General features: G+C 36.6%; 8 protein-coding genes and 1 pseudogene across 16 annotated transcripts; 3 read left to right on the top strand and 6 right to left on the bottom strand.

Moving 5' to 3' along the window:
• The first annotated feature begins 22551 nt into the window (after positions 1-22551).
• Positions 22552-30728, top strand: GLRX (glutaredoxin). Its single transcript, XM_081301873.1, has 3 exons — positions 22552-22876; positions 28140-28259; positions 29705-30728. Exons 1-2 carry the CDS (start codon positions 22670-22672, stop codon positions 28251-28253), a joined length of 321 nt encoding a protein of 106 aa, XP_081157999.1. The 5' UTR covers positions 22552-22669; the 3' UTR covers positions 28254-28259; positions 29705-30728.
• Positions 30729-45448: 14720 nt separating this feature from the next.
• On the bottom strand, positions 45449-102072 carry RHOBTB3 (Rho related BTB domain containing 3). Of its 2 annotated transcripts, none has more exons than XM_081291419.1 (12): positions 101387-102072; positions 100980-101205; positions 96487-96673; positions 85887-86038; positions 83103-83214; positions 79803-80168; positions 73369-73481; positions 69992-70112; positions 63404-63577; positions 60878-61044; positions 52972-53068; positions 45449-47683 (listed from the first exon to the last, which is right to left on the bottom strand). In XM_081291419.1, coding segments are annotated over exons 1-12 (1833 nt in total). In that variant the 5' UTR covers positions 101389-102072; the 3' UTR covers positions 45449-47567. The 2 variants fall into 2 exon arrangements, with proteins under 2 accessions (XP_081147545.1, XP_081147544.1); XM_081291418.1 differs by having other exon boundaries at positions 85887-86041; positions 101387-102065.
• Positions 102073-139387: 37315 nt separating this feature from the next.
• On the top strand, positions 139388-167212 carry SPATA9 (spermatogenesis associated 9; the record flags this gene model as incomplete). The annotated part of the gene is made up of 5 exons (XM_081300737.1): positions 139388-139448; positions 139622-139710; positions 149546-149767; positions 161174-161269; positions 166834-167212. 5 exons carry the CDS (start codon positions 139388-139390, stop codon positions 167116-167118), a joined length of 753 nt encoding a protein of 250 aa, XP_081156863.1. The 3' UTR covers positions 167119-167212.
• Positions 167213-167357: 145 nt separating this feature from the next.
• RFESD (Rieske Fe-S domain containing) lies at positions 167358-181578 on the bottom strand. The gene is made up of 4 exons (XM_081280493.1): positions 181422-181578; positions 171402-171577; positions 171260-171294; positions 167358-169586 (listed from the first exon to the last, which is right to left on the bottom strand). The coding sequence occupies exons 2-4, from the start codon at positions 171574-171576 to the stop codon at positions 169323-169325; spliced, it is 474 nt and encodes a 157-aa protein (XP_081136619.1). The 5' UTR covers position 171577; positions 181422-181578; the 3' UTR covers positions 167358-169322.
• A 3495-nt stretch (positions 181579-185073) lies between these two features.
• On the bottom strand, positions 185074-185942 carry LOC308655775 (heterogeneous nuclear ribonucleoproteins C1/C2-like; annotated as a pseudogene). The gene has a single exon. The product of its transcript is annotated as a heterogeneous nuclear ribonucleoproteins C1/C2-like (transcript).
• A 35232-nt stretch (positions 185943-221174) lies between these two features.
• On the bottom strand, positions 221175-226087 carry GPR150 (G protein-coupled receptor 150). Of its 3 annotated transcripts, none has more exons than XM_081293829.1 (2): positions 221985-226086; positions 221176-221838 (listed from the first exon to the last, which is right to left on the bottom strand). In XM_081293829.1, exons 1-2 carry the CDS (start codon positions 223024-223026, stop codon positions 221534-221536), a joined length of 1347 nt encoding a protein of 448 aa, XP_081149955.1. In that variant the 5' UTR covers positions 223027-226086; the 3' UTR covers positions 221176-221533. The 3 variants fall into 3 exon arrangements, with proteins under 3 accessions (XP_081149954.1, XP_081149955.1, XP_081149956.1); XM_081293830.1 differs by having other exon boundaries at positions 221177-221838; positions 222010-226083; XM_081293828.1 differs by having other exon boundaries at positions 221175-226087.
• Positions 226088-238909: 12822 nt separating this feature from the next.
• Positions 238910-293002, bottom strand: ARSK (arylsulfatase family member K). Of its 3 annotated transcripts, none has more exons than XM_081280441.1 (8): positions 292688-293001; positions 286276-286405; positions 284196-284355; positions 265290-265572; positions 262087-262258; positions 259776-260000; positions 242308-242532; positions 238910-240045 (listed from the first exon to the last, which is right to left on the bottom strand). In XM_081280441.1, the coding sequence occupies exons 1-8, from the start codon at positions 292817-292819 to the stop codon at positions 239756-239758; spliced, it is 1617 nt and encodes a 538-aa protein (XP_081136567.1). In that variant the 5' UTR covers positions 292820-293001; the 3' UTR covers positions 238910-239755. The 3 variants fall into 3 exon arrangements, with proteins under 3 accessions (XP_081136567.1, XP_081136568.1, XP_081136569.1); XM_081280442.1 differs by having other exon boundaries at positions 292573-292710; XM_081280443.1 differs by lacking the exon at positions 242308-242532 and having other exon boundaries at positions 292688-293002.
• Positions 293003-293087: 85 nt separating this feature from the next.
• SKIC3 (SKI3 subunit of superkiller complex) lies at positions 293088-399130 on the top strand. 3 transcript variants are annotated; one of them, XR_014020338.1, is made up of 43 exons: positions 293088-293162; positions 298823-298889; positions 301954-302100; positions 303747-303836; positions 307084-307227; positions 308469-308560; positions 308984-309059; positions 309620-309760; positions 313288-313386; positions 313502-313610; positions 319697-319837; positions 320708-320809; positions 321652-321791; positions 324021-324107; positions 324209-324312; positions 324928-325054; positions 325700-325879; positions 326204-326328; positions 327221-327474; positions 328617-328719; positions 331131-331307; positions 331395-331539; positions 331708-331786; positions 331873-331934; positions 332050-332106; positions 334048-334116; positions 335311-335385; positions 336037-336178; positions 338112-338205; positions 349913-349990; positions 355748-355872; positions 356669-356792; positions 359528-359749; positions 361580-361652; positions 364334-364387; positions 364499-364610; positions 368662-368790; positions 373749-373870; positions 376315-376473; positions 380724-380876; positions 388851-388981; positions 390281-390404; positions 390654-390779. XR_014020338.1 is itself a non-coding variant. In XM_081278516.1 (43 exons), exons 4-43 carry the CDS (start codon positions 303747-303749, stop codon positions 393582-393584), a joined length of 4695 nt encoding a protein of 1564 aa, XP_081134642.1. In that variant the 5' UTR covers positions 293088-293162; positions 298823-298889; positions 301954-302100; the 3' UTR covers positions 393585-399129. The 3 variants fall into 3 exon arrangements, 2 of the variants coding, with proteins under 2 accessions (XP_081134642.1, XP_081134643.1); XM_081278516.1 differs by lacking the exon at positions 390281-390404 and adding an exon at positions 393510-399129 and having other exon boundaries at positions 390654-390777; XM_081278517.1 differs by lacking the exons at positions 301954-302100; positions 390281-390404 and adding an exon at positions 393510-399130 and having other exon boundaries at positions 293134-293162; positions 390654-390777.
• Positions 399131-409319: 10189 nt separating this feature from the next.
• On the bottom strand, positions 409320-481357 carry FAM81B (family with sequence similarity 81 member B; the record flags this gene model as incomplete). Its single annotated transcript, XM_081306174.1, has 11 exons — positions 409320-409453; positions 411993-412188; positions 413749-413884; positions 431266-431372; positions 433833-433962; positions 443005-443123; positions 448682-448925; positions 476060-476124; positions 477242-477339; positions 477751-477831; positions 481201-481357. 11 exons carry the CDS (start codon positions 481355-481357, stop codon positions 409320-409322), a joined length of 1467 nt encoding a protein of 488 aa, XP_081162300.1.
• Positions 481358-489771: the final 8414 nt, after the last annotated feature.

Consider the following 489771-nt stretch of genomic DNA (forward strand, 5'->3'; position numbering starts at 1 on the left):
ATCATTCATAGACAAGTATTAACAAATCTTATCACTGAGAACTCTGATAATTGTTGTTTATTATAATAACACTGACATGCCTTTGAAATCATTCATGTTTTTTTTAAGTTAGCAAGAATTATTTTCAGTATAATTTTCTTTAAAGCATATGTAAATGGAATTGTGTTTGTTGATAGGAGACCCCTGAATGCTATTTATCAAACTATTTACCCATTAACCTTTGATTGGAAAGAATTCATTCATCACATGCACTGTTCTTCATGGCCACTAGGTGGTACTCCAACCACAGTGTCTCTACCTGAACTTTGAGAACCTGATTACCACGCAGTCCTACGATAGGCTCCTAGTGAAAAGGCCAGTCTTGGATACATCTACTGTTGTCAGACCCAGGCTTTTCTTCCTGGCAATGTTGTCAACAGTCACTTAACCACCCACTCCAGGGTATGAACAGTGAAGCCATGATCACTGCAAACATCTTCCACAACCTTCCAACCACAACAGCCTAGCCAACATGTGTAGTGGGAAGATTCTGTGGGAAGGACCATGTTGGAGCCTTAGGTATGCGCTGGCCCAGCTGTGTCCTACTAAACTTCCAACCAGACTTCATTTGCACTGGGCTAGCAGCTCAGCATTGGCCAGCACAGGGGACTTAACCCAGGAAGCTAAGATCCAGAGTTTCCTGATCTGTGAACAAAGCTTCTCTCCTTATTTCCTGGATTTCCTTCAGTTACATTCTATTTCCCAAGTAAGTTCTGAACCATTTCCCACAAGAAATGTGCATGTTTACAGCTTCAAAGAAGGACAAATCTCTATATCTGAGTCAATTTGCAAACATAGGCCAAAGTATGTGATATCCTCACAAATGCTAAGTGGCATAGAAAAGGGGGCAATTTACAAGAACCAGGATATTAAAAAGACTTTGCAGAGAAACATTTAGAAACATTTCTAGACACTATAGTGTGTAGAACTGGAAAAGACCTTGGAGAACATCTGGTCTGGAGCTCTCAAACAGTTCCTCCAAGTCCTAGAAGTTCATGAAGGTACCTCAGGAGCTTTCTGGACTCCAGCCAAGGAGGATGCCCAGCCCACCACCCCCCACATCAACCAAACAGCTCCAGTTTGGTTGATTGCTTTATTGGAGTTCTGTGTAAACTTAATTGAACAAAGAATCCTACTTTGATTTCCCCAAAGGTGTAACCATTAATCTAGCCCAAACTACTCATTTTGCCGATGAGATAATAAAAGGAAGTTGGGGGCTTTCCCAAGATCATACACAGCTTGAACTGAATCTTAAAGGTAGGAACATTTTGAATATGCTGAAGAAGGAAGGAAGGACAAAGTATATACAGGAACCACAGCTCCATCTGGCCCACAGGGTAGAAAAGTGTTACCTGTCAAACCATGTAAACCTAAAGACAGTTTACTTTTGCCACCCGGTTTACTGAAAGATATTCTCTTACCAGAGACAGACACACAACACATAGTTAACACTCGCTAAGCCCCAACTCATAACCCATAGAACTGGAAAGTTAATACTCACTTCATTGACCAAATGAATTTTTTTTTCCCATCTTTCAACTGAAAGCTATTTACTACTGTTTCTCAGAAAGCCTCCACTACAAGCAAGAAAAAGACAGGACCCCTTCATGGAGAAATTAATCTAGATTCGGCAGTGGATACATGGGAAGACAGTAAATTGTATACAAATCCTATGTTGTAAAATGTTGACTCTCATCACCTTTTGTTTTCTCCTTATTTAAAAAAAATGTAGAATTAATTTCACACCAGCTTTGAGAGTTTGAGTCAAACACAAGTTGGGGAAACCAAAGGTTAGCAGAAGAAACTAACTCTTAAAAATAGTTGGGAAATAAGGAGAAGGACCCTGTTGCTTTTTTACTCTGCTATTGAAAAGAAAATAGAAGGTATTCCCTCAATGTCCTGCTCTGTTTGGGGGGGAAAAAAGCCCACCTCAAACCAATTTCAGCACAAAAAAAGAGTTTACAAGACCAAGGAATGCAAAAAGGCAGGAGGCGGGGATGTTAATGCCCAGCCACATAAGTCCACAATGGAGTCAGCAGGAACCCCTTGGCCCTCTCTCATTTCTGCTTTATTCTGTGTTGATTTGCTCCTCACTCAGGTTATCTTGGAGAGAGACAAAACTCCAATAGATATAAGCACACAAATTGAAAACCCTCCAGCAAGAGCACCTTTGGCTTGGGAGCTCCAGGTAGTAGGAATTACATCTCACTGGCTTGACCAGATGCAGGTGCCCCTCCTTGGACATATTGTTTTGATTTTGATTGGCCAGCCTGCACCACATGGCTCCCCCTGGCAGTGGGAATTGGGAACTTACCAGAGGTTATATCCTGGTAGAACTGAGTCTTAAAAGATGGAACCAAAGCCAAGGGAAGAGTTGGAGAGGAATAGTCCTCCAAAGGAGAAATGGGAGTCTGTTGCAAGAGGAAGGATATCGAACAGGAAAACCACAACTGTGGGCTCCCTTCACCTACTTCCCTTTGCTGGTGGCACGAGGCACACCTGATACCTTTAAGGGTAACTAAGTAATAGAAACCATTAGCCAAGCTAGACTGCCATTCAATCATGTGTTTGTTAAACAAACGCTTACTTAGAGTGAGCCACAGTCTTGGACTGAGCACCTGCCAGGAGACTTGGGCAAACGGCCTGCCAGCAACCACTGTCTCAGGAAGCACCACAGGCCAAGTTCCTGGCTGCATTTGCAGTCTTGGTCTACTGTCAACTACTTTTTCTTCCTTCCTGCAAGCCCCAGGGCACCAGCCTTTGTTTTTCTTTCTACCCTTTCATGGGAGTTTTCTCTTCTCCTAACTTTGCCTAGGCATAAGACACATCTTTCAAGCTACCTCTGATACTCTTGAAAACAAGGAACAAGATTTTCTTCATTATCAGGACTGGAGATACACTGGGCACTGAGAGAAATTCCAGGATTCAGATGCCTCACTGTTGTCTTATGATCATTTTTCCTGATTATGGAATAATGGAATCCTTTTCAGGTTCCCACCCTTGGGTTTCCTGATCTTTGTGGCCTTTCTTTCTTTCTTTCCTCCCTCCTCCCTCCTCCTCCTCCTCCTCCTCCTCCTCCTCCTCCTCCTCCTCCTCCTCCTTCTTTTTCTTCACCAGGGATGGAACTCAGGGGCACTCTGAGCCACATCCCCAGCCCTATTTTGTATTTTATTTAGAGACAGGGTCTCACTGAGTTGCTTAGTGCTTCACTTTTGCTGAGGTTGGCTTTGAACTCATGATCCTCCTGCCTCAGCCTCCTGAGCCACTGAGATTACCGGTGTGTGCCACTGTGCCCGGCTTTTGTCTCCTTTTCTGCAATGAACCTTAGGGAATCTCTCTCACTCCTGGATATTGGCAGTGCCAGCTGCCATTCTGGAGCACTTTCTCTGGACCAGACACTGTGGAAAATACTTTAGTATATTATCTCACATAATCCTCACCTCTCCTTTAAGGTGAATCCTGTTACCATAATTAAAGAGGGAACTGGGTGCCAGGTGTAGTGGCACATACCTGTAATTCCAGTGACTCAAGAGGCTGGAGTGGGAGGATGCCAAGTTTGAGGGCAACTTGGGAAACTCAATGAGACCAAGTGTCAAAGGGCTGGGGATGTGGTTCAGTGGTAGAGCACCCCAGGCTAAATCTCCAGACACACACACACACACAAACTGGGAGACAGAGAGTTATTTATCTGAATTCATACAGCCAGAGAGTGTCAGCCAAGGGACAGGTCCTGGGTCTGCCTGGTGTGAGAGCCAGGCTCTTAACTGCTACACACTGCCTTCTGGGGGCCTCCCCTGCAGGACGCCCTCTTTTAGCATTGGAGCCTGAAGGTACAGAATGACAAGAACAAACAAGAGTGTGCTGGGATACCCAGGAGCCCCCAAGACTCAGGAAGTCCAGGTGCTTGTGAAGACCACAAGGCTGAACAATTTCAACTTCAATCTTGGTCTAACAACACACACACACACACACACACACACACACACACACACATTCAGAAGAGATTACAACAGGAGATTTTTTTCATGTGTTACTTCAATCTGGTACCTAGCCAGAACCATCTGTTTTATAAAGTTGACTGTTTCTCAGCCTTATTTTATTCATATCCCTTCTGATAAATGAAAGTTTTTTATACTGTCATTCCAAATTCCATTATGGTTCCCAGTGATTTCTTCCCTTCCGATTTATTTTTTGCGCCTCTCTCTCTCTCTCTCTCTCTCTCTCTCTCTCTCTCTCTCTCTCTCTCTTTCACTAGTTTTTTATTTCACTCATTTATTTTTGTGTGGTACTGAGGATCGAACCCAGGGCCTCCATGTGCTAAGCAAGTGCTCTACCCCAGCCCTATATTTTGCATTTCTCTATCTCACTATCCAGTGGGTTCCTCTGAGCTTTACTTCTGACTGTTGCATTACAGAAGAAACCTTCTATTTTATTTCCCATATATAAAAATCATGTAATATTATATATGATTTTCAGAATACACCCCAGACATATTTAAAATATATAACACCTAAGATAGCACAGGCTTCCACCAATCAGAACCCCTGCTGGCCTCTGGCACATTGACAGAAGCTAGACAAGCACCAAACCAAAAAACACCCCATCCAGGAGTCCTGCCATTTGTCCCATGATTGAGGATAGCTGAGTAGGACTGACTGTTTCTCTAATTGTGCCATAAAATTCTACTAGGTAAAGAAGAAACAAAAATAAAAAGTGCATTATTCTCTTTTTCATTTCTTTTACACAAACCTTCCAACCAATTTCTTCATGGTAGAGCTATAATTCTCTCAAGATTAGTAACAAAAGTGAGGTGAGGCATATGATCCATTGCATTGTTGTCAAGTGGCTTCACCCTATTTCTCATCTCAAGCTTCAACTATTAGGAAACCCAGCAGCTGTCTACACATCAGCCACCCACTTAGTCCTCCCAAGGGAATTTCCATTTGCTTTTTAGGTCACAAGAGAGTAACACATTTGGTTTCATAATTCTAGAACACTGACCCAGTCCTGGGAGAAGAAGACAACACCCAAACTGGAACATTTCTGCTCTTGCCTGTTAGGTAGAATGGGGAAATGGCAGGAAATGAAAAGTGCCTGCCCTCCTCTGGGGAAGCAGCAAGAGCCTCAGTGTGATGTTAAACATTGCTCTGAACAGAACATTGCTCTGCTCAACCCCATAAAACAGCAGCAGGGCCCAAAAGAGATGGGGCCAGAGTCAAGAGGAAGGTCAATTCAACCTTGGACATCATGCAGTTGCTGAAAGGACTTACCATTCAATGTGTGTAAAGCACCCTCTGCTGATTTCCGGAACAACCAGGTGTTTGCAAGGACTGAACTTCTCCCCTGGAAGATTCAGAAAAAGAAAAAAACATTTTTTAAAAAAATTTTTACACACCAAAAAACATGGCATACAGTCAGCCCTCCGTATATCCCATATCCATGGATTCCACATTCATGAATTCAACCAACCACAGATTGTAATTATTCAGATCACATCTGTACAAAACATGTAAAAACTTTCTTTCCATTATCCCCTAAACAATAAATATAAGAGTAATTTGCCTAGCATTTACATTGTATTAAATAAATAACCTAGAGTTCCTTAAAGGGGAATGTTTATAGGTTATATACAAATGCTATACCATTTTATGTAAGCCCCCAGAGTTTCCCAACAGTAGCAATTCCCCAAGATGTGATCTCTCTTACTCCTCCGATTTCAAGCTCATGAGCCCCTTCCAGCTATCTCTACAAAATCACGGCTCTCCACCCCTCAGTGAGTTCTCCTAATACACACACACACACACACACACACACACACACACACACACAAACCCCTCACTATTCCATTACTGCTAGACTGGAAACCAAAAATTCCCACAATAGGAAACTGTTCTATTTATTATGGTGCATTCATAATGGAATACTAAGTAACATTGTGAAGGTGGGTGAGTTAGAGCTACATCTATTCAAGGTAAATTGTTAAGTAACAAAGGAAAGGCTAGAAAAGAAGGCAGAGGTGATACTATTTTAAGAAAAAATACAAGAACATATCCAGAAGGACACACAAGAAACTGGTAACAGTGATTGCATTGGAGAGAGGATTAAGACTAGATACAAATGAGAGGAAGGACACATATGTATATGTTTTTGAACAATGAGCCAGAGTTACTTTTAAAACGTTTCTAATAAGGAAGAAGGAGGAGGAGAAGCCACCCACCTAAGAGCATTGGAAAAAAGTTTCCACCCCACTACAGATGTCCTGGAGGAAGAAGAGGAGAATCTTGCATATACAACCCCAAAGACCTCTGGTTCCAGAGTCACTGAAACAATATCTGCTACTAGGAGCTAGCTCCTCTCCCACCTGCCCACTTTGCACCCTTTATTCCTAGGGGTCCATTTTTTTTTGTTCTCATTTTTTGACATAGATAGTACTTTGCAATTTTTAAAATTTAGTATGTTTTTCACATAGGTTACATAGATATATCATCTCATTCTATATAGTCATGCATGATACCTACATTTTTATGTTCATATAAGAGATCCTATGGACATGGCTCCACATTTTGATTTTAGACACTAGAAAACTCACCACATACATAGGACTTTTGTTATTACTGACAAGTGCATCCTCCTCTACCATTGGATGTGCCGAAATTTATTAACCAGAAGCCCACAAATGTCCTTCTCATCTATCTGAATGAAAGTCCTTTAATTGAAACTTATGTCCTGTGGAGGAGAAACAAAACTTGAGAGTTATCCCATGGGGAAAAAATGCTGGGAAAAAAAAAAAAAGAATGGAAGAGAGGCATCCTGAGTGAAGAAGGGCCAAGAGGCTGCTATTTCCTTTTGGTTGTTTCCTAAACCTACTGATGATATTGCTCAGATTTTTATTTTCAAGATTCTGCTTCTCTTATTTTACCTCAAGCTCCTTAGATAAATCATTCTGAATAATAGCTCCATCTATACATATGCCCAGTGACTGTTTCTAGGCAGGACAAGCTATTTTTTCTAATTAAAGATATTTTTGTCCCTAAGTGATTCATTTCCTTTGAGCTTCTCACCTTGTGTTTATAAGGATTTTTTGTTATTGTTGTTGTTGTTTGTTGTTTTGCAACCAGTTGTGCATAAAAGTAGCTGTTATTTCTGGGTAAGGGAGGTATTATACACCTAATGTTAACAATTTTAAGGTTTAATGCATTTGGTAACTTATCAGCCTAGGTGGTTTGCTTTCCTCTGAAAGTACTGCCTACCTGGTTAAATAAAACTTTTTTAGTTATGAGGTGATCTCAGCCAATTGTTTCCCAAGAAAAGCTTGAACCTGTTTTTTTTTTTTGTTTTTTCTTTTTGTTGTTGTTGTTGTTGTATTGTTTTGTATTTTTTAATATTTATTGCTTTGTTTTAGCATTTCTGACATTGATTCATATCCTTAGTCATACAGCCAGGCAGAAAGATTTCTACTTATGCGCTTGAATTTCTTATTGCTGAACATTGCTTATTTATTGTTGCTTAATCTTTATCACTGAACCAGTTTTTTCATCTTCATTTTGACTTTAACAACTTCCTATTCTGTACTTTCATCATCTTCTGGTTCTGTTGGCTCCTCCCTTAGCTGGAATCCAAAATCATCCATTTTAGTGACTTGTCCAGAGTCCAGAATCCCTTTTCCCCTTGGGTTTACATTGTGGTCACTTAGCCTGCCCATCTTCATCTCAAGGGGTCCCATGACAATCCCTGCTACTCAGCACTGCCCTCAAAATATGCTCCCCCTTTCATACAAGGCCTTCTGGGACTGGTCCTCTGTCCTCTCCTCCAGCCTGTGACCTTGCTCCATCAAGCATCCTGTTCCCCACCCCACTTCAATTAGTTGCTTTCTCCACAACTGCCACACCCCCCGCCACCACCACATGCACACACACTCTTCTGTCTACTAAAGGTCATTTTTCTCAGTCCTGGTATATTTAAACTATTGTTTTATTTATTCCATTCTCTGCCAAAGGTTTTTTTGTTTTTGTTACTTCTGTTCTCTCTATTGGAGTGGGGGAGACTACAATTTACAACTTGCAATGAACATAAATTCTAACTTCTTGAATAGCAATGTTGATGGTTGTGCCGAAGTCCACAGCTACAGCTTACTCTGCAGATCCAAGTTATGGTTAAGAAGGTTTCAAAAACAAAAAGAGTCCAAAAAAGCTCCCTTAATAAATATTTATTATTAAAAATTTGCATGAGAGATGACAACCTAATACCCATTTCATTTTATCATAATGCAAACAATCCTAAACCAATATTGCAGGCATGCCAACAGGGTATGTCATTATCATCACAGGTCAGAACACATGAAGTACAAGAGGAATACCCTCCTACATAGCTACAGCTCAACAGATTATCCTTCACCCATTTCCTGCACACCATCCTGAGGTAAACTAATTTTAAATGTTGGTTGAAGTAAACCAACCAGCTATGACAAATTGAATGAGAACCCATCAGAATAGGTTTTGAATTTCTTTCAGTTTTTTGTTTTTAATACAAATGCCTGACTGTGCTGAATCATCAAACTGAATGCATGAAAAACTGGCCAGCCCAGTATATTAATCATTAGCAAAAGGAACTTTAAGGAGTCTACTAAGTGTTTCCTTGTCATTAAGGTAGTACAATATTTATATTATAAACCTGATTTATAGCTTGATGTTTAGCGGGGTATGACCACCAACCAATACATTAATGCAGATTTTTTTGTGTGAGAACAGAAGGTACTTTCAATATTTGGTTTTGTTATATAGAAAAAGAATGAATAAATGAAATTTTTTTCTTTTCTTTTTTCCCCCAGGAGGTAAGATTCAATTTGATTCTTCTAGAGAATCAAAAAGTAGGTTGAAAGTAGGTTTTTGGTTTTCAGTCATAATCTGTATGGATTCTTCATAGTTGATTTGTCTGCTTCATTGATAGCTACTTTTCTGATAATTTCGTCTAATTCTTCATCTAATAGTTTTCCCCCTAAGTTTGTCCCAACATGATATAATTCTGTTGCCTTGATGTAACCATCTTCATCCTTGTCAAAGACTGGGATTGCCTCAAGGATCTCTTCTTCACTATCTGTATCTTTCATTTTTCTGACCATCATAGTCAAAACTTCTGGGTCGTCAATGGCGCCAATAACCTCACCATCCACTTCATTGATTATATCCTTCAATTCTATTTCTGTTGGTTTTTGATCCCCCCTGTGACCTCATGACAGTTCAAAATTCCTTTATTGTAATGGAGCCATTGACATCTTTACCAAACAGAGAGCTTCCTTTAATTCACAGTCTGTACCTTGGTCAGTTTATCAGCCATAGGGTTAGTGAAGGGAGGACAAGAAAGAGAAGCAGATATGGCTGCATCTAGGCAGGAGCTGTGGCAGGTGCGTCCACTGCTGCTGCTGCTGCTGATAGGGCATGGTGTTCACTGCCCAGTACCACCACTGCAGCCTGAACCACTGTCCAACTCTCTGCCAAAGTTCTTGAACCCATTTTGTTCCATCATCCCAGGCGTGGGATATCTATAAAAACTTAAACATACAATTATGTAATAAGAATATAATCATATTATGATTGTGATATATTATTTACTATAACATATAAGCTATAGAGTATGATTTCCAACCAAGTTTAATACACCTGTGCCAATTTTGTTGAAACATTTGCAGAATTGATAATTTGGGACTTAATGCATTAAAGACTAGTCTTCACTGTTTTCTCTATTTCCTTACTTTCCAATAACTACTTTTAAAAAATTAAACATAAAAGTGACACATACATATGGTAAATGTTCAGTGAAAAAAGGATGGAAAATAAAATGCCCCTACCTGTCACTAGCAGTGATTTGAATTATGGCCTTTGTCCCTGTGACAGGAGCACACCTGTGATGGGAACTCAGGTGCAAAGGTATCAGTTGAGACTGCCCAGTTGCTATTGAAAAACCAGCCTCTACCTCAAAGCTAAAGCCTGTCCAAGGAAGGGACATGACCTTTGTCCTTGGAAAGACCCACAGAGCACTCCTAGGCACATTCCCACCCTGCTAAGTTGTTTATCTACAAATAACAGGAGAGATCTGCTGTTCCAGGTGTCCCTGACTCAGTCAGGCTAGATGGGGACCCATAGCAATCCCTTAGCAGCCACCAATCAGCATGAGACAGGGAAATACCTGGGATGCCAGATGATCCTCCCAGTAGTTTATGGTGGTTGATAACATGTTGGGAAAGCATGTAGTTCTGTACGTACTCCCCTCATGGCTTAAACCAATCAGTTCAAATGAATCCCCCTCTTTTACTAACCAATCACTCCTACCCAACTTGTTCCCGCCAGTGAATGTGCTAATCATGTTTTAGAGTTGTTTTATGATTTTCCCGTGGCGTGTGATGATTTGCTGAGAGATGCTGTGATGTATATGAAGTCCCTGCCTTCTCCAAAGAGTGTATAAAACTGCTGCAAACCCTGGGCTCGAGGCCTCTCAGTGTCACCAGTTGCTGTGTGTGCGCGGAGGACCAAGCTAGCTCGCAATAAACACCTCTTTGCTGCTTACATCAATCTTGGTCTCTGGTGGTCTTTTGAGGGTCCCAAATTCTAGCATAACACTATGGTGATACCCTGCTCAAAAGGAGGTTCTGTGCCTGCCACAGAGCTATCAGTATTAATCTGAGTTCAGACACCAGCTGCCAGGGGTAGAGAATTATGAGCACAAGCTGATAATTATAATTGGGCTTCTAGTCTTTGACATTCTCACAGAAAATACTTTTGATGTTGAAACCTATATAATAAATGTGCCAAGCTAGCTCTGGGTCATTGCATTGCTATCAGGGTATAATGTCCCACACTGTCTCAGCTTTCTTTCTATGTGTATCTTTTTGTTTTTTCTAATCCCCCCAGTGCCCCTTGGTCAGTTTTCTGAATTAAGAGTCATGCAGGTTGCGGCACCTACCCCATCTGAGGCTAGTCATTATTCCCAAAGAAGACTGAGACAATTTGTTAACTAATTGAGTAACAGGATCACAAGTCTCTTTTCAGGTAGCAGGGGGAATACACACACACACACACACACACACACACACACACACACACGTGTTGATTTTATATATTATGGTTTTTTATGTAATGTAAATAATATATAAATAAATGTAGTATATATGCAATATAAACTTGTAAATTTTATACCTGGAAATGAAATCATCCATTATTCTGACCTTTGTTTTATGAATTCAATATTATATTCTGGCACAAGAGTCTGAGAACAATGGGAATTGTGATTACCCTGGTGAAAGTATTTGAATACTTTGGGGGAAGGAATAAAAGAACAACTTCCTCTTTAGTATGTACATTTTTATCATTATAGTTTTGTAATATAAAGAAAAAATAATTTTGTAAGATGTTTGTATATTTCTTGAATATCTTTTCACATTAGCATGTACAGATATAACTCATTATATATTTAATGGATTTGAAGTAGCCCAATTATGTAGATTTACCCTGATTTGTGTAATTAATTCTGTATTCATGGATCTTTGGATCATTCTTGAGTTTGGGGGTTATTACTATTACCATTAGTACAAACAATGCCACAGGGAGAATCCTTGTCCATATATCCATAGTGCCATGGTGACACTTCTTCTCTTCCTGCTCCCAGACTCTTTTCTTTTTGTACTATCTGAACATAGTGAACATAGCCACCATTTGGTGGTGGCTGCTTTCTGACTACTCATCTTTAAAAGAAGTGAGTTTTCTTAGACAAGCCCTAGCAGAAGGTCTGGTGGGGGAGAAGGCCATCATCAGGTTCCAAGCCTCCTGGGAAATTCCATGACTCAGGACATGGTTAAGAGACTCCTTCAGGAAGCAAGATTAGCAGGTGGAGAGCAATCAGGTATCTCAGGCTGTGGGTCTGCATGGTGCCCATTCACCCCATGGGCAACTCACACTCTTTCTAAATCATACTCTGCCATTTTTCTCGAAGCTCTACATCCACTATTAGAAGGCACAGGGAAGGGGCTAGGCATATAGCTCAGTTGGTAGAGTGCTTGCCTTGCATGCACAAGGCCCTGGGTTTGATCCCCAGCATCAAAAGACATAACAAATAAACAGAAGGCATAGGGCAGCTCAGTGGATCAACTCTGAAGAAGTGGCCACCTGGAGAGTGAGGCACAGTCTCCCCTTCTTGCAGGTACACTCCAATTTTAAGAATCATTCTCTTGAAACCCTTCTTACTTGGCTTGTGGTAGGGGAAACTCCAGCAGCTCTTCAAGGACAAGAAGAGTTAGAAGGCAGGGAGTGTGTGTGGATGATCATAGGGATAGTTCTGTCACCTTTTATCAAATCTAGAAAGGGAATTTTGCCAACTCACCAGTTGGCAACTTTATATACAGTGTGCAGTATTTACACTTCTTTGTCCTCCCTTTGGCCTCCCAATTCTACTGCAATAGGAAAGTCCCACCCCAAAAAAAAACTCTTATCTAACCACCTGCAGTGACTCTGCATTTGTATCTGCTCTCAGCCTTTGCTCTAAGTAGGCATCTTGAAACCCTCCAGTGGCTTTCTCAACCTTTCTGTAACATATGCATCTCATTGTGAGATAGATAGATAGATAGATAGATAGATAGATAGATAGATAGATAGATAGATAGACAGACAGACATTGAGTGAAGTGAGATGTGTGATGTGCGTGTCTGAATACTAACATTGGAATGGAATAAAAGAACTTGTGATTGCCTGGGTCATGACACCAAGTGAACCACAAGTATTTCTGTGAATTAAAACTGATGAAAAGATGTAGTTTGAAATTTATTGCTATTCAATAAATTCTGACATTGTGCAAAAACACAAATATGTCTGGTGTATGTTGACGGCATAGCTTGTTCATGACAGTATCCATATAAAAGTTAGAAGACAGCTAGACATGGTGGTACATTCCTATAATCCCAGCAACTTAGGAGGCTGAGGCAGGAATATCACAGGTTCAAGGTTATCCTCAGTAACTTAGCAAGATCCTGTCACAAAATAAAGGGTTGGAGGTGTAGCTGGTGTTAAAATGCCCCTGGGTTCAATGCCCAGTACCAAAAATAAAATAAAAGACTAGAAATAAGATGATAATGGGAATATCTAATTATAAATGGGAGTTCATCACAGGTCAAGTGTAGCTTTGCAGAACCAAAATCAGCTAGGTGAAGTGAAACTGAACTTCAAGGATAGAGCTAGTGCTCAGATATGCCACCAGCTGGTAGAAACATTACACTTTCCTAACACCAATGTGCTCAGGTGTGTTTTCAGAAAAGCTTAGCCATGGGAACATCTGTCCACTTCTGTTTGGAACCACTTTTTTTCTTTCTCACATGCAAGGCTATGATTCTATCTCATATGTCTTTGCCCATATGAGTCACTTGCTTCCAATCCTGGATCAACCATCCTGAAGAATAAAATGTCCTCTTACTTGAAAGATGTGTTTGTGTTAGGTGTGGGCATTCTGTTCCCCTGAGGAGAAGCTTCTGCCTCCCTGAGGGACACTTACTTGGCATTCCCTTCATAGATTTGATTTCCTGTCTGTTTCATAGAGGGCCTTGAGGGGAGGCAGAAAGCAGAAAAATGTCATGACCAGAGGTCAGTTCAGGATTTGGGGGTGCAAGTACATAGTCTTTCAGACCCCTTCCAGCCTTAAGTTGCCCTCCCTCTAAGACCCTGGAATTTTCTCTGTAGATCACCGAAGACAGCACCTACCTTGGACTCACTCCTGTGCTTGAATCCCATGTCTACAACCTCCCTGCTGGGAAGCCTTAGAGTTGCTTAAGTTTCCTCAGTCTTTTTTTTTAAATATTTTTTAGTTATACACGGACACGATATCTTTACTCTGTTTATTTATGCATAAATGTGGTGCTGAGGATCCAACCCAGTGCCTCACATGTGCAAGACAAGTGCTCTACTACTGAGCCACAATCCCAGCCCCTCAATCTTTTTTTCTTATCAGCAATGGCAGTACTAATAACTACTAGAGTGGGATAATTGTTAAGTAAATATCATTTTGGTAACTTTGCTCAAAACTTTTAGGTTAAAGTGCACTGCCTTGAATCGACAGCAGAAACCCCACCTCTTATTTCAGTATCTTCAGTTTCATTCAACTAGCAAGACTCCCACTGGTGTCTCACTGCTTCTAAGAAGTGTGTCCTAGGAAATGGTGGTGCTAGGAGATGGTGATGAACAGTGTTGGTACCTGCCCTGCACCCATTTTCCTACCTAGAGAGCTCCTGTTTGTTTAGGAATCTATACTTCCCCATCAGAGTTCTTCAACAGGAGAAACTGGGATCATCTCCGCTACAGGGATGGGCCTTCATTTTCTCCAAAAGGGAGTCATCCCATTCCATTCCTTCTGCTAGTCTTGAAAGATGTGTTTGCGTGGGGTTTGTGGGCAGTCAGGTCAGGAACGAGCCTGTGAAGCAATTTGAAACAATAACAAGGTGACTTTGGCTGTGGAGTAATTTCAGAATAGTCCCTTCTTGTTTCCCCTGGACATTGTTGTTTGTAGACATGAGGCATTCCATCATCAGGCCGGAAGTGGACACAACCACAGGAAAAGGAAAGGAGAACACAGCTGGAGCCACTGCACTAGGCCAATCCTGAAGCCAGCCCTATATTAGATGTTTGGTTTCTCCAATATAATTTTTTAAGATAGTTTAAATTGTGATTTCTGTCGCTCATAGCCAAAGACATCCAAAGAGATACGGGAGTGATTAACACTAAAAATCCCTTTGTTTCTGAAGTAGTTACCAGTGACAAGCAGCACCAGTGACAAGCAGCCCCCATCTCCTGATGGTGAGGATGTGCTGGACTAAAATCAGAGTTCCACGTGAGACTGATTACCTAGCGGCCATATTTTCCCTTGCTAGCCCAGAAAGCTCAGAAATAAGTCACACAGCAAGGTGCTTACGGAAGAGAAAATGAACCTAGAGTGGACACAGGAACCAGTTTCCACTCAAGAGGTGGAAGGAAAGTCTGCTGGGGAAAGGCATCTAAGGATGAATACCTGCCTGTGCTCCCTCTGCCTCCTACCTTTGAACACAGTGTGTGAAGGTCAGATGTGTAGACCCAGGATGGACACTGGAACTCCTGAGGTGGTGACCAGGAGAATCTCAGGGATGCCAACCCCCAGCCCCAGAATCACTGAGCTTCTGTGCCAGCTTCTTACCCACCCCACCCCCACTTCCCCAGAGATGAGAAAAATGAACTCCTCTAACCAAAACTAGTTTTGATGGGTATTCTATTACTCTCTACCAGAAATACCCTGATCAGGCTGGTTAGAGGCTGTAGCTACAAAAGCTGGGGCTATTAGGGTCAGTGTGTTCACATATTTTTCTGACATTTGAATCTCTTTGCTTTCTCCCAAAGTACCCTAGAACCTGTTAGAAGGAAATCAACTCTCTCTATCTAGCCCCAACAAATACATCTAAAAGAAGATACGAATTGAAGCCAAGCCCTCAGACAAGATCTCATGCCTGACTCTCTACTTAACTTCACAGTAAGCAGGTGAAGCATGTTTTCTCTTATTACCCTGAATTTGACGATCAGCAAGAGGACAGTGGGTAGCTACCCCTCCAGTCTACCCATGGTGTAATATGTCAGAAAGTACACATGGATAAACTTATCAGTGACGAGAATAGCCAGAGGAATGATCTTTGATCTTGAGATTCATGGAACTGAGAAACATCTCCTGACTAGGTGATTAGGATCAGATAAGTTTCATTTGGCTACAAACATCCACTTGTGGGAAGTTGCTCACCAGTCTGCAATCATCCATCTCCTATATAGGCTGCCTCCAAATCACTTCCTGGGCAAGATGGACTTTAGGATGAAAATCTCTGACATCTGATCAGCTACTTCATTGTAATTAACTTTTTTCTCCACCACTGCCTTTCCTCTCAACTAATTGGCTTCCTTCCCATAGTAAGTGGTCTGAGCCTATGCATGGTAACAGGATGATATCCCATGAGATAGAATACCTTGGCACCACGGGCTGGGGAAAGAGAAATAAAATGCTGCTTTTATCTTGGTTGTCTAATAAAGAAACTTCCACTTCAAAAGGACTCAATTTGGTTTACCTGACATACTTATGTCAGGGCTAATCCCTTTCATGAACCCAAGAGCAAGAATAAGACCCAAATGTGCTGAAAACCTGGAAATGCCACAGATACAGAGTCAAATGAACTCAAATGAGAACAAGAAAACTCAGTGTGACACGAGGACTCTCAGGTCACAGTATTGGAAGGTGAAGATCCAGGTCTAAACTGTACCCAGATTTAGAAATTGTGGCAATGAGAAAGATTTTTCCAAAAGTAAGGCAGAGCCTGTTGGAAAGCAGCCTACACTCCTGACCTTGGTTGAACTTTGTTCTCCAAGTCAGGGACCATTCCCTTATTCCTCTAGTCAGTTTGGAATCAAAAATATCTATCTTTAAAAAAGTTGCTGTGAGGATCAGAGATGGTGTCTATGGAGTTCTTAGCACTGAGCCTGGTACATGGAATGTACATATTTAACAGGAGCGTCAGTGTTAGTGAGTTCAGCTCCTAGCAGTCTGAAAAAGAGATGGAAGGTAAGGAAACAGTCTTTCCAGAGAGATTGTTAGAGTCAGTCATTGGTCCTCTGTGGTCAAATCTGGAGACAGCTGGAGGGAGCTTCAAACAGGATCAGATTCTGAAAACAGATAACAAACCAGAATCTTCATGTGTTTGAGATTGGAAATGGTTCCAGAATGAGCTTGGAGGGATGCTATAAGCTTTGCCTGCCCTAAAGCATTCTTGTCACTCCTTACAGCCTTCTGGGGATCCCACTGCATTTAGCAACTTATTGTTAATTGGGAGATGTGACATAGACATCTTAACTGAATATCTATCGGTGCTTAAAATATGCCAATTAGGGCTCAAGATTCAGCCTCACTCTACTTTTCATGGGCTCTTTCCCTAACCCATCCTAGGGGATTGGGCTCTTTTAGTGTCCATATGTATCACCCAGAATACTTAATAACACTTGTGTCCATTTTCCAGGACTATGACTGCATATGAATATGTTGTATCTGCCCAGAGCAGTGGAGTAATGCTTGTTGGATAGGTAGATGGATACACGTATGGGTGGATAAGGACCATCTACTAGGCTCCAATAATGCAAAGATGAAAGGTGTTTTTTTTTTTTTAATTTATTGTCTCAAGGAACTGATTCTAGACGACAGAAAATCAATTAACAATAACAAGACATCTGTGAATGTATCCGTGTGTCATATGAGCTCAGCTAGGGTCATCCAACTGAGTGGGGAAAAAGGTGTGCGCTCTGAGGAATTTTACAGAGGAGCTAATGCTCAATCTGGATCTGGATCCCCTTGGACCATCGGGAGTCAGCACACAGGAGTGGGAGGGAAGGGCACTCTGGGCACATGAACAGAAGGTCCCATGTGGTGAAGATGTGAATGGCAGGAGCACAGCAATGGCTCAGAGTCCCAGTAGCTCGGGGACAGAGAGGGTGGGGAAAGGCAGGAGTCTAGCAAGGGATGCAGGGGGTACCAATCTGCAGAGCTACATCCCTTAGGGAATCTGAATTTTGTCCTGGAGAAGCTTGGAAGGCTTTTAAGAAAGAATAGTTGCGAGTGGTGGCACATGCCTCTAATTCCAGCAACTCAAGAGGCCAAGGAAGAAGAATCACAAGTTCCAGGCCAGCTTGCTCAAGACCCTGTCTCAAAATAAAAAATTGAACTGGGAGTGTAATTTAGTGGTAGAGTTGCTAGGTTAAATCCCCAGTACCAAAAAGAGAGAGAAAGACAGACAGATGATAGACAGATAGAGATACAGAGAATATATAAAATTTGCATTTTTAAAGACTGCCCAGCAATATGATATGTGGAAGCTAACACACAATAAGCGGGGGGTGGGGGAGTAGAAATTCAGTAGATTAGACAAAGGGGAATGAAGAGAAGGGAGGGAGTATAGGAAAAGGAAAGACAGTGGAATGAATCTGACATAATTTTCCTATGTACATATATGAATACAGCACAGAGAATCTCACCATTGTGTATATCCACAAAAAATGGAGTCCTAATTAGAATAAGATATATTCCATGTTTGCATAACTATAGCAAAATGGATTCCACTGTCATATATAACTAAAAAGAACCAATTAAAAAAGGAAGAAACCCTTCTTGCTAAGAAAGATCTGTTTTCAAAAGGGAAATAGAAAATTGTAGAATGAGAAAATAAAATTTAGAATTGCACAGGAAAGATCATAAAAAAAACAGGTAGATCAGCTTGTAAAGGGCAATTTATTTAAAGATTTTTGCTCCAATTTCACACCATTTATTGATGATTATGTTATTCCAAAAATGATACATTGCATCCAATAAAACTTTTATATCCTTAAAAAAAAAAAAAGATTGCCCAACAATAGTATGGAGTGGGCTGTGGGGCCAGGGTGGAAGTAAGGAGATCAAATGAAAAACTATGAAGGCTGGACCCACAGGAGCAGTTAGGCATGCACACTGTGGAAGGACTTAGGAGGCAAACCTGTGAGTGCTTGGCTCTTCTGCATAAGGGAGGGCAGAGGAGAGTAAAGATGCCTCTAGTTTTCTACCCCAGCCAACAGGGTAGATGATGACATGGTACATGTAGGAGGATGAGCAAGTATGGAAAGAGGGGAGGGTGGCTTCAGTTTGGTCTCTGTGAGGTGGAGAGACCTAAGGAAACTCCAGGTGGGGCAATGCATTCCCAAAGCTCAGGAGAGAGGTCCAGACAAGAAAAATGAATGTGATACTCACTAGCAAAAAGGTGAGAGTTTAAACCGCCACATGTGATGATAAGATCTGTCAAGGAGGACACTTACGCTGTGTAAGAAGATCAAACTCAAGATACACCATAGGTGGAGGCAAAATTCTTGAGGAAGAGGCTGAGACAGAATACCCATATATACGAGAAGAATAAAAATATCCCTTTGCAACTGTGCATTGGGGACATTGGAAGGGACAGTGATCGGCAGAGTCAAATCTTGCAAAGTAAACAAAGAAAAAGCCTGGAAAATATTCATCTGTGCTCAATTTTTGCAGCCTTTATTAGCCTGTGAATACAGATGAGATCATGCTAATAGTAATAGCACATGTTTCCCATAGATCACTAACTCACTGCCAACCATCTGCATAGCAGAACTGCCTCTCCCTAAAAATCACCCTCATTTTCTAATAAGTATTTCTAGAAGGGGCTGGGATATCTCACTCTGGCCCACGGGAGAGCCCACAGGTGCTTCTACACCACACACACACACACACACACACTGTTGTCTACAGCTCTTGAGGTTGAGCCTATCTGCAGCACCCCCACTCCTCACCCCGCCACCAGCTGCAATTCCCACTGAAATTCTCCTGAGGTCTCAGCAGCTCTGCTGCTGCACCAAAGGATCCTATGCTTGAATTTCCAACTGAGCACAAGCCACGGGATTTTCTGAGAAATGGAGACTACAACCCCTTCTTTTCCGTCTCATCTGTTTGTCTCCTGGTCTCACATAGTGTCTCAGGAAAACACCTTTTCAGCCTGAACCTGTCCTAGGGCTTCAGACATCTGTCCCTGGGGCTAAGCTGTGGAGCAGACAATAGAGTCTCCCTTATCCAGCCTCTGCCCCAGTTACCGCAGCCTCTAGCTGGCTCAGACCAGTCCTTTGTGAGTTTGCTCCACCAGTTCCCCCAAAAGCTTAACACCCAGACTTCTGGGTTAAGCTCAATCAGGATACCTAGCTACAAGGTAATTTAGCAATGCAGAGGAGTTTCAGCAGAGATAAGGTCAGATTGCAATGAAATGAGTAAAGAAGAGGAGGTAAGTAAATGACAGATGCAAATTTAACAGCAAGTTTCCTGAAAGGGCAGAGACAGGAAAGCAAGAAATATAAGTGATGGTAGAGTGGTGTTTTTAACAAGGGAGAGAACTGAACAGTCTCATGCAGAGGAGAAAGAGGTGTCAGGAAGGGAGAGACCCACAACAGACACTGAAGAGGGAAAGGCTCCAAAAGTATAGCCAGGTACAAGGCTGATATAGAACCATGAGCCCCATGAACACAGAAGCCCCAAGGACTCTGAAAACCTTGCAGGCAGGCCTGGGTGAGGTGAAGAAAGAAGGGAGACACAGACTCCTCCACCCAACTTATTCTGAAGGGAAGAGAAGCTGTAGTTGGGAAGTCTCAGCCCTACCACACTTCTGTATTGACAGAGCTCTCTATGAGCTCCCTCTCTGGGGCACAGAATCTCATTTTCCATTTAAATTTTAGTAACAATTAGAGCAACAGAAGAGAACTGCTTCTGGGAATCAATTTTCTCCCCTTCTATCATAAAATGCTTGGAATTTGATTCTGTGACAATGGCGACGTCCAGCTGTGGTCCTGGTCTTGACTCTTTTAAGGTATTCTGGTTTCAACATAAAATGTTGTTGTTGTTTTTCTAATTAGTTATAAATGGCAGTAGAATGCATTTTGACACATCATACATAAATGGAGTTTAACTTTTCATTCTTCTGGTTGTACATGACGTACTCATATATGCACATTGGGTAATAACATCTGACTCATTTTACTATCATTCCTACACCCATAGCCAACCAAAGTACCTCTGTTCTTCTCCAACCACCCCTATTATTGTGAGTCAGCATTTGCATATCAGAGAGAACATTCAGCCTTTGGTTCTTTGGGATTGGTTTATTTCACTTAGCATGATATTCTCCAGTTCCATCTATTTACTGGTAAATGCCATAATTTCATTCTTTTTAAAGGCTGAATAATATTCCATTGTGTATTTATATCACATTTCTTTATCCATTCATCTGTTGAGGGGCATCTAGGTTGGTTCCACAGCTTAGCTACTGTGAATTGAGCTGCTATAAACATTTATGTGGCTGCATCACTGTAGTATGCTGAGCAGTCCTTTAGGTATAAACTGAGGAGTAGGATAACTGGGTCAAATGGTAGTTCCATTCCAAGTTTTCTGAGGAATCTCAATACTGCTTTCCATAGTGATTGCACCAATTTTCAGTTCCACCAACAATGTATGAGTTTACTTTTTTCCCCACATCTTTGCCAACATTTAATGATACTTGTATTCTTGGTAATTGCCATTCAGACTGGAGTGACATGGAATCTCATTGTAGTTTTGATTTGCATTTCTCTAATTGCTAGAGATGTTGATCAATTGTATTTCTTCTGTAAAATGTCTATTCAGTTCCTTAGCCCATTCATTGATTGGGTTATTTTTTTAAAATTTATTGTGTGTGTGTGTGTGTGTGTGTAGGGAAGTGTTAAGTTTTTTGAGTTCTTTATGTTTATTGGAGATTAATGCTCAACATAAAACTTTTTTGGGAAAAGGATGGTTCAATTTTAAAGGTGCTATTTTTTCTTTGATAGTTTACCCCACACTGGAGGGGGTCTGAAAGAAACCTAAGAGAAGATTTTGCTCTGCCCAAATGGAAATACTGGGAAGAGCATGGAGAATGGAAATACTGGGAAGAGCAAAAAATCTTCTAGTCCCGCAGGCCCTGCCTCCTGTCTTGCATAACAGGTGGATGTGACAGCTGAGTCATTACACCACACCTACTCACAAACAGCACAGAAGGTCACAGAAAAGGCCAAACAGAAAAGACCCTCGTTTGATCTAGAGTTTGAAGTCAGGGATTATGATGGAATTTGCCTTTACTGAACTGCTGTTCGAGGACGACCAACTCAAAAGCTGATGGGGGTGAATCTGATGTCTCAAAGGCCGTCCTGCTAGGTGAGACCTGTGACAAACTGGAGCCAAGATGCACAACAGCTACTCAGCTACAGCTGCTGCCACTGAAGAAAGCCAGCTCAATTTTGTCCAACCTGATTTTAGAGAAGCTGCAAGTCCAGATTCTTTAGCAAAATCTCTGGTTTTTATTTACTTATTTGTGTGTGTGTGTGGTGCGGGGGTAAAACCAGAGGCCTCATGCATGCTAGGCAGGCATTCTACAACCGAGCCACATCCCCACCCCTGCTGTCCAGATTTTTAAATGCCGAAAACAGATTCCATTAAAGCAGTCACAACAAACATCTGAAATATAAGCCAAGTGTAACACCCCACAAGCAGTTTCCACAGAGTGCAAAGTCACTGTTTCAATTCAGCTTCCTGTAAATGATGTTAAAGCTTTCAGTTCCTTGAATGACTTCATTTCCATTTTAGAAACCAATCATAGCTCCAAGAGGGGAAAAAAAAATTGCTCTAAGAGGTCACTGCCTCCTCAGCCCTCTGTGAGGCTGGGCTGTTCGCTTTCTGTTCCTCCAGAGTGTGACTTAATTCTGAACCCTGGTAAAGAACAGACACTCATGATGGGTCTTGGAGGAGAACAAAGACACCCTGGTCCTAGCTACTAATGCCTGAAAAGCAAGCATGCATTCATGGGCACACTAACCAGTGAATCATACCGGGCTGAAATGACTTTAGGACTGTCCCTTTAAAACTCAAGCTCATAATCAGGCAAACTCCTCCTCCAGGGAGGTTCCTTATTAAAAGGGAGCCAGCTGGCTGGGCCTCAGCTTAACACCCAGAGCAATACTTGCAACAGAGGATTCCTCCCGGGAGACTACAACCTGTCCACATGGCTCAGGAGTTTGTGGATGGCAAAATCCAGCCGGGGAAGGTCGTTGTGTTCATCAAGCCCACCTGCCCCTTCTGCAGAAAGACCCAAGAGATCCTCAGTCAACTGCCCTTCAAACAAGGGCTTCTGGAATTTGTCGATATCACAGCCACCAGTGACACAAATGAGATACAAGATTATTTGCAACAGCTCACAGGCGCGAGAACGGTGAGTGTGGGATTCAGTTTTAAAAGACTCCGGGGTTGCTCTCTCTTGTCAGGGCTATGAACTTACATACGCCTGTGCCTTTTCTAGGACACCGCCAGCCAGGGCTCTGTCCTTCAAGGCAACCAGAGGGCTTTGTGGGGTGTGGGGGAGGGAGCCTGAGGGAAGACGCTGGTCACTTGAATTGGCAGCTGGACAGCAGCCGAGGGTCCTCTCAGTAGAGGAGGGAGCCCAGCAGAGTGTGCTGTCAGGTCTGCGGAGCCCAACTGCTGGGTGGGAGTCCAACTGCTGGGTGGGAGTCGCAAGGACTTATGTGGAGGCTTTGTTTTTAGCACTGCCTTGAACTGACAGTTTTCTCTGATGGCTAGATGGGCTGGGGCTGGAGGTGGGGGGAAGAAGAGGGTGCAATTTGCACATTTCTGTTATCAGACGTGGAATCATGTGCACTCTTCCTTCTGTTTACACGTGGCTGAGTGGGATTTGCTGTCCTATGATCTTTTTTCTAGGCTTTAACTATAACCTAATTTGTTCATTCTTCCTTATCAAACTCCTCCTCCTAGGGAAAAAAAAATATCGAATGCACCATTATCCCCCTCGCTCTAAGTTAATTATGGGATATTTTTAGGCCTGCCAGAGTTCTGGCCCGACTCTCACAATGGCTTGCTTTGTGATCCTCGGCAAGTCACCACATCTCAGATCCTCAAGGACCCCAGCTGCAAGACTAGAGTGGCTGACCTCGTAGAGTGGGTGACCTCCAAACAAATATAACGTGGGACCCTCTGAAAACTGCTCGCCTCTGAAAGGCCTCACCTTCCTTAGCACTTGGCCAAACAATTTTTGATTCTGGGAGGGGTGAGATGCCCCACCAGCTCATCCAAATTCCCTTTCAGGAGGCACGTTCTGAAACAGTATTGGCAGAAAGCACATATCCTATTTCAGTTTAGTTTAACTGACAGAGTTTTCTCTGGGCTGTAGTATAAAGTATGGGAGGTGGTTTTCCCCCTTCTCTCCAATCAGAAATCAGTATTGTAGTATAGAAAAGGCTAAATAAGTTACCTTACTGTTCTCAGCTGAGGTTCTGGAGCAGACTTCATGATAGGAGAATCCCTGTGGCTTAGAAGCACAGAGTCAGGTCCTGAAAAGAAAGGGACACTGCAAACAACCATGTGTTCCCACAGGGTCTCCTGCCCTGGATCCCTCTCAGCCTGTGGTTCCTGAACTTTGCTGGCCAGTAGAATCACCTGGGGAACTTTTGAAAGGATCCTTATGCCCAAGTCACTCCAGACCAAATACATGCCAATGTGCGGAGGCAGCAAGAGCAGGCATCAATAGTTTGAAAGATCCTTAGGTGATTCTAATTTGCAACATAGTTTGGAAACTACCCTTTTAAGTGGCAGCATCTGTTCTTTAGCAGAAAAAGCTGACTTCTTCATGTTCTCATTTAACAACTTTTTTTCATCTCTTTGTAAAGCAACAATGTTTTTTGTAGTTGTCTTTAAGGTTTAACATTTAGAAAATAGTTTTCACAGGTTCTTGAGTCCAGAATGCCATCCTTAAGGGGAAGAATAAATCCTTCAAAGTTATTTGTTTCCTGATCCCCAATAATGAAGTGTTAATATTCAAAGAGATTGAACACTTGAGAGTAGTTGCTGTCTTAGTTATCCTGTAATGACCTGTGTTGCTGTATCTGTAGTAGAAGCTCAGCAGGACTTTACTGATTACAGAACCGGGCCTTCAATCGGGCTGCATGATTTGATTTTGTTATGGACACAGTCCCTAGATCAGAGCCTTCATTTGGGCCTTCTCTAATGCTTTTCTTTTCTTCATTAGGATTAAATTCTGGTCCATCTCATTTTTCTTCTCCCTGAAGAACTACTTTGGACACATCTTGCAAGGCTGGGTTATTGGCAACAAATTCCCTCAATTTTCATTTGTCTGAGAAAGCTTGTTTTCCTTCATATTTGAAGAATGCTTTTGCTGGATATAAGAAATTATTTTAAGCATCTATTAAGTATCAGGGCCTTTTCTTGACATTGGAAATATAGCCATGGGGGTGGGTTTTTGCCTTTTTGAACTTGCATTCAAGTGGGGAAGACAATAAATACAATAAAATCACTGGGAGGTAAGTGAATGGCTACAAAGAAAAATTAAGTAGAAGGAAGTAGGTAGCAGAGTTTTAAATAGAGCCATTAGAGCCTAAGAGGTAAACATTTGAGTATCTCCATAGACAGTAAAGAGAAAGGAATTTAGGGGTAGAATGTGGCAGGCAGGAGAATGCAAATACTAAGGTCCTATGCCTCTCAGGTTCATGGAATAGAAAGAAAGCCAGTATGGCTAGAGCACTATGAGGTAAGAGAGCCAGGGGAGATAATGGGAGATAGGCTAGGAAGGCCTTTAAGCCACATTATATGGACCATGGTTTGTATTGGATGGGATAAGATGCCACTAGTGGGTTTCAAACAGATGAGTCACTGGGAAACAGATGTGAGTAGCTACATTTGAGTTAACTCTCAAGTGTAGACAGTGCTACCTAACTAAGGTTGGGAAAGGCTACTCCAGCAGTACAGGGCCCCATATCACCAAAGTTGCTGTTTTAGTGACAGTTTCCTTTTTCTCTCTAGGACAGTAACAAGTTCCTCCAAGGAGGGGGAAGGGCGGGAGGGAGGGTAGAGGAGGTAGAAGAGGGTGTTTCCTCCTCTTTCAACTGAATCAACTGTGCCTCTGTGTTTCCTGTTTTACCACCCTGTGTCTCTTCCTGTTCACCAATGTGATTGAAGATGGTTTTACTGTTGCCTAGGCTGGAGAGTGGGGGGAGCGCCTAGGGGCCTTTCCGCTCTCAGGCAAACCAGCTACTTTGCCAGATAGTGTGAACAAAACTCCACCCAGGGGAACAGACAGCCTGCTCGAGTTTCAGGGCCTGTCTCAAGCAACTGGAGGCAGCTGTAGTGCTGTGGGTTTTAAAGTCCAGGTTACCCTGGGAGAAATAAATGGCTGCTCAATGTAAAACAATGGTTTGCAAATCACTGGAACAGCAGCAGCATCTGGGAACTTGTTAGAAATAAAAATTCTCTGGGCCCCAACACTGATCTCCTGAATCAGAAATTGGTGGGGGTGAGGGGAGTACAAATCTGCATTTTTAACAAGCCCTTGCACGATTGTGATGCAAGGTCAAGTGGGAGAACCCACTTCCTGGAGAGAACTCCTGGGACCTGGGGCCTTCCTGACTGCTGCCTAAACTCCAATCCTGAAGTCAAAGGTGGAGATGGGGCAATCTGTAGGAGTGGTGAGGATTGCTCAATCCTTCTCGAAAATACAGAAGTTCAAGACTTCCTGTATAAAGCTCAGATGGTTTTTATTTAGCCAATGCTTTCAACAGAAGAAATTCTGCAGCAGAGTGACCTCAGGATTACATTTGAATTCTGTTTACTGCTACAACTGACCACAGCCACATAATTCTAAGAAAGAAGCTAAACGGGGCCCCAGAAATGTTAGTTGGAAGCAGTGTTCAAGATTAAGGGGAAATCCTAGGTTTCCTACCTCATCTTTCCTGCTTTCAATTGAAAAAAAAAAAACAAAAAAAAAACAACAAAACAGGTTATGTTGCTGGTGCTTCCACTGTAAGGCCTCCCATGCATCCCATCGCCTGGTGGATCTTCTAAGACTAAGCAGGGAGGTTACCAGGCAAGCCAAGGCCAAAATGAGTCCTCTGGGTTTTCCCTCATTCTTGGACCACTGTAAATAGTGGTAATTTTTTAATTTGTGGTACTGGGTATTGAACCCAGGGCCTCTTGCATGCTAGGCAAATGATCTACCATTGAGATATACATATATATATATATATATATATATATATATATATATATATATATATATATAATTTATATATTATTATTATTATTATTATTATTATTATTATTTTGAGACTGAGTCTCACCAAGTTGCTCAGACTGGCCTTGAACTTGAGTTCTTCCAGCCTCCGCCTCCCAACTCTCTGGGATTACAGGCAGGTGCCACCATGCCCATCTATACAGAATTTATTTTTAGTTTTTAGCCATTATTTTAAAAGCCCACTTCCACTTAGATCCACTTTTCAATAAGAATACTATAAAAACTTATCCACAGTAATTCCACCCTTTTTCTTGTTGCTCTTGCTTTTTAAGTAATTTACTCTAATTATGCTTTCTGGGGAAGATGAAATGCTTTGAAAATATTCTCACTGCCTTCCGCCTAACCCCTCTCCCATCCTTCCATCTAGTACATTCTTGTGGGGGGGGGGGCTTCCAATCACTTAGGCAACCTATATGGTGCTTATGTCTTCGTTGGCAGTTAGCCTTGGTGTGACACTCTGGGACTGGAAGCTGCTTAGGTGCAATGAGGGAACTTCCTTCTCCCTCAGGATTCTAAAACCTTCCTGGAATTCTGGAATGTGCTTATATCTATTGGCAGAGAGGGAGTGGGAGTGACTAGAGAGAAACCTATTCAGCAGGTATAATGTCTGGCTTACCTTGGGCCACCCACCTATACCAGATGTGAAGCCAAACCAGATGAATGTCCTTGGTCCCAGAACTGCAGCATTTAAATATCTTATGATGGACCAGGGATTAAAGAGATTCAGACACCATTACACTGTCCCCTAGTTGAGGACAGAGCTCACCTGTTTTAATAACACAAAGAGATGACTATGTGTAAACCCAAACCCATAAACCCAAAAATGAGAGAGACCAAATGTAAGTACTTTCCAGCTCTGTTTAGAAATGGAAGGCCTCCTGGTTGCCCTGGCCCAGCTTAAGGTCTCAGGTGTGGTCCCAGATACAAAGAAATAGATTGCAGTCAGGGTGGTCCAGCTACAACCAGTTAAAATTCTTTCCCTGAAACATGTTTCTGTAGAGCAAAAATTTTAAATCCGTTTAACAAGCTGAACAATCACATAAACAGCATACTCTGTTTGAAAAATATTCTGACTTAAAAACATTCTTTAATGAATGATTTTGCCCTCATAAGAGTTCCTAAAAGAAGGGGGCTGAGGATGTGGCTCAAGCGGTAGCGTGCTTGCCTGGCATCCGTGCGGCCCGGGTTCAATCCTCAGCACGTCTGCTGAAAAACTAAAATAAAATAAATATTAAAAAAGGAAAAAGTGCTTTAAAAAAAAAGAGTTCATAAAAGAATATTGAGGAATAGGTTTTAAGAATTTGAAAGGATAAAATATCACTTGTTCTCATTAATAACTTTCCTGGATGGCTTTTTTTGTTTTGTTTTTGTTTTGTAGGTACCTCGGGTCTTTATTGGTAAAGATTGTATAGGTGGATGCAGTGATCTAATAACTATGCAAGAGAACGGGGAACTGCTGACACGGCTGAAGCAGATCGGAGCTCTGAAGTAATTACAGGTGAATGGCAGACTAGACACTGGGACATTAGGAGACTGGAATTCTACTGCCATATTTCATGCTATAGGAAGGATTCACTCTAAGGAAGAATGACTTAGTGATTTGAGGAACTGCAACATCAATTATTTATGAATTTCACATTTTACAAAGGCATGAATTGTATCAATGGGAGAAATTATTTCACTCAAACTTCATTTAACAAATATTTATTGAGGGTTTACCATGTGCCAGTCACTGTACTAAACACAGACATACATAAGAAAGATAACATGAAAACTGTATTCTAGAGAGGGAGGCAGATCACAAAAAAGTAAGTGAATAATTCCTGAAACAAATAGAATGATGTGATAGAACATGCCTGGAGGAGGGGAGAGACAGCCCTGATGAAGCAGAGCTTGCTAGGTGGAGGGATTAGCACACGAGATAGGATCTGAGCCAACCTGTAAGCATATTCAAGGAACTGAAAGAAACAAAGAGCAGGCTGAGGAAAGGGCAGTGAGGAGGAAGAGTAAGACCTGTGGGCACGAACTGAGTACACAGGCCATGGTAAGCAGTTTGGATTTCTTCTAAGTGCAGTGTGAATGGAGATAATTTTTGCTTATCTGGGTTCACATGGCAAACTGACCCAGTCTTATTGGCTTCTCCAACACCAAAGTAAATTTTATAAAATCAGTCACCTAAAGGAGATCTTTGGCTTGATGGAAAACTGGGGGATGAAGAGCAGCTTGGAAAGAAACCAGGCTGCTCTTGGGGTCTAATAAGCAACTGCCAGCACTGCCCCAACATTTCAGGGCTGCCAAACTTCTACATAGTCCAGTTCCACTGACTCATAAACAGGAATGACTTCAATTTTTTTTTCTTGTCATGAAATTAATGGTTCTTTAACCAAATGTTCTTTGAAGGCATCTATTGCTCACCAATTAATAACTTTATCCCTTGGTCAATGAGTATGTATGATTTGTGATGGTTACATAGAATAGTAACAGAAGTGGGGGAGGAGTAAGCCTGAAAAAATTCAGCTGAATCCCCTGAAATAAAATAATCAACATGATACGTCTTCCAATCACACCATATGACATTGTCACAGCAGATGAGTGCTAATTTTCTGGTTTTATGTGAGGTTATAAAGCACTAAAAACCCAATTAGTGGTTGCAAATGTTTGCTATTCTGGAGCACGTTCACCAGTTAGGCTTAGATGAAGAATGGAAGTAACATTTCCCCAATTCCCTCTATCTTGGAGTAGGATTAGAATCTTCATATTCAGAAGTCTCTTTGATTCATCCTTTCCTCAGCATTCTATGCTGTCCCTATTTTGCTGCCAATTCCATCCCAAGGCTATCCACAGTAGTGTGTTTAAACAGCAAGAGGAAGTGGTTTGGCTATGGGAAGGGTAATGAGGGAAAATGAACTTCCAAGAAGAACTAATTCATTGTTTATTTCCTAGTGGAGCAGACGGCCACACCAATGTCCTTCTACAGAGCTGGATGACAGCGCAGAAGATGACAGTATTTCCTAGTGGCTGGGATTTTTTAGCACAAATGGCTTTTTCTTCATTTGCCTCCATATTAAAAAGTGGACCAACTTGTCCCTAACCACAGGGCCAAGAAGGTTGATGGATCTTCCCGGTTTTCTTCTAGATTGGTCCTTTGGGTTCCAGAAAACCATGACAAGTTCTGGTTTAGTATTCACTTATCCAAAAGATATATATTTTTTCTCCTTAGCTTGTGTTTCTTATTAACCATTCTGTGTGTGCCAGCATGCCTCTACCTCCAAGCCAGTGTTTCTCAACCATATTTATCCAGATGCTCCAAGGATGAATCTACAGTTGGTTTCCTGCTGTTTCCCATCAGCTGAAATTATTTTGCTGAATATGACTATGCAATTTGTATCATGAAACCCCTGGATATTTTGAGTGTGTTTTTTCAAACCTACCCCACCCCATCTAACCTTGAGGGTCACTGCTTGGAGCCATTGTTCTCACCTTGCCATCTCACACATGTCATTGGAAACATTCCACAATTCTGAAAGGGCATGAGCACCCAATTTGAGAACCCGTGAGAAAAATTTGAGCACAGGGTTGGTCTTCACCAGGGTCATGTGGATAGAGGCAGCAGGGCAAGAGGCAAACATGTGGCAACACTTAGATAAGATGGTTCCAGATCACCCTGAACAACTGTGTATCATTGGATTTAGATTCCAACAAAATTAAAATATAAAATGCAAAACATTAGCATAGAAAACTTATATCCCAAATTTGTCCCAAGAAATCCCAAGAGTATGTCTGAAAGGAGCTAAATTTTGAGAAACACTGTCCTAAATAACACACACACGCACACACACACAAGTTGGAAATTTAAGGCTCCCTTACTGTGAAGTTTGTCTCCAGAATTGCAAGATTGTTAATTTCCTTCTGTGGTAACTAGTGGTAATGGTTAATTTCTTTTCTAATAAAGATGTACATACAGTTATCTCATGGTTTTTATGCAGTTCTCTATGTTCTCAAGACTTTAAGGAATAGAATTAATATGAAATATATTCAAAGTTTTATTCATGTTTGTCCCTGCCATTATAAAGACATGTACTGCTATCACATATTAAGTACAAGTGGTTGGTATGATTTTTAAATTTCATATTGAAATGACAATTTAGATATGTCAACACTAGCTCTGTGAATTATTTTTGGGGTTCAATAACCATCTTTTTCATTTCACATGTTGTTTTTCCACTTCCTACCTAATATCCTGTATTTTTTAATTTTCCAACATGGGCTCTAGACACTCAATTCAGCCAAGATTGCTATGGATGACTATGCAAGTCACATTGCACAACACTACAAATGCCACCCTGGAGGTTAGGTATCATCCCTGATTCTGTACTAATCTATACTTTCATTCACACTCCTGTGTCCTTGCTCCTTGTGTGAAGAAATGCCCTTTCTACTTTGTTCTATGTTCACACTCCTCCTCTTCCCTCAAGGCTTGATTTACAAACTGTCTCCCTATACTCACCTCTCCGTGACTTAACAAAAATATATCATTGCTTCCTCTTCTTCAGCCCAGAAGTACTGGCACTTGGGTTCTTTATAACTCTTACCAGGTTGTGTTGTAGTCAGTCATCTCTATTGGTCTCTTGACAGATTCAGAAATGCACAAAGGCAAGAAGTTGACTTCCATCGCTATAAACTCATTTTCTAGGAAAGAAGCTCTATTTTATCAAGGCAATACATGTACATGGTTTAAAATGCAAAACGGTACTAAAAGACTTTCCTGGTGTAATCCTTGCAAACCCCATTCCTTATCAGTTTTGTGGGTATTTAAGCCTATTTAAAATTATAAAATGAACTGGGAGTGATAGCACTTGCCTGTAATCCCAGCTACTCAGGAAATTGAGCAGAAGGATCACAAATTTGAGGCCAGCCTGGGCAATTCAGTGAGACCCTGTCTCAAAAAAATAAAAAAGGTTGAGAATTGTAGCTACTGGTAGAGTGCCCCTGGGTTCAATCCCCAATGCCACAAAAATACAAAATAAATAAATAAATAAAATGTAGTAGACATATACAAGAGTGAATAGACTGTATGGTTCTATTTAGCACCTATAGAAAGAGTGTTTCTAAGATACTGAGAGGCCCACATCCCCCTCCCAAAGCATACCTTCTCTCCCCACACAGAGATAATCACTGGTTCATTTTGTTGTAATTTTTCTAATATTTATATTTTTACTTCCTATAACATCCCTCGCAATACATTTTACATCTGAACAGCAACACCACCCTGCAATGTAAAGAAAGGGCACTATTATGACAGCCATGATGAACGATGCCAAGAAAAGATACGCCAAAGACTGAGTCATAGGCCAGCATCTGTCTCCCTGGAAGTTGATCAGAGCTGCCTTTGAGGAAGCCAGAGAGGCCCTGAGCAAGTCCTTGGAAACACAGAACACCCCAGGGTCTGGAGGCTATGGTGTGAACCAGATAGTGGTGTCCCCCAAAAATATGGTCAATGGCAGTGGACAGCTCTATGTTTTCTGTTCCTAAGCTCAGCAATGGCCCACTTCCAATTTTCAGAAGTTGATTAAAGAATGCCTGCACCCCCTTCAACTAGCCAGGTGTGTGATAAATGCAAGGCAAGCAGAGAATGAATATGGAAAAAAAATAGCATGTTGGTTTTTCCTCTCTTTTAGTCTTTTCCCTGTTTCTACATTTGAAAGCCTTCCTCAAATGTCTGGAGATATGGTTATCTATAAATATTTGAGAATGAGGCACTAAGCCCAGTGTGGAAGCACAACACTTATAATTCCCAGCTAGTCAGTGAACTGGGGCAAGAGAATTGCCTGAACCCAGAAGTTCAAAGCCAGACTGTAAACCCCATATTGTTATTAAAAAAAAAAAAAGCGGGTGGAGGGGAGCACTAAGAAACTGGTTGGAAGATTCGTGTGCCTGAATTTGGCTTGTCAACCAATGGACTTCACCATGGTTAGAGTCTTTGTTCAAATGTCACCATCTTAGCAAGAGCTCCCAGATCACCCCATCTGAAATAAACACCCTGCCTTCCTCTCTCCCTAGCATTCCTACCCCCTCTTATTTGTTTTCACATTTATCACCTAAATGCCATAGTTTACTTACTTGTTTATTGTCCTTCATTAGACTGTAAGTCCCTTGGAGTCAAGGAACAAATCCTGTTTTAATCAACGCTATATCCATGGCATGGGGAAGACGGTGGCAGAGAGTAGGCACTTGATAAATACCTGTTAGATGTCTGAATGGATGAATTAATGAGTGGATGATCAGGCATGGATCTGGTCATATCATTGGGAGGTTCCCCCATCTGTTCATTCCTGAATCTCTTTCTTTTAAGCTACTCAGTTTCTGCAGTGTCAGAGCTGGACTTCCTTAGCAGGGTACTGTCTGACAAGCAGGGGAAAGGTATTTGGCAACTTCCTAGGCAGAGTACAGGCTCTCTAATCACCTTCTGTTTTCTGCTGAGTAATTCTGTGAAATAAATACACAAGGATAGAAAAGACTGTCTTCCAAAGGGCAACGAAAGGTTGGCACAAAGGCTGGGCAGAGACAAAGCAACAAGAATGGCCAAGAAAAAATATATAGCCAAAGCTCTCTTCTTGCTATATACTTTGGAAAGCAAGTGATTTGATCTCCTATGAATGTCTCACTCTAATAGCTACTTTCTCTCCACTGCGTCCAGTCTGGCTCCTTGTGTTGGATTCTTGACGGCCATTCCTCCCAGTTCAAGGCTGTCGGAAGATGGCCCTTCTGGGAAACAACAGCAAGGATGATAAATGTGTCTGTATGGCCCAGACCACAATGTTTAAATTCCAGTGAGTATCACTAGGGCATTATCTTGACATTGGCTTGTAAGAGAAACCCATGCTCCCTAATTTACTACTCCATAAAAATCATTCTCCAGTCTTGGGAAATATTTTCTAGAACTAGGCTCTTAAGATATTTTACTTAAAAGTCCTTTATTACATAAATATCATTGTTTTTTTAAAATTAAGTACACTGAATGTTTAAAGGATCGGAATTCAATCTTGCTCATCAGTGGAAGAGAATTTTGGCCTCATCCCTTGAAGTACAACTGATACTTAAATGTGGGTCTATATTTATGTGCAGGTTTATATTTCCTGTCCCCAGGCAACTTTTCTGGTGAGCTGTACAGAGCTGAAGGAGGGGAATGGAGAATAGAGGGGACAAGGGAACCAAGGAAGGTGCCAAGTTTGGGGCATTTGATTTTATCCCTAGCGGACCTTCCCACCCACACAGGATCCTCCCTCCAGGTCGGTAGCCTCTGGACAGATGCAGCTGAGCCTTCTGGAAGAGAGCAGATCATAGCCTTCTTATTTCTCTTCCCTGTGCCTTGTGAAACCTGGAACACTTCATAACTTAAAATTGCAAGTCATTTATAAGGGGGGGATTTCGAACTGCCTCTCATTGTTGTTCCTCCAGATCATCCTAGAGAACTGGGTATGATGATCTTTAATGCAATCCATCCTAGGTTCTAACCAGAGGTGTCAAATGGGGATCAAAAATCCACTCTGGGAATGGGGACCAGCAACACCTGGGAAGGCAGAAGCAAAGAACTCAGCTGGATCCTGTGGCACATTTAGAATTAACCAGTGTGAGGCCAGAGTGGGTATCCTTTTCCAGAGAATCTCTGTTAACCTTGCCAGGCAGGTGCTGTATGATTGGAGAGCACCAGAGAGAAGGAGATGATAACAATGGGCCACAGGCTGCCTCCAGAACAGGAAGACGGTGGGATTCCCAAATGGATCAGGAATAGCAAGCATGGGCACAGGTCTTCCTCTCCATCCAGGAGAGTTGTAGCAGGCAGCCCCAGGGAAGGGATAGGGAACTTTATGCCACTTGGAAGCTGTGTCCCCTGCCTCTTGGTTAAGATGTGGCCCAATAGCTGATAGACTGTATATCTAACCAGAAAAATCCCCCTCTTCCTCCTCCAAAGAAAGGAAGGAGCAGAGGATGCAAAGCCTTCCCTTAAACACTCCCTGCCCTGCCCCCAGTTGGCAGAAGAGAAATCCCACTTTATAAGAATTTGAGGAGTGAAGGATAAGTGCTTCCCACTAATGAGCATGATCTTTGAGAATATGAGGATTCTTTTTGCTTCTGGTTATTCTGTGACTATAGAAGATTAAGTCCCTGAAAGCTGCAGAACCCAAGGGTAGAGGCAGTGGGCAGAGTTCTTGGGGATCTGGAAGAGGTCCAAGAATATACAAATACATCCCTACTTTTCATAATTATATATTAAAGGTGCCATTCTATATTACACTGCATGGGTTTTTTTCCCCAATATTTTAATACAAGTAAGTAATAAATTCACCGAAGTAGTGTTTCCTGGATTATTTTCTGTATGGCAACAGCAGCAAGGAATAAAATATAAACTCATTTATAGGATCATTACCATGTACATATAATAAACTATTGAAAATATTTACTTTTTTAAAAAAAAGCATCCCAGCCTTCATGGTAACTTCTAACCATTGCTGTTTTCTCAGTTGATAGCTAATTTATAGCCAATACACCTGGAAAGCTGTGCCCCATCTACCTTTTTTCCAATTTTTTTGGCATATTACAGTTGTACGTAATGGATTTGTTGTTACATATTAAACACACACTATATATATATTTGGCTAATAGCACTCCTTAGTACTTCCTGCCTCCCTCCCATCCTCCCACTCCCTGGTCCCTTTCCTCTGCTTTACTGATCTCCTTTTGATTTTCATGTCATCCTAGCTTTTTTTTTTTCTTTTTCCTAGTTTCCATATATGAGAGAAAATGACTTGATGTTCTGAGTTTGGGTTAATATAATGTTAAGAAATTTTGCTTAACATAATGTTCTCAAGTTCCATCCATTTCCCTACAAATGACATTATTTTATTTTTCTTTATGGCTAAATAAAACTCCAGAGTGGATATATACAATATTTTCTTTATCCATTCATCCATTGATGGACAGACACCCATGCTGGTTCCATAGTTCGGCTATTGTGAATTGTGCTCCTATAAACATGGGTATGCATGTATGATGACTCTAATTTTTCAGGATAAATGCCCAGGAGTGGTTCAGCTGGGTCATATGGTAGTTCCAAGCCTAGTCTTTCATGAAACCTCCACACTAATTTGCATAGTATTTGTACTAATTTACACCAACAGTGTAAAAGTGTGCTCCACTCCATCTTAACCCTGGAGACTCCATCTGTGTACCAAAGAAATGACTTAACATTGGGATTCACAGATCTATTTCTGCAGATCAGAACCTAGCAAACAACTGTAGTGCCAAGTCATTTCAAATAATGATTAACTCTAACCAAAATCAATGTTAATGAGTCTTAAGCAGTGTTTCCAAAACATTTTAAAGAGGCTATTTAATTTCTCTGTTGGTTGAAATACAATGAATGTTCACACTATGCTTAGGCATCAGGTACTCACCAGCTGCCAAGCAATTCTAAGTTTTGTATATGTTTCCATGTGATCTCATAGAAACTCTAGACGGGACAATTGTTACTATCATCTCCATCATACAAATGGGATAACTGAGGCATAGAGAGACTAAAATTGCAAGTTCTATTAGCAGAGTCAAGATTTGAGCCCAGAAGGCTTCTGGGATCATGCACTCAAAACCACACTGCCTTTCGTTCAGGCTTTTACTGCAAGGGGTCGATGCTTCCTGGGCCGATAAGGCAATTAACAGGCTTCCCTAGGCCTCTGAGCACTGAACCACAATCTCAAAAAATGATTAGATACTTTTCCAGAGTGAACTATCTCTTAGCTCAGTGTTCGGTGTTTCTCAGAGTAGGTTTCTTACAACACTGCTTCCATAGCACGTTAATACATGTTAGATGAAAACAGAGGTTCCATGTTTAAATGAGGTTGGGAAATGCTGGACTATACAATGTACTGGCCTGCAGGTTTTGCACTCATTTTTATGCCATGTCTTCTTTGTTGTTGTTGTTGTTGTACCAGGTATTGAACCCAGGGAGGCTTAACTACTGAGCCACTCCCTGGCCCTTTTTTATATTTATATTTTATTTAGAGATAGGGTCTTGCTGAGCTGCTTAAGGCCTTGCTAAGTTGCTAAGGCTAGCTTTGAACTCATGATCCTCCATCCTCAGCCTCCTGAGACACTGGGATTATAGGCATGAGCCACCGCTCTGGCAATGGTCCATGTCTTTAACCCAATAAACTTTATTGGATTAAAGTTTACCTCACCAAAACCCATAAACCAATAATCTTTCACTCCCACCACCCCCCACCCCCATTTGCTGATACTGGAAGAGAACAACAAAGGATAGAGGGTGGGAAAACTGCAAGAGCCTCCTGCTTAGAGAGAAGTGGGGATGGGTCACACGGGAGAGCTCACCTTTGGCCTTAATCCCAGTCTTATCCATTAGTCCATTTTGTTCTGTTCTAAGAGAATACCACAGTCTGGGCAATTTATTAAAAAGCAAGTCTATTTCTAAAGAGCTCTGGAGGCTGGGAATTCTAAAGTCAAGGGCCCTACATCTGGTGAGAGGCCTTTGTACTGTGCATTTCCATAGTAAAATGTGGAAGGGCGAGAGAATGCTAAAGAGCAAGAGATCAAACTTCAGATGTTAGTCCTTCTAGAATTGGCATTGATCCATCACAAGGGTGGAGCCTCATGACCTAAACACCTCGCCTCCCCAGGCCCTGCCTCCCAACACTGTTGTTTCATAGTGTTTGCACACACTTTGGGGGACACTTCAAACCACAGCATTCAGCCCCTGACCCCCCAAATTCTTGTACTTCTCACACACAAAATAGTTTTTCTATTCCAATGAAGCCAGATAGGCAAGGGTCCCATCCAGAGAATGGAGAAATTGAAATGTTAATGCCTTCAGAACCCTTCCACCACTCTTATCAAGAACTTGCCCCAGCTTCAACCTGTTGCTAAATTAAACAGTTCCTCCCTACAGGGAGTTATAAAGATGTTAATGTCTCCAGGGCTGCTCCATCCTGCCCTTCCCCCTTCAGCCTACCTAGTTCCCACCTTTTGGCCAGGCCATCTCACTGAGCATCTCCTGGGCCTAGTCACATATGCAGGAAGGAGAGAGATAAAGGGAAGAGAGCAGGAGAACAAAGGAAGCCTAGGACATACATAAAAAAGCAAAACACCCTTGCTTGTTGGGATACCAGGATACCAGCTATGGCCCCCTTCTCGCTCCCAAGAGAAATCTGTTACCCCTTTTTAAAATAAACCCTGCTTTATATGCTTGCCTTGGTGTGCTTCTCTAATGTTCAAACTTCAACATGCAAGGGAGCAGAACTCGTCACTGACAATCGGCAATATCACCAATAGCCCAAAGTTTTAATATAACAGAAAATTAGAAGCTACTTTTGCTACAAATACTGACTCTTCATTCGGACTTTCAGATACCCAACAGGAAAAAGCTTGATATTTCTGCCTTCATTTTGTATCTGTCTTCAAATTCCTGCTCTGCCGGTAGGCATGTTAATCATTTAAGGAATGTTCATGTAAAAACTGGTAATACAAGGTTTATTAGCCCTAAGTTTACATAACTTATCTCATCCCTTTTTAAGACTGAGGATACCAAGATAAAAATAACTAAGCTACTTTCAAGATTTACAAGAATGTTCAACTGCCGCTTTTACAACATCCTGTTCCAGACCTCTGGAGTGGTGCCTACAAGTCTCCAGTCACTGCCCTATACCTTCTTCCAGGAACAGCAGAGCCTTGCAGATGGATCACCCCATGAGACTGCTCCCCTAAGCAGAAGCAGTCATCTCATGGGAACTGAACTGCCCCAGGATCATAGGTCTTCTGGATAAACATCCTGAGCAGCAAAGGGAGATTGACCCTCCAGTGATAGGACCTCTCCAGAGCCACCTGGAAGCACCAAGATGAAATGCGTTAGTCAGCTCTGCGTTAATAGATGACCAAAATACCTGACAAGAACTACTAAGAGGTGGAAAAGTTTATTTTGGCCCCTGGTTTCAGAGGTGTAGTCCATAGTCAACTGACTCCATTACTCTGGCCCAAGGTGAGGCAAAACATCATGGTGGAAGGGTATGGTAGAGAAGTGCTGCTCAGTTCATGGCAGCTAGGAAGCAGAGAGAGAAAAGGGGCCACAGGAAAGATGAACCAATCCTTCCAGTCACATCCCTAGTGACCCAATTCCTCCACCTGCACACCACTTGTCATTCAAACTCAGTCCATTCAAACCAAGATAGAGTGATTAAATTACAGTCATCGCAATCCAACCACTTCACCTCCAAAGAATCCTGCATTAACACAGACGCTTTTGAGAGACACTTCATATTCAAACCATAACAACATGTAGTGCTGAAATAATGATACTCCCATTTGCTCAGGCCTCATTAGTCTTTGGACTTTATACAAATACCTCTGCCTATGAGATCCAGATCCCAAAGTCTCCTTAAGCCCCTTCCTGGTATGTCTCCTGTGGCTCTTCTGCTCTCCCACAGTTGCTCCTCACTGAAGACCCTTCCTGAGAAGTTTTTTGAGGGTGGAGCCTCATCTTGCTATTCATATTGGTATCTCCTATTTCCCTATCCTGGGCCTAAACCCTCTGGTCAAGTTGGGTGGGTGCTAAGCAGAAACAGGGCACTGGGCCATAAAGTCAATGCTGTGAATGTGGAGACAAGTAACTGTGCTAGGTTCTGCAGTAGTCACGTTTTGTTACACACAACAGACATTTGTTAAGTAACTATGATGTTATATATATATAAACATAAAGGATATAAAGGACATATAAAAGATATAAAAATGATGACATAAGCAACAAGTAGGTCAAAACAGGTTCCCTGTAACAGCGTAGGAACTCCCAATGCCTACTCAGACTAATCCCCCACAAAACTAGCCTTTCTTAGAAACTGGGAGAGTAAGAAAAGAGAAATTCTTCTTCTTTTTTTTTTTTTAATAGATTTTGATGGGCCTTTATTTTATTTATTTATTTATAGGTGGTGGAAGGGTGTGGTAGAGAAGTGCTGAACCCAGTGCCTCATGCATGCTAGGCAAGCACTCTACCACTGAGCCACAACCGCAGCCCAGAAATCTTATTCCTGTTGATAATGGTTATGAGCAGCTTAGGAAAACATCCAGGCAATAATTGAAAGCATCTATTTGTTACCAGAATTAAGGTCTGGGCTACCTTCCACTCAAAAGCCAATATCTAGGAGATAAGAATTGGGAGGAAAGAAGCAGGTATGTTTGAGGATTGGCAAGCCTGAGAAAATGGATGGGCTATATCCTTAAAGTTCCATCTTAAGGATGTCAGGCACAAAAAAGGGCTTTTTTTTTTTTTTTTTTTTTTTTTTTTTTAAACTGGAGATTGAATCCAGGGTCCTCTAAGCACTCTTATTCTGGAGCTAGAGCTGGGCAGGAAGGCTACATGCTGAGCAGGCTCTTTGTCATCCAGGGTGTATGTCTCCTGTTTTTCTTTTACTCAGCAAAGGCAATGGACCTCAGCCTCCTGGGGTTAGTTTTTACTTTCAGTTAGGAAGCAGAATACTTTTCTCCAAGTTAAACTCCACAGCAATATACATGTGTTGCGTTAAGTTGATGTACAGAACATATTTAGGTGGGCTACTCTTTAGAAATTAGAATGCTGAGAAAGGGAGGGGATGTAAACCTTTCAAAAGGCTTAGGAAGGGGCAGAGGGCAGAGGGAGGGGAGGCCACAGGCCACTCCAAAGAAGCAGTCCTGTTACATCCTGACTCATCTAAATGGTCATCTCCACATCTGAATTCCTGCTAAGGAAACTATTCTAACTTTTGCTTTCCATCTAGTCAAGGAAAGCATTTTAACCTCACCAGGGCATTCTGCCACTGCTATTGGCCTTCCTCCTGGGTAGCAGGGGTCCTAGCAGGTAGCTACTAAGGTGTGTTATTCTAGACCAAAATGTCAGTTGCTTCTGAGGCAATTCATTTCCCAGAGGAAAGCACTGTCAATTTAGAAAACCAACTCTACTTCTCTTCCAACCAAGTCCTAGGAAAAATGGTACATTTCCACATACCATTGCAGGCTCATGTGGCTTCCCTCCTCTCTCACATCTGCCCCTTGATAAAAGGCCCTGTCCATGAAGTCTCTGAGGTCAAGAGCCATTGCCATGTTCCCTAGAAGAACAGTAGATAGACACCCTGCATGACTAGCTTTCAGCCCTGCTTCTCCTTTTCCTCCCTATAAAATCTCCTCCAGAGGGCGCTTTGAGGAGGTAATCCATCTATCTTCTCAGGATTGCTTGCCCTATAAATTTGATCCTTTCCTACCAATTCTCATCTCCCAAATATTGGCTTTATGTGGCAGGCAACCTGGACCTTAATTTTGATAACAAGTAGATGCTATCAATTATTGCCTGGACATTTTCCCAAGATTTATTTACATATTCATGTAAACTGCTGTTACTTCAGTGGCCCAAGCAACAAAGTAGAGAAGATTAAATGAGATTTCTAGAAAAATAAAAATTATCTACATAAATTTTATGAGAACTGAAACTGAACTGAAACTGTATTTTTCTATAGCCTTAAATTTACTAAGACTACTAAGACTGCATGTGTGAGGGGCAGTTACTTACCAATTCCTTGGCCCCTGTGATAAAAATCTGGTTTAACCAAATTTAGACACATAAGGCTCTTTGCCTTAAAAACATCATTTATAATTGTGCTCTAATATTTCTTCCAACTCTTAGAGGGATAGCTTTTTAAAACTCCAAAACTAATAAAAAGATAACTCAGGGAAATAAGTATTTTCTGAAATACTAGCAAATTCTATCCTTATAAACAAAAATATTAAGGAACTTGAAATTCCTTTTAAAATCCTTTAAAAATGCATGTAGGACTATTTCTAAGACCATTCAGAAAGCCACATTAATCACAACTTTACATCTCATCTGGGCAAAACGGTTAAGAATCCAGGGCTGGAGATGTGGCTCAAGTACTAGCGCACTTGCCTAGCATGTGTGGGGCACTGGGTTTGATCCTCAGCACCACATAAAAAAAAAATAAAGATATTAAAAAAAAAAAAAAAAAAGAATTCAGCCTAGAGATACACTGAGCACAAGAAGGGACTTTTTTTTTTTTTGGCCGTGCTGGGGCTCAAACCCAGGGCCTTGGCCACGAAAGGCACAAACTCTACCAACTGAGCTATATCCACAGCCCCCACAAGAGATTTTTAAGATCAACAAAACAGCACAAGGGGAGGTTTGCAGAAAGTTTAGTATGTGTCCCTCAGAATGTCTGAGCCCATCCCCCAACTCATATCAAAAGGAGAAATTATCCTGGGAGTCTTTGCTTGACTGTTCCACCAGCCTTGATTTCAGGGTAAAGCCTAGTCTTTAGGTCAATTCCTTATGAAACAGAGTGAGAAAAAATGGGGGTAATGTGATACAGCTAGAAAAACTATTTAAGAGACAGAGGAGGGACTTGGGATGAGAGGTTAAATGTCAAGCCCTGTGGCTGAGACAAAGTGGTGGGTAAGAAATGCCTGAAGAAGTTGGCTGCTATTAGCCCTTTAGCTCCAAGAACTGGAATTTTCATGGGTTCTCAAAGTTTGGTCTTAGGATCACCAGTACCAGCATGGGATCTTGTTATAAATGCAAAATCTCAGGCCCAACCCCAGGCCCACAAAATCACAACTCTGAAACTGAGACCTAGCATCTGTGTTTTAATAACCTCTTCAGTGATCCTGATGACTGTTACAGCTTGGAAACAACTGATTTAACAAAACATTGTTTGACATATTGAGACCTCACACAGCAATTCATTAAACCAGTTAGTATTAGGCTGATTGGGCTGCTGTAGTAGAAAATTTCACATTTGGTGGCTTAAAACAACATAATTCTATTTTCTTACAGTTCTGGAGGCCACAAGTAAAAAATTAGTCTGACCTGGCTCAAGTCCAGGTGTTACCCAGGCTGGCTCTGGAGGATCCCAGGGGACTGTCCATTCCCTTGCTTTTCCCAGCTTCTAGAGGCTGTCCTTATCTCTTGGCTCATGACCCCTTCCTCTTTCCTCAAAAGGCAGCACCTTCCAAACTCTCACCATACATTGCTTCCTCCCCCAACTCTTTTTATTCCACTGCTTCTCTCTTATAAGGGCCCTTGTGATGACAATGACACACTCAGAATAATCTCCCCATCTCAAGATCTATAACTTAATCACATCAGCAAAATCCCTTTTGCCATGAAAAGTAATATACTCACAGGTTCTGGGGAATAGGATGTGGACATCTTAAGGAGGCCATGATTCTGTCTACTGTGGGAGGAACATGAGACCATGTGCTTTGAATTGCTTATATCCACATAAATAAAGCCTGTAAGGAAACTAATCAATGTGATTACCTATGAGGTATGTAGGACACGGGGGAAGGGAAACATGGATGAGAAAGGACTTTGTTCCCAAAGTTTACTTTTTATATTTTGAGCTTTGAGCCAAGCAAAAACATTACCGATTACACAATGTTAACACACATTCATGAAAATAAAGAGATCAATTTAAGTAATTTCTGGTCATTAGGCTACTCTGTTTGAACATAACATGTCAGAGACTAAACTTGGGAATTTTGGAGTCCTTGAGGTTACAAGTGTTAAAAGCAAAAGCATTCCAGTGGTGATGCAGGTAGCCAGGGAGGAAGAAGAAATAGGATCTCCCTTAGATCTAAAGGAAAGAAAATAGACACTAAGTCACAGGTGAGGGACTAAGCTGAACTTTCATGGAAAATGTAATGTTTTGGGTTTTGTTAATTTGTTTGGGAGTTCTCCTGTGGGTCCTATGGGATCCAAGTCCCCAATAAAAGAGGGGCTGAGGTCCCCATTCTTTTCCCTTAATTTTTTATAAATAAGTAACATACTGTGTTCACTAAACTGCATGCCATTTTCTTTGCATGCCTTTTCTTAAGTAGGAGTAAATAAGAGAGCTCTTTGTTTTTTAATATGTATAAGAATGTCATCAGACAATCTCACACTAATGATGATCATTAGCTAGCTGAAGAATTTTAAACTGGAACAGCAGAGCAGGACAACTGAGAATTTGAGAACATAGCCTGCCTCATGACAGGGAAATCCTTCATGCGGTTAAGGGAGCATTTGTATACTCTGTGTATACACACTTGATAAATGTGCAACACTGAGGGCACCTGCCCCTTCACAACACCCCATAACCACTCTTCAATTGCTTTATCCCAGTTTACTACTGGATGTCTACTGGAGACTCCCAGACAGAAGTATCCCAAGGATCCTTTGTTCATGTTCTACTCCCACTTAATGGCTTACTGCTTATCACTTTTCTGTTCTATATATTCAACTCACCAGACAACTGGCCACCCTCAACACCCAGAGCCCCATATGCACCTGACTCTGATACCCCTAACACAGGGCAAACAAAGCTTAGTATGAGCACATTTTCCATTTTCAAGTTTGTGATTACTTCTCCTGTATAAATGATCTGGCCTTTTCAGTGCCCTTTACTACAGTTATGCTGGCCTCTGCTTAACAGAGGGTTAGGAAGATAAGTCAAGACATGGTCCCTGCCACAAGTAATGGTCAAGTAGAGACAACTAACACTGCAAAGGCTCTAAGTGCCACAATAAAGGTATGATGAAGAGCTAAGGAAGGACACATGTAGAAGCAATTCATTCTTCCTGAAGAGTCAGAGACAGCAAAATAAAAAGGATGTTTCAGTTGGGTTTTACTGGATATGCATGATTTTGCAAATTCTGCAAATTGATTTTCCCACAGAACTCAATCCTATGTCAAATAATTATCAAAGTATTTTCAAGAATAAAGACAGTTACCTTCCTAAAAGAAATTTTTATTCTTTAAACAGTTGCTAAAAATAATACAAATTCTTTTATCATATCATGCATGAGTCATCTTTTTATATCAACAACATGTAAAATATTTTGTAATGGAAATTATCTATGAAATAATTATGCTTGATAAATGTAAGGTAATATTCCCTAAATCATTTCAGCAATTCAACACTCAAGGTAAAATAAATAACTACAGGACACTCTGTTAAACTTGTTTTAAAAAAAAGGTTTATTTGTTACAAAATGTTAAATACTAAAGCTAAAAACATATAAATTCAGGTCAGGCTATATTAAAATACACACATACCCTTCTTTGCAAAATTGTTAAAGATTGAATTAAACAGATGCTTTAAATAAAATAAAGTACTCTTTGAGGTTATTTTTGTCTAATTAACTATATCAGTGTAGTGTAGAGTTTGTAAAATTATAGTTGAAAAGTTTTGCTCTCTTGGAATCAAATTTATTCAATCTTTAGTCTTCTGCTACTACCCAATGTGAAGCTATCATGCTGGCTTGAACAGGGTGAGTCTGTTATGATACTGAAAATTCTCTATCACAAATCTAGTATCTTATATCATGAACATGGAATAGTCAAAGTATATAAAGGATTAAATAGGATGAAAACCTGGCTCTGAAACAAAAGGCCTTAGTTCTACTATATAGTATCTTCTCTAAATAAAATGGTAGGTAAATATACTGAAGCAGAGATCAACACAAAGCATACATCCATCTAGAAATAACTTTTAGTTGGGGGGAAAAAATCTCAAAAACAACACTCACTTCTCCAAGATAACTGATAAGTAAAATTTCTTATTATTTTAAATTGAGTAAATTCAAAAGTCTTGAGTCTACGCGTTCAATGCATTTAAAAACTAATTTGATTCTACTCTGACTAGCTCTGCAAAATTGTGACATCTGACTGTCTGGGTCACACAGGAGGAAGAATTTTCATAATAAAAACATACTCAATACCAAGGAGTACCAGTTTTCAAATTCAACCCCCACTCAGGTCAAACAGCCTAAACGAAACAGCTATATTCTATTGAAATCTTAAAAAAAAGTGTTTTTGAGAAAAGACTTTGCTTTGTTTTGTACTTATATTTTTCAATTTCCTAAAGATTTTAGAATTTTAAATGCTATAATTAATATGGGGATGAGACTATGCTTATGAAGAACAAAAGGTTATCACTGCATTTTAAAAGTTCATAAATGTGAATGAATTTCTAGAAATCTGCTATAGGTCTACTCTTTTACAATGTTAATCCTAGCCTCATAGGATCTGCCAATCTTTGAGTAACCCAAGGGATTAAACAAAAAGCATAAAATTCCAGCAGTCTTCACTTACACAGTCCAATTAAAATCAGGTTTCTTGGAATATATCTAGAGGAAATTTTTAGTGCTTTCCTCTTTCAGTGATGGCATACATACAAGGGTTAACTGTAAGGAATCCTAATATTATAAGATTATTTAATCAGATCTTTAAGAAGTTGGGAAAAATATACGTATTCTAAAGTCACTGGAGGTTAACAGAAAGATATAGTCCAGTACTAAATTACAGATGACAATAATGTTCACAATAAATAGTAATCGGATTGCCCATCTCCAGGCTTATAGACTTCTGATGTCACCATTTCTATACACGTGTAATATGAGAGAGGTTCTAATCTGTCCTCCATCGAAGTACCCTTCTCTCTACACATGACAAATCTTTGATACATATCCTTTCTTCTAACTTACTGGGTAACCTTAAGGGACAAGATTCATGCTACTCTATATCAAATAGCTTTGCAGTCCTTGGAAAGAATTCAAACAGTTCAAGCCACTTACATCCACGTCCTACTCTTAGCAAAAACACTTACCAAAAAAAAAAAAAAAAAAAAAAAAATTTCTTGAGCCTTCATAGCAAATTCTCTAGAAAGCACCTTTTCCTGTGAGCATCTCGTAGAATGTATATTAAAATCAGGCAAGTAGGTCACTCTCACCAACATCCTGATGTTACAGAATCATCAAAGTAACTCTTCTTCTGCGATACAGCCTAAATGTGAGTGTTTTAAGACAAAACAACGCTCATTTGCCAGTGGAAGTGGCAACAGAGGCCCTGGGTGGTAAGGACTTCCCCAAAGGTGGGAATCCATATATGTTCTCTTCCCTTGATAGCAGAGCCTCTTTTCTTTCAGAGAGAATGATATTTGAATCAGAAAACTTCATATTTTTTTTTTTCTGTCAGGAAAGATCCATAATTTAGGGGACACTGTGCCAGGTGGAAACACAGGGCCCTTCTTCAATCATTATTAAGAATTTTGTGACTGCAACAGCACAACACTGAAAAAATGCCCTGCCCTTCTAAGTGGGAAACCCTTGTGACTGAAGGTCACACATAGACAAAGCTGACCCTGGTTCAGTTTCCTGCCTAATCAAAATCCCAGGGAGGACCCTAGGCGATTCAGGTGGATTGTCCAGATGAAAGAATTTTTTTTCATGATGTTGATTCAAACACTGTCACTGCTTTGGAACCAAGTGGCCCATCACTTTCCAAATATCTCAACTTGGACTGTTTCGCCTTTCCCTATATTTCTCATGGAGAAATAACTACACTGGGTCTTTGAAAACCCTGTATTTTAATAATTAATCAGACATGATGAAATTTCTATATTAATCCTAAATGATTTTTTAAAATTTAAACATTTCTTATCGGGGAGGGGTCTTAATATCACTAAAGCAACAGGACATCTTATAGGGGAAACACAGCTGTACAACAGCTTTATGTTTTAGGGTGAAGCCTGTTTTAGTCGGTAGTATAGTTTGCTCCCTTTTAAGATCACAATAGTTTTTTTTCATGGAGAACTAATAAACACATTAAACTGTATGATAGATAATCTTTGTTTTAACACCCACATTGGTTTCAGTCATACGAGTTTCACTGCAACCCATTCTCCATAATAATAAAAAAGTGTACTTATATAAAAGCTCCAGGTTACATTACTAAGCAACGGCATTTCCGGGAGTGAATATACTTCCTGTATTCTGCAAGCTGCTTCAAGTACATATTTGATGGCCATCTGTGCTTTTCAACAAAACTGCGTTCTTCCACTAAAATTGTAAGAAAGAGAATGTGAATGAATACATTTTATTCTTGATCAAAGTATTAACCACTGACTTCCTATGTAACAGATAAGATCTGAGCTTTCCCTCAAGCCTTCCAAATCATTTAACACCATCCCAGTTAAATCAGTCATCAGAATTTAAGTTATTATGTGATTTTACAATTATATACATCTCATCCACTGCTTCATCAAGTAGTATTTGACTATTTTACTTCTTTCTTTTTTCAATAAAACTTTTGTTTTTCCTGGAGATAACTGGTTCCTTTTTTCCACCTAATTCTCTTTGTAGCTAACTTGGCCATCCAAACTCTGTGAAGTGCTCCTAGTTGTTTCCCACCAGGACGCAGTCATCCAGCAGTTTCTCCACTCCAGCTGTGGCTGGCGCCCAGGGCCCTTCTCATGGAGCCCTTGCCCTCTTACTTTCCAGGCCTATCCATGCCTTTGTGCTGGATCTCACCATTTCTCAACTCTTGGGCCTTTACTTTGTTTATCCCCTTTGTTTTGGTGAAGTACAACCCGTTATTAGTGTTCTGAAAATGGGGCCTTTGAGAAGTTTTTCTGAGGTCTTGCTTGTAATGAAATGTCTTTAGTCTAGGCTCACACATGATAGATTATGTGGTTTGGTATAGAATTCTGGGTTGAAAACTCCCCTTATGAGGTTGAAGATGTTTTCCACTGCTTTCTACCTTCTAGAACTCCACCGCCACGCAGACTCACATCCTTTGAGGGTGGATCTGTGTTTTTTCAATCTTGGAAACTTAATTTTCTTTTTACACTCTGTTCTTGCACGTACTAATGATGTACTTTGTATGTTCATTTAGCTGAGCCCTTAGTAAACTCTTTTCACTAGTTGATTCAAGTCTTTCAGTACGAAAATAACTTCTTGATTTATTTCTTTGGTAATTTCCTCCCCAATGGATTTTTTTCCCCCCTGTATGAACTTCTAATAGACACTGAACTTCTAGAAAAAGACTCCAATTAAAAATTGGAGTCTCAATCTAGAAAAAGACTCCAATTAAAAAAACTAAAACTTTCTCTCCTATCTGTCCCTGAATTTTTTGTCCTACTTTCCAAGAGATTTCTTTACTTTTGCTTTTTAATTATTTTATTTAGTTGATTTTTCATTTTTATATATTTTATATTTATATTTTTTCTATCATATTTTTAATTTTTAAGACCAACATTTTTATTGTTTTTTAAAATTGTGGTAAATACACATACCATAAAATGTGCCATTCTAATTTTAAATATACAGTTCAATAGTGTTAAGTACATTCACACTGTTACACAAGAAAGAAAGAATCTCCAGATTCTTTTCAACTTGCAAAACTAAAACTCTACCCATTAAACAAATCCCTATATCCCCCTTTACCCAGGCCCTGGAAACCATCATTTTATACTTTCTAACTCTATGAATATTATTTCTTTTCCTTCCTTCCTTCTTCCCCCTTCACCACCACCACCTCTTTTGTACCAGAGATTGAACCCACGGGAGGTTTACTCCTGAGCTACATCCCTAGTCTTTTTTAATTTTGTTTTGAAATAGGTTCTTGCTAAGTTGTTGAGGCTGGCCTCAAACTTGCAATGTTCTCCTCAGCCTCCCTAGTCACTGGGATTATAGAAGTATGCTTTGCACCCAGCTGAATATTTATTATAGTTCTAGTTCTACTTTATGAATGCATATCTCTTATTCTTTGAAATTGCAACACCTAAAATCTGTGGGTACCCCTAAAATCTGCAGTTACCCCTAAAATCTGTGGGTACTCCTGTATCTATGTTCCTTTAAGCACATTCTCTTTTATTTTTGTTTATTTAGTTTCATTTTTGGTATACATTTTTTATATCAGTGATTGCTCCAAATATCTTTATATTTCCTTTCTTTTTTTTTCAATAACGTTTTTTTTTCCCATCTTTATTTTCATTCATTCATTTAGTTTTATGTGGTGCTGAGAATCCAACCCAGTTCCTCACACATGCTAGGCAAATAACTTTTGATCCTCAGTGACATTTTCATATTCATCAGTGAGATACTAGAGAGCTGTCTAGAAACCTCTGGGGCATGGGTAAGACTTGGTGACTGGAAGAATACACACCACATGACAGAGTGAATTTCTCCCAAATGATTGCATTTGTGCATTTTCCCACTGCACAGGGCATGGAGGGCAGGGTGGCAAATACCTAAGTGCCAGAATTCTAGAACCTGGATATCGGAAGGAGGGTGGAACCTCATTAAACAATCTATACACTTTCACATAACCCCCTGCTTCAGCCTAGCTCCTCATTCTTTATCCCATCAATACCCAGAGTTCATGATTCTATAACATGTTTTGTTTTAATGCCTCCATAAGTAAACTTCCTATTTCCTGTGAAGAAAAGAAGCAGCTGCCCAAGTAGGAGGTGAGGGTGTGGCAAAAGATTCAACTCATCCCACTGCCTTGGCCCCACGCCTTGTCCTGGTTTCTCAAACACCTGCTACCTCAAACATGTAAGGCTAGCTTCTGGGATTCTGCTGGGTGAATCAGCTTGTTTCCCCTTCTGTATGCACTGAGGCTTCTTTCTGCTAAACCAGTTTCCACTTCTCCATCTGTTCCATAACCTCAACTACTGGAATCTGGATTAACAAGGTCAGGGGTTTAGGCTGCAGGACCCGAATAAGCAGAAACAAGCTGGACGCTCAGGGAAACTATAGTTCTCTAGGTTCCAGGAGACAAGATATGACAGGCTCAGTTAAGACAAAACACCAGAGAACAATTATCACCCGTGAATTCAGGCAGACAGAAAAAAAAACAAAAACAAAAACCCACAATATTAAACTAAATTAAACTGATTAAAAATGAATCTATAGCCACCAAGGGTCATATATTCCTATGAGTTGCTGTTCGTAATATTTAATGAGCTATTTAACCAGGGTTCTCAGGTATCCATGTCTTGATGAGATTTTTTTTCTAGTCTCACCTACTCATTTCTAATCGCCTCTAAATAAGAAAAATTCTTAGTTAAGAGAAAACAATTTGTAGAATTTCAACAATGGGATAATTCCTAAAACTGAAAATGGGCAATTCTATAAGGAAACTAGAGAAATTGTGATGAGAACCCTTTTGAACTTCAAGTGACCATGTGACACAAGCTGGGTATGAGGGAGAGAGGAGAGCTGCCTGCAACACTTGGAAGGACACGCTCCTCTCAGTGGCAGCCACTGCCCTGCTCAGGCTTTTGCCCATGGAAAGATGGGCGCAGAGTACTCACATCTTCCAATTTTCAAAGTAGCCAGAAACACGGAGTTTTAAAATGCCAACATAACATTAAAATGAAAATTTTTAAACGAGGTCCACATAAAGCCCTCGACAGACTACAATGAACCTATGGAGGGTCAGTGTGTAACTATTGATTTAGAGAATCAAATCCCAGCCCCCCGTCTCCCCCAACCAGAAGGGCTTTATGCCTCTGCTAAAGAGTACCACACACCATGGCAGGCTGCTGAACCCAAACAGGCACCTTGGAACAAGAGAGCTCAGGATACCCCCACAATTCCCACCCACAAAACAGAGGCAGCCATTGCAGAGCCTTCAGCCCCTTGCTCTGCCCACTCAGATTACACCCTGAAGCCCTGCTTTTCACTATTCCAGTTAGTGATTATATACTTTATAGGCAATTATATAAGTAATAAAATATAATAAAATTAACGACATGAAGGATTTATAGAGCACCTTTCTCCCAAGGCTGTAATAGTATGCCATGATAGCATATAGCTATATAAAACAGTAAGCAGAACATAATGTTATTCTTCTTTTATAATGAAGGTGACTTAAGGTGGCATAGTAACCACAGCTCAGGGAGTACTGACTGCTTAAAGAATGACTATGCAAGAATGTCCCTACCAACTGACAGGAAGTAGAAGCCTGCTTTACCTTTATGAATGAACTTTATTTTTCTTACACAATGTAGACACAAAATAATACTTATTGATTTGCTTTGATTTTATTGTTACTCTACTGTCTTCATAGTTGAGCTCCATGTAAAGGGGGGCACTCCCAATAAGCACGTAATGTTTTTTGATTGGCTGCACATCTCTGTCAAAAACTGACTGGGTGGGCTGGGGATATAGCTCAGTTGGTAGAGTACTTGCCTTGCATGCACAAGGCCCTGGGTTCAATCCCCAGTACCACAAAAAACAAAAAAACAAAAACAACAACAAAAAACTGGGTGCTCCTTGTTTTCCATAAATGCTTGAGTACTCGCATGAGTACCTGAAAGAAACCCAGAGATTTTCGTGTCTTTTACTAATTAAACTTTTAAGCAGAACTCCAAGGTGTAAAACAGAAGTGGAATCAACTAGAAGGAGGAAGAGAAGAGTCCAAGAACCATAGATTTTCCCTTTCCCTTATTCTTCCCCTTTCCCTTATTCTTTCCCAGTTCTTTTCCTCATTCACTCCCTGCTTTCTGCAACTTGCCCCCAGAAGACCTTCAGGCATCTCCATGGAGACCTCTTTGGCCAGAGCTTGAAAGTACTTGACCAGGTGTTCAGTCATTTCCTTGTCTTTTTAGTTCAATTTTTCTTCAACTCTATCTGTGATAATGTGAGCAAACCATTGTATCTAGCTGTCTAATAGTCTGTCAACTATTCTATTTTTTTTTTCTTTCCTCTTACACAGTACTAGGAATCTCACCCTTAACTGGTTTTACTCTTTGTAATTTAACTTAGAAATCACATTATGTATGCTTTCTGATCAGTAAGTTTCATAACACTTTCAATCAACAACAAAAAAGTTATTTCAAAGTAATATAGGAGGGTCCTGCATATATATATATACACATACATACATAATGAATACAAATATCTAATACAATAAAACTGTTTATTATAAATTTTAAGCAATAAATTCCTTTATAAGAAATAAATTTGAATGTATTGTTAAATTTTGCTTCTGACTTACGGAGATAGTTAAAACTAAGATCTCAGGTATCACAGCCAAATGCCACCTGAGGACACATTTCACCACCTTCTCTATTTCAGGGGAAAAAAAAGTTTTTAAAAATGAATGGGAGTTATGAAATAATCATTAAAAAACTTCTTGTGTAACACAGGTCAAGCTGCTTATATAACACAGGTGACTATGAAATAAGGAGCCCTTAATTACCACCCTGCACAATTTAAAAGGAATGTAGTACATTGACTCTTCTTATTGTGATAAAACTGCTACTTTTACAAAATATGTCTCAAATCTAAGAAAAAAGAACAAAGTTTTCTTTGCAAAGCATAAATTGGAGATCTACCTGAAAGATCCTGAAATTCAGGCTTTTGACTGAAGATGAGGTAGTTAGTCGCAATGAAATGAAGCAGCCAGGTTGAAAGGCAATCAGAGTGGTGGAACTGGAAGAAAAATGAAAAAGAAACAACAATGTACATCACGCCCTTTGATCAGGAAGACGACCAGATAGAGAGAGTGACTTGGGAGGAACCATGGAAGAGTCCATATTCACATGTAAGTGCCCATGCATGATGCAGCCTTGAGGCTGCTGTGACTGCAGAAAGGGAAGTGGACCATCATTAACAAATAACAGTGAAGTTAATAGCTAAACTGTGGAGCCAACCTAGATGCTCTTCAGTAGATGAATGGATAAAAAAAAATGTTGCATATATACACAATGGAATTTTACTCGGCAATAAAAGAATGAAATCATGGTACTTGCAGGTAAATGGCATTAGAGAAGATAAAGTGAAGTTAGTCAATCCCCAAAAAACAAATGCCAAATGTTTTCTCTGATATAAGGAGGCTGATTCATAGTGGGGTAGGGAGGAGGAGCATGGGAGAAACAGAGGAACTCTAGATAGAGCAGAGAGGTGGGAGGGAAAGGGAGAAGGCAGGGAGTTAGCAAGGATGGTGAAATGTGATAGACATTATTATCCAAAGTACATGTCTGAAGACACGAATTAGTGTCAACATACTTTATATACAACCAGAGACAATGAAAAAAATGTGCTGTATATGTGTAATAAGAATTGTAATGCATTCTGCTGTCATTTACTTATTTTTTTTTTCAAATCAATAAAAAAAGAAAAAAAAAATAACAGTGAAGTGACATCATTCAGTGAAGAAGCTGAATCAATAGTGAACAACAAGCTACTGCTGCCGTAGTGGCCAAATGTCTTTAAGCAGAGGTATGGCTGTACCTGTGGTTAACCAAGAGTATTAGAGGTTCTTGAGGTTTTTTCTTTTTTGATACTGGGGATTGAACCCAGGGCCTCACCCATGGTAGGTAGTAAACACTCTACCACTGAGTTACATCCCCAGCCCCTTTGCTTTTTTTCAATTTGAGACAATCTCACTAACTTGCCCAAGCTGGCCTTGAATCTGTGATCCTGCCTCAGCTTCCCAAGTACAGGCTGGGATTACAGACATGTAGCAACAGGTACAACTTAATTTAAACTTTTAACTAAGGTCATGGAGTTCACTAACTACATTTGTGTCTGTGGAGCAGAAGATTATGGTGAGCAACATCCAAACAAGTTCATTTGAAGAACAAACCAAAAACTACTTTTGAGGAGGAAACATCAGCCTAAGGGCATGGGTTTCCATGTGTAAATATTCTTATGAGAAAGTTATACCTGAATAGTTGCTTTGATGGGTGTACTGCTATACTGAGAAGGGTTTTCTACACAATTCCCATTTCAACAGCGCAAGTAGATGGAACAACGTGGCTACTGACATCATCATCTCAATGCAAACCAGTAATATTCACTGATCCATCCAATCACCAATTTGGATTATAGTAACTTGTTGATAGGCAACTTTATTATTATTATGATTTTGGGAAACTATGCATCAGACTTACCATTTTAACCATCTTTAAGTGAATTGTTCAGTGGTGTTAAGCACCTTTACATGGCTGTGCAACAAGTACCACTATCCATTTCCAGAACTGTTTATCACCCCAAACTGAAACCCTGTACCCACTAAATAATAATTTCTCTTAACCCCATATGCCCAGGCCCTGGTAACCACTATTCTACTTTCTAAATTCTAAATTTGACTATTCTAGGCACCTCACATAAGTAGAATCATAGAATATTTGTTCTTTAGAGTCTGGCTTATTTCACTTGCATAATGTCTTCCAAGGTTCATCCATGTTGTACTATATATCAAAATTTATTTTTATGGCTGAATAATATTCCACTGCATTTTATTTATATGTATATATGTGTGTATATATGTATATATATAATTATTATATAACACATATATAATACACACACACACACAAACACACACACAACATTTTTTTTATCCATTTATCCTCAGATGGACATTTAGGTTGTTTCCACCTGTAGGTTAATTATAGCTCTTCTAACAATACTCAAAAATGTTAAATAAGCAATAAGTGATGCTAAATTAAAGAGAGTTATAATATATCAAATCTTTTTTTTTTTTTTTTGGTACCAGGAATTGAATTCAGGGGCACTCAACCACTGAACGACATCCCCAACACTTTTTTGTATTTTATTTAGAGACAGGGTCTCACTGAGTTGCTTAGCACCTTGCTGTTGCTGAGGCTGGTTTTGAACTCGAAATCCTCCTGCCTCAGCCTCCCTAGCCACTGGGATTACAGGGCTAGGGAGGCTGTGCCTCCATAATATCATAAATCCTTAAGAAGGAAACTCACGGATGAGAACTTTTAAACCTTGCCAGATATGGTGGCACATACCTACAATTCCACCTATTTGGGAGGCTAAGGCAGGATGACTCCAGCTTCTAGGCCAGCCTAGGCAATTTAGACCCTGTCTCAGAATAAAAAAATTTAAAAAAGGGGGTGGGTGGCTGGCAGTGTAATATATATATACGCACACACACACTATATATATATAGTGTGTGTGTGTTTTGATATATAAATTCACAAGTACCTCTTATTTTCAGTACATATAATTAGAATTTTCAATTGGAAGGAAGTTTACAGCTCATCTAATCAATCCAATTCACATTTTAACAATTTTCTCCCCTTTCAGCAGATGAATGTGACTAATCTCAGGGAAATAGAATAAGAACCTATAAACTACTTTGACAGAAGCCACCATTACTGTTAGATGATTAACCCAGAGCAGATAACTTATCACCAGAAGGTCAGGACATTGCCTAAGGGCTGTGACTTTGAAAGAGAAAGGATATCACAGATATGAACAGCTAACTACAAAAACATGACTTAAAATGCAAAATTTTATTTTTTGACCAAGATATAAGATACCAGCACCATGACAGCTTGACAAGAGATGAAATACACATCATTGTAAAAATTAAGTTTTTGAAAAAAGTATTTGCTAACCTAAGATAATAGGTTCAAGTTGAAATAAGCAAAAGGAAAAAAGAGAAAAGCATTAAAAAAATCTATAAACCAAATGCAAGAGTTTAAGAGCTATATGAAGAATATGGAGAAGATTCCCAGGAACTCACAAAAAAAGGTCAGAAAGAAAGCTTGTAGACACAGGTGGCCAAATACTAACATACATTATAAGAAAAATAATTTAAATTTTAATGAGATTAAATACAACTTCATAGGAATCAAAGTGCAGACAGATGGGGCTTAAATGAGTGTTAGAGATAAAGAATCTTCACATCAGTCTGGAAAAAGTGATATGGCTGATGGAAATAAGCATCTCTTTGTGTTAAGAGATGGCATATATAATGCAATGTCTTGATGGACTTATAGGAACCTGAAGACAGAATCATGGCAAAGAATTAAGAAAGGTTCGAGAAGAGTGGAATCAGAAATGAGAGAATACCCAAACTGCTCATCTATAAAAGACATGAAAGATGCTTTCCTGATATGTGGTCCAAAACTGGCAGGGATGAGAACAAACTGACTGAAGTTTTGATTATTCAGAAAGCTACTAGGGAATCTAATTCTGCTAAAAGTAGCCAGAGAAATGGTGAGAGAAAAAATTTACCATATCAGAATGAGGTGGCTGGTAAAATGGAACATGAAACTAGGAACTTCAAGTGGAAACTTGTGTATTAATCAATTTTCTATACTATCACAAATACACACTTGTGATAATCAACTCATAAAGAGAAAAAGGTTATTTTGGCTCACAGTTTTAGGGGTTTCAGTTCATGATTGGTTGGCCCTATGGCTCTGGGGGCTGTGGCAGCACATCATGGCAGGAGTACCTAGCACAGTAAGACCACTTACCTCATGACCAGGAAGTGAAAGAGAGTAAGAGGAAGGGAATGGGAATCCCACAATCCCCTCTGAGGACATGCAGCCCCCAACGACCTGAAGACCTTCTACTAGGCCCCACCTCTTAAATTTTTCACTCTCTCCAATAGTACCAAGCTGGGGACCAATCTTTTAACACCTGGGCCTTTGAGGGACACTCAAGATCCAAAGTATAGCACTTGGGAAGAAATTTTTTCTGTTATCTAGTATTCATAATTGCCTATCGAGGGACTCCAGGAATAGGATAAAGGAAAAGTGGTAAATTTAAGCTTAATCTTAGTAAATAAAAAAGTTTTCAGAAACAAATAATGCAATTCAAAAAGACTTCTTAAATTTGTGGGGGGTAGGGACAGATAAGGATAATAACAGTGAGAAACCACAGGATTGGGGGTGGGGAACAGGTCAAAAAGAATATCTTGATGAAAAAAGTGTGTATGGGGTGAGAGGAAACACCTAAAGAAATCAATATGACCACACAGGAAACTCTCTTACACATAAACTATTTAAAGATAAAGGGAAAAAAGCTTGTGTCCATTTTTTTAAAAAAATAGACATGACAGAGTTGTTAGAACAATGTGAAAATAATTAATCAAAAATGAACTGAGAGCCAGGCATAGTGGCAAATGCCTGTAATCCCAGCAGCTCAGGAGGCTGAGGCACTCAGTGAGAACCCGTCTCTAAATAAAATACAAAATAGGGCTGGGGATGTGGTTCAGTGGTGGAGTGCCCAAGTTCAATCCCTGGTTACTCACCCCCCCACCACCAAAAAAAAAAAAAAAAAATGAGGTTGTGAGGGGAGCTATGTAATTATCTCAAACTTAATGTAAACAGATTGCAGAGACAGATGAGGGTTAACTTTTTAAATCTGTTTTTATCCCTAATATATGATCCTAAGATTGGATTATGAGACAAAAAAGTCCAAAATAGGAAGATAGTAAAAAGACCCCAATGCTTTAAATGAATTCCCTTCCAAGCCCAGAAATACACAGGACAATGAATAAGTACACCTCAGCTTGGAGGCAAGCTTTGAGTGATCAGAGAGTTCTGTCCTTTGTCCTATCAACTGGCTCTATTCTAAGCAGCTTGGATGAAGACAAAGTTGTCATGCTTTTTTTAAACCCTGGATGTCAAAGTTGATAATGATAGGTAATATGTTGTATGCCAGATAACATTTTAAGAAATCCTGACAGTCTGTAGTGATGGATCAAAGATATTCTTTGGAAGACTCCTCAGAAAACTTGGAATGGACCACCATTTGACCCAGCTATCCCACTCCTCAGTTTATAGTTAAAGAACTTAAAATCAGCAGACTACAGTGCCGCAGCCACATCAATGTTTACAGCAGCACAATTTACAATAGCTAAACTATGGAACTAATCTAGATGCCCTTCAACAAATGAATGGGTAAAGAAAGTATGGTACATATACACAATGGAATACTACTCAGCCATGAGAAGAATGAAATTATGGCATTTGCCAGTAAATGGATAGAACTGGAGAACATCATGCTAAGTGAAATAAGCGAATCCCAAAGAACCAAAGTCCAATTGTTTTCTCTGATATGTGGATGTTAGTTCACAATGGTGGGGGGCGGGGGACACTAGGAAAGAATAGAGGTACTTTGGATTAGGCAGAGGGGAGTGAAGGGAAGAGAGGGGTATGGGGTTAGGAAGGATAGTAGAATGAATAGGACATTATTACCCTATGTGCATATATCATTACACAACTGGTGTGATTCTACATCATGTACAACCAGAAGAATGAGAAGTTCTACTCCATTTATGCAAGATGTGTCAAAATGCATTCATTCTACTACCATGTATAACTAATTAGAACAAACAAACAAATAAATAAATAATAAAAGACATTCCTTTGAAAAAGACTAGACGGTTCATACCACTTCAGCAGATCCCAACCCCCACAAGTCCTAATTTGTCTTAGGCAGTGGATGGACTAGCAGAGTACCATTGGAATAACCTGTCCTTTGCTCTCAGGAATAAAAGAGAGTGGGAATAAGGAGATGGTAGACTTTTGACTGGAACCACATGGGGGACAAGGGGAGACAGATTTCAACATAGCAATTCAAGTTTATTTATAGACCTTGGCCTAGTCCATTGTCAGATTCAGATTCTGAGTTTTTGTTTTTGTTTTTTTTAATGACAGTAGAATGCATTACAATTCTTATTACACAATTTTTCATATCTCTGGTTGTATACAAAGTATATTCACACCAATTCATGTCTTCATACATGTACTTTGGATAATAATGATCACCACATTTTACCATCATTAATTATCCCATGCCCCCTCCCTTTCCCTCCCACCCTTCTGCCCTATCTAGAGTTCTTCTATTCCTCCCAAGCTCCCACTCTCTATCCTACTATGAATCAGTCTCCTTATATCAAAGAAAATATTTAGCATTTGGTTTTTTGAGATTGTCTAACTACACTTAGCATTATCTTCTCTATCTCCATCAGATTCTGAGATTTTATAACTACAGTTACCCACAGTTATTTTAATTGTGTAAAGTCCATCTGTTCCCTAGAATTAGGAGCGATACAGTTCTTAAAATAAAGAAGTCCTAATCGGGTACAATAGTAAATGCCTCTAATCCCAGCAATTTAGGAGACTGAGGCAGAAAGATTGCAAGTTCAAGGCCAGCCTGAGCAACTCAGTCAGACCCTGTCTCAAAAATTAAAAGCGGTGGGGATATAGCTCAGTGGTGAGGTGCCCCTGAGTTCAATCCCCAGCACTACAAAATAAATAAATAAATAATAAAAATAAAGAAGTCTTGAGCTTAAAAGAGACCCAGAAGAAGTATGGCATACCAAAGTAATTTTCAATCTCAAACTGTTTTTTTTTTTAAACTATATTCCTAATACAGTAAGCCATACCAACAAAAGGCATTTTATAAGAATTAATGAAGTACACCAATATTCCTACATGCAACTGAACTTCAAAATATCTTAATGATAAGAATGAATGAATGAATGAATAGAGAATTAAACCAGTTAGGCTAACCATGTACATATGGACCAATACTGTCAATTGTCCTTTCAGAAACTCTAAGATGTGATCCATTTTTTGGAAAATACAATGAAAATTCTACCTCCTACAATGCCAATGTGACACAGTATAGCACCATACTCAAATGACTCTGCTAAGGGCCATCATTGAGAAAGAATTGCATACCCATAAATTCCACCATCTTAGAAAGGGATTGAGCAAAACCTAAATTATTTGAAGTTACTTAGCTACAGAAACTGTTGTGGAGGCACTTTAGCTGAATTTAGCCAAATTTCCAAATTAAGACTAGTATTAATATCTCCCTTAAAAACAAAGCTTAAAAGAGCAGCCATATCAATGTATATATAGCAGCTCAATTCACAATAGCTAAACTATGGAACCAACCTAGGTGTCCCTCAATAGATGAATGGATAAATAAAATGTGATATATATATATATATATATATATATATATATATATATATATATATATTTATTTCCCCCCCCCCAATGGAGATGAAAGAAATTATGGCATTTTCCAGTAAATGGATGGAGTTGGAGAATATCATGCTAAGTGAAATACACGAACCCCAAAAAACCAAAGGCTGAATGTTTTTCTGATATACAGATGCTAATTCACAATAAGGGGGTCATCAGGGAAGAATTAGGTAGAGGGGAGTAAAGGGAAGGGAAGGGAGGATATATGGGGTTGGAAGGACAGTAGAATAAAACAGACATTATTACCTTATGTATATATATGACTGCATGACTGATGTGATTCTACAACATGTACGATCAGAAAAATGAGAAATGATATCCCATCTATGTATGATATATCAAAGTGCATAAACGCATTCTACTATTATGAATAATTAAAACAAACTTAAAAATTAAAAAAAGAGTAGTATAGTTTTTTATAATTAAAAAAAAAAATCAAAAGAACCAGACATACAGGACCAATTACCTTAGCCTTTTTGAGCAGATCGACTATATCGAGATTCATGGAGGCCAATTCCCTGCTTGGCATGCTCTGTAGCTGTGTGATGATGAACAGCTCACAGATGTGCTGCAGCCTGGAGACTTGGTACATCTCAGCACAGATCAGGAGACACATGGCCTGGAAAATGCCAGCTAACAGAGAATAAGAGGAAACAGGTGATAAAACCTCTGCTTTCACAATCTAAAACACACACACACACACACGCACACACACAGAGAGAAAAGAAAAAAAAAACATACTGGTGGTATCATCCAATGTGGACAAGAATGCCTAGGAAGAGCCTTGAGTATCAGCATTCTAAACCATTATGCATATTAAGAATTCCTCAGAGAGGAATCCAGAGTAGGCAACTCCTAACTGCCCTTAAGTATCAACCCAGAGGTCAATTGATCCATTAGGTCAATCTTTTTTATTTTTTAATTTATTCTAAATTGTTATATATGACAGCAGAATGCATTTCAATTCATAGTACACACATATTGCACAATTTTTCATATATCTGGTTGTACACAATGTAGAGTCACACCATTTGTGTCTTTATACATGTACTTAGAGTAATGATGTTCAACTCATTCCACAGTCTTTCCTACCCCCAGGCCCCCTCCTTTACCTCCCTCCCCTTTGCTCTATCTAAAGTTCCTCCCATGCTCCGCCCCCCAACCACATTATGAATCAGCATCCTTATATCAGAGAAAACATTCGGCCTTTGGTTTTTTGGGAGTGGCTAACTTCCCTTAGCATTATATTCTCCAACTAAATCCATTTTTCCTGCAAGTGCCACGATTTTATTCTCTTTTAATGCTGAGTAATATGTCATTGTGTGTGTGTGTGTGTGTGTGTGTGTGTGTGTGTGTATATATATATATATATATAATGTTAGGGCAGTTTCAATTACTCTAAAGAGTAATTGAAACACCAAATTTTACTATTATTTCAAATCTGGTCAACTTTTTAATTTAATATACAAAATTACCATTATTGAAATAATAAACAATCACATTTATTTCCAATAAGAACCAGTGTTTTGGGGCTGGAGATGTGGCTCAAGCGGTAGCGCGCTCGCCTGGCATGTGTGCAGCCCGGGTTCGATCCTCAGCACCACATACAAACAAAGATGTTGTGTCCACCAAAAACTAAAAAATAAATATTAAAAAAAAAAATTTTCTCTCTCTCTCTCTCCTCACACTCTCTCTTTAAAAAAAAAAAAAAAGAACCAGTGTTTTAACTTTTATTAGGCAAAAAGGATAAGCTGATTTTTAATAGCTGATCTGTTAATAAGCAAGTATCTCCAAAATACTCCATGGCTAGCTGCAAGATCAAACGTAATTTAAAAAAAGAAAAATTGTTTTTCTTTTCTGGAATTTCTAAAATATTCCAGTAGAGGGCTCATTACATTTAAAATGTTTCAATAATAAAAGCAGGAAATTTTCCTATTCTAAAAATTAAAGGAGGGAACCTTAAAGAGAAATGTGGTCTGAGACATGTTTTCTTTTTGTATTTGCTAGGATGCCTGCCCAGGTTTTGTAATAAAGGTCTCAGTCTCTTGGACTATATGGGGCTCTAGCTGTGTTTGTGGCGGGAGCCACCTGGTGGCCAAAGGATAAAGAGTAATCAAAGGGGCTCTAGGCCTTTGAAAGGATTTTGCTTTCTCCAAACTGCCTCCAGTGTGCAAGATGTGTCCCAACCTACAGTTGCCACAGATGGCTAGTTCCTGGTCAAAACAGTCCTTGGTCAATGAATTTGTAAATAAATTCTATAGTTCACTGGATATCCTAAACATCTTGGGAAAAGTTTTCAAGGGGAGTCAGTTTTATGACAGTCTGACTCTAGTAGAAGTTGGAAGGAGCTTTTTTTATTAGAGAGAGAGAGAATTTTTTTTCATATTTATTTTTTAGTTTTCGGTGGACACAACATCTTTATTTTTTATTTTATGTGGTGCTGAGGATCGGACCTAGTGCCCCGTGCATGCCAGGCAAGCGCGTTATAGCTTGAGTCACATCCCCAGCCCCGAAGGAGCTTTTTTAAAAAAAAATCCCACATCCTCTGGGCCAGACTCCATGGCATCTCAGAATATCAAAAGTCCTCAAAAATACCTCATTCAGAAGTCAGAATCATAAAAGCAGTCTCCCAACCCTCTTCTTTGTGTGGAAGAGATAGTGCTCCAATCTCTAGAATTAGAATGGCTATTGGATCCCCAAACCCCTCATTTCTGGATGCCTAGAGGGGTCACAACACAGTTAGAAGTGGCTGGGACCTGTGAATTTATGCCAGAGGTTAAAGCCCATAAAAGGCTTCCAATCATTGTTTTCCCACTTGAACTAATTGAAGATTCATTGTTGTCCCAACACCATCTCCAACTGTTCAGCGCATGCCATGATGCCAATTGTGGTAGACCTTAACCAAAACCAGATTTCACAGAACACAATTTATCAAAATGGGTAACACAGAAAGTATATTGTTGAGTTATTATTTAGCATGTATATTGCTCACCTGGGCAACAGGAGTCGGTATATAGGTATTCTAAAAATGACAAGAAAGTCTCTTTGGAAACACCATAAACTGGAATCAGGACACTCTTTGCTTCCATGTAATTACCATTAAACATGGCCGCCATCACTTCACAACGGGCCACCAGGATGGCCCTATGGGCTGGCACTGTTGTACCTGGAAGGTGCAAAAGAAAGACAAAGTCAAGTAGGATAAATTTGCTGAGTTACCACACTAGCAATTTCTTTCCAGAGTGACACTGCATATCATCAGCTAAACTGATATGCAAAAGCCAAATGGGTGGCAACCATTTATTACTCCAGTGATTTTAGTTTGAAGTTGAATGATAAAGAGAGCTCAAATACTGACTTTGAAAGCAACAATTTTCAAATCAGGTAACCATTTATTTAATTTATATTTCCTAAACACAGTAACATTGAAAAGGGTTCTTGCTTTGTTTTTATAATGAAATGTCTATCCTTTCTGACTGACTCAAAGTAACACTTCCCCTGGACAGAGGAGGAACATGATGTGGACACCTTCCTTCAAGAAAACTACCCTATGATCCTTTCTGGCCAAACTCACAGAATAGTCTTAGCCAGGCTTCCCCATATTAGAAATAGGAAACTGTAACAAGCACACCAGGAACAGTAGGAATACCTCACAGTAGGAATGACAAGAGAATGTGGCCCTGCCTCTCCCAAGCATGCTACCTCCCCAGGCAACAATTCTTTTCCACATGAACAATGCCTTCTTCTGGAGGAACCAGGACTTTAATTTAAAGGCCCCCTCAGCCCATACTCCCCACTGAAGATCCACTAAATTAAACTGACTCTCCTGGGAGAGCTTGCTAAGTTCTCCACCACCACACAAAGGCAGTTCCACATGGGGCATAGGTGGCCTGGGAATCATGAGATGATGGAGCAGTTCTCAGCACTCCTACAGCCTCAGGAGACCATAAGTCCACACTGCCAGCCTTCAGTCTGACCTAGACAAGTTCCACAAATCACTGCTGGGCACCCTCCATATGCCAATCTTTGTGTTTGGAACTGAAGATACAAAGGTGAGGAAGTCGAAGCTATCATGCTTTGGAGTAGGAGTTTTAATGGGGAATACCATGGCCAGAGGGCGTGACAAAGCAGCCCCCTCCAGAAAGTAACTCTATGTGCCAAACTACTCTGATCAAGAATTTATACACATCTCTAAAATCTCATACTTATCAGGGGTATATATTCTTCTCGAAAATATTTACAACTATTGGGTTATCTCCTTTACATCCACGCCAAACCTCTTCTGACTCAGAGAAGAAGAATTCCGCCTAAGCCCAGTGTCTCTCTCCAAAGGCAGTAATTCCTTGGGATCCATATGCAGACCCTGATGTTGCCAGCTGAGCCCAATGTTTGGCACTGCAGTCTATACCATATCTCCTCCACCAGGAGAAAGGAAGGAGCCCCCAAAGCTACACCCAATAAACACTACCTACCTCCTCCTTCTCTGTCACGACTTTCCCAGCCTCAATGTGACAGTGTCCCTCTACCAAGTGGATCAGTTCCATAATTAAAGGATGTTAGATATATATGTAGGCAGCAGTTAACAACAGACCAAACAGGTAATGCAATTCAAACAGGTAATGCAATCAGACTTGCAATTTAAAGGTTTAAAAATGTTCAAGATAAATAGGGCATCATTTAAAGAAAAAGAAGGAAAATTAGAAGCATAGTTAAACAAACTGAATGACCCATAATTTGAGTTAAGCAGAGTGATTTAAGATTGACTAAAAATACCAAGTGGATAGTAGATGGGGGTGGAATTTTAACAGAAATTTGTGTTGAGGCCAGATGCAGTGGCATACCACATAATCCCAGCTACTCCAAGGATCACAAATTCTAGACCAGCCTCAAAACCCTGTCTCAAAATAAAAAATAAAAATGTCTGGGGATGTAGCTCAGTGTTAGAACATCCCTGGGTCTAACCCTCAGCTCAGTAGGGGAAAAGAAGAAGAAAAGAAAAAAAAAAAAAAAGAAAGAAAGAAATTTCTGTTGATCATGTTACAACAGAATTACAAAACCAACAGCAAACACTTTCAAGACCATTTCAAGCTTGAAATTCAGTTTGGAAAGCCATCAGACTTCCAGTAAAGAAAACATCAACTTCTGTTTCTCAGCTCTTTAAACCACTGTTCTGGTACTATAAATTGTTGTGTTAACATAATACCCCAGGAGAGCTATGTTTTTTTTAAACACTGTATATAAAAATATTTGCTAAAAGAACATTATGCAGTGTTTATATACTAACCAGTAATAGGATACAGGTGAAGAATTACTTAAAGAACAACAACAACAACAACAACAACAACAAAAAACAATTTTCTAGCTAAAAGATAAACATGCTCTTGGAAAATGTCAAGGGCAAACTATCTTTTCTTTGTATTATTCACTTGATGTCACAGTTTTAAGAGACTTTTTCTTAAGAATGAAACAAAATATAAAAGCCCAGTTTTCCTACTAGCTTAGATGGATTATCAAAGGTCTCATTTCTATTGCATACAAAATAAAATACTACATTTGTTACACCATTTTTGTACTACTTTTCAGGTTTCAAAAGTGGAATTTTTAGAATTGTGTTTGATCTCATTCTGAAAAAAAAGGATATCTGTCTTGCAGAAGATAGAGTATGTACTACATAGCTAAACAGGGAAGGAATAATTTTGTAAAAGAACTTTTCATGTGACACAGATTCAAATGTCAAAGGAAACCCCTATTTTTCTATACACGTCTAAATAGTTACCAAGACTAACTTTAGAGTAGCTAGAGTAACTTCTTTTTTTAAATAAACCCAAACAATGAATTACAGGTGGTAGTGAAAACACATATTTGATGATCACCTATTACAGGGACAGTATCCCATGTCAGGTTTTTACATCCCACTTTGACTTCAGCCAATTGTTGGTAACAGTCTGAATCCTTCTAAAAGAAGGGTTTTCTGTGGAGCCTGGGTTCAACATGAATGGCACAGTGACCTGCCAGAGATGGCTGCCATGCACAGAAAAAGGGTGGCATCTATGAGTCAGGCCTGCACTGGTCCTGCACATCCACTCTCGATTCTTGTAACCACCACCTCACAAGGCAGAAATTAGAATCTCCTCCCACAGATGAGGAAACAAAGATGCTTCATCTTATGAATAAAAAATTTCTGTTAAAATTTAAAGGTGACATCAAATTTCACCCACATCTACTATCCACTTGGTACTTTTGATCAATCTTAAAAATCAATAATGGAAAGTAATTCACTCAAATCTGTATAATATATACATGTCCCAGCAAAGACCCTAGCTAGAACTTCCTGGCCTATGCTAATTCTACCTCATCAAGGTACATTGGTTTATTAGTTCTGGGCTGATACCCCAGACATTTCATCCTCACTTAGGTTTCCCTAAGTCTCCCATGAGGTTCAGTGATGTTCACGCTCAAAACTGGAGTAAAGAAGCCAAAGAGTTATTACTTGTGACTTCAAATTTACTATTATTGCATGAAAAGTAAACCTTACACTTATATAACTACTTAGTTTTAAAATGGTCTTTCCTGTTGTGTCACATAAATTTATATAAGGATACCAAAGTTATATCCAAATGTGAATTATTTCACAAATATGAATCTTTCAGAACACATACTTTGCATTACAAATATTTTAGGTCAAGTGTATAGAAGAAAAACTGCACATTTATCTAAGACTTCACTATAACTTTAAAAAATTCTATAATTAATATTTGAGATGGTTTATTATCAACCATTACTCTGAGGGTCTGTATCAATTCCAGTATAAGTCAACTTGAAATATTTTGAAATATAAGAATGCTTTCCTTCCCTATTTTTGGTATAAAATACTTTATCAATTAAAAAGTTAGAGATACATTCACACTTCAAACAGCTATTTCCATTAATACCAGAAACAAACCCCAAAAAAAGACATTGATTTTTTTTTTTTTTTTTAAGAGTGACATTGGGTGAGGGAGCCTGGTCCTCAACTTCAAGGTGTGAAACACGGGGATGTCTGAAAAGTCCACAGGAAGGGTAAACAAAATGACCAAGCCTAAGTAGAACAGAGGCATTGCCCCTGGAGGCCATATACCCTGCAAAGATTTGAAGAGCGTTTATGTTTTACATGTCAGTTCTCAACTTCAGAACCATCAATCTCATTATCAAGTGTCATTTATTAAAGGTTGGTTGATGTTGTGGGACATAGTGATGCAACAAAGCGTGTGTGATGTGATTACTCATTTGCAGAATAACCCAACAGTCCATCTATAAGAGGATTACTGAGGTGTTTGGAAATATAAACTTCCAACCAAGGAAATATAGGTTACAAAAAATAAATGAATGACTAAAGACAACCAAAGGACTAGAACTTGATCATTAATGAAGAATTAAATACTGAGTCCACTATATTTTACCTGATTTGTCTCAACTACTGTGTGAGTGGTAAGAGATTGGTCAGCCTGGTCATAGGACCAGTACCAGAGCATCCGAGAAAGTCCAAAATATTGGATATGATTAATAAACACACTATATTCTATTATAGGGTAAAAAACATTCATCAGATTCATTAAGGTCCAGATGAAACAGCATTGCAAACTATTCTTATATTTCACCACATAACCTTCAGTTTACCACTTCTTTTTTTCCCTTATGAAAAACATGCCCTAGACTGTCATATGGTCCCTGGAGTACTTTGTTCCCATCTCATCCTCAACTGCTCAATATGAATCCAATCAACCTTAAAATACATATGGCTAAACAGATCTCAGTGCCCCACAGGAAATCATTTGGAAAAGAGTACTTGGACATCTCCTGCCATCAGCCACCTTCTTTTAGAATATAGAAACTGTTATTCCATCTTTCTAAAATGGACTTTAAAAAAATTAATCTTGGAAAAACAAAAATACTTTTTATTTGCAAATCGTATTTCTTCTCAACAGTGGATACAGTCCTTCCTGTTGACGTGTAACGCTTCTTAGATGATTTGTTAAAAAAATCTCTATGCCTTTTGCATAGATAGAATGCATCAACCATTTTCCATGAATACTTTCATCAACAAAGATTTTTCTTCTAGAAGCTAGAGAGAATTCTATAAACCACAGGGAGCTTTATCCCCAAATGGCTTGCTCCACCTATAATGAATAATCAATGAACACTGGCTTCACTTTGGGTTTTATTTTGTCAAGTAATAAATCAAGGCATGATAATATTAGAGTCAGTTTTAGGTTTCTTAAAATGATGAAAGGGTTACAGAAAATCTGTGGCCTCTTGTTGGCTTTCCCCCCCACCCCATCACTTTTTATATGTCTCAAGGTTACTCTTATTGTCTCATTTTCAATGTCCTAGGCTCATACTGCCTACAGTGCTGACAGCAGCTTTGGAAGGTACTTTTGGAAAGCTTCCAATTAACTGTTTGTCTTGGAAGGTGACCAGAGTTAAAAGTAAAATGAATCTTTCTGGGCAAATAGTTTTTAAAGTAAATGACCATGTTAGCTGTCACATATTTCCATCATAAAATTAGAATTATGTCTTACTCTTCACAATAGCCCACATAAAGTTCTAGTTAATTCATCTGGAAACATCTCCTTCTACCCTTCTTGCATAACTAAATATATATGAGAATTCATTTTCAAAATTCTGCTTTTAACATGCTAATCTGACAAAATTATCCATGCAAGTAATTAATAATGGGCATTAAAACAGCTCATATTTATTACAATTAGGTGGCATTACTTTCCCACAGAGATAAGAAGCAGCTTTCAGTTGCTCTGGAAAACACTTGTGAGCACTGTGAGAAATCAACGCAGCAATATCTGTGGGTGTCTGATATAGGCCAGGCATGACCCTCAATTCAAAATTAGATCTTTTCACTCAAATAAATACACACACACACACACACACACACACACAGAGAGAGAGAGAGAGAGAGAGAGAGAGAGAGAGAGAGAAATGAACAAAATAAACAAAAGGTAATGTAATTTTAGGGGAGCTGACCTCACTTGAATCAAAAACCAGTATATTACCCAGGCCTTTAATCCCAGTGACCTGGGAGACTGAGGCAGTGGATGGCAAGTTTAAAGCCAGCCTGTGCAACTTAGTAAGACCCTATCTTGAAATAAAAGGGCTAGGGATCTGGGAGAGCACCCCTGTGTTCAATCCTCTGCACAAACACACACCCAAAAAACACTTGCCCCAAAACTAAGCAAACAAACCACTCAGGATCTTAAAGAAATTCACAAACAAAAATACATAATAATGTATTACAGATTATCTCATCCTTGCTGATTTCTATAAGTTAATGAAGCAGACAGTAAAGGGGAAAATACTATAGAAAACAGCTGGGTGTTGAGGCACACACCTATAATCCCAGCAATTCTGGAGGCTGAGGCAGAAGGATTGCAAGTTCTAAGCGCCCCTCCCCCCTTTCTCTCATGTGCGTGCAGACACACACACACACACACACACACACACACACTTATCAGAAGCTGAAACAAATTGAGGAAAGCAAATAAAAAAAATGAAAATGCATAATGAACTTTGCAAATTTGAGCCATACCTTGTATTTCAAAGACAACATCAGCAAGCATCGGTTTATTAAGGAAAAACTTGAGGGAAGTGTTATAAAACCACAGAGGTTTTCTGGCTTGGTAGGTTTTGCAATTCCTTAGACAATTAATCTATAAGAAAAAACACAAATACAAGAAGAGAGATTGTTCAATATGCTTTGGCAATATTTAAGTACTGGTTTGAGAATTTGGAAAACTGTCTGTGTCTGAAGAAATAATGATTACTTACTCCACGGCATTTCTTTTTTTTTTTTTTTTTAATATTTATTTTTTAGTTGTAGTTGGACAATACCTTATTTTATTTATTCATTTCTATGTGGTGCTGATGATTGAACCCAGGGCCCTGCATGTGCTAGGCGACTGCTTCACCACTAAGTCACAAACCCAGCCCCTCTCTGTGGCATTTCTGATCACAGTGTTGGAGGAAACTCACCCTCAAGTACTACTTCTGCTCCCTGTTTATAGTACCACACTCAACACACAACACAGGACAGGCCCTGGCTAAGTGAAAACACAACTCTATAGCCAAGAAGCTGTAGGAACCTGAACTGCTACAGGTCTTCATTGAGAAACAGCAGCAGCACAAAATAAGTTTACCCATTCTATCTGATTTGTTCATTAAGAAAGTAAGAAGACAAAAATTTAATTGGCAATTTAGGAAAATACATTTTCCCCTTATCATACCATGTTCTTTTATTGCCTATTAGCTCAATATTTTCTCCTAAAGAAATGAACATTAAATACACACACACCTTAGAGTGATTAATTGGCTCATGTCTATCTTAATTGCCAGTCTTATAATCCTAATATCTTTTCTATACACTGCACAGACTATTCATTCACCTGGGTCTCTGATCTGGAGCTCCAATTGCTCTTCCCTTGACAACACATCCCTTGTCCCATCACACCTGCCTGCTGCAGCTGGCAGCCTCAAGGGACAGTGCCTCCGTCCCACTCAGCCTTCAGACATCCCCTTGTTCCAAACCTAGAAGTTGAGGGCCAGCCTCACTTTCCTCAACCTCCATCCATTTTCTTTTCCTTTCTTACTTACTCTGGTTTATTTATAATGAATAAGCTAAACAAATCTGAACATTTTCAGGTACAATTGCCCAAAAGATGAAGAAATATAACTTATTTGAAATACTAGGATTCATTAAGACTACAAGCTTATATTGCATTATTATGTCCCTCATTTGGGATGATTTTTATTGAAACATCATATCTTACTCATTCCTGACAGATTCACCCATTTCCCAGGTTGAATCGCAGCCCTGGTCAGAATTTTAAACCTCTACTTGGCTGGCTAGGGAAATCAGAACACTCTATCCCCTAGAAATAATCACACATGTAACATTAAGAATAATAAGAATAAATGACACATATTCTCCACTCCAGATTAATCTACTGTGGTGAAAATTTAAAATCTTTAGTGAGTGGGGAAAATAACAGTATCCTTCCTCACAAAGAAAAAGGAAACACACTGCTGAATGGCATCCAAGAGGAAGCAGAGAGGTAAAACAGACCACATGAATGGGGGTCCTTTAACCACATTCTCACCTATTCACAATGTGCCATAATACACCGTGAAGGAGCCAGGGATAGAAGCTAGTGGATGCTTCACGAAAAGGAGACTATCAGCCAGGAAGTATCACAGATTTGGAAGTTAGTAGAAGCCTCCAGGAGCACAGTGCCTCCATTTAAAGAAAGCCCTGACTTGCTCTAAGTTGTAGAGATAATTTGTGGCAGGCTCACAATTTAAATCCACATTCCCCAAGTTCTAATTCAGTGTTACTTGTTCTCTGTTTTGTTTTGTTTGTTTCCATTTTTCAGTACTGAGGATGGAACCCTGGGCCTTCAACATGCTAGGCAAGCACTCTGAGCAGCATCCCCAACACAGTGTTACTTTCCTGTAATGTGGTCAGTCAGTGAGATGGACTTTTATCCCAGGAAAGCACAGAAGATGGGTGGAAGAACTTTTCCCTCTTGTGCAAGCAAGGGATTTTAGTTCAATAGCATGGAATTCCCTTCACAAGAGGAATTCAGTTTATTCTCAGTACCCAAAGGGATGTATGCAGAATGAGACCCATGAAAAGGTGCAGGTTCAGAACAAAAGCAACACTCTTCCCTTACCTGTATATAAAGGTATGAATTTGTACACTGTGAACATTATGTATCTATGTATTATGTATGAATGTATGTGTCATTTTTGCTTTGAATTTGAAAGAAAAAAGTGAGAGGGCAGAAGTTTAGCGAGAACACAGATGTATATGATGTACATTTTCATTGGTCAATACATAAGTTATGGTCCATAACATAAGTTAACTAGACCAATTGCTTTGAAAAACAGAATGTAGGTGTATTACATATTTTTACAAAATAATTATTTACTTGAATTAGTTGCAAGAGAGCTACCATCCTGCTAAACACCTGTAAAACTAGATAGCTTCAGTATCTGCTTCAATAAGTTACTGAAGTAAAAGAAAGATCTGGCCCCTTAATTCCATGCTACTTTGCTAAAAAAATCTTTCTTCTCAATTAAAGAACAGTCAAGAATCTTCATTATAATTATAGTTTATATTTTTAAACTATAAATTTAGGGTTGTAGAAGTGACAAAGTCAATTGTAAAAAATAAAGAAATAATATTCTTTTTTTTACATTAAATATAAATCTGTATTCTGCTAGGCATTATACACAATGTACCTTTTTATCTACTATAGTCAACTTATTTATCACAGAATCTGAAATAAGAGTACACTGGTTTAATTACATAATGTGGCTGTTTTAAAATTTAACCAATCTACTTTTAAAAGTTCTTATATAGTCTACAATTTAAGTTACTGGAGTTTTAATGTACACATGTTTATGGCCATATATAAATTCTATATTTTTATAACCCCAAACTTAGTTATAGTTTTGAACTTAAACTAGATGGAATCCTTAATTGCCCACCTGGTTATATAAATTTCTCAGAACCCTCAAAAAAGGCACACACAGGAACTGCCCTCCTCCTACAAACTACTTTGATTGTGAGCCATAAGAAAGCATCCTCTCCAAGAAGTTGAACTGCAGCTGGAAAAATCAAACAACCCTTCCTTCCTGACATGGATCATGTATTTCCAGAGCTCTAGTGAAGTATTCCAGAAGTTGGAACTCACAAATGAGTACTTTGAAGACATGACTCACACATATTTTAATTCTTACATAAATTTAAATCTAAGTAACAAATAGCATGTGTTTCTACTTAAGATATTACATGGAAGAAATATATTCAGGAGAAACACTCATTTATATATTACTTAATTCTTCTAATGACTCGATATTACATACATCATTTTATGTCAGAGAGAGTCAAACAAATTAACTTACCTTTCCCGGTGTTTTTAAAATGCATTTAACTTTCTCAATCACATTAGAAACATCCCCAGAATCTTTCAACTTCTTCCTGATATCTTCTTCCAATTCTTCCCACTGAAAAGCACCTGTAGCAAATTAATACATGTTATAATTTTCTGTTACAGCAGAAGGTAAGAAAAATTAATCTCACACTAGATATCATTATTCATTTTGTTTTGTTTTTTAGCATTTTCTTCTAGTTTTTCTTTACCAAACATAGTCTTACAATTATGGAATACATTTAATAGCTCTTATATTTTTAACAAATCAGTTTTGGGCTTCCCCTACATTTCTTGAAACCGTAAGTACTCTTGCCCAAACAGCTGCCACCTCTCTGTGCCTGGTGATAACAGCACTGGCCAGAATATGAGCTATGTGGTGCTGATTATTGAACACAGTGCCTCACAAGTGCTAGGCCAATACTCTACCACTGAGCCACAACCCCAGCCTGAAAGGAAGACTAATTTTTAAGTGCACATTAATTGAGCGGGCTGTTTTCACAATCAGAAATGCTAATGGTATCATCTTTGATACCTTTAGGTCCAAATAAAACCATAATCATTGCATTAGGAATTTTGTTTTGTAATAAAGACATTTAACATGAGATATAAAAGATCTAACCTCCTCCTTTTACATTTATCTACCTACCTACCTACCTATTTTATTTATTTATTTATTTATTTATTTATTTATTTATTTATTTATTTATTTATGTGGTACTAGGGATTAAATCTAGGGGTACTCTATCACTGAGCTACACCCAGCCTTTTTATTTTGAGACAGTCTCCCTTAGTTGCTATGGCTGGCCTTGTGAACTTGTGATCCTCCTGACTCAGCCTCCCTAGTCACTGGAATTATAGGCATGTGCCACCACACCCAGCCCAACCTCCTAAATTTTTTAAGTTTATAGTCCAGTATTGTTAACCAATAAGCATGAAGCCATATGGCAAGATCTCTAGGGTTTATTCATCTTGCATTATTCAGTGGGATTTTTCTTTTCTTTTCTTTTTTTTTTTTTTTGGTGCTGAGACCCGGGAGTGAACTCAGTGGGATTTTTTAAAGGATAGCTTTTCAAAGCACTTATCTAGCCTCTTAGCACATTATACTCAGGTATAACCTCAGGTATAACAGGCTGCTTTTATGCAATGCAGAAAAGAGCATGCCAAGAATAATTCTAAGCATAGGAGTATACAATGCAAACTAAAGATGAACACTCATTTTCACATATTTATCTACCCTGCAGCATTTCAGTAAGTGATATGAAATGCTAGGGTCCTTCTGTGACAGGAAGAGATCAAAGCTACATTTTTGAGGCTCTTACAAATATTTAAATTCTTAACCATCTGAGATCAGGTGACAGAAATTTGCAATCCTAAGACTGTGTCAAGTATTGTAAGAATGTTACAATTGTATGCCATTTAAGGATTACTCCCTGAAGACCAAGAAACCATGGGCCTCACTGTGTCACTAGTTCTTTTCCTCCAAGGAGCAGTCATGAGATACTGACACATTATGCAGTGTTCTTTATCATCCAATGGAAAATTAACACATACAAAACAGACATACCTGGACTGTTATCTATTTATTTAAAAATCTGAATGGGAAAATAAACTGAAGCCTTAAATTTAGGTATAAAATGTTAACCATACTACAAAATAGGACCCTCTTAAATAAAGGACCAGATGACCAAGGTGACACAATATAAACAAAATTTCAAATTCCTACAGGTTAAAATAAAAAGCATGCTATTAAAAAAATCAAAATATTCTTTGTAATCTGCTTAACAAAAAAAAAAAAAAAAAAAAAAACAAACCTGAACAACAAAATAAAGGGCAGGAGATAGGTTTCTTTTGACCTTTCAGCCCATGTTTTCTCAGGGCAAATATCCATAGCATGCCATGCCCTAGTGTTCTACCTCTGTGTGAGCAGAAGAACTGACATGAATACCAACAGTCCCGTTGGCCATGATATCCTAACAACAACAACAACAACAACAAAAAAAAATCAGACCTGGCTCCTTAATTGAAGACTCGAAGAAAAATGTATGTTATATTCAAAATTTTTGTTTTGATTTGATAAAAGACATTTTTTTTAAAGCAGTCACAAACAAGGACTAGAAAAAAGTAATAATGTTCAAACATTTTCTCCTGACAGTGGGATCTATGTGATTTTTTTGTTTCTCTTACAAATTTTCTACATTTTTCAAAATTTTCTCTATTTGAAAATATATTTTATTCCTTTTCTTTTTCTCCCCTAGGTGCTGGGGATTGAACATGGGGCCTTGCACATCTAAGCAAGCATCTACTACTAAACCACATCCCCAGTCTTGTTTTACTATTTTTTAAACATAGCTTTTGCCAAAGTCACAGGTTATTATCTGTAAAAAATTAAAGAAGGGGCTGGAGTTGTGGCTCAATGGTAGAGTGCTTGCCTGGCATGTGTGAGGCACTGGGTTCAATTCTCAACACCATATAGAAAAATAAATAAATATATTGTGTCTATCTACAACTAAAAATTTTTAAAAAAATTAAAGAATAAAAGTAAGTTACATAATGAAGAATAATTAACTGTAGAACCAGTTACTTTTCCTTCTCCTCAACTAGCACCAGGGTCTCCTATAGCCTCAGGTCACGGGCCTGTACCCCTATTCATAGCTAACACCACCTCCTGCCTCATTGAGATGTACAGGAAGTGATCACTGAAGAAATGGGCTAGTTCAGTGTCAGGTTAGGAAGCGGAGCTATGAAGTTAAGGTAGCTCAGGAAGCTCTCCATACTCCATTCACTCCACTGGCCTCTGCCCTCTAATCCCTGTTTCCTGGCTCATTTACTTTCTAATCAAGAGCTAAGCATCCACTTTCCCCCACTTCAGGCAGAGGACACAATAGGATGCTGAGCACCCCAACTCCAAAAAGTTCAGCACCAACCTTGCAGCTCACCCCATTTTGACTTTGTGCCCTAAGTTGGTATAGGGTTCGTTCTTCAGTTTCTGAACGAAATTTGAGGCCAAATTTTAACTGGTACCCATTCTTCCAAGAGCATCAAGCATTTGGGAGGCTGTTGGAAATGCAGAATCTTATGGCCTGTCCCAAAATTGGAATCTGCTCATTAACAAGAATGCCAGGTGACTTGAGTGCACTTGAAGATTTGGGAGCACTAGTCTAGATGATGAAGGGCCAAGAGTAACACTGTCACTGCCCAAATGTTGTTCACCAGAATGAAATAATGGGCCTCCTAACTGGATTCCTGTCTTACCTTCTCTATTCCAACCTCACACAATCACCAGAAATGAGTTTTCTAAAGTCCATTCTGATGATGCTTAAAACACTCTAGCATAGCTTCTAGGAAAGGCAGGAACTGTTTCCACAGGCCTTGCCTCATCTCCCATCAGCCTTCAACTTCCACATTATGCTCCAGCCTCAGGAAACTATCTATGGTCCCTGGAAAACAGCAGTTACTGAAGACTATGTTTTTACTAAAGCATATTTAATAGTTCATTATTCTTCACTTTCAAATAGCATCAGAAAGAATACAAAAAGAAATTGTTTTTATAGATAACTGAGTCTGGAGAATGGGTATGGGCTACAAAGAGAACTTTTTATTTTACCCCTCTTTCTTCATCTGCCTGTATAAATTTGGAATTTAAAAAAATCTCTCCCTAGGAGAAAGCCAGGCAGGTTAAACCACTGGAGGTACATGTAGCCGTTTAATGCTGCCATATTAAAGATGTAACTAACTTCAGAATGTTTGTGTGTCTTTGAAAGGATTGAATGGATATTGTGGGAAACTTGCTGAATAATTCATAGAATTTCAACAGTAATATCACTGAGAAGTAAAACACATCCTTCACATTTCCTTAAACTTGTCATTAAAAACTTTTTTTTTTCATTTAACATGCAAACATTTTGGCTTTCCAAAATTAGTCTCAAATTCTGAACTCAATGTGAAATTCTAGGTTTAAACATTAAAATCTGTAGTACTAAAAGAAGTCCTTAATTACTCTTGTCTTATTCATATGATGATTCCCAGCTACTAGAAAATACTCTGTAATGGAAGTGGATCATGCAGTGAACCCGCTATGCTGAAGGCAGAGTACTGGGTGTGTGCTGTACAGGGTTTTTACGTTTGCCTTTTCCAAGCCAGTGTTCACTGACCTTCCACCACATTCTAGTCCAATACATATATATTTTACACACATAAACCTGCATGCTGTAACTATACTTTTCAAAATCATAACATTTTAATTTACAAAATTATATAACTACAACACAAATGAAAATAGTGTCATCTTATTTTTAACATCAACCATTTAAATGAAGACTATCCAAATACATGATTTCAAGTAGAAAAAGAAAATTATTAAGAAGAAAAGAAAGTTTTCTGAGGAAAACTTATATTCAGATGCTTACTTGAAAGATCATTGTATATGCAGTCTTTTCTACCCATACATAGGACACTTGGACATGAGACCATTGATTCTTTTGCTAAAGTGATGCAAATTCTATTTAAAACTCCTATTCTTTAGAATATAGTTACCCTGAGTTTTTAAAATGACAAAAAGAAAAGTAACTGAAAATATGAAACTTAGAAAGTAAGGAAAAAAATTCTAAGGAAATCATCACCAAACTTAATCATGTCTCAACTAATTTTAGATTTATGACTCCCAGTTTCTAAATTGCAATGTCTTCAATTCTCTCCAAAATCTAAGAGTCAAACCCAAGAGTGAATAGCTAGGTTTTAAAACACCTGATTTCATATATCATTGGAAAATTTTATTTCTTTAAACTGGCAGTAAAGACTTAAATTTCATATTTGTAATTCAAAGAAAGAATCTTAACACACATGCTTAGGAGGAGACTATTGTTTTTACAAATAGATGTGAAACTAAAGCAAGTACGATAAGGGTAAAAACAGATGCTCAACACCACTAGTCATTAGAGAACTGCAAATCAAAACTACAATGAGATACCCTGATAATCCATTAAGACGGCTACCATGAGAAAAACAGAAAATCACAAGTGTTGAGGATGTGGAGAAACTGGAATCCCTATATACCATTGATAGGAATAAAAAATGGTGGGGCTGGGGTTTTGGCTCAGTGGTAGAGCACTCGCCTAGCACGTGCAAGGCCCTGGATTCGATCCTCAGCACCACATATAAATAAATGTGTCCAACTAAAAAAATAAACAAACTTTTTTTTTTTTTTTTTAAAGAGAGAGAGAAAGGGACTGGGGATGTGGCTCAAGCGGTAGCACACTCGCCTGGCATGCGTGCGGCCCGAGTTCCATCCTCAGCACCACATACAAACAAAGATGTTGTGTCTGCCGAAAACTAAAAAAATAAATATTAAAAAAATTTCTCTCTCTCTCTCTCTCTAAAAAAAAATAAATAAATAGAGAGAGGAGAGAGAGTTTTTTTAATATTTATTTTTCAGTTTTCAGTGGACACAACATCTTTATTTTATTTTTATGTGGTGCTGAGGATCGAACCCAGTGCCCTGCACATGCCAGGCGAGCACGTTACCACTTGAGCCACATCCCTAGCCCCTATAAATAAACATTTTTTAAAAATGGTATAGCTAATGTGTAAAATAATATGCAATTTCTTTAAAAATCAAAAATAAAATTACAAAAAAATTACATATGATCTAGAAATTCTACTTCTGGGTAGATACCCAAAAGATCTGAAAGCTCGGTCCTCAAAAGAAATACCTGTACAACCATATTTATTCACAACACCTGAAGCAATGCAGCAACCCAAATGCCCATCAATAGATGAATGGATAAACAAAATGTGGTATATGCACACAACAGAATACTATTCAGCCTTAAAAATGAATGAAATCTGACAGATGCGGCAACTTGGATGAACCCTGAAGACACTGTGCTAAGAAATAAGACTGAAATAAGCCTAGAGAGACAAGTACCATTGTACTTACATGAGGCACTTAGAATAGTCAAAAATCAGAGACAGAAATTAGAATGGTGGTTTCTGGGGGCTTGAAGAAGAGGAGAATGGGGAGCTATTGTTTAATGGGCACAGAATTTCAGTTTTACAAGACAAAATAGGTTGTAGAGCTGGATGGTGGTGATGGTTGCACAACATTATGAATGTATTTAATACAAACGAACTCCACACTTAAAAGTGGTTAAGAGTAAATTTTATGTTTCATGCATTTTGCCACAATTTAAAAAACTGGTGGGGGGAAACAAGTAAACAAATTTGTAAGGATGTCAGAAATCCTGGACCAATTCTTATAAATAAAGCAAATATTATATCATGTATAAATTTCACCTCAGATGTTATAAAGAATAAATGTAACACTAACCAATACTCTTGAGGACTATAGGCATACTTCATTCAAAGGCTTATGAGAGTTTAAGGAACCAGAACCTTTTGACAGAATACCTGAATAAATGAAGCGCAGAATGTCTGATAAACAAGAACAGAAGATGGCGTCTTTAACAATGACTCGCAATGGTGGGTTGCCAGAAGATTCCTGGCTAGCACCTGGAAAGGTGGTATCTCTGTTTATAGCAAAGAGATCCTGAGTAGTTCGGATGATACTGGAATCTTGAATTTCGGTGGGACTCTTCACATTGAAAAGCAGCATGAAAACATGGCTTACTGCACAGAGAACGATCTTGTGGGCCTCTATGACCTCCTTTAAATCTGGGTGGTAAAACACCACGTCCACACATTGGCAGCAGAACAGCAAGTTATTTAAGTCAGAGTTATAATGCGATGCTTCAGCCTTTAAAACAGGCATTTTTTCTGTTTCAAAAAAGAAAATAAGAATAATAAGCTACATTTTTAAGTCTACAGATCCAATAATTTCAGGTTTACTTTAAATGCAGTACAATATTTTAAAATAATAATCAGGTCAAACCGTAAGAAAGGGCCAATATTTGATCGTTTTTCACCATCATCATAAAAATATGAAATAAATTTTACAGGAGAATTGTACAACACAGACACACATACATTTACATTTTAACATGCAAATGAAAAATATATTGATGACAAAAGGAGCAATAAAGCAACACTTATCACTATGTGTATGTCCCAAAATAAAACATCCCCCCAAACACTGAATGTCAGTATTTTGGTAGTTATCATTCTTTACTTTTTTTTTTTTTTTGAACATTTATTTATTTTTTACTTGTAGTTGTACACAATACCTTTTTTTATATGTGATGCTGAGGATCGAACCCAGGGTCTCACACATGCTAGGTGAGTGTTCTACCACTCGAGCCACAACTCCAGCCCCTCATTCTTTACTTTTATGTGTTTAAAAAAAAAAAAAAAAAAAAAAAAACTAAAACAAAGTACTAAGTTCTGAAGAACCCAAGCACACATCTGAAGTCCTTTTCCACCCAGAACCAGGAGTGGGGGTCAAGGGAAACCTGTGAAAATTCTGCAACTTCTCAGTGTCAGGATTCAGAATCCTGGACTCTACTGTTTGAAACCACCTTGACCATCTTATTTTGAGCCTCGTCTTTTTTCCTCCTAGTAAAGCAACAGGCTTCCCAGAACAACTCTTTACTCAGCACACCTCAGCAAAAGTGCCAACTAAACACTCTAGTTTCCAAAAGAGGATATAACCTTCTACTTACTAGTTCAATTACCAACGAAGTGAGACTAGCCCTCTATGGGCTCAAAATATCCATGGTCCCCATGCCCTATCACAGACCCTACTATAAAATGTCTGCCATCTCCCTTTTATCCACAGCCAAGCTAAGGAAAGGAATCTTTGTGAAGTGTTGATGGAAGGATATGAGCTCTTCTGAACCTGTGGAATTCAAATTCTTTAGCAATGAAAATCCTTCAAAGCAAAGCCCAGTTCATAAAGTAGATGACAAGGCACTTTGGGGGGTGGGGCTTGCCCTACACTGTACCCCATTCCACCCTCTTTGCCACTGCCTGTGGCACCTTCACAGTACCTTAAATGCTGAGATATGTCTGCAAGCCACATGCTCCAGAGCCCAGGAATGGTTCTTAGAAAATATCACCTACAGAGTCATACCCTAACTGTAGGGATAGCCCATTGGTTATGATTAGAGCTATGCTCACAGCTCTCTTAACTAAAGGGTACAGGAAGCAGCCCTATGAAAGTGGAGACTGCATTTGCTGAAGGGATGCTTTTGAAGACCCTGTCTATTATACCACCTAGTACACCCAAATGAAGATGCACACAGGAGTTTCTTTTAGTGCTAAAGGATGTGGGATGTTTTGCTTTCTCGGAGAAACTGATATGTTTTCTGGATCAATAAGAACTAATAACTTGCTAGCTATATTATCTATTCGGCCTTTACACCCCTCCCCCATCTTCCAATTCAGAAAGTATTTAAGAACCCAGGGTTTGTCATATAACAGACCAGGTCTCCCCTTACACTGAGCAAACCAGAAAGTTCAAAGTCAAAAGTGTATATTTTATGGTCTATTTATATGAATTTTTTATAACTGAAAATGTCCTTCCATTCTACTTTCTATTTTTCTGGTTTTTTTAAGTTAAATTCATTCATTCAACAAATATTTATCAAATGCCTACTTTAAAAATTTTTTTAACTGAGCTGGGGTTGTAGCTCAGTGGTAGAGTGCTTGCCTTGAATGTGTGAGGCACTGGGTTCAACTCTCAGCACCACATATAAATAAAACAAGGTCCATCAAAAACTAAAATAAATAATTTGAAAAAAAATTTTTTTAACTGACACATAATAATTCCACATATGCATGGGGTACAGTGTGATCATCAAACACATGCATACAATGTGTGATGATCAAACCAAGTCAGAGTTATAATGCGATTTTCATCTCCTTATTTCTTTATATTTGGGAATCTTTAATTCCTCTCTTTAAGTTCTTCCTAAATATATAATTACATTGTAAACTATAATCACCATCTGTGCTATCAAGTGCCTGCTCTTTAAAACAATATCAAAAACAAATTGACCCAAGAGTACTTGTCTACTTCACAGAATTATGTAAAAGTTCTGATTATAATTAATGCAATTTTATTTATTTTTACCTCTATTTCCTCCAACTTTTTATTAAGAACATTTTCAAACATTTAAAAAGTTGAAAGAATGATATAGTGAACAAACATATATCCTCCACCTAGGTCTTGCAATTACTAACCTCATTATTTTTGCCTAATCTCTAGATAGATGAACACATAGACACACATGGCTGAACCATGTAAGAGTAAGTTGCAGTCACTAGGACAGTTTAGCTCTAACATACTTTTACATTCACCTTACAAAAATAAGAACATTCTTTTATTAATCACAATACCATTAACATAGACAAGAAAATTAACAATTTATAATATCATCTAATTTCCAGGCCACTATAAATTTTCTCCCAAATGTCCAAAGTACATCTTTTAGATTTTTTTAAATTGAGATAGTATTCACTCAAGATTCATGCACAGCACTGAAAGTTATTTCACATAAGTCTTTAATCTAGAATAGCTCCCCTCTAACACATGCTATTTTTAAGAATGTACAGGCTCAGATTCTAAAACGGTATTCTCAAACTGTGATTAAGTACCACATGCTTAAGTATCACCTGAGAAGTTTTTGGCCTTGTTCTAAGTTCACTGAATTAGAATGTTGGGTAGGCCTTTGGGATGCTCAAATTTGAGAACAACAGCTCTAAGACCTGTGAGGAATGATTTGTAATAAATGTCTACCAAAGTCTACGCACCTGGTTGTTCAAGCTGGGGTGGTCTAATTCCATGAAATGAGCTGTTCATTTTTCTTTTCTTCATTTTTTCACTTGTCTTCTGATTTAAGGCTTGAATCATGAAGTATTCCAACTAAAATATAAAAAAAGAAATCTAAATTAAAGGTCCAAAAATTATATCTGACATAATTATTTGTACCCCAAATCATATTTGCCAAATGTTCTTAATGTCAGTGCATTAGCAAACACTTGTAAACAATTTATTTTATCTGTAAAAATGTGTCTAGAAGAACAGATTGTGCCCTGATTAAACATAAGAAAACTTATTTATCCAAGAAGAAATTGTATCTTGAATGATCAAGAAGCCAGGCACTAACTATGGGGCTTTCAATAATTTTCTCAGAGGGCAAGTTTTCCAGCTAAAACTAGTGAGATTCAAGGCAAGAACAGATCTGGCTCTATGTCTACAGATGTTCAAATCAGCTAGGAAACTTCACTTTTTTTTCTTAAACAAATTTCTTTGAAACCTGTCCTTTATTTTACAAGTTGAAAAATCTCATCCACATGCACTTATATAATCCCGGGCCTGTGGGCTGGGGATGTGGCTCAAGCGGTAGCGAGCTCGCCTGGCATGCGTGCGGCCCGGGTTCGATCCTCAGCACCACATACCAACAAAAGATGTTGTGTCCGCCAAGAACTAAAAAAAAATAAATATTAAAAATTCTCTCTCTCTCTCTCTCTCTCTCTCTCTCTCTCTCTCTCCTCTCTCACTCTCTCTTTAAAAAAAAAAAAATAATAATAATCCCGGGCCTGTGATCTACCTTATAAGGCCTAGGGCAAAAGCTCAAATGGATGTCCACTCATATAGCAAAATATTTCAATGCTATAAAATCAAGAAAACAAACTGTTATATAAATATATATATTTGACAAATACATCATTATAAAGGCCTATCCAGCTAGATGCAGATAAATTCTCAGACTCCTCAATAGTTCATGAAGTATAGGAAACTAGCCCCTAACTCCTGAGCTCTAAGACAACCTCTCTCTTCTCACCCCAGCTCCATCCCATGTCTTGAGGAGTTTTATGCACACAAGTAGACATTGGGACTCCATCCATTCTCCCCTCCCCAACCCTCAGGAAGTCATCCCTCAGTTACTCTCCCACCACCAGGCCTAGAGGTACACAAATCAGTAATGCAGTCCACTTAAGAACAGATCCAAGAAAAAGAGGCTTCCACAGGACCAGGAAACAGGCTCTGGGTCAGCAGGCACAGAATTCAGGAGTCCTAGGTTTGTTTGGAAGCACAGTCATAACACTGAATAAAACTTCCTGTGCTGGTGGAAATGCTCTTTACTATCTTTATAATCCAATACAGCAGTTCTGTCTACATGTTGCTATAGAACACCTGAAACGAAACTAGAATGCCTGAGGAAATGAATTCCATTTTGTTTTATTTCACTTAATTTCAGTACAAGTAGACACACATGGAGCTATTATATAGATGGTGCAGGTATGGAAGGGAGATGGTACCAGCTCCAGGTGGCACATCCTGTTGGCTCCACCGATGTGTGGTTTCAGTGGGGGTGGGGGGTGGTGGTGCAACAGGACAAAAGGCAGATGCCCCTGTTGCCCAGGTTTGAAAGGAGTACTACACAGCTCTTTATCCCATCCCTGACTTAAACACAGGATTTTTTTTTTAAGTATTTATTTTTTAGTTCTTGGCCCACACAACATCTTTGTTGGTATGTGGTGCTGAGGATTGAACCCGGGCTGCACGCTTGCCAGGCGAGCGCGCTACCGCTTGAGCCACATCCCCAGCCCAAACACAGGATTTTTTAAAAATAATTTTTTAGTTGTAGATGGATACAATACCTTTATTTATTTTTATGTGGTGCTGAGGATTAAACCCAGTGCCTCACACGTGCAAGGCACATGCTCTATCACTGAGCCACAACCCCAGCCCCTTAAACACAGGATTTCAAATGCCCCTTTCATTCCATCATCTCCTTCATATTCTTATAAATGCCATTATTTCTTACATCCAAGATCTCAATTGCACAATACTATCCACAAATTTAAAAAGAAATCATTCTGTTCTTATTTAATACTCTTATCAAGTCTTGAGTTTAAAAGAAACCACTATATCTTTCTAGCAACCTTGGCCAATATTCAGTCCTTCTCTGACCCTCACTGCAACATTAGATATGAGGGAGAGAGAGAAGAAAAGAGGAGAAAGAAGAGAAACAGAAAAGAAATAGTGGGAGTCAGAGAGGAGAAGAGTGATCTTGAGTATTCTAGGCCCATGGGAAGGCAGGAGATCTGCAGCTTCCCACAGAACCAGCCTCCTCCTCCACCAATGAAACCAAATCCAGCCAAGGGAACCTCCAACAAATGAACAAAACCATCTTCCCCACCCCCACAGTTCCCTGGTATTTATTCCACAGACATACATAATTCTTTGACCAAATTAATACTTTTTTTTTTGGGGGGGGGTGCGGGGTGGGGGGTTACTGGGGATTGAATCCAGGGGCACTCAAACACTGAGCCATATCCCCAGCCCTATTTTGTATTTTATTTAGAGACAGGGTCTCACTGAGTTGCTTAGCACCTTATTTTTGCTGAGGCTGACTTTGAACTTGAGCTCCTCCTGCCTCAGCCTCCCAAGCCACTGGGATTATAGGCATGCACCACCGCGCCTGGCTAATCATGCTTTTAAAATTAAAACTATAATTGATGTTCCAGAAAATAGCTAAAAAGATAGCCTGACAAATAATTTCATATATAATGGGAATTTCCACTTACCACTCCTCCAAAATACTTCCCTATGTAGAAGTCATCAAGGCTATGTAGTTCAAGATAGGTAGCTCCCAGCTCTTTAGCAAGGTGGATCCCTTCTGTTGTACTGACACAGCTCCCTCTGTCTGAGGTGCACAGTGGGCAGGTGCAAGGCAATTCTTCTGGAAAAAAAAAATTAATTTGACAACTTTGAAAGTACACAGGGGGGAAAAAAGTACACAGACAATCTGATCATTACACGATATACCATAACCACTATCCACTAGACTCCAAATAAAATGTGTCAAGGATATTCATAAATAAGCATTAGCTACAAAGAGAATAAGTAGCATTTTAGAAAACAGAATTTTAAAAATAGGTGAATGGATATTACCAGAGCTAGTATAGTAATTAGACTAACCAGCAGTAATGGCAGACTTGTTGCTTGTTCAACCTTGACATTCAGAACATCAATATTTCTAGGACAATAGGAAAAAATCCAAAATTTACAAGGAGACTGCCCACAGAAACCATGAAAAGCAATGAGGTGGACTTTCTTTCTTTCTTTCTAATAAACTTGAAATATAAATATAGTCACCAAATTTGAATAAACCTTATACTTTTATTTGATATAATTTGTAAAGCTGCAACCTGTTACTGTCTTTGTGAATTCCACATAAAGTATATTTTTGGTGGGGAAGGGGATACTGGGGGTTGAACTCAGAGACACTTGACATGAGCCACATCCCCAGCCATATTTTGTATTTTATTTAGAGACAGGGTCTCACTGAGTTACTCAGTGCCTTGCTTTTGCTTGAGGCTGGCTTCGAACTTGAGAACCTCCTGCCTCAGTCTCCGGAGCTGCTGGAATTACAGGCGTGTGCCACTGCACCCAGCTTGAAGTATATTTTATTCAAATATTTCATTTCAATCACTTGGTTCTAAAGCAGTCAACTTTAGAGACCAAATTCAATCAATTTCTATCTTTTTCTTTTTTTTTTTCTTAGAGAGAGAGAGAGAGAGAGAGAGAGAGAGAGAATTTTTTAATATTTATTTATTTTTTTAAGTTTTCAGTGGACACAACATCTTTGTTGGTATGTGGTGCTGAGGATCGAACCTGGGCCACACGCATGCCAGGCGAGCGCGCTACGGCTTGAGCCACATCCCCAGCCCTATCTTTTTCTTTAAGATTTAAAAATTAAAAGCTGAAGAAATATTTCAAATGTTAAAAAAAAAAAAAAAAAAAAGAATTGTCCCAATATTCACAGTTGTAGCGAATACAGATTTATGGCTTGGAAAGTACAGAGCAATCTATTTATAAGAACATTCCCGGGGCTGGGGATGTGGCTCAAGCGGTAGCGCGCTCGCCTGGCATGCGTGCGGCCCGGGTTCGATCCTCAGCACCACATACCAACAAAGATGTTGTGTCCGCTAAGAACTAAAAAATAAATATTAAAAAAAAAATTCTCTCTCTCTCCCTCTCTCTCTCCTCTCTCACTCTCTCTTAAAAAAAAAAAAAAAAAAAAAAAAAAAAAAAAAAAAAAGAACATTCCCTACTAAGGCTAAAAATATATATATTCAACTCCATATTCATCAACTTGTATTGTTTTGTTTCAGGACTAAAATATGGGTCACTGTTCAAAAGTTAGTCAGGTCAAAAGAATGAAAAGTCATTTGTAGAAATGTCTGTTGTTGCAGATTGGCCTTTCTGGGAAAAAGGCTGTAAGATGGAGATGGGTGTGCAGGAGGTCAACTGGGAGGTGATCTGGGGAACAACTATTCTCAGGAGTGAGGGATGTGGATTTGGGGTAGAAGAAAAACTTGGAAGAACAATGCAGTAGCACCAGACACCAAGCTATCCTGCAGGGGCTCTGGAGCTCCTCTGGCCTGTCAGAGTGCTCCACATTTGAGAAAAGACAGCTGGGCCTTTGCATCCTATTCCCTAAATCAGTCAGTAGGTAAGTGTCATATCCCTGGAGCAGGCACAGCCTTGGGCAAGGGAGCTCCCACTGGTGAAGAGTAAAATTGCCATTACTTGTACTACCCTCTAAATAAGAATGATATCAAAAAAGGAAAAAAAAAAAAAACTAAGTTTAACTAAAGAATTAGTGATTCCAAAGACTAAGTAATTTAAAAATTAAGCTTGTTTTCTTCATTTATGTGATATATTCTAATCTGAAGGATATGCTTCACTTTTTCCAAGATCATTTTAGGTTTGGAGCAAAGTTATCAAGCAGAATTTAGTCTCTTCTGAAAAATAATGCATTGGTATTTCACATTCTTTATGAAGCCTTTCTAAACAGTGCCTTTGGTTTTCTGAAGACAGAGGCCTTGTTGTGCCTACAAAGGTCTCCTTATGTTGATGGAATGTGGTGGGTAGGCAGATCATTTCATTAAACTCCATTTCTGGACAAAAATCAAACCAAGCCAGTAGTGTTTCCAGGGAAAAAATGAAGTTAATTTAATATGAATTAAGTTTTAACAAATAATCTTGATTTAAGGGGAAAACACAGCTAATTTTAGGTTTGAGCTAACTGTGTGTAGCTATAAGCATCTTTCTGACACACTCTCTGAGAAAGCTTGTCCGATTATAGCTAATCCTATCTCCTATATGTCACTGAAGATATTTCTTTTTTGTTCACTCGCAAAAAGAAAAAAGAAAAATGCCTAGTCACTACACAACATATTATACTGTAACAAGTTGCCACTTAGTCATCTAAAATTCTAAAATATCATTCCCATTTTTTTTAATATTTATTTTTTTAGTTGTAGTTGGACATAATACCTCAATTTTATTTATTTATTTTTATGTGGTGCTGAGGATTGAACCCAGGGCCTCGCATGTGCTAGGTGAGTGCTCTACCACTGAACCACAACCCCAGCCCAAATATCATTCCCATTTTATTCATTTGTTTTTGCAGTGCTAGAGATTGAACCCAGGGCCATGAATATAGGCAAGAGCTCCATCACTGTTATATTCTCCAGTATAAAACCCAGAGAGTTTTATTTCTTAAAACCTTCATAAGTTTTTTTTCTCCAATTAACTATTTTGTGATTCACTTCTGAATTTCTCTGACATTTTTCCATATCAATCACCTGTGGGATTTTAAGTAAAAGTCTGATTTGGGTTGGTTAGAGAATGGAGAACCAACAAGATATTTCAGGATTAAATAACTTTACCTTAAGCATTTTATCAGAAACAATCAGAGGACCCAAAATAATTTTAAATTGTGGATTCTTGCAGTCATAGTGGCTCTGGGAATCAGTCCTATGCTTCTTGTTAACTTTGTAGGGTTTTTTATTGTTGCTGTTGCTGTTACATGTTATCTTTTAAGATGTTACCAAGATATTTTTCAAAGGCAAATACAATGTAACTCTAGCATTCAAATGAATGGTATCTCTTTCAAAGTAGTGTGGCTTTGGGAACCTATAGGGTGATTGTTACAATGTTGCCACTGCCTGAAAGTTTTAGAAATTCTTTTTCAAAAATTCTAGCTCAGCAATGTATCAGACTAGGTCAGGGTTTCAAAAATAATAGAGACAGTGTTCCCATGTTCAGAAGTTTGAGGCTATCAAGACAATCAGGTACACTCTGATTAAAAAAGTAAAAAAAGATTATCCCTTAAACATAGGTTTAATATTTAGTAAAAGCCAAAATGTATTCAGAGCCAAATATCATGAAGACATCCACATAGTCAAGCTTGTCAAATACATATGTAACAAAAGAAAGACTGGTTATATTTACAGAACAAGTTCTTTAAGAGTTTCCAAGAAAATTAACAGGAGAGTACCCAGCAGTTGCATATACTGAAAGGGATGGGTAAGGGGATGGCAATAAAGGTCCCTGAGCTGAAGAGCCATATTAGCTCTGCAGTTATTTTGTAATCACATCTTATACGGTAAATTAGCTCTATCTTGTTAGTGAAATTGATTTTTTTCACTTAGATTATTCATAAAGCCATCCATTCACTCACTGAACAAATGTTTATTGCATACCTACCACACATCAAGCGTTACTGATAAAAAGATAGGAAGATAAAAGCATAGTCAACTGAACCAAGATAGACATGACTGCAAACAAATACAACATTAATAAGTACTAAAATGAAGGCATACAAAGTTACCATGGGAACAGAACCGAGGAAATTAACTGCCTGGGGAGACTGTGGAAGGCTTCAGAGAAAGATAATGATTGAAAGGATGAGTATGAAATTGCAAAGCAGATATGAGAGGTCTGTGTGAAGGGGCACTCCAGTCACAGGGTACAGCATATGTAGAGGTCTGCATGTGGGAAAAGGAAAACGTATTCATTTCCAGGTTCAAGATGACAAGCTAAGCCCACATTGTGATCTCTCCTCCTGCCAAACTATGAAAATATTAAATAAAGTGGGTGGGGGTGGGGAAGCAAGGAGAAATGAAGAAAGGAGAAAAGAAAGAGGGAGGGAGGGACATATGGAGAGAATGTTTGAATATATAGCAACTAAAAAATTAGAGGGGAAATATCAGCTCAAAACACTAGGAGTGCCTGCAAGAATGAAGGCAGATGGCACAGAAATGAAGCAGAGTGCATTGTGGGGGTCCTAGATGCTGCAGCAAGCTGGAATGCTCACTGCTAACAATGGGGGAGGCAAGAACCAGAAGGCCCAAAGGCAACTCACTGGAAACTAACGAAGTACGCCAAGAGAAGCAAATAGGCCTAGTGATTCTTGACCTACTCACTTCTGTCCCAATCCCCAGACAGCTATTTTTTTCATTTTTTTTTTCATTTTTTTTTTAAAGAGAGAGTGAGAGGGAGAGAGAGAAAGAGAGAGAGAGAATTTTTTTTTTTCTTAATATTTATTTTTTAGTTCTCGGCAGACACAACATCTTTGTTGGTATGTGGTGCTGAGAATCGAACCCGGGCCGCATGCATTCGAGGCGAGCGCGCTGCCGCTTGAGCCACATCCCCAGCCCCCCAGACAGCTATTGAGGAGGAAAAAAGGAAGGCATCAATCCAACAGGGAAAGTACATTTCAAAAGTAAGAAAGTAAAGAATTAATTTTTGAGAAACATCCACATCATGAAACAAAATCTCAGCAGATGGAAAGACTTGGGGTGCATATTCAAAACTAGACAATATTCTAACCAAAACAGAACTACTAAGTCTAATTAATTATTCTAAGATTTTAAAATAAACTTTTGCAACCTTAAGACAGGAACAAGAAATTATGAAAGACCCAATTAGAGATCTTGGAAATGAAAGTTGTTGAAGTTAAGAATTTAATCAAGCAGAATAGCAAAACAGACCCAGCAGACTAATGCATGAGCTGGGAGGGGGTGGGGGAGGGCCAAGAAAAAATGCAACACAACAAAATAAAGGGATCAGAAAGATAACAGCAGCCAAGACACAGAAGCATCACCAACAGCCTGAGAAGGCTCCTGAAAGAAACAGAATAAAGATCGTGAGACCCAGTGATACCCAAAGAAATGAGAAAGTCAATACTTTCCCAGACCTGAAGAAACGCATTAAGTTCTTCAGGCAGTTTAGGGGGAATGGCACATAAGGCAAAGGGGATTGTTCCTAACGGTTCTAGAAGTAGTTGGAAGTTTGATCATGAACAATCTTGTATCTCAGGTAAGATTTTACAATAGAAAGTCATCAACGTGAGATACAAATACTGGACAGAAATAAGGGTTATCAATGGGAACCTGGGATTTAAAAATATAAGTATGAAAACTAACAATAAATATTGGCAAGGATGTGGGGATAAAGATGCATACACCATACATTGCTGGTGGGACTGCAAATTGGTGCAACTACTCTGGAAAGCAGTATGGAGATACCATTTAACCCATTTATCCCACTCCTTGGCATATACGAAAAAGACTTAAAATCAGCATACTATAGTGACACAGCCACATTAATGTTTATAGCAGCTCAATTCACAATAGCTAAGCTATGGAATCAATCTCGATGCCCTTCAACAGATGAATGGATAAAGAAAATGTGGTACACATACATAATGGAATATTACTCAGCTATGAGAAGAATGAATTATGGCATTTGCCAGTAAATGGATGCAACTGAAAACTATCATGCTGAGTGAAATAAACCAATCCCCAAAAACCAAAGGCTGAATGTTCTCTCGGTTATGCAGAGTCTGAATCATAGTAGCACAATGGGGGGCGGTGCCACAGAATTGGACAGGGTGGAGTAGGGGAAGCGGGGTTGATGGGAATGGGAAAGACAGAAGAATGAATACGACATAACTTTCTCATGTTCATATGTGAATATGAATACACAACCAGTGTTAACTCCACATCATGTACAACCACAAAAATGAAAAGTTATACTCCATGTATATATGATATGTAAAAATACATTCTACTGTGACATATAACTGAAAAGAACAAACAAAAAATATGAATATATATATTATTATATACATTGATATTATTGATATCATTATTATATATATAATATCAATCCCTGGATCTGACCAATGTGCAAGGATTAGAAGCAAAGACACTGAAGTCATGGGTACCCTAGAGCCTGAATTGTGGTTTCTAAATATCATTACCTACCAAGAGGATGCAGAGCTCCTTGAGAACACCTATTTCTAGGGCAGGGACAGCAAAAGTCTAAGGGAATAAGGAAGTGATTCAAAACTGGTGAGAGATAGCCTGAAAACCCCCTCTAGACAAACATAGGGTAAAGTAAAAATCAGAAGGAATAATCAGAACAACAGACTATAAAATGATGAATTGAAAGAACAAATTCATGAATCATAATGATTCCAAAAGAAAGGTATAGGAGCAGAGAGAATAGAAAGCTCTATTTACAAAAGAATACCAATAAATAAATGTAGAATGTACCATAGAAAATTATAATTTCTAAGCACATGTATGACAACTGAAAGAATAAGGCAAAAATGCTAATCCAGCCCAAATTCTTTAATAACGTCAATGTCATGAAAGACATCCCCCCTCAAAATAAACAAAAAGACAAACAAAAATACTATATATATACCCCAAATTATGGGGAACCATCTGAATTAAAAGAGACCAGAGAGATAAGACCAATAAATGCAATGCATAATTTATACTCTGGATTGGAAAACACACACACACACACACACACACACACACACACACACAAACTATAAAGCACATTACTGGAACAACTGAAAAAATGTAAATACAAATTATATTTTAAATAACAGCAAGCATAATAGATAACAGCATGTTAAACTTCTTGCATGGTGATTGCATTATGGCTAATAGGAGAAGGGCCTTGTTCTTGGATGATAAATGCTGAAGTAATTAGGAGTGAAGAAATCACATGTTTACAATTCAGTCTCAAATGGCTCAGAAAAAAATGTGTGCATGTGCATGTGTGTTTATAAATTCTGGGGTTCAGTGTCCTAGTCCTGTCAACCTTCTTAGGTTTGAAATTTTACAAAATACAAGTTAATGAAGAAGGAAGTTCCTAAACAATTCAAAGCACTGAATGTCATGATCTGACTTGTATTCTAGCATAATTATTCTGAAAGAATTATTTCAGAGGCAATCCAAGAATAGGAGGTCAGAGGCCAAATTATCATGAGACTGATAAAGCTTCAACAGAAAGCCTTCTTTTTGTGCTTCCTTTCCAAAGCCTTGGGAGGAACCTGAATAACATATTCTTTCACATGTTGGGTCATATGCTTTTGTCAAATTTGAAAAATAAGATATTTTAACTATGTTTGGCTAAGACCACTGTCTTTTTCTATTCTAATTCAACTTATCTTGTATGAGGCAGTTCTGAAGTAATCATAGGCATTTTGGGGATGCTACTAAGGGGAAATTTAGCTTTAGGTTCAGTGTGCTTTTACTTTTGGTTATCCCATTCCTTGGCATATACCCCCAAAGACTTAAAATCGGCATACTATAGTGACACAGCCACATTAATGTTTATAGCAGCTCAATTCACAATAGCTAAACTATGGAACCAACCTAGATGCCCTTCAACAGATGAATGAATAAAGAAAATGTGGTACATATACACAATGGAATATTACTCAGCCATGAGAAGAATGAAATTATGGCATTTGCCAGTAAATGGATGGAACTAGAAACTATCATGCTGAGTGAAATAAACTTCCTCAACACTGGGAATAAGCCCAGGGGTACTCTACCACTGAGTTACACCCCCAGCCCTTTTTCCTTTTTTATTTTCAGACAGGGTCTTTCTAAGTGCCCAGGGTGGCCTTGAACTTGTGATCCTGCTCTCTCCTAAGTAGCTGGGATTACAGGTGTGCATTATACTTTCCTATTCCATAACTGTCCTAGAATAGGTATGACTTTGAGGAATGCTTCTGACACCCACAGTGCTAACTTATTTGGCATCAGATACTAGAATGCTGAGCTGAAATATGTACACAATACAAACTGGTGCCTGGAGCCAGAAAGATGTACAGAATGAAGAAACATGCTGTTAGAAAAACTGATAATCATTCTCCTCTCTCCAAAGAAAATATCTCAAAGTGATTCATATGAAGAGGTGATCAAAGACTTCACAGCCCAAAAATATGTAAGAAAATTTACAGAAGTGTTGGGCTGTTAAATAGAAATATTTCTAAATGTGGTACTTGACAGACCCTTTGAGATTTGTGAGTTGTCATTCTTTCTTTTCTTATTCATTGTGGGGTTCCCTAGCCCAGTCACAAAATTATGTAAGTCTGAGGTCCTATAAAACCTGAACTATCCTTTTAGGAGATAAAGAAGTCCCTATGAAAGATAATTAAATAACAAGCATTTGAAATCCAGCAGAGATAAAAAAAGAAAACAATGGGTTTATGTGTTGGAGTTATTTAAAATGTAAAATTTAAAAAAAAAAAAGCTTCTTAATCAACTGGTGTAGGGGACGGGACAGGAGAGAAAGGGGGATCTAGGATGATTCTGGTTTTGGTTGAATTGAAAGATTTTGCATCATTCACCAAGACAAGGAACTCAGCAGTAAGAGGATGCTGTCTATGAAATATGGGTCAGGAGAAAGACTAGAGCAAGAGAAACAGACTAGACAATCACTGTACATAGAAAGGAAGCCAGGGCAACTGACTGGCTAGTTCATGTTCTTGGTTAAAGAGCAAGAGGTGAAGCCAAAGGATGGAAACCTGGGAAACAATTCTATGATGTGTTGCTGCTCGTGGAGAGGAGCCCAGAAGAATGCAAGGGGACCAGTAAAAAAAGACAGAGAATTAGAGGAAACAGAAAAGAAAGAGTAGCTTTATTAAGCAGAGGGATGTACAAATAATTTCAAAGACAGAATTGTTACTAACATATTAAATTTGGCAATAAAAACTGGCAACCCCAGTGAGAACTTGGTGTGACTATGGAAGTCAAAATGAGACTGTAGTAGTCTGAAGAATGAAAAGGAAGTGGACTCAGGAAGTGTGAATGGTTCTTTCAAGAACCATGGGGTAGGGAGGGGGGATAGGGAAGTAGGATGTGGGGTCAAGAGTGGGTCAAGCTTGCTTTATTTGTATTTACTAATGCTCAACATTTACCTACCTTATGACCCAGCAATCCTACTCCTAGGGAACAAACTAAGTCTCATCCAAAGGAGAATGGATACATAAATTATGGCATATCCATACAATAGAATAATGTAAAGCAAAAAAAAAAAAAAAGCAAACTATAGATAAGCACAACATACCCTATAATTTCATTTGTATAAAGTTCAAGAATAAGTAAAAACTAGTCTCTGTAGTTAGAAGTCAGAATAGCAGTTTCCTCTGAGGAAAGGTGTTATTATCTAGGAAAGAGGCCTGAGATAACCTTCTAAAGTACTACAGGTGTACTGCCCCCCCTGATCTGTGCAATGGTTGTGTAGACATACACACAGGTACAACTGCATTAAGCTACACTCTATGTACACTAATGAACTTTATATTATTCTTTGCTACACCTTAATTAAAAGGTTAAAAATTTTTAATAAATAAAAAGTAACAATTTAATAACAGCTTTACTGAGTAAATATTACTAAGAAGATATGTAAAATACCACCTAATCAAAGTGAATCTTGAGTTGGCCTTAAGAAAAATGACAATAATATATATAGCAGCAGTGACTATAACTGCCCCAACCAACCCAGTCCCTTAGCCACAGAGTAAACTGCCTTTCCTCAGGCAGCAGTGTCAGTGTTTTTAGCTCTGTCATTGTTATCCACCTTAAAATTCTGCTCCCACACTCACATCTTCAGGAGGGTAAGCCATTCTTTCCAATTGGGTAAATCATTAGACTGTCAAAAAAAAAAAAAAAAAAAAAAAAAAAAAAAAAAAAGCTTTCTAGGGCTCAATTTCAGGTTAGTACCTTTCATATGTCAAAAGAACACAACCACTGAATCCTTTATTACTGGGAAGAGCAAGTTAAAAGACAGATTTGTACCCATCAGAATCACAGCAGAAGCTTTCAATCCTCTCCTTTGATGTGTTCTTATCATCAGAAGATGAAGAGATAACAACTGGCATTTGAACCCATAGTCATTTGGGTAAAAATAAAAAAAAAAAAAAAAAAAAAAACTATACTAATCATTAATAAACTTAACTCTATTCAAACTTAATGTGGTACCTGCAAGCTAATTATAAAAAGAAAATTAAATACTTACCATTTTGTCTGGTACCAACAGCAGCAATGATTACTGGAACTGAATTTAATGCTCTTTTTATCACTGGAATATAATTGTCCTTTACTTCATGGAATGAAAACTTGTCATTAACGTTGTATTTGATCACAATGATGTCAGCACTCCCAATTAGGTTTCGAGAAGTGTACCAATCACTGTCAAAAATGTCCTAAACCAAAATGTAGACAGTAAACTTCAGTCTACTTATCTTCAAATCCATCATGAAATTAAATGTAACATATTAGTCTAAATTTATTTGCTATACTTTAATTTTTGGAATTTACATAAATTTATTTTTAAACACATAGCTATATAAAATTTAAAATGTTTAATTTTTTAAAAAAGTTTTCTTTGTTTAGCCTAGATAAGTATTATGGCTCAACATGATATCTAGATGATAACTAAGAGTTTGATGAAAGAAGCAACCCCCTTCAATATCTATGCTTTAAGAATAAGCACTTCTAAAAATAATACTGTTTCTAATCACCCAACATTCTGGAATGTCATATTTTTATTATAAATGAAAAAGCAACAACAGTGTGAGTATTGTATAAATTAAAAATTCAAAATAAGTCTCTCTAGTTCTGAAATTCTTACTTTTTGTATGCTAATAAATAATATTTAAGTTTAGAATTGAGACCATAAGTAATTTATTATGGACCCTACACCTTAAAATTTAGTGCTCTGATATGTTAAAAACAATTTTTCGAAGTTTTTATACAAACAGAAGTATGTGGAAAATATCTTTATGGATCTTAATTCTACTGCCAAATATATACCAATAACTTTCTTCTCATATTCTAATTAACCATTAATCATAATTCATCCTTACATTTGGCCTTTGGTATAGTTTTCTGGGATATAATACAGTCAGTCTAAGGAAATAAGACAGCTGGTTGACCAACTGTTTGGCTATGAAAGTTTGCAGTATGAGTTTGAAATATGAGTTCAAAACAGGGTTAACAGTATTTGAATCAATCAATTAAGATCTATGTGACAGAACTTTTATTCTGTGATAGAAAAATTTTGGAGTGTTGCACAGAGTTGCCCTTGTGCAGAGAGAGCTGACCAGTGGCCCCCCTTACCTATACCCTGCCAACTGACCCATCTCTCACGAGGGCACTCCAAGTAATGAGAACTGCAGAATATCTAGACATGAATACCCCATTGAAAGTGGAATAGAGTGAGCATTTTTGAAGGAAGTTTAAATGAATCAAAAGAGAAAGAAAGAAAAAAGCAAAGAAGAAAGACGATCAATACCAAAGACAAAGGAATGAACTTGGTAGAGAGTATAATGGGGTGAGTTGTGGGGAGTGATGTGGGACACAGCCCAAGAAAATGTGAGCACTTCCCAGCAGAACACTTCACTAATTTCCAAATCCCAAACCACAAACCCCATACAATTCCAACTATATCTGTTAAACAGTATTCAAGTTCAAAGTACACAAGTATACCAGAGTATGTAAGAATAACAAAAAAGGGTAAATTCATATAAATAGGATTCATAACTAAATATAAGTGGAACCAATATTAAGCATTCATCTAACTCAGAGAATCGGGGGGGGGGGGGGGGGGGCGGAAGCATCTGCTTTCAACATTCCAAATAGGTCAAAATTCCAGAGCTACTTGAGAGGTATACAGGAAAAGGAGACATTTAAGGAAAATGTCATGGGGAAAAAAAAATGGGTTTGGGCATCATTAACTCTGTAGTATTGTTTATAAAGACCACAATACTTTCATTTGTTAATAGAAATCAGAACTTCAGATCCTGCACAAGAAAACTGTGAATGTATTAGCTCATTGCTTTTTATAAAATTTTTTTGGTAAACAGGAAAAGATGTAGAATTGTGAAATGAAGTAATAACGTAACTGCACAAAAAAAGGGAGTGGATGAGAGAAATACTAAATAATGAGCTGTTATTTGAAACACATTTATTTAAAAAGTGCCAAGTACATATGGCCAAGGAGACAGAACAAGGCTAAGGATTTACAGAAAGTAACTAGGGAATAGAAGCACAACCATCTGATCCCAACTCCAAGGAGCAACAACACATTTCTTCTCAAGCTATGTCAAAGAGAAAACACTCCACTGGTTTCTAGAATTATGAAGGAAATAAAGACTCTTCCATCTCTTGTAAATCAATTCCAGGATTTCCTCTAGGGGATTATGCAAGACTTGGAACCACATTTAGAGAATGGAACTCATCTTTTTGAAAAAATAATATTTTTTTTTTAAAAAATCTGAATTTCTATAATGAAACAAAAAAATTATTCTACTTGATTGTGGTAGTAGATAATATATTTGTGTGATAACTAATATCATTGTTCCAATCTGGTGTATTGGTTTAAATCTTGAAGGACATGAGGAAACTTTACCTTTGCTTAGCATAAGTGATACATGACTATACTAGAGTTACAATAAACATTTTATTATTATAGCAGATACCACTTATGGAGCACAGTCTCTACACTTAGAACTTTACATTTACTATCTCATTTACTCCTTAGCATAGCTGTAGGAGGCAGAGATTATTATGATTAGTCTATAGTCAGGTAAAACTGAGAAAAGGTAAATGATTTACCAAAGACATAAAGGCACTAAGTGGCAATGTGGGGTTCTGAAGTCAGTTCCTCTTGATATCAAAACTTGTGTTCTATCTGCTCTGCTACATTTAACATTCTGATTCAGTACATATGTCAATAACACCTGATTAATACCTTTATCATCTCTGATGGGCTTTACTTAACACGTAGAGAAGAAGAGCACCTTAGAATGAGAAACTCTGCAAATGTAATCTACTATGTTTGAAGATCCACTATAACCTAGAAAATTACACCTAGTTACAAACTTGGTTCCACCAGAGTCTTAACTAAATGAAGTGATTAGCATAATAAACCATAATAATCAGTATATGACAAGAATCCAGACTACAGAGGCTTACTTTATCCATTTGGAAGATTTCATCCTACTACACACAATACATGGGATCACAAGCATTGTTTGCTAAATTAACAACATAAACAGGAAAGGGTTAACGACTCAAATTAAAAACAGAAAAAGTAATACTAACATCCTAATTCTGCTTATTTTGTTTTATGTACATTTATTTGTTCACTAAACATTTGTTCAACTGCACATTGATCCAATAAGTCTTAGAGGCTATAAGATCTTTCATAATAAAAGGGCCAAAAGTAAAAGACATGCTTCATTTGCTTGCAAAGACTCCATTCTTCTTTCGAACAGCAGCATCACTGTCATAGCTAGGGGCTTACTAGCATCCCACATATTGAAGAGCCTGTTGTAAATTTATTTCAGCACACTAACAAAACTTTCCTTTATCTGAATATTTATATGAGCAAGCAGTCTTTTCTTTTCATAATATGGAAATTTGCATAAGAATTTTTCTAAGTTCATTCTATACATTTCTTTAAAGGTATGCTAGTATAGTTTCATTAAAATTGCTGTTTAACTGTAAAATCTCACAGAGTAGTTTATATTCTGTGACACTAAAATTTATATGTGTGTGTGTGTGTATGTGTGTGTGTGTGTATATATATATATATATATATATATATATATATATATATATTCTTAGACACTGAAATTTCTTCTGCATAAAAGTTTTTTCTGTACTCTTTAGCTGAAATATATTTAACAATATTAGTAAAAAATCAGACATTCTTGAATAAAACTAAATGAAAACATTTAAATATAACGTTATAGTGTACTGAAAATATTTATGTGTGTCAAGAAGTAGATTCCTTTGTCCTTTATGATACATACAAGAATCAGGCTGAATTTTATCTATTTCACTACAACTTCATTTAATTATCACAATCATAAAGATTTTTTTAAACTTCAAACATCATTAGTTACATTATTTCTACTTATGAGTCATTAAAATCAAAGAACTGCATAGAAAAAGTATTTGTATTATTAAAATTTTTAAAAACTTTCAGAGGTTAGCAGTGCTATAAATGAGTCTTTAAAATTAATTCTCAGTCCCTGTCTTTCCCCACCTTTACATACTATTTTTGAACTGTCCAGTGAAAAGTATTTTTGCCTACACTGAGCTATAAGAGGGCTGTATTTATAGAACACTAGTATTACCCTATCCTCCACAGGGTAGGCATGAAAAAAACATTGCTCTTTGCTAGTGGAACTTGGTGACCCTGTCCTTTGGGGCTGGCACATTCAACTGTCAGTTGTCTACCAAGGAACATCCCACAGTCGTGAAGTGTACGACTGACTAAATGCTCCACGCTCCACTTGGGCTTTTTACCTTATAGCCAAGTTCTTTGACTGGGCTGCCCCGTGCCCCACTAAACAAAGACTACAGATGTCCCCCCAAATGTTTTAAAACTCTACCCATGTAAGGCAAACACTCCGCGTTCGTGGAACTGGGAAAAGTAGGGAGTAGAAAATTTTAAAAAAGCTCCTTCAGCCTCAGCACGGAGCAGCTGGTGTCCCTTACCCACACGGGACAGTCGTGAACCACGAGCTTGACGTTCCCAAACGCACTGGCCTGATACTCCGTGAACACTGGACGCGCGACCGTGCTGGTCGCGTTCAGCAACAAGCTGCTTTCGTCCCCCGAGACCAGAGGGCTTCTCCCCAGGTAAGTGCGGATGAGCCCCGACGGCCGATTGTCCTGGTGGAACGCGTCGCCTTCGTTCCCCAGCGCCACGATGTGAATGGACCTGCACCGACAGAGAGGGGGACGAGGGGAGAAAAGCAGCACGGTCAGCGCGCCTGTCCCTTTCATCTGAACAGGAAGTGGCGGGGGCAGCGCGCAGCGAGGGTGGGCGCGAGCCCCAAGCCCCAGGGCGCACCGCACGCGTTCCGGCTACAGACAATGGCAGGACTTGGACGCGTACGTACATGATCTCAAATTCAAGGGCAGGGCGGCGATTCGGAGAAAACCAGCTCCTCACGGCCTCTCGGGGCCAGTCGGTGGCGTGTTTACCCGCAAGCCGCTCATCCCCAGCCGCGACCCCCTCGCGCGCCTCCACCACTGCGCGGCCGACGCAGAGCGGGGCCGCGTGAGCCACTCAGCCAGCTAGCGAGCGAGCCGGGGGCCCCAGGGCTGGGGGCGTGTGAGCGCAGCCGAGTGCACGGTGCCAGTCAGGAAGTGCTGGGGAACATCGCCGGCGGCCGCCGCCGCAGTGAGTCGCCGAGCGCGGGGCAGGTCTGCAGCCGGGAGAGGATTCAGCTGACCGCAGCCCGTGCTCCGCCGCGCCTCCCTGGCGGGGCAGCTGTCGCCTCCTACTGCTGCTGCTGTTGCTGCTCCTCCTCCTCCTCCTGGCGTAGAGGGGGTAGGAAAAAAAAAAAAAACGGGCCTCCGCCCCCTCGGCCGGCTGGGCCCAGCACGTGCCGGCCGTGGGAGTCCGGTGGACGTGGGGGACGCGCTGCCGCTGAGGCCTTGGACCCGGGCGGTGGCGGCCGGATACAAAGGAGCGGCCCGCGCGGGGCGCCGTGTAATATAAATTAATAAATACAACGCCTGAGTCGGAAAGCTCCCGGCCGCCAATCCGCCAGCAGCAAGTTTGCTCAACTCGAAAGGCTGTAACCAGAGCCAGGAAAGGGGGTGGGGCGAGGAGGCCCCCTCTCACTCCGGACTGGGGAAAAAAAAAAAAGAGGTTAGCGAAACTAGGGACTCCAGCCAGTTTGCCGTTCCAGCAATCCCGCCCCCCCCACACGCTTTGGCCTTGGCGGAAAGTGTTTTACCACGTCTGCCGCTTTGTCATTTGTCAACATGCGCTACAGCTGTTTTCTAAAATCATACTTGTGGGAACAAAAATAAAGGCAACATTCAGGCTGCTGCTGCGAAAAAGGGTTCTTTGTTCACACACCAATTAATTTGCAAATGTTGCTTTGAGGGATTATTTACTATTTCAAGCTATATTTGACATACTTTTGCCAACATGCAGATTTTAAATACTGGGATTTTTAGTGTAATATTTTTTGAAGGAAGTTTGTTAATTTACTTGGAGATTTTTCAGTACACATTATGGCTACATATTTAATAATAGTTCACAAACCAACTGAAAAAATAAGCATCGCGTTAATGCAAGGATACTTTAGATTCTTTCGCGATGACACACTGTAGTAAAGATGGTGCCTGTCCAGTCCCTAAAGGGCTTCAAACTTCTTCGGTGCAAATGAACACAGGGACTACTGCTAATACCAAGGGGACAGGGGTTACTCAGCAGCTTCTCCATAAATACTAAAATTCGCACAAATACTCTTGTGCTAAAAGAGTTCGTTGATCCTTTTATTTATATTTATTTTTGCCCTACTTTAAAACTGGGCTGTTTCTTTTCTCACCAGAGCAATGTTTTGAGTGTATGACGAATAAAAAGAAAAGGTCGGGGAGGCCTTTGGAATGTCAACAGATTTTTATTATGGACCCTTATTTTAGTTGAAAATAGTTTAATAGTTTCTTCTTACCGCTAAGTGGTCAAAGAGATTTTTTAAAATTAATTTCCCTTTGCACCTAAGTATAATTTCTTTTACTCTCTAGAACCTTAATCATCTTAAAAAGTTCAAGCATATACTGTCACCTTTTCTCTCCAGTAAATAAAAAATGTTTTCATCAATCCCCTCCAGTTACCGACAAGGGAAACAAAAAGACACTAGAATGGCCAGAGGATGTGGCCTATGTCTGTAATCCCGGTGACTCAAGGCTGAGGCAGGAGGATCACAAATTCAAGGCCAGCAAGACCCTGTCTCAGAGCACCACCAAGTTCAATCCCCAGTACTGTTAAGGCTGTTTACCGGTGAGGAGTCCTTGCTTCCCCCATGCTGAAGTATAACACCAGAGAAGCATGCAGAGGCAAGTTTAGAGTGGAAAGTAAAAGCTTTATTAAAGGACCCCAGAAAAGACTTCTCCCCGGAGGAAGAAAGGGACCCAAGAGGTGGAATCCATGGAAGAGGGAGCTTTTCCCTTTGTTTTTTGTTTTTTTTTTAATATTTATTTTTTATTTTTCGGTGGACAAAACATCTTTATTTTATTTTTATGTGGTGCTGAGGATCAAACCCAGCGCTCCACGCATGCCAGGCGAGCACGCTACCCCTTGAGCCACATCCCCAGCCCCAGGTCTTCCCTTTTTTTATAGCTAAGGTTTACTTTCAGATTTCCTCCATTCCTGTCGCTTGCATTTTTGTCCTTTGTTCTGTTTTCTGCAGTGATGGAATGTAGGTGGGGAAGGTCCAAAGGGTGGGAGACAGGTGGGCCAGAAGGACTTCTGATTAGCATCTCTGGGTTTGCTGGGAGCTGCTTCATTAACATTTCCTTGGGAAGGGCTCTGGGCCTTGGGGACATTTTCAATTCCCCTTTTCCTGGACTCCATTCTCAATATAGCCTTCATTACTCAATATTAGATCCTATTTACCTAACTACACTATCTATCTTTAAATCTGTCTTCAGTACCACAAAGGAAAAAAAAAAAAACAGAATGTGTAAATGGATAAGGAAAACAAGTATATAAATTAAATAAATAAATATATTAAATTTATAAATTTCTCCTTCCTTCTTTTTTTTTTTTTTAAGACACATTCTCACTTTGTTGTCTAAGCTACTCTCAGACTCCTGGGCTTAAGCTATCCTCTCTCCATGATAGCTGGGTCTACAAGTGCTGGCCAATTCATTGGCCTGGCTCAATGAATTGTTAATGAGCCTTTAAAAGTGAAGGCAATACTATCATATCCTACAACATGGATAAATCTTGAAGACATTGTGCTAAGTGAAATAAGCAGTCATAAAAAGACAAATGCTGAATCATTCCACTTACATTTAGTATTTAAAGTAGTATTTAAAGTAGTCAAGCTCTCAGAAACAGAAAGTAGAACAGTGTTTACCAGGGCTGGGGGAGGGGCAAAAGGGAGTTGTTCAGTGGGTGGAGATTTCCTTTTTTTTTAAGTTTTTATTTATTTTTTATCATAATTTATTATATATAACAGAAGAATGATTTGCAATTCATATTACACATATAGAGCACAATTTATCATATCTCTGGTTGTATACGAAATATATTCCCACCATTTATGTCTTCATACATTTACTTAGGGTAATGATATCCATTTCATTCCACCACCTTTTTTTTTACCCCCAATACCCTTCCCTTCCCCTCCCACCTCTTTGCCCTATCTAGAGTTCATCTAATCCTCCCATGCTCCCCCTCCCAACCCCACCATGAATCACGGAGTTTCCCTTTTACAAAATGAAAATTTATAGAAATCAGTTACACAACAAAGTGCATATTGTTAATATTATCATACCACTAAAACCTAGTTAAAATGGTAAATTTTGTGGGTTTTTTGTTGTTTGTTTTTGTTTTCTTTACCACAATGAAAAACCTATAAGAACAAACAAAAAGACACAGATGTGTGATAACTAGTAAGTGGCCGGAGGGAGAAAGCATTAATTTTTCCTTCAGTTAGAGAGAGAGAGAGAGAGAGAGAGAGAGAGAGAGAGAGAGAGAGAGAGACACCAGGCCTCTTCTGGGTAGGTATAGAAGATACTAAGATAGATCTCAGTCTTTGCCCTTAAGAAGCTAAGTCTATTAATGGTCACTAGATCATGAATATTAAGATACTCAATCCTTTGGAAAATATGCTGTTTCCCTTAATAATTATGTTACAGGCTAATGCATTCAGTAATAGGGTATGTAGGAAGTACAAGAATAAATTTCAGTTACTGTAAAGAGATCTGTGCTGTTTGTGTCATCAGAGAGAAGTTCATAGGGGAAGTAAACATTGTCTTGGGTCTTAAAAGATGAGGAAGAGTTTCTAGATTTGGAAAAGAAAGAGGTTGGAAGAGAAGGAATATTAAAAAGAACTGGACAGCTGGGTAGAGGGCTCATGCCTATAATCCCAACTACTTGAGAGGCAAAGGCAGGAGGATCCCAAATTCAAAGTCAGTCTCAAAATGAAATAAAAAGGGCTGCCAATGTATCTCAGCAGTAAAGCACTTGCATAGCATGTGGGAGTCCCTGAGTTCAATACCCAGTACCACAAAAAGAAAAAAGAACTGGAGAGATATCTCATGCCAAATGCCAATCACATGCAAAGGTATTGGGTCTTGCATGATCACAGTTTATTCACAGAACAACAAGAAGTGAAATTAGTGCTTGCATGCACAGTTCTATTTTAAGGCAAGTAGAAAAAAGAGTAGCGGAGGCTTCCAGGGTGTTTTCAAAGTCAAACCCCTTGATGCTCAAGTTATAGTTTGGGAATCCCTGATCTAGATTCTCTCCCCTCCCGTATACATAACAAACCCTGGCTAGTTGCTCACCAAATCCATTTTCTCTTCCAAAATAGCTAACCTACATTTCCTAAACTTTTGGAATCATGGTAAGTTCTCACTAATTGGATGTGATCCTACTACACAATTAAGAGAAGGCATTTCTTCTCTACTTTCTTATGTCCTTCTATCTCCCAACCAAATGGAGCTAGGTCAGCCTTGAATCATATTGGAGGACACTGGCACTGCAGTGTGGAACCAGTCCCTGAATGGCTTGTTACAGCAGAGCCTCCTCACAGCATGCATTGCACTGTGACATTAGTAAGATTTAGATCTTTGTTGAGTTCTGTCAGACATTTTTAGGTCCATTTTTATAGGAGCTTGTGTTACTCGTCAGCTGATTGCATAGCACAGATGGTCCATTTCCTGAGTCTTAAAGATACTTTTCATAATTATCTTGAGATCACTTTTTAAGAGTTATTTTCCTTTTATTTTAAATTTTGTTTGATTTATATTTTTGTAGTTTCCCTTATTAGCAGCATTTTTTAAATTATTATTTTTATTGAAACAAATTGTAACAAATTAGATTATCATGTCTTCAACCTCAAGGCCACTGGGGAACACACAGAAAAGGATTCTAGACCAAACAAGTTTCTCCTATTTTAGATGCTAAAATACCTCCACTATTTCACATTCACTCTGTTAGACCTCTTTATCCCAGAATAGATGCAGTGAATAGTACATGTGAGGTAACTAGTGTGTTATTACTGGTCCCCAGATTTTGAACATGAACATATCAGCCTTTGAAAGCATAACTGGTTCCTTAATGACTAGAGGAAACAAGTGTTGGTGAGGGCAGCCTTAGAGAGGTAGACTTGGCACAATTTTTTTCTGTTTTTCAAGGAAACTAGGTTTTCACAGAGTAATCTTCAAGTCTTCCCTGAGAAGGGGGCAGAAAAAGGTAAATAAGCAGAGGTCTGAACTCTTATGCCCTATCACATTAAAGTTGACAAGAGCAGTTTTATTGTCATTGTTTCCTTTAAAGATTACAGTTTCATGTTCATTTTTATTCAAAGAAGGGGTTTCTTGGGTTTAAAACAAACAAAATTTTATGACTGAGCAAGTGACTTTGAAGTGGGGTACAGAAGATGCCCACTGAAATTCCAAAATAAATATTCAATTTCTATTCACAAATACTTATTTTTTTTTTCCAAAAAGAAAGTTTACTAATGTTTAATGTAGAATTGTCACTGACACCCTTCACTTGATTAGGACAAACTACACAGTAGCAAGGGGGAGGTGGGCGGGGAGCGGACAGGGAGGGTGCTGTTCTGTGTGATCTTTCAGCGTATTGTCATATGTTGCAGTTTCTGTGTCTAGCTAAGGGGATTATGGATTATAAGTAAGCTCTTCAACATAGACCAATAGAAATAGTATTAAAAAAGGAAGAACAACAGCTAACCTGGCTGACTCCTGTCACTTCAGGAGCCACATTAAGGTCAAAACCAAATAGCTAATCAGAGCTGAGAAACTGACCATAATAATTGATATTAATGAACACTGGTTTTTTTCCATATCTTTATGGGTGCATTATAATTTACTGCATTATAATGGTGGAAGTTGTTGTTACGTATTTGTGCATGCACACGATATGACAATATAATTCGGCCAATATCACTCCCCCATATTTCCCCATTTTCTCCCCTTTTCCCTCTCCCTGGTCTGTTTCCTCCACTCTACTGATCTCCCTTTGATTAAGAACACTGTTTAAAGTGTGAATTCACATCTAGTTTTGGGAACATTGACTTCGCCCCAAGTACATATTGTAGTTAATAGATAATGATCTTCTGAAACAAACACAATTGGCTACCCTTTAAAACCTAAACATCCACATATGAGGTGAAACTCAAGAATGCTCCCAGCATGCCTAAGTATTGTACTAGTCAAATCAATACTTTAAAGAAAAATCACCAATACTAAATGCTGAAAAGCTTCTGAGTTTTCTTAAAAATGAAAGTCAAAAAGCAACAAACCATTGGGAAAGTAGCTGTCTTCATGCCAAGTTAAAATGTCTGAGATAATACATGGAACACAAATGGAAAAAAACAACTGCATTCCTTTGTCAGCAAATACCTTGTGACTATGCATGTAAAGCTTTGCTAAAACCCAAAGATACAATGTTAGAACAAATGACACTGTGTGGGAAGCATATTGTAAGGTTGAACTGAAAGCACAGATGTCTTTAATATATTCTACTTTATGGTATTTGATGAATTCTGTTTTGATGTGGTATTTACTAGATTATGTTTCAATAATGAAATACAATTTCAAAATGATTTTTTTTCTGAGCTAAAAAAGAAATACCTCAGTAAAGAAGATGTACCTACTCTTCTGCATCTTACAATAATACTATAAATAATAACCAACTTTTAAAAAATAAAAGGTATGTTTTATGCAAAACTTTTGTGTGACCACTGATGGGTCAGTTGCTTTTGCTAAAAACGAAGGGAAGGGATGGTTGGAGTGAGATAAGATTCCAAATGAAGGTTAATCTGTGAGCAAGCACATGAAATTCATCACATCATCTCTCAGAGGCAGTCATATCTAGCAAAAAAGATAAGGTGAAAGCACAAAATACTATAGAATTTCTAGTTATCAACATGGTTAATTTTGTGAAAGCAAGAATTTTATAGCAGGTTTTAAACTTTTTTTTTTCTGTTGTGAAATATAACATACATATAGAAAAATATGCTCATAATTTAGTAAATAATTATAAAATAAACATTCCTAAAATTTTCCAGGCTAAAAAATATGGAGTGCTATCAATGTGTATGTGCATGTGTGAACACACACCACACACACACACACACACACACACACACACACACACACACCCCAGCAGTGCCCCTCCTCAGTCACAGCCCTTATTTCCTCAGAGTAAGACTCACTTTTATGGTGATTTGTTTATTTTTCCTTATAGCTTTACTACATATATGTACTTTCTTCAATATTTTGGCTTTGCTTCCTTTTGAACATTCTGTACATGGTTTCATGCTGTATATACTTTTGTGCCTCAATTGTTTTGTTCATCATTTATAAGATTCAACCTTGTGGTTGTAGCTATAGTCCATTCCTTTCATTCCATTTTGTTACTAAATAGCATCCAATAGAAATATATGTGACCATTATTTTATCAGTTCCATTGTAGCAAGATGTGGGTTGTTTTTAGTTTTTGCCAATTATGAACAAAGCTGCTAGCATCACTCTTACTTTAAAATGAAGTATATTTGTGACTTTGCCAAGTCTCAGGGCATGTGTATGTTCAACTTTGTTATGTAATAACCAACTGATTTCAAACATGACTTTACTCAATATTCTCCCAACATCAGGGCATGAGAATTCTCCTCATAATCCTTTATATACTTAAATATAATTAAATATAATGACAGACATTATATTAAGTGATTTATAAATATTGACTTATTTAATTCTCACAATAACCCCATGAGTAGATTCTATTACTATCCTAATTCACAGAAGAGAATATTGGTGCATAGTGAGAATAAGTAACCAATCCATAGCTACTCAGGCAGTGGGTAGAGGAGCTAGGATTCCAACTTAGGCTCTTGGCCTCAGGGTCTGTGCCCTTACCCACTGTGGTATATGGATGTATGAAAATACTTCCTTTATCATGCAATTTTTCTGACTAAGAACAGTGCATGTAACCTATAAAAACTCTTATACAACTTTCTACCTTCCCTAAACATTTTATAAATTCCAGTAGATTTTGAAGTCATGTGTTAAAAATGTTAACATACACAACACCTTCTGATTAGTTTGCTGGAACAAATGAGCAATATTAAGCAATTTGGAAGTACATTTATCAGATTTCAAGTAAAACCTTTGCATATTGGGTGATGGGACTAAAAAATAAGTATTATCATTTAGTAACCCACCTAATGAAGCCGTTCTTCCATTTAGCTACACAATTTTTGTAAGCTTTCAGAGTGTATTTAAATAAACTGAACATAAAATTAGACATCTTGCTTTGCTGTATCACAGAGTAAACCAAGATTTTAAAAATAATGATATGTATTCAATTATAATTCTTCAAAAAAAAAAGCTTTACTAATAATCCCATCACAGATAAAAATATTTTTGTATTATTATTAATGCATTTTTAATTAGTATCATTTACTTGATAATAGCTCATCTATTAAAAATGTCAATTTCAGTATGTTTTATTGTATTCACAATGTCTTAACTGTAATATATGCAAGTAACTATAAAACTCTTGGGACCATGCTTAAAATTCTTTCTGATGAAAGTTTGGAACTATAAAGCATGGTAGTGCATGTCTATAATCCTAGCAACTGGAGAAACAAAGGCAGAAGGATGGCAAGTTCAAAGCCAGCCTCAGTAATTTAGTAATACCCAAAGCAACTTAGCAAGACTCTGTCTCAAAAATAAAAAACGGCTGGGGATGCACCTTGGTTATAAAATGCCTTGGGCTTAATCCCAAATACAAAAAAAGAAAAAAAAATGGAACTTACCAAATTTGGCGTCTAAAATTCTGCTCTGGAAAGCATGCTTAGAACACCAAAGTGAAGCTGGGGCTGCCAGAAAGGAGAACAGGGCATGGGGGCTGGCTACTGAGGTGAGGGAGACTGCAAGACAGGAAGTTAAAAAGAGGGGGAAACAATACAAACTATGTAAGTGCTGATGTTTTTTTTTCTTCATTGGCTATGGATCTATCTTCCCTATCTTTTTTGATTTTAAATTAAATTTGTATTTTGACCAGAAGTGCAATAAATCACTGGTGGAATTTAAAAAAAAATACAATCTATAGACCAACTTGCCTAGAAATCATTTCAGTGAAAAAAAATGTATTAGTACTTGTTATGGTTTATATATGAGATATCCCTCAAAAGTTCATTTGTGAGATAATCTGAAAAAATTAAATTGGAGATAAAATGGTTGAATTATGAGAGCTTTAACCTAATCATTACATTAATCCACTTGAATGGATTAACTGGGTGATAATTATATGTAGGTAGGAGTTGGATGAAGGAGATAAATCACGGGGGCATGACCTTGGGGTTTATATTTTGTCACTGATGACAGATCTCTCTCTCTCTCTCTCTCTCTCTCTCTCTCTCTCTCTCTCTCTTGATTGCCAAGTCCTGAGGGCTCTCTCTGCCACATTCTTCCATCATGATGTTCTTCCTTATCTCAGGCCCATTGGAGTTGGCCAACTGTGGACTGACAGCTCTGAAATTGTGAGCCCCAAATAACTTTTTCCTCCTCTTAAAGTTGTTCTTGTCAGTCTTTGGGGCACAGGAGTGAAAAAGCTGATTGAAACAGTATGGTCACCATCGCTAGCAGTCAGAGAAATGCAAATCAAAACCACCCTAAGATATCATCTCACTCCAGTAAGATTGGCAGCCATTAAGAAGTCAAACAACAACAAGTGCTGGCGAGGATGTGGGGAAAAGGGTACACTTGTACATTGTTGGTGGGACTGCAAATTGGTGCAACCAATTTGGAAAGCAGTATGGAGATTTCTTGGAAAGCTGGGAATGGAACCACCATTTGATCCAGCTATTCCCCTTCTGGGTCTATTCCCTAAAGACCTAAAAAGAGCATGCTACAGGGACACTGCTACATCGATGTTCATAGCAGCACAATTCACAATAGCAAGACTGTGGAAGCAACCTAGATGCCCTTCAATAGATGAATGGATAAAAAAAATGTGGCATTTATACACAATGGAGTATTACTCTGCATTAAAAAATGACAAAATTATAGAATTTGGAGGGAAATGGATGGCATTAGAGCAGATTATGCTAAGTGAAGCTAGCCAATCCCTAAAAAACAAATGCCAAATGTCCTCTCTGATATAAGGAGAGTAACTAAGAACAGAGTAGGGAAGAAGAGCATGAGAAGATGACTAACATTAAACAGGGATGAGAGGTGGGAGGGACAGGGAGAGAGAAGGGAAATTGCTTGGAAATGGAAGGAGACCCTCAGGGTTATACAAAATTATATACAAGAGGAAGTGAGGGGAAAAGGAAAAATAATACAAGGGGGAGAAATGAATTACAGTAGAGGGGGTAGAGAGAGAGGAGGGGAGGGGAGGGGAGGGGAGGGGGGATAGTAGAGGATAGGAAAGGCAGCAGAATACAACAGACACTAGTATGGCAATATGTAAATCAGTGGAAGTGTAACCGATGTGACTCTGCAATCTGTATACGGGGTGAAAATGGGAGTTCATAACCCACTTGAATCAAAGGGTGAAATATGATATATCAAGAACTATGTAATGTTTTGAACAACCAATAAAAAAATTAAAAAAAAGAAACAGTATGGTTTTAGCTAATTTCATGAGAGATAAAGTTTGCAAATTTATACAAAAATCATAAAATTTAAGATTAGCTTCCCTGTACAATCCACAGAGAATAACCTAAGTAGAATCATTTACCAGGGTCAGTAATCATTCAGTTAGTCAGTAACAAGGTAAGTTGATCTGCTCATTCTGTTATTTGGGTGATTCTTCCCAGGGAAGTAGCCTACATTTTTTCCCCCTAATCTTCCAAATTTCAAGGTTGCAATATAAATTGTTGAAAAAGCCAAAAAGAGAATGCTGAATATTATGCATGTACAAATTGCAACTACCCTAAGCTCCTTCAGAAAAGATCTAACATGTTTGTTTCTTTGTTTGAACTTCTCTTAACCACCCACATCTATCACTGTGGCCAGTGGTGTTTTTCAAATAACCATTTTGTTTTCCAGTAAAAAAATATTACATAAAAATACCAGAACATATGTTCCTTTGAATCAGGACTACCAGCACTCTTCAAAGTGTTGAACTTCAAAGAAGTCTGGTTGTTTGGCCTTTAATATGCTTCTCTGTTATTGAGCCCTTGAAAAGCTTCAATACTATTTTGAATTCTAAAATATGACTCCCAGGGAAGTACATAAAATGTCATTATCAAGCACAATTGGGTACGTGTCATTTATTTATACATATTTTTGTAAAGTTTTCATTCATAGCTATGCAGAATTATAGAATGCTACATTTAAATGGTAAATGGTAAATTACTTTGTTGATAAACTTTTTTTTAGAGCTCTAATACACTAAAATAGATTTTTTCAGTATTGCTATAATCTGGCTCTTGTTTTATCTGTACTAGAAGCTGTTCTGTTTTCAAAGGAAAATTCCTCTTAAAGTTCTCCCCATATGTCACACTCCTTTAATTTGCTATGTTGGGGTGTCTGCATCTCTGCTGTCTATGGCCATCCGTTGAGCATTATTCCAATTGGAACATTTCACCAGCATGATTAGAAATGTTCTCTTTTCTCATTCAAAGGTCATTGCAGGAGCCTCTTCACCAGACCTCCTCTGCCCTCACGTGATAATTCCTTATTTTCTCAACTTGCTTTTAATGTTTCACTTTTGAGACTACAATTCTGTCTACACTTACAAACGCTTTTTTACATTGAACAGCAACTGACATTTTCTTAGAGATCTTTCTTTCCGAGGAAAGCCCAACTGATACCATTAAGTTGGCAGCTTGCATTTTTTTCGAATAGTACCTTGGACAGTCTAACAGACTACCGATAAGAGTCATTTAAAATGTTCAACATGGGGCTGGGGATGTGGCTCAAGTAGTAGAGCCCTCACCTGGTAAGCATGAAGCACTGGGTTCAATCCTCAGCACCACATAATAATAAAATAAAGATATTGTGTCCACCTAAAGCTTAAAAAACAAACAAAAAAACATTTAAAAAATAAAAATAAAAAAAGATAAAATGTTCAACTTACCTTGAGGAATTTATTTTAACTGTGTTTTTTTCTGCTTGTCACCTTCTCCAGTGATCTTCTTGTGCAATCTCTTTCTGACAATGGTTTTCATGTTCCTCTTCAGAGCTGCATTAAATTTTTAAATATTAAGCTAGAATTTCAGCTTTTGATTGATATACTTGCCTCTCTTACCTTAACATTAAAACATCAGGATTTAGGTAACCACCATCCTTATCATCTCTCTGGCTATACTACAAGTTTCTTTCCACAGTGTAAAAAGATCCCAACCCCCTTCCCAACCAGTAACTGGCACAGCTTCTATAGGACTAATATTGTTTCTACTAATGAAGGGGCTTGTTCATTGTTCTGCTTCAAGATGTTCTAGTGTTAAAATATCCTGTCAGCCGTTTTAGGTCTTGGATAAGAACAAAGACAATCTGATTCCATTTTAAGACATTCAGTCCTATCTCAGTGAAGTAAGTACAGACAGCCAAGCAAAGGTGCTTCTGGACTAATACCAGGGACAGGAAGAGCTTTTCAAACTTTTCCTCTGAAATATCTCCTGATACCTGAATAAACCCTGTAATATATTCTCATTTCTAAACTCCCACCAGGTTGCAGCATAAGTAGTGTGCTAAAAGTCCAGATTTCTTCAGCCTTCTCAAGTTTTGCCTTTAAGTCACAGTATATCTTCATTAATTTAATATAAAAACAAGAACTAAATTAGCAAGAGACAAAATTAAAGAAGTGCTATGTTATCATTATGAATTTTCTTTCATATATTTTGATTTCTACAATGGAAATTGGCAAATCATAAGGAGAATTAAAACCTGAGAATCCAGAAAACTTTTCTTCAGGTGAAATCTAGCAAAGTGGCATTTTGTTGAAATAGTGAGAAATTATCTTTTTGTAGGTGAACAGAAACAAAACAAAATCAGTAATTGTTATTGAAATGTTCATTATGTTGAGAAAATTCTGTTTTTATGGATCATTATGTCTATCTCTTCAGAATTGAGGAGAAAGTCTATGTCTATGAAGAAAAAAGAACAAGACACCCAGAAATGTGTAACTTTAGTCAAAGACAAGATTCAGTGAAGCAAAAAACACACACGCAGACACACAAACGGAGTGTACTTTGTTTTATTTTGTTTCTGTGGAAGCATTTTAGTACTTACTAACTGTAACCTTAAAATGGAACAGTCGATTACTGAACCACTACCCACTGCCTACCAATAGCCACAAACCGTATCCTATTAGGAACTCTCCATGCTAGACTACAGAATTGGAAGGCATTTCCGGCCAGCATATTTTGTTAACACACTATGATCTAATAAACTACTCAGTTCTCTTATATTAACTCTGATTACAACAATGTTTTTCTAACAATTCCCATCATAGTCTCAAAGATTGTTATTGCAGAAAGTTAAATTGATCTAAATAGGGTTGCTGTTCTAAAAAATCAAGCTAGAAATGTCATGGGGAGAGGCCAGCTGGACTGCTCAATCTGGCCTCAGGATGACATTGCCTAGGTTAAGTCACATTTTCCAAGACTTGTTCCTCAGTTTTGCAAGTTCAGAAACTTTTATTTTGCCAAGGTGCCCATGATTGATCACTCTCAGGGGAGTAGGCTTATGCGAAACCAATGCACAAGAGGCCAGTGTATAAATAGGAAAACCAATTTGCTAATGTTAAATGAGAAGGAAAACTATCAAAGAGACTAGAAATTATGGTATGTAGCCAGCACTTTATTTCCCCTGTAGAATATTTACATGGGAAGCCCGTTAATATCTTTTGGTTCAACAAATATTCACTAAGCAACTAAATGTTATTAAACATTTATCAAGCACAGGTAATTTTGATACCCAAAATGTTTTATGTATATAATCATTTTAATTAGAATTATGTCAATACTGACTTGTCATAGAAAGACATTATGACCAATTTTCAATTTTTCTCCTCTGATTGGCAGGTCCAACAATTTAGGAAAGATTTGTGAACTATTGGTATCATGGCTTCAGGCATAAAGATCATCCAATAGTCACAATCACAGAGCCACCCTCTGAATATGGTTCTTTCAAGGAATTATAACTCTCTGGACAGGAATGCAAATGACTGCATATAAGAGTTTTGTTTATTTGACTACTAGATTCTCACATCAAGAAGTGACTTAAATATTGAAAATTTTCAGAACCAACCTGTCACCTAGGCCATCAATATTGCCCATTACTCAGTATCAGGGTGTTTATAGGGTAAATTCTTCTTGGAAACTTTATAGCTGGTTTACCCTAACATGTCCCATTCTTTGATTTTTTTTTTTTTTTTTTTTTTTTTGGTACTGGGGATTGAACTCAGGAGCACTCAACCTCTGAGCCATATCCCCAGCCCTATTTTGTATTTTATTTAGAGTTGCTTAGCGCCATGCTTTGGCTAAAGCTGGCTTTGCACTCACCATCCTCCTGCCTCAGCCTCCCTAGCCACTGGGATTACAGGCTTGCATCACCAAGATATTCTTATTATAGACCCAGCCTATAACTTATCCTAATCACTGAGCTTTACTTATGCTTTGCCACCTGCCAATCCTCTCTAGTCCACATCCTGGAATTCAAACTGTCTTAGACCATTATTTTTCCATGATTCTAAAATAATTCTGTTTTTCTGAGATCCAAGGGAGATATTTACTGTATATGACCCTTCTTTCTCCTCTTACTCTCATTAAGCAACCTCCCAGTCACCTGCCCGGCCTCATCGCTGCACCCCACATATGGTTCATCAAATTCTGGTATCTGTCTTTCCCTTGACCCCAAAGGTGCTCTTGGTCCTCCATGGTCTCACCATCAGCATGAACTCACTTTAAATGCTTTAGCTTCTTCATCTTTGGTGACCATCACATCCACTCCACTTCATCCCTCCTCACCCATGGCCAGGCCTGATATTACCATTATCTGCAGCTTCTCCACCTTTAAAACAATGCATTCAAATATCTGACCTCTGTCCTGTTTTTCATCACTAAGCTGCTCCCTCTCATTCTCTCATAGGACCTCCTAATTCTTGATGTTCTCACTTTCTCCCTCTCTGCTAGTCCTCTTCTGTTTTCATCCCCTTCCCTATCCAACTGAAATTTCCTGGTACTTCTCTTATCTCTATGCTCACATCCTTTGCTTTATTGTTTTTCCATTCAAAACCCCAACTCTGGATAAACCCAAGTGTCTGATTTTCCTCTACTCAAATCTAAGTTGTAAAAATATCACTGTAGAAAATCACAACATTGTGCAGATTGACTGCACTTTAAATTCATGCTTTGAACTTCAACCCAGCATTCAGTATTGCTCTTGTTCTCCAGTTAATGCTCTTGTTCTCAAAAGTGGTACAAGTCTTTACCCTTTCTTCCACTTCTCATGTTGACATCTCTTCCTTCAGTTACAGGTTCCACTCACAGAGAAAATTGAAACATCAGCTGGGGAAATCCCCTCAGCTACCCACAACTAAGCCCACAAATGTATTCACAGTCCTTTGCTTCCTCTTCCAATCATAGAGCAATAATAATGCTGCTAACTTTCAATAAAGGTCTCCCCCAAAAGTACACATGTAAAAGCTTGGCCCTGCTGGGTGCTGTGGCACCCACCTGTAATCACAGCTCCTCAGAAGGCTGAGGCAAGAGATTTGCAAGTTTGAGGTTAGCCTAGGCAACTTAGGGAGACCCTGTATCAAAATATAACAAGGGTTGGGGACATAGTTAGCTCAGTGGTGAAGTTACCCTGAGTTCAATCCCCAGTAATGAAGTGAGTCAGTAGAGCTTGGCCCCGGGGGGGGGGGGGGCAGCATTGGGAGATGCTGTAGACCTGTAAAAGCTGAGACCTAAGGGGAGGTCCATAGGTCATTAGAAGCATGACCTCAAGGAGATTGTTGGACCCCAGTCTCTCAATTTGTCTCTGATTCCTGGTTTGTGATATGACTTCTTGCTTTGAAACATACTCCTGCCATTGCCATCTGCTGCTCTCATCCAAGGCCAAACCACTGGTGCCCACTGATCCTGGACTTTTAATCTCCAGAACTCTGAACTAAGTAAACCTTTCTTTGCTTTCTAAGTAGCCTGTCTCAGGTATTTCATTGTAGTAATATAGAGCTAGTTAATATAAATCCCTTATCTAATTTAAGGCCAATCATTCTCAGAGAGCTATGTGTGCCTCTTCTTCTGACTCTGAAAGAACTGTACTCTCTTTCCTCTTCTTCTGTGTCTTCAGCATTTATTGGTTTACTACTTTTTTGTTTTGTTTTCTTACTTGTGGTTAAACTCAGGAGTTTACTACTGAGCTACATGCCCAGTTATTTTAATGTTTTATTTCAAGACAGAGACTTGCTAAGTTGCTTAGGGCCTCTCTTGGTTGTTAAGGCTGGCCTTGAACTTGTAATCCTCCCGCCTCAGACTCCAAATATCTGGGATTACAGGTGCATGCCACTGTTCCCAACTTCTACTGCTCTTTGGTGTTAGCATTTAAACATATCCAAGTACTATTATTTGAATGCTTAAGTGTGTTCCTCCAAAGGTTCATGTGTTGAGGGCTTGGTCCCAGGGTGGCAGGATAGGGTGGTGGTGAGACTTTTAAGAGGTGAGGCCTACTAGAAGATCCTTGGGTCAATTGGGGGCATTTCCTGGGAAGGGATTTTGGAAACCTAGTCTCTCTTTTTGGCTTCCTGTTTTGAAAGGTGATCCTTTTTTCCTATACATACTCCTGCCATTATGACACCATTGCCATCCACCAGGAGATCTTCCCAAAACTGAGACAAAGCTGGTAACTTGCCCTTCAGAACTAAATACTAAATAAACCAGCCTACCTGTGTATTCTGTTATACTAACAAAAAACAAATACACCAAGGATCTAGCTATTATTATTTTTTCTTTGGCTAGAAACAAATTTTAAAACAAATTATATATATATAAATACATATACATATACACACATATATTTTAGTTCAGAGTTATTTAATTTTTCACTTGTAATGACTTGAATACTTGTTTAAAATGTATTTTCTACTGTTTTAAACAGATTTGCTCATCTGAAAGTTATGACTTTTAGAATTCAAAGATATAAGTTCTTATTCTCAGCATTGTTTTTTTTCCTTAAATTTATGAAGAAGTATATAAAAAGCATGACACGTAAATGTGTAGTTTAATGAATAATTAATATAATTATTATTCAGATCAATCCTATCACATATGTCCCTCCTAAATGGACCGTCTCACTCTTCCAGAAGTGACCACTACACTGAATATTATAATTTCCCAGCTTTTCTTTATGGGTTTAAATCTTCCTTTGCCCTTTGAGGCCCACTCTTCTCTCCACTCCACCCTGTCTAAATACTGGAAAGCTAGTCTGTATGCACTGTATCAACCGGCCTCTTTGGCTTCTGGCTTCCAGTGGGTTCTGTCAATAAGGAGATCAGAGGGAGCAGAAAGTGACAGGAACTTTTCCTCCCTGACTCCCCTGCAGAGTCTCCAAAGGTTAACTTTGCCACCAACTGTGTCAGTATAAAACTGTATTAGGGAAATAAATTTCATAAGCATTATTACCAGCTGACCTTTATTGGACTTTTAAAGAAAAATTTTAATTATTTTGCTATATACATAGTTATAAAACTGAAAAATTTGAGCATCAGAGATCTTTCCATTGTGACTAAACCACTAATTTGTTATCTCCTTAGACAAGAAGCTGCTGCAGTCATGTATCTTCACTTTTCCCAAGACAGTTTAGTACACAGACCTAGTAGAGACAACAGAGGATTTAGTCACATAAGTATATGTTAAAGTACACAAGCATAAAAACCATTGCATTCAGGGATTGAAATGAAAACTAGAGAAATTTAGAGAATAATGAAAGCTATTTAGAAGATTAAAACCACCAGTCACTGCCAAATTCTCATTATGCCCAACTTTAAGACTCTGTATGTTTCTCTATTTCTGTGGTGTGTGTGTGTGTGTGTGTGTGTTGTGTGGAAATCTATCTTTAGTCCATATATTTGTGTCTTTATATTCATGTCTTAGGTGTAGGATATAAGAAATAGGATTATAGTGGTATAAAAAGAAGAAATTTATTTCTATTGAAAACCATCTTCCAGTAGATTAAAAAAAAAAGCAAAATGTACTTTTGTTATTTAAAAACCTGGACAAGGGGCTGTGGATATAGTTCAGTTGGTAGAGTGCTTGCCTTGCATTCACAAGGTCCTGGGTTCAATCCCCAGCACACACACACACACACACACACACACACACACACACAAACCTGGACAATAAGTAAAACAGTTTAAATGATTTCATGTTTATAGTTATAAAGATTTTTTAAAATATTTTTTAGTTGTTATTGGACACAATACCTATGTTTCATTTATTTTTTTTATATGTGTTGCTGAGGATGGAACCCAGGACCCCATATGTGCTAGGCAAGCTCTCTACCACTGAGCCACAATCCCAGCCCCTATAGTTATAAAGTTTTTAATGAAACTTTTTAAAAAAATATTTTTAGTTGTTGATGGACCTTTATTTTATTTATTTGTATGTGCTACTAAGAATTGAACCCAGTGCCTCGCACATTCTAGGCAAGCACACTTCCACTGAGCCACAACTCCAGCCCCTTAATGAACCTTTTAAATTATAAGACATACATATTAATTACTTTATAAGTTTTATATAAACCAATTCAACCACCCATTGCTAACCACTTGATATGTATCCTACCAGATATGATTATATATACATATGCATATATATATTATTTTTAAACAAAAACCTGGGCACAGTGAAACATACATGTAATCCCAGAAACTTGGAGGCTGACGCAAGGGGATTGCAAGTTCAAGCCAGCCTCAGCAACTTAGTGAGACTCTGTCCCAAAATAAAAACAAAAAGGGCTGGGGATGTAGTTCAGTGAGAAAATGCCCCTGAGTTTAATCCCCAGTGCCCAAACAAAATAATAACAAATTAATAATAAGAGGGTTGGAGATGCAGTCCAGTGGTATAGCACCCCTGGGTTCAATCCCCAGTGCCAAAATCAAACAAACAAATTTTTAAAATGTGCTATTTACAAAATGAAACTATATTAAATAAATAATTTTTAACAATATAGCCTGAAGTCCATAAATACTTCCTCATTCTACATCTAACGGCATTGTGTAGACTACATGGTAGACCTTCAGAAAATATCCATTAAAAAGATGGAGGAGTCCTTTGTCATTGTCTCTCTGTGTTCTTTCCCACTTTCCCCCTTTGGCATGTTTTTATTTTTAATTATGAATTCCATATGATGTGAGGGGTTATATTTTATGTCAGAAATTCTGTTTCTCCCATTTATACTTAAATTTAACTGTTTTTTTTACCAAAAGAGCACAGAACATAATTCCTGAACATCTAGTGTGATTTAACTGAATAAAAAAGTTATTCTATTTAACACAAATGGTGCTTTATAATGAAGAAATAAGTGAATTAAATGCACTAAATAGGAATAATGTGTTAAATGTTCCTTGGTAGAGTTCTGCTCTATTTACATAAAGATATAGCAATGACTCATGGATAGACTATGTCTAAGAACAATAAATTTTTGAGTCAATTAACCTTGGTTCTTATCTCATTTCTGCCTCTGAGATTGGGTGAGGGCACTGGGGGAAAGTCACAAGATGCATCTGAGTGTTAGTAATCCAGGACACTCAGGCCTCTCTCCCAAAATTAGTGCCTAGAGTGCTCAGCAAGTGCTCTCTGTGGTTTTCCAGCCCTTAATGGGAATTTCCAAATAAGATGCTTATCCTGAAATATGGGGAGCTGAAGTTCTCTGCTAAAAATCTGAAGATAACTTTAAAATAAAATTGTTTTGGTTTTACTGTATTTTTTTTAATAGCCAAGTTTTATTGTGTCATGTTTTAGACTTCTTGGAGAGAAGGTATTTGTTTTTGTTTCTCTACCAACTCTGTTGACCAAAAGCAAGTACTATGTGTTCTTAAGATTTTCCTTGAGAGAATCTTGATATTCTGATATGGAATTATTAGTACAGCTTAAAATGGAACAAGCTCCTGAAAAATCCTTCAAGCACTGAAATAGACTCCATTAAATTTAGTTCAGTAAAAAACAGTATCATGAAGTGCTTTAATCTACTATTATTTTTCTAGAACAGAACTGAATTAGAAAGCTAATGCCAGCAATATGTAAAGCATATGGAGCCTTTCAAGTTTTTAATATAACTATTGTCCAAAGACTAAATATTCAGGCAACTTTTACAAAGCGGCATTTCTGTACCCCAAAATATTTATTCTCACACAGATCTGACTCACCCGGATCGTCTAACATTTTGTCTGAGTACAAAAGCTTTTATTATTTTCATGAAATTAATGGCAGACCTTTGGGGAGGGGGATTTTAGTTTACAAATAATTTTCTTGGCAACTATTCTAACATTATTTTCTCTCAAAACAGAGAATGCTTCTTCCTTGTTAAGTCCAAATTCAGGTATTACAGAATTTGATTTGAGTAGGGATGTAGCTTAATGCTAACATGTTGAATGCCAACAGAATGAAATGGTTCACGATGTTTTGAATCTAATGTTATTAAAATAATGGGATAAATATATTTTCATTAAAAAAAATTGAAATTGCTAGGCTGGGTGGCACATGCTGATAATTGCAGTGACTTGGAAGGGTGAGCGGGGAGGATCCCAAGTTCAAGGTTAGCCTCAGCAGCTTAGTGAGCCCCTGTCTCAAAATAAAAAAGTGAAAAAGTATAGAGGTGTGTAGCTCAGTGGCAGAGAGCCCCTGGGTTTAATCAGGTATCCAAAATTTAAAAAGGAGTTATTTTTGTTAAACTAATTACTAACTAATTTACTCTCCTATTACCCAATATATGCAAGTTTTTTTGAAGAAGCAGCCACTCTTCCAAGCTAGCAGGGTGTTAATTGCTGCAATAAGACAGTGCATCTGTACCCCACTGGCCACAGGCCTGATAAAGAGAGTAATCTGACTCAGAAGAATTATTGCAGTTGCCACAAGTTTCTGTTTTTTCTCAAGAAACTATGTGACCTAGGAATTAGTGTTCTAGAATTATAGATCCTCAGGGTTATGAAGAGTTTTAGAAATCACAGGTCTCATTTTACTGATAAAGAACTTTGAGAACAGTAAATGACTGGCTAAAGATCTCAGAAGAATTTGGCTCAATATACCCAATTGTGTAAAATATATACAAGCTCCTTGTTAATTAAATATTTTTAAAATCTTTATTATTGGGCTGGGTTGTGGCTCAGTGGTAGAACGCTCGCCTAGCATGCTTGAGGCACTGAGTTTGATCCTTAGCACCACATAAATGTAAAACAAAGATATTGTGTCCACTTAAAATTAAAAAATAAAGGTCACTAAGCACTCATTGGAGTGGGGTTAGGAGAAAGGGATTCAGTGCTGAAGATCAAACCCACATGTGAGACAAGGGTTCTGCTGCTGAGCCCTATCCCCAGCCTTGTTGGATGGATTTTAACAGAAGTCCTGCCTCTTACTTTTCAGTTAGCACCTTTGTATCAAGGATGCGAATCATTATAAAATCTATTATAAAAATTAATTTTTTCATAGATACTGTATACTGGACAACTGTGACTGGGCCAGAATCTGTTTTTCAAGACTGAGAGACAATTCTGAAATGGAAATCATTTGATCCTTTTAAGAGAATAGAGAGAGGATTCCAACATGGCGGCAGGCGCAGAGAGATCAAGTCCCTGACCTCTTCAGCTGTGCAGGCATAGGGAGTTGTAAACAACCTAAATCTGTTTGCTCAGGATCACTAGGCAATGCTGAGCTGACGTGGATCTGGGGCGAAGAGTCTGGGCCTCTCAGAACACACACTGAGCCCGGATCGGCTGAACTCCAGCTCCCGTTCGCCTGCTTCCCGCAGACAAACAGCTGTGACACAGCACTAATCTATCCTGCTGAAACAACTGGTCAGCCCTTCTGATCCTATGGAGGTAAATGCCTACCGAGCCTTCATAGGTAGTGGCCACAGGTTTGAAACGGGGCTTGGGAGAGACAGTAAGGACCCACCCGTTGCATTGGTCGCCCGGCAAAGGGAAACGAACTGTCGCCATTTGCAAGAGACACCACCATGGCAGAGAACTGACGTCATCAGACTGCGGCGGAGGAGATAACTTCATTGAAACCTGCAGCTACAGCATCAAATAAATTTATAGGAGTAAACAGTAACTCAGCAGTCAAACAGAACAAGAACTATCATGAGCAGCTTCAAAAAGCAAGGAAGAAAAGGAGTACAAACAATGCAGGACAGCCTAAATATTCAGGAGGACCTAGAGTCATCAGAAAAATGGTCATATAAAGAACTCAAGGAACACCTTAGACAGATGGAATGGAACCTTAAAGAGGACACGAGACAGCAAATACAAGCAGCGAAAGAACACATTGAGAATGAATTACATAAACAGATAAAAGAAGAAGTTAAGCATCTTTATCAGGAGATAGAGATTATAAAATATAATCAAACAGTAATTCTACAAATGAAGGAAACGATAAACCAAATTAAAAACTCAATTGAGAGTATCACTAACAGAGTGGAGCAAGTAGAAGCCAGAACGTCAGATAACGAAGACAAAATATATCATCTTGAAAACAGTCTAGCCAACTCAGAAAGGCTGGTAAAAAAATCACGAGAAAAACATCCAAGAGTTATGGGATAACATAAAAAAACAAACTTACGAGTCATCGGGATAGAAGAAGGTACAGAGATTCAAACCAAGGGAATGAGTAACCTGCTGAATGAAATAATTACAGAAAACTTTCCAGAAATAAAAAAGGAAACAGATATACAAATTGAAGATGCATACAGGACACGGAGCACACAAAATCACAGTAGACCAATGCCAAGACACATTGTTATGAAGATATCCAATATACAGAACAAAGAGAAAATATTAAAAGCTACAAGAGAAAGGAGACAGATTACATTCAGGGGTAAACCAATAAGGTTAACAATGGATTTTTCATCACAGACACTTAAAGCAAGAAGGTCATGGAACAATGTATTTCAAACACTGAAAGACAATGGATGCCAACCAAGAATTGTGTATCCAGCAAAATTAAGCTTCAGGTATGACAACGAAATAAAAATCTTTCATGATAAACAAAAGTTAAAAGAATTTGCAGCCAGAAAACCAGCATTGCAAAGCATTTTGAGCAAAACACTACACGAGGAAGAAATGAAAAACAATAACAAAAACCATCAGTGGGAAGTGCCTCAGTAAAGACAGAGGGCGAGGGGAAAGATAATCATGGGGAAACAAACTAAATTTTTTTTAAAAAAAGGATAAATAATCAAACATGGCTGGAAGTACAAACCATATATCAATAGTAACTCTGAATGTTAATGGTTTAACCTCTCCAATAAAGCGACATAGGCTGGTATCATGGATTAAAAAAAACAAATCCAACAATATGCTGCCTCCAGGAGACACATCTGATTGGAAAAGACATACACAGGCTGAAGGTGAAAGGATGGGAAAAAATATACCACGCACACAGTCCTCGTAAGCAAGCAGGGGTGGCCAAACTCATATTGAATAAAATCGACTTCAAGACTAAGTTAATCAAAAGGGATAAAGAAGGACATTATATACTGTTAAAAGGAACCATTCACCAACAAGACATAACAATTATCAATATTTATGCACCAAATAATGGTGCTGCGACATTCATAAAACAAATTCTCCTCAAGTTCAAGAATCAAATAGACCACAACACAATAATTATGGGTGACTTCAACACACCTCTCTCACCATTGGACAGATCCTCCAAACAAAAGTTGAATAAAGAAACTATAGAACTCAATATCACAATCAATAACCTAGACTTAACTGACATATATAGAATATATCAACCATCATCAAATGGATATACTTTTTTCTCAGCAGCACATGGATCCTTCTCAAAAATAGACCATATATTATGCCATAGGGCAACCCTCAGTAAATATAAAGGGGTGGAGATAATACCTTGCATTTTATCTGATCATAATGGAATGAAACTGGAAATCAATGATAAAAGAAGGAAGGAAAAATCCTACATCACATGGAAAATGAACAATATGTTACTGAATGATCAATGGGTTACAGAAGACATAAAAGAGGAAATCAAAAAATTCTTAGAGATAAATGAAAATACAGACACAACATATCGGAATCTATGGAACACAATGAAAGCAGTTTTAAGAGGAAAATTCATCGCCTGGTGGTCATTCCTCAAAAAAAAAAAAAAAAACCAACAAATAAATGAGCTCACACTTCATCTCAAAGCCCTAGAAAAGGAAGAGCAAAACAACAGCAAATGTAGCAGAAGGCAAGAAATAATTAAAATCAGAGCGGAAATCAATGAAACTGAAACAAAAGAAACTATTGAAAAAATTAACAAAACTAAAAGTTGGTTCTTCGAAAAAATAAATAAGATCGACAGACCTTTAGCCATGCTAACGAAGAGAAGAAGAGAGAGAACTCAAATTACTAACATACGGGATGAAAAGGCAATATCACAACAGATGCTACAGAAATACAGAAGACAATTAGAAATTATTTTGAAAACCTATATTCCAATAAAATAGAAGATAGTGAAGACATCGATAAATTTCTTAAGTCATATGATTTGCCCAGACTGAGTCAGGAGGATACACACAATTTGAACAGACCAATATCAATGGATGAAATTGAAGAAGCAATCAAAAGACTACCAACCAAGAAAAGCCCAGGACCGAATGGGTATACAGCGGAGTTTTACAAAACCTTTAAAAAAGAATTAATACCAATACTTTTCAAGTTATTTCAGGAAATCGAAAAAGAGGGAGCTCTTCCAAATTCATTCTATGAGGCCTACATCACCCTGATTCCGAAACCAGACAAAGACACCTCAAAGAAAGAAAACTACAGACCGATATCTCTAATGAACCTAGATGCAAAAATCCTCAATAAAATTCTGGCGAATCGAATACAAAAACACATCAAAAAAATTGTGCACCATGATCAAGTAGGATTCATCCCTGGGATGCAAGGATGGTTCAATATACGGAAATCAATAAATGTTATTCACCACATCAATAGACTTAAAGATAAGAACCATATGATCATCTCGATAGACGCAGAGAAAGCATTACACAAAGTACAACATCCCTTTATGTTCAAAACATTAGAAAAACTAGGGATAACAGGAACTTACCTTGACATTGTAAAAGCTATCTATGCTAAGCCTCAGGCTAGCATCATTCTGAATGGACAAAAGTTAAAGGCATTCCCTCTAAAATCTGGAACAAGACAGGGATGCCCCCTATCACCACTTCTATTCAATATAGTTCTCGAAACACTGGCCAGAGCAATTAGACAGACGAAAGAAATTAAAGGCATAAAAATTGGAAAAGAAGAACTTAAATTATCACTATTTGCAGATGACATGATTCTATACCTAGAAGACCCAAAAGGGTCTACAAAGAAACTACTAGAACTAATAAATGAATTCAGCAAAGTGGCAGGATATAAAATCAACACGCATAAATCAAAGGCATTTCTGTATATCAGCGACAAAACTTCTGAAACGGAAGTGAGGAAAATCACTCCATTCACAATATCCTCAAAAAAAATAAAATACTTGGGAATCAACCTAACAAAAGAGGTGAAAGATTTATACAATGAAAACTACTGAACCCTAAAGAGAGAAGTAGAAGAAGATCTTAGAAGATGGAAAAATATACCCTGTTCATGGAATAGGCAGAACTAACATTATCAAAATGGTGATATTACCAAAAGTTCTCTATAGGTTTAATGCAATGCCAATCAAAATCCCAACAGCATTTCTTATAGAAATAGATAAAGCAATCATGAAATTCATATGGAAAAATAAAAGACCCAGAATAGCAAAAGCAATTCTAAGCAGGAAGTGTGAATTAGGCGGTATAGCGATACCAGATTTCAAACTATATTACAGAACAATAGTGACAAAAACAGCATGGTACTGGTACCAAAACAGGCGGGTGGACCAATGGTATAGAATAGAGGACACAGAGACTAATCCACAAAGTCACAACTATCTTATATTTGATAAAGGGGCTAAAAGCATGCAATGGAGGAAGGATAGCATCTTCAACAAATGGTGTGGGAAAACTGGAAATCCATATGCAACAAAATGAAACTGAATCCCTTTCTCTCGCCATGCACAAAAGTTAACTCAAAATGGATCAAGGAGCTTGATATCAAATCAGAGACTCTGCGTCTGATAGAAGAAAAAGTTGCCTCCGATCTACATATTGTGGGCTCGGGCTCCAAATTCCTTAATAGGACACCCATAGCACAAGAGTTAATAACAAGAATCAACAAATGGGACTTACTTAAACTAAAAAGTTTTTTCTTAGCAAGAGAAACAATAAGAGAGGTAAATAGGGAGCCTACATCCTGGGAACAAATTTTTACTCCTCACACTTCAGATAGAGCCCTAATATCCAGAGTATACAAAGAACTCAAAAAATTAGACAATAAGATAACAAATAACCCAATCAACAAATGTGCCAAGGACCTGAACAGACACTTCTCAGAGGAGGATATACAATCAATCAACAAGTACATGAAAAAATGCCCTCTATCTCTAGCAGTCTGAGAAATGCAAATCAAAACCACCCTAAGATACCATCTCACTCCAGTAAGATTGGCAGCCATGATGAAGTCAAACAACAACAAGTGCTGGCGAGAATGTGGAGAAAAGGGTACACTTGTACATTGCTGGTGGGACTGCAAATTGGTGCGGCCAATTTGGAAAGCAGTTTGGAGATTCCTGGGAAAGCTGGGAATGGAACCACCATTTGACCCTGCTATTGCCCTTCTCGGACTATTCCCTGAAGACCTTAAAAGAGCATGCTACAGGGATACTGCCACATCGATGTTCATAGCAGCACAATTCACAATAGCTAGACTGTGGAACCAACCCAGGTGCCCTTCAATAGATGAATGGATAAAAATAATGTGTCATATATACACTATGGAGTACTATGTAGCAACAAAAAATGACAAAATCGTAGAATTTGCAGGGAAATGGATGGCACTAGAGCAGATTATGCTTAGTGAAGCTAGCCAATCCCTAAAAAACAAATACCAAATGTCTTCTTCGATATAATGAGAGCAACTATGAACAGAGCAGGGAGGAAGAGTAGGAAGAAAAGATTAACATTAAACAGAGACATGAGATGGGAGGGAAAGGGAGAGAAAAGGGAAATTGCATGGAAATGAAGGGAGACCCTCATTGCTATACAAAATTACATATAAGAGGTTGTGAGGGGAATGGGAAAATAAACAAGGAGAGAAATGAATTACAGTAGATGGGGTAGAGAGAGAAGATGGGAGGGGAGGGGGGATAGTAGGGGATAGGAAAGGTAGCAGAATACAACAATTACTAATAGGGCATTATGTAAAATTGTGGATGTGTAACCGACATGATTCTGCAATCTGCATTTGGGGGTTCATAACCCACTTGAATCTAATGTATGAAATATGATATGTCATGAGCTTTGTAATGTTGTGAACAACCAATAAAAAAAAAGAAAAAAATTAAAAAATAAATATTAAAAAAAATTCCATGCAGTTAAAAAAATCTTTATTATCTTTGGATAATAAGGAAGTATTGGTAAACTGCTAAAATTATTTTTTTAATTCCTGTGGTACAGATTCTTCATATCATGTAAGTAACTGGAGTAAAGAAAGAGAAAAACACTTAATAAATAAGTATGGTAGAGTACATGAATTCATACTACGATAACATAGCTTAGAACTATATAGACACATATATACAAATAAGTGCAAGTAGAATGTGTGGAATTTGAATTAAGCCAGGGGATTAGAAGATGTAGATGTTGGGGGAAACTGAGCAAAGGGTAAATGAAACCTAATATTTTTGCAACTACCTGTGAATCTGTAATTATTCTAAAATCAAAAGCTTTAAGAATATGAATGGTTACTATGAGACTACTTCATTGTTCTAATTAAGTGTTCATAAACTATGGGTGGCTAGAATGTAATGTAAAATAATTACAACATGTGATTCTAAAGTAGTTTTCCCCCCTGTGATCATTCCTTTATATTCCCTATGACTATTTCCAGTTTTCTTTTTGACATTCTCCATAGAAAACTGATTAACATGCAGGGATTAGATCTATGTTGAGAACCCCAAATTTTCTGTAGGACTCTGTTCAGACTCCAATTCTTTACTAGATTGAGATGTATAACATTAAGTGGCTATTGAAAAATATTCGATGAATGAATGAGTAAATAAATGACTTTCCAAATGTCTACAAGATATTTACACTTGGAAGTCTCACAGTCACCTAAATTCAAAATATAACAAAATAAAATGAATATTTCTTTCCACTGTTCTCACCCACCCAACCTGCTTACCCTGCCAATTTCTATATTTCTTACATTTCTGCAATTCTCCATCCAACCAAGCTTTAGAAATTTAAACTGCATTTGACTCTTCTTTCTCCTTTATGTACCATATCTCTAAGCAGTTACCACTTCTGTTCATTTTCCTCTAAAATACTCCTTATATTTGTTCCTACCATTTTGTACTCAAGAACTACCTCATTTTTTACTCCAAGTATCAATTTTTCTCCTTGTTCTTCCTCTTGATTCACCTTTACTCTATTGTGCATGCTAACGCTTGGCAAATTTTTCGAAAGTACTATTTTTGCCAGGTCACTACACTTAGATCTTTATGATCATAATCATTCATCCAGTGCTCATTACATACCAGGTATTGTTAGTATACCTTGTTTACTCCTTACAACAACCCTGTGAAGTAGGCATCGTTTATCACCATTTTATAGATGAAGAAACTGAGACTCCAAGGTATTGACAATGTGTTATTTATTTTGAGACAGTCTTGCTAAGTTGACCAGGCTGGTCTGGAACCTATGATTCTCCTGCCTCATTCTCCCAAGTAGCAAGGATTATTGGTCTGCACCATTGCACTCAGCTCCTCCCTTTATTCTTGAGCATAACATGATTATTTCACTCCAGCCCTTTGGTTTTGGTCTAGTTTCCCCTTCCTACCTTTCCTCCTTTCGGCCAAACTTAATACAATCCCTAGCCAATCTCAATGCACATATTTTCCATGAAGCTTTTCCTGATTTAGTCCTTCCCACAGTGATTTTTCCCAGTTTGAAGAAATTCCAATTAGTCTAGTCTATACCAAAAAATAAAAATAAAGAAAAAAGAAGTCACTTTTATTTAAGAAAGTTAAATGCATATATTAAAGATTGGCCCTTGAGTATTCATAATTTTAATACTCCATGTAATTAAATACAAAGTACACATAAAGCCTTTCTGCTGCCTACTGAAATACATGACTGCCTCAAGGAAAAATACTTGTATAATTGAGCTGTGAGCTGCTTTTTTTTTCCACTTGAAAGAGAAACTGACAGAAAAAATATGGTTATACAGAGTTTCATACTTGGCAGATATTTTCTGAAAAATAAAAGAAGTCTGTCATTTCAAGAAAAATGACTGACAGTGTTGATTGTCAATGATACATATGACCTTTAAAACAAAAATTGTAATTTGGGAACTTGGATCCAGCAGTAAGAGTGACATTATGTGGTTTTGCAGATATGCTGAACGTTCACTGATGCAGAGCCACTCAAGAAGTAGATGCTATTTTCCCTCCCCTTGAATGTGGTCTTAACTGTTACCAGTGACTAGAATATGGCTGAAGACACGAGCTGTTGTATTGAGCTTAGGTTATAAAATGACTCTCTCTTAAGTAGGCTTTCTTCTTTTTCTTTCTCTTTCTCTTCATTCAGTGTAAGACAGGCTGCCATGTCGTGAGGCAACCTGGGAGATGGAAGGCAGCTGAGGACACACTTAAACAGCCTAAGAAAAGGCCCAGTGTCAAGGAACTGAGGCTTGCTGACAACCATGTGAAGGAACTTGGAAGTGGATCTTCTGAAGGCTGCCACAAGGCACATGAGTGACTTGGGAGTGAACCATCTCAGTTGAGCCTTAAGATGACTAGAACCAAATTAACAGCTTGACTGCAAATTCTTGAAAGGCCTGGAGCAGGAACCAAGCTAATTCATTCCTGAATTGCTGACCTAAAGAATTGTGAGATAATAAAATGTCATTGCTTTAAGTTGTTGGGTTTGAGGTAATTTACTATTTGCCCATAGAATAACTCATACAGTGTGCTCCCCAGTCTTAAAGACTTTCTGATAAGAACAGTGGTGATATTAACAATGGTTTGCTTTTTGTTGTTTTAGGGAGATTATTGTATAATGTGTCAATGGAAGATCTGGTAAGTCAGAGAACCAATATTATCCGAATAATCAACGCATGATGTTACAAAATCATGCATTCAACCTCCAAGATAGGCCAACACATTTTAATGTAAAATAATTTTAAAACTTCATTGATATGGTTTCCACATTGCAACTAACATTTCAGAAACTACCGCTTGTTGAGCTGAAGTTGTGGCTCAGTGGTAGAGCACTTGCCTTGCATGTGTGAGGCCCTGGGTTTGATCTTCAGCACCACATAAAGATAAATAAATAAAGGTATTGTGTCCATCTACAACTAAAAAAAGAAGAAAGAAACTACCCCTTGTTAAATACTGATATAGAGTAAAAGAATATCCATACTTATCCGGAGAGACTATAAATTACTGTTCTCTTTGCAACTATCTGTATGAGACAAGATTTTCTTTAAATACTGTAAGCAAAACAATGCATAGCAACAGATACATTCAGAAGCAGATATGAAAAAAAAAAAAACCAAATGTCTTTCATGAAACTAAACATTAAAGAGATTTGTGAAACTGATAACAATTATCACTCAGCTTGCTATATTTTTTAATTTTGAAACATGCAGTTATTTTCATAGAAAATGCTATTATTTTTAAATAAATTATATACATATTGCTATATAACAAGTTACCCCAAAACTTAGCAGCTTAAGGCAATAAAACTTACCTAACAGTTTCTATAGATCAAGAATTTAGGTGCAGCTTGTGGGGAGCCATTCTGACACGTGATTGGGTGACTCCCGTTAAGGGCCTGAGGCACTCTGGCTGTGTCGGAGTTATCCCGACCCTTTCCTGATGAGAGAGCCCATCCGTGTGGGGGTGTGCGTGACCACTGACCCCGGAGATCCAATCACTGACCCAGACCTTGGAGTGCAGCCCCCCCTCAACCTTCATTGGATGGAATTCTCCCCTGAATCTCTTGTCCCCCAAATAAAAGGCTACTCCCCGGCATGTTCGCTCTCTCTCTCTCCTGCTAGCCCAGAGTAATCCTCGCTGCCCTGCTGGGCGGCTGGAGGCGGGAATCAGGGAGGCGACCCGTCTCGGACCTAGCAATATAAAATAAGGTACTGTCTGTGTGTTTTATTTTGATCTCTTCTAACTAACTTAATGCCTAGAACCTCATTAATGAAACCACTGCGCAGGCCGCGTGGTAGAGCAGCTTAGTTAGGTACATTTATTTTAACTCAGGGTCCCCAAAGCTATAATGGAGGTGTCAGCAGAGCTGCTATCATCTTGAGGTTCAACTAAGGGAGGATGGGTTCCTAAGTTCATTTATATGGCTACTAACAAGGAACCAGTTCTTCACTGTTATCAGGCAGAAACGGTGGTTCTTTGCCTCATTGGCTTCTCCAAAGAGTAATTCACAACATGGCAGCTGGCTTCCTCGGGAGGTGGAGGGGGGGACGCAAGACAGTCTTTTGAAATCTAATTTCAGTCTTTTGAAATCTAATCTCAAAAATGACATCCCATCATTTTATCTGGCTTTCTTCATGGTATAGATGGCAGGTATTATTTAGGCATTGATAAAGTATGTCTATTTTTATCATTATTCATATTATAAACTCTTTTCCCAAACAATAGTATTTATAATAGCATTATAAGAGAAATGCATACTGAAGTACAGTAGCCTCTGTCACATCTATGTATAAAGTTTGGCATCAAAATTTATAAATACTTTATATACTATATATCACATATTGAGAGTACTTCATTTAAAAAATGTTGCTGGGTGTAGTATCACGTACTTGTAATCCCAGCAAAGGGGACTGAAGTAGTAGATCCCAAGTTTGAGGCCAGCCTTGGCAATTTAGCAAGACCCTGTTTCAAAATTAAAAAAAAAATAAAAATAAAATTTAAAAGGGCTGGGTGTTTAGTTCAGTGGCAGTACTCCTGGATTTGATCCTAATTAAAACACACATACACACGTACACACAAATAAAATAAATTTAAAAATTAAAAAATGTTAATTCCTATTCATATAACACATAATTAGATCCTTATATTCAATAACTGATGATTTGAGCAAGCACAGTAACAAATGCCTATAATCCTCGTGACTTTGGAGGTGAGGAATGAGGAACCACAGTCTGAGGCCCATTTGGGCTACTTAGCAAGACCCGGTTTCAATAAATAAAAAGGGATGGTGATGTGGCTCAGAGATAGAATGCTCCTGGGTTTTGCTCCTCAGTACTACAAATTAATTTTTTGTGTGTTGATTTGCTTTTTATGTTTGCTGGATTGGTTTGCTATGTAGCATTCTTAGGTGCCATCTCCAGCTTGATAAAGGTATAGAATTGTTTCTAATGGTTTAAGAATTGTCCTGCTCTTCCTGTCAGAAAAGAGGAGGGCTGGAAGTTTTTCTTAACATCTTTTTAGCTGTCCTTGGCTCAAAATGATTCTCATAAATTCTGAACGCTGATTGTGCCCCTGGAACTCCAGTTCAAAATAATTTTTATGTCGGGCTGGGGTTGTGGCTCAGGAGTAGAGCACTTGCCTAGCAAGTGCGGGATCCTGGGTTCGATCTTCAGCACCACATAAAAATTAATTTAAAAAAAAAGGTATTGTGTCCAACTACAACTAAAAAATAAGTATAAAAAATAATTTTTACATCAAAGTGGCATATTTTGGGGTGGCATCTTCTGCTACCTTTCATGTGTAATAATTATTTGTATACAAAGTAACTTAGACATATTTAACAGGATCAATTGATATTCCCTGAGAATAAATATAGCCTCACAGCATATTGAGATTAATTCACACATGATAACTTACATTTCATCTGGACTAGTTCTAAAGAGGTATTAGATTAAAATAAAGGGCAATGTGCATCTCTAGCATTTTCATTTTTAGCACAGTTGAGTGAACCTAATAGTCTTTGCATCATTATGTGGAATTACATGGAACAATCAGGTTCCTTATGCATTATGTTTGAACATTGTTGGGCCCAGGAAGATTTGCTCCAGTGCATAGGTAATTAGGTTATACACTCTAGGATCATAAGTGAAAGGACTAAAACACAAAATTAACATTTGTAGTCATGCTCTGCAGAGATTACAGTATAAATAGATGAATTTAAGACTTCTAACAAAAGGCCACAGCACTGTGTGGATTATAACTATCTAAATGTATTTAATATGCATTCACTTGCTTTTCTTGAAATGCTTCAATTAGATATCGCCTGTTTTCAAGGTGGAGGGTTCTTTCAGAATATATTGAACTGCTCAAAACCCTTTATTGAACAGTGATGAATTTGATGAGTAAGATGTAAAAAAGATTTCAGCTTAAAACATAGATTTCAGTTGAAAACATTACAGCAGAATTTTGTAAAGCTAAAATGAGATCTATTTTTCAATCCAAGGAATGTTTTATATCATATATAATCTTTTCAAATGTTATAGAATGCAGATGTGAAATATTCACCTCAAAATACTAATGAAATAATTGTTTTTCTAAGTTCATAGAAATTAGCAAATAAGTAGTTTGATTTCACTATTCCATACTGAATATAAACTGCATCAGTACAGGGATTATGTCTGGATTTTTTGTTTTTGTTTCATTTTCATACTGGGGATTAAACCCAAGGGCACTTTACCACTGACCTCCATCCAAATCCCTTCATGGTTTTCTTTTTTGATACAGGGTTTTGCTAAGTTGCTGAGGACCTCACTGAATTGCTGAGGCTAACCTCAAACGTGTGATCCTTCTGCCTCAGGCTCTTGGGTGCTGGAATTATAGGTTTGTGTCACTGTGCCTACCTTCTGGATTTTGTCTGTTTTGTTCACTGTTGTTATCTCCAATGCTGAAAATGTGTTGTCATGATAGGTCCTCAATAAATACTGAATGTTTGAAACACATCATTCCTTGCAGTGTTAAAGGAGAAGTTATTCAGTGACTCTTGTCAAAATTCAGTAAGGCAGATTTCATTCAGGATCATAATGAAGGATATGAGGATCAGATGTCAAGGATGATAAGATATTGAGAGTGGGGAATTTTTTGCTCAACGGACTTGGTAATGTTCTTGCTAAAACTGGATTTCCAGTGAAATGCACTGATGAACCTGGGAGAAGGTTGGTGAGCATGACTGAAGTATGGTCAAGCAGGGAACCTTTGTCAACCATCATTACTAGGATAACCTCTAATGATAATTTTTCACCAAAGTTGTTATAACAATTGACTCATCAGCCTATTTAATTCAAATTTTTTCTTAAATATCAAATAGGCACATATATTTTTAACATAATACAAGATATAAAGAATGATGGTACATTAACATTGTATATGATTACGTTTGAGAAGTATATTACAATTTCCTTCAGAATCTTCAGAAGCCATTGTCTGAACTCATCGTCATCCCTTCCTCAGAGCTGGTGACCACTATCCTGAATGTTATGTTTATTTTTTTTCTCGTTCAAAATTATTATTACACTCTTTTTTTGTAAATTATTATTTACATTATATTTCTTAAATTTGTTTATGTGCATAGGTTGTAAAAAGCCCACATCTTATCAACATCATGAACAAAAGCTTTTCCGTAGTCTTCCATCATTTGATGAATGTTGATATTTGAATTATTTTCAGTTTATGCTATCTAGAAAAGCCCCAACTACCATTTTTGTACAAGTTATTACTGAGTATTTTTTCACCGGAATAGATTTCTAGGTTGATCATTTGTACTCTTAATACCAATTGTACCAGTATTATTTGGTATTTTCAGGTTGCTTTCAAAATATTCCTACATCAGAGTGTATTAAAAGAGATAAATGGTGAGACCTGGACCCTAGCATAGTTACTAGCATTTGATTGGCCTTTCATAAGTGTTATTTTCCTTTCTCAGGATATGGAGTTTTAAAATTATCTTGATAAGAAATGTGTCTTCTCCAACAGCTGCTGTTCACGCTCTCCACACACCTCAGGGAGGGACCTGAAGGCCAGGAAAGGGATGCCTTTTGGCCAAAGCAATCAGTTCAAATGGAATCAAATCTATACTGGCTCAAGGGGAGAATCATTGTCTACACTGGGTCAAGGGGAGTGAGTCTTCATCTACAGTGCTCAAGACATGTGAATTCCCATCTACACTGGCTCAAAGTGAGCAATTCTTTATCTACACTGAACAGGAGAGGGAGGCACAGCAGTCCAGGCCTTGGACAGGACAGCTTCTGGGCTCCTGCCCTTGCCCTGAGGCCTTCCTCTTTTTCTCCTTCTTCTTCTTCTTTTAAACTTTTTAAAAAATTCTTTGGAACATCAACCTTATTATACAATTTGTGAGAAACTAATTTATTAAGTACCATCTCTGCTATCCCAGAAGCATAAGAGAAAAGACAAAGAGCAGGCCAGGGGGTCTCTGATGTCTCTGGAAGGTGGGGGAAGAGGAGACTCCTGATGGACCCAGATGTGTTCCTGGCTGGAGTCCATGCAGAGAAGCTTGAACCAGTTTACACTCCTCACTCCTGCAGCTGTTTGAGTCTATACCTGACTGATGCCCCCCGCCATGATGTCAGGATCCTCAGAGCTCAGGTTCTCTGGCTGTCCATTAGTTTGTCTGTCTCAGCTCTGCATTTTCATTGGAGCCACTCTATTTATGAATGCCAGCCTGCAGAAAAAGCATGCAACAACACAGTTGTTGAATGAGGTGATAACTCTTCCAGTCACCCCCTTCCAGCCTTGCTGCTATAGAGATTGCCATGTAGAGGTACTTTGAGAAGACATGCTGTCATCTGCTGCAACCCACCTACTGAGGATTGTCCAGGGCCTGCTGGGAGGCTATACTGGGAGTGGAGGTCTTCACATGCAGGAAGAGGAGACAAATGGTAGGCATCTTGGTATTTCCACTGCCCTTCTGCAGGAATTGCTTGACCTCCTGAGGCAGCTGCTGCTCACAGGGCAAGGAAAGGGCAGGCTCACTGGCACACTCCTTTTTTGTGTGGTCATTAGAAGGAACTGCTGGCCCTGCGAGAGACCCCACTCCCACCCCAAGCACAGGCTTTTCTAAATATGCTAGTTTATATTCTTAATAAAAGTATATGAGGACAAATGTGTTTGTCTTGTTGTTTTGTTTTGGTTTTTGATTTCTGCTGTTTTCTTCCAGGGAGAGGTTCATTAAGAAAGAAAGACAAAAAGGACTTTGTTAGCACAACACACAGAGTCTGTTATGCTTTAGGGATGGTAAATATTAGCCTGAGAAATGTCTTTTCTTTTGCACTTGCTAATTCTATGGTATACCTAATTCTATGGGTGAAACCAACTGGGAGCTAATGATACTGGAGTGCGCAGGTGGATAAAAGGAACTGGGGGTAGGTAGGAGTGGAGGACAAGCAAGACGAGAGAGATAAGACACTACCGGTGTATCTCTGAGGTAGACTCTGATGGCCAAGGGTCCTGATGGGACAAAGAAAGTGTTTTATTATCTTAGAGACTCCCAATATGTGTGTTCCTCGTCATTGTCTTGAGATTTCCTTTCTGACACTGGATTACTTTCCAAATGTTAATAATGACATAGTTATCTCAAGCATTAGGGTCATGATGGAGGAAAGCAGAGTCTATTTGGTGAGGAGAGGTGAGTGTGGTATGGTGGAGTGTTTTCAAGCAGTTTGAGGACGGAAACAATGTGAAAGCCAGGAATCTGGCATGCTAGAAGAATTCCTTGATGAAGATTTTTTTCTAAAACAGTTCCCATGAAGAGACCTCCAGAGTCACAGCTTGATGCTTACTGAAGAAAATGATCAAATTACAGTTAAGAATAAAAGTTTCAAATTAAAATGAGGTTTTTAGTTCAACTTTTACCTCATCCACACTAAAATATAACTAGGTGATCAATCAAATCTACCTGATATCAAGTTCTTCTAGGTTTGGTCAGAGGAAAATAATGATCAGTGGAAGTGAAAGAGTCTTGAGTAAAAGATGAAGAAGAAAAAAAAGGTTGTGTTTATAAAGAAGACATCAAAGACTCCACAGCTTTGCTTGGCTTTGACCTAGTGGTCCTCACTTAAGTGAAGGAAAAACAATCTGTCTAGAAGCTTTTCTGAATTAACTGCTTGTGTTTCTTTTCCACTTGGCATCTTAAAGCTCATGCCAACTGTTTTCAAAAGGAGCTTTGTTCTCAGATGATCCATTAATTGAAGTATCACTGAAGAATTTGGGAAAAAATTCAACTTTAGTTATAGAACTTCTTAGTGTGTGTTTTTTTATTTGTTTGTTTGTTTGTTTGTTTTATTTTTTTATTGGTTGTTCACAACGTTACAAAGGGATGTGTTTGTTTGTTTTTTGATTCCTTCACTCCTCCCCTCATGCCTCCAAACACATTCTTCCTCTTCTCACTGCCAGGGTGACTTCAGAAGATTCTGTAACAAGTTCTCAGATGCCCATTGTGTAGTAACAATGGATTCCAACAAGGACCTGCGGATTCTGTCCTCCCCTGCTTTCCTGAGTGGAAGGCTATCCCCTGCCCAGGCCTGCAAGCTTGCTAGGCACTAAAAACCCCAGCAAGAACTCTTCATGCCAGTCAAACCCATTGGGTGGATATGTGGACATGTGTTGAAGAACTGTTCTGGAAAAAGTACACACAATCTTGTTTTAAAGGGAATATGGGTGTGGGAACAACAGAGAATAAGATCCCCTATGGTTCTCTTCTTTTCAGTCACTTAGGAGGTAAACCCAGTGTTCCAAGTTCTTTTGAATCATTTAGGGGATAATTTTAAAACTTTTTTTCCTAACCTCTTTTTTTCTTAGTGGAGGGGATCCAGAAAGTAATTATGGACCTTATAGATGAGTTTAAAGATGAACTTCCTACCATCCTAAGATTATCACAATCTAATCAGGTAATGTGATTTCATAATTTTCAAAATGAATTTTTAAAAATATATTGTATTTTTACTGTCATATGGATTATTTAATGCTTTGATTTTTATATAAGTGCTTGGAGCTTAAGAAGATATTAATTTTACCTAAAAAAAGAAAATTCAATCTTCCTAAATGGGAGGATGATCTGGAAAAAAAGAGGGGTTGTAGATCAGGAAATGAGATAAAGTAAGTTTAAAGACAATCCTTGGATTAGAAATCTGGAAATCTCATAGCCACAACTGCAATGCAGTTCACTTAAAATTATGTGCTTGGGATATAGCTCAGTTGGTAGAGGGCTTGCCTTTCATGAACAAGGCCAAAAAAATAAATAAATAAAGATTTGCTTAAGGTAAAGTGAAAAAAAAAAGCCAGATATACTTTTGCTAAAATCTGAGGCAATTAAATCAGTGCAAACACTCAATTGTAGCAATGGAAAGATAAATATAGTAAAAGTGCATGTGTTTTAATGTGGAAAAATACTGGTATCAATTTAAACAAAGTATATATGTGCTGTATTTTAAAAATCTCTGTTCCAAAAAAGATTTGAAATAGATAAAATATTGGAAATGGAGAGTAGAGCAACAAAGAATTTTGAAGAGACATATAATCAGGAAAAATTAACACCTTGTTAAGGGGACATATATAACCTAATTTACTCAATGGTACACAGTTGTTAATGGAAAAGTATGCTTCAGCCATTTTGACCACAGTTGAAATAGAATATGCCTTAAAGTTACAGTAACAATCCACTTATGATACAGTAACAATCCACTTATGATGCAGTAACAATCTACTTATTCAGAAATCAAAATCTTGGCAATGTCAAAGGTGAGGCACATAGCCCCAAACAGAAAATAAACAGTAAAGCACTCCAAGCAACACAATAATCACTCTGTACATCTCATTCCAAGGGTAAGAACTATCTGACCATTCATTGAGAAAACCAGCCAGTATATGTTTACTAAATACTCCCTACTGGTTGGTGCTGGGCAGAGGGAATACAGAGATAATACGCAAGACACCATCCCATCCATCAATCAGCTTAATTGAATAAAGACAAAATTGTAAACAAATAATTGCCTTAGAATATGCTAAGTGTTTCAGAGGTAAATTCAATTTAGAGAAGTGAACGATTCTGCCTAGGATGGTTAGAGAAAGCTTCATGGAAGGATACTTAAGTGGACTCTCAAAGGATGAATAGGAGGATTTTTTTGTTTTTGTTTTTGTTTTTGTTTTTTTTTTTTTTTTTAGGTAAAGAAAAGGGTAAGGTAAGTAGTTAAGGACAAAGAATAATAACCCAGAGAAAACAGTGTGAATTTGGCTGAAAAGTATGAAACAGCATAGCATACTCCCTAAATGCCAAGTAAATATGAATAAATAGCATGTATGATAGAAGGACTGAGGCAGGAAAATAGTAGAAAATTAGAAAATGTAACCAGGAGTCAGAATATGGTGGTCTTTGTATTCCTTGTTAAAAAAAAAAAGACCTTGCGGGCTGGGGATGTGGCTAAAGTGGTAGCGCGATCGCCTGGCATGCATGTGGCCCGGGTTCGATCCTCAGCACCACATACAAACAAAGATGTTGTGTCCGCCGAAAACTAAAAAATAAAAAAAATTAATAATAATTAATAATAATAATTAATAAAATTTTTCAAAAGACCTTGCTTCATCCTAATTATAACATAGATATTCACAGAAAGATTCTGAGCATGGAAATGACATTCAGTTTGCACTATGAAACTATTTCTTCAGTTACCACTATGTGTTTTGAATGGAGGCAGAGCTTCTAGTACAATTCTTTTACAAATGATAGTCAAAAACAAAGACAGGACATATACACTGGAGTTAAAAAGAATGGGTTGGGTACAAGATATTTAGGGTATCTGGAAACTGACAATGTAGTGTGAGAGGGATATGTAGTGATGGGGGAAACTCTGGATTGCTTGAGTGGGTAGAACAATAGTGGTCCTACTAACTAGGATAGGGGACTCTATGAGGAGGAGAGGGTTTGGAGATAATGAAATGAATTTAATTGGATAATTTAAGAGATTCTGTCACATCCCTTCTGAGCCATGGAGATTAGCTGTAAATTGGAGACATAGATTGGAAGCTCAAGTGAAGTCTGGACTAAAAATATACATTATTACATCATCATTATATAATGCATAAAATCAAGCATATAATGATACCTATAGCTAAACCAAGATGGTAAATGTCATTACTTTAAGGAGAGACTGTAGTAATATGAGGGCTTGGGATTGAGCCCCAAGAAATGCCAGTGTTTAAAGGGATCAGCAGAGAGTCAGAAGTAAAAAAGGGAATTCTTGCAGAGGGAAGAATGAAATTCTATGAAGGTCAAAGGAGGAAAAAAAGAGGGAGGGATTAGCAGCCATAAGAATCCCCAAAGAAGTCAATTATAGGTTACACTTTTGAAAGTTTTAAAAACTGAACCAATGCTTAGTGGGTAAAATTGAATTTACCCCCAAAATTTACTTCTACAAACCCATATTCACCAATAATGCTTGCAGTATACTTAAACTCTATTTTTAGCAAAAATAATTTTCTTTTTTTTATCTGAATAGAAGATTATGGCTGTGTATTTATGTAAATGATTCAAATTTCTAAGCTTGTATGTTTCTAAAAATAAACAAAGTGATAGACATTCTTGTTTACCATCAAATCACACATGAGTTTCAACTGTTAAGACCTACTGGACTTTCTTAATTATGGTAGAGTTCTGAGACTTATAGAACTGACTTTCAGAAGATGTTAGAGACTCCAGCAGTCTCTCTAGTGTTATCGTCAGTGATGTTGTATGGCACTATACAAATCCATTTCTTGTATGGTGTAGTCTTTACTGCAAAAAGTGTGGGTCCTTGATGCACCCTGCTGAGGTGGCAACCAGATAGTGGACTGTTGAGCAAATAGAATAAGGCTTAAAAGCTCCAGAGGGCAAACCAAATTCTGTAATTCTGTATCTTAGACTTGCAATCTAGTTGCTTCCTCTTCTGCATTCTTCTAGCATTAGTATAAAGTCTTTTGAAACACTGGAATCTTTTCTTGGCAATGCTCTTAATACTTGGTGGTATAAAGGGAAAAGATGGACAGGTGTTCGTGGTTGATCCTGGATATCAGATGATTAAAGCAGCACAATGGTGACAGTAATTATTGAGAAAGCCTCAAGGTGAATCCTAGAAGCCAGAGACAGGCCAAGAAATCCCTGTTATCCCTTCCAAATTGTGATTCTCCCATTGCCTAAATTAGAGAAATTTGGATTTTACTTAAATAAAGAAGTTGCAACTTTATAACTCCCTTCATCTTTTCCTCCCATCTGAATGGCCTCATTATCCTACTAGAGCCAAAAGCATGGTTTATGTAGAAATAGATTGATATTCTGATCCCTAAAGAAAGAATTCTGTGTTCCCATTTTCATCTTCTTGAAGCTATTTACTTTTAAGAACTTTAATCCACTTAGAGAGGAACATAATGATAGTTAGCATTATTTTATCATTTTTGAAATACTTACATTGTTCTTTTTCTTACTTTGAAGAATGTGTTGCTGAGATTGGCAAGAAATCTGAGTAGTTAAGGAGCATTATAGTACTTTTGAAGCTATTTTTTCTTCAAAAATAAATTATCCAGAGAATATTGCTAATTAGATTATTTTTAAAAGGTCAGATTGTAAATGCTTTTTTTTTTTAAATTTCTAGGATGATTCCTAGTTCCCAAATGCACTGAAAGAAATGGTTTTAAGAATGCTTAGAGGACTTTATTAATTGGGTTATATTTTAAATCTCTAAATTCTGTGGTTGGTATTTAAATCCTCCCCCACCCCAGGCTATTTATTCAGGAAAAGGCCTTATTGTTCACCTACAGTTAAAACAAAACAAAAAGTTTGATGGGAGTGGTGGTATAATTTTTATAGAAGATATACCCAGAATAATGGTTATCAAGTAGTACTTCATGGCTAAATATTTTAAATGAAATTTTCTTTCTGGGGCTGAGTAAGCTCATTTTAGAACCTTGGCTTGAGGTAGTGGTTTCTGAGGTCTAGTACCCTCCATACTCTGTGTCCCAACCAGCCCAATACCTTCAGTATCTACTTTCTTGGTAAGGTAATTTTTAAAGCTTTACAGAGGCAAATTGTAAATGATTTCCATATGAGGAATTTAAAATTGCCAACCTTTACATTTGAATGAAGAAATGTTTACTATAATTGGGGAACTAAAAAAAAATTAGTTAAAATTACATTTAACCATATACTACAAGATTGGGAATTACAAATAGAACATATGCCATAATGCTGTAACCCATGCCAAAAATTTTGAATGTTACATTTGTAAATGTACTTCTCTGAATTCTCTCTCTCTCTTTTTTTTTTTTAATGTGAGAAAAAAACTTCTGAGGATGCACCGTTAGTATCTGGAAATTACTTTTAATGGTGTTGAAGTTTTGAAATGTAATGAGAATAGGACTATAACTAGAATGTTCTATAATTCAATTGCATTTTTGTCTTTGGTGAATTGTTTCTTGTGAAGCAGTATCATTATTGTGAAAGTTGCAAAGTAGATTGTGCACGAAAAACTTTCTAGGTGGTTTCTAAATTTGGCATATTTCTTTGATATTCCTCATTATTAATTTGTTACATTTTCTGATGCTCTTCATTCATTCATTCATTCATTCTTATAAGTATTTGTGAAGTATCTATCTACTACATGCCAGGCACTAATCTTGGCCTTGCAGGGGGACAGAGAGCCCCTAAATAGCTATAAAACACTGCTGTGATACAAATTGCATTCTTGTCAAACAGAAATAAGAAGCAAGGGAAATAAACTGTATATTTAAATTTTTAAAAAAATTTTAATATTTATTTTTTAGTTATCAGCGGACACAACGTCTTTGTTTGTATGTGGTGCTGAGGATCGAACCCCGGCCGAGCGCATGCCAGGCGAGCGCGCTACCGCTTGAGCCACATCCCCAGCCCAATTTTGTTGTTGTTGATGGACCTTTTTATTTTATATGTGGTGCTGAGGATTGAGCCTGTTGCTTCACACATGCTAGTGCTCTACCACTGAGCCACAACCCCAGGCCCTTAAACTGTATACTATATATTGGTAAATGTAGGGAGAAGAAAAATATATCAGAGAAGGGATATAAAGTAGGGGAGTAGGTATCCAATGAACAATTGATTGTTGAGGTAGCATAACCAAGAAGGGTCTAGTGAGAAAGTGATTTTTAAGTTAAGATTTAAAGGCAGTGAGGGAGTAAATCCAGGACACTTGAGAAATCAAATGGCATAGCTAGTGCAAAGTCCCTGAGATACAAATTATCAAACTAAACAACAATCAGAGAGCTTCTCCAAAGAATAATGACATTTATTTTGGAATAGCAGAGTAGGCAATGGGAGTACCTGTGCCATAGAGAACCATGTAGGTATTCAAGGAGATCCAGGCAAGAGGAAGACTTTAAAGGCACTTAAAAGGAGAGATTTGTGCAAGCTACTTGAATATAGTGTTCTTCGGTAGTGGAGACCAGAGGCAGGAGTTGGTGTAAATTTGTTGTCAGAGCCATAACTGATGGGTGAGTGTCCTGTCAACAGCATCTTTCTGAATTATTGCAGTCTTAATGTTAAACTTAGTTACACAAATCTCTTCATATGTGTAAGGCATACAAAGCATGGGATATGTGTATATTGAGAAGAAATCTCTCTTGGGCCTTTGTCCTTGAGAAAGTTCTTATCTCAGACAGAAAATTATGAACCGTTCCCCCTTCATAACTTCCTGGCTCTAATTTTGTCTGGGTCTGAGAAGAAATATTTCCACTTGGTATCTTCATTTCACGAAGTCTACCTGACAAGTTCAACAAATAGTGAGGTAGGAAAGGAAGAGGAAAAGAGGATGAGGCCATAGAGGTAAAGAAGTAACAGACTTTGTGGGGTTTGAATGTACTTTGACTTTTACACTGAGTTCAAGAAGTAGCCATCAACACTGTTGAGCAGTATGATCTGATATGAGTTTTAATTGGATCTCTTTGGCTGATACATTGTTGAAAGAATGAAAACAGGCAAGGCTGTAAGCAGGGAAACTATTTAGGAGTCTAATTCACTAATTTGGAGAAGAGATGATGGTGGTATCTAAGTATAACAGACTGGGTGTAGTACTCTGAGTGGTAAGTGGTCGAATTCCAGGACTATTCAGAGAAAGAATTGAATAAGATTTGCTGACAGGCTGGTTTAATAGATGGAGGATAGTAAAACGCTGAGATAATAGAAATTGGAGTTCAGCATTAAAACTGCTGATGACAAAGAAATGGGCCTGGCTCTAGAAAAAAAGAAGAGAAAAAGGAAAAGCAGGGTTTATATTTAAATAGTGGAGGTCAAATGGATTGATCTGGAGCAAGATTCTAAAGCCAATCTTATGAACTGAGGCTAGGTTTATTTTGGTATGTTACCTCTAAGTACCTTTGTGCATGCATCTCTGAGGTGTGATGGAGAGTTTGAATTTCTTTTCTGGCCTTTGGTGATGTGCTCAGATGATGATGATGACAGAAAGAATCATCTAAACTTTCACACTTTGTAATCAACTTCAGGATGATTAGGGTGATAGAAAACAAAAAAGAGGGAAAAGAAATTTAATTTTTGGTCAACATTTAAACAATTTCCTGGGCTGGAGTTGTAGCCCAGTGGTAGAGGGCCTGCCTCACATGTGTGAGGCACTGGGTTGGATCCTCAGCACTACATAAAAATAAATAAATAAAATAAAGATATTTGTCCATCTACAACTAAAAAAATTTTTTTAAAAACCAATTTCCTAATAGAACTAATTGAGTAACTCACTCAACCTAAGAGTGAATTGAAATCATCATCATAAATTAGTGACTTTTTAAGAATAAATTTTTTAATGGGTCTATGAATAATTAATTGTATACATTAATGGAGTAATATGATATTTGGATATATATGTATTATGGAATGTTCAAAGCAGATTTAACATATCTACCTCCTCAAATATTTATCATTTGTTTGTGGTAAAACTTTCAAAATTCTTTCTATTAGCTTTTTGAAATACCCAATAACTTTTTGTTATCTATAGTCACCCAAATATACTCGAGCATGCCAAAACCTCCTGCTCCTATATATTAGTACTCATTTTCAACTTTCCCCATCCCTTCTCCCTCATTTACTCCTCAACCTCTAGTAACTATTCTACTCTCAACTTCTAAAAGATCAACCTTGTAATAATTGATGTATGATCGAGACCATGTGGTACTTGTCTTTTTGTGTCTTGCTTATTTCACAAAATATAATGATCTCCGGTTTCATTCCTATTGAATTGGTGACTGTTTTATATATAGAGAATCTCATTCTGCATCTAAAGGATATAAGTAGCTGTTCCTCTGTAGTGTCCTTTGTGTCTCCAGAGACAAGAAGAACTACCAAACATGCTTCATCAATGGAAGTCTTCTTGGTAAATTCAATTCCATATTTTGTGGCAAGGAAAATAAAGATGGTCAGGAAGATTTTATTTTCAAAAGTAACAGTTGTTTCTTTAAAAAAAAATCTAGGAACACATCAAAAAAAGGAAGGTATTTTTTAAAAACCTGAAGATAAGCAGTGTTCACACTAAACAAATGAGCATGTAAGGGAAGCAATGATGATAGTCATTAGAATCAGCTTGAGACTGTCAGAGACAGCTAGGAATTTATGGCACTAAATGGGGAAGATAACACAAAGTATGGCACTAACATAATGTTCATCTGCATTAAAATAATATTTATAACGAGTCAGTTAACCTGAATCCTACATGAGATGTTGGATTAACAGATTATCAATTACAAATAACTTAATTTTTATACAAAGATAAAAAAATTAAAGAGAAACTGTAAAAAAAGTGAAGATTGAAGGGTCATTCTAGAGTACTGTTTGGGGGAATGAATCAAGATTGACTAATACAAATAAATGTGTGAAATCAGTTAATCCAGACCAACACATACAGATCACAAGATTTTATAAATAAACTTATGAAAATACAGATGGAGAAACTGCAGAGTGTTTAACATTTTGCAACAGCAAAAATGAGTGGACCTAACTGGGCACAGCAGTGCATGCCTATAATCCCAGCAACATGGGAGACAGACTCAGGAGGATCACAAGTTCAAGTCAAAACTTAGCAATTTAGTGAGACCCTGAGCAACTCAGTGAAACCCTGTCTTAAAATAAAAAATAAAAAGAACTGGGGATGCAGCTCAATGGTAAAGTACCCCCGGGTTAAATCCTTGTATCAAAAAAAAAGGGGGTCCTCCAACACTGCATGATGCTTGGACAAGTAGACAAAGTTATTTAGTAAAAGTAGACCTGCATATATTCCATCACATATGGACTTCTTTGTGTGATAGTAAATTATAATGAGAAAAAAACACAAGTAAATTATAATCAGACCAAACTAATTCCAGCTGCTACACCTTGAGAAGAAGTTGGAAGAGGTCAGTGCAGCAAAGTACAAAGTCACAAGAGAAATGGAATCTGTATGTGCTAGAGCTTTGGATACTGCAGACAATTTGGGTTCTCTCCCAGGAGTGCTCACAACCACAATCAGGGTAGAAAATATTGTCAAATGATTGTACTTACATGTTACTTTTCTTGCTCTACCTGCCATATAACTGCTTTTTTGGCTTGCTTTCCTTTGAAATGGCTTGGGATTGTAGCAATTTCTGCAGTCCGCAATTTAGATGACACTCTCTGTTATTGGTTTTGACTAGGATGGCTGAGGCCACTGGTGGGCTAATAGACTTTTTTAGTAAAGTTAACTTATCAGTTCACAACAGAACACCAAATGCTACAGCAATACATCCTCATTGAGAAGCTAGAACAGCTTTTGTTTATCTCCATTGACAAATGCTGAGCAGTAGTAGAAGTACTGAACTTCAGTGACAAAATAACAAAAATACATTTATTTCAGGATAAAAGAAGGGGCATTGAAAATGGTGTTTGTTATGGGCAAAAAAATCTATTTAAAATATTTTGTATTTCTATATTTAGGCGGAACAAATATTTAGAGGTCCAGAGTTACTTGTTTTTAACCAGTACTTATTAACGAGTACTTTCCCTCCAGTTATATCCTAAAATGCCAAAATAACCCACAAAATTACTTACATGAATAATGGAAACTATATTTGTTTGTTGCCTGGAATGTAGTCTAACCACATTGTAAGTAATTGCCCCATGGTTCACTTACTGGTAGAGCAGAGAAAGAACTATATTATGTAATGCTACAGTTTTTTTCTATCAGAATACTGATAGAATTTTCACAGTATTGAGAGGTAAAATTTTATTAAACTTGCTGATTAGCATGCAGAAATTTATTTTATTTTTCTTTAAATTATACATGTACATATATATATTGTATGTATGCTGCATTTTATAATTTAAAAAATTTAAGTGGACTGGGAAAATATTTATAACCATTTTGAATAAGTATTATTGTTTGAATAATTCAAATATTGATGTTTGGATAAGGATTCTTGTTTACTTTTGAAATTAATGCAAAAAAAAAAGATATAAACCCAGAGAAAAATGAAAAATATCGATCTTTTAGCTAGTTACTTCATTTCTGGATATTTTTCCTAAGGAAAAAATATATACATATTGAAGTGTGGGGGTATATGTATTGTATGTGAGTATATAATTATTGGATACTAAATACATATACAATATTATGTGTAATGTAGCTATATATTTAGTCTCTGCCAGAAGTGGATTTTAATAATGCATTAGAAAATCACACATCAGTTACTTTTTAAAGGCTTATTTTTCAGAAAAGAGAACCTGTGCAGAAAAAATCCAGAATGGCTATCACTTTAGCCAAGATCAATCGGAGAGCATTAATTCAAGGATTAAACAACATATCCAGATCTTCCCAGTCAGTGGCCAAACTTCTGCATCCTAAGCTTACATGTAGAATTTTGGAGTTAAGGGACATATCTTGTCGTCTGCTGAGAGAAGTTAATGCACCAAGTCAACCAGTATATAACATTCAGGTAAGCACCTACTGCTTTGGCAAAAGATGTGGATTTGAATCAATCTGTGAAATATGGTATATTAAGAACTATGTAATGTTTTGAACAACCAACAATAAAATAATTAAAAAAAAAAGATGTGGACCTTTGTTAAAGAAACTTCTAAGATCTACAGGCTGTATTTCTGTATCCTCAGGTCATTAAAAAGAAAGATAGCTAAACTGCTTTAAATGTGGAATATTTTAAAAATGAGAATGTGGAGCATTTTGTTGTCTTCCATGTAAAACAGATGTACTTGGATAAGAGAAATAAATGGTTGCTTTTGTTCAATATAGTGTATTTTCTGGTTTAAATAAGTCTGAAAAGGAGGGGAAGCAATATGGACTTTAAAAAAAATACTTTTTTTTAGTTGCTGATAGGCCTTTATTTCATTTATTTACTTATATGGGGTGCTGAGAATCGAACTCAGTGCCCCACACATTCTAGGCAAGTGCTTTACTTTTACTTTACTGAGCCACAACCCCAGCCCAGCAATGTAGACTTTTTTCCCAGCTTATTATTTAACTCTATTAAATGGTCCATTTCAATCGACTTCAACCAAATATAAGGATGCAAATTACAATTTCTGTCAAACCTAAAAGAAATTCTACAATAAATCTTTAAAATGGCTGTTTTGTTCTTTCCCCCATGATTTTGTTGTATTTTCAATATAATCTTTACATATATAATATATTGAGTATATTTAACTATAATTTGGATAAGCCCATCAATATTTAAGTAGAGGGCTGGGGATGTGGCTCAAGCGGTAGTGCGCTCGCCTGGCATGCGTGCAGCCCGGGTTCGATCCTCAGCACCACATACCAACAAAGATGTTGTGTCTCCCGAGAACTAAAAAAAATAAATATAAAAAAAAATTCTCTCTGTCTCTCTCTCTCTCCTCTCTCACTCTCTCTTTAAAAAAAATATTTAAGTAGATTTTGAATTACCCTTTCTACATTGTTTTATTGGGGCTCTGTTTTGTTTTGTTAAGGAAAACAGCTCATAAAACTTTTAAGGAACTATTTCTTTTTTTCCTAAACTTTATAGTACAGAACTCTGGGTTTTTCAGTCTGGGCATTGATCAAAGCATCCTAAATTTTCACTACAAAGGATTAGAATCTTGCAAGTCTGGCCTCTAAACCCTAGGATGAATCATTTGGAACTCTTGTGTTGAAGGGAGAGAAAACAAGGTTCAATAGAGGTACTCAAATGATGCCTTTGGATCCTGTTTGTCTCTTTCTCTCCATTTCTTGGGTCTACTTGCTCTATGCTGACTGCATTCTTAGAGTGGCATTTTCCTCCATGATTTGCAGCTGTTCCTGGGGTTACGTCCTTCTAGATTTCTTCACAGCAGAAAAGAGAGTCATTAATCCAATGTTCCCAGTAAAGTCCTCAGGTTCATTCTTTGAGAATGACTTATATAGGAGAAATGACTTAGGTCTCAATGCTCATCTCTAAGCCATAAAATGGGATGCCCTAATTAGTCTATGACCAGATTACCAGCTTCATCCCTATATTTGGGATTGGCATCCCATTTCCAGATCATATGATCTGAGATTGATATGGAAAGAATAAATTCACAAATAAAAATCTGGGTTGTTTCAAAAAGATGATAAAATGAATGCTGAGTGGTCCAAATTAAACAAATAATAATAAAAACATTTTACTTTGTAGGAATCTCTCTTTAATCAAAGAATTTGACATTTCCAAAAATTATCAGATATGTGAGCTATGAACTGCCTGAGGGCAGCATTTATAAAAAAAATTCATTTATAATACCTGATATCTAATAAAGTAAAAAATTGTTTTGTTTTAACCATATGAGTCTCTAAGATCTACAAGCTGTATTTCTGTATTCTCAGGTCATCAAAAAGAAAGATAGCTAAACTGTATTATCTTAAATTCTCATTGAAATCACCTTCATATTGAATGTTTTGCTTTGCTATTTCTTTTCTTGCATTGTCAAACCTATAGATTTTCTAGAGGTTTGATATAAGAAATGTCTTTGGAAAAATATTTCTGTATTTAGTATATGAAATCATATTTTAAAACACTGTCCATTTCGCTATTCAGAGTCTTCCTTTTTGCTTCTCTGCTAATTCAGAACCATCAAGGATCTGAGATTTTCCATTACTTGCTAATCAATTATCTTGCTACACACACACACACACACACACACACACACACACACACACACCAGGCTTAGGTCAGGGACATAGATTGATATTCATGGTAAAAGGATCAGAGCAGTATTTTTTTGTTGATTCCCTATACTCAGTTCCCATAAGGCAGGTTATTTCAAAAGAAAGGAACCTTGAAATCAAGAGACTGAGCACTTTTTAAATTTTTTCTCAGTACTAGGAGTTGAACCCAGGGGTGCTCTATCTACTGAACTAAATCCTCAGCTCTTTTCATTTTTCATTTTGAGATAGGGTCTCACTATGTTGTCCATCCTGGCCTTAAATTGGCTATCCTCCTGCCTCAGCCTCCCAAGTCACTGGGTTACAGGCATGTGCCACCATGCTAGGGAACACTCTGAGCTTTTCATGACACATCTGCCCAGCCTTCTCTTTGTCTCTCTGTCTCTCTCTCTCCCCACCCCTGAGTGTGATTTTTTATCACCCTGGAATGTAAATGTCTAGGAGAGAAAAAGAGGACTTTGTCTTTAGTGCCAGGTGATGGGTTTGGAGAGAACTTTTCTAGGTCTCTGTACACTTTCTCTAGCTTCCAAGGTTGTTTGCTACTTGAACATGTCCTTTGCTTGGAAGATCAATCTGTACAGGAATGAAACAAATCCATGAGAATATTCTCTCAAAACTCATGAATATTCAGTGGCAGGAAAAAATTATATCTACTGCAGCTGAACTTATGTGCTTCCTTTTATCCGGTGATAAGAACTGAAAAACAACACAATGGGTTTGCCTTTTTGCCTTGATTGACAATCAGTTTCTGAGGTAAATTTAAATCTAACTTATTCCTGGAGGCTGAGATGAAAGAGACAGGTTTAGGGACCAACTGGCTTGTCCAAGGTCCATATACTGACTGTGACTATCTCTTGACATCAAAATCAATAACCTATGAGATCTCTTCTCCTTTGCTCTTGTTCTAATCGATCTAGCTTTAATCCCTAAAATTATTATCAATGAAGTATTTCAAAACACACAGAAAGTAATATATCGTAAGTCTAACCCAAATTTAAATTGCTGGTAATATTTGTCATATTGCCTTCAGATCTCCCCTTAATAAAAATGAATATAACTAACTATAGCTTACTCTCTTCTCTTTGCTTCTCACCAAAGACAATCATTACACTGAAGTTGATGTGAATATGTCCGTACTTCTATATTTTTACTACATATATATATATATATATATTTTCACATTAGATGCATATAGTTTTATTCTATGTATATTTTAAGTTTATATAAATTATACTGTGCCTATCCTTCTGAGACTGTTCTTACTTGACATTGATAAATATGTAGCTAGGGTTTATTTTTAGCTTCTCTCTCTGGTAAGAAAAAAAAAAAGATCCATAGTTCATCTGATACTGGGTTGATGGACAGTTTAGTTTCTAATTTTTTTTCTGTTGAAGACAGTGCTTCAGTGAATATGCTTGCAAATACATGCAAATAAATGTGTGAAACATTCTTCGGGTATATATCTGAAGAGGGATTGCTCCAGGTTTCATTAGCTATTACCAAACTGTATTCAGGGAGGGTGTCCTTTATTGGGAATCCTTCTGATTCCTAATTAGAGGATAATTTCTTCAGTTTTGGAAAATTCTTAGTCATTATTTCTTCAAGTATTGCTTCTTTAGTTTTTTCTTTAATCTCTTATAGAATGGCTATTAAAACATATTTTGGATCTTCTCATTTTATTCTTTATGTGTATTTGCCTTCCTTATGTTTTCCTCTCTCTCTTTTTTAGTTGTAGATGAACAAAATACCTTAATTTTATTTATTTATTTTATGTGATGCTGAGGATCAAACCTAGTACCTTACATATGCTAGGCAAGTGCTGTTCCACTGAGCCACAACCCCAGCCTTCTTTGTCTCTTTTTGATACATCCTTAGTAATTATGCCTAAAATGCTCTTTCATTTAGTGTATTTTTAAATTTTTTATTTGTTCTTTTTAGTAATCATGAAAATAGAATATATTTTGACACATCCTACATACATGGAGTATAATTTCCCATTTTTGTGGTTGTACATGTTGTGGAGTTACACTGGTCATGTATTCATATAAGAACATAGGAAAATTACATTGACTCACTCTACTGTTTTCCCTATTTAGTCAGTGTATTTTAATTTTAAAACATTACATTTATCATTTCTACAAGTTCTATTTGGTGTTGCACCTAAAATTTCTGCTTCTTTTATCTTTTTAATGGGTCCTTTACAAGTTTATTCATTTTTAAAAAAAAAAAGTCTTTAATCATTCTGAACATATTTATTTAGGAATGGTCTTTTACATGGTTTTTCTTTGAAATATTAGGGGGAATGCTAATTTTTCTAACTATGGTTATTTATATTATATCATATATTAGATAATTTACTTATGTTTCATAACTTTTAACTGAAGCATTTTCTCCAACAGAGGTTTTTTGTTTTGTCTTTAATAAAAATCCCTTCTGTATTTACTGGTGGAACCAACCATCCCTTTAGAGAAATTTTGCTTTGTTTCCAAGGGTATCAGCAATCTTGGGAGCAAGCTTTATTCTTTTTTCAGCTTAGATTTTCCTGCTGAAAGGGTAAATTCAGATCCCTTTGTAAGGTCAGTCTTAGGGTTTTAATCTCTCATAGGAGAATTCCAGTCCCAGGTGGAGAACTCTGTTTTGAGTCTCAATTTCACTGAAATTGAAGCTCCGCAAAGGCCCAATTTTCACTTCATCTCCAGTCTTTGTATTAGAACTCAGGCACCCAATCATTATCTCAGGGTCCAATAACTTCCCAGAGTTTCTGAAGTATAAACTCATACACTTGCTTCTCTGGCTTTTAGTTCCATCTTTGTTCCTGGCACAGGGAACTTCTCTTTCTTTTTTTGTAAAATCATTCTTATGCTAAATATTTTGAGTTTCATTTTATATGGAATTTCTCAGTGTTTTTGTGCAAGTGGTTCTCAGTCTGCCATGTTGAAGGAATCAGATGGCCTTTAGCTTTACTTAATATCTTCCTTCACAAGTTTTAATATAAGATGGTTAAATTTCTTTGGGGAAGTAAGAGAAATATAACTTAACTTTTTTTATTCATTCAACAATATTTGTTGAAAACATGACATGTAAAATCACTAGTTTTGGTTCTAGGGATTCAGAGACCTCTCTTGCTTGCTCTGTGGACTGTGGGGCTGGTAGGTAAAACAGAAAACAATGTCAGTGAGGTTTAGTAATAAGCATATGATTAAAGGGTGCCAAGTATACAAAGGAAGCATAAAGAAGAGGCCTATGAATCCAGAGTGGTCAGTGTAGGCTTTCTAGAAGATTTGGTATTCTGAAACTTGAAGGAAGAAGAATTTGCAAGTGAAGAAGTAAGTGAATCATTCCAAGAAGAAAATAGTATATATTAAGGTACTGAGGTAACTGAGAGTATGACTTATTTGGAAAACAAATAATTCTATATGGCTGGAGTAAGACAACAAAAGACAATCCCTGGTCAGAGGTTTCAGAGTCCTTGAGGGCTGGGAATGAGGAAGAAGCTTCACTTGAATGATATGTGGTAGTTTGGGTAGAGAAGCAGAATTTCCATTAAGAGGAAACTAAGTTGTAGCAAGAAAGAAAATAACATGTCAAATTTGAAAGGCTCCGTGAGGATAAAAATAGAAGTATGAATATGAATAGAGTGGCCCAGAGAGTCAAAGATACAACAGAGAAACATATGAGATATGAGAAGTGGCAGAAATCAACGGATTGCTCTGTGGATGAAGTGTCTCCATGTTACCAGACTATGCTGTGAGGTGAATGTCACAGTGTGAAGAAGCTACATGACATAGAGTTCAACTTATCCAGAGTTGGTTCCAGCATGAATTCCTTTAAGAATTCCTAGGCTGCCTGCATCAAGGTGGAGCTTGGTGTTATAGGAAATTAAAAAGAAGAAAGAGCTGGAATTGCTTTCTATGCAAAGGGTGGTATTTGTGAATGCATGGGGGATAACATTTTATGAAAACTGCTTGTAGGAAGGTACATGGCCTAATAACCCATCTGAAAGTATATTCTAAAGATCTTCTTCAAGTGATCTGTCTGGTCACTGGTCTGAGGGTGATGCATTCATACCTAGAACAACTTAAATGGTTCTACCAGTACTGTCTTATAGATCACTTTCCTTAAGAACATGGAAATAAAGAGGCATTTTTATTAGAATACTGACAATAACCAGAATAGTGTTTTAGCCTTTTGACATAGGGAAGTCTGAGATGATGCATATAGTAATGGTCTCCTCAAGATAATCAGAGAATGGATTCTGTCCCAAGACTCCCTCAACAATCTACCTGGGCCTTTCTGCTTGGATGTTCAGATCTAGACCATGTCCCCTATTTCTTAGCATATTGAAGTATGTGCCAAACATGAGCTCCCCCCAAATTTAATTGATACAAGTGACCTAAAGAGATTCCAATGACCTGTTATAACATGAGCACAGAGAATTGGGGTCAGGCTTCTCCTCTGACCATCCAGTTGAAAGAGGCTTTCCTTTGTGGATGCTGAGTCAGGTTGCTCCTCAAACCTCTTCAGGTTCTGCAGTAATAGAACAGCAGCTAGCCTGTGAGGCCTCAGAAATGGAAAAAACTTAGCAGAGAATGCCCTGGAGGTTTCCGACATCCCCAGCACCTATATTTACAGAATGGTGCATCTGCCCAGCTTTAAGAACTGCCTGGCTGAGTGAAGCCTGCAGCTGCTCTCCCTGCAGTGACCTAGATAATCAGCTTTAATGCTGACTTTAGCCAAGACACGTCAGCTCCCAGACATAGTTGTTGATTCTGGCAGACCAATGCAGGGCCACAGGACCAGGAGCTCTTCCTGTGACAGAGTTATCTCTATAAAGCCATCTGAGATGACTGTTTTTATTTTGTGTAGGCATTGTGGAGTGGTATAAGGTATGATATGGGCAAACGTGAAGCAAACCCTCAGCCTTCACAATGCCTGGCAGTTCATTTCATCCCAGTGAACTGGTGATCTCTTTTCAGGAAGGAGGTTAGAAGTTTATATATGAAAGAAAAATAAACCTCTTAAATGGTTCTACTAGTACTATCTCATAGATCACTTTCCTGAAGAACATGAAGATAAATAAGTACTTTCATTAGCATGCTGACAATAACTAAAGTAGTCTTTCTCATTACTGACATTCCAAGGTAGATTCCAGTTTGGGATATTTCTAAATCATACAAATATTAGGAACTTCTGTGCATCCTTAATGGGACTGCCATGAGTCTAACTTGGCTAGTATGATTCAGACCTGGGAAAAAAGATATTTCCTAGAAAGTAGGACCTCTCCAAGTGTACCAAGAAGTTGGGACATTTGACCTTTACAGGACCACCTGATTAAAAGCATGCTCAAAAACAAGGTTCTACAGCGTGTCAATACTGAGCTAAACAAAGTCAAACAGCTTTCTTCACTGTGAACTGCTAGGAGTCTTGCCTGTGTTCTTGGGTGTTCTGAGGTCACTAAACAAAGACATGATCATGAAGCTTTTTCAACTTAATAGGAAACATCCCTGCCCCCATACTTTATCTATTAACAGCAGTCAGTGTTCTTGCAATGTTTGTTGGTAAATAATCAAGCTAGAGTTTCTCTATACCTCTCCTTGTATCGCTCATCAAGGTGATTTTGAACACAATCTAAGTCAGGCTTGGTAATTCTCCAACCTTTAGATCATGTATATGTGGATCTTTATTTTCTTTATTTTTTCAACTTTCTTGTAATTTATGTCATTATTAGTAAAAAACCAAAAACGAACACAGATACTTCTTTTATGAAATGAGGCAGTCAAAATTATATGGAAGAAGTTTATAGGTTGAAAAAATTTTAATATATACATTTTTTAAACATATATGCCTATTGTATATGTTAATGTTCCCAAATAAGAAGAAGAAAAGAAGAGGAGGAGGAGGAGGAGGACCACAACAATGACATATATACATAACATTGATACTAAGATATTTTTAACTCACATATGCAAATAAAATGAAATTAATATAACACGGTTAAGAGAAAAAAATTTAAATAAGCCAAGACAATTTAAATAAAGATTCCCATTTACCAAATTTCTCCTGTTTATTTATCTCAGTTTTGACCATATACTATTCCTACTAAAAGCAAGCCAAAATGAAACAGGATGGTTTATAATATGAAAAATATGTACTGCAAGTCATAAAATTGAAAAATGGCTACTTGCCAGTAGGCACATCAATTTTGGAGGAAATACATTTTCTACAAGAATGATTTGTTGCAGAAATAGAAAGTATTTGTTAAAAGCAATAAAATAGTGGAAAAAATGACCCTTAGGCAATATACAGATAAATTGTTCAGAAGCATAACATATATTGTTTTCATAATTTATTTTGAAACTAATCAATTTTAATTACTTATAAAGTGAAAGACTGAATCTGAGAAAGATGTAGCAAAACAGAGAGAAAGAGTAATTTCTCATGCAGGCCCACTTTTACTTAATTGTATATGGCCTACTGTCAAATATGGACACCATTCATATGAATCTTCACACTGTGAAGAAGCCTTTTGTTAGGGGTGTGTCTGTTTTTCTTTCTCCTGAAAAATCTGCTCTCTACTTGTATGCTTGTCTCCTTGTACAGTCTTACTGTTAGATTCAGAGGCATTCTGTCATTTTGGTTCTTCCAGCAAGAAGGAAAAAGCAACTCCTACTTCATTTCCTGGAAACTTTGCTGAAGCTAGGAACTCTGGGAAATTTTCCAAGTTGACTTATACAGGGAGTCATACCTACCCCTATATCTAGGAGTTAGTATGGCCTGAAGATAAAGGAAGAAGAAAGGAAACAGGCTCTCTGCAACACTCTCCGCTAATAGGCAGATGGTATTCTTGGTTTCAGCATTCCATAAACCACATAAGAGGGAGGCAAGAAGACTGTGATAAACAATTTTATTCTTCATTTAGTAATGGTAGCAGTAAGCAAAAACTTACTATATAAACACTATAATAGGATGCAAAGTTCACTTATATTTTAATTGTTTCATTTGTAAAAAATACCATATGCTCTTTCAATTTAACTAAAAAAAAAAAACACAGAAAACAAAGAATTTAATCTCTGAACCTGTGTTACCCTTTCATAGATTTGTTGATAAAATGAGGCAGTGCAAGTAAAGCTGTAGGATAGAACCTGGTATATGAGTGTTCTGTAAATGTTAAGTCTACAAAGCTATATGACTAAATCATAAAAGCTATCAAAATTTTGTTACACTTCTGTCCAGATTTTTTCTATGCAAAGTTGTTTATTTTATCATAAAAATATTAGACATGATTCTTGAACTTTTAAATTGAAATATGGAGAATAAATGAAAATCACTATGCATATAGCTCAATGCATTTTCATAAACTGAACACAATCTACAGTTCAAGTCACCCATAACCACCTCCCACCAAAATCTCATACTGCCTTCCAGTCACTAATCTCACTCTTAATGGGAATACCCATTTTCTTGACACCGTACAGATTAATTTGGCTTATTTTTGTTTGGAATTGAATAATTTCTTAGGCTTATGATTTTGAACTTAACTCTTTCCCATCTCTTAAGGTACTAATAATATTAATCATGTCTACCAAGCCCCTTATTGCTACTCATACATAGGTATCCTGCTAAGCACTTTATAAGCATTTTCTTATTTAACAGCAAACCCATGAGATAAATATTAGCTATTACAACACAGTCCCTTTCCACTCTTCATAAGCAGTAAATTCCAAGGCAATACAACTGTGTTGGCAACATAGCTTAATGATCAGATGAAAGGTTCAGACCCTGGAATGGGATTCCTGGCTTAAATCTAACTTTACTACTTGCCAACTATATTACCTATTTCTCTGTTTTCTTTTTGTGGAATAATAATAATAATAACAACAACAACTTTGTAGGATTGTTTCAAGAATTAAAGAGAACATTTATGAAGCACATAGTTCATTTTTTTAAAGACCTATTTGCTTTCGTGTTTTTTATTAATTATTTTAATTGGGTATATTTGACAGCAGAATGCATTTTGATTCATTGTACACAATTGCAGCAAAACTTTTCATTTCTCTGGTTGTACACAAAAGTGTCACATCATAGGTGCAGTCTTACATGTACCTAGAGTAATAATGTCCATCTCATTCCACCATCTTTCCTGCCCCCATACCCTCTCCCTTCCCCTCCTTCCCCTTTGCCCAATCAGAGTTCCTCCATTTTTCCCATGCTCCGCACTTCCCCCATTTTGCATCAGCATCCACTAATCACAGAGAACATTCCGTCTTTGGCTTTTTGGGATTGGCTTACTTCACTTTCAATGCTATAAATAACTTTTTAACAAACATGGTACACACTGTTCTTTCGAGTTTGTGTGCATTTTCTACTGTGAATTTACATGATTTTATTAGCCACAGTCTGTACCTTTGGGGAGTTCATCGAAACCACTGAGTGGCTTGGCTGTTGCTTCGGAGGAACATGGCTAACTGCCACCTCACTGCTGAGCGGGAAGGGAATGTTTTCCTAATGTTTTCATTTCATATCCTGCTCAAGAACACAGACGTGGCCTGTTAGATAATATAGTTCCCATAAACTGAATATGTTATACTGATATGTTTAAAGTAGGGACATCTAGTACCAGAAACTAGAAAAAACTGAGAGGCAAATTCATTATTGGCTGGCATAACCTTCGAAATAGCAAGCTGGATATAACAGGGTTTCCTGAAGCTTAATGACCATCTAAAGTCAGTGCTGGCCTTTAGCAGTCTCATGATTAACATATCCAAGCAGATCATTAATCTCCGGGAAATGCTTAGTATTTTGATTGCTGTTTGCTTCACTGAGGTTGTGAATAATTTAGTAAGGACTGATTATATAAATTTGAACAAAGAAAAGACTGTTTTTTTCAAATATGCACAGCAGCACCTCCTAGTGAGCACAGTTTATAATCATAAAAGGTTTAAAGAATTTCAAAAAATGCAAGATTATAGATTTGTCATAGGTTTTGATTAGTAGAAAGTATTTTCTTGTTAAAAGTTAAAAAAACTATATATTTTCAAAATGTGGAAAGAAGTCCAGATAGTTGCAATGTAGATGACTTTTTTAAAAATAAAAATTTAAATTCTCATTCTGTAATAACATAGTAAAATAGAACACTGAAACATTGGAAATTTTTGTTTTAATAAGAATATCTTTTCTATTTTTGCAGGTCAGAAAGGGTTCTTTGTGTGATATCATTTCCTTTCCAGCAAAGACTGCTTTAACCAGCATAATATATGCTTCATATGCAGCACTAATTTATTTGGTAAGTTCTATTGGAATCTAGAAATAAATATAACTTATCTTAAGCAATGTTAAAGATAATACTACAATTGTGTGCTATATGATGTTATCTTTAATGATACTATTCACAAACTAAGGTACCATTCTCTTGTAACACAAAAATAATTTCATGTTTGATACTTTCTGAGGAGCCAAATGATCCAACAAAAATCAGTTTTCTTTAATAACTAAAATTATTTTCAGAAAGTTTATTACTGTTGGAAGGCTTTTGGTCAAGACATTTTAGTTTTTGCTTTCATTTAGCTACATTTGTTCCATTTATTATATCCTATGATAGCTGCAGTTCAGCATTCATCATTTTTGAGTCTATGAATTTGGAGAATACAAATATTAGCATATAATATTTTGATGACAAGTGCTGTACATGACAAAAATATTGAAGATTTTATCCATTATAAGGGCTTTATTTTCTGTTAATCAATAGCCATTTATATTTTACTTTAAAAATACTTCTAACATAGAAAGAGAAAAGTGCACAGCTTGATGAATTATCACAAAATCTATTAATCTATGCAGTAATCAGGTAAAGAAGCAAAACATTACCATCATTCTAGAGATCTCTTTCTTTTATACTTAAAATCATTACCCTTTTTAAATTTTTTTTTTAGTTGTAGATGAATACAATACCTTTATTTTATTTATTTTTATGTGGTGCTGAGGATGGAACCCAGTGCCTCACACATGCTAGGCAAGCACATTACCACTGAGCCACAACTCCAGCCCCTTCATTACCCTTTTCTATAAAGGCAACCACTACCATGATAGTTCAGCTTTTAAACTGTATGTAAATGAAATAATATAGCTTATAATCTTTTGTGTTTGTCTTCTTTTGCTCAGCATCATTGTGAGATTCATTTGTTGTCTGTAGCAATAGTTTGTTCATTGACATTGCCATGTAGTATTCCCTCTATCATCATTATTTTACCACTTCAACTGCTGATGAGCATTTGGAGTATTTCCACTTTGGACTATTATGAATAAGATTACTATAAATATTATTGTACATATCTTTTGGTGAAATTTTTAGGTCATTGAGTATGCATATGTTTATCTCTAGTAGGTATTACAAAACAGTTTTCCAAAATAGTTTGTAGCAATTTACACTAATCCTAGCACATTATAAAAATCGCAATTACTTTAGATTACCACATACACTTGGTATTGTCAATATTTTCCATTTCAGCCATTTCTGTGGGTATGTAGTATTATGTTCATTGTGATTTTAATTTTCATTTCAATGATTTGCATTCATTAAATGGATATTTAGATATCCTCCTTTTGCATTTCTGTTAAAGTCTCTTTTTCTGTTGAGAGATATCAAATTTTTTAAATTATTGATTTGTACTTTAAAAATATATTATAGGAGAAAGTCTTCTTGAGATTATATATGGGCAAATTTCTGTTTTTATCCTGTGACTTGCTTTTTCACTCTCTTACCACTCATTTTCTTCATTTTAATGTAGTTCAATTTATTAATGTTTTCCTTTCTGCTAAGACTTTGTATCCTAATTAGAGAATCTCAACTTATATCCAAGGCCACAAAAATATTCTCCTATTGTAGTCTAGAAAATATATTATTTTGCCTTCCACTTTTAGATTTATAATCCATGTGAAATTGGTTTGAGAAAAGGGCCAAATATTTTCCCCCATGAGTATCCAATTGATTTACCTCAATTTCTCAGAAAACAAAAGTCTTTTTTCTATTGTCCTAGAAGAACCCCCACCCCTTTTTTAAAAATCATAAATCAAGTGTCTTTTTATGTAGGTCTGTTTATAGTTGGCCTGTTTGTCTATTTTTGCACCAATTTAGCACTATATTACAGAGCCTTATACGATGTCTTGATAACCGAATAAGTCCTTCTCCTAATACAGGAACATATGTATCTATTTATTTTGATCTTTAATTTCTCATAATCAATTTATGTTTTGCTGGAATTCTTACATATTTTTATATCAAAACAAATGATATTAATCTTTCCCCCACAATCTATAAATTTATACCTGTCCCAATCAAAATCCAAGCAGTTAGTTGTGTGTGTATAAGTTGATTCTAAAATACTTACGGAAATGCAAAAGGCTAAGAATATCTAAACCTGCACACCCAGCTGCACCCTAGTGGTACATGACAGTAATCCCAGCTACTAGGGGGGCTAATGTAGGAAGATTGCAAATCCAAGGCCAACCTGGGCAACTTTTGTGAGACCCTTAAAAAAAAATGTTTAAAGGCTGGCAAGGATAGCTCAGTGGTAAAGCACTTACCTAGCAGGCATGAGGTTCAATTCCCAGCACCAAAAAAAAAAAAAAAAAAAAAAAAAAAAAAAAACCCAAGACATTCTTGAAAAACTACAACTTACTTTTAAACATGTTATTTCATGTTTTTAAAAAAATCTTGAATGTATCAAATATTTTGCAAATATTTTATGTTTTTGAGAAGTTCTCAATATCTTAAATATGAATCTTGTATAAAATTGGCATCAATTGAATTAAGATGTAAGTACTCTACAAATATAGTAGGATGGATGAGTATAGGAAAATAAAAACTAAACTAAAACCAAAATTAAACTTCAGTTTCTCAAAGCCTATTTGAAACCATCCCAGTTTGTAACACTATAAATTTTACAAGCAAATAATAAAAACCTCTTAGTGAACTGTTAATTGATCAGATAAGCATCCAAGGCCTGAAAGAGGCCAAGGTTGGAATTATGGTTTTAAAAATAAATAACACATGTATTGGAGATTAATACCACATGAGTGGAACCATGCCAAGTGCAAAGAATGCAGTCAACAGAAATGTGGAAAATAGCAACATTTAAGGTGAACTAAGAAGGAATTTATCTATGAAGGAGACAAAAAAAGCAACACTCAGAAAAGCAGGAAGAGAATCAGGAAAAAATGGTGACAAGGAAATAAAGAGACTCAGGAAGGTGTGAATGGTTATCAAATACAAGCAGAAAAGATCAAGTAAAAGAAAGATTTGAAAAGTATATCTAGTATTTAAGATGCTAAGCTTAATCATTTTGAGAACTAGTTCAGTGCATGCTGGGATAAGAAAGACAGAAATAAACAGGTTTTAGAGTGAATAGGAGATGATAAAATGGAAACCAAGAACATCAACTGGTTTGACTAAGAGGAGAAAGTTATATAGCAGTCAAGAGAGAGACAGGGCTGCAGGGAATTCCAATTTTAGGATGGAAGATTATTCATGAGTATTGTAGGGGAAGAGCCAGTCAAGAGTGACAGGTTGCACATAAAATCCCAGCAGCTCAGGAGGCTGAAGCAGGAGGATCATGAGTTCAAAACCGGCCTCAGCAACTTCAAGGCACTAAGCAACCCAGTGAGAACCCATCTCTAAATAAAATACAAAATAGGGCTGGAGAGGTGGCTGAGTGGTCGAGTGCCCCTGAGTGCAATCCCCGGTACTAGGAAAAAAAAGAGTGACAGGTTGAAGAGAAAAGGAACAACCGACAGAGAAATTGGTAGGGTACAGGTTAAAACAAAGAAAGGCATACTGACCTCAATCAAAACTCTTCGTTTTCTGAGACTCGAGTAAAGTTCCTTAAAATGGGCATAGATATAATTTTGTAGATGATGAAAGAGGGAATATCAAATAAGAGAACTTTACAATATTTTTTTTTCACAATACAGCATAGTAAATGATCATATTGGGTTATGTGGATGAGATTATGTGTTGTTAGAAGTGATAGATTTGAAAGTTTCTAGCTCTGGGTTTGGGCACATTCAAAATGCAAGTACCAAAAAATATAAAAATATGTTACTGACATTTAATCATCTTAATTAGAAGTCCGTAGTTAGTTAGGCAGTTCCTAATTTTGTATAGTGGGATCTACAATGCCATCAAGAAACCAGGTGCTCTGGTCTGAATGTGTCCTCTGCAAATCTGTATGTTAACTAACCCCCAAGGTTTGATATTAGTAGGTAGGATCTTTGTGAAATTATTAGGCATCATGAATGGGATTAGTGCCCTTATATTATAAAAAGTCCCTGAGAGTTGTCTTTTTCTCTTCTACCATATATACACAGTTAAAAGACACCATCTATGAACAAAGCAGGCCCTCACCAGACAGAATCTGCCTGCCATCACCTTGACCTTGGGCTTTCTAATCTCCAGAACTGATAAATAATCCTATTGTTTATAAGATACTCAGTTTATAATATTTTTGTGATAGCAATATGAACAGATTAAGACATCTGGGTCTTTCTACCTTTTTCTCTAAAAACTTTTTAGTCCTTAGGTTTGTTACCTCATGCTCAGGCATCATCTCAATATCAGTGTCTGAAGCTGGAAGGGGAAGATAGAGGCAAAAGACAAAGATCTCTTTAGGTAGGAGGAAAAACTTCCAAATACCCTTCCTGACCTCTTTCCCAGCAGACATATCATTTTATTTCATTGGCCACACGCTAACTGGAGAAGTGTGGAAAAGCTGTGCTCCTGTGTTCTATGAGAGGCAGGCAGGCAAGTGGGCAGGATCCAGCTGAAGTTCTTCAAAGCCTGAGTCTCTCAGCCCTTTTGCTACTACCTTTTTTTTTTTATTAGTTGCTCAAAACATTACAATGATCTTGACATATCATACATTTGATTCAAATGGGGTATGAATTCTTATTTTTCCACGTGTACAGATTGCTGTATCACATTGATTATACAGCCATACTAGTGTCTGTTGTATTCTGCTACCCTCCCCTCCCATCACCTCTCTCTATCCAATCTACTGTGACACATTTCTCTCTCTGCTACTGCTACTACCTCTTCAAGAAAACCTTTTGTGTTTATGCTCTGTTATTCCATCTTGAAGCATTTCTTTTGTAAAATAAACTAGTTTAAGTTCATGTTTCATAGAAATTTCTATTCTCTTTGCTTGTCTTAACTACTTGACATCATCATCATCATCATTTTCATTGTTAGAAAACTCAGAGGGGAAATTTAGTGAATATCCTTCTTAGAGACTCTAATTTTTAAAATTGTTTTGAGACGTTTCTCCTTGAAGCACTGAATGGCATTTTTTTTTAAGGTGGAAATTGGGTCATGTGTTTGCTTAGAAATCACTGATTTGCAAGCTTACTAGATTCTTACCAAAATGTTTATGTCCTTCCCATTGTACACACAGGTACAAGCAAAGTCTGGGAGGAAGAAATTAAAACAAAAAGCCTACTTTGAAATGTTTGGGAACAAATTCCATCTCTCAAAAAATGTTTCATTATATTTAGTCAGAAGAATAAAGAAGTGAAACAGCTAATGAATTGAGGGGAAAAAAAGATGTAAAGCACATTTTAACTGAAGCATACTAGGTTTTAAATACTCTTTAGAATTTGGTGTTATGTATTTAGAACAGGGAATCAATCTCCCAATACTTACCATATACCAAGTGCTTCCTGAAAGGAAGTTCTGTTTTATTAGAATATGTAGATTATTTATGTATGCTAAATATTTTATTGCCTTTTTTTTTTATCTGTGGTTGTTAGTAGTTTAAAAAGAGACTTCACTTTTCAAAATTTTTGAAAATTATATAGGCAGTCTGCATTAATGCTGTGCTGGAGAAGGTAACGCACATTTTCCAAGAAGAAGAATCCATAAGGCAAAACACAGAGAGTGAAAATTTTAGAAAAGCCTTTTCAGAGCCTGTGATTTTGGAGCCTGCATTTCCTGAAGGTGAAATCAAAGCAAAACCTTACAGGTCATTGTCGGAGAAGCCAGACAACATTTCAGATCTCCCCAAGCTTCCTGCTAATAAGCAGAGTAATAAGATCCAGGTTTTACATTCGGTGTTTGACCAATCAGCTGAAATAAATGAATGAAGAAATCTAAACACAAACATCACTGCAGAGACCTTGAATTATCTATGAAATGGCACATTTCATCTGACAAAACTAGGAAGCTAGTTTACATATACCAAATGCTCTGTCTGCTCTTAAAAAAAAAAAAAAAAAAAAAAAAAAAAAAAAAAAAAAGCTCCAGGGTGAGGATGGGGGATACTACTATGCAACTGTCATTCTCTAGTATTTATATGGTAGAGAAAATAAAATGAATCTTGATGTATAATAAACATATGATTATCAGTATTTTTAATGAACAAAAAAATTCTCCTTTTGGTGGGTTAGACTTTATACCAAAGTTTATAATATCAGCATATATATAATACTTTATTAAAGATTTGTTTTTGGTGTCTGAGAGGAAAAAAATTCCCTTTTCAGGGATAATAAAAAGATATTTATTTTCTATCTGAAAGCTTCACAGTTTGAGTCTACCTACCAATTTTTTAACAAACTTACTTGTAAAGTTATGAAAGACTTCCAATTTACAAATGCCATAAAATATTATTTACAAATCTGATAAGATTTCTGTATATGAAGACCCCCTACACACCTTTTTTTGTTTTTTCTTTTTTTAAGAGATTAGGTCTCACAATGTTGCCTAGGCTGGCCACAGACTCCTGCATCCAGGAATCCTTTTGTCTCAGCCTCCCAAGTAGCTGGGACTATGGGTGCCAGCCATACTGTACCAGGCAATGTTACCTTTTTTTTCTGACATAAATTTAGAACCAGAAACCATTATTGCCATTGACTCCTAAGAACAAATCCTTTTGAAACTGGCCCTGCAAACAAGGGTGATAGTGTTTGCTTGCAGGAGACATTTTGGTTTCTTCTGTGCTCTCTTCCCTTACCCCAATGGGGACTGAATCCATGGGCATTCTACCACTGAGCTATATCTTCAGTTCCCCCATCTTTTATATTTTGAGACAGGGTCTCACTAGATTGTCCAGGCTAGCCTCAGACTTGCCATCCTCCTGGCTCAGTCTTCTAAACAGCTGGGATTACAGGCATGTGCCACCATGCCTGGCTCTTCTGTACATTTTAAATTGTGAACTTGTGATAAGACCTTAGTGGTCATTCAAGGATTTGCACCTGATATAATAGGCTCGGATGAACCCACCTCAGAGATGGCACATTTTCTATACCTGGTGAGTAGCGGCTGTTATAAACAATATATTATATAAACAATATTTATAAAAGCCCCAAACTCTCTTGTTAATAACCTGAGAAGTCAATAACAAATGTATTACTTTGTGGTACCCAGATTCCAACAGGAAACATAATAATATATAGCAAAGGCTATATAATATATATACATACATACATATATACATATATTACTATATATAGTAAGAAGTCTTTTTTACATACCACGTTTACTATTTTTACAAATAACCAAGAGGCCAAGTAGGCCCCTTAGAATGTTAAGCATTATATTCGAACTCTTAATTTGATCTTAAATCATGAAGACTACCATGAGACTACCATTGAGACTACCATTGAGACTATTCTACTACTCATTGAGACATTCTTAACAGTACTGAATTCATAAGATACCCATTACATTCTACAGTGTATTGCTGAGTTTTGCATAATTGGCATCCAGAGTGTTATTTTTAATACTTATGCTCTGTTATTCCATCTTGAAGCATAATTGGCATGATTGGCATCCAGAGCATTATTCTTAATAGAATAGCACTGGACATAAATAATGTAGTTAAATCAGGGTGAACCACCTGTTGTGCACACATGCACAAAGTTTTCTAAAATAAAAAACAAAACAAAACAAACTTTTATTTAATCTGAGCACAGTGGTGAATGCCTGTAATCCTAGTGGCTAGGGAGGTTGAGGCAGGATCACAAGTTCAAAGCAAGCCTTAGCAACGTAGTGAGGCCCTAAACAACTAATGGTGACCTTGTCTCAAAAAATAAAAAAGGGATGGAAATATGACTCAGTGTCCCTAGGTTCAGTCCACAATACAAAAAAAAATTTTTTTTTGGATGTATTCTGTTGGTAATACTTAAATCATACAAAATACATGAACTTTTAAACTCTCATAGATATGTGATTTTTAAAGATAAGTAATAATTATACCTGTGTTGAAAAAAATCATCTTTGGTATGGAAGCAAAGTTATTGTAAAAATATTTCCACACATACACAACACTTTTCATTGTCATATATTTTTATCAGGAAGAACTCCGAATTACTTTGAAGTCTCCAGTGGCATAAAAATCAGAGTCACACTTAAAAGGTTCCTTAGAAAGAGTCACATAAATATTCCCATTATCCACTGTCACTCTATGAATCCTTTGCTTTATTCCTTTGGAGCACCACTTGGGTTTTGCCGATGGATCTTTAGGGTTTTTAGACTGGTATAATCCTTCTCCTGTTGCCAAAGTAATTTTGTATTTATGCCAGGGGCAAACTATACATGGTCGTCCATCAAAATCCTAGGGAAAGAAATAACTGATTTAATAGTCTGGACATTTCAAATGTTCATGATAACCTCGGACTTAGTATAGAATATATGCAGAAAAGCTAAGTTAAAGAACAGGTCAGCTTTTATTCCCCCTCTATTTACAAATTATTCAGCATAAAGCATAACCTAACTGGAGAACAGTCATTAAGTCCTTTTTGCAGTTGATTAGAAACCCAGTGTGTTAGAGCTCTATCAGAAGATGACTTGCTCAGGCAAATTATACCAAGACTGCAGCATTGTTATCTGTCAATGTCATCTTCCAGCACTTCTGAAGGAACTTTCAGTAGCTGCTGGAAGAACTGTAAGTTCCAGATATGAATTCAGGAGGAGTTATTAAAAGCAGGAGTGCAAATGTTAATTGAAAAGCAATTTGTGATTCCAACTTTGTAACTGTGTCTTAGTGAGGTTCTTCTCAAACTTGAAGGAGAATGGGAATCATCTGGGTCTTGTTTAAATGCAGTGCTGTTTAAGTTCAGAAAGCTTACAGCATTGGTGCAATATTCTCCATGCCAATATTCTCCAAGATTTCTGGGCTGTGGATCACACTTTGGATAGCAAGGTCTTAAAGCTCTCATTATGAACTGAACTGGGGGAAATTCTGACATTATGATAAGTACGTGCTTACATTTTTCCTCTACACAAAATTTAGAAATACTGATTTTTTTCCCCCACATAGAACCGTCAGCAGACACATTTTCATAATTTAAACATACATATGTCCTTTAACATGAGGACAGGTATAAACCAGGGTGGATATCAAGTTAAATTCTGTTTTGTTTGTATTTTTTTCCTCATGGTACTGAGGATTGAACCGAAGACCTCATGCATGGTAGGCAAGCTCTCTCTCTACCACTGGGCTACATCGCCAGCCACCAGGTGGACATCAAGTGTAGAGACAGTGAAATGCTAAGTTCAGGTTTATATTTTGTGTCAGTTATAGATAGAGAAGTAGAGAGACAGGGATAGAAGAAATAAGGTGATTAGTTTGGAATACAAGGAGGCAAAGGTAATTCCTCCATTATTCTTTAGCTAAGACTTCAAAGTGTAATTTCTTTAAAATTTTTAAGAAATATTATTTTATAAAATATATGTTCATTATAAAAACATACAAAGTATAAAGTAAAAAGAGTATATTCTTTTTAATATAAAAATGAAATATCATTAGAAATACTATTCTAGGACTTGTTTTATCACTCACAAATACACTGTTAACATTCCTCAATACCAGCACATATAGTTCTACCTCATTAATTTAATGGTCATACGGTATTCCACAGCATGACTGTACTACAATTTATTTAATCAGCTTTCTATTGTTAAAATGTTTAGGTTGACCTTGATGTTTTGTTATAATAAACAATGCTAAAATGAACCTTTCCTATAAAGAGACAAACAATGTGCAATTACATTCATAGGATAGATATCTCAGAGTATAATTGTTAGGTCAAAGACATGCATAGTTCATATTATCTGCAAAATGGTTTTCCTTACATTGTAGGGTTGTGAATACCAAAAATATGTGCAATTACATTAAAGGCCCTGAAATATAATTAAATCCAAATATACATTATTTTTGAATAAAGAATGAAATGTGAGAATGTAAATAGGAAACATCTGAGTTTGTTGAGAATAAATTCTACATACCTCTATTTCTCCCAAATGTAAAGGTCCTCCTGAATCTGAAAAGTAATTGAATATTACATGTAGTCATTTAAAATCCTGAAATTTGATAGTTTTATGACTTATAAACACAATTTGTATAAAAAAAATAAAAACAAAATCTTACGATAACAGCGAATATCCATAGCATGATATTCTCCTCTATGGTAGAAAATGACCACTTCTCTGTCATGGACAACAGCTGTCATTCTTTCAGATTTTTTAATGTCATCTTCTCTGCCAACACAGACAGAAGAATATTCCTTATCTTCAGGATCTTGTACAGACCCATCAGGATCCATGCTAGTTGGGGTGGAGGAGGAAAGAAAAAAAATTGCAAATGGTCTATTTGACTACAACTCACAGAGACATTATAATAAGAGTCTGGATTTCTTGACTAATGGGTGCATTTTCCTGTAACTATATGAAAGAAAACACTTAAAAAAATCTTGATTATAGTTAGTCATTACTTGAGTTAGAGACTCCTTATGTCTGCCAAACTTAGAGAGGGCTCCCCCATTCTAAGGCTAGATTTGTATTAGATTAATTTTAATGCTTAAGATGGAAATTTCAGAACTACTAAGGCATGGATTAAAGATTTACGACTTCTTCACTCCCTATTAATTTCAATTGTAAACAACATCTGGTTACAATCTGCATTGTTTCCAGCCTTCTGCTGAAGGTAGTCTGAAGAGTCTTGAGCCCTTTGACTATGAAGGCTCACTTATTTTTGTCTACAGCACATAGCCACCTCTTACAGGCACAACCAGATAACTACTCTAAAATGAGCAGATAGGTATGAATGGAATTCTTTCATTTTCTTACCTTATATAAAAATTGTCATTACTACTTTGGCCTTATTTTGGGCATTCAAAGAGATTCTCCTCAATTAACTTACAGAAGGGAATTTGCAGGTGTCATGTATTTTTTTTTTCTCAGCACAGATATTCAGTCTATTTATTTGAAAGTGATCCAAAAACCCTTTTATATACTTTGAGAATAATATATTCACAGATTATTAATTCCATGTTAGAAGGAAACATCAAGATACATCAGCGTCAGTGGTTAGGCACCTGAATAGATCTGGCATAGAGCAGCTCATTCCACAATGCGGGCAACAGAAAAGGGGTTGCCTATCACATTATGATATAAGACCCTGCAGAACCTGGACCGTTTTCTTGGAACAGACCTACTTCAATTCCTTTATTATGTGACAGAAATTAAAAGTTTATGACAGATGAAAGAAATTAAAGTTTCATATAGCATCTAATCACAACCTACTTTCATCTTTGGAACACTGACAAATTTTTCAGTCTATTTAGGAGGAATGTAAGTTTGGAAACACAAAGCAGGTAAAATTCTCAAGGAGTGGCTATCAATATTAATCTTTATCACAGTAGATTTTTAAAACAAAAAACTTGCAACAGAAGCTCAACTTCTCTTATATAGTTCTCCTTCCTTGTTAGAGATAGTCATTCATGATAAATAGTAGAATGTTAGATATTTATCAGTCATGACAAATATTTTCTGAACATCCACTATGTGATTGGCACTTCAGGAAATAAGACATAAAAGTTTCTGCCCTCCAAGATAAGTAGAAAGTGCCCCAAGATGGTCACTAATAGAACTTAGTAGTATCAGTGACCAAACTAGTTGGAATTGTTTTATTAAACAAAATTATCTAACTCATGAATTTTACTGTTTAAAAGTCTTACTAAACAGTAAAATTCATGAATTTTATTCTGAACCGTAATGACTTTCAAATAAACTTTATGAGTTCTTGCTATCACCTATTATACATGCCTGCATAAGCATAATTTTTTTGTGTATTTGTGTGTGTGCATCTGGGAGCTGAAGAAAGGTAGTTTATTCTTCCTTTCACTATAGTTTTCCAAGAATTTTATATTATCACACAACTAGCTACATTAATATTTTTGATAGATGGTGAGACTGATAATAAGTAAATGCATAAACAACTATACATCATAAAAGCCAAGAAGAAAATAAACTGAGTAATATAAGAAAGTAACAGGAAGGTGATTTTGCTAAGAATAGGCAAGAAATATAACCGAGATAATAAATGGTTGAAACCAAATGCAAATGAGTTGACATGCTAAGAGCTGGTAGAAGAAAATTCCAAACAGAAGGAATGGCAAATACAAAACCCTGAAGAAAAGAAAGGGCATGGTTAATCTGAGGAACAGAAAGGATTCTGGAACATAATGAGCAAGACTGGCATAAAAACACAAGCCAGGTTGTGCAGTGCTGTGTGGGGGCTTTATTCTAAGAGCAATGGGAAGCTACTAAAGGATGTAAAGCATGATCTATTTTTAGACATGATCTATCTTTTTAAAAAAATGCCCTGGATTCTATGGAGAATGAATTATAGCAGAACAAGAATAAAAGCATGGGGATATGGGGGTGGACAGAAATTCAGTAGATAAAGGAGAATGGAAGGAAGGAAGGGGGAATAAGAAAGAGAGTGGAATCAATATATTATAACTTTCCTATGTACATATATGAATACATCACAGTGAATCCCACCATCGTGTACACTCACAAGAATGGAATCCTAATTAGAATAGATATATTCCATACTTGTATAATTATATCAAAATGGATTCTACTGTCATGTGTAACTAAAAAGAAACAATAATTTTAAAAAAGAACTAAAGCATGGAAATCAGAAAGTTACCTTAGTGGACCATGGGAGAGATGGTGGCTTAGACTAGGGTGTTTCCTTTGTGGGGGAGAAAAAAGTAACAACAACAATGACATAATGAATTACACTAAATGCCAGACTCTATTTTAAGACTTCATTGATTTACTTCTTCAATCCCCCAACATATTACTTTTTTGGTGGTGCTGGGGATTGAACCCAGGGACTTGTGCATGCGAGGCCGGCACTGTACCAACCCCCAACATATTACTTAAAAGGTAGTATTTAATTTTACAGTGAGAAAACTGAGGCACAAAGAAGTTGGGCTGATGGAGTGAAGGCACTAAAGAAAAATAAATAGAGATGGTTTCCAAGTTTTAGGTTTATGCAGTGAGGTGAACTGCAGTGCCGGTGACTCTGACTGTGATGGGAAAGACTGAGAAAGAATGGTAATTTTACAGCAAAGGAAAATCAAGCACTTGCTGTTTTTTGTACATACTGAATTTGAGGTGCCTAAGAGACATCTGAGTGGAGATATCTAGGCAGCAGTCAAACATAGGAGACTAAAATTGAGGATGACTAAAGAAAGAGAATCTTAGTAGTTTTGTAGTTACAGAGTTCAATGCAATCACTTAGGGAGCACAGATAGGGGAGAAGAAGGTCTAAGAAAATTCTTAAAGCACTTTAACATTTGAACATTTAGAGGTTAAGTGGATAAGAAGCTAAATAGAGGCAGACCACTAAGTGTGTATAATTTATTGCTAATCAAATTAAATTCCTTCACTGCTTTCTCATCTTTTCTGTATTCTCTTCAAATTGCAAGTAGGTGATAACATGCAGGGGTCAGGGAAAGGCAGTTAAGGAGGTAAAAATCTGCTCTAATGCTGGCTACCTCTGTGTGTTAAACAATAAATGATACATGAAGAAAACATGGGTTTCCTAGGAAATTTACTCCCAAAACTTTGGTTTTCATTAAGAGCTGGGTCTACCCTTTTTTCTTTGTAAATTCACTTAATCCCTATACTACTACTCGCCTAGAAATTAAATACTGGTTAGTATTCAAGTAAGAGCTTACATTTAGAATAGAAACACTATAACTCCTTTTCCCAATATTTCTAAAGTTTATCTTCTATTTCACTCTATAATGTCCTTTTGGCCAAATATAGAAATTAAAAGGTCAGGGAAAAAAAATAACCAAGTTCAAGAAATCTCTCAATAGTATTCATAGGGACAGACTCAGGGTTCTGGTTTGATCCAATCCTTAAATCAAAATGATGATTCAGTTTCAGTTCCATTTTAACAATTTAATCAGTTTTTTAAAGATTGATATGATTTTTTACACCTTTTTATACCCTGTATAACATTTAGCAGCCATTTTTCAAAATTCAAAGTTAGAGACATATTCAGCCTTAAAAAATGGTATATGTGGGCTGGGGTTGTAGCTTAGCGGTGGAACACTTGCCTAGCATGTACAAGGCCCTGGGTTCGATCCTCAGCACCACATAAAAATAAATAAAATATAAAGATATTGTGTCCAACTACAACTAAAAACTAAATATTTTTTTAAAAAATGGTGTATGTGTACATTTCCAATCCCCAAATAACTCTTTGGTCATCTTACAAAACCTCACTAGATGTTCATGATAGATATAAACCTTCTCAAACAAAATGTAACTACAATTCTAAAAGTTGTGACAAGTCTAGGTTTTTATTTAATACTTTCATTTTTAGTTCCATTTTAACAATTTAATCATTTTTTAAAGATTGATATGATTTTTTTATACCTTTATTTTATTTTTATGTGGTGGGGGGGATGAACCCAGTGCCTCACACATGCTAGGTGAGTGCTCTACCTCTAAGCCACAGTCCCAGCTCCAATAATTTAATCATTTAATGGATTCATTTAACCAGAATGGGAAACTACAGAAAGGCCTAGACAACTTGAGAGGAATCCAACCCTGCCTACTACAAGATAAGAAATTACATATGGAAAAGGAAAGGAAGTAAATAAAATGATGTCCCTTGTTATCTGTAGAGACTCAGGTGCTGTTAAACACTAAGATATTTGCTATGAAATGCTCATAGTAAACATAATATACTTGGAGCTGGGGTTGTGGCTCAGTGCTAGAGCACTTGCCAAGCTTGTGTGAGGCACTGGGTTCAATTCTCAGCACCACATATAAATATATGAATACAATAAAGGTCCATCAACGTCTAAAAAACTTTTTAAAAAACATAATATACTTGTCTATAATTTAATGTATTTATCAAAATTATGGACCTCAAATCAACTTTAAATAAATACCGCAATTTTAAGAAGCTCGTCCTTTATAATCAATAGTCTCTTCAAATACAGTAATTTGTCATAACTCACAGAAGTTGGCACAATGTACTTTTTTCTTGATCAACAGGCCATTTAAATTTTATTTAAGTCCAAGGTTAACATTTGACCTATAAACACATATATCCAACTCTTTTAAAGGGGGCACTTGGACCTAGCTTAGAATGGTTCTGAACTATAGATCCAATCCTCTCCCAACAAGAAGTTTATGGAAGTGTCAAGGGGCTGCAGGCTTTTTGCAGAGGATTTTCATGATGGCTTCTCTGTTTATTTAAACCTATACAATGGATTAAAAATTTTACAATGTTAGAAGGAAATGAGCATAAGTCACTTTAAAAGCAAGTTTATAAAACAGAAATTATTACAAGTAAAGTCTCTATGTGAGTGTGTTAGGAGTAAGGTTTAGAAAAAGGGCATAGACCATTGTTTTGAGAGGGGTAGTTCTGAGCCCTGTGGAAGACAGATATCTGATGTCATCATTAACTGGGCTCCAAACTGAGGTGGAGAGAGGAGCAGGGGAGGGAGGGCATTTGGGGAGGGGAGGAGAAGAGAGGGAAGAGAGGTGACCGGAAGGGGGAGGAGGAAAGGGAGAAGAGGAGAGAAAGTGCAAGCATATCAGCATGGAGAGGAAGAGGCATGAGTTTAATTCAATGTATAAAGGAAAATATTACACAAATTAAGTTTAGGAAATTACAGGAGTATCACATATGTATTCTGGAGTTTGCCCTGTTAATCCCTGCTTTAAGTAACCTAGTTGGTCTGGAGGTATATAGCTCAGTGGTTGAGGATATGCTTAGCATGAATAAGACCCTGGGATCAATCCCAACATGGCAAAAATAAAACAAACCTATAATTAATCTAATTATTGAAAAAAGAATAGAAAAATAATACAAACATTATTCTAAAAATTTATCTCACAATAAAAAAATATTGTTCTTTAGAAAAGATAATGAGTACCACAAGCATGATTTTCTATATTACTTATGACCATCAGGAGGCTAGAATATTATCTTTCTAAACAGTCACCTGGTTTTACTTGATTTTGGCAGGTACCCAAAATGTACAAATTGCTAGGTGGTAGTATTTACCTTCAGAGTTGGGCATGCAGCCTTTATTATATTTTGTTACAGAACACACAGAGGGGCAGCTATCACAAGAAAAATGAAAAAAGAGACAAATGAAATGAATGAGGAAAAGAGGCTTAGGAAAAAAAAAGGCAAAGCAATATGAATTTGCAACACATACAACCAACAAAGGATTAAGATGCAGAATATAAACCGGGCACAGTGGCACATGCAATTCAGTGAGACCCTGTCTCTTAATACAAAAAAGGACTGGGGGCTGTGGCTTAGGGATTGAGTGTCCTTGAGTGTTCCCAGTACCAAAAAAAAAAAAAAAAAAAAAAAAAAAAAAAAAAAAAAAAGGATCTAGAATATATAAAAAACTCTTATAGACCAGTAAGAAAATGTCAAACAACCACAGAAAAATGGACAAAAGCATAAACATTTCACAGATAAGGAAATCTGAATGGCCACTAATCACCTGTAAAGATGCTCAAACTCAGGAGGAAAATGCAAAGGAAATGCAAAGCAAAGACACAAATGGGACATTATTTTCCATCCCCCAGAATGGTAAAAATTACACCAAGTATAAGCAAAAATATTGAGCAACCACTAGTGATGACAAAAATTAATGCTCAGTTTGATACTACCCAGTAAAGCTGAACATATACCTAACCCAATAACCCCACTATAAGTATATGCCAGAGAAATGTGCACAGGCACACCAGGCACAAGAACAACTGTAATAGTCAGAGACAAGGAACTCAAAACCCATCAGGAGTAGAAGGAGTAATTTTTATGTTTACTCAATAGAATGCTATAAAGCAGTAAAAATATATTGCTACATCAATTTAGATTTTTTCAAAAACAACTGCAAATGAAAAAAATTCTTAAATATTTCTAGGTAGACTTCCATTTTTATCAAGTGCAAAAGCAAGCAAAACCAAACAATATATTATTCATAAATAAATGCTTATTGGGCAAATTTGTAAAGAAAAGCAAGGGAGATGACAAACAAAATTTCTTAAATGTTTCAAAATATCTAGTCAGTTCTTATATTTGAAATTACTTTTGGGGACTGGGGCTATAGCTCAACGACAAAGCACTTGCCTGGCACATGTGAGGCACTAGGTTCAATCCTTAGCACCACATAAAATAAAATAAAATAAAATAAAGGCATGCTGTCCATCTACAACTACAAAAAGAAAAAAAAAATTAAAGAGAAAATGTTAAAAAAATTACTTTTCAATATTTAAATTGTATCCTACTTTATGTCTATGTTGCAAATGACCTAAAACCCAAGCAAAAAGAAGAAAAAGTTGTACTTTATACCCTCATAGAATGTGCTTACACATAGATCATGAATGAATTATTTAAATTTTGTATAGCTTGTGTCAAAACTTATCACTAGAGGAAGAGTAGATGAAGTGTCCCGCCCACCCTCCCCCCATGGTGGGGGAAAAACAAGTATAGAAATACTAGTATTTAATAATACCAAAATACAAGAGATGTAAACTAACACCAAAAGTTAATTAAGCTTGTCCAAATAAAGTCCTTCCCTAAATTTCAGTTTCTTCAGTCTTTGCAAGGTTTGCCTCCAACCAATAAAAACTGTGGTGAACTTTAAAGGGACTGATAAGAAATGAACAGAGAAGGCTGGGGCTAAATGATAAAGGTTTCAGAGAATTACCATTACAGCCTTGCATTATGCTTAGGAAAGTATTATCTCATCCTTCAAATAATAGTTTCCTTTATGTATCATAAGTGGTAGTCTTTATTTATGATATCTGATGACTATTTATAACTAATACCATATTATTCTTAATTGAATACTGTGAATATCATGGTCCATTCAAACAATAGTGAGTACATGTGTTCACTTTAATTACAGTTACTTTGATGAATTATTCATGTATTCCTACACATTGTCTCTATTTTAGTTTAAGATCTTTTTAAAACTTATTTTTTAGTTTTACATTGACAGACAAAATTGTATTTATTTACTGTGTACAATATGATGTTCTGAAGTATATATTTTCTGTGGAATGACTACATATAGTTAATAAATGCATTACCTCACATAATAATCACTTTGTGGTGCAAACACTTTACATCCATTCCTAGATTTTTTTCAATACAGTATTTTATTAACTATAGTCACCATGTTGTGCAATGAATAAAGAGACAGCAGATTCTTAAATGAATGCACTTACACATAGAATGTGCTTTCACATAGAGAAAATTAGTCAATTTAGACAGTTTGTGGGATAGGTGAAATTTTCCTTCTGAAAAATTTAACTCTTCTATTCCACAACTGTCTTCAAACAACATTTTTTGGTCTGTCCCTAAAATTAAGTTTCTAAAGGTGCTAACTCCATATAAAGTTACAAACTAGTTAAATGGATCCTCAGTCACTATTAGGTTTTATTACAAAATAGATAATACATTCAGATTAAATTTAAAGAAAAAAGGGCCTGGGGATATATATAGCTCATTTGGTAGAGTGCTTGCCTCACATGCACAAGGCCCTGGTTCAATCCCCACCACCAAAAAAAAAGATAAATTTAAAGAAAAATACTTTAACTCCATTAAGTTTCCATAAGACACTGGAGACAAAAGAGACATGAAATTAAAGGTACTTACTTGATATTCCTCTTGAGCAAGGACAAAGATGCTTTTACTAAGTCTGGGGACTTGGCCCATACATTATCAAAATGCTTATCACCAGGGTGACACCCTTGCTTTTAGGTTCAGGCAAGAGAAATGCCTTGGACAGTAGTTTTGTATCTCTTTGGATGACAGAATAACAATAGATTTAAAAAAAAAAAAAAAAACCCAGCTATCCTCCAGTGAGTGCCTACTGCTTGGCCTCTTTTCATATAGTAGGCTCACTGACTCTCACTAAATTGATGATTAACGACCGAAGATATGAGTAAGTACTAATTAGGTAGATCTACATTTCTTATAAAGCATGCAGTCTGCAAGTAAGCCATCCTTTTAGCAATGCAAAGATTTACATCAGTTATGTATATAATGGTTATCTTTATATTGGTGGTATATACATGTATCAGGAAAAAAAGATGGTTCTGATTTTTTTTTCTTTTTAATTTAGAAACGCTAATGTGTAAGAGCTGTAGCCACAAATGTTTAAAATGGAATACAAGCCTAATAAAGTCCTGTAGCTATTCCGTTTTGGAAACGGCCACCATCAGCTGGCATTAGAGCTCCATGATCACAGCTGAGCTCGACTTAAATCCAGGCTTTGCGTGATTTGGGGCGAATTGCTTCATTCTGCTGTGCTGCATAAGAAAGGGGCTGCCACATAGAGCATGGTGAGGGTTAAGTGCTTGAATTCACTTGAAATGATTAGAACAGGGCCTAACCTCAGGAAATGCTTAAACTAAGTTGGTTCCTACCTCTAAGTTCTTTACAGCTCTGCCAGTTTGTCTTGAGTGACTTCAAATTATATTTAACGTTTCAGTAAAGATGATCTGCAGTTATTAAGATCAAGCAGCAGGGCTGGGGCTGTGGCTCAGCAGTGGAGCGCTCGTCCAGCACGTGCGTGGCCCTAGGTTCGATCCTCAGCACAACATAAAAATAAAAGTATTGTGTCCAACTACTTCTAAAAAATAAATATTAAAAAAAGAAAGAAAGAAGTACGAGCAGCGCCTTGGATAGTCTGGTGGTTCAGATGCAATCCCATAGGCAGACTCCAGGAGACAAATATCTGGGAGGGACAGGGCTGCAGAAACCCTAATGCAGTTATTGTTTTAGAGCGCACAAATGCTCAGGAAAATGTTTGAAATCAGTAGGGCCGCAGATCAGGGATGAGGCCCAATTCCCAAGGTGAACAATGTCAGCGGGCCTCTGGTGCCTGGGCAAAAGCCTGCCCTGGAGGTTAACGGTTAACCAATGCTAAACCCCTGGCCAACGCGTTCAGAGCAATAAAGAGCAGATCGCAAGGCACAGCACAACCGCCAGCCGCCGCCGCCGGAAGTCGGACCGCCGCGGGCCGGAAGCAGCTGGCCCCGCGAGCCCCGCCCCGCGCCCGGCCGCCCAGCCGCGCATGGCGAGAAGAGAACTCACCGTTACGTCCTCGCTCCGCCTCGGCGAGACCCACCCGCAGTGTCCTCCGCGGGTTGCGACTGCGCGAGCCAGAGCTCTAGCCCTCGCGTGGCGCCTCCGCCGGGAGGGCGTAGTCGTCCACGTGACCTAAGAGTGCCCGCCCCGGGTATGACGACCCCGCCTGACATCCGCACGGCAAAACTCTGCCAGCACCTCAGAACTAACTGGCAGCCTTAATCATGTGTTTGACAAATGTGATCGGTTTACTTATTTGGTGCTTATGAACTCACTGTATTTATCCAAATTTTAAATGCACCCAGCAATGGCTGTCTTAGGAATTTACCTATACAATATTTATAGAAGTTCTTCACGATGCATATAATCCATGTATAAGGATGTTTATTGCAACGAGAGAATAAGTATAGCTAAGTGATAATCAACCCAAGGAAAGGGTTAAATAAAGCACACTAAGTCCTTAAAGTCCTTAAAGTAATTATTCTCGGATATATCGACTGTTAAAAGGCACAACACAGAATATTATGTGTAGAGTGCACGCCTTAGTGTAAAATTATTTATTGAGATTCAAATATGCTAGTGTGTACACAAACTTTTCTTTAAAAGGCAAAATAAATGTAATGGCTGTTTGCGGGAGAGATGGAGGGTGTAGTTTTCCTATTTTGAATTTTGCATTTTTTTCTCTTTATACTTACCTGAATTGAAATGAAAAGAAAATAAACAAATAATCCTCATATTTGTATTTAGGACTGGAAGCTAGATGACCCCTGTAGATTTTTATTTTAAGTTTCCTGGATTATCTTTGTGCAGTGGTTCTTGCCTATGCCTTATAGTTACCTGTGAGTTTTTAAAGCCATGATACCCAATCTGCCCCAGAGCACTGAAATAAAAATTTAGTGGGGAGGGAGATATAATATATATCTTTTAAGTTTACTAGCGATTCTAGTGTGAACCCAAGGTTGAATGCCATAGCCTGTATTTGGTATACTTAGTACAAGGATCTCTCTTAGGGATCTTTGACCCTAGGTGTCCCAATGGTCTTAGGGTAGCTGAAATCTTGTCCATTTACCCCAGGGTGCTTTATAATGCCATCTTAAAAATAAGCCTTTACATGTAAAAAGTTAAGAAGTTCAGAATAATGGTTTTGCCTCCAGTGCTGGTTTCTTCTGATTCTGTTATGTTCAATGTACTTTAAGGGTGATCAGTAATATTTTGTGGGATAATTTCCCTTTTGATCATTTGTTTCACTGATTGAAACACAAATGAACCATCTAGTTTTATAATTACCAAAGTGATAAGATATATTTATTATAATTTCCATTATCTGTTGGCTGTCCCAAATTATTTTATTTACACACGGAGAGTGTTATTAGTACCTAGCTTGTGTTATTGAAGGACTAAATAAGGTTTCCCATTTTTAATGAAAAGTTCTTTTTTGTTTTGGCATAATATGAGCATTAAAAAGTCCAGACCTTAGATCCATTGACCTAAAATCTGACTTTGAATAAACTCAGCTCTTTAGTATATATACTCACATATACACACAAGAAGAATGAGAGAGGAAGGGAAACTTTCTGTCAAAAACATTAATGTAGTTAGTTATGTGATAATATAATATTCTTGGAAATCTATAGTGAAGGGCAGAATAAACTACTATTTTTTCAGTTCCCAGGATGCACATGCAAAAATGCACAAAATCGGCATGTGCAGTAATGCACATTAGGTTTCAGCAAAAACCCATAAAGTTCATGTGAAAGTCATTAAAGTTCAGAATAAAATTCATGAATCTTACTGTTTAGTAAGACTTTTAAACAGTAAGATTCATGAGTTAGTTAATTTCGTGCAATAGAATAGTTCTAACCAGTTTGGTCACTGATACTACTAAGTTCTATCAGGCACAGTCTTGTCTTTCTACTTATCTCATTGAAACCAGTTTGTTTCTTCCTTCTTTCTTTTTTTAAAATCTATTTATTTGTTCTAATTAGGTGTAATAACAAAAGAATGCATTTTGATTCATTGTACACAAATGCAGCACAACTTTTCATTTCTCTGGTTGTACGCAATGTAGCGTCCCACCATACGTGCAGTTCATACATGTACCAAGGGTAATGATGTTCATCTCATCCCACCATCTTTCTTGCTCCCATACCTCCTCCTCTCCCTCCCCTTTGCCCAAAGTTTTTCCATTTTTCCCATGCCTTCCCCACCCCCCACCCCCATCTTTTTCTTTATTCTTACATTCTTTGCTTTCTGGTGTTTCTTACTTTGGCCTCCTAGTGCCACCTAGTGGTACATGGGGCATGAAGAAACTTTAGGTTGTCCTCTGAGATCTTGGCTTTTAGTATCTCCATGGATTAATAGGGACAGTTTCAAGTGTTCCTTCTCAACTTTGTGAGCCCAGCCCCTCTATACTGAGCATCAGGCTTTTATAGGTAGGGTTTTTAGGTACCATGCTCTTTTTTTTTTTTTTTTTTTTTTTTTTTTGGTAGTGCTGGGGATTGAATCCAGGGCCTTGTGCATGTGAGGCAAGCACTCTACCAGCTGAGCTATATCCCCAGCCCCCATGCTCTTTTCTACTTAGAGAAGTTAAAACATTGTCTTCACTAGTTTTGGGAAGGCACCTATGTGCTGCTATTTTCACTAAAGAAGTTTGAAGGGTATACACACCCATGTATATTTCCTACTCCTTTAAATCAGAAAACATTAATAATGTTGCTTTCATTAGGCCACTGTGATTCAAATCATAAGAGGGTGGCTTTAAATGTCGTCTATCTTCTATGATTCCTAAACCAATGTGTCTACAGTCTACATTTGTTGTGAATGCCTACTTGACATTTTCATGTGGATATTGTGGCAAAGATAGTGGTGTTCCCTAAATAGCCCATCTACTTCCAGCTCCATGTGCAGTTTGTTGAGGCCCTGAGTTCTGGTCAGTTGGGCTATGAGTGAAAATGTATTATGCATTCCTGGGATGACCACAGAAGAGCTGATATGATATCTGTCCATTTGCCTCCTTTCTTTTTTTCCTGATTTAATAAGGACTTGTTTTTGATTTAAAAAAAAAAAAAAAAAAGGTCTCAAACATCAGGCTGTTCACAAAAGTGACCCACAGTATCAACTTTAGAAAACAAAGACTACTACACTAACTAGTCTTCTAAAGATGCACTTAACATGCCAGCTCTCATTCACAAAAATACATTGTTGTATTTGTGTTGAACAGCTCTACACAGGACTATTATGTGGGGGATAAAACACATACCTCTAACTCAATGCTGCTCTCAGGTGCTACAACTAAATGAGATTGCCTTTGCAGTTAAGGAAGCAACTACTGAAATCATGTATCAATGGAAAGAACTGTACTCCCTGCGTAACAAGAGATTATTTTGGAGACAATTGATAAAAGCATATATTTTTTTTATTGTGAAGTCATGAAGAGGTATCAAAATTAAAAGCAAAAATTACAGGGTAAGACTTAACAAAACTGCTAGGAGCATCAAAGGAAGTGAAAATGGTACTAGACATAGGGCAAAATGAATTAATGAACACGGGAAGGACAAAAATAGAACAGTGAGCATGTGCTGAAGATACTAGTGAGAGGATCTGGTGAAATTTTGATCTTAGACAAGAACCTAGGTAAAGAAATAATGGGATAAGATTTCTAAACCCCACTATGTATTTGAGAGTCATGCAGTTCTTCCTCTGCCTCTATTTGATCATTCTTGATCAACTCCAGCTGGTCATCCCCCATCTTCATTATCGTCATCATCCAGTAGGTCCCCCTCCTCAGCAGAGTCATCTGTACCCTCCTCAGACTCCATCTTCACATTAGTCTCATTGTTCTTTAGGGAGCTGCTTGTTTGCTCTGCTCCTTTTCAATTTTTTTCCAGGCTTTCCAAAAGAGAATCTACTTTTTGTTTTATTTGGGTCAGCTCCTTCTTAATGGCCTGAAGGTCATCTCCTTTCAACTTTCCAGACTTCAAAGAAGATCCCTGCAGTCTGCCCTTCGAATTGAAGCCACTTTTGCCCCTTCAGGAGTTGTATCCTGATACACGCTGGTATTTAGAGGGCACCACAGCCCTAACAATAATAGTAGGAGGAGGAACTCATGCTGGATAACTATAAATCCTGTTATAATAATCCTGTTGAAAGTCATAGTCCAAGTTAAAAGAGGAGATTAATAGAGGAGACAGAGAAGGGTGTTCTGGTATTGACCCGTACATCTCCACTGCAGATCATTTCACACCTGCTTTTCCTCTGTTCACTTTTGGTTCTGCAGCCATTAATATCCAAAACCTGCCAGCAATCATTCTGCCATCCTCTCTTGCTACACAACCCCAAGCATTTCTCTCATTTATATACCGGATGATGGCAAAAGCCCTTATGGACAGAACAACCCACAATTTTGCCATACTTTGAGAAGATTGCCTCCACATCAGACTTCTTGACCACCAGAGTGTTGAGATTCCCAGTGAATACATGGGAGTTCATGGATGGAGGATCTGTCTCGTTGGTAATGTTGCTAGCCATCATGGTTGATAAAGTTCCTCACAAAGGCGAAAGAACATCAGCCAGGAAGGGTGTGCATCTGTTCTGAAGGCCCCTCTGGTTAATGCTGCTCTGGGCTTGGCATCCATGTTGCTACCAGTGGCCTCTTTTTCTATCACAAAAATTAACACCATCCTATGTGGGAGAATCTCTACCAGCCCGAGGCTTTGAGTGATTATGTGGAACAAAGACCACATGCTTTCCCCCCTGATACACTTCCCCAGTTTCCACCAAGATGTGAAAGACATATAACTTGCCGCAGTCTTGGCTGGGCACAGAATCACGAGCCACTCAAGCAGGAACAAAACTTTATTTTGAAAAAGCCGCCAAAACTCTGTAGGCGCCGGCAAGCCAAACCCGGTCCTCCCACGCAGGCCTCCACCGGAACCGCGCGTTCCCCGGAACCGGGGGTCCCCCGGACCTCCCCCGGAATTCCCTCCTACTATCCTTCCCCAACCAATGGGAACTCTCCATGAGTCCCGTAACATGAATCCGGTAGCAGGCCAAGGTGAACAGCGGGAGTCCAATTTCCATATGAATGTAAATCTTAACATAATCATCTCAGTGGCTAGCTGGTGTCACTTTACAACCAAAGGTGCCATACATCGTATATTTGCTTGTGGCTCCTAGCATCTGCCCCCTTCTGTCTAATTAAGCAACAAGCAATGTGGCTAGGGACCGTGCCTGGTAGGTTGTCCAATTTAACATATGGTTCTTACCCGTCATGGGAGAACTGACATTTAGGCGTCAGCTTCCTGTCTTAGGTTGAATCCACTGTAATCAGATCAACCCGTCACTGACTACCGGTCCAGCATTCAGCCATGCTTGTGGATAGGCCTATGCACCAGTGGGGGGGTGAGGTTCTTGCCTCACCTCTGTTGGCCCCCAAATTTAGCCTTGGTGCCAGTGGGGGGGTGAGGTTCTTTGCCTCACCTCTGTTGGCCCCCAAATTTTAGACCATCACTAGTAGAAGGGAGGAGGATACAGAAATGCCACGACACCAAGCCAATTGATGGCTCCTTTGGAAAAATTGCGTCACTGGTGACACCATCAGCAAAGATATGCCAGTATTACCACAATAAACATGGGGTGAGCTGGCAAGGAAATTGCATCACTGGTGACACCATCAGCAAAGATATGCCAGCAGTACCACAATTCGGTGCACCAGATGATATTTCACAATGTATGCAACTGATATATAGTCCAGGCAAGTTCTGCAAGCAGTTCAAATTGGAGGAGTGTATCAATATGTCCATTTCCTCCCAAAGTAAATCAAGTCCTTGATTGAGCATTACTTGTTGAGTTATATTCATTGATGCATCAGTTTATACAGTTTACTGTGATAGCTATCATAGAAGCTGTAGTTTGGTTTTATTTCAGTCTTCACCAGAATTGGGATGGAGATGGAAATTCTGGCAATGATGCTAAAGAGACATTATCCTGAACAGAATTATTAAATATAATGAAAAGGAAAGGTGAAAGTAAACAAACAGATCTGTTAAACTCCTTTAAAAACAATCCTTAACAGCTGTTTACCTAATTTAAATTAAACCAAATAAATCACGTGAATAAAGAAAAAATTCGGATCCATTTTTTCATGAGCGCTCCTCATTTAAGAAATATGGACATACACACATACAGACATACAACACAAAACAGAAGTGTGCACACAACATACAACACATAAGACAATAGTAAATAAAGGCCTTGTAACTATACCTAGGTGAAATCTCCATTGCAATGTTTAAAAACTCCACAGTCAAAAAAATAAAACACAGTCAAAAAATAAAACTGATCAGAAAAACATTAACCTAGTTTTGTATGAGCTCAAAATTAAAATAGAACTTTATGATGTGGGAAAAATGCAATAATAAAATAGATATTGAAAAAAAAACACCTTGGTTAATCACTGTCGCAGATGTAAGAATAGCCAAGCTGGAGCTCTGGATGTCAGCTGTTATGGATTTGAGTCAAATCATCTTCTTTTTCTGTAGAAATTGTTTTAGTTAATCTCTCTGGAATCCAAATCGGTTGCTGTTCATCCTGTGGGAAAACACAGACAGCGCCCCGATTCCAGACTATCACTGGATCCAGGCCTTTCCATTGTCCTGTTAGAATATCTTTCCAAAGTACCTTAGGCTTATGTACATTTTTTGGGTACAAATGTCTTTCCGCAGCACTAAGTCCCGATGAATACAAATTTAAAAAGTTTAGAGTAAAAAGGGTTATTTTAAGTTTATCTTTGGGGGATATATACCCCTTTCCAATTCCCTCCTTTTGTTTTAATAAGTACATTTTAATAGTTTGATGAGCTCTTTCAACTATGCCTTGTCCTTGTGGATTGTATGGAATTCCTGTTATGTGAGTAATGCCAAATGATGAGCAAAATTGTTTAAAAGAGGTGGAAGTATAACCAGGACCATTGTCTGTTTTTAACTGTTTTGGAACACCCACAGTGGCAAAATTTTGTAAGCAATGAGCTATAACATCTTTAGTTTTTTCTCCGGCATGAAGGGAGCCCATCAAAAATCCGGAAGAGGTATCAACTGTAACATGTAAATATTTTAATTTTCCAAATTCTGGCAAGTGTGTGACGTCCATCTGCCAAATATGGTTAGGTATCAGTCCTCTAGGATTGACTCCAAGATTAACTTGTGGTAAAAATGTCACACAATTTTGACATTGTTTTATTATATGTCTGGCTTGTTCTTTAGTTATTTTAAAACGTTTTTGTAAAGTATTAGCATTGACATGGAACCTTTTATGAAAATTTATAGCTTCTTCTATTGTGTAGAAAATATGTATGTCATGTGTAGATTTATCTGCTAGTTCATTGCCCATACTAAGGGCTCCAGGCAATCCTGTATGTGCCCTGATATGACCTATAAAGAATGGATCTTTTCGGTCCCAGATTAGACTTTGTATAGCGGAAAACAAAGAGAAAACAGTAGAAGAAGGTGAAATCCTACCAGCATCTTCAAGGGATACTATAGCATTAACTACATATTGACTATCAGAAAATAAATTAAATACAGAATCTTTAAACATCATAAAAGCTTATAATACTGCATTAAGCTCTACCTTTTGAGCTCATTGCTTGGGTACTAAAAATGTAAAAGTTTGATCAGGAGTAACTACTGCTGCTGTACCATTGTTTGACCCATCAGTGAATATATTTGGAGCATTTATGATAGGGGTTTTTCTTGTCATTTTTGGAAAAACTACAGGATGCTTAGACCAAAAAGACAACAAAGGATTAGATGGTAAGTGATTATCAAATGAAACACTAGTTTTACACATGATTATTGCCCAAGTATTTAACTCATTAGCTAACTCATCAATTTGATCCATAGTATATGGAGTAATAATTTTATTGGGAGAAATCCCAAATACTCCCTTAGCTGCTTTTATTCCTTTGAGTATCAATTGTCCTACAGCCTCAGGATATCTAGTAAGAATAGTGTTAGGAGAATAAGATAAATGTATCCACAATAATGGACCTTCCTGCCAAAATACTCCTGTAGGAATATTTTTTGTTGGTAGTATAATAAATAATAAAGGCAAACTTATATCAATTCTATCCAAATGCATATTTTCCATATATGTTTCAATGATTTTTAATGTCTTTCTTGCTTCAGGCGTTAACATGCGGGGTGAATTTGGATCTGATGGACCTTTTAGAATATCAAATAAAGGTCATAACTCTCCTGTTGGTATGCCTAGATAAGGCCTTATCCAATTTATGTCTCCCAATAACTTTTAAAAGTCATTAAGTGATCTGAGTTGATCTACTCGTATTTGAATTTTTGGTGGACGGACCATGGTTGAGGATAATAGAACTCCTAAATAATTAATTGGAAGATTTAATTGTACTTTATCTATTGCTATCTCTAGATTATAATTTTTCAATAAGTTTGTAAGTGTGGCATAACATTCTAGTAATGTGTTTTTATCTTTATGTGCCAATAACACATCATCCATATAGTGAAATATTTGTAGTTCAGGATTTTGATTCCTAAGTGGCTGGATTGCTTTATTAACATAAATTTGACACATAGTTGGGCTGTTAGCCATCCCTTGAGGGAGTACTTTCCATTCATATCTCTGATCAGGACCTTCATGATTTAGTGCAGGATAGTAAATGCAAAATGTGGACTATCCTCGGGATGAATTGGAATTGAAAAGAAACAATCTTTAATATCTATAGCTAAAACATGCCAGGCTTTTGGTAAAGCAGACAATTGAGGAATCCCTGATTGAGCAGGTCCCATAATAACCATCTCATTATTAATGGCTCTTAAATCTTGTAATAATCTCCATTTACCAGATTTCTTTTTAATGACAAAAATGGGAGTATTATGGGGGGATACGGAAGGTTGTATATGTCCTTCCGCTAATTGTTGTCTGACCAAGTCATGGGCTACTTGTATCTTTTCTTTAGTCAGGGGCCACTGAGGAACCCACACTGGTCTTTCTGATTTCCAAGTAATTTTGATTGTCTCAGTGGCCCTTTCTGAAAACCCAATTCATGTCTATTTATTTCTTGATCTATTTGAATAGGTGCTGTCATACCTTGTTCTTGTTCTCTTAATCTTTTTTCTTTCCTAAAGCCTTGTTTAGCCCTAGTAGTGGGCGCGTTAGGATTGATGTTATTTGTTAATGTCAATCCTAATTGATCTAGGACATCTCGTCCCCATAAATTTACAGGAAGATGATCTAATACATAGGGCTGTATAGTTCCTTCACATCCTTCAGGATCCCTCCAATCTAATACCATTGCGCTTTTATCGGGATTAGTCGCCACTCCTAGGCCTCGAAGCGTTTGAGTGGCTTGTTGTAATGGCCAATGTTTTGGCCATTCTTGACGAGATATGATGCTGAGGTCAGCACCTGTGTCCAGCAGCCCATTAAAATCATGTCCTTGAATATTTAATTTTAGCATTGGGCGAGAATCTAAATTTAAAGACAGCATAGCCCAATCTACACCTGTGGAGCCTAATCCCTTGGAACCTCTTTCTACATTACAACTGGAAAATTTATCATGCAGGCTGGGTATTATTAATAACTGTGTTATTCTATCTCCTGGTGAAATTACTGATATACCTCTTGGAGAACTAGCTATAATTTTTATTTCACCCTCATAATCGGGATCAATTACCCCAGGACTTATCATAAGTCCTTTTAGTGTAGAAGAACTGCGTCCCAATAATAAGCCTACTGTTCCCTGGGGAAGAGGTCCTTTTACTCCTGTGGGAATGATTTGAACTCCCATCTCTGGAGTTAGTACTGCTCTGGCAGAGGCGCAGATGTCCAGCCCTGCGCTCCCTCTAGTTTGTCTGATGAGGGATTTAATGGATAATGCGTCCTGGGCACTACCTTGATGGTGCTGTTGGGTTCCTCCATTGCCCCATATATTTGTGGTTTTGGGCCCCGGGGCATTGGGCCCTCTAGTCCGTTTTTTGGCAATGGAGCCTGATACCTTTCTCCACGATATCGTGGGTAAACACTTGGTCCTTGTCCGTTTTTTGATAATGGAATACCCTCTATGGTGGTTTGAGAACGGCATTCATTAGCCCAATGTTTCCCTCTATGGCATCGTGGGCAAATACCCAGTATTCTATTCCTTTGATACCCAGCTTTGTTAAACCCTCCTCTTATGGGGCAACTCCTTTTAAAATGTCCTGTTTGATTACAATTATAGCATGTTTTTGGCCTGGCATCTAAAGCCTGTTGTACTGCTGCTAAGACTTGCCCTTGTTCATTAATGTCTCTACATAATTTAATATATGTGTTTAAATCTTCATGTCTCCATGGTCTAATGACCTCTCTGCAGCAACGATTTGCTTGGTCGTAAGCCAGTTGTTTTATAAATGGCATTACCTGTTCTGTATTACCAAATATCCTAGAGGCTGACTGAAAAAGTCTATCTACAAATTCAGCGTAAGGTTCATTAGTTCCTTGTATTACCTTAGATAATTGACCTTGTAAGTCTCCATGCCCCTGTAAAGTTTTCCATGCCCTAACTGCATCTACAGCAATTTGTGCGTATACGCCAGGGTCATATTCAATTTGCTGTCTTTGACCCTCATAAGGTCCCTTTCCCAATAGCATATCTATATTTCTTTGAGGGTAACCAGCTTCTGCATTTCCCCTAGCTGTCTCCATGCAAAATTCCTCATTGGCAACCTTCCATAACAAATATTGTCCTCCGTTTAGCACAGATCGACACATGTTAGCCCAATCTGCTGGTGTCATGTCCAAGTTGGTAACAGATTCGACCATGCTTATTGTGAAGGGAGCTTGCGGCCCATAGGTTGTTACAGCCTCCTTTAATTGCTTTATTGTTTTGAAATCTAAAGTACGGTGAATTCGTTGCCCTCCTGCCTGCTCAAGTACAGGGCATGCTAATCTTTGGGGTTCTGTCTCAGAATTCCGTCCATCAACTACGGGAGTTGAGGGCCGCTCAGCGGTAGATGGAGCTGTTGGTTGAATTACGCCCTCTGGTGATAGAACGGAGTTGGTAGCAACCTCCTGTTGTAATTCTCCACCTGATGGCTGCTTTTCCTCTAAGCTTGCTTTCTTTAAATTTTCCTCTGTCTGACTAGCTTGAGAGACCTTCTCTTTTGCTTGACCTAGCGTTTTTTCTACCATAGTCTGGACCTCTAACAATTTACTTAACAGTTTTTCAGTTTGTTTTTTACTGGATTCTAATCTACTATAAAGGTAACGTAACCCAATAAGATAGGATAAAACAAAGCCGAAACAGAATGAAACAAAAACGGAGCAGAGAATGGTTGTATCGATTTTCTCTTTCTCAGGGCCGAATAACTTCAAACCTTGAGCCAACCATTTTTCCCAGTTCGCCTGAGAAAATTCTAGGGCTAGGGAGCTCGAAATAAAAACAAAATAAATCAAAACAAGAACACACTGTTTTTTGAGATGGTCACCCATCCTGTCGCCTTCCCTCAGGGGCGAGCAATTTTACTCACCTCTAAGCTTCAGGCGTTCCCCGCACGGGCCGCCAAATGCCGCAGTCTTGGCTGGGCTCAGAATCACGAGCCACTCAAGCAGGAACAAAACTTTATTTTGAAAAAGCCGCCAAAACTCTGTAGGCGCCGGCAAGCCAAACCCGGTCCTCCCACGCGGGCCTCCACCGGAACCGCGCGTTCCCCAGAACCGGGGGTCCCCCGGACCTCCCCCGGAATTCCCTCCTACTATCCTTCCCCAACCAATGGGAACTCTCCATGAGTCCCGTAACATGAATCCGGTAGCAGGCCAAGGTGAACAGCGGGAGTCCAATTTCCATATGAATGTAAATCTTAACATAATCATCTCAGTGGCTAGCTGGCGTCACTTTACAACCAAAGGTGCCATACATCGTATATTAGCTTGTGGCTCCTAGCAATAACTTAAGTGAAAAATAAAATTTTGTTGGTAAGGCATTGAAATTTTGAGGTTGTTATTATAACATAGCGTAGTTTAACCTGGTATCTCATGATAATATCCAATTTCACTGTATTCAAATTAAAATGTTAGTTTTCAATGCAAGGAAGTATTTATCAGCCAAGTTCCCAGATGCCCAGTCAAGGGCCAGCCTTGCAAGCCAAAGTTTTTAAGGATGTTGGTCTCAGATCAGCTTTGTGAACTCATTACTGCACAGGGGGAATAATGAAAAAGGAAATGCCAAGTCTCTGAATTAAACATATGCACACAAACTACCGCCTTCTCCTTTAGTGCTGTCCTTTTGAGAAAACAAACCACGTTGTGTACTCTCTTCAGGCATACAAAGGATAAAGAAGAACAAAGAAGAAGCTGAGCTAAGCACATGAGGTGGAGTGAGTAAAGGTTAGAGATTTTAAGAGGTGAAACATTTTTTGTTCCCTCCTGACTTTTACGTTCCAGGTGAAACTCTTGAGTCCTGGGCATTAAGCAAATCATACATACCTGTTAATTAAGGGTGGAAAAGGGCATGGAAGCACTGAACACCAGGTAGGCTGCATTGAGCTGGAAGCAAGCCTTGGCTATTTGTTTCAGGCCAGGCTTAGCAAATATACACTGACTTGGGTCCAGTAGCAGACCCAAAGAGTCTTTTGGTGATATGAATCATAGGATTCATCCTGCTTCTTGACCTTGAACGGTGTTCAGGAAATTCACATTGGTCACATTTGGTCTCACAGAGTAAGAGAGACCTAGAGTCACTGGAGAGCAGACACAGATAAGGTAAGGACTAAATTATAGAACAAGTATCTTTTGGTACTTTGGCCTTTTAACTTAAAGCAGTAGATAATGTTTGCTGCAATTAGAGATATTGATAGAAATAAAACTAAAACTTCATATCTCCCCCACATGGTCCCTTTCCAGGATCCTGAGGTCCTAAGAGACACTAGTAATGTGCTCACATGGTTATCCTTTATACACACACAGAATATATAGAGAATATATGTAAGCTGGATGCAGTGATGCATGCCTATAATCCCAGCAGTTTGGGGGGCTGAGGCAGGAGGATTGCAAGTTCAAAGCCAGCCTCAGCAACTTACTGAGGTCCCAAGCAACCCAGCATAACCCTATCTCTAAATTAAATATAAAAAAGGGCTGGGGATGTGGCTCAGTGGTTAAGTGCCCCTGGGTTCAATCCCTGGTACCAAAAAAAAAAAAAAAAAAACCTGAAAATATATTTTTATATATACTGTGTGAGTGCATGTATGTGTGTGTGTGTGTGTGTGTGTGTGTGTAAATAATTTAAGAACAAACTAAAAAATGTTGAAAAGTTGTACAGGGTCACTCTATATCACAACAACCATTTCAATGTGTATTTCCAATCTGATGTCCATCAGCCTCTAATGCTTTAGTGTATATTCCTGCAAACAAGGACGTTCTTCTCATAATCATAATTGTAGTCATGAAATCAGAAAGTTTCTGATGGCCTATTACCACCATTTAAAATTTTTTTTAGTTGTAGATGGATACGATACCTCTGTTTTATTTATTTAAGGTTTCTTTCTTTTGTTAAATGTTGTACAAACAGTCGAACTCAGTGCTTCACACATGCTAGGCAAGCGCTCTACCACTGAGCTATGACTGCAGCTCCAACATTATCACCCTTTAATTCCTCTATTTTGTCTTTTTTAGTTACACATGACAGAAGAATGTATTTTGACATATCATATATAATGGAGTATAACTTCCCATTCTTGTGGTTTACATGATGCAGAGTTTCACTGGTCATGTATTCATATATGAACATAGGAAAGTTATGTCCAATTCATTTTACTGTCTCATTCCCATCCCCACTGTTCAATCAAGTGAACACCCCCACCCCTAGCCTATTGTAAGTTAGCATACGCACATCAGAGGGAACATTCGGCCTTTGGTTTTCTGGGATTGGCTTATTTCACTTAGTGTGATAGCCTCCAGTTCCATCCATTTACTGGCAAGTGTCATAAGTTCATACTTCTTTGTGGCTGAGTAACATTCCATTATGTATATGTACCATATTTTCTTTATCCATTGATCTGTTGAAGGGCCCCTAGGTTGGTTCCATAGCTGAGCTATTGTGAATTGAGTTGCTATGAACATTGACCATCATTTAATTCTTAAATCCAGTTCTGAATTAAGGTTACATTTAGTTGTCAGGAATATTTAGCCTCTGTCAATCTGAGATAGTTATTTGGTCTTTCCTTAACATTTAAAAACTTGACATTTTTGAGATGACATGCCATCCATTTTGTGGAATGTTTCTCAATTTGAGTTTGTCCAATGTTTCCTCTTAGTTAGTTTCAGTTTATACAAAAAGTAGAGACTAAACTTTGAGTACTGGTGGGCTGTAGAGCTACCTTTCTGTTCCTTTCTCCCTGGCCAGAGCTTGCCTTACCCTACGACCTTGCCATCTACCCCACTAGGAACATCCCACTTTGAACTACTGTGCTCCATATCTCCCACTAAAGTTCCCCCACTTCAGGACTGAAGTGTTTATGGAAAAAAGAGAAGAAGGAGAGAAATTGTTATAGTAATATGTTTTGGGAAAATGTATACAAATAACAATTTAACTTCAATTTGAGACCATTGTCTCTTTTCCTTCTGTTGTAGGCACTTTTGGGGTTCTGGCTAAGGATATGTTGAGTTGGAAATGAGTTTAGTTTTAGTTTAGTGGTATATACTTATATGGTTTATAGCTTCCAAGAGTATTCCTGCTGCCTACTGAGATGACTTTCTGTGTATGCCTACACCAACGTGAGGGCCAGGCGTCTATCAAAATGTGAATATGGACTGAGGCATCTGGCATGAGAATGATCTCTGAGTAATGGAGGAGAAGCCTGATTTGAAATGGATAGAGCCAGAAGTTAGTTTGTGGAAATTTCTCTTATCAGATTTTTATTAAATTTATAAAAATTATAAGTACGAGGACCTTTCCTCATTGACAGTATACTTGAGGGTATATAACGTAAACTATAAATCCACCATGTGTCTTTCTTGATAGGAATTTCATGAAATAAATACACCAGAATTCCCATGTCTAAAGTACATAAACCTGTACCAGGACTATAAACAGTGAGTTTGTTAATTTTGAAAAAGTAATGGTATAAGAAATATTGTCATTATAAAAATCATAAAGTGCACTACCAAGGAATACAGAGTGTCTAACTGGAAATTGTCCATGACAGGTTTAGGTAAGCAGCACTCTCTAGGTTGCTCCAAATTCCATTCTGCACTCTGGGTCAGAGAGGGAATGATGGAGGGACAAATCTTATATTCATGTAACATATCCTCATTCTTTTTTAATTTTATTTTATTTTATTTTTTTATTGGTTGTTCACAACATTACAAAGCTCTTAAAATATCATATTTCATACATTAGATTGAAGTGGGTTATGAACCCCCAATTTTACCCCAAATGCAGATTGCAGAATCACATCGGTTACACATCCACAATTTAACATAATGCCCTATTAGTAATTGTTGTATTCTGCTACCTTTCCTATCCCCTACTATCCCCCCTCTCCTCCCCTCCCATCTTCTCTCTCTACCCCATCTACTGTAATTCATTTCTCTCCTTGTTTATTTTCCCATTCCCCTCACAACCTCTTATATGTAATTTTGTATAGCAATGAGGGTCTCCCTTCATTTCCATGCAATTTCCCTTTTCTCTCCCTTTCCCTCCCATCTCATGTCTCTGTTTAATGTTAATCTTTTCTTCCTGCTCTTCCTCCCTGCTCTGTTCATAGTTGCTCTCATTATATCAAAGAAGACATTTGGTATTTATTTTTTAGGGATTGGCTAGCTTCACTAAGCATAATCTGCTCTAGTGCCATCCATTTCCCTGCAAATTCTATGATTTTGTCATTTTTTATTGCTGCATAGTACTCCATTGTGTATAGATGACACATTATTTTTATCCATTCATCTATTGAAGGGCATCTGGGTTGGTTCCACAGTCTAGCTATTGTGAATTGTGCTGCTATGAACATCGATGTGACAGTATCCCTGTAGCATGCTTTTTTAAGGTCTTCAGGGAATAGTCCAAGAAGGGCAATAGCAGGGTCAAATGGTGGTTCCATTCCCAGCTTTCCCAGGAATCTCCAAACTGCTTTCCAAATTGGCCGCACCAATTTGCAGTCCCACCAGCAATGTACAAGTGTACCCTTTTCTCCACATCCTCGCCAGCACTTGTTGTTGTTTGACTTCATAGTGGCTGCCAATCTTACTGGAGTGAGATGGTATCTTAGGGTGGTTTTGATTTGCATTTCTCTGACTGCTAGAGATGGTGAGCATTTTTTCATGTACTTGTTGATTGATTGTATATCCTCCTCTGAGAAGTGTCTGTTCAGGTCCTTGGCCCATTTGTTGATTGGGTTATTTGTTATCTTATTGTCTAATTTTTTGAGTTCTTTGTATACTCTGGATATTAGGGCTCTATCTGAAGTATGAGGAGTAAAAAATTTGTTCCCAGGATGTAGGCTCCCTATTTACCTCTCTTATTGTTTCTCTTGCTGAGAAAAAACTTTTTAGTTTAAGAAAGTCCCATTTGTTGATTCTTGTTATTAACTCTTGTGCTATGGGTGTCCTATTGAGGAATTTGGAGCCCGACCCCACAATATGTAGATCGGAGCCAACTTTTTCTTCTATCAGATGCAGAGTCTCTGATTTGATATCAAGCTCCTTGATCCATTTTGAGTTAACTTTTGTGCATGGCGAGAGAAAGGGATTCAGTTTCATTTTGTTGCATATGGATTTCCAGTTTTCCCAACACCATTTTTTGAAGATGCTATCGTTCCTCCATTGCATGCTTTTAGCCCCTTTATCAAATATAAGATAGTTGTAACTTTGTGGATTAGTCCTCTATTCTATACCATTGGTCCACCCACCTGTTTTGGTACCAGTACCATGCTGTTTTTGTCACTATTGCTCTGTAATATAGTTTGAAATCTGGTATCGCTATACCACCTGATTCACACTTCCTGTTTAGAATTGCTTTTGCTATTCTGGGTCTTTTATTTTTCCATATGAATTTCATGATTGCTTTCTCTATTTCTACAAGAAATGCCATTGGGATTTTGATTGGCATTGCATTAAACCTATAGAGAACTTTTGGTAATATCGCCATTGTTTTTTATTGGATGTTCACAACATTACAAAGCTCTTGACAAATTATATTTCATACATTAGAATCAAGTGGGTTATGAACTCCCATTTTTACCCCAAATACAGATTGCAGAATCACATCGGTTACACATCACATTTTTACATACTGCCATATTAGTGACTGTTGTATTCTGCTACCTTTCCTATCCTCTACTATCCCCCCTCCCCTCCCCTCCCATCTTCTCTCTCTACCCCATCTACTGTAATTCATTTCCCTCCATGTTTGTTATCCCATTCCCCTCATAACCTTATATGTAATTTTGTATAACAATGAGGGTCTCCCTCCATTTCCATGTGATTTCCCTTTTTTCTCCCTTTCCCTCCCTCCTCATGTCTCTGTTTAATGTTAATCTTTTCTTCCTGCTCTTCCTCCCTGTTCTGTTCTTAGTTGCTCTCATTATATCAAAGAAGACATTTGGTATTTGTTTTTTAGGGATTGGCTAGCTTCACTGAGCATAATCTGCTCTACTGCCATCCATTTCCCTGCAAATTCCGTGATTTTGTCAATTTTTAGTGCTGCGTAATACTCCATGGTGTATAAATGCCACATTTTTTTTATCCATTCATCTATTGAAGGGCATCTGGGTTGATTCCACAGTCTAGCAATTGTGAATTGTGCTGCTATTAACATCGATGTGGCAGTATCCCTGTAGTGTGCTCTTTTAAGGTTTTCAGGAAATAGTCCGAGAAGGGCAATAGCTGGGTCAAATGGTGGTTCCATTCCCAGCTTTCCCAGGAATCTCCATACTGCTTTCCAAATTGGCCGCACCCATTTGCAGTCCCACCAGCAATGTACAAGAGTACCCTTTTCCCCACATCCTCGCCAGCACTCATTGTTGTTTGACTTCATCATGGCTGCCAATCTTTCTGGGGTGAGGTGGTATCTTAGGGTGGTTTTGATTTGCATTTCCTTGACTGCTAGAGATGGTGAGCATTTTTTCATGTACTTGTTGATTGATTGTATGTCCTCCTCTGTGAAGTGTTTGTTCATGTCCTTGGCCCATTTGTTGATTGGGTTGTTTGTTTTCTTATTGTCTAATTTTTTGAGTTCTTTGTATACTCTGGATATTAGGGCTCTATCTGAAGTGTGAGGAGTAAAAATTTGTTCCCAGGATGTAGGTTCCCTATTTACCTCTCTTATTGTTTCTCTTGCTGAGAAAAGCTTTTCAGTTTAAGAAAGTCCCATTTGTTGATTCTTGTTATTAACTCTTGTGCTATGGGTGTCCTATTAAGGAATTTTGAGCCCGTCCCCACAATCTGTAGATCAGAGCCAACTTTTTCTTCTATCAGACGGAGAGTCTCCGATTTGATATCTAGCTCCTTTATCCACTTTGAGTTGACTTTTGTGCATGGCGAGAGGAGGGGATTCAGTTTCATTTTGTTGCATATGGATTTCCAGTTTTCCCAACATCATTTGTTGAAGATGCTATCCTTTCTCCATTGCATGTTTTTAGCTCCTTTATCAAATATAAGATAGTTGTAGCTTTGTGGATTAGTCTCTCTGTCCTCTATTCTGTACCATTGGTCCACCCGCCTGTTCTGGTACCAGTACCATGCTGTTTTTGTTACTATTGCTCTGTAATATAGTTTGAAATCTGGTATCACTATAACACCTGATTCACACTTCCTGCTTAGAATTGTTTTTGCTATTCTAGGTCTTTTATTTTTCCATATGGATTTCATGATTGCTTTATCTATTTCTACAATAAATGCCATTGGGATTTTGATTGGCATTGCATTAAACCTATAGAGAACTTTTGGTAATATCGCCATTTTGATGATGTTAGTTCTGCCAATCCATGAACAGGGTATATTTTTACATCTTCTAAGATCTTCTTCTACTTCTCTCTTTAGAGTTCTGTAGTTTTCATTGTATAAATCTTTCACCTCTTTTGTTAGGTTGATTCCCAAGTATTTTATTTTTTTTGAGGATATCGTGAATGAAGTGTTTTTCCTCATTTCCGTTTCAGAAGTTTTGTTGCTGATATACAGAAATGCCTTTGATTTATGCATGTTGATTTTATATCCTGCCACTTTGCTGAATTCATTTATTAGTTCTAGTAGTTTCTTTGTAGACCCTTTTGGGTCTTCTAGGTATAGAATCATGTCATCTGCAAATAGTGATAATTTAAGTTCTTCTTTTCCAATTTTTATGCCTTTAATTTCTTTCGTCTGTCTAATTGCTCTGGCCAGTGTTTCGAGAACTATATTGAATAGAAGTGGTGATAGAGGGCATCCCTGTCTTGTTCCAGATTTTAGAGGGAATGCCTTTAACTTTTGTCCATTCAGAATGATGCTAGCCTGAGGCTTAGCATAGATAGCTTTTACAATGTCAAGGTAAGTTCCTGTTATCCCTAGTTTTTCTAATGTTTTGAACATAAAGGGATGTTGTACTTTGTCGAGTGCTTTCTCTGCGTCTATCGAGATGATCATATGGTTCTTATCTTTAAGTCTATTGATGTGGTGAATAACATTTATTGATTTCTGTATATTGAACCATCCTTGCATCCCAGGGATGAATCCTACTTGATCATGGTGCACAATTTTTTTGATGTGTTTTTGTATTCGATTCGCCAGAATTTTATTGAGGATTTTTGCATCTAGGTTCATTAGAGATATCGGTCTGTAGTTTTCTTTCTTTGAGGTGTCTTTGTCTGGTTTCAGAATCAGGGTGATGTTGGCCTCATAGAATGAATTCGGAAGAGCTCCCTCTTTTTTGATTTCCTGAAATAACTTGAAAAGTATTGGTATTAATTCTTCTTTAAAGGTTTTGTAAAACTCCGCTGTATACCCATCCGGTCCTGGGCTTTTCTTGGTTGGTAGTCTTTTGATGGCTTCTTCAATTTCATCCATTGATATTGGTCTGTTCAAATTGTGTGTATCCTCCTGACTCAGTCTGGGCAAATCATATGACTTAAGAAATTTATCGATGTCTTCACTATCTTCTATTTTATTGGAATATAGGTTTTCAAAATAATTTCTAATTGTCTTCTGTATTTCTGTAGCATCTGTTGTGATATTGCCTTTTTCATCCCGTATGTTAGTAATTTGAGTTCTCTCTCTTCTTCTCTTCGTTAGCATGGCTAAAGGTCTGTCGATCTTATTTATTTTTTCGAAGAACCAACTTTTAGTTTTGTTAATTTTTTCAATAGTTTCTTTTGTTTCAATTTCATTGATTTCCGCTCTGATTTTAATTATTTCTTGCCTTCTGCTACATTTGCTGTTGTTTTGCTCTTCCTTTTCTAGGGCTTTGAGATGAAGTGTGAGCTCATTTATTTGTTGGTTTTTTTCTTTTTTTGAGGAATGACCACCAGGCGATGAATTTTCCTCTTAAAACTGCTTTCATTGTGTCCCATAGATTCCGATATGTTGTGTCTGTATTTTCATTTCTCTCTAAGAATTTTTTGATTTCCTCTTTTATGTCTTCTGTAACCCATTGATCATTCAGTAACATATTGTTCATTTTCCATGTGATGTAGCATTTTTCCTTCCTTCTTTTATCATTGATTTCCAGTTTCATTCCATTATGATCAGATAAAATGCAAGGTATTATCTCCACCCCTTTATATTTACTGAGGGTTGCCCTATGGCATAATATATGGTCTATTTTTGAGAAGGATCCATGTGCTGCTCAGAAAAAAGTATATCCATTTGATGATGGTTGATATATTCTATATATGTCAGTTAAGTCTAGGTTATTGATTGTGATATTGAGTTCTATAGTTTCTTTATTCAACTTTTGTTTGGAGGATCTGTCCAATGGTGAGAGAGGTGTGTTGAAGTCACCCATAATTATTGTGTTGTGGTCTATTTGATTCTTGAACTTGAGGAGAATTTGTTTTATGAATGTCGCAGCACCATTATTTGGTGCGTAAATATTGATAATTGTTATGTCTTGTTGGTGAATGGTTCCTTTTAACAGTATATAATGTCCTTCTTTATCCCTTTTGATTAACTTAGTCTTGAAGTCGATATTATTCAATATGAGTTTGGCCACCCCTGCTTGCTTATGAGGACTGTGTGCGTGGTATATTTTTTCCCATCCTTTCACCTTCAGCCTGTGTATGTCTTTTCCAATCAGATGTGTCTCCTGGAGGCAGCATATTGTTGGATTTGTTTTTTTAATCCATGATACCAGCCTATGTCGCTTTATTGGAGAGGTTAAGCCATTAACATTCAGAGTTACTATTGATATATGGTTTGTACTTCCAGCCATGTTTGATTATTTATCCTTTTTCTAAAAAAATTTAGTTTGTTTCCCCATGATTATCTTTCCCCTCGCCCTCTGTCTTTACTGAGGCACTTCCCACTGATGGTTTTTGTTATTGTTTTTCATTTCTTCCTCGTGTAGTGTTTTGCTCAAAATGCTTTGCAATGCTGGTTTTCTGGCTGCAAATTCTTTTAACTTTTGTTTATCATGAAAGATTTGTATTTCGTTGTCATACCTGAAGCTTAATTTTGCTGGATACAGAATTCTTGGTTGGCATCCATTGTCTTTCAGTGTTTGAAATACATTGTTCCATGACCTTCTTGCTTTCAGTGTCTGTGACGAAAAATCCATTGTTAACCTTATTGGTTTACCCCTGAATGTAATCTGTCTCCTTTCTCTTGTAGCTTTTAATATTTTCTCTTTGTTCTGTATATTGGATATCTTCATAACAATGTGTCTTGGCGTTGGTCTACTGTGATTTTGTGTGCTCGGTGTCCTATATGCATCTTCAATTTGTATATCTGTTTCCTTTTTTATTTCTGGAAAGTTTTCTGTAATTATTTCATTCAGCAGATCACTCATTCCCTTGGTTTGAATCTCTGTACCTTCTTCTATCCCGATGACTCGTAAGTTTGTTTTTTTTATGTTATCCCATAACTCTTGGATGTTTTTCTCGTGATTTTTTTTACCAGCCTTTCTGAGTTGGCTAGACTGTTTTCAAGATGATATATTTTGTCTTCATTATCTGACGTTCTTGCTTCTACTTGCTCCACTCTGTTAGTGATACTCTCAAGTGAGTTTTTAATTTGGTTTATCGTTTCCATCATTTGTAGAATTACTGTTTGATTATATTTTATAATCTCTATCTCCTGATAAAGATGCTTAACTTCTTCTTTTATCTGTTTATGTAATTCATTCTCAATGTGTTCTTTCGCTGCTTGAATTTGCTGTCTTGTATCCTCTTTAAGGTTCCATTCCATCTGTCTAAGGTGTTCCTTGAGTTCTTTATATGACCATTTTTCTGATGACTCTAGGTCCTCCTGAATATTTAGGCTGTCCTGCATTGTTTGTACTCCTTTTCTTCCTTGCTTTTTGAAGCTGCTCATGTTACTTTTTGTTCTGTTTGACTGCTGAGTTACTGTTTACTCCTATAAATTAATTTGATGCTTGGGAGGAAAGGTATTAGAAGGGAAGGGAAGAAGTCACTAAAGAGAATGAGAGTAAGCAGGTAGAATTCAAGGAAGGGGGGATAAGATAATTGAAAAGAAATGAAAAGACAAAAGAAGAAAAAAAATAAGAAATAAAAAAAGAAAAAAAATTTAAAAAAAATAATAAAAAAATTAAAATTAAAATTAGAAGAAAAAAAATTTTTAAAAAATTGTAAAAAAATTTAAAAAAACCACAAGAAAGAAAAATGAAAATGAAAGAAAAACCCAAATCAAAAAAAAGAGAGAGAAAAGAAAAAAAGAAAAAAAAAACTAATTAATGCAGTCTTAGAGTTTGATTAACTTCTCTTCCAGTAGGTGGCGCTGTGCCCACCAGGCCAAGTTTCTCCTGTCAATACACGAGAACCAATCACTGTGCAGCAGCTCCTCCCAGACTGGGCGAGTCTCCAATCCTGAGTGCCTATGGCCTCCTCTTGTGTCTAGTCACTTCCCACTTTTCCTCTAGCCAGGCCCCTCTCACGGGTGAGGCTCACCACAATACTGGCTACATGCCAGGTCTGCTGCTCCCGGGAGCCCTGTTTTCATGAATGACTGGGCACACTCTTCCAGTTTGCCATTCCCTCAGACCCTAAGTTTGTAGAGCTTGGGGCTGAGAATCCTCAGTGAATTTTACTTGCCCTCTGGTAGCCACACCCCCGGTAGCTGGTGCAAGAGACCTCAGCTGTCAGCATTGGTGGGAGCGGTAGTTCCACGCCGTCGGTCCCGTGCCACCTCTGATTCCCTCGGTCTGGCTATGTGCTCACGGGAGAGCTGGGAGGGGCCCTTAAGGTTTCCCTGATGTGTGGAGAGGGAAGTCTAGGGAATTACACACCTGTATCCGCAGGTTTCAATGAAGTTATCTCCTCCGCCGCAGTCTGATGACGTCAGTTCTCTGCCATGGTGGTATCTCTTGCAAATGGCGACAGTTCGTTTCCCTTTGCCGGGCGACCAATGCAATGGGTGGGTCCTTACTGTCTCTCCCAAGCCCCGTTTCAAACCTGTGGCCACTACCTATGAAGGCTCGGTAGGCATTTACCTCCATAGGATCAGAAGGGCTGACCAGTTGTTTCAGCAGGATGGATTAGTGCTGAGTCACAGCTGTTTGTCTGCGGGAAGCAGGCGAACGGGAGCTTGAATTCAGCCGATCCGGGCTCAGTGTGTGTTCTGAGAGGCCCAGACTGTTCGCCCCAGATCCACGTCAGCTCAGCATTGCCTAGTGATCCTGAGCAAACAGATTTAGGTTGTTTACGACTCCCTATGCCTGCACAGCTGAAGAGGTCAGAGACTTGATCTCTCTGCGCCCGCCGCCATGTTGTATCCCCCAAGGTATCCTCATTCTCAAAGTTATTCCATACAATAGTGCTTGAGAAAGTGTACCTCAAGGCTAATGCTTAGCCAGTGTCACTGAAAATAGCCACTGAGGCACAAGATTAGAAATACGTGCTCCTGAGAGAACTCTAAGTCAGTAGAGACTCTGCTTAATCAGATACAAAAACTCAGAATTGAAATAGCAATGAGGAGATTTTAATCAACAAGAGAAAGACACCTGGAGACTGAGGCCTCTACTTTCTCAAATTTTGAAACTTACATGAAAGCATGATGATCCAGTTGCCTCTGTCTGAAATAAATACATAGGTGCTTCTCTTCCTACCCCTGAGATTGGTGAAACATGATGTCCAAATTTACCTCTCATGAAAAGATTTTTCCAAAATGAATTTGTACTTTCATAGGTCGTATATTGGGCTGTCTGCCCTGACTGATAGCCAGCCTGGGAAAGTTGACCCCCAGATTCTGTCCTCTTAGATCCTAAGCCTATGTACTGAACTCTGGGAATACATCTTTTCTTGGCAGTTGCTCCAGAATACAAACAGTTTGTTTCCTAACTTGGGTAGGTAGGTGAGAGGCCAATACTGTAATAATGTTCTGGTTCCTTCTAACACTTCGAATTCTTTGATGAATGAAATTCATCATGGGAGGTGAATGATTAGCACCTCAGAGATCCTAACAGAGTCTCCTATGGGAGAGACAGGCTACAATAGGACCCCCTGCAGCAGAGACTGCTTAGAATCAGAAATTTGGAAGGACTTCATTTTTTTTCATACAAGGGCAGAAAAATTGAGTTTTGAGCTTTGAACTTTTGATTTTTTGAACTTTGATTTTTGGATTTTTGATACCTTTGGACTTTCTCTTGCAATGGACTTAATCTCTGAACATCAGTTTCTAATAGACCTTGTTTTATAATCCAGATATGGAAAAGTTGGTTTTTGATTTTCATTATTTGTTTTGTTTTTGATTAAGTCCCCTCATCCTAACAGTGGATAGAGTTTAGGAGTAGTAGTTTAATTGAGGTCTCTCCACATGAAACCCCCCAGGGGTAAGGGATATACCTTCCTGCCTACCATTCTGCTGAGCCTGGTATTTCTGGCAGTGTGTGCCGCACTGAGTGTGTACTCTATTTTTTTAATGTCAAGGTCTCCACATCTCTTGTGGGCACGCCTCAGCCCAGTGATCGACTTCACTCCCTCTTGTTATGGAATTGCTTAAGTTCACACAACTATTCCTAGGGAAGATTCCCAGTGTTTCTCACATATGTTCCTGGAGTTTTTTCCTGTGGCCATTCAAGATGTGGCTTCTGATGCTTCTTCATCTGGTTTCCTCAGGTCTTGGTGAGCAACAGTGCTCCTGCCACATGCCCTTTAAGACACTGTTTCCAGATTGTAAATATTGGAATGTGTTTTGAGTGCATCAGTCCCCTCTGCTCTGCTACTGTTCTTTCTAGACTCAGCTGAGTTCCCAAAGGTTTAACTTGCTTCTTAAGTTGGTGCCTTCCTTTCTTTGTACATGCATTGTCAAAATGGAATGTCTGTGCAGACAGGATTTTCCTTAGCTGGATAATCCTAGGAGGAGGTGAACTGCCATTAGATCAACATCTAAGGCAGGCCTGAATTTGCTCTGCTATTGTCCACCTGGATTTACTTTAATTAATATGTCATCTGGTTAGCCCTAACTCAACACTTTTCTCTTGCCTGTTCCCTCAAGGTATAGGCCTCAACAATATGCATTATCTACAAAAGAGCTGTATCATTTTATAACTCATCTGTAATCTCTGAGCATTTAATCCTAATTATCCCTTCACTATCTGTCCAACTTTTCATAACCACTGTCATATCTGCCCTAGTCTTTAAAGGGATGATTCTAATGAATTTAGCCAGAAAGGTGGGGTTACAAACTCCATATGTGACTTCTGGGGGCCTGTATATATTTGTGTGTGTGTGTGTGTGTGTGTGGTGTGTGTGTGTGTGTGTGTTGGAGGTGGGGACAATTTTCAAAGAAAGGTTATTGGGAAGATGGCAGAAGCTCCCAAAAGGTGTCCACTTTGGGATTTGTTTTGCGTGTTGATTTGTGAAAAGCTCTGAGAAATACTGCTGCAAAGAGACCTGGTTGAGAGTAAAGGAATAAACTAGAAGATATCATAAGGAAATACTCAGAAAGATCTAGAATGTGGGATATTTTATAAGACAACTGGATTAGTTTCTTTAAAAACCCAATATTGGGGCTGTAGATACAGGTCAGTGGTAAAGTAATTTCCCAGTATGCTCAAAGTCCTAGCACTACAAAACAAATCACCACCATGACCAACAAAAACCCACAATATAATTTTAACAGGTCAGAAATACCTTTTTAGAATTAAAAAAAAACCCTAAAGAAACATCACAGTCAAATGAAATGTGTGAATTTTAATAAGATTTTTGTTCAAAAGAAAAAAGTCTATATGAGTTATGTTGAGAACAGAAGGGAAATTTTAATGTGGAGTTGGTATTAAAGGATATTAGAGAAAATTATTGTTGATTTTCTTAAGAGTAGTAATAATGCTTTTGTGTTTATGTAAGACTATCTTAAGCGATGAATGCCAAAGTATTTAGAGGTGAGATACAAAGAGGTCAAGATGTTTGCAAGTGATTTTTAAGTCATTTACCACCAACAACAGTAATTTATAAAAGCAAATATGACAAAATGTTAACAAGTGTTGAATTTTAGTGGTGAATATGTGGGCGTTCTTTTGTGTTATTCTTTCAGCTTTTCTGTATGTTTTTTAATAAAACGTTTTAAAAGGAGAGAAACCTATTTAACCTAGTGTTCTAAACGTTTGGCTATGAAACTTTTTTCCCCTTATAATAATATACCGAAGCATCTGCTGCTTCACAGAGTACATTCTGGAACATATTTGCCTAGGACAAGCTCTTAGTAGCTTCATTAAAAATATAATGGGCATAGTGGCACACACCTGCAATACCAGCAGCTCAGGAGGCTGAGGCAGGAAGATCACAAGTTCAAAGCCAGCCTCAGCAACTCAGTGAAACCCTGTCTCAAAATAAAATATATAAAAAGGCTGGGTTTGTGGCTCAGGGGTTAAGCACCCTGGGTTCAATTCCAGTACAAAACAACAACAACAAAACAAAACCCTATATACAATAATGATAAATGATCAGTGAAAAATAAAAATCTAAAAGATAAAATACACTTCACAAACCCATCTCACTAGCTGAGAGAGAGAGCAAGTATAATGCTCGTGATATAACTTCATTGGTCAGAGGGATGAAAGGTCAAAGCTTATATAGTGATTCTGAAGGTAATATCAATTACCCAAATTCTTACTTTAATACAGCATTCAGTTAGATGGTACTGCTCAAATTCACCACCCAAGAAACACTACCTCTTCTGCCTCCAAAAGAAAGATCTTGGTAAAATCGGGAGGATTCATATGTGTCTGTTTGACACCATATCTGTTTTCTAATCCCTGTCAGCTATGCAGTTGTCTCGGGGTTTCATAAATATTTTACTAAAACATTCAAGGACTGGAACAATTTATGTGACAGACATTGAATTGATTTGGGCTTACTCACTGTTGTAACTGGGTCATCCTCTTCTCTGTCTCTATTTCCTCTTCTCTTAGGATGAACTCTTACAAATGAGTCCTGGAAGATTGTTTCTCACCAGTCCCACTGTTCCTGTCCATTACATCTATGGTAAAAATTACTCACAGCCTCCAGGTTAGATGAAATAGTTAGAACCTAATATTTTATCTCTATTTTTATGGGAGATGATGAGCTTAAGACCCAAGGCACTAGGACCTGAGGTGGCCTCCCTATGTAAGGGATGAGGTAATAAAGGGAACTCCATCATTCCTTATATTTATTTGGATGCCTTTAGAGAAAACAATAGCTCAAACTGATGAAACAATAATAAAATTTACTATTTCAATGATAAGAAGATTTGGGGTTGGATGGCTCAACCTTTGGTTAATTCAGCAACTCATCTACATCATCAAGAACTTGGGATCCTTTCACCTTTCTATAGTTCTAGGCTCTAGGTGTTGGCCTTATCTTATGTTTAATTCCCTTTTATGTAGGAAGACCAGGGGGAAGAATGATATTTACATGGTGGTTGTTGTATTGGTCAATTTTCTGTTGCTAATAGTTTTAACAAAAAGAGGTTCACTTTGACTTACAGTTTTAGAGGTCCAAGACCAGTCCACACATGGTGATGGCCTTCTTGCTTGCAGTCTAGAGGAGGCACAGGGAATCACATGGCAGGAGACAAAGACCACATTGTACATTTGCCTCTTCTGGTCCCTCTCCCTTTTGTAAAGCCACTAAGATTCAATCATGACCCCAATTACCTTTTATAATCCTATAATGATATCATCCTACATGTTATAGTTGGATTAAATTTACAACTTCTTAAGGGCTGGGGATGTGGCTCAAGCAGTAGTGTGCTTGCCTGGCATGTGTGCGGCCAGGGTTCGATCCTCAGCACCACATATAAACAAAGATGTTGTGTCCACTGAAAACTAAAAAATAAGTATTAAAAACTTCTCTCTCTCTCTTTTAAAAAAAATTCTCCAACCTCTTAATACCTCACAATCGAAATTAAATTTCAATGCATGAAGTCTTAGGGGACACACTCAAACCATACCCAAGGCACAGCAATTGTCTTAGATTTATTGCTGAAACACGTTCATCCTGAATAAACCAGAATTCTGCTAGCAAGGCAGGAAGGTAATGCAGGGTAACTCAGAGCCTGCTGCGTTTCTCACAGCTGCTCCTGCATTGATGTTTGTGGGCATGAGGTTTCTCTAACATTTTCAACTTTTAAATGAAAAAATGGCGGTTTCCTGAAGTTAAATGACATGCTTTAGGGAAATATAAGACATATCCCAAAAACATGATGTCTGTAGCCACATCTTGAACATCAGGTCACTCCCCAGGACTAAGAAGTTCCATATTCTAGCCTTGCATCCATGTAAATTCACCCTAGCCTGCTCTGGAAACACAGAAAGCCCCCACAACCAGATTTAGGAATAAAACCTTGTCGTCATCTAATTTAGTACAACCTGAGAATATTATTTGAAGTGAAGATTCATGTGTTGTAACAAAATGACCCACAGAATGTAGTGGTTTAAGGAAGAAAGAAATGTATTTCTCTCATACATAATTTGACTGGTTTGGACTGTCTCTGCCCCCATGAATTCAGATTGCTTTCATTTGATGTTCTGACACTCCCTAGCATCTTGTCCTCATCTGCATGGTGGAACCCAAGTCCTTGCTACATGATATAATGGTCATGTCATTTGTTCTGTGAAGGAGTCTATACCTAGAAGGCATGAGAAATGAGTCTCTTGCTATAGTCAAAAACTAAGCAGGATAGGAAATGCAGTCTCTGGTTGAGAAGAAGGAAAAATGGATTTTGGTGAACTGGCTGGTAGTCTCCTCCTTTCCCAACAAACGAGTTCTTTATTTGAATTATTTGGAGACTGAGATGATGAAAAATCCTGACACAATCATATCTCCCCTCACCCCCAATGCAGCCATTTTGTTTTCCAGGCAGCCATTTTCTAATCCAACACTGTTCTTCCTGACTCCTATTTGTGCATGTCCTGGCTGGGGTTCTAACAAACATGTAAGCTTATAAAGTAAGACCTGTTTCTTAAGCTGAACTTTTTGCTATTTCTAGATTACAAAAACAAAACAAATAAAGTAACAAAAACAAAAACAAAACAAAAAAACCCCACAGCTCTAAAGAGCTGTAAGCTCTTTAGACCAGGAAATGTATTTTTAGCCCCAATTCCATAACTGTGAATGATTATGATACATGCCTTTGAGGTTGTTGTGAGGATTAAATTAGTTAATGCTTGTAGAGTACCAAGTACACCATGCCTTCTTCATAGAAATATTATGTAAATTAATAAATTAACAACTTTAGCTATTATGATTATGATGACATTAAATTGAGCATACAATGATTCATGAATGGAGAAGTTCCAAACTGGAAATGGTTCAGGGATCTGCTAATGGGGCACAAGGGGAAAGCTTTCATACGGTGAATGCTATCCTGGTAGAATGTTAAAGTATGTGGTTCAAGATACTATACCTAATGCCCAGTTGTCTCTTGTAATTGGCTGAGCTTAAGTTATGTTTTCTTTTCAATTCTGAGTTAGGTTTAAGTTTGTTTAAGTAGGAACCCAGGGTTTTAGAGCCATATCAGTCTAAAGGCCTCCCATTTCATTATTGTAACAATTTTGAATATGTTTTCCAGTGTTCCTCTTACAATATACCTTCTGGTAAAGCTGACAATAGTATCTTACTTACTTGCAATAATAAAATAATATTTAGCACTGCCCAAGTTTGGCAAGAAAAGTTTTACCACATGAAAAAATAACTCATAGTTGGAGCCTGACTCTATCCCCTTAATTTGACTTTCCTCTGTGGTTCTCTCATTTCAATGTTGGTATGAAATCTCATTAAATCATATGATAAACACTTAAACATTCCAATTCAATGTGTCATTGGAGACTACAATCCAGGTCTTCTGAATCCTGGATTTTCTGACCTACATTTTTAATGCATCTAATACCATTTTACTACTCTACCCATTATAAGATACATTATTAAGATGTATGTTGTAAAATGAACCACCCCCAAAACTCAAGGGTTTCAGGAGCGGTGATTTGAATCACTGTCTCTCTGACTGTCTAGCAACAGGAATGCTCCTGCACTGGGAACTCCTTGTGCAAAGACATGAGTTGAGACTGCCCAGTTGCTATGGTGACACCCTGTTTAAAGGCGGTTCTGTGCATGGCATGGCACTATCAGTCTTGACCCTGAATTCAGACACCAGCTGCCAGGGGTAAAGAATTATGAATGCAAGTTGATTATTATAATTGGGCTGCACATGACTCTGTCCTTTAACCTGCTTGCTTTGAAGAAACTTTCTCACCAAAAAACCCTTTGATGTTAAAACCTATATAATAAATGTGCTGAGTTAGCTCTATGTCATTACTCTCCATCAGAGAGTAATATCCCACCTGGTCTCTATGTGTGTCTGTTTATCTTTTCTAACCCCCATTGCCCCTCATGGGTTTTCTGAATTAACAGCTGTCCAGGTCCTGGTATAAGGAATTAAAATAACAATGTTTTTCTTTTAATTGTATGGATTATTATTATTTTAGTACTGGGGATTGAACCCAGGTCCTTAAGTATGCTAGGCAAGTGCTCTACCACTGAGTTATATCCCTATTCCTGATTTATTAATTTCTCATAGTTCTGTGGATTAGCTCAGCAGTTCTTCTACTGATCACTCCTCTGCTTACTCATATGGGTCATCTGAAAGCTATACTCAGCTGGGATAATTGGGTGGCTGGACCTCTGTTTCCATATCGTATTTTATTCTGGTTTTTTTCATAGCATGGAAATCTTGGGACAACTTTATTGAAAGAACAAGATGCCATGTATTAATGTTCATGAAGACGCTGCTTATAAACTGGCCACTGTGATATACACCTGTAGTCCCAGCTACTCAGGAGACTGAGGCAGAGGATTACAAGTTCAAGACCAGTCTTGAAAACTTAGGAAAACCCTGTCTCAAATAAAAAGGATAGGGTATATAACTCATTGGTAAAATGTTTGCCTAGCAAGCATAAGGCCCGGGTTTAGTCCACTTGACCAAGTCTAGACTCTACGTGGAAAAGGTTACATAAGGGTGATTATCAGGAGGTGTGATTCTTTGGGGGCCATTACTGTAATAATCTACACCATCACATTTTCTCATTATTACTCCCTGACTTATCCCAGGAAAAGGACATCAGAATAACAATAACTATTCATAGGTACCCACCCAAAAGCTAAATTTAAAGTGGAATATATATCTGGGATAAACAGTAGACATCTATGTATATCCTAATGTCATGTAGTGCTCTGCCTATGATGGATCATTAAATAATATCTAACTAATTCAATTACCAATGAAAGAGTTTGCAAATTCTGTCATCTGACATTAATAACTATAGGTTGATGTTTTTCAAAAAAGTACTTGCCATACAAATTATACATCTTCCCTAGAATATGTATATTTTCAAATTCAAGAATTACAACTTTGATTTTCTCTCATTTTCCCTACTGTATCTAATACAATATCCAATACAGTCCCTCAGTACATGTTAGCTAATGGATTACAAAAAAGTATATTTGCAATTGTTCTATTTCTTTGATAAAAAACATAAGTTATTATGCAATAGGCTAAAATGGTACTCTGTTTTTCTTGCCAAGCTTTTACTTCAGTTAGAGACCATTTGCTGTTACAAATATCAGAAAATTCATCTCAGCTGCTTTAGGCGATAGAAAATATATTGGCTTAATTACCAGGATATCCAATAACCTGACCTTGGTGGTGGTTGGCCTGACATTTCAATGAGGTCATTAAGCACCTGAGTTCATTTCATCTCCTCACTCTGCCATATCTATCATGCTGGCTTCTTTTTATGGCTTCCTCCCTTTGTGGACAGAGGTGCTTGCCAGTAGCTATTGGGACTACATGCTCATTCATTTACCTTTAGGGTGAGAGAGCGAGAGCGGGAGCGGGAGCGGGAGCGGGAGCGGGAGCGGGAGCGGGAGCGGGAGCGGGAGCGGGAGCGGGAGCGGGAGCGGGAGCGGGAGCGGGAGCGGGAGCGGGAGCGGGAGCGGGAGCGGGAGCGGGAGCGGGAGCGGGAGCGGGAGCGGGCATGCTAGCTGTCATAGCTCCCTCAGAAGAGTTAAGAGGTTCCTTCCTGAATACCCCTCACAAACCTCCCCTCATTCTCATTTACCTTTGTTGGATTGTATAACCATTCCTGAGCAAGATGTGATGGGGATGGGGATGGAATTACTTTGAAGAACTTAGACTAATCAAGTTCCAATCTTGGAATGGGAGAGGATTCAGTTTTCTGATTCTCTCAGAGCTCTTGACTGTTTCTGAGGGATAAACATCCTAATAGAAAACTGAGAACTGTTAGAAAAGGGGTATGGAGGCTACGAAGGCCATCAACAATGCTCACTACCCCTTCTACAAGACTCAACTGTGTATTATTAAGTACTACTATTGATGAATTAATCTTAATTAATTATGATGATACCCCAAAGTCTTTTGCATCCTTTCATGTGATATTATTCAATTGGATTTTTATCCCCCTGCCCAGTGTAACAGAAAATAACAATAGCTATTATGTATCGAGGCAATCTGAAGAGATAATCACGACTTCTCCACCCCCACTCAATGAAGTATTTTACATACATTAATCCTATGAAGAAGATTTATTGATGAGAAAACCAACACCCAGATATATTCAGTAGGAGTCAGTGGTATAGCTGAGTCATAGAGTGCTTGCTTAGCATATGCAAGGAAGGGCCTGGGTTGGATCCATAGCACCAAAGATGGGGGAATCAGAAAACTGTCCAAAGGCACACAACTACTAAGTATAAAAATGAAATTGAAGTTTGGGTCTTTAGATATTGTGTCCATCTACAACTTAAAAAAATTTTAAAAAGAGAATTAGTAGAAAACATATCATTTCAATAACATTCCATGTAGAATGTTTTTAGGATTAAAGCCATTTAATACTTGAAATATTTGATCAACTAGAGAGGTAGGATCCAAAAGATCAATTTTACCTTTTTGAACACCCTGGATATGGTGAAGTAACTCCAGGTTATTATTATTGCTTTGCCAAATACCCATCAGAAGATTTTTAATCTTTTCCCAATCTTATTGGTAAGCATTGTATTTGGCCGCAGTAACACAGACATATTTATAATCAACACGGCATTCAAGCCTTTCCTTAAACTTGAGAGCAGAAAGCTCATGTGCAATATTTATTACAGCAGCTTCTAGAGCATTCAACTTAGTTTCAATCCTTCCATCAATATTCATCTGATTATGGAACACTTTAAGTAATTTAAGCCAAATTATTAAGAAAATTTACATGTTGTAAGTTTTAAGACATAGCTGCAGAGGCGTAATCGTAGAAACAATGAATAAAAGTAAAGTAGTCACTGCAAAGATCATGAGACCAAGAGCTTGCTTAGGTCTGGTTAACTGGGCATGTATCTGTTGCAAAGCCTGAACACCAACTTCAACATACCACAGTTCTGAAATGTTAGCTGGCACTAAGACAACAGAGGGTTGATGAAGGACCAAAGTTACCTTCCTCTATTATAACTAGTGATATAGTTAGTTAAATTGCATTTTTTACAGGCTACAAGATATTTATTATCTTTTCTGTTAATTCTCACATTTCCAATAATTAGAGCATAAGGAGATTGAATGTAGGCCCACAGGCCATAGCAGGAACCTTCCTTACAGTTTCTGTCTACAAAATCAGCATAGATCTGTCAGTAATGCAAAAATTCTGGGGCAGCAATTAAGCACCAAACATCCTTCTGGATGCTGTCTCGCCAAAGGTTAAGGTATAACCAATAAAATCTCCAGGGGTCATGGCATCCTTGTGTAATTGTCTTTGTCAATTCTAGGAGACCAGTCTAAAATATATCCACTATTTCTAGACACTTTATGTTGTAATGGAAAGACATTTGCACAATCCATCCATTTAGGAAAGGTGCCAAATTCTATTGTAGAGTGATTAGAGCAATCATATATCGGTGGATATTCTACGTAAATAACTGGCTTTTAAGGGAAAATTCTATTTCAGTAATCTTTCTATTTTGACAAATGTCCAGATGGTATAGTCTTACATTCTAAGGACCAGCAAGATTGGCTGGTTTAGGTTCCCATATGCTGTCTTTTCCTCAAAAAATACCCTTAGACAGCCAGCATTCTTCTCATGGAATCAACATATAGCTAGTAACCATTATAGCCAGTATAATTAATCTAGTCACATGGATGCATTTTCCAGTCCACATTGTAAAGTACATTAAAAGTGGACTTGGGGAATTGGGTCCACAGAAGTCTCTTCATAGGTTTTTCTTACCTGGCAGCTCGGGAAGCTTGTATGGTTGTAAACTCTGTGGCTGGAGATTTACCTTCTTATGTCAGGTTTTTCAGCCATTTCCATGATGACAGATTTAGATACTATCCTTTGAAATCTGATTTAATTTGCTGAACCATGTTCAGCAGTAGTAAGACTTTTAGTATTACAATTTAAGTATAATTTTTTGAAATATCCCGTAAAATTTAGTGCGTGTATGTAGGGTCCTGTTTTTTCCCTTTTTATTTATTTAAATTGAATAAAAGGCTGGCATAAGACATAATATCATTAGTTTTAAGTTGTAGACAATAGTTTAGTATAGTACAAGTATTTTAATAATAAGGAGAGACTTATTATGTTTAGTTGGCTATGATGCTTGACAAGAGTCATTTATTAGCTATGTTAAGACCAACATTATTAAGTTGGAAAGGGACCATGTAAATAGAAACTTGAATTTTATCAAATATATGATTTGATTTTGATTTTAGCAGAATTACAAAATGAAAAATATAATAAGTTGTATATAAAAATTTGTATTTAGGGGCTGGGGATGTGGCTCAAGCGGTAGCGCGCTCGTCTGGCATGCGTGCGGCCCGGGTTCGATCCTCAGCACCACATACCAACAACGATGTTGTGTCCCCCGATAACTAAAAAAAAATAAATAAATATTGAAAAATTCTCTCTCTCTCTCTCTCTCTCTCTCTCCCTCTATCACTCTCTCTTTAAAAAAAAAAATTTGTATTTAAATTAGCTCTACTAAAACTCCTCAAATTTTCTAAATTTTTCCATGCTTCCTAGGAAATGGCTTAGAAAAAGATGTTTAAAATCTATCTTTTCTTTCACAGATGAGCTAGATTATTCTATTTTTAGTATCTGACTTATAGCTAGTCACTAGTTGTGGTTTAATAGTTATACTGCTAAGTATGTTAAACATTTTAAAATACATCTGATGTTTACTTATTTTACAACTCTGTGTTACTGTGTGGCTAATTCTTTTATATATATATATATATATATATATATATATATATATATATATATATATATAATCCCTTGCATTTAGTGTTCAAAGTTGTATTAGGGTTTCCACATTGCTCAAATCTGATGGTGATATTCACATATTAATCTATATGAATAGTGTCCCCTGGAGTCCTGCAGCCCAGGTCTGTATCAGAGGCTTCATTAAAATTTAAGAATGAGTAGAGGGATAGATTTCTCTATTTTGGGGGGTCAACTCGACTTGTTAACATACTTCAAGTATGTGGACCTGGTTTCACATCTAGACATTTTCTATTTGGGTGATACCTTGAGAAATTTGGCAAATATCTTGAAATTGTCAATTTCAAGGCCAATCCACTTATTTACCTTTGCTGTGTGATGGGAATAGTTTGTCTTATTGTAGTAAGAATCTAAGTCTAAATAGCAAGTAAAGTCCCTGACTGAGACACAACTAAAATGGGTTGTATTAAAGAATATGGATTCCTAGATCAACGCTGAACGATCATTCCAAGGGGAGGCTTCAACTTTATTAACCTACAAATGCTTCCTTCAAATTTCAGAGGAAGTTAAAATTAGTGGAATTTCCTTACTTAGAAGAGAAGCATTTCAGTATGAATTGGGCTAACTAAATCTTCCACAAAATCTTCCTAGACAATCAGTTCAACAGAACTTCAAATTAATATCTGAGGTTGCTATTCTATATTTCCAACCCAGCTGGAAAATTCTCAAAATTTCTAGCAGGCAATCATCTGGAAAAAAAAACACCTACTAGATTGTAAAAATCAAATTCTTAAACATTTTTACAATTATTTAAAGGTTTTAGTTTGCCTTCCCAAACATATATCTTCTTTTCCTATAGAGCCTTATTTTTTCACCCCACTCCCACCCTAAGGTAATTCATATCCTCAGTTCCATGTCCAGTCCAATCATGGTGTCCCTTCACCTTGCAATGATAGCTCTATACATGAATATATGATATATTTCTGCAAATGAACCATGTAGGAGAGTCTGCTGGAGACTTCTGAGAAATGTTTCTTCATTCTCATGAAGAGGAAAGAAAGAGAGAGAGAGAGAGGAGGGGTGGGGAGAGGGAAAGAGAAAGAGAAAGTTTTCTTCTGGACATTGTTAGGTTTCAATGTGATGACTGTAACTTCAGAATGCATTTTATGACCTCAAGGGGAATTAGCCTCCAGGTCTTCCACTCATGATGGCAGAATGTAAAGAAAAAAAAATGGTCTGAGTCAAGGTATTGGTCAGGATTCTCCAGAGGAAAAAAAACAACATCATATATATATATATATATATATATATATATATATATATATATATATATATATATTTATTTATTTATTATAGCAATTGGCTCATGTGATTATGAAGGCTGAGAAGTCCCACAATATGCTGTGTGAAAGCTGGAGACCCAGGGAAGCTTATAGTGTAATTCAGTGCAAGTGTATAGGATTGAGAACCAGGTGTGTGAGACAGGGGTAGGGGGGAATGCTAGGAAAATAAGTCCTAAGGTTTGAAGGCCTCAAAACAGGAACTCCACTCACGGGCAGGAAAAGATGGATTTCCCAGTTCCAGAAAAGATAGTGAATTTGCCCTTCCTCTGCCTTTTTGTTCTATTTGGTGGTCCCTCAGTAGACTGGATGATGTCTACCAACATTGGTAAAGAAGGACCTTTTTTGCTCAGTCTGTTGATTAAAATGTTGACCTCTTCTGGAAACACTGCACAGGCCCACCCCAAAATGTTTTATCTGGGATCTGTTAGTCAAGTTGACATATAAAATTAACCATCACAGTCTTTGATTATGAAGTTGTTACTCAATTAGTCAACTCTGGTGCAGCCTACCACTAGACTTCTTATTATATGATATGAAAATTTAAGCCACTTGAATCAGCTTTGTTAGGGTTCTGTCAACCACAGGCAGCAGAAAACCCAATTCAGCTAGATGAAATTTATTATCTCAGTTGAGATCATTCTAAGTAGCATAATACTACAAGTCATAGTTTGAATAGTCTCTGAATTTCTGCCTTGCTCTCTGCTTCTAGGAAGGACTGCTCTTCCAATTGGTCCATTGTGCCATCATTGAAATGACATTTCCAAAATTCAAGCATGATCATGTTACAACTCTGATTAAGTTCTTCAAAGGCTACTTCTTACTTTCTTGGTCTGGCCCACAGATCTTTCTTCATTGGGTCTAGGCCGATCTTGTTGGCATCGTATTCCATCAGTTCAAGCCCCACAGGAGCCCTAATGCTAAACATTTCACTATTGTCATTGCTTGCCCATGTTGTATTATGTCTCCTTTATGCTTTACAGAGATTCTTCCCATTGTGTAGGACATCCTTCCCTATCTGATAGATCACCCAGGTCAGCCTTCAAGACTCAGCCTTTCCTAATTGGCCTCCCATGTCTCCTAAGATTACTAGATGCTCCTCTTCAGGGCTCCTAACACCCCCTGAGCATGTGATCCTGCAGTATTATTGTCAGATTATATCTGAGTATACAGTCTTTGATGGAAAAAATGTGTCTTATTTTGTGTCAGGTAATACGCTGGCATTTCCAATTTCTAGTACATTATCTGTCACAAAATAAGTAGGTAATAAATGTTGACTAATGAGCAAAAATTCTATAGTCCCAACTTGGGTTCATGAAGATCACCATACAGTTTCTGAAGAAAACAATTGTCCCTTTTGAATGACATGTTTCTGATATTTATCAGACCATAATATGCTCAACAGGGTAGGAGAGGCAAAAAGAAGAAGGAAAATTTATTTAATTCTGTAACATTTGTTGTCAAAATTCTGGAGGAAGGTAAACCACACTAAGTAAATATTTTCTTTTGTTTAACATTTATCTGTTCTATCCATGCCGAACTCATGTGATAAATTAGACAACAAATGTGTATTGAATGCCTACTCTGTGTGGAATGTTGAAAGCATTTAAGATACAGCAGTGAACAAAACAGCTCTCATAGAGTATTGGATCTACAAATAAGCTTTAACCAGTCATTTCCCCTTTGTGCATCTTAGTCTTGTATTTGTTTATGAACAAGAAACACAACCATAGAAAGCTGCAGATTCTTGGGTGAAAGTCACTGGTAAGGATGTGGATATATTGTTCATAAGTGCTGCCACTTCTTTCTAGAATGAAGGACAGTTAAGAGGAAAAGGTCTTGGATCAAATCTGTTTGTTGACTTTGTTTTCAGCAATCCACATCAATAGGTTTTGAATTTATTTATTTACTTTTTTTTTATTTTGAGACAGGTTTTTCGAAGTTGTCCAGGCTAGTCTTGAACTTTCCATTCTCCTGGCTTAGCTTCTTAAGTAGTTGGCATTACATAAATGTGTGTCACTGACCTGGTATTGGATTTGTTTTTCTAAATGGGAGTTTTATATATACATGAAGTATTTAGAGGTCTCAACTTCCTTTCTTGCTGCATATTTCATTAAGGATACATTTGGGACAATGAACCCCATCCCTGTACACATCTTAGCACTTTTTTTCTCTGGTTAGCTGGGACTTTGCACTAAGAGTCTCCACCTGGGCACATCACAGCTTTAGAAGCTGATCTGGGTATACGGACTATTTCCTACAAAACCCAGGCATGTTTTTAAAAGGGACTAAGGGAAACTTTTGTTTCCTTCCTACAATCTTAGCTTCAGTGAAAGCAAGACTGGAAAGAAAAGCCACATTTATTTTTCTTCTGAGAAAAGACATTACCACGTTAAAAAAAAAAAAAAAGACCTAATTGCTCTGTGGGAAATGTTTTTATTTTACAAATACTCTGTGTCTTTGAAGTGGCAGCATGATTACATTTCTGACAGTATTACTGGTACAACTCCTTGTCTCCCCAGGGAGAGTAATATGGGGACTTCCCTTCTTTTGGAAGGAATGGCAAACTCCCTAGTACTCAAGGTACACTTGATTTAAGCAAGATTCGAAATAACGAAAACCAGATGATATCACAACAAATAATGAAAGTTTGGTAGTTTAGCTAAAATAAACTGTCTTATCCAGAACACAATGGGAGAATGAAAGAAAACTGCAAAAATAACTCTGAAATCCATTTTTTTTCACAACTTTCCAAAGGCTATCTCCTCTCCAAGTGAGGAAATGTGAGAGGAACTGAAGGGAAGAAAATAAGTGCAAAGTGTAGGAAAACGTAAACATTACAAAAAAAAAAAAACATAATAGGGGCGTGGAGGAAGGGGACAGCTTCAGGGTCTCACCCCACCTGGAGGCAAAGCTGCGGCAACAGGTGACCTGCCTCCGCCCAAATGTGCCCCTAGAAGGCGCTTTCGCAGGAGCAGGGCAGCGGTCTGGGGCGCGGCGGGGGTGGGCGCATGCAGCCCTGGTCCCGCTGTTCCCGCCGAGCGTGGTGGTAGTGCGGGTGGGGCCACCGGTGGCGGTGGAGCGCCTGGTGGTCCCCGGCCCACTCGTTGTCTTCCGAGACTCCCTCCCGCGCGCAGCACACAGCGCCCAGGCACCTCCGTAGCCGCCGCCAAAGCCAGCCATCGCCCGCCTGGAAGAAGAGGTAGACGAAAGGGTTGAGAGCACTACTGGCCACTCCCACGGCGCGCAAAACGGCCGCCTGGCCTCCCTCCCAGTCTCCCGCAGGCCTGGACGACCACGCGGCCGCCAATCGGGCGGCGAAGTAGGGCAGCTCACAGCCCACAAATAGCAGCGCCAGTACCAGGCTCATCTTCAGGCTCTGAACCTTGGCACGGGGCAGCGCACTGGGCTTGGGGCCTCCGGCCGGACTAGCCGACCAGGGAGCCGCAATGGCTTGGGCCTGGGGCCGGCGCTGCCACCAGACGCTGAGCAGGTGGCTGCAAGCGACGCCCATGACCGCCACTGGCGCCCCGAAGCCCGCGACAGCCTCGTAGAGCGCGTAGATCTGCAGATGCCAGCGCGGGAGGAGGGCGAAGATGCCGCGGCAGCGACGCTCCCCAGGCCAAGAGCGGGCGGCCGGGGACGCGGCGGAAGGCGGCGGCTGCGGAATGCCCCCGCGCACCACGAAAGTCGGGGGCAGTGCCAGGAGTAGCGCCAGCAGCCAGCCCAAGGCGGCGAGGGAGCGTGCGGGCAGCGGCGGGCCCTGGGGACGTCGCACAGCGCGCTGGCGCTCCAGAGCGATGAGTGCCACGAAATGGGCAGAGGCACCCCGGCCAGACGCCTGAAGCAGCTGCATGAAACGGCACGCCAGGTCGCCCGCAGCCGGACGCGGCCCTTCCAGCATCTCCCAGCCCAGCTGGGACAGTGCAGTACCCCCGCACGCGTACAGGTCCGCCACGGCCAGCTGCATCAGCAGAAAGTCCATCTTGCGACGCTTGGGACCTGCCCACGGCCCGCCGCCGCACAAGCGACATAACACCGTGGCGTTGCCGGCTACTGCCGCCACCAAGAAGACCCCCAGTAAGACCAGGCTGACCCGGGGGATGCGTGGTCCGGGTGGCGGCGACTGTGGCCCCGGGACGCTGGCTCCCTTCCCAGAAGTCAGGTTGAAACCCCAGTTCGGCAAGATGGGTACGGAGAGATTGGGCGCAGGTGGCAGAGTTGAGGGGCTGAAAGGATCTTCCATCCTTAGGCAGGAGGGAGGGGAGGCACCGAAGAAGGCAGGCAGAGCGCGGGAAACCAAAGTGGAGGCGAGGTGGCGCAGAAAGAGATGCTGGTCTACACGAGTTCCCAAAGTTAGTTGGAAAAGCACACGCATCGAGAGGGAGATGGATTTGGGTGGATTTGCACTTAGTTGTTTTTATAGGTTGTCCTCGTCATTTGTCACTCAAATGTGGGTTGTACACTCAAGGAACACACATGATTCCTATTCTCCACCTTCTCCTCATCTCGCCCCCCAATCCTAGCATATTCTTTTATAATCTCTGTGGCAGCCCTCCAAGCTACCCATGCGGGAGCTGCGGATAAGTGCTTTGGGAGCTTCACACTTTCAATATTTACTGGTAGAGCACAGCTGGTCGCTTTGCTTGGCCATTTGTAAAGGCTAATGTTAACCAGGGCCTAACACAGGAGATAGGAAGCTCTAGACCGAGATTGTACCAACTCCCCCACACGCCCACATGGTTTCGTGATTGCCTGTAAGAAGAAAGGAAAACCAAAAAGACCGATTTGAAATGCTGTGGGTCTGCGCTACAGTGAGGAACACAGGAGCGCCAGAAACCTAACAGCATTTTGAGCAGAAAGAAGATATGCCTTCCTTTGCCCAGCAATGGGAGTGTGTCAGTTGGAGAGAACTAAAGGCAGTGCTGTTGCCTGGCAATTAGGAGTGGCAGTGGTTTGCAGATAGTTTCAGATACTCCTCATTATTAGCAGCAGTGGATTACAGCTGCCCTCTCTGTGGTGTAAAATTCATTTCATTTGTCTGAAGAGGGCATTAATAGGTTTTATGCCAATGCATATGTGTTTTGCTTTTTCCTAGTATTTTCATCCACTGAGGATTGTGTCACCAGGGCTCTCCTCTTGATCCTGTTTTCCAGCAGATGGGAGGTTGCTAGGAGGGACTACGCCTCCAATAATCCTAGAGAAATGGTGACTAAGAAAATGATAAGGCGGCCAATTTTTAAAAAGGAAATCCAAATCACAGGAAATGGTTTAGATTAAATGCTGCCTCTTTTATTTTAGTCCTACTTCACAAACAAATTTTAGTTTTCCTGTTAGAAGCATCAATTTGTCTTTTGTGCATCCTTCACGTTAATCACGGCAAAAGTAGAAGTTCCTGTACTTACTGGTCTGTAGGCCAGGGAGGTGTGGGTTCACATTCCCAGGCTGATGAAAGGTTTGGAACTTGAAGATGCACAGAATAGAAAGGTTTGGTTTGGTACATGTGACAGTCCTTCCAGTTGTTGTATGAATCTCATTTTTTAAGGTCTTTTTTAGTCAGAGACCTTTGCCATTTTCATTGTCATATCAGTGCTGGGCCTGATACAACATAGATATCAGTGAATATATGTTCAGTTGATGAAATAATGAATATAATGTATTTCAGGTAATCTGGAGTGAAAGTTCCTGCCTTAACTATAAATCCACCACCTAAGGAAAAAAAAAAAAAAAATGCCTGTCCTACCCATTCCAATATCGTCTAGAGAAGACCAAGGAAGCTTTGTGGAGATGTATGGATGGAGTTGTCTTGGATGGGACATTTAAGAAAGAGGTAGAATGATAGCTCTGAAAAACTCCAAAGTCCAGTTTTGATTTTCACTTTCTTCAGGGTCTTGTCTGGGGCCCTTTTCTATGTAACATTATCCAGTTTATGATCCACTCTTAGCAGTACTCATCATTCAATCATTCTCCTATCCAATGTTAGTTCAGTATTCCTCAAGATAATTCTATAATTGGTCTCAGATTTGTTGAAATGCTCATGCATATTACAAAACAATACTATAGCAGTGAAATTACATTTCATAGAACTTAACATTTCATAAGACCTGTTAAAACATTGATTTAAAAACTAATTCTTATCAAAATAGCACATGTACATAGTTTTAAAGTCAAATAGAACTAGAAAGCTGATAACATAAATGACTCTCTGTCCTAACATTTCTGTTTTTATGTCTTCTCTTCTAGATACTCTTTGCTGTTTCTTTTGGTATTTACTTAATTCCATTATTTTAAGTAATAAATGTGTAATGCTTTTTATTGATGCAACAGTTTTAGATATTTTCTGTTAACTTCTTACTAGAAAAGGATGAAGATTTACTTTTCACATCTCTGTTCCCACTGTTTTCCCTTTCTCATAGTATCAAAATAGTAATGTTACAATTTGGGTATATACCTGTATTCAGTGTTTGCATTATTATAAAATGAAACTATTTTCACTGAGTGTTGTAGTATATTATAAAGATCATTATTTTCTGTTTTGGAAATTAATAATTGCCTTCTCTTACTTTTCATTGTAATCACAGGTAATGCCTTTTTTGGGGGGGCTAGTACTAGGGATTGAACACAGGGCTGCTCTACCATTGAGCTACATTCCCAGCCCTTTTTTTTTTTTTTTTTCATTTTAAGACAGAGTCTTAGTTAATTGCCTAGGCTGGCCTGCAGCTTGAGATCCTCCTGTCTCAGCTTCTGGAGTAGCTGATATAACAGGAATAGATAATAATTAATAATAATAATAATTATTATTATTTAGTTGTTGATGGACCTTTGTTTTTATTTTTTTATATTCGATGCTGAGAATTGAACCCAGTGCCTCACACATGTCAGACAAGCGCTGGCATATAGTCCCTCTGTACAATTTCTACAAGGTCTGTTTCATAACAAAATATGGCAATTCCATTTTTTCCTCCCTGGAAACCTCCTTTTCAGAGACTTTCATTTCCCTTTAGTTTGGGCTGATTTCTCTAGGTGTGACACATTACTATCAGGCAGGGACTTCTACTTATTGTCACTGAAATTGTCTCTCTTTTGGTTTGCAGTTCCTGTTTGTTTGTTTGATTTATTCTCATGGTAGAACACATCCGTTATTTCAAAAGGCTAAAATGTTTGTATAAGGTTTGAGGACTAAGCAGTGAGAGACCTCCTTGTGTCCATTACTTGAGTCATGAAGACAGTCGCCTGGACAGGTGGACTTCTAGGTCACTCATTCTGGCATCTTTCTTCATCTTCATCATCCTAGAGATTCCTTCCACTTACACTGGTTCTCCAATTTTCTGATTTCATGATTTTTTTTTCTTTCTTGATTTAATTTCCTTGCTTGGGAAGAAGGCATCCTTCAGTGACTTCTTGAGAAAGGGGAATTTTTTGAGACTGCATATCTGAAAATTTCTTTACTCTAACTTCATGTTTAACTAATGATTTAGCAAGGTTTAGAATTCTATTTAGGAAAACATTTTCCTGCTAAATTTTGGAGGCATTGCTTCCTGGCTTCTAAGTGTTTGTGTTGAAAAGCTATAAGTCATTCTCATTCATGATTTGTTTTGATGTGATCATTATTTTTTCCCTTCTAGAAAGAAGCTTATTTTTCTTCTCTGTTTCTAACAAATTTCACAAAGATGTGTTTTGTTGTGGGTTTATTTTTATCGACTGTGTTGGGAACAAAAAAGCATGGTGAATTATATTCAATTGTAATATTTCTTTAGTGGCCTTTAATCTAGAACAGTCCCTCAGGCTTTCTTTTTCCTTTCATGATATTGACATTTGAAAAGACCAAGACATACATATACAGGATGTTCTTAAAATTTTCTTTATTTCCACATAATTATAATTGGATTAGACTTTTTTTTGGGGGGCAGGAATATTACATAGTTAATACTGTGTATCATTTCAGGGGCACCTAATCTCAATTTGTCTCAATAGAAGCAACATTAAGGTCGATAAATATATTTTGAAAAGTCAGTATTTATTTTATTAATAGCACATATTAATTGTGGAAAAGTAGACAATTCATATTCACAACAACCAAAATATCACTTAACATCTTCCCAGGCAACAATTGTTAATAGTTACATGTCCTTCTGTTATGATTTGGATCTAAAATGTCCCCCAAAGGCCATGTACTGAAAGCTTGGCTGCCAACCTGTGATGCTATAGTGCAACCTTTGGGAGGTGGGGCCTAGTTTCAGGAAGTAGATCCCCAGGCTTGACCTTTGAAGGGTATATTTTCTCTCCAACCCTTCCTTCCTTCTCTCTCTCTCTCTCTCTCTCTCTCTCTCTCTCTCTCTCTCTCTCAGTTTCCTGGCTGCCTTGAGGGGAGCAGCTGTGCCTCACCACTGCACTCCCCACCACCTTGATCTGCCTCAACAAAGGCCAGAAGTGATGGAGCCAACTGACCATAAACTGAGACCTCTTAAACTGTGAACCAAAATAAATCTTTCCTCCTGGAAGTTGATTTCCTCACTTCCTAAGCCAGAGCAAGATAAAGCTAACACACCTTCAGACTATAATGACTTGATCTATATACTTACAAAAATTATAAGTCATACTATATATTCATTTTGTATCCCACTTTTATTCCATTTGAGATATTTGAATAGCTTTCCATATTAATAAATAAAAACATACCTTTTAATATTAAATGGATTAATTATTTAAATAGCTCCTTATTTCTGGACAAGGATTTAAAGTATTTTTATAAATAATTCTGTAAAGAACATATCGTCACATACATTCTTGCGCTTACATTAAATTATTCTCTTATGATAAAATACTGGAATTGGAATTGCAAGGGAAAAGCACATGGATTCTTGAAACCTTTTAATTCCTGGTGCTGAATTGCTCTTAATAAGGCACACAAGTAATGTGTCTTTTTCTCCATGGTCCCAACAATATCAGCATCATCATTTTATTGTCATTCTCACAGATGAAAAACATTTAGATATAATTAACATAAAATGAATCTTTGAAGTACACAATTCATTGCTTTTTAGCATTTTCACAAGTTTGTGTAGCTGTCACCACTAATTTGAAAATGTTTTCAGTATCTCTAAAGGAACCCTATACTCATTCGCTGCTTCTCCCAGCCCCTGGAAACTACCAATTTATCTACTTTTTCTCTATAGATTGCCTGTTTCTAGACAATTCATAAATATGTGATTGCATAGTAACATGGCCTTTTGTGTCTACCTTCTTTCGCTTAGGATAATGTTTTTAAGGTTCATCTATGTCATAGCTCGTAACGATATGGTATTCCTCTGAATGGATAAATAACGCTCCTTTGTGTGGCTATATCATGTTTTGTTTATCCATTGCTCAATTGATGGATATTTGGGGTTTTTCTACTTTTTGGCTATTGTGAATAATGCTATTGTGAACATTTGTGTACATGTGTTTCTATGAACATCTCTTTTCAGTTCTCTAGGTTATATACCTATGAAAGCAGTTGATGGGTTATATGATAATTCTATGTTTAACTTTCAGAGTAATTGCCAAGCTGTGTTTTACATAGATGGTACCACTTTACATTACCATCAGCAATGTATGAGTTTTCCAATTTCTGTCTTTGTGTAGATCTGGATTCCAACTTGGCAACATATTCCTTCTTTAAATTTCTAATAGTTCAGGTCTACTGGCAGCAAATTATCCTTTTCTTTTCTGTTTTGGTCTTGTAAATTTTTGTCTTACCTTCATTTTTGAAAACAATTTTGCTGGGTATGTAGTATTCAAGGACAATAGTTTTTCTTACAGTACTTTAAAGAAACTGCACCACTGTCTTCTGATTTACATAATCCTTGATGGGTTTTGCTCATCTTTGTAATGATGTAATTCTTTTACTTTTGTTCATTTTTTTTTTTTTTTTTGGAAGAGAGGTATCAGGGATTAAACTCAGGGGCACTCTATCACTGAGCCACATCCACAGCCCTTTTTTTGTATTTTATTTAGAGACAGGATCTCACTTAGTTGCTTAGTGGCTCGCCTGTGTTGAGGCTGGCTTTGAACTCTTGATTCTTCTGCCTCAACCTTCAGAGTCCCTGAGATTACAGTCATGCACTACTGCACCTGGCTAACTTTTGTTCATTTATATGGAATGTTTCTTTACTTCTGTGGTTGACTTCTAGATCTTCTCCCTTATTTGTGTTTTCCACCAGTTTGATTTGGATGTTCTTAGGTGTCCTTCTCTTGGTATATTTTGCTTGGGCTTCTCTAAACATTTAGGTTGGTAATTTGTTGCAGTGGCAGTGCTTTGTAATTTCCAAGAGTAAGTTTCCTGTCACTATCCGTTTTTGGAGGAACCTTTGGTTTATAATGGGAAGACTCTGGACATGACTGGGTTTCTTCTTCCTCCTTACTAGCCTAAAGCTTTTGCTGTAATCCAACCCTTCCCAGTGATTTGTTGGCCTTTTGAAAAGGTTCCAGATTTTATGCTTGAACTCCAGAGGCAGTCACTCTCTCTGTGTACATCTGTCCCCTGGAAAGGGTACCAATTAGATCTGCTGCCCTGCCCCATGTCTTTGTCTTGAGTATGGATTGAGGTCCAAGAATGAAAGCTGGTTTGTCCATATAACTCCCTTGGGTGTGGGGTTCCTAGAGTTTCTGCTATTATTTTCATATACATTTGGTAATAGAAATTTGTTAAAATATCAGTTTCTTATTCACTTTTTTTTTTTTGTTTGCAGGGGAGGCTAATTTTTTTCCCCTTGCTGTCAAAGGTGAGAGAGTTTTATGTATGCCATTGCTTCTGGAAGGGGCTTGCTACCTTTTGGAATTTGGATTATCTGTTCCCTTATAATCGCTGTCTTCTGATAGGTTCAAGAAAAGTTTTGTTTTGTAGATTATTTTTTAATTTTGGTGATTGATAACATGGGACCAGTATCCCTTTGTGGCTTTCTTTACCCTAAGTGGAAGTAGAATTTATACAACTGTATTTAAGGAGATCAGTCCTTCACCATAAATATAAAATTTATGCATATTTTGTTTTCTAACTTTTTATAATTAGTTTATTTTTATCTTTTATTCATAATGAGTTTAAGGCTAAGAATATTTTTTTTTAGTATAGCTTTGGTTGTGTCATATATTATTTCAAAATAGCATTTTAGGGCTGGGGTTGTGGCTCATCAGTAGAGTGCTTGCCCAGTATACGTGGTGCCCTGGGTTCAATCCTCAGCACCACATAAAAATAAACAAGTAAAATAAAGGTATTGTGTCCAACTATAACTAAAAAAATAAATACATATTAAAATAGCATTTTAAATTATAATTTCAACCCAAGAGTTATTTAAGATTATGGTTTTTTTAGTGTTAAAATTTGTGGAGGGATGTTTAAAATTGTATCTAATGAGAGTTTAATATACACAATTGTAAGCAACACACACACACACACACACACCTATTATGTATGACCCACATATAAAGATACAATAATTCTAGCACAGGTCTAGATCTCTTCTGTTGTCCACATTGAGTTTCTTTTACCTAGGTCGCGTTCTCTTTCTTGCTTCATGGCAAGAAAGGTTTGTTTGATTCAGTGATTTTACAGTATATTTTAATGATCAATAAGATTAGTCCCACCTTAGTATTCTTTCCATAATTTTATAATAGTAATTTCAGATATTAATTTTTCTATAAACCTCTAAGAGCGTTTATCCAAATAAATTTTAAAAATCCTTACTAGGAATAAAATCAGGATTGAATGAAACATACATTTTTTGCTAAAGTGATATTTTAAGATTAAATCCTTCCATCTAAGAACTATTATTTCACGTGTATATATATCTTGTTTATATACTTCAAAAGAATCTTATAACTTTAAAAAATGTAGGTTTGTACCTCTCTTTAAAATTTAAAGCATTTTATGTCATAATATGATAGAATATTTTCCCTAATGTTCATTTTTACCAAATTATTGTTTTTACAGCTATATACTAATTTTTTTTCTGTTTAGCTATTTAACAGATTTTATCAATTCTTGTAGTTTTAATCAAATCTCTTGGGTTTAATGGAATAGAAAACTACAAAGAGCAGAGAGAATACAGTATCTTTCCTCTTTTTTTCTTTTTAAAATTTAAATCAAAGACAAAAACACATAAGGTTCTCAGCTGAGTGGATGCTTCTGAATCTGAGCACCATGGTTAGAATAGCACAATCCCTGACCAGTGGTTCTCAAATTTTGCTACACATTAGAATCACTTGGGAAACTTTAACCAATCCTGATGGTTAGGTAGAAGCCAGGCAGTAATATTTTAATCATCATGGGATTCCAAATTATAGCAAAGTTGTGAATCATTGTTCTAGACCAGCAGTTAGCAGACTATGGCTCACAGGTCAGAATCCTGTATTTTTGGAAACAAAGTTTTTTTTTTAATTTTTTTAAAGAGAGAGTGAGAGGAGAGAGAGAGAGAGAGAGAGAGAGAGAGAGAGAGAGAGAGAGAGAGAGAGAATTTTTAATATTTATTTTTTAGTTCTCGGCGGACACAACATCTTTGTTGGTATGTGGTGCTGAGGATTGAACCCGGGCTGCACGCATGCCAGGCAAGCGCGCTACCGCTTGAGCCACATCCCCAGCCCCGGAAACAAAGTTTTTTAGAGCACAGTCATGCTGATTTATTTACTATTGTCTGTTATGCTTTCATGCTACAACTCTAGAACTGAGCAGTTGTGAAAAAGGCCATATGGCTCATAAAGCCTAAACATATTTAGTATCTGGCCTTTTTCGTAGAAAAAGATAAGGCACAGAGAGTCCCTTTTGTCAGCTCTTTTTGTGCAGGATTCTGCTAGAATTTCCTGCTTCTAGAAGGCTACTACCCTTTACTCCCTGCCCTGCCCTGGCCTGTTGGTATTCTGTATCAGTTTGAATTCTGAACAGCTATAACTCCCAGTATATTCATTTGATTTACTAAGCTTCCCGTAAGTATTAGGCACTTGAGATACTTTTGGGCTCAAATAAGACAAAAAGCCAGGTGTGTGTAGAACTTTTCTTCCTTTGAAGTGGGATGGTATGAGAGATAGTATAAATAAATAAACATGTAATATAAATATAAATAAATATGTAAAACTAAGCTGATGATAATGACTTCTGTGGAAAAAAATAGAGCAGGGAATACTGGTGATGAGAATCAGGGCTGCGTCTCATTTCCCCAATTAAAACAAACATATTGTGTACACAAGAGAGCTAGCTGGCCAGAGGCTGTCTCACCCAAAGCTGGGCTAGAGAATAGCAGCCCAGCTCTCCAGGGAAAAGGTTTCATAGCACAAAAAGTTACAAAGGGCGGTGTCTTGGGAACTTAAGCTAACAGGATTCTGGCAAGCATAATACAAAGGCAGATAGCAGGTTAATGATGTCAGGTCAGTAGCGGTGATATAGGAAAAGCAGCCCGAATGGGAAAGAAACATCAATCAGGCACCGATGGAAATGCCTATCAATCAGTGGGGTCTCCTGACTAATGCCTATCAATCAGCAGGACCCCCTAGCCAATCCTGGAGTTCAGCCAGCTCCCCTGACCAACTCCAACAGGACAAGGGACTCTAAAAACATCTTTTCCTGTCCCAAGCCCTTCCCTTCTTCTGTAAGCCCCATAAAAGTCCAGTCCGGTCAAGCTTCCACACGGTTTCTCCTCAGACCCTTTTCCTGTCCACTCTGTTGGTCTGATCGAGTTCTGCCTGGGAGTGATATCTCAAATAAAGCCTCGTTGGGTGGCCTTTTTAAATCTGCCTCCTTTGGTAGCTGCCTGCCTCGCCTGATCTTACAAATAATCTACATGGCTCAACATTTCAAGATAGAGACTAAATTGCATTCCAACATCAGAATTTATGAGAAGCTGCTAAGGTTTTAGGGAGGATTGTTATCTGGTCAAGGAGAGCCAGGCATGGGTGGGTTTAGAGCATGGGCAGTAATTCCAAACAAGATTAGCCCTCAGAGTATGGTCAGGCCAAATAGATACCTTAGTAAAACAGAAATGAACTTTTTATAACTTTTGATGAGAAGGTTCCCAATACTAGGATAGAATTAGGTTGGGTTCATCAGAACTACCAAGGCAAGTGTAGAAAGCAAGTTTTATTTAAAGGTTAGAACAGAGACATAGACTTCGCCAAAGAGAAGGAGCCCCAGAGCTGGGTGTCTGAGGAAGTGGGGGTGTCTTGCCCTTTTTATATATATTAGATTTCCTTTGTTCTCACACTTTCTCTTCCCCTTGTCCTGCCTGGATGATTAGTGACCAAAATATGGGCCAAATAAGGTGGAGTGATCAAGGGCAGGAACAAGCCACCCAGGGGTACATGCTGGAAGGGAGCAGCCCAGGGGGCATTCATTCATTAACTCCTTTTAGGGAGGAACAATTTCTTGGAGGCAGGTAACCTCAACAACCAGTGGAAGAAGGAGAAGGGTTTTGGAATTATTAGCATTTTATTTCCTCTTGAATCAGCCCCCATCTTTATGACCCAACATTTGTTACCTACACTGCCTGTCCTTGCCCCTGCCCCCAACCCAGTAACACATATAAGAAGATAACATTTGATCAGTGACCTGAAGGGGCTAGTAAGTGAACCACATGGAAATGTGAGGGAAGAACTGCATTCTAAGAAGCTAGAATTGACAAGTATAAAGGTCTTGAGATGTGGTGTGCCCAGGGAGGGTACTGTGGCCACAGCAGAGTGAACTAGGTGGGAATGTGGGAGGTGATGTGGTCCCATGGGCCACTGTAATGACTCTAGCTTTTATAGAAAAACTGAGTTAGGAAACCCTGGCAGGGGGTGGGGGGCTGAGTATCATATGATATAATATGATTCTTAACAGAATCCCTTTGGCTATTACGTTGACAATAGATTGGAGAAAACCAAGGTCAGACTCAGGGAGAAACTTCTAGGAGTCTATTGCAAAATTCCAATAATAGATAATGGTAGATTGGAATAGGTTGTAACAGTGGTAGTTGTAAATTGTGAAGCCCAAAATGTCTCAATCCAGCTTCTAGTTAGTGTTGATTCTTGGATTTTGATATTAAATTGTTTTGATTTTGTAGTTTTTCTTTATTTTCTGTTTTCATGGTTTGATACCATTTTAAATCAGATACTGTAATGAAAACTCAGTTGTGCCTAATTATTATCCTAGAGGGAAATTGAGGAACAAGAGATGGGTAAGCGAGAAATGAAAGACGGAGACCAGGCAGAGATAGCCACAAGAGTTTATTTGTCAGAGCTGACAAATAAAGGCCATCTCTCTATAAGAGAGAGAAGCAAAACAAGCTTGAGTTCTGGGACTTTTATGGGGGAGGCTTAAGAATCAGAGCTGGGCAGGTCCTAATGTGGGTGATTAAGGGTTGGGTTGGTATGAGGGAATGGTGTGCCTTTCTCAGAAAGGCCCATGGGTGGGAAAGCAAAACCTTTTCCTTAAAATTGTGGTTGTCACTTAAGATAAGACCTTAAAAATCCTATATTTAATATGCTTAAACATTGTGGATGCTCAGTAAATTCTTAATAATGAAATGCATCTTAAAGGGTCTGGGTAGAATGAGATGAATTACATGTGTCTTTCAGAACCATGTTTCAATTATACCCCCCCCCCCCAAAGTAGCATGTACCCTCACATATTAGCTATTTTGTGCTTTTTAGGTTTAATTAGGAGTCACTGGGAGGTACTGTGAGGATGGCCTTGGGCCTTAGCCTAAGCAACTCCATTTTAAAAACTCCGGTTTGAAACCTGCAGTCTCACCAGGCATGCTTAATGGAGCCCTCCAGTGTGGCCCTCAAACACAAACAAGTCACTTCCCGGCACCCTGATAAACTCAGAATGAAGCCTCTGACAGGCTGCCCTTGCCTGAGAAGAGGGAAAGGCAAAAAAGCTCAGGGTGGGGACCACCAGACCAGATGGTTTAGTCCCAGGATAAATGATGTCACTCAGAAATCCAGTGGTAGCTGATAAGGATTGAAAGGGGGGTTAAAAGCTCCAAAATTTAGTATAATAGAGCAAATGAGCAGGCATTCAGCCAGCCGATACTGATACACACAAGCCTGCAAGCCTGCTGAGGACCTGGACTGATATCCCATCACTTGTCATTGTTTGCCTGATTCTCTGCGTGGTCCTTACCGCTCTCAAACTCTACAGCCACATTTTGACCCTAGTGAGAGCTGCAACTTCTCCCTGTGACCCTCTCCTCAACAGCCATCATCTCCATCCTAGGAGAAGCCTGCCTCAGCTGCTGAACTGATCACTGCAGTCTGAATGATTGTGCATCTGCTGGACTTAAGCCTAAGGCTTGAGACTTTTGATCTGACATTTGAACTTAGCATGCTGAGGGAATGTCTGTCATTAGCCTGTCTATAAGTGTGTCTGCAGTGCTTAGAATTAACTAATCTAGGATTGTTTGCTGTGAATTAATTAATCTAGAACTGTTTTGCTGTGAATTGATTATGTCTATTGCAGTGCCTAGCATTAAGGATTGTTGTTTTCTTGATTAAGAAACTTTAGAGTGAAATTGTATTGAGTGAATAAAGTATTGAAAAGGGTAGAAGTGTGTGGACATTCTTTATTTCTCCCCCTTGACTGCATAAGTTGCACCTTTTGCCCATCACGACAGGTACACTCATATATTTCAATCTTAAACTAAATCTAATATTGAGAGCTTTCTTTTAAGGGTTTCACTTCAGTTAATGAATATAAATACTGTCACGAGGGGGCAAAACTCGAGGAGGAAAAATAAAGAATGTCCACGTGCTTCTGTCCCTGTTCAATGCTTTATTCACTCAACTCACTCAATACAATTTCACTCTATAATCAAGAAAATGACAATCCTTAATGTTAGGTACTACAATAGACATAATCAATTCACAGCAAACAGTTCTAGATTAATTAATTCGAAGCAAACAATTCTAGATTAATTCTAAGCATTGCAAACACACTTAATCATGACAGGCTAATGATAGACATTCCCTCTGCATGCTAAGTTCAAAAGTCAGATCAAAAGTTTTAAGTCTTAGGCTTTAAGTCCAGCAGATGCACACTCACTCAGATTGTGGTGACCAGGTCCGGAACCAAGGCAGGCTTTTCCTGGTGGAGTGGACGACTGGTTGAAGAAAGGGTTGTAGGGAGAAGTTGCGGCTCTCACCTGGGTCCAGACGAGACGGTAGAGTTTGAGAGCGGTGAGGATCATGCAGAGGAGCAGGAAAATGATGACAAATGATGGGATGTCAGTCCAGGTCCTCATCAGGCTCTCCAGCTCGAGTGCATCCTTGTTTTGATGGCTGAATTCCTGTTCATTAGCTCTATTATTTATACTAAATTTTGGGGCTTTTGATCCTCATTTCAATCCTTAACAGCTACCACCAGATTTCTTCATGACATCATTTACCCTGGGGTCAGAAACATCTGGTCTGATGGTCTCCACCCTAATTTTCTCGCCTTCTTCCTATCAGGTGAGGACAGCCTGCCAGAGGCTTCACTCTGTTTATTAGGGTGATGGGAAGTGACTTGTTTGAAGCCATACTGGAGGGCTCTGTTAGGCATGCCTGGTGAGACTGCAGGTTTCAAACTGGAGTTTTTAAAATGGAGTTGCTTAGGCTCAGGCCTAAGGCCATCCATATATATATATATATATATATATATATATATATATATATATATAACCTATATAATGTTCTGAAGTGGAATTTATTCCCACTTATTTCTCAGAACTTTATAAATAACTACAAAGATGAACTCATAAAGTCACTAAAGAATAAATAAAAGAAAGGAGATGGATTGGCTCATGAGGAAAACTTTAAAGACAGTTTGAAAAAGTGTAAAATTATTATTTGCAGATAAGCATTTTACATGGAAAATAAAAGATATTAATTGAAAAGCTGTTACAAACAATAAAGTGTTTCAACGCACAATACGTATATAGAGCAGTTTGTATATGTAAACAACTGATTAAAAGATATAATGGAAGATTCACTTAAAATAGCAGCAACAATAAATGATAAAACATAAGGAATAAATTCACTTCTGGCTACACATTAGGATCATTAGCTACAAGGTTTAACTAACAAAACAGTAACCAGGCTTCCTCCTATAGTTCTAATTCAAATGGTATGGGGTGGGGCCTGGGTGGTATTCCTTAAAGGTCCCAAGAGGATGTGGAGAAAAAGAAACATTTTTACACTGTTGGTAAGATTGTAAATTAGTACAACCACTATGGAAATCAGTATGGTTTTTCCTCAAAAGATAGGAATGGAACCACCTGTAAGGATAGCCTTAACTTAAGAAGAGCCTTAGTCTAAGTAACTCCATTTTAAAATAAGCCTGCAGTCTCACAAGGCAAGCCATGGAGCCCTCCAGTATGTCAATCAGGCATAGCCTGATAAAAGCAAGTCACTTTCCACAACCTAGGTAAGAGGGTGAAGTCACATGTCATTTCTCATAACCCTGATGAGAGTCAGAAGTGTAATGTCAGGGCAGAAATCATCAAACCACATGTCCTAAGTCTAAGAATAAAAGATGTCACTAAGAAACCTGGTAATGGCTGATAGGGACCCAAAGGGTGGGCAGAAAGCTCCCAAAATTTAATATAAATATTGGAGCAAATGAACAGACATTCAACCTGCCGAAACAGATGTACACAAGCCTGAGAGCCTGATGAGGACCTAGACTGCCTTCCCAACTCTTCTCATCTGCCTGATCCCCTGCATCATCCTCACTATTCTCAAACTCTACAGCAACCTCTTGACTCTAGTGAGAAAAGGACTTCTCCTTATGACTGTCTCCTCAGCCAGCCATCAACTCCACTCCAGGAGAAGCTTCTATGGATTCCTGACCCAGTCATTGCACTCTGAGTGAATGTGCATCCACTGGACTTAAGATCTAAAACTTAAAGACTTTGAATATAGCACTTAAGCTTAGCATGTAGAGGGAATGTCTGTAATAAGTCTGTCATGATTAAGTGTGTTTGCAGTGCTTAGAAGTTAACCCTGAATTGTTTGCTTTGAATGGATTATGTCTGTTGCAATGCCCAGTGTTAAGGATTGTCATTTTCTTGATTAAGAACCTATAGAGTGAAATTATATTAAGTGATTTGAGTGAATAAAACACTGAAAAGGGCAGAAATGCATGGACATTCTTCATCACTCCCCTCAACTGCAAATGTCACACTTTTGCCCATTGTGACACCACCAATGATATTACTCAGTATTTATCCTGAAGAATTAAAGTCATCATACTACAGTGATACATGTATTCCTAAACTATGGAACCAGAGTAGGTGTCCATCAGTGGATGAATGGATAAAGAAAATGTGGTATATATACACACAACTGAGTTTTATGCATCCAAAAAGAAAGCGTGAAATGTTACTTGCAGGAAAATGAATGGAACTTGAAAACATTATGTTAAGCAAAATAAGCCAAACACAGAAAGCTGAGATGGTATATTTTCTCTCATATGTGGAAGCTAGAGAGCAAAAGGGAAAAGAAAAGTGGTAAGGGGAATCTCATGAAAATTGAAGTGAGATCTGTAAAGGAGAGGAAAGGGACCAGGGGGAGGAAGGAGAGGAGGGAAAGGGGAAATACCAGGTAATGATATTGGCCAAATTACACTGTTATGTTGTGGGCATATATGATTATGTAACAACAAATCCCACCATTATATACAACTATAATGTACCAATAAAAATATGGGGAAAAAACAAGTAAAAAAAATCCTAATAGCAATATAATGCATAGTCACTCTTCCAATGTATAAAAGACACATTTAAAGGGAAATATAGGCATACTGCTATATGGACTAATATACCTGAAATAATAATTACCTTTAATATTAGATCATAATAAATCAGTTTTTTCTTAAAAACAAATAAAAATACCTCCAGAGAAACTTATCTATTTGAACAAAATTTAGAATACTGCTGAGGGTTATAAAAAGAGACATGAACAAAGGGAAAATAAGACAGTATTCTTTATAATGATATAATAAATAGTTCATTTCTGTCTAGGGCTATAAATTTAATTACTTCACAAAAGACTAACAAGATTTTTCATTTTTACAATTAGACAGAAATTCTAAATTTATATGGAAAAATCAAGTAAGCAAGAATATTTAGGACAGTTTTGAAAAAAGGAAAGGGTTGCAAAGGGACCAGATATTGGCTACCAGATTAATAAATAGAAAAGTTCTTGGCAAAATAAAATGTTCAGGAAGGACATAAGTGTAAGTGGGATTTTGGTATATGATAAAATGGCATTTGAAATCAGCAGGGATAAGATAATTTATTCATTCCAGGGTAACATGTAATGAATAACATTTTAACCAATGAAACAAGTGATAATTTACTTAATAAAAGGTCCATTGGGTAGTCGTTAAAAAATGGTGGGGGCAACAACTAAAGTTAGTATGTAATACGTTAGATATGTAATACAAATCAGATGGGTCAGAGATTTAAATATTTAAAACACTAAACTCTAAACATGACATAAAATTTCAAAGATACAAAAGCAGATTCATAAATTTTAAAATTAATATTATTTTAATTGACAGATTATAATTGCATATACTTACAGGGTATAAAGATTCATAAAATTGGTTACATGAAAGTACAAATTTCTACATGTTAAGAAAACATTAGAAGAATCCTAATATTCTCATTAAATCTAAATGATCCCATCAAATACAAATAACTCAGACACTGTCAAATACATATTATTTTATGATTTGCAAGTTAATAATAGTTATTAAAATATTTTATATTCTGTATTTAATCAGAGTAACAACTGTATAGTATAGTAGTTGCTGTCATCTTTTTGATATTTCCATTAAATCTTTAGTAGTCTGCAAGAATAGCCAGGCATGGTGTTACAGGCTTGTAATCCCAGTGGCAAGGGAAGTTGAGGCAGTAGTATCACAAATTCAAAACCAGCCTCAGCAACATAGCAATGCCGTAAGCAACTTAGTCATTTCTGAAAATACGTAATTCTATAATCACTGTCATTTTAAAATATAATACATTCTTTAAAAGTAAAAGTAATTACTAAATTGTTTCATTTAAAATACATATGAACATATTTATAAGTAGCTCTAGAACATTATTTTCTTATTTTTATTCAAATTGTGAAGCAGTGTGAGTTTTAAGCCACTGATCAATGGCATTTTCATACTTCTCTGGATTTTTCAGCCACTCCTGATGCCACCTAAGGTTTGCTATAACATTTGAATAATTTTGTCCTATACTTTGTTTCCACATGATAAACTGTTCTTTATTATATCTGTGGACAGAAGCAGAAACTTTGGGGTAGTTTATAATGGAACGAAGCTTCTGATCTAAAGAATAAGTAATTTCTGGAAATTTTGCAGCAATGTTATTTAATTCATCTGGGTCCAAGGAAAGATCTGAAAGAAAAAAAGTAAAACTGTCAAAATGGTTACCTATTAAAAGTTTTTCTAGAATGTTGTTATAATAGATAATATATTAGATTTTATTTTCAGATCCTTTCAGTTAATAAAATGAAGGGCAGTATATAATCATGTGCTGCATAACACTCCACATATATGTAGTGGTCCTATAAAATTATATTGCCTAGTGATATCTTAATCTTCTTTTTTGTATAAGTATGCTGTCTGAAGTTAGCACATTGATGAAATAGCAGAATGACACATTTCCTAGAACACATTCCCATCATTAAGCAATATATACCAAAAATTAAACACTCCTGTAACATACCCAAATTATCTTCTTTCCTGCTATCCCATTTTTCTTCTTATCTACTTTTAGATGCCAGAAACAGTAAGACCCTTATCATTAGTAAGTTGGTTTAAAATGAATTCTTCCTGTTTCTGATGCCTTTTCTCCTTTGACAAGAAGAGGAAAAAACCCTGTATTTATATTGTTTCATTTCAACAGCCCTAAACTTTGCAGCTATAAATTTTTTTATATAGACAAGTCATATTCCTGCAATTTCATTCAGTCTTAGTTTTATTTATATATTAGCATCTTATACTTGGATTTCTGAAAGTTAGATTCATAAATACTCCCATTTTATCTAAGAATTATGGAAATGAAAAATTTCTCTCAGTCACTACCAGTAAGAAAATAAAGATAAATGTTCAGATCCATAAATGCTTTTCATATATGATGTGGGAAGACAGGGGATATAAGATACCAATCTGATTTAAAAAAAAAGATCTTATGACAACTTCAAAATAGTAAATGAACACTGTATGTTCAAAGAAAAATCACTATGAGAGCTATTTAAATGCATTAGGCAGGAGACCCCTGAACACATATATGACTTCACATGATAACTCTTTAGGAAAGGGAGGTCTGTGAATAAACCCTAGAAAAGATAGGAAAGAATGGCTTCTCCACTGGTCCTTTAATAATCACATCTGAACTTTGCAGAACACAGTGTTAAAAAAACAAAATTACAACAAATTTGTTTAAAAATCTAATTGATGTTTACTTCATGATTCATGAGTTGGGCAGCATCCCATCTAAAGAATTAGAAAAGGTGCTTCAATGAACTGAACAGAGGGGTGAGCTTTGTAAGCTGAAAAAGCATGAAGGAAGGATAAACAAGGAGCAAAAACCATTGGTAGTTAAAAAGTTACTTTTCATATAGGTTTAAAACAGAAGGAACTTCTTTATTATTTGGATCAGGTAAAATGGGCCCTTTCTGATTGGTTTCTGTGAATTTCTCTTTAGGGATCTGGCCTGTTTTAAAGTTCAGTTTGATTATGTGGCACTTAGCATTAGTGACTCCAATCTGTTTTGGTTTGTGTTTTTGAATCTAATGCAGGAGTTCAGCCTAAATAATGGGTTCCCATAAATTTTATTTAACAATGACCAGTGAACAAGCAAGAGGCCATTATTTGTCATGATGAAAATTTAAGGACTTTTTGAAGCCAAGAATCCCCTGTTTTTAGAGTTAAGGAAGTTACTCAGGTTTGGCCAGTGAAGAATTATTTTGAGTTAATAATTTTGACATTTGTAAGTAGGAAGGAAACTCAGGCAGAAATAATATTAATAATGGCTAAAATGGGACAGAGTATAAGTAAAATCCTAAATCTAAAAATGTCGTTTAAAAATTAATTCATAGACTAGGGAAGCTAGCAGCCATTTTTATAATGTGGCAGGAAAATGGATTTTAGAATCAGACTGGGGTTGACCTTTCAGTTCTGCTGCTTCTCAGTTATGAGGTCTTATACAGGTGTCTGAACTTCTTTGACCCCCTAGACTCCTTCTCTGTAAAATGAAGAGAATGGTACTATATTGTAGGGTTGGGATGCACGTTACATAATGTATGTAGAATGTCTAGTCCATAAGAGATAAGTGTTGATCCTTCAGAACAGATAATGAAAAGGTGGTGACTGCTGACTGGGAAATGGAACAATGAGCATTAAAAGATCCCTGATTCGGAAAGCGATGGTTTCAATCATAAGACTCAGATTCAAAGACTTAGAGCACTTTCTCTAATATTCACATGCTGACTGGCAAGGAAGCTGCTCCTCCCTTGGGCAACCTCTGTAGCCTGTCTCATCAGGAGAAGCAGCAGATTTTCATTTATTTAATAATAATTATTGAAGCTCTTGAGCAGTGCTATGTAGGTCAGTTCATGCATAAAATTACACTTAAAAACACATCAATTAATTTACCAAAGAGTTGAGGCAATACTGAAACACCATCAGAATAGGCTATGTACTTCCATTGGTTAGTTCGAAGCATATAGGTGGAAGCATTCACATTGCATCCGTGGAATTCACTCAGAATCCATGGAGGACGTAGGTTTTTGACTTTACGTTTATTCTTAGATGGTTCTGATGATAATGGCAACAAAGAGTATCCACTAAGGTTTTGAGGCAGAGGAATTCCAGCAATATCTTTGCAACAAAAATAATAAAATATTAAAACACAATGCATCCTTTCATTAATTGAACATTCATAAATGACATAATTTACATTTTCCCCCATTAAAGATCACAGACTAGAGACTGTATATAGGTTTTGTAAATGGACTACCTAGATTCAGATGCTTGCTTACTGCTTTAGCCATGTAACCTTGTGTAAGTTCTCTGTACCCCAGTTTCTTTACTTGTAAAAGAAGGATAATAATAATACTTGTTGGACATCATTGACCTTAAGTACATGTATGAAGACACAAATGTTGTGACTCTACTTTGTGTACAACCAGAGATGTGAAAAATTGTGTTCTGTTATGTGTGATATGAATTGTAATGCATTGTCATAAATAACAAATTAAAATACCCCCCCCCAAAAAAAAAAAAACAATAATACTTGTATCTTATAAGTTCATTTCAGATTTAAATAAGATAATTTATGAAAAATTCTGAGAACAATACTTGGTCAATAAGAGCCCTACCAAAGTTATTTGATGATAAAGATTTTTTTTTTCACTCTTAAGGAACATCTTAAGGACTAGTATTTTGTAAAACCATTCCTTGTGGAATCCTGGATTATACTGATTTAGGGAAAAGTAAATTTTTACCTATCAAATATATAGCATGAGAAATATTCAATTTAAAAAGTTTTTTTTTTTAAAATTGGTTTTAACATATGCCTTTTCCCTGTAGAAAATTAGTTAATGATTGCTGCATACTCAAGATAATTTAAAAATGAGTCTACTTGCTCCACACCCCTTTCTGATTTCAGTGGCTCAGGTTTCTATGTAAATTTAAATATTCCCTATGAAAAATAGCATTATATCTCTACTGTTAGAAACTAAACAAAATTGAGTAAGAAAATTATTTTAATGAGAATAAGGAAGCAAAGTCCTCTGTTAAGTGCAGGGCAGGCTGAACGAATGTTAGCTGCAGGATTACCTGGACACTCAAACCCCCATCTGTCTGGTTCTTTATTGCCTGTTTGCCTCAAGTTAACCGCTCACCCCCCCCCCCCCACTCAAGGCTGAACATTTCACCCCCCTGCTCAAGCCTGAACACTTCCCCACTCCCCACTCCTCCTCTGAAGGCTGAACACTTAATCCCCCTTATGCCAACAAGGCAGCTTGCAAACCCATAGACCCTATTAGATTTAGGCAGCACAGCAGAAGGGCTATAAAAACCTTCTCCTGCCGGGCTCTCTCTCTTCCCTTTCTCACTGCTGCAATAAAGATCTCTTGGTCGCTTCGAGTGTCTTGGTCACTTTCCTTTCACTCTATAAATCTTCTTCAGATACTTGCTTTACAAATGACCATTTAAAAATTTGTATCTTTCATTTCCCTTGAAAGAGGCATAATTTTAGTGATCTTCCACCAATCAATCACAATTAGGAATTTTTTTGATTCCTAAAGAAAGAGGAGAGAAGTATTTCAGAGATAACTGGTTAAAAACTATCAGGAGAGAAGACTTTAAAGAGGATGTACATGAGAGAAAGGGACGGCCTAAGATGAAATTGAGCTCCAAGACAGTGGTCTGTTCACTGTAAGGAGAGGAAGTAAGTAGCAAGGAAGAAGGCTGTGTAAGGGTATCTGTGTGTCACCAACACTAGTGAGCTGCAGAAAAGAAGCCTTTGAGGATCATGGGAAGCAGGGGCCAACTGGCATATGCTCATGACTATGGGAAGTTTGTACATGTGGAATTTTTGAAAAGAATGTTGACCATACAGTGAAGATGGTAAGAAACCATGAACAGAACATTCAAGAATTATGAGATAAAATAAAAAGAACAAATTTAAGAATTATTGGGATAGAGGAAGGCATAGTGTTACAAACCAAAGGAATGAACAACTATTTAATGAACTAATATCAGAAAATTTTCCAAACTTGAAGAATGAATTGGAAAATCAAATACAAGAGGCTCACAGGACACCAAAAGTACAAATCACAACAGATCCACGCCAAGGCACATTATAATGCAAATGCCTAGCATACAGAATAGGGAGAGAATTTTAAAAGCCACAAGAGAAAGGAATCAGATTACATATAGGGGAAAACCAATTAAGATATCTGCAGATGGGCTGGGGATGTGGCTCAAGCGGTAGCGCGCTCGCCTGGCATGCGTGTGGCCCGGGTTCGATCCTCAGCACCACATACCAACAAGGATGTTGTGTCTGCCGAGAACTAAAAAATAAATATTAAAAATTCTCTCTCTCTCTCTCTCCTCTCTCACTCTCTCTTTAAAAAAAAAAAAAAAAAAAAAAAGATATCTGCAGATTTTTCAACCCAGACTCTGAAAGCTAGAAGATACTGGAACGACATATACCAAGCTCTGAAAGGAAATAGATGGCAACCAAGAATCTTATATCCAGCAAAGTTAAGTTTTAGATTTGATGACAAAATAAGAACCTTCCATGATAAAGAAAAGTTAAAAGAAATTACAACTAGAAAGCCTGCACTATAGAACATCCTCGGCAAAATATTCCAGGAGGAGGAAATTAAAAATAACAATGAAAATCAGCAAAGGGAGGTATTAAACTAAAAGGAAAACCAATCAAATGAGAAACCAAGTCAAGTTAAATACCAAAAATAAACAAAAATTACTGGGAATACAAATCATGTTTCAATAATAACCCTGAATATTAATGGCCTCAACTTACCAATCAAAACACAGGGACTAGCAGTTTGGATTACAAAAAGAAAAAAGACCCAACAATATGTTGACTGCAAGAGACTCATCTCATAGGAAAAGACATCCACAGGCTGACGATGAAGGTTGGGAAAAAAATACCACTCACATGGACTGCAGAAACAAGCAGGGGTTTCCTTTCTCATATCAAATAAAATAGACTTCAAGCCAAAGTTAATTAAAAGGGATTAACTGCTTAAGGGAACCATACATCAACAAGACGTAACAATTATAAATATATATGCCCCAAACAATAGAGCATGTACATTCATCAAGCAAACTCTTCTCAAGTTCAAGAGTCAAACAGACCACAACACAATAATTATGGGTGATCTGAACACACCTCTTTCACCACTGGATAGATCTCCCAAACAAAAGCTAAAAAAAGAAACTATAAAACTCAATAATACAATCAATAACTTAGACTTAACAGACATATACAAAATATTTTATCTATCAACAAGTTAATTTACTTTCTTCTCAACAGCACATGGATCCTTCTCTAAAATAGGAACATATATTATGTCACAAAGCAACTCCTTATCAAATACAAAAAAGTAGAGATACTACCCTGCGTTACATCAGATCAAAATGGAATAAAATTAGAAATCAATGATAAAATAAAAATCAGAAGCTACTCCAACACCTAGAGACTAAATAATATGTTATTGATTGAATAATGGGTTGTAAAAGACATCAAAAAGGAGATTAAAAAATTTTTAGAGGTAAATGAGAACACTGTTACAACATATTAAAATCTCTGGGACACTATGAAGGCAGTACTAAGAGGAAAGTTCATTGCATGGAGTTCATTCCTTAAAAGAAGAAAAAGTCGGGTTCCTGGAAGATGGCGGCGAAGGGAGTGCATCACCCCCGTGTGTCGCATCACTGTGCGGGAGAAAGACGAGGTGAAACAGCTGAAGGCTGTCTTGTTGGGAAATTCCAGCGAAATTGAGGTGCTCCAGAATCTAGTGGAGGGATTTCCATCGCTCGAGGTTCGGCTGCGGGGGCTCGGACGCGGGCAATTTCTCCGCACGGAGGGTCACATTGCCTGATCGGCAGATCGCCCCGCGGCTGGAGTCTGTGGCACGCGCTGGGAAGTGGCGAGGTGCTGGAGCGGGGGTGCAGCCATGCAGATTCTGGGGGCTCCTGCCAGCGGCGCAATGGCTGTGTTTAGTGCTGAGTTCTGGCTTTGAGACGGAGGAGAGAAGGGTCCAGTTCGGTTCTCGACACCGGTCGGACCACGGAGGAGGACAGCGGCCGCCATCTTGGAGAGCTGATGGAATCATCCCTGTTTTCTACTGATCTCAGCTCATTCAGCTACGGAACAGGTGATTTCAGGCTGGCATTTGCCTGCGTCTCGCAGACAGATCGCTCAGGCTCAGGGCTAGAGAACCTGTGGAGAATACTCCTTGGGGCTCGCTCCTAGCAAAGCGTGCACCGAGCTCTGAGCAGCCGGGTTCTGGTTCCCGCAGCTGCTTTGGCCCAGGGCTGGGGATCCCACGGAGACTGCGTATTGAAGCCAGCTCCTAGTGGAGCGTGCATCGAGCTCGAAGCAGCTGGGTTCTGACCCCCAGAACAGTTTTGGCCCAGGGCTGGGGAACACGCGGGGACTGCGTCGTTGAGCCTGCTCCCAGCAGAGCGTGCACCGAGCTCGGAGAGCTTGGAGCAGCCAGGCTCTGGCTCCCGGAGCTGCTTTGGCCTAGGGCTGGGGAACCCGTGGAGATCGCTCCTTGGAGCCTGCTCCTAGCGGAGCGTGCACCGGGCTCGGAGAGGCCGGGTTCTGGCTCCCGGAGCGGCTTTGGCCCAGGGATGGGGACCCCGCGGTAACTGCTTCTCGGTCCGGGTCCTGCTGGGTGCAGTGGGGGCCAGAGGGGCAGAGGGGAGCTGCCGCCTGCGCCCAGAACAGGCCAAGTGACCCACCGGCGTGGTATCATGACACCCCAACTGCAGCTGGGGCCGAAGAGAGTAGCTGCCTACGCCTGGAACAGGACCAGCGACCCGACAGCGCGGTAGCCAAGTCACCCCATTTGGAGTAGGGGCTGTGTAGAACCACCGTCTGAGCCTGCAAGGTAGGCAGACCTGCGACCCACTGGCAGGACAGGCCCGGTAGCCTGCCAGCGTAGTGGACACGTAGCACCGAGGCAGTCACGTCACACTGGTTGGAGTGGGGGTGGAGCAGAGCCGCCGCCGCCCGTGTCCGGAAAAGGCCCAGCGACCCGTTGGAGAGGCAGTCAGGTAGCCCCATTTGGAGTGGGGGCTGAGCAGAACTGCCGCCCGAGCCCGCAAGGTAGGCAGACCTGCAACCCACCGGCGGAACAGGCCTAGAGGCCTGCCAGCATGGTAGACACGTCACACCAATTGGAGTAGGGGCCGAGCAGAGCCGCCGCCCACATCCGGATCAGGACCAACGACCCGAGGGAGTGGTAGTTACGTCACCACAATTGGAGTGGGGGCAGAGTAGAGCCGCCACCCGCGCCCACAGGGTGGCCAGACCTGCGACCGACCAGCGTGGTAGACAGGTCACCCTAATTAGAGGAGGAGCACAGCCACTACCTGCCCTGCAAGGGAGATTTTCCAACTATACAAGAGCAATCTAAATAAATAGGGGAAAAATTTCAAAAACACAACAGTTTCACCAAGCAGAAAGAAACGCGAGCAGTATGAAAAGACAAGGAAAGAAAGGACCACAAGCAATGCAGGTCAACTCAACTTTAGAAGAGGTAATAGCTGCAACAGATGGAATGTCAGATAAAGAGTTCATGATATACACGCTTCAGATGATCTGGAGTCTCAAGGAAGACATGAGACAGCAAAATCAGACAATGAAAGATCACTTTGACAAGGAACTACATAAACAAATCCAGGAAGCAAAAGATCAATTACACAGGGAGATAGAGGTAATAAAAAACAAACAAACAGAAATCCTAGAAATGCAGGAAGCAATAAACCAACTTAAAAACGCAATTGAGAATACTATCAGCAGAGTAGATCACTTAGAAGATAGAACATCAGTCAATGAAGACAAAGTATTTCAACTTGAAAAGAACATAGACAGCTCAGCAAGACTGCTAAGAAACCATGAGCAGAACATCCAAGAAATATGGGACAACATAAAGAGACCAAACTTAAGAGTCATTGGGATACAGGAAGGCACAGAGCTCCAAACCAAAGGAATAAACAATCTATTCAATGAAATAATACGAGAAAACTTCCCAGACTTGAAGAATGAGACAGAATCCCAAATCCTAGAAGCCTACAGGATGCCTTATGTGCAAAATCATAAGAGATCCACACCTAGACACATTATAATGAAGATGCCCAACATACAGAATAAGGAGAGAATTTTAAAAGCTACAAGAGAAAGGAAGCAGATTACATTTAGGGGTAAACAAATCAGGATAACAGCTGATCTCTCAACACAGACTCTGAAAGCTAGAAGATCCTGGAATAACATATTTCAAACACTGAAAGAAAATGGGTTCCAACTAAGAATCGTGTATCTGGCGAAATTAAGCTTCAGGATGGAAGATGAAATTAAAACCTTCCACGATAAAAAAAAGTTAAAAGAATTTGCAGCTAGAAAACCATCTCTTCAAAAAATCCTTGGCAAAACATTACAGGAAGAGGAAATGGAAAATAACAATGAAAACCAACAGTGGGAGGTAGGACAGTAAAGGGGGGAAAGTAAACAAAGAGGAAAACAAATAAGGTTTAGTAACATTAATAAACAAATATGGCTGGAAGAACAACCCATATCTCAATAAGAACCCTAAATGTTAATGGCTTAAACTCACCAATTAAGAGACACAGGCTAGTTGAATGGATCACAAAACAAGACCCAACAATATGCTGCCTACAGGAGACGCATTTGATAGGAAAAGATATACATAGACTGAAGGTGAAAGGTTGGGAAAAATCATATCACTCATATGGACTTCGGAAACAAGCAGGAGTGTCCATACTCATATCTAATAAAATAGATTTCAAGCCAAAGTTAATCAAAAGGGATAAAGAGGGACACTACATACTGCTCAAGGGAACCATATACCAACAAGACATAACAATCATAAATACATATGCTCCAAACAATGGTGCAGCTATGTTCATCAAGCAAACTCTTCTCAAGTTCAAGAGTCTAATAGACCACCATACAATAATCATGGGAGACTTCAACACACCTCTCTCACCACTGGACAGATCTTCCAAACAAAAGTTAAATAAGGAAACTATAGAACTCAATAACACAATTAATAACCTAGACTTAATTGACATATATAGAATATACCACCCAACATCAAGCAGTTACACTTTTTTCTCAGCAGCACATGGATCCTTCTCAAAAATAGATCATATATTATGTCACAGGGCAACTCTTAGACAATATAAAGGAGTAGAGATAATACCATGCATCTTATCTGATCATAATGGAATGAAACTGAAAATGAACGATAAAAGAAGGAAGGAAAAATCATGCATCACTTGGAGAATGAACAATAGGTTACTGAATGATCAATGGGTTTTAGAAGACATCAAGGAGGAAATTAAAAACTTCTTAGAGTTAAATGAAAACACAGACACAACATATCGGAATCTATGGGACACATTGAAAGCAGTTCTAAGAGGAAAATTCATTGCTTGGAGTTCATTCCTTAAAAAAAGAAAAAACCAACAAATAAATGATCTCATACTTCATCTCAAAATCCTAGAAAAAGAAGAGCAAAACAACAGCAAAAGAAGTAGAAGGCAAGAACTAATTAAAATCAGAGCTGAAATTAATGAAATTGAAACAAAAGAAACAATTGAAAAAATTCACAAAAATAAAGGTTGCTTCTTTGAAAAAATAAACAAAATCGACAGACCCTTAGCCATGCTAACAAAGAGAAGAAGAGAGAGAACTCAAATTACTAGCATACGGGATGAAAAAGGCAATATCACAACAGACACTTCAGAAATACAGAAGATAATCAGAAATTATTTTGAATCCTTATACTCCAATAAAATAGAAGATAGTGAAGGCATAGATAAATTTCTTAAGTCATATGATCTGCCCAGATTGAGTCAGGAGGATATAGACAACCTAAACAGACCAATAACAATAGAGGAAATAGAAGAAACCATCAAAAGACTACCAACTAAGAAAAGCCTAGGACCGGATGGGTATACAGCAGAGTTTTACAAAACCTTTAAAGAGGAACTAATACCAATACTTTTCAAGCTATTTCAGGAAATAGAAAAAGAGGGAGAACTTCCAAATACATTCTACGAGACCAACATCACCCTGATACCTAAACCAGACAAAGATACTTCAAAGAAAGAAAACTACAGACCAATATCTCTAATGAACCTAGATGCAAAAATCCTCAATAAAATTCTGGCGAATCAGATTCAAAAACATATCAAAAAAATTATACACCATGATCAAGTAGGATTCATCCCTGGGATGCAAGGCTGGTTCAATATACGGAAATTAATAAATACTATTCACCACATCAATAGACTTAAAAATAAGAACCATATGATCATCTTGATAGATGCAGAAAAAGCATTCGACAAAGTACAGCATCCCTTTATGTTCAAAACTCTAGAAAAATTAGGGATAACAGGAACATACCTCAACATTGTAAAAGCAATCTACGCTAAGTCTCAGGCCAGCATCATTCTGAATGGAGAAAAATTGAAGGCATTCCCTCTAAAATCTGGAACAAGACAGGGATGCACTCTCTCACCACTTCTGGTCAACATAGTCCTCGAAACACTGGCCAGAGCAATTAGACAGACGAAAGAAATTAAAGGCATAAAAATAGGAAAAGAACTTAAATTATCACTATTTGCAGATGACATGATTTTAACCTAGCAGATCCAAAAGGGTCTACAAAGAAACTATTAGAGCTAATAAATGAATTCAGCAATGTGGCAGGATATAAAATCAACATGCATAAATCAAAGGCATTCCTGTATATCAGCGACAAATCCTCTAAAACGGAAATGAGGACAACTACTCCATTCACAATATCCCCCCCAAAAATAAAATACTTGGGAATCAACCTAACAAAAGAGGTGAAAGACTTATACAATGAAAACTACAGAACCCTAAAGAGAGAAGTAGAAGAAGACCTTAGAAGATGGAAAAATATACCCTGTTCATGGATAGGCAGAACTAACATCATCAAAATGGCGATATTACCAAAAGTTCTCTATAAGTTCAATGCAATGCCAATCAAAATCCCAACAGCATTTCTTGTAGAAATAGATAAAACAATCATGAAATTTATATGGAATAATAAAAGACCCAGAATAGCAAAAACAATGCTAAGCAGGAAGTGTGAATCAGGCGGTATAGCGATACCAGACTTCAAACTATACTACAGAGCAATAGTAACAAAAGCAGCATGGTACTGGTACCAAAACAGGCGGGTGGACCAATGGTACAGAATAGAGGACACAGTAACCAATCCACAAAACTACAACTATCTTATATTTGATAAAGGGGCTAAAAGCATGCAATGGAGGAAGGATAGCATCTTCAACAAATGGTGCTGGGAAAATTGGAAATCTATTTGCATCAAAATAAAACTGAATCCCTTTCTCTCGCCACGCACAAAAGTTAACTCAAAATGGATCAAGGAGCTTGATATTAAATCAGAGACACTGCGTCTGATAGAAGAAAAAGTTGGCTATGATCTACATACTGTGGGGTCAGGCTCCAAATTCCTCAATAGGACACCCATAGCGCAAGAGTTAACAACTAGAATCAACAATTGGGACTTACTCAAACTAAAAAGATTTTTCTCAGCAAAAGAAACAATAAGAGAGGTAAACAGGGAGCCTACATCCTGGGAACAAATCTTTACTCCACACACTTCAGATAGAGCCCTAATATCCAGAGTATACAAAGAACTCAAAAAATTAGACAATAAGATAACAAATAACCCAATCAACAAATGGGCCAAGGACCTGAACAGACACTTCTCAGAGGAGGACATACAATCAATCAGTAAGTACATGAAAAAATGCTCACCATCTCTAGCAGTCAGAGAAATGCAAATCAAAACCACCCTAAGATACCATCTCACTCCAGTAAGATTGGCAGCCATTATGAAGTCCAACAACAACAAGTGCTGGAGAGGATGCGGGGAAAAGGGTACACTTGTTCATTGTTGGTGGGACTGCAAATTGGTAAGGCCAATTTGCAAAGCAGTATGGAGATTTCTTGGAAAGCTGGGAATGGAACCACCATTTGACCCAGCTATTGCCCTTCTCGGTCTATTCCCTAAAGACCTAAAAGAGCATGCTACAGGGATACTGCTACATCGATGTTCATAGCAGCACAATTCACGATAGCAAGATTGTGGAACCAACCTAGATGCCCTTCAATAGATGAATGGATAAAAAAAATGTGGCATTTATACACAACGGAGTATTACTCTGCATTAAAAAATGACAAAATCATAGAATTTGGAGGGAAATGGATGGCATTAGAGCAGATTATGCTAAGTGAAGCTAGCCAATCCTTAAAAAATAAATGCCAAATGACTTCTTTGATATAAGGGGAGTAACCAAGGACAGGGTAGGGACGAAGAGCTTGAGAAGAAGATCAACATTAAGCAGGGATGAGAGGTGGGAGGGAAAGGGAGAGAGAAGGGAAACTGCATGGAAATGGAAGGTGATCCTCAGGGTTATACAAAATTACATATAAGAGGAAATGAGGGGTAAGAGAAGAATAATACAAGTGGAAGAAATGATTTACAGTAGAGGGGGTAGAGAGAGAAGAGGATAGGATAGACAGCAGAATCCATCAGACACTAGAATGGCAATATGTAAATCAATGGAAGTGTAACTGATGTGATACAGCAATCTGTATACGGGGTAAAAATGGGAGTTCATAACCCACTTGAATCAAACTGTGAAATATGATATATTAAGAACTATGTAATGTTTTGAATGACCAACAATAAAAAAAAATCAAGTTCATCATCTTAAAAAAAAAAGAAGAAAAAGTCAACAAATAAATGACCTAACATTACATTTCAAAGCCTTAGAAAAAGAAGAACAAATCTACACCAAAAGCAGGAGAAGACAGGAAGTAATTAAAATCAGAACTGAAATCAATGAAATTGAAACAATTGAAAAAAATGACAAAACAAAAAGTTGGTTCTTTGAAAAGATAAATAAAATTGATAAACCCTTAGCCATGCTAATGAAAAGAAGGAGAGAGAAAAATCAAATTACTAACAACCATGATGAAAAAGGAAATATCACAACAGACACTAAAGAAACAGAGAAGATAATTATTTTGAAAATTTGTACTCCAATAAGATGGTAAATATCAAAGGCATCGACAAATTTCTAGAGTCATATGATTTGCCCATACTGAATCAGGATGATATATACAAGTTAAACAGATCAATTTCAAGCAATGAAATAGAAGATGTCATCAGAAGCCTACCAAACAAGAAAAACCCAGTATCAGATGGATACACAGCTGAGTTCTACAAGACTTTCAAAGAACAACTAATACCAATACTTCCCAAATTATTTTATAAAACAGACAAAGAGAGAGGACTTCCAAACTCATCCTATGAGGCCAATATCACCCTGATTCCAAAACCAGCCAAAGACGCATCAAAGAAAGAAAACTTCAGACCAATATCTCCAATGAACACAGATGCAAAAATTCTCAACAAAATTCTGGCAAATTATATATAAAAACATATCAAAAAGATAGTGTACCATGATCAAGTGGAGTTCATCCCAGGGATGCAAGGTTTGTTCAACATATGGAAATCAATAACTCTAATTTATCATATCAATAGACTTAGGATCATATGATCATTTCAATAGATGAATAAAAAGCATTCTACAAAATACAGCACCCCTTCATGTTCAAAACACTAGAAAAACTAGGGATAACAAGAACATATCTCAACATTATAAAAGTAACCTGTGCTAAGCCCCAGGCCAACATCATTCTCAATGGAGAAAAATTGAAAGCATTCCCTCTAAAAACTGGAACAAGACAAGGATGCCCTCTTTCACCACTTCTATTCAACATGGTTCTTCAGATTCTAGCCAGAGCAACTAGATAGAAATTAAAGGAATAAGAATAAGAAAAGAAGAACTTAAAACTATCACTATTTGCCCATGATATGATTCTATACCTAGAGTATTCAAAAAATTCCACCAGAAAACTGAGAACTAATAAATGAATTCAGCAAAGCAGTAGGATATAAAATCAATATGCATAAATCCAAGGTATTTCTGTACATCAGTGACAAATCCTCTGAAAGAGAAACTAGGAAAACAACCCCATTTACAATAGCCTAAAACAAAACAAAACAAAACAAAAAAACCCCAACCAACCAACCAACCAAACAAACAAACAAAAACTTGGGTATCAACTTAATGAAAGAGGTGAAAGACCTCTACAATGAAAACTACAGAATGCTAAAGAAAGAAATTTAAAAAGACCTTAGAAGATGGAAAGATCTCCCTTGTTCTTGGATAGGCAGAATTAATATTGTCAAAATAACCATCTACCAAAAGGACTATACAGATTTAATGCAATTCCAATAAAAATCCCAATGACATTCCTCATAAAAATAGAAAAAGCAATCATGAAATTCATCCAGAAAAATAAGAGACCCAGAATAGCCAAAGCAATCCTTAGCAAGAAGAGTGAAGCAGGTGACATCACTATACAAGACCTTAAACTATACTATTGAGCAATAGTAACAAAAACGGCATGGTATTGGCACCAAAATAGACCTGTAGACCAATTCTACATAATAGAGGACACAGAGAAAAACCCACATAAATACAGTCATCTCATATTACACAAAGGCGACAAAAAATATATTAGAGAAAAGATAGCCTCTTCAACAAATGGTGCTGGGAAAACTGGAAATCCATATGCAGCAAAATGAAATTAAGCCCCTATCTCTCACCATGCACAAAACTTAACTCAAAGTGGATCAAGGACCTAGGAATTTAATGAGAGATCCTGTGCTCAATAGAAGAAAACGTAGGCCTAAATCTTCATTATGTTGGATTAGGCCCCAACTTCCTTAATAATACTATATCAAAACATGTATAGTACAAGAGATAAAATAAAAAATCAATAAATGAGATGGATTCAAAGTGAAACAATTAGTGAGATGAATAGAGATAGCTTACAGAATGGAAGCAAATTTTTAACCCCACACACATCAGATAGAGCACTAATATCTAAGATATATAAAGAAATAAAAAATATAAACACCAAAAAAACCCAAACAACTCAATCAATAAATGGGCCAGGGAACTGAACACACACTTCTCAGAAGATGATATACAATCAATCAACAAATATATGAAAAAATGTTCAACATCTCTAGCAAGTAGAGAAATGCATATCAAAACTAAGATTTCATCTCACTCCAGTCAAACTGTCAGCTGTTAAGAATATAAATAACAGGGGCTCGGGTTGTGGATCAGTGGTAGCGTTTTTGCCCAGCGTGTGAGGTACTGGGTTTGATTCTCAGCACCTCATATAAATAAATAAAATAAAGGTCTATCAACAACTAAAAGAAATATTTAAAAAAGAATACAAACAACGATAAGTGTTGGAGAGGATGTGGGAAAAAGGCATACTCATTCATTGCTGGTGGGACTGCAAATTGGTGCAACCAATCTGGATTCCTTGGAAAACTTGGAATGGAACCACCATTTGACCCAGGTATTCCACTCCTCAGTTTATACCCAAAGGACTTAAAAATAGCATACTACAGTGACTCAGCCCATCAATGTTTATAGCAGCACAATTCACAATAGGTAAACTGTGGAACCAACCTAGATGCCCTTCAGTAGATAAATGGATAAAGAAAATGTGGTATATACACAATAGAAAATAACTAAGCATTAAAAGAGAATAAAATCATGGTATTTGCAAGTACATGGATGGAGTTGGAGAATATTATGCTAAGTGAAGCAAGCCACCCCCTCAAATCAAATGCAGAATGTTTTCTCTGATATGTGGATGCTGATCCATAATGGGAATGGGTGGCGAGCATGGGAGGAATGGAGGAACTTTAGATAGGGCAAAGGGGAGGGAGAGAAAGGGAGGAGGAATGGGGGTAGGAAAGATGGTGGAATGAGATGGACATCATTACCTTAAGTACATGTATGAAGACACGAATGGTGTGACTCTGATTTGTGTAGAACCAGAGACATGAAAAATTGTGCTCTATATGTGTACTATGAATTGAAATGCATTCTGCTGTCATGTATAACAAATTAGAATAAATAATTTTTTAATTTGTTTTAATTAGTTACACATGACAGTACAATGATCTTGACATATCATACATTTGAATCAGATGGGGAATAAATAAATTTAATAAAAAAATTCAGGGGGCTTCAATTGTGGCTCAGTGGTAGAGTGCTTGCCTAGCACTTGTGAGACACTGAATTTGATCCTCAACACCACATAAAAATAAATAAATAAAGGCATTTTGTCCATTTACAACAAAAAAATTCATAGGAAGTTAAGTTTAAAAGGGAAAATCAAAACAATTTTAATTTCAAAATGAGACTGTCTTTATTTCTCACTGAGCTAAAGGATGCTAATAGTAGGCATTCAAGAAGAAAATATTTTGGTGAGTAATTTTTATAGAATAACTTCTGAAATATGAACTTTAATACTATGAAGAATTCCTACTCATGAAAATGGCATTTTTCTGCTAATATTAGTAAATATTACTATGAAACTATAAAGGACCTACAAGGATAAATAAACTAAGAATATGTTTTATGTGTTTTCTATTTTATCATAAAATATTCTATAGAAAAAGAACACTTAAAAATATCATATAAAAGCTATCTATAAATTCAGACTTTTAAATAGAAGCACTGAAATTTCAACAGACTCTTGAAAGGTAGGTGTATTAGAACAGAAATTCCAGTTGAGTTTTCCTAACCAGTTTCTTCCTTTTGAAGGTTTCTGAATCACCATCTCTTAGAAGAATCTTCTTAGGTACATAGAATGGAAGCAAAGAGGGAGGCTGGCTGGGAGCTTTAATTTGAGAAGTTCAATCCCATATTCTTCACATGTAAACATAATTGATAAAAATAATACAGGTACACTTAAACTAATAAAGAACTTAAATTTAGAATTCTAAGAATAGATTACTCATAACTATTTTAAGCTTCTAATGGATTAGAAGAATCACAAAATAAGATCTTTGTAGCTACCATATCAAAACACGTATTAAGCAGAGGTAAGTAGAACATCCTATCTCACAGGTATGCTTTTAGAATTAATCACTACTTTTTAAAGTAGTTTTAAATTCTTTCAACTCTGAAGAATTTTGCTTTAAAAGGTTGAATTAAACACCAGGTTAAATATAGGACCATCAGTATTATCTTTGCTTTGTTGACTATTATGGCTTTTAAACAAGGGAACAGACTCAGTGTATACCTGTAAATCCTGGTATAATTATTAATAATACCCTCTATTCTAAAAAGTATGCTGATCTGAACAGTAAATTAGATGGATACTCTACTGCAACAAAAAAATCTGTTTATACAACTTGAAAGCCTATATTTTATTTTTAATAAAATATCACTTTTACATCATTTCATTTTTAAAACAGAACCAACTATTTCCATTTTTAAAAACCTAATCCATTACTTCTAGACATTCACACTGCTTGATAATTATTAATATTTTAATAAATATGCATGGAGATAAAATAGGTACATATATGGGTACATATATACCGCCCACGTCCAGCGCAGGTGGTGGAATTTGGGTTTCTGCTGCATGGAGTGAGCTGGCTGTGACATAAAGCTAAGAAAAGAAGGCAGCAAAAAAACTACACTACACAGAAAGTAATTTCAGAAAGCGAGGATCAGAAAGCTCTTCCACTTTAGGGGTCGAGCTTCCACACTGGGAAGAGAGAGAGCAGGAGAGCCCACGTTTGGTTTATTTATGTGGGGGAAACATCAAAGGTTTTTCTGAAAAAACATCAAAGGTTTTTTAGAATTTTCTGCACCATTTAAGGTAGAAGGTGGGCTGTCCAGGCCCAATGGGTTACGCCAACTCTGGAGCTATGACAGGTAAGACTGAGGTCACATGCAGTGTGTAATCCATTAAGTGTGAGGAGCCACAAAATGACTTGCAATGCCAAACCAAAATATCTTTGGCTCAAGGCCAGTGAAGATGCTAAAATAGCTCAGGGGTGGCTTCCCACATATAGGTTGTTTCTTAAAATGGAAATTCCTAGGTCAAAAGGTATGCATATTTCCAAGAAATGTGAAACATAATGCCACATTTGTCTCCAAACACTTTGTGCCATTTTATATTCCCAGCAACAGCATATGAGAAAGCCTATTTCTAATATAAGATTTTGCAATTTTTCTTAACCTTTGTAAACTCCATATGTGAAAGAAAAATGATATGTTCTTGTTTTAATAGTTTTATGACTACTGAATCTGAATCTAAAAATATCTTGTATATTTCTTATTATGAACTGCCTGTTTATATATCTTTTGGTTAATTTAACAGAGAAGTTTTCTTTTTCTTGCACAAAAAGAAAAGAACTTTACAGATGTCAAACCGTTATCATTTTACTTTTAAAAAGGGAAAGACTGTACTAGAAGGAAGAAGATAAAATAAACTTTTATTTCTTTGATTTTTATTTATTATTATGTTTTTTTGTAGTTGTAGATGGACAGCATGCCTTTATTTTATTTATTTTTAGGTGGTGCTAAGGATCAAACCCAGTGCATCATACATGCTAGGCAAGCGCTCTGCCATTAAGCTACAGTGCCAGGCCCTATTTCTTTGATTTTTAAGATGGATGTTTCTTCTCTATTTTAACATTTCTCAAATTAGAGAAATGTGTTATCTTTTTGTCTTACCAAAATTTATGAATTGATGATACTTTTGCAACGGATGGATTCCAAAAATCCAAAGTTAGTTTTTAAATGTTAATGAATTAAAATTACTTTGTCAAATTAGAGTTTTACATAATTTTCTTTGAATTTGATGATGTCATTATTCTAGTATCTTCAAGGAAAACTGCTAATTATCTCACTCCAAATATTGTTATTCTAGACCTATGGCTATGCCTATACATGTTAAGCTATTAAAGCAAATAATACAAAACTATCTAAAGGGTTTGGGAGAGAGATGTTTATAGTATCGGATTAAAAGACTTTTCTAACATTGAAAAAAGGTAATGTTTCAAAGTGGAAAATGCTCATATTTAGGGATGTGAGAGAGAATCAAATGATGTACAAGTCATCTGTAAAGATCTGAACCTGAATATATATTTATTACTTTAGAGTCATATCCTGATTGTGAACCTTTTGGAAAAGACTAGAGTGAGTGATGACCACAGGAAATGGAGGAATATTATCCTCATTTTTTCAGAGTATGAATTTGACTCATAGTTAAATGAGTTGCTCAAGGTTAAAATAAGTTAGTGGAACCTCTAACTACTTGGTCTATTTATTCTCCAACATTAATACAGGTAAACATTGAACACACTACTTACCAAGCATAGTAGGGTAAATATCCACCAGAGAAACTACATTTGATACTTGTTGGTTGGCCTTAATTCCTGGTCCCATTATCAACAGTGGAACATGGGCACTAGCTTCATACATACTCATTTTATAAAACTGTCGATGTTCCATGGCCAACTCTCCATGGTCTGAAGTATATATGACAATAGTTTTCTGAAGAAGATCTAATTGGTGAAGAGTTAAAATAATTTCACCTACAATAAAATTAAGATTAAATTTAGTAATTAGCTTTTAGTTCATGTTGTATTCTATCACATTACATGTATAACCACTCTACCCTATTAAAGCTTCTATCAAAGGATACTTCTTAACATCTCAATATTATCCAAAGTTTCATGTGCTCGATCCTCAGTTGACAGACTACAGAAGAAAAGAAAAAATATATCCATAGGAAATCTCCCTCAAAACTATTTTATCTGGAGATCATGCAGGCCTGCTTTCTATGTTTCTGTCAGAGAATTGGGGGTGGAAGTCTTCCCCTTAGTGCCTCAAATAAGAAAAGTAAGTCTGGACATTGGCACTGTACATGTCTCAGATGACACAAAGATTGGTATTGCCACTGACCCACAGCCTCTATACAATAGAAAGGGATAAGAGCAATTAGAACTCCTCCCCCCTGTTATTTTTAATCCTAAACCTCTGAGCAACATCAGTTCATGCTCATGAAGTTGGGAGGTTATGGAAATGCGACCTTTGAAGAGGGCAGTACAGATGGTATATGAGAATGATTTAGCATATTCTTAGATAGGGAATAGCTAGATGGATAGTAAAACTGTGACCAGTCCCATCTCTTAATGTCCTCATTATAATTAAGAGAATCACAATAAGGTACAGTCCAGATAGAAAAGTCATCTCTGTTTTGGCAGTTCCTGAATCTGGGTCTATATAATTTAAAACCCCATAGATTTTGAGATTCAGTCAGAATTGAGACTTACTGTTCTGTAGAGTTATTCATGGAGACCCTCATCTGTCAACTGGGCAACCAAAATTGCTTCCTAGTTAGTCTTCTTGTATTCACTCTTCTTTCCCCTCTAGTATCCCTTGGCATCACTCTGGTGGCTATTTTTCTAAAACACCTAATCATCTAATCATGTTATATCCCCACTTCTTTTTCACAGCTTTCTACTGTCTATCCTTCCTGTGATGTACAAGGCCCCTGTCTACCCTCCAGCCTCAGCATCCTCAGCTACCTGCTGAAACTTTTATCTTTCAGCAACCCTAAATTGCTTAGAATCCCTCAAACATACCATATTAGTTTACACTATGTTGCCTCTGTCCATACTCTGCTTTTGTGTAGACTGCCCTTTCTCCCACTATTCACTTGGAAAGTTTCCATTCCTCCTATACAGAGGTGATAACCACACTTCACTAATGAAATTATGCTTCACTCCCAAATGAAGTAAAATAAATGACATGGTGATATGAAAATAACTTTTAATATAGAAATAGCTATTAAAAACAAACAGTGTTTCTTCACATAAGGACCAGAAACTGCCATAACTCTATAGTGAATAGCAGAACTCTCTTGACAGCCATCTTATGGAAACAGGTTTGGTTTTTAGCCAGCCTTGAATCTGAATGAGAGCAGGAAATTCAATGTAAATCCAGTCCAGAATACACACAGGGAAATTAATTTCAGCCTTAGTTAAGCCTTGTACTCAAGGGCCTAGGGAGAATGGATTTGTTTTGCCGGTGTTACACAAGTCCTTCTCATCTCTTAGAACCTAAGCTATCTTATAATTAATTATCTGTCATGTGCATACCTGAGTTCAGCTAAATGCCAATTTCTGTTTAAAGTAGGTAAAAAAATATGGTTTCTAGCAGATGATAGTTTTCTGTGACCTTTCATGTATGAACAAATCTGAGCATTTATGAATATGAGAGTTTATGACTAATTAGAACTTCTTATTCACTATGAACACGTTATCCCACTTTTTTTTTTTTAAGAGAGAGTGAGAGGAGAGAGAGAGAGAGAGAATTTTTTTTTTAATATTTATTTTTTAGTTCTCGGCGGACACAACATCTTTGTTGGTATGTGGTGCTGAGGATCGAACCCGGGCCACACGCATGCCAGGCGAGCGCGCTACCGCTTGAGCCACATCCCCAGCCCCATTTTCCCACTTTTATGTGTCAAGATTCCTATAGTTTTAAGTCTGAAGTATCTAAGTAACTGTTCTAAGAAATATCTGAATATGTTCATGTAAGTTCCAACCAGCATGGTCATAGTTTGTTGGAAAAATATACTTTTTCATGTAATTGCTTATTAATTTTTCCACTTACCAAGCATGGCATCTGTCTCAGCACACATAGCATAATAAAATGCCCTAATATTCTTAATTTCTTTGTCTGTAAACTTTCCTGTGCAGTTTTTTGTATAAGAAGAGTAATAATCTACAGGGTGCATTTCTGACAGAGGCAACCACTTGGGGATTTTGATGACATCATGAGATACCTAAAAAGGGGAGAAAAAACTTAGTTAAGCTAGCAAAGTTCTCTCTTTTAACAAGTGTGGTGAATTACACAATGCTAATTACTTAGAACAGTAGAAAAGAATAGTGACAAAGTGGAACGAATTGTTAATAAAGGTTGAGTATTCCTTATCTGAAATATTTGGGACCAAAAATGTTTGAGATCTCACATATCTTTCAGATTGTGAAGTACCTGCATGTACATAATGATATCTTAGAGATGGGATCCAACTCAAAAAACACAGAGTTCATTCCACCATGCGGCCAGCGCAATGGTTTCATTAATGAGGTTCTTGGCATAAAAGTTAGTTAGAAGAGATCGAAATAAAACACACAGACCAGTTACCTTATTTATATTGCCAGGTCTGAGACGGCTCCCCTCTCTGGTTCCCTCTAACTGCCCAGCAGGGCAGCAAGGATTACTCTGGGCTAGCAGGAGAGAGAGAGTTTGAACACGCCTGGGAGTAGCTTTTTATTGGGGAACAAGAGATTCAGGGGAGAATTCCATCCAATGAAGGTTGAGGGGGGACCGCACTCCAAGGTCAGGGTCAGTGATTGGGCCCCCGGGGTCAGTGGTCAGGCACACCCCCAAACAGATGGGCTCTCTCATCAGGAAAGGGCCGGGAAAGCTCCGACACAGCCAGAGCGCCTCAGACCCTTAACAGGAACCACCCAATCACGTGTCAGAATGGCTTCCCACAGTTCATTTATGTTTCATAATACCTTATAAACACAGCCTAAGGTAACTTTTTATATAAGATATTTAGTACACCTGAGGTTTGATTATGACCCATCACATGAGATTAGGTGTGGAATTTTCCATCTGTGGTGTTATGCTGGCATTCAAAAAAGTTTGAGAGTTTTTCAGAGTTTGGATTTTTGAATTAGCAAAGTTCAACCTATATTCCCAGTAACATAAAAAGGTACATATCAATATGTGGATATATAGTGAGATAGTTGTGAAAAATTATTTTTGAAGTATACAAGTTAATGAAGAATATTGGCTATATTAGGCAGTATTCTAACCCAGAAAAGTGTTGAACCACTTTAATATGTAGTTGTGTGACCAATTCAAAACTTCAGAATCAATAACTTAAGAATCTAGATTCTTTCTCCCCATAATTCACTGGTGAATTTTGAACTAAACTGTCCAAATCTAATGAGATAGCTAAGTGTTTGTTAAAAACAAATACAACTTTTTAATATAGATAACATGTGTTGGCAAAAGCAATTAAGATTAAATCTTTAATTCACACGCATCTTTTAGTTAAGTAACTTTTAAAAAGTACAAACATCTACTATTTAGTTGAATTTTAACTCATTTTCCTAATTCTGGACATATTTTTGAAAATGGAGCCGCTTAGAATTTTTTAAGAAGATATGAATATCTGAAACTACATTATTTCTTTTAAAACAAGGTGAAAGCTGGGTATGGTGGTGCAAGCCTATAATCCCAGCGACTTGGGAGGCTGGGGCAGAAGAGTCACAAGTATAAGGCCAGCCTCAGCAACTTAGTGAGTTCCGATTCAACTTGGGAAGAGCCTATTTCAAAATAAAAAATAAAAAGGGCTGGGGATAGAGCTCAGTGGTAAAGCACCACTGGGTTCAATCCCCAGTACCAAAAAGCAAAAAACAAAAACAACAGAAAAAAAAAAAAACCAACAGTAAATAGTGTTTCTGTTTAGAGCTTTTAAAGTAACTTACATTTAAGTCTATACATTTCAAAATACAGGTAGTTGTTGCTTCACATGGTTCTAAAATGCATAAATTTCAACTATCATGGTTTAGTTAACATGTCCCTGACAACAGGGTTCAAATTTCAGTTGCCAATGTATATTAACTGAATAACTACATAAATTACAAACTTCACACCAATATGCTGCTAACTCTTTAGTCTACAATTCACGATGTGATAACAGATGTACATCACATTCAGTGACTAATCATATATTTTCTTTCCAAGTATGTCAGGAGTTGGTTATTCAGAACATGCATTGTAAGCTAAGTGTCTACTTGGCCTGCCTCCTTGCTTCCCAGTGATAAATCCATGTAAGACACTTTACAAAAATGGATAATCAAAGAGGAATTGGTCAACAAATACGAATCTGCAGTAAAGAAATGAAAAGTGATAAGGCTAGCAGTGAAATTCAAAGTAAATGTAAATGAAGTTATAGAAGAAATGGCTGATCGGGGAATGTGGACACTGCTACCATTCCAAAGACTAGATATGTAACTAGAGGAAGGGAAGGCATACTTATTGACATAAATGAGGAATATCATTGTGAAAAGGATAAACATGTTCAAGAGAAAGTGACATTGATAAAAATGTCATTTAAAGGAACTTAAAGTATACCATGACATTCTAAGTACAGAAGATAAAATGTTGGAAGATGTTCCAAATTTAGATAACAATATGATAATTTGCCAAGTCATAAAGAGGACTCTTGCTCTATATTATGTAATACCATGAGAAGACAAGCACTATTCTAACTCTCTCAATAATTTTTTTAAAACAAAAAACCCCAAATTAAAAATACTTTATTAATGTTTCTATTATTTTCATTACATTGCACTGAGTAATTTTACTATTTACCTATTTCCAATTATAACCAAAAAAAAGAGCATTTTACATGTTGTGACAAATGTTTTTAAAATATAAAAAAAAAAATGCTCCTTTCTGGTATTGAAAGTTAAGATCATTGTACACAATGAGACCACACGGTCATTTTTCCTATCCTGAACTGTGCAAAGTAAGGATTACCCGCACTCCTAAGACAATGTCCTTTAGTTTCTCTTTTTATAGAAATATCATATACAAATATTTTCAACTTAGAAGTAGGTTTCTGAGTTTTAACACATTTTGTTTTTGTAAAACTGCTTCTATGGTTTTTATTAAACCAGTCAATTTTAAATATGTGATTTTCTTTCTTTAAGAGTGAAGTAGAAACAATGAGCTAATACTAATAAGTTACAGACATAATGTTATTTCTGCTTTTGAACACATAAGACACTTACTTTTTTAAGCCAAAAAAGAGAAGTATGAAATGTTGAAGATCCGAAGTTTTCTCCTGAAGATGGTGAAGGGTAAGGGTGTGGTAAATTTAATCCCAAGTACAGAACAAATGGTTTAGTGTAATTAATTGCTTCCTTTCTTAACCAATTTATTGCTCTGTCTGTATTCCTCCAGTCTGCTTCCATCACTCTTTCTTTAGCCTTGTTGGGAATAAGATTAACCATAGGCCTGCCTTCTTGCCTGAGTAAGAAAGCAACATCTCTTGTCCATGCTTCCACACGATTACTGAGGGAATAAAAAGACAGGTACGCTGAAAGGTATTTTAAAAAGTTTGAAAAACTACAAAGCATACATATAGGAAAACAACATGGAAAACAGTCTTTGAACTCAGCCGTGTAAATAACCACATTAAATCTCAATCAAAAAGTTATTGAGAAGTGGGTTATATAGCTCAGTGCTAGAGCACTTGCTAGCATGTGCAAGGCCCTGGGTTTGATCCTTGGCACCACACACACACAAACAAAAACAACAACAAACAAAAAACAGTTACCAAGCATAAAAAAACAGGAATTGAATATTTGCTTATGTGTTCTTTAAAACTATGACAATTACTTTGAACTTTTTCCTATAGCAAGATATTTTGTCAAACAAAACATTTTTCAGAGTCTTAGTATTTTTTTATGCATTGAATTTTCTAGCATTTTTCCTTTTTTTTTTTTAAATCAGAAGATAGCATTTCTAATCAAAGTTAGTATAATTTCTTTCTTTCTTTGTTTTCTACTAGGGATTGAACCCTGTGGTGCTTAACTACCGAGCCATATCCCCAGGCCTTTTTATTTTTTATTTTGAGACAGGGTCTCACTAAGTTGCTGAGGCTGGCTTTGAACTTGAGATCCTCCTGCCTCAGCCTCCCAAACCACTGGGTTTACAGACATGTGCCATGAAACCTAGCCAGCATAATTTCTTTTCATCACTAAATCTTTACATTAAAAAACTCCTATCTACCATGTATGCTTCATGTTTCTGAAGTTCACATTTTAAATTGTTCCCATTCTATCTTTCCTCATTGAAAGCACAATTTTAACCATGACCTGAGCTATCTAAGCTAATAGTGAAACAGAATCCTTATCCATTATAGAGATGTTTTCTTTATTAGCTGAATTACAAGTTAATGATTGAATCAATTTGATACCTGTAAGACTTTCAGTTTGTTTTATCTTACTACTTGATTCTTATCAGTGTCTAAATCTTGCAGTTGGCATAACTGTTTAGGAAGCAGTCCTGGGCATTTCTAAGAAGTATGTTTCTATCAGTTTGAGCTCTGGTTTAAAAAAAGAATTAAAAAAATTCAGATCCCAATCCACAAAGAATATTTTATATTAATACATATACTCCACTAAAAAGAAATTTCAGTTCATACAAAATGATTAATGGTACATCAATGATGAACAAAATGTACGATTTTCTTTTTTTTCTATCTGCTACTAAAGGCAGGTAAAAAAAGTTAAACAGCCATAATGAAAATGTATTGACAAAATAATGAAAACTTGATTTTTAGCAGAATCACATCTAACAGATTCTAGTTAATTCTAACAGATGGCAAGTCCTAAAATAGTAAGTTTTGCAAAACTCACCATGCTATCAAAACAAAGTGACATTACTTTCTCAGCCTTTTGCTGAAATATCACTCTATACAACTATTAATGTTGGGATTTTTTAGGGGCTTATTACACTAGCAGTACTCTGCTTGTAGTAGAACTCAAGGAGTTTGAGAGAACACGACACTGAGGTTCACACAGGATGTGTAGAAACCAAAGTGCTTTCTTTTCAACGTAGGTGTATAAGATAGAAAAACAAGGCTGAGAAATCATTACAAGAAGTAAGCTTGTACTACAGTTAAACTAGCCCCCACTTTGGATTAACCCACGAATAGACTGTTGTATTGAATGTGATGACTGACTTAATCAGTTGACCTGATGATGCAGTCAAGAGTGAAACTAGACCATGTCAAAGGAAGATAATGCACTAATTAAAAAGCAAAAAACAAAAAACAACTATGAATAAACAGAAGATCACTAGAGTAGAGGAAAAGGAACAGGGAGAGGAAGGAGGGAAAGAAAAGGGGAAGTACTGGGGATTGAATTAAAGCAAATAACACTCCATTCTTGCATAATTATGTCAAAATGAATCCTGATATTATATATAACTAAAATGAACTAATGAAAAATGGCTCTATTGAACCCAGCTGGCTGTATCTTTTGCCCCTGTAATGAATAAGTGTGATTTCATTTAACCTTTCTTGTAATAAATTTATGCCTTCTCGCTATGTTTTTTCACTTTCTGTGGTGCTGAGATTCTTTTAACCCAGGCTCCTTGAAGGGTAATAGGCTGAAATTAAGCTAATTTTGGCCTAGTTTTATCATTATGGATAGATCTAAAAGTTGGCTTTATTTCTGTCTTCTTACTAAATAATTGGTGATGAACTCCTCAATAATAAAAATGGAAAATAACACTACCTAACATATTACCAATTAATTGTTGTATGAATTTGTATATATGTAATTGTTGTGTGGTTCTTCTGTGCCAGTGTGCCAAATTCTGCTGTAATACTGGATACAGTCAAGCCACAGCTAGCACAGGATTAATTTATACAGTAGTAATCACATCTGAAAAATGTATCACACATTAAAATTGATTCTGAGAACATGACAGCTTTCTTTTAACATGAAGTAGTAGCCTAGACAAATCTTCAGGTTCCTAAGACTCTACTGAAGATAATTAATAATTAACTATCTCAGACTTAGTTCTGTGAAGATTTGTCTTTTTGTTATTGTTCAAACTGTAGTAGTAATGTGTCTCCATTAAGTCTCTTGCATGGAAAAACAATTCTGAAACATTTCTTTGCAAAATTCTGTATCAGCCTAATAAATTCTGCAGGGGAAAAAGTGTCCAGACTCATTCTTGTTGAATGGTCTTTCCTTAAAGTTGTGAGAAACACACATACCATTTAAAAAAGTATTCACAAGGCTGCCATCTATTTTCTTTATATTTACCACTCACAAATAGTCTTTTAATTGAATGAGTCACATCAACCCTGATAAATTCTAGATGGAACACCATTTTTCAATATGCAATATTTAAATGTTCATTATAGCAGGCTGCGAGTGTGACTCAGCAGTAGAGTGCTTGCCCAGCATGCATCAAGCCCTGGATTCAATCTCTAACACCATAATAAATACATGTTTTTCCATTAATTAATGTTTATTAATTCTAATCATTTTGTTTTTTGATGAAATTACAGTTAGTAGTGCTCCTTAACCTTATTTATTCATGGATTTCTTCATGAAATAGTAATAATAATTATATATCCATCACATAATTATTACCATTGATTGTTATAATAATTTTTTTAATATTTATTTTTTAGTTGTAGTTGGACACATATCTTTATTTTGTTTATTTATTTTTATGTGGTGCTGAGGATCGAACCCAGGGCCTTGCACATGCTATGCGAGCACTCTACTGCTGAGCCACAACACCAGCCCCATTTAATAATATTGTTTTTAATAACTGTATTTAAAATGAAAGTTTTATTTTTGTGTATTTAGGAGTGGGCAGGTTTTCATGGTCTTGGATTTCATGGTCTTCAAGTTGTGAAATCCCACTTAGTCATTTTCTAGTCGCTGGTCAATTCATCACTGTGGGAGCAATGATATTTACAACTTGAATACTAGGTAACAATGATTGTAGCCCTTGACAGATTATGCATTTTTGCTACAGTTTGAGCTTACTTATGTAAAGGCAGACTTCTCCATTTGATTCAAGAAATAGCTAATGAATAAGTGATATATACAATCCATTGCGGCAGGCAGGTGCTTGATGTGACTTGCTAAGTTATCAAAATGGTGTTACCACCTAATATCCACTCAGACATAAAATTTTTCTATTACTGTACTTTTAAAAATAAATAGCCAAATGTTATGTTGTGGAAAAGGCAACTGTGATAAAATAGGTTAGCTATGACTATGAAACTGTTTAGCTCACATTCACTCCTTTTATATCAAGAGGAGGGAAGATTTTTTTCTTATACTTTAAAGTGTAAAAAAAAAATCAACCTGAGGAACTATAATATTTTATATTTGTGTTTTTAAATCTTAGATAGAAAATATTACCTGGGAAAAATACCATCAAATCTGAAAGGACAAAAATGGGTGAATTATTCCCAGGTAAGAGAATTTACACAAGTAGTCACTGAGGAGTCATGTCAGTGTGTCCCTAGCTCTTGCTGAAGGGGTGATCTAGATGGCCCTGTTGTGTAGCCTGTCAATTGGTGAGGTATAGGTACCTAACCTAAGGAATAGATCACTTATGTCTTTAACCTGGACATCAATTATGATGGGTTTGACATGAAATTTGAGTTGAACCTATTATTCTTATTTGCAGGATCTTAATTTAGAAAGAAAAATATACTTCAGTAAAGGGTTCCAGAATGCAGCTATGAGGTAGAGTCACAAAGGAGATGAAATTTGAGCCCAAATGCTGGTCAGTTATGGGTAAAAGTGATATAGTAGTTAAAAGACCCAGAGTAAACTGATAATTCATTAAAATTAAAGTCAATCACCTATATATAAGCCAAAAAAATAAAGTAATAATAATAATAATAATAAAAAAGACCCAGAGTAGTGGAGTAAGTCATGAGTCATGTTTCTCACAGAACTAGTACAAAGTTTCCCTACTGTCTGCTACTGAGGTAGTTAAAGCCATACTGGGTTTCAGAATTATTCCCTAGTTCCATCACTTGACATTAGTGTTAATAACTGCCCTTGTTCTTAGTCTGATAATCCAAATCTCCTCTTAGTGTATGAAAATCCTTATATTATGATCACATCTTCTCTACTCTGCATAAACCCCAGTCCTATGTAGGTGGGCTCCCAATTGAAAGAACAGAATGAGGGGGACAGAGTTGTAGCCCAGTGGTACAGCAATTGCCTAGAAAGCATGAGATACTGGGTTTGATTCCCACCACTGCAGTAAGTAAATAAATAAAAGTAATGAAAACAATCACCATGTACAGAGTACTACAAGGAGTAAATATCTCATTCAATTTCAGTCTCAGAAGACTTAGAAAAAGGTCCAACTTTATGTCTATCATAGCTGAAAGTAGTTTAAAAAATTTCACTGCTAAGAAATATAATTAGTTTAGCTTTAGGAATGCTAATTTGCATATGCATTTTTATATTTTTAACATTCTTTTGAAATTATAAGAGAAATGTGAAAATTCTTATAGATTCCTTATATAGTAAATGCCTGTTTTTGAAATTCTATACTCTCTCCTTATAAGAGAAAAAGAGGTGCTAAAGGAAAACTAGATTTTTCACTGCTAACTGCAATATGATACAGTCAAGAAAAGAGCCAACTGGAAGGATGGAAGGATTACTTAGAAGAAAAAAGGGTAACTATAACTTTATTGCAATAATAGCAATAAGAGATTACAAGGGCTCAAAAACTCATTGAAAATAATTATGATACTTGATCAGAGAGCAAAACGGATGTTCAAGGATGACAATAGTATGGCAGAACCCGTCCATAGTTGTTACTCTTTTTAGAGAACAAAAACTATGGAGATTCTCAAATCTAGCTTATTCGATGAAACTTGCAGGTTACTCTGACAGCTTTCTCAGCCTGTTAATCAAGTCCTTCTTGCATAATCTTTAAAGACTTACTTCTAATTGCTGCCTTACAGGAATTTTGGTTCATCTAATGCCCTCCAAAAAGTTTGCGCTTTCCTACTTGGATAGCCTTGTTTAGAAATTTTTCCTTCCTGTTTTCATTTGGGCCTACTGATGTTCAACTTCTGTGAAGTTCATCAACTCCAAAATGCTACTAATTGTGGGTCACATATTAAAAAAAAATACTGTTGAGGAAAAAAAGTTGCAAATAAAACTATGCTTAATAAATTTTAAGTTGCAAAGGTAGGAGATAAACTTCATTTCTCACAGCTGAACTCAATGTATTAGATTTTAGTAATTAAATTAAAAAATTCGGGTTGGGGATGTGGCTCAAGTGGTAGCACGCTCGCCTAGCATGCGTGTGGCCCGGGTTCGATCCTCAGCACCACATACAAACAAAGATGTTGTGTCTGCCAATAACTAAAAAATAAATATTAAAATTCTTTCTCTCTCTCTCTCTCTTTAAAAAAAAATTCAAGAATTGTAATGAGATTGTAGGCTCAAAGGAATCATTTGTGGATTTTAAGAATCTGTATAAGAGTTACAGCAGAAAGCAATCTGAAGATAGTCCCAGGAGCTGCTTCAGTTAAGGATTTGCCAGTCAACAGAAGTGAGGGTTCTGGAAAACAAAATAAAACAAAAAGCACTGCAAGGTCTTCCACTGTTGCAAAAAAAAAAAAAAAAAAAAAAAAAGTATGCTGAGCTGTAAAAATATATGCTGTTCCAGAAACTAAATTTCAACAAAGATAATAAGGTGGGAAATTCTAAAACTAAGCTATCAACATGACCAAAGTAATGGATATCTTTCTTCATTATTAGGAAAGGAATAAAATAAACTCCTTATGGTGGAGAAAACTGATCTAAAAGTATACACAATCTTAGATTACAAAATAATAGTGGATAAGCATGAGATAGACACAGACTTATTTATTAGGCTGTAGAATTGAGAGGGGCTGAGGAGGGCTCTATGGTCTGTGTTCTGGGTTCATTAGTTCCCTCTTCATCTCTCTGGTTTTACTTGGAGAGCTTTCACTAATAGTCAGAGGCCTGAGAGGGAACAGGAAGAGCAGTGTGAGCAGTCCATGATTTATTTCCCTTTGTTGTTTGCCAAGGGGCTCAAGCTTAAGAGTCTGCCCAGAAAGCAAATGGCGGCTCCCGCGAAAATGAATTACAGTAGATGGGGTAGAGAGAGAAGATGGGAGGGGAGGGGAGGGGGGATAGTAGGGGATAGGAAAGGTAGCAGAATACAACAGTCACTAATATGGCAGTATGTAAAAATGTGGATGTGTAACCGATGTGATTCTGCAATCTGTATTTGGGGTAAAAATGGGAGTTCATAACCCACTTGATTCTAATGTTTGAAATATGATATGTCAAGAGTTTTGTAATGTTGTGAACAACCAATAAAAATAAATAAAAAACAAAAAACAAACAAACAAACAAACAAACAAAAAAAGAGTCTGCCCATAGCAATTCTCTTATTTTGGAAGGAGGACTTTATTTTTCATTTGTCTCAAAGGATTAAAAATTGTCTATCGTGATGTGGCTTAGAAAAACATCAAGCTACATGAGCAGAGAACATATATAATTATAATGATAAAACGAAATGACAGAGGACTTGATTTTAGGTTTTAAAATTTTAGCTAGAAAAAACAAGACAGCAGTTTGCTTAGTTTCTCTTTTGATAGCATTAGAATATGAGTTCTGAGAATTGGAGAATTTTGCATTTTGAGTACTATTATATTCATGTCATCTAAAAATAGTGTCTGGTACATAGCAGATAGCTCAAATAAATATTACCTGAATGAATATTGCAAATACCTGATTATACTTCTGTAATTTAAATAAGGATCACCTTTTAGTTTAAGCATTTTAAGGAAGACTACTTAATGTTAAGTTTATTTATTAAAAAATTTCTTAATTAAATTATATTGATAGAAGTCTAGTTTTAAATACATTTGATGTGAAATCAACTACTTCCTAACTATATACATTTCTAAATTAACATTTTCTTCTTTGGCTTTGTTAATTCTCAAAAATTGACACACTAGTGTCAAGGGGGTCTGATAAATTAGAATATGGAAGAATAAATGCAAGATTTAAAATGTTGATAATTACTTTAAATGTGACATTCCTAAAGTTGTGATGGTAAATATAAAATACCTGTTTTAGACAAAGGTTCTCAATCTTTGCAATTTTGACATTTTATAGGATTGGTAATTCTTTGTGAAGGAAAGGCTGTCCTGTGCACTGTAGACCCTGGTCTCTATCCACCAGATGTTAGTAATAGCCCCTAGTGGTGTCAAACAAAAATAGCTCCAGTCATTATCAAATATCCCTGGGAGGGCAAAACTGTGCTTGATTAAGAACTGCCATTTCAGATACTGGGAGTACATTGGTAAAATAATTTCACTTAGAGCAAAAATGATCAGAATACCCCATAAATGAAATACAAATGTTTTCTTTCAATTGATAAGAAGATACAGCAAAAAAAATTTTTTTCCCTTCTATATTGGGGATTAAACACAGGGGTGTCCTACCACTGAGATATATTCTCAGCCCTTTTTTAAACTTCGAGACAGGATCTTGCTAAGTTGCCCAGGTTGGTCTTGAACCTGCAGTCCTCCTGCTTCAGCCTCCCAAGGAACTAAACCTGGCTTGCTAATTTGAACTTAAACCTATTATAAGTACAATATATGTAATGTGAAATGGGTAGATACTTATCAGTAATTTACAAACTGGTACTTCATTGAAATTACAGAATTTCAGAATGAAAGAGCTTTCAAGGTTATATAGTATAAGCTCATGTGATGAAACTGAAATTCTAAGTAGAAAAATAATTTGCTTAGGGTCTTACAGTCAGTAGTTGGATTTTTATGAGTAGTATTTCCAGTACCTTTTTAACCACTGTCCAGAAGAAACAAATATAGGGTGGGTTTGACCTTCAAGACCACCACATAAAACAAAACAAAACAGAAGAAACAAGTGTATTGCTCACAGAGTTCCCAATATGCTGTAGTGTATTATACATAGCAAGGGACACACAACTGGGTTAATGTTACCAAACAAGTACAAGAGGAAAGCAATACTTGATGCCTAAAAAGGCAGATTAGAGTTCTGTAGTGATTAATGAAAAAAACCCTTGTAATTCTGGCTGAAAATATAAGCAGGTACAAAAATAGCTAATTTTAATGGCAAGAATGATAAAAACTTGAGTTTTGATTTGGAACATTCAATTGTATTGAATACCCCAATTTGTGAAATTTGATATTGAACTTTCTTCCTGAAACCTATTTTTAAACTTATACAGAAAAATCTGAAAGATAATATGTCATAATTCATATAACCTTTTAGGCATGTTATTAATAGAGACCTCGATCTATTTGTTAAACCAAATGGCTGTGTGAGTACATACAACACTTGTACAAATAGTACTGTAGTTTACTTTAATTTCCTAAGATGTGATGTAAGACTGAGTAAGTAAAAATATTCTGCAAGCTATCATTATGCTGAAAACCATCACTGACATCCCAAATATTAACATCTAAGTAGCTCTTTCCCTCTACTGATTTTAGAATTCTACAGGACAAAGAAAGAACTTCTGAAAATCAAGGATATTTAAAAACCATAAAAACAGGATATGCTCTTGGTTGAGAATATATACACACACAATGCCTATATATTACATCACATTAATAATGAGCAAGTGCTATGATCCTGGATTAAAACATCAATGTTTATCAAATAATATGTAAACTATGTAAGTAGATCAATATAACTTTATCATTCATTCATTTGACCTTTAATTGTGCACCTACAATGTTTTGGAACTATGCTGGCAGGTGTGAATGAAGCAGTGTATTGTTCTGCTGAGGAATAAAAGTTATAATTTAACAATTCCACACATAAGAATGAAAGTTACAAGGAGTAGAAGGCATTTCAATCTTATATTCTTTTTATTACTGGATGGATTGAGGAAACAAAGAAATGAAATAATTTCAAATAGGATAATGTGAATAGTTGTATCCCACTTTGGATTAACTTTACTTTCTAAAAAAAGGAAAGATTTTACAACTCAAAATGGATTAAAGACTTAACTATAAGACCTGAACCTGTGAAACTAGGAGAAGAAAACATGGGGGAAATACTTCAGGACATTAGCAAAGACTTTTTTGGATGAGACCCTGAAAGCACAGGGAACAAAAGCAAAATAGATACATCAAACTAAAAAGCTTCTGCACAATAAATGAAACAACAGAGTAAAGAGATAACCTACAGGATGGAATAAAATATTTGCAAACTATGTATAGGCAAGGGGTTAATATCCGAATATATAAGGAACTCAATAAAAAAACCAAATAATCTAATTAAAACATGGACAATAGATACAGATATAAATAGACATTTCTCAAAAGAAGATGTACAAATGGCCAACAAGTGTATAAAAAAAGGTTCAACAACACTAATCATCAGGGAAATATAAATCAAAACCACAATGAAATAGCACTTCACCCCAGTTAAAATGGTTATTATCAAAAAGCCACAAGATAACAAGTGCTGGTGAGAATGTGGAGAAAACTGTTGGTGAGAATGTAAATTAGTACAGTCACTATGGAAAACAGTACGGAGGTTTGTCCCCAAATTAAAAATGGAACTACCATACGATCCAGAAATTCCATATTGGGTATCTATTCAAAGGAAATGAAATCAGCATGTTGAAAAGACATCTGCAGTTCCCCGTTCACTGCAGCACTATTTGCAATAGTCAAGAAACGGAAACAACCCAGGTGTCTAACAACTGATGAGTAGGTAAAGAAAATGTGGTGTATATATATAATGGAATAATATTTGGCCATAAAAAGGATGAAATTCAGTCATTTGTGACAACATGGATGGAAATGGAGAACATTAAGTAAAATAAGCCAGACACAGAAGACAAATAACAAATGCATGGTATCATTCATATTGGAATCTAAAAAAGTTGATTTTTGTGGAAGTTGAGAGTAGAGTATGGTTACCAGAGGCTGGGGAGAGTAGGAGGAGGATGAAATGGTGAAAAGTGACCAAGGGTTACTTAGTTGGACAGAAGGATGAAGTTCTGGTGTTTAACTGCACAATAAATTGACTATAGATAACAATAATATATGTTTCAGAAACTAGAAGGAAGGATTTTGAATGTTTTCACCACAAGGAAAGGATAAATGTCTGAGGAGATTTATGCTTACCCTTATTTGAACATTATATAATGTGTATATATGCACAGAAACATCTCACGGTGCTCTATAAATATGCACAATTTTTATGTTTCAATTAAAATAAATACAATTTAAAAAGAAGAAAGATTTTGAAGATAAATTTTTGAGACTCCATGAAATATTTAGAAATGCAAAGCACTTCATTTCTCCCCCTTGTATTATTTTTCCCTTTCCCCTCACTTCCTCTTGTATGTAATTTTGTATAACCCTGAGGGTCTCCTTCCATTTCCATGCAATTTCCCTTCTCTCTCCCTTTCTCTCCCACTTCTCATCCCTGTTTAATGTTAATCTTCTTCTCATGCTCTTCTTCCCTACTCTGTTCTTAGTTACTCTCCTTATATCAAAGAAGACATTTGGCATTTGATTTTTAGGGATTGGCTAGCTTCACTTAGCATAATCTGCTCTAATGCCCTCCACTTCTATGATTCCAAATTCTATGATTTTGTCATTTTTTAATGCAGAGTAATACTCCATTGTGTATAAATGCCACTTTTTTTAATTGGTTGTTCACAACATTACAAAGCTCTTGACATATCATATTTCATACATTAGATTCAAGTGGGTTATGAACTCCCATTTTTACCCCAAATGTAGATTGCAGAATCACGTCGGTTACACATCCACAATTTTACATAATGCCCTATTAGTAACTGTTGTATTCTGCTACCTTTCCTATCCCCTACTATCCCCTCTCCCCTTCCCTCCCATCTTCTCTCTCTACCCCATCTACTGTAATTCATTTCTCTCCTTGTTTATTTTCCCATTCCCCTCACAACCTCTTATATGTAATTTTGTATAGCAATGAGGGTCTCCCTTCATTTCCATGCAATTTCCCTTTTCTCTCTCTTTCCCTCCCATCTCATGTCTCTGTTTAAAGTTAATCTTTTCTTCCTGCTCTTCCTCCCTGCTCTGTTCATAGTTGCTCTCATTATATCAAAGAAGACATTTGGTATTTGTTTTTTAGGGATTGGCTAGCTTCACTAAGCATAATCTGCTCTAGTGCCATCCATTTCCCTGCAAAGTCCATGATTTTGTCATTTTTTAGTGCTGCGTAATAGTCCATGGTGTATAAATGCCACATTTTTTTTATCCATTCATCTATTGAAGGGCATCTGGGTTGGTTCCACAGTCTAGCTATTGTGAATTGTGCTGCTATGAACATCAATGTGGCAGTATCCCTGAAGCATGCTCTTTTAAGGTCTTCAGGGAATAGTCCGAGAAGAGCAATAGCTGGGTCAAATGGTGGTTCCATTCCCAGCTTTCCCAGGAATTTCCATACTGCTTTCCATATTGGCCGCACCAATTTGCAGTCCCACCAGCAATGTACAAGAGTACCCTTTTCCCCACATCCTCGCCAGCACTTGTTGTTGTTTGACTTCATAATGGCTGCCAATCTTACTGGAGTGAGATGGTATCTTAGGGTGGTTTTGATTTGCATTTCTCTGACTGCTAGAGATGGTGAGCATTTTTTCATGTACTTGTTGATTGATTGTATGTCCTCCTCTGAGAAGTGTCTGTTCAGGTCTTTGGCCCATTAGTTGATTGGGTTATTTGTTTTCTTATTGTTAATTTTTTGAGTTCTTTGTATACTCTGGATATTAGGGCTCTATCTAAAGTGTGAGGAGTAAACATTTGTTCCCAGGATGTAGGCTCCCTGTTTACCTCTCTTATTGTTTCTCTTGCTGAGAAAAAACTTTTTAGTTTAAGTAAGTCCCATTTGTTGATTCTAGTTATTAACTCTTGTGCTATGGGTGTCCTATTAAGGAATTTGGAGCCCGACCCCACAATATGTAGATCGTAGCCAATTTTTTCTTCTATCAGACGCCGTGTCTCTGGTTTGATATCAAGCTCCTTGATCCATTTTGAGTTAACTTTTGTGCATGGCGAGAGAAAGGGATTCAGTTTCATTTTGTTGCATATGGATTTCCAGTTTTCCCAGCACCATTTGTTGAAGATGCTATCCTTCCTCCATTGCATGCTTTTAGCCCCTTTATCAAATATAAGATAGTTGTAGTTTTGTGGATTGGTTACTGTGTCCTCTATTCTGTATCATTGGTCCACCCGCCTGTTTTGGTACCAGTACCATGCTGTTTTTTTTACTATTGCTCTGTAGTATAGTTTGAGGTCTGGTATCATTATACCACCTGATTCACACTTCCTGCTTAGCATTGTTTTTGCTATTCTGGGTCTTTTGTTTTTCCATATGAATTTCATAATTGCTTTATCTATTTCTACAAGAAATGCCGTTGGGATTTTGATTGGCATTGCATTAAACCTATAGAGAACTTTTGGTAATATCGCCATTTTGATGATGTTAGTTCTGCCTATTCATGAACAGGGTATATTTTTCCATCTTCTAAGATCTTCTTCTATTTCTCTCTTTAGGGTTCTATAGTTTTCATTGTATAAGTCTTTCACCTCTTTTGTTAGGTTGATTCCCAAGTATTTTATTTTGTTTGAGGATATTGTGAATGGAGTGGTTGTCCTCATTTCCATTTCAGAGGATTTGTCCCTGATAAACAGAAATGCCTTTGATTTATGCGTGTTGATTTTATATCCTGCCACTTTGCTGAATTCATTTATTAACTCTAATAGTTTCTTTGTAGACCCTTTTGGGTCTTCTAGGTATAGAATCATGTCATCTGCAAACAGTGATAATTTAAGTTCTTCTTTTCCTATTTTTATGCCTTTAATTTCTTTCGTCTAATTGCTCTGGCCAGTGTTTCGAGAACTATGCTGAATAGAAGTGGTGAGAGAGGGCATCCCTGTCTTGTTCCAGATTTTAGAGGGTATGCCTTCAATTTTTCTCCATTCAGAATGATGCTAGCCTGAGACTTAGCGTAGATTGCTTTTACAATGTTGAGGTATGTTCCTGTTATCCCTAATTTTTCTAGAGTTTTGAACATAAAGGGATGCTGTACTTTGTCGAATGCTTTTTCCGCATCTATCGAGATGATCATATGGTTCTTTAAGTCTATTGATGTGGTGAATAACATTTATTGATTTCCGTATATTGAACCAGCCTTGCATCCCAGGGATGAATCCTACTTGATCATGGTGCACAATTTTTTTGATATGTTTTTGAATCCGATTCACCAGAATTTTATTGAGGATTTCTGCATCTAGGTTCATTAGAGATATTGGTCTGTAGTTTTCTTTCTTTGAAGTGTCTTTGTCTGGTTTAGGAATCAGGGTGATGTTGGCCTCTAGAATGAATTTGGAAGTTCTCCCTCTTTTTCTATTTCCTGAAATAGCTTGAAAAGTATTGGCATTAGTTCCTCTTTAAAGGTTTTGTAAAACTCTGCTGTATACCCATCCGGTCCTGGGCTTTTCTTAATTGGTAATCTTTTGATGGTTTCTTCTATTTCCTCAATTGATATTGGTCTGTTATGTTGTCTATATCCTCCTGACTCAACCTGGGCAGATCATATGACTTAAGAAATTTATCGATGCCTTCACTATCTTCTATTTTATTGGAGTATAAGGATTCAAAATAATTTCTGATTATCTTCTGTGTTTCTGAAGTGTCTGTTGTGATATTGCTTTTTTCATCCCGTATGCTAGTAATTTGAGTTCTCTCTCTTCTTCTCTTCATTAGCATGGCTAAGGGTCTGTCGATTTTATTTATTTTTTCAAAGAACCAACTTTTAGTTTTGTCAATTTTTTCAATTGTTTCTTTTGTTTCGATTTCATTAATTTCAGCACTGATTTTAATTATTTCTTGCCTTCTACTTCTTTTGCTGTTGTTTTGCTCTTCTTTTTCTAGGATTTTGAGATGAAGTATGTGATCATTTATTTGTTGGTTTTTTCTTTTTTTAAGGAATGAACTCCAAGCAATGAATTTTCCTCTTAGAACTGCTTTCAATGTGTCCCATAGATTCCGATATGTTGTGTCTGTGTTTTCATTTATCTCTAAGAATTTTTTAATTTCTTCCTTGATGTCTTCTATAACCCATTGATCATTCAGTAACCTATTGTTCATTCTCCAAGTGATGCATGATTTTTCCTACCTTCTTTTATCGTTGATTTTCAGTTTCATTCCGTTATGATCAGATAAGATGCATGGTATTATCTCTACTCCTTTATATTGTCTAAGAGTTGCCCTGTGACACAATATATGATCTATTTTTGAGAAGGATCCATGTACTGCTGAGAAAAAAGTGTAACTGCTTGATGTTGGGTGGTATATTCTATATATGTCAATTAAGTCTAGGTTATTAATTGTGTTATTGAGTTCTATAGTTTTCTTATTCAACTTTTGTTTGGAAGATCTGTCCAGTGGTGAGAGAGGTGTGTTGAAGTCTCCCGTGATTATTGTATGGTGGTCTATTAGACTCTTGAACTTGAGAAGAGTTTGCTTGATGAACATAGCTGCACCATTGTTTGGGGCATATATATTTATGATTGTTATGTCTTGTTGGTGTATGGTTCCCTTGAGCAGTATGTAGTGTCCCTCTTTATCCTTTTTGATTAACTTTGGCTTGAAATATATTTTATTTCATATGAGTATGGACACTCCTGCTTGTTTCCGAAGTCCATATGAGTGATATGATTTTTCCCAACCTTTCACCTTCAGTCTATGTATGTCTTTTCCTATAAATGTGTCTCCTGTAGGCAGCATATTGTTGGGTCTTGTTTTGTGATCCATTCTACTAGCTTGTGTCTGTTAATTGGTGAGTTTAAGCCATTAACATTTAGGGTTCTTATTGAGATATGGGTTGTTCTTCCAGCCATATTTGTTTATTTATGTTACTAAACATGGTTTGTTTTCCTCTTTGATTTTTCCCCCCCTTTACTGTCTTACCTCCCACTGTTGGTTTTCATTGTTATTTTCCATTTCCTCTTCCTGTAATGTTTTGCCAAGGATGTTTTGAAGAGATGGTTTTCTAGCTGCAAATTCTTTTAACTTTTGTTTATCGTGGAAGGTTTTAATTTCATCTTCTATCCTGAAGCTTAATTTCGCTGGATACACGATTCTTGGTTGGAACCCATCTTCTTTCAGTGTTTGAAATGTTATTCCAGGATCTTCTAGCTTTCAGAGTCTGTGTTGAAAGATCAGCTGTTATCCTGATTGGTTTACCCCTAAGTGTAATCTGCTTCCTTTCTCTTGTAGCTTTTAAAATTCTCTCCTTATTTTGTATGTTGGGCATCTTCATTATAGTGTGTCTAGGTGTGGATCTCTTATGATTTTGCACATTCGGCATCCTGTAGGCTTCTAGGATTTGGGATTCTGTCTCATTCTTCAAGTCTGGGAAGTTTTCTCGTATTATTTCATTGAACAGATTGCTCATTCCTTTGATTTGACCTCTATACCTTCCTGTATCCCAATGACTCTTAAGTTTGGTCTCTTTATGTTGTCCCATATTTCTTGGATGTTCTGCTCATGGTTTCTTAACAGTCTTGCTGAGCTGTCTATGTTCTTTTCAAGTTGAAATACTTTGTCTTCATTGTCTGATGTTCTATCTTCTAAGTGTTCTACTCTGCTGATAGTATTCTCAATTGAGTTTTTACCTTGGTTTATTGCTTCCTGCATTTCTAGGATTTCTGTTTGTTTGTTTTTTATAACCTCTATCTCCCTGTATAGTTGATCTTTTGCTTCTTGGATTTGTTTATGTAATTCATTGTTGAAGTGATCTTTCATTGTCTGATTTTCCTGTCTAATGTCTTCCTTGAGACTCCAGATCATCTGAAGCATGTATATCCTGAATTCTTTATCTGACATTCCATCTGCTGCAGCTATTACCTCTTCTAAAGTTGAGTTGACCTGCATTGCTTGTGGTCCTTTCTTTCCTTGTCTTTTCATACTGCTCATGTTTCTTACTGCTTGGTGAAACTGTTGTGTTTTTGAAATTTTCCCCCTATATATTTATATTGCTCTTGTATAGTTGAAAAGTCTCCCTTGCAGGGGCAGACGGCGGCTGTGCTCCTCCTCCAATTGGGGTGATCTGTCTACCACGCTGACGGGCCGCTGGGTGTGTTCTGCTGGTTGGTCGCAGGTCTGACTACCTTGCAGGCGTGGGCGGCGGCTCTGCTCTGCCCCTCCTCCAATGGTGTGACGTGTCTACCACGCCCGCGGACCGCTGGGTCTGTTCTGCTGGTCGGTCGCAGATCTGCCTACCTTGCAGGCGCGGGCGGCGGCTCTGCTCTACCCTTACTCCAATTGGGGTTACGTGTCTACTACGCCGGCGTGTCGCTGGGCTTGTTCCGGGTGCGGGAGGCGGCTCTACTCTGCCCCTACTCCAATTGGGGTGATGTGTCTACCATGCTGGCAGGCCGCTGGGTCTGTTCCTCCGGTCGGTCGCAGGTCTGCCTACCTTGCGTGCATGGGTGGCGGCTCTGCTCTGCCCCTACTCCAATTGGGGTGACGTGACTACCATGCCAGCGGGTCGCTGGGCCTGTTATGGGCATGGGTGGCGGCTCTGCTCGGCCCCTACTCCAGTTGGGGTGACGTGATACCACGCCGGCGGCTCGCTGGGCCTGTTCCAGACGCGGGCGGCGGCTCTGCTCTGCCCCTACTCCAGTTGGGGTGACGTGACTACCATGCCAGCGGGTCGCTGGGCCTGTTATGGGCGCGGGCGGCGGCTCTTCTCGGCCCCTACTCCAATTGGGGTGACGTGATACCACGCCGGCGGCTCGCTGGGCCTGTTCCGGGCGCAGGCGGCGGCTCTGCTCTGCCCCTACTCCAATTGGGGTGACATGACTACCACGCTGGCCGGTCGCTGGGCCTTTTCCGGGCGCGGGCGGCGTTTCTGCTCTGCCCCTCTGGCTTGATGACAAAGTGAGAGAGACTCGGGTGTATGTGACTCACTTTCTTTACCAGGAGACCAACTGTTTCTATACTCTAATTTTAAAAAGAACATGGTTTCATTTATTTATTGTACTGGGACTGAAATGAGGAGTGCTTTACCACTGAGCTATATCCCCAGTCCTTTTTATTTTTAACTCTGAAGCAGGGCTTTGCTAAATTGCTGAGGCTGGTCTGGAACTTGGAATCCTTCTGCTCAGGCTCCCAAGTCACTGGTGTCACAGACATATGCCACTGTGCCCAGCTATTTGACTTATGTATTTAGATTGGCTATGTTGCCCCAGCTTGTCTTGAATTCCTAGGCTCAACTGTTCCTCCCCTACCTAAGCTTCCTGAGCGCTAGGACAACAGGTATGCACCACCACTCCTGGCCTTTAGACCTCTACTTTTTTCTTTTTTTGGTACCAGGGACTGAATCCAGGCACACTTAACCACTTAGCCACATCCTCAGTCCTTTTCATTTTTTTATTTTGAGACAGGGTCTCACTAAGGTGTTTAGGGCCTTGCTAAGTTGCTAAGGCTGGCTTTGAACTTGTGATTCTCCTGTTTCAGCCTCCCGAACTTCTGGGATTATAGGCGTGTGCCACCACACTCAGTTTAGACCTTCTACTCTTAACCATTATGCTTGGAGCCTGATTCACGTTTTTTGGGGTGATAGACAGTGACCCAACATGCTAAGCTCTACCAATGAGCTATACCCCAACCAAGCTGGTTGCCTGATTTTTGAAAGGCTTACTAAAATGAAAGGAAAAAAAAGAGTTACAATAGACTCAAATTGGAGAGAACCAATAAAGTCCACTAGCAAGGTGGCCATGGTTTTTACAACATGAATAACAAAGGGGCCATTATATAACAAAAACATTATCAAAATAAATTATGGGCTAAACAATATAAAAACACTATTTAGAGACCTTCAGTATTTAGGAAAAACAAAATTACCAGCATATTAGCAATTTTAACATTTTAAGAAGATTAAAGAAAGCTAATGGTTTAGCCAAATTAACAATTGAGGGATTAAGAGATTTAGTTTCACCTTTGTGGAAAATAAAAAATATTAAAGTCAAAATGAGTCCACATGTATACTGTAGCACAGTGCAGCCTATCAGGATTATGTTTTACCTAATGGAGTGATGTCCTGAAGTATAGTCCAGTTTTCCAAATTTTTGTGTTTGGTAGCCATGCTCTTCCATGACATCCATCCATGTTGTATAATTTGGATCTAGACCCTTAAAATTGTTCCAAGATTCTGTTAAGTGAGTGAAGAGGCCACTCCACATTGCTGAGGTTAAAAAAAAAAAAAAGACACTGGGATTAAACTAAAGCTTAACAATTTGTTTTAACTATTAAGGTAATTATTCTGAGAGCATTGCTCTCTCGGTTAGACTGCACGTTGTGGAATAAGGCATAGCTTCATTAGATGCTAAATTTAGTAGACATTTCTGATTGTTCTCTCTTTTTAACAGTGGGAAAACTACAAAGAATCAATGTTTCCATTTTACAAATGAGTTGGCCAAGACTAAGAGGTTAAGCTGCATAAGGTAAATATAGTTAGAAATAATATAAAGCTTATGTGGTTTTAGTCTCATAAAAAAGCAATCTCTAGGTATTTTTTGTTAATTTTTAAATCATACATCACTCAGTTTAAGTATAGACTGAATTTCCCTAATATTCTTAAGGATTCTTCCTATTCCTTGTCTTTTTCTGGCTTTTAACAAAAAATTTAAGTATACTATGTCTTTCCTCTCATTTTCTATGACTGTTTATTCAATAAAGTTTTCTTTTCCTTTTCCAGTTTCTGTTTACTTATACAGTAGATTGGAATAACCATTATGGTCTCATCTAACAAAATGCTTTCTGAGAGGTAGCTTAGGGAAATACCTGGGTTTGAATTATAGTTATACCATTACTGAGTGGCCCTTGATAAGTTACTTAAATTTTCTGTACTTTAGTTTTCATCTTCAAAATGGGGTAATAACAGTCTCTACCTTATGGAAACAATATGAGGATTATATAAATTAATATATATAAGGCACTTAGAATATTGCCAGATATAGTAAAAATGCAATACATATTCATTTTTATGATTATTATTACTTTTCTTTGTTCAAACTCCTCTAAATTATTTCTTCCAGGAAAAACATCATATAAATGCTTTGAGACCTTTAGAGTTCATTGACCTCTTTCTCATTTCATTATTTCTACTGGTCCTCTGCATGCTGTGAGGGGCACAGTACATACAGTGTCTTTTTGAGAAAGAAACTTAGTGATTTACTTGATGGCCTACTGAGGGTCAGGATCCAGGTCATCACTTTGCCCTAGCCCAGTGCTCATTTCACTTAACACACAATATAAATTAGCAAAAAAAAATTTTTAATATACTTGGTTCTTCATCATTGAAATATCAATTTTAATATAGTTTAGGTTTACTTTAACTATTGATGATTATATAGCTCAGAGTACTTAAAATATAGGTAGAATTTGTACTGAAATCACAGAATATCATCTCATGAGGTTATCTCTGAAACTGTGAATTGCTGAATACTACTTGAGTCTCAAGGCAGACAATCATAGACCAGAAAGAGGACAAGGAAAGTGACTGTCACACAACAGATTTATAAAAATGACAGTTTCCCCCTTTTCCCTTATTATTCATGGCCTAAGATCACTATCATTTTGCCATTAAAACTATGCCTGCAAAATTATTATGATAGAAGTGAACAATTAGATATGAGGTAGAAGAGAATTAAGACAAGAGAAAGATAATATGGAATTACAGGGAAAATTTCAAATAAACTTGAATATGTGAAGTTCTAATTACTTGGTGGTAATTTTTTAAAGTCCACAGAAGTCCTCCCTTATCCACTTACTGGAAAATTTCCCTGGAAATAGTTATCTTCTAGGAAGTATGAATATTTCCTCTTTTGCTTTCATAGTCAAAAGATTCTTAGTCACTAATCATGAGGAAATGAAACAGTAACACATGAACTAAACAGTATTTTAGATAGCAAAAATTCCTATTCTCAGAAATAGAAATTCTAATAACTCCAATACCAATACATACCTTAGAACCGACTTTTCTTATTTAAACATTTTTATATGACTTTACTATTCTACTTTTGGGTATAATATTTTAAACTTTTGGATATAAATATTTTCAGTGTGTAATCACTTTCTTTCATTATATCAAACATGTTTATACCTGCACGTGATGGACAACAGATTGGAGAGTTTGTGTAGGCATTCAGAAATGAAGTGCCATGTGTTTTCATGAAGTTGATAAAAGGAAGTTTCACTACCTGACTTCCTGGATGAAATGTTAGCCTTCCATCCTGGAAAAAAAGAAATTTAATCAACATTGACTGTATTAAAAAAAGAAAATTATTTCCTTTAATTTCATATGAAATTCACAATAGCAGAAGACTTCAACATGACTGTATTAAACCTCAAAATATAAAACAAGTACATAGAATGCTACAGGAATCTATGGCATAAACATCTCAACTTTAGCATTACACTTTAATTCATATGAATATAATAAATAAACTAAAGGACTTCTGGGAAAGTTCTTTTGAGGGATGATGGGCTAATTGAAAGTATTTATTAATACTAATAATAGTAATAGTATTAATACTATTAATACTAATGTAAGTATTTATTGAGTATGTAACTATGTGTCAAGCACTGTGCAAGATTTGAGGATACCATAATGAATAGAATAGAATCCTGCTGCGGCTGGGGTTGTAACTCAGTGGTAGAGTGTTTGTGTAATATGTGTGAGGCACTGGGTTCAAGCACCACATATAAATAAATAAAGGTCGATCAACAACTAAAAAACATTAAAAAAATAGAGTCCTGCTCTCATGAAGAGTTAAAATAGAGTCCCGCCATTATGAGCTAGTTGGAGAGACAAAATATATCTAAACAAAACATGAATATTTACAAATTGAAGGGCTTTGAAAAAATCCTGAGATACAGTGATTTTGATTGCTCCTGAATACTGTTGAATCAAGATTGAACCATAGCTTGGTACTCAGTTCCTCAAGATTCTAGACTAGAGAAAACCTGAGAAGTTTAGATTTCAGTGCATCATCCTAATGAAAGAATCTAACAGCACCCAACTACTTGCAAGATTGTTTATAGTGTTCTTCCCAGTAATGTCCATCACACTAAAAGACATTTTCACCAGACTCTAGTATATGCTCCTGTCCCCAATCCCCACTCCTGAAACTCTCCACCCCAAACTAAAATCAATATAAGTGCAGTGCTGAGGAGATGAAGGGAAGAGGAAGTTGGGGTTTAGAGATGCCTATGTCCTTCAATACCCAGGCAGAGGTGTTTATTTTCTTTTCAAGAAATGGGTTTTTAAAGATATAGTTTTAGTATATTCAGGAAGCTCAGCAACCATCATTGCATTGCTTTTAGAATATGCTCATCATCTCCAAAAGAAACCCCATACTCTTTAGCCATTATCCTCGATTCTCTCAAATCTCAGGTAATCATCAATCTACTTTCCATCTCTCTCTATTTGTTTTCTCTGGACATTTCATATAACTAGCACTTATAAAATGTGGACCTTTCTTATTTCTTTTACTTAGCATAACATCTTCCAGATTTCAACCATATTTTAGTATGTATCAGTACTGCATTTCTTTTTTATTGTTGAATATATTACCAAATTTTATCTATTTAACAATTATGGACCTTAATTAAGGTTGTTTCCATTTTTCAGTATTAGTATAATATTGCCAAAAAAAAAATCCATGTACAAGTTTTTGTATAGACATTTGTTCTCATTTCTCTTGGGCATATGCCAGAGTAGAATTGTGAGATTATGACAGTCCTGTGTTTAACCATTCTAAGAACTACCAAACCGTTTTCCAAGATGACTGCACCATTTTATATTCTCACTAGCAGTGTCTGTGGGTTCTAATTCCTTCATATTCTTGCCAACTCTATTTATCTTTTTGATCACAGCCATGCTCATGGGTGTGAATTAATGTCTCACTGTGGTTTTGATCTGTAGTTCCCTATTGATTAATGATGTTGAGGATTAGCCATCTATATAACTTCTATGGAGAAATGCCTTTTTGGCCCTTTTCTTTCTTCTTCTTCTTCTTTTTTTTTTTTTTTTTTTTTGTGTGTGTGTGTGTGTGTGTGTGCGCGCGCGAGGGGATGAATCCAGATCCTCACACATGCTAGGCAAGCACTCTACCACTGAGCCACATCCCTGGCTGTTTGGCCCATTTTATAATTGCTTAATCCAAGATTATGAAGATTTATGCCTACGTTTGCTTGTAGGAGTTTTATAGTTTTAGCTTTTACATTTGAGTCATTGATTCATTTCAAGCTAATTTTTGTATATGATTGAAGGCAGGATCCAACTTTTTTCTTTCTTTTCACATAGATACTCAGTTTCCTCAGCACCATTTGTTTAAAAGCTCATTTTTTCCTACTAAGTGATCTTTTTTTTTTTTCTTATTAGCTACACATGACATTACAATGATCTTGGCAATTCATACATTTGAATCAATTGGGATACAATTTCTCATTTTTCTGATTGTACAGATTGCAGAATCACATTGGTCACACAGTCATCTATATACATACAGCAATCATAATGTCTATTCTATTCTGCTGCCCTTCTTATCCCCCCTACCCCTCCCCTCCCCTCCCTACTAAGTGATCTTAACTCCATTGTTAAAAATCACTTTACCATAAAAAGTTTTTTTCCCCTAAACTTTTTAATCTATTTCATTGATCTGCATATTTATGTACCTTTATGCCAAGAACACATTATATTGATTACTGTAGCCATGGAGAAATTGATAAGGATAACATTGAATTTGTAGAACAACTTGGTATTACTATATTAACAATATTAAATCTTCTACTCCATGAACATGAGATGCCTTATCATTTATTGAGGTGTTCTTTAACTTCTTACAACAATGTTTTTTAGTTTTCAGAGCATAAGAATTGTACTTCTTTGGCAGATTTATCCTATTTCATTCCTTTCATTGCCACTTTATTTATTTATTTTTCTTTTTTAATTAGTTACACATGACAGTACAACGATCTTGACAATTCATACATTTGAATCAAATGGGGTCATTGCCACTTTAAATGAAATTTCTTAATTTTTTTTTTAGTTGTACATGGACAGCATGACTTTACTTTCTTTCTTTATTTTTATGTGGTAGTGATGATTGAACCCAGTGCCTCACGCGTGTTAGGCGTATGCTCTGAGCCACTGAGCCACAAACCCAGCCCTGTTTTCTTAAGTTTTTGATCAATTACATGTATAGAAATTCAACTGATTATTGTATATTGATCTTGTATTCTACAATCTTACTAATTTATTAGGTTAATAGTTTTGTGTTTTTCCTGACTAGAACAGGTGAGAACACAATACTTGTCTTCTTTCTGATTTTAGGCAGAAAATATTCAGTCTCTTACTACTACATACAACGTTAGCTCTGACTTTTTTGTAGATGCTTTTTACCATGTTAAGAAAGTTCCCTTGGGCTGGGGATGTGGCTCAAGCGGTAGCGCACTCTCCTGGCATGCGTGCGGCCCGGGTTCGATCCTCAGCACCACATACAAACAAAGATGCTGTGTCCACTGAAAACTGAAAAAAAAAATATTAAAAAATTCTCTCTCTCTCTCTCTCTCTCAAAAAAAAAAATCTTAAAAAAAAAGAAAGTTCCCTATTATTTCTAGTTGGTCGAATGCTTTTAGCATGAAGGACTACTGAATTTTGTCAAATGCTTTTTCTGCATCTATTGAGATGATCACATGGGTTTTGCCCTTTACTCAGTTAACATGATATATTACATCAGTTGATTTTCATTAAATCAATCAAGCATTTGGGGATAAATTCATTTGCTTATGATGTTTAATACTTTTCATATTCAGATAAATTTGATTTGCTAATAGTTTTAAAGGATCTTTGTTTCCATATTCCTAAGAGATAGTGGTCCATAGTTTTCTTGTGATGTATTTGGGTGGCTTGCAAATCAAACACATACTGATTTGTTAAGAACAAATTCTTAATTCCCCACTTTCTCGTGTTTCACAAGAGTTTATGAAGAATTGGTGTTAATTCTTTTTCAAATATCCTTTAAATGTTTAGTAAAATTTACCAGTGAAGCCATCTGGGCCAGGATTTTTGGGCATGGGTGAGTTTTAAAATTACCAATTCAATCTTTTTGTCATGGGTCTCTCCAGGTTGTCTTATTTCTTGTTAGTAGTTTGTGTATTTGTAACAATCTGTCCATGTCATCTAAGCTTTCTGATTTGTTGACATATTTTGTTACACATTACTTAAGGGAATATAAGTAAATATAAGTACTCCCTTACAATTCTTTTATTTGTGTAAGTTAATGTCCCTTCTTTCTTCCTGATTTTGGTAATTCAGGCCTCTTTTTTTTTTTCCCTTCCTTGGCCATGCAAACAAAGATTTGTCAATTTTCTTGATCTTTTAAAAAATTAATTTTTGGTTTCATTGATTTTTCTCTTTTGTTTTTCCATTATCTATTTCCTTAATTTCTGCTATGATCCTTATTATTATTTTCTCCTTGCAGGAGCTTGACTTGTCTTTTTGGCTTATCTCTCCTGTATGGATACTTTACAATATTAGTGAGCTTCAGCAAGGGTCAATGGCATAGTGTCTCTGTCCTATAATAATGTGGACTAGAGGAGGGGAACCCTCAACATCTCCGCTGCAAGTACCTGGAATTGAACCCATTCACATTGGATTTGGAGGAGATGAAAAATGCTGATGGCTATCTCTTCTGGTGAGATACTGTAATCTGTGATAAGAGAGTTGAGAGGAAAGGGAGCCCTATCTTCTTGGTCACATTTGCCTAGAGGAAAACTTCTGTCAAGCCATGGTTCACTGCCATGGGCTCATGCTCTTCTTTCCAAGTTTTAGCAGATTTTGTTGAATAAATGTTTACTCATTTGGTACTTGCTCTTAGGATGATTTCCAGATACTTAAATGCTATTTAATCATTTTTAAAAGTAGTTTTATTTCTACTTTTTTTTTTTTTTTGAAAAAGTAAGTTTTACTAGTTCTGCTGGGTAGTGGTCCTTTTGTTGCCATGCTGAAAGTAAAAACCAAAGTACTGTTTTCTTACCCCAATTATTATTAGTTCAACTGCCCTATGATAAATCATATTGTCAAGAATATGACCCCATATCAAACTGATATAGTATAACCATAGACAGAATTATTATTTCAAATTGGCTTAAAGAATAGTGTTAAATACACCTAAAACAAAAATTGCAAAGAAACTCTAAGTTGCATTCAGGACTACCATTATTTGGAATAATATTACCATCTCATTTTCATATATATATATATTCATATATATATCTCTTCATAATTTAAGATATGAGTTGAAACTATCAGTATGTTATCAGATTTTTGTTGCTGTAACCAAATATCTGATAAGAACTTGGCTTAAAGTTTCAGATGTATCAGTTCATAGTGGACTGGATCCATTGCTTTGGCCCTAAGGTGAGGCAGAACATCATCAGGAAGGATATAGCAGAGGAAAGGGGCCCAGGCTCAGGGCAGGAATAGCTGGGAGAGAACTGGGAGCAACATATAGTCCCCAACAGCATGCCCTCAAGGGATCACTCCCTTCAAGTCCTTTTAGTTTCCACTAATTCATTGATATGGTTTACAGCCCTGAGGATCCAGTCATTTCCTAAAAACCCCACCTCTGAACATTTCTGAATTGGGGACCATGCCGACAACACAGGAATCATTGGGGGAAACTTCATATCCAAACCATAACAGGGTTTTTATTACTTCTAGACCTTCCTGGTGTATTGCTGTAGAAACTACATATATTTTAGAAAGAGGATAATAAATTGTGAGATCGCACTGATACTTTCAATTGAAATTTAAGTTTATAAGAGGCTGAGGCAGGAGGATCTCAGTCCAAAGCCAGCCTCAGCAACTTAGCGAGACCATGTTTCTAAATAAAATATAAAAAAAGAGCTGGGGATATGGCTCAGGATTAAGTGCCACCGGGTTCAATCCCTAGTACTCTTCCCTCACAAAATGATGGTGATGATGATATTATTATTATTATTATTATTTTACATAAACACACAATTTCTCTGGAACATAAAGGAATGGATCAAATTATATCAACACATTTAAATTAGCATTAACAGGATTATTAGATACCTGGGTGATAAAGTTGACTTTCTTCATTTCTCATCCAAACATTAATTCCTGCGAAGAGGAAAGCTAACATTCTTTTATGGATTTGCAGAATGTTATTTCCCCCGAACGGTATGGACGAAAAATTCATAAATAGTGGTGAAATAATTTAGTGGTTAGAGGTCAGCATTAAAAATAAAAATTGTAAAGATGCTATTAGAGTGCATTTCACTTACTAAAGTATTGTTTTAAATACATGCATATGTATGTGATGTAGGTGCGTACATATACGTGGACTCACAATAAAATGTACTTAACTGTGCAACGGGATAAAACATTCTCGAAAGCGTCTCAAACTGCTCCCCAAAGCCTTCAAGGCTGGAGCAGGTCGCAGATCTGGAGCGGCGCGTCACCCGGCCCTCACGGTACTTACGAAGGAATCGCTCACAATTAGCACCACATTAGGAGCTGGGGCTGCTCGCCGCCTCTGCCCGTCTGTCCTGGGGGCTGGCGCTGCCAGCGCAGAGACTGCGACCACAGACACCCACAGCAGCAGCATGGGCATAGCGGTTCCAAGAGCCGGCTGCTGGGCCCGCCTCTCCTGGAACTCCCTGCAGGTGTGAGAGGGTGGAGAAGTCCAACAACTCCCAGAACTTGCAATTTGGTTTCCACATACTACACAGTAAAGCAAAACTCCACCCGCTGAACTACTACTTCCATCAGGCTCAAAGCGGGCACATGCGCAAAGAAGGAACACCCCGCCTTTCCTTAACCCACGTTAAGTCCTTTTAATCAAATGCCGAGCATACTAACTCCAGCCCCTCCCAGTCACGTGAGCGATGCCTGGGAAAGGCGCATGCGCCTTCACTTCAGACCTGGCGTTTGTGTAGGAGTCGGATCTGTCCCAGGTGGGTTTGGTTCGTGGTTCGTTTATGCATAAATTGGAGCCTAAAGGCAGTTGAAATGGTACTTTGAGAAAGGATCGGGACCAGTGCTGTTCGATTTGCGCCGAACATGCGTGGCTTAGTGTTCCGCGAGAGCGTGAACCGGGCGTTGATGAGGTGGCGGCGCGTCTGTCACTTAAGTTGGGTGGGGCGGTTCCTTATGGGGCTTTGGCTGGACCTGTTCAGATGCGGTGCGGATTCTTTAGGGCACCTGAATTCCCTTTTCAAGGAAATTTCTAGCCTACCTCATCTGGTTACCTCTCTTTGCCTATGCAGTAGGATTTATTGTGAAAAGTGGGGCCTGGTAAGAAGTTTCAGGTTCTAGGCGGGGAAAAGCTTAGCTTGTTCCTTGCCTTCTGAGTGCAAAGGAGAAAAACAAGCAGAAGCTCAAAGGAACAAATGTTGGGCTGTGTGACGTGTTCAGTTGATTGACGTAGGTTCCAGATACTGTTTTGCTGCAGAGTAATCAGCTATTCTCTTTTAATTGTTTAAATCTTTTGGAGAATTCTGGAAGAAGCAGATTTCTGATTCAGAGCCAGATTCTTCATTTCATTATCATAGTTTCAGGTATATAATTGCACATCACACCGATTGTTTTCAATATTTTTCATGAAAAGGAGGAATTGTACAGCTTATTTTTTAAAAAAACCAACACAATTTTAAAATCCTGCAATTTTATTTTGCATAGAATAATTGTAACAGGAGTCAGACCTTAAATATTTAATAACTCACATAGCATTTTGTGCTGAGTATTATACTAAGCATTTACTTAATATCTACTGTGTGCCAGGTGCTTTTACAAGGAATGTTTTCTTACTTTGACCATTTTGCTGATAGGAAAGTAGATTCAGAGAGGTTAAATGAATGGATTTAAGATCACACTGGGAGTCAGCCTGAGCAGGACTGGAAATTGTGCCTTAACTCACTACTCTGTCACCATTAATTACAAATTTTCCTGACAACCTACTAAGATTGTTTTGTATTACGAAGCAGAATTGTTAAGCATCATGCTAACCAGATCTGGGAACATGCAGAAATTCAAACTTTAGATTTTTCCACAAGGAGCTTACACTCTTAGCAAACCTAACATACCTAAAATAATAGTACATTATGGAAGTTAATACAAGTAGACTCTCTCAAGAACAGAATATGTTTCCAAAATTGTTTTGGGCTAATTTGGAATGTAGAACATTATCATAGAAACAGTATCTGCTGAAATTTAAGATTTATAAAACTTTTGTTTAACTTCTTTTCATGGCATAGTAATGGTTCTGTGAGGTATATTTACTTTCTATGGCTTTGTATCTACAGGCCTTTATTCTGATGACAGGATTACAAGAACACATCTTATTCTTCCTCTTTTTTCTCTTGGCAGTGTGAGTGAAAGCAGATGCTGCAGTGGGTTCAAACAAGATAGATATTTCAGGGCTCTAGAGACATAGTGCTGGAAAAAAATCTTTTTTAAGATTTATGTCTTGATTTATAGTCTTTTGTTTTCTCACCAGTAAGACCCTTTACTGCTGAACTGACCATTCAGCTTGCCCTACAACATTCTTGTTGATTGGATTATCCAGTTTGTGCTTTGTCATCTCCAGTGATGGGAAGCATACTTCCTTTGAGCAGTCCATTCCACATTTGTGTAGGTCTAAGTATTAAAAGTTATTATTTTGAGGGGCTGGGGTTGTAGTTCAGTGATAGAGTGCTTGCCTAGCACATGTGAGGCACTGAATTCGATCCTCAGCACCACATTAAAAAAAATAAAGATATTATGTCCATCTACAACTAAAAATTTTTTTTAAGTTATTCTTTTGCACTGCAGTCAGTCTGCCTCTACTTTTAACCACTCATTCATTACTCTCCACTTTTACATGGGTAATCTCTCCCTTTGAACTGTCTTTACCTCCACTCCACTAATTTTCTTTTCTTAGTCTTATCACTAACTTACACTGTCAGAAAATGTACTTTGTAGGTGCACATGTGTGTATATTTATGTTGCAGTGAGGATAGGGGTTCTGTTTTAGTTTGCAAGGGCTGTCATAATAAAACATTAGATTGGTTGGTTTAAACAACAGAAATTAAGTTTCTCATAATTGTGGAGTTTAGAAGTCAAATATCAACGAGTTGGCAGGTTTAGTTACTTTTGAGGTTGCTTTTCTTAATTTGCAGATGGCCAGCTTTTTTTCTGTGTCTTTATATGGTCTTTTCTTCTATACGTTTGTATCACTGGTGTGTCCAGATTTCTTCAAAGGATGATAGTCTGGATTAGGGTTCACCTTTAGAGTTCACTTAGCCTTCATTACCTTTGTTATCTCTAAGTACTTTCACATTCTGAAGTACTGGTGTTAGGGCTTCAAGATATGAATTTTGGGTATATTTCAGCCCATAATACTCTCTGTTATATGTATATATCTTAAAATCATCAATTAAAGGTTACTAGGTTAGGGATTGCTTGCTTTAGTAAACTACTCTCCTTTTCAGAAAAGTCTTCAATTGAAGAGTCTTGGTCTAATTTTTGATTCTCTGTACTTCTTTTTAATGTCCAAATTCTCATTAGTACCGTGTGTACTGCCTATAGCAGTTATCCAAGGAACTTCTGGTATAGTTTTGGGAGACACATTTATACACACATAAATTTAATAATAACATAAAGTTATCAAATTAATTGCCAAATAAAAAATGAAAACCAAGACATTCCAAATGCTTTTGGAGAATGCTAACATTTTTAAAATGTCATCTGGTTTTCACTGGAAAAAAAGTCCCATGATCACAGAAGTTTCAGAATTGCTTGATTAAACTATTTTTGGGTATTTAGGACATCTCAGAAACTTTAAAAGTGCTAATATACATTGTGACTTTGAAAGAGTGAGATATATTATGTATGGTAGTCACAAAGTTCCTAGGCCTTTTATTGATACCTTTAAGCATGCTAATGTTTCTTAGAATACATTTTTGGAAATGCTCCTATAGGTAATGAATATACAAGTTCAAACTAGTGTGTGATTGGTCTGGGAAGGTTATGTGCTTAGCTCGTGAACTTGAATTCTGTGTAGCATGAACATATAAACAGTGGATAGGCTGAATGGGAGGAGCAAAGATGTACAGGTATAAAACTCTGGGGGGTGATTAAAAAAAGTAACGTGAGGTAATATTGAAACATTACCATGTGATTTGATGGTAGGGTTTTTTTTTATTGGTTGTTCAAAACATTACAAAGCTCTTGACATATTTCATACATTAAATTCAAGTGGGTTATGAACTCCCATTTTTACCCCAATTACAGATTGCAGAATCACATCGGTTACACATCCACATTTTTACATGATGCCATATTAGTGACTGCTGTATTCTGCTACCTTTCCTATCCTCTACTATCCCCCCTCCCCTCCCCTCCCCTCCCATCTTCTCTCTCTATCCCATCTACTACAATTCATTTCTCTCCTTGTTTTTTTCCCCATTCCCCTCACAACCTCTTATATGTAATTTTGTATAACAGTGAGGGTCTCCTTCCATTTCCATGCAATTTCCCTTTTCTCTCCCTTTCCCTCCCACCTCATGTCTCTGTTTAATGTTAGTCTTTTCCTCCTGCTCTTCCTCCCTGCTCTGTTCTTAGTTGCTCTCTTTATATCAAAGAAGACATTTGGCATTTGTTTTTTAGGGATTGGCTAGCTTCACTTAGCATAATCTGCTCTAATGCCATCCATTTCCCTGCAAATTCTGTGATTTTGTCATTTTTTAGTGCTGTGTAATACTCCGTGGTGTATAAATGCCACATTTTTTTTTATCCATTCATCTATTGAAGGGCATCTGGGTTGGTTCCACAGTCTAGCTATTGTGAATTGTGCTGCTATGAACATCGATGTGGCAGTATCCCTGTAGTACGCTCTTTGTAGCTAGATCATCAGCTATTTGTTGGGTATGTATTGTATTGCTCAATAGGTATTGAATATTAAGAGACTCCAAAGATTTATGAACTGCATTTATGGATTTATTGAATTGAAACACAGGCCATATATATGTAGGATAATTTAAAATATCTTTTAAATTCGAGGCTCAGCTAAGTGTGGTTCAGAGGAGGGAGTGATCCTGGTGGCAGCTTTGGCCTAGTATTTGTGTAGTAACTTAATTTGAAGAGGATACTCATGTTTGGGGATAGCTTCTTTTAAGATAAACAAGAAGATTACTTCTTGAACTAGGTATAGGAAAGTGGCAGAGGGTTTGGGAATTTTGAACATATAGAGAAAAATTTATAATAACTACTGGGTTACCATCATACTAGTCATTTTAGGAATGGCAGGAAAGTAGTGAAATTACTTGAGAGGATAACAGATCAGGTGAACAGAATTAATATACTTGCGTTTGGGCATTCCATCTTTGTGCATATCAGGTAAGTGATATCCTCACTTTACCAGCGAGGAAATGGTAAGGTTGAACAAGGTCAAAGGGGGTTGATTTCTTAAACACCTTCTCAACCGGGTTAAGTCATGGTAGGTAAACATGACAGAGTCGTAGGATTGACAGAATCTGTGGTACTTCATAAGAACTGAGTTGAAGTGACTGAGTAACACATTAAAATCAAGGGTGGGGTGGCTAGTCAGTTGTTGGATGGAGGCTAAAGGAATCAGTGAAATAAACCCAGGATTTTACTTTGATTTGTCTATTTTTAACTTTTATCTTAGTTTCCTAAACATGAAAAATAATAACATAAATAAAAAACATATGAAATAACAAATAAAAACATATGAAAAAAATGTTCAACATCTCTTGTGTGGAATACCATACTTTGTTTTCTTACCAGTAAGACCATTTACTGCTGAACTGACCATTCTATTAGATAAATTTTAATACATGTTTTGGTCTTGTAAACTTACTTTCTGGTCCTTGTTCATCTGTATCTGTGTCTCCTAATACTTTGCACTTCCTAATTCTGAAGTAGCATGTTTATTTTCCACTTCATTCAGCTTTTCAAACCACCTTCATTCTCTCCATGAAGTATTTTAGGTAGTTTTGTTTGACATAAGCTATTTCAGAATGTCATCAAAATATCTTTAGAATTTTAGTTGTGTATTTGTAGTAATATTTTGATGGCTATTTAAATATTTCTGATGACATATTCACATGAGGTAATGTTTTCCTTAGTTTTCAAACTAATATAGTTGCATGATGTGGATAGCTTTTTACATACTTATAACCCTTTATATAGCTTAGAATGAGGTTTACTTTAGCATGGTTAGGCTGAAAGTTTGTAGTAAATATGTGCCCTCAGTTTCCTTAGATTCAAAACAAAATAGCATAGAAATAGTTAATATTCTTTTTTGGCTTAAGTCTTTATTTTGACTTGGTGTTTATTGAGTTTCTGATTTTTTTTTTTCAGATCTTTCTGATCTCCTATAGACTTTTGTTTTCATTACCTGAGACTTGTAGGAATGCAGTTTATGCCAATTCAGACATTTGAAGATTAAGATTAATGTCTCACTGAGAAAGAAGATTAAAAATTGTACATGATTACTTCTCATGTTTTAAATTATTAATTGAATGTGAATATGATATTTTAAAAATTCATATTTGGGGTTATGGATGTTATCCCTTTTATATTACTATTTCTTATTTGTTTTTATTTAATTCAGATGAAAAACAGGTAAAGAACAATCTGCAATTAAAGAAGAAGAAAGAGGTGGTGATAATACATAAAAGGTAAGTGTCTAAAATGCTTATTGATAAGCATCTAGAGTCTATATTTACTTAATGATTGTTATTACTGGTTCTTTTCAGAAGAAAGGTTTAATGGCATAGATTTTGTAAATCATAATACAGCGAGGAAATGGTAAGGTTGAACAAGGTCAAAGTAATTTTTGTTACTAGATTTCAGAGTATTATGTCAACTCAGGAACTGACTTCCTTAACAAGACTCCAAAAACACAAGAAGTAAAATCAAAATCAATAAGTGGAATAGCATCAAATTAAAAAGCTTCTTCACAGCAAAGGAAACAAGAGCATGAAAAGAGAGCCAATAGAATGGGAGAAAATCTTTTCCACCTGCTCCTTAAAGTGGGCATATACAACACACAAACACACACACAAAACAAAAATAAAATCAAAAACAAATAATAATGGGCAAAGGAACAAAATAGGCAGTTTTCAAAAGAAGAATGAATGGTCAACAAATATATGAAAAAAATGTTCAACATCTCTAGTAATTAGAGAAATGCAAATTAAAACTACATTGAGATTTCATCTAACTCCAGTCAGAATGGCAGTTATCAAGAATACAAGTAACAATAAATGTTGGTAAAGTTGTGGGGGAAAAGATACACTCATACATTGTTGGTGGGACTGCAAATTGTTGTAACACTCTGGAAAGCAATATGGAGATTCCTCAAAAGTCTAGGAATGGAACCACCATATGACCTAGCTGTTCGTCTCCTATATATATTCGAAAGATAATCAGCATACTACAGTGAAACAGCCACATCAATGTTTATAGCAGTATAGTTCACAATAGTCAACCTATGGAGGAAACTGAGGTGCCCTTCAACAGATGAATGGATAAAGAAAATGTGGTATATATACATAATAGAATATTACTCAGCCATAAAGAAGAATGACTTTATGGCATTTGCTGGTAAATGAATGGAACTGGAGACTATCATCTAAGTGAAATAATCCAGCCCCTCAGCTGGGGACTTTAGGACATATCAATCAATTTATCTATGGCTGATAGTTTTGAGGATATTTATATCATTGCCTTTTTGGCATGACTATCACTAATTCTTAAATATAGTTGCTACTTTTTAATCTTGATTTATATTGGATAAAAATGTTATAAGTTGGTAGTAGAAAAATTCTTGGTCTGTACACAAAGGACTTAAAAACAGCATACTACAGGGACACAGCCACATCAATGTTTATAGCAGCACAGTTCACAATAGCTGAACTGTTAAACCAACCTAGATGTTCTTCAGTAGATGAATGGATAAAGAAAATGTGGTATATATACACAATGGAATATTACTCAGCAACAAAAGAGAATAAAATCATGGCATTCATAGGATGGAGTCGGAGAACATAATGCTAAGTGAAGTTAGCCAATCCCAAAAAACCAAATGCTGAATATTTTCTCTGATATAAGGAGGCTGATTCATAATGGGATTGGGAGGGGGAGCATGGGAGGAGTAGATGAACTCTAGATAGGGCAAAGGGGTGGGAGGGAAAGGGAGGAGGCGGTAAAAAAGATGGTGGAATGAGATGGATAGCATTACCTTAAGTACATGTATGAAGACACAAATGTGTGAATATACTTTGTGTACAACCAGAGATACGAAAAATTGTGCTCTATATGTGTAATATGAATTGTAATGCATTCTGCTGTCATATATAACAAATTAGAATTAAAAAAAAAAAGGAATGGGTTTGAATAGTACCCAGTGGATGGTTAGTCCTCAATAAAGGTTTGCTTGAAAACTTACTGAATGATCTGCTTCCTTTCTCCTCAAAAGGAGAGAAGTAGTTTTTAGGTGATTAAGGTTCCAATATTTTGTTTCTTTAGAAATTAATCTCCTGAAATTTAAATAAGCATGCATGCATGTGCACACACACACTCATACATATATGCACTAAATGAAGAGAGAGGGCCTCAGTGCTAACAATGAGAAATGTCTTTTCAAATGCAGAAGGAATGGGAATAGACTACTAGAGAATTGCACTGCAGCATAAGGAATTGTAATTAAATATGGAGATACATGAATATGGAAAGACTTGAATGGGTTACCAAGAGAAAGTGAAGTTTGAGTCTAGTGATCTTTAGAAACAATCTACTTGAAAAGTTTTTAATGATTTCCTATTTGTTACTGTATTTAAGTCCAGATTTGTCTGTGTGACTTTTAAAAGTTGTAATCTTAGACTCTACGTGTCTAATCTTGTTTTCTTCTATTTTTTTGTGAGTCATTTCTGTTCCATTCAGCCTGATTTTCTTATTGTTTCTTAAGCTTGCCACAGTCATTTCTGTCTCTTTGCTAATACAGTTTTTTCTGACTGGAGTAATTTTCTTTCTTTTTTTAAATTTAATTTTTTATTGGTGCATTATAGTTGTATATAATGATGGGATTTGTTATTACATATGTGTACATGCACATGTGGAGTGATTTTCTTTCTTTATTCCATTTTTCAAAATATTGTTTTAGTTATACATAGACACAATATCTTTATTTTGTTTATGTATTTTTATGTGGTGCCAAGGATCGAGCCCAAGGCAAGGCAAGCGCTCTGCCACTGAGCCACAACCCCAGCCCTCTTTCTTGCATTCTTAAGTCCTGTCTTCTTTTAGTAGCCATCAATTGCATCACAAACCTTTTTTTTCCCTCTGAATTCCTACTGCACTTCTACTTAATCATCTGTGGTTTAGTATTTGGTTTTCTAGTAATTCATATGTCTTAGGTCTTTCTCTTGATGTATATTGTATTCTTTAGAACAGGGACCTTTTTTTATATCATATGCAGTGAATAGCTTGGGGACTGCATGTAGTTTTAATGCCAGTTGGTTCTGCTGTTTATGTATATGCTCCCACTTAAATAGTAGGTTGTAGAAGAGATGGTGATCTTCATCCTGAAAAGGTGGTGGTCTTCTGTTTTTTTTTTTTGTTTGTTTGTTTGTTTGGTTTTATTTTGAGGCTGCTTTTGTTCTTGATTTTTTTACTTGAAAGTTTCTTTTCATTGATCTAGATTGGTTATCATCATTGATGTTCTCTCTCTCTCTTTTTTAGTCTGTGGGTTATTTTACCAAAGGAAACAGGTTTATGAAAATCTGTGAAATCAGCATTGAACTCTGTTACCTAATCATTGAGATTTGTAAACTACAAAAGAATCCTTCTCAAGTTTTCACCCATAAATTAATACCAAGATAATTTCAGGTGAGGCAGTAGTTTCCAAAATAAGAGCATATGAAATACTTTGCTTTAAATTATGTAATTATTATAATTAGGTGTAAGATTTCTTTTTTGCCTATTTGAAGAATCTGGTTCTGGCTATAAAGAAGTTGCTTTTATGGCATCTTAATTTTTATATTATTTTATGTATTATTTATATTATTTTCTTTAAGTCAAAAATATATTTTTTTTAACCTCTAACTCCACAAATTTCTTTGGATTTGGGCTTGTACATCACCCTCCTTGTATATAAAGTATTATTAGTGTAATTCATGTTTTTGATTCATTTTGTTGATTAGTAATATATTAGTAATTCATGTTTTTGATTCATTTTGTTGATTAAAACATCTAGAGTCTATCACTACTTAATATTTATTCAATTTTGTTTTGCCTTTCTGATGAAATTTGAAATAAATGAAGTTGGCAGAACATGCAAATGTTTCTTTTGTTTTCAATATTGAATTGTGATTGATTTGATTGCCTCCTGGTAAGCCAGAATAAGTTATAAAACTTAAAATAGGCTAATTTACTTAAAATCAAATTAATTTACTAGGCATGGTGGTTTATGCATGTAATCCCAGCTATTGGGAAGCTGAGATGGAAGGATTGTAACTTCTAGGCTGGCCTGGACTATTAGGCAACACTCTCAGCAACTGAGTGAGACACTGTCTTAAAAGTAACTCAGTGGTAAAGTACCCTTGGGTTCCATGCCCAGTACCATATTTCTTAACATTAAATGAAGAAATACTTTGTCTACCAATTGAAGTATCTTCTTATGGCTGAAGTTATTGTATAATCCTTTTTCATATTCATTATGCTACCATTCATGTATAAACATTGTGTTTATTTCTCTTTAGAGAAAATAATCTTATAGTAATCCTTATGTGAAGGCAGTTGATATTCTGATTTATATTTTTCAGAAACTAATATTAAAACAGAATGATTTCTTAAACTTCCTTAAACTTTCCCATCATATTTACTGAATATTACTCTGTGTAATTTACTAAATCTTATTCTGTATAAAACCAAATTTTACTCTGTTTGGGCTTATTCTTTTGGATCTTGCTTATAAAATTGGATTGAGAACCGTATGTATTTTGGGTGCTGACCTACAAGATCATCTTTATTTTAGCCAAAAAATATGGAAAGTGAGTATAATTTAAGTATAGCTCAATTTCAACATATTTATCAACCATCTATAATTTGTCAAAGACTAGGTTCTGGGAATGAGGCAGTAAAAAAAGCAAACAAAAAAAGCCCCAAACCAGACAAAAATCTGGCCTATATAGAACTTACATTCTGGAAGAGTTGGGGGTGCAGATAATAAGTAAGATAAAAAAAAAATAGAATATATAGTGTATTAGAAATATGTTTTGAAGAAAAAATAAGGGGAGAGCTAACGGGAATATAATGCGAATAGGGAGATAGAAGATTTAAAATTGTAAATTATATATCTTGGGAAGATTTCAGTGAGAAAGTGACATTTGAATAAAAATCTGAAGAGGTGAGAGAATAAGCTATATGGTAGTAGAGAGAAAACACAGGTGCCTTTTTCATATGGTTAAGTTTGTTGAGACTCTTACAGTTAGGTAGATTTCTTGTGGATTCAACTGGGTTTTTTGCCTTGACAGATGTCCAGCAAAGAAGTGAAGACTGCTCTAAAAAGTGCAAGAGATGCAATTAGAAACAAAGAATATAAAGAAGCTTTGAAACATTGCAAGGTATCTGATATTTGTTTCTTCCACAATAAAAGTATGTTACTCATTTATAAGTGTTGTATGGTGTGAATCATTTACTGTCTACATGCAACAAATGTGTTAAGACCATTTAGCAGGACAAGTGGAGTGGTTGAATTAATAACTCCTTAGTAGGAAAAATTAAGCCACACTTCATTTTGTCTTTTTCTTTATTGGTAAATTATTGAAGGCATATTGTTAAAACCTGAATGTGTCATAAATATCTTTTGATGGGTTATTTTATATCTTAAAGTTTTTATTCTTTAATGGTATATTGACGTTCTAATTATATTTTGTTTGTGGATGGGAGAATCAGGATTCTAAAGCTCTTTTGTATGCTGATGGGAATGTCCCTGCAAAAGGGAGAAATTGAATGTGAGGGAGAAATAGAAGGTGCTAGCGTAGTGAAGTCCTTGGGAAGGTTAGGATGGGATCTAGAGCTTGAGAGGAGGGCTCTTGAAGATAAGAGCATTCCCCTCTGCAGGCCTCTGTTTTCTTGATGAAGTATAAACTAATAGTGAGAAAGGATTTTTATAGAAGGTTTGAGACAAAAGAAGCCTTGAAGCAGCTTGACAAAACAAGCTACTAGTAAGAATTGTAAGGATTACAAGGCTCTAATAAGAGTCTATTTGAAGTTACATGTTATTAAAAGTGAACAGTGAACTTAAATGTGTTTTTCTTACTTCATATTGAGGTCCTCGGAATACCTCTAATACACTATATATTCTATTTTTAAATCTTACTTATTATCTGCACCCCAACTCTGCCAGAATGTAAGTTCTACATAGGCCAATTTTTGTCTGGCTTGGAGCTTTTTTTGTTTCTTTGTCTTTTTTGTTTCTTTGTTTTTTTTTGTTTCTTAGTCTTATTTATTTATTTTTTACTGTCCTCACCTTTGGAGATGGGATTGGATGGTGAGAAAGAAGAGGGGGAAACAGAGTCAGAGGAGCTGAGGGAGTTGTGAACGGGAGTGATGACACTGATGGGTTTTGGAGTCCAGGCTAGGTAAGGAGGGATGAGAAATTAAAAGTGGGGTAATAAGTAGTAGAAAAGGGGGTGGTGTAAAAAAATTAGAGTTATCAGAATTTTGTTACCATGAGTCCATTGTAGTAATTGAACTGGAAAGACAGGAGAAGGGCAGAATAGTAGCATGTTGGAAATCTTATTTTTAGATGGTGGGGAAAAGTGGGAAAGTTAAGTAACTGAGAGGCTACAGTTCAATGGGACATCAACATGAATGTTAGAATGAATATGGGAATTGAGGAGGAGAAGATGGATAGAAAATTTTTGCTTAAATATTTGAGAACAGAGAGGTTCCTACGAGTTTGTTGATGGTAATAGAAACAAGAAGAGTATTTTTTGCAGTATAGTTGGATGAGTTGAGCCTCAAAGATAGTGGTGTTTTTGAAGAAGGAGAAACAGATGAGGAATGTTGGTAGGGCAAGGAGAACTTCTTTCTCATTCTGGCACTGTGGTATTAAGTATATAAGAGATAGGAAGTTAGCTGCAGCATATGAGATTGATAAGGGAATAGCCAAGTTTCAGTCCAGGCAGAACTTACTACAGTTAAAAAAAAAGGTTGAAAATATGGAGGGAACTTGGCTGATCCAGATTGGGCATTCCAAAGGGCACACTGATGAATTTAGAAGAGTGGTAGAGAGGGAATTAGGCAAAATTAGGAGAAATATATATAATGTGCGGGTAAGAATATCTTTGTGAAGTTCACATTTCCAGTGGTGACTGTGAGGCCAGCAGGGATACGAGGCCATGACAGTACTAATCTTAATACAGAAGAAGGTGGGCAGTCTGTTTATACCGGGTTAGGGTGGTAGATTGAATGAAAGAAGGGGAGAAGGACTATTTCCTTAAGCAGTAGTCTTATTGAACTAATAAAGCACATATGAACCTATTTCTACTGTTACGTACAGCAGCATCATAACATTCTTCAGTATGTTTCATGCAAAATTCAGATATGAATTCTACCAACTAGTTCATTATTTATTCTGAAGGTACTCAACTAGAAAACACAAATGGAGACTAAAATCAGTGACAGATGTCTGATTACTTATTTAGTAACCTAGAATGTTGGTTGACAATAAGTGAATTTTTAAAAAAGAAATGTTGCTTCTTAGTGTATTTGCTGTGGCTTTGTCTGATCATCACCTTGTCTACCTGTGGGGCTTTATAATATGGTGTGATCATCCCTTTAGAGAAGGCTTTTCCAGTTTGTGCAGATGGAGTTAGGTATTTTTTCCTCTATGTTCTCTCAGAATCTTATACCAGCTTTTATCACGTTCTTGTAATTATCTGTTTAAAAATCTTTTCAGATTTTGAAAACCAGTAATTGCTGAGTGCTAGATGACTATGCCATTTATCATTTATTTGACAGTTATGTGTGAGCCTTTGGACCTGATGTTGGGGACATAAACATTAATAAGGGCCCAGAGTTTAGAACTGAACTTTGGTAGTTATCTCATTGTTATGGTTTTTTAGGAGGCAGCATTATTAGATAGAATGGGACTTGTGCAGCACATTGATGATAGATTGCTGGAAGTGTTAGGTGGATACGCATAAACCTAAGTTGGTTCAACTCATAGTAAAGTTCTTATTTTCTTTAGAATATATAAAACCTTAAGAAGCTAATTTCATTTTAGGAACTAGTTTTGTTTTTCTTTCCCTGCTTTCTACTTTAAGCTGTTTTATACTTACCCAGTATTCTCAAAGAGTAGGAGGGGGCATTTGATGGAGGCATCAGGATCACTTGGGCAGCTTTAAAAAGATATACTTCAGCTGGGCATGTTGGTGCATACTTGTAATCTTAGCATTTTGGGAGGCTGAAGGTGGGAGATGTGAGTTCAAAGCCAGCCTAAGCAACTTAGCGAGGCCCTAAGCAACTCAGTGAGAGCCTATCTTAAAGTAAATACAAAAGGGGCTGGAGATGTGGCTATGTGGTTAAGCGCCTCTGAGTTCAATCTCTGGTATCACCTCACCCTCCAAATTTTCTCTATCCGTCTGTCTATCTATGTATACCTCATATTCCAAACCCTTTACAATCACTAATGCAGTTCAGTTCCCTGAGGAAACTGAAACTAGAGAGATTAAATAGCATTCCAGGCCACTCTGTTAGTGATAGATGCAGATTTCCTGATTTTTAATAGACTGTTACTTTGTTGTTGTTTGTTCAATAGTTTCAAAAATAAAATGACTTTCTCTTAATTTTGTTTTTAATCAGACAGTCTTGAAACAAGAGAAAAATAACTATAATGCCTGGGTTTTTATTGGTGTTGCTGCAGCAGAGCTAGAACAACCTGATCAGGCCCAAGGTGCCTATAAGAAAGCTGCTGAACTAGAACCAAATCAATTACTAGCTTGGCAGGTATGTAAACATGTTTTTTTCCCCTATAACATGGGAAATAATTTGTTTTTGTATTTTTCAAAGTATAAATAACAATATTAAACATTTAAACGTCTATTTGCCCCATATAAGAAAAAAATTAAATTTACTGGTCTTTTAAGCCTATAATTAATTTTTTTTAAAAAGTGTTGCTAAAGAATAATATGTATCACTATCTAACATTCTACCTAATGGACTATTTCTGAAAGCAAGGACCCAAGTTGATCGACTATATAAATCTTTAACATAATTATAGGTACATTAAAAAGATATCTAGAATATTCTTTATGCTTACCAGGGGAAAAGAATTGTATATAAATGTTTTCTAAAAAATAAAATAATGTCAAATTCCCATTTCCCTCTCTTAAAGTCCAAGTTAAATTCTTTATTCGTGTCAATCTTAATGTTTTTTAGTTGGATTCTCTAACTTTTTCATATTTAATGAATTTGTTTCATGTGTCAATTACATCTTTGAAGCTAATTAATAGGAAGTAGTAGGCTCTGGTAAGTATGAACTTCTTTCAGGTTCAGATGAATAAGAACTTGGGTGAGGGTACCTTGTATACCCTTAGAGAAATGGCTGCATTTAAAGCAAAAATGAAAAATTTCACAAACTTCTTGAATATTTTTTCAATTTGTATCATAAAAGTAGTGTCATTCAAAACACATCTAAAATTAAATCTTCTCACCTGTACATATATACATAAATACACAAAAGGGTAACTACGTAGTTAATGAATACATTAATTAGCTTGATTGTGGTGCTTATTTTACAATGTGTACATATATCAAAAACATCAGACTGTATATCTTAAATTATTTTTCTTTATAAATGATATCTCAATAAAGCTGTTTCCAAAAATACTGAATCATTTTTAAAAAGTAGTGCCATGTTTTTTACCACATTGAAATTTTTTTTTATTGTGAAACACTTCAAATACATTTTGAAAAGTGAAGAGAATGGAATAACGAACCTCTTTATGCCCATCATTCAGATTCAACAAAAATCCACCCACATCAGTATTTTTTCACCTGTCCCTTCATCTGCTTTCTCCCACTCCCAGTTATTTGGAGGCAAATTCCACACATCATTTCATGTGTAAAATATGGTAATATTTTATTGTAAATAATATTTAAAGGTTATCACGTTATTTAGCAAAATAAATGAATGTAGGAATATCAGATGGTTAGATAAAAATAATTGCTACTATTTCTTTTTTTAGGGGTTAGCAAGCTTGTATGAGAAGTGTAATCACGTAAATGCTAAGGATGACTTACCGGGTGTTTACCAAAAACTCCTGGATCTTTATGAAAGGTAATGTATATATAGGGAATGACTATTTTTTTATAAGCTTGAATTAGAGTAAACTGATTAAAAATTATATAGAAGTATGCCAAGCATTTACTGGGATTTGGGAAGCATTTTTCTTTCAAATGTTTATCATAGTATCTCTTGATTATGATTAAAATAGGACCAAAACATTCCTAGTAAGAAGATTGACTAATTTGAGAATTTTGGTATTACTTTTAGTCAATATAATGAAAAATGACATTTCTTAAATTTTTTATTTTTTAATTTTTTTAACAAAAGGCTCTTTTTACAAAATTTTATTGTGGTATTTTTCAATAAAATAGTACCTGATAATATTATTGAGATATTTTAATTTTTAGTGCTTTAAGTTCTTGATTATTTTCATTATCAGATTAAAAAGTCATTTTTTGTTGTTTTTGATCTAAGTGTTGACAAACAGAAGTGGTGTGATGTCTGTAAGAAACTTGTGGATCTCTATTACCAAGAAAAGAAACACCTAGAGGTTGGTTAATGGTTTTCTAATGTCTTAGACATCTTTTAATAAAAACTATTGTTAGAAGAAAGCTATCATTTTGCCTAAGTGAAAATTAAAAATTAATATGTGGTATGATATCATAAGACTTTAAGAGGTAAATTACAATGCTTTGGCAATTGTAAACAATTCAAATTTAAGGTATCATAACTTCTAGATCTTTTTGAAACAGGATGAGTTATAAATTAAATAACTAAAAGTGTCATCTGTGGAACTTGGTGACCACTGTGGTGTCTGTATAGCTGATGATTTAAGCTATTGGTGTTGGGAACTGTGGTCATCAGTTTTGTATCTGCTCTGGTATCTCACATCATATTTCTGATGGAAGTACTCTGTGGATTTGCCCAATCAGCATATATTTTATAGGTTTCATAATAGATGGAATTCTTTGCTTACGCTGTTTTTATATATTAGTGGATATAAGAAGTATTTTTTCTTTATTTCCAGATTTTACATTTTCTATTGTCACTTATATATATATTTTTATTATATTTTAAGATAACAGTCATTTTAAATCTCCTTTTTAATAGGTGGCTCGAACATGGCATAGATTGATAAAGACACGGCAAGAAGAAGGTGCAGACAACCAGGAGCTTCATCAGCTGTGGAGGAAATTGACTCAGTTGCTGGCTGAGAGTATGGAAGATCAGAATAATGAAACCCAGCAATTGGTATTAACTTATTTATTCTTGTTTGTATCATGAAAATTAATCCTTTAATTTAATTTAGAAAATGGAAACCTAATGAATATATAGGATAATACTGTCTGTCAGACAAGATATTTTGGAAGTGTAATTTTACATTCATAGGGGCTCTTCCTGATAAAGTTAGAATTATTGGCCTGCAGTCTCATGAAGTCTGGAGGGAGTGGAATTGGTACTCAATACCATTAGAATTTCCTTCCCTTGTATTAATAAGAATTCACAATAAATCAGTAACTTTATGCCCTCGAGGAAAAACTGTAAAAATTGTTTTTTTTTAATTTTTAAAAATTATACTTTGAAGGTGTGAACTTATGAACTGAGTACTGAATTACTTTGAGAATTAACAACTTAACTAGTTAGAGAATATATACTTGAATAATACTCCTTTTTAGGGAGCAGATTTTCAAGTAATTAAAAAAAAAAGAATTTTTTTTTTTCTGTAAAAACATTGATTATTGCACCATACTTGGAAAATATCTCTGTAATACTTTTTTTTGTTTGTGAGTCTAAAAGTCAGCCTAATTTCTTATTATAATAAATAGCTACTCAATTTATTCATGTATTTGAATGGAATTTTTAAACCTTAATAGTTACAGACTCTGTATGGAATAGAAAATTCATTTCCTTGTGTTTGCTTGTTTGTTCACTCATTAATTTTGTTTCTTTATTCAGAAAATATTTATTGAGTATGTGTGTTAGGTAGTGTCCTAAGATCTAAGGATAAAATGTAAGAATAAGATCTTTCTCTATTTTTGTGTGGTTTGTTAGCTCTCCATTACTAGGACAAAATATAATAGAAAATCAAGTTAGAAGGAGAAAAGTCTTATTTATTTATTTATTTATTTATTTTTGGGTTACTCTTTTAGATATTTCTGTTCATGGTCAGCTGGCTGCATTGCTTTGGGCCTATGGCAAGCCAGAACATCATGGTGGGGAGCACATGGTGGAGCAAAACTGCCTACTCCATGGTGGCCAGGAAGAAAAGAGGGAAAAGAAGGGACCATGGTCCTGATATACCCTTTGAGGGCATCCCCATTGACCTAACCTCTTTGTACTAGGTCCTGTTTCCTAAATTTTCCTCCATCTTCCAAAAGTGCCATAAGTTGGCAAATAATATTTTAATACATGGCCTTTGGGATCATTTAAGATCCAAACCCTACGTGATAATGGTGGTTAATCTGTGCATAGGTGCAGTTGTAGAAGAAATTGAGTAGTGACAAAAGAAAGAAGTAGCTTACCAGCTTCTCTTAAATCACACCTTTATAATATGGCTTTAATATTTTTCCTAGAATAATATAAGGTACCGGAATATCCAAGCACATATCAAAACAAAATGTCTTTTTGATTTGTATGTACTGTACTCTTCCATAAAAGATAATTAATTGTTATGCTATGTTGACCAGACTGTCTCTGAACTCCTGGGATCAAGTGATCTCACTTCCTTAGCCCTTCCAAGTAGCTGAGATTATTGGCATTTACGACTGTGCCCAGCTGTTGCCTGCCTGCCAGTCTGTCTGTTTGGTTGTTTGTTTCTTTTTGTGTGTGTGCTAGGGAAGAAACCTAGTGCTTTGTGCATGTTAGGAGCAGCCTCTACATCTCTAGCTTCAATTATACTTGTACTTTTTATACATTAACACATATAACTTGTGTTCAGTGTGATCTTTTCATATATATTCATAGCATGCAGTGATCATATCCAATCACTGTTCTTCCAACTTCTCCTCCTTCCCTGTTCCTTTCCTAATCTCTAATAATTTTAAGAATTAATTTCTGAGGTGGGAGGGAAAGGGAGAGAGAAGGGGAATTGCATGGAAGAGGGAAGGAGACCCCCTTCGTTATATAGAATTCAGGTATGACGATGTGAGGGAAAAAAAAAAGAAGTAGGTCACATTAGATTGGGTAGAGAGAAGTGATGGGAGGGGAGGGGAGGGGAAGGGGGGAATAGAAGGACAGCAGAATAAAATAGACATTATTATTGCTGTGGGTATATACGTGACTGCATGACCAATGTAATTCTGCAACCTGTACACTCAGAAAAATGAGAAATTATATTCCATCTGATTCAAATGTATGATATGTCAAGATCATTGTATTGTCATGTGTAACTAGGGAAGAAACTTAGTGCTTTGTACATGTTAGGAGCAGCCTCTACATCTCCAGCTTCAATTTATACTTGTACTTTTTATATATTAACACATATATCTTGTGTTCAGTGTGATCTTTTCATATATGTGCATAGCATGCAGTGATCATATCCAATCCAATCATATCCAATTAAAACAAATAAAAATAAATAAATAAAAAAGAATTTCTGGCTGTTAAAAATAGATTCAAAGGTTAGGAGAGGGGTTATTTTCCCCTTGAGTTAAGAGTGTTCACAAAAAAGTCATCATTTTCTATTTAGAATAATTTCATTATTTTTTTTGAAAAACCATTAGCTTTAACTTCTAGTTAATCTTCATTTTTGTTAAGATCATTAACTTTTTCAGAGCATTGAAATTTTACTTATTCATGAAGACTTTGTATCATATTTACCAAAGAAAATTTGAGGTGGTAAACTTCATTAGTAAATTAAGTCATAAAATATTTATTAAAAAATGTAGAACTTATATTAACCAATATAAATGATTATAAAGTGTTTTAAAGTGCTTGCCTTGGGTTTTAGTATTGCTGTTCTTGAGCAAGACTTATTTAAAAGACCTCTTGGAATTTTCTTCAAAGTCAGATAATACTTTATAAGAAATTATTTCATTACAGTTCAGTCTTATCTCTTTTGCCAGAAGCAAAGTGCTATATACAGTTTTTAAAAATTTTTTAAAGTTTTCTAGTTGTAGATGGACAAAATACCTTCATTTTATTTATTTATTCTTATATGGTGCTGAGGATCAAACCCAGTGCCTCACATGTGCCAGGTAAGTGCTCTTATCACTGAGCCACAACCCCAGCCCCACAATTTCTTTTTTTTTTTTTTTTTTTTTTTTTTTTGTGATGCTGGGGATTAAATTCAGGGTCTTGTGCATTCAAGGCAAGAACTCTGTCAACTGAGGTATATCCCCTGCCCACCTCCCCACAATTGTTTTTTAAAGGTTGAAGATTTGCTACTATTGGAGATGTTCCAAAGAATATGTTAATGATTTCAGAAGAGATGGTTTCAAAATGATGTGAACAATAACAGCTATACTAGCATATAAGACTGCTCCGGTTGATTTCTTTGTAGGAGACAGCAAAGAAGGGAAGAATGTTTAATTTAATTTAATTAAAAATGTTATTAACTTATAGTTATCATTTATTAGTTTAGTGTAGTCTGCTGGCCAGTTAGAGTTAAAATATATTCTAAAATTTGTGTGTACTTTTGTTTTTCCCCTCTTATTGTCTGGCTGACAATAAGACATTTGCAGCTACTTGAAGTTTGTATACAGAAGTCTTATACATTCAACTGTTTATCACATTTGTCATTTAAGTTTATACATGAATACCTTTTTTGTTTGTTTCAGCTTTTAACTGCATTCGACAATGCCCTGGGCTTATCAGATAAGATTCCTAGTGAAGATCATCAAGTACTATATAGGCATTTCATTCAGTGTTTATTGAAAGTAAGTAGATTCTTAAAAAATCTTTAAAGTGAGTTTTATTTCTAGTCAGGAAAGTGTTCACAAATGCATTTTACTACGATTGGAGTTTAGTTTATTTTGCTTTTGTATTTTCAAGTTTCCTCATGAGACTGCTAGGTTGAAGAAGGCTTGTGAAGGAATGATAAACATCTATCCCACCATACAGTATCCGTTAGAAGTGCTCTGTTTGCATTTAATTGAATCAGGTAATTTCTTCCTTATTATCTTGTGTGTCCTAGAGCTATGTGATTGTGTGGGAGTGATGTTTGTATCAATCAACAAATATTTTAGTGCTTACAATGTGTAAGATACAGTTTCTGTATTTCTGGACATAAAAGGATGGAAATAATAGTAGTAGACTTGCAAGAGTATTTTTTAGTACCTTGAGAAAACAGTATCATCGTGAGTTAATTGATGAAGTATAAGGTCTTAAACTAACATGGTGTACAGAATAGGTTGTATAGAAGATAAACTAGAGCAAGTAGATTGATAATAGCAATGAATGAACTCAGCACAAAATGGAATCATAGAAAGGAACCCATGAATGAAAAAAAAAGAAAGAAAGTGATTCTTAGAGGTAAAAGAAGGGAAAAATCAATTTTAACTTTCAATTTTCCTGAAAAGTTGACTCACTATGGAATGATGGTTTGTATGAAAGGTAAGCTAGTGAGAGATGTGAGATCAATAACAAAGCTAGACACATAGGTTGGAAAATGGAAACATCTTTTGTGTAAGTAAAAGTGAATTGGAGTAGATGACATCAGAGAAACCTAAGGGAAAAAGGCTGATCCTGGGCAATGCCAGCTGATTTGAAGAGAAAGGAAAAGGACAGAGAAAGGGAGAAGAGAACAGAGGGGAAGGTGGGAGACCAAGATGGGAAGCAAAATAGAAGGAAAGAGCAGTTGAAAAAGGAGATTACTAAGGTCTATCATGACAGACTAAGCAACTAATTTTATAATTGAGACCTAATTATTAAGACTGTCTTTAAATCAAAGTAATTGAAGTGGAACTTAGATTATAATGATGGAGAAAAATAGGAACAAGTGGTTAGTTAGCAGGTATAAGAAGAAAAATAACTCAGAAATTTAACTTGCTGCATTTAAGGCCAGGAGGAAGAATTGTGAGAAGGGGATAATAAATTTTTTGAGGGGTAGGAGAATAATTGTTGTAGTGTCACCTGCAGGAGCATTTCAAGAGGAAAGGGCTTCTGGACATTATAAATGCTGTATTGAGGCCAAAGAAGATGAGGTGTGCTAAGAGATTATCAGCATAAGGGTCATGTGTGTGGATTTTTGTGTGTATTTTTCCTCTGTTAGGAAACGTAATTCCAAAATCACCCAGTTTTTTCATATTTAAACATAAGATCCAATGTGTTCTAAAGATAAGTGGAATGATTTTCCTTATTGTATGACCTTTGGAACCCATCCCTCCATTCCTTTTTCTCCTGGTATAGTTGCTAAGGAGAAATTAATGACTGGTGATCACTCTTTTTCTCTCCAATCTCATTAAGCTATTAATGGTTTATACTGTTCCCATATTCTTGGACTGCTTACATGCCAAATGGTACCAGTGAGTATTTTGAAATTTCTGTTTTGAAAACTGATGGAATGCTTTCTTAATAATCATGAATGTGCCTTTAACGTGTATTTGTTAGGTAAACATGGCCCTTATAGTCCAGAAAGCCTGAAAAATAATAGAAGAAATAAAATTAACAAATACCCTAAAGTTTTACTTATGAATGTAGTAGCTGACAAAGTGCTCCATGAGGGGGGGGGGAGGCAGGCAGGGCGGGGGAGAGAAAGGGATTATTCTAATTTATTAGAAATTGTATTGGTTTAAGTGAAAAAAAAATCATTGTTAAAGAGGATTTGGGAATGGGTATTTTGCAGAATTGAAAGAAAGTAGATCTATATCATGGCAGAGAAGAGTCACTAGGTAAATATTTACACATATGGCAGAATCAAGGGAGAATTCTTTCCCTACTGAATTGTTAGTTGCAAGAATTTTTGGAATGGTACAGTTCAAGTTTATTCTAAGATAAAGCATTATTCTGGGGATGAAAGTTTGTTAATTCAGGGCTGTAGGAAGGCATGGTTTTCTTTTTATTGTTACTCTAAGTCAAACTTTATGTATTCTGAAAATTAAGAACTTTTGAAAATCTCTTAACTCTCCAAATTTCTGGCCCTTCCTCCCCCAGAGTATTTCAATATCTATAGAATTTTTTGCATCACTGCAGTTAATCATTGGGTTCTCTTCCACTGGAAACAAATATATTTCATTATCCTTTGTCTTGCTTGAGTCAGTTTGTAAAGCTTCATAAAACAAGTGGTGAATAGCTTTCACAGTTGTCATCTATTGAAATGTTCTTTCATGCTAAATGACCTTTTTGATTAATTTTACTTTCTTGCTGAAATGAGAAAGCATAAGAAACTTTGGTTCTTCAAATTCAAATATAAGCAGAAAAGAGCTTCTTTAAGATTTTGTGCTCTAGAAATATTAGAAAATGCAGATGAAATGTACATACGTACTTTAAAAATTTTTCCTCTCTCAAGCTAGGTTTATTTAAAAGAAAAATTCTGTAATAGTGATCAATTTCTTTGTTATGTCAGAAATGAATTAGTTTTTTAAGAAATTCTACCCCTTTTTTTTTTTTTTTTAAGTAAAATTCAGGAAACAGAATTCTGTAGGTATTACCATACCATCCAGCCTTCAGAACATCCTTTATACCCTTGGTGTTTAGTATTCATCAACTTCAAGTCTGGCTTGCCTTTTGGAGAAATAAAAATAATATTGTTAAACTATTTTTTGAAATGTTTTTATTAGTGCATTGTAATTATATATAAAATTGGAGTACATTTTGACGTAATTTTACATGCATGGAATATAATTTGCTCCACTTCAGTCCCTAGTACTTCCTTTTTCTCTCCCTCCTTCCTCTATTCCCCTTCCTCAATTCTACTGATCTTTCATTTGTTTATAATTTTTAAAAAATCAATGTTTTATGGAACCAATGTTTATGGTTTTATAAAACCAATGTTTATGGTTTTATAAAACCTTCAAATCCTCTAAATGTTAAAAAGATTACGAATGTTAAATAAATTTTTGCTATTTAAAAACAATGATGTCTATTTTCTCTCTTTTCTTTCTCCCCAAACATATTTATTTAGCTAGAATTCTCAACAAGAATTAGTATGGAGAAGAGGAGGATCGAGGATTGAAGCTGTTAGCTGAATATTCCTTATCTCTTCAAACAGACTCATTATTGTTATTACTGTTGCCAGTTTTTGAGATCATTATGGATAATTTCTGTCAATGCCACTTGGTCATATATAGAGAATATGTTACCAGAGTTAAGCATGAATATAGTTTCCTGAAATCTCATTTTGTTTCTATAATTGTGCTTCTAGGCATTAGCAAAGGAATATCTTAAGAAGGTGTAGGAAACCGTCACGTCATGTGACCAGTGTTTTTCCTCTCCTGATAGATTGAGGCACTGATGGTCATCCCCCCCCCAAATGATCTGGCTGCTCTTAAGTTGCTGAAGACGGTAGCCCCCGCTCTTGAGGGTAGAAATAATGCAACCACATGTGTCTTCAGGCGTAGGTGTGCCTTCCTACAGCCCCATGGGTCCAGCTACATCTCATCTGTTCCTTTGTGATATTACCCTTTGCCCTGTTTAGGATAAAATGTTCCATGGAAATGCCCTTTGTGTGTCCCCTTCTCTTACCTGCCCTTGGGTGTGGCCTTCCTAGATGTCAGTCAATCTGCTGACAGCAGACATCATGAAGCTAGACTCAGTCCCTTGAAATCTGACCCCTTGCCTCATTTGAATGGCTTTTCCTCAATAAAAGGGGCCAGCATGTGCTGTGGACCCTTAAGGTCAGAGGAGCTGTCATAGCATCCCTGAAGAAAAAGGTATTTCTGTTTCTTGTGTGGTTATTTCGTGCAGCCCAGTTCCCCTGGAGTGACTCCTGAGTGTTTTTGTTGTGAGCCATGTGCGGCAAGAAGATTTACCCTGTTCTAAAAGTGGCACCTGTTCATTTCACCTTTTGGAAACTACCTACCCACATGTGCAGTTTTGGGTATCTTAGATGATCACAGGAAAGATGCATGATTGACTTTTCCTCTTTTCATCTCTTGTGTTTTCTGTAATATTGTTTATGTTGCAAAGGTAGTCTATCATAAATTATGTTTCTATGGAGTAAGAGTTTTGACTCAGAATTTGAATCAAAGGTAAAATTTTTATAGCTGTTTGTTTTTCTTTTTTAGAATGGTTTCTCTAATAATTCTCAGTACCTATTAAATCTTTTTGAACATCAATTCATGATGATATTTTTAAAGGATCATCGTATTTAATGGTACAGTACCTACAACATGTAAGAAACTATGCTAGTCTCTACTCTCTAGAAGTTCCCATTTAGTTACAGATGTGCAACAGAGGCAGGGCATATCTGTTTTAAAACTAGTAGTAAAGGTGTTATATGATATTAAAATATTCTAGACTCATGGCTCTTATTAAAGTATGCTCTCTGGGTCAGTAGCACTTAAGAAAATGTTAGAAATGCAAATTCTCATGTCTTTCACCAGACCAACTGAATAAGAAGCAATAAGAGTGGAGCTCAGCATATTGTATTTTTAACAAGTCTTTCATGTAATTCTGATGCTTGATATAAACAGTATCTAGTTTAGGCAAAATCACTGGATAGAAAGGAAAAAGCCACTGCCTTATATAGAAGGTATGGAGCTAGGCATATCTGTCCCTGAAGTTCATGTTTATGGAAGCAATAAGAGGAACATACTGACAGGAGGAAATTCATGTCTGGAAGCATAATAATAAGTGTTTTTTTTTTTTTTTAACTGGCTTTGTGATCAAACTACTCATTCTTCCATTTGTCTTCTTTCCTTTCCTTTCCTTTCTTTTCTTTTCTTTTCTTTTCTTTTCTATTGGACCCAAGGTGCTTAACCACTGAGCTACATTACCAGCCCCTTTTTTATATTTTATTACAGACAGGGTCTTGCTGAGTTGCTAAGAACCTCGCTAAGTTGCTGAGACTAGCTTTGAACTTGAAATCCTCTTGCCTCAGCCTCCTGGGCCACTGGGATTATAGACTGTACACCACTGTGCCCGGCTCTAATTTGTTTTCTTATTTTTCCAAACAGTACTAAAATGTCAATTCTTCAGCCATTATGAATTCTATTTTTGGTGCTAATTTGGACATAAAAATCATTATGTTACCTATTCCAGATTATACATGGGTGTGCATCTGGTTTTGAAAAATTTGAAATATATAAACTAAATGGTATTATGCAAATAATTTACCTTTAACATCTGTGACTGAAACAGTGGTTCCATATATGATTTAAGGGCATATGTTTTATGTAGATATTAAAGCATCGTATATTTTTTCAGATAAATTGTTTCTATTTGTTCCCATATTTATTGCTTTTATAGTCTGTCTTAATTATTTTAAGAACTTCCATATGTGATAGAACAATTTGTTGAAGTGTTGAGTGCTATTTACCATTAATTCTAAAGACAAATCACTTTGTGTGTGTGTGTGTGTGTGTGTGTGTGTGTGTGTGTGTGAGTGCGCGCGCGCGCGCACGCGTGCTGTTCTGGAAATGGCAGTCAATATTTTCTAAACTGTTTTACCAAAATAAATTTTAAAATAAATGTAGGCATCGGATGATTATTACATAAGCTTAATTATTACATAGAAAAAAGATAGTTTTAGAAAAATGTGGAGATGTTCTGCTGAGTTTGTATACTTAGGAATATTATGTCTTTGTTCCAAGTTTTTGTTCAATGTTCAGAGGAGTAGCCCACTGTCTTTTGATTTTAGGATGCTGGAAAATTCCATTGGATCTGGCTGTCATGTTTTTGTCAGTTCATTATTGCCCACAGGGGGGAAACTGATGAAGATATCCTCCTTTGACAGGGGTTCCTTCATTTAACAACTAAAATTGTTACTGCTGAATAGGAAAGAGAGACTTGGCAAACTATATGCTCTGTAATTTAACATACTAGCAAGTAGCAATAGGTGTTTTGTCTGAAACCCTTTAGTATGACTTCAGATTCAGTGTCTGTGGATAAAGTGGTTTCTACTATTTAAGAAGAAAGTATAGTTTTTTTAATGAAAATATTTTTGTATTTCCCAGTTTAAGTTTTGAATTCCTAGAATCATGATATGGTAAAGGACGTGTTAGGTAACTTTTGAGATTTAAGTATATAGGATTTGGTACTTAGATACTTGGTATATGTACACTAATAACTTTTCTCTTTTAACTCCAGGAAATCTTACTGATGAGGGACAGCAGTATTGTTGTAAGCTAGTGGAAATGAATTCAAAAAGTGGTCCAGGCCTCATTGGATTAGGCATTAGAGCATTACAAGACAAAAAATATGAAGATGCTGTTAGGAATCTAACAGAAGGTAAATTTATAATGTGTGTCATGTGACATGAGTTGTAATTGTTAGTCAGTAGGCATTAATCTTGTAGCCTTGCTTTAAAGAAATATCTAAGATGGATGGGGAAAAAAAGGTACTGATATATCCTAGAGTCTTCTTAGGTTTGAATTCCAACTCTTCCACTCAGTAAATTCAAGACCTTGGAAAAGTTAGTTAAACTTTTAGTGTCTCAGTGTTTGCATTATAAAATGGGCATTGTTTTAAGAAAGCTTTAGCTTAGATTTATCATGTATGATGATTCTGGATGAGCTTATATTCAAGCTGAGGTCTGACTGACAAATAAACAAGATGAGTGGATGAAGGGAATAGGAGGAACATTTTAGGTCAAGAGATGTATCTGTGACATAGCCTGAGGTAAGAGGGAAAACTCATTCTTGAAACTGCTAATAGTTCAGCAAGGTTTGAGAATGAAGTATGGGTGCAGAAAAGGGAAGAAAGTAAGGTTGGAGAGGGAATTTCAAACCTTGTTAAAGAGTTTGCACATTATCCTGAGGGCATTAGGGAAGCAGAGAAAGGCTTTAATGAGGTAAATTTTATTTTCTGATTTTTTTTTTTAGAAATATTGTGACCAATGTACATACATAGGAGTGGATGTCCAATATTTTCAGTGACCTGGGATAAAGATGGAGATGTGAACTGAAGTGGTGGTAGTAGAGATGGAGGAATATGTGGAGAAAAATGATTGGGGGCATTGAAAGTGTGGCTTTGTGATTGATTAGATGAGAAGAGAAAGAAGAGGGGAGGAGTCTGATTTAGATAGTAGATAGTGGTGCCATTCATTTGAGTAGTCATGGAAACATGGGTTTTATTATTTATTGTTTTTAATCCTTTTAGGGCTAAAGGAAACCCCTCTCTGTACAGCTGGATGGTATCATCTCTCCGAAGTTCAAATCAAAATGCATAGACCCAAGGAAGCTGTTCTTTCATGCAATCAAGGTATTCTTGACATCTTTTGGGTTTTCACATAAGGGTAGCCAATGCTGTTTGTGTTTTTCATCTTAAAGGAGAAAGATAGTGGTTTTAAAAAAATCTGGATGCTTTTTAAGTTGCTAATTTCAGTTTCCCTAAGGAGATTAAATAAATGCCAAATCTGCATGCATACCTACTAGTTTTATTTATTTTTAAACTGGCAATGAATACTTATTAAGGTTTCTCATATTTGGAATTTGACTTAGTCAGTTTAGGGATTTGAGTGGAGGTGCTCTGTCTTTATAATATGGAAATTTCTAGTATTATATGTGTTCAGGACCTTCATGAATTCTTAATTTCCCTGGTATAAATAAGAAGTCTTGGGCATCTTGGAGACTTTCTGAATTTTGAGGTGAGGTATGGAGCTAGGAAATCATAAAAGGTGATTCTCTGTTCCTGACTAGGCTAGAAGCCTTGCTTCTGTAGTTGAAAAACAAATCACCCAGCTCCACTCTAATTCATTTTTCTCTGTCCAGTATTCTTAATTTGTTGTGTGTTATAGATGCTTTGGCTAAGTGCTAACCTTTATTATGTAATAAATATAGATAGCCATTGTTGTGTCTCAGGATCTTTGGCTTTATCATATGTTTTGTGAAGATAGAGGTTTTTAGTTTATATGTGTTCTGTTTTAAAGTCAGATCTTTCTATAAAGAGTTCAAGTAAGAACTTATATTTACCTTTGAATCATTCCTCATGTATATTGCTTTAGAAAGTTAGATTTATTTTATCTGTAATTTGTTTTACAAAAGCAAAAAAAAAAAAGTGAACTGATGTAGTTATCTTCATCCAGATGTCCTTAATTTTGTCAGCTCTGAAGAACATAGAAAATCATGGTGTGTCTGGAGACAGTCTTTATCAGAAGAACCTTTGTCTTCGTTTGAAAGCAGAAGCTTTGATTAAACTCTCAGATTACGAATCTTCAGAGGAGGCAATTTGTTCTCTCAATCAGGTAATCTTATCAATTTTTCCCTTAAACTTTAATTAGTCCCAAGCAACCGGCTATCTCTCCTTACTAAATATTTACTAACACACATTTTGAGTTAGAGCTATGACTTCACCATATCTATACTTTGACAAATCATTCACATACTTGGAAACTCCTGAAGTTATTTGCTTCTTGGTTAAATTCTTACCAGTGCTTTGACTGTGAGGCACTTTCTTTAGTTTTAACTGGTATTCTCTCTTCTTTTTGTTCTCTAAGGTCATCACTACTTGATTATTATTAATTTGTGATTCTAAATTGTTTTCTTCATAATGGTTTTATAGGTCATTACAAGATTAATTGAGGACTTTAATATTAAATTTCATAATAAGGAATGTTGTTAGTTTCATTCAAAAAAAGGTTAATTTTTTAAGAAGGAAACTGATTTTTTAATGTTTTTGGTTTAAACAATTTGAAATTCCCTAGCAAAAAAGACAACAGGTAAATTATGAATTATCACAACATTGCACCTTATAGAGTTTGTCAGATAACAGCTATTTTTTTTGTCTAAAATTAAAATTATATCACTTACTATATAGAAGGGTTTTAATTTTTCTATTTTTAAAATTTTTTTTCTAGTTGCCTATGGACCTTTATTTCATTTATTTATGTATGATGCTGAGAATCGAACCCAGTGCCTCACACATGCTAGACATGTGCTGTACCACTGAGCTATAGGCCCAAAGTGGTTTTAATTTTTTAAAAAAATTATTGCTTGTATATTTCAAGGAGCTTTTGCATTTCATTAGAACTATAAAATTTCTTTAAAATTATAGCAGTTATCAGTATCCTTTAAGAACTAATACCTTAGTTGGGTTATCATGAGGCATGCCTATAATCCCAGTGATTTGGGAGGCTGAGGCAGGTTGATTGCAAGTTGGAGGCCAGCATTGGTCATTTAGGAAGACCCTATCTCAAAATGAGAAATGAAAAGGCAGAGGGTATAGATCGATGGTAGAGTGCCCGTGGGTTTATTCCCTAGTAATGCAAAAAAAAAAAAAAAAAAAAGGAACTAGTATCTTATTTTCTACTTGCCTTAATCTGTTTTGTGTGAATGTGTTATAGATCTTTCCAAAATTTTTTCACAAAAAAAAAAAAAAAACAAATGAAAAGGGCACTAGTAACTGTGGTAGATTGAAATACATCAAATATATTTAAATTCGTTTGTTCATGTTGATAAAAAAAAAATCAACAGAACAACTTCAAGAAATATTATCTTGGGAGGAAGCTAAAGACCACACTGGAAAGAAAACATTTATCTTGCTTTTCCTATCTGAACTTTTCTTTAGGATAAGCAGTTAATGAGAGGAGGAGAAATTCTTCTTAAAGTATTATGTAATAAAGGAAGAAGGAATGATGGAAAAGAAAGTCACCATTTTGCAATCCCTAATGAATGAATGGATCTAGGCATTAAGGATCAATGGCTGTTAACATCACAGAAAGACAGCTAGCCAGATAGCCAAATGCAAGCACACACGAAGTATTCTTGCAGGATATCATCCCAGAATCAGATCAAGTTTCTTCTAGATCTAACTACTAAAATACAGGGACAAAAAGCATATTAAACAACATAAGAATGCATTCAGCAAACTTCAGATCTGTGAGAACTGTGACAAATAGTCCATATTTTCAGCAGTTAAATTGTAAGGGAGAAAGAAAAAAGATGGAGGGTAGCCCCATAGATAAAAGAGACTTAAGAGACCTATCAGTAAATTGAAATATATGTATGCTTATTTGATTAAAACAGGAAAATTGCTCAAATATTTTATAAGGCAACTGGGAAATTTGATAATATTAAGGATACATGTTTAGTTTTGTTTAGGCATAATAATGTGGTTGTGTCACTTAAAAACGAGTATATCTTTTAGATAAGTTATATCTTGTCCAGTTAGTGAAGTGTCACAGATGAAAAGTTACCTGAGATTTGTTGTAGAATCATCTGAGTAGGTAAAGTGCGTGGATGTGTAGATGAAAAAAGGTGGCTTTTGTAGCTGGGTGAAGTGGGTTTATTAACTAGTCTTTGTTATGTATTTGAAAATTTCCCTCATAAAGTTATTACAAATAATTAAAGTGTTAATAGTGATAGAAAGTAGGGCTTCTATGTCTTTATTCTACTATGGTCTTTCTTTAATTAAAACAAATATTGCTGCAGTTATGTTGAGGAGATTTTAGCAGTTATTTACAATTATTTTCTAGGTTTCTGATGCAAATAATATCCCAGGACTTTTGGTTCTCAAAAGCTTGGCTTATCTGAACAAAGGCTTATTAGATGAAGCTACAAAGGTTAGTTTTTTTGTTTTGTTTTTAAATTTAAACTAAACAGTTTTTAGAAGTTAAAAGTCATTTTTATGTGGATATGAAATTGACAGGTATCTGCTTTATAGATTATGGAAGACCTTCTCTCTTCTTACCCTGACCTAGCTGAAGTTCATGCCCTTGAGGCTTTGATTCATTTTACCAAAAAGGACTATCTACAAGCAGAAAAATGGTAAGAATATATATTTGCTCATAGATCCAGTCTATTTCTCAAAAGATTCAGTCTATTGTATTTCTCAAAAATTCAAATTGGGGGCTGGGGTTGTGGCTCAGCAGTAGAGTGCTTGCCTAGCATGTGTGAGACAGAGTTCAATCCTCGGCACCACATAAAAATAAAATAAAGGTTATTGTGTCCACCTACAATTAAAAAACAAATATTAAAAAAAAATCCAAGTGGGCTTAACGGTCAAAGTTTGTATAATTTGGACCTTTGAAGGTTTAAATCATAGTATTTTTAAAGAAATATAGTTCAGTTATAGCATATAAATTCTTCAGTAGATTTGGATAGTTGATCATAATGTTCAGTAAGTAAATATAGTGTTTGGTATATGTTCTGAACACTTAGCATGTGATAGTGGTAGAAGGACACTGCTCCTCCTTTTCAAGCACAAATAATTTTTTCTCATTATCTAAATTCTAAAGTACTAACATTTCTGATTTGGTGTCTTTGAATCACTCAATCTTTGATTTTTCTACCCAAGAAAAAGTCTCCTTTATTGTATATATTTATCTACAAAGTTTTAAAATTTTATTTTAATACTTCTTTTCATTCTCCTTCGGTGCTTAGTTTTCAGAGAGCACTTGAGAGAGATGCTGAAGTTGCTGAATATCATTACCAGCTTGGGTTAACATATTGGTTCATAGGTGAAGAAACAAGAAGAGATAAAACAAAGGCTCTTACCCACTTTCTGAAGGTAAAACAGGTGTTACTATTCGATTCTTAGTTGAAGTGGATTTTTTTTCTAAAATCATTAATAGGAATCACGTAAGTTAGGTATTTAAAACTATTCTTAACTACTTTTTGTATATCATTTCTCACAATAAGGTTTTGTGAGAATGTTTTATGGGTTTTTAAGGAGAAAACTAAAAGGTATAAATGTTATTTTCAGAAATATGTGTCATAGAAAATGAGACAGAATTATCTTTGAGAAACAATACTGTTTTGGGATAATTTCCACTGTAATTTTATTGGCACTTAAGTCCAGATTTTTAACTTCTTGTTTTTTTTCTTTTTAAGCATTTAACATCTATAAGTCTTACATTCTTAACTTGACCTGTAAGAGCTGATTAATTTAACAATGGTTCTAATTTCACATTTCTTTTGTCAAAGAAATAATAGTTTACACTTCTGTTTAATTTCTGTAATCAGTGAGGGCCACCTTTCATGTCTCTTTTAAATCTTACATTAAAAGATGTTTTGGCATAATTTTAAATAATTAATAAAATTGTGTATTAATCATTTTTTTCTTTTAACCTATATACTCTATATTTTCTTTGTGTTTTAAAGATAGTCATGCAAAATAACTTTTAACATTTTGTTGTCTATATTTATTTAAAAGGCTGCAAGACTGGATCCATACATGGGCAAAGTTTTCTGCTATTTAGGTCATTATTACAAAGATGTAGTGGGAGATAAAAACAGAGCACGAGGATGTTACAGGAAAGCTTTTGAATTAGATGACACTGATGCTGAATCTGGAGCTGCAGCAGTTGACTTAAGTGTGGAGCTTGAAGATATGGTACGTCTAATAACCACTTTTGCTTTTTTTTTTTTCCTGAGTATATGAATAGAAATAAGATTATACATATTTGAAAGTTATCATTAGTTTTTATTATTCTTTGTAGAAATAATAGATTTGTTCCTCCATTTATAAATTGGCTAAATATTCTTGTCATTGGCAGATATTAAGTCCCTCACAACTTATTATTGAAACTAGTTTGATATATACCAATGTAAGTTTAAAAAAAATAAATGGGAAATGAAAATATATTTGTGTACTTTACATAGGTATTCTTTATCCTTACGATATTCAGCATGGCTAATAGTAACATTTTCTTATTAGGAAGCTGCCTTAGCTATCCTAACAACAGTAACTCAGAGGGCAAGTGCTGGAACGGCAAAATGGGCCTGGCTTCGGCGAGGACTATACTATTTGAAAGCTGGTCAACATTCACAAGCAGTGGCTGAGTAAGGCACCTTACTGTGTTAATGTTTAGATAGCATAATAGTTCCATGAAATAAATTTCATTTGTACCCAAATGACCTTACCAGGTTGTATTTTGAGAGAAGAAAAAGAAAAATTGATTTATGGTTGATTGATGCTTATTGTCCATATGGCAGTAGAATTGAAAAAATTATGATTATGTCCAGTTGTTGAGGTAGCCAGACTAGTGAAGTTAGGTTTTAATAGTGACATTTATAAGTAGAGTCTCAATGGAAATATCAGTAGTGATAAAAAACTAAGGTAAAGATCTTTGTTGTTTTGTTCTTCCACTGATAGTCATTGTTGGCAAAGGAGTCATTTGGCAGCTTGAAGGGCATTTTGAACAGCTCATATATGTTTAATTTAGTCATTTGGTTTGAACTGTACTTCAGGGTAAATCAAATATAATTGAATCAAAATATAGTTTCTGATTTATATTAATATCTAGAACATAGCATTTTGAAACTTTCCATAAAAATGTAATTTGATCAGAAATATATAGCATGCCTCTTGTTCCTATATTTTGGTTGTGATATTTCTATTTAGTAGAAGGACAAGGCAAACTGAGATGTCTACCCATCCTGTTATAATAGAAAACTGGAAGTCTTCTAGTTCATCAAGAAAAAGAAATTCTGAACTGCATATTTCAAAAAGACTACTTTGTTCTTATTCATTCTAAATTGTAATAAAGTTTCTTAGTATTAAGAAATTCAAGTTGTAAAAGGAACAGGTATACCTGCTTTCAGTATCACTTTTATAAATAGAAGGAGCAATGGATATATGTAATTCATTTGAATTATTTATCTCACATTTTCTTTTCATATGTGAAAATGGTTGTATTATTTTTAGTTCTCTTACTGTTTCTTAAAATTCTAGTTTACAGGCAGCATTAAGGGCAGACCCAAAGGACTTCAATTGTTGGGAGTCATTAGGAGAGGCATACTTAAGCAGAGGTGGCTATACAACAGCCTTGAAGTCCTTCACAAAAGCCAGTGAGATCAACCCAGAATCCACATACAGTGTGTTTAAGGTTGCAGCAATACAACAAATCCTAGGCAAGTACAAGGAGGCCATAGCTCAATACCAGCTGATTATTAAAAAGAAAGAAGATTACGTACCTGCTTTGAAAGGTAATTTATTTTTAAAAGATCCTTTAAGTTTTATGATACTATAGTATAGAATTCTGAGTAAATTTCCTATGTGAATGTATTAAATAACTTCAAAAGAACTTCTGTAGTCAATAGCACACATCTGATATGAATTTCTTATAGTAAAATTTATGTGGATTTGAATACAAAAAGATCAAAATATCTTTCAAAATAGTAAATAATAATATGATAGAGATGAAACTTTTAGATAGCATAATAGCTTTTAGATCTAAAAATGGATCTTTAAAACAGATTTCCATATTCTTACATATTGATAATTAATTTCTTGCATCCTGAGGATTTCTTAATACCTTTTAATTATTTTGTAAGTTATAGAAGCTCATTTAAAATTTTTTTAAACCTAAAGAGACATTGCATTATTTTATTATTATCTAAGTTGATTTTAGTTCCTCCATAGACATCTATTCCTTCTTAAAGAAATTTTTTTGGTCATATAAGGAAAAACACTACCATCTCTATATATAAATTTTTTGTGATTATATCTTACCATTAAAAAAAAGTCTGGAGCTCATTATATATACTTACCTCCATTTTCTTTCCTTTATAAATAAACAATTGACGTTTAAATCCCTAGTAGTGTTAGTTTTGAGCAACATACAAATTAGGGCTGAAAATCTACCTAAAAATTAAAAATAAATTTATAAAACTTCTCAAGAGAAAGAGAGCTCACAGTTTTGAAATGTGTACTAGACATGTTAGGAAATCACTATTTCATTTAATTCTTAATTTTGCTGTATGAATTTTAATATTGAAAGAACATACAACAGTTAAACAGTCATATGATAGGGAATAAGATTTAGATAATATCTCCATTTTTGAAGCTGAGGTTTTTGAGAGGAAAGTAATTATTCAAAGTCAACAAATTAATAAGTTTTATAGGTAATTTTTATAATTTTTTAGTGCATGTTTACTCCAGTAGAACCCTGACATTTGAATTCCTCATTATATGTATGCAAGATCATGCTTGAAGATAATTTTATAAAATACAATTAAGTTTTGTTTGGAAACTGACTTTAAAAGAACAACAGTACATTTGTTTGAAGTTCATTTTAAGTGTTTGTATTATGTATTTTAATGACAACTATAGACTTACCTGATTTTAGGTTTGGGCGAATGCTATCTCATGATGGCAAAAGCTGCTCTAGTTGATTATCTTGATGGGAAAGCCGTAGACTACATAGAAAAATCCCTGGAATATTTTACTTGGTTAGTATTTTTATTTATTGTATTTATTTTCTAAATATTAAAATAAAGCCAAATTTGTAAAATAATTTGTCTTCTATTAGATATAGCAATTATTCAGAATATAAAACATAAAGAAGACTAGACAGTTAACCTATAGCATGTATATTGTATTAATTTTGCACTTGGAGAAACAATTTCTTATGGTTTTCATAGTGGCTAGCATGCTGGATACTCAGGAAATAATAGAAAGGAGCAAAGAGCACCACACCACGAGTTAGTATTCTTTCATGAGATGTGGAAATGGGGTATCTCTAATTGGAACTGATTGGGAAATGGGACTTCAGGTGCACAATGCGCTAAAGCACATTGTGGAGCCTGGAGCCCATTATATGTGCTTTTCCATATTTCCTTCTCCTTTTTAAAGAAAACAGTGAGATTTAAATCCCTAATAGGCCTTTACTCAGTGGTAAGGGCCTCTTTTAGGCTTCTTGGTGGATCTGAAAGTAAAGAGAAAATAAACAATCTGATTATTCCTGAAAACAAACAAATAAAATAGTATTGTGTCTAATAATAAAGTATTTTATAGAAGTGTAAATTCAGTAGTTCACTATTTAAACTCACTAGAATTATGGTAGATGACTTTTAAAAAATCTACAAGTTATGCTGGATTTGGTGGTGTGCACCTGCAGTCCCAGGTACTAAGGAGGCTAATTCAGGAGAATAGTGAGTTCTATGCTAGATCAGTGTGGGCAACATAGGGAAACCCTATGTAAAAAAAAAAAAAAAATGTTCATAGACTGTTGAAATTTAAATTTTTTTTTGGGGGGGGTTATAGATGGACACAATACTTTTATTTTATTTTTATGTAGTGTTGAGGATCAAATCCAGTGCCTTACACATGCTAGGCAAGCGCTCTGCCACTGAGCCACAACCCCAGCCCTCCAATTAGAATTTTTTTCAATATATAAACTGAAACTTTTATACACTTAAAGCATCTTTCTTTTGCTTATCTTCCTTTTTTCAGACTTGCTTTTTCTTGTTTCCTGCTAATTTGATACCCAACCTTTTTTTCCTCTTACAAATTTCCATTGCTGTTTTTCAAGTCTCAACATAATATAGTTTTTCTCAAAGAAAAATTTAAAGTGAAGTGGACAGACTTTGTTTGAACTGGTATTAAAAGTAAATGTGAATCTTTGGGTGACAGTATTTTAGCTACAAATATTGCCTTACTGAACCTCCTTGAGAAGTTTTATTCTGGATAACATGTAGTACTCCCCTAATTATAAAGTGTTTACAACGTTTAAAATCATGGATCCAAATCTGTACTAAACAGGAGTTAATATTACCACAATTATTGTGTAAGAGTGGTAGGAGTTATTGTATTTTACAGATGTGTTGTTTTCATTAAACTTGACATAAGAATTCAGGCAGTTAAAATTGCCTGTTATAATTTTTCTTTTTGTTTTCTAGTTTTCTCTTTTAATGCTGTAAATTTTAGAAATTTGGCTAAGAAGATATATAAGTCACTTGAAATAGTGTCCTTCCTTTGATTCTCACCATGGGTTCTCAGTCATGACTGCAATAATTAATATTTCTCAGGAAGACATTGGAAAATGATTTTTGGCTGCACTTATTTAGTAGAAAAGACTGTGAAAAATGTTCCATCTGTTTGTCCATCTGTCTGTGATATAGCAGTTTGTGATAGCTGATTATGGAGACTTGGCTTAAATGAAATTGCAGTGTTTTAGTTATCCAATCTTGAGAAAAATGGAGAGAAGTATATAGCTCTAATTTTTCTCATTCTAAAATGAAGCACCCTCAATTTCTGTAATTAATATTTTTATTTACATTTTGAGCTTGTCTATTTATTCTGCTCTTTCTTGCTTCTGTTAATGTGGATCTTCACATTTTTGTTTTTAGATTTTTGTTATTTTTGTTCTCAGGATGAAAATCTTTTAGATCACCAAATATATTTGATACATTTACTTTTTTTATTCTTTGGGGGGATGGTCTAAAAGCAAACATATGAGATTATAAAAGGCAACTGTTAGGTAGTTACTTTATTGCTTTGGTCGTTGCTTAAATTTTAAAAATACATATTTTTAAAAATTTAATATTAAAAGTAAATTGTTCCTGAAAAAATTTTTTGATAATTTATTTGATTCTTGCTATTTCTAACAAAAATGAAGAAGAGTACTAAATAAGTATCTGCATAATTTTTAGCACTTAAAATAATAAATTGCTCCTTCCTTTCTCCTTTTCTCTCTTCTCACAGATGGGAGGAGGTTAGTCAAGTATTCACAGAGCTTAACTAAGGATTAATCAGGATTACATATATAGTTTTTCTGTTTTAGTTATAAGGAATAATGAGAGAGATAAACTCCAAACTTTTTGGAAATAATTTTTTAGAATCACACTGTTTCTTCTTTTAGGGCCCTGCAGCATCGAGCTGATGTATCCTGCCTTTGGAAGCTGGTTGGGGATGCTTGTACCAGTCTGTGTGCGGTTTCATCATCTAAAGTGAATGTTAATATTTTAGGGGTCCTTCTAGGCCAGAAAGAAGGAAAGCAAGCATTAAAGAAAACTGAGCTCCTCCATCTTGGAGGAAGGTATTTATCAAAGATTACCAGTTAATGATTTTCAAATGAAGTAGCATAGTATAACAAACCATAACATTCACTTTTATTCTTCCATAGGTGTTACGGTCGTGCATTAAAACTGATGTCTACATCTAATACATGGTGTGATCTTGGAATTAATTATTATCGCCAAGCACAACATCTAGCAGAAATGGGCAGCAGCATGAATGATCTTAAAGAGTTGCTAGAGAAATCTTTACATGTATGGTTTTAAGAAAATTTTTTTTATAAATTTAAAAAAACTAAGTGCTTCTTTTGAAAGATATTTTTGATAAATACTATCGTGTTTTCACTTAAAATCATATTTTATTTTGATGTAAATGCTTACATTTCAAGAAATAAAAATTAATCTCATTTAACTTCTTTTCAGTGTCTGAAAAAGGCAGTGAGACTCGACAGTAATAATCACTTATACTGGAATGCTCTTGGTGTAGTTGCATGTTATAGAGGTGAGAACTAAGTAATACTTCAATATTTTTTGAGGATTATTTTTTCAAATATAAAGTTCAGTTACTTCAGACTCTGTTTGTTTCAGGTGTTGGAAATTATGCCCTTGCTCAGCACTGTTTCATCAAATCAATCCAGTCAGAACAAATTGTAAGTGTTCTATGTGTCTATTTATGAAAAAGAATTTCAAGATTTAGTGTTAACTAATTTTCTGAAAGTTCCACATAGATAAAAGGCCTAATTTTTTTAATGTATATATTTTTAGAATGCTGTCGCGTGGACCAATTTGGGAGTGTTATACCTTGCAAATGAAAACATTGAGGTAAACATGTTGTCAGGTTTGTCACATTAAAAATAAGAAATAGCTGGGTACAGTGGTGCACATCTGTAATTCCAGCAACTTGAGAGGATGAGGCAAGAGGATTGCAAGTTGGAAGCCAGCCTTGGCAACATAGTGAGACCCTTTCTCAAAAAATAAAAAGGGCTAGGAATATAGTACAGTAGTAGAGCCCTTCTGGGTTCAATCTCAAGTACCACAATAAATAAATAAGCACAATTCTGATCATTTTCTTTGTATAATCACTTCATAATAGCTCAATTTCTTGTGGAGAAATAACTTTACACATTGTTATATATTTAGTCAGCTGATGATATTAAGTTTATCATGTAGGGTAATGAATTTGTAAGATTTATTTTTCCTTACATGTCTCACAAGAAACTTCTGGTTTTATACTTAATATAGTTTTTAAAGATTAAAGGAATTTTATCATGAATTAACTGAGTAATTTTCTCTTTTTTAAAAATATTCTTTTAGTTGTTGATAGACCTTTATTTTATTTATTGATATGCGGTGCTGAGAATCGAACCCAGTGCCTCACACATGCCAGGCAAGAGTGCTACCGCTGAGCCACAGCCCCAGCCCTGAGTAATTTTCTTTTTATCTGAACATGTATTAAGAGAAGTCCTTTGAGGCTGTAGCTTAATGGTGAAGCGCTTGCCAAGTATGTCTGAGGACCTGCTTTTGATCCCAGTACCAAAACAAAACAAAGAAATAAAAATCCTTTATACGCTGTGTATGGAGGTGGGATGGGTAAAGGTAAGGGAGATGAATAGTATTCCCTACTAGTTGATATTTACCTTTGCTTGTGTGATTTAGATTTTGACTTCAGTGATATTAATCCCTTTTAAATGACTGTAATTCATCATAGTTGAGCAATTATACATTATAGAATGGGAATTGAAGTACTAGAAACATGTTCCTGAATCTTGTTTGGAAAGTTTGCACAAATCTATGGAAAATACCACATCTATGCTGTTTTAACCAGTGTATCAAATCTCATTCTTTAAAATAAGCTATAATATTCTTAGGAATACATTAACTAATTCACTGCAAAGAAGACTGGCTTTAGAAGATTATAAATAGATTGAAAGAAAATACTAGTTTGGATCTTAAACATGTGAAGGGCTGTGACTATAGCTTATCATTAGAGCATGTGCTTAGCATGCATGAGGCTTGAGATTTAATCCCCAGCACCATAAAAAAATAAGTGAACATATTTTAAAAACTTTAGGTCAAACAACTTCTTAGTAAGCTACAAATGTTTTATTACAGAATGGCACAGTTATAGCTCCTGATCTTACTTTTTATGGAAAAAAAAAGTCTCTCTTTTGCTATACTTAGATTATCAAGAAAATAATATAAGTCAGTATGGAATAATAATTTGTTTTGTAGCAGAAAAAAAAATGCATGTCGAAAATGTTACAAAAAAATGTAAGTTAATGGTCCAAGTGAGGTATCTTCAAAGTTTCTTGAGTGCCTATTGCAGAATTATGTTGTTGACCACTCTTTCTCTAGTAGCAGGTTCATGTCTCAGATTTTACTCCTTGGGAGTTCTTATCCTCTTAGTTAAGCTCAAAGAGAAGGGAATAGATACAGCCTTATATAATCATTTCTTTCAAAGTGATAGCTAGCAAGTGGTTGTTTGATTAGTTAAAAGTTCTGTGGAGTGCATTGTCATTTTGCTGGGAACCAGAACTAATCTCTAGAGAAATTTGTTATACCCAGGGTTGTTCTGAGACTATGTAGTTTAGGAACTGCATTAAGCATTGCTAGCTGTGCTTAAACTGTGAAGTTTTAGGCTCATATCTATTTATTATGACAGGTTTGACTTTTCTCATTCCCTTATTTTATATTTTTTAAACATAATTTGATACAAAATTTGTAAAATTATTTAAGTGATATTTTCTCGTTTCTTTTCCCTAGCAAGCTCATGAAGCTTTCAAAATGGCTCAGTCTCTTGATCCATCTTATTTAATGTGCTGGATTGGACAAGTAAGATATACAACAGAATTATTAATAAAATTATTGATATAAAATAAACTATTCACATAAGAACTGTGGTAATAATGATAATAGATAACATTTGAGGATTTGCTCTCTACCATTCATTGTGCTTAGCTTTTTGTATACATTATTTTAGTTATTCCATCATCAATCCTTTGAGATATGACTTTTATATATATATATATATATATATATATATATATATATATATATATATATATATCAAATATAGGTGGAAATTAAAGCTCAGAGATCCTAAATATTGTACTTAAGTTCACAAGAGCTTGTAATGATTAAACTTTAACTTCATCAGTCTGCTATTGCTATGCCTAAAAAAAAAACCCAGAATTTTTCTGTTTAACTCACATTTACAAAGATAATGCACATTTATAAAGATCATTTAATGATTGTTTTCTTAAAAACTTTGAGTTAGTTTTGCACTTGCTTCTGAGTGTTCCCTTTTCTCAGATGTAAATTTTTGTATTGCCAGATAGGAATCAGGTAATTACTAGTCTGAGTAGGTTGCTGACTGGCTATTTTACCTTAACATATCACAACTCTGGATTTTAATTTTCTCACCTGAAAATAAAGGGAATTGACTGAGTGGTCTTCAGTGTCTTTCTGGTTGAGTGGTGTATTGTTTTGATTCAGGGAATAGAAACATCACCTGTTATCAGAAAATCATTAATCAAGGATTGGACATCTTTTATTGTTCTTTGGTTTGTTGAGTCTAATTTTAGTTAATTGGTGAAGCAAAAAAGGATATAAAGGGAAACATTTGTATCCATTAAGTGTGGTAGCCTAGGGGAGCAGTGGAATTAGTGTACCAACCTTTGTGTCAGATATTGAACCCAGAGAGCCTAAGAATTTGCATTTTTGCCTGCTCCCAGGTTATGCTGATGAGGCTGGTCCAAGGAACTCACTTTAGTGGTACTATAGGTCAGTAGATCTTAGATGCTTATCAGAATCACCTAAGCTTTTTTATTTCTTTATTTTGTAAGTAATTTTGTTCTTACAAAGTAATTTATTTCAGGAGGTAACTGATATAATTAAAATGGTAGCAGTATAAGTAAACTTCTTATTTAAGCAGAGCTGGTAAACTTTTGGTTCTAGATCCATTTGTCATTATTATTATTATTTTATTTTCAACACATTAAGACCATTTTTTCCCCCTTTTGTAAGGCTCTTATTGCAGAGACAGTTGGAAGTTATGATACCATGGATCTCTTCAGGCACACTACAGAACTCAATATGCATGTAAGAATGTGAACATTCTTCTTGATTATTCATTAATGAATAAAGTATTATACTTTCTGTTTGAAGTATTATCTTTGTTAAGGAAATGAGTAGAAAGTGATAGAAGATGTTACTAGCAGTTGTTTTCTGGTTTTTATTTTTTTTAAAGATAGATAAAGTATCTTTACAGAACCAGTTCTCATGTTTCTAACAGCTTTCAAAAGTTCATGAAGAAATGGCATTAGAATTTAAGAGTTATAGTAATAGTTATAGAATAGAAACTGAGACACTAGAAAAAGTAGACATAAGGATTAGACTTGGTTGACATTTCTGGATTATTTATGAAAATATTTTAGAATTTGTTAGTTTGGTTTGACCTGTGGAAGCAGTACTGAAAAGGGGAAAATCAATCCATCTGACAAGGCTCTGTTTTCTGCCCTTATTCCATTTGATTTTCTATTTAGGATTGGAGAAAGTAATTTAAATGTGTTCTTATATTTAATCACAATGATTCTATATTTAATCACAATGGTTCTTCATTTAAAGACACTTAAGAGTTGATTCAAAGAAGACTAAGATGTGATATTTATTGAAGTGCATTGATGTATTTCTTAATTTTTATTAGCATATTTTTTACCCTATGCCCACTTGTTAACTTTGGCTTTTTTATAGACTGAGGGAGCAATAGGTTATGCATACTGGGTCTGCACAACATTGCAAGATAAAAGCAACAGAGAAACAGAGCTATACCAATACAACATCCTCCAGATGAATGCTATTCCAGCAGCACAAGTTGTTTTGTGTAAATATGTGGGTAAGTCACCTGTTATTTAATGGCAAAATATTTAAAGAAATATTAAAATAGTTTTTTAAACTAATTCATTCCATATTAAATATTTGTGTTAAGACTTGAATTTGCCTTTTTGTTTTATGGCCAAGTGGTCTCCTTTTTAAACTATAGCACTTTTGAAGAGTGATGAGATCAGAGGTACTGTGAAAAACAGGATAGAAAACAACATCATAGATATTAGGGGCATTATAATCTTCTTTATGCGTTTAGACTGGGATACTTGTGTAGAAGAAAGTAAGTAGATTTCAAACATGAGCACTTTGGTATATTATCATGTTAGGCAGTGTGCCAGAATAAATGACAATAAATACTTAGAGCTGAGGAAGTGCTTCAGAAATTTAATTGATGTGTTTCCTTGCCAAGGATTTACAAAAAGAGATACATCTTTAGCTTTCAGCAAAATTCTCATACAAAAAACAATGAACAAATCGTTTTAACAAATATGTATAGCTTTTTTTTTTTTAATTTTAAAATTAATTAATTAATTAATTTGGTACCAGGAATTAAACCCAGGGCCACTTAACCACTGAGCCACATTCCCAGTCCTTTTTTGTATTTTATTTAAAGACAGGGTTTTGCTCAGTTGCCCAGGGTCTTGCCAAATTGCTGAGGAGAGTTTTGAACCTGTGATCCTCTTGCCTCAGCTTCCCAAGCCGCTGGGATTATAGGTGTGTGCCACTGTGCCCAGCGTGTTTTAAATTCTGTAGTAGAGTCCTATCATGTGCTTATTTAGCAAATTTAATTTGATGTACTTGGCCGAAAAAAAAAATAACATAAGCAGAAAAGAGAGGGTAATGAGAGAAAGAATACAGACCATTCGCTACTTTCCTTTGAGTATTGTGGCATGTGAAGGGAAAAATTGCATACTTGTTTTGACTCAGTTTTGTGACCCTTGTTTGAAGATGTCAGGGATTTTTAAAGAATAACTTTGACTATGTATTTTTCACCTTATGCTTTTTGACGTTAGAACCTAACTATCACATACGATATGATTTATGTTGTACTTTGTTAAACAATTGATGGGATTTAAAGTCTTGCATCCAAGTACTGCTTTTTTAAATTTATTTTTATTTTATGGGAGATGGAACCTAGGGCCTTATGCATGCTAGGCAAACACTTACCACTGAGCCACGTCTCCAGAGCCCCGATATCACTTTTAAGTTATATTAGATGTGTTTCTTCTTCTCTAATCTGCATGATATAGGGTAATACATGATATTTTTGACATTAAAATTTCAAAATACTAGCTGGGCATGGGGCACTTAGGAGGCTGAGGTCAGAGAATTGAAAGTTCAGGGACAGCCTGGGCAACTTACTAAGACCCTGTTCAAAATTAAAAGGGTTGGAGATGTATCTCAGTGGTAGCATGCCCTGGGTTAAATCCCCAGTGCCAAAAAAACCCAAAAAAAACAAAAACAAAAAAAAACCCAAAAACACTGGTTTGAAAGTTCCCAGATCATCTTCTGTTTTTAAAGTGCAATACTGCATTATTATTTTTTAAACATACAGAGATTGGAACAGAACCACCAAGAGAAATCATTGCTAAATTTAATCACAGGAAGGCTTAAATGATAACCCCAAACTGGATTTAAATATCATGACTAGCTTTAACATGAGTTAAAATTTAAAATTATACTTTAGGAATAAAACTATTTGAAATTCTAAAACAGAATAGAAACTGTATGTAACTATGAAATATTATTCAGTGATTTAAAAGAATTATAAAAAGATTACTGATATTTTCAAGATAAAATTAAACCATCACTCTTAATAATATCAGTGATCTCAGTAGGTAATCTGATGTTTAAGATACAGGAAAAAATGAAAATTAAACTAATATTTTTTGTTAACATAACCAGTATGTACATATAAAGTAAAGATATTTCTGAATTTCTAGAAAGAATTCAGAATTATGCTCCAGCTTTCACAATGTTGGGTTACTTAAATGAACATCTACAACTGAAAAAGGAAGCAGCAGATGCGTACCAAAGGTAAGATATATTTAATAATATAGTCATTGTTTTATCAGTTAGTCTTTCAAATTTAGTCCTATTCTCCTGAAGACTGTACTAAATGTTTTGACTCCTTGTATTTTATTATTGCATCTTAGAAAGTGAAAAGATATGGTCCCAAATTTTCAGTTGAATTTTGGTTTCTGTTGCAGGGAGGTGAGTGAGAAGAGTAAGAGAAGGAGTTGTACAAAACAGAATCTTCTCAGATGTTGTTTTAGAGAAACCTGTCCTCTAAAAACTTGTATAGCTTTATCAGATACATGTATATACTTGAATCACTTTAGTATCTACAATATATTTATTAGTTCAATAAATATTTATTGTTTTTTTTTTGGCACTGGGAATTTAACCCAGGGTGTGCTACCACTGAGGTACATCCTCAGCCCTTTTAATTTTGAACAGGGTCTCAAACCGTATCCTTAGCACTAGCAACTTAGTATTGAATTCTAATGAAGAGAGACCCTATTCTCCTGGAGCTCATTTTCTGGTGATAGGGGAGAGACTTGATAAGGTAATGAACATCTGATAATAATAATTGTGATAATAATAGTAAAAAAGAATTAAAGTACGGTAAAGGGCCAGAGAATGCAGGGCAGGAAGTGACATTTTAGATGGGTTTAAGAGGAGTTGGTATACTGAGAAAGAGTTGAAGCCTGACCTGAATGAGTTGAGGCCACAAACCAGCTGAGGTTATCTACAAGAGCATCCAGGCAGAAGGAATAGCAAGAGCAAGTGCTCTCAATGGAGGTGACTTGGCATATGGAAGAAACAAGAAAGCCAGTGTTTTGGAGTTGAATGACTGGCCTGGAGAGTGGTGGGAAGTTATGTCTTAAAGTTTTGTTCTCTGCAAATTGATGATTAGGTGAATAAGGAAGCAATTGTTGATCTCATGAATTATTAGATGAAAAGTTAAAAAGACCTGATTGCCTAGAATGTAAGTACATATTTAGAAGAAGCCTTGTCAGGTGGGATTCAGGTGTCCCAAATACTTCGCCCTATTCTTTCATGGATATCTGTGTATTTAAAGTAGTAATCACTCGATGGTACTGGAGGCGGTGTAATCAAGGACTTGTTTTCCAGGTATATATGGAGAGAGATTCATGAAAAACACAGTTTTCTTTTTTTTGCTTTATTTTTTTTTTATTGGTTGTTCACAACATTACAAAGCTCTTGACATATCATATTTCATACATTAGAATCAAGTGGGTTATGAACTCCCAATTTTACCCCAAATACAGATTGCAGAATCACATCGGTTACACATCCACATTTTTACATACTGCCATATTAGTGACTGTTGTATTCTGCTACCTTTCCTATCCTCTACTATCCCCCCTCCCCTCCCCTCCCATCTTCTCTCTCTATCCCATCTACTGTAATTCATGTCCCTCCATGTTTGTTATCCCATTCCCCTCATAACCTCTTATATGTAATTTTGTATAACAATGAGGGTCTCCCTCCATTTCCATGCAATTTCCCTTTTTTTCTCCCTTTCCCTCCCACCTCATGTCTCTGTTTAATGTTAATCTTTTCTTCCTGCTCTTCCTCCCTGTTCTGTTCTTAGTTGCTCTCATTATATCAAAGAAGACATTTGGTATTTGTTTTTTAGGGATTGGCTAGCTTCACTAAGCATAATCTGCTCTAGTGCCATCCATTTCCCTGCAAATTCCGTGATTTTGTCATTTTTTAGTGCTGCGTAATACTCCATGGTGTATAAATGCCACATTTTTTATATCCATTCATCTATTGAAGGGCATCTGGGTTGATTCCACAGTCTAGCAATTGTGAATTGTGCTGCTATGAACATCGATGTGGCAGTATCCCTGTAGTGTGCTCTTTTAAGGTCTTCAGGAAATAGTCCGAGAAGGGCAATAGCTGGGTCAAATGGTGGTTCCATTCCCAGCTTTCCCAGGAATCTCCATACTGCTTTCCATATTGGCCACACCCGTTTGCAGTCCCACCAGCAGTGTACAAGAGTACCCTTTTCCCCACATCCTCGCCAGCACTCATTGTTGTTTGACTTCATCATGGCTGCCAATCTTACTGGAGTGAGATGGTATCTTAGGGTGGTTTTGATTTGCATTTCTCTGACTGCTAGCGATGGTGAGCATTTTTTCATGTACTTGTTGATTGATTGTATGTCCTCCTCTGTGAAGTGTTTGTTCATGTCCTTGGCCCATTTGTTGATTGGGTTATTTGTTTTCTTATTGTCTAATTTTTTGAGTTCTATGTATACTCTGGATATTAGGGCTCTATCTGAAGTGTGAGGAGTAAAAATTTGTTCCCAGGATGTAGGCTCCCTATTTACCTCTCTTATTGTTTCTCTTGCTGAGAAAAAACTTTTCAGTTTAAGAAAGTCCCATTTGTTGATTCTTGTTATTAACTCTTGTGCTATGGGTGTCCTATTAAGGAATTTTGAGCCCGACCCCACAATATGTAGATTGGAGCCAACTTTTTCTTCTATCAGACGGAGAGTCTCTGATTTGATATCTAGCTCCTTGATCCACTTTGAGTTGACTTTTGTGCATGGCAAGAGGAGGGGATTCAGTTTCATTTTGTTGCATATGGATTTCCAGTTTTCCCAACACCATTTGTTGAAGATGCTATCCTTTCTCCATTGCATGTTTTTAGCTCCTTTATCAAATATAAAATAGTTGTAGCTTTGTGGATTAGTCTCTGTGTCCTCTATTCTGTACCATTGGTCCACCCGCCTGTTCTGGTACCAGTACCATGCTGTTTTTATTACTATTGCACTGTAATATAGTTTGAAATCTGGTATCGCTATACCACCTGATTCACACTTCCTGCTTAGTATTGTTTTTGCTATTCTGGGTCTTTTATTTTTCCATATGAATTTCACGATTGCTTTATCTATTTCTACAAGAAATGCCATTGGGATTTTGATTGGCATTGCATTAAACCTATAGAGAACTTTTGGTAATATCGCCATTTTGATGATGTTAGTTCTGCCTATCCATGAACAAGGTGTATTTTTCCATCTTCTAAGATCCTCTTCTATTTCTCTCTTTAGGGTTCTGCAGTTTTCATTGTATAGGTCTTTTACCTCTTTTGTTAGGTTGATTCCCAAGTATTTTATTTTTTTTGAGGATATTGTGAATGGAGTGTTTTTCCTCATTTCCGTTTCAGAAGTTTTGTCGCTGATATACAGAAATGCCTTTGATTTATGTGTGTCGATTTTATATCCTGCCACTTTGCTGAATTCATTCATTAGTTCTAGTAGCTTTTTTGTAGACCCTTTTGGGTCTTCTAGGTATAGAATCATGTCATCCGCAAATAGTGATAATTTAAGTTCTTCTTTTCCTATTTTTATGCCTTTAATTTCTTTCGTCTGTCTAATTGCTCTGGCCAGTGTTTCGAGAACTATATTGAATAGAAGTGGTGATAGGGGGCATCCCTGTCTTGTTCTAGATTTTAGAGGGAATGCCTTCAATTTTTCTCCATTCAGAATGATGCTAGCCTGAGGCTTAGCATAGATAGCTTTTACAATGTCGAGGTAAGTTCCTGTTATCCCTAGTTTTTCTAATGTTTTGAACATAAAGGGATGCTGTACTTCGTCAAATGCTTTTTCTGCGTCTATCGAGATGATCATATGGTTCTTATCTTTAAGTCTATTGATGTGGTGAATAACATTTATTGATTTCCGTATATTGAACCATCCTTGCATCCCAGGGATGAATTCTACTTGATCATGGTGCACAATTTTTTGATGTGCCTTTGTATCCGATTCGCCAGAATTTTATTGAGGATTTTTGCATCTAGGTGCATCAGAGATTTTGGTCTGCAGTTTTCTTTCTTTGAGGTGTCTTTGTCTGGTTTCGGAATCAGGGTGATGTTGGCCTCATAGAATGAATTTGGTAGAGCTCCCTCTTTTTCTATTTCCTGAAATAATTTGAAAAGTATTGGTATTAATTCTTCTTTAAAGGTTTTGTAAAACTCCGCTGTGTACCCATCTGGTCCTGGGCTTTTCTTGGTTGGTAGTCTTTTGATTGCTTCTTCTATTTCATCCATTGATATTGGTCGTTTAAATTGTGTGTATCCTCCTGACTCCGTCTGGGCAAATCATATGACCTAAGAAATTTATCAATGTCTTCACTATCTTCTATTTTATTGGAATATAGGTTTTCAAAGTAATCTAATTGTCTTCTGTATTTCTGTAGCATCTGTTGTGATATTGCCTTTTTCATCTCGTATGTTAGTAATTTGAGTTCTCTCTCTTCTTCTCTTCGTTAGCATGGCTAAGGGTCTGTCGATCTTGTTTATTTTTTCAAAGAACCAACTTATTGTTTTGTTAATTTTTTCAATAGTTTCTTTTGTTTCAATTTCATTGATTTCTGCTCTGATTTTAATTAATTCTTGCCTTCTACATTTGCTGTTGTTTTGCTCTTCCGTTTCTAGGGCTTTGAGATGCAGTGTGAGCTCATTTATTCGTTGGTTTTTCCTTTTTTTGAGGAATGACCTCCAGGCGATGAATTTCCCTCTTAAAACTGCTTTCATTGTGTCCCATAGATTCCAATATGGTGTGTCTGTATTTTCATTTATCTCTAAGAATTTTTTGATTTCCTCCTTTATGTCTTCTGTAACCCATTGATCATTCAGTAACGTATTGTTCATTGTCCATGTGATGTAGGATTTTTCCTTCCTTCTTTTATCATTGATTTCCAGTTTCATTCCATTATGATCTGATAAAGTGCATGGTATTACTGCACCCCTTTATAATTACTGAGGGTTGCCCTATGGCATAATATATGGTCTATTTTTGAGAAGGATCCATGTGCTGCTGAGAAAAACGTATATCCACTTGATGATGGTTGATATATTCTATATATGTCAGTTAAGTCTAGGTTATTGATTGTGATATTGAGATCAATAGTTTCTTTATTCAACTTTTGTTTGGAGGATCTGTCCAATGGTGAGAGAGGTGTGTTAAAGTCACCCATGATTATTGTGTTGTGGTCTATTTGATTCTTGAACTTGAGGAGAGTTTGTTTTATGAACGTCGGAGCGCCATTATTTGGTGCATAAATATTGATAATTGTTATGTCTTGTTGGTGAATGGTTCCTTTTAACAGTATATAATGTCCTTCCTTATCCCTTTTGATTAACTTAGTCTTGAAGTCGATTTTATTCGATATGAGAATGGCCACCCCTGCTTGCTTACGAGGACCGTGTGCGTGGTATATTTTTTCCCAACCTTTTACCTTGAGCCTGTGTATGTCTTTTCCAATCAGATGTGTCTACTGGAGGCAGCATATTGTTGGATGTTTTTTTAATCCATGTTACCAGCCTATGTCGCTTTATTGGAGAGTTTAAGCCATTAACGTTTAGAGTTACTATTGATATATGGTTTGTACTTCCTGCCATGTTTGATTATTTATCTCTTTTTTTTTTCTAATTTAGTTTGTTTCTCCATGATTAGCTTTCCCCCTGTCCTCTGTCTTTACTGAGGCACTTCCCGCTGATTTTGGTTATTGTTTTGGTTATTGTTTTTCATTTCTTCCTCGCGTCGAGTTTTGCTCAAGATGCTTTGCAATGCTGGTTTTCTGGCTACAAATTCTTTTAGCTTTTGTTTATCATGAAAGATTTTTATTTCGTTGTCGTATCTGAAGCTTAATTTTGCTGGATACTGAATTCTTGGTTGGCATCCATTGTCTTTCAGTGTTTGAAATACGTTGTTCCAGGATCTTCTTGTTTTCAGCGTCTGTGATGAAAAATCCGTTGTTAACCTTATTGATTTACCCCTAAATGTAATCTGCCTCTTTTCTCTTGTAGCTTTTAATATTTTCTCTTTGTTCTGTATATTGGATATCTTCATAACAATGTGTCTTGGCGTTGGTCTACTGCGATTTTGTGTGCTCGGTGTCCTGTATGTATCTACAATTTGTATATCTGTTTCCTTTTTTATTTCCGGAAAGTTTTCTGTAATTATTTCATTCAGCAGGTTACTCATTCCCTTGGTATGAATCTCTGTGCCTTCCTCTATCCCGATGACTCGTAAGTTTGGTTTTTTTAAGTTATCCCAAATCTCTTGGATGTTTTTCTCGTGTTTTTTTACAAGCCTATCTGAGTTGGCTAGACTCTTTTAAAGATGATATATTTTGTCTTCATTATCTGACGTTCTTGCTTCTACTTGCTCCACTCTGTTAGTGATACTCTCGATTGCGTTTTTAATTTGGTTTATCGTTTCCTTCATTTCTAGAATTATTGTTTGATTTTTTTTATAATCTCTATCTCCTGATAAAGATGCTTAACTTCTTCTTGTATCTGTTTATGTAATTCATTTTCAATGTGATCTTTAAGGTTCCTTTCCATCTGTCTAAGGTGTTCCTTGAGTTCTTTATATGGCCATTTTTCTGATGGCTCCAGGTCCTCCTGAATATTTAGGCTGTCCTTCATTGTTTGTACTCCTTTTCTTCCTTGCTTTTTTATGCTCATGATACTTCTTGTTCTGTTTGACTGCTTAGCTACTGTTTACTCTTATAAATTTATTTGATGCTTGGGAGGAGAGATATTAGAAGGGAAGGGAAGAAGTCGCTAAAGAGAGTGAGTGTAGGCAGGTAGAATTGAAGAAAGGGGGAAGAAGAAAATTGAAAAGAAATGAAAAGACAAAAGAAAAAAAAGTGAAAAGAAAGAAAAAACGAAAAAATAAAAATTTAAAACCAAAAAAAAATTATAATGATAATAAACAAATGGAAATTACAGTTTAAAAAATAATAGTAATAATAATAGAATAAAAAGAATTTTAAAAAAATTGAAACCATTAATAAGAAAGTTGAAGAACAACAAGAACATCAACAACAAAAAGTGAAAATAAAATTTAAAAAAATACCAATAATAATCATTAAAAAAAAAAAATAATAAATGCAGTCATAGAGCTCAATTAACTTCTCTTCCAGTAGGTGGAGCTATGCCCACGGGGCCAGGCTTCTCTTCTTGATGGGTGGGAACCAATCACTGTGCCTCAGCTCTTCTTCCCAGACTGTGCGGGTCTCCAATCCTGAGTGCCTAGGGCCTTCTCTTGTGCTTCCTCAAGCCAGGCCCCGCTCACCTGTGACGCTCACCACAATACTAGCTACACGCTGGGTCTGCTGCTCCTGGGAGCCCTGTTTCCATGGATGCCTGGGCACACCCTTTCTGTTTGCCTCCCTCAGACCCTAAGTTTGTAAGGCTTGGGGCTGAGGACCCCCAGCGAATTTGTTTGCTCTCAGGTAGTAACTCCCCTGGTAGCTGGTGCAAGGGACCTCTGTTGTCAGCAGAGGGATACCCTGGGTCTGACTATTGTGCTCAGTTGGCTTTTACCTCTGTGAGTTCAGGTGGGCCGACTAGTTATTTCAGCGGGATCATTAGTGCTGAGTCATGAGAAGCAGGCGAACCAGAACTAAAATGCAGCCCAATCCGGGCTCGGTGTGTTCTGAGAGGGGCAGATTGTTCGCCCTGGATCCCCTTCAGCTCAACAGTGCCTAGTGGTCCTGAGCGAACAGTATTTTGACAGTTTACTTCTCCCTATGCTCGCGCAGCTGAAGGGGTTAGAGACTTGATCTCTCCGCGTCCGCCGCCATGTTGGATCACTTAGATTTTAAATTGTCACTTATCTTATCAGCTGTTCCATTTTACTCGGCAGCTCACTCTATGGTGCTCCGCGGGAAGCGGCGGCGGCGGTGGTGGTGTTGGCCCAGCTGTGGCCTTCGGGACTCCCGGGGAGGGGGTGCGGGCTGGGGGAGGGGAGGCAGTGCCTCGGGGCCCACGCGGGCCGGGTACTGGACACGCGGGAGAGCGGGCGGGGTGGGGGAAAGAAATTGAGATCTAGATTTAGGGAGTGAGCGTGGGAGGAGAGACGGCTGGGGGAGAAGCAAAGCGCAAAGGCGGAGAGGAGAAGTAGAAGGGGCCGAGGGTGCCGGGCAGCTTGGGGGCTGCAGCCTTACTGCTCGCGCTGAAGTCGTGATGGACTCACTCCACCTTGGCTGGAGTCGTGGCGGATTCACTCCACCTAGGCCCCTTTCTTGACACGGTGCTGAGTCTTTGTCGACAGATCTCCTTTAATGATCTTCTTCTTTTAAGACGCGGCAACATACGCTGCGGGCGCGGCGGCACGGAGCACTGAGTGGCTTACTCACTTCCCGCCGCCATCTTTGACAGTTTTATTTTAGTATAATAAACAACTTATAAATATGAAAGAGTGCAACAGTGAACATGATTTTTGAACAGAAAACTAGAGAGCTATAGGGCATCTGCAATTTTTGTTTTGTTGTTAATGCAGATATGGTGAACTAACATTGCCTACACAGCAATTCCATAGTTGGAGTTGTCCTACTCTTTCTTAACTGATCTCCTCTACTGTTTTCTGCCTCAAAGAAGCATTTGAGGCTTGAAACTATAAATTTGATGTAAATTTAACCAAAAGTACCATTATTGATCTCTGTAATACTTTTAGGCTTATCTGGAAAATTTTTGTTTTTCATGTAACTAACATTAGGGAAATACAAACTTTTCTTGGATATTTCTCCCTGACATGTCTTCTTACTAATTTTTTAAATTAAAACTTAATTAAATTAATGTTAATTTAATTAAATTTTAATAAAAATTTTTAAATTGTTAATGGACCTTATTTTATTCATTTATTTATATGCAGTGCTGAGAATCAAACCCAGTGCCTCATATATGTGCTTTACCACTGAGCTGCATCCCCAGCCCTTAAAAAAAATTTAAAAGCATTATAATTATACATAGTATTTGGGTTCATTTTGACAAAATCATACTTGCAAGGAATTTGATTTCAATCCCTATTTCCCTTTCCCACTTTTCCTTCCCCCCTCCCTCTCTCTATTCTCCCAGTTTTACTCTACTAAACTTTCTTTCTTCTACATGTACCTAAAGGTGAAATTCCTTTAGGTACCTTTATGTATGACTATAAGATGATTTTGTTTAATTTATTCCATATTTCTTCCCCTTTTCTTTCTTTGTTTCTTGTTCTCCTTCTTTATTCCACTGATCTTCTCTATATCTATATGATATCCAATCCCACTGCTTTCTTTCCCTTATCTTGCTCTAGCTTCCACACATGAGAGAAAACATTCAACCCTTGATTTTCTAACTAACTTATTTCACTAACTCATTTCACTTAGCATGATGTTCTCCATCTCCATCTATTTACTGGTAAATGCCATTATTTCATTCTTATTTATGACTGAGTAAAACTCCATTGTAATACTACATTTTCTTAATCCAGTCATCTATTGATGGGCACCTGGGTTGATTCCATAATTTGACAGCTGTGAATTGTGCTGCTATAAACATTGAAGTGGCTGTGTCACCATAGTTTGCTGATTTTAAATCTTTTGAACAAATACTGAGAAGTGGAATAGCTGGGTCATATGGTGGTTCCATTCCTAGTTTTTTGAGGAATCCCATGCTGTTTCCCAGAGTGGTTTTACTAGTTTATAGTCCTACCAACAATGTAAGAATATACCTTTTCTCCTACATTCTTACCAGCATTTATTGTTATTTGTGTTCTTGATAATTGCCATTCTGGCTGGAGAGAGATGAAATTTTAGTGTAGTTTTTTTTTTTTTTTTAAATTTCTTGGCCATTTGTGTTTCTTCTTTTGAGAAGTTTCTGTGCAGTTGTTTTGCCCATTTATTGGTTAGGCTATTTTTTTTTTGTCATTTAGTTTTTGAGTTCTTTATATATTCTGATATATATTACATTTTATTAATCCTATCAGAGTAGTAGCTGGCAAAGATTTTCTCCCATTCTGCAGGTTCTCTCTTCACTCTCTTATTTCCTTTGCTGCATAGAAACTTCTTAATTTGATGCCATTCTACTTATTGATTCTTGGTTTTACTTTTTGAGCTTTAGGGGTCTTGTTGAGGAAGTAGGTGCCTACACCTATATGTTGGAGTGTTAGCTATATTTTCTTACAGAAGTTGCAAGGTTTCTGGTCTAGGTTTTAAGTCTTTAATCCATTTGATTTGACTTTTGTAGAGATTGAAAGATAGGGATCTTAATTTATTCTTCTACATATAGATGTCTACATGTAGATATCTAGGTCTTCCAGCACCATTTGTTAAAAATGCTGTCTTTTCTCCAACATATATTTTTTGGAACCTTTGTCAAGTATCAGATGACTGGAAAAAGTTGGGTTTGTCTCTGTGTCTTCTGTTCTAATGGGCTTTATTTTTCTTTTTTGATGCCAATACTATGCTGTTTTTGCTACTCTATCTCTGTAGTAAAATTGTAGATTAAGTATTGTGATGCCTCTTGTATCACTTTTTTTGTTCAGAATTGCTTTAGCCATTCTGACTCTCTTATTCTTCCAAATGTATTTTAGGATTTTTTGGTAGTCTGTGAAGAATGTCATTGTATTTTAATGGGGACTGCATTGAATGTGTAAATTGTTTTTGGTAGTATGGCCATTTTGACATTATTAATTCTGCCTATTAAGAACTTGGGAGGTCTTTCCATTTCTGAGGTCCTTTTCAATTTCTTTCTTAAGTGTTCTATAGTTTTCATAGTAGAGATCTTTCACCTTCTGATTAGATTAATTCTCAGGTTTTTTTTTGTTTGTTTGTTTTTTGGTTAAAGGTTATTGTAAAGGGGATGGTTTTCTTGATTTCTTTCTCAGCTGAACCACTGTTGGAGTACAGAAAAGCTGTTGATTTATGAGTGTTAATCTTGTGTCCTGCTACTTTAATAAATTTATTTGTCATCTCTTGAAGTCTTCTGGTAGAATTTCTTGTTCTTCTAGATGAAGGATGATGTCATCAGCAATGATAGTTTGACTTCTTTTTTAATTTAGACATATCCTTTCAATACAGAAAAGAGAAAACAAAAATCTTACTAATTTTTCAGCTCTTTTTAATTGTGAGGCATCTTCCTACTTGCCTGTAGAGGACTGTATGAAAAAAAAAAAAAAAAAAAACATGGGCTGTCAGCATTCTGAAGCATCGAGGGACTTCTAATGTCCTGCCATTCTCTTCCCTTAACTCAATGTGTTTTAGTTTTTTGAATGTATAGGCAAAAGTAATGAAAACACTCAACTTCCTGTCTTCCAAATTCAGACTACTAGTTTTTTTTTATATTTCTTTAGTTGTTGATGGAACTTTAATTTATTTATATACAGTGCTGAGAATCGAATCCAGTGCCTCACACATGCTAGAAAGTGCTCTACCACTGAGCCATAACCCCAAACCCAGACTACTAGTTTTAAGAGTATCTTCTATAAACTCAAATATGTAAAAAATGTAATCCTGTTACATACTCATTTCTCAGAGTTACATTAGAATTTTTGGAATATTTAGAACTTGAATGTGAATAATAATTTCACTAAGAATGATCTAAAAGGGAAAATATTGGGGATTGAAATGGAACAAGTTATGTTATATGCATTTATGATTGTCAAAACGAATGCTATTATTTAGTATAATTATGATACACTAATAAAAAGTGAAAGAATTAAGTGCTTATTTTATTAAAGTTAATTTCCTGACAATCTAAAACATAAATATATTTAAGTGTTTTTGTGGTATGAAATATGAATAAGTTGCTTTTGCTGGCATTAAACAAGTAGTAGAATTAAATGAAATAATAGCAATCTGTGATCATCCAAGACAGGAAGGGTAAAACAATGCTGTTCTACAGAGATAGTTAAAATACCTTGTCCTTTTTTAAGGGCAATGTTGTTGCTACAAACTGAAGAAGATCAAGATACTTATAATGTTACAGTAAGAAATTATGGCAGATTGTTGAGGTAAGCATATTTTTCTCATTAATTCTGTGAATCTGTTGGAATTTTCTGGTAAAGCTATGGAATTGGTAAGGTGATGATCAATGTCCAGAGCAGGGTCATGTTGGATACAGTGGTACATAGTACCAGGCTATCTTTACACTTTCTGTACCTATAATAATGCTAAATCCTAATGTGCCTTACACAGAGTAGAATTAAAACTAATGGTTTGTGGACTGGATAAGAGACATTTTTGAGGAGAAGTAGTTGTTGTCTCTAATAGTAGAAACCTATTTAACTGAAAAGTTAACTGAAAGAAGAACTGGATTTATTCTGATTTGTTAATGTATTCTTTTTTTTTTTTTTACATTGTTAATGTATTCTTAAACTAGTGAGAGACATTAGCAGTTGAGGAATTCCTCTGAAACAATAGAAAAGAATTTGGTGGGCTATGAAGAGGGAACTACAGAACTATCCTCAGGTTGCAAAGACTTTTAATGATTATTTTTTTAAAAAGATTAAAAACCTTCTAGATCTAGTAAATGAATTCAGCAAAGTAGCAGGATACAAAATCAACACCCATAAATAAATCAAATGCATTTTTTGTATATCAGTGACAAATCCTCAGAAAGGGAAACAAAAAAACTACCCCATTTACAATAGTCTCAAAAAAAAAAAAGTAAAATACTTGGGAATAAACTTAATGAAACAGGTGAAAGATCTATATAATGAAAATTATGGAACCCTAAAGAAAAAAATCAAAGAAGACCTTAGAAGGTAGAAAGATCTACCTTGCTTTTGGATAGACAGAATTAATATTATATCAAAATGACCATACTACCAAAAGCACTATACAGATTTAATGCAATTCTGATCAAAATCCCAATGACATTCCTCATAGAAAAAGCAGTCGTGAAATTCATCTGGAAAAATATGAGACCCAGAATAGCTAAAGCAATTCTTAGCAGGAAGAGTAAAGCAGGTGGCTTCACTATACTGGACCTTAAACTATACTACAGAGCAATAATAACAAAAACGGCATGCTATTGGTACCGCAACAGACTGGTAGACCAATGGTACAGAATAGAGGACACAGAGACTAACTCACAAAATTACAATTATCTTATATTGGACAAAGGCTTCAAAAACATACATTGGAGAAAAGATAGCCTCTTCAACAAATGGTATTGGGAAAACTGTAAATCTATATACAACAAAATGAAATTAAACCCTTATCTCTTACCATACACAAAACTCAACTCAAAATGGATCAAGGACCTAGGAATAAAACCAGAGACTCTGTATCTAATAAAAGAAAAAGTAGGCTCTAATCTGCATCATGTGGGTTAGGCCCCAATTTTCTTAATAAGATTCCGGTGGCACAAGAATTAAAACCAAGAATCAATAAATGGATGGACTCAAAAGTTTCTTCTCAGCAAAAGAAACAATCTGTGAGGTGAATAGAGAGCCTACATCTTGAGAGCAAATCTTTACCCCTCACACATCAGATAGAGCACTAATCACTAGGGTACATAAAGAACTTGGAAAGCTACGCACCAAAAACCCCCAAATAACCCAGTCAGTAAATGGGCCAAGGACCTGAAGAGATACTTCTCAGAAGATGATGTACAATCAATCAACAAATGATATTACAATCAATCAACATGAAAAAATGTTCATCAACACTAGCAATTAGAGAAATGCAAATCAAAACCACTCTAAGATTTCATCTCACTCCAGTCAGAGTAGAGTGGCAGCTGTTATGAAGACAAACAATAAATGTTGTCGAGGATGTGGGGAAAAAGGTACACTCATACACTGCTGGTGGGACTGCAAATTGGTACAGCCAATATGGAAAACAGTATGGAGATTCCTTGGAAAATTGTCAGTGGAACCACCATTTGACCCAGGTATCCCTTTCCTCGGTCTATACCCAAAGGACTTAAGAACAGCATACTACAGGGTCACAGGCACATCAATGTTTATAGCAGCACAATTCATAATAGATAAACTGTGGAATCAACCTAGATGCCCTTCAATAAATGAATGGATAAAAAAATGTGGCATACATACACAATGGAATATTACTCAGCAATAAAAGAGAATAAAATCATGGCATTTGCAGGTAAATGGATGGAGTTAGAAAAGATAATGTTAAGTGAAGTTAGCCAATCCCCAAAAACCAAATGCCGAATGTTTTCTCTAATATAAGGAGGCTGATTCATAGTGGGATAAGGAGAAGGGAGCATGGGAAGAATAGACAAACTCTAGATAGGGCAGAGGAGTTGGAGGGGAAGGGAGCGGGGCATGTGGTGATTAATGATGCTGGAGTGAGATGATCATTATTATCTGAAGTACAGGTATGAAGACACAAATTAGTGTGACTATACTGTGTATACAACCAGAAATATGAAAAATCGTTTTCTCTATAATAAGAATTGTAATGCATTCTGCTGTCATATATAAATAAAAAAAGAAAAGGAAAGGAAAAAAGACTCCTTTGGCAAAGATTTAAAATCAAGAGTCAATAAATGGGATGGATTCAAACTAAAAAGTTTCTTCTCAGCAAAAGAGACAATCTATGAAGTGAATAGAGAGCCTACATCTTGGGAGCAAATCTTTACCCTCACACATCAGATAGAGCACTAGTCTCCAGGGTATGTAAAGCACTCAAAATTCTAAGCACCCAAAACCCAAATAACCCAATCAGTAAATAGGCCAACAACCTGAACAGACACTTCTCAGAAGATGATGTACAATCGATCAACAAATACATGAAAAAATGTTCATCATTGCTAGCAATTAGAGAAATGCAAATCAAGTAAGATTTCATGTCACTCCAGTCAGAATGGCAGCTATTATGAAGACAAACAACAATAAGTGTTGGCGAGGATGTGGGGAAAAAGCTACTCTCATACACTGCTGGTGGGACTACAAAATGGTGCAGCCAATATGGAATGCAGTATGGAGATTTCTTGGAAAACTGGGAATGGAACCACCATTTGACCCAGCTATCCCTCTCTGGTCTATAACCAAAGGACTTAAAAACAGCATACTACAGGGACACAGCCACATCAATGTTTATAGCAGCACAATTCACAATAGCTAAACTGTGGAACCAACCTTCAGTTAGGTGAATGGATAAAAAAAAAAGTGACATATATATACAAATGAAATATTATTCAGCAGTAAACGAGAATAAAATCATGGCATTTGCAGGTAAATGGATGGAGTTAGAGAAGATAATGTTAAGGGAAGTTAGCCAATCTCAAAAAAACAAATGCCAAATGTTTTCTCTGATATAAGAAGGCTGATTCATAGTGGGAGGAGGAGCATGGGAGGAATAGATGAACTCTAGATAGGGCAGAGAGGTGGGAGGGGAAGGAAGGGGGCATGGGGTTATAAATGATAGTGGAATGTGATGGAAATTATTATCCAGAGTACATGTATGAAGACATAAATTGGTGTGAATATACTTTGTATACAACTACAGAGATGAAATATTGTTCTCTATATGTGTAATAAGAATTGTAATGCAGTTCGTTGTCATACAAATAAAAAAATTAATTAAAAAAAAAGAAAAGGGGCTGGGGATGTGGCTCAAGCGGTAGAGCACTCGCCTGGCATGCGTGCAGCCCGGGTTCGATCCTCAGCACCACATACCAACAAAGATGTTGTGTCCGCCAAAATCTAAAAATAAACATTAAAATTCTCTCTCTCTCTCTCTCTCTTTAAAAAAAAAAAAAAAAACAAGATTAAAATCCAGTTATAGAACAATGCCCAGAGAATAGAAATATTGTTAGAGGAAAGTTTATGCCTCAAGGAGGTATATTTCAAGTTTGTAACTGCTCCAAAATTGAGCAATCCAGTTTAAAGTAGCTAAATAATAGAGACATACATAAAGGAACTACATAATAGAGACTTGAGGCAGCCGCTTCCTTTCCTTTATTACTGTGTAACTGAATCATATCCACAAACAGGAAAATTTTAATCTTCTGATTGTTTGTCCTTTCAGTTCTTTTAACTGTTAACATTTAAGCAGTGGTAGAACTCTATCCAAGATTTTTTTCAAGCAGAGGATGGATATTGTAAAAAATTACATGGAGTAAAGTGTTTGTTCTTTTTAGTTTTGATATTTAATGTAATGGAAATATCTTAGAAGAAAATTTATATCTCCCATTGAAAATAGGACATCTGTTTTCTTTTAAATGTGGTTTTATTATGATATGTTGAATAGGCAAGCATTGTTTAGTAATAAACTAGAGAGAATCAATTAATGAATAGTTACCACTAGTTGTAACATCTTAAAATTCTGTCAAATTTGCTTCAGGTTATAAAGTTATGAAACTGAAACCCTGTATGGCCTTTTCTAATTTCTTTTAAAAAATTGAAAACAAAAATTTTTGGTACCAGGGATTGAACCCAGAGGTGCTTGATCACTGAGTCATCTTTTTTTATTTTATTTTTTAAATTTTGAGACAGGATCTTGCTAAGTTGCTTAGAGCCTTGCAAAGTTGCTGAGGAGGGTCTAGAACTTGTGATCCTCCTGCTTTGTCCTCTGGGGTCACTGAGATTATAGGTATGCTCCACCACTCCTAGCTTAATTTTTTTTCTCTCTACAAAAGTAATCACATTTTTAAAAAGACTATTCATTTAAAGAAATACTTTTAATATATATGTATGTATTCATATATAATCTGAGTTAACCATCCTTCCTTTATCAAAATACTTACCAAATTTGAGTTTATTGGTTTTATAAATTCATTGGGTTTTTAAAAACTAATATTAGAAGCAAAGTTGCCTATGTTTTTAGCTCCTACTCATATCCTTCAAGAGGAAAAATTTTATAAAAAGATTTCCAGTAACACAATAAATAAAAATAGATTTGGATTTTGGTGTTTGACCAGAAATAAAAATCTAGGAGATGTTGTTTCTATTCAGATGGTGGCAGCAGAGCTTATGTAAATAAGTTCTCTTCTTTTTTAAGTAAGCAAAACCGTTATTTTGCTGTTATTAGTAAGCATTGTACTTTAGTACCATATATTAACAATTTATACTTTTCTCTCTATTAAACACAAAAAGATAATGAATAGTATTATCTGTAGAATTTTAATGTTTCTCTGTGCCCTCCAAAAAAAAAAATTATTTGCAGATAAATAGTTTACACCAAGATTGGGTTTGATTCTGACTTATGACTTATTAAGCTTGTCTGAGATATTATAATCATAGGATGCTATTTAACTAATGTATTAAGCTTAAAAAATTAGAATTCTGTGAAATGGATATCTTACCCTACGTACATGTATGAAGACACAAATTGTGTGACTCTACTTTGTGTACAACCAGAGATATGAAAAATTGTGCTTCATATGTATAATATGAATTGTAGTGCATACTGCTGTCATATGTAATAAATCATAATAAAAATAAAAAATAATAATTAAAAAAATTAGAATTCTGTATAAACGTCAACCTGAAATTATTCTTATAACTTGGGATTTAATTAAAGTTTGTTAGAGACAATTCTTTTTCACATGTAATTTTTAAAAAGCAATGTATTGAAGTTAAAATCCCCTTGGTACATTCTATTTGTGATATGCCTTCTGTTTTCAGTCTTTTCTGCATCTTTAACACAAGTAGATTATATTTTACTGAATTGCCACTATAAAAAGGGAGGGGAAGGAAAAGTTATTAAAAGTACTAGTGTAGATAACTCTCTATTTTGATGCTGCAAGCCAAAATTTTCTTTTACATTAAAAATAAATTGTATTTGTTTCTTAGTTCCATTGGTGAATACGACAAAGCTATCCAGGCTTTTAAGTCAATACCTCTCGAGGAGTTAGAAGACCTCATAGGCTTTGCATTGGCTTTATTTAAGAAGGGGCTATATAAAGAGAGCAGCAAAGGTAAGGCTGTTGCTTAAAGGATATTTCTTTTCCAGTGTTTATCATAATGAGCTTTTTATATAAAGAAAGATGTTTATTGAGATGGGGGTGAGGGTTGTAGTATTTATTAAAATCTGACTAGTAGTCAGGAATCATAATGGTCACTTTTTACATATTACCTCATGTAGTATGTTATAATGGTGACTAGTCTTTTAGTAATACTCAGCAATGAGCTGAGTATTCTACATATGAGGGAACTAAGGGCCAAGATCATTTATGGTAGACATGTGAGTTAGTATTTGAAAGTAGGTGTTTACTATTCTATGCTGCTTAAGTGAAAATTTCTGATACATGAATATAAGTTGGTATAGTAGATACTGGTTTCTCCAAAAATGTTAACTGATAAATTTTTATATATATGGGCCCCACCTACATGTGTGTAGCTCATTTAAATATCCTCTGCTTAATGGAGGTGGTGGTCTGTACTGGAAACTTTGATGACATTTCATTGGCTACAGGCCTCCACTTCTGGCTTTTAAAGGTGGCTCTTAGAGATAGTGACTCAGACCTCTCCATAGATTCTACCATTTAGATACTAGATGGTACTAGAAGATGGGGCTTATCACACAATAATCCCAATCACACCATGACTCACCTTGGAAATGCTAAACCAAGGTGGATTATTATAAGTTTTTTATTCTGTCTACTTTAAAATAAGGGAACAGTAAGATATGATTTTAGTTGGGTCTTTTTGAAAAATGGGATTCTCAGTCAAAGTTGTTTTAATAGTTTGTTTGTTTCTAATTCTCTGTGACAGCATATGAAAGAGCCTTGTCTGTTGCTGAATCAGAGCAAGACAAAGCCTATATCTTGACAGCTCTGGCAATAACAGAATATAAACAAGGAAAAATGGATATAGCCAAGTCACTGCTATTCAAATGGTATGTATAGATGACATCAACACTTAACATGACCTGATACTTAAATATTTAGGTTAAGATTTGGAGCAATGTAAAATGAAGTTCTAAGTGTTTCAGGAACTTTCAGGTGGTTCTGAATTGACAATCACAGGTGGAGCTAGATATCATGGTTTAATTCTCAGATCTGGATTCCCAATCTTTAAAAATTATCCTCTGCTCTGTGTATGTTTTTTATGATGATGATGATGATGTTGTTATTTTGTTTGTTTTTAAGAGTAATTGATTACATAACTGATGTAGTAGGAGCTTAAACTTTTAATGAAGGCAATTGTAACTCTTTACTTTTTGAACTCTTGGATCCCCAATGAGACTTTTTTCCCTCCCTTCCTTCCTTTTAAAGTTAACCTGAAAAAAAGTTCTTTTGAAAGTGAGTCTTTAAAAACAATTATGCCAATGGAATTTGTAACTATTCTTATGTTTTTGGGTCAAGTTAATAAGATAATAGCTCTGATACCTCTGGTTATTTATGTAATATTTTTTGACTTTTTGAGTTTTTTTTTTTTTTTTAAATTGGCCTAAATTTCTTACAGAGCAGGAGGTGATCAATATATGTCCTTGGACATTGGTTGTCATTGACTACTTTATTGGCATTTTGACTGATACATATCCTAATAGCACACAAGTTTCCCTCCCCTGCAGAATACTTATATCTCTGCCTCCCATTCATTAAATGCTAATATCATTCCTCGTTCATTATGACAATCAAAAAAATTGCCTCCATAACTGTTCCCTTCAAATGAGGGGGAAGGGAAATGATTAGATGGTACTAGTTGAGAGCCACTTCTGTAGATCAGCTTTTAACTTAGTTATTCATTGCAATACTTTTATCTAATCCTGCCTAATTAAAGTCATTCCCTTGTATAATAAGTAAGAAATTCTTTCTGTTCTTCTTTGCTTTTTTGAGAAAACTAATCAATTTAAACGACAATCCAGATACTTTACATGGATACATCCTTGTAATGTACATGAATTTGTGGTAAGACTCACAGTTGCTAATGAATATTGGCAGTTATCAGGGATAAAATAAACCCAAATTAGACCCAAAAATTTGTGGTTATTACTTTTAAAAGTAACAAAATCAGTTTGAACATTGGAAATAGAGAAAAAAATAGCAAAATGTAATCTTTCCTTTTTCCTTTCTTCTATGAGAAGGAAACTTAAGGTTTTCCTTCTTGTATTATATTGTTGGACCCAGAGCTAGATGTTCTGTTTCTATTTGATTTTTTATGTCATCATCCAAGTAGCACTACTGAATGCTCCAGTTCCTACCTTCTTGGCATTCTTTGACTTTCTATGAAGAGATAAGATTTATTGGTCTTGTTTGCCATTCGTATGTTGAAAACTGAGCAGTATCCTAGATGCTTATATGGGGAGAGTAGGAGTAAATTCATCATATAAGGGGAAAAAATCTAATTGCCAATTTCATAGACTTTACAGTATTGAATAAACACATGTTAATCCCTGGAACATGGTAAAAGGCAACATGCAGGTACTGAGCATTTCAGTACATGTTTGCTTGTTACTGGAATGTATTCATTTTTGTAATGATTTAGATTTACATATTAGTATTAGAGTAGATAGGTTTTATTCCTTTTGAGCGAAGGCACAAATTGGAATTTCTTTTGTTATTAATATTAAAACTTATATATTGCTATATACTTTTATGCTTTCTTTGTTGTACCAAATGGCAGTATATATTTATAGTGATAGAAATGACACTGACATCATACTCCAGGTTTTTACTTCTACCTTTTAAAATTCTTTATTGTGAAGGGTTACTGTAGGTATTTTAAGTAAGCTACTTACTCCAGAGCTGCTTAGGAAAATTCATGATTTTATACCCGATGATCAAAATTAAGTGCAAAAGAATTAATTCCCCCTTCCAACAAATGGTTCAAAGACCAGTATAAATGCTTTTGTTATATTTTAGTGAACTTTGTTTAAAAAGCTTTTGAAAGCTTCTTCATTTTATTACAGTACACAATTCATAATAATTATTTAAAAGTATCATTTAGTTTGTAGAGAGCTAAGAATTCTTCATTTAAATTAATATTCTTAAAAATTATTTACTTTTTCTTCTTTAAGTCTAAATAAGCCTCACATTTTACAGGTGAAAAAGGAAAAAAATCTACATTTTTTTATTGTATGTTTTACATTCACGATATTTAAATTCTCCTTAAATTATAAAAATGTTTATTTGAAGCCTACTGGATGTAGCTACATTGTGCTTATTATGTAAAGTGCTGGTTTCAGTATCACCAAGCAAATAGGACAAGAGTTCTATCAGAATGATAAAAATCAGATCTTATATTAAACAGATTCTTCTTTTTTTTTTTTTTTAACTATTCATGCCTTCCAGGATCTTATTGAAACTGAACATTTTAACAAATTTGTTCTAATTATTTAACTAGAACTGAGACCCAAAGAAGCTGATTTACATTTGCTTCTAAAGAATGGACAGAATGACCAGAGAAGAAATTTGGCTATTATAGGTCTACGAAAAGCCATTAGCACTTTTTATCAGTCAGAGAAATTGCTATCTATAAAAGCCAAGAAAGTTTTCTTATATTACTGTTAAAACTGGCTTATTTGATGAATCTTTAAGTAAAGTGCTTTTTGTATTAATCGTCTTTTACTATTATAGATAAAACTACTATACTGATAGCTAACAAGCAGTTATAAAACTGTGTTTACAGCTCTATTTTAAAGGAACCAACCATAGAAAGCCTTCAAACCCTGTGTGCTCTAGGATTGGTAATGCAGGATGCTACACTGTCTAAAGCAGCACTTAATGAGTTACTGAAGCATATCAAACACAAAGACAGTGATTATCACAGGTGCCTTCTTACTTCAGCTATTTATGCACTCCAAGGCCGCAGTGTGGCAGTACAACGGCAAGCGTCTAAAGCTGTTCACAGGTAATGTGGTTATGTTTGTCACTTGGTCTTTTTTTTTTTTTTTACCTGCAAATCCGATAATTTTATTCTTTTTTTAATGCCGAGTAATATTCCATTTTGTATATACAGCATAGTTTCTTTATCCATTCATCTGTTGAAAGGCATCTATTGTGAATTGTGCTGCTATAAACATTGATGTGGCTGTGTCCCTTTAGTATGCTGTTTTTAAGTCCTTTGGGTATAAACTGAGAAGTGGGATAGTTGTGTCAAATGGTGTTTCCATCCCAAGTTGTCCAAGGAATCTCCATACTGCTTTCCAGATTGGTTGTGCCAATTTGCAGTCCAACCAGCAATGTATGAGTGTGCCTTTCCCCCCACATCTTCACCAACACTTATTATTGCTTGTATTCTTGATAAACTGTCATTCTGACTGGATGAGTAGATTTGATTTGCATTTCTCTAATTACTAAAGATGTTGAACATTTTTTTATATAGTTGTTGATCAGTTGTATTTCTTCTCCTGAGAAGTGTCTGTTCAGCTCCTTAGCCCATTTATTGTTTTGTTGTTGTTGTTTGTTTTTGGTTTTGGGGTTTTTTTTGGTGTTAAGTTTTTTGAGTTATTTATATTTCCTGGAGATTAGTGCTTATCTTATGTGCGTGTGGCAAAAATTTGCTCCCAAAATGTAGGTTCTCTCTTTGCCTCATTGATTATTTCTTTTGCCAAGAAGAAGCTTTTTAGTTTGAATCTATCCTGTTTATTGATTCTTTTTTTTTTATTGGTTGTTCAAAACATTACAAAGCTCATGACATATCATCTTCCATACATTTGATTCAAGTGGGTTATGAACTCCCATTTTTTACCCCAAATACAAGTTGCAGAATCACATCGGTTACACATCCACATTTTTACATAATACCATATTAATGACTGTTGTATTCTGCTACCTTTCCTATCCCCTACTATCCCCCCTCCCCTTCCCTCTCATCTTCCCTCTCTACCCCATCTGCTGTTGTTTCACTTGGTCTTTAGTAAGATGAGGTAACCATGTCTATATTGGAAACCAGACTCTGGCTCCTTGAAATTATACATAGGACCAGGCAACTGACTTTACCAGTTATTTTTTCTATAAGGATCTTTTTAATTCAGTTGATAAATTTGGCTCTTACTTGGGTAAAAGCCCAAAACTTATTTTGATGTAAAAGCTCTTATTTCCTGCAGTTTGTAATATTTTTAGTCCGTTATCTAATACAGGGCAGATTGATGGCTTTAGGAACTTGGGGCCACTTAAGTATTCATTAATGTCTCAAAATTTGGACGGTAGAAAGCTGTCATTATCAATAGTGTTTATTTTATTTTCAGAATGTTATGTCTGTCATTTCTTTTTCTTCAATAGTTAATTATTAATAATCTTTGCTAATTATATTTTCAAAAACTTAAATTATTTTAATATGAAACTTCTTATGATGTCATTTTGATTAGAGTACATCCTCTTATAATTCTTTTTATCTCTTTGTGTTTTCTTTGAACATAATACATTTCCTTAATCTTGTAAAATACATTTCTTTGAACATAATTACATTTTCTTAATTTTTCTTACTTGTTTTGTGGTTTTGGGATTCTCCTGTTGCTGATTTTTTCTTTGTATTTTTTTAAGAACTCTTAATGCTTAGAGAAGATATGAAATTTGTTTTCTAAAATTTAAGGCATTTCCAGTCATACAAGGATAATTCATATGACCTTGTCCTAGGTGTCAGAAAGGTTTTAAACTTAGTAAAATGTTGGTTGGTTGTAGTTTTTTTGATTGAAGTAACTCCCTTTTCTAAGGCCATTACTTTTGATGATCTCTGTAGTAACCCAGCTGATCCTGCTCTTTGGTCTCTATTATCCCGAGTTGTTGCTCAGTGTGCTCAACGAAATGCAAAGGTGAGTAGTGTTCTAAATTCTGGAAAAAACATAACTTATGATATTGTAAACATAATTATAATGTATAGCATTATTTTTCTGAAATATAATAAATACAGTGAAGGGAGTTTTGTCATTTAACAAAATGTTCCATTATTCATACAAGTCCTAGACTGAGTTTTCTCCTTGTACTGTTGTACCATTTAGGGTGTTTTGGAAGCTACAAAGAAGTTGGAGGTCTTTTTTGAACACATATGTATTGTGTAAATGCCTATATGTTAAAGTAATGTTCAAAATATAATAAACATTAGCTATTGTGGTTTTAGATTCCAAAAGATAATTTTATTTAAAAACTACTTACTCTGTGTGTGTGTGTGTGTGTGTGTGTGTGTGTTTTGCTGAGGATTGAACTCTCATGCATGCCAAGTAAGCACTGTACCACTGCGGCACCTCTGCAGCCCTTCAAAAATTTCTTAAAGACTAGATAATGGGAATTTGAACTCTGTTAATGTCCAGAAATATAAATATAAACACAAAAATTTTGATACCCTATAAAGGATTACATGTTGTGTTTTAGCTCACAATAGCCAGATATTTTCAAGTGTCTATATTCTTTTAATTTCTATAGTTAATATGTCCCTTTGTAGTTCACCTAGCTAAACATCATAGTAATAGCAAATATGTTTTGAACACTTTATCATGTCTAGTAATTCCAATATCTGAAGTCTTTGTGGATCTGTTTCTGTTGTTTGTTCCCACTGGTTTTTATTCATGGTGGCCTTGTTTCTTTGTTTACCTGGTTATGTATACTTAAAAATTATTTCTAGGAATAATTTGAGGCCTAAGATCAAGGTACCTTTCTATAGAAAGAATCTGTACCTGCTTTATCAGGTGTTTGGTGGCTCTACCAATGTAGAGCCTGAGGTTTCTAGACCAGCCAGGGTACTTTGTATCTGGATTACAAAGTCATTTGAGACTTTATCTCTAATTTATACCTTTGAGTCTCAGCTATTCTATTATAGATCCTTTTCTCTTATCCTTATGTACCACCTTCCTTGTTTGAGCCCTAGGCCTTAACTTCTGTCCCACTAGGACTCATGTCCTTCAAGGTGACAATTAAAATTTGTTAACAGTCTGAAAATGGCAGTTATCAGGGATAAAATAAACCCAAATTAGACCCAAAAGTTTGTGGTTATTACTTTTAAAAGTAACAAAATCAGTTTGAACATTGGAAATAGGGAAAAAATGGCAAAATGTAATCTTTCCTTTTTCCTTTCTTCTATGAGAAGGAAACTTAAGGTTTTCCTTCTTGTATTATATTGTTGGATCCAGAGCTAGATGTTTTGTTTCTATTTGATTCACTTGCATCTCTAGATTCCAGTTTTCTCTTTTTTAGTTTTGGCCCAAGTCCTTAATGTCTTGACAGTTATTCAATGCCTTTAAGAAATATGTTTTAAAAATATTTTATCCTAGTACTTCTCAAACTTTAATATGCAATAAAATCACCTAGTAATTTCATTAAAGTACAGATTCTAATTTAGTAGTTTTGAGTAGGGCCCTATATTCTGCATTTCTAACAACCTCCCAGGGAATGTTAATGCTGCTGATATGCAGATCATGGTTTGAGTAGCAAGATTTTATCCCATAGTTTTAGTTATTTTTGATAGATGCATAGGTTCATAGAACCCAAATGGTCATCATTATTAGACACTGGAATGAAGTACTCGTTATCTGTCAGCTACTGTAACTAAGCATTTTAATATATTGTCATATAATTTCAACAATTATATGAAGTAAATGCAATTATTGTCCACTTTATAGAGTAGGAAACTTGAGATATAGAAGGTAAGTGACTTGTGCAAAATCACAGTTAGTAGTCATTGTGACAGGATTTAATTCAAGCTTTAATTCCCAAATCCTTCTCCTATTGTACTATGTTGACTTTTTTCTTTTTAATTCATCTTTTGTTTTATTTCAAAATATTTTAAAGCTTATGTTTTAGGCATTTTTAATGTACAAAGTCTGATACACTTCTGATATGAAAGGTACAGTATACATCTGATATAAAATGAAACCATTCTTATAATTCACTTTCTTTTATAAAAGTAAAATGTTGAATTTTTAAAATTATAGATTTCAAATTGACCTTATGAAAACTTTCATGATGCTGCGTATATGTACATATACATATACATATATGTATATATATATTATTTTGGATATTGAGTTGATTATTGTAGCAATGGTAAGCTTCATGGTGCTCTCAGACTTAGTTATTCATTTTACTAGGGACTATGGAGTTTTTAAAATACTATGTATTTTTGTGGCATAAAATCATACTAGTTTATCTTTGTATTGTTCTCTGTCTCCCTTTCTTTCTTCTATACTCTCTTATATTATTATACATTTATACATGTGTACATTTGTTTGGTGCCACTGTAAAATCATGTAACTTTTGAACCTTTGATGAGTATTTTAATTGCAGAGTTGAAATGATCACAGTATAAAAGGTTTTCTCCCATAAAAATATTAAACTGTTCTTTTAAAGTAGTAATAATAAATTGATACTTAAGGGATTCAGAAGTTGCAAATGAGATAAAATTGAATCTTTCAAATTATTTAATGAAAAGATTTTATCAGTTTTAATGTTTACTATTTCATAAAAGTTTATGCATTTGTCTAATCAGTATTTTCTCTTACAGGGGGGTGCTGTAGCAGGAAATGTGGCTCATATTCTGGACTCAAATCATGGAAAGGTTAGCTTACGCTAGAACAATGGAAATTTTTAACATGTTAATTAATGATGAAATAATAAAATAAAAATTTTCATAGCTTTTTGGTCAGTTTGATCCTTTTCTCTTATCTAGAAGGCATTACTGTACACTGCAATAAATCAGTTGGCAATGGGAAGCAGTTCAGCAGAAGATGAAAAAAATATCGCACTAAAGACTATACAGAAGGCAGCTCTCCTTTCTCCAGGTAAATATATTATAATCCATTTAATTACTTCAGATTCTATCAATCTTGCATTTATGATCTACAAGAGCAAAACTTGTATTTCCATGAAATAAGATAAAAGGGAATTTTAAGACAATGTCTTAGTGCATATTATTTGCTTGTCCGTATTTGGTTACTGATAATTAAGAGGATTTAATTATCAAAACAGGCTTAAAGGGAATGTGTGTTTAAAGATACTTTATAACTTTGTAACTGAAAATCAAAATTATGAATTTTCAAGAAATAGTTTTACTTCTATTTTCTGTCTGATTTAATGAAGTTTATATATATATGTATATATATATATACACACACACACACACACACTAAATTATGTAATAATGCTTAGTTATTTTTATGTACAGGTGTGTGTCTTTGTGGTAACTGTTAGAAATGGCAAGGTCATGGCCTTACCCAAGCTAGCTGTTATTAGTTCCAACCAGCTGTGTCATATATTGCCATTGACAATAAAGGTAATGAGGAATTGCATATGACCGCTTTTGTGTATTTCCATTACCACTACTAAAAAATGTCTTAGAGGAATGAAATTTATAGCAATGTAAGTCTATAAGGTGAATTACACATAATATTATTTTAAATATGAAATATCACATCAAACAATTTCTTATTCTCAGAACATTTGAAACATTTTTTAGATCAGTATTCTATTGTTTGGCCAGGCACTATTGGGATGCAAATTATACAAAGTAAGTTCAGTGTTTGCAATAAATTGTAATGGTCCTAACTAAGCTGCAAGATATCTTAATATTTCAGGGATTATTTTATAAAGCAAGTAAATAGACCAATGCATGTTATATTTTCTTTCATTTTGACATGATTAGAGAAAAAAGAGACCTAAACATTTGAATTTGTCTATGATATATATTGACAAGTTTCTCATTGTTAGAGGTGTTCTCAAGTAAATACTAGATAAACTTACTCTCAAGAATTCTTATTATGTCTCCAACATGATAGAAGATCTGTTAGTCTTTGATTATGTAAATGACATAAACTTTAGGAAGGTGATTGCCCAGATAAGGTCCTTTCTAGTGATCTCTGATATTTCCCCACATTACCTGGAGAAATACATACTCGAAGAAAGCGAAATCATCATGTAAGATGTTTAAAACAGGGACCAAGTAGTAAAGCATGCTTAACTTGTTTTTGGAGACCAATAAAAGTGAATATAATTGTAATTAGTGTAGTGGCTATATATCTAATTCTTGAGATCTTTAGTTAAGCAAAGTACAGATTTTACCATAAGGAATGTTTTCAGGAATTTAAAGATAAAAGAGTTTAGAATTGAATGGAAGAAGATCCAATTTCTGCTAAATTTATGTTTCTAAGAGATATTTTTAACTTTTAGCAATCTGTATTTAAAGAGTTTCAAGTTTATAGTTTATATATTTTTTCTAGTATCACTTTATTTCACAGGGAATTTGGGTTACTGATTATCTATGGAAGAGTTCATGGAACGAGGGCTGGGGATGTCGCTCAGCACTAGAGTGTTTGCTTGGTGTGCGTCAAAATCCCCATCACCACCAAAAAATAAAACTAAAAAAGAGTTCATGGAATTGGCAGTTCTTCTGTATTGTGGCAGAGGAAATTGCTCCCCACTAATGTCCGTCCCCTAACCAGAAATATTAACTATAGAATACCTTAAGATCCCTATGGACTGGGGCCAGGACTCAATGGTAGCACACTTGCCTGGCATGAGTGAGGCACTGCATTTCTATTCTCAGCACCACATGTAAATAAATAAAATAAAGGTCTATCAACTAACTAAAATATATATATATATATATGTTTAAAAAATCTTAAAACAAACAAACAAAGATCCCCCAAAGGCCTGTTGATTTAATCTTAGGAGTTAAGTCAGTATTCAGTCTATGTCAGATGTAATTATAGGATTTTAGACCTAAGGGCGCTTCAGCCAATGGATAGTTCAGTTGCCTTGTTTTACAGAAAAATGAGTCCCAAAGGGAAAGCGCCACACTGTTAATTTGTGACATTGCTAGACCTAAACTCCAGCCCTGAAACTCAGATCATTTTACAGTAATTAGTTGTCATTGTACATTCTAAGGGCTGGTCCTCATTTGTTTGTTCTGGAGTTTGATTATGTCTTCTGTTACTTAAAAGAAGATAGTCATTATCTGGGAAGAAATTATTTTGTAATATGGAAGTATACATTTAATTTTTTGTGAAAATTTTTTTAATCTTGCATAAGATTTTTAGTGATTTTTGTATTATGAGCGATAATACTGATCACCTATAAGTGAAATAGGTATATAGTGCAGACATTTGATAGGAGACTTATTTTGGATGGTCTAGTGAAATAGAAAAAAAATAAAAAGAAAACTAAAAGGTATTGTTAAAAGACTATGTTATTAACTAACACCTCCTGAGATTTTAAAATTATCCTTTTGTTTTTTAATGGTAACAAGACAAAAATATTGATGAAGTAAACTGCAAAATAGGATTTTTTTTAATTGATTATTTAAAGCATTACATAGCTCATGATATATCATCTTTCATACATTTGACTCAAATTGTGTTTTGAACTCCCATTTTCACCCCAAATACAGATTGCAGAATCACATCTGTTACATATTCACATTTTTACATAATGTCATATTAGTGACTGTTGTATTCTGCTACCTTTCCTATCCCCTACTATCCCCCCCCCTCCCATCTTCCCTCTCTACCTCCCCTGCTGTTGTTCAATTCTCTCCCTTTTTTTTCCCCTCCCCCTTGCCCCTCATGACCTCTTATAATTTTATGTATCATTGAAGGTCTCCTACCATTTCCGTATGTTCTCCCGCAACTAAGAACAGAACAGGAAGGAAGAGCATGAGGAAAAGACTACAGTAAACAAAGACGAATGGGGGGAGAGAAACGGAGAGAAAATAGGATTTTTAATAGTAAAAGACCAAACAAATTTAAAAAACAAACGAAAAAACCTAAGTTCCAAATCTTCTTTCAACTGTTTCTTTTCACAACTAATTTTCTTAAACAGAGTTTATACATCTAATCTCTTTCTGTTATCACCTCTTCAACTCACTATCAGGTGTCCCCTCTCACCTGAAGCTGCTGTCCAAGTGAGAAGGAAGAAAAGATCAGATGAATGAAGTGATACATAAGTGTATAAATGCCTTATTTGTAATGATGGAGTGTCTGTCATGCCTTCTTGGTAGAGAAGAGATAAAATGTTAGCCTTTGCTTTGTCTCATCCTTTCCTAAGAACTTAAAATCTGGGCTGGGGATGTGGCTCAAGGGGTAGTGCGCTCGCCAGGCATGTGTGCGGCCGAAAACTAAAAATAAATAAATAAATATTAAAATTCCCTCCCTCTCCCTCCCCCTCCCTCCCTCCCTCCCTCCCTCCCTCTCCCTCTCCCTCCCTCTCCCTCTCTCTTTCTCTCTCTCTCTTTCTCTCTCTCTCCCCCCCCCTTAAGAAAAAAAAAAGAACTTAAAATCTGTGTAATCTTGTTTATCCTGAGTGATAAAAAGGAGCATCTATCTGAGCTTGTCCTTGGTGTGTAGTGAAAGGGAATGAAATTGCCCCTTCCACACACTTCACTCTAGGTATCTGAGTTGACCAGCTTTTGAAGAAGAGCATGATAAGATATTTTTCCTCCTCTAATGTTCTGGGGGGGGGGGCGGGAATCTTTATTTACTTATTTATTTTTGGTACCAGGGATTGAACCCAGGGGCACTTAACCACTGAGCCACATCCCCAGCCCTTTTTTTATATTTTATTTAGAAATGGGGTCTCGCTGAGTCGTTGAAGCTGGCTTTGAATTTGTAATCCTCTTGCTTCAGCTTCCCAAGCCACTGGGATTACAGGAGTGTACCACCAATGTAGTAATCTGTTTTTTGAAAACAATTTAGTTTTTGTTTAAGGAAGTGAATTTTTCTGAGTATATAGTTGATTTTTCTTGGGGGGAGGTGCTACTAAGAATTCTTATTCTAAGTTTTGATAGCTTTTTGACATAATGTTATTAACAATCCTTTTAACTATGTTTCCTGTATTTAGGTGACCCTGCTGTCTGGGCTGGACTGATGGCAGCCTGTCATGCTGATGATAAGCTGGCTCTAGTGAACAACACTCAGCCAAAGAGGATGGATTTATACTTGGCACTGTTATCTGCTGTTTCTGCTTCAAGTAAGTTTAAAGAAGCATTTTAAAAATACATGATTTAATTCAGGTTCCTCAAATGATTAAATCAGGAACACAAATAACTGAGCATATATTGTTATAAAATGTGTTCATTAAAAAATTCATGGTTGTTAGGCTGGGACTATAGCTCAGTGGCAGAGCACTTGCCTAGCATGTATGAGGTACTGGGTTTGATCCTCAGTACCACATAAAAATAAACAAATGAAATAAAGGCATTCTGTCCAGCAACAACTACCAAAAAAAAAAAAAAAAATCACGGTTTTAGCTGTACAGAAATGTGATGAGTGTACTGTACTTTTCTAAATAGCTTTAAAGTCCATTATATCTGGAAGCTGAGTCTTTGTTGTATAGCATTTACCTGTTTTGAGACTTAGCCAGTGTTTGGGGATTCAGGTGACTTGGAAGTCTTTACTGAAACCAGCTCTAAAAGTGTTCTCTGATTCTTCCTGGGAATATTGGCCAGAGTAGCTGTTAATCTCCTCAATATCACTTATAATTCTGCAGATCTGTTCATTGAAAAGTGATCTATAATTAGCATCTTATATATTAGCATAACCTACTTTTTTGTCTTGGGACAGTAGTTTTTCACTAAATTAATTTTAGATTATCAGTTATTGTTTTGGTAAATGTTAAAGATCATTATTGCCTGTCTCTTAGGGACTACCAGGGCAAATTTTTAAAAAGTAGGTCCTTCTTTAGTGGCATTGTAAGATTGAAGTATTTTAATAAAGTGAACTTAAAGTATAAGTCAAAAATATGATACAGTCTCACTAAGTTGCCCAGGCTGGCCTTGAACTTACAATTCTCCTGCATCAGTCTCCTGAGTAGCTAGAATTTACAGGTATGTGCTACCACACCTGGCCTTGTCTTCCACTGTTTTTTTTTTTTCCTTTTAGTTTTAATTCTTCACTTTATATGATTCCATTTTGTCCCCATTTTTAGCTTATCAGTTATACTTCTTTAATTTTTTATTTATATATATTAAGTTATTGCCCTGGAGTTTGCAATGTATGCTTAAAACTAATCTAAGACCACTTTCAAATAACACTGTACCACTTCATGGGTAGTATGAGAACCATATAATAAAATATCCTAATTTCTCTCTCCTGTCCCTTATATCCCTGTTGTCACTCATTTTGCTTATACATGAGCATTTATCAGCATTCATACACACATGCACTTAAGCATACATAACTTATGAAATTATTGCTATCTTTTTTTTTTTTTTTTTTTTTTTTTGGTACCAGGGATTGAACCCAGGAGTGCTTAATCACTTATTCACATGTTTTATTTTGAGACATAGTCTCTCTAAGTTGCTGAAGACCTTACTAAGTTGCTGAGGCTGACTTTGAACTCATAATCCTGCTACCTCAGCTCCTTGAACTATTGGGATTACAGATATTCACTACCATGCCCAGCACTATCATTATTTTGAACAATTATTATCTGCAAAAACTAAGCAAACAAAAAGACTTATGAGCTTGGGAATATCGAACCCGATATTTAAATAATCTTTAATGTAAGCAATGCTGTTATTGTGGTATATAAGTTATTTATTTAGGATTTAACGTGTCCTTTTGACTTGGGTTTTCTCAAGTAATATTCTGAATGTAAATAACTGAACTAAGAAAATATAAAATTAAGAGTGAAGACTATCACTGTTCCATTGGAACAAACTATAAAAAGAGGTATGGGACTGGGGTCGTAGCTTAGTGGTAGAGTGCTTACCTAGCATGTGTGAGACACTGGGTTCAATCCTCAGCACCACATAAAAATAAATAAGTAAATAATGTATATAAAAAAAAGAAGAGTATAATTGTGTTTCTTTCTCAAACTTTTATCAAAGATGTTCACTACCTACCTTTCTTCTAGGCACCAACTTCTCAGTCATTGGGAAGGAAAAATGACCTATTTTCCTATTTTCCTGAAACACAGAGATTATACCCTAAAACAGAGATACATACGTAAATACATGCATGCATATGCATCTCCTTCCATATACGTATACTTAGAAAGTTTCTTTGTCTTTGAAATTAAAGCTGTTTTTATTTGCAGATATGATTATGTACATAGAAGTAGTTTAGGAAATTACCAAAAAAAGCCACTAGAACCAAGAATTAAGCTCAGTGTGTTTACAGGATGCAAGTTCAACATAGCAAAATTGATAGTATGATTATATACCAGGAACCAAAAGTTGCCATTAAAATAAGCTACTTAGGGCTGTGGTTGTGGCTCAGTGGTGGGGCACTTGTCTCACATGCGTGAAGCACTGGGTTCAATCCTCAGCACCACATTAAATGAATAAATAAAGATATTGTGTTCATCTGCAACTAAAAAAAATATAAAATAAGCTACTTATACTCCTTATAAAAAATATCCTTATAACATATAAAATATTAAATATGTAGAGATAACTTTAACAAAATATGTGTAAGTCCCATATACTAACAAGTACAAAATACTGCTGAGAGAAATGAAGTACACAAATATTAATGGATCAGAAGATTCAGTATTTTCAAGATGCCAATTCATTCTAATTTTTCTTTATGGGAGATAGTGGTTTAATGTGTTGCCTTTCAGGGTAAGATTTGTATTTTGTTAATTAACAAACTATTTCCAGTCTTCTGTAAACTCTGAAGGTTCTTATTCCTCCTTTTGATGTTTTTTTTTTTTTTTTTTTTTTTCCTGGCCTCAGGTAGTTTCCCCACAGTTGTGCTGATCAGTTGTGAGCTAAATAATTGAGGAGTCCTTTTGTGGATTTCTAGAACTCTTTTTGCAGCTGTCTCCTCCCTAGTACTATGCTCTAGAACTCTTTCCTGGTTTTCCCAGTTCATCTCTTCTATTTAGGGAGTTTTTTGGGCTCTACTGGGGCTCATCTTATTTGTTTCCCCTCTCACAAAGAGCATTGTTTTGCATGGATTGATAACTGAGAAAACAGTTAAACAGAAAATCAGTAAAGAGGTATTAAAGACTTGAAAAACACTGTCAACTAACTTGACATAACTGACATTATTATTATTATTGCACTTTTATTGATCTATTTCTTCTGACAGTTAAATGTACCCTTCAAGTGCACACTGAACATATACCCAAATAAATCATATTATGGACTACAAAACAGGCCTCAATAAATTTAAAAGTGTTCAGATTATATAAAGTATGCTATCTTAATAAACTGGAATTAAATTAGAAATAAACTGGAAAGTTCTCAAATACTTGGAAACTAAATAACATATTTCTACATAATCTAGATCCAAGAACAAGTCAAATGGAAATTGGAAGAATATTTTGAAATGAAAATAAACACAGCATATCAAAATTATGCAAAATTGCAAAGCACTACACAAATGGAAAATTTTAACATTAAGTGTCTATAGTTAAAAAAGGAGACGCGCTTTCTTGACATCAGTGATCTCAGTTTCTACCTTAAAGTCTAGTGGATGGTGATCCATAATGGAGGGGGGGGAATGGGAAAAATGGAGGAACTTTGGGCAAAGGGGAAGGAGGTATGCGGGCAGGAGAGATGGTGGAATGAGATGGACATTATTACCTTAGGTACACGTACAACTGCACATATGGTGTGACACAACATCATGTACAATCAAAGAAATGAGAAGTTGTGCTGCAGTTGTGTACAATGAATCAAAATGAATTCTGCTGTCATATATACCTAATTAAAATAAATAAACAATAAATAAATAAATAAACAAACAAACTAAAAATCTAGAAAAAGGAATAGGAAATTAAATCCAAAGTAAACAGGAAAAAATAAAGAGTTGAAATCAAACAGAAAGTTAATGAAAAAAATGAATTCTTTGTAAATCACAATAACATCAATAAACCTTTAGCCAGATGGATCAGGAAAAAGAAGATGGACTGTGCCCATGTCACGAATGTGAATAAGATCTTGAAATTGTTAAGATACAAGTAGAATAATAAAAAAGGTGAATAAGCACCTTGAGCATCTTTATGCCATGACATTTGATGACTTAAGGGAAAGTGAACAAATTCCTTAAAAGACATAAAGCTTGCTCAAGAATAAATAAATTGAATAGCTATATATCTATTAAGGACATTGAAAATCTCACAAAGAAAATTCTAGGTCCAGATGGATTTCACTTAAAATACTACTAAGCATTTAAGAAAGAGGCAATACCAATTCCATACAAATTCTTCCAGAAAAATCAAAGAGATGGTAACTCTTTATAATACTTTCTATGAGGCTGGCATTATTCTAATACCAAAACCAGACAAAGGCATTACAAGAAAACTACAGAACAACATTACTCACAAATGTAGATGGAGAAGTTCATACTAGAACTTCAACAATTCAAATCCAATAACACATGCAAATGATCAAGTGGGGCTTGTTCTTGAATTTGAAAATGAATGCCAAAGTGTATACTATATACTGTGTGATTTCATTTATGTGACATTTTGTAAAAAGCGTATTGTGACAGAAAATAAATGAGGAGTTGCCTGGGGACAGAGAGAAGGTTAAGGTGAGATTGGATGATCTGGAGAAATAAATGATTACAAAAGGGACAGGGGGAAATTTTTGATAATATTGAGTATGTTCATTATCTTAATTTGATAATAGTTCACTAACATATAATTATGTTAGAACTTTCCAAATGGTATAGTTTGAATATATGCACTTTATTTTTAAATCTTTAAATATTTTCAGCGAATTCCCTGTTTCTGTGGATACAGTGATTTTTTTGTTTGGATCATAATAATGTGGCCTCAAGTTATTTAGCCATAAATACTTGTGCCATGAAACTTTTCAAAAACTTGTCTCATGTCAGCATAATCTATGGTATTTCACTACTATATGTAAGTTTTAAAAATTTTATATGTGTAGTACTTTCTGCAACTATTTATTCCCTTGAGGATGTATTATAAATTACAGAAGAAAGTAACAGTGATATTTTTTTTTACAGTTAAGGGCAAGGAATTTCTTGAAAATTATAACCAATCTCTTGAAAGGTGGTCTCTCTCACAAGCTGTCACTGGTCTGATAGACACAGGAAGAGTATCTGAAGCTGAAGCTCTCTGCACAAAGGTATTATTATATAATTATGCATTGAACTTGTGGATTCTTATTTTACTCTTTTTTTAAACTTAAAAATAGCTTCAAAAATGAAATGTGTGTTATTTAAAGAGCATATAGTGGTGGTGATTATGATGATAACATTCAGAATTTATTGATTTCTTGCTACAAGTCAATCTCTGCATTTAACATTTTGTATTTGAGTTTTGCAACAATCCTGTGATGTAGGTATTTATATAATAAACATTTTTACAAGTGAGAAAATTAAGGCTTAAAGAAAGTAAGCACAGGGGTTCACAGCTAAAAATAGTGTTGCAGTTTGAACTCATATTTGACTCTAGGACTCCAGCTCTTAAAAAAACCTTTTTTATTTTAGTTTTTGGGTACCATTAACGAGGCACTGTTTTCCTTTGATTTTTGATTGTTCCCTTCAGAATGCTGTGTTTTTCAGGATCCCTTCATTTTTCTTCCATTTTTCAAGTTCTGAGCCACATAGCATGAAAATTGATGAATGGGAACTGGAACTAATCCCTCACAAGTAATGTGTTACATGTCAGGATTATAGGGCTATCAACTTGGAGGCTCTGTGAGTAAATTCTTAGCATTTTGCCTAGCACATAATAGGGATCTGATAAATATTTACTGAATGAATGAATTAATAAATCTACTCAGAAATAAAAATTAGTAGTTGAGAGTTTTAAACATGTTTTTTCTTGGAAACATTGTTTCATGAATGCTTGCCAGAGATATTGTGTTGTTTTTTGAAATAAGGTTTTTGAAAGAATAGTTTTAAATTTTATAGAGAAAGAAAAATGGACTTGCTAACCTTCTGAGAAGCAGAGTGATTACATTTTTCTTCTTCATGTAAGGAATTCCATCTGAGATAAGTTCAGGACTGGCTGTTACACCAGGAGTGTTTATTCAGCATGAACTAAAAGTTTCCTTGTGCTCTCATAGAATCAAGAATGATATATGGTGGCTGGGGTTGTGGCTCAGTGATAGAGAGCTTGCCTAGCATGTGTGAGGCACTAGGTTCAATTCTCATCACCACATATAAATAAAATAAAATAAAGGTCCATTGACAACTAAAAACATACAAAAAAAGGGATCTATAAAAAAAATGATGTATGAACCTTTCCTTGGCATTTTATCGTTCCTATCTCTTACTTAGAAGAAAGCAATCCAGATACATTTTATAAATATGTCTGACTATGAACTAATGAATAAAAAAATAGATAAGCATGTTCTTGAAGGCCAGTTCATTCTTTTTTTTTTTTTTTTTTTTTTTTTTTGAAATAGTAGCTTAATGTTTCACCTTCAGGGTCAGGTTTGCAGTTTCTTAACTAACATAATATTTATATTTATTTACAGAGTACTGTATTATAATTCAAAATATATATAAATATATATAAATAAAAATAAATAAATATAGTTATAACCAAATCAGGATAACTAATATTCTCATCTCCTCAAATATTATCATTTTTTTGTGCGAGGAACCTTCAAACTCTTATTTCTATATGTTAGTGTATAAATAATAGCTCAGGAAAATATGGAAAGGGGCTATTTCTTTTACTACCAATGATTAAGAGGTCTGTGCCTAGAAGAAAGGAATGTAGTGGACATTGTAGTTTGAGAAAGAAGCACAATTTTGCCTCTTCTTATATGGTATAGTTTATTCCAGTGGAATGGTGATAGCCTTCGCTCTTAATTTTATATTTGCTTAGTTAGGTTATTTACATTTAGAACCTAAATTTTTCAGGATATTTCCTGAGAAAAATCTAGTCGAAAGGACATATTAAATCTCAAATAAATGGCATATCACGTTACTTAAAGATTATTTAAATATAAGTTTTGACCAATCAAATATAAATTAAGAGATAACTGAAAGGAAGTCTAGTAGAGTAGGGGAAGGAGATGGGAAGGACAGAGAGAAGGGAATCAGGGGAATCATGAACTGAAAGTGATTTTCATGTATGTATGAGTTTGTCAGGATGAACCCAACTACTATGTATAAGTGTAAAGCTCTGATATTTTAAAAATGCATTAAAAATACAGGGTTTGATATTCCTAAACTAGTTTGTTTATCTATCTATCTATCTGTCTGTCTGTCTATCTATCTATCTATTTATTTATTTATTTTGGTACTGGGAATTGAATGCAGGAGCACCTTACCACTGAGCTACATTTCCAGTCCCTTTTATTTTGAAAGAGTCTCTCTTAAGTTGCTGAGGCTGAACTTGTGATTTTCCTGCCTCAGCCTCCTGAGTTGCTGGGATTACAGGTGTACACCACTGTGTCCGACATATTTATTTAGCTTTTGCAATTGATTATTCTATAAGAAGAGTTTTAAATTAAGAAAAATTCCCCCCAACATGGAGCATAGCTTAATTTCCTTGTACTTACATCACTTAATAGCCTACATGATGTATTGCTATTTGTGGTTTAATTTTTAGAATTTAAAAAATAACCCGGATCAGCCAGCTATTATATTACTTTTGAGACAAGTTCAGTGTAAATCACTCCTGGAGTCACAAAAGCCACTCCCAGATGCAGTACTTGACGAACTTCAAAAAACAGTGATGTCCAACTCAACTTCTGTTCCAGCTTGGCAGGTAAGTTCTCTACTTTCTTACATGAGTTCTAAATTAAAATGCTTCATGAAACTAGTTGAAGTTAGGGATATACCCTTTTTTAATTTAAGTCTTGCTTTTAAACATACGTGGTAATCTCAAGATATAAATAGTATTATGACTAGAAAACCAAGGGACTTAAATACTAATTTAGTATCTTGTTACTATAATGCTTCAAAACTTTCTTAATTATGATTATAAATTTTCTCAACTTCAAACAATGGTAAAGACACTATCTTTTACATGGGGCTAATGCAGGAGAGGTAAAGATGTGTTCTAAATATTTCTATAATATTGGTACTTTCTTAACTCTGTCTTTAGAAAGGATATGTGTAGTTTTTCCCCTGGCTACTTTACAGGTAACCCTTATCCAATATGTTAATAGGTACTTACTGCTTTTGGAGATAGAAATTTTCAGGATTGATGCTCTTTCAGCTGTCTCTGATTACCCATAGTCACATACACAATAATCACTATGTCTTTTGTTCTTATTGATAATAATATTCAAAAACATTAATCATTTAGTTTAATTTTTGTTTCTTTCTGTGCCCCAGAGAAACAGAGACTTTTGGGTACAGATTTATTTTGTTTTGTTTTGGGATTGAACACAGGAGCACTTGACCACTGAGCCATATTCCCAGACCTATTTTGTATTTTATTTAGAGATGGGGTCTTATTGAGTTGTTTAGCGCCTTGATTTTGCTGAGGCTGGCTTTGAATTTGTAATCCTCTTGCCTCAGCCTCTCAATTTGGGGAGAATTGACACAGTAACACTCTGTTGATTTTTTTTTCTATTGGTGAATGTGGTATATTTCTCAGTTTAATTGTTTTGATATTTCTCTTTGCAGTGATTTAAAACATATAACCTACAGGTTTTTTGCACTTTTTATTGTTTTTCTCGTTCATTATAAGGTGCTTTTTCTTATATGTTAGCTCCACACATTTAGAAATTCAGTGATTTTTTTTTTCCTATATTAACTCTAGTACCTTGCCAAATTCACTTATTCTTTGGAATGGTTTTGGATTTTGTACAAACAAAATGAATGTGTTTTGTAAATAATGTTTTACTTTTTTCTTCCCAATATTTACACATTGATTTTTTCTTGCATTATTGTACTGTCTAGAACCTCTAATACAATATTAAATAAAAGTAGTGATAATATTCTTGTCTTATTCTTACCTTAGGGTAGAAATTATTTACCATTTCATTATTAAGTATGGTGTTTGCTACAGGTTTTTATAGATTTTTTAAAATCAGATTAAAGAAGTTCTCTATTCTGAATTTGTTGAGAGGTTTATTTTTTAATGATATGAAATTTTATTAAATGCTTTTTTGACATTTGATAGAATGACCTTTTCAAAAATCCTATTGATGTGATGGATTACATTGATTTCCAAATGTTAAGCAACCTTACCTTCTTAGAATTAGCCCTATGTGATAATGATGTTATGCTTTTTATACATTGCTGCCATCATTTTGCTAATATCTTGTTTAGAATTTTCATACTTATATTCATAAGAGAAGTGGACCTGTAACTTTTCATTTCCATAAGGTCATTATTCTGTATTGGTATCTATGTTTTTATAAGCATTTATACATGAGTATTATTTTTTCTTTACAGAACGATTCACCATTGAGGCCATTTAGGCCAGGAATTTGGTTTATGAGAAATTTTTTAATTATAGGCTAAATTTCTTTAATATACATAGGCATCTATATATAGAGATGTCATGTTTCATTAACATTGGTGAGTTGCATAGTTTTTCCATTGCATTTCAATGTCAAATTTATTGGCATTAATTTGTTCATTGTCCTCTACTGTCCCATTCTTCATGACTAAACACTCAGGATCACTCCAGATGAACTGGGCTGCATGAAATAACCACACAAGAGAGAGAGATACCTTTTTCTTTGGGGTCCTGTGATGGATCCTCTGACCTTAAAGGTCTGCAGAAACAGACAGAGAGCACTTGCTGAACCCTTTTATTGAGGAAGCAAGAGATATCATTCAAATGAGGCAAGAAGTCAGGTTTCAAGGTGTTGAGTCTAGTGTGGTGATGTCTGCTGTTGACTGACATCTAGGAAGGCCACACCCAAAGGCAGAGCAAGAGAAGGGGACACACAAAGGGAGTTTCCATGAAACAGTCTATCCCAAGCAGGGCAAAGGGGTAATATTACAAAGGAATAGGTGAATGTAGCTCATCTTGCGTCTGAAGACATGCCCTCAAACTTACTGGACTGGGGCAATGTCCAGGTTACTACAAGATATAGTGACTGGTCAAAGCCTCTCTACTTCAGGATGGAAGGCATGAATCATTCAGAGTGACTCCCCACAGTCTACCACTGAGCTACCTCTCTAACCCTTTTTATTTTATTTTGAGGCAAGGTCTTACTACATTACTCAGGCTGGCCTCAAACTTGTGATATTGCTTCAAGATTCCCTAGGGAGGGGAGGGGAGGGGGGATAGTAGAGAATAGTATAGACAGCAGAATACATCAGACACTAGAATGGCAATATGTAAATCAATGGAAGTGTAACTGATGTGATACAGCAATCTGTATACGGGGTAAAAATGGGAGTTCATAACCCACTTGAATCAAACTGTGAAATATGATATATTAAGAACTATGTAATGTTTTGAACGACCAACAATAAAAAATAAATAAATAAATAAATAATCCTCTTGAAAAAAAAAAGATTCCCTAGTGGCTGGGATTACGGGTGTGTACTGCTACACCTGGCTTTTTCATTATATTTTCTACATATTAATATTTTTTTCTCTGTTATTTTCTTTGCTCTACTTTCTTTGGGTTTAATTAGTTTTTTCCCTACCTCTAGCTTCTCAAGATATACTTGTTCTCATATGTACCCCATAAGATTTTATATAGTGCTTTCATTGTCATTCATTTCAAATTTTTTCTTAATTTCCACTGGGGTTTCTTTAACTGATTTTTTTTATATGAAGTATTTTGAAGAATATCTAACATGGGGGATTTTTTATATATGTTTATGTTACCAATTTCAAGTTCATTCTACTTAATCAGAATATACTTTGTCTGATTTTTAGTCTTTTGAAATTTGTTGAGGTTTGCTTTATGATCCAGCATTTGATCACTTGATAAATATTGTATGTGCACTTGGAAAGAATGTGTCTTCTATAGTCATTTAATGTAGTCTTTTAAATATGTAATTTAAATTTAATTATTTGTTTCAGTCTTCTTTCTCCTTACTGAATCTGTTTATTTATTTATTTATCATTACGGAGATAATGTGTTAAAAATCTCCTATGATTCTGAATTTGTCTACTTTTCATTTCTGCCAACTTTTGTTTTATGAATTCTGTGTTATTGGATATATACAAATGTAGAAGTGTTTATTTTAAATGGACTTTTTTTGATGCTGGTGATGAGAATTAGGTCCAAGTTCCATTTTCCAGGAATGTTGAACATTGAACACCTGAGAAATGCCCAGGCAAGCATAGAAAGCAAGTTTTATTTGAAGGATAAAGCAGATATAGACTTCTCTGCAGAGAAGGGGCCCCAGAGCTGGGTGTCCTGCCCCTTTTCTACTTTTTAGATTTCGTTTGTTCTCATGCTCTCCCCTCCTCCTATCCTGTGTCATGATTAGTGGCCAAAAGGTAGACCAAGGGTGGGAACTTAGCTGCCCAGGGGTCCAGGCAGGAAGGGAGTGGCCCAGGAGGCATTCATTAACAGTCCCTTTTATGGAGGAACAAATCCCTGGAGCCAGGTGTCCTTGACAGCAGGTGGTGGAAGGGGAAGTGTCCTGAAGGTATTAAAATTTTATTTTCTCCTGAGTCAGCCCCATCTTTGTGACCCAATCTTTACATCCCCTGCCTCATAATATTCTACCTTATTTCTTACTATTTTCTGTTGTAAAGTCTATTTTGGTTATTAATTCAGCTGTACAGACTTTCTTTTGGTAGTATTTACATGATAGATCAGTTTTTACATTTTATTTTAATTTTATTCCTGACTTGCCATCTTGGGTTTTATACTTTAAAGTAGGTATAGCTAGTAAGCTGTTACTGATAGAATTGGCAGTATATTCCTTTCTTGACCTGTGGTTTTTGTCTTTTGGGCACAGAACTTGCTGATAATAATAATTAAAAAAAAGTTTAACTTCATCAATTCTTCAGTTTGTTGGGAATGGGGAACCAGACAGTGTATTAAACTAAAATTCTCTTCATCCTTCTCCTTTTCTGTTCTTTAGTGGTTGGCACAGGTGTATCAGTCTCAAGGAATGATGGGTGCTGCAGAAATGTGTTACAGAAAGAGTCTACAAGTAGCATCCCAACAGGGAAGCTGGAGTGGGAAACTCTCAAGTCTATTGAAACTAGCATTGCTTGCCTTAGAAATCTGTATGGTAAGATCATGTTATAATTATGTGATTAAAAACTTGATTCTTTTATCCTTTTTTATTTCATTCTTTATCCTTCTTTAAAGCATTTCAAAAACTTTATATTCATCAAAAAGAAATTTTAAAAATGAAACAAAAATGATATCACCCACATAACTTTTGCTGGGGTTTATTTCATGGAGTTCCTATTGTTTCATTGTCTTCTATTGTGATCTCTTGATAGACTTTGTATTTTCACATCTCTTGAGACAAAACAGTAACATAAATATATTTGGGAGAAAAACTAAGTTCAAAAATTTTAAAGTTGAAATGAATGGATAAAGAACATGTGGCATATATACACAATGGAATATTACTCAGCCATAGATAAGAATGAAAATATGGCATTTGCCAGTAAATGGATGAAACTGGAAGCTATCATGCTAAGTGAAATAAGCCAATCCCCCCAAACCAAAGGCTGAATACCCTCTGATACAGATGCTAACACACTATAAGGGGTGGGGGAGGGGAAAAAAGTACTCTGGGTTAGACAAAGGGGAATGAAGGGAAGAGAGGGGATGGGAATAGGAAAGACAGTAGAATGAATTGGACATTAGTTTCCTGTGTTCACATATGAATACACAGCCATGTAACTCCACATCATGTACAACCACAAGAATGGCAAGTTATATTCCATGTATGTATGTATACTCCATGTATGACAAAGTATATTCTGCTGTCATGTTTAAGTAAAAAAATAAAAATAAAAAGTTAAAATAACTAAATAATTTTTTGAAAAGTTTAAAATTTGAATTAGAGCAGAATATACATTTTTGTTTCTTGGTTGATCTAAATTGGAATTAAATTCAGCTATTCATCTGTGACAAAAATGACAATAATTTAACATTTTAGGCATTTCTCAATTCTACTCTTTCATTTTAAATATTTTGCTGTTATTTAAAAACTTTACATCCATCAAAGAGAAATTTAAAAAATGAAACAAGAATAGCACCACCCACATAACTTTTGCTGACATTTAAAAAAATAAGAGCAATACAGATAAGAGAATGAAAAGACAAGGTAGAAACTGGGAGATTTGTAAATGATATATCTGATAAGAGACTTATACCCAGAATACATGAAGAACTCTGAAAATTCAACATTAAGAAATACATATGAATTCTGAAATTTAGTTAATCATGATATGCTAATGTTAATTTCCTAAGTTTTGACTAATATACCATATAATGAAATATGTTAATGCTAGGAGAAACTGGGTAAGAGTTTCATGGCAACTGTCTGTACTGTTTCTACAACTTTTCTGTAAATTTTTTTAAAAATGTTTTTATTTTAGTGCATTATAGTCACACATAATATTTGGGTTCATTTTAATGTTATCATATGTGCATGGAATTTAATTTGCTCCATTTCAGTCTCCAATACTCCTCTTTCCCTCCCATCCTCCTCTCCTTATTCCCTTCCTCAACTTTACTAGTCTTCCTATTTATTTTTTTAAATTGGCACTTTATAGATATAAATAAAGGTGGAATACACTGTGGTATAGTTGTACATGTACATAGCTTAATGTTGTCAAATCAATTCTGCATTTCCTCCTCTTTTCCATCCTTCCTCCCTCCTCAATCTCCTTTGACTCTACTAATCTTCCCTTTATTTTTGTGAAGTCCACCTTGTTTCCCCTTATTTTGCTCTCTTTACAGTGTGATAGAAAACATTTGACCCTTGATTTTTCTGAGTTTGTCTTGTTTTGCTTAGCATCATGTTCTCCATTTCCATCTATTTATCAGCAAATGTCATTCTTTCATTCTTTGTGACTGAGTAAAACTACATTGTTTATATAAGCCACATTTTCTTAATCCATTCATCTCTTCAAGGCCACCTGGGCTGGCTCCATAACTTGGCTATTATGAATTATGCTGCTATAAACATTTCTGGATCACTGTAGTAGGCTGATTTTAGTTCTTTCAGGTAAATACTGAGGAGTAGGATAGCTGGGTCATATGATAGGTCTATTTCTATTCTTTTGAGGCATTTCCATACCAATTTCTAAAGTGATTGTACTAATTTGTAGTCCCACCAATATTGTATGGGTGTAACTTTTTTCACCCATACAATATTGATAGAATCTCAGTATAGTGTTGATTTGCATTTCCCTAATTGCAAGAGATGTTGAACATTTTTAATATATTTGTTGGCCATTTATATTTCTTCCTTTGAGAAATGTCTGCTTAGTTCCTTTGCCCATTTATTTATTGGATTATTTGGGTGTGTTTTTTTTTTTGTTGTTGTTGTTGTTTGTTTGTGTGTGTGTTAAGCTTTTTGAGTTCTTTATGTATTCTGGATATTTAGGCCCTGTATGTATTCTGGATATTTATCAATGTGACATTCTGTAAGAGGAATTTGTAGCAGCTTATGACTTTATATCCTATTTTCTGATAACAATTTATGTATTAATCTGAAATTCTTATGTGCTGGTAGGGACAGTTCTTCAAGATACATATTTAAGGGTTTAGGGGTAAAGTTGAGCTGCAGAATAATATGGTGATACAATCCTATTTCAGTGTTTGTATCTGTGAGATATATATATATATATATATATATATATATATATATATATATATACACACCATGTACATTTATGTATATAAAGAAGCACATAGAAAGATATAATTATGTGGAAAGATACATAAAGAAATGTAATTAATGGCAATTACTTTAGATAATAGTACTGGTCATTTTAAAGGATGGCAGAGCATAACTTTCATTTCATACCTTTTGAGAGTGTTTGAATTTTTTATTATTAGCACATTACTTTTGTTATTAAAAGATAAACTCTCAGTTTTTCTATGTTAGGTGGTTAGAAGAGATTTTCATAGGCCTGAATTAACTCTTGCTTTTGCCTTGGTAATCATATGAATGTGATTTATTTATTTTAGGTATTTTGACAAAGAAACATAAGAAATAGAGAATCGTTTTAGCTTTGGCACCATTACTGTGGACTATATCCAAAAACTCCTTAGGTCAGAGGCCATGTTTTATACTTACCTACTTGCTTTACCACTGCCTTATACATTAGGAAGTCCCCAGTAAATACATTTTGAATGTATGAACAATTAATAACATGGTAAAAAAAATTTAATGTTGTTATGTTGTTCTTTATCTTCACCTTAATTTTATCTTGCTTACATTAATATGCAAAAGCTCAACGTATTTAAAGTCTATACATGATACTCCTCTTGTGTTTTTATGTAAAACAATCATTTTTATTTTTTAAATTTTGATTTGTTATATATGATAGAAGAATGCATTATAATTTATATTACACATACAGAGCACAATTTTTCATATCTCTGGTTGTATACAAAGTAGAGTCACACCATTCGTGTCTTCATACATGTACTTTGAGCAATGATATCTTATTCCACTATCTTTCCTACCCCCATGTCCCCCCTTATCCCTTTCCTCCTCTTTGCCCTATCTAGAGTTCATCTAATCCTCCCAGACCCCCGCCCAACCACATTATGAATCAACATCCTTAAATCAGACAAAACGTTCAGTATTTGTTTTTTTGAGATTGGCTAAATTTACTTAGCATTATATTCTCCAACTCCATCCATTTACCTGCAAATGCCATGATTTTATTCTATTTTAATGCTGAATAATATTCCATTGTGTATGTATACCACATTTTCTTTATCCATTCATCTACTGAAGGGCATCTATTTAGCTATTGTGAATTGTGCTGCTATAAACATTGATGGGGCTGTGTCCCTACAGTATGCTGTTTTTAAGTCCCTTGAGTATAGACTTAGGAGAGGGATAGCTGGGTCAAAAGGTGGTTCCATTCCCAGTTTTCCAAGGATTCTCCATGCTGCTTTCCATATTCGCTGCACCGATTTGCAGTTGCACCAGCAATGTATAAGTGTGCTTTCCCCCCTACATCCTCATCAACACTTGTTGTTTGTATTCTTAATAGCTGCCATTCTGACTGGAGTGAGATAAATCTTAGAGTAGTTTTGATTTGCATTTCTCTAATTGCTAGAGATGTTGAACATTTTTTTTCATATATTTGTTAATTGATTGTATATCTTCTGAGAAGTGTCTGTTCAGTTCCTTGGCCCATTTATTAATTGGGTTATTATTATTATTTCTTTTTTTTTTTTTTTGGTGTTTAGCTCTTTGAGTTCTTTATATATCCTAGAGATTAGTGCTCTATCTGATGTGCATGTGGTAAAAATTTATTCCCAAATTGTAGGCTCTCTATTCACCTTACTGATTGTTTCTTCTGCTGAGAAGAAGCTTTTTAGTTTGAATTCATCCCATTTATTGATTCTTGATATTAATTCTTGCGCTATAGGAGTCTTATTAAGGAAGTTGGGGCCTAACCTGACATGGTGGAGATTTGGGAATAATGCAATCAAATTTGAGGAGATTCAAGTCTAAAGGAATAGTAGTGGTAATAGTAATTATAAATCACCCCAAATTTATTTTTTTGTCCATATTTGTATTTTTAAAAGGATTTTAATACCTTGGAAAACTGATAAACTATGGAAGCCACACATAGTGTCTGTAATATACTGTTTAAAAGAAAAATCCTTATTTATTTTTATGTGGTGCTGAGGATCAAACCCAGTGCCTCACATGTGTGAGGCAAGAGCTCTACCACTGAGCAACAGCCCCAGCCCCTGTAATACGCTTTTGAATGCGTGAACTAGAGAAGTGGACATTCTTTTAGTGTAACAACATTTATAAATATTATTCAGTTATTTTTAAGCCTAAGAAATTAAATCTGACCTGGAATAAAACAAATTTATAATTGTTATAGTAATAACATTGCTATAATTCATATAGCACTTAGTCTGGGCTAGGCACTATTATAAGTGCTTTCCACACTAATTTTCTGATAGTCAAAATAACCTTATTTTATAGATAAGCAAATTTACTTGGAGTTCAGTAATACCCATTTATACTGACCCCTATCACACTACTGCCACCACAAAAGTGTTTTCTCTAAAAGCCTTTATTCTGTTTCTACCAGTTACTACCTATGAAACCTGCAGCCCATAGAAGTATTCAAGAGCTTTTTCATTTGTTTTTACTACTGGAGATAATATATACATCATCCCTGTAGGATTGTTGTAAATTTCCAATGAAGTAACATTTACTAATGTCTTTAGAAATGTTAAAGCACTAGCCAAATCTAATTTGTTCTTGTTAAAAGATTTGACACTCAGGAGTTATTATAAAGGAATGAAGGTGATGCCATATTTCTGTGGTCAACAGCTGGCAGTGTAAGGAGAATGAATACTGTTTTATGATCAACTATAGTGTATGTGATAATATGTGAACAGTTCTAAACTAAAGGTTATCTAAAATACTGGCTCTGGGATTCCAAAGTGAGATATCAGATCAAGATACCGATTTTTGAAACAAGATTAACCTACAAGGAAGATATAAAAGCATTAGAAGAGTGGAATTGAAAAGGATTTATGAAGAAATTTCTTTGGTTAGAGCTGTTGCCTCCTGTTTTTTTCCCAGACACACACTAAGGTGAAGAAGGGGTGTAACTAGAGACAGTTGCTTTGGGGTATGTTCTTTTGAGGCCCTGAGGATTTTTGTTAAAAATCCTTTATTTTTGAACAAAGGACTCTGTAGGCCTCAAGCATATGGATTGGTAACTATCACAGGTTTCAGAGGCTATGGCCCTCAGTGTAAGGCTAAGAGAGAAGAGAGTTGCCAGAGTTTTGGAAAATGACTGCTAGCTTCTGAGAGAGTGGTCATTGGTGGATGAACTCCCCAGGTAGGTAGGAATAGCTATGTACAGGGAGGAGGGAGTGAAGAATATTGTCAGATGGGATCAGCAGCACTCTGAGTTTGTTAGGTCTAGAAATGAGTGATGCCAGGTGTGAGAGTGGACTGGAGTTAGCTTAGTTCCTGTTGGGTAGAGCCACTTTATAGGGTTAAGGGGGTCTCAGCAGAAAGGCAGCTAGAGGTTTTTCCACATTGCTAGAGGATGTGGAGTAAGAGGAATATAATACAGATGGCCCTAGACTTAAGATAATCAACTTCATGATTTCTTACCTTTAATGGTGTGAAAGCTTTGTATGGATATACATACACACACAGCTTTCATAACATTAAAGAAACTTAACTCTGTGTGTGTGTGTGTGTGTGTGTAATGGAAACTGTACTCACATTTTTTAATTTTGATCCTTCCTGGGTTAGTGGCATGCAGTGTAATACTTTGTCTTGATACTGAGGAGTAGCAGCAAGCTGCATCTCATTTATATAAGCACTCATGAAGGTAAACAACCAATGCTCTACAGTGTACTGGGTTGTTAAGCTGTAATGTTTGGCAGGTTAGGTATTTTTAATGAGTTTTTGGCTTTTGATATTTTCAACTTGCAGTGAGTTTATTAGAACATAATTCCATCATTAGTCAAGAAACATCTGTACATTTGCCCAGGTTAGTAGAATTATAGATGAGTAGGGTATATGTCCCATGCAGTCACACAGGTTTCCACATTTGGTTTAATATTTCGTAGTCACCATTTGAACTCCTTAATTTTTGAACAAAGGACCCTATTCTTCTTTTCCACTGGGCCCCCCAAGTTATGTAGGGGACCTGCAGATGAGCAACTACCCATTAAGTTTGGAGTGTCTGACAAAGCCAGCATGAAAAAAAGTGCTTTAGATATCCATCAGGCCTGGATAACGTAATACCTTCTTACTATGCTTCTAATCAAATACACTTCTGAAATTTCCATAGGGACCTGAAACTACCATTAGCAAGAAGAGATGGGTGTGTTGAGAGGAAGGGGCAAACTACCTATTGTTGCTGTAACCACACCCTAGCGTTGGAAGCTGAGGGGAGTAGGGAGAGGGATGCAGCTGTTACCTTTGCATGAAGATCAAAATGTTGGAAACTGAAAGATATTGTAATTGGAACCATGTTTGTAAATGAATGTAAAAAAATTGCTGATGTAAGAGTTATGGGACCTACTCTAATTTCTATCTAGGCACAGAGAAAATGTCTTCTTCAGATAATAAATTTTAAAGAGATAGGGGAAATGAAAATAAATGTGTACTCTGATCACATTGTTTAGTGTGCTTATTATAAATAGTACCTTTTTCCTTTATATAAGGAAATTATAATACAAATTTTTATATAATTACTATTGCCAGCACTGCACTCAGAGAATATTTCTCTAATATTTTTCTTTCTTATGATTTAGTGTTTCAATGGACTGTATATTGATTCATATATTGACTTTTATTAAAATGTGAAGTGAACTAGATATTGACTCATGATATCAACTTTATTCAAATGTATATAATGAATACCTGTAATTAAATCTTGGTTATAATTTTATATTTTTAATGAAAAAAATTTAGTTTTTTTTCTTATGTAATTTAGTTAGCATTTATTTTCAGTTACTGTTTCTAGGGAGATACTTTGGTATAATATTTTTGAGTCAGTACATATTATAAAACTAGTTTGTAACCCAAGTTATGTACATAAACATTTCTTCCATAGGTGAATTTTTTTTTAAGTTTTTCAATATTGATAACTTTGGTTTAATTTTTTCTCTCTGATCTGCTTTTTACCTTCTATACTGTGATTTTTATTAAAATATTACAATTCAGGTTTCCTCTCTCGTTAAATAATTTTTGAAATATGTAACTTTATCACTGCTGTTAAAGAATTAATCATGTTATTTATGTTTTTGTTTATTTGGTGGACCAAAGGCTTACTAACTGATAGATTTTACTCACTTTAGTAGTATAATGCTATATTTCCTTTTAACAAATATGTCAGCATTTTTAAATGATACCTCCTTTATAAGCCCTTTCTCTCACTGAGTCTACTCTGTTTTGTCACTCCTTAAAAGCAGGAATTAGATCTTACATTATTTTTTAATAATTATATTGAATTTTATACTTTATGCCAGAAACGTTAATATTTACTTTATATTTTTACAGGCTAATGTTTCCAGTGATCACTGGCCATCCTTGGTTCAAGAGGCTACAACTGAGGCCTTGAAACTTTGTTTCTGCCCACTAGCTGTTTTTTTACAAGCTTTGTTACAATTCAACCGCAAAATGGGGGCACGGTATGAAGAGATTTTTGTACATTTTTTTTCTTGGCCATGCTTTCTTCACTTTAAAGCCTTCTAAGAAACAATCAAGGAAAGATTTATAATTAGCTTAATGAACTAGTTTAACAAACTTTGGAGTTATTCTCATACCTCTACTCTAAAACAGCTGGTTCTAGTAATCTGGTAAAGGAAAAATAAAATTTCATATTTGTTTAAAAATAGTTTGGTAAGTAGCTACAAATATGAGATTTGTAGCATCACAGCATTTCAGTGAAGCAGTCCTTGTTTTTTTTTTTTTTGTTTTGTTTTGTTTTGTTTTTTGTTGTTGTTGTTGTTTTTTCTCTGCTATTTTAGGATGAGCCAAGAAACAAAACCAGAAAAATTCAAGGTCAAGGCTACATTAATAGAAGTTCTTGCTCATATAGTGAAGTATGGAAAAAGTCATATGTATTGTAAAAAATGACATATCATTTGAAAACAGCATGGTTTCATAACTAGAAAATCCAAAAGCTACTCAAATTAAAATATAAAAAGATTAGCAATGTTTTTATTGGAGGTCAGGGGTATGGACAAAATAAACGTGAAGATAATTATTTAGAGGTAATATGGATGAAAAAGTAGTCAAGAGTATTTTAAAATTCTTAAAATAACATCTAGCTCTGATAACAAAGCAACCAAAAGTAGACTAGTGATTTTGGAACAAATATTACTGAAACATAATAGTTATTGTAGAAGTAGAGTTTAATACATATAAATATGTGGCAAAAAAATCACAAAGTAGAGATGAAGGAAGAATTAAGACCCTATGACTAATTAGCATTTCCAAGACTGTTTATTAATATTTACTTTTGGCCATTTTATGTGTGACTTATTTCACCAAGAAATGTTTTAGGCTATGAGCTTCCTAATGAACTCTTTTCTGCTGGTGCATACTATGGGCAACTTACACCTCCCATAAATATGAATATTTCTAAAACCAGCCCAAATAAATGTATAGTCTAAGGAAAAAACTGTGTGTTCATTATATCGTCCCTATGTCAAAACTTCTTCAAGACAAGTTCTTTAGTTCCTGTTTCAAACAATTGCTACCTATAATATCTTTCTATCTCATGTTAATGAATTAGTAAAGAAAAAAATTAAATTGTAATGGTAAATCAACATGTTATTGTATGAGTTCATATATTGTACATATCCTTGAAAACATCCATTAATACCCAATATTATGTACTTAACCTCTAGTGTAGATATTAAATATTTCTTGTTCTAATATATGTCACCATTGTATTATTGATTTATTTTTCTGCCTACTTTCAGAAAAGATAAGAGGTACCTTACCCAGAAGTATTTATAAAATAAGGATCTTCTCCCCATACCCCTTGGAATGAGCCTTAATTTGCTTATCTGCAGTGGAAATAATAACAGCAACCCACCTAATAAGGTTGTGAATATTAAATTACAACCATTTGTGTAAAACACATACTACATTATAAAATACCTAGTGCATTATAAGCACTTAATAAATATTAGTCATTGTTATTAATTTTTATTATCTGAATAAAAAAATCACAAAGTAATCATGTATGACATCTTCAAAAGAATGAGAAAAATGATATGTTAAGACTATTATATGAAATACCTCCTGTTAATTTACATGCTTTGAACTTAATTATAAATATCTTTTTCCCAGAGAGACTCGGCGACTTTTGGAGAGAGTGGTATATCAACCTGGATATCCGAAATCTATTGTATCAGCTGCACGTTGGTACCTGCTAAGACACCTGTACTTCAAAAATGACTATGAGCTCATTGATGTAAGGCTCTGACTTTATTTAAAATATTTTCATGTTGGACCTAAGAGCTTTAGAGTTGTTTTTCAAAATTAGTCTACTTTATGATGGATTTTTAAAAAATGAACTACATAATTCTTTGGCCAACAAATTACTACAGTATCTATCATTGCATTCACTGAAAGTAGAGAAACAATTATGCACATCACTTGAAGGTTAAATAAGTAGTTTGCATTTTACCATGGGTTACTTATAAAATTCCCGTTTTAGTATTGTAATATTAAAAGCTGGGGTTTTTGACAAAAATAGCAGGATTTTGAAAGTTGTGTTTAAAAATAGGTTAGTATAAATTCAACCTGTGTATATGCAAGATGCCTATATGTAGGAAAGCTGTACTAAGCTTTCTTTGAGCTATACGCATTTCAAAACCAAAATCCAAACTAATAGCAAGTATTGCCAGTCTAGGGTATTGGTTTAAAACATTGGAATCATGATCAGTTGTGAAGTATGTTCTAAATAATTGATCCTAACTATAGGTGGCAAGAGGTTTCAGTTTTTAATTTCCTATAATAAAATTTAACAGATTCATCACTATCCTCACATCTATCAATGTATTCTTAGAAGCCTTCTTACATGAAAGAGCAGAGTAGAATTTTAGGGAACTGGCCTGATTGTCAGTATTTTATTTGTGAACCAAAACATCACAAGTTTAAAAATCATTCATCAGATGTACTGAGGTTTATAAAAAGTTGAGAGGCGCTCATCTAAAGTCTGTATCAAGTGAAATTTATAGCAGTACATGTGTATGTCCATCTAAACTCAACCTGAGGTGGCACCAAGAAACAGCATTTTTTTTTCCAGAATGGGATGATTTAGCTATCCTCTCTTTCTTTACTTTTGCTCTATCTTTAGAACTGAATGGATAAAATGTTTTATCAAAAAGCAAGTCTAAATGAAAACTCCAAAGTACTAAGTCAGAGAAAAAAGGATTTGTAAGTTCATATTGATCTCATATTAACATTGTTGTTTGCGTCTGCTTGTTTCTCTTTTCCTGAGGTAGGAGTATGACAAATCCTGTACAATCTGTTTAATCCAGAATTTCTCAACCTCAGCACTATTGATAAAGGTTTTGGACTGGATAATTCTTTGCAGTAATGAGTGCCATCCTGAACAAAGCTGGATGTTTAGCAGCACACCTGGCCTCTAACCAGTAGATGCCATTAGCACTGTCCTCCTCCCTGCTACCCTAATTGCACCAGCCAAAAATGTTTTCTAGACGTTGTCAGATGATCCTTGGGGTATAATTGCCGTTGAGAACCATTGGTTTAAACTATAGTAATCCATTCCCCTAATATGACATGTAGAATAAGAAAAAGGATAAAAGAAAGTGCTGGGTGCTAGTTGTTTATTTTTATTAATATTTAAACTTAAGCATATAGGTAGATAGGATAGGGTTAAAGGTAGTAGAATCTAATGGGATGCTCACATGATCTTTAAAAAAATTGTTTTGCTTTTCCTTCCTTTTTTGGTAAAATGTGTGTTACAATATTTGCTCCTCATGGAATGGCTCTGGTATCTAAATATATAAACATGTATCTGAAATTCTTTTGAAAAAGGAAGAGCTTATAATAATGGAAAGGGTTAGAATTCATATAACTTTAGCCAACAATTTCAAAAATAGCAGTCAAACTAATGAAAACCCTTTTCAGTTCCAACAGGTAAATATTGTTTACCTTTTGATGAAATATACAGTATTTCAAAAGTTTTAAAGAAAGCAATGCTTGGAGAAAGGTATTATAAACAACACATTACAAACCAAAAAGGTAGACTACATATGAATTTTGGGAGATAGTTTATTTACCATGTGTTTCTAAACATCCTGTGAATAGGGGACCTAACTACTCTGTTCCAGATTATCTTTTTAAGGATGTTTGTACAGTGAACAGCCTTGGGAGACAAAGATAATGTCTCCCTCCAGAGCAAATGGTAGGCACTACTTAATCACATTAAACTCCCATTATAAAAAAATCTGAATATCTAGGCTCAGGGCCTCCCTCTTGTAAATGCAACCCATTATGTAGGTGGGAAATTGTGTATATCCATCTACAGGTGTTGGTATAAAATGCTGAAACTCATTCAAGGGAATAGTTGATGCTCATGTCACTTGACATATCATTAGTAATGAAGACCTTTGTCTTTGAGCTAAGAGTCCTTCATCTTCTGGCAGTATCGTGCAATGGTGGCAGGCTATGTTGTTAGCTTCTCAGATCCTTCAGTGTTTGATAGTGAACAACCAAAAAATATTTTAGGAATTAGATTATCAGCTGGAATTGAATCTTCTAGTTTGAGAAATTTGAAAATCATGAAAACATTCTTGATAAAATCTAGAGCCTAGATTCTAAGCTGTGATTTTAACAGGGACCAGTGTCATTTAGACAGTTCTATACATAAAGTAGTCATTTTGGGTAAGGGTTTAGAGGTGACAGGAATGTCAGCTAAGCCACAAAAAAAAAAAAAAGAAAATCTTTAATTTCTTACAGACCAACAATGTAACAATCAAAATATTGACATCTATACTAATAAATTGTGCTTCTCTCTTAAGTTAGCTTTGGTTGAACAGTTTATTTCAGCAAAAATGACTGAAAAATTGCACATAATTACTTTTTCTTGTGTAGTTTAATGTTGTCTTTTTAAGACTGCTGTCCTTGGGATACTGTTAATAAAATCCTAACATTCCTGTACGTGATTTCCCATAGGTGTTGGTAAAAAATGCTGAAACTCACAGAGATACAAGAGCATTGGAACTGAATCAGAAATTGTCCTCACAGTAACAGTGGATTGTGTTATAGTGAGCAAACAAAGAAAAAGCTGTAAGAATGAAGTTGTGAATCAAGACTTTTCCCCAGAGCAACATATTTTAAAACTATAGTTGTAATCATCCATTCTTATTTCTTTTTTTAAGCTAAAGAAGTTAAAGCTCTTAATTTTAGGATGTAATTTTCCATTAACTCTTAAGATGACTGTAACCAGAAAATTATTTTTGATTTTGGAAGTCCATAACAAAGGAAAACCATGTTTCCCTTATTTGCTCAACAGTTACTTGTAAACCATGATTTTTTGTATCTTCCATGGTATATAATGGGACATCTTTTTTGATAATCCCTTACAATAAAGCCTTTATAGCCATTTTATAAATAATATAAAGAACAGAACTTTCATTTGATGAAAAATAAATTCTAAGATTTAATTTCTTCCGTGAATTCTGGAGTTCATATACCAACTCATCATGAAATCCAAATAATCCTGTAACCTGTTTTGCTAGAGTATCATCTCAAGAGTCCCTTGAATAAGCATAATATAAATGTTAGTCTTTGACTACTATTGATATGTTTATATAATTCAAAATACTCAGGTGTGCGGCTTCAGTTAAAAACGATGGAAAATGTTGGAAAATAGTGCTGACAGTATTTAATGATCATGCAGATTCTTCAATTTTGATGAAAAGACTTAATTTTCTGAAATAAAGTCTTATTTTCTTTATAGTATCAGTATGAGATAATTTCTAAATTTCAAATCGAGAAACTTGAAAGCAGTTTTCTGTTTTTTTCAAAAAGTCTTTTACATTTTAAATAAGCTGTATGTTGCTTACTTTGAATTTGTAGTTTTAAAAATATTTTCAGACATCTACAGATATTATTTATTGTACAAAGATATGTGATTATATTTTACGTATGTGGTTTTTCTAAACCAGCCGCTTCACAGTGTTACTTTGTAAGATAATATAAATTGATAATAGTCTATAAATTGTACTTCAGAGGCTAATCTATTAAACTGAACCATAATCTGGTGTTTCCCAAATTTGACTGAATATTATAATCATTCAGACCTATGCTGTCAGAATATTTAAAGACCGGAGAGCCTAGAATTTTGCATTTTAAAGGAATGCCCGAAAACTTCTAATGTTTGTTCAGATTTATGAACCACTGGATTAATCTAATGATTCTGCTTTTCTTTGTTTCTGTAACAAAATCAAGCACCTGTCATTTTCTGCTCCTTTGTTCCTTTTTCTCATAACTGTCAAACCTATTCGGTTCTTTTAACAACCTGGCACAAAGCCAGTGAGAGATGCACTGCAGAAGGCCGCCTATGCTACCCGAGTATCCATGTTCTCCTCTTTCCTCAGGAAAATGCTTCAGCTTTTTCATCTTGAGTGGACTTGTTCCATCTGCCTGGATGCTTGGTTCAATTCTTATCCACCATTCACTTTCTTGGGTATCACTTGCTTCACAAGGTTACTTCCACCTACAGTGTGGTCTTGATTAGCTTTTCCTCCAAGCCTGTAATTAAGGGGTAACCTTTTGAATCGCTTGCCAAATTCTGGCTTCCCAGAACTTCAGTCTCAGGTTAGAAAGGAGACTTGGAGCTGGCGTGGTGGCTCCCACCTATAATCCCAGCAACTCAGGAGACTGGAGCAAGAAGATCACAGGTTCCAGGCCAGCCTCAGCGACTTAGTGAGTCCCTAAACAAATTAGTGAGACCTTGTCTCAAAATTAAAAATAAAAAGAGCTGGATGTATCTTAGTGGTAAGGCATTTATTGGTTCAAACCTCAGTTCTACAAAAGAAAGGAGAGTTGTAACAACCCTTTAGTTGATATCATTCCAGGTCATTCTTTTTTTGCATTTACATGTACACATCTTCTTTAAAATTTTGTTTATTACTTTCTCTTAAAATTGCTGCCCATTTTGAGCCTTAAATCATTCTTAATCATGTAATTTTTACAAAGCTTACTTTGTGCTGAACTTAGGCTGAATTCTTAATGTTATCATTTAATTCTAGTTAATAAATGAGAGCAATGTTAAACAGCATACTTAAAACAAAATTTGAAATAAATAGTGTTTTCAGATTCTAGAAACTTTAAAAAGTGGCCAGGATTTCTTTTTGGAGTTTATACATAAGTGTAATTAGACTCAAGATTATTTCCTAAAGTGCCAACATTTAACATTTATCTTAGTGTTTAATTATTTTTGTTATATCTTATTTGAGAATTATGGTGTATTTGCTTTTATTTTCTATCCACCATTTGACTATCATTGATTGTTTTTGTAGTGATGATTGGAGCCAGGGATACTTTACTACTGAGCTGTGCTTCCAGTCCTTTTTATTTTTTGAGACAGGGTCTTGCTAATTTTCGAACTTAAATCCTTCTGCCTCTGCCTCCCAAGTTGCTGGGATTTTAGGCAGGCCCCACCGTACCTAACTTGGATCTTAAAATGTTTTGAAGTAGGTGCATTTCTTCTTTAATAAATAGCTATTAGGAAACATTTAAAATAATTTTTTAAAATTAATTTTGAACTCAGAATTGAAAATAGCAATTTGTTTTAGTGAAGCAAAATGGTGCTAGAAGAGAGAGAATTAAAATTGGAGTATCCCTAAGGATTTGGTTCCATATTACATCACTGGACTGTGACATGATTGGCATGTCTTGATCTTTACTGAGTTTGCTTCAGTAAAAAAAAAATAATTTAGGCTTCATTCTTCACCACATATATTCTCTGTATGTAATATTTACTATAAGAACATAATTAATTTTTCTGAAGATAAAGTGGGTAATAAGAAAAAGTATCCTACCAAAATACCAAAAGTATTCTGCTTATGGTAGGCTGAATAATGGTGCCTATATATATTCATGTCCTAATTCCTTGCACTTGTGAAGATAGGGAGAAGGAGACTTTGTGGATCTGGTTGAATGTATAGACCTTGAAATGGGGAGAACCTCCTGTGTTATCCACATGGAACCAATTTAATCAAAAAAGTCCTTAAAAGCGAAGAGCATTTCAGAGAGATGTGACAGTAGAAGCAGGTCAGAGAGAGCCCACATTGCTGATTTTAGAGATGGAGGAAGGGGCCATTGGTCATGGAAGGACGTGACTTCTGGAAACTAAATGGCAAGGAAGCATTCTTCTGTGGAGCCCCTAGAAAGGAATGCTGCCCTGTTGACGTCTTGCTTATAGCCTGGTGAGTCCCAGGTTGGACCTCTGACCTACAGAACTAATCTACAGCACTTTAAGATTAGTAATTTAGTAATTTCTGTTGTTTAAGCCATTAAATTTGATGATTTGTCTTAGCAGCAATGGAAAGTTAACTGCTAATTGTGTATACTGTTAAAATGAATACATATATCTTTTACTTTCAGTTTCATAAGATCATTGAGATTAGAGATCATCTAAATTATTGTTAAAGGGAAGTGATTAGATATAGATGACGAGTTATTAAATAGTTTTACTGTGAAAACAGACTTGACTCTTAAGAATATGGCTGTCGATTTCTCTAATAGTTAATATCTGAACTGTTGTTACCCAATGTGGTATTAACCACATACTATCACCAACACCATTGATAAGTACTTCACTCTAAATTCTCTTAAACAAAAACTACATTAAATTATACTCACAAAAACTAAGAAGTGTGTTCAACCTGTTTTACTGTTAAATGGATACATGACTGGGTAAGTCTTCACTCTTGGCCTTTAGTTTTTTTGTGTGTATTTGTAAAATCAGGGCCTTGAACTAGATTTCTAATGACAAACTTCTAATGTTCAAATAATGTCACCAAAGTTTTCAAGTCAGAAGTGAGCTGAAGCAAAACTGTGGATATAAACTGTATGGTACAGCACATGTGAAACAGTGGCTCTAATTTCCACTGAACACGGTTCCCTTGTGCTTGCAAACCTTAGGGTAGAACCACTCTGCAAAAAAGGCTCATGGTAAAGGAAGGGAAAGAGGTTTGGGGGCTGAGACTCTGGGAAGAAAAGTGGTCTTCACTCAGTACTTTAATAGAAGCCAACATTTATACATAGTTGAATGTAATTTTATGTGCCTACTACATGTCCAATAGGTTATACTTTTTATAGAAAGGCCGCCACTTTAAATAAAACATTATTTTAATATCTGACTCACAGGTAGCTTAAATAACTTGAGTTTCTAAGACCCTTTCTTTTTAATACAATTTCCTTCCCTTCTGACATACAAAATATATCATTGCTTAATTAGTATGGAGAAAAATGCTGCATAGTTCAGTATCAGACAATCAAGCATTTCTGGAAACTACAATGTAGCCTTATTGAAAAGACTAATCTTTTTAAATTTTTTTTTTTTTTAGTTGTAGATGGACACAATACCTTCATTTTATTTATTTTTTATGTTGTGCTGAGGATGGAACTCAGTGCCTCACACATGCTAGGCAAGCGCTCTACCATGAAGGCACAACCCCAGCTCGAAAAGACTGATCTTAATCTGTTCGATTTAATAGATCTAGAAAGAAAAAAGTACAAATAGTCTTTATATAAATGGTACCTTCAGAAATTTGGAAATTGACCTGGAAAGTTGAGGGGTGTGGAAAAAAGACAACTACAGTAGGTTTTAATCTTCACAGACTTAGTTACATGTTTTGTTGCATATGTGCATTCCTGGCAATGCTAATTTGTCTTATGTTTGGGACACAAATGTCTGGGCACAAAAGAAAAGCCAGATGGAGCAGATGGTTTTTTTGTGTGTGTGGAAAGAAGAGGAGGAGGTTAGACAGAAAAAAACATTGCTGACAAGGCAAATTTATATTGTCACAAATAATATAAATTTCCTTCTATAAGAAGGAGATAAGTGTATTTCTGAATTGCCTAAGGTTATCCCTACAGTGCCTTAGAACAATTACTATGTTTATGGTTGCAAGGCTTTTCTGTCTAAGAAGTAGATTCAGAATGAATTATCTATGCAATGGGCCCTCATAATGAATTATGAGCAATGGTGAATAATTTGTGAATATTAAGAATATGTAAGCTGTAATAAGCTTTTGTGCTAGTCAAGTAGCTTCCAGGGAAGCCTAAGTAAGATCTAGCATTGCCAAGGCTCTTTATACTGTACCAGCCAACCACCTGCTTCCAGAGGAGCCTTTTGTGCTTATGAGGTAGTAACCTTGACCCACCAGAACTTCAGCATCCACAGACTGACAGGCAGGGATAGACTGAATGCCTACCATGCACCTCCTTCAATTCTCATCATTTTTACAGTAGATGTCTTTATTTTTTAAGGATTTTTTAAGATGTTGATGGACCTTTATTTTATTCATTTATTTATATGCAGTGCTGACAATCTAACCCACTGCCTCACACATGCTAGGCAAGTGCTCTACCACTGAGCCATAACTCCAGTCACTAGATATCCTCATTTTATAGGGGAAAAAAAGGCACAGAATTTAGTTTCTAAAATTTTATATTAGGTAAGTGGAATCTGCCTAAAACATTTTTTTCTGATATTATTGTCAAATTTTGCTAATAATTTCTATTAGCTCAAAGAAATGTGAAAAAAATGAGGTATGTATCTTTGAGACATAGTCAGTTATCCTAACAAGCTTTATTCAGATGCTACCGTTTACCATTTGACACAATCAATTCTATGGAGAACATTTAGGAAACCCTCCTCCAAAGAAATAACTAAAAATTAAAACCTGTGTAATGACAAGGAATACTCCATACTTAGACTTTGAACTTCATAGAAACTAGGACCAAAGTAAGCTAATGGTTTGATTTAATCATTGATAACATCACCACTTTGGGTATTTATTTATTTATTTATTTATTTGAGTCGGTACTGGGGATGAACTCAGGGGCACTCAACCACTGAGCCACATCCCCATCCCTATTTATGTATTTTATTTAGAGATAGGGTCTCACTGAGTTGCTTAGCGCCATGTTGTTGCTGAGGCTGGCTTTGAACTCAGGATCTTCCTGTCTCAGCATCCCAAACCCCTGGGATTATAGGCGTGTCCTACTGCCCCAGACACATCACCACCTTTGGTTTTCTCTTTAGTGTCCTCTAACCTATTCCCAGAGTCCATCAGCTTCCCCCGCCCCTTTGGCCCTTCCATATCTTAGGTGCCTAACACTTTCTTGATTTTGATGGACCTTGCACTTCTTTAGTTATAAATTAATCCCTTCAGAGGAAATAGTTGGTTAAAACCTCACAAGTGTGTGTGTGTGTGTGTGTGTGTGTGTGTGTTCCTCTTTCTATTTACTCTTTTACCTACCCACCCACCCATGCCATATTTCTTGAAGATTTTGTGTTGGTGTTACGAAAACTAAGTAATGGAATACAGCATAGACACTAGATAGATTCCTTGGTGTAGTGGTCATTTTGAGTTGCAGGATTATGGGTTTGCCTAGTGCCATGCAGTGCCACCCACTTGAAGTCTAGCCATAAACATTTGCCATGTGAATACAGTGCATTACTTTTGGGGAAGCACCTCCTACGTGGATACTAACGATTTTTACTTGGTATAAGGGGTATTGGGTTTGGTTTGATCCCTAGTACTTAATGGAAGAAATATGAATTATTGCCCATTGGCATCAGCACCCCACACAATTTCCTCTTCAGCTGTTGGCTTCCTGACCCCAAAACAATAGAAAGAATTACTTTAAAAACAGGAATAGTTCATCATTAAAATTTGGGGGGGAGGGCACTGGAGATTGAACTCAGGGGCTCTTGACCACTGAGCCACAACCCCTTCCCTATTTTGTATTTTATTTAGAGACAAGATCTCACCGAGTTGCTTAGTGCCTTGCTTTTGCTGAGGCTGGCTTTGAACTCATGATATTCCTGCCTAAGACTCCCAAGCTGCTGGAATTACAGGTTTGTGCCACTGTGCCTGGCTTTATCATTAACATTTGATTCAGGAGAAATCTATATTTTGCCCTTCCTTCTACTTTTGTGCATTGCTAGAATTATTGTAAGACAAGGTGTATTTTCTCATATGTGGTAAAAGCACTTTTTCAAAACTCAAAGTTATTTTTAGTTAATGATCTGAATCAGAGTTATGTGAAAAAGTACCATGGGACCTGTTTTTCTTTCCCCACAAAATTGAAAGCTCTGTTTACTTTTGTTAATTTCATATATCAAGTATAGTACCTGCTATGTGTTAGACACCAATATTAGATAATCTACATACATAGAAGTAGTATAACAATGTTTAATATCAAATTCTCTGGGCTGGTGAGTTCAAATCCTGACTCTCTTTAGCTGTATGACCATACATAAATTACCTCTCATGTGCCTCAGTGTTAGATATCTGGTAGACTAAAAAATTTAATCCATTTAGATAGCATTAAGCAGTGTTTGATATCTAGTGAAAGCTCAATGTTTATTCTCATTCTTTCAATAATTACAAGGTAGGTATAGTATTATAATCTTCATTTTAAGATGAGGAAGCTAAAACTCCAAAGTTATGCTTTAAAGGTTATTCTTGGTCCTTGAGATATAGTCCAAGTTTCTCAACATGCATTAAAAGGCTCTTTGTTATTGGGCCTCCTCCCCCTGCCTTCTCCAACGTTCTCTGTCATTATCCACCTCTTCTGCTCTTCATCTCCCACCTCCCACGGACACTTGGACGACATTGAACCTCTGTAGTTCCTGGCACGTGTCCCCATTCTCTCAGGCCTTTGCTCAGGCTGCTTCATCTGCCTGACCCCCACCTCCACCAATCAAGCCTCTCTCCCTTATACTTTCAAGTTCTCAGTATAGACATTCTTCCTTCTGGAAAATGCCTCTGCCTGATTTCCCATGTTTGCTAAATACCTTCCCAGATGTTCTCATTATACCCTGTACTTGCCCATATATTTGCAAATTTAATTATTGTTTTTATTCCCTGAACTGTAAGTTCCCTAAGGCCAATGTCCATGTTCTGATTGTTCAGTATTGTCTCCACAGTACCTAGCATGTAAGTGTATGAGGGCTGGAAAGATATAAAAAGTAATACCTCACTAAAATTTGGTAAGTTAGTAAGGTAACAACACTGCATATATATGTGCATATGTATTATGGATCAAATTCTTCCTTTTGGTGTTTTTGGATGCTGCTTCTGTAAAAGATGGAAGGGTTACTGGCATGTGGAACACTCTGAGGATTCTGTTTCTTTGACCTTGGGCCTTACTCCACTCCTAGCTATTAGAACAGCATATCCACCCATAGTGGGGCTGAGAAGGCAATTACATATGCAATCAGGTGAAGGCCTTGTCCTCATTTTAATGGAGAAGCAAAACATTTAAAACGTTACTTAGTCTTGAGTAAGAATATTTAAATTTTTCCACAAAGAGCCAGCTAAAAAATTTCCATTGTTGTATGTATTTAAGCTATAAAATATGGTGTTGTGATATACATATGCATAGTTAAATAATTACCACAATGAGGTTAATTAACATATCCTTCCCCTCACAGTTACTATTTGTGTGTGTGTGTGTGTGTGTGTGTGTGTGTGTGAGAGAGAGAGAGAGAGAGAGAGAGAGAGAGAGATCGAGAGAGATCAAAACACTTAAGATCTACTCTTAGCAAATTCAAGGATACAGTACAATGTTTTTAACTATGCTCACTGCCTGTGGCTTGGATATGTTAGTTTCCCTAATGGTTCATGTGCTGTAGGCTTGGTCCTCAGTATGGTGGTGCTGAGATAGTGGAACTTTTAAGTGGTGTAGTATAGTGGGAGGTTATTGGGTTTGTTATGCTCAGAAAAGATTAAGAATATTTTTTGTGGAGCTTTAGAGTTATTGTAAGAGGGTTATTATAAAAGAACAAGCCTGGGTGGGCATGATGGTACACACCTATAATTCCAGCTGCTTTAGAGTCTGAGGCAGAAGAATAGCAAGTTTTAGACCAGCCTGGGAGACTTAGGGAGAGTTAGAGATGTAGCTCAGTGGTAGAGCATCCCTGGGTTTAATCCCCAGTACCATCAAAAGAGAGAGAGAGGAAGGAAGGAAGGAAGGAAGGAAATAAACCACGCCTGATCATTTCCCAGTTTCTTTAGTTTCCTGTCTGGTGATGTGATTATTGGCTCTTGCATATGCTTCTTCCATTGTGATGCTATTTACCATGGGTTATCTCCAGAGCGGAGCTAATGCCAGCACCATGCCCTTGAATCTCCAGAATTGTAAGCTGAATAAGTTTTCATAAATTTACCTCAGGTATTTTGTTATAATAAGGGGATATGGACTAATATAACTACCATGCTATACATTAGCTCTCTCTTAATAATCTTTTTTTTGTATTGAATAGACATTTTATTCTCAAACAGCCATTACCAAAAAAATTATGTAATATATAAGACTCCACCTGACCAGCATAACAAGATCCTATGCCTTTGATCACATGGGATAAAGCATAGACTGCTACACTTATGCCAACATGTCCTGTTTGGACTCTAGCTTGATGCATGAAATATAGCAATTGTAAATGTACATCAGGGACTTGACAAGCTGATTCTCAAGTTTCATTTTACCCTGGAAGAGAAGAGTCCCTCCAAACAAGAGAACAATCATTCACCTCAAAAGAGGAGAAACATTAAAAGAGGAACCCAAGATACTATAATTCCAGTTACTTGGGGGGATATAAAACCATTAACAGCCTCAGCTAAACAGATGTTGGCTCAAATGGGGTTAGAATGTACTCTAGATAATTTTGTTACGCTTTGATTGCTAAACTCACACAAAACTTTGTAAATGCTTTGTTCTTAATAACAATGTTGCTCTGTTTTTGTACACCAGCTGTGGGAAATTCAGTACTGTCAGATCCTGGACTTCAACAACCCATTACAATATCTTGATTCACTTGGATGAAATTATTATGTACCTGCAAAAATGTCTCATGGTATTCATTGTTGTCTTAGCAGAATAACTGTGTCCTTACTATCCACGTAGTATTTAATAGGTCACCATGCTGCACAATTTATTCATAAAAGGTGTATTCTTCTTGGGCTGGGGATGTGGCTCAAGCGGTAGTGCGCTCGCCTGGCATGCGTGCAGCCAGGGTTCAATCCTCAGCACCACATACAAACAAAGATGTTGTGTCTGCTGAAAACCAGAAAGGCCATGTTTCTATAGTTCTCTAACATCCCATCTCTATATAAGTTTTTCTGAGCAGGCTGAAGGCATTCCCACTCCTCTTCAGTAAAATCAATGGCTATATCCCTGAATGTTAACAGTTCCAATTCTTGGTTCTCAGGAGTCGGGCCTGCTTGGGATCCTCAGCTCCTGCACAGCAGAACAACCTCTCTTAATAATCTTATAAAGTTTGTACCCCTTGACTATGTTATGGTTTGGATATTAAGGTGTTTCCTAAAGGCCATGTGCTAAAAAGGATTGGTTACCAGCTTGTGGTGCTATTGTGAGATGGTAGAACCTTTAGAAAGTGGGGCCTAGTGGAAGGAAGTGAGGTCATTGGATGAGTACCTTGGAAGGGTAAATTGGAATCCTGGCCCTTTCTTCTCCCTGTTTGCTTCCCAGACCCCATGAGGTGAACAAACTTCCTTCACCACACACTCTCACCACCATGATGTACTGCAAAGCACATGGACCAAGTGAACATAGATGGAAACTTTCGAAATCATAGGCCAAAATAAATCATTCCTCCTTTTATATTGATTTTCTCAGGCATTTTATTCCAGTGACAGTTGACTAACACAGACTGAAATTCTTCCCTCACCCCACTCCCCAGCCCCTGGAAATTACTATTCTTCTCTGTTTCTGTAAGTTTGACTTCATTAGATTTCACATATAGGAGAGATTGTGAAGTATTTGTCTTTCTATGACTGCCTTATTTCATGTAGCATAAGGTCCGTTAAGTTTATCCATTTTGGCAGGATTTCCTTTTTTTTTTTTTTTTTTTTTTTTTTTTTTTTTTGATACCAGGAATTGAACCACTGAGCTACATCCCCAGCCCTTTATTTAATATTTTATTTAGAGACAGAGTCTCACCAAGTTGCTAAGTGCCTCGCTAAATTGCTGAGACTGGCTTTGAACTTGCAATACTCCTCCCTCAGCCTCCAGAGTCACTGGGATTACAGGCATGCGCCATGGTGCCTGGCTGGATTTCCTTCTTTTTTAAAGACCAAATAAAATTCCACTGTGTATATATACCATGTTTTCTTTTTCCATTCATCTGTCAGTGGACATTTAGGTTGTTTCCATATCTTGACTTGTGTAGTGAACATGCAAGATACTCTTAAAGAGTACCTCTTCAAAAATACGAATTGCATTTCCTTTGGATATATACCCAGTGATGGGGCTGCTGTATCATATAATACTCTTATTTCTTTTTAATTTTATGAGGAACATTCATACTGTTTTCTACATTGGCTGTACCAATTTATAATCCCACTAACATTGTGCTAGGGTTTCCTTTTCTCAGCACGCTTACCAATTCTAATTATCATTTGGCTTTTTTTGAGATTACCCCTTTTTACTGATGTGTGGTAATACCACTTTGTGATTTGGATTTTAATTTTTATGATGATTAGTGATGTTGAGGACCTTTCCATGTACCTGTTGGCCTTGTGTATCTTTGGAAAAATGTCTACTTAGGTTCTTTGCTCATTGTACAAATTGGGTTATTTGGGGGAAGGGGGTTGTTGTTTTGCTTTGTTTTTATGTTTTGCCATTAAATTATATAATATTCCTATTTGGGGATATTAATTGCCTATCAAAATATATGTTATGAATACCATCAGCCTTCTATATCTGCAGGTCTTCATCCATGCATTCAACCAACTATGGATCAAAAATATAAAAATGTTTATTGAACATGTAGATATTTTTATTATTCTGTAAACAATTTGGTGTAATAAAACTTTTACATAGCATTTACATTATATTAGGTATTATAAGTAATATATACATGATTTAAAGTATATGGGAGGTGCTGGGGATGTAGTTCAATAAGCATGTTCCCCACATGTGTGAGGACCTGGGTTTATCCCCAGCACCTCACATACAGGAAGATTGTACATAGATTTCATGTAAGTATGACACCACTTTATATAAAAGACTTGAGCATATATTATGAATTTGGAGAACAGGGGAAGGGGTTGGAGATTATCCCCTGCTTATACATTCCGTATGTTACCATTCCATATGTTATCTTTTCATTTTGTTTATTGCTTCCTTTGCTGTATGGAAAACTGTTAGTTTGATATAGGTCCATTTATTTATTTTTTGCTTTTGTTGTCTGTGCTTTTGATATTTTACCAAAACATTGCCACGACCAATGTCAAGGGATTTTCCCCTATGTTTTCCAAGAGTAAGTTTTACTAAGAGGCAGAAAATGCTGGGAGTCAGAAGAACACTTAAGCTGTGCAAAAGGGCTTACGTGGTGTTTGTGCGTAAAGTAAGAGCTACCCGAAATATTTTGATGTAGAGTCTACAGTGTGGGTATGAAGATTCTGTAATGCTCAACGTATTGGGGAGGGAAGTTTGACATTTCTCACAGGATTCAGAAATGTCATTTGATATAAAATACAATCCCATGCATAGTGAGCTGATAAGAAAGGAGTATTGCTCATGGTTATTAGCTTTTTCCATCCATAGCAAAATAAATGCAAGGGGAGGGAGTCCTATCTTCACTGTCCCCTGAGCATAGATGAATTTACTGTATAACAATCAATGGCTCTTGAGCTTCAGAGCCACTCACTTACATGGGCCCTGGCCACAAATTTACATGGTCATTATAATATGTGCAGTTGTTTTAATCATAATTGATTAAGACAATTGATTAAAACCACTGCATTTTTCTTTCTTTTTTCTTTTTTTTAAGAGAGAGAGAAGAGATAGAGAATTTTTAAAATATTTTTGTTTTTCAGTTTTCGATGGACACAACATCTTTATTTTTCATTTTTTTATGTGGTGCTGAGGATCGACACCCAGTGCCTCACGCATACCAGTCGATCGCGCCACCGCTTGAGCCACATCCCCAGCCCTCACTGCATTTTTCTACTCCTTTGGTTGACATCAGGTGGTGCTAGAGTGACTATGGGCATCTTTGAGATAAATTTGGTTAGAGCAATGTATTCAATGTTGTTCACAATTGTGTATGGAGTTGAATTACTGGTATTATCCCAATGTAGCATTTACTTTCTAAAATATTCTACAGACTACTGTGCAAACTCATCTGGCATCATGACCGGACATCAGCAATATATATATATATATATATATATATATATATATATATATATATATATATATATATAAGCTTTAGACCCTACAGAACTTGGGTCCACCCTCTTTCTAGGCATAGTGCTCAGGTCATCTAGAGTCTGTGCATTCCCAGGTGACATCCTAAGTAAGAGGATGGTAGCAGAGGATGCTTTGATCCTTTGAGCTCCCACCCTTAAATGGTACTTTCCTGGTCAACACCAGTGAAAGGGATTAATTCTGAGAAAATGTTTGGCCCAATCCTGTGCTAGTCTTTGAATTACAATATGGTTTAGAGCATTTTTATTTACAAGGAAAAAATGCATCCTGTTTTTTTTCCCACTTGCTTGGTGTATATCCTCTTTGCTTTTGTAGTCATGTCTGTAGATTAAAAAGTGGGTATGAGTGGGATAATATGCCTTGTTCTATATAATTTCCTAATTTAACCTTTCCAATTCATTTGGTTCATTATAGACTAGTATATTTGTTGGTTTTTGACATATGTAAAAATGTAAAACTATTTATATATACTTATTGTAGAAAACAAAAGTTTTATAACTCAATCATTGCTCAATTTGTTTTAAAAATCTTTTTTGCATACTGTACTTCATGTATTGTGTTAAAATTATTAGAAACTAACTTTTGACTTAAGTGGGGCCAGTATTGCTGTGCAACTTGCTTTTTCTTCATCTAACCTTGTATCATGGATAGCTTTACATATAACTTTTTTTGGGGGGGGAGGTCTGGTAATACCATTAATTTAGTTAATAGATTCCTCACATTTTTATATACCATAACAAATAATGCTATAATAAGTAAGTATCCTTATTCAAATTTCTTGGTATACTTTGAGAGCATTTCTTTCTATAATATAAATTTCTAGTCATGGAATTGTGGATAAAAGGGTGTGTGTGTGTATTCATATACATATGTATGTATATATACTCAAAATATTAACAGATGTTATTATTTTATTATGGATATTTTAAGAGCTTTATATCATCTCTTTATCCTAGAATGGCACTTGATTACAAAATACACTTGTTGTTGCTTCTAAATGCTTAATTACTGCTATGAATATTCCCCTTCAATGATAGAGCCAATGATGTTGTATAAGGCTAATGTCAATAAGTCGAGATGTTTTATACAGTTAAAAATTAGAAAAATGGATACTGGTCAAAAATTTATATGAAAGGTAAATTTGTTCTCTATTTGAGAGAAGTTATGACTCCTTCTGTAAACTAAGGAAGGTGCCTAAATCTGAAGCATAAGTTCCCTTGCCAGCCCTACACACAATCTGTGATTAGACATTAGTCCTTGTTCTGAGCACAGATAACATACTGTGGATAACTTGTTTTACTTTTCACAAATTTGTTGCCTCATTCCAGACTCAGTATTTAATATTTATATCCAGAAAAATTAGATGTATTTTAATTTTATAAGAAATTAATTCATGTTTGAAGTACAGCTACATCAATTATGTGGCATATTTTTCCTGAAAGCTGTTGAATTCTCTTATTTTGGATTAGAACTTACTCATAATTCTGATACATACTGAAAACAATGAAAATATATTTTGAACATTCTAAACTTTCTATGAACATTAGGATTGTTAGACAAGGAAAATCTTTGTGTCAAAAGTTGTGATTGATGGACTGCGGTTATAGCTCAGTGGTATAGCATTTGCCTAGCATGTGTAAGGTTCTGTTCTTATCACTGCATATAAATAAAATAAAGGTCCATTAACAACTACAAAAATACTTTTTAAGAAGTTGTGATTGAAAACCCACTAGATGTACCTGTTCCACAAATATTTCCTTCATAAATTAAGAACCATATTGACCTAGATATTAATGCTTAAAACTGGAGAAGTTTGCTGGGCATGGTGGTGCATGCCTATAATCCCAGCAGCTCGGGAGGCTGAGACAGGAGGATCACGGATTCAAAGCCAGCCTTAGCAATGGTGAGACACTAAGCAACTCAGTGAGACCCTGTCTCTAAATAAAATAAAAAATGGGGCTGAGGATGTGGCTCAGTGGTCAAGTGCCCCTGAGTTCAATCCCTAGTACCTACCCCCCTTCCCCCAGAAAAATAAAAAATTGGAGAAGTTTCTCTTAAAAAATTGAAATATTTTGGCAATAATGGACTGAATTCATATAGGTAGTAAATTATAGCTGTATAGTGACTATTATTTTCAGACAGGTTTTGCCATAGTTCAATTTGCCATATTCCTGCCATTCTTTGATGTATTACATCTGGCCTTACTTAATTCATCTGTGTACATTAAGAACATTGTTCTTTTTAAATTTGTAGGTAAATAAAAATATAGAAAAGGCATCTGTGTGAAGATTTTCCTTAATTTTTTTCACTAATACATTGAAGACATGGAGACATAAAGCTTCTTTATTGTTTTTCCCTGGTACATTCATCTTCTTAAATGGTGGTAAGAGATAGAGAGACATTAGAAGCAGTAAGAACCATAGAGATATTAACTTTCTTATTCACAATTATTTCTAACAGATTGCTCCATTAGCATGTGAAAAAGAAAAGGACTGGAAAGTTTTATACCTCCTGGAGTTCCACAATCTTACGCTTTAATTTCTTTATGTCTTTCTGTACTTTATATTTCTCTAGATCCATTTTTGTTTTCTGTATTTGTTGGAGGGAGTTGAGAGAGTCGTGAATTGATTTAAATCCTGAAAAAGAAAAAGAGAATACATATATATCAAAGAATGCATTGGAACCTTTTTTTTTTTTGGTAGAAATTGGCATATTAGAATTCCTGCCATAATTGATCATTGTTTAATTTAAAGTACATTAAATTCCATTAAAACCCTTTTAAAAACAAACAAAATCCATTTCATCTGAGGATATAATAGGTTCTGTGTTTGAGATTGAGGTCTCTGATAGCTTCATGACTGTGGCATGCTTGGTGACTAGGAAGTTTCTGTACAAAGACACAGAATGCCAGGCTGCTGGGAAAACTTCGTGCAAAGACACAGGATGCCTGGCTGCTATAGCAATGTCCTTCATGAGGAAACTCTGTATTAGAGTCTTAGCAGCCTCCACCTTGATCTCAGGTACAAAGGTCCTGGAAATAAAGGAACTCTCTTGTTAGACAACCACAAGAACCTGCCCACATAGCAGTAACTAACTTTATACAATGGACTTTCTTGAGAGCTACACAAAGCTCCCAACATTTCACATTGCAATGTAGTATGCAACTGAAGAATAAGCTGCATAATGTTGCTAAGTCTGTAACCTGCCTAATGACACAGTGAACAATATGTACCAATGATGCTAATGACCTAAAGCAACCTATTGATATAAATAAAGCTTGGCAGCTAGGCCCTTCTGCCATTCTGCCATCTTTCTTTCCTGCCTCTGTATCTTGTCTCTGTGTCCCTTTTCACTAAGCCCAATAAAAGAAAAAGTAGGCCCAAATCTTCACCATGTTGGCTTAGGATCTGACTTCCTTAACAAGACTCCTAAAGCACAAGAAGTAAAATCAAGAATCAATAAATGGGATATATTCAAACTAAAAATCTTCCTCTCAGCAAAGGAAACAATAACGTGAAGAGAGAACTTATAGAATGGGAGAAAATCTTTACCAACCACACCTCAGAGCATTAATCTCCAGCACTTGTGTGATTTGTGTGTGGTATGTGTGTGTGTGTTACTAGGGATGGAACCCAGGGCCTTGTGAATGTGAGGCAAGCACTCTACCAACTGAGCTATAGCCCAATCCTTGTGTGATTTTTTTTTTTGAGAGAGAGAGAGAGAATTTTTTAGTATTTATTTTTTAGTTTTCGGCAGACACAACATCTTTGTTGGTATGTGGTGCTGAGGATCGAACCTGGGCCGCACACATGCCAGGCAAGCGCGCTACCGCTTGAGCCACATCCCCAGCCCAAGCCCTATGTGATTTTTAAAAAGAAAAATTCTTGTTACCAAGTTGAAGGTAAATACCACTGATGAGATTTGAGAATTTCTCTGAGAATAGCCGGTTTGAAAGGCATAAAAGAGTGGCTGCCCTCTTCCCTTCTAGCACTTTGTGTCCCTCTTATACATATCTAGTCATTCATGACTACAGACCTACCAGACCTCAAACTTCTTAAAGTGTAGCCCATTTGTTATTCACTGAGGCCTTTCACATAGTTTCTTCTCACATTTTCATTAAAGGCATAAAGGAGCAGACCATTAATTTGGAGTCCTCTTTTGCTAGAACTCCCACTTGGTAAAATGTAGAAACACATAGATTGTAAATTTCTCTTCAGCTAATCCTGATATTGTACCAATGGGATGAGTAAAATTAAATCTTTGAGAGTTAAGGCGAAAGCAAGGCCGTTTTTAAGTACCAGTTAGATTTGGGACATGATTCCTGGCTAGATAATTCATTATTTTGACTTGGTGGTAGAAAGTGGGGGTTGTGAGGGTTATATTTCCATGCAACAAATTCTACTTATATGCCAGAAACAGCTGCTAGAATGAAACAGTGATGTCTTCCCAAGGCGCCTCCACTGCATCTCTTAATGGGACCAAAATTTTGTGGAATTTAAATGTGAATGATCTAGAAGATAGAGAATGGGTTGGAGTTTCTCTATACAGGAACCCCTCTGGTTCCTGGTAATTCCTTCAGAATTGTGATTTGAGGCAGATGGCTGCTCCACAGCACCTATCCCATGTCTTTTCTTTTGACAAATTAGATGAGCCTTTCAAATTAATCCTCTTTGATGTTAGCTCAGCTTGACACTGCTGCCATTAGCCTCTTAAGAGGAAAAGCAGTCATTATACTGGACTCTGCTAATTCATCTCTTCCTCACTTCTAAAGGTCAAGTTTCCAATCTGACATCTGTCTAGGCTCATTACTTGTAGTCCAATGAGAGGGACATTTGATTTAGGCTCCTAATTTTATAATATACCCAACAAGTCAGGTCTTGGTGATCTCTAAGGACTTTCCATGTCTAGGATTTATGATTTAGATTATCTTAAGAGAATCTCAGGGCAGCAACAGGATTGTGACATTATCCAATGTGAATGAAGAAAGTTGACTCATTTATACATGTTTTGATGGTATGCTGGCATCCTATAGGATATTTAGGAAGCCAGATTAAATACATAACGATGTAACTAATGACAAGATTGTTCCGTGGCCAGTGGTTTAAAGTAGAAACTTCTGAGCAATTGGACAGGAAAGGACAATTATTCTTTCCTTAATAAAAGGTATCTACTCACCTGATTGATATTCATTCTGCATTTTCTCTAGTTCACCCCAGACGTGCTTTTCCATTTGACTCATCTTTTTGGACAATTTATTTTCTACAAACTTTACTTTGTTCAGTTCTGCTTCCTGTTTCTGTGAGTTAATGAAATTTTCTAATTTGCTTGAAAGCTGCAACATTTTTTCTTCCATTTTGTTTTCAGACTTTTCCTAGAAAAGAGATCATGTGATAAAACTCAGCAGAGAAGAATACTAATGTGGATTTATATTTCATCTTAGAGAAAACGTTTTTATCATATTTGTTTTCCCATGTTAAGCCTGAAAATTCAAACCAAGATTCCTTATATCTAAAATTGTGTTCCAGGTGTAAGAGTTAATTCTTTTTGTTTGAACTTGTTTGTAGTTTCTGGATTCTACGTGTTATAGAATAAAATAAGAGGGCTCTCTCTGGTCTTGCTGAAATGCCTTAAGGATTTGGAATTTGAGTCTAGTGTTTTAAAGAAGTGTAGCAAATGAAAATGATTTAGTTATGGCTTTCCCTGAGCTCCTTGGCATGTTCTAAATGCCAGAAGTTCTTATTCCCTAGAATTTCATATCCACATCAACACACTTCAGCAAGAATAGTGACTTTCCATTCCAACTGTTTCTTACAATCCTCTGGATTATACCCCACCTCTAGAAATTTTGATTTAATTGGTTTATGATGGAGCTCAGGAGTTAATACCACTTAAAAACTCTTCAAGTGATTCTATTATGCAGCAGAGTGTGGAATGCAGAAGTAGCCTTAGGCTAATTAGCTTCTCATCTCACTTCCCCACAGAGAATTTGGGAGCAGGAACTGGACAGACTGTCGTGGCCCCTTTGGCCCTCTTCTTTTTGCCCCTGCCTTGCCTCAGGAAGGGTGGATTCGTCTTTCTCTTCTTGTAAGAGACTTCTGTCTGCAGGGGAACCCACAAGGTCACTTAGTGCTGCCTGTAACTGGCAGAGGAATTTACCTAACTTGAGGGTAAGAATCTAGGAGGCCCACTTGGCAACTACTGATGTGACTGCACATACTTTGATACCCCTTCTCAGTGATAATGTTGTTATGAATATCTCCTCCTCTTGGACTCCTATCTTATTCAGTTATTTGCAAACTCTGGTGGGGGTGAGAGACATTATTTACTGAGCTGCCCAAAGCTCCTTTACTGAAGTTATCTTTTTTGAATCACCTTCATGGCTGGCAGCCACTGACAGCACTGATGTCCCTTTTCAGCCTTCCCGATGTGCTGGTTGCAATGGGAAAAGGCAACCCTAAAGGAAATATATTTTTCATAAACCCTGGTAACCTCACCTCAAAGTTTGGGGCTTTCTTTACACAATCTAAAAAGAGTTTTGAAAAGTTTTGTTCTACTGACAGATCTCCAGAGATTTTAAATGACTTTGTGAGCAGAAGTTTCCAAGATTTCTTGTGCCTAAGTGCCATCCAATATGATTGTCTAAGATCACGTATTCCAGTGACGGCCCCAGAGAGTTATCTCCCTAGGTTTGGAGTGACAATCTGTATTTTGAAAAAATCACTTCAGGTAACTTTGAACAGAGAAATGCAGATTCACAGAGTTAGGGTATAGTAAACAGGACCAGAATAAGGCTTTTGAACCTACAGTGCTAAAATTATAAAGAAGCTACTGATGCTGTAAATGTTGAAGGGTGAACTTCCAGACCTTTACTCGTGGCTAACATCCAGACATTTACCATGCAGCTCTACTTCATGAAATAAGAGCTCCTTACCAGTTTCTCCTGCAGGACCATCAGACATTCATTTGTATGGCTCAGGTGGTCTTTTCTGTGTTTGATAAACTCACTTTGTGCCCATTTTTGATTGTTCTCAAGTTCTTCGTACAGATTATTTGAAAGTGAATTGAATCTAAGGAAAAATGTTTGATTCTGTTTTAATGAGTGGATTGAAATATAAAACAAAATTTTAGTGTTGAAAAATCTGCTGTAAGGTGAGGCTCAGTGTATCTAGCCAATATTTATGTTGTGATATGGGAGGTGGGGAAGCAAGGTAAGTGCACTTTGGGGCCACCTGGGCCTAAATTTAGTCCAGCTGCTGGCTGTGCCCCTCTGCATACCCTGAAATATACACACAGTGACAGGTTCACTGCTGGCTTGGAAAAAAACCTCACCACACCTAAGTGCATATTATCCATGCAGAATTTCCCTCAGGGCCTGGGGCTCATTATGTGTGTTGGAAACACTGATAAATCACTTGGGGTGGGTGTCTCTATGGTAGGGGTAGACAAACTTTTTCTGTTAAAGGGTGGTTTGTAAATATTTTAGGCTTTGTGGGCTTTGTGGTCTTTGTTGCAGCCACTCAATGCTGCCATTGCAGCAAAAGAGCAGCCATAGATAACACAGAAACAAATGAGCATGGCTACGTTTTGTTCACATTTTATTTACACACACTAAAACTTAGATTTTATATAATACCTTCATGAAATGTAATATAATTCTTTTCTTTTTTAATATATACAATTTATTTAATAAATTAATGTCATTCAAAATACAGTGCCAGAACATTATGCAGTTGAACATGCTAGTAATGTTTGTCATGAAGCACCTGTGCTCATGTTAGATTGGCGGCACCCCACTACTGCTAGTGGTTCCTGGGATTAATGCCAGAGCAGCACTAGTTATCTGCTCTTCTGCACAGCTTGTGCAGAAAATTCCTGAACAGTTCACCTTCCTAATCCTACCCCCCCTCAACACACACACATCAGGTTAAAAAAAAACACACCCTGACAGCTAACAGATACCTATACACAATCACTCTACAGTAATGCTTGTTATTAAATTAAGATATAATGAACTGGTTAACCCACTCTAAAACTTTAAGATGGAGAACTACATCAGCAGCAGGTAATTATATGCATGAGCCAATGTTAATGTAATATAGAAATGGAGACATTTAGTGATTAAAGCTCCACACAGACCCGCACAATGAGGGGATAGCAATTCATATTGCAAGACCAGCAACTGAAGTCCACACCTGGCAAATGACCAGCTGAATGGACAACCTGTATTCTAGATAGACAAGTATAAGTTAGTGGAAAGAGTATAATTCTTTTCTTAAAGAAATTATTCAGAAGTGCAAAATTCATTCTTAGCTGTAGGCAGATTTGACTAAGAGTGGTAGCTTGCTGATTCGTGCTCTAAAAAGTGCCACTCTAAAGTTGGGGAGGGGATGTTGCAGAAAGAACCTGCATTGTCTTGGGGAGGAGAGGAAAGTCAGAGGAGGAGGGGGAGAGACCCCCAAGAGGACCTTGGAAAGCAGTGTTCAAGCTGGACTTTAGGTTGTCTCCGTCTCAGGTGAAATCTTTAGTGCAGTCCCCATTGCCACCAGTGGATATATGTGAGTGGATTTCGTGTGTGTGTGTGTGTGTGTGTGTGTGTGTGTGTGTTGTGTTTGCTTAAATGGGAACTGATTTACTCATGTGAAACAAAAAATAGAAGTAACAGACTTTCAGAAAGGGACTGCTGGCATCAGGATGACATACCATAGGAGTATTAAATAACAGAGAATGAAGGATTTTTAAAAATTATTATAGAGATTAAAAGTTTTGAAAACATGTACCATCAGTCTAAAACATCCCTGTAGAGTGACTGAGGGTTTAGGCAGAAAGAGGACTCCATATCTGAAATGACTTGAGAGATACAGGTCTCTCAAGAAATGAGGGATGAGTACTTGTAATTCATATGTGTGTTTTCTATATGTGATTTGCTCATGGTAAGATGTCAATTTCAATTCCTTTCAGAATAGGCAAAATGATTTGATTGGTAGAAACAATGCATGTTGTTCATTATTGAAAATATCAAAATACTTTACAAGGTGTGGTACTTACAATAACAGTAATAAGCACTCTGATGTGTTCAGGCAAATATATACAGAAGACAATTTAGTATGTGATAATTATCACTGGAAATTGCTTAAGACATGCTGGACACACACTGTATGCACATGCCTCTCTTGCTCTCCTAAAAAAGTGTTTGGACTCATAATTAGAAAAGTGCCATCAAATTATTTTCCCTTTTAATTTAGACCAGTGACTCTGAACTGGAGGCAATTTTGCCTCTTCTCAGGACACTTTGTGATGTCTGGAGACCATTTTGATTTTCATCACTGGGAGGTGATATTGGCACCCAGTGCTTAGAAACCAGGGATGCTGCTAAACATCTGTAATGCATACAGCCCCGAAACAAAGAATTATCCAACTAAAATATCAATTTTAATGAAAAACCTTGACTTAGTTGAGGAAACCCTGACTTAGATGATGAAACCAAGGAATGGGAAAAACCACAACAGATCATCACCAAGGCACATTATAATGAAAATGCCTAACATACAGAATAAGAAGAAAATATTAAAAGTCATGAGAGAAAAAAATCAGATTACATATGGGGGTAACCAATTAGATTATGTGCAGACTTTTTAATCCAGACCCTGAAAGCTAGAAGATCCTGGAACAACATATATCAAGCTCTGAAAGAAAGTGGATGCCAACCAGGAATCTTGTATCCATCAAAATTAAGCTTTAGATTTGATGACAAAATAAGAACCTTCCATGATAAACAAAAGTTAAAAGAAATTACAACTAGTAAGCCTGCGCTACAGAACATCCTCAGCAAAATATTACATGAGGAGGACATTAAAAACAACAATGAAAATCAGTAAAGGGAGGTATTACACTAAAGGAAAAACTAATCAAAGGAGAAACCAAGTCAAGTTAAATACCAAAAATAAACAAAAATGGCTGGGAATACAAGTCATGTCTCAATAATAACACTAAATGTTAATGGTCTAAACTCACCAATCAAAAGACATAGACCAGCAGATTGGATTATAAAAAAGACCCAACAATATGCCACCTCCACGAGACTCATCACATAGGAAAAGACATCCACAGAAATAAGGTGAAAGAATGGGAAAAATCATACCAATCACATGGACTGCAGAAGCGAGCAGGGGTTTCCATTCTCATGTCAAATAAAGTAGACTTCAAGTCAAAGTTAATCAAAAGGGATAAATGAGAATATTTTTTACTGCTTAAGGGAAACATTCATCAACAAGACATAACAATAATAAATTTATATGCCCCAAACAATGGAGCATCTACATTCATCAAACAAACTCTTGTCAAATTCAAGAGTCAAACAGACCACAACACAATAATTCTGGTTGACTTTGACATATCTCTTTCACCACTGGATAGATTGTCCAAAGAAAAGCTGAACAAAGAAACTATAGAACTCAATAATACAATCAATAACTTAGCCTTAACTGACATATATAGAATATGTCATCCTTCAATGAACGAATACACTTTCTTCTCAGCAGCACATGGATCCTTCTCTAAAATAGACCACATATTATGCCACAAAGAAACTCTTAGCAAATATAAAAAGTAGGATCCGCTCGGGCTTCCCCGCGGCTACAGACGGCGGGGAGCTCCGAGAAGCGACCAGCAAGCAGGGAGATTGCTGCAGATTCTGTGGAATCCTGCTGCCTGAGCACTCACAGAGCCCTGGGCTGAGTTCAGGATTTCAGATGGGGAAGGAAACAGGACAGTTCTATCCCACACAATGGAAACTCCACCAAGGAAACCAGCGGCCACCATCTTGGAGAGCTGAAGTAACCACCGCCACTCTCCAACAGATTGCAACAATAAAACAGGTGCGTGTTACTCAGCTCATCTCCCATACAGCGGGGATTTCGCATAAAATCTCTCCTAGGCTCTCCGGGGGAGGAATTATCAGAGCAAGCCTGCATAAAGACACGGGGAAAATTAGAGACACCCAACCTTCAACTCCCCCTCCCATCAGCGGGGAAAACGAAACCTGTATTGCCAGTACGGGGGGAGGGGCAAGCGGAAAAAATCAAAACAATAGAGTGGCGGGGGGGGGGGGTTCTCAATAGCCACCCTCCACGCCCAACAAACAGCAGGCCCAGAGTACAGTTTGAACTGCCGAGAGGCATCACTCAGGGGAAATCTGGTCTAGCAGGAGAAACCAGGACTAGCAGGAGAAACCAGGGGACTAGAGGCCAGGCCCTTGCGACTGGGTAGCCAGATAATGCACGCCCGCCAGCAAAACTCCACCCTCCGCCCGCACGACTGGGCGGTTGGAGTCCGCCCCCCGCCGGCGACCAACCGCACGACTGGGCAGCTAGAGATTGCCCGCCCACGAGCAACAGCCAGCTCATTGCCCCTGCGAATGGGTGGCTAGAGATTGCCCGCACACCAGCGGCAGCCGGCCCATTGCCCCTGCGATTGAGTAGCTGGAAACCGCACGCCCAACGGTGACCAATCGCCCGCTGGCTGCCCGCGCGACTGGGCAGCTGGGGACCGCCCGCCCGCCTGTGACAGCCAGCCCATTGCCCCTGCAACTGGGCGGCTAGAGATCGCCCGCCCACCAGCGACAGCCGGCCCATTGCCCCTGCGACTGAGCGGCTGGAGACCACATGCCCGCGGGCGACCGATCGCCCGCTGGCTGACCGTGCGACTGGGCAGCTGGAGACCACCTGCCTGCCTCACCACATGACTAGGCGGCTAGAGATCGCCCGCCCACCAGTGACAGCCGGCCCATTGGCCCTGTGACTGAGCAGCTGGAAACCGCACGCCTGCCTGCGACCAATTGCCCGCCGGCTACCAGCGCGACTGGGCGGCTGGAGACCGCCCGGCTGCCGGTGTCCAGGAGCTGAAACCAACCAGAGACAGTCCAGTCCCACCCCTACATCCGGACACCCCAGTAAGGAGCCTGGGGCTTGCCATAGCAGAGAGGTGACCTCACTGGAGCTCGGCTGTCGGAATTCCTTCCCAGCGGAATCCACTTTAGCAAGCATAGTCTACCAACACAAAGCAGAGATATAAAAAACCAAAACAAATTTATAGAAGAGAGCAGAAACACAGCAATCAAATAGAGCTAGAAAGTAGCGTGAACATCATGAAAAAACAAGGGAAAAAAGGAGTACAAACAATGCAGGACAACGTAATTCTACAGGAGGACCTAGAAGCATCAGAAACAGGGATAGGGAAAGAACTCAAGGCATACCTAACTCAGATGGAACGGAATATTACAGAAGACATGAGACAGCAAGTCCAAGCAATAAAAGTATATTTTGAAAATGAATTAAACAAACAAATTCAAATGGCAAAGAATGAGCTTTACCAGGAGATAGAGATCTTAAAAAAAATCAAACAGTAATCCTAGAAATGCAGGAAACTATAAACCAAATTAAGAACTCAAACGAGAATATTACAAATAGACTAGATCAAGTAGAAGTCAGAACATCAGATAATGAAGACAAAGTTTATCAACTTGAAAAGAATATAGTCAACACAGAAAAGATGCTTAAATCCCATGAGCAATCTATTCAAGAAATATGGGATGTCATAAAAAAAACAAATTTGAGAGTCATCGGGATAGAAGAAGGCATAGAAAATGAAACCAAAGGAATGGACAACCTATTAAATGAAATAATTCTAGAAAACTTCCCAGAGATGAAAGATGGAATGGATTGCCAAATCCTGGAAGCCTACAGGACACCAAACATTCAAAACTGTAATAGACCAACTCCAAGACATATAATTATGAAGACAGCCAACATACAGAACAAGGAGAGAATATTTAAAGCTACGAGAGAAAGGAGGCAGATTGCATTCAGGGGTAAACAAATTAGGTTAATGACTGATTTTTTCATCACAGACTTTAAAAGCAAGAAGATCCTGGAACAATGTATTTCAAACGCTGAAAAATAATGGTTTCCAACCAAGAATACTGTATCCAGCAAAATTAAGCTTCAGATTTGACAATGAAATTAAAATCTTTCATGATAAACCAAAGCTAAAACAATTCGCAGCAAGAAAACCAGCACTGCAAAGCATTTTGAGCAAAATACTACAAGAAGAGGAATTGAAAAATAGTGCCCAAAACTAACAGCAGGAGGTATCTCAGTAAAGGGGGAGGAAAATAACCAAAAAGTAAAAACTAGCCAAACTAAAATAAATAAACATGACTGGAAGTACAAATCATATTTCAATTGTAACCTTAAATGTTAATGGCCTAAACTCACCAATCAAGAGACATAGGCTAGTAACCTGGATCAAAAAAAAATCCAACAATATGCTGCCTTCAGGAGACTCATATGATAGGAAAAGACATACACAGGCTGAAGGTAAAAGGTTGGGAAAAATCATATCACTCACATGGCCCTCGGAAGCAAGCAGGAGTGGCCATACTCATATCTAATAAAATCAACTTCAAACCTAAGTTAATCAAAAGGGATGAAGAAGGACACTATATACTGTTAAAAGGAACCATCCACCAACAAGACATAACAATTATCAATTTGTATGCACCAAACAATGGAGCTGCAACGTTCATAAAACAAACTCTTCTCAAGTTCGAGAGTCAAATAGACTACAACACAATAATTATGGGTGACTTCAAAACACTGCTCTCACCATTAGACAGATCCTCTAGACAAAAGCTGAATAAAGAAACTATTGAACTCAATAGCACAATCAATAACCTAGACTTAAGTGACATATATAGAATATATCAACCATCATCAAGTGGATACATGTTCTTCTCAGCAGCACATGGATCCTACTCAAAGATAGACCATATATTATGCCATAGGGCAACTCTTAGTAAATATAAAGGTGTGGAGATAATACCATGCACCATATCTGATCATAATGGAATGAAACTGGAAATCAATGATAAAAGAAGGAAGGAAAAATCCTACATCACATGGAAAATGAACAATATGTTACTGAATGATCAATGGGTTACAGAAGACATAAAGGAGCAGATAAAAAAATTCATAGAGACAAATGACAATACAGACACAACATACCGGAATCTATGGGACACAATGAAAGCAGTTTTAAGAGGGAAATTCATTTCTTGGAGTTCTTTCCTCAAAAAAAGAAAAAAACCAACAAATAAATGAACTCACACTACACCTCAAAAACCTAGAAAAGGAACAGCAAATGTAGTAGAAAACAAGAAATAATTAAAATTAGAGCAGGAATCAACGAAATTGAAACAAAAAAAAAAACCATAGAAAAAATTGAAATAACTAAAAGTTGGTTCTTTGAAAAAATAAATAAGATCGACAGGCCCTTAGCCATGCTAATGAAGAGAAGAAGAGAGAGAACTCAAATTACTAACATACGGGATGAAAAAGACAATATCACAACAAACACTACAGAAATACAGAAGATAATTAGAAACTATTTTGAAACCCTATATTCCAATAAAATAGAAGATAGTGAAGATATCGATAAATTTCTTAAGTCATATGATCTGCCCAGATTGAGTCAGGAAGACACACACAATTTAAACAGACCAATAACAAAGGAAGAAATTGAAGAAGCCATCAAAAGACTACCAACCAAAAAAAGCCCTGGACCGGATGGGTATACAGTGGAGTTTCACAAAACCTTCAAAGAAGAATTAATACCAATACTTTTCAAGCTATTTCAAGAAATAGAAAAAGAGGGAGCTCTTCCAAATTCATTCTATGAGGCCAACATCACCCTGATTCCGAAACCAGACAAAGACACTTCAAAGAAAGAAAACTACAGACCAATATCTCTAATGAACTTGTATGCAAAAATTCTCAATAAAATCCTGGCGAATCGAATACAAAAGCATATCAAAAAAATTGTACACCATGATCAAGTAGGATTCATCCCTGGGATGCAAGGTTGGTTCAATATACGGAAATCAATAAATACTATTCACCACATCAATAGACTTAAAGACAAGAACCATATGATCATCTCGATAGATGCAGAAAAAGAATTTGACAAAGTACAGCATCCCTTTATGTTCAAAACACTAGAAAAACTAGGGATAACAGGAACTTACCTCAACATTGTAAAAGCTATATATGCTAAACCTCAGGCTAGCATCATCCTAAACAGAGAAAAACTGAAGGCATTCCCTCTAAAATCTGGAACAAGACAGGGATGCCCTCTATCACCACTTCTATTCAATTTAGTTCTCGAAGTACTAGCCAGAGCAATTAGACAGACAAAAGAAATTAAAGGCATAAAAATAGGAAAAGAAGAACTTAAATTATCGCTATTTGCGGATGACATGATAATATATTTAACAGACCCAAAAGGGTCTACAAAGAAACTGCTAGAGTTAATAAATGAATTCAGCAAAGTGGCAGGATATAAAATCAACATGCATAAATCAAAGGCATTCCTGTATATCAGCAACAAAACTTCTGAAATGGAAATGAGGAAAACCACTCCATTCACAATATCCTCAAAGAAAATAAAATACTTGGGAATCAACCTAACAAAAGAGGTGAAAGATTTATACAATGAAAACTACAGAACCCTAAAGAGAGAGATAGAAGAACATCTTAGAAGATGGAAAAATGTATCCTGTTCATGGATAGGCAGAACTAACATCATCAAAATGGCGATACTACCCAAAGTTCTCTACAGGTTTAATGCAATGCCAATTAAAATCCCAACGGCATTTCTTGTAGAAATAGATAAAGCAATCATGAAATTCATATGGAAAAACAAAAGACCCAGAATAGCAAAAACAATTCTAAGCAGGAAGTGTGAATCTGGAGGTATAGCGATACCAGAGTTCAAACTGTACTACAAAGCAATAGTAACAAAAACAGCATGGTACTGGTACCAAAACAGGCAGGTGGACCAATGGTACAGAATAGAGGACACAGAAACCAATCCACAAAATTACAACTTTCTTATATTTGATAAAGGGGCTAAAAGCATGCAATGGAGAAAGGATAGCATCTTCAACAAATGGTGCTAGGAAAAGTGGAAATCCATATGCAACAAAATGAAACTGAATCCCTTTCTCTCGCCATGCACAAAAGTTAACTCAAAATGGATCAAGGAGCTAGATATCAGAGACACTGCGTCTGATAGAAGAAAAAGTTGGCTACGATCTACATACTGTGGGGTCGGGCTCCAAATTCCTTAATAGGACAACCATAGCCCAAGAGTTAATAACAAGAATAAATAAATGGGACTTACTTAAACTAAAAAGTTTTTTTCTCAGCAAGAGAAACAATAAGAGAGATGAATAGAGAGCCTACATCCTGGGAACAAATTTTTACCCCTCACACTTCAGATAGAGCCCTAATATCCAGAATATACAAAGAACTCAAAAAATTAAACAATAAGATAACAAATAACCCAATCAACAAATGGGCCAAGGACCTGAACAGACACTTCACAGAGGAGGACATACAGTCAATCAACAAGTACATGAAAAAATGCTCACCATCTCTAGCAGTCAGAGAAATGCAAATCAAAACCACCCTAAGATACCATCTCACTCCAGTAAGATTGGCAGCCATTATGAAGTCAAACAACAATAAGTGTTGGCGAGGATGTGGGGAAAAGGGTACACTTGTACACTGCTGGTGGGACTGCAAATTGGTAAGGCCAATTTGGAAAGCAGTATGGAGATATCTGGGAAAGCTGGGAATGGATCCACCATTTGACCCAGCTATCGCCCTCCTCGGACTATTCCCTGAGGATCTTAAAAGAGCGTACTATAGGGATACTGCCACATCAATGATCATAGCGGCACAATTCACAATAGCTAGACTGTGGAACCAACCTAGATGCCCTTCAATAGATGAATGGATAAAAAAATGTGGCATCTATACACAATGGAGTACTATGCAGCAATAAAAAATGACAAAAATCAGAATTTTCAGGGAAATGGATGGCATTAGAGCAGATTATGCTAAGCGAAGCTAGCCAATCCTTAAAAAACAAATGCCAAATGTCTTCTTTGATATAAAGAGAGCAACTAAGAACAGAACAGGGAGGAAGAGCATGAGGAAAAGATTAACATTAAACAAAGATGAGTGTGGGGAGAGAAAGGGAGAGAGAAGGGAAATCATATGGAAATGTTAGGAGACCCTCAATGTTACACAAAATTACATAGAAGAGTATGTGAGGGGAAAGTGGGGGGAAACAAGGGAGAGAATTGAACAACAGCAGATGAGGTAGAGAGGGATGATGGGTGGGAAGGGGAGGGGGGATAGTAGGGGATAGGAAAGGTAGCAGAATACAACAGTCACTAATATACCATTATTTAAAAATGTGAGTGTGTAACCGATGTGATTCTGCAATTTGTATTTGGGGTAACAATGGGAGTTCATAACCCAGTTGAGTCAAATGTATGAAAGATGATATATCATGAGCTTTGTAATGTTTTGAACAACCAATAAAAAAATATAAAAATATATAAAAAAGTAGAGATACTACCCTTTATTCTATTAGATCATAATGAAATGAAATTAGAAATCAATGATAAAATAAAAAATAAAAGCTACTCCAACACCTGGAGACTAAATAATAAGGTATTAAAAGAACAATGGGTTGCAAAATATATCAAGGAGGATATTAAAAAATTCTTAGAGGTGAATAAGAACACAGATACAAAGTATTGAAATCTCTGGGATACTATGAAGGCAGTACTAAGAGGAAAGTTCATTGCATGGAGTTCATTCCTTAAAAGAAGAAATAGTCAACAAATAAATGACTTAACCTTACATCTCAAGGCCCTAGAAAAAGAAGAACAAATCAACACCAAAAGCAGTAGAAGGCAGGAAATAATTAAAATCAGAGCTGAAATTAATGAAATAGAAACAAAAGAAACAATTTTTTAAAAATAGACAAAACAAAAAGTTGGTTCTTTGAAAGAATAAATAAAATTGACAGACCCTTAGCCATGCTAACAAAGAGATGGAGAGAGAAAACTGAAATTACTAATATACGTGATGAAAAAGGAAATATCACAACAGACACTACAGAAATACAGAAAATAATTAGAAATCATTTTGAAAACTTGTACTCTAATAAAATAGAAAGTATTGAAGGCATTAACAAATTTCTAGAGTCATATAATTTGACTCTAGAAATATGATTTTCCCAAATCAAATCAGGATGATATACACAATTTAAACAAATCAATTTTAAGCAATGAAATAGAAGATGCCATCAGAAGCCTACCAAGTAAAGTCCAGGACCACATGGATAGACAGCCAAGTTCTACAAGACCTTTGAAGTAGAACTAATATGAATACTCTTCAATTTATTTTAGGAAATAGAAAAAAGGGAGCACTTCCAAATTCATTCTATGAGTCCAATATCATCCTGATTCCAAAACCAGGCACAGACACATCAAAGAAAGAAAACTTCAGACCAATATCTCTAATGAATATAGATGCAAAAATTCTCAATAAAATTCTGTCAAATTGAATACAAAAACATATCAAAAAGATCATGCAACACAATCAAGTGGGGTTTATCCCAGGAATGCAAGGTTGGCTCAACATATGGAAATCAATAAATGTAATTCATCACATCAATAGACTTAAAGATAAGAATTATATGATCATCTCAATAGATGCAGAAAAAGCATTCAACAACACAGCACCAATCATGTTCAAAACACTAGAAAAATCAGGGATAACAGGAACATATCTCAACATTGTAAAAGCTATCTATGCTAAGCCCCAGGCCAACATCATTTTAAATGGAGAAAAATTAAAAGCATTTCCTCTAAAAACTGGAACAAGACAGGGAGACCCTCTTTCATCACTTCTATTTAATATAGTTCTTGAAACACTGGCCAGAACAATTATACAAATGAAAGAAATTAAAGAGATACACATAGGAAAAGAAAAACTCAAATTAGCATTATTTGCTGATGATATGATTCTATACCTAGAAGACCCAAAATATTCCACCAGAAAACTTCTAGAACTAGTAAATGAATTCAGCAAACTAGCAGGATACAAAATCAACACCTATAAATCAAATGCATTTCTGTATATCAGTGACAAATCCTCTGAAAGGGAAACAAGGAAAACTAACCCATTTACAATAGCCTCAAAAAAAAAAAAAAACCTTGGGAATCAACCTAACAAAAGAGGTGAAAGACCTCTACAATGAAAACTACAGAACACTAAAGAAAGAAATTAAAGACGAACTTAGGAGATGGAAAGATCTCCCTTGTTTTTGGATAGGCAGAATTAATATTGTCAAAATGACCATACTATTAAAAGCATTATACAGATTTAATGCAATTCCAATCAAAATCCCAATAGAAATAGAAAAATCAGTCATGAAATTCATCTGGAAAAATAAGAGATCCAGAATAGCTAAAGCAATCCTTAGTAAGAAGAGTAAAGCAGGTGGCATCATTATACCAGACCTTAAACTATACTACAATATAGCAATAGTAACAAAAACAGCATGGTATTGGCACCAAAACAGACTGGTAGACCAATGGTACAGAAAAGAGGACATAGAAACTAACCCACAAAATTACAATTTTCTTATATTAGACAAAAGTGCCAAAAACATGCAATGGAGAAAAGATAGAATTGTTAACAAATGGTGCTGGGAAAACTGGAAATCCACAGGCAACAAGGTAAAATTAAAACCCTATTTTTCACCATGCACAAAACTCAACTCAAAGTCCATCAAGGACCTAGGAATTAAACCAGAGACCCTGCATCTAACAGGAAAAGAAGTAGGCCCTAATCTCCATCATGTCGGATTAGGCCCTTACTTCCTTAATAAGACTCCTATAGCACAAGAAATAAAATCAAGAACTAATAAATGTGATGGGGCTGGGGATTTGGCTCAAGCAGTAGCGTGCTTGCCTGGCATGCACAGGGCTCTGGGTTCGATCCTCAGCACCACATAAAAATAAAATAAAGATGTTGTGTCCACTGAAAATTAAAAATAAATATTAAAAAATCTCTTTTTTTTTCAAAAAAAGAATTAATAAATAGGATGGGTTTAAACTAAAAAGCAAAATAAATAATCTGTGAGGTGAATAGAGAACCTACATCGTGGTAGCAAATTTTTACCATAAGCACATCAGATAGAGCACTAATCTCTAGGATATATAAAGAAATCAAAAATCTAAACACCAAAAAACAAATAACCCAATCAATAAATGGGCCAAGGACCTGAACAGACACTCTCAGAAGGTGACATACAATCAATCAAGAAATATATGAAAAAATGTTCAACTTCTCTAGCAATTAGAGGAATGCATATCAAAACTACTCTTAAGATTTTATCTCCCTCCAGTCAGTTGTCAGGTATTGAGAATACCAACAATAATAAGTGTTGGCAAGGATGTGGGGAAAAAGGCATTTCTGGTGGGACTGCAAAATGGTACAACCAATGTGGAAAGCAGTATGGAGAATCCTTGGAAACCTGGGAATGGAATCACCATTTGACCCAGCTATCCCACTCCTTGGTCTATACCCATAGGGCTTAAAAACAGCATACTACAGGGACACAGCCACATCAATGTTTATAGCAGCACAATTCACAATAGCTAAACTGTTAAATCAACATACATGCCCCACAGTAAATGAATGCATAAAGAAAATGTGGAATGTAAACACAATGAATATTACTCAGCAACAGAAGAGAATAAAATCATGGCATTTGCAGGTAAATGGATGGAGTTGGAGAATATAATGCTAAGTGAAGTTAGCCAATCTCCAAAAACAAATACCGAATGCTGTCTCTGATATAATAAGGCAGATTTATAGTGGGGTTGGGAGGGGGAGCATGGGAAGATTAGATGAACTGCGGATAGGGCAAAGTGGAGGGAGGGGAAGGGAGGGGGCAGGGTGTAAAAAAGATGGTGTTAGGAGATAGATATCATTACACTAAGTACATGTATGAAGACACAAATGGTGTGAATATACTTTGTATACAACCAGAGATATGAAAAATCATGCTCTATATGTTTAATATGATTGTAATGTATCGTGCTATCATATATAAAAAATTAGAATAAAAAAATTTTAAAAAGTACCTATCTACTAATGATAAATCCAGCCTAATTCCATCTTAAAATTGGGAGCCATCTCGCCACAAAGGCATGAAAAGCTAATTTCGGCTTTACTATAAATTACTGCAATTTCTAAACTTGCTTGGAATGCCTGCCCATGCCTTGCACTCACTCATGCCTGGCTTTCCCTGACCAGATAACCATCCTCTCTGAAGCTCTAATGACCCTCATAAATTCTGATGTCAGGGCCAGTTAAAATATTAAATAGCCTTTGTTCTATGCTTGTCAAAATTTTGTTATCCCCCTTTGTGTAACTTTCTGTGCTATAAAGCTGTGCTCCAAGACAGCTGCAGGGCTGTCTTTTGTTCCATGGTTTTTGTTGGGAGAGGCAGCCCTGCTGGTAGAAATTATAAGCTTGCTTTAATTTGATTTCAATTGGAGTCAGTGATCTTTTCTTTGCGTCATTGGTCTAACACTAAACGGTATCAGCAGTAGGAACTATCCAGAAAGTTATGGGCAGTTGCTGCCCCTGCCAAACCCTTATTAAAAGATGGCTGTATTTCATTATGGCCAAGACTCTTGCTATATAAGCATTAAGTTGTTGACTTTAGGACAGTTATCTGGACCTCTATGACTTCTAGAATAGGGGTCCTTAGAGGATTTCAGTGCACATCTTCTTTGTCCAGACCTAGTGATGGATGCCAAAGTTCTAGGAATTCCCCAGGAAACCCCAAGACATTATTGTGGCTTCTAAGTTTAAGGTAAAATATAAGTTTAGTTGACAATTAAACTAGAACTTGTCAAAGTTTCTAAATGAGAAAGTTGCTTATTTAAACTTAACCCTTAATGTTATTGAAATACTTTTATTGAAATTAATCTTTGTTCAGACAGTTCTTCCTTCAAAAAGAAAAGAAAAGCAAATTCTGTACCCAGTCTACTTTAATTTTAAATTCATATGTACCTTAAAATTCTAATATTAGTGGTTATTTATATATTTTTTAAAAAGTTATGGAACTACAACTATTGTTGTTCAAAGGCAGTCTTGCTGAAATCTAATATACCAGATTAAAACAGAAATGCTCTGTTTTAAAGAGCCCTACCTACCTTACTTTCCTTTTGTGTAAAATACATTTGTAACACATATCTCAGTCTAGGGATTAATATCCCTAATATAAAGGAATCCTACAAATTGATAAATAATGATTATTTAAAATCCCAATACAAAAATTTGACAAAAGATAAGAATTGGCAGTTCACAGAAAAGAAAAGCAAAATAGTGAAGGGAATGCAAATTGAAATACATGCTATTTTTCATCTTTTAATTGACAAATACTAAAAAGAGAGCATATCTAGTATTGGTAAGAATGTATAGGTGTATAAATGCATTTTCATACATTTCTGATAGAAATATAAATTAATAAATAAATTAATACTGCAAAACAAAACAAACAAAAAATTGTATTCTCTCTCTCTCTCTCTCTCTCTCTCTATATATATATATATATATATATATATATATATATATATATCTTTTTTTCCTGTTATTTGTTCATATTAACTAAGAGGAAAGTATGGAAAGATATATCCCTGTTGTTAGCAATGGTTAATATTATGGAGCCGAAAAGTTGACCTTTTCTTTTCATTTTAGATTTATTTTGTTACAGAGTAAGTCCATTTTTTTTAAATGGAGAAAATTTAAATTCAGTCTTATAACTAAGTGAATTACTAGAGTTCATAACTATTTGTCTAGAAAAAAATATGAATTATAGATTCATGATCACCTACTGAAATACTGCCAAAATTTTAAGACTTAATTATGTAAAATGAATAAATGATTCAAATTCACACTGTTGTAAAAATGTCCAGATTCACATTTAACTATTTAGATGAGTGACTCATCTATAAGCCTGTTTCCCACATTAATGAAGATGGAGAAGATGATGAGCTTCATCATTAATGAGGCAGTCAACCCTACATCTCCAACATTTCCCTTTTCCCTCTTTGATTTTATTTTATTTTTTTGTTAATACTCTTTATTCTTTTAAGTCCAGTCTCCAGTCTCCCACTCTGGATTATAAGTCCCAGCTCTTCCATCTCTTTCCTAGGAAATTAGTTCTTGAACTGTACATATATAAATAGTTTACTTTTCTACTTTTCCTTTGGATACTTTTCTTTGTCTTAATTTCAAACCAAAGGCATCTTGTCAAGCATCACAGAGGTATTTACTGGGAATTCTCACTGTGCTAGAATTCAAGACAAAGTGCTTTCAGAGTGTGAAGAAAGTAGGTATTGTATGTTTATTCAAGATATCTACCTATATGCATTTAGTGATAGCTAGTGTTTTTCATCATATTTTAGGACACACATATTTTATAACATGTCCAAAATCAAATATATTAAAAATGATGGTGTGCTATGGCTTAATTGTTAGCTTCATGTCTTAACAATGGTGTGTCTTATCATTGAAGGGCACTTAGATTTAATAAAATACAGTGAGTGGAGATAGGGAGAAATGGAGAAAGCAGAGTATAATCAGAATACTGGATTTGACCAAAGCATTAAACCCACAAGGTATGGGAAGCAAAGGAAAAAGAACAAGCATATCAGGACATTTAGGTAGGATCATCCAAGTGACTAGAATTTTATTTTGCCTGCACCAGAACCCCTGGACAATGGTGGTAAGGGAGATTTGAGAATGAAGGGCCAGTAAGTTTTTCAAATTCCACCCCCCTCTCTCTTGCGCTCGTGCTCCCCCCCCTCTCTCTCTCTCTCTCTCTCTCTCTCTCTCTCTCTCTCTCTCTCTCTCGCTGGGGGTCAAACCCAGTGCCTCACACATGCTAGGCAAGCACTCTACCATTGAGCTACAATGGCAGCCCCAAGTGGGGAGGGGAGTAATTTGAACATCTGCAGAGACTTTACTACTTTCTCTGCTGAGAGGGGGAAAATTCAGTTTAAGACAGGATAAAAACTAGTTTTAAAAACAGGCAATGTAACGGAGTAAGTAGAGGATATTAGAAGAAAACTTAAATGAAAAGCATGCAAATCAAAATTGCTTTGAAAAGTATCTGATAATCTTGGGTAATCAATTTATATTCATCAGTGCTTTACATTGAGGCATTTAATATAAAATTGGTCATAAGTTAAAATTACTCTATAGGAAGGGTCAGAGTGAATGTTGAGATATTATACAAAGAAGTATGACAAAACTGATAATCATATTTCTTCTTTTATGCTTATTGTATAAGTTGCTTTAGGGTGGAATATTGTCTGCTTTGGTTTGCTACTTCATTTCTTAATCAGGTTCAAATTCCTGGGATAGGTTTTTATTTAATGCCAATGCTTTTAGTAGACAAAACTCTTTGGAATGCACTTAACAGAATTAAAAATCTTCCATTCACTTACTTGAATTCCAAAAGGTTCATTTCATGGCGATAATCTCCCTGGATCATCTTTAAATTTGAGGTTTGCTCAGAAGTGGAAGACTCTATCTTTCCTAAGAGCTGCATTACCTAATGAAAGTATAAGAGGGAGCTTTTTTGTGTATGAGAAAAGTCACCAGCACTTACATGAATTATATTTTATTCCTAAAGGAGCCAGCAAATAGACTTGAACTGAAAGCATGTTTGCATTTGAAAATTACTTTTTTCAAATGAGTATGATTCACAGTTATAGTCACACTATTTTCAAGAAAAGAATAATGGGAAGTGCTCCATTTGCTGTGCATAATATTCTTTTATATAATAGGCTAAATAATGATATTAAAAACACACTCTTGACATTAGTTTATTTATTAATTTGACACCTTTTTTTTCTGTCTTTCTGGTTACAATGTAAGCAATTATATCCTTTCACCACTTTATCCTCAGGGCGTATTAGGTGACTGGTTGTAAATAGTCAACAAATATTTAGTGAATAATGTTTAAATACACAGTTGGGCTCTGAGGAAAACACACATGACTGACCAACATTCAGGCCCTCTGATCTCCAGCTAGTATTCTGACATGACCATAAAAGAATCACAAGTGAAATGACTTAAGGCATATAAAGATAGCGGGGCGGGGGGGGGGGAGGGAGGTTCTGTTCTGAAATTTATGAATAGAATGCCTTTCATATTGCTAGAAGCATTAGAGAAATCCTTTAGGTACAAGAACTGGATTAAAAAATAGATGCAGAATTGCAGCACAGTGATTGTGTCTGAACTAATCGCTGTCAAGGAGAATGAAACAGCATTGACGTCGTATAAGCAAACTTCAGCTCCTGAAGAAGGTGGGCATTTGATGTAATCAGTGTTCTCTTAGCAAAAAAAAAAAAAAAAAAGAGGTGGATAATGAAAGAGTTTGAAGAGATACATATTTCGTGGGCAAACAAGAGCACCTGAATGATTGTTTACTTTTAACAGGATGAAAGCAGAAATGTTGAAAATAAAGTAACAGGCTAATATATATCTGGGAAAGAAAAGGGAAAACAGGCAGAGCAGTCATAATGTTAGATAAAATATTATTCAAGACAAAATATGTTAGAAAGTGGGACAGAGATGCCAATTTTTATAGCCAAAGGGCAAAATCCTCAGTGAAAAAATAAAGAATTTTGGACATTTTTTACTCTATATACTGAATTGGAAAGCAACAACTTTTTAGGATAAATTAACATGTTATATAATGTGATTTTTAATGCCTTTTTTGTTTCTTTACTGGGAAAATAAGTAAAATACTAATAAGGATGTAGGAAGATAGGAAAAATATAAATTTTATTTAATAGATTTATTTATCAAACCATGTAGCTTTCAAATAGCCAACACTTTCCCAGTGCCTATGAGCATTTGCAGCAACTAAGCATGTGTGTGACTATAAAGAAAATTTCAAATTATTCCAAAAGGAAGGAAAAACATAGGTCATTAGCCTAACTATGCTACTCTAAAACCAGAAATTAATAAGAAAAGTATATGAAAAAGAAATAAAAATCCAGCCCCTTGAATAAAAAATATTCTTATAATTCTAGTGTTTATTTCATGTTTAACATGACATCTACTGCAAGGAACATAATTTGTTCAAGGGCCTAGACTGCTGTACCCAAAAAAGATCAGCATGTGTCCAGACCATTCTTTTGCACAGGCTGCTCCCAGGAACTCGATGAACCGCTCCTCTTGGCATTGCACCTAAAGACCTTCTTCCTGGTTTTTTTCCCCCGTAACAGGACCCAGACCTGCTTGTAGACTAGGTTTCTAACAGTCTCATACGCTCTTTTCCTCATAGGTTTTCCCCTCAGTTAATCTCTTGTTCATCTAATCATCTTGTTCATCTAATTCCTTTATGGCATTGACTTCTCAAAGGCTTTGGACTAACACACATGTCAAAGAGTGAATTAACACTGCTATTACAGTTTAAGTAGGAAATGATAATGGGCACAGACAAATATATAAGCAGCATGTAACTACTTATAGGTAGTTGGTGCCCCTGGGTATTAAGGGTGAGTCAGAAAGCACAGATAATAAGTACAGATACTAATAAGCAGGGGCTTGTGAAGAGATGGCCTTTAAAATTCAGGCCAAAGGACTTTTGTATTTTTTATAAGAGACATAAACTATTGAAGGGTTTTAAACAGGGATATAACATGATCAACTCACATTAATGTTGGATCTTTAATAATAGTAGCTTCCTTGGGAAATGCCTGTTTATAATCCCTGGCTCCAGTCTTTGAGGGGAAGCCAGAAAATAAGCAAACAATGTTAACAGTGGAATCAGGCAGTCTATGCTCACAACGAGCAGCAGTACTAGAATATAGGTGGCACTCATTAAATATTTGTTGACTGGACTGACTGTATGTATGCATGAGCTGTCAGATTACGCATTTTGGAAGAAAAGAGTTCTTTTTAAAAAATTACCACCTGTCTGGCCATTTTGATACGACATAATGAATGAGCTTACTTCAGGCAGTAACACATAGCATGAGTCCCATCTCTTTCCAATTACCTTCATATCCAAGTTCTTGGAAACAGTTTCTAGGGCAGACAAGAGGTCTTGAATTGATTTCTCCATTTGCCGATACTCATTCCTGATGAAGTGTATATCTCCAGAAAGCTTCATGATGCTTGAGTCACATCTAGTGCCAACATGGAAATCTATGTGAGTTCAACAGCCTTATAACATTTTAAATACTATAAGATCTGTGCATTCATTTGCTGACAAACGTTCTAAAGTTCTTTGAATAACATGTTGGTAGATGTAGCAGTATGTATAGGAACCTCCTTCTTCATTGTTTTTTCTTCCTGATGGGAGAGAAACCAGTTTTTAAAACTCTGGCCCAAACTCAGAGCACCAAATTGGTATAAGGGAACATTGGAATAAATTGGGAAAATGTTTGCATTTTTAGCATTATATTAACTCATTCAAAGGACTTCTAACAGATTTTAATTTTGTAGGGATACACCATGCTGTCTGTGGTTAGGAAAAATTGATAAAATGTCCTCTTCTTTATCATGTTTTCAATCCACTTTGCTCCCTTTAATCCAAGTTTTTAATCTACTTGGCACCCAGATTGCCTAGTTCTTCTCCTTTGGGTAGAAAAGGTGTCCCACCCAAACAAAAATCTTCTAATCCATTAAAACAAAAAAAGAAAGAAAAAGAAAAAGAAATTTAAAAAATTAAAAATCACCTTCTTAGCCCCAAACCTCCTCTTCCTTGAATGGTCTCAGCTACCCTTTGTCTTTTATAGGGACAAAAATAATTCATATTAACATATAGATGAAATTTTGGTCCATAGGTAGCATTTGATATTTTAGGGAGGGACCTCTGGTGAGATGGAGCTGAGTTGAAGACTGACCATCTTCCCAGCATGTCAGGGAAGAAAACACAGAGCCCTAGCCCCCTACCATCACCGAAGACCTCACTTAGGAGAGAGCAGTTTACATACTGCATTAGTGATCAGTTTCATTAAATGTTCCCTGAATTCATGACAGATAAAATGGAGAGCACTGAAGGACTGTGTTACATGTTAGAGTTATCAGAGAGCACTTTAACATTGTCATTTTATAAAATAACTTTATATAAAAATAATTAACTGTCTTCAGATAGTATTAGGAACTACATCTTTATGTTGCCATACTAAGTTTGCATTATGACCATTGATAATTTTTGGGAACCAGAAATGAAATTTTTTTCTTAAGATTTTTGGTGCCAAAGAATTGAACTAAAGGTGGTTTAAGAAGGTAATTTTGCCTGAACATGCCCTTGAAGGGATGGATACCAGATGACTGGTGGTGGGAGCAGAGGCTACCAGAGAAAATATTAGGAGTCAGCCTTGTCAAGAATAGAAGCAAGATGGTATGCATGCAAGTCATGCCCCCAAACCATTTTCCGTTTGTCTATGGAAAATGTCATTGTCAGAATTATACCTCTATTATTGATTAGTTGGAATATCTTTATGTGAGTCCATATTAAAATCCCCCCCCCCAAATACATAGGAGTGTTTGCTGCTACCACTGCTTCCTGCTATCTCCTTCTATCCCTCCCTCATTCTCCACCCCTAGGGACAGCTGGTCTGTGTATTGGAGGCCACTGATCTCCATTGTCAGATTTGTCTTTGATGTCAGATAAGCCAGACTTTGAGTCCTGGCTTTGCTACTTCCTAAGTTTGTGATCTGGGACAAGTTTCTTCTATGAGTTTCAGTTTTCCTCATCTGAAAAAAAAAAAGGAGGGGGAATAGTGATGCTAAGATCACTACACACAGTTGTACAATTCGTCTACCATGCAACTCCAGAGGGTGTCAAACACCTGGGCAACAGTGGACATATGTCTCAAGAGCATTGTGTGTTCAACCTTCAAAACTTAAGTGGAGGTCCTGAGAAGCACTACTTAGTAAAGTTATTCAAGGAAGGTGGTGATGAATATAAAGCATGTGGCCAGTACCTAGTGCAGAGGGAACACCCACACAAGATTAGCAGCTATTATTTATTAGTCATCTTGGAAGCTGCCACCTATTCATTCTCACCCCCCTGGCTTCCTCCACAAGCCCACCCATGCATGTTGAAGTGAAGGATTGTTAAGCAGCTTTTCAAACTGCATTCTATCTTCCAAAAGGAAGTCTCTACCTCCTCTTTCTTTAGAATGGTTTTATTGTTTCTGTTAAAATAGTAACATGCCCATTGTAAAAAAATTCATATAATACCAAAAAAAAGAAAGAAAAAGAAAAAAATAAAGAGTTAATATAATTTCAAATCCCATTTCTCAGAAATAACATTGCTAATGTTTAATATTTGGTCTTTTTTAATATTTATTTTTTAGTTATAGGTGGACACAATATCTGTATCTTATATTGAACTCTGGATTGAACCCAGAGTCTCATGCATGGTAGGCGAGTGCTCTACCTCTGAGCCACAACCCCAGCCCCCCCACCCCATCATTCTCTTAATAATAGGGATGTGTGTGTGTGTGTGTGTGTGTGTGTGTGTGTATGTGTGTGTGTGTGTGTATGCAGTCATCCTTTGGTTTCTATAGGGGAATGGTTCTAGGACAGCCCCCAGAACCCTGAAGATACCCAATCCACAGATTTTCAAGTCTCTTATATTAATGGCATCCTGCCAAATACCTTAAATAACTTTTATATTAGCTATAATAATAAATGCAATGTAAATGCTAAGCAAGTAGCCATCATACTGTATTATTTAGGGAATAATGACAAGAAAAATTCTTTATCTGTTCAGTACAATATGGAACGCTGGATATATATTTCTTGACTATGAGAGATATTTGTTTCTGAAATAAAGAAGCTATAAAAAGTTATTGTAGATTGGAATTGTTATTTTTTTATAATACCAACTCAACATTAGATATTATCTGTTGACCATATGAGAAAAATGAAGGAAATAAATTTATATACTTGTTCTTCAACAATTCTGTGAATAGTTTGCTATTTTTAAATGCTAAATTTTATGATACTTTTATTATCTTCTATAACCAGAATTCCTACAGTTATTGAATCTTTATTCTATATTTAGATCTATGTTTATTAGCAGTTCTTCTAAATTATGATTCTTTTTCTGAAATTCCTTTTTTTTTTTTTTAATTCCTCAGTTGGCCAGATTTTTTCATCGGGATTTCAAAAGAAAGTCTCAGTAATGTTAAAATCCTTAGGAAAATCAGTTCTTCTACACTTGAAAGGTAAACATGGTAGATGTTGTTCCATTCTTTTCTGGTGCTGATTGAGATATAGAAGTCTGAGGTGATTACACTTTTCCCTTCTTTTGTGTGATTTGCTTTGTCTACCTAGATCCCCAGTGATTCTTTATCCTTGATGTTCAATAACTTCAACCAGGTTATCTTTGGTTAATTGTTTTTACATCAGGTTTTTCCAAGGACATAGTTTTACCTTTTGATCTATGTTTCCATTAAATTGTCTTCTCTTACATCCATGAAATTTTCTATGGTATGTCAGTCATAAACATACTTATCCATATCCATTTTTATGTCAAAAGCATTTTCTTGATGTGGTTTGCTCATGCTTTTTATTTTTTGAATGACTCTTTATTATTTTTAGATGTATTTATCCTGCTTAGGAGTTTCTAAAGTAGATTTAATCTCTAATATTTTCATTTTTTTCCTTTTATCTTATCCCTGAGAGATTCCAATTTATCTATTTCCTTTTGTTACATGATACCCTCTTTTTTTGGAGGGGGAATCCTATTATATCTCCTTTTTAATACATTTTTTAGTTGTAAATAGACACAATACCTTTATTTTATTTGTTTTTTATGTGGTGCCAGGGATCAAACCCAGTGCGTCACACAAACTAGGCAAGTACTCTACCACGGAGCCACAACCCTGGCCCTTATACCTCATTTTAAAAATTAACTTTTATCTTATCAAAGTAAAACATGCTTATAGTTTAAAAGTCAATAATAAAAGGCAAAAAAAAAACTATAGGAGTTGTCCCTTATCCAGTTTTACACTTTAGTTACCTGTAGTCAATCGTGGTTGAAAGTATTAAATGGGAAAGGGTGAGTACAGTACAATTAGGTATTGAGAGAGAAAGAGAACACAGTTACATGACTTTTATTACAGTATATATGTTATAATTTATATTTATTATTAGTTATTAGTGTTAATTGCTTATTATACCTAATTTACAAATTAAACTTTATCATAGGTGTGTATATATAGGAAAAGAGTATTTGTAGGGTTTGGTACTATCTGCAATTCTAGGCATCTACTGGCAGTCTTCAAGATGAGGGGAGACTACTTTACCATGGTTCCTGACCTTTCCCTGCTTCTCTCAGTTCCTCTCCCTAGAGGTAATTGCCTCAAACCTTTTGAGATTTTTGTGGTGTGAAATGAAGGTTCTCAGCTTATCCTACAGCTTTAAAGTTAGTTTTATGAAATCTGCTAAGGCAGTTTCCACAAGTCCTCCTGCTTTCTCATTTCCAGGGCTTCTGTGCTGATATCCCTTGTCCTTGTGGGGTTTATGTTTTAAAGAGAAAATCTTTTTACTGTAGATTTGGTGGGGGTTTTGGAAGGAGCCAAATTACTCACAATTGTTCATACAATCTTTTATCTCTTTTGCTCTTAATTTCTTTGAAACCAGGAGAATTTTTGTATGACCTCTTTACTTTTCTGGCCAATTCCTTTCATGAAGTACATTCATTCTTTGACCTGTGTTTTTGTCTGTCTGTGTATCTATCCATCCCAGACTGATATGATAGTAGTGGAAGTGATTTTTATTCATGGGTAGATTCTGCCTATCACTATGACATCTGTGAATATTTCTGGCTGCTTGCAGAAAATTGGTGGGTAGGTTTGGTGGAGGGCAGAGACCATGCTCTGTTGAGTCTTGCAGTATCAAATCTGGTATTTCTTTAGATCTGAGGGTGGGGGCACTTCTCTCAATTGTCCCTTGATAAGACAGACTGGAGAATCTCATATCAAATGTAAGTCATAGCTTTTCTGTGGTGACACTCTTTCCTCTCCAGTTTCTCTCAGCTACGAGCTGGCAAGGAGGGAGTCCTAGATTAATGAAACAATAAAGAACACCACTGGATTTTCAGCTAAAGCTCCCCAGCTATTCTGCATTGTTGACCTTATCTCTAAAAGGACATTTCCTATCTCTTGACCCACCTAAGCCCCCAAATAGTATTGCTAAATTAAAATTATTTTGTAGGCTGGGTTTGTGGCTCAGTGGTAGAGTGCTTGTCACACAGGCGTGAGGCACTGGGTTTGATCCTCAGCACCACATAAAAAAAATAAACAAAATAAAGTTATTATGTCCATCTACAACTGAAAATATTTTTTAAAACTTAAAAAAAAATTATTTGGCCTATGCCTTTCAGGATTATGATTCTTGATTTGGAAGAAATCTTTGTTTAAGGTCTGAGAAGGACAGTGTCAGTCCAAATATCACAATATTTGGCAAGTGTGTTTTGTTTGTGGTTAATGATTGTGACAAATTCCATTTTATGCTAAAGGAGGTGTTTTTGTTTTCCTTTTATTCTTCACTGGAATTGAGATATCTCAAGAGAAGAAAGTGGAGTTAAGTGTATTCTGTCCCCTTTAGCCAGAAGTATCCCTTATCTTTTAAAAGTTGATGATATTTATAATATCATTGTTTCTTTAAAGGACATGAGTTTGCTTTTAATCACACATCAACCCAATTATCACTTTTAAAAATGCAATCTTGCCTTGGAGTCTAAAGAGTCAAATGTGGTAAGCAACTTGGCCTCCTCTGACTTCTGCTGCCAATTGTAAGCCATAGCCGTCCCTATCCATCCATAGGAATGTGCCCTTTGCACACCCACTGTTTCCTTTTTTGCACTTGAGACTCATCTATCAAATAGAGGAGAAGGTGTCAAGGTTAAGCTGAGAACCTCATTTCATTGGAAGTACTTGCTTTTAAACTACCACTATGTTTGGATGTGGGGAAAAAGTTATAAAATTCCAAGACCATTGTAGTTATTGAATATTGAGTTAGATTTATGAAGTGGCAAAGTGATTATTAGGAATTATGTTAAAATAATCAACTACATTTCACTTAATTTCAAAATGCTAATTGGTATTAAAGTCACTAGATGTGGAGAGCCAGTAATCAATATGCCTTAGCTTGTCCATTAGTCATTTTGTCTGGCAAAAACACAGACAAGAAACAGGAGAGGAAGGATGAATTTAAGTCTCATGGCTTTCAGCCAGATTCTGTCTCAGATTTCCAAATAGATTTCAAAAATTTTCCATAAAAAGGGGACATTTCAAGGAAAACTAAGACCTTGTTCCAAAATCACTGCTTACAATTGAAGATGAAAATAAATAAGAAATTGGAGCAAGCTGGGTATAGTGACCCTCTCCTGTGGTCACAGCTACTTGGGAGGCTGGGGCAAGAGGATTGATAGAGTCCAGAAGTTTAGGGCAACATAGTAAGGCCCTGTTTCAAAAAATAAATAAATAAAAGGGAAATGAGCTGGGGATATAGAGCATGTGCTTAGCATGCACAGTCCTTGGGTTCGATTTCCAATATTGTCCCACCCCCTGCCCAAAACAAAAGGAAGAAATAGAGCAGAGCAAAAAGAGTTGTATATCTCTTCTTGATGTAATTCTATTGATCTCTGGGTTGCTTTTTAATCCATTTGTTCTTTTGTGTGCAAAAATACGATTTATAAGAACAAAACAATAGGTTTGTAAATGACTCATGGCAAATGTCATCAGCACACCACCAGCTTGTACCAAATCTTGCTTCATTCACTAATGATTTTTTTTTCTTTTTTGAAGTTCTGGGATTGAACTCAGGATCTCATGCTTGCTAGGCAAGTACTCTACCACTAAGCTATATCCCCAGCCCACTATATTTCACTTAAAATGGATATTTGGTGTTTATCTTTTTGCAAAAACTTATCTAAGAAGAGTTGTGGATTTGCTCATGTTTATTTCAGTATCTTGCTTCATAACTCACCCAAATACTATAAAAATTCTTATGTATCAAGTATGAAATAATCGTATGTTTTAACCCAAATATTATAAAAATTTCTTTATATTGAACATTATATAGTTACATATAGTTTATTTATGTATTTACAGAAAATATTAATACAATAATTTTGTTTGTATAGTCTCTGGGTTATCAGTTAGTTTTCTTTGATGACAGTTTTCCAACCATGACTATTATTCCCTAAACTGTATCTTTATTTTTAAGAGGAAAGAAGTCATACTTCAGAACTACACTATGTTTCCCAGAGCCACTATATCATTTTTATTATAGGTCAAGCAAAAGCCTGGGCCCACCCCCAGCCTCTACACCTTTGAGCACCATGCCCTTTATGGTTAATATCCCACAGACTTCCCATATGGTACTAACCAAATACACAATTACCCCTTGACTCTCTTCTCATTTCCTTGTCAAAACTGTTCCTCATTTTATATTTCTGTTGAATAACATGAACATTCAACTGGTCCCCAAGACAGAAACTGTGGTAGCTATCCTGGACTCCTGTATTTTAACTCATTTTCCATGTTAATTCATGTACTAATCCTATAGATTCAATTTTCCAAATGCTCTGTTCTGGAACTTACGACCAGTGCCTGAGTTTAGGCCCTTGCCACCTCTCACCTGGGTTGCCTCTGGTCTCCATGCCCCCTTTCTGAACTCCCCCAAATCATCCCCTTACCGGAAATCCTCCCATGGCTATTTACAACTTTCTACATAGTGTTCAGACACTGGCCCACAGAGTCACTCATATTTCAACTTTGGGCCACTTCTTGAACTTTTTCTCCCATCTCTTCTTGAATCATACTCTCAAATCCCATAACCCTAAAGAGTCTTCTCCCAGCCTTTCAACACACCACAATAATCTTTGCCTTGATTCTTTTCCATGTGTCATTCCTCCTTTATTTGAAGTGTCTTTCCCACCCCTCCTTGTATACCTAACTGCTACAAGTTCTTCACAATCCATCTCGAATGTCACCTCATCTGAGAAGCCCCTCCCCTGTCTGTCTGGCTGGATATTCTCACAGCACCCCAGGTTTTCAGCATAGTGTTGCCCTATCAATGACCTTCAAAACTTGTTCTGCTAGATAGATTGTGAGCAGCTACAGAGAGCAGGTTGTGTTGCTGAAATTTAGTACAATGCCTAGCTTATAGTATTTAGTATTTTTTAATTGAATGGACAAATACCCTGGAGTATTGTTATTGTTCAAATGTGTCTCCTTCAAAATTCAGGTGTTGCCAACGTGAGAGTATTAATAAGGGAGGAGGTATTTAAGAGATGAGTAGGCCCTGAGAGCTCCTCCCAGATCAGTAAGTCCCTTATAGAAGAGTCTTCACACAGCATTTGAAGAATTTTCCATTTCACTAGTTTTCTCTGATGTGTGAGGAGACAGTGTCTCTCCCCTCTGGAGGATGCAGCCCTCACCAGACAACTGAAACTTCAGACTCCCTTGTTATATTTCTCTACCTTCAGAACTGTGGGAAAATAAGTTTTGTTTTTTATAAATTACCCAGCTTCCGGTATTTTGTTACAGCAGCATAAACAAATTGAGAGACTTGACTTTGTTGTCAATCACTGAATTCTCATTTGGTCTTTTATACTTCAGAGAAGATTAATAAGATGGAAGTGGGGGTATTTCAGGAGAGAGGAAAGAGTTTCTGGCAGAAGATGCAGAGATGGAGAGTATCAGTGGTAAGCCATTCACAAGGACTGCCAATGCTTAACAGATTTTTTTTTCTGAATTTCTTACTATTAACTCTTGATTTGAAACTCTCATACAAAATCTGTTATTCAAAACTTCATCTGGTTGGCAGAAAATCTCTTTGATTAGACTGATAACTAGTCCTTGTATATTTTAAATGTTTTACTCATTAGAACCTGACAAATGGATATTTATATGTGGTTATAGGTTGTGTATGGCTGTTGGCACTTGGGAAGTTGTGGGTTGTGAAGACAAGACTCCAGTCACTTCCAGTGAAACCAAACTGGATATTCTATATAAGGGGTCTTGAATACAACCTTGGGTCTTTCAAAGTTCTAAAGACATTTTCTCAACTACTGTTTCATCAGTTTAGCTTAATATAAAGTCAATAACTTGTTATCTAAACTATGGAATTTATTTAGGGATGAGAATTCAATGGCTGAGAACTGATTGTTAAACATGAGTTAACATGTTTCTTCTCACCTGGCTACTCTTCCCCGAAGGTCTCCAACTCCTTGCAGGTGTTTGATGTTTAGATCCTGCACTGCGAAATTAGTTCCTGTGGTCACCTGATCTCGAGTTCTTATTTGGTCTTCTAAGACCTGAAATTTTGAGTTAAGATGGCAATTAATATTCCATCACACATGGTAAGAAAACTTCATCTGAAGCAAATGGATTTTGTGGTTAGGTCCAGGTGGTAAAGGAGTGCAAGAGGCTGGTCTCACAGAATTGATCTTGGTTTATCTGGAGGAGGCAGCTATGGTTTGATTGTAGCTGATTGTGGCCAGGTGGGAGCAACATCTCACTAGTGTTTCAACAAAAGCTAGAAAATGAGACTTTATGTAAAAATCTCAATTTTAAAATATTGGCATGTTGTTAAAAATCTTTAAGCTCTATATAGGCCAAACAGAACATGTTTATTGGTTTGATTTGGCCATAAGTTGCCATTTGGCCATCATTAATATAAAAATTTCTCACACAAACATACACACACAATTTCAGTGTTGATGATCAGATTTAAAAAGAGATTTTTATTCAATGTGGCAACAGTCAGGTTCTTTTTTGTTGTTGGTTTGTTTTCTGGTGCTGGGGATTGAACCTAGGGCCTTGTGCATGCAGGGCAAGCACTCTGCCAACTGAGCTATGTCCCCAGCCCAGTCAGGGGCTTTATGGATTGAATCAGAACCATGACAAAGCTAACACAACTGACATAAGCCAATCTGAATCAAACCATTTCATAAACATGGAGTGAAAGGGGTTTATTTTTTCAGATTTCTTGAGAACACAAAGGTTTATGGCATATGTGCTTTCAGATTGTGTCATTGAGTATTGTTAATTATTTCTCTCATGGTATTTTGGAAATGAAGCTGTCTTTCCTATATTGCCAGATTGGTGGTCCTAAGAACAGTGGTTTTTATTTTTTGTACCTGTTTATGAATGTTAATTTTAAAATTGAAAAAAAAATTGCCTATCCATAGAAAAAAATTCATTTTAGTTGACATTCAAATTCCAATGTGAAGTGTTGACATATATTTTTTTGTTGTTATTGAGAAAAGAATGAGAGCATAGAATTTCAGAAAACAAACAAATTTGGATTTGGGGAAACATTTGAGTTTATTATATCTGACAAAGTTCTGAACTACATTTAAAATCATGTTTATGAATTATGCTAGGTAGAGTAGGATTTTTTATCAAATGTATTACAGGAATTTCAAAGGCCAAATACAGATCTTTCCCATTTTTAAATTGGCAGACTGAGAATACCCAAGAGCAAATAGAGCCTAAGTTGAAGATATAAAAGTGTGAAAAACATTAGCTAGAGTTTGTTTTTTGCCTTTTCTCGTTTATATGTAGGTTTTTTAAATTAAAGAACAGTGATGAAGGTGAACTTGTTCTATGATAGAATGAAACATTTTGCATAAGAAGCAAATCAGTATAGTAATGGTATGTTGCCAATGAGTTCAATGTAGTGTAATAATGTCCTATAATGTAATTGTGTCATGAAAAGACCTTAGTAAGTGTGAAAATACTATGCATGAGACTAACCAATCAGTAGGGGAGAAATTTTACAAATGGTGTGGGATCATTTAGGTATTTACCTCATGTCATATTGATATAGATTTTAGAAAAACTGAATAAAACTATAAATTGAAATTAAGCCATAAGAGGAGGCTGGAATGTAGCTCAGTGGTGGAGTTCCTGCTTCACATGTGTTAATCCCTGACTAGGTTTGATCCCCAGCAACACACACACACACACACACACACACACACACACACACACACACAAATTAAGTCAGTAGAATAACAAGTAAAAGATGATATTATTTCATTTCTGAAGACTTTTCTCTTCTCAAAAGTAATAAGAAGCAAAATATTTGAGTGTTTAAGATATTTTATATTAAACTTGTTAAACATTATAAATACAATTAAGACATTAAAAATAAGCTTGAAAAACATTAATAACAAATGTTATTGCCAAAGTTTCATTAGTGTTCTGTAATCAGCATGTACCTGTTGGTGAGAGAGAGCTGATGCTATGCGTCTTTCCCCACCTTTGTGTTCAGCGTCATCACAGTGGTTATTTGAAATCATAGTGGGAGTATTTACACCATGCAAGTAGGTAAACACCACACATCAGGTTTTTTTCTCCCCAGGAAAAAAAAATTCTTATTGTTAAACATTTATCATTGTACCACTGGTTAATATCTTTAATATGTAAAAGAGTTCATCAAATCAACAAGAATTTAAAAGTGCTAAAACTCTCAAAGACAAATTGGCAAAAAACATAAGCAGAATATTGGCAGAGGAAATATAAAATTTCATAGTCATTTTTAAAAAGTGGATTCAAAACCTTCAAGAAAAAAACAGATCTCATTTTTTTTTGTCCTATGAAATTAGCAAAGATTAAAACAATAAATCTCAATGCTGGCATAGGCCCAGTGAAAAAAATCACTCTCATATAATGCTAATGAAAGGGTAAACCAGTATAATCTTTCTGAAAACCATTTTGGCAACACATATCAAGAATTTTCACAGCATTTATATCTTGGTAATTCTATTTCTAAGAATACATATTATGGAAATAATCCAAATGCAGATATATACTTAGGCCCAAAGATATTTTAACATTAATAATAATAAAGCAAATCATGGTATATGCTCCATTCAAGGAGTTTCTAATGACATGAAAGGGTTTGTGTTATAATTTTATGTTAAAGACTGTGCTAACAAAAATAGTTTCAGCCTCCTAAACAGAATACTTACAAGAGCTAGAGGGAGATATATCTGGATGTTTGCGGAGATTGACATTTCATGGTGGAATTGTGAGAAATTTTTTTCTCAGGTTTTAAAATTTCTTCCTGAACTTCCAAAATAATTACAGAGAACAAGAATTGCTTCTATAAATTGTAGCGGGGGATCCACAATAAGGGAATGTTATACAAAAAAATTTCTTTTTTTTAAGTTAAATATGTTATTTTTAAGACATAATTAATAGTCTGCTTTAAAAATCATTTTCTTTTAAAAAGAAACAAGCAATGTAACTGTTGCAATTATGGTAATCTAAAAAAAATTATTGTTTTATTCCTTTTAAGAACCTGAGTCAAGTTTTAGTTCACATTTGGATCTATCTTGCTGGCTGGTTTGCAAATGGACTAACTAGGTTGCTGAGTTTAGGTGCCATTAAAATATTTGAATAGCATTGATTTCTCTATAAAGTGCTTATTACTTATAGTTTTAGTTTTTCACTAAGGGTAACCAAATAATTTCTACTTCATAATGTTTTAACAGTGTTATCTAAAGCCTTTAAAATGTATTTTAAATTTAGTTTTCCACATAAATCAGCCCTCCTCATTTTCTCTAATCATGTCAAACCCTTAAGAGGACTCAAATATTTTGAGGTTTTATAGTTTTTTGGAAAATGTTTTGGCTTTGTCTTTTTTTTTAAAGAACTAACCTTGGCCAGGTGTGGTGATGCACACATGTAATTCCAGCAACTAGGGAGGCTGAGACAGGAGGATCTCCAGTTCAAAGCCAGCCTAAGCAATTTAAGAGGTACTAGGCAACTCAGTGAGACCTGTCTCTAAATAAAATACAAAATGGGGCTGGGGATGTGGCTCAGTGGTTAAGTGCCCCTGAGTTCAATCCTGGTACCAAAAAAAAAAAAAGAACTAATCTAAGATAATTTTTATTTTTAGTTATACATGGGCACAATATCTTTATTTTGTTTATTTATTTTTATGTTGTGCTGAGGATCAAACCCAGAGTCTCACACATGAGAGGCAAGTGCTCTACCGCTGAGCCACGACCCCAGCCCCAGATAATCAATTATTGTAGGAAAAGAAACACTAAAGATACTAGAGATATAGAATATGTTTTCCCTTTTAATACTAAGAGTATTTTATTCAGGTATAATTAATATTGAAATGCACAAATCAAAGTGCACAGCTAGATAGATCTTGACAAATGTGATCAACTATGTAACAATGACCCAGGTCAGAATGCACAATATGCTTAGGAACATTTTGGTGAGTATGTTCTTTTCAACTACCAAGATATTTTGATCATGTATTGGAATCTTATTTTAGTGCTAGCGCTATATTTACTTGATTTTCTTTCCTTTTTTAAATTATTTTTCTTAGTTGTTGATAGATCTTATTTTATTTATTTTTTTTACTTATTTTTTACTTATTTTACTTATTTTTTACTTATTTTATTTATTTATACATGGTGCTGAGAATTGAACGTGGTGCTGAGAATTGAACCCAGTCCCTCACGCATGCCAGGCAAGTGTGCTACCACTGAGCCACAGTCCCAGCCTTTACTTGATTTTCTGGTCATTTCAAAAAGCACAGAGCTGCTTGCCTCTTGACACCTTAGTGACACTGTCATGTCTGGAATCACCTTTGGTCAATTGACTTTGCAGGTACCAGGGTCAATTCAACATGAGCTAAATACCACTAATATACCTTTTGAAAAGTCAACTAATAGTTTTTAACGTTCCATATTTTCTCAGTTGCATCATGGAGTCTGCTAGACCCTGCAGATAGGAAATAAACTCATAAATATCCTCTACCTCAAAGATAAATTCATGAGCAAATCATTCCTGGGTTAATTCCATGGTTAGTATTTAATGTTTTGTTGTTGTTGTTGGTTTATTTGTTTTTAATTCATATTCTCACTGATAGTAGAAAGCTAAAGGGCATTGTTATTTCTCATTATTCCACATTCTTTTGGCCAGGTTCCTAAAGTGTATTACTGGAACCCTTGCCCAAAAGTTGTTAACCCTGATTCATCATGCATGTGTACTTTAAAAACTCTGGAAGATAATATCTTGGTTTAGACTAAGAATTTTCTTTTTTGATCAAAAATCTTATTTTTCCTTTAAAACCTTAAAAATCATTTATTTACCCATATTCTCAAGAATTTAGAGTGCTGCCTACATGCCAGACACTGCTGTTGACTTACTAGTGAATTAAGCAAACTTCCTGCACTTATGGAGATTATAATTTAGAGGAAGAAAACAACCAATAGACAAAAATAGATTGTGCTAAGTACTATGGATAAAAGTAGAGTTTAAGGGAGATTGAAACTGTTGGGCTGAGGAGGGGTGCTATCTTACACAGTATGAAGGAAATCTTCTCTTTGAAGGTGGTTTAAGCAGAGATCTGAAGGAAATAAAGAACATGTCATAGTGGAGGAAGATGATCCAAACTGAATAGAAGGGAATAATTGGGAGACCAGCATGGCCAGACTGAAGGAGGTGGGTGGAGACGGAGTCAGAGATTGCTGGTAGATTTATGAACCAGCATGTTGTGTATTATGAATATCTCTGTTTGGAATCATGACATTAATAAATCATGGAGATTTAAACTAAGAGTTTCTTAACATAAATATGTGGTATAATGTTAAATAGATCTTTGCCAATACAAGATAGATAGACAATAAATAGTTTTTGAATGGAAGTTCCTTCTACTTTTCAGCATAAATGAGTAGTTCAAAAATTAAACTGTTTTCCTCTGAGGCAGCTATAATCATTTAAACATAAACAACAGCAACACATTTCTACAGTTGCAAAATGACATTGGTGGTTGATAATTTTTTTTTTTTTTTTTTTTTTTTTTGTCAAGCAATGATGCCAATATGTGAAAGAGAACTACCTCAATGTTTTGGTTGAGTTTTTTGACGATGCTAGTGATGGTCTGTATATGGCTTTCTAGTAACTTCCTGGCAAGTGATTCCTCTTTTCGAAAGCCGTGGGTCCCTTGGAGACAAGAAGAGATGTCCTCCTTGATGCGGAAGGCTTGTTCAAGGAGGAATGCTATGGTGCGCTCCTGGTTGTTCAATCTGTCTTCCAGCTGACTTTTCTGGGTGTTTTGGATGATGGGAAGAAAAGGACGACCCCTGGTCAGGAAAAGGAAATACCAGGGGTGTTACAAGAACGAACTGGATGAGCCAGGAACCAGAATGTGCCTCCTCATGCTACTCCTTTATTTTCTCACCTGTGAGAAACTTGATAGGACTTTAAGTTCTCACAAGGTTAGAATCTTGAGTTTATGTCTTGTCTAAGAAGCAATCTGACTTTTGCCTTGATTTCATATCATGCATTTTTCATGTTTCCCAAGGAGGAATTATTCTATATACAATGACAGTAAAATTTTAAGACAAATTGGTAGTAGTTGGGAGGAAATGGGGGATCCATAAAAGATAATACTAGAAAGCTTTTTCCATGATTTCTGCCTTTATATACACTTGCATAAAAACTCAACTTTAATCTAAAAAATATCTAAATTCTTATATGTATAAAAGTGCAAAAGTGACTATATTAGAGTTTCCCAAAAGGTATGTCTTAGAATAGTAGTTAGTAAACTAATAGGCCACTGCACAAGAATTTTATGGTCAAATAAATTTGGAAAACATTGTATATCACATCCATCTTTTGTGATTTACAACATGTTTATCACATTAATGTTTAATTGTATTGTTTTTGTTTGGATATGAAGTATCTCTCAAAAACTTCTGTGTTGGCAGCAGAGTTCTACAATAACTTTAAAAAAAGAACTAATAGTAATACTCTTCAATTTATTTAAGGAAATAGAAAAAGAGGCAGCACTTCCAAACTCATTCTATGAGGCCAATATCAGCCTGATTTCAAAACCAGGCACAGACACATGAAAAAAAGGAAACTTCAGACCAATATCTCTAATGAACATAGATGCTAAAATTCTGGCAAATTGAATACAAAAGCATCAAGAAGATAGTGCACCACGATCAAGTGGAGTTCATCCCAGGGATGCAAATTTGGTTCAACATACAGAAATCAATAAATGTAATTCATCACATCAATAGACTTAAAGATAAGAATCATATGATCATCTAACTAAATGCAGAAAAAGCATTTGACAAAATACAGCACCCATTCATGTTCAAAACACTAAAAAACCTTGGGACAACAGGAGCATATCTCAACATCATAAAGGCTATCTATGCTAAGTCTCAGGCCAACATCATTCTAAATGGAGAAAAATTGAAGGCATTCCCTCTAAAAACTGGAATTAGACAGGGATGCTGTCTTTCACCACTTCTATTGTTAAATAGTTCTTGAAATACTAGCCAGAGCAATTAGACAGATGAAAGAAATTAAATGGATACACATAGGAAAAGAAGAACTCAAATTGGCACCATTTGCTCATGATATGATTTTATACTTAGAAGGCCCAAAAAATTCCACCAGAAAACTTCTAGAATTAGTAAATGAATTTAGCAATGTAGCAGCATATAATAAATACCCATAAATCAAATGCATTCCTGAATATCAGTGACAAATCCTCAGAAAGGAAAATTACCCGATTTACAATAGCCTCAATAAAAGTAAAATACTTGGGAGCCAACTTAACAAAAGAGGTGAAAGACTTCTAAACAAAAACTACAGAATGCTAAAGAAAGAAAGAAGATCTTAGAAGATAGAAAGATCTATCTTGCTCTTGGATAGGCAGAATTAATATTATCAAAATGACCATACTACCAAAAGCAATATACAGATTTAATGTAATTCCAATCAAAATCCCAATGGCATTCCTCATAGAAATAGAAAAAGCAGTCATGAAATTCATCTGGAAAAATAAGAGATCCAGAATAGTTAAAGCAATCCTTAGCAAGAAGAGTGAAGCAGGTAGACACTACACCAGACCTTAAACTATACTACAGAGCAATAGTAACAAAAGCAGCATGGTATTGGCACCAAAACAGACTGGTAGACCAATGATACAGAATAGAGGACACAGAGACTAACCCACAAAATTACAATTATCTTTTATTAGACAAAGGCTCCAAGACATACATTGGAGAAAAGATAGCCTCTCTTCAACAAATGGTGCTGGAAACATTGGAAATCCATATGCAACAAAATGAAATTAAACCCTATCTCTCACCATGCACAAAACTCAATTCAAAATGGATCAAGGGACTAGGAATAAAACTAGAGACCCTGCATCTAATAGAAGAAAAAATAAGCCCTAATCTCCATCATGTAGGATTAGGCCCTAAATTCCTTAATAAGACTCCTATAGTACAGAAATTAAAATCAAGAATCAATAAATGGGATGGATTCAAACTAAAAAGTTTCTTCTGAGCAAAATAAATAATCTGTGAGGTAAACAGAGAGCTACATCCTGGGAGCAAATTTTTACCCCTCACACATCAGATAGAGCACTAATCTCTAGAGTATATAAAGAACTCAAAAAGCTAAGCACCTAAAAAACAAATAACCCAATCAACAAATGGGCCAAGGACCTGAACAGACACTTCTCAGGATATACAATCAATCAACAAGTATATGAAAAAATGTTCATCATCTCTAGCAATCAGAGAGATGCAAATCAAAACTACTCTAAGATATGATCTCACTCCACTCAGAGTGGCAGCTATTATGAAGACAAACAACAAAAAGTGTTGGCGAGGATGTGGGGGAAAAGTACACTCATAAATTGCTGGTGGGACTGCAAATTGTACTGCCAATATGGAAAGCAGTATGGAGATTCCTTGGAAATCTGGGAATGGAACCACCATTTGAACCAGCTATCCCTCTCTTAGGTCTATACCCAAAGGACTTAAAAACAGCATGCTACAGGGACACAGCCACATCAATATTAATAGTAGCACAATTCACAATAGCTAAACTGTGGAGCCAAACTAGATGTCCTTCAGTAGATGAATGAATGAAAAAAATATAGCATGTATACACAATGGAATTTTACTTAGCATTAAAAGAGAATAAAATAAAATCATGGCATTTGCAGGTAAATGGATGGCTTTGGAGAAGATAATGCTAAGTGAAGTTAGCCAATTCCAAAAAAACAAATGCCAAATGTTTTCTCTGTTATAAGGAGGCTGACTCATAGTGGTGGTAGGGAGGGGGAGCATGGGAAGATTAGATGAATTCTATATAGGGAAGAGGGGTGGGAGGGAAAAGGAGGGGGCAGGGGATTAGCAAGGATGGTGGAATGTGATGGACATCATTATCCAAAGTACATGTATGAAGACTCGAATTGGGTGTCAATACACCTTATATACAGAGATATGAAAAATTGTGGTATATATGTGTAATAAGAATTGTAATGCATTCCACTGTCATGTATTTAAAAAAATAAAATCAATAAAACTGAAAAAAAATGCAAGCAAAAATAAATGTTGGTGAGGATGTGGGGGAAAAGGCACATTCATACACTGCTGGTGGGACTACAAAATGATGCAGCCAATATGAAAAGCAGTATGGAGATTCTTTGGAAAATTGGGAATGGAACCACCATTTGACCTAGGTATCCTTTTCCTCGGTTTATACCTAAAGGACTTAAAAACAGCATACTTCAGGGACACAGCCACATCAATGTTTATAGCAGCACAATTCACAATAGCTAAACTGTGGAGTCAACCTAGATGCCATTCAATAAATGAATGGATAAAAAATTTCAGTATATATACACAATGGAATATTACTGAGCAATAAAAGAAAATAAAATCATGGCATTTGCAAGAAAATGGAGTTAGAGAAGATAATGCTAAGTGAAGTTAGCCAATCCCCAAAAACCAAATGTCAAATGTTTCTCCAATATAAGAAGGCTGATTCGTAGTGGGGTAAGGAGCGGGAGCATGGGAAGAATAGAAGAACTCTAGATGTGGCAAGGGAGGAATATGGGGTTAGAAATGATGGTGAAATGTGATGAACATTATTATCCAAGGTACATGTATGAGGACCCGAATCAGTGTGAATATACTTTGTATACAACCAGAGATATGAAAAATTTGTGCTCTATATGTGTAATATGAATTGCAATGCAGTCTGCTGTCATATATAAATAAAAAATTAATAAAACAGTGGAAAAAAACCAAAAAACTTCTGTGTTGGGCTGGGTATAGTGGCACACGCCTATAATCCCTGTGGATCAGGAGGCTGAGGTAGGAGGATTATGAGTTCAAAGTAAGGTTCAGGATCTTAGCACCCTGTCTCAAAACACTAAAAAAAGGGCTGGGGATGTGGCTTAGGGGTTGAGCACACCTGGGCTCAATCCCTCAAAAAACAAACAAAAAAATCTCCTACATTAATACAGGAGGTGAAATGATTAGATCTAAGAACCTTAACTTAAACCCGTGGATTGATCCATTTGATTAATAATTTGAATTACTCTTTTATTAGCAAATAAGAATTATAGGCAGGTGGGCTGTGTCTACAGGGAGTGGGTCACTGGGGGCATCCCTTGGGTATTATACATTTCTTCCTGGCCCCTCCTATTCTCTTGGTGCTTCTTGGCTACCATGAGCTGAGCAGTTTTCTTCCACCATACCCTTTTGCTACATCTCAGACACAGAGCAATCGGATTGACTAACTGTGAATTGAGACCTCTAAAACCATGAGCCCAAATAAATATTTCTTCCCTGAAGATGTTAGTGTCAGGACTGTGAACTGAAATCTGTGGAATTGTGAGCCCAAACAAACCTTTCTTCCTCTAAGTTGTTCTTGTCAGATAGCAGGTAAGAAAAATAACTCATGTAATAGTTAAATAACTAGTCCTAGGCCATCAAATTCCCATGGCTAAAGCACTTGATTATAGTCCCTAAGTATAGGTCACTTCCAAAGCCGATGCGTGCATTGATTTCTGACCTCGCACCATGCTAGGAGCCACAAGCAAATAATATGATGCATGGCACTTTCAGTTGTAAGGTGACAACACCAGCTAGCCACTGAGATGATATGATTATGTTAAGATTTACATTCATATGGAAATTGGACTCCTGCTGTTCACCTTGGCCTGCTACGGGACTCATGTTACGGGACTCCTGGAGAGTTCCCATTGGTTGGGGAAGGATAGTAGGAGGGAATTCTGGGGAAGGTTCCCCCCCCGCCCCGGTTCCGGTAGGCGCGCGTGGGTGGACCGGTTTTTGGCTTGCCGGCGCATACGGAGGATTGGCGACTTTTTCAAAAATAAAGTTTTGTTCCTGCTTGAGTGGCTCATGATTCTGTGCCCAGCCAAGACATTGGCAATTGGTGGCCCGGATGAGGAATGCCTGAAACTTAGAGGTGAGTAAAATTGCTCGCCCCTGAGGGAAGGCGACAGAATGGGTGACCATTTCAAAAAACAATGTGTTCTTGTTTTGATTTATTTTGCTTTTATTTCAAGCTCCCTAGCCCTAGAATTTTCTCAGGCGAACTGGGAAAAATGGTTGGCTCAAGGTTTGAAGTTATTTGGCCCTGAGAAAGAGAAAATTGATACAACCATTCTCTGCTCCGTTTTTGTTTCATTCTGCTTCGGCTTTGTTTTATCCTATCTTATTGGGTTACGTTACTTTATAGTAGATTAGAATCTAGTAAAAAACAAACCGAAAAACTGTTAAGTAAATTGTTAAAGGTCCAAACTATGGTAGAAAAAAACGCTAGGTCAAACAAAAGAGAAGGTCTCTCAGGCTAGTCAGACAGAGGAAAATTTAAAGAAAGAAAGCTTAGAGGAAAAACAGCCATCAGGTGGAGAATTACAACAGGAGGTTGCTACTAACTCCGTTCTATCACCAGAGGGCGTAATTCAACCAACAACTCCATCTACAGCTGAGCGGCCCTCAACTCCCGTAGTTGATGGACGGAATTCTGAGGCAGGACCCCAAAGATTAGCATGCCCTGTACTTGAGCAGGCAGGAGGGCAATGAATTCACCGTGCTTTAGATTTCAAAACAGTAAAGCAATTAAAGGAGGCTGTAACAACCTATGGGCCGCAAGCTCCCTTCACGGTAAGCATGGTCGTATCTGTTACCAACTTGGACATGACACCAGCAGATTGGGCTAACATGTGTCGATCTGTGCTAAATGGAGGACAATATTTGTTATGGAAGGTTGCCAATGAGGAATTTTGCATGGAGACAGCTAGGTGAAATGCAGAAGCCGGTTACCCTCAAAGAAATCTAGATATGTTATTAGGAAAGGGACCTTATGAGGGTCAAAGACAGCAAATTGAATATGACCCTGGCGTATACGCACAAATTGCTGTAGATGCAGTTAGGGCATGGCAAACTTTACAGGGGCATGGAGATTTACAAGGTCAATTATCTAAGGTAATACAAGGAACTAAAGAACCTTACGCTGAATTTGTAGATAGGCTTATTCAGACAGCCTCTAGAATATTTGGAAATACAGAACAGGCAATGCCATTTATAAAACAACTGGCTTATGACCAAGCAAATCGTTGCTGCAGAGAGGTCATTAGACCATGGAGACATGAAGATTTAAACACATATATTAAATTATGTAGAGACATTAATGAACAAGGGCAAGTCTTAGCAGCAGTACAACAGGCTTTAGATGCCAGGCCAAAAACATGCTATAATTGTAATCAAACAGGACATTTTAAAAGGAGTTGCCCCATAAGAGGAGGGTTTAACAAAACTAGGTATCAAAGGAATAGAATACTGGGTATTTGCCCACGATGCCATAGAGGGAAACATTGGGCTAATGAATGCCATTCTCAAACCACCATAGAGGGTATTCCGTTATCAAAAAATGGACAAGGACCAAGTGTTTACCCACGATATCGTGGAGAAAGGTATCAGGCTCCATTGCCAAAAAACGGACTAGAGGGCCCAATGCCCCGGGGCCCAAAACCACAAATATACGGGGCAATGGAGGAACCCAGCAGCACCATCAAGGTAGTGCCCAGGACGCATTATCCATTAAATCCCTCATCAGACAAACTAGAGGGAATGCAGGGTTGGATATCTGCGCCTCTGCCAGAGCAGTACTAACTCCAGAGATGGGAGTTCAAATCATTCCCACAGGAGTAAAAGGACCTCTTCCCCAGGGAACAGTAGGCTTATTATTGGGACGCAGTTCTTCTACACTAAAAGGACTTATGATAAGTCCTGGGGTAATTGATCCCGATTATGAGGGTGAAATAAAAATTATAGCTAGTTCTCCAAGAGGTATATCAGTAATTTCACCAGGAGATAGAATAGCACAGTTATTAATAATACCCAGCCTGCATGATAAATTTTCCAGTTGTAATGTAGAAAGAGGTTCCAAGGGATTAGGCTCCACAGGTGTAGATTGGGCTATGCTGTCTTTAAATTTAGATTCTCACCCAATGCTAAAATTAAATATTCAAGGACATGACTTTAATGGGCTGCTGGACACAGGTGCTGACCTCAGCATCATATCTCGTCAAGAATGGCCAAAACATTGGCCATTACAACAAGCCACTCAAACGCTTCGAGGCCTAGGAGTGGCAACAAATCCCCATAGAAGTGCTATGGTATTAGATTGGAGAGATCCTGAAGGATGTGAAGGAACTATACAGCCCTATGTATTGGATCATCTTCCTGTAAATTTATGGGGACGAGATGTCCTAGATCAATTAGGATTGACATTAACAAATAACATCAATCCTAACGCACCCACTACTAGGGCTAAACAAGGCTTTAGGAAAGAAAAAAGATTAAGAGAACAAGAACAAGGTATGACAGCACCTATTCAAATAGATCAAGAAATAAATAGACATGAATTGGGTTTTCAGAAAGGGCCACTGAGACAATCAAAATTACTTGGAAATCAGAAAGACCAGTGTGGGTTCCTCAGTGGCCCCTGACTAAAGAAAAGATACAAGTAGCCCATGACTTGGTCAGACAACAATTAGCGGAAGGACATATACAACCTTCCGTATCCCCCCATAATACTCCCATTTTTGTCATTAAAAAGAAATCTGGTAAATGGAGATTATTACAAGATTTAAGAGCCATTAATAATGAGATGGTTATTATGGGACCTGCTCAATCAGGGATTCCCCAATTATCTGCTTTACCAAAAACCTGGCATGTTTTAGCTATAGATATTAAAGATTGTTTCTTTTCAATTCCAATTCATCCCGAGGATAGTCCACATTTTGCATTTACTATCCCTGCACTGAATCATGAAGGTCCTGATCAGAGATATGAATGGAAAGTACTCCCTCAAGGGATGGCTAACAGCCCAACTATGTGTCAAATTTATGTTAATAAAGCAATCCAGCCACTTAGAAATCAAAATCCTGAACTACAAATATTTCACTATATGGATGATGTGTTATTGGCACATAAAGATAAAAACACATTGCTAGAATGTTATGCCACACTTACAAACTTATTGAAAAATTATAATCTAGAGATAGCAATAGATAAAGTACAATTAAATCTTCCAATTAATTATTTAGGAGTTCTATTATCCTCAACCATGGTCCGTCCACCAAAAATTCAAATACGACTAGATCAACTCAAATCACTTAATGACTTTCAAAAGTTATTGGGAGACATAAATTGGATAAGGCCTTATCTAGGCATACCAACAGGAGAGTTGGGACCTTTATTTGATATTCTAAAAGGTCCATCAGATCCAAATTCACCCCGCATGTTAACACCTGAAGCAAGAAAAGCATTAAAAATCATTGAAACATATATGGAAAATATGCATTTGGATAGAATTGATATAAGTTTGCCTTTATTATTTATTGTACTACCAACAAAAAATATTCCTACAGGAGTATTTTGGCAAGAAGGTCCATTATTGTGGATACATTTATCTTATTCTCCTAACACTATTCTTACTAGATATCCTGAGGCTGTAGGACAATTAATACTCAAAGTAATAAAAGCAGCAAAGGGAGTGTTTGGGATTTCTCCCAATAAAATTATTACTCCATATACTATGGATCAAATTGATGAGCTAGCTAATGAGTTAAATACTTGGGCAATAATCATGTGTAAAACTAGTGTTTCATTTGATAATCACTTACCATATAATCCTTTGTTGTCTTTTTGGTCTAAGCATCCTGTAGTTTTTCCAAAAATGACAAGAAAAACCCCTATCATAAATGCTCCAAATATATTCACTGATGGGTCAAACAATGGTACAGCAGCAGTAGTTACTCCTGATCAAACTTTTACATTTTTAGTACCCAAACAATCAGCTCAAAAGGTAGAGCTTAATGCAGTATTACAAGCTTTTATGATGTTTAAAGATTCTGTATTTAATTTATTTTCTGATAGTCAGTATGTAGTTAATGTTATAGTATCCCTTGAAGATGCTGGTAGGATTTCACCTTCTTCTACTGTTTTCTCTTTGTTTTCCACTATACAAAGTCTAATCTGGGACAGAAAAGATCCATTCTTTATAGGACATATCAGGGCACATACAGGATTGCCTGGAGCCCTTAGTATGGGCAATGAACTAGCAGATAAATCTACACATGACATACATATTTTCTCTACATTAGAAGAAGCTACAAATTTTCATAAAAGGTTCCATGTCAATGCTAATACTTTACAAAAGCGTTTTAAAATAACTAAAGAACAAGCCAGACATATAATAAAACAATGTCAAAATTGTGTGACATTTTTACCACAAGTTAATCTTGGAATTAATCCTAGAGGACTGATACCTAATCATATTTGGCAGATGGACGTCACACACTTGCCAGAATTTGGAAAATTAAAATATTTACATGTTACAGTTGATACTTCTTCTGGATTTTTGATGGGCTTCCTTCATGCCAGAGAAAAAACTAAAGATGTTATAGCTCATTGCTTACAAAATTTTGCCACTGTGGGCGTTCCAAAACAGTTAAAAATGGACAATGGTCCTGGTTATACTTCCACCTCTTTTAAACAATTTTGCTCATCATTTGGCATTACTCACATAACAGGAATTCCATACAATCCACAAGGACAAGGCATAGTTGAAAGAGCTCATCAAACTATTAAAATGTACTTATTAAAACAAAAGGAGGGAATTGGAAAGGGGTATATATCCCCCAAAGATAAACTTAAAATAACCCTTTTTACTCTAAACTTTTTAAATTTGGATTCATCGGGACTTAGTGCTGCGGAAAGACATTTGTATCCAAAAAATGTACATAAGCCTAAGGTACTTTGGAAAGATATTCTAACAGGACAATGGAAAGGTCCGGATCCAGTGATAGTCTGGAGTCGGGGCTCTGTCTGTGTTTTTCCACAGGAGGAACAGCAGCTGATTTGGATTCCAGAGAGATTAACCAAAATAATTTCTACAGAAAAAGAAGATGATTTGACTCAAATCCATAACAGCTGATATCCAGAACTCCAGCTTGGCTATTCTTACATCTGCGACAGTGATTAACCAAGGTGGTTTTTTTTTCAATATCTATTTTATTATTGCATTTTTCCCACATCATAAAGTTCTATTTTATTTTTGAGCTCATACAAACATAGGTTAATGTTTTTCTGATCAGTTTTATTTTTTGACTGTGTTTTATTTTTTGACTGTGGAGTTTTTAAACATTGCAATGGAGATTTCACCTAGGTATAGCTACAAGGCCTTTATTTACTATTGTCTTATGTGTTGTATGTTGTGTGCACACTTCTGTTTTGTGTTGTATGTCTGTATGTGTGTATGTCCATATTTCTTATATGAGGAGCGCTCATGAAAAAATGGATCCGAATTTTTTTTTTTATTCACGTGATTTATATGGTTTAATTTAAATTAGGTGAACAGCTGTTAATGATTGTTTTAAAAGGTGGTTAACAGATCTGTTTGTTTACTAATTTAAATTAGGTAAACAGCTCTTAAGGATTGTTTTTAAAGGAGTTTAACAGATCTGTTTGTTTACTTTCACCTTTCCTTTTCATTATATTTAATAATTCTGTTCAGGATAATGTCTCTTTAGCATCATTGCCAAAATTTCCATCTCCATCCAAGTTCTGGTGAAGACTAAGATAAAACCAAACTACAGCTTCTATGATAGCTATCACAGTAAACTGTATAAACTGATACATCAATGAATATAACTCAACAAGTAATGCTCAATCAAGAACTTGATTTACTTTGGGAAGAAATGGACATATTGATAGACTCCTCCGATTTGAACTGCCTGGAGAACTTGCCTGGACTATATATCAGTTACATGCATTGTGAAATATCGTCTGGTGCAGCGAATTGTGGTAATGCTGGCATATCTTTGCTGATGGTGTCACCAGTGATGCAATTTTTCCAAAGGAGCCATCAATTGGCTTGGTGTCGTGGCATTTCTATATCCTCCTCCTTTCTACTAGTGATGGTCTAAAATTTGGGGGCCAACAGAGGTGAGGCAAAGAACCTCACCCCCCCACTGGCATCAAGGCTAAATTTGGGGGCCAACAGAGGTGAGGCAAGAACCTCACCCCCCCACTGGTGCATAGGCCTAACCACAAGCATGGCTGAATGCTGGACCGGTAGTCAGTGACGGGTTGATCTGATTGCAGTGGATTCAACCTAAGACAGGAAGCTGATGCCTAAAGGTCAGTTCTCCCATGACGGGTAAGAACCATATGTTGGACAACCTACCAGGCACGGTCCCCAGCCACATTGCCTGTTGCTTAATTAAACAGAAGGGGGCAGATGCTAGGAGCCACAAGCAAATAATATGATGCATGGCACTTTCAGTTGTAAGGTGACGATGCCAGCTAGCCACTGAGATGATATGATTATGTTAAGATTTACATTCATATGGAAATTGGACTCCTGCTGTTCACCTTGGCCTGCTACGGGACTCATGTTACGGGACTCCTGGAGAGTTCCCATTGGTTGGGGAAGGATAGTAGGAGGGAATTCCGGGGAAGGTCCCCCCCCTGGGTTCCGGTAGGCGCATACGGAGGATTGGCGGCTTTTTCAAAAATAAAGTTTTGTTCCTGCTTGAGTGGCTCGTGATTCTGTGCCCAGCCAAGACATTGGCAGCACCAGGTCAATATTTCATCAGGTCTACATGAGAGTTAGAAGTTTACTTTCAATTTGTCTCTAATGCTGTTAAGTTTCTTGAGGGCTTTGTATGACCTTATGTCCCAGTAGAGGACTTTGGATGTTCCTTCTTCAATCGTACCTGTTTAACACTGAACTTTTTCACGAGCTTTCAGTTGAAGAGATGCTTCAGTATCACAACTATTTTATGTGGCATTACCAGGATTTGATCCAAGAATTCTGAAATGTAGCTTAAGATAATTCTCAAGATGCAAAATATTTTTTGAATATCATTAGAAGAAGGCAGACTTAAAAGGAGAAGGGAATTTGACCTTTATTAAGGCCTGGGAATAAAATGATGAATAAGACAAATAGAAACAATTTCCTGTTCTGTAGGAAATATCTACTTATATGCTTATGTAGATGTATAAATATATAGCATATATATCTTTTAAAAGTGACTGAAATACATACTGGATCATAAAAGCCAAGGCCAAGTAGTTTAAACTATTCCCACGCAAAACCCAGAATAACCATTTGCAGTGGGCTAATATTTCCCTGGAATTAGAATGTACTGAAGACAGATCAAAGCATGAACACTGGTATTTTTCTGAAGACTAAAAGTGTTAGTGAGAGTTTGACTTCGTTGTGTAAAACAGAAACCCACAGAGAGTGTCCCTAACACATAGGATTTATTTGGCTTATGTAACAAGAAGTCTAGAGGTTAAGTGAAGAGGTTTGGTGCAACTGACCAAGGAAGTGGTCCAGTATCCAAGTGCCTTATGGCTTCTGGACCCACTTCAACATGTCACTCTTACCTTCAGTGTGTCAAGGTTGTTGTTCTATGAAGTTGTGTTCATATTCCACACAGAAAAGGTGGACGGCCAGGAATACAGTGTGTGTGCCAGCTGTTTGTCCCACCCCCTGTTTTTTAATTTGAGAAAAAGCAAAAAACAACTGTTCTAAAGACTCACTAGACTCACTATGACACATTGAGTGTATTTCATTGGTTGAAGTTGTGCCATATTGCCACCTCATGTGACTTTTTTTTTTAAATTGGGCACATTGTGGTCTTAAGCAAAACTAGGACTTTTATTAGCAAAGAAGAGGGGAATGCGAACATATTGGATTGGCTACCAGAGGCATTTGCCATGTGCAGTTTTTCTCTTTCTTACCTTCAATTTTATATGAAACATTGTTAAAATAATTTTAAAAGCAAGAAATTGATTTCTTCCTCATTGGTTTCTATGGATTAATTACAACCAAGATTCCTTAGGCACTGCCTGAAGCTGACTAAAAGTTGGCCACAAATATTATTATTACCCTCGTGATGGACAGTGGCCCACAAGGATCAGTGTGTATGAAAGGCAAGGCTCTAACTGACCACAGCGGGTCAAAAGGAAGAAGAGCTCTTACTATGCAGATAAAGAAAATACAGTAACACATTACTTGTTTTTGGTTTAGCAGCTTTACAACTTCAATTTCCTAAAATGCTATTCACTAAAAATCTAATGAAAGCCCTACATATAATTACATTTTTATTAGATACCTTAGGAAACATTTTAAAATACAGATGAAATTAATTTTAATGTATTTTATTTAACCAAAAATATCTACAATGTTATTACAGCATGCAACTAAGATGTACTTTTTTATCGGGATATCTTACATTATTTTTATACTAAATCTTTCACAGTAGATATTTAAAATATACTGTGAATTTTGTGTCCACTTTAAATTGGACATATAAGTAGTCAATAGTCACATGTGCTCAGTGAATATTGTTTCAGACAACATAGTTCTAGAAGCTGAGAACCAGAAAGTAGAAAGAAAATGTCTCCAAGCAAGTAAGAGCATTACTGCCATGTCCATAAGCTACTTTACAAATACTATAGACAATTTCTTCAAGTCCTTCATATAAGCCAGACATTCTGGCTACCACTTTAAGTGGTTAATTTGTTGGATCTTTATAATAACTCTATGAGAGATGTATTAATATTACCCCACTTCAAAGATGATGAAACTGAAGCTGAGAGGGATTAAGTAACTTGTCCAAGGTTACCCAGTTAACAAGGGTGGAACCAGTGTTTAAGTCCAAGGATTCGATTCTGGAGCTGATCCTATAGTATACACCTAGATGAAGGCACCCCCACCCTTGGCCTCAACATTGCCCTTGGAATGTGATTGCTCTATTTTCCCACTCTTCTAACAAGCCAGGTCAGATGGCTTCTGGATCTACATAAACTGAATACTTGAAAATTCTATGCTGCAGAGAGGGCTGTGTTCTAATAGCTGGCAGAAATGATAGGTTAAAGACAAAGATTAACCCAGAATCAGAAGTTCAGTGAAAAGCAAAGCAAATTAGAAAGGGAAAAAGTCACAGGCCAGGGCTAGAAGTGCAGGGGCAAAGACATGTTTAAAATCCTGACAACCCTCTTAGCATTAGTATGTCATTCCTTCCTTCCCTTCATGGATACAATTCTTGAAGAAGCAACTACTTTTGTGGTTTTCAATACTTGAGATTCACTCCTCAAGCTATGACCATCATGTCCCTGGAGTGCTCTCTCTCTCAATCCCTCTTACTCCCCCCCTCACTCATGTTGGGGGAAGCTAGCGGCCATGTGAACAGCAGCCCTGTGAAGAGGTCCATGAGGTGAGAAGCTGAGCCCTCCTGAGACAGCCAGCAGGAGCTGAGGTGTCCTGCCAATAGCTGTGTGAGTAAGTCTCCCAGGAGTAGGACCTGCAGCCCTGTCCAACCTCAGACCACAGCAGCTCTAGCTTTCATGTCTTGCTACAACCTCACGAGACATGCTGAGCCACTGCTGGGCTTCTGATCCAGAGAAACTGGATATTTGTTTTATGCCCCTGAGTTTTAGGATGCTTTGCTACCCAGATAATTAATACAAGTAGTTTCTATGTGAAATATGATGGCGGAGGGTGGGGGGTGCAGTCTGAGACTAAAATGATGATTCTGGACAGAGAGGAAGAAGATATTATGGAGCTTAAGCAGCTAGAACTTTTGGAATAGTTTGGAAATGGGCTTAGGAAAGGCAGAGATTTTAAAATCTCTGAGTTAGGCTTAATGAATAATGGTAACTTTCATCAAGACTGAAGTTTCAAATATTAGATTTAGGGGAAGAAAATGAACTTGAGATATTTGTAGGTCATCCATATAGAGTTGCCTGTTGAATAGTATGAAGTGTGTCTAGCCATAGAGATTGGGATGTTATCTGAAAAACAAAGGATAGTTGAAGACTTGGGTGAGGATGATGAGATTGACAGAGTTGGAGGAAGTGTGTGTGTATGTGAGAAGTGATGGGGAGGAATGCTCTGAGGGACTCATAGAGTGAACCTTTGTCCCATGGAATATCCTGCCATCCTCCATGCCCAGAATCCTGGTGCCCCTGCAGAGCCCTGGATTAGAGGCTGCCTGTAAGACTGCAGTACCACTCTGTTCAACTCTGCTTTGGGGAGTCAGAGAACTCACTCAGTTTCAGCCTCCTTGGAAAATTGAGGCCTGTTAGTGAGCAAGAGAGGTGAGAGCCAGGTTGAGTGCTGAGTACATCTGCCCCAGAGGAATATGACAACTCATATGAGACAAATCACAGAAAGAAAGGAACTGAATTGCCCAATTCCTCATGGGTAAAAATTCCTGGGTTGACTATAGTTTTGACGAAATGAAGAATTAGCATGACTACAGCCTTCCCATCCTTTCTTTCCCATAAAGGCTTGAAGGATCTTGACAAATAATGTGAGAAACAAATACTGTGAGAATACTGTGAGACACTCTGTGACCATGTGGGACCTGTTTTGAACTGGTGAATTAGTTGGATAGTGCAGTGGGCGCTCTAATGTGCCAGCCTACTGCACTTTCAGGGAGGAAGGGTCCCCTCATTGCTGGGAGTACTGCCCGCTGGCAGACCTCAGTGGTTGGTACTGTCTCAGGTAGGTGGTCACCTTCCCAAGGTCATGCCCACTTCTAGGAACAGCTTGCCTTTGGTCGTTGGTCAGTGTGGGTGTAAAGGCCTGGTACACTTCCTCTAACCAAGAACAACTTTGAAGGGTCATCTCAGCTTCAGAGCGTCTTATGAATTCAGCTGAAATCTTCATTGGAATCTGTCATAGCTCAACTTTCCCTTCTGCACATTCTGTCTTTTGCTTCCTTTCTACAGATGATGATTTCAGTGTGCTCCAGAATGAGGCGTCTATTCATCAGCCTCTGTCTCGGTGTCTTTTTTCTCCAGGTCCCCACCTGAGCCAGATGCCCGTATTGGCCTGAAGCAAGAGACAGCTCAGCCTGCCGGTGGAGCATAACTGAAGAGGGAATGATGTAGGTTTGCTCTCACTGCTGTTTCTTGGTTGCTTTGAGGCAAACTGTTCCTACTTGTGTGTCATTTCACACTGTGGTCTAGGTGTCCTCTAGAAAGATCCGGAAGAGCACAGGGCCTCTGTCAGCAAGGAGCTGAAGTAGTAATAATAATGGTAAACTTGAGGAACAACTGACCCCCTGGTAGTTGCTTCCATGCAATTTCACCTGCAAATGCCTCAAGAGTGGGAAGGCAGCTGCTCCTAACCTTGTTTCTTCCTGAAGAGCAAAAAGTGATCATGTGGCAGAAGTTATTTTGAAGAATGGGAAAGGTTTTTTTTGAGTATAATTTTTCCTGGAATCTGGCTTTTTTCAACCACACTCTACTACCCCTGGGCTCACTGGAGCTGACAAGACCTCATGGAGACCAGGGTCTGGTTGAAATCCCCAGGACAAAATGAGTTCATCAAGCATTTGAGGGGATAGCCTTTGGAAAACCACTAGACAACAAGACTATTCCTACAACTATTCCTACCAAAGAGAAATACTAATACTAAAATGTGTAAAAATTCTTAAAGATTAATGGAAAATATTAAGGGGGAAGATATTAACAAGCTTAAAAAAACTATAAATAATAAAAAACAAGTAGAATTAGGCATGAAAACTACAATAGTTGCAATAAATAAAAATAAGCCTGAAATTTTTTCTTATTTGTCTCGTCTCTTTAGGATTTATTGCCCTTTGTTAAATTATTATTTAAACAAGGTTCCTAAGATACTCTGAGATAGCGACTCTCCTCCCATGTGATTTACACTGTTTGTGTAATAAACTTGCTTGTTTGTAGGCCTTGTTAATAGGCTTCCTGTTCCCCCAAATCTGTTCTGGCTATGAATTAAAGGATTAAGAAAAGAAACTATTTTCTACCTCTTTACTATTTAAAGGGCCACAGCAGAAATAATTCCTAGAAGTGTCTTCAGGTTCCAACTTAGTTCTTTCTTTCTCGGTCCTGGATATCATTCTCTTCTAGTTTTGCCTCCTAACCAGTGGCTAAAGTGGTTTTCCCAAGTGTAAAGGAGAGCACTTCCCTACTTAAAATGCTCCTGTGGCTTATCCATTTTCTGAGAATAAAGTCCTCGCTCTCCTTTCCAGCTTCCTCTCCTCCCACCCTTCCCTTCATTTATTCTTTTTCAACCCCACACACTTGCTCTCCCTCAAGTACTGTTTCCTAGCTAGAGCCTTGGCATTCGCTTTTCCTGTTTAGCTTGCTCTCCCCTGCACTCACTTCATGGCTGCCTCTTTTCCATTGTTTAGTCTTCAACTCCAGTACCCACTTCTCAGGCACTGTTCCCCCAGTCACTTTCTACCATAACACCTCATTTTATTGTCTCCATAGCATGTGTTTACTTGCTTATATTTATTTCCTGTTTTCCTTCACTAGCACAAGACCTCTCTGTGTCAGGCACTTTTCTTACTTGTTTCCCAAAGCATCCCCTATGGGAAACTATATGCATGGCACATGGTAAGTGATCAATAAATATTTGCTGCCTGACTGATTTTTCTAACTTGACAGATCTCTTTAAGATTCAGTTGTTGGATGAAAGAAAAAAAATGACTCCATAAAGCCACACATTATTGGCTCAAGGCTTATATTTACTTTCATAAGCAATATTAAATAGCCTCAGCCTGGGTGATGTTCCACCTTCCCATTACTGCACTTCCAAGGAATGAAGAAGGCTTTGCTAAGGGATTTCATTAGTCAGATTTCACCTACCTCTCATTTGGCTCAAAACTGTTCTTCTGGAAAATTACCAAATGGTACTCATTTATATATAATATTCATATAATCCATTCCTCTAAACCCCACAATGCTGACAGCGCTACCCTGGATTGCTGTCTGAGTCAGAGGCAGAAGGGGAGAGAATATCAGGCGCTGCTGATGGTGACACATGACCTAGCAGTGGACTGCAGATTTGCTCATTATTTTCTTTGTGCTAGTACTTTTTTCTGGCCTGTAAACAATATACAGGCTGAATCTGCCAGTGAAGGCTTTTGATCTCCGAGCTTCATTTCTAGACAGACACTATTAAATTATGCTGCACCCTCACCCCAACTGAGACATTTTCTCTTAGATGATCTGGTACACTGTTGGCTCCCTTCCTCATAACCATTCCCTACTTCTACCTGATTTGATTCATTCTCCTGCCTCTCCTGTCCTAGGGGGTATGTGTGGTAGGGAGAACTCATTCTGATGGTTCCATTCTTCTGGGTTGAGAGGCAGTTGGTTTAAATAGGAGCATGTGAAGCAATTCTGGTCAAGGAGGTAAAAGGAGACACTTGCTGGGGGCACCTGGGTAAGCTTTCTTGGAGAGGGATATTGCCTTCTTTACTAAGTGTTGTTGTGTCAGTGTGTGATACTTGGAGCTGCAGAAGGCATCTTGTGATTGTGAAGGAAAGGAAATGGCAGGGATAGAGTACAGAAAACACCCAGTTGCTTGATGATGACGTTAAGTCCCTAAATTAGCCAAACCGTAGACTTAATTTTTGTTACATAAACTAATCAGTGTGCTCTTATATTTTAAAAAAATTGGTTGAGGTTTCTGTTATGTGTATGTAGCTAAAAACACTGTATCAGTAACTTATCAGTAATAATGTCAGTTGAAATAAAAACGTATCAGTTGATAAGTATTTACTTAATATCTACTCTAGTCCCATGCATAATATATAATGGTTCTATCCTTCAAAGAATAGTTCAATTCAATGATTTTTATAAACTTGAGTTTATGGGGTGGGGAAGACAGGAAACTTGTAAAAATACTGATTCCCTGGCTTTGCCATAAACCTGAATCATAATGTTGGGGTGGATCAGGAGAGCAAGGTAATATATCTTAAGTACTTAGCAATTCTAATGTATTCTGGAGACAGAACATGACTGATTTAAGATTGGTTGTGTGAATCAGCAAATCATATAAAGCAGGATACACAATGAAGTGCTGATATGTAATATGGAATATGGGCTGTACACTTTGTAGATACTCAGAAACAGCTTGGTCAGTTGGAAAGCAGAATAGATTGAGGGTAGAATACAGGCTCCTTCACTTACTAGCCAAATGTTTCAGTTGCTTCATTTTTAAACAGGGCTGATAGGTCCTACTTTGCTGTATGTTTTTAAGTTTAGAGACAACAAGTGAGATGTCCATAGTAGGTAGCAGTGAAACCAATGCCATACTGCTGTACCACAGACTAGGGAGGGCCCCCACACACTCACTCTTGTGGAGTGCTGTATGTAATCAAGCTTGTATCCAGGAAAAGCAAAGAGGAAGCAGACCTAAGCCAGCAGAGGGATCAGTGGCACAGGGCTGCCACCTTGCTCACATGCAAGTTTATGGTTTTGTCTGTCATAGCTAGTCTCAATGTTTTTTCTATTTGGCACACTGAAGAAGCCTCTAAGCAGGGCAGCACCTACTGCCATGCACACAGATTTGCATGCAACCATGGAGACATGAAGTGAAATATACAAAAGCTGGACTATAGTTATTTCTTTTCTTTTAGTTTCTAAAGTTTATTTTTTTAGAAGTTATATTTAAATAGAGCTTTCTTTTTGAAAATTCTTTTCATGCCACAGATTTTCTGTCAATTGGGATATAATTATTATGTTTATTAAGAATGCTCAATGAAGTACCAAATGATGCACTGTTTAGTTATATTTATATGATTAAGATAAATGTAGGACTTACATTTTTTTCCAATTTCTAATGCTATAAGGCAAGGGAATATTCATTTTCAGTTGCCCTTTCTAGAACAACAACTGTAAGAACAAACACATAACCATCTTCAAGAGAAATTCTTAAAGATACTATTATTCAAATCATCAAGTTACCCAAAAGGTTATAACCCAAGGCCTTTCACTAGTAGCAAGGTGTGGACACCAAGATTCTAAAATTACATAATTTAAGAGCCAACAACCTATGTGCTCTATCAGTAAGCTGTATTAGTAGAACCTCTATTTAATTTAATTGTTCAAGGAAAAAAAATACCTGAGATTTCAGACTAGTCCACATGGAGGTAGTAGCCACAGGAGAAAGAACTCCTAGAGGGGCTTTTCAGAGATTTTTGGACTTTGCATAGATCACTGATTGTGTAGCTGACAAATGAATCTGAACAGATCTTCCACATACTCTGAGTTCTGTTTCTCTGCAATTCGGTGTGACTTACACCAGCTGTGCCGTAGCTGGCAGAGGCATCAGTACATGAGCCTCTCACTTTGCTGCCTGTTCTGTCCTTGTGAAGAGAGCACTAAATTTACTTAGGAGCTTCCGATAACCATTTTGGCAACCTGTAAATGCTCAGAGACAAAAATTTGAAAATTTAAATCCTCTTCTAGAACACAAAAGGGCATAACAAGAAAATTCTCTACATTTTAATGAGATCAATTTTATGACTAGTTACATTTGGAATGCATAGAGTCCTACAAAAAATGTCAAGTGAAATTTTAGTGAATATTTCAATGCCTCACAAAAATAATCTGAATGTATGGGGAATGATGAAAAAAAAATATTTTCTATAGTTTCTCCACTTATAAAGCTGGCAGATGGATTTAGGAATTAGGTAGCTGTCAATTTCTGCTGCTTAGATTGACATAAGGCTGAGTGCTCTTGCTGGTGAGGGATGCAATTCAAGTTTGGAGGGTACAGTCCAGAAAGAGACCCGAGGCCAGTGGGGTTGAGCCAGCATGGAGGCTGTACAAGGAGCAGGAGCCTGGAAAAGAGATGCTTCTAAACAGTGGCACACCCAAGAAGATTAGAGAGAGAGACAGAGACTGGTGTGGACCTTTCCTGTGAAAAGTCACTCTGTGAGGCAAACCCCTCATGTGGAGAAAAGTTTCAATAAAATTGAAATCTTAGTGATGGACTTGGTATGACTCCCTTGTTTTCTTGTGGAGGCATCGAGGTGGGTCCTGTGTGAGTGTGGGCAGAGCAGACTTCCGGGCCACACATACAGGTAAAACACATGTATGCTGCAGCTGCAATTGTTGTGGTGATGTTTGGAGCCCTGTGGTGTTTGGTAGTCCTCTGGAGACACTTTCCTGTATTACAAGACTTGTTTCCTGGGAGGTGTTTGTTTCTGTGTATGTCTCTAGGTAGAGAATACTGTGGGTGGAGTCAGAAAAACCTGAGTTTAATTTCTGTCCTGCTCTGTCTGGTGGAGAGAATGACTCCTGCCCTACCCAGCTGGCTGAAGGGATCAATTTAAATAATGCACCTCAAGTGCTTTGGGATGTCTAAAATGCTTTACACCTGTGTTTTTGTAATTATTTGATGGCAATGTGGGCTGCATTGTGTCTCCCAAACAGGCATATTAAGGTCTTAATATCCAGTATCTCAGAATGTGACCCTATTTGAATCAGGGTCATTGCAGACGTAATAGTTAGGATGGAGTCACACTGGAGTAGAGTGGGCCCTAAATCCAGTAGGACTGGTGTACCTATCTGAAGACGGCCACATAAGGACAGACACAGGGAGAATGAAAAGAAGGAGGCAGAGATTGGGGCGATGAAGGACAATCTGCATTTACCAGAAGCTAGGAGGAAGACACAGAATAGAGTCTCCCCTATAGCTCTCAGAAGGAAACAAATCCTACTGACACCTTGACTTTTGAGACTATTAGTGTCCAGAGTTGTGAGACCAAAGGAAAAAAAAATCTGTTGTGTTATGGTAGCCTGGGAAATTAATACAGATGGTAAGTTACTTAAGGTGAGGGAGATCCTAGGCCAGGAGAAATGTATGGAATTTATTATAACATTATCTTAGTTCCATTAGTACTTATGACCAACATATCACTTTCAAAAATATTATTTCATTATTTATTTCCCAAAACTATCCTGTGAATGTAAGTAAAATTTTTCTTAGAAGGAAACTGAGGCTTGGGGGTTATCAGTAACTCAGCTGGGAAACATTGGGACATGCGTCTCCTCTTTCTCCTATATCACAGCAGCTTTGCTGAGGACAATTAGTGGCTCTTTATGTTATATTTGCTCTTTTCTCTGAGAGGTGAGGTGTGTTTATTCCTCTCCTTGCTACTCAACTTGCTTCAACATCATGTAATTTTTCACACGGGGCACCTTTCCTGCTTGGTTCACATCTCCTCTCTGCAGTGGTGTCACAGGGGCTCCTTCTTGAGAACTGAGACTGGCTGCAGCTGGACCTCAGCAGGGTCTTTCACTAAAGCAGAAGCTCTTAGATGTGATGGGCATGAAGAGCCTCCTGGGCTGGAGGCACTGAATGTCACCTGGGCAGCCTTTGCCATGACAGATTTGGATTCTTGGGGATGTGCCTGGACCTAGCTTAGTCTTGTTCTCTTGAGGTCAAGGGGTCAGTGAGAAGATGAAAAAGAGAATAAAAGGCTGTGCCATGGCTGGTAGCAGCACCATCCATCCTGACAGGACCTTCATGGAGAGCTCGACAGCAGCGTTTTGTCTTCCTTTCTTAAATACTGTGGAGTGAAATATCTGTCTTTATCACTTAGTAACAAAAACAGTGCATCACCGTATAATAAAATGTCTCCATGGTGCTGAGAAAACCTTAAAAGCAAATAATTTTATACTCTGAATGCCACATTCTAATTACAAGGAGAAATTATTAGTCATTCGTCATTTTGACCCTTTGACTTACTTAAAGTTTTATCTATCCAAATTTTAAATATCATTCTTTGATTGTCAACCAGACCCTCATCTTCTCAAAATGTACTCTTGAGAGAAATACTGAGATTACTAAGCCTGGACAAATTAATCCATTTGTAAGTTGTTTTTTGTAAGGGAAACTTAGAACTTTCCTTGGAGGCAGCAGAGTCTCAGGATTCTTTCTATCCAGAGACTTCCAAATAAAATTCCAGACACATGGTTCAAATTCATACTTCCATCCTTTTTAGTTTTCCTGTCCTCCTTGCTCTCTTTTTATACCTGCCTTAAAAACTTGACTCTTTCTCAAGATGTCCACATGGCTCAAACCTTCCTGTCTTGGTCTTGGCTCAAAGGCCAATGTCTCAATGAGGCCTGTGCTCCTCCCTACTTGGCTACCCAGCAGTACATACTATTGCCTCTTTCTAGAAGGGAGCTCCACTGGGAAGGGATCTTTGTTTAATTTGTTTACTGGTGACTCTCCAAGTTCCTACCACAGTGCCTACCTATAGTATAGTAGGTGTTTAATGAGCATCTGTTTAGCACTGGTTTTGACAGTAATTAGTTTTTGAAGACTAGAGCATCTTAGGGTTAGAAGCAACCTTAGAATGTATTTGATTCTCCACCCGCAGCAATAGGGTCAGTCAATTGAAGAAAAACAGGAGGTTTATGAGCAGAATTTGTTTTTTGTTTAAAATTAAACCCCTTGGGAGACTAGTACATGTTTTTCAATTATAATTTAAATAATTACTTTATTTCATAGAAGAATGATGATGGGAATTGAGGGCAGAGGTGAGAAGGAGCAAGTGCTCATCATTGATCACTTGAAACTCCCTCCCCACTTCATAGAGCTGATTGTCAGAGAACAAATGTTCTTTTTCCCAAGTTCATATAGCTGATGGGAGGCAGATTCAAGAGCAGACCTGAGGTGTCCTGGTTTCCATTAGTGCTCTTTCCACCAGCAGAAGAAAAAGAGCTTTGGTGCTTTTCTGCTCAAATAGGCACTGGATACACTGTCCTAAGGTCAGTGGATGCCTGCTCATTGTGAACAGTTGTGGAACTGATGAACAAATGTGGAAATCAGAATTACTCATAGATTTTGATATAACGTTGAAGCCAGAATTAGACAGGCAGTCAGTATAGATAGGTAAATCGAGTCATGTCGGATCAAGGAGGCCAATTTTGAGTGAGTCCCGCAAGTTGGAACTGTCCCCTGAGGAACTGAAATATTAATTCCTTCTGAGCCCTTCCTCCACCCTTACCAAGAACATCCTCCTGCTCCAACCTGTTGCTAGAGTAACCTGTCCCAGGAGTTGCCCCTCCCTACAGGAACCTATGAAGCTGTTAGTTAACATATCCTGGGCTATACCATCCTGCCCTGCTTATATGCTTGCCTCACGTGCTTCTCTAATGTTCAAACTTCAACATTTAAGGGAGCACCCATAACTGGCGGTATCAATGATTGTATTATCAGTGGCATTTTGCCATCCTGTGTCCCATGGATTGTTGATATGACCTAACATTTAACCTACTAATAATATGTGAGGTTGCTGCAGCTGTCTGAGTCTGAGAAGGGCATGGTAAACACAACCATATTGCCTGTCTCTAGCGAGCATATCTCCAGTCCAAGCTTTTTCATAGGATGGGCATTACCTCTTTTCCTTGTTGGATTTTTACTTTTGGGGATTGTTATTATTTGTTCTGAGCATTGCCTTTGAATGTATCCATATATATTTATTGAAATTGAACCTCAGAGAAATGTAATATGCATTCTGTCAGTTTAATGAGTCAATAATGACTTTTACTTGTCTAAGTTCTCTGTTTGCATTTCAATACATTTGTTGTGCCCAGTGAATGCTCTGATTTGTAGGGTGCAGTTATTTAAAACTGCTCTTCACTAGTTCATTGGATTACATATGTCCATTCAAAATGTCTGCACTGATGATTGAAATGCCAGGACATGGGTTTGCTCTTCCAGTCAGTCAGCTACCTATAAGTCTACCACTGATGTTAGGTCGGTTTGAGGTGATTAAGCAACCCACAAGCACGAAAGAAACACTAATCAGGCACAGACGGAACTGCCTGTCAATCAGTGGGGTCTCCTGGCTAATCCTGAATCTTAGCCAGCAACCCATCCCCACCAACCCTGGTAGGACAGGGTACTCTAAAAAACCTCTTTTCCTGTCCCAAGCCCTCTCTTCTTGCCATAAGCCCAATAAAAATTCCAGTCCTGTCGAGCCTCCCGCCACGTGCTTCTCCTCAGACCCTCTTCTTACCCACTCTGTCAGTCTGAGGGTTCCTCCTGGGAGTGAAATCTCAATAAAGCCTTGATCAGGGGTCTTTTTAACATCTGCCTCATTTTGGTCACTGCTGCCTGACCTTGCAGAACCGTAATGATTCAATTGTTCTACCCTTAGTCTCCATTAAATTTGTCAATCGCTGTTCATCAAGAATTGGTATCCATGCAACATGGTGGGCTACTATAGGGTTATCACAGGCACAAGGTTAGAGAGTATCTGCCTTTAGGGAGTTGCAGTCTAGTCTGAGATTATAGGGGAGAGATCAGAGGAGAACTGACCATCTCAGGAGGTAAAGGGAAAGTTCTAGACATGTGATTCAGACAGCAAGAGAAGGATACAAGAAAGATCAAGGTAGAAATTAATGTTGTGGCCAGATAATCTTCATCATGCTCTTATAGACTATTTCTCCTCTTTGTCTTAATTTTAGTTTCTCTGAAATCCAAGATGTTAAAAAAAAGTCCTGGCTTTCTGAAATTCATTACCATCTTTCCAGGAATTTTTTCTCTCATTCCTTGAAACGTAGGTCACCAGTGTGCATTAAACAAAGCCTCTTGGGTTCACACTGGAATTGATAGATGAGAAGAACGATTTCTAATTTCCATTTGTCACGTGAAATCAGGTAGGAACAAGTCTCTTTTTTTCTCCTTGGGTGGTAAGGTGAGCTAATATGTCCATTGATAATTATTTTTGTATGTACCATATTCATTGTCCTTAATGCAGCAAAAAATTCATTCATCAAATGCAATACTTTTTCAACAATACAAAAATCATTTTTCCATGTTTGGTCCCATGTTGTTTAAATTATAAACTCATGGTTACATAAGCAATTATAAGTTAAGGGGAACATGAAAAGAGGGACTAAGTATTGTGGTTGGATTATTTGGAATGAATTAAATGAAAAGGGAGAAGAACAGGGAAATTCTTAATTGTGGAAATATCAAAATAAAAATCAGTGAATTTAGAAGTTTATCATTTTAATTGGTCATTTTTTAAAAATGGAAGTATAATATATAGATTGTTTCTTCATCAACTCATTTTATTTATTTGATCCTATTTTGTGGTTATTATATATGTTTTAGAATCAGATTTTTTTTAATAAAAGCTATAGTGGACCCTGGAGCTCTAGTCCAACCCTTTTGTCCTTACATGAAGACAATTAAAACCCAGAGACTGGCTGGGGTTGTGGCTCAGAGGTAGAGTGTTCACCTAGCATGCATGAGGCACTGGGTTCGATCCTCAGCACCGAATAAAAATAAAGATATTGTGTCCACCTATAACTAAAAAATAAATATTAAAAAAAAAACCCAGAGACATTATGGGACTGACTGAGGTCACACAGCAAATTAGTGAGTGAGCAGAGTCCAAGTCTCAAATGTACTGAAAATATTAATGAGAACATCAGACCAAATTATGCTCCCTTGATATGCCGAATAGAAGACAATTCAAATAAATACACATTGGCTCTGAAATCCCACCCTTACCAACTAGAATTCTAGGAACTTCTGGATAATATGATGTATTAATAATATGCCATCATCATATTTTTATGTGCCCAGAATTGTTCCCCTTCTGTATACTCACCCTGGATGAGCTCTAACTGTGCCACTGTAAATAGAAGAAAGAAAATTTTTCTGATGATCACTTTAATATTTCAAATTTTCTTGAGTTTTTGTCATAAAATGTTAACGGATCAACTTGGCTACTCTGAGATTCACAGTTAGCTATATCTGAAATTATCAAATGTAATTTACAGCCTGTGCTATATTATTTTACAAACAAATTTATAGGGATCTACGAAAGTTACTTAAAGAGAAGAGAGTAAAATCTGCTTGCTCTGTGGTCAAAAAGGAATAGGATAGAGGTTCATCTTTCTTAGATGGTTGAGAATTTCTGAAAGCAGAGAACTAGTTTAGATGACCTTAAAGGTCTTATTTAGGCACTTTAATCTCTGACTGAATCATGAAATGTAGTAAATACATAAAAGGAGTAATTTTATAGACTTACTTGTCAACATATTCAACTAGATCTGTAGAATTCTTGGTTGACATTTTAGCTGGAGAAAATTTTACCTGAAACAAAGGTCAAGAATTTAAAATATATTCTCTGCTATGTTACAGTCCATTTTATCCTTAAAAAAATGTTCTGATTTCAAACAAAACATAGCTTGTAGACCATCATCCCAGTTAATCTTGCCCATGTCCCATAGATATTGCTAGTGGCCATAATCAAAATCAAGTTCCCAGGAGATACTAAAGAGCAGTTATTTCATAGATTTCATATCACAGAAAAACTTTTGAAAAAGTCAAAGTCATAGATCACTCCTAGATAATTCCTAAATGAAATGTCTAGTGATTATTGACTGAGTTATGAAAGAAGTCCTCATAGAGTGAATTATTCTGGATGTGCTGATTTCCTAGGGGAATCAGTTCAGTTTTGAAAGAAGCTAGAAAACTAGTCTCTTGAAATAATTTTATGTTCTAAGAAACTTGGATATCAGATTATTGTAGTCAATGAGAAAAAATAAAAGCACAAAGCATAGCTATGTACATAATTTATTAGTATGAACACTTAACTGACAACCCTAAACTTTGTCTGATAGGCCTAACTAGCTCATTTTGTAAAAGAGTAAACAGAGAGTTTAAGAAATCACCTAAAATCACACAGTTTGTGGAATGGTCAATAGAGACCCCAAATGAGTACTTGATGTTGTACTGGCTTTCGGGTGCTCTTTCCACATAAAAAGGCTACATCCACTGAGCAGGTGTTACGAGAATTACCAAAGTCTAAAAACAATGATTGTTTATAAGGTTCTTTTTAATTAATGTGGAAGATATGACTAGTACTAATAAAAGAAACTTTTTTTTTTAGCTATTGTCTTTTTTCCTGTTAAAGTCTGCACCTGGAGTTCACCTTGGCTCCTTTTGAACCTTCATAAAAAAATCAGTATGAAATAAAAAAAATTATTCCATATATTGAAATCAGTCCAATTCATGTATACAGACCCTTCTACTTTTCAGCCTATGCTGTCATCAGTCACTATTTTAAGGCAGAATAAGCAAGCAATATGGGAAGACTGAAAAGGAAAACCATTCTTCCAAGATGTCTTAAAACTCACTAAGCAACTTTGAGCTTTAAAGAAGCTGAGCAAAATATTCTATTTTTGATATGAATATCTAAAGTACTTGCTTTTTTTTCTTGGTCACTGGCTGAGCCAGGAAGGGGGCCATCAGGTTCATCCGGCTGTTCCTCTGCAGTCGGGGTGGCACTTTTGTTTACTTCTGTATCTAGGCAACCAGAATGCAGAATCAGCTCAGGAACTATGACGAGTGAATTTTTGCACTGATGTCTTTATTTTATTTTTTTAAAATTAAGGTAGTTTTTGTAGATGTAAAAGTTGAAAGAAAGGCTTCAAATTTGTTTTACACTTGGCCTTCCCCCCTACCCCTACCCCAATTTTCGCCATACTGGCATCACAGCCAGAGTCAGCAGGTGGAGTGTATCCTCATGGGTAATTCCATGAGATATTTAGGAACTTTGTAGAGATCAAACAGTCCTAAAATCATAGAGAATAATTTCATACCCTACTTTTCCCAAGCTATCGGAGGGGTTTCTTTGGGATTTATTACTTTGTTTATATGTAATAAGAAGTAAGATAGTGAAGAATGAGAAATTTGAGTAGTTCATGAGGTAAATACCTGAACTCATGAGGCTTGATTTCTCAGTTTTATTTTTTGTTGATTTGAATCTTTTAAAAGGAAAGAGATTTTTTTTTCTTTCTTAGAAAGCCCCAATACCAAGGAATCTCGATTGCAGGCTAACTGAAGTCTTCGTGTTTCTGGAGCATCTTCCCAAGTGTGGCTCAGCAGCATTGTGACTGCAGGAAGGATCTGTGATGTCAGTGGGGCTGCCTCAGACTTTAAATCGTTAAATCCCTGGGATTTAGAAGTTTATGAGGTTTTTCCTTAATGCTCATTGTCATAAAAATCACCAGGACTTTCCTTCTTTGTCTGATGGGTGAGAAATGACCATTGTTAACCTGATATTTCACACCATTCCACTGATTTCATCTTCACAGTTGGATGAGAACACTTTCTGTCAAATTAAAGAGAGAGGACCAGGCTTGGTTGTATATGCCTATAATCCCAGCTACTCAGGAGGATCTCAAGTTCCAGGCCAGCCTGAGCAACTGAATTGGACTGTTTAAAAAAAAAAATACTAAAAGGGGTCAGTGGTAGAGTGCTTGCCTGGATGTGTTAGGCCTGGGATTCAATCTCCAGTACTGCAAATAAAGAAGAAGAAAAAGGAAGGAAATTAAATGGCAATTATTCCCAAATCCTTCTCCAAGTACTGGTTGAAGAAGCTAACTCTTCTAGGACACAAATATTATAGCAATAACAATGGATGGTATAGGTCACTGCTTTAATAAATGAATATATCAAACTTTGTGTAGAGGAAATTGTATTTATTTAGTTGGCCAAAAAAGAAGGGATTGTTTTAGCTCCAAGATGTTTTTCTGAGTTTCAAAATTAGATCTTGTATATTTTGCTAATACTGCTTGGCTCTTAACAATGATGCTCTTGGCTAAGTTACTGTCCAAATTGTTGTGCTGACTTTGCCTTGGTCCAAGGATGCGAGATGTTCAGGATGCTGTGTGACAGATTTGATCCACAAGTAAATATCACCCATGACTTTGGCTCCATTTGCTTATCTTCTAGTGCTAGTCTCATTCCTTAAAACTTAGAAATATAGTAGTTTATGGATTACAGTCTGTGACTACCCCCCTACTCATAGTTATTGCTCTCAGTAACTGAGAGCAGGTGACTATAGATTCCGAGAAAGTGGGTTGGAACCCTGACTCCTCAACCTACTGGCTATTTACTTTAGGCAAAATTACATTACCTTCTCAAGTCTCAGCCTTTTCCTCTGTAAAATGAGCTAATATTGAACTCATAGGTGGTTGGGAGATAAGTGCCAGGACAGGAACCCTCTAAAATGTAAATGTTATTAGAGATTATTTCACAAGGTGGCTATTATTCAAGAAATAGATACATACAACATCTATGTGAAGAAAAACAAAAAGAAAAACAAAAACTGGATTTGACCTTGCTTAACAACTTTCTGAGATTCTTTCCCTCCTTAAATTCAACTTTGAATCTGTGGCATTTGGCTAAAGAAATGGGTCCCACTGAAATGGAGAGTCTGACTGGTTTATTCCAAATACAAATGACTACTCAGTTCTTAACTCAACAATACACAATATATAAATGCACCACTGACTTCCTACCTACCCCAAATGTGTATGAAAGTCTATGATCTTCAAAGATTCTTCCTAATTTTGGGTTAATAATAGTATATTTTAAGGGACTGAAACCAAAATATTCAAAATTTAAAAAATTAAAATGACCACACTCTGATATTTTAAATACAGATATAGAAGAGGATAGTCAGCATTGAGGTTCATCCAAGGCAAAACTGCTGTGTGTTGTTGTGCACTACACAACCCGAGGGGGTGTCATTCACATGGTGTCTGTTATGGGTTGCATGTGATGTGTTCCACAAAATCTCACATGTGAGACAATGCAAGAAGATTCAGAAGAGAAATGATTAGCTTATGAGAATCTTAACCCAATCGGTGAATTAATTCTCTGATGGGATTAACTTGGTGGTAACTAAAGGCAGTTAGGGTATGTCTGGAGGAGGTGAGTCATTGGGGTGAATGCCTTTGGTGTATATATTTGATATCTGGTGAGTAGAGTCTCTCCCTCTCTCTCTGCCTCCTGATCATCATATGAGCCGCTTCCCTCTACTATACACTCTTCCACCATGATATTCAGCCTCACCTCAAGTCCTTAAGAATGTAACCAGCTGTCTATGGAATGAGACCTCTGAAACCATGAGCCCTCAAATAAACTTTTCCTTCCCTAAAATTGTTCTGGTCAGATCTTTCAGTCACAGCAGCAAAAAAGCTGACCAAAACAGGACCACTGTAGTCTTTCATTTTGTTACAACAGTTTTTCAGGTCTATGCCAGTAAAATATCTTAATTTAGCAAAGTAAGTATATCAGGACAATTTTCTGATAGGTAGAAGTAGAGTCTTGAGAAAGGGGCACCAATTCTTAGCTCACACAAGGAGTGTACATGGGCCAGTGGAAGCCCTGACCCTGGGTATCTGCCGAGTGCTGTGTGCTCAGCTAAACGAGCCTCACCCAGGCCTGGGACAGAGCAGCTTATGGTTATTGGCAGGTTCCTGGACTTCCTTTTTCTCCTTTGTCCCTTTTCCCTTGTCCACGGTCTGATGATGTCTCAGCACTCCTACGGTCACCTGTCCTGGAAAGACCTCACTTGTGTGTGCCTTAGGTAGCTTTTCTCTTGTGTTTTGATTTTACCTGCTTTGGTGTTCTATCAATCTCTGATGTGTTTAGCACATAATATTTTAGGAGGTACTCCTCCTGGTCCATCTTAATAAGGCAGGCAGTACAGGCATAACTATCCCAATTTATAGGTAAAACTACAAAAAGGTTTAGAGGTCTAAAATGACTCAGATAAGTAAATGGTGAAATTGACTGATTAGTCCCAAATCTTCTGACCCTTGGCCTTTTGTCCGCCTGGGAGGTGTCATACTGAATTCTACTAAGGTGTGGGTCTTTTGACTTCCATTCTAAAGTAGGGCTATGACTGAACCCAAAGGAAAGATGAGGGTTGTGATTTTAGCCAGTGGATTTGAGGCAGAGCATATTTTAATTCCCCGCAAGTTAAGTGAATAACTTTTTTAGATTCTAGGGAAATGATATGAATCCTCTAGAATGGTGGTTGGGAACATACCTGGCACCAGACAGCCTGAGTTAAACCCTTCTCTCTGTGCTTACCAGTGGGTAATCTTGGTAAATTATACATAATTCTACTTTCTATCTCTAAAATGGGATGATGATAATAGTATAATATGAATAATTCTGTATCAATATAAGATTATGATGAAAATTAATTTGATTCCTAAGGCTCTTAAAACACTGCATAGAGCACAGTAATTATGTAGTGAATGTTAGCTCATGTTCTCTTAGGGCTACCTATGTCCATTTTATTGCATTTTTCTATGCACAGTTTTTTTTTTTTGGTGGGGCCTGGATATCTGTTAAATGAATTTTTACTTTGGCCATAAGGGGTTGGAGGCAGCCTATGGAAGGATCCAGGGGGCCAGTTTCCATGCACCATTTCATGAAGGCCCCCAGCCTCTCTCTGAGTAAATGGATTTTGCCCATATCTGTCACTGCTCACCCTGGGAGCCTCTTCCAAGTAGCCCAGCATCAGGATAATTCTCTGGGATTCCTGGAATCATTTATTTAGGAAGGATTCTGAACATTTCCTATTTTAAGTCATTGATTATGCTAGGGTCACTGGAAAATATAAGGATGAAAAATAAAAATTAAAGCCCTCTGATGAAGAAGTTTAATCTCTGGAAGACGGAAGGTGAACCCCCAACTGATTCTAACTCAAGACAGAAAGGGCTGCATTGCATGGTACAATATACAGACACCAGTGCCTTTCATACTTCCTTATGCCCCTTGGCTAAGTCAAAACTTGGTTAAATTCATTTTTCTACTTCTGCCTGCATTTGTGTGTCAGCCCATGGCTTGGCGAAAGCATGCCACCTGTTTACTTGTCTTGAAATTCATGACCACAAGCTTTAAGTGTGTCCTTAATGCTCCCTGGTAATTATATTACATGTCCCTAGTCCATACTCTCCTGCTATTCTAGATGACTCCCATACCTTTTCCTCTGACCTCAAACTGCCATCATTGCCTCTCCCAGTTGGTAAGTTTAACTTTTTATTCCATTAAGGAAACAGATAATCAGAAGAGAATTTCCAAGAGCCCTGCCCAGCTCCCACTGCATGGACAGGACTCTGTGTACCTGTGTCCTTTCATTCTGTCTCCTGCTTTGGCAGAACCATATGTGCTCCTCTGCCCTTCATCTATCAAGGACATCACCCCAGCAATTTCCCATATTCCCTCTTACTGAATCATTGTCATCAACATATAAGCATACTTTTATTTCTCCTACTCACCTTGAATCAAGCAATTTTTTTCTTGATCCTATATTGCTTTCCAGCAAACTCAATTTGTTCCATTTCTGCACAGGAAAAAAATCCATGAAAGCGCTCTATAGTTGCTTTCTCTGATTCTCTCTTAGCGATGGTTTGAATTGTGTCCCCCACTCACATTTTTATATTGAAACCTTAACCTCTCATGTGATTATACTTGGAAAGAGGATCTTTAGGAGATAACTAACATTAAATGAAATCATATATTGGGGTCCTAATCTGATAGAACTATGGCATTGGAAGAAAAAGCAGAGAGAAAGAGGGAGGGAGAGAGAGGAAGAGAAAAAAAGAGGAAGAGAGAGAGAGGCCTGTCATTTAAGGACCCAGTGAGAAGGACACAGTGAGAAAGTCACGGTTTGCAAGTGAGGAAGAGAATCCTCCTTAGAAACCAAATCTTCCAACACCTTTTATTTTGGACTTCGGAATCTTCAGAACTGTGAAGAAATAAATTTCTGTTGTTTTAGCAAGTGCAGTGTTTTGTTAGGGTAGCTTGAGTGGCCTGATAACCTTGAGTGACTGAAGTCAGGCTTTCTGTCCCTTGTAACTTCCACTAACACTGTTCTTGTCAAGGTTCCTTGCAACTGTTTATTGCTAAATCCATTGGTTAATTCTCATTCTTCATTGTCTTGGTCCCATCAGCAACATTTAAGTGTTGAGAGCTATCTTCTCCCTGAAACTGTTTCTCTACTTGGGTCCCAGAGCAAAGTGTCTCCCACCTTACCACTACTTTCTACTCTTTATTGATTTCTTGTTCATCTCCCTGTGCTCTCAGTCAGTGATCAATCATCTCAGTCTGTCCAGAACTTTCCCAAAAGTCTCATGTTCTTGGAAACCATTCAGTCCTAAACAAACTTAGTAAAGTGCCCCAGAGCTTAGCCCTTGATCTTCTGCACTCACTATGTTGATGAATTCTCACATTCTCATGGCTACAGGCTGATGATCCCTAAGTACCCTCCCCTACAAAGCTGCTGCCCATATAGTCTTTCCCATTGCAGCCAAGGACAACAGATTTTTCAAGTTGTTTTTTTCCAAACCTTGGAATCTTCCTTCACACCTCTCTCTCTGATTTAGTCAGCTTTTTCACTGTTGTAACTAAAGGATCTGACCAGAACAATTGTAGGGGAGGAAAAGTTTATTTGGGGGTTCACGGTTTCAGAGGTCTTATTCCATAGACAGCAGACTCCATTCCTCAGGGCTCATTACACAAGAGTGTGGCAGAGGGAAGCAGCTCACATGTTGATCAGGAAGCAGAGAGAGAGGTGTCCACTTAGCAGATACAAATAAATACCCCACAGCCCCCAATGAACTACTTCTTCCAGCCACAATTCACCTGCCTCAAGTTACCACTTAGTTAAACCCATCAGGGATTAATTCACTATGTAGGTTAAGGCTATGACCCGATCATTTCTCCTCTGAAACTTGCATTGTTTCACATGTGAGCTTCTGGGGGACACCACATATAACCATAACACTCTCTTTCTCATACTCTACCTATTTAGCCCACCTTCAAATTATATCCAGACTTGGGTTATTAGTCACCACCTCCTCTGCCAATCATAGCCACCATCATCTCTCTCCTGGATTGTTGCAATGTCTTTCTAAAACCAAGCTTCCTTCTGCCAAACTTACCTTTCTGCCAGATTATTCTCAGCAAAATAGCCAGTGATTTTGTCAAAGTTAAGACTGACCATGAAATTCATCTATTCAAAATTCTGCAATGAGAAACTAAGAGATAGAGTGAAACTAAAGAGATAGAGTGACTTGAAAAAGGATATTTAGCAAGTTGGGGCTAGAAACCAGACCAACCTGTGTAGTTGGAATTACAACTTAAAGTAAATAAAGTGAAGTTAGGACTTTTTCTTAAATTTCCCAGTCATTTAATTAGAAATTTGCCCAAATAGTTTTTAGAAGTGATTGGATATTTTTTGGCTATTAACCAAGATGTGGCTTGGCATTGGGAGTTGTAGTTTTAAACCTACAAAGTGTTAAAGCACTTCACTACTGTTCATTTTCCAAAAGACAGTCATAGTATATGGTAATTTTAAGTAAAAAATTTTACATTATTTTCTAATTCTTTGGGGAATCAATTGGTATATTCCCCTAATTTTTCTGGGTAATTGAATCTTATCCATTTATGTGCCCAATTTGTTTTATATGAATATTTTTCTAAAATATAAAATTTATATCTGTTTTTAAAGATGTAATAAATTTCAGGTTTTTAGATGAATTTCATGGTCAGCCTTAACTTTGTTATTGTGAACATCAAACATTTTAGAGAATTAAAGTGATTTCTTCAGAAACAAACAAAGAAACAAAAATCCTTCAATCATTTTCTAACTTGATCAGAGAAGGTTTCCTGGGATCTGCAACACCTTTCTGAAGATAAATCTGATAGAATCCTCCAGTGGCCATCTGGTTCTACCTCTGGCTTGTTCTCTTCCTGCCTTGGTGACCACCTTATGACTGACTCCTGGAACACACTGGCAGGCTGTTGTCTCAGAACCTTTGATCTTGCAGTTGTCTCTGCTTCAATGCCCTTTCCCTAGGTTGGCCCTCTACTCACCCTCTTACTTACTTCTGTGTTTTACTCAAACGTCACTTTCTCAGGGAGTCTTCTTTGTCTTTCTAAAATTGCCGTTTCCTTCCACATTAAACATACTTCCTATTACCATTTCCCCCTTAGCATTTTTCTATCTGGTATATATTCAACTCTCCTTATTGTTTTCCCTGTTAGAACCTAAGCTCCTTAAGGGCAAATATATTTGTCTCTGTAGTTCACTGCCCTGCCTCAATTCCTGGAATAGTGTCTGGTAAGTGCACAATAAATATTTCAGTTGAATTAATCAATGAAGTCCATAAAACATAAATAAAATTCTACAGGGAACTACAGAAGTAGACAACTGTGGCCTGAATTTTGAAGGACTTGGCATTTACCTGACCCTTGAAAAATGCCCAAGCTGGAGGTCCCTACAATCTGAGTGGTACTCATGACTGGCTGATTCTTTCCTTTCCTCCCAGTCTTATTCTCCCAGAGGCTTTTATTGCCTAGGATCCTCCACTGATGTTTGGAGAGAAGGAAATCCTTACACTCCCCAAAATTCCTTTTTCTGTTCTCCCTTCTGATTTTCAGCTTTTCTCCTGTGGTTCTTTTTAGGATCTGATCATATCGAACTTTACACTTCACAAAGGACAATGTCTTAGTCTGGACATTTTAAATATTATTGTGTAAAAGCAAATTACCTGATGAATTTAATAAAATGTGGATGTGTAGGTCCCACCCCACAAATTTCTAAACAAGCTCATTTTGATCCAGAGATCCAAAGATCATGCATTGGAAAACTCAAAGGAAAGAATTTCTAAAAGAGCATATCCGAAGACTTACAAAGAAGAAAATTTTGGTCAGGGACAACTTGGTGTCCCTAATATTACTACTATATGCCAACAAAACTATCCATTGATCTATCTATCCATTTATATTTCTATCTATCTAACAATCCATCCATTCATTCATCTATCGTGAGCTTTGGATTTTGTGTTTAAGTAAATTTTCATAAAACCTAGCAGAGCTTGAAGTGCTTTCTGCTTCCAAAGCATCATTCAAAGGTCCAAACTATCATCTGCATTTCCCCCAAGGCAGAAAACCACATCCTATGGGAAATTTCTTCTCAGTTGCCAACTAGCAATTTGCTTTTGTTCCTACTTTGTATTTATACCCTGCTTCTCTTCCCCCTACCAACTGTCAGTGAGGTTCTCTTTTTCCGTTCTCTGATTTCCTGTTATCCCTCTGTCTTCTCAGCTTCTGAACAAAGAGATTCTCCCCAGACACATAATTGTAGGCAAGCTTCTATGTAGATCCCAATTGTCTTAGCTCCTGTCTCCTGACTTCCACTCCCAATACCCAAATCAAATGACTAACCAAATTGAGAAGTGCAATAAATTAAAATACAGTAACTTTTGTAATTTTCAATGAAATAAATGCCAAAAGAAAAAAGTAATTTTGGGGGAAATGTATTTATCTTTGTAAGTATGTTTAATATTTAGTTTGTCATGCATGCTTATATTTACAAACAGTATAAAACAACCAACCAACAATCACTAAAAAAATCAAAACCCTACAACAGTGAATGCAGTGCAAAGGTAGGTAAGTCACAAATTTAAAGATGATGACCACTCCAGTGGCTGATTATTATGCTGCCCCCAAACACAGGGACCATAGGTAGGCCTTTGGGGGGTCAATAAAAATATGTGCTTGTTAAATTAGTAAACAGGATCTCTATGGCATAGAGAGCAGGAGTATTTAGTCTAGCAAAAAAAAAAAAAAAAATCTCCTCAGCTGTGTGAAAGTTTCTTGCTCAACCAGGGAAATTCTGAGCACACCTTTGTGGATCCAGTAGTCTGCTCTGAACAACCCCAATTCAACATCCCTACCAGTGTTAGCTCACCAGGAACCAGCAGCCCCCCAGTTTGCTGTTTTCATGATCTGGGACGCTATTTTTGTTGTGTAGTAAGACCCGTGTCCCCAACTATGCAGCTAAAGCAAGAACCTGTGCTTCAAGGTGACCAGAGATATCTGTTTGAAAAGCCTATAAATAGATTTTAATTCTGAAATCAATGAATGTATTTTTGGCCTTAGACATCTATACATTTAACCAAATGACTTGAGGACAGATTTTAATATTTTATGCATTTTGTCTCAATAGAAGGGGTAATGAAAGCCATAAGAGAAGTTTTCCTGTGCTCTGGGAATACTCCTATGACCCACCATTAAAATACATGAGATTTTTGTTCCGTGGAAAACCTATCCCTAAGTAACCCTCTCTTCTGAAAGAAGGCCCATTTCAGTATGGGCTGCTTATCCACATCTCCTTATGGCTATGATTTCTAATCTTGTAAGAGTTCAAGCATTTTGCATCTGCTATGGCTGCCAGCTAGCATGATTTATCTTTTTAAAAATTAAAGTAAAAATAATTTTTTCCAGTGCATTTTTTTTCCTAGAAATTTGTTATTGGTTTTTACAGGTGTAGAAATACCTAGACCAAACTTTAATGTAAGTGGGTAAGAAAAGTTCAAACATTTAGCCAAAGGCCTATTATAGGCATGGTGTTCTGTGTATGTATGTGTGGATTTATATATTTACAATTTACTAGTCTTCACAACAACCCATTTTACAGATACAAGTTAAGAAAATTTCTCAGTTGAACTAGTCTTTGCTTTTTGCACCATAACAAGCTCCTTTTCATTGAAAGCTATATATATTCTATATATTCTTTGTCATTCCTTCTCTTTTCATCTTTCTGGCATCACTTCTGCTTTTTGGCAGGCAGCTGAGCTGGAGATACACAAGTTCCCCACTGAATTCATTCAGTTACCTGTTTCCTCGTTCACATACAAGTCTTCAAACATGCACTGGGTGATTTTCTATCCTCTTTTCAGAAATATAGCAGTGAGCAAACAGGAGGCATTCTAGAAGGGGATGTTCAATAAGTACACAGACTTATTATTCAATAAGTACACAGTTGACATGGGGTGTGGTGAGTGAAACCACAGAGGAATGTCTCTTTGCTGCAGGGGTAAATGGTTGCATGCTTACAATGAAGGCGGAGGGGACATTGGAGGGAAATGGTATGGCCCTTGGAATTAGCCCCATGGAGGGAATAAAATGTATTTCTGCTCAATGAATGCTGATGAATGCCCATTCCCATAACAAGTAATATGGAGTGTTAGAAAGAAAGGGGTTTCTGATCAGAAATGAGGCTGTACACATGAGTACAGGCCAGACTCCTAAGGTCCTGTATCTCTGTAAGCCTAATAAAGAGTTCAGAAGCAGGGGAGCTGAGTCAGTGACTGAGTCCTGTGGTTGTGCTTGTTTACTAGGACAAAGCCTGAAAGGAGGCACCTGAGATGTAAACATGGACAAATGCATGAACTCTTTTTATTTCACTGTTAAGGACTGTTTTTACTTTTTAGATCAAGACTTCAAGTCAATTCTGTAAAAACATGATTGATTTCATTCTCGGGGAAAGTTTAGTTTTTTTTTTTTCCCCTTGTGTCTAAAACTGACATTGTATTTAAACTATTTAAACTTGGGACTCTGGGACCACGTGACTGCTGAGGTATTTCACATCACTTTGTCAGAGGAATTCCTATTAATTACATAATAGTTTTATTTTTGTGACATAAAAATGTGTTCAGGTAAATTGAAAATTTTCTTTGAAACAAAGAAAGATTACACTTGAAAAATTATTTTGTGAGAATTGGAGCATCTTTGTAATGACTTTTATGTGTTAAGTGTTACATTCAATTATCATTTATATGCATACCTATGCAATTTTACATAAATGCATAAATGTAATATATCATAGAACTATCGGAAGAGATTATGAAAATGTAAACAAAATGTAAAGAATGTATATCAAAGTATGCAGAAATATTTGTGTTTATCCACATTGAAATGACAACTGTATGTGTGTTGATCTGCTTCTTTTTGTCCTTTTTCTATGAACGTGCATACATATAAATATAACTGTAATCATATTATACATATATTACTACTGCCTGACTTTTTTTTCTTAACCTTTATAGTATGATGTGTTCTGACATTTTACCATTATTACATTTTTTAGAAATATGATTTAATGACAGTAAAAGTATGGACTATGAGTAACATATTTTTTTAATTGTTTTTTCTTTTCTTTTTTAATTTTTATTTTGGGGCTTTTGAATCATAGTCAATTTATTGATAATAGGAAAAATACCACAGTAATATTTTAAACAATGTGTGTATGTGTGTGTATGTGTATTTTTTAAAGGAAATAATGGAGCAAAAGGCAGAAGTATTTGTGAAGCTATTGATATCACTACCAAGTTGCCCAAAAAGATACAAAGTGAAAACTCAGTAAAATTCCATGTTGGGAAAAAAGTTAAATTTGGTGGGGATTAGAATTTCTGATACATCTTATCAGAAACTAAAAAATGTTTTCAAATAAATGAAAAGCAAAATATATGCAATAAGAGACAAAGTTTTTATACCCAAATGCAGTAATAGCATATCTAAAATTTAGCCTAGGGGAAACCCCCCAAAATATAGCAAAACTTACATATAAATATATTCACCACAGTGTTAAAATAACCAAAATTAGAACCAGCTCAATTGTCTATACTAGGGAATGCTGAAATTATTTCTTATGTGAAACTTAATTAAAATGTCTATTAATAATTACTTATGAGGGTGGAGTTGTAGCTCAGTGGTAGAGCGCTTGCCTTGCATGCCTGAGGCCCTGGGTTCGATCCTCATCACCACATAAATGCATAAATAAATTAAATAAAGGTATTGTGTCTATCTACAACTAAAAAAATAATAATTACTTATGATATAAAATATATATGGTACAACAGTAAGTGGAAATGTTGCACACAAAATAAATGTTACATTTTTATTATTATACATTATATTTGTGTTTCAAAAATGACTAAGTAAAAGGGGCTGGGGTCATGGCTCAGTGGTAGAACACTTGCCTAGTATGTGTGAGGCACTGGGTTCAATTCTCAGCACACGTATAAACAAATAAATAAATGTCTATCAATAACTACTAAAAATATTTTTTAAAAATGACTAAGT

Source organism: Spermophilus citellus, assembly GCF_964194105.1.
Source record: "Spermophilus citellus genome assembly, chromosome: 1".
Taxonomy (NCBI): Eukaryota; Metazoa; Chordata; class Mammalia; order Rodentia; family Sciuridae; genus Spermophilus; species Spermophilus citellus.

What these genes read in the sequence shown, in the direction of transcription:
- SKIC3 (XM_081278516.1), top strand. Translation starts at nt 303,747, where the DNA reads ATGTCCAGCAAAGAAGTGAAGACTGCTCTAAAAAGTGCAAGAGATGCA. An exon ending in CAATCCAGTCAGAACAAATT is followed by an intron (nt 331,935 to 332,049) that starts GTAAGTGTTCTA and finishes ATATATTTTTAG; the next exon opens with AATGCTGTCGCGTGGACCAA. An exon ending in AACCGCAAAATGGGGGCACG is followed by an intron (nt 388,982 to 390,653) that starts GTATGAAGAGAT and finishes TCTTTTTCCCAG; the next exon opens with AGAGACTCGGCGACTTTTGG.
- GLRX (XM_081301873.1), top strand. Translation starts at nt 22,670, where the DNA reads ATGGCTCAGGAGTTTGTGGATGGCAAAATCCAGCCGGGGAAGGTCGTT. An exon ending in AGCTCACAGGCGCGAGAACG is followed by an intron (nt 22,877 to 28,139) that starts GTGAGTGTGGGA and finishes TTTGTTTTGTAG; the next exon opens with GTACCTCGGGTCTTTATTGG.
- GPR150 (XM_081293828.1), bottom strand. Translation starts at nt 223,026, where the DNA reads ATGCGTGTGCTTTTCCAACTAACTTTGGGAACTCGTGTAGACCAGCAT.
- ARSK (XM_081280441.1), bottom strand. Translation starts at nt 292,819, where the DNA reads ATGCCCATGCTGCTGCTGTGGGTGTCTGTGGTCGCAGTCTCTGCGCTG. An exon ending in TAATTGTGAGCGATTCCTTC is followed by an intron (nt 286,406 to 292,687) that starts GTAAGTACCGTG and finishes CTTTTTTTCCAG; the next exon opens with GATGGAAGGCTAACATTTCA. An exon ending in TCAGGACATCACTCCATTAG is followed by an intron (nt 265,573 to 284,195) that starts GTAAAACATAAT and finishes TTATTCCCTCAG; the next exon opens with TAATCGTGTGGAAGCATGGA.
- RHOBTB3 (XM_081291418.1), bottom strand. An exon ending in GGAAGTATTTTGGAGGAGTG is followed by an intron (nt 83,215 to 85,886) that starts GTAAGTGGAAAT and finishes TTTATATTTTAG; the next exon opens with TTGGAATACTTCATGATTCA. An exon ending in TGTTGTCTTTGAAATACAAG is followed by an intron (nt 63,578 to 69,991) that starts GTATGGCTCAAA and finishes TGCACCTTCCAG; the next exon opens with GTACAACAGTGCCAGCCCAT.
- RFESD (XM_081280493.1), bottom strand. Translation starts at nt 171,576, where the DNA reads ATGGATCCTGATGGGTCTGTACAAGATCCTGAAGATAAGGAATATTCT. An exon ending in TATGGATATTCGCTGTTATC is followed by an intron (nt 171,295 to 171,401) that starts GTAAGATTTTGT and finishes ATTACTTTTCAG; the next exon opens with ATTCAGGAGGACCTTTACAT. An exon ending in TACATTTGGGAGAAATAGAG is followed by an intron (nt 169,587 to 171,259) that starts GTATGTAGAATT and finishes TTCTTTCCCTAG; the next exon opens with GATTTTGATGGACGACCATG.